Below are 484,763 nucleotides of genomic sequence, written 5' to 3'. Positions count from 1 at the left end.
TTTGAGTAAATTTCGGAGCTATGATGCTTTTGCTTTTTTTTATTTATACCTTCGTACGTTTTAATAAAGTAACTTGGAAAGTTGAAAAAACCGCCGGGCAAAGCAGTTACTTTTATAATTTTGTCTAATCTATTCATTATGATGTGAAACATTATAATGTATATTATTTAGTAGTTTGTTAGAAATTAAGGAAGTAAAGAGAAGAAGATAATAATCAGAATCTTAACAGTATCGTTCATCCTGAATTCTTCGGTATTTTATTATACTGTCAAAGTGCAACGTAACTCTGATTCTTTCCGAATTTTTACTATTTTGCACTATGATTTAAAATATGTGGTATCTACTAAATATACAGTGATTGGTTGGAGATAGAGAAGAGAATTAAAAATTCAGTGATAATCTAATTCTACCGATTCCTCTACTTATGACACTAAATCGTTTAATCTCCTCGTAAAATCTTCCCTGCTCAATTCTCGAACTAATAAAATTTAAAGTCCCCGTCGACCAATTAATTCTCGCGACGCACCTCACGCTTAGGGACGAGTTTCTCGAATTAGCTGGAATCCTCACGTCGCTTATGCTTATCAAAGCGATCGTAGCCGCATGAAAAGCGCAGTATTCAAATCAGATTGCCGTTAGTTTAAAGTTTAAGTGTATTAACGAAATCATGGCTTGTCCCTTTGATACTAACGCTTATCATAAGTATTCAAATACTTACTGCCCTTGTACAGAATATAATACTTGATCTGGATTGTTAGGGAAATAATTAATCGATTATAATTTTCAATTTATTGTGAAATAATATAATTTATAAGGTTTTTAGAAGAAAAAGTAATAGATTAAGAATTGTATGTTCAAATTGATCGAATCCACTTCTTATTCTCTTCTTAATTTCGTTGCATAAGTACGAGATTAATGTTCAATTCTAGAAAAACGAGTGACTTAGTTCCATAAGTATATTCATCGATAGATGACGTAGATAATAGAAAATTCTAAGATAAGCTTAAAGAACAGCGTTTGCAACATCATCGCACTTCTGTATTTTTCAATTTATAGAATTTATCAATTTCGCTTCTGAGCGGCTCATATTATTATAATACTTCGATTTAGAATTCATAGAAAAAAATTAATGGCGAATTAAACAATCCGAAGATTAAATCTAACTTATGGAACCATTTACTACGGGTCATCGAGTAACAAAACATAAAACACAGCAAATTATAATAGAAGGAATATAATAAAATATCGAATTTGAATGTAATCTAAAACCTAGTAATATAGATATAAAAATTGATTAAAACGTAGATATAGGAAACATTTAACTTTAGTATACTTGTGCGTAATTAGTGAGATTTAATTATGATATTGGCCATATGTCTATGATTTCTTTACAATCTAATGTTCCAAACGAAGTTTAACTTCCTAACAATATATCAGGTGTACCTTGTCTTTCTCTAAATATTTCAGTAATTGTTAATCAAAACGGTAAATCCAGACATGAGAAACTATTTGGCCGGAAATACTGGAAATTGTTCGATTCTTAATGAAAATTATTCGACTTCGTTGGCAAAAGTAAAATGTAAAGAATTCATATGAGAATTGTGTTAATTTTAATGAAATCTTTTCTCCAAGTGTCCTAATAATTATAAATGACGACATACATACGTAAGAAGCTTTTTGTACCTAGTATCTGGCAGCGATACCCGCTGGGCTATAATAAAACTTTCTGCTCTCGAGAACCTGTGTTCCTCTCGTAGAGAGCAGCAAAAGATGGGAGCGAGAGAGAGAGAGAGAGAGGGAGAGAAAAGGCGTACGAAACGCTTCAGATGAAAAAAGAACGGTAGATAGAGATCAACGGACAAAGTGTAGTAGAAAGAGAGAAAGAAAAGAATCACAGGGACCTTGGGTGGCGGGGGTTGAGCTAGGTGAGTACAAGAGTCGTGCAAATACGGAAGGGAAACGGATTTCTGTGGTAGGAGTGCTTGGGGCAAGGAGATCCTTGATGTACGAGACGTTTGTTTCGCGAGTCGGCCAACGACAGTTCAGCCGGTAAAGGGAAAGCCAAGATCGAACCAGCTTCGTGCACTTTGCGCTTTACGTGCGATAAATCCGGCTGACTTCCGGTAAGGAATAAGAATCGCGCCTTGACGTTCCATCGAGGAACTAAGAAACTAGCGGAAAAATGTATTCTCTTTGGCTTCTCGCTGTAACACGCCTGATACCCTCAGAAAGCTCCTGGATTAAGAAGTTTTCATGCTGCCAGGTCACAGTCTGCCAATTAAGCTGCAAACATCTTTGGAGAATGAATTGAGAATAAGTTATTTATTATAAATCGTCAGAATTGGAATTTTGCTCGTTTAGTATTGCGAACAACAAATTATTATTGTGTATGAAACACTAGTTGATTAATGTATTTGATTAATGGGAACGATCAATGAGAATTCACAGTTTCATATGGTTTGGAAGGTTCGTTTAAGTCACGATTGAAGTATTTTCTTCATTTATTTATTTGTTTAATATTTCAACGAGTGATTTAGTAGGAATTCGATGTTTCTCAATTCTCAATTGATATTATTAAATGAGAGACGAAGTTTTTCAACGAATTTTTCACAAAATGATACTAGACATATGAATATGAAAGAACATTTATTTGATATATATAGCTGAGAGTAACTTTCTAAAAGACGTTCAAGATTACAAAAGACGTTCAGGATATTTAAAAAATTACCTCTTAAAAATTTTTAAATAAATATAAAAATTTTAGTTTATTTGAAAGCATCGGTACAATGAATGTGAGAAACTTTAGTTGCTTAGAAGTTACTGTAGCTGCATTTAAATTCATAATAACGATAAGGATGTCAAATCAAAGGTATTTCAAGATATCTTTGTAAAATCTGAAATTTAAAAATGCAGGCTTCCTTCTCAGGCTTGCCCGTTCAGGCTAAACATTTTAGAATTTCTTATTGGAAGGAACTTCGTTTCTACAGTGACTTTGTAAAATGTGTGTTCTTGTGGAATAGTGGAGCGTACCTGCATGGTGAAATTTAAATCCCGTTTTTCACATATGTCCACTTGTAGTACGGCAATCTTACTACATAAAAGAAACAGTAGGATAACGACGGTGCTTTGAGACTGTGGTTAAATTTAAAATTTTACTATACTCACGAAGCACCCTTTACATTAATAACTTAAGCTTATTATACTATCTTCGTCACAGGAATATAAAATAAAATTTTTAGAATGCAAATTTTGGGATAATAATAAAACAGAAATTGTACTTGATTAGAATTTTGTATTATTTGCTTTAAAAGTTATAGGGACCAATAATTGTGATAAACTGATTAGTACTAGCACAATGATATAAATTATAATAGTACAATAATAAGAAAAAATAAGACATCAAAAATGCAGGTATATTATAATGTAATCTTTAATTTATAGGACGTTATAGAAGGTTGAATAATCAAAATATTATTATCTGAAACAATTAATAATCTATACAATAATTTTACAATTGCTATACTATTAAAATAATTCCTAAATAAAATTACTAATTGTATCTATTATAAAACAAGTTACACGTCAAATGTAACCGTACGAATTATTCAATATAAAAATAATAGACATATTATTATCTAATAAAATTATTTGTTAACGCAATAATATAATAGCAGCATTAATAACAGTATCAGCAAAAGTCCTAGATAAAATTAGAACACATTAAAGAATGAATCACATATGAAATAATAATACATCTGAATTAATTACAGAACTGAATACATATGATATAATTATACAAGACACTTAATTCAAACAATTTCATGAATTTATTTCTTTCCACACATGCTCGAAATCAATTCCTCCTCTAGTTACGATATTACGAAAGATCAAAGACAGCTGTGTTTAATTGTCAGCCGAGCGATTGGACATGCTTGCAAAGTAAGAGAGCCACATATAATGAACAGGAGATATTCGTTTACCATGCACTTATCCGCTGGCTTCTTTGACGAAGAAAGGATGAATGATCCTTAATGTCGACGAGGAACAGAAATCAAGCGTACTGGATGGTCGTAATTATTTTTTATCGATCACTCCAGTCCTGAGCATGGAATGTTTCAGCGTTGCCGAAGAAAATGAAGGCGTACCGGTTCCTGCTTGAAAATTTATGGACTGCCCGCCTGATGGAGACTCATGTTTTATGAATGATCGCAACTTCGATGCAGCAGCATCCGACATCATTGCGGATGAATGGAGAAAACTCGAGAACTTCGTGGATGATTTCGTAACGTTCTCTCGTAAAGAAGACTGTTCAATCGACTAGGGTAATTTATATCGGCGAGTGGAGATACTAGACCGATTCCAAATTATTCCCGATTCTCCTGGTCGGCGAAGCCGGTTCTCTTATTTTCATTTAAATAACATAGACACGAGATACGTTTCTTTGTTTCGATTGCGATACTTGGTCCAAAGTTCGGAGGATAGATTGGACGATGAGAGAGAATATTCTTTGTAGTTTGTTTTCTTTGATTCTTTTGTGAACTAGTTCTTTATGATTCTAGATAATGACACAGGACTAATGGAATTAGTAGATATACAGCGAGTGATTGAATTTTGCGAATGGTAAACAAATAGGGAGAGATTAAAATAAGAGTGTATGGTTATTCAAAATTTTGGATATGGTATATGTAATGGGAATGTCGATGTATTTGGGGTGATGTAAATGAATGTACTCCTAGAAGTTTGTCTCAATTGAGCGAAAGAGATCTTAAAACAGAAAAGAATATTTAAAACAAATATACAATATACCCATTTTGTATTCACCATTATAGAATACATTTGTAAGGTATTCTATTCGAGACTAAATATTTTTCGCAATACTAGAAGCATCAAGTAGCTTGATTCGAACTTCTGCTTATTACATGTTCTATAAATAACGAATTTTCACAATTTTCCGGTGCTATTACAGGACACAATAGTATTTTCGATACTTTGCTTATCAATCAAACAACATAGCTTATTTTTGTTTTAAATATGGTTTATTTGCACGAAAATAATGCGGAGAATTGATGAAATTATAAGATAATCACGAGACCCATGTTATATAGTTGGTATTAAAGATAATATCAATATCGATGTTAATAATATATTGGAGGTAATTTCGATATTGGGGATAATAATAAATATATTGATGATATATTTGACCATCGCGAAATAGGATTTATGTAATTAGCTGCCTTCCGTTTGCATAGTTAATAGCTTCTTTTGTCGCTATATTGCAGAGGATTATTATGAATTTTTAAGAAGCTTTAAGGATATAAGAGTGGGATTTTATTTGCTCAAAGAGGCGTAAAAAGCTAATGAGCTGGAAATTCCGTTGCATGAGCGGAACACTGTAATCTAGTAATTTTCTAAAATTCTGTTTTACACAGTTTTTATAATAGCGGATAATAAGAATGGAAAATAGGAGAAACCACCTGAGAATTCAAATTCTTTTATTATATTTCTGTCTGTACGGTTGCGCAATTGCATCCTGATTACACCTTCGCTTATAGAGTAACGATTTTCTAATCATATGTATATTCAGAATAGATGAGTTGATTGTTATCGATTAGAAAATCGGTAGGGAAATTAGAAATTTTTAGCTTGCTAATATTTAGAAATTGAGATGGAAAATTAATTATATGGAATGACTACTTAAATATATAAGATGTTCATTATAGACAACGAATAAAATATATGTATTTCGATTAACTCATACAGTTATTTCAGAGTTTGATGTATCACTTCTATAGTAAATTGACTATATATTAAAATATCGTTAATTTTCATCAATTGAAGAGTGAACAATTAAAATTTTATGTTATGTATAAATTTATTCTTCTGCTCAATGATTAAGATATGCTGTGTATGTTAAATGATTAGATTTAGGACAAGTGAAATTTAAGCAGATTAGGCTAAGTTAAGTGGTTTAGCTGCGGATTACATAAGTTAGATAGGATAGGCAGACCAAGATTTATTTAAATCGATTAAATCTCGATCACCTTAGACCTTGCGAAGATGTTCGCTGGATTAAATTATTGATTAAAATTAATTATCATTGATAGCTGATAGCATTGATATCACTGCAGAAAACAGATATTCATATAGGTATTGATACTGATTTCAATTTACACTATGTGTGTAATGTATTTATTAAATTTTGCAGGTCTGAATTCGATGTACAATATTTAATTTTCGATATTACATGTATCGATACGTGAGTATTTTTAATTTTCAAATTTAAATTCTCCAACATGTCAAACATGATCAAAATTATTTTATTAGAATCATAAGATATAAATAAGTAATATAAATACATGGAAGTATGCACTAGATGCTAAATGATACAAAATTTGTTAGAATTGAATCTAATTAATTGATATATGAATACAATGATAAATGCAGTAGTGTGCAAATACATTTTGTAACCACTGTATGCCTCTAAACTACGACACCAATAAACCATTTCAAACAACTATGCCATCCACCCAACGTGCTTTAATAGCAATTTATAGAGCATCAACACCACTGTTTTCCCAGTTTGCTGTCATAAAGGAACGAAATACGTGTGCTCGAAACGAATAGGATGCCATGAGCGGGTAGAAAGCGTCACGTCTCGGTTGGTTTGATAGGACTGGTGTCGCGCATTCACGGCCACGTTTCCCAAGCCGCGTTACCTACAAAAATGTCCAAAGATATCCGCTTCGCTGTTCCTCTCGACAAATCCTATTAAATCCGGCCAGCAGTCCGCGGGGACGACGGCAACGGAGCGCGACGTTAAGCGCGGGGTAAGTTCGACAAAATAGCGTCGACTCGAATTCAACTAGGCGCCGCGGCTCCGTTAATGGAACGATTGTCTCGAAAAATATTCATTTGAATTGACGACAGAGTCGCCTACGGCGCAATGAAATATAATTAGAGAGAAGGGAGAAACGCGAGTGAAAATGAGACAAGGAGGGAAAACGCGATGTTCGCTGGCTAAAGAGAGAAACACGAGCTATGAGTGTAGTTTGTACGTGTGCACGAGCGACACACAAGTATTGAAAGTGGGAGAGAGTTATTTGATCGTCAGAGTAAAATTTAATTTTGGACTTGAGCTTTTTGTGAAATTGCTTTTTCGTCTATGCGTCTATGTTTGGTCGAGTTTGTTTAATGAGGATTGGGTTTGTAATGGGTTTAACTGAGTCGTCTTATTGTCATTTAGTTGATTGGTACTATATCTTGAAGAATAGAAGAGGAGTCAAAATTCAAAATAAGTGATTAAATATCAAACGATATTTGAAAGTGGAGATGCAAAATTAAAAGGATTCTTTCGATAATAAATATCCTTGAAATGTTACAACAAAAATATTAATAAAACCAAGTGGTAGTCGATTTATTAGCAATTTAGCCGTCTCATAGCCGCGTTTTTAACGAAGCGCAATACCAAGATGAAGAAACTATATGAATCGAGGTGTCCAAAAGGTGACTCGAACCCATACAATGTAACTCTGCTCTGTGTTTTGAAATTTATGTGGGAATCCGCGTCAGTTATAAAAGTTTTCTTTCGTCGAGAACACAGTGGATTTTCAAAATTGAATATGCATTTGGCATATTTTCCGCGCATGGTAAGGGGGAATGGAAACGTAAACGTGGTGAAGATAGACCGACTGGACGGTGTAAGGGGTGAAGAAGTGTGGAGGGACCTCGAAACGAACCATGGAGAATTGAAGTCCCCGAGAAAAATCTCAAGTGTCGAGAAAGATAGAGAGAGAGAGAGACAGACAAACAGACAGACAGAGACAGAGACAGAGAGTAACACCTCGCGCGATGCTCCTAAGGAGAATATAAATTTTCATTAAAGCGGAGTAGTAAAAGTAGCGTGACTTCTCTATTATAAAAGGAAAATACTCGTCCCACCACTCGATTTCTCCTGCTCCCGTACAAATTTTTAAGAAGTCTGCTCCGTCGAAATTTATGAAAACCTCGCAAGCACCCGGCTATGCCCGAGCTCTCTGCATCTTTGTGAATGTTTAATGGCGCGTTATCGACGGCGATGCACGACTGTTGACATAAGAAAAGTGCCGTGGTAACTCGAGAAATTGATACAATGAGAGATTTCTAACGTTTGAATGATATATATGCGGTGGGATAGTGTTGGATGACTTTAATGCATTTATTATTGTTACGTATAGCGTTGTGACTATATTCAGAATAAAATAATACAATTTGTGCATATGTAATTTTACTAAAACCTTAAAGTACAGGACAAGAACAAGAATCGCTTATCGTTGGATATAGTATCATAATAAAATTTAAAATTATTAAATTTTATTAATTATATTAATACAAATGGTATGTCAGATTGTTTGTGTGATATGAATCTCGAAAATACAACGTCCAATAAATTCCAACAATTTCCTACTCATTAAATTTCGATATTCTATCAATGGCAGATAATTACGTGTGCTTAAATACGTATTTTACATTTGTTATCAAACAGCAATAAAATCTTATGTATGATTAATATCATCGATATTTCAATAAATTAACAGGCTTATAGCTTAGAACTATAGTAACGTAGTATAATTGAAATCCTGTAAACTCAATTTTCTCCTTAATTATTTTAAACCAATCTTATTTTAATTTCTATCAAATTTCAATGAACAATTATATTTTCTTAGGATTTCTACTAAATATTTGATAAAATACATTCACTTTCACTTTCTGAATAACTTACTGAAATGTATTTTAGTTTAAATAACCTTTTAACGACACACACTCTCTCTCTCTCTCTCTTTATTCTCCCCTTCTTGCAAAAGCTTTTGAAACTTTACACAACCCTATAGTTAACGCTGAAGAATCCTCAAGTGCTAAATCTCTGTCTCATTACCATTGTAATGTACCCATTCCCTGCTAAGCTAATATTTTCGACAGCAAAACTTTATCTAAATACAACATCGTGACCTGAGCCACCCTATAGACCTTCATATAATTTATCTTCATTTTTCTTTCGCTTAAAAATTCCAAAAATTAATTCGGTTGTCAGTGGTAAATTGACCGTAATGAAATTTTTCTGTTATCTAACAAATGATTTAATGGCTGCATAGTAGAGTAATAGTCGACTGATGGGTTATTAAAATATTTTTGGCCAGCCCATTCCATGTCAAATCGATCATTTTTTGACGTTTATGTCAGGGACATTTTTCAAAGTAAACTACGATGTAGTGCACGTAAAATTAGAAGAGAATTAAGTCATCATTCTGCTGGTTTTAAATTTATTTGAAAAATAGTAAAATCTGACTTTTGCAATTTTTGAAAAAGTTATTTGAACTTGCAAAGTAGATTGTCTTTACAAAGTCATGTATCTTGAATGTGACATAGCCAACCATCTATGTAGATAGATTAAGTTTTATATTATTTTAAATTTTGTATTAATCACTCCCTATGCTATGTCTTCTTATTATCTCATTGTACTAGTACTCCACTGAATATTTCAGTAGTAGCGGTTATTGATTCCTAATTCTCAGATAAAGTGAAAGAAGCAAAGTGAATTAGAATTTCCTTCCTCACAAAAATTTCCTGAAATGAAGCTTTGGGATTAATTGGAGTCAAGATAAAATTATTATAATTTTTAAATATATTTAAAAAATAGTATCAATAAGGAATCTAAACAAATAATAATACAAACTCCATTTTCGCTGAATAAAACTAGTAAATTTATTTAACGATTAAAATTTTACTAAAAACACTCTACCAAATTAATCTGTACCATAACAAAATACTAATTTTATCAACAGAAAAAAAGAAAAAAAGAAAAAGGGAAAAATAATACAATCTACGTTCTACTTGAATTAATCAGTCCACTATTATATTATCACCGTAACAGCCTAACTTCTCTTCTTTGACCTCCACTTTCTCAAGCGATGGGCGCCAGTCAGCCAAGTTGCAGCATGTCGCTAGGACGAATACCAGTCGGCGATATATCAAATTTCTTTCTAATAACACCGTCGAGGCTCGTGCAATACTCGCGAGACGCCGCGCCATGAAGGTGTCCAATATGGTGACACTCGGAGAACGACACCTGAGAAACGAGGGTTGCGCCGCCAAGTTAAAGCGTCGCGTAATCCGTGGGGTTTAGTCGGTGAGAAAACTCAGATTCAAGTTATCTTCCTTTCTTTTTCCAGGCTATGACGGTCCTGTAGGAAAGGCCAAGGTAATACATAGCGAAGCGCGGCCATCATCCAGCAACTTAACCGACCAAGATCGGCTTCGGTCTCCGTCAGAGGAACGCTTCTTGCCCCTTACACTTCATCCTTCCTTCTGCACCCTTCAACTATATTCTCCGGCGAAAGCGAGGTCAGCTTATGAGAAATCCCTCCCACCGCGTGCTAACATTACGGTTCAGTTCTCGCTCGCCCGAGCAACTCCCTAGAGCTGTCTATTAAATACCTAATATCAACTCATGCTCGCGCCCTCGCCTACCCCGTTTCACCCCCTGCCACTCTCGCCAGCTATTCCTCCTTCCATCATCTCACCCTTCGTCTCGTACAATCCCTTTCCTGTCTTTTGTTTCTTGCTTTCACTCTCCTTCATTCTTTTCTGCCTTCTATCTATCCTGTACCTTTTTCTTGCTTCGATATTCAACGACACTTATGCATATATATTGTAGTAGCTCGCGAACGTATTCGAATACTTGTAGAAATTTCTCATAAATATATTATGGAATTTATACGTAGGAGTACTGTCGAGCATATTAGGGTACCTATAATATTAGAGTACCTGCTGATATTTAGTACAGATTATATGCTTTTCACTGTTTTCGTTTTCCGAGTATTTTATTATACATAAATCTGTGTTATACTACACGGCACATAAGCATTAACATTATACTTTATGTCTTTTTTTTCCAGATTACGCGCATTCTGTGCAATTTTGCGCCTTTAGATTGCCTATAAATGGGTAAAAAATCTCTACTCGTTATTCATCTAGACTTAAGTGCTAATGAAATTTCCAAATGCTTCATGTAATACACTTAATATACACGTAAAAGCGTATTGCTACCGTAAATGTTCGAATATTTTCATGAATTACCGTAGCTACTCGACAGCAACGATTCCAAGCTTTAGTTTCACATTCTCAGACAATCCCTTCTTTGGGTTGTCCCTCTCTCTCTGTCTTCCTCTCCTTGTTCCTCATATAGCGCGGTGGTGTTCTCAGAACCTAATCCAAAACGTGCCGAACGCTATTCGCATTATCATTCTTGTAGCAGACAACGGAAAGTTTGTTTAGACCCGATTCTCTTTCGACAGCCCGGTTCGACGTCGACACCGGCGTTAGTTCGCGCACGGTCGGACGTGGAAAAGGAGGTGGCAGCAGGATGGGAGGACACTGCCGAGCCACGTCTCATCCTGTAGTAATGTTATACGAGTTTTGAGCACTTTGCACGCTAATCTCTGGCACGGGAGTTGGTTCTCCTTGGAGAACCACCTGGAGACCCGCCTCTCTGTATCTATATATAACACGCGATGACACCGACCGATTATACTGCGTGCCAGATCTGAAACTAAGGGGGATGCTCTTGTTACGTGTACTATCGCGACAATGTCAATAAAGTGAATTTCCTTCGCGGAGGTGTCACATTTTTGTTTTTTTTTTTGGATTATAATTTTTCTAGACAAAATAAGGGTTTTAAGTTTGATAAAATGTTCTTCGAAGAAAGGTATTATTTATTTTGTGGGTGGTAGGGATGTAGTTGGTTGTTGAGAAATATAGTTAGATATATGTAAAAGTATTTCACTGCTTGAACATTCGATAATCATTTGAAATATAATTATGTAGGCTGTAATTTTTGTTTCTTAATTGTTAGACCATTGTTATATAAATTTCATCATTGTAACATATTCTGTCATCCTTATTGATGCGATGCAGCAAACTACGACTCGAGGAAGACTTAAAATCGATTTTCCACGAGAAGTCTAGCAAAGCGTTATCATTAGGGAATCATCTATCGTGGAAAGTTGTCACATTACGCTATAATAAATTGCTCTGACCTGCCCTTCTCTGTCGCTCCAGTGTCTTCAAAGTTCGCTAGATTACGCTTAAATTAACACATAATTCCTGGATGATTTGATTGACTCTCCGTAGGGACTTTATGAACGTAAATGAGCCGTCCGTAAAAGGATAATTATCGTTTTATTACATATTTATTTATGTCATACAGAAAATTCGAAGATATATATATGGACTTATAGTACAACCAATGTTTCTATAAAGAATTTAAAAAATGGGAAACCGTTTCCATTGAAAATTATAGACAATAGTTATTCATAACAAGCAAATGTAAATATTTCTACTTCGCTTAAAAAAACTAAGATGACTTCTACATTTCCGTAACCTTTCCGTTTTAAATAAAAATGTTTTCATTAGATGATGCTTTTTTATAAAACCATACACAGTTTTTGTTCCGATATGTATATTTCACTTTTTAAAAGCGGAGATATTATTTTAGATTATAGGATGGAATGTCAGCTGTAAATGAATTGTTTCAATCGAATAGATACGATACAAGTCATGCATGCAAATGTATAGAATAAAATTGCGAAAAAACTAGCTATTTTTTATATTAACATTTATAATACGCTATAATAAAGTTTGCGTACGGCCATTAGAACTATCAATTTCCGATAAAAAGTGTGTTACAACGCTTCATTTCTATTCTAGACGAGATGACTCTTTCTTCGTAACTTCATTCCTAAAATTTCGTGCTTCGAAACTGCAATTCCATTTCATCCAAACCCGAAGAATCAATTGGTTCTCGTTCATGGGCAATGATGGACGTTGGGAAATGAAATTTTAGTCCCACTTCGCACGGTTATTAGCGCGAAACGCACGATATGATTAGGAAAATGTAGGTTCAGCGGGCTGGCCATCCACGTAATACGCGGGATTAGCTTTATCGAATCAAAGGATTAAGAATCAATATGGCATGCATTTGCAGGCCGTTTATCTAGCTGGGTATTATCAGTTTTTGCTTGAATCGATTGAAGCATGTTTCGCGTCTAATCATATTATACAAAATGGCAAATGTTGACTTGTCTATCCAGAACAGTGGTGGTTCGTTGAAAAGTCAAAACGTATAGATTTTCCGCTCGTCCAAATTTATGACATGGACGTATCGAGTCTGTGAGTTTTAAAATTCAATTTCGCAGGTCGTAGGTTGAGCATGAATTTATTTGACTGTACGTTCAAACTTGATGTGTGTAAGATTTATAATACGATCGTAAAGTATCGGTATTTTTGGAGGTTTTTAAATTGAGCTATACGATATACACGCTTTCTATGAAATAAAATAGACTATTTTAACGAGTTAACATGTGAATTGAAGTAATTTAAGTTATTTGAAGATAATACACTTTGGTTGATGAAAGAATATTTATTATAATGCTTTATATCACAGACGGGAAAATTAATCATTATTATTTATGACTATCTATTAATATATTCACGAGTTTCATTAATTTATCAAACACGTATAAGAATGAAATAGGAGCAACTAATAATTTCATTGAAACATATTGATAAATTGCTTGTTATAAATATTTCTGAATAAATATGAATTGCTAAATTATTATTGAATATTAATGTACAAAACATTTTAAATAGATAATTCTTATCAGGTACACAGCATCAATATAATATTTTTCTGTTTTTTACTAATTTTAAAATTCATTTTTAAAAAGTTATGACATCAGAGAATCTAATAGTTGACAAATATTTTTTGAATATTTCACTAAATTATGCGATCATTTTATATGAACTTTTCACAAAAGTTACAAAAATATCGAAAATAGAAACGTTACATAGAAATTTCAATTCAGAAACTGTTTCATATACGTAAATTCCAGATTAATTTCGACCGTTGCTATGAATTGGTTTCTAGGGCTCACACATTGGTCTTCTAATTGAAAAGTATCACTTTGTATGAAATTTCTTGTTGAAAATAACAACGTGAGTTCTCGCTCGCCATCTATATGCTGACGGCTAGTTACAAAAGAAGTAACTAGAAGTTGTTCCTAGACACGGTCGATAGACCTGATCGATAGTTTTAGGACCCCTCTTGCCTTTTTTTTTCATTCGTTTGTGACCCTTCTAAGTGTGTGCAATAAAGCTCTTTCTGCCTCGAGAAGTGTAGATTTATTATCTATATAACATAATAATAACTAACGCGATCCTACCTCTAAAACATAAAATAACAACAGGTTATGGGCCCAGGTTCGATAATTAGTTATTATTTTTATTGAAAATATTTTAAATAGTGAGAATATTAGGGAGCGCAGAAGATAACCTAAAAAAAAAAAAAAAAAAAAAAAAAAAGGGAACACGTGGTCGATGATTCAGTGTTGAATATCGTAAAGACGCCTTATCAAAAAAATTTTTGCTTGAATTATAATACAATAATTAGAAGAACATAAAAATGTCGAGCGGAATGAGTTCTAATATTGAAAAACTAAACAGAGAAAATTACGACACGTGGAAAATGCAAATGAAAGCAATACTCGTTAAGGATGACTTATGGGAATATGTGGATGGTACAATAAGTAAACCCCAAGCAGCGGATGAAGCCTCTCTATGGAATAAAAGGGATGGTAAAGCCCAAGCCGATATTATTCTTGCTGTGAGCTCGAGTGAGCTATGTCACGTGAAGCATTGCAAAACTTCACACGAAATATGGAATAAATTAAAGGAGGTTTACGAATCCAAAGGGCCCGCAAGGAAGGCCACACTCCTGAAACAATTATTGTTCGCGAGAATGCCCGGAAATGAAAATATGTCCGATCATTTAAACAATTTTTTCAGCCACGTGGATAAGCTAAAGGAAATGGACATTGAAATCGCTGATGATCTGCTGTCAATCCTATTGTTATACAGCGTCCCGAACACGTATGAAAACTTTAGATGTGCGATCGAATCGCGGGATCAATTGCCTACTCCAGATGTACTCAGGACAAAGCTATTAGAAGAAGCTAATTCCCGTCGCAATTCGAATGCTGCGAGCGATCACCAGGAAGCCCTACAAGTGGAAGATTCAAACAAATACAAAAGGTATGACAAAAATAAAAATTTCTTAAATAAGAATGGACTTGCTAAAGCTAATAAGGCAAAACACATTGAATGTTTTTATTGTCACAAACGTGGACATAAGGCGAATCAATGTTTGAAGAAGAAAAGAGACGATCATAAAGCTCAACTAGCGCAAGTCCCTGAAATACCCAACACTGAACAATGCCTACATATTTCCAACATTCAGGACGAAGATAATCAGGGTAATAGTATTATTACTGATATCTCGTTGAATACAAATATGGAATTACCAAAGGAATGGTGCATTGACAGTGGTGCGACGTCACACATGTGCTGTGATATAAACTGTTTTGAATCCATAGAGCCAATCAAAAATCAAAGGGTAAGATTAGCGAATGACAAATTAGCACAAATCAAAGGTAAAGGTACTGCAATACTATTTAGTTACAAAAAAAATAAACTTGAAAAATTCCGATTGGAAAATGCATTGTATGTACCAGAATTAAAGGCAAATTTGATCTCGGTATCAAAAGTTACAGCTAAAGGAAAAAGAATCATGTTCACAAATATGACGGCCACAATACTTGGAGAGAAGGATGAGATCATTACCACCGCAAGTCGCAAAAGGGATTTGTATATTGTAGATACAAGACCTGAATATGTTGGTATGGTGTGTGAAAACAAAAATACACTTATGGACTGGCACTACAAATATGGACACTTGAACGAATCTGACCTGTGGAAATTAATAAATAAGAATATGGTAAACGGTCTACCTGACATAAGACGGAGTAAAATGAATGCTTGCGAAATATGTCTGAAAGGCAAACAGGCAGCAATCCCAATACCAAAGAGGTCCGAACCAAGAAAATTGGAAATATTGGAACTGATACATTCTGACGTATGTGGTCCTATAAAACAAGCATCTGTAGGCGGAGCAAGGTATTTTGCCACCTTTATAGATGACACTTCTAGGCTAGTGCATGTGTATATCCTCAAGACAAAGGATGAGGTTAAGAGCGCATTCTTGAAATTTAAAGCCTTAGTTGAAAGACAAACAGGAAAAAGGATAAAAGCCCTCAGAACTGACAATGGTTTAGAATATCTAGGAAAGGAGTTCACAAATGAATTGGAAAACTGTGGTATTCGCAGGGAATTTACAACTCCCCATACACCTCAGCAAAATGGAGTGGCTGAGCGAATGAACAGGACACTCGTGGAGATGGCACGATGTATGTTGATACAGTCAAACTTACCTATTCATTTTTGGGCGGAAGCTGTTAACACAGCATCATATATTAGAAATAGATGCCCAACAGTTCATGGTAAAACACCATATGAAATTTGGCACAAAAGGAAACCAAATGTGAATCATCTAAAAATTTTTGGCACTGAAGCTTATGCACTAAATAAGCGGCCCGACAAAGGTAAGTTTGAAGCAAGATCAACAAAATGCATTTTTGTTGGATACGCCGACGAAGCAAAAGCATTCAGATTATGGAATCCAAATAAAAGAAAGATTATAATAAGTAGAGATGTTTCCTTCCTAAAAAATATTGAATGCCACAATGATGAAACTGAAAATGAACATGAACAATTCAAATATGAATTGATAAACCAGAAACTTGACGAGGAAACCGCAGAAGAGATTCAAGAGCAAGAACATGATGATGATGAAAACATGGATCAAAATGAAAATAGTGGCCAAGATAGATCTGTGGTTAAGAGGGGGCGAGGAAGACCAACTATAATACGTACAGGAAACGTAGGCAGGCCAAGAAAAATTTACCAAACAGTCCCAATAGATCAGGAAATGGTGCAATTAGTCAATGATAACTTGACCGAGTCAGTGGATGAATTGTTATCTGGACCCCATGCCGAAAAATGGAAGGAAGCCATGAAAACAGAGTATGACGGCTTGATTAAGAATGATGTTTGGGAATTGGTAAAATGCCCAGCGAATAGATCTCCAATTGGATCAAAATGGGTCTTAAAGACCAAATACAAGGAAAATGGAGAGGTTGAGCGCAGAAAGGCTAGATTAGTAGCGAGAGGTTTTGCTCAAAAACCGGGCATAGAATACAACGAAACCTTCGCTCCCGTGGCTCGATTGACTTCCATTAGAGTCATTATGGCTTTAGCTGCCAAATTGAAATTGGACCTATATCAATTAGATATAACCATGGCGTACACTTACGGCGACTTAAAGGAAGACATTTATATGCAACAAGCCAAGTATTTCGAGGTATCGGGCAAGGAAGATCATGTATATCACTTGAAGAAGTCATTATATGGATTGAAGCAATCGGGTAAACAATGGTTTGATAAATTGAATGGCTTCTTGAAAGAACTCAACCTTAGACAAATGGAAGAAGATCCTTGTGTTTATTCAAAAAGAGATGGAGATAAAATCCTCATACTGGCAGTTTATGTGGATGATTTGATAGTAGCAACTAACAACCATAAGTTGTTTAATCACTTAAAAGAGAACTTAATAAAAAGGTTCGAAATGAGAGACCTTGGAAAGTTGAATTTTTGTTTGGGTCTGCAATTCTACCAAAATAACGAAACCAAAGAGGTCAGGGTAAGTCAAGAGAAATACATTAAAGATATGGTGAAGAAATTCGGTCTAGGAGATGCTAAAATTGCACTTACTCCGTTAGAAGCGAAAATAAACCTTAGTAAAGACGACGACTCACCTGAATTTGACCCGAGCACCTATCGGTCATTGATCGGATCGCTAATGTATGCTGCCATAGCTACCAGACCTGACATAATGTATGCTGTGAGCGCGCTAAGTTGTTTTAATGACAACCCGAAGAGAAGTCATTGGTTATCCGCCAAAAGGGTTTTACGTTACCTTAAGGGAACGTCTAACATTGGTCTATGTTTCAGAGACACTGGTGACGATCTAACAGGATATACCGACTCCGACTGGGGAGGTGATATTGTCGATAGGAAATCTAGAACTGGCTTCATATTCAAATTATCAAATAGTGCCATATCATGGGAATCTAGAAAACAAAAAAGTGTGGCGATTTCCAGCACCGAGGCCGAATACATGGCGCTAACAGAAGCCACTAGAGAAGCCGTATACTTACGACGATTCCTAAACAAGTTCGATACAGTAGCTGAAGATAGAGCAACCAAAATATACTGCGACAACCAGAGTGCAGCTAAGCTGGTACAAAACCCAATGTTCCACGGTCGTACGAAACACATAGACGTCCGACATCACTATGTTCGTGAGATTTTCCAACAGGGGATCATTGGAATTTGCTACATGCCCTCGAATGAGATGCCAGCTGACTTGTTAACGAAAAGTTTGGGAAGGCCAAGTCATAATGCTCACCTAGAGACTATTGGTTTGACGAGCGCTCGAATTCCGTTGAGAGGGGGTGTTGAAAATAACAACGTGAGTTCTCGCTCGCCATCTATATGCTGACGGCTAGTTACAAAAGAAGTAACTAGAAGTTGTTCCTAGACACGGTCGATAGACCTGATCGATAGTTTTAGGACCCCTCTTGCCTTTTTTTTCATTCGTTTGTGACCCTTCTAAGTGTGTGCAATAAAGCTCTTTCTGCCTCGAGAAGTGTAGATTTATTATCTATATAACATAATAATAACTAACGCGATCCTACCTCTAAAACATAAAATAACAACATTTCTACCATAAAGTAATACTAAAATGTTGTACTGCATAAGCTAAATGATTATTTTACATTCCCTCAGATATTTTTTCATCGAACTATCATGCTGGAGAGCATCAATTTTCCACTTTTATCAAATATCTGTGTTACTACAATTCCCGATTGAACACGACGAAGTTATTAAGCTTGGAAATTGAAAAATATAAAGTTTATAACTTTCGTGACGCAACGTTTGGCATACTAAAGGTATTAATAAACTATACTTCAACAATGGTTTAATTTATTTGAATAGACCAGAAACCGTTTACCAAAGTTTTTATCGAGTTTCGATAAATAAATGTATTTCAATAAACTTATTTTCATATAAGTATAATCAATTAATAAACGACCAATTCATAAAAATTATAGAATTAAATAGAGAAAAGTTGATAAAAAATGGACAATTATTTTATATAAGCCTTTTAAGATATAAACAATCTACTTTACATTAGATAATGACCAACTTTTTCAAAACGAACGTGTAATAGATTTATATTGGACCATCATCGGATAGTCATCTTCCAGTCAAATCATTTATCTGGATTAGTCATAACTTCTTGTTTGCACCAAACTAATTTTGTGTCTGTTTATGTATACTTCACCAATCAATTGCTTAGGTAAAGTTATTTACTCGCTAAAGTAGGAATAACGTAGTTAATAGATGATGGGTCCAAATCATATACAATATGATATAAATTTAATGTATTAAATTTAATATGACATATTAAATCTACAAAAATTTACTCTGTGTTAGATATTGACCAATTTTCTTAAAAGCAACGTGTAACATAATTATATTTGACCATCGTCGGAAAATCATCTTCCCATCAAATCACTTACCAGAATTAATCATAACTTCTTGTTTGCATCAAACTAATTTTGTGTCTGTTTATCATTCTGCTTCATCGATTAATTGCTTAGGTAACATTATTTGTACACTGGAATAGAAATACTGTAGTTAGTAGTACATGATGGGTTAAAATCATTAAAAACTATGATATTAAGTATGAAGATTAAAATTTCAAGTATGAGCTTCTAATAAACAAATGAACTTACAATTTGCGTAATACTAAACGTTCTACGATTTTTTACATTCCACATTCTTTATATTTAATTCTAGTTGATTATAATATCTTTTTCATCAAAATATTTAACAATATAAATTATTCGTATACACATATATCAGTAAAAATATTTAACAATACGAATATGTTAACAATATCTTCTTCGCTAAAATCGTTAGGTTACATTGGTAATGTCTATCAATATCTAGAAATATCTAAAATCATCTTTCTCATGAAAATATCTAACAATAGAAATCGTATCAGTATATCGCTCTCTGCCAATATCTCTTAACATCTATCTCCCTCACTAAAATAACCAAGATAATATAAATCCGAAATAAACACCATCATGTGCCAGTTCTACCAATACCCAACAAAATTTTTCTCACCAAAATATCCAACAACACGAAACTATACTTACATCTCACTTAATCCTCAGCCAAGAGGATCCTCGTGATCGGCAAACGTATTACGCGTCGTCTGCGCGTGTAATAGTAGGAGATTATGGACATCAGACTAAGGAATTGGGAATCAATATTGCGGGTATTTACGGAAGGACTCACCAAAGCAGTCTCGCCTCTTCCTCTGTTCCTGTCACTAATTGCTCGCCTCTGCTGCTCGTGAATTGCCGCTGCTTTAATTAAATCGGTTTATTAAGTCTTCGAACGGATGCACCCGCATTGTGATTCCTTCGTTCGTGCCAATCCCGACTTTCTTCGTCCTTCTCGGTCACCACCGTCTCTTTCTTTTCTTTTCTTTTCTTTTCTTTACTTCTTTCCTCCCTTCATTTGCCACCTTCTCTTTCTCCCTCATTTCTTCTCTGTAGCCTTATTCTGTGATACGTATCGCGTTTATATCGCCGGCAAGCACGTCCGACTTTACGATCCGTGTTAATACCTCGTGGATAACCGCGTTGAAGAAAAAGGCAGTTCAACTTCGCGGAAAGTTTTTCGAGCATCCGCGCGTCGATGCGATGCTAAGCCCGGTTCGTTCTCATAAAGTAAAGATCGACGGTTGAATTAAACATTAGACTGCACACGCGACGTCCCGAATTATTTCCTGAATTAACTACTGCCTCTCCTGTAACTTCTCGATCGAATATCTATCTTGCTAGAGAAGTAACCCAGATTTTTGTTTGTTAGATTATGTACTTTCTTTCTTCTTTTTATATCACTTGTTCGAATTTTGTTCGCTATTTCTTAAGGTTTAGATACTTACGGTTCGATTTACTTATTAACTTTTCGATCAGTTAGGTTTTATAACATTATTTCGGTTTGAGTCCGTCGTAAAGTAGTTTATCGTTCTAAGATGGATATGTGCTATAATGAATACCTTTTCTTTGGGAATGGAGTTTTCTTCTTCTTCTTTTTTTAGGTCAATGAAAATTATTGGTTATATGTAAGAGAGGCTTTATATACTCGTTCAGAAGTTAAGTTACCTGAAATTATTTAATTGTTCGCTTGTTATCTTCATATTCACTGAATTTCATCATTAAAATTAGTAAAGCCAGAAACCCTAGCAAAACTTAAAAGATAGGTACTATTTCAAACAATGTATAAATTTAAATGTTAAATTAATTTTAATTTCAATTAATACAATGCTATAAATTATACATATAATATTTTTATACATACATACATGTGAATGCAGTTTAAAGAAAATAAGAATTTCTAATAGATTTTTATATTTTTATTATACCTGTATACTTATTTTATTGTTTACTAACTAAATACATTTATTTTCTTGGTTGAGAAAGAGACGAGAAAATCATAATTCACTAATTTTGTCAAAGCGTAATTCGTGGCGCAATAAATCCAGGAACATCAACGATGATTAAACAATACATGGCTGCGCGTGTAAGCGGGAGCTTAGATAAGCTTTAGGTTAAGCTCGTGCGCCAGTGTTCGTGCACTAGAGATTTGTGTAAATTTACCGTCTCGTAGTACTCGCACATTCTCCTTGATAGTTAGTGATTTGCATTGCATTATGTGTCTACACATAATCACAACGGAATTCGCATATGCATGTAAGTACGAAATAGAATTTATTTGCTGAATTTACTTTACTTTCTGTATCAAATTGTCATATCCAAGGCGTAGTGTAATATTATCATGTTCAATTCTCATTGAATCGAAAGCTCTGCTTACAATCATTATATCAAAAATTCAAAAATAATTAAAATAAAGTATTGCAAAAAAATTATTCGCCATAAATTACATCTAATTTACTTGTTATTATCATAATTATCGATGACAATTGAAAACTGCAGCTGCACGATACGGTAAATCATATTTTAAAATTTAAGATAATGTATGTGTTCATTGAAAGTTTCCTTGATAATTGCATATCTAGGAAAGGAAATTGAGAAACTTGCAAAAAGTTGAATTGATCATTTTGCTTCCGAGAGACTCACATATTTCTCATGTTAAGCGAATAATACGAACTGTTTTGAACTTAATCTCTACGTTCAACATTTTCTTATAATTTTATAATAAATAAATTATTCATAGCAAAATTGTATAGGATATTTTCTTTTTATTTGTACTCATTGCTTATGTATCTATAATCTGTTTAAAAAAAGAAAGTATCTGTACAATCGTTACACGTTCTGTTCCGCAATTTGGTTACGAGTAAACGGCTTTATCCTACGTCGCGAGCAGAGGATTCACGTGCCTTTAAGAGAAAAAGCGGAGATAGAAAACGAGTAAGCGGCTTCTTTCTCTTCCTTTCATCTTCCGTTGCATCCAGCCACGGCATACATATTTATTCAACGTGCGTAGACTTCTTGTCTTGTAAAACTACGCGGCCGTCGACATATCCTCCTTATTCAACGGAATACCAAGGGACATTTACAAAATCCGGGATGGTGTGTTCCGAACGTTTCGCGTATCGGTGCAGCTGCCATTTGTATCGTTTGAAATTGGCAATGCTTCAAACCAGAGTCCCCGTAATCTTACACTGTCACATCAGTTTCGAGTACGCGAAACGTAAAACCTTGGTAAAACCGTGATGATCGTACAAGAAATTCGACGCATAGCTATTTGTTATTCTTCTTGGACTTGAATTAAATGTACTTCATTTTACGAACAATCGCGTGCCACTGCGAAAAAATAAAAATCTATCTGTTTGGAGGTTGTTGCATGAACCGGTGATGTTGAGATATCGTACACTTTCCGACAGATTTTGGAGGAAATAGCACTATTTGAGGAAAAGAAAGAATTGGGAGAATATTGAATCTGGAATGATTGTCGGTGAATATTTTATTTATGTGGTATATTATATTACACAAGTAAAGTCGCAGTTAATAATCTTGATGGTTATATGTAAATGTGACACCGGAAAACTGATATAATTTAGAGACACTGTATTATATTTGTTAAAATGTTTCCGAACTAACCGAGCAAATGTAACAATACGAAAGATTGACACATTAATTTAATGTCTTCTTCTTGCATTATATAATTTTTCGTATATTTTCTATTTTAATTTTTCTTATACTTTGATTAGTAATAATCTTAGCGATTGATCAATTTGTGCTCGTCTACTTATTTGAGAGCCGGTGTCTTATGGCTCCAGTAACCAAAAAGAACGGACGTCTGACCACGTAAATCCGTATAACTACATGTAAAATCGTGGCTTTTGCCAGGTCCGCGTTTTCTTGAATTTTTACGGAAAGTACCTTTTGCTGTCCGCTACCCTGGACGCGATGGTAGTTTCGAAGGATGTTTCTTGTCAGCACTGGCAGCTAATAAATATTTATAAATCAACGAGGAAACGTATTCGCGCGAATAGTAGATCCACGGAGGCATTTATGCGGGAAAAGAATGAATCTGCTGACCAATGTCACTGGAAATGAAATCCATTCATTTCCGATATCGCATCGGCTCGAAACAGGGAGAATAAAATGACCAGGTTCGAAGGACGCTCATTCCCGTGTCAATGTAAAGACATATCGAAAATAATCCTGATCACGGGTGTCGTAAATGATATAGGATGAAAATGTACCACACACCTGCCTTGCATTTTGATGCGGCCTTCGCTTATGATGATGTTACAATATTTTACATTCCAAGAGGAATTTTAAAAGTAGTAATTTTCATTGAGTGTAATTACTAAGCTATTTGTTTGTTGTCGTGAATATTAATCTGCAAAAATTTATGTATTGTGTTTTTATAAACAGAACTGGAAAAATAGTTCCCTACGGACAATTATATTAATGGATCTTAATTATTCGTGAATATCCTCAATTTTGTGACCACGTTAAATTATGATAATTGTTGCAGATGGTTCAAATATTTCACGACATTATTACACATTATATCTACTATTGTCATTTCTAATATTATTTCATCAGTATATTTTATCCTTTAAAAATCTTCGAAATAACCAAATCAAATATAAAAATTGATATCTTAAAGGCATTCAATGTTAATAATCTTCCAAATATACATAAATCTCTATCTGTAACATAACGATATAATTAGAACAACTTAAAATATCTATTAAATCCCTCAGCGTATTTCATCCTCTAAAAATTGATCAATCAGAACCAAAGTAAAAGCTGGTTAGTCTTAAGATACTTAATGTGAATATTATTTAAATCGCCTAAAGCTACATAAATCTGAAACGACCGTGTTTGAACATCAGCGTTTAACCAGCGGAGGGATAAGTGTTCCCTTCATCAAGGTCGATGGAGAAGCTTATATCGACGATGAAACAGCTCGATATCAGTTTCTCATCTAACTTTGATGACAATACCCGGCGAAACGTTGGGATCCGAATTCTATCACGCGTGGCTTACTCGGAAGCCCGAGATCCCTATTAACAGAGAACAAAACCTCGGAAGAAACGCGTCGATTTTGAAACGGTTTGACGGTCTCAGACTTTCTTGGAGCTCGGGGAGGGGAGAAAATGGAAGAAAACAGAAACAAGAGAAAAAGAAACAAGAAAGAAAGAGACAGGAAAGGTAAGAGAAACGAGCGAGAGAAGCCGGCTAAGAAGAGGGAAAGGCGAGCAAGGGGCTACGAGATGAAATTCTCGAGTCATCCATTCTGCGTGTCAGGGGGGATTCCCGTGCGGCAAGAGGTACCGCCGCGTGGAATCGCTGTAGCCGAAGAAAAAGAGAAAAACTGGAGGACGCAGACGGTTGGAAGGCCGTGGAAGAGGACAGAAAACGAATCGGCGGCCAACCATAGCCACCCTGTAGTGATGGGCGTTCGAATCTCTTTGTTGCACGTTTTCTCGTGCAACTCTTGCTGTTCGTACCAGAGACTTTCGGTTCTTAGAAAATCTCACTGAACGTAACGGTGTCTTAATCAATTTACGAAAGATTGCAAGAAATGAAATGGTTCGAGGTTTTTGATGCTTTTGAGAATCTGATGAAATTTAGGCAGATCAATTGTTTTGGAGATGTAGGCGTCAGTATGTTAAATGTAGTGATTATTATAGGGGCCAGTAAAAAGTTTGTTTAGTTTTTACTAATGTACACATTTCGAAGAATGTTATTTGTTTAAGAGATACGAATTGTTTAAGAGATATAACAATACATGTATCTGAATTTTTTATGAAAGATTCATAGGGAAATGGAATATATTCATTATCCCTTAACTATGTAGAATTAAACATAAGTATTTATTAAAATGACATTATTAGATCGCAAGATTTAATGTAGAATTATTAGAAAAGAATTACTAGAATTGTAAAAAAGCAATTAGTAAAGAAAGTGTTGGAATCGAATGATATTATCGGAAAGAGATCTTAAATATTATAGAAGTATCCATAGTTTTATAAGTTTCGAAAGTTCTGAACTATTACAAATTGCGAAGAGTCGTGAAAATCTTAAACAATCAATTGGTTAACAATAATATAACAAACAAAATAATTGAATGAACTACAGTCTCTCATAGTTATCTCTGATAGTTATCAAGAGTTGCAAATTACTAAATATTAAAGTATTTTACAAGAATTTGTTAAACTATCTCTCTTATAGACTTTTAGAGCCTTGAAAGTTTTGCACCTGAAAAATAACTTACCTTGAAAGCGGTGGAAGCCTTGAAAGTTCTGACAATTTTGAAAGTCTTTAAAGAAAGATCTGAAATGTTCAAATTTATATATTTTATATTTTTTAATTTTATATTTCTTATTTATTATTTCTTAAATTATTTGGCATTTATAAATATTTATCATTGATTATTTATATTTGCATCTATTGGATGATATACATACAGTAAATAAATAAATAAAGAACATAAATGAAATATTCGTACAATTTCACAAGTAAATGCAATGTGATACAAATATTTTAATATTTAGGAGCATGTGAGAATAGTTTACGAATGGAATGTAACGTATCCTTAATTTTATGATTAACTTCTCATGAGAGTAATATTGTATTTCATAATTTTCAATATGTAGCCATACAACTATCGTGAGAATGGAATAATTAATACCAGTCTATAATATCCCAATTATAATCGTTTCAAAGTAATGATTAAAACATTTTATTGTTTTATAATTCTTCAAACATAATATGTATAAATATTTTATTAAACTGGCAAGTCCCGAATTTAATCCTTTTTGAAATCTCCACTCATCTTCGAGTTATACTAATTAATAACATTTGTAGGAATAATTCGAGAGAATTATACAGTATTCTTCTCAAGGAAATAAAATACCATCTCTAATTTTAGAGAGTAATTTCATCCCTGAAATATAAATATTTACTCACAGAAGAAACACACATTCAGTATACATATATTAAAAAAAAAATAAGGAAAATGCGTATCGAATATTTTCAATCATTCTAGCTCCATGCAGTTTCATTAAAATTCATATTGTAGCAAATAAATAATATTCTTTGAAATATTTACTGGCAGCGAAAAATTTGAAATCGCTTTCCAAGTTATATAGCGATATTTATACCAAATTTCCTGTTTGCCAATCTTGTTCATTTCGTATAGTTTCTATTAATTATATCATTGGTCTGAAATAACATACCACAGATATTACTAACAACTTTCTTTACTTCAATAAATTTTCGACTAAAAAATACTAGAAAGTATAGTATACTTTTAAATTGACATCTTTTGAAATTTTTTATTCTATGAAACATATATCGTTGTGATATCGAATTTTTAGTCTGTAATGTATATATAGGTAATACTATCTATTATACTTACAAAGTTTGGACATGCATCGTATACGATTGGAAGCATCTTGAGGCCATCACTAACCAGGATGGGGGGTGAAAGCAACGGGGCGATGAAGACGCAAGACACCGAAGATACTTCGTGGGGGTTCAGGCGAGAAAACTGTCAGCAAAGCTCAGATTGTATCACCGTTCCCAGAGGAAAGGTGCACCGTCCACTTGAAAACCTCCAGGCTTCCAGTAACCGCTCGTGCTCGTCAGCTTCTCATCCGTTACACACAAAATGCTTCCTACCTGTTCCTCCGTTTCCATTTCATCTTTCGTGTCTTTGTTTAGAGGCAACGAAGGCTGAGAGACGTTCGTTGAAATCAAAAAGTAGTTGCAACGTAACAGTTAAAGCGCCCGACGGGATTGAACCTCTTCAAGCAACATGATAAATGTGTCGTGACTCGGTAAGAGTGATTAATTTATGTTGCAGATCATGACTACCTTTTTTAAAGTCTGAAATGAACAAGAAATTCCGTTCAGAATTAGTTCGTTCGTGGTTATTTAAAATAATAATAATAATTAAAATAATTTAATATGAAATGATAAAAATAATTAATGTTAATGTTAAATCTTTGTCGTATAAGATATAGAATGATAAATAGAATTGAATATTCGAAGATTAAATAACCTACATAATATATTACATCTTCGTGTGTCTAATACTAACTGAGAAATAATCAATTAACCGGTTGTTCTTTAAGTAGGACATAAGTAGTATAATATAGCAGACTGATTAATTACTATATCAATATTCTATAAACACTAGAGAATACTGTGTATTATATTTCATAAGACAAAAGATTATTTTACATTTATTGTTATTTCTGTAATGAAATTAAATGTAATTTATTAAACAGAAGGTATAAAAATTGACGAAGATTATTGTTCAATTCATTTTGAGAAATGAATACATTCCATTTTTCAATGTTTGCGACAGATCTTCATAATATGTCTAAAACTATTATATATTATGTATCTACAAGCGCAATTTCACTGACTCATAAAATTTAACGAGGAATCAGTTAACGAAGCTTTTGGATTAACCCGTCACGCAAGTTTTAACTAGCTTTAGCTAAAATAACGAGTGCTTCATTTCAGCCAATTTTATTCTTTTCTGGATGAAAGCAACCATCAAATTCTTTGTTTTATTTTGTTGTTATTGCGTAGGACGACCTCACGGATCGCTATTAATTTCTTTTCCATCCGGAGAAATACGAGTTGTACTTATCGTTTCCACGTGTATTCCCGAATGTTATAAAAATTTTAACGGGACGAGTGGAAAAAATGACTACCGCGAAATTCCTTCTCCTCGCCGCCGCATAAGAATTGCCTATGAATTTATCATGGCAATTCGCGGCTCACTGCGCATCGCCGGGGCCAAGATTTCAACGAATGTTCGGATCCATGACACGAAATCCTACAAGTTGCCCGACGGCTTCAGATACCCCTGAGATTTCCCGACGATTCTTTCCTGATCACTTCGAAACTTTTCGCTTAAGTGACATTCTGAAGTCTTCTATTATATACGTCAACCAAGACGAGCAATTCAACTCTACATATAAATCTAAAGTGTAGCAATCGTGTACTACATGTGGAAGGGAAAAATTGTTCAATGAATAAGAATAAGGGTGAGTTATTCCTAACAAAGTAAAATAATTTGTAGGATTAATTTTCAAGCTCATATTACAGTTCAATAGTCACTGGTAATGTAAAGTTCATAAATTGTTATAAATCACTTTGATAAAATGGAACATAGCAAGAGTACAAATGTTATAATGTCATAAAATAATAAATACTTCAATCTCAATGATATTTATTAAAACTTTTTAACTATTTTATTACGCAGTTTATTTTTTTTTAACTCCTACATTTTTATGAAAGAGAAAATGTTCATACACGGTTTATTGGAAGGACTAAAGACTTTTTCTCAAACAGTGCAATGAATCATTGCAATTTACATACGTTTAATTTTACAGGCTCTTCAACAGGATATTGCATTATGTACCTAGTGCATAGTGCAAGGTGAAATTACACAAGTCGGTTAAACAACTTCATAATTACAGATGAGTTTCACGAGTCCCTTCGTTGTATAAATTCGTAGAAACAGCTCATGTGTTGCTATGGTAATAGGAAGTAAATTAATTAAGGTAGAAGGGGAAGAGTAGTACATTTACATAGGAGAAGTGACTTCATAATGAAGAACTTAATTTTTTACAACTATGCTGCTTTAATCTATTCGTTTCACAATAATTAAACTCGAATGTTTTATGTTTAAGATTGTTACAAGTTTATACAATTTATATTTTCGTACATACAATCGAAATAACGTAATTTTAAATAGAAATTTATTTCATCTGCTATATAAATAATATGGTAAGTAATTTTATTTTACTTTGGATATTTTATATATTTTTACATATTATGTACATCTTCTACGTATATATTTTTGTATCATTATATTTTTAAAGTTTAAACATTTGTAATATAATTATTATTGATACCTCTTCGCATTATTTCATCTTTTCACTAAAATATCCTCTTCTTAAAATTGCTAACATCGTTTACGTTAATATAAATTTCTATTCTACTTTATCCTACAATTACAATATACTAAAGATGATATTTATTTACAAAGCAAACAGACGTTCGCTATGAAGCACAAAGGCTTCCCGTTCAACTTTGTCCCGATTCCACTCTAAGACATACGTTTGTACTCTGTTTATTTTAACTGGGTTGAATGTAAAAAATGGTTTCGCTTTAAACAGTGGAAGAAATTGCTTGTTATATCAGTAACGAGGCGATCTCGTTACAAGAGGCAACATGGAATCTCCGGTATCTATTGCCCGGGAAACAAAATGCTAATGGAGAGTGTACTGTAACTACACGAAAAGCATCGATATCTTGGCCAGTTTAAGAATGCTTGGCTGAGGCAAAGAGACAGGAGAAAATGAGATAGACAACGAGACAGAACGGACCAAGATAAGGAGAAGAAAAGTGTTCATTAAGACTGTAATGGGAGACGTTAAACAGGGTACATTAACGTTCGTGCTAAGCTTATAGTGTCTTAAAAAGCAAAGCTGTTCATAACTATGCTTTTCATAGAGCTGAACTTTAAGTATTTCTTAATATGGGTTGACAAAGAATTAAAGTAATGATAAAATGAGGCTTGAATTTGTGAATGAATGAATTTACATATTATTAAGTTAGCATGACAAAATACGTAAAAGGATAAGATATATAGAAAGGAATTTTAACTGTGGTTGGAAGTAGTTCAAAGGAGAGCATATTATAATGATAAAGAAAATTAAAATAAATAGGAAACGATAATATACAAGTAATAATGGATAAATTAAAAAATAATATTAACTAATGTATTATAACAAAATAATACCTTTAAATTAAAATCTATTTTTTTAGTTAATTTTTAAACTTCTCGTTTATTTATAATATATAGCATTTTCTATACATACTATATTTTGTATCGTAGCATTATACATGTATTCTAACATCATAAAATTATTTCTTATATTATGTTATAAATTTTTAACTTTTAATTATTGTTTAATTCATAATCTGATATAGCGATGAAATTTCCCAAAAACAAACACATCTAATATTTCCTATAAAAGTTTAAAATTATATTAAGATTACACCAATAATACTAACAATTATGTTGATGCATCATTAATTAATAGAACTTAATTTATTTAGTATGTATTCTTATCTACTAAGTATTCTTCTATCTCCGAAAGCTGCAGGTGAGCACGAATATTGGGAACGACAAGGAAAAGAATAGTCCCATTTTATTAGAAATGTACCCCTAGTAATTTTATGACTAAAGTGAGTTATTCAACGCAGTATGTCCAAACTCAAGGCACAGCCTGGACGAAATAATACGCGCATTGGATTATTTACGTTCAAAATCGGTGCTCTTCGCCGTGTACCTTTCTCTGAAGATATAAAATACATCCGGTATTGATACCGGCCTTATATTCGAGCACTGCAATTTGAAAATGTTCCTTGTCATTGCAGAATCCTTAAAACATGCGATTTCGAAAGGAAAACATGTTTTTTACATTCACCTGGTTGACAAGTTAGATTAAGATTAAGTAACTTTAAGTTTCTTTTAGTTTGAGGAATAATTTTCAATACTGTGTATCTTACAGTAGTAGCGCGTATACTAAATATATACTAAATATATTTTGATGCGTCCTACACTAAAGATATTTTGATTTAATGGATATCTTCATAATTTAACATATAATATTTTAATATATAATCAGCAGAAGGTTATTCTACATGCGAAAATAAGTCAGAAATGTAAAACGAAGTTTTCCTATTTCAGACATAATTTTCAAGAAAATAAAGTTTGAACATATTTAGCTAAGAACTGATCTAGCGCACACGCATGATACGTTTTCAAATTTATTTTTCTCAAAAACAAAGCATCTTATGAAAGAATATTATTCTACATTTTCGACTTATTTTTACATGCAGGTTAACCTTCTGCCAATTATTTACCGCTGTTGTTAGTTAGTCAAGTCTAAGTATACCTGACAAATTTTCAAATCCTAGTTTCTCAGAAAGGAAGCGCCATGTAAAAAGAATTTATTCCATATTTTCGACTTATTTTTTCACGTACCCGATTGTAATACCGGTTACCAGGCATCCTGTATAAACGTATGGTGTACCATCTTAATTACGTTGAATTGACGGAAAAGAATGGTGGAATTGTTTGTAATCGGCGTATAGTACGGTATAATGATTGCGGAATCACGATTCTAATGCAGTTTTTTAACGCGGTCAAACTGGAAGTATAACGTCCCGAATCAGTCAGCCTATCAAGAACGAGCGACGGATATTGCACGCGATTCAGCCGTTGGCCCCGAAAGGTTTCGAATAGAGGAGCGGTTCTCGATTTGGACGAGATTAAAGCGATTTACCGAATCAGAACGAACTAGTTCTCTATGAGAAGGGAGGTTGCGCGGATTTTCGGCTGGAAATCTGCAGAGGGCCGCATTATTTTGAGACCGGCTGGTTCGCCCGGCCATTGTGCGGCATTATACGGATAAAAGCTCTGCCCGTGTAGGTATAACGGAGGGATTTATTACGAATCGATAACTTCGGCCCTTGTCACTACTCTCCGATGAAATGTTTGCCCGACGCCCAAAAATAAATTCCCTCTTACACGATGCGTGAAAACTTGCACGGTACTGTCGATATTGCTGCCCATTGCTTGTTCTCTCTTTTTTATCCCCATTCCCTCCTCCCCACCGTAGGATGTTGCTACCTTTTATTTCGTTTGTTTTCGTTTCTCTAATGAGTGTTAGCTGCCGTTAGTGAAAAATGAAAGAATGGAAGAATGACGTATGAGTGTGGCAACTGGATAGAAACTTTATGACGAAAGCATATTTTAACAAACTGGCGAAAAGAAATTGTTTTTGTGTTTCTACTGGTATCGTACTTTATGCCTGTAAATTGTAATCCCGGCTAAGTGATTTAATTTTATAAACTGCATTTAGAATGGTATGTAAATCATAGGTGTGTGGAAGTTAAAGAGAAGTTTTGCAAGAATGTAAGCTCTTCCGATAAGAAGATTTCTTAGAAATATCATAGTATAAATTGAGAAGCTTGCAAAACGCTTTTTAATAGTTGAAAATTAAACTCATAATAAGAGGATGAAAATTCACTGATGCTATAAAAATTTGTGTTATGAAATCTGTGACTTCATGATTCAATTAAATATAACTTTCATACGATATAATCACAGATACGTATTTTTCTTTTAATACAGATATTACTAAGTACAAATACATAACAGAAGTAAAAACTGTTCAATTTAAAGCGACATAATTTCTACTGTAGAAAGGGTAGAGAATATATTATGAATATGGCACTATCGATAAAATTGAGAAATTATTCAATTGAAAGGTTAAAACAGTAAACGATGTAAATAACGAAATTAATTTCATTACTTACATTATTTATCACCGTATCGAGTATTCAACATATTGGATCACGCGTATTTTGCAGCGTATTGCAGATATAAATAGCAAAGAAAATATTGGGAATATAATAAGATTATATTGGGAATATAAATAGCAAAGAAAAATCTCTTCTTAGATTATTAAATTTATTATTTCCAGCCACCCCCTAGACGGCATTTTAGATAGTTCTATCTTATTAATACTGAAGACAGCTCTATCCTATTCACAGATTTAGAACTTAAAATAAATTATCTACCTCTTAAAATTATGATTATCGAAGTCGTAATATCTTGTACTGGGTTCCATATAAAATTTACTGTCTTCCCCACTAAAAAAGTAATACCAATCTAATTCTCTTTTTTTTTTTCGCTTTAATCCCAACTCTTAGATTGTAAATAACATGATTTATCAGTTACAGATCACATTTCAAACTATTCTTATCCAATAACTAATAACAGCTCTTTACAAACGTTTCGTGTAGTATCGTCGTAATTCGCTCTACATAGTAACTTTTCCTACTTTTTACGCCGATTCGACGCTCGATACATTCCAAGTTTACGACACGTTAAGCGCTACGTACGAGAGACAAGGCTCGTTACACGCACAAGGCGCTGGCGACGATAAAGTCGCGACGTTGGAAACCGGGTTTACGCTGGCTGACGGCCAGTGACATCGTAAAAATGTGAACGTCAGATCGTGGCCACTGCGATACCGCCTGTGAAAAATTAAATATATCAAGTATCATATTTCAGGCTTCGCCGTTTTTACATTGTGCATGCGTTGACAATTTCGACGCGATTCGTTCTGTGTACACGGGATACACAGTTTGGATTGGCTCACGTATTGGATTCATGCATACGCGATAGAAATTTCGATTCGAATACAAAGAAACAATAGCATTGGTGAATTAGAGAGCGTTTTTCATTCACGGGAAACCAGACGCGATACTTTCCTGATTTTCGAATATGAAAAATATTATTGTTGAGAAACTGAGTGGAAATATGATTGAATCAATTTAAAGAATGACTGAAAGCGGAATTTTTGACTAGTGATTAGACTGATATCGATACGTAATAATAATTATGCAGGAGGAAATGCTTATGCATTTATGCAAAATATAAAAGTATGAAAATGTGAAAAAATTACACATTATACAGAAAATATAAAGTATCTGGAATAGACTATTTCTGTTATAACAATTTGATAGGTGAAAGGAATCTCTTAATTATTTTTATAGAATCAGCAGTCGTAAATAATTCGATATTAAAACTATTTAATGACAAATTATTATTAAGAGCAATATCAGTTTAATACAATACAGTATTGAATTAACACCCGTTTGGTATGTATAGGAGTTGCCGATATTTTTGATACTTTAGCAAGATATTAATATCCATCTCGTACAGGAGTGGATATATTTTCATAATTAATTGAACACGTTAAAATCATGAAAGAAATTTATGCTTGCGTGCAATTTAAGATATTTTATGTTATATCTTCCATATAAGTGATTCATATGCAAATTAAACTTGATACTTACGATATCATATTTAAGATTGCCACTATTACGTGGTTAATCGATACATTTGTGAAGTAAAACTAATATCGACTATGTTTGATACTGTTTGATGTAGTTTTTGGATCTATTATTTCCATACTAGAACTAAGTGGAATGAAAATTAGACACTGTCAAAAGTTTGGTATATGAAATTTAATAAGAGTATAAATATTATAGTTGCTCCTTCATCGCAACGAAGTTCATTAAGTAGTAAGTTCTGTGTGTTACCCGACGTCAAAAGTTGGAAATTTTAAATAAGAGTATGATAGTTCATTATCAGAATTTACTAGGAGTTCCATTCCTGCTTTTAACGGAATGTTTAATATTATGACCTATAAACTGTAATTATTTAATACCATGATATAATTAATATTTTTATTTGTCCAATATTTTGAGCAGCAGAGTTTTCACTTTCGATTATCATTTGTAATTTCTGTCTAAGTAATTATTACCTACTTCTAAAATTATGCGTTACAATGATTTCTACAACTTCAATAGGGTTATTGGAAATCCATGACATAATTAGATTGGCACAAAGACATATAATGATACTATTAGTTAAACATTGTTTCATATCAAATTAAATTGCAATATATTGTCTCGTATCATGAATGAAATTAATAATTATTTCAGGATTATATAAGACACGTGTTAAATGAAGATTAAAATGTAGAGTTTTTATTCATTTATAATACAGCCTTTATTCTGAAACTACAGGAGCTACATTTCATAAAAACTCAAAGTGTTTTCCGTGTATACCAATTATTTACAATATGGTATTATACTTGATAATTCGAAATTAGTAGTACTATATTAACTAACTGTAACTATTGATATTACTAAAGTAATAATACTTTAAAAACTGCTAGTATTAAATCATTTGATTATATCTATTTCTACAATTCTATTTACTATTAAAGTTTTACTTATGAAAACGATTGCAAGATGATTTAAGACATTTTACAGATTCTTATACATATCCAATGGATGAAAACTGTTATATGTCCATTACGTACAGAGAACAATATTACGTTCCTTTACAATTAGTGAAATGTCGAAATGTGGCGATCACGATAGACTTTAGGATAGGCCGCGAATCAGCCTTATCTGTCTTAGCTATTGTCCCCGCACAGTTAAGGTAGTTAATCATCCTGAAGTTTACAAGGTGTTAGACGGTTAGCAACGCGGGAATTAATTTGTCGTGCGCGACGTCGCGGTAAATTGTCGCCACGATGATGCTGTTGCTGCTAACAGTAATACTCCTTCAATCCTGAAGACGCTGTAATTGCTGCGAACGCATCTAAGATTCAGCTGTATATTACAAGATGACGAAACATACAAATTGCAATAAATCGTAAATAAAGGTACATAACTAGATCAAACTTTGAAGTAACATTTTTTGTATGCAAAATGTTTTACAATGAGTCTTCAATATTTTCTTATCACATTCTACGTCCTGCACGTGATTGATATTGTTCATGAATGATTGAACGTAAATGTGTAGAATTGTTGGTTGATTGTTTTTTCTGTTGAAAAATTTTCTCATTGAAGAATTTCTAAATTATCATAAAATCACGTTATGGAATATCTATTAGAAAAATAAAGGCAAAGGGATCAATATTATTTAAATTAATATCTGCATGAATTTAGAAACGAACAAAAGAAGTTAAATAAACGAATAAAGAACGAAAAGGAAATGGCCATTCGAGAAAAATAATAAGCTAAATATAAACAATTTATTCTTTAACTTTATGAAAAATATGAACTTTAAAGATTAAAATTAAAGATTGTGGTAGTAACCACAGGGAGATGGGATGATTAATCGATCAAGTTTTAATTTCGCGGGTGAAAATGTCATAATTACTTTGCACGAGTTAAGCAGCTCTCAAATAATAGAACGGTGCTTCCACGCAGTCGAGCTTAAAATTTCTTCCGTTTCCTTCGTTCTCCTTAATTCTGAATCTGCTCAGGATCTTCGTGATGAGATCTCGAGCTGCGGAACGGGCGCACCGTATCACATCAGTCGACGTACGCATTGGAAAACTGCTATTCTTTGGAAATATATGCACCGGTGCCGGAATGAAAAGGCTCCTGGAAAAATGAAAGAGAATGTTAGATTAGAAGATGGAGCATGATTCAGTGGAATATGTTCCGAATTGAGGGATTCGAATGTATCTGAAAATTGCAAGTATTTCCGATTATAGAAAATCTGTATAGCTTGAGAATTTTAAGATACAGGGTGAGTAAATAAAAACTACCACTCGAAGTAATTCGTCATCTGTTAGCTATAATAAAAAATTCCGAGATATTAAGATGGGCTTGAGTTTTTAACAATCGCTCCATATATTTTTTACGCCTGGGTTATAGCCGCTAAAAAGACGAATTCAACAACCTTATGGCAAAGCGACCCTCAGTTGGCTTTAAACGTCAAACCGAGACGAAAATTTGTAACGAGTAACTTACTTTCAATCTTTCTGTTTAAAATATCTCAGAAAATATAAGGCATCAAAAGATCAAAATGTATTCAACTGACCAGGCTTTCTCTTAAATACAATAAAATTCCACTTCGAACATTTTTTGATATAGTCAATAAAAAATAAATTCTTTCAGATAGTAGTTTTTACTAACTCACACTATATTTTAGAAATAAACTAATAGAAATAAATCGTGTGCGCTTAGAGGCAATGTGTTTTAATATATAGTTTGTATAGTTTTCATAACATATTTTAGTACATTCTATGTCTTTCATAATATATTATATTATCATGTAAACCATTATAACAAAGTTATTTATACAGAGTGGGTAAAACAAGACGTTACACGTTGTTTTCCGTGAAACCACAAATATCTGTGAATATGGACCGCAATTTTGTTTTTCTCTCCTTTTTTAATTAAATTGAACAGAGAGTTTAATTACTTAGCGCAACAAATTTTTCTAGGGATAAAGAAAATCCTCTAATTTATTTTAAATGAACAAAACCTTTTTCTTTTTTTACCCGAATAGCTTCTATCCAATTTAGTAACATATACCTGAAACGTTTGCTCTGTCCTTCTCCGTGATGAGAATATGTTATGTTATATCGTACGTTAAACTTTATTGAACAAATTGCAACTACAACCACAATACAGTTAGAATTATGATGTATTAAAATAGAGTTCGGATAAACATCGTTCTACTATAATACAAACTATCTTAACTTGAATCCTTAACTATCAATAAAAAAAGAGTAAAAAGGAATATTGCGAAACAGTATGTCGCTTATCCTCATGTATTGCATCATAAACGTGTATGCTAAGTAGTGAAACGCACTGAACGACACATATGAACTGTCCTAAGCACTTGAAAGCATAAAGAAGGAAAGTTACACTCACGGTTATTCCTGTCCCGTTTCCTTGGTTCTTCATCCGCATATACAATCCTGGCGGGAACGTGCACGCACTCGCGTTACACACGTTACAACAGTTTCGTTCGAGGGAAAACTCCTATAGCTAGAAATTCGTCGTACATACGTGGCACGTAACGATGCAGGAAAGTTATGTCGGCACGCGGTGTTCTGGTTCTACACAGCGAGAACCACATGGGGCTGTAGCCAGCGACTCGCAGGCTCACCCAGTGGAATTTGCAAAAGGTACGCGGTTACTGCGCTGAACGACGCGATCGTACCGCTGCCTACTGATGGCCTCTGTCTGTTGCAGCTCTGTGGACTATCGAAAGGCACAAAGGGTTAATTCGCTTGCCAGATTACTCGACTGGAGAAGCGTTCGAGAGGCAGGGAAAGAGTTAAATAGCGAACAAGAATGAATCAGGGTTTTGATTCTTTGAAAGAGGATTTTTTCGAGAGTGCTTTTAACATAGGAAAGAGTACGGAATGAGTTGGAAATTTATATGTTTATTGTGAGGATAAAGTGTGTTTTGATTTCGAATTACTTTAATTCGGCTATTAGTAGATTGATATAGTTTGACGTTATATATTGCGCAGTGGGAGGAAGTGCATTCTGTATTTTATGAGAAAGAATTTAGATAAAAATGTTTCTGAGAATTTTGTTATAAATTAAAAAAGAGGAAAGGAATCTGTTTTACCTTCACTAGTGAATATAAAATATGCATTTAGTAATAAATATTAGATAAAGAAATAATTTTATAAACTATATTTCCTATGTAAATTTAAATTTCTATCTGCAAGTTGAATTCATTTACTATGCTAAATGCCTCCTTCCTAATTCACTATCTGACTTACTTCGCCATTTTATTAAATGTTACGATATTAAGTCTCACATTACATGGCGCACAAACGCGGAAACGTGTAATGAATAGAATCAGTCTATGGAATCTGGAATAATTCAGAGTTCAAGTGCTACTGACATTGCCAAATTAACGAGGCAGTTGCGTAAACTTCACGGTAGTAATTCGAATGTCTGGAATCGATTACCTTTCCCGGTTCGTACCCTAAACATAGTCCCTTTACAGTTAGTTTCTGCACGCTGCTAAAATTTCCAATGGTTCATCGATCACGTTCTATATTATCTCCATACTATCGACATTGAAATTTCTATCTTTGTGCAAATATTTTTTATTCGTTTGAGTGAATATTATCAATAATCTTTTTATGATCATTAGATTCTAGATATTTATGCATTTATGGAAAATGCAAAGTTGTAAAAATATACAAAATACGTATAATATGAAACATATGAAATATCCAAAGCATAGTATTCGTTATGACATCTAGTCAGCGCTATAGATAGAAGCGTAGATAGATAGTAGATTAGGTCGGCGCAGCGTCAGCTGCCTTAGAAACATGCTAATGAAATACGAAATATCATAATATAACTTTAGAACACAATAAAATGCAGGTATACGAATATAATGCAAGGTTTCTAATTTGTTAATACTTGATCTATCTGCGAAAATATCCATAATTTCTTATTGTAGTCCAAAATCTTTATTAATTAATAAATTGAATTTTATTTATTAGTTAGTCAATTTTGCTAACTATACTTTTTTATTGCGATGTAAAAATTAGATGCGACGTACAATAGTGTGAATACTAAATCATTCTGTAATGACTGATAATGAATGCTCGATAACCCTAGTTCCGCCGTGGTTGAAATTATATTGACCTAAACTACTGGAAGTTACTCTTAACATCAAATACGAAACTTTAAAGCTTTTAATTCTCTTCTAAAAAAATCTCTGCATATAGTTTATTGTATTTCTCTAATTGTATTCACATCCTAATCGTTTCCTAATTCTGCATGAACCCTTGGAGCAGGTCTTACGTGTTACGGGACACCCCGTATAGCGACGTTACATCGATCCAACAGTTACTTCGCCCTCCTTCGTGGATACAGCAAATAAGAAAGAAATTCGTTTGGCTTCGATCATGACTCGTGAGTGCACAGCCTCCTCCCAAAAAGAAAGCATTCTCCTTTCAATCGCGGGCATCAAGGACAACGCGGAACAATTCATCGTTCAACTTTGATCGGTAAGCTCCATCCAGCAGCTCTAGAGAATACACTGGAAATTGGTCCCGAGGCCTTCGATCAGCACTTTCTGTGATTAAACTAGTCGAACATTCCGCCACAAAGTGCACGGTCCCCTGATTTATCCCCATCTCATTGATTCCATCCATATCAGAAAAAGCCTCGGGCATTCTAGTGTCTAGATTCGGCCGAGTTTCTTCAGTTTTCCTTCCTAAGGATAGATCGCCAAATGATTAAAGCTATGATATTCGGTCTATCTTCGTACTGCTCATAATTCACAGTGCAAGTGAGATATTCGACACGATGGAATGACTTTTTGGCGTATGAAACTTCATTTTCCTGAAAAAGTGGCTGGACATCAAACAAGTTAATTGTCAGTTTAATATGCACAGTATTGCACAGCCTCATAGAAGCATTCGAACACTTCTAGGTACCTTTTATGATTTATTACAATGATATCGTCTGTGTTGTATGAAATATTTTGGAATTTCTGTGACACTGTTATGAGACTCATCGTCATATTGGCAAAATTGGAAACAGATATTAAAATATAGAAGCTACAAAATATTCAGTATATTTAAACAGTCAATTATCTATACTGGCATCATATTTAATACTTGTTATATGATTAACATGGCTATTCATGTGTATAAATGGTTCACTGTATTTTTATGTCAGTTTTTCATTCTAATTGATATAAAAGTTTTTGAAATTAAGTACATATAGGTACAGATAATTGGTTTTTGGCAGTAATTCTCCTCTATTTATTATTTTACTTATAATTTATAAATTAAGAAGAAAAAAGTACTACCTCTAACATCACAATATTTAGATAAAAAAATGTTCTACTTATTTACAATATCATTTCATGACAAATCACTTTGATACTTCCATATTTTTCATTGAATATTTTGATGTGCGATACTGTTCTTCTGGGACAAAATTTTTGCTCCGACTATTTTTTGCTTAAAAATTTCTTATAATTTCATAGAGCCGGGTATCATACATTCATGATAAAAAGCAGCTACTTAAAAGAAAATCGATAGGATAAATGTAATCTTCTCTAAAATATTTAGACTTTACGTAAGTTTCATGTAATCTTTTTACACTTAATCCTCGTGTCCCTTTTGCCGCAGGACACAGCTTAAGGATGTAAATTCCGCTTTTCAGCGATAGACGCTCGACAGTGGATTGCAAGATTGAAAAATCACTACTTTCACCGTATTTCCACTGTCAATCCTTGAATTTTTTCCCCTTTAGCATCGCCCTGTGCGAAAGACTTTTACAGATCTTCTAAAAACTACACGGAATTTAAGTTTATTTCTTTTATTTTGACATGTGAAGGAAGGACACGCGGACTAAGTTTCTTTTAAATAGGTTGCTTTTAAATTAAGATTTCTTTGTTTAGCATTTTTATTGCAGCTTACAAAGGCACTTTCAATCTATACCGAAGTTCTACTATATAGTTTCTAAATAATAAATAATCTTAACTAATCTATCTGCATCTATCTGAACGAAATTATAATCAATGTGATGATTACAATTAAATGATTTCCTGTTGGTTGAATTAACTTATCCGAACGTGTGCAAAGGATCATAGCCGGAAATTTTACAGAAACTACAAGTTTGTCCCCCGACAAGTTCATATGAATGGAATTCTACTGTAATCCTTTAAAAAGAGAGTAACTGTTAAACAAGAGAAAAATTTCTCTGTACACTCTCAAACTTGTTCAAAAATAATATTAATATAGTTACTTAATAATGAAATTTTAAAATGTTTCGTATAACACGCATAATAAATTTATGGAAGATGTCTATGAGTGATCCCACGAAATATTTTACAGAAATAATCCTAATTCGAATGTTTTCTGAATAGACGCTTAAAACGATGCATTTTTTTTTTTACCAATGAATTCAAGTCTCGAACCTCTTCTCTGATTTCATGCGTTCTGAACAAGCGGCAGGAGTATTCGAAAGCTCTACACAAAACACGAGAGGCGCAAACAAGGGTTGAGAGAAGAAACGAAAGCAACGCGAGCAAACCCGAGAAACCGAGGGAGGGGTTAACGCGAGAAAAGGTGAATACAAGGCGATTCGCTATGGATATTGTGAAAGCTCGGGCGAAACTCGAAACTCGAAGCCCCTCCACATTTCCTATTTCTTCTTGGGCTCCGTGTTGCTACGTGGGTTGCATCTACACCGTTGGGATATCCTATTCTAAGAGATCCAGCCGATTCCCTCATATTTACCTCGTTAGGAATGTCCTGCGTACAGGTGCGGCAAACGGAGAAGTGTGAAACTCTCGCCTATCGGATTGAATCTCATCGTCGTTCGTCTAGTCTGGTCTCGTCTGCACTGGAATCAACTTCGATCTAGTTTGGTCAAGTCTAGGTTCTGTCCTGATCGTTCGACACTTATTGGGTGAAACCTGGGTGACAACCGGAAAAAGAAACAATTTCCTTCGATCTGTATAGCACCTGATGTTTTGGCCATAAATACCGCACTGTTTGAGATTCCAATCAACCATTAAATACATAATTTTTCTGAATATTAGGAAAAATGTATTGCTACACTTATAATAAATTATTGTATGATAATGTGAATATTGAATTATTTTATACGACAAGTAAGATATTCCGAATTTGAATAGAATTATATAATTGTAGAATAATAATAAAATATTACATCGTTTTATATCTTTAGATATAGTTGTGTGTAAAATACGTCGATGTATAAAAACTATTTATTGCGAAAATATAATATTATTTATTTTGTTTATTATTACAGCTAGAGCTAGTAGCAGCTAGATAAATAATGAACATTGTAGATTTGTTATTGAAGCTATCATTTATGAAGAATAAAACGATATGCCGAGTATAGATAGTCTTTTTTCCATATTTGATACATTACATTTGATTAAATTCCATTAAATTTCCATTGAGATTTCAAATGTTCAATAAAAAACAAGAATTATTATCACGTACGATATCGATGATGCAATCTATTAATTGTTAACGACATCTCAAAGCAAACACATAAATGAGTTAATGAAAATGCAACACAAGTGAAATTTAATGCTACAATGTGTCGTGATTTATTATCGTCAAAATGTTTAATTTGATAAGCGAAAAGCCAGTTAATGAGTTTGCAAAACATGGAAATAGTAAATAGAATCGGATAACAGTTAAGCTGGTTCACTTTCGTATATCAAATGCGGTAATAATAAAACATAATACATTATCGAATTTCAGCTTACAATTAGCGTGAAACACGTAGCAAAATTTAATTAAATTCAATGACATCGAACTTGATTATAATTTTCCTATGACACGAAAATTATGTCAATTTTCTCGATGAAGGGATTACTTAATAAATATTTTACAGATACATAATATAAGAAGAGTATTTTATAAATATTTTGAACCATAACATTTTTTTATTGAATCCAAGTTTGATTTTGGGAGAACTGTTGGACGAAAAAAGATTCGGATCGAAAAAGACAGCAAATAAAAGTTACAGTTTGAAATCCATGTTCGAATTTTGGGATATAGCCTTTTAGATTTCAACTAAAAAATTCAAAATAAGGAATTAAAGATTCAAAGTTAAAAAGACTTTCAAGTTTGCAATTTATAATCTCTGCGTGGCGCTTTAAATTTCACGTTTTGTACTTTATATTTCATGTTCCGATTTTTACTCTTCGCTGTTCATAGTTTGCATTTCAATCTTCACACATCTCGTACTTTCTAAGTTTCCTGCTTATTTACATGTAGTTTTCCCTTTACAACTTATACTTTCCGCTGTGTGTTTTACATTTTATATTTATCGTACAGATACACTTCACGCTTGAATTGAACACATACCTTGCACTATAAAATATGTACCGTAATTATGTATTTTGTATGTTGGATTGAAATTTCCTATTTGTCCTTCGCGCATTTATTTTATACGTTCATGTTCGTCTTGATGTATACCTCTATAAAGAATATAAAGACATACATATAAATACATATAAATAAAATAAACACACTAACCTGTAAAATCATATCTTAAAGTGAAAATATCGTGTTTTAAAGATGATCCGAAATTTTACTGCTTCTGTGAAATATTATCCGCTAACAAAAACTACTTTTCTCATTGCAGAAATAGGTTATAGACCACTTAATCCCATTTTATTTCCAAGGTCTATTAACGAATTAAATCCGTACCAAGAAATCCGAGATCTTCCATCCGTTCAATATCTGGCTTTCCAGATCGATTATGCGTGACGGCAATTTTCAGAACAGCCACGTTCTGCTCTCTTGCCCGGGATAATCGACCCTCAGTCGTAACGCTTCACGTTTCGATCGTGCGCTTCCCTTTCTTTCGTACCAGCGACCACATTTATCTAAGCTGTTCGTCCTTGGCCTTCATAAAAAAGGAGAAGAAGGAAAAGTAAAGAAGGAAAAGACGCAGCCACTCAAGATCTCCGGAACGACCTTTTATCGAGTGGCTTTCGTGGCCACCCTCGCAACGAACCGCCTTTACGCGTTCGTTCTACCGCCATTTTCATTGTCATTGTACCTCGAAGGGTTCAGGGCCAAGACGTGCACAGAACAGCGGAACCAGGAATCTCTTCGTGAATTTTAGCACTTCGATTATTCCGATTTACGCGATCGATACTCCTAGAAGGAAAATAATTAGCTCAGACGTTCTAAATTTTGAATGCATCGATTTTTCAGACGATAAAGTGGCTTAAATTTAGAATTCCCATGCTGTCAAGTTTAAGTTTGTGCTTTAAGTTTAAGTTAAGAAGAATGGAGATTCTATGTTTAGTTTGGAGTTATTTTACCACATTTATTTTAGTTTATAATGGTATCTTAGGTGGTTATTTGTGAAGGTCCTATGTTTGATTTGGAAGCATTTTATAACAATTATAAGAAAATTAATGGAGTAACCGCTCGGAATATCTTTCAATTAAAGGGTAATTGACATTTTCGCATCGGTCCAATGAATAGAGCATTCTTTGTGTTTGACGTGCATCAATCAAAAGTTAAAGAAATGATGGACATTAAAATACTAGTTCTTTATAGAAGTGTCTATGACATTATCTACCCAAGAAATATTGATTAATTTGTATATTTATATGATTTTATTGAAATTGTATTTTAAATGCAGAGATATAATTAAAATTGAAATATTAATTTCCTAATTTATTATTTTTCTAAACACAAACCGTCTAAGGCATAATTCAATCGTGAATACAGTTCACGCACTATTTTCAAGGTATTTCGTCGAATTCAAATGTCAAAAGTTTTCCCGCTAATTATGTTGCAGATGGGAGTTTAAATGCGTTCCCTCAAACTGTACAATTTTTCATGACCAGGGCTTGCAGCAGTGCAGTTTAGAAACGAGGATCCGGAACTGGCAAGCTGGAACGCTTTTGCACGTGTTCCAGTTCCCTGAACTCAATAAATTTCAGCCGCGGATGCAAATGAATGCAAACGTCGACCTTCCGAACTTTCTTTCGCCTTGCCTTGGGTGGGAAAAAGAGCGCCGATAATAATAATAATAAAGATAATAATAAGAATAATTTTCGGTTTATGATCAACGTCGCTTACGAACATCACGGTTCGAAAATCAACGTTCCATTAGAGAACGAATGACGAAGATACTTGGAAAAGAACAAGGAAATGGAACTACCCGCCTCGTTAAATATAAATTGTTTTGTAACAAATCGTATAATAAAAAGTTTGCCAATGATAAACTGAAAATGTAAGGTACGAAATAAATTTGCGTTATCATTGGCGACTGAATTTCGACATAATAAAGAATTTTAATTATAAATAGTACACCTTCTAGGACAAATCAATTTTATCTAAAAATTATAAGAAATATAATATGCAGAATGAATATTTTCTGTCTGTACAATACAATTTAAGAAATGTCAAAATTTAAATTATGTTATATTTTAGCTTTATGAATTAATAGTAAGTAGTTTATAAACTTTAACTCGTTAAATTTAGTACCCTGTGAATCGAAAATTTTTGAATAATTCTTTGGAGTTTGAGTAACTATGAATTTGATATTTTTGATATTTTCTTCCATCTTGGGATATTCAATATTTACATTTATCTATTAAATGTTTGCAAATTGAAAGCAACTGAGTGTTTATGATTGGAGTATCTTTACTTGTATTATATATGTGTAAGATACATAATTAATTTCATTGCTGTTAATTTCATTTTTTAATTTCTTTATATCTTCGCTCAGCTTTCCCAATTTGCTATTTTTGATTCCCAACCGTGTCATTTATTATGGAACATTCTGTACCGTTGCCAATTAGAATTCATACTTGCAATTGCTATTTCTACGGCACGAAATGGCCAATTCACCGAGGAGGAAAAGAAATGACTCCGAGAATGAACGAGTGAACGAGACTGGACGTAAAAACTTTCGCACCACGAGGATCTATTTTCCACGGTTTAATGCGGAAATTAGCGAAAAACTAAAAGTGGACATGAAAGAATACTGTTTAATTGAACAATATTCTTGACATTATATTTTATTCTTTTCTCATTTTATACTACCGGATGAAAAATTCGAAAAAACTGTTGCAATATCAATTTCATCCTTAATTAATTCTTCTAAATGTTGTTATAGTTACATTTAAGTCACATTCATAAGAGAGACTTATCGTGTCGAATAACTTTTTCACTTCTCAGATTTCTCTCGTTTTCCCTAATTCTTATAAACTAAAGTGTATCACAAACTTAACTTTCATAGCTATATCGCATAATAACTTCACCACAACTTATCAAATCTCTGAAAGAAGAATAAATTTTAATTACACGCGAATTAAAAATCGAATGCTGCGATGAACGAGCATGTAATAGCATTATACTATAACAAAATGTCACAGTGTAAACGTTAAATCTCTTTCTTGGTCACATCAACTTGTCTATCTCTTCCCATTTGTTAACGAAAGATCATCCTAAAGGATTACCTCAACGGATCAACGTTTCAGTCGACGACCGCACCTTTCATTCAGAGACGTTCATTTAGGGATATACCAGCAACTCCTGGTTGTGTCTTCGAATCTATTCCTTTTTTCCTTTGCAAAACAACTCGTTAGCCATCCCACTGGCCGCTCATTTCCGCGAAATAACGGGGCATAGGGGTTGGATTGGTCGTCGGACGAACGACGACCGGTTGGAGGGTGAAAATTTTTGGAAAATTGAAATATTTCAGGTAGAGCCCAACCGAGCCAGCCAGGAGATTCTAGGAGAGAACGTAGGCCGTTCACGGAACATGCCGGAGTATTTGGCTCGCGTATATGCGCTCCGTCGTTGGCGACACAATAGATTTACGTATTCGGCCGAAAAAGGTGGAACAGTGGTACTACGATAGCCGCGGGGAATCAGCAATCTTGGCAGCGGACCAACTGTCGCAAATAGGTATGCACCACTGTGCTAACAGTGGGGAGGGACATGCGATTCTTTCTCTCCTTCGTCTCTTCTTTTTTTTCACTTCTTCTCTCTTTTTTCTCTTCCTTTTCTGCTTTTTTCTACGACTCACTATTTTAGGGATGAACAGGATAGTGGTTATAATTATTCGAACGACGAGGAATTTTAATTTTATCGGCTGGATGTTGAGATGATAAGATGGTTTGCAGATGATCATCTGGATTAATTTAATGGATTATACGTAAATTTCAGGGTCTTGAAGTTGTTGATTGACGATTTATAGACGTGATAGGAGGTAACGTAAGATTGTTGAAGTTGTTGTATTGAAATAAAAAACATGTTTTTACATTTGACATGGGAAGATAGATCCAACATTACTGATATTTCAATGACTGAATTGCGATCATTTGGTAAGTTCATTTTCGAAGTTGATATGACCAGAAAAAACATTTCGAAAACCAATAACTAGTATATAAGAGACTTATCCACCTACGTACCATTCGTTTAGAAAATATCATTAATAAATATTATACGTATATGACGTTGATACGAATGACTGATTGTGAGCTTAAACTCATAAAGGAAAATGATTTAAACTTTATGTATATGCTTTGTACAACTAAGGAGGTTCAAACCTTATTAATTCTAATCTCTAAAGACCAGAACTAGAGGGGTACGTACAAACTTTATCTTCGTGATAATCGTGTAATCACTGACAATCATGTAAAGAATCATCCACTAAAATCACATATTGGGAATTAAATACAAATAATTTCTGCTACAAACGTAATTTCTAACTTTGTTAATCGTTTGAATAATTATTCACCTGAAGAATAGTCCCGTATGTTTATCCACGTGCGAATACGGTGGCACAAGTAACCGTATATTTTTTTAATGAACGCTATCTAACCGAAATGTAGCAGTACCGCAATTCGTCATGTCCAGGCCCGGCCATTACGTGTATCCTATCTGCTGGCATCGGTGCCATCTGAAATATGCACCGACCTGGAAAAAGTTCGATCGATTTAGGGCCGAAGGCGCCCTCCATACTCTAATGTTCGAGGAATTCCGACGATCACGCCATTATATGTATCCTGCAGGACTAGTTTATTATTTATGGTTGTTCTGCACACTCTACAACGTTCATTTCATTAGCGGCTCTCTTATAAAGGCAGGCAGACCATAATTAAAGACATATGTACATACGCTATTGTTCGTAAGTATCTGAATACATTGATGAATTTATGCTAACAATATATGGTTTCATCAAAATTTACGAATTAATGGATGAATTAATACAATAATCAGAAGTAATAGCTACTACTTCTTTACGGAATGAGTAAATTATAAAAAATTATCTATTAAAGGACATACAAATAACAAGTATAATTTACCTTATATACATGAATACGTCTTGTTAAAGAAGAAGGAAATGTTTGGTATTTCTGAAGAATAGTGTAAGTTCCACAAGTGAACGTTTCTAATGAAGAAAAAACTACATTTTTATTTATATGAACAATTATCATTTATGATTTAGAATAAGAATAAACAGTGAAAAGTAAATGTATTGAATTATTTCAATTGTACGCTATACATTTATCTTTATGTAAACTAACTCCGAGAGTTATAACACCTTATATCATCTTTCACTGCATTTCATACAAAAGTTGTTTTTCACTAAAAAAATCAATTTTTTTTCGGTACTTACATCGTTTACCATTTCAGCTTCTGAATCTCGAATATTACGGTTGGGTTAGTTCCGTTGATTGAAATAGCTTCGAAATTCGTTGAAACTGGAACGACGTGTAACGTCGTTGTTGAAAAGCCGTAATTATGCGGCGGCTAAAGTTAATGGAGATCCCTTTATTAGGGAACAACCATCGTTTAGTTCGTTTATTTATTATTAAGAGCAGTTCCGTGGCTAGTCCACTTAACTCACCTTTAGCGAGTAACGATGTCTAATTTTTAGTAATTATTGCACGAAACAAAGTTTTCTTCCATTATTAAAACTTACGATTTTTGTAATATTATTCTAGGAATTTATGTTACCAACTTGAATTCCTCAACTTCGTTTTTCAATAAATCACTGTATTAATGTCTATGTATTGTTAGAAGTACACGTATAACGAGTCTCTTAATAACTGGTTGTTTTAAAATAAAAACTATCTCCTCGAATTGTAGATATTCACTTTGCTGATATATATATATATATGATTTATTTTATAAAATAAGATGATTACTCTTTTAACCATATAAAAAGCAATAAGTTAAAAAAAGCATATTACATTGAAATTTTAGCACTTTAATACCACGAACGGTTCATTACTTCTCACCGACAGCATCGATGCTTCATGCGCGCATAATTGTCGGACGATTATCCGAAACGAGTAAATATTTATCAGGAATAATACAGAGATAGTACACGGAACAGTACGGATTTTGCGAAATAAACGCATTAAATATGCATGAAATATGCAGTTCTCGTTTATACACCACTTGAGTAGAAAATACAGAACGTATGCAATATCGAAAATATGCGAAGTAAAAATACATTTACAAAGACTTCTAATCGTGAAATTCCAATTCAATTTTCTATTTTACAAAAATCTATGTTCACACTAACATATCATACAGCTTATTTACAACGTTCGAAATTTTCATTTTACCGAATTAATCTTTTCCTCTTTTCCTAGCTTTCCTTCTACAAGATGTTTGGAAAAAAAAAATTTTAATTTTGGATTTCTAGTTAATTTCTGAGAAAGAAGGGCAAAAAATGTATTAACTTACACATTATATTATACTATATTATACATTTCTTTTATTTATGTTTTATATATTATTATGAAACTGTAAATTAAACTATTCGCAAATACGGTTTCACACTTTCTTCTGGAAAAGCTGATTTCAGATTCTATATTAATTAATCCTCTTGTGTGTTTATACATGGTGACTAGTTCATCCTTAAAGTTTTACTACCAACCCTCAAAGTTTTAGACTTCTACTTTTAACACCCTCTATTTATCTCAGCTCAGAATTTCCATGACGAACATTCACTTTCGTATTACCCCAAGTCTTGCAAATACAATATTATATTTCATTGTGGAAAACGCTGATTTATTGTACTACGTTAAGGAACTATTTTTTACTCCTACTAGTGAGTACTACAAATTTTTGAAATCACAGACTCTTACGTTTTAATAGTCTGACTTCATTTCAATTCATAATTTCCACACTAAACATTCACTTTCATTTCGCGATAAAATTTAATTAAATTGCTCACAAATAATATTCTGTCTTAATGAAAAAATATTAATTTTATACTCTACATCGAACAAGCATCGTATACACCTTTTGCCGACTACTATGAACCTTTTGATCGCTAAAAAATTCCCGGGTGAGTGTTCGTTTCCACGCTTTTCGAAGACACACTCGTCACGTTCGTCGAACATTCCATACGAAAAATCAATGGTAACTCGATTGTCGCGCAAAGATTTAACAATGCACGGGTTCATCGTGGTGGGGGTGAAACTGTTAAGGGTGACAGAACGCAAAGGCGACGTATAAAGGATACGTAATACAAGTTCGTATTTGGCAAAGGCGACGGGGGAAACGCTTCGAATTTATATCCGGTTAGCTTTTACCTCGACGGAGATTTAATCAGGATTAAAGGTCGCCGATACGGGGTCAAGCTCGTGCTGCGAACGTATCAAATTGAACTCGAGATTCCTGGATTTCTGTACACGCAAGGAAAAACCCTGTCGTTACAACGACGCGACGGCGATCTCGCTAAAAAGTTTACACGTTCCGCTTTCCGGCAAGTGGGTACACGAAAATCCTCTTACACGCCAAACGAACCCGAATGATGTATACATCTTGCGCGCGTACATGTGCCGCGACACGGCCTTGTGGATCCACCATGTAAAAGACCGTGCCAAGTACTAACACCGTGCTGTCAAGTTTCGAAACTATGGCGCCATCACGCTTGAGGAAACCATTTACGATTTAGTAATATACACGATTTAACGAAGATTTTCTGAAGAAACTAAAGCAGTAGGTCTTACATGAATGTATAAAGAAGAGGGGAAAGAAAGATGTTACATTGGGTTAAAAAGATTTCTTACGTGATTTGGGTGGAAACATATTCAGTTACAAATACATAAAATGTAAAATGTTTGTGTGTTACTGGGAAGTCTCGTAATGTATTATATTTATCTTTGCAATGTATGAAATATGCGCTTAAACGTTTAATTTTATTAAGAAGTATTATAAATTATCTGTCTGCAGTACGAAGATGATTTATATAAAATTAAATACCAACGTAAGGCAACTTTTAGGAAAATTATATCTAGTGAGAAGCTTATTAAGAAACGGAATGCCATTATAAAAGGAATCAGACTTCAAAGAAATATGATTAAATTATGGTATTATAGTACGTATTACTATATTGTTGAGTTCGCTGTTAAGAGGAAAATCGATATAAAACATGTTAAAGAATTCTATTTGATATATATTAGCAATCATTTGAAAGTGCATAAATTATGAACAATAGCGTACATCAGGTTTCAAGTATGCGCAAATTCCAGTCACGAAGAAGTCTCGAAGTAAGGACAAAAGGGGTGAGTCCACGTATCTCCTCGTTACGCTTCCGGTCAGAGTTTTGGAAATCTTGAAGGTGTAGCCTTCGGTTAATTTATCCTGGTAAAGGAAGAGTACATTCGACAAGATAGACGCTCTCGACACAGGGCCAGTCGCCCTCGAAAATCGTATTCCACTGTCTGACGACTTTCTAGGCGACAAGTTCGTCGTGACCATGCCAGTACCAGAGGACACTGTTAGCACAGCGCAGCGGTTCTATTAATGTTGCAGCATCACGAGTCGAATACGAGATTGTCCACGAAATTGTACGGGACAATGGGAATACGATTCCGGCCTGGTTGAAAAATGGACGAAGTTTCTGAGTCAGCTTTGAAAGTCTGTCCCTGCGAGAGACAGCTGCTCTGTCACGCGTATGGAGTTCAAGTTCCGATCAGACGACGTGATTTGCTGCCGTTTGCCTGGATTTTTAACACGTAATCTGATTTTGAAAATAATATGGTTTTAAATGGATCTGATATTTATTTCCATATTTGATCTGGCTTCTTAATGCGTATTATATGATGGTAAATTAAATCGTGTATGATTATTTAATGGAGGCAAGATATCAGACATAAATATCCCTTCATTTACTCGTCACGTTTATTGGAAAATTGACAAAATTTACGGTATGTCGTATTTTAAATAAGGATGAATCTGCTGCAATTTATGATAGAATAAATAAAAAATAAGAGCAGTGAAAAACATTTAAGCAGATTTTAATACTTGTGACCGGCAGTGTATGTTCATTTGTAGATTTATTTCCTTTGATATTATGTCTTTGATCCATGTAATGCCAAATCCAATTGGTTATTGATTACTGTTAATTGCCGAAATTGGTTTTCAAATTGATAAATTAGTCTGTTCATATTTTGCATCAGTCAACGATTTAGGTTGGAATTTGAATGTAACTGGGAATAATGTAACTTTTTGAGATAACATAAAACGGAATACAGCAGTTAGTAGATTTTTTGACTTGAGGATGTGTATAATATCGAAATTCTGTACATAAATCCACATCAGTGTATAAGATTTCTAATCTCACAAATAAATTGCACTATATACTATACTACTATAGTTGAACGGAGGTGAAAAAAAATTAGGGTGAAAATATGAAACATGGAACCCTATATTTCAAAAGGTTGTTTGCTTTATGATATGGCAATACTACTAGAATGATTTACTTACGATAGCATTCGTCTCAGCCAATTTCTCTTTTATATTTTCTCATAATTGCTCGAGAAATTGATAAACAAAATGATAAACTAAATTTCCTTAAGTATAATTCATCTTCAACGATACTCATTCCGTAATGTTTTACTGTTTTGAAGTCCATACAGCGTCTTTCATCTTAATTTTGTAATGTATGATATTTGTGCTAAGAATTTTGTGAAACTTCATAGTTATTCAATATTCGATCAATTATTTATATTTATTAAGGACACATTTTATACACAAATTTATACTTTGAGGTATAGATATTTTTAATTTCATGATATAAATATATAGTCAAACATAATCACAAATGGTACCAATTATCCGTACAATCTGTACAAAGTTTCATTCAGACATTCATCTGTGAGCATATCAAACGCAAAAGATTGGCATTAAATCACGCAACAATTTATTTCAATTGGTAAAGTTCGTTAAGAAGAAAAGAAGAAAAGGACGGATGGGTCTGGAATAAGCGGCAGGTATTGCATTCTTAAATATTCAAGCAGGAGAAAATAAAGCGTCTGGTAGTCAGCCGCGTCCACGAATGTAAAACAATTCGCCGCGTTCTCACGATGGGAAAAAACAAAAGGAGGTCAGCAGAAGGAAAAAGAATGAGTACCCTCAGAAATTTTTCCCCACTTCGCGGTTGAACCTTCGCTTATTTTCGCGCATGATAAATTTCCAGGTGATTACACCGCAAGCTTCTTATTAAATTCAGCCACTCATTAATTACACGTTAATTAATCAATCTGCTTCAGTTAGCCGGCTTTTCTAACGTAACGGAGGTGGCTATTCATCTGGAGGGGGCCGCTCGGGAGACTGCGTTGTGAGAGCCATTTTCTGGAAAAACGAGACCACCCCTTACCTCCTCTTCCACCCCTGTTCGCTTTCAACCCTTCCATCCACGAATTTATTAATTAAGTCTGCTGTTTTGTCATCGGGTATCATCCTTAGTTTACATATCCGTGAAACAGTAATTTCCATACTTTTCCGTTCTATCGTTAAATAGCGTTGATTAAATTATATAATGCCAACATTCCGTAAATTTTGAAATTGACACCGTCAACTTGTTAGTGAAATGACAACTTCAGGATTTGAGGTACAAATTACTGAACTACATAGCTATAAAGAATTTGTTGGTACTTACATCGCTAATTTGTATCACTCTTAAGAAATCAATGATATAATTCGTTTTAAAACAAAGTTGTGATTTTTGAAGGACAATTATAAATACTATGTCGTGTAGTATTGTGAGTATATAAAATAATTTACACTAAACTTGGCTGAAGCGAACATTAGAGAAAAGCACATCATATAAACTAGGTGAATTGATAATTTAGGAAAGTATACTTAAAGTACGAACATAGCATCAGCTACGAACATAAATTAACGTAAGTAATAAACTACAATAAGCAACTTATACTTGAAATCTATTATCATATACTTATATATTCTTTGCTTTGTCTATACCATTTAAAAGCTGCATATTTCTTTTCTACACATCCTTTGCAATATTTAATCTCCCTATTTTATCAAAGAATGAAATTAACAGTTGCTATGTTTACGCTTTTAAAAATATTGATTGGCATTGTTAAATTTGACCACAGAAATTGAATATTTAAAAAGCCAAAGTCGACCATCATTCTAGCTTCTCTTTACAATCATACAACTTTCATACATATGCACTGTTACAGCGTATTCCAATAGTCCATTTATCTAAAACTGCCGAGGGTCAATCACTTCACATAATAGGAGTTCGCTAGTTTTCTCTACCTCCGATTTCTCATTCAAACAATGGGACATCATATTCAGACAAATGGATTCAATCATTAGGAACCTAATTAATCAAACACCAACTAAAATTTCATTCCAATAAATCGAGACCTACTCTATCTGAAGTAACAAAAATCATTTGAAATGGTCGTGGACGAGGTCGTGAAACATGGACGACATATTACAAAATTGATAGAACACTCTGAATATTCTGACAATATTTATGGGATGTGAGTCTAGACATCAAGATAGAATATCGAAGAAAGTTCTCTTCAAACATTCTCCTTGTCATTACAGTATCATATGTTATTTCGTTTGTCGGAAAGATAAATTTTAGTTTCCTTCTCCGAAATTTAAACAATAATATTTTACAAACATGTCTTATTTAATTTTCATATCATTTTGTATTTCCATTTAATATATATGTATATTTAAACGCACTCACACACGCACACACAATTGATTAAATAATAAACACAGATTGTTCAATCACTTCTTACGAATATCCCTATATATCTCCACTGCTTTTTAACATCTTATATACCACGATACATATCAAAATCCAATACTTGATGTTCTTTCAATTGATCTTTTAGTGTCTGTTGTTTCCGTTGTGAGATCTTTGCCATCGACACGTACAACGCCGTCCTCGTCCTTGTCGTCAACATCGTAGACGACGTCGTCGTCGTCGTCGTAGCATGGTCCACTCCTTGGTTGGCTGCGCGATAACAATGCAAGCGAGGAAACCAATATCGACTCGGTTCGGAGCAGGCTCGGATTGATGAGCTCGCGGTCTGCGATGTAAACGTAGTCATCGAGAAGCTCGCCACGGTATTGGAGATTTGATTGATCCTGGCCTATATCGCGCCAGAGACAGTATTGTCCTACTGGTGCTAATTCCTATTAGTGGATGCCCCTCGTGTGCAGCTTGCACAGCGCTCTGCCACCTCTGGCTATAAACGCTGAATCTCATCTGTGCATTCGTTATCGTCCGGCTCACCTTACCATAATTAAGACAGGTCCACAGGGATTTCTGAATATCTCTCCACCGTGTATCTGTCTCGATTTTCTCGGTAATTGTTACTTAAAGCAAGCTGTATTTTCCATCTGCCACTCGTACATACGTATCACTGTTTCGCTTTAATAGTCTCGATCGCTTTAACGGATCGATCACGTGGAATTGATACGAATATATGAATTGATCTGAATGTATTCTTTTAAGTTATAGCAATTATGGAGTTTTTGAAACGCGAATAACTGAAAATTTCAATGCTGCTGATTGTGACTAGAAAAGTAACGAGCTTGTACGATGGTTATTACACCGATGGAAATGGAAGTTACTGGTAAATTTCTTTGTTTGCATAACTGGAAATTTCTGAAAAATAGAAAACTTTCTAGCGACAACGTAGGACTGATGGAATTTTCGATTAAAAAATCGACTGCAACGAAAGCTGTATGAGATGAGGTAGATGCTGTTGTTCCGCTTCAATTTAGACCGAAATGGACAACTCAATGAGTCGTTGACTATGTGTCTTTAATGGAAACAAGACAATTCATCTGTGTAGTCAAATTTTACTGCTAGATTGTGGTTTGACGTATCAGCAATGCACTTAACTGTGGTTAAGGTGCAAAACATGTTCAGTTTATTTTATACAATATAAGAAAAGACTGAATTCTTTTTTACTTGCATTTTCAATCTTTTGAACAATATGCGAACGATTAATCTATAATCTTATTTTTACAAACACTTTAATATATATACACTATATATATATATAAATATATATTGTACAGAAGTTTATTACTAATATGGACGAGCTAAAATCATACATATGTTCAAAATTTCATTAATACATCGTCATGTTTTTAAAGAGACACGAGAATTCAATTAAATTCGCAGTATCGATGTAACCGATATCTCCACAAATACTTGGACACGCGCATTTACATTAGCGGTATTCATTCCGTGAAACAAATTTTATACTTGTTATGTTCTTCAAGTTCCCAATTCATTTTTATACACGTATTTGAATTAATATTTAAACGATCCTGCAGAATAGTATTTCTATTTAATAAAACATTGTTTGCGTTGGATATGTTTCCAGTCCATTATTTTTACATTTCATATTAATTAAAACTTTCATCCCGTCCACAGAGATGGCGATTCATAGAAAGGCATTGAGACTTCAAATATCAATCATTCGTCGTTAATGAATCCATTCAAGTGAAAACTTTGACTTTCTATATTGTTTTTGCATAATAATTAGTGACGTTAAATAATACTATATAATAATTAATTTCTACTTGAAAATACGAATGTGTTCTAATGTTTAGTGAACGAAGATAACAAAAAAGAAATATAACATAACTTTTCGTTTTAGCTCTATAAAACTTCTCTTTTCATTTTGAAGTTAAACGTATATTTCTGCTACTGTCTTGAATATTTCAAAAATACTGACTGTCATAAACGAATCCATAAACATAAACATAAAAAACCTTTTTTCTTTTATAGATTAAGAATAACAACATATATATTTTACATTTTGACGAGCAACTTAAACACGTATGCTTCATACCATTCTGACGTTCAGTCTTCCTTTATATCAAACCTTGTTACCTCAAAAATTATTCACAGTCACGCGAACAGCAACTGAATTACCAATATTCCGAATAAAAATAACGTTACTATTACTTAAAAACAAAAATTACTAAAAATTGCTAAAAAGGGATAGTATTTTAGTCTTACAGAATATGTTAAGCGGTTTCGGGAGAAATGTTCTGGCAGCGCCATCTAATTCTCATCATTCGACGAATTAGGAGCCGTAAGGGACATTGATTGCAGCATGTGCCTCGACGCACGCATGATTAGGACCGCATCGGTGTAATTGAGTGGGCGGATTTCCGATTTGCATTACCGCCGAAGATGTTGCTGCGCCCTCCGTTACTAATGGCACGGACACAAGTAAATGGTCCAGGCGAGGCCAGGTCGATTTGGCCCCGGTAACCAGTTTCCTACTCTGTCTGCTCGGTTGCAGGTGTATACCTGGCTTGTGTTTCTCAAGAGGAACCTTGCTCTGGAGGACCTTGGTAGGGTATGAGAGTAAGGGCAAGGGGAGTAACGAGGGGTGTCGTAACCGCAGCCTGTGAGTGATATACCCTCAATATCCACACTTTACCCTAAGATCTCACTAAATCTCCCGACTGCTTGCCTAGCCGTCTCCTCTGCGAGGCTGTAAGCCTGCATACACAGTGTTCTCAGTTTATGAGATGTAATACTTTCTAGAGTGCAGCGGCGAGAATCGACGGAGTGTGTTCGGTCAATTCGCTTGATTCATGTTTATGTGGCGCGTTATATGCTTCTTTATTACCGGTTGGTTTATCGGCTTTCGGACACGCGAACTTGGTTAACTGGGAACGATGCCAATCATTCGCTTTGAAGGTGATACCAGTCTCAACTCGCCTTAACCGTAGATGGTGGTCTAGTTTGTGATAATTGGATTATAGATTTATATGCATTCATGAGAAATCTGCAGGTGGAAAAATGTACATAATATGGAAATTATGTAATATGCAAGAATGTATAAAATATTCAAAGTACGACACTCCTTGCAACATTTAATAGATAAAACAGTTTTCTACCTAGGTTATAGGTTTTCTACCTTTTTAGGTTATAAATAAGTCAATTTATATTAACTGGATAATCCACCCATGCAAATTGAACTCATTTTATAATTTAATTATAATTCTTAATTATTAATGAAATATATTAACTAGATAATATGCCTGAAAAAATATGTTGGTACTAAATTAATAACAAAGAATATTGCATGAATGTATTTATATTACAGCAAAATTTTACAATTAATAGAATTTTTAATGTGCGACTTCATAATAATTTGATATTATAGTGAATTAGGGAATATTAATATTCGATATATAGTTAGTGTTACAATATACAAAATTATATATATGTAATAATGATACAATAGTTATATGTACAATATGTGTTATATGGTACAATAATTATGTATATAATTATATATATATAACTATTGTACCATTATATATATATAATTTATTTTCGGAAAATTAGTACTATGGTATTTTTTATAAATGATCAAAGGTACAATGAAAGAACGTACAACACTTGGAGCTTTTTTGTAATAGCCAATAGCAATTAACGTATCTTGCGCCCACATGAATGTAGGTGATCACTAACGGATCAAAGGATTCACATGCCTGGTTTCTGGAAATTAAGGACGTGTGCAATGACCCTGTATCGGATCTGCACGCATCATGTGCATCGTAATTTAACACGATTTACATAGAAAGCTTAGGAAATTCCACAAATCGACCCCTGTGCCAATTATGCTTGTAATCTTCAAAAAACGTTCTATGTACATATTGTATAAAATAAAAACTTAATGAATGCAATTTTGAGAAATGTAATACTTTGTACATAAAATGTACGTACTTTCTGCTACGTGTTATCTGATCTCTATTCTAGACTTGTATAAAAAAGTATAAATTTCCTGTAACATTAAATTTAATATAACAAGAATATGAAATATAAAATAAACGAAACCTAATACGCAAATAAATATTAAATACCAAAGAGGACTAGCAAAAATAATAAAATACTGATAAAAATATTCAAAAGGAATAAATAAGAAAGCGAAAACAATAAATGAAAGAGAAGGAAATTAATAAAAAAGCGAAAAGGAGTAAGCTATCGCAGGATAGAATACTCTTTGTAAACAACTGTCGAGATGGAAAATTAATATAGCCCGCTTCATCGAGTTACCCGCAAAATGAAAGACAAAGGAGTCGAGCAGCGGGTCGTTCCTCGCGTTTTCTCTCTATAACTTCGTATTTCTTTTAGGACTGTCTTTCACAACAGCTGTTGCCAGCTGTCGAAGATCGGTGAAGAGGAAAAAGCGGCGCTGGAAACGGCGGTGTAAACGTGAAAGGAATTTCATAGCGGAAAAATCTTCAGCTTCCGGCAGGAGAATCCCTGTCGGTGTTACGGTGTTAAAAAATTACACGGCCGAATGTATTTCTTGTGGAGCAACAGGCGTTTCATGCAACCGAGACAAACGAGATGAGGAAGAAAGAATCAGATGACAGATTTCGTTTTAAATAAAACGCGGAACGAGTGAATGCGTTCAAATTGCACCTGTCTTCTGACATTTCCGCTCAACGCAAAATGTTATGTACGTCGCGAACGTGAAACCATCGTCGTTAAACACCATTTCATTTCACAGATTTCCATGTGCAATACTTTATGCAGATTATTATATTGTAATACTTCTCTTTAAGCATTTCCTGGTAAGTGCGATGTTGTAGTATTCAATATCAGAAGCGGTTAGAAATTTAAGGTAAAATTGTACGGCAAATTTATGCTGATTTTAATCTCTTGTTGTATGTATATAAGTTTCTGTAAATGAACAATTGTCCCGGTTTCTAAAGGAAATTGTAAAGGTTCAAAATTTTTTAATATGAGACTTGAAAGGTAACTTTCAATGAATTATTATTTCTCACGTTATGAGCCTGGAACTTAAAACAGACAGTAACAATTTGTTTAATTCTATAAAGGATTGGTACGCTTATTGAAATATATATATATATATATATCGAGCCACGTAATTCGAACGAGTCGTATCTCTTGTCTGGTCGAAGCCAGGAAAAAGTGGTAGAGGGAAAAAGTAAAATGGAATAACAAGGTTTATCTTCCTATGACCGCACTTTTTTCGTTAGTATCGCGGTATACCTACAAAGTGCAATTGCACTCATCTTTTTAATGGAACTGCATACGTTTTGCCAAGTAAATTGGTTCTTCTGTACGTTTCACGTGTAAAAGTATTAGTGTAAGATACTTGAAAAACGAGTTCGTCGCTTTGCGTGATTATACCGATTAAAGTGAGAGAGATTGGAAAAAGATAAATCTTGTTACGTCATTTAACTTTTTCTTCGCCGCATTTCTTCTTTCTTTCTTGGTTTTAAACAAATAACCAAGAACAGAATCTTTGATTTCGAACAAAATTAGGCTCAAATCTGAAACAATTTTTCCGACATATATTCAATATAACAATTCACTCAAATAATAATTAAACGTTTCGTAACATTTACGTTACCTATATTTTTGTTACTTTTTAAAGGAATTGTATTTCTTTATCAAGCTTTTACTCGTTTTCTGTAATAAGTCCAAAAATAATGATTAGAAAGCTATATCGTACGAGGGATAATACACAGCAGCAGTTTTCTTAACTACAGATACATACATATAAATCTTTATTCCGCACTTTCGGCTTACTTTTTCATGGGGAACTATCCCCTTTCCATTTATAGCACGATTGCGAAAAGTACATTGCATAAGCATGTACCTACGTATTCCAACATTTTCCTGCGTTTCTTCCACTTTTCTATCTTGTCGTGCCGATGATCGTCAGTCGAATTGCTTGATAATGCAGCAGGTACGAAGAAAAATACGCGACCGCGTAATATCGGGGACGCTACGATTGTTATTCAATAATTATCGCATCAGCATCGTCGAAAAATGTTATCCGATGAAACGTTGTTATTATTACTTTTTCAGTACTTCGATACAGAAACTCGCTTTACGTTGCGCGAAGCGGACCAGAAAACGCGGTATAATTGTGAAATGGATAATCGTTGCCGATGGAATATGCCGGAGTAATGGAGCAAAGTGTTTTCGAAGCCGTTTTCGCTGGTTGATGTGTAGCTGCGAGCGTAAATATTGTTGGAAAAACATGGATTCTGCTACAAAACGTAGATTGTGTTAAGTAATGAAATTTGATAATTGAAATATTTGACCAACGATATGACATTTTTTAACGTCGACTGGATCGTTTTGATATATTTTTGAAATATTTAATCAGTTTCGCATAATTTTTCATCGTAGTATCCGATGTAAAAGTTCACGAAATTTTCTCTGAATGCCATATATGCTAGCAAATTTCAATTTTTTTATTGAATGAAAATATTACTCAGTTATCAATTTTAGTTCCTAATCGAAACCGAATGGAAATTCTATTTAATATAATTCAGATATATGCTACATTCGATAGATATTAATTCTGCGGTTAGACGCAATTTAATTAAACGATGAAGAGAACAATTCGCGGTACTGAGATAATTGATACTCCTATAACCGATGGAAAAAAATGCAAAATGTACATCCGTTAAAAGCGATAAGACGCATCGATCTACGTTTCGGGTCGATGAATGATGTAAAACGGTAGGATCGAAAACCATCGATGCTAGAAAGCTTCGAAACGAAATCACGAGAGGCGGACGAGTTCCTGGTTGAAGTTGGCGCGGTGTGTTGAGCCACGGCCATTTACGTCACTACTGTACCAAAAGCTAGCCTGCAGCCGTGCCTCGAGCACACTTGATTCAGCACTGTCGACTTGTGAATAGATTCCCACTTAACAACCAGTTAAAATGCCTGTTGCTTGAAGAAACACGCATGTGAACGCACCATTAATACACCAAGTATTCTTCGGCCAACCTCTCCTCAACAGCTCGTATAGTACAGGAAAGTCAACACAGGTGTATGAACACCACTGCGTCATCCTGGTCCGGTCGAAGAATTTTCATAAGCAAATATCAAATATTAGCTGTCTAACTGTCAACAATGTTAAAACGCGATCATCCTCTCGATGCTCGCTTTTAATGTTCGTCGTTGCCATTTGATCGTACTTCTTGTATTTTTTGTAATAATTTCATGAGTCATTCGTAGAATCTTTAAATATTTAATCAACAGTGTTTTTCTCACAAGTGATAGATCTATGAGAAAAGTTTAAGTAAAAATTTTAGTACCTTTTCGTTGTTAGTTAAATAGGACAAAATTTTGTTATCTTTATTGTATATTATTGTATTGTCTATTATTTATAAATTTTTCAAATTTGCCATGGTTTTGTTTACTTTTATATTTCAATAACATTAAACACTGCAAGTTATAGAATTGGACAGTTTCTATAATTTACAATTTACGACTGATAAATTTTACGAGGTAAGGACCTTGTGTACAAAAAGTACAAATAATTCAAAATTCAATTAACCTTTATCGCGGATAGTTTCTATAGTGACGGTTTTAAAATCACATTTCTTATATTTTGAAGCGCTATAAACATAGAACAGCTGCCAAATTTTTATTTCGAACGATAATTACAATTTCAACATAATTTGTCTATTTACATACTCGCTATTGTATTTTAGAGTCAATCAAAAGTACCGCAATACGCAATTCCTCATGAAACATCCCATTATAAATTACGAAAGAAAGAAAAACAAACCACTATCAAGCTTCAAGAACTTCTCCATTTTCAATCTCATTATTTTTCTCGAAAGGAAACCTAATCTCTATCAACATCATCTGAGTCGCATCTCGGCCAAAGCACGTTCACGGTAGAATTTCATTCATCGATACGAGAAGCGCGTTCACCGAGGAAACTACCCTAATCAAGGATACACGAGCTGCTCGGGTAATTTGGTAAAACAAATAAGCAAATCTTCGGAGGGAACGAGCGTAGAGCGTGGACTCGTTTTCTCATCGGAGAACGAAAACGCAGCGCACTCGTTTCCGACCGGGGGATTCGGTTTCCTTGTCGGCCGTCGGTACGGCAATCGCTTGTGTATTCAAGCGACAATCGAAAATCGTTTCCACGACACAGGGCTGCTTGCGTCCCACCCGGCCGAGTGGCGAAAAAAAGCGAAACTTTTTTTCGGGTCACCGAATAAATTCGCCCCGTGGGGCAGCCGGCTTTGAACAAGATCGACTCTTGTTTCCAAGAAAAGTATGAAAAAAAAGCTAGAATGATACAACAGACAAAATAAGGAAGCTAAAACTATGTAAAATAAGACAGAAGGTAAAATAACACAGTGAAGTGAAAGGAGGAAGAGAATCTAGAGAAAGAAATCGAGAGAGAGTGGAACGAGCTCATATTCCATTAGGTATTCTCCAAGTATCCGAAAAAATTACGCCGCAATAAAGTAGAAGGGGATGACCGATTCCTGGGCAGCGTCCAATTTTCAACTACGAAACTTCACGATGACTCGACATAATCACCTTTTCTCTTCGAGCAATACGACACAAGGCGTGGCGTGGCGTGGTGCAGTTGCAGAAAGTTTTAACGCGGCAGGCGTGATCTTGCAAATAGCCGTCGTAAATCAATAGCAAAAGGGCGTTGGATGGGCCAGGTGGTGGAAGGACGCTGGTGAAACCTGACAGAGGGTGAGATCAGTCTGAAGGGAAGAGGAAGGGGTAACGAGAAATTGAAGGAGCCTGATCGTAAATGGATGTTCGCGATTACGAGAAAAATCGTGTATAAATGGCGACGAGGGGGAAACGAACCGTTCGATGAAGTTTTATCTGTCGAGAATGGTGGCGAGCCGGTTGGTGCGACAAGGAAATCGTGTGAGAACGATTTTCTCACAAACGCAGAGGATTTGTTCGTATGATGGCACGTTCCCCTAAAGATTTCGAATCAAAGATCGATTACAGCGAGGTAATTCACGAATCAACTGATGTTCAGACAGTCACGTCGCGCGCTTTTAACTCTTTGTGTATTGTGACACATTAATGTATTGCGACATTTAATGTCGACGAATCTTATTGTGTTAGGCGAAACATTTTAAAATTTCGATAGGACTGTAACAAATGACTGTTAAGATTAGAGTGGTCTTTAAAGTCAATCTGGAAATGTATATGGGAGTTACAAGATATTTAGATCCATAAACGTGAAATTAAAAGTTAATAAATACGTATGAATTTCAGTAGATCAACTACAACGTAGATGGAGTATTATCATTGGATGATATCTTTACTCTTATCAACTCTTCAGGATACATTTGTTTATTATCTAATATATGGTAAAGAGCAGATTATATATAACGCAGAGCAAAATAAGAAAAGAAGATTTCCAGTTTGGTGTGTTTTAATTCTTACGAATATAGATATGATATAATGGCCTATTGATATACATAAATAAATGAAGGAATTTTTACATCCAAAAGATTGAAAGTTCATACGTATACCTTAAAAAATTGACAATATTCTAATCCTATCAAAACATAATCTACGACCATTCGCTAAAATATTTGAATACTTGTAATCGGAAACTTGTATATATCCACGTTCCATGTGTTACATACATCGTGCATATTTGAAATTTCATTAGCACTGCAGAGAGACATAATCGTCATGATTATATTCGTACAATACACATAATATATTCATAAAAGTGTCTGCAAGTATTCGACCATTTCCGTGAGCTACTGTATATGACTTGTACATGTGTGTAAGGGGTGAGAAGATGGCTGTGGAGTGACATTCGGTTCGAAGGGCTGTTTTCGGCGCAGCAAGAACGTAATGCCTTCGCGTTTCATTTGTCACGGCGTGGCAGTTTATCGACCACGTCGCCCGGCGAGATTGAGACGGGAAGCTGTTTGAATTGTAATCGCATCACCACCCCCACGACGGTTCGACGCATTTGCCTACTGAAAGATTCAAGACGAAGGGTTCGCGTTCTCCACGACCAACGACATGACGTTACGTTCTCTGAATGAGTCGTACGCGAGTGAGTACTCGTGCCAGTAGTAGTTTCTTGACGGTGGAAATTGAAAGCTGTTCCGCAGTAACTTACGCGTTCTCATAAATTATACTTGGGGTGCGTCACGTTGCGACAGGTTCTTTTCGGTTGTGAATATTGTTAGTCGATGGTGTGACTTTCTTCTCTTGGTGTGATTGCTTTAATTTTTTTATTTAACATTCTACTTCAATATCGTCACGTAATACATACTCGTAATATATAAGGTTCGGATTAAGTTTAAGGTTGGTTCATTTAATATTAGGATTTAGATTTCATTTATATCAATATTTTATATCACAGTATAAGAATTCTGATTAATGTTTTCGATTTTTTTATGATTCTTGAAATTTACATTTTTGGATGATAAATACCGTAATATTTATGAACAGAGATATAGATGCATACTATTGTTCATATTTGTTTATAAAATAATACACTGTTATTTTAGAAATCACAAACAGATATTCACCTAAATTGGAGGTAAAACGCTGTTCATTGAACAACGAATGAAAAATAGTGTTTGTTGTCTAAACGCTCACTCGATTTTCAATTTAACGCATGTGTCAGCGAATATTTGAAGAACATTAAAATTCATCGTTAAAAAATATGTATATACGCGATGACCGATCGGGGCAACAAACTCCCTCGCATTCGATCATCTATTTTTCATTGGAACGAACTGCTAATCACATACAATACATTCAGATGAAGTTGATTACACCGAAAGGGATAGTTATCGTATTTCACATCGATCGTAATCGAATTTCGCGCGCTCAGCCGCGTGAACAGGCAGAAGTTAATTTCCTAAAGCGATTCACGCTTCACGGTGATCCACGAATTGACATAGTTTCAAGCCTGGAACGGCTGCTATTTTTGAATGAAAAAGAACTATGGCGTTTGTAGATAGATAGATAGATAGATATTCGTTTTTCACGCTGGCGATAAATCACGTGTGTCAGCCAATCAGAGACACAAGTCCTGTAAATATGCTGGAACGAGCGCACGAGCGCAGAACGAATTGCATCCGCCGCGGTTATACCGTCACAAGCGAAACTTTTTATAGAAAATGCATGAACAATTCGGAAACGTAAACTATATGTCGATGGATAACTCTTCTTTTTTTTTAATTTAGTTCTTTTTCTGGATTCAAGTTAATTGCATCAATCGGTCCACTGTTTGTCAATTGATTTTGTAACGGTGCCATGAATGTTTGTCGAGGCTAATTGTATTCAACTGCGTTCGAGTTGGTTTCTGAAACAGAACTTCTGGATTTAACGAGCGATAAAATAGTGACATTTGTGCTGGATGTTGTGGAAGGAGGTATTGTCGCTCTATCGGTAAATTTGATAATTAGAAACTGTACAGTAGGTATACTGGTGAATCATGCGCGTGGAAATAATAAAATTAGGCTCTTCTTTTGGATTTGAATAGATCTATTAGTTATCAGATTGCACAACTTCGCTCAGAATATTAATAAATTTCATATATAATATCTGCATTAATAATTTTTACATGTCGTCATAAATGAGAAAAATTATACTTATCAAATTCGAGCTTTTATTGATTAGTGGAATATCTGCTTAAAGCAAGCACATATTGATTTTTAATTAAGATTTAGATCTACTGATTGCCAAATTGTACAATTTAATTCTTCCTATAATTATAGTTTTATTTAATGTTAAAAGATTCGGTATTTAACACAATATGTGTACATTTGAGCCCAGTTATAATTTTTAAAAATAATAAAATGTGTACATTATAATGTATCTATTAGGACTATTTTGAAATAATTCAATTGGGTTCCTTTAACATGATATAGAATTCACTCATAATCCGCTTAATTATTCTCGCTAAGAGTCTCCGCGTACATGTGCACGTACCCATACCCGCGTACAAGCACGTAAACCCATTGAATGCAACATTTCGTCGTAAGATCTATTAGTTTGATTAGATCTACGCCATTCATTAGTAAGATGAATGGTACCGAATTGAACTATCTCGGATTTACAAAGGTTTCTAGATCAGCGACGTCTTACCACGACATCTTCATTTTCATGAACAATGGATTCATAATGTCACGTCACAATGAAATTGTATTTTGATAAGACGATATATTTCAAGAACAATTTACCTAATATTTTAATAGTTCTTTTAATAATGGCCTATCAACATATACACATTTTCTATGAAATTAATATCTCTCAATTTCTCTCTACAAAAATAAAAGTAAGTTATCGAATTCCACCATAAACTCTTGTTACGATCCACATTTATATGATATCAATCGAAAAGCGTCTGGGCTCCGATCAACTCGCAAAGTATCCTTTTTACAATATCCACTTAGTATGAATCCTTGCGGTAGCATCGTGCTCACGGTATATCGGTTTTTATAGGTAACACCATATGGTTATCTCAGACTATCTGTCCCTTGCTGTCTGTGAGGAGACGAACACGAGATCGAGAAGACGAAACAGGGGTAAACGGAGTAGAGACTCGCAAAAAGGCTATTCGCCGGGGCTGATCCGTCATAGGGCTGGACGGGTGACGAAGGTTTTTACGTTTCCGCGTTTCAAGGGAACGGGTATAAGCCGTCGGCCCATGGCCTGCCCCTCAGGTCGTTGGGTAATCCCTGATTATCGTGATCGAATTGCGGCCTGGCCTGCAAAGGATACTGCCGCGTATATATACGGCTTGCTATCCATTCACTCTTTTCCCTAGTGACGAACGAGCTCGTCTAGAAACAGCGCCACGATCGTCTGTGATACTCGCTAACCTCTCATGCTTCTGATCGAGTTGAAAGAAAAGAGGATAAAGTGAAGAAGTCCCTTCGAGAGTTCATATAATTATCTTGAATTTGGAGGGGGAGATAATTTTAAGGGTAGTAGCATTTATCTTGTTGTTAATTGCGGGTTTATAGGAGATTAAGCTTCAAATTAACAGTTCTTAGGATGGTTATTTTGTTACTACATGGCGATATATTCTTTTGTATTTATGGGAAATTTCAGGATGCGGAAATTTACAGAATGCATATAACAAGTGAGAATACATTTTATGTCTAGGTAAAATAACTATTTGGTTAGATTCTATTTCTTTGTACTTACGTTTATGAAAACATGATTTTACATGAACACCCGCAGTGTAATTATCAATTAATTCTTTCAGGTAGATATATTATATATAATATTGGTGTCAGATGTAATTAATTAATAACATACATCATAGGACTTATTAGTACATAGGATACCATGTGTGCATCGAATATTTGGATTACGTAAAGTAGTATGTGAATTGAGGATAAAATCCTTTCCGAATTTGATCTACGCCATATAAGCAGCAAGACAGACCTTTAATTACACAATATATTTAACAATAACTTTTACAAGTGTTGATAACAGTTAAAGAAGAATAAATTTTTCAAGCCGTGGGGAGCTAATCATTTTTACTACTAGTTAAGATCGAAGGCTGATGATTAATTGTATTTTCAATATTCTTGAAATACTTAAGAGACTTTAATTATCAACTTAAGATATTCCAATCGAGAATAATACTGAACTTCAAACTATCAATAAAATTAATTCAATCTTAGAAAAGAATCCAATTATGGATTAACGAAATCGCACTTATAATTCTGTTAAAATACGATCGTTTCATAATCCATTATATTCGTTCCGATCGAATTTTTCGCGTGAAAGAAACGTCGCCATATGGCGTCACGGTATAAAAACCGATATACTTACGGAATGGCGTCGAAGCGGCAGTATCAAAAGTAAGCCGGGCTCCGATGAGAAAAAAAGCGATATCCTGTCCGTGCGTGGCGAAAAACTCGATCCCGGCTCTCTCGTACATCCGGAGATCCGGATAATAAAATCAATTGGAATCGAGGAGAAAAAAATCATCCGACAGATGGGAGGACGTACGTTGAATCATTTATAAGAATCGTCCGAGGGATGTAGTTCGTGTCGTTTACAATATTCAAGGTGTCGAAGCCTCTTTCGAACCTCTCTCTCTCTTTCTCTCTCTCTTTACAATCCCTTTTTCCCAGCTTTTTCAACCTTTCCCGATTATAATTTCCTCCGTTTACTCCCCTTGTTAAGTTCCTCGGGCTGCTCGCGAAATCTCTTTGATTTATGATCTTAATCCGCGGTTGATTTAGCAAATGTTGTGCTGCGATGCAGACGCGGATTGCGCTTCTTACGCGTTATAAACTTCCCCGGGGATTAATATCGAATAATATTCCGTAAATGAGAATTCGTTTAACCAGAAAGCTTCGAAGTGCTTGATGAGTGTATCAACCTTCGCGGAGCTAAGCTGAGGATCTATACGATCCGCGGTGGAAATTTAAATTTGTTCGAGATTCATCGCGATGTTGCTTCCTATTTCACTGATTTTTTTTCCTCCCTTTTTTGCTCCGACCTTTTTTTTTTTATCGGTTATATTGATTGATCTCTTTTGAATGCGCGATTCATACGCTTCGAACGGGATACCGTTCTCTCGTTTTTTTACCCCTTTTTCTTTTTTTTTTTTTTTTTGGTGGGTAATAAATTAATATAGCGTGATAGGTATAAAGTGAATTGCAATGAGTTTGGTAATCGTTTGTGATAACCATGTACATATGTTTTAAGGTAGTTCAGTGAAATGAGGGCATAATGGGTTGTTTTACATTTCCGTAATTTATTATACAATGAATTTTAATTGATGTAAATATAGCAGGAAATATATTTTAACTGCATTTAACATTTAAAGGTACTAATTATATGACATATGTGACAATTTATGTATTTATATTGTTGAATATGTATACTATGTATATGAGTTATTATAGATTCATATATGCGTGCATAGTGTACATTTTGTACTGATCAACACAATGCACTTCCATTACAATTTTGTACGAATCTATCTTAAATTGGACAACAATGGCAGTGATTGTTCTTTTCGAGTCTGCATTGCTACCTAATATGCTATCTGTGTCCTTTGTTTTGCGATTAACTCGTAGTAAACTTAATTATCGAAACGCAAATTCTGCAATGCTTTCCGAGGAAATGCAGTTTACTATATTTGCTTGAATTTTTCAGTAAACTTGAAAATAATATTGTAAAATGATTTTGATGAAAAGGCAAATTTCATGAAATGATTTCGTGCCACGAATTCAACGTGGAAATACTGCACGTAAATATCAGTTTTGCTTTGTCTTTTATTATTTCATGCCAGGTTCTGTATTATTCGAACTCGAACGTCGCTCAATTTCATTTTACCATCGCTCTTTTTGCTCACAATTCTAATATTTCGGGCGTAACAATCGCACGGAACTGCTGTGAATATTGCAAATCTTTTAACAAAAATGAATCACAATGTGGAACCAAATCATTTTTGTACAAGGAACTTTATATTTTATTTACGCATATAAATATTTAAATGATATTTATATTTAACAAACATATCACGTATACGGACACAGTTCACTACTTTTAAATTATTTAAATAAAGTATAGAATTTCTGAGACAAATTAAACTTACATTAACAAATAGAAATATAGGAAAAATAAGAAGGCTAAGGATGATAAAAACTGAAGATAATTGAATTATATTGATAGTAAGAATCATATTGAACACGTCTACAGAATCAATATCCTCGATCTGTAAAACTTTCTTCCCGGCGATAAATTTTTTTGAAAAGGACCCATGTCGCACACGTGTACGTCATTGGATGTACAATATGAGATCGCCATGATGCATACGCTTGGGTCGCATTATATTTATAACGTTTCCGGAGCCCTCTTGCGCAATAATTTACCAACCATTGATATTAGCGATTTAACAAGTTACGAGTAATTTGTAGAAATGCTTTCCATAATCTTTCAACTTCGCAAATAGAGTAAATTTCATTTGTTTTATCATCGAACACAAGAAAATTTATTACTATGTAACAACTTGTAACTTGTACCTTATAAGGCTTTGCTAATAATATTAGTTCAATCGTATAAGAGTGCCAGGTCTGGTAATTAAGATTCTACTCCACTTCCAGAATCATATATCTCAAAGTCAAAAGTCACGTTGCAAACCTCCACCGTCGATTAATCCTAAAAGAATCGGGAAAAGGATCTGAACACCGTAACCCACTTAATCCCTGGTTCCTTCACATCCGTTCTATCCTGTTTTTCACCCCTAGCAATCCCGGTGGCCGATTTGCCGGGTTACGACGGGAAAACAATCTCCGCGATTCGCACTTCACGCCCGGGAAAATAAATAATTCCCATCCAGGGGCACTCGAGACAATGCAGATAATCCGTTCGATAAATGGCGCGTGCGTTGGTAGCGGCGGTAAGCCTGCCAACCTTGGAAAAGGCTGCTCGGCTTAATAGAAATTTAATTGATCCTTCGGCTATGCGCGGTCGGACGTAATGCAAATTGAAGTGGCCCGTTGAACGAGCCTGTACGAGAGGCTCGGTTAGAGCAAGAGAACCACGGAGGGAAAGCAACGGGTAAATAGAGGGATGGAGAAAGGTGTGAGACAACGTTAAAGGGTGAGAACGAGAGGACGAAGCGGGGAAGCTGGCCGACTAGAGTCTACGATGGACCGAGTTTCTCTGTGCACGCGCTTGGACACGAAGACATGGATGAACAGCTCCCATGTCCCACGCGGCTCAGTTCTCCGCTACAACTACATATCCATCTCACTCTATCCTCCTTCATATTCATCCTCTTCTCTGGTCACTCCTTCTCCATTTCATGCCACTTCTCGTACTCTAAGAGAGTTAGTGGCACAGAGGTCTACTTGGATCTTTCGGTTGAACAATTTTCTTCGCCGACTGGCTGGTTTATCGATGCCTCCTATTTTGGGGGTTAGAAGAAGTGATGGAAATTAGTCGAAGCATAGAATAAGCGTGAATTGAATTTCTATACCTGAACATTATTATCGTATATGTAAGATTGTTTTATAATAAGATTAAGATACGTTTAGGAAATAGTAGACTTTAGTAGAAACGAAGTTATAATTTATTAATATTTATTAATATTTATTGAAGTCGTCATAATGTAATTGTTTTTAATTTATTCTTCACTTAAATTCAATGGAGCCGAAGAAGTTCATGAACTTGAAGTATTGCATAAGGTGTCTTTAATGAAAGCTTTTTACACTGTTTTGAAAATAACGAATAAAAGTTAATCACCGTGAAATGAAGGATTTATTACAATTAAGGGACGTATTTCATTCATCGCTGTCAAAAAATCCGAAAATAGACTGCTCTTAAAAGACGCATTAAAATTATGTCGCACGATTATTCACCGGGAAGTCATGAACGACGCTTATGAGATGGCCATTTCTATCAGCAACATGAGCCACTCGAGGAACTTCATCATGAACTCTCGTAGCATCAGCCTACCACGTGTCCGAACTCTCACACGTTCGAGTAAAACCCGTTCACATAGGCTGCTAGCACCGTTAATCCTCTCTGCGTCGACAGGATCACATAGCGGCGACCTCGGGACGCGAGGCGCCTCTGTGCCCACAGGATACATTGTCCTGCTAGCAACGCTATCATCCCCCGTGGACGTCGCCACTTGGTCTGAGAGGGAGACAACGACGAGCAACCAGGAAGGTTTATGGCTGCATAAACTAACAACTTCACCGTGATCCGAAATTACCGGTTAGTACGATCCATTATACCACGATTTCGTAATTTCCACCAAAATTTGCTCTACACATTGACGTATCGTTCGAAATTACGTTGTCTGATAGCGGGTGACTCAGCCTTGATATGGTTGCTTGGTAAGCTGAAAAAAAATTTCACACGTAATTAGAATTTTTATTTGATCTTTCTGTATTTCCCTATTTTGATGGGTTATACAAAAAACATTTTATACTAAAACTATTAACATTTTTTAAATAAATCGATTTTGTCCAAGAATTATAAAATGCAAACTATAATTTCAAACAATTCAATAATAATCTATTATGGTGAGTAAACAATCAATTTAAAAAATCGTTTTGCTATGTATTATAATGAGGAATTCGATTTAATTATTGGTTCAAATACGTTTAGTCTTTTGATGAATTTTGTAAATAGTATATACTATTTACTTAAAGTATATACTATTAATCTGTCCAAAGAATGTCGCGACATCTACAAAAATTGCAGAACAGCGACTTTCAAGTTTAAGGAAAGAAAAATGTAGCACATTCTCGTTCGTTTTCAAAAAAGATGGCGGAGCGTCGTGTATCAAGGTTGTCAAGAGCCGAGAAACAATTTCGAAAGTTAACGGCCGCTCTAAACGCGCGTTTGAGAAATACGCGACTTTGGAGAAATGATGTATTAAGATAAACATTTTCCCAGATTCATCATGCTTTCACGAAACATATTTTATTTTCGTTCGGCCGTCCGATGGATTAGCTGCATTCCCAGATAAACGATCCTTCTCCACGCTACTTCGCGTGAAGGATTAGCGAGAAGCACGTCATATATTTCCCCCTTCGCCGGGCGCCGCCCCTCAAAGGTAATGAAAATCGAAATAAGGCAACGTAGTATTCGAAAAGGGGAAGGAAAGAATCGGCGAATGGTGAACACAAAGAGGACCTCCGCTCTAAGGGCGTGCAATAACCTCGCGAGATCACGTACTGCTTTGTACGTACGGTGATTTGATTTCGTCGAAAGAACTGAATGTAATAACAGCGTGTGGTGCTGTTTATGCTTGAATGCTGCCAACCTTTTGAAACAGTTTTTAGTCGACGGAATTAGACATCTGTTTTTCATTTTTTATCGTACATGTTTGATCTTATTCCGAAATACAATTATCTATATATAGTGATTTAAGATGAAGCAGAAGTAAATATAAACATGTTAAAAATACACATAACTTTGCATTCTAATTAGTATAAAAACTATTAACAATGCTATTATAACGAAATTGTTTGAGAAATATACGCATCTATTTCGATAAAATTTAAATATACGTGCGACACCTATTAATATTACTACAAATTTAAACAATCGCTGTTGCAAAACAAATGAAAATGTGCAAATAAAATTGAAGTCATCGGAAAGCGTGAACTTTCCCCTATAAAATGCTTCTTATTTCATTTCGAGCCGACTTTTCGTTGCTGAGATATGATCGTTTGAAGAGAATCGAATTTTTCAATAATTCCCTATCGCTATCTCTCTCGCACGCACGATCCTCTCTTTTGCGCCGCGTCACTGACCAATCATAACTTGGTTAATAGCGCGCTGGTCCGTGACAGACAGCGTCTGCGTTTTTTTACTATTACTACTACTAAGCGTACGCATTTCCTGGAAAAAATGTAGGTCAGACCGGTGTAGGCTGTCATTCATAATTCTATAGGCTTAGTTACGTCTATTCTATCTACTTTCTAGAGTTATATCTTCGGAACCGATTAAGATATCGATTTAAATCAAAATGCATTATTTAAGGTATACTTTTGACTATTTTCTGAGTAGAAAAATTTCATGGTTATTTCATGTGCATTGTTTATAAATTATCGATGTATTATTTGACGAAGCTTATACTACGATTTTGTTAATGTTTTTTTTCATAAGACTTTATGGAATTTTTTAATTTAGGAACCTTAATTGATAATAATCTTATAAGGTGCTGTACTGCTTGGTATTAATTAATTCATAAATACATTACATCTATTATCGAAAAATAATTTTAAACAGTAAAATATTATAGTTTACAAGAACTGCGTTTGAAGATATTATAACATGAAGTTAGAAACCGTGGCCAATAGGTATTTTAATATCTATATCTATATGACATTACATAGTAATAACTATACAGATATATAACACTTAATACGTTGTCAATTTATCAACTTGTATCTTAAACTTAAAAAAAGCAGAGTAATAGTTTAAAATGAGACCTTGTTTATTAATGGATGTCGATAAATTATGAATATAATGAACTGCTTATAATATAAATTTCTGCATTGGCTGTAAATATTCATGCGATAACAATTTTTATCGCGAAGAACAATTTGCATGAGTTCCAATGAGGGAACGCCTCGTAAATTAATGCCTGGGAAGTGTGGCACATGAATTACTCGTTCACATGGGCTAATTTACTTGAGGCACACCGATAAATGAGACGATAGATTCGCGGATGACGAACATACTATCATAAACATAAATGCAAGCTTGATCCATTAAAAAAAGGGGCCTGCTTTAAATTCCCTATATAATCGAATTTTTCTTCTCTTATAAAAAATTGACAGTCGATAGGAAAAACAGCGATTAGAATATAAAATAGTAAACAAAGAAAGTGGTATCCAAACTGTGGTTTTCTATGCATGTATAGGAAATTAAAACATAGAAAATACGCATTAGGTATGTCCAAAAGTATCCGAAATAAAATATTGGCTGTGATATTTATAGCCTAAGGTATTCCTCTACTTAGGTTCTACTTTCTAATTGCTTAGGTGTAAATTTAAGTATAAAAAGATATAAGTTTGAACAAAATACGAAGAAATTATACTTCGTATGCATGATTTTTCATTTCCATTTTAAACAGTTTCTCACAACATTAAAAATTCTTTTGCTTGACAAATTTAGCGTTCAATTACAGTATACAAATTCGAAGATCATAGCAAGCTAAAAAATATCTGAGACCGATCTTCCATGAAGTTTCTAGAGAAACGAGGGAACTTCGATCGCAAGCAAGTCTGTGGATTCTCGCCGGCAGAAACAAGACGGGTGTCTGTCGGGGGCATAAATTTATTAATGAAATATATCGTCGTATCCAATAGTAGGTAGCACGTGTGCTACAAATTTTGACGTCTGATAGGAGGTAGGGCACGTGTTTCACGAAAAAGACAAGGGCACATTCTGGGCGGGAAACGGTGTAACTAATGGGGATCGCTTCGCACGTGCTGTGACGGCTACAATTTATCAGAACTTGTTTGGAGTTATTTTACGAGTTTAGGTGGCATGAAACGCTGCTTCCTCGAAGGTACGTGTAGTTGCAGAATTGATCCACCATTATACCGCTTGATTTCGCTCTAAATGTATTTCACGCTCGACTCTTACATGTTTTACGATTATTACCCCTTTATTTCCCGTCGTGCCCGTATCTATTTGAGCTTTGATTTATGCGCCAAGTTATTGCCTATACAACCGTGTTTACGTTAAACGACCAGGCGACACCACCTTTCGAACGGGGTGTAATGCGTGGAAATTTGAGAAGTTGCCAATAATAACGGGAAAATGTTCGCGACAGTTTTGCCCGAGGAAGACACGAGTTCGTTGGCTGTGCTTTTTATTTTAGTCCATATATTTAATATAACTATCAAATGTTTTGAAATTGTATTATTGTTTAGAAAATGAACAATAGATGGTGATTTATTTCACTTAATTAGTTATTATACAATTCATTAATATTAAATTGTTCCAACAAAGGGCCCGAATTTATTCTGAATTTATTCTAAATTTCGAGAATGCAGAAATTAACCACTTTTGCACGGTGGTACAGGAGTTTTAAGTGAAAAGATTATAGTTTTTTGTCTTTCACGTTTGTGCACTGGTTTTCCTACATAAAGTAAAAAAATGGACATTTTAAATTACACTTTATATTTAATGTAAAGAAGAAGAATTTCAGTAAAAAGATGTTAAAAAGAGTAAAAAATTATATTCTTTAAGTTGTATTTTATAATATAATTTGTTTATTTATTTTAATAATAATTTGGTATGAAAAACTTGACTAACTTTAATATTAATTTTTGAACCAATATCCGTGACAAATTGGATAATAGTCCGGTTTTCATAGATGAATATTTTTTAACGATGATAATAGCTCCTGTGTAGTTATTGATCTCATTATCCAACGTTAATATCCTGCATTAACGAATCTCTGCAAAATTCTTCGGAAATCCGATATTGGAGTTTTAAAAATTTGATTGGATGGCGAACTTATTTCAAAGAATCATCATCATGGTAAACCGCTTCAAAATCTATTTTTCATTATGTTAATTAAAATCTTAACTCTCCCTCCCTCTTTTTATAATTCTTTAACATCTGTTAAAAACCTATTTAAACTTTTATTATGAAATACCAGTAAGATCATTAAACATATATAGCAAATCAATTTAACAATATAATTTTTCGAGCGCACTTAAAAAATTTGATTCAATTTTCACGAAAATGTATGTACTTCATGAAATTTGTGGAGTAATTGAATACCTACCTTATAACAAATATAAAATAATTAGAAACAGCGTAAGATCGTACTTAATTAACTTTTAATTTTATTGTGATATGATTGCGAACTTATAAAAGCAATTCTAAATCAGCGAAAAATCAAGCATCTCATATTTTATACAAAGTACATTATCATCCTACTTTTTGAAGTGATAAACTTAATATTATGGCCCACACAGAACGATTTATTTATTAATTACATTTTACATTACAAAATAATTAAATCTACTCGAGTATATTGCTCACAAAGATGATTAATTTTCAAGTTTTTTAAGGAAAACATTTAACTAGACAATATCCTTACCATAGAATAAATTATGATTGCCATTTTCCATTCTATACCAACATTAACACGTTCTGTAGTATGTCACTCAGATAATATGAGTGACAGACTTGTTTTATGATAACCGCGTCACTCATATATGAGTGACAACGAATTTTTCTTCAGTACAAACATTGCATACGTGATTTGCAAAAAGTTAAATTTCCATAATATAAAATCTTTGAGTATCTTATTATGGTAGATAACGTCAAGTAGGTAATTGATTTGGATAATTAATATTTAGATAATAAATTATATTTGTTGTTGCATGCTTGTTATTCATAAAATTACTTTTTAAAAAAGCTTGTAGCTTTTATTTTGATAAATACAATACCCACTATATATTGAGCTTAATCAATTGAAGCCTACAATCATTTAATGATTACTACGCTCATTACAAGTATCCTGTGTAAAATTATTATAGCCATGTACCCAGGAAATAACAGTAAAATAAAAAATTCATTTCGTCTAACAAAAGGAGAGACTTTATGAATAGTTCCTTACACAAAATTGTGTAATATAAAAACTACGTTGTAATAAAAAAAAAGATCTCTTTGTGCTATTCTAAAAACTCGTTTAAAACAATTTGAAAGAGAACGTGTTAAAAAGAATCTACTGTATAATTCATCCTAATAACTATTGTTTGTAAAAATAAGATAGGATTACATAATTTATAAATCTACAGAAAGCCTCTGATCTATCAAAAATACCAGAAATGAAGGTGTAACTCCAGATAATACCAAAATGTCTGTTATTTCAATAACCATGATTGGCATTCGAGCCGGGGATCATTGAGCCAATTATTTTTCACTATATTACTTTTCAATCGAGATATACTCGTAAACGAGACAGCAACTCGTTCATAGTTATTACAACACGATCAGATCCAAGCTTTGGCGCATTCATACAAAGGATAGGATTGGATTAATTAATTACTGAAGCGGCAAAAGGGAAACGTGGGATCGAGCAACGTTGGCCGGAAGCACGAGGGCCTACTTTGATACAGAGATAGTTCATATCCCGTATTAGCAATCGATATGAATGGCAGCCTATCATTCCATCGACGTTGATTTGGCAAAACGTGTCAAAATTGAGATTCGATCTATCACAGTCGAGGCACAAGGGATGCATATCCTTGTGTTTCTGGCCATGTGTACACTCTCATTCATAAGTATTAGGATACCTTCTGGTAGCATACAAAATATAAAGGCATAAAATGTAACAATTTGTTCAAATTATCAAGAAAACTATTAATCGACCATGATTGTACATTCATGTAAAATAACGATATAATAACTTGTAAAATCCATTTTTATGAGTTATAACAATATAACGTGAATTATACATGTCATGTTATATGACAGATAAGAATTATATATGTTGATCCCCATAATTTTCAGAGTCTTATTGGAACAATTTTGTACGAAACAGATGGAAAATTTAGAGAAGTTGATTTAACATGTAGAATTAATTAGAAACAAATACGACAGAATAACACGACTGTTAGAACTGGTTAAAGCAACGAAAAACACGCTTAATACAAATGAGAAGAAATTGAATGTTATTCTATGAAAGCTACCAATTGTATTGATTTTCATATGCTTTAATACCCGACAGAGAATATTTTAAACTGATTTACAATTAGTTGAAACGAAAGACATTCTGTTACGTGTAAAGACATATTATATTACCTTTTAAAAATACATAGATATGTATCTTAGAAGTGCTGTATAAAACCAACGGAATATGACTTGTTATGTTTAACAGCTTGTTATGACAATCAACATTGTAAAACTATTCAGAGATAGATAGATTAGCTATCTATTCCCGAAACTTAAATGATAATGTAGTTTAAATAATATGGAACTAAGTGACAGTATATTGAGTTTCTTTTTAATTACTTTTTTATAAATGGCAGAGAGTGTGATAATATTTAATATATAAATTTACCTTAAAATTTCATAATCTTCATCTATCTTTATATAAAGTTTCAATCCACATAATTCTTGCATAGTTGTCCAAATATTCCGAGAAGAACCTCACTGACTGCAAAGTATCTTGATACTTACGAACGGGGGTGTACGTGTGTACACGTGTATACGAGGCCAGGCCTAATTCGGGATACCACAGATATCGTGTACATGGCAAGGTATAGCGTGTCGACTAATTGATGCCGGTTTATTAGCTGCCTCTTTCGGCCACGAAGGCGTGAACTGCCGGAATATTACTCGACGCCTGCCTACGGCCGATGTAGTTCGATGCATAATTAATTTGAAATTGCATTGCACGAGAAACAGGGAGAGTAAGCGAGCTGGCTGCCAGATGAAAGGGACGAAGGCTCACGGAGACATGGATGTATATCGGTGAAGGGTTGGAACGCGGTGAATGTAATACGCTCGTGATGCTCGTGCCCGACCTGACTGACACGCTTTACCGTTGTTCCTCGTACGGTTTTAAAGGTCGTACGCCCTTTCCAAACTCTTCCCTTCCACCAGTTTGTAGCTACTGGTTGTGTTTTGGAGTTGCGTTCGAGCAATACGTTTACACGCGAGTCATCGCGAAGCACCATTCGTATGCACCACGCACGTGAGTAAACTACAAAGTTAAATTGCCGCAACATTGTGGTTCAAGACGTTCTACCGACCAGGTGATACGTTGACCAGCTTGGTTGAGCGTGGCTTCCTGTATCCAACACACGTTCGCCGGAGGTTAAGGGCGTCTTGAATCGTTGCACCAGCTCAGTGCCTCCGTTATGGCGCTTTCTGCCAGCCTCTTTTTGAGTTGCTTTAGCTTCCTTAGATGAAAATTTTAGCAGAGCATCCGGGGGTCTGGGATTTCATTGGCAGAATGAAAAATGCAATGAATTATTTTCGACATGCAATGATTTATTAAATGTACTTTAGTTGTTTTCTTCCTTTGTGATTCGCTCTATGGAAACTTTCGAGTAATACATGCACAACTGTGGACGTAAATCTTATTTTGTAAAATTTGAGTGGTTGATTATGGATGGCGTTTAAAAGACAATGTGCAAAATGATCGATTCAAAAATTTTGAAATTTCTGAATAGTAAATTGTACAAAATTCTATGTCTAAGTAAATACCTTTGAATTATGTGTTATAATTTTTGTAACTAGTATATGTAACTAGCATGTGAAGCGTGTCTTATAAATATTTCAATTTGCATATTTTATACGACTTCTGTGATTCGTAATTCAATTTCACTACCACGTATAAAACTTTTTCTATGCTATACCTTTCGTACATTTATGAGAATTTGATAAATTACAGGGTGTACCAGGAAAGAAGAGAACAATTTAATATCTTCAGTAGAAGCTTTTTATCCATTATCTTCGATACAAAGGCATTGAATGCAGCTGAGAAATTAACAATTTTATCATAAAATGAACGATTGGAGATACTGCCGTCGATCTACTTTAGTTAAAATTCCCTTTCACATCTTCATTACTTTTTTCCTTTAATTAATGTCTGCTCAATGCTAATATTACTTTGAAAGTCGTTAATTTACACATACTAATATAGAAGAATATACAATTTCGTGTTACTTAGTCATTTCGAATAAAATTGTCTAGAATTACCAAGATATTTAATATTAGATATTACATTGTTTGAGAATACTATTCTATTTCTATATTACACCAATCACTGAAAGAAATAGAGATTAAATTCCTATGAAACGATTTATATCGCATATTTTCCCTGCGAGTAAAATAATTTAATTTTGCTTTGCAATTGTCTGTGAAACTCAATAACTGATACAGATGCGACGTATTTCACTTTACAATTCTTGTTCAACGTACACATTTATATCTTATTTCTTTTTCATTAATAGTTTAGAAAAGAACATAACAACTTCCCAGGTTTCATTTCTAACATTAAAAAGAAAAGATCTAGTTTCATGAGTTTATTTCTCACAAAGAGATGGTATAAACTATCATAAATTTCAAAATATATTTTAGAAAATAATACTCGCAAATGTCATTTTTCTCCGTATTTGAGCTTATGGTACAGCGCAATTATGAGTTATTATATTATACATGTAATAAAAAGGTTCTAATCTCACTAAACAAAACCTGTCCTCCAAATACATCCAAGCTGCACGCGTGTTCGCTAGCGGCTTACTCTTTCCGTCCCTTTCACAATCACCTTGTTTGCACAATTTGAACACTTCTAAAAGGCTGGATCGTCCAATAAACCGATTAGCCTAAATGTTCTCCGGCCGCACTTTACACGAATACATGTAACCCCAATCAATCGGGCCGCGCCGGCTGCACAATAAGTACCGATAGCGGTGCCCGCTTGTTAGATCGATTTCGACGTGCATTTGCCGTCGATCGACCCAAATCGAGAAACATCAGCGAATGGAAACAATGGAGCCGGGGTTGGAAAAACGAGTGGTGCGAAAGAACGCGTGTGACGTGGGCGGAAGGCTAGTGGCCTGCCAAGAGGAGCCGAAAATGGACTGGAACGCGTGAAAAGCGAGAAAGATGGTGGCAATCGAACCGCTACTAACCAATACAAGCAGGATAAAGACACCATGGTTCGTGGCGTGACTGGTAGAATTAGAGGAATAGCAAAAAGGGTTCGCGAAAGTGGGAGAATGGTGAACCAGGATACGAGAGCAGTCGAGGGAAGGCTTAAATCAACTTGATTTAAATCGCGCGAAGCTAAATCGAACGAACGTGGCCTGGTGTTGCGTAGACGCGTCCCCGTGTCGGTGGTAGTGTCTGGCCTGGTAACAGGGAACTATTTAAATTCGAGGGAATTTCGTCTGCTAGTCGCGTTTTAAAAAGCCAAGCCTGTCGTCTGCGCTAGCAGTGTCACGAGAGAGGGATTCGATCGCGACAGGACAGTTTTGTCGACCAACGACCCGCCAAAAACGTCGACCAACTTTAGTGGCATCCATGGCTCGTGCAGACCACCCCTGCCATCGCTATATAGCGTGTTTCAAAAAGTTGAGGTAAAATTTCATATAGTGCTCATTTAGCGAGCAAGAAAATTTTAATAAAGAGCAGTCTGAATGTAGTTTCGGGATTAAAGGACGTTTTCAAATATGAAAACTTTATTGCATGCCTGTGCATATGCGACGCATCGACTAAATAGTTTCATCAGGAATAGTAAACATAAAGTAAATAGTATGTACGCTCATTAGTAAGTAATTTCATTGACGTTATCAAACAACAGACACGGGAAAATGTATTATCTCCTTGAATTAACACGAGCAAACGCGTATGTTGAAATGAATAGAGTTCTATAAATATTTGGATATGTTTATTAAGACACTTTCGCTTTGTATTTTTAAATTGAATCCATTAAAATTTCTATATAGAGATTATTTTCTTTTACTATTAGACTATAGCTTTTAATAAGTAAGATTACATACTGCTATAATAAGTTTGTAAAGCAAAACGTTAGATAGTGACAAAGGAAAAATGAGGATCTCGATTCTCCAAAACTAGGTCTTCATCGCTGTATAAATATGATTAATATCTTACACATCATAGCCATATCATTTTGATGAGTAATACGTGCTCCTGACTTTAACGTTGGATTTTAACTTCCTGAAGCACCCTATATAATATCGGGAACCCTTCCTACCCAAGGGATCTGTTATATATGTCGACTTTTCAAATGGCGGTGCAATCAAGCCGATTACTGATCGTAACACTCGCGTGTCCTATCCAATAAAAACGTTTCGTTCCGCATCAATTATTAACGGGCACGATGAAACAGATTAATCTCCGCGTGACGAGCTACGGATATGCCGAAAACGATCCGCTTCTTGTCACGTCCCGCGGCGTTGATTGCTACACGAGGGTATAATGGGATTTGTTGCGCTTTACAGTTCTAGAGGTGCGGAAGAAGGGTTTTGTTTATTATGCGCGCGTGAGCGTGGAAAGAGGATATTGAAAATTGTTTCAATTATAGTTGATTGTTCACTATATCACGTTCATCATTGTCCGTTGTGTTCGGATCCTCTGCATAGACGAGCTTTCATAATTTATAAACCTACGTGACAGTAGAGGATGGAAAATTATTATAATATGTGGTGTAGATACGAGACCTTTGTCAGAATCTTTACAATTAGATTTGTTGTTAGTAGATATGTAGACATGTCGTTGAATTGAAACGAGCTGAATATTATGATCTTGGTATTCTTATAATTCATTGATTATATTTCATTTAAAACAATTAATATTTCTATGAACGTAACTGAAGAATTGAAATCTAATTAAAAGTTCGTTTCACTCGTTAATTATAATAACAAGTACTCTACTTTCGGTATTTTATGCACATCATACACAGCCTATACATACTTACAAATATCAATTTCTCAGAAACACTTAAACAACCCCCGTCTAATTATACGACAAGAAATGAAAAACTTTGTATTTGAAAATTCCAAGCTTCAAGAAGCACACGCCACTTTTCATTAGACCCAACAATTTCCATTTACATATATCCACTAATCAATATGTCACTCCTCCAGAAAAAAGTCCTTCCAAAAACACTATTAATGTACCAAACCGACCGAAAGGTCAACCTCTGGACCTTCCACCTGTAATTCCAATTTCCCTTTTAGCCGTTTACATCACCTAGTTTCACCAAGTGTACCAGTGGTTTTCAGTTCAGTGGTAGCACGGCTCTATCAGCGATTCGGGTTTATCGACTAATTGTAAACAGCCGGTTGCCGGAATCGAAGTCAGTATCTCGTTTCACACGGAGGGGGTTAGAACAGGAACCATTGGTCGGAAAGCAGTTTCAACAGCTAAGAAGAAACTCAGTGACTGGGGAGAAAGTTGGCCGCGCGGCCGGAACTTTCCTGTTTTTCCACTCGTTGCTATTCATGACTGGACGGAAAAATCGCAGAGCGTCGGCGAGCTGTCGAGCAACGAGCCCGGCAGACAGCTTTCGGTTGGCGGAGGGGAGAAAGGGAAGGTACTTCTGTGGAAGTATTATCCCCGGGGTTTTTCCATTCGATGCCCGGTCGCACTTTCAAGTCAAAGCGGGGCTGTTCTCGACGAAAGCAGCAGCTTCGTCGTCGTTCACCTTTCCTCTCTTCTTTTGCTCGTTGTCGTCGTAGTCGTTCGAGATGTCAGTCTCTCTATCGCAGTTGTCTTCGTACCATCGAGGAACTCATTAAAATTATAGCGAGTCACTCGATTACTTATCCTCCTTTCGTACTCCATCTCTTCTCGTTCTCCAACGTTTTCCAACACTGTATTCTGCCTCCACCCATCTTTCTGGCCGTTCGTACAAGTACGTACCGAATTAATGAGACGACTCTTTCGAGCAACCTCTCGTCGATCAAGCATCCTAAAAAAAAAAGAATCCTTTCCATCGGTTGGCGAGTCTCTTTCTCTCTGCCTCTTCTTTTGGAAACAAGGTGATGGACCAGACGATAATAATCAGCGGTGCTCGCGGCTACCCATCATACGAGACCAGCCTTTGTGAATATTTAGAGACCGCGCGACGCGTTACCCATCAATATTTATCGTTCTTGACCCGCTCCCAATAAACGAGACACGAAATAACGGGGATACAATAAATACTCTGCTTTATTGATCTATCCGGTCCGTGGCTCCGTCGAATTTAAGTATTACACGAATCAGTCCAAGGTACCGAAATTTTCATTGGTGACTGAAACAGAAGATCAAACTTCCATTTTCCGTTATGATAAATTTTTACGTGCTTTTTGAATGACCAGTAGATCGTACCTAGGACGTGATGTATATGTAAAGGTAAAGGATATATTCATGAGAATTTGTTAAATAGTAGCATGCAAAAGCAATTAAAAGAAACGACGGAAAAAGATTCAAAGAGTAATTACATCCTCTAGTATGTTGTTACACGATTAATCCTCCGTTGTCAAAAATATCATTTCACACTCTATAGACAAACTAAATTTACATAGATAATAAAGCGAAGATCAATTTCATTATTATAAAAAGTTTCAAAAATTCTGTAAAGACAACCTTCCTACCGGATTGTATAATCGTTCGTTAAGTCAAATATTTAATTCATTGATAAGAGTCAAAATTTTTCTCGAAGAAATTCAAGAGTGAAAACCTAAACTAATAAATTACCAGTCTCGATATTAATAACATTCGAAGTCTCGAACGAGATAATTTGAATCAAAGCTAGATGTAGATTAGATACGTTAAATCTACATTTAGTTGACTAGGTTTGAATGCAGTAGATTAGGCACGTTGCGTCTGAGCTTAATTCGCTTGTGCTAGGTGTAAACTAGATACGTAAGTCTTGGATCAAGAAGGTTTAAGTTAGCTTAGATCAGATATGTCGTATGATTTACCTTGTCTTGGTTACTGGCTAGTATAAAATGTATCACATCGTAGACGATATTAATTTCAAAGAAACACTTTCTATTCTTTAAAACGTAACTTTAAGTTTAAAAAAAACTCAGATTTGAATATCGCGTTGTACGATTTATTTTTAGACGGAACGTCATCCTTTTTCCGGACTTCCAACATATATAAGAGCTACATCCGAAGCTTAAGCGCAGAATCTCGTGTTACGAAAGAAACCACGTATTTATTCGCGTAAAGCGCGTCTTATCCATGTGAAATCTGCATAAAAATGTGCTTCAATGGTCATGGAGATTTTCTTAGCTTTCTCTGCAACATTATAAAAAGGAATTTATGTAATTACAATAAAATGCATTTCTTTTTTTCTATAAATATGTATTTACAATAGTTTTTTTTTTATTAGTGAATAAACAAACTTTCTTAGGGACTTTCTTATTATTTTACAAGAATTCTTTTTTGTGTATAAATTCATTATATACGTTTCAACGAAATAATGTACTATCGAGAAACTATCATTTGCAGAAAAGAAGAACGAATGATTGTTATTCGTTATGTGAGAAAATTATGGGGGCATTGTTTAGCACTTTGAATTATGTATCTGATGGAAATTAGCTGTAAGAATAAATATAACAATCCAACGAATGAAAAATTTCACTTCATGTACACGCTATGGACTATTGATTAACGTTTCAAGTTTTGCATTTGAAGCATTTGTTTCGAAATTATATCCCTCTTAGTTGCCTAATTTATCAACAAACACATAGGAGTAACATTAACATTGATAGTGTCAACCGAACTATAAACTTGACCAATTTTATCCTTTTCAAAGCTGCAAATACACTATCGATCATGAGCAACATTCGATACCAGCAGCTTACAAGCCCAATAACAATTCGTCCTCCGGTCACGAACTCTCCGTAGAACATTCACTAACGCGAAATCGGAAACGACGTTACCACCGAGCTTTTTATTCCACGATCCACGTACGCGCATAGTCTCATGGCATTTACAGGTTGAAAATAAATTTCGAGGGAAATCGGCTCGTCATGGCGTGACTGGCTAACGCGAAGGTAGGACGTGGAGCGTGCAGTTTCCTAAAGGGGTAACTTTGACGTTGAATTGATTGGGCCGAGCGTGTCTGTTTCAGAGCGAGCAGGGTCGACGGTTACAGACGGTGTTAACAGTGACGGTGCTGATAGTACATCGGGCGCCATGGTCACGCGACCAGCCTTCCCTAACCTCCCCAACCACTCAACCCTCTTGCTCTCTTCCTTTAGGAACGGAAAGTGAAACGAAGTAGCGCCGAAAATCGTATCCGTGAAACTTTTCCCGAAATCCGGCGTATAATATATCCGGGGTGAAAGAGAGGGAGAACAACGACGACCTCACGTGTTCGATCTGTACCTGGAGTTCGGTGCACGTTCTTCGGCAACGGCTGACGCTCCGGAGAAATCTCCCAACACGCCTCTGCCCCTCGTTCTTTTTTCTTTCTTTCTCACGGCCGATATTCTCCACGCGATAAAGAACAAACTTCCGCGCGCGATGTCGTTGATTCGCGTCGACTTCTCGCATTGTCTCCTACCCTCCCCTCAACTTACCCCCTCTAGTCGAGTTGGCAACGTCGGGGGTGCTTTTAGCGTTCGAGGGTGGCGATCCCGTTAGATCGTTCCGCCACACGATCGTCCAAAGAGTAGGTTTGTAACTAGAGAGAGACTAGAGAAGCAGAGGTATTTCTCGAAGGGTGTCCGCTCTTGTCCTCTCCGGGTTCGAAGATTATCGCAGACAATAAAAGTCAGTCCGCCGTGATTCTCTCGTCGATCCTGCTCCGTACTTAGGGCAGGGGGTGGATAGGGAGTCGCAAAGAAATAGCGTATGGAGGAGAAAGAGATGTATGGTTGAAGAGAAAAGGATGTAAAGATAGGTTGAAATGGGAGAGGATTGGTGAAGAGTAGCAATAAGTACGACTGAAACGAAGAGAAACAAAGACGGAAGGGTTGGAGAAGGTGACAGGATAGGGTAGCAAGAGAAGGATCGGCTGGCTACGTTGGCGGAGTTGTTCGGTGACGACTTTACTTCTTCCATTAATCAACTCTCCCCGCTTTTGTCGCTCTTACCGTTGCCAGTGGCGTAGCACGGCCCGAAGGGAGTGGCTGGTTTAAGCCACGCTCTGTAGCCACGTTGTTCTATTGCTCTTAACGCTAATGCTACCCACCACCCGACTACCCGAAGAAAAACGAAGAAGGGTACTACTGGTGCTGGTGCTGCTTCGGAAGTACCTGTACCTGTGGGAGTTGCTAGATCGATTGGTAATTCTTGGCGAACTACTCCACGCTGGACATTTTCGGACTTTTTTCCTCCCATGGCAAGTTTCGATTCCCTGGGATCAATCCCCGTGGCAAGATGGAAGATACTGGCTAGAAGAATCGCCTTTATACTTTGGTTTAAATTCATCGAGATACTATATCGTTTGGAATCGAGAGTTTGATTGATACGTGGCTTTGAAATGTATAATACATTGAGTACAATATTTTTGGAACGTTCTAATACGTATAGGTGGCTACAGAGATACTTCGTTTATGTTTAGCGTTCAATATATTTTATGTAAAGTTACATAATGGTAAAGAAATATGTTTGCAATTATGTATTTTCTAACTAAAATTTTATTTACTTCTGCTAGAAGAAATTAGAATTGTGGGAGAGATTATTTCAAAATATGTGGTATTATATTTTATATATAATTCAATTTAGAAATTCCAATCTATTTACTGTATTTTAATTATCTCGCCAAATCACATTGAAAAATTTCGAAATTCAGATTTAAATATCCACCACTACCTGCACGATAAGTTATTTCTTTTTCTCCTTCATTTTCAAATTACCATTAGTGTCTTGATTCCACCTCGACCTATCCACGTCATCTTAATTTTTACGTTACCAAACTTTCATGAGTAATATTTCCCTCGTTTCTCGAGACATTCTTACGTTTCCGTACCGAACACGGCTCTTCTCTTTCGTTTCTTGGTTTTCTCTTGGTCGTCTCTTAAAACCTTCTACTCCTCATTCCTTATCCCGTTGCTCGAGCATCTTGACGCTTTAGAAAATTTTCTTGTGCTTCTTAAACTTTCCGCCAGAGCCAATTTGGCCCGCTTTACTTGCTTTGTGCGCCAGTAAAAGTTGCACGCTGTTTCTCTTCGCGGAATCCGCGAGCGTTTCATTCGCGCGACCCTTTTAAACAACTCCGTCTATCACGATTTTCGTGTTTCTCTTGCGAAACCTGAAACGTCAGAAATACGAATCGTAACTGTCGATTCGTGGTAAGTCGCTTATCTTGATGCAGAGAAAGTAAAGCTGCATTTTGAAATTTGACGGGCAATTAAGTTTTCTTGATGAAAAATCAATTGTTGAATGAACGAAGTTATTCCCAAGACAATTTTCATTTTTCATGATCGAAAGATTTATAATAAATATCTTTATTTAGTACATAATATTTAGTACATAATATTTAGTACATAAATCTTTATTTAGTTTCCATTTACTTAGTTACATTCACGAAAATTGAAAATTGCATAAACATCCGCAGTTTAACAATAACACTCCACCACATCAGTATAGTATTAAATCCCATCTTTCACTTACTTCCATATCAAACCCTCTTCTAGCTCACTCACCACCTACACTCTCCCAAATAAGACCTATGAGGACATTCACATTTTAGTATGTTTCAATATTAACAGTATCAGTCCGGGACAGATAAATTCCTTTCTCGTTACTAGCTCTGCGCGACTATCTTCTACGTCGAAGGACACGGTGGGCTCGCGACGAAGTCCATCGGCGGCCATTCTGCAATTCAGACAAAAATAACGCTGATATCCGATCACAATAGGAGCACAATGGACACAGGGGACGATGACTAGTCGGGTTGGGGCACTCAAAGAAATTGGCTGGTGGTTTCCTGACCCCGGCCGGGCCGAACCAGGCTGGATCTTAACGGATAGTTGAAAAGTCTGGGGGCAGGTGGCTTTCGAATCGTTCTCCGAATCAGACTGCTTCAACAGCCCTCTCTCACCTACGACTTTCGATCTTCGTGGTGCGTCGTGGGAACAGGCTAGCCGGTCATTCTTTTCACATTGCATCCGACAAAAGAAGTTACCCTCTCCTACCCAACAGTTCCTTTAAATCCCAAATACTTTTCCCACCCTTCTGGTATGCTGTATACGCGGCCTGTTCTATCCTTCGATCGTCCCGTTCTTTTGAGAACGTAGTTCCAGAACGTTACACTCGCGTACCTAGGCTGTGATCTCTTCTTCTTCTTTCTTTCTTTCCAAAGTCGAAGTTTTTTCTTGTAAACACGATTCGACGACAAGGATGAGGTTGTTATCAGGGGGTGGGAAGCGCAGCGTGCTTTTATCGAGGCTCGTTTTTCTCGCGAGCACTTCCGAACTGGCGGCTTCGGGGATCCAGATAATATCCCTGGAGATCGCTTACGATGATACTAGCGTAGATAGCGCGATCGGAGGGCTAACTGTCTGCAACTTGGCTCGGGCTGATAGTGGATTATGAGGACAGAGGGCAAGTCGCGTTTGGTCTGAGGTTCTTGTAAGGTTTATCTGAGGTTGAGGTGTTTGGGAGATTGGTAATTGCGTGACGATGCTTCTGGTCTAATTTAGTGTAATGATTGTTGCTTGATCGTAGTAGATATGAATTTTATTTTTATACTTCATTTTTTTGTGAGATTGCTTCTATAATGATTGGTTAGTTCTTCGAAATAGAAGTTTCTTATGGCTACATTTATTAAACGTAATTATTTGTTCTTAAAATAATGACTAATATAAAAATTAAGACACTACAATTTATGTCTAACGATGTTCAATCTTACGAATCGAAATGGGACTCTAAATCGAAACACAGATTCAATTCGAATATATTTGTCGTTTGTTGTGCGTCCAGCATACTGTATCACTATAAGAAATTGATATCATATGATAAGGAGTTAACTGCTAATAAAAAATGTCTAATACCGTGGTTATTAATAAATATGTTAAACAATATAATAATTCATGTATCAATATTCATGTATCAATATATCTCTTATACGTGTAAAACCGGCTTGACTCTGTTTTTTAATAGAAACTGCTTATTGCACAGTATGCTCGCTGTGCATTGAATTTTTACAAATCCTTAAAGGAAAGATTTTACATAAAGCACAATTGGATTATTACACCTTGATAAATAGATATTGGTAGAAAAATTCCGCAACTTATCTCCATACCGCGTAACAATTTTATTCAATGTACAACAACGCGCAACGAAAGTTTACATTACAAAATACCGCGTTCACGCGTCGTGGAAAAGGTACCATTTGAAAATAAACGAAACGAACGCGAAGTAACAATTAGTTCCCACCTTTTTTTCTCAGAATAATTCTGGAAAATCCGCGTACACGGAATTAAACGGGAAACCTACGGCACGTATATCGAAATTCATGCAGAAGAAAGCTGGATAGGTGGAAATTGCGGCGTGTACGTAATCATAACTTGAAATAGCACGCTCAGCAATAGCGGCTACAGGAGCGTCCAAGCGTAGCATTAAATTTCACGAGGAGAGAAAGCACAAAAAATAAAAGAAAAAAGAAAAAGAGACCGGGAAAGAGAGAGAAAGAGGACGCAGAGCTGGGAAGTGAAAATGCAGTGCAGTCATTCCTCCCATCGTCCAAACCTGTAAAATTTAGAAAAATAGTGGCACATCATGAATACAACCGCTAGATACAAAGGTTTAAATGGCTAGTCAATAGTTGAAATGCCGCGAAGCTATCACGAACTTGTTTGTTCCTAAATCGCAACACTTTGCTCCTTTATTTGCTGTTGAAAAATATTCCGCGAATGTATGTATGGTATATGAGAAAAGTAGTTTGAAACTTCGTACCCGGGAATTTGTAGAATTTGTTACATTTCAGCTTGGCAAACTTTTGCTTTATCTGGATTTTTTATTTTTGAAGTCACCGTGTATATAACTTGTTTAATAGTGGTTGAAATTTCAAAAGAAATATTTATGTGTGATGGAAACATTTCTAAAAATATCTTCAAATAAACTTCTCCTGTTTTTTGGTCAAAGTACATGTTTAGAAACCTTATTTTTAAATTTTCCATAAATGCATAAAGACAGCCTAACGCATAAACACAATTTAATATGTGATAATATCGTCTAGAATAATAATTATTTTCTATAAATTCAAATCCGATCGATACACTCGTTCTACATACCTAGTGCACAATAAAATTACGTAAACCTCTGCACCAAAAAATATTTACAGAAGGAAAGCTACACGAACGGAAAGAACGTCGGCAAATGAAGATTAATTGTTGTAAATACGGCGATATATCACGCGGTTGAATCGTATTACTTTACGACACGGTCGTTCGTTGCTCAGATTAGAAGCACTGTTGCTTTATTAAGAACGAAGCAGTGAATAAACATTCAAAATTTGCATAAATGTTACATTATCAGATAAATGTAAATATAGTAACTTGCTATTTTATTGTGATACAAAAAAATTATTAGTATAATATATATATCATAAATTGTATGCATAAGAAGTTCTATTATATGAAAAAGAAATTTATCACAGTGTTATAAAATTCGATTTCTTCGGACTTCATAAAGTTTTAAAGTCCAAATGAAAGAAGAATCCATGGAATAAAATTCTTTTCATAATCACAATGTGAGTTCAATGCAATCGAATAATATGAATCGGCTGGAAAGAAATCAGAAAATAAATATTACGTTAACAAATATTAATCCTTAAGGGGTTGAAAGTTATCAGTTGCTACATCACTGCGACAAATTATTATATATTTCTTTTCTTGCGATTTTGTGCACGTTTGAGGATAATTTTTCGCGCGTATTAAGCGACGCTCGATGAATCAAGCACGTTATGCTTGCGTAACGCTAGGAGTAATCTACGATGCTTGCTGAACTAGATAGATAAGCATTCATTCGTGGGCTGAGTGACACGCTTAGGTTGAAGACTTCATTTTGTAACAATGACGCATAGTTTGAATTATTTGGAAAGTTATGCAGCGCGGTTGCGTACGTATGAGAAGCAAATTAATTGACAATAGTCAATGAAAATACATCTCTGTTCATACATACTATCGCATATAATAGTATCATAGATGAGATGGTAATTGGCCAGGATTATTAAAGAGATGATTAATGAATGAAAATTTTATATTCGTAAGGAGCCATTCGTTGAAAAATTATACCTCGAATTATATGCATTCTCTACATGGAATTTTGTTCATCTTATTATAAGTTTTGGAAAGCGTGCATTTTTATACCTTCAACTTTCCCATGAATGCATAAACATCCTAATTTTATATGTTAATTAAAAAAAAATCTTAATCTTTTATCAGCCACTTTGTCCCCTAATTTACATGCATACTTTTCTGTCTTCTTACCGTTTAACTGGGCTGCCACAAAACACTTTATATCCTGTTAACTAGCGGCACCATATTGTATATCCCAGTGGCGACTGTTTACGCGTCGATAGCAGGACATTCCTTCTACTATAATATATTTACGGAAACGTGTAATTAGTTAAGGCCCGCACCGCCGTTTATTTTATAATGGAACAATTAAATTGAGGGTGTTTAACGCGAGATAAAATAAATTGGTGGCGGTGATGCGTATTCAACGATACACCAGCCCATCGAAGCTATCTTTGAATTGCAATTGCTGTTCGTTGCCGGACTTTAATGACCCGCGATCACAGGACATAAGGGAATTTTTGTTACAAACCACTGGAAAGAATTCTATTGCTAAATCGTTTATTGGAAATACTGGTTTCGTGATGTGATACCGTTGAAACCTTGGATAAGAAACACACAGAGATTGCACTTTAATAGTACAATATATTTTATTTCAGCGAACATGTCTTATACGGAACGGATTTACAACGGCGTTTGCAAAGAGAGAAACTTCAGAGAGTATTACGTGGTATCCAGCGCACGGTATTGAGTTTGATAATAATCTGATGAAAGAAGTTGTAGAAATATGTGATATATATCATACACTTCTCATACTTATATATATACAGTGATTACAAGAGTCTATTTGATTTATTTAGTAATTTTAGATTTTCAGTGAGACATTTAGTAACCTTATTCATATCTATTTAATAAAGAAGAAAATAGGTTGGTCTATTTTGACAAATATTTAAATCTATAATTCTATTTTACCTTACAATGGCAGTTTAATCATGTAAAGAGAAAGTACATTGAAGAAAATAAATTATTCTTGCTACTATGGGAAGTAAGAAAGAATGATTAAAAGTTTATATGATATTGAATAATTATTACAACAGTGTTAATATATTACTTATGTATTACTAAAATTCCAGCACAATAATAATTTTTCATTAAAATATTAAATATTCTAATAACCAGATATTACCGTGATACATAAATCAATTCAGGTCAAATATAGACCAGGTATTATGTTTAATTAAATTCAACAAACAGAAACAGTTTATCAAGCAAATACTGCCAGAAAAATCCACACTATAAATATTTTTAGTGAAAACAAACAAAAAGACAATAATTTTACATTGGAAGACAATAATTTTACACCGGAATATTATGGATATACAAATATCCGGAAATGTAAAAATGCTTTTTAAAAGAACAGACTTATTATCATTTTTCGAGGAAAAAGAATATCACCTATATGTAGATATTTCTCTGATATTTATTTCATCAATTTTAATTTGTTTCCAAGATTTAATCTTTATTTTTTTTTCTTTTCATTTTCGGAAACTACAAAAAGTAAAAATAGTAGAATAATACGCAATAACGTAAAAGTTCAAAGATCAGAAAAACATTTTTCAAAAATGGCGTAAGTGTAAAAATGATACAGTTGCGTTTGTTTCAACTTGTTTTTCCTCCAGTAACGATAAATATTCGCCTGCGACAAGGTAACAATATGGTATTTACAACACAGTGAAGCGTTTAAAATTACATGAACGTGCTACGAGACGGCGTGTTTTAATGAATGCGAGTGCAAGGAATCAAGATACCGTGACCCGCTGATTTGTGTTCCGCAAAGCAGAAAAAAGCCTGAACTACCGCGTAAAAATGAACCTCGTAATTCTAATTCCGAGCGTATTGCGAGCTTTGTTCTATGTGAAGTAGACCAAAAAGAACAAAAAATCAGTGTTGTTTGAAAACGTTATTTTCACCGAGTGATTTTCGACGTTGGTTTCAATATAGTATAGGGGAATAGAATATTTTGTACCAAAATATTTACATACATGTTATGTGGTGATAGAAATATGTGGTATAGCAATTCTAAATGTAGTAATTTAAATTATTTAAATTATTAAAATTTGATAGCAAGCTGGAGATACTTCAACATTAATGTAACTTGTTTAATGTAACTACCTATTTTATTATTAGAATATTATGATATTGAGAAATTGTATTCGTAGACGTAATGAATACCTTCTGAACCTGTCTTGTACATATAATTTTATATCCAATTACATATCTTTGGATCGAATATAATTTTCTATAACTCTCTTTGGCCCGTTTTCCAGTCACGTTTTCCCTGTTATCTTCGACGTAATTTTATTTTTCTAACATCAAAATATATCTTTAGTTTGCACAAAATATAAAAACTTATCAGTATGCATGATTTTTTGTTTTAATTCTATGTTAGACACCTTCTTAAGATATTATCGATTCTTTTTGCCTGCTAAAATGAAAGCGTCTAAAATATAAAAGTTCGAGGGTCAATGTAACCTTAAATTATTCTTCATTAGCATCTGAAACGAATTGTCAACTCTCGATGTGATAACTTATTCATTCGAAAACACTCTATCTCCAATGTGTCAATCATACCTATTCTTAAAACCTATTTTATCAAAATGAAATTGATGTTATTAATTTATAATACCAAAATTGAAAAGATTTCTCACCATCAATGATGAACGACCCAATATCACTTCACAAATTAAAAATAAGAAAATATCGATCTTTACAAGTACCACGATAAACCAAAACGAGGTTCTCGTAAATATAATTCGTCATTGCGTCAAACATTATCTTTCTGTCTTTTTATCAAGATTGACAAGTTGATTATTAATCTGATATCGATTTATTCGACTCTTATAAGCTTATCGAGCGTACGATTCACTACAAGTAGATACGTGCTTTCGGCTTGGCGAGATTTTAGCGGTAAATCCGAATTTACGAAGAATCCGGGAGGCCCATGGGTTCTCACGGAATTTATGCACAGTCCTTTCATTCGCGCGGTTATGCAGCTAGATGCTGCCATTGTTAAGCTTTTCTTCGGTAGAGCAGCGCGTGCATTGGTCTTTGTAATGCATAGTAATCGATAGACGGCTGCTTTCAGGATACTTTTTCCAAAGAACCACTTGTTTGCCTGTTTCGATGTTACGCGCATTCTGCGCGCCATCAATTACGATCTTTGAATCCGATCGAATTGTAACAACCACTTAGCAGTTATACCGCGCGCTCCGCGAATTTCATGGAAATTACTATTTTATTATTTATTATTTATTACCTAGACCATTTAATCAAATTATTATTAGCAAATAAGAATGTTATTATAGAATATCATATTATGATATATAATATTTATACCATTTATATACGTTTAAAAGAATATCTAAATTACACATACTTGAAGAGGAATAGGGCAGAGATTTTTGAAATTTTTCAAATGATAAAATAGATACACAAGATTTGACAATTGGGTTCATCAATTTTGCTATTTTGAATTAGCTATTAGAAAGTGTACTTCATCTTATAATTATATGCTACTATACACACAATTGTATTGATTACGAATTAATTAAATATGAATTAAAATTATTATGCATCTCTTTACCTATCATTTTTCTATTTCTTATCAAGAGGAAAGAAGTATTTGAACATTTTTAAACGTTACTCCTATTTATCTAAAATATTTTGTCACATGTTTTTAACAGTTTTGATACATGCAAATAACAAAATTGTTTTACTTTAAGTGCTTTAACTAACTAAAGTTTAACTGTATCTAAAGTATTCCCTAATTACAGTTACTTAAACCACTTTTCTCTCAAGATTTTGAATGCTGAAATGTTTCGAGCACTAATAAAAAATCGTTTAAGGAAACATTGTAACAGTTCATTTGGTAAGAAGAGCTTAGGTTACAGGATTCTGCAAAGAATTTTTCGAAACACAGCCTGTTATTTCCTTGTGATATTGCCGCAACCTCAGTAACCCTTTTGTCTAAGATAACAGAGCACCGAGATCGTTTTGTCAGCATCCTCTCGACGATGTCGGGAACGTGAGATCGTTATTTCATTATGGTTAATTTGAGACTGAGTGCGCTCATGGGGGGAGGCGTCCAACGAGATAACAGAGGGATTCTCATCATTAGAGGGACGCATCTAGTGAAGATTAACGAGCGTCGCAACGTACGACGTTACAACGAATAATATATATTTATATTTATTTTTCCTTTAGCAATTTTCATGGACCACGAATAGAAAATTTATATTGCTCTCTTCTGTAATGCACACAAGAAAAAATAAAGTAATATGCCTAGCTCACTAATTACAATTTAAATTTATTTAACATTTACAATAGAATGTAACGTATATAAAAATTTGTTTTCCCCTGAAAAGATATTAATCATGTAATATTTATTGTACACAGTGTTTCTAAGAATAAATACAAGAGTACAGTGCATATTTCACAATATATTACAATTTTTATAATTTTGTGGAAATGTGAAAACACATCAATTTGTAACTGTTGTTTTAATTCTTTAATTATAGTAAGAGATATTAAGAGATGATATGGTTTTTACTAATTGTTGCAAAATGAGATATGAAAAGGCTATTAAAATACCTATTTAAAAGATATTTACCATTTTTATAAATAGAATAAATCAATGTACTTATTTTACGAACAGTACAATATGAGACTAATGGAAGATTGCGTCCTTTTTTAGATTTTTAATTAACACGTTTACAGGAAGTGCCGTAGCTATGTATTTCTCATTTCAACGTGATACACTGACGATCACATAATTATGTACACTCTTTACGCATTTTGCTAATTATAGGAAAATATTGACAAAGAAAACAAATAGAACGTAGCCCACTTTGTTGCAACCCAAAATAAAACAGAGATAATTTTGCATATTTCGATTGACATCAATAGCTCTGCTAAATCGAATTCCATAAAATATTCGAGTATTCTAGCTTTCATTTAAAAGTGCAAATGACATGAAGAATTATTAAATACTCATTTACCTGTTTGCTTAAATAGCAGATTAAAAGATAATAGAAGAATAAATAATAGAAGATCAAATAATATATCATTTAACATGAATTACGAACAATCAACCGTTTTAAAACTCGATCGAAATTGCTCCAATTTTAACGAACTTTCTTTAAATCGAACCTTAACAAACTAGATGGTGTACGATGAAACGTAAGATAGCGTATGTAGATAGCGTAGCATGTAAAAAATGTCGCGCATCATGCGATAGTCTATTCATAACGATGGGTAGCGTCGGGAGTAAGAGAATTTCGTAACTATCGTCACCGAATTTTTCATGGAAAGCGCAGAACGAACGCGTGATGACGCGGTTGATTTACGAGCGTGTATCCCGTGACGCGAACAATTTTTCTCGCGCGATAGCCTTCATAAGCAAATGAAGTGTTATTAACTTCTTATGTAGCCGAGTCTCGCGAACAATGCCTCGAGAATTACGTAAAGCCGACGAAGAAAGGTAGTGGTTACCGGTTGTCGAGTTATCGATCCATCGTCATTCCGTTGCCCTTTGCGCGCCTCTAGGTAAGTAGGTAACTGGAGTTCCAGACTGTGAAATAACATGACCATAGTGTGACGCGGTGCGATTCGCTGCTTCACGCAGGACATGTATTTCGAATCGGAGAAATATCCTAGAATGGTACTATGCGAGAAACTTAGTGGAAAAGTGGCACAGGTGATGAAAACTTTTAATTTGAAAGAAATTGTGGATAGAGAGAAACTTTAACAGGAAAATTTGAACGTCTCCGAACATTAAGCGCACTACTATACCAAAGATTTCAGTAATATCTTATGGTATATAATTCTAAAGTCTCATAATTCCTATAAAAGGTCTTAATAATTTCATTAAAAATTTGGTAATTTTCGAATTTAGAAATTAGAAGTCTAATTAAGGCAGAAACTAACTTTTCATTTAGGAATACTTGCAAGTACCTCTTTTGTGAATTAATAATTTCAACGATCAAAACCTGTCTTCGATGATCACTTAGCAGCAAAATTTTAGATATTACTTTTTTTTAAAAGAATAATCTGCTGCGTGTGGTTATCGAGAATACTAAATCGTGTTTTTAATTTTTCAATACACGTTGCTGAGGTTATTGAGAAGTGGTGCTTTTGGCCATCATCCAAAATGTGTATTCTCAGATTTACGTGAGCCCTACCTTATAACTACATGATAGTGAAAACTTTCTAATTAAAATATAATAAATGTACAGTGAGATTTCATTAAAAAAAAAAAGAAAATTTTCATAATTTCTGTTCTCCTGAAATGAAGAGTTTCTCTCTCTCGTTTTTTTTTTTACATTGTTAAATGGAATGAAAATATTTTAGGTACTCAAAAATGGTACATTATAGTTGTAAAGAATGTATGAAATGTATTTCTCCTTATTTCTTTTTTTTTTTGCTCATTCTCATTTCGTAATAGAATATAAAAAAAACTAACACACGGTAAAAATACACGTACCTGAAATCCCAATTTCACAGTTCAGCGCAGTTCATAGTGCTGTGCTATCTCTGAACTTAATTCTCACAGCGTTTCCTTCACGCCATAAATTCGTCAAGTCAATTAAGCATTGAAATTGTTGAATTCTATCTTACGACAAAATGATATTACCGAATAAATGTAGTTATAAGTAATATCTCTAATCTCGATTCCTACATAATTCACAATTAAACGAAGAAAAAATGAAATTGATCTATTGCCACATCTTTCATTTCTAAAAATACAAATAATATCTAAAAATATATATTCGATAGATATATTCACACCTGCGTTTATATTTCATTAAATAAATGTAATAAAATCTATCCAATCCAAGGACTAATTTATTCCATTTTTCTATAACTACATATCTTCTATACAAAAGATTGCTATATTTATCATATAAAGCTCTAAGCAAAGTCTAGAAAAGATAGAAAGAAATAGCTATATAATTATATAAGTTGAAAATAAAATATGATATATATAATATAATAATATTATATATAACAATAACATAATATACAATAATAATATAATACGAATAAACATAGAATCTTTTCTCAATCGTTTGTCATGTTTTCCCAAATCCATATTGTCTAATATAATTTGATAGACCAAAATTTATTCAGTATAAAGTCGGATAAAAGTCGAAACATTAATTCTCGACTTATTGACGTATTTACGTTCAACATAGGATCACTGTGTCCATCGCGTGAAGTTGTCTTGAAAAATTAACCACATGTCCAGTGATGAGGATAAGCTCTGCGTTCATATGTTTGGCCTCGTGTCGAAACCTATGATTGGATGAATTTCTCTGTCGAGGAATAGGGTTACAAACCCGACGCCAATATTGGTTTGCAGGATTGGCTGATCAAGTCGTGTTCCCGCACGGGATCTTGTTTGTCCCACGTGGCTTTTATATTGAATTGCCAGTATTCCTTGCGAATCCTACAAATTCTTTGGTAAATTGGATTAGACGGCATCTTTCGAGAAAAGTATGTACCGTTCTAATCGCTAGACGTCTAGCATCCATGTCCTTCCATATTATGCTAGAGATATACTAACAGATTGACAATCAGAAATGTCAATTCCTATTTAACATTTCATACTGAAATTATATTGTATTATTTAGGGATAATAATATATTTCTACCTTATGATTAATAGGATCATTTACAGAAAACATAAGTAGTTTGAAATTAGTTGAGAACATAAAAAATTTGTAATTACTTTAACTTAACTATTTATTTTAACTTAATTATTTGTAATTATGTAGGAAATTACTTTAACTAAATGATATATTGTTTTAGTATAGTAGAAAGATGTGCATTTAAAGTCTTATTTTAAAAAAACAATATTTTACATGTATGAACTTAACTTTTTATGTAATCATTTCATAAATTTTGAACATTGTTTCTTTCGAATTTTTACTTCGTGTTTTTCATGTTTTCATATCGGAATAGAATTATTGAAAAGTTTGGGAGAAGGCGAAAGGAATTGAAAGAACAATTTCATCTTCGACAATTTATCGAACCCTTTGACGCGACTCCTCTTCACTTTCGACAGCTGAACACTTTGCCTCCCATATTGAAGAAAATGGAAATCACTCAACACATCAAAGAAAACACGTTCTTTGTATTATATTATTGGGACGATGAAAACAGCGACTAAAAGATCTCTCCTATATTTGAATATAAAGAATGCAGTATCAGGATCTCTACTGCTGGCAATTTTTATATTAACATTTGTAAAATAAAATATATCTACGTAATATCTAATATTTGATTTACCATATAAAATTAGATTTTTGCTATAAAATCGTCATTTCCAATAAAAATTATTCTTCTGCTTGTTAGATAACTAAGAAAGGCACTATATAACAAATTATACATTTAATAATTCCTACTAAAAATTAATTACAAAAAATTTGAGTTTACGAAAATAAAATCCAATCTGACCGAAATTTATTTGCTGCATTATTTTTTAATTCGCAGTTAAGAAACTACCCTGTTAAATGTTTAAAGAACCTCATCCAGAAAAAATAAATATCAGCATTACCAAAAGATGAAGTTTAGGAAAATCTACAAATATAATCTTCACCGACATGATCTTAATCTCTGTGACACGCATAAGCAACAAGCTACGCCTCGATACGTTTCCATCGCATCCATCCATGATGTATGTCGGCGACATTTCGTGCATCTCGGATACCTATCGAGAACATCGATATCCCTCGCAGAGAATTCAATCACCTTCATCGAATATTCCGTGTCTACTTTAGTCTGCCTCCAAGTCTTAACCCACTGTCTGCAATTAACGAACAGAGACGGCAGATGCGAATGATAATAGCCAAGAGAACGTTGTCAATTTAGACAATATTAATTCAAAGCGTAATGCTAAAATTTATAATTATATTTCTTCAAGCGGATAGCGGCGCAAGAAGTGCCAGAGAATGAAGCTCGGTTCTTGCACGCATTTATACACGTTCCAAGCTTATGTGCATGCATTCTGAACGTTCCGTACAACCCCAGAGTAGTTTCACCGAGTTTCAGTCTCGGATTGTCCGATAGAATGTGTTCCGGCTCTTTAATAGATTTTCCAAAGTGACGCGCGAACCCCATTAAAATTTCACCGCATAACAAAATATTCCTGGAGCTCTAGTTTCAGCTACCATTTCTTTATCCCTTTCACCAACGTGCACGCCTTGATCGACAGTCTGATTGAAAGTTACTTTCGGAAATAAACGCGCAGCCTCGATCGTTACGATCGAAGCTTTTACACAATTATTGGCACGCGATCGATTTCGTCCTTTTGAATAAATGAAAAAGTTGTTCGGCTGAAAAAGTAATTTTAGGTTACCGGTGACTCCATATGGAGTGCGTTCGATAGATAGCCAGATCAATTTAAGAAGCGTTATTTTGAAGTAATCTGACATGCTACGTGAAATACGATAAATTGGAGAAGAATTTAAACATTAAATAGTGTAATATCCTTCGTGAAATACAAAAAATGAAGAGTGATCGGCACTGGGAGAATAGGTTTCTCGGGGAATCGCTTTGGCACAAAAAAGTTTCAACTGGAAAATTATTATTAATTCAAAAGTTTAATCATAAAAATTTCTCTTACGACTTGGTAATACTCTTTATGTTCTTGGTAATACTCTAATGTTCTTTATAATCATTGTGTTGTAATGTAAAATAACGTACTCAAAAAGAACAATTCTCTAAAATATGAAATTACATTTTTAAATTCGAACAACATTTGTAATCTAAATTATTTTATAATTGAAACATTTTACTATTCAAAGAGAATGATAAATGTGTACGATTTATAAATGAGATCCATTTTTCTTTATTCAACACAATTCATTATTTGAAAATGACTGCAAATGCTTCAAATTTCGGTGATATCAAATTTTCTCGCATCAAATACAAAAGTTAACCAACTTTTTCCGATAAAAGTCTTCGTAAATTACAAAACATTCATCGAAATTTCCCAAGTACACCAGTTAAACAATCTAAAGCACCGTTTAATAATCTAAAAATCCGGGCGGAAAGTGATCCTTCACACGTTCCTGAGCGGCTTGCGAACGTTACAAGCCGCTGCACACCGCTCAACACCAGGAACTAGAGAAAATTACCTTGCACACCCGTCACGACAGCAACAAGTGCAAAATAAATCGCGGCCAATCGTGGCAGCCGGCTAACTGACCCAATTGCCAGCTACGGCTCTTCCTTCCTTCGGTGGGAAGAGATTTAATCCGGTTTCCAGGCGAATCCGCGACTCGGCTAGGCCATCCACGAAGGAGGCGTAAATCAAAATTTCATGCAGATATTTTCTACTTCTTGTGGAAGGATCTTCAGCACGTTTTCTAGTGCGCACGTGTAGCTCGACTGTTCCTGAGCTTCGGCACGTTCGCGATCGAAAACGTAAAAACGATCTTTGAAAGTTTATCACCAAAGAGGTGTGGGTCCATGGAGCCAGATGTCGCGAACCTAGACGCACGTGTTTTCACCGATTCTTCGACAGTTTCTCCCCGGCAATTGCATATTAAACGCATCCGTATTTTCTCTGCACCGTTCACCGTTGTCTTCCCTCTCTCTCGCTCTAGTTCGCCTAGTATTCGATAGGATAGCGCGATGAAATATGGCCGTGCCATAAGAGAACCGCCAGCGCGAAAACACTATCGCTTTCCAATAGTACGTTAGGCAAGACCGAATGGAGCAGGAATATGCGAGGCTGTTCTCTTCGCGACACCGAACGGAGAGAACGATCAACCGGGGCGAACGCAAGGCGTGAGAAGAGGGGAAATAAGCGAAGAAACTGAAAATATCGTTCACGTTTGCGGCGCTTTCCCAGCCATATGGCGACCTGCGTATATCATATTAGAAGCCAATTTTTAACTCGGTGGGGGCACATTTCACGCGAAACTGCCGGTTATAACCGGTCTCTCGCTAAAAATCCAATGAATTGATAGGAGAGAACCTGGTCGAACAGGGGAGTGAGAGTAGTCGAATGGCCGTTTGAGGGAACGAAAAAACTGGCGGCCGACTTTTCTTCGGCTTCTCTGACCAAAGGGAAACGACCGCAATATCTTAGGGTGGAAAGTACACACGGACTCTGGTGGCAAAGACCCGGTTGCTTCAAATAAATCTCTCGCTAGCCTCGACCCTCCACCTTGCCCCTTCCCTTCCTCCGATCCTTCTTCGCCATGCTCGCCACTCTTTTTTCTCTTCCGCTCCCGACCTTCCATTCTTCTCTACCGCCTTCCCTTTCCCTTTTCATTACAACCATTATAAATATTGTCTTTGAAGGCGACGCTTCTTTAAACGAATGGCCGCTCGATCACCGTGCTCGTTGATACTGTCTTGTAATGGAGTTTCGTAGTGGGGATGAATTTGTGGATTCGGAGAACGATTACACCGAGATTTATACTTGCAGTATTACGAAATTGTTGGTTTCCAGTCTACCTGGCTTCTGAATCTGCCATGAAGGACTGTGAAACGTACTTACTTTGTCATTATTTCTGATAATTTTCAAGGAAGGAAGCTTGTTAACGTTTCAAGTAGACCAACTATAGTACAAATTTATATTTCAAGTTATATTCTCTCAAGTTATATATTCTTATTAAGTTATATTGTCTACCTTGTCCTCATTTTTTCCTTTATAACCTTGCTGTTATGACGATGCCTGTAATATTAAAAAAGAGTACAACGTTATTATTACAGAAAAATATTCTTTACTTTGCTATATGTGTTAATAGAACTTCTTTTAATATTGTTCAATTATTTTAATTTGTATTGTTACTATGATATAACAAAATTTTAATGCTCATTAAAATACATTTACATGTCTACTTTAATATAACACCTTTAATGAATCTGTATAAATATTCTCGAGCTGTTTCGTTAACTGACGAACATTATTATCCCTTCCCCCCTCTTAGTTAGTTGGCCACTAAGCCTTGTTTTGCTAACTGGCCGCGAATTCTCAGAAGTATGATGCGTAGCTTTCAACTAATGATATAATATATGAAAATAAGGAAATATAAATGTTTCCTTATTTTAAACTACTAATGAAAGAACCTAATTTCATCCGCATTTTAATACGAAGACTACCAAAGTAATAAAATTAATTCGTAAATCCTTCTTCAAAATTAATTAGAACGCTTTATTTCTTGGAGTTTAAATTATTTTTCCTAATACATGTCTTTCCTCTTACATTCTCTTTGCATTGCCACTTCCCATGTATCTTTTTACACGTGTTTCGTTTTGATTACTTCGATCCAGGTTTTACGCCTAATTCATTAGTAACTGTAATATCAAGAGAATACAAATACAAATGAGTTTATAATAGGTATCAAGTTTGCTAATATTAGCATAGTACCTGCAACGATAATGTAATACTAAATAACATGCATTAGCTAATCAACTATAAAATACAATTAAAGAATACAACATATGTTGTTAAATGCAAGTAGAGTACATGATTAGATAGTTGGTAATTTCAAGACTATAGGATATTGTCTAATGGCATTTAAACATGTGTACGTATCAATGGGTTGCATAATAATTAACGAAAATTCGTATTAAAATTTCGCATTAGCAGCACGTGTACATTATTCTCACCAGAATAATAATCCTGAGCACGCTGCTTAAATAACAAGCGGATAATTGTTGTACAAGGTACACATGCAACTGGGATGCTACTTGTTACACAGCCACAGTGATCATATTAATTTAATGCGACATTCATTAGCGTATACACGAATAAAAAATATTTAGCTAGTATACATTACGTGAATGGACAATATATGGGTATGCAACAGTGTCACATATCATAATCTTACACAACATGTCGGGAATTATCATTTTTAAATAATTACATTTGTAAACCTTTATAAACTTGAAATTTACAAACTTTTGAGAAAGTAATATGGAAATATAATGTAGATTAGATATAGAATCTATAATATAGAAATACTAGTAGAAATACTAGAACATGCGTACTCGTATATTTAAAATAAATATTATAGCTCAACCTATTATTTCTTTTTAATAAAATAATTTTTTCAATCGTATACTATAGATTTTAATGCAAAAAGATACTGAACTGAATGTATATAAAGAAAATTCATAACCCTGTTGACTAGTATAATTTCTAGACTTCAATTTACTACATAGAATTATTTCAATTCAACGGAGAGAATATTTAAATTTAATTACTGGATGTTTATTAATAACTTCTATTCTAATATAAAATATTCTGTATATAATTATTCATATAATATTCAGATACTAAAATATACATTATAATATAGACAAAATCATGTAATCTATATCTTAATATTTTTCTCTATATTTTATTAAGAAATATCTGGAAGGTGGTACTGTGCATAATATATAATGTATTTAGGAGTCGTTATTTTGTATATTTAATATATTTAGAAGAACTTAAATAAAATAATTCGATAGACATTATATCTCATTGATTGCAAGACATAACATGTGGATTTTTATTTAAGATGTACTTGCAAACGATTTGACTTAAACGAGGCCGATTAATTCGGACTAATTGTATAGTTCGAAACAAGCTATTAGATTCTATTTGAGAGATTGTGATTTCCAATTATTAACAAGTAACTTAGTAATTGGATCAAGATGCGGTTTGCTAGGGAAACTAACAATGCCGTTTTCTAACCAGCTGATTGCCTTGGAAATATTGTCCTAACTTTGCGTAATTTACCTTACTAATTAATCTCCAAATTATAGTGCAAGATATTTTCCATCCGATTTATTGGATTTTCATTGATGTCAATCTCAGTTATTTAATACACTTAAAAGTTAACTTTAATTTGATTTATATCCTTTTATGCAATCAATTTTCCAATTTTATTCGATTCTGTTCCTATGAAGAGCTATGAATGCCTTCAAAGTCTTAGTGTATTGGTCCTAATCTTACTGTACCGATCCTAATCTTGTCATTTAACATATTTAACATTTTGTTGAATTCAATTATGTCATATTTTAGTCAATACCTTACTAAGAAGTATAGACGGCAGCCATTTGAGATTTAAGAGTTTAGGCGAAAGTATTCGTTAGTTTCGTTGACTTTTATCCGTTTTATTTGTTGTACTTTTCTGTTATTATTGGATTATTTCTATTTTCACACAATAAGATAATTATTACGAAAAGAAAAGAATATCGGGAAAGCACCTGATCAGCAAGAGGATGATCCGGGTTCGAACTCCGATCAAGCAACTCCCGATCGACTTAGACTTATACAACTTATATAATTTCAAACTTTCGCATGATCCTCATTTTCATATTCAGCGAATTCAAATCAGCAATCATCATTTAACGAGCGAATTATTGAAAGAGCATTGTACGGATCAATTATCTAAGCGTATTTTCAACGAATTTGCGTTTCTTTGTAAAATTTCATTCACGCTTTTTCCACGCGCGCTTCACCCCCCTCGCAGGAAAGAAATAATCCACAACGTCAGACTTTATTAAGCCATTAATCACTCCGTTTTTACAATCTCCACCGGTTCTCGTACGAGGAGAGAACTACGCGAGTCGCATGACTCAGCCCAACCTTGCAAATGGTCGAACGTTACGAATGATAATGTAACGTGCACGTAACGCAATTCAAATTTCACCGTACGAAACGGGAATGGAATCGAAACGGAGAGAAAGAAAGAAGAAGAGGGAAGAAGAGTGAGAAAAAAGAGAGAAGTGGAACAGGGAAATAGACAGAGTTATTCTCTGAAATATGAAGCGCAGCGGAGCAGCTGACGTTACCAGAGACCATGTCGCATTATTTTCGTAGGCAGCGATGCGCAAGTGGATTCCCCGTAGTCAGCAATAAGCATGATCTTTTTTTATTTTCCCATTTTATTCTATTCCTTTTTCTTCTTTCATTTTTGTTTTCCGGATACCGTAGGCCCACCCGTTAGAAACGAGAGGTGGCTCTCTCATACGTCAAAAAATCCTATTATACTGCGCTGATCCTCTGTCGACGAAATGGAAGAGATCGGCGGACGAGCTAGTCTAGTTTTGTTCGCTCCTCTTCTCGACGTCGCTCATCGTCTGGAATTGAATCGCTGTGATGGGCTCTCGGTTCAAGAAGGAAGTTGTATGGACGAACTCGTGCCCCCTCCCTCCTTTTTCTTTCCGTTTCTTTTCTTTCCGTTCTTTTCCCTTTTTTCTTCCTTCTCTTTTTTTGGAGAGAGAGGCGGGGTTCGTCGACAAATTGTCTTCGCCGAACGATTTCGCGCTTGAAATACCATTATTAACATGAATAAGTAACGATCGAATTGAAGTGTCTGAAGTGAAGATCTGCTCACTTCTGGATGGAATTCAGATATTTGTACAGAAACGTTTGTGTGATAACAGTGTAATGAAGGTTAATGAAATTGGGCTGTAATGATTTTTATTTCTTCACCATAAAGATTTACTGTGTTGAATTGGTCGTATTATGAAATTCTTAAGCTGGCAGCGAATGATCATCTTATCATTAAGAATGATCCTGATATTAAAATATTAGAAAGAGTTAATATCCCACTAGCCCTATATTTTGGCTTATACAAAACTTCATCGAATTAACTATTTCTAGAAAACTAAATATTCGGATTTGTATAAGATCTTTTTAGTCATAAAATATCATCACAATCAGAAAATCAACAAAAACGTATGCACCACGTCTTTTCCCATATAACTTTGAAATTGTTTTGAAGATTTATGATAAGAACCACGATGATGTCACGTAAGCAGCAACTCTTTTCAGTGACTAATTTAGAGAAAAATGGTTCCCCTGGGTGGAAGGACACGAGCAGCAAAAGGTCAACAAAGTATGAAACACGATTCCTATTAATCGAAGATCGATATCGCAGCTTGTATTAAAACAACTCTGTTGCATTATTCATGCTTCTCAAACGAAGCCAGAGTATCCATTGCAATAAAAAGAAGAACCGTGTGTAGTTTCGTTTCTTTTCGTTCTGCAGGGAGGATCCTTTATCGCCGTTGCCCGCTATCGTAAATAAATTATATCCACACAAGGGTTCGCGCTCGTTCTTCGTTCGTTTTCGTCGCGGGATTATCTGCCTCTTGGAGACAGCAGCTTTATTTTTACTATCGATGATTCTACGGACGACGACAAACCCTCAACGTCCTTATATCTTAATTAATCCATCGGAAGGGATTGCTATTTCGATGCAGAATCTTTATTACCAGATTGCGGGGAGAATGTCGGAAGAAGATTGTAACAGGAATATACGAAACTCGGGGAAAATGTGTTTCATATAAACATACGTATGTATGTATGCTACCACTTAAACATATATATGTAGATACTTGTTTATTTTTGGACAATAAAATGCAATTCAGTTAGAAAATTATAGTTAGAAGAATCTAGGATAATTTGATTTTTAACTATACTCGTGGTACAACATGATAAAATTTATTTTTGGAGTTTGATATGTAATAAAAAAATTGGCGTCTAGAAGGGATAAATATAGGACAATTGTGTTATTTAAAAAATTGTACATTCATCGGATTTGGTTGCAAATATTTAGTACGTCTATAACGAGGTGAACATCGAAGGAAATAATTATATAGAACCAATTAAAAAGTATCCTAGTTATTCTAGATTCTGAAGCTTCTCTTACTAAGATAAGAAAATTGCAGAACACGATACTTTATTTTAGAGAAAATTAATTAAAATCTTAGAAAGTAGTTTACAGAGATCTTGTAAATATTACAATTGCACTATATAAATGTAGTATTTATTATAGTTGCATTTAATCAATTAATTCTCAAGAATAACATTTCGTTTGTATTTTTACCCCATAATATATTTAATTAAAAAATAGATGTCTCAGGTGAAATATCTCGAATTATTTCGAATTTCAACCGCGTACGTGTAAACATGGATTGTAAAAATGTCAGCTACTTTTTAACGTTACCACACTACACAGCGTGTTTTATGCAATAGAAGGTAACTTTCAAAGCTACCCTTTGCTCCGGTATTCCTCATCTACCCACTTTGACTTGGAAAAATTGCTTTTAGAGGAGACAAATTTTTGATCCTTCATTCGCACTCAAGGTGTGCAATTTAACGTGCGTCGAATCTGCCAGTGAAATTTCAATTTCCTCTCTCTTGCTGCTATTACGCATGCTTATTTTGTACAAAAGAATACAAAATGTAATGTATATCAAGATACATACATTGAACACCAGACTTTTAAAGAATCAAATAATTTGACTCACGATGATTAGAATCTATATTTAAATTTTATTACACTTAAAGGTTAGAAGTCATATAACATGTATAAAAAAAGATATTTTGAATTTTATTTATTCCTACTTCTTGAGCATTTTATGACGGAAATACGAAGATAACTTATCTGGAGAAGTTTATACGAAGCGTACCAATATTCTCGGGAATTTTATGATGTACACGTTGGTATATGATCGGTCAATAAAAATTATTCGCTGAAACTGAAACCTAAGTTTATCGAAGTATCCATAAAACTCGGTCTTATAAATGTTTCATTTCAAAGAATTAAAGATTGATCAAGAGATTTTATAATTCATTAAGAATACATATGTCTATATTGATCTAGTGTTGTATAAAAAGGTTATCAAGTAATTGACAAAGATAAAATATTGTAACAAATCTGAAGAATTTAAATGAATAATTAATTAAAAAAGATATTATACTTTTATACTTCCGTTTTACACTTACACGAAATAATTAGTTTTAATCATATATTTTAAAAATTGCACCCATTAATTTTATACATACACAACTATTAATTTTATACGTTGGACAATATACTAATAAGTACTTAAGTCAGAATATATTCAAACTCGAATCGAGGTATTGCAAATTTTGAACGATCTAGTTTTACAAGTCTCGCCCGTGTTCCCTACTCGTCCAGTCTTGTTAGCATTAGTAGACCATGTTACAACTTCGTACGAAACGCATTTGAACTTGGAAAAGGAGATATGTTCGAACTAGGACAATTTTAGACTCTAATGGGACATTGTAGTAGAATCTTATTGCAGTCCGCCAACTTTGTATTTGTACCTTCTTCGACCACGTGAGTAAAACCATTCGAATCTTGGTTCTGACCAGATGCTGACACTACGTTTTCATTTCTATCACTTTATAGTCACTTCTTACAATATTCTTTGACCTAAATACCAAAAGAAATATCATCTTTTTCCTTTTTAAGCATTGTGGGATGAGGTTGGCCAATTTCATAACGCGTTTAATATTACGTTCAGTAGCGGCACTAGACTGCCCTTAAAATTGAAAAATATGGAAACTGTTACACTGGTCAGCTGTAGAAAAATAAAAATTGTATGAATTTCGCTATAATGTATATTTTCATTCATCCAGGGAGCTTTACAAAATATTTTATTGGTTATTTAAGAGACTTTAGTTCGTCAGTGAAGTGTATTTCCTTCCCTTTTTTCATTCTGATATTTCTTGATTAATCAACTCTTTTGAATTCATATTGTAATGTCATAGATCATTGGGCGTAGAATTATGAGGTATTGCAGCATAGAATTATTGCCACAAAGATTAAGCGCTTCTGTTTAGAACGTTTAATATATATTTAGATATTTAATATATGTACTATACTTATCATTATTGTTTTTCTTTTCTAATAATTCCTATACACTATTTTTCCCCTAATTTCCCAAGTCCTTCGATATCTTTCTGTATAATACAGTTATGGAGAATGAATTCTATAAATAATTTATAATTGGATAACTGGATAATAATTTATATTTAGGATTGAATAACCCACGATTTATCAAATAAATGAACTTTAATGATAAATTTTGTAAATATATCATGTGCATTTCAAGCAAGTAAATTTTGGTATTCGTGGTATCTTTATATGTGCTATACCTGGATTACTGTTACGTTGAGAAGGAATTGAACCATACAGAATAATTCCATCGCGGAGTTGTATAGTCCATGTTCATTGTAATGCTACACGATCCTATTGCGAAGGTTGCTTACGAAATTAATATTGGGCAACTAGTTGTGAAGAGAGAGTTAGTGAATGATAGACGGTAATCGTTTAGGTGTTTGTTACGTCGAATGGTGGGCTTTCGCTTAATTTGTACACAAGTATAATCGTTGTAACATTTTTGAAGATTATTAAATTGCAATACACTTGTCAGGACATGATTGTTAAGAATTTATATATTAACTGTCAACTGCTGCAATTAAGCCTTAACTACAAGCGTCGGTATTTTTGTATATTATCATAGACGTGCAGTATGCTAAAAAACTTAAGAATTTTATTTATTAAATTATCGTAGTACATCTACTTTCTATAATGATATTTATATATGTTGAGGTTATATATGTTTATATCTTTTACAAATGAAAGTAGTATAAATCGTTGAAGTTCTTAAAATTTTTAATAAAAATGAACGTAATAAGGTAAGAATTGAAACTTCTCTCAGAGACGAAAAATTCTAGCCTGTAGTTTCGTTTAACACGCGTCGAAATTTGTTTATAGCTCCTGACAATAGCTATTCTAATTAGCATTCCAGCATCATACATGTTTAATCTTTACCCATCTTCACTCTAGAAAGAAGTACACCCAGTAAACCTGTCAAAGGATTAGAGATTGAAGCTGCAGCGCTAATTTCACGGATTTCAAATGGTGACACGACACTCGTACAGTAATCAACGTAGGTTTGAACGTCGAGAAACGGACGAAGAAAGCGAGAAGCGAGAAGAGAAAAAGGGAGGAGGCTAAGATGCTCGCACAGTTGTATACATCCATGTACGAAATGTGAAGTGAAGTCTTTCCCACAGGACCAAGGGAGACACTTTCGAGATTACGTTCCCTCCTCGGCGACATGAATTGATCCGAAAACCATAAGACATTCCCTGTCCGGCACGTTATTTTCCCAGAATAACCAATCGGAAAGAAAGCAGTTGAAGAAGCACGTTCGGCGATCGCAAAAATCGAGAGAGTGATTTTTATTCCTTTCGATGTTTGTACTGTGCAAGAAGCCGTCGCGACCGATTGCCAAACATAACATATTGACAGATATCTCTCTATCGTTCTGCATCGTGCGTTTTCCCTCTCCCATCTTCTTTTTTCTTTTTTTTTTTTCGTTCCCGTTTCGCAGGAAATTGGATGTTTTCGGATCATCAAACAACATAAAATATGTATGTACTGTGCTAAGCTTATGTTCAAAAGTAGAACTTTATCTATTCACGTTTGTGTGCTTTGGTGACTTATCGTTCTCTTCGTACTTAGGTTTGGATTAATAATTTTAAGAGTTATAACGCGTGTAAACTGTGAATTCTTATCAATGTCATACATCTGGAAACGTAACTCCACAAATGAAACTTTAAATAAAGATTTGTTCTACCAATCAAATATTATAGTGAGCGTTTTACTTTGGGCATTGTATGTATTTTTATATATTGTGTGAGCATTCTTTACAGTTGTACGCATTTAAGTCTCTCATAAATACATAAACATGCACAGTCTAGTTATAGTAAATTAACTTTTTAATTCTAAGTGTTAGTTATGTGTTCCTATAACAGTTTGGAAGATGTATGGTATCATGTAGCATGTGGAAATGTTCGGTTATAATAACATGTAGGATAGTTCAAAGGTAAAGGAACAGTAGTAGAAAGGTAAAAGAACAAAGAAGCCATTAAATGGCATACAAATGGTACATTTCAACAATATGATAGAATATATACAATACAAACATATATACTTGTATAATGCTGAATGATATCTATTGGTGATCTATCTATATGCAAACTATACATATACTTGTTATACATAGTATAATGATATAAATTTCAGACATAATTCACAAAATGCTGTAAATCAATACATCGAAATAGATATTAAACTATCGATTAAATTATCAATTTTCTTATGGAACGGAATAAATAAAGTTACAAATGAATAACTAAGAATACATGTAATACCGTTTTAATGATCTTCCAGATCCTTTAAACATCATCAATTAGCTTTCATCGAATACTTCTGGCGGAAGTAGAGGAGAGCGTCTCGACTTGCGTGAAGCCGGCTACTGTGAAACCAAAGATAGTAAGTTCTAAGTCAATTTCGACGTTATTAAATCAGATAGAGCATCAATTTTGGTTTTCGGAATGCCAGGTACGACCGATAATGGGTACAAAGGAGTAGCGAATGGGAAACTACTAACTTCCGAAAGTCAGTAATGTCCCATAATTAGTAACTCGAGAAGTGTCGATGCGAGCGAGGCCAGGTTAGACGTAGTTTCCTGCCGGCCGATATACATATACAATCGCGTCGACGTGGTCCAGACCTCGAAACCATTTATTGCTAATTTCTCCAATACCGACTAGTATTTGCTAACTGAAGAACAGTCGGTTTCTACCGACAGCAACTCGACGCTATGCGACACACTATTAACTCTCTTACTTCCAGTACAAGATTTCTGTGCAATTTGATAGAAATATCGCAGCAGGTACGGGAGAATTGAAGGTTTTGAGAAAAAAATGTCTTCCAGGAACAATATCGATGAAATATTTATTTCAATATACTTTGAATTACTATTAAAGTATTACGAAATATATTATATGACACATATTATAATTATGACAATATTAGAATATATAAGTAAACGATAGAAGTCATATAAATAACATATGAAATGTATTGTCTGAACAAGAAATATTCCATATAAATTACATCCATTCAAAAAAATACTATGTCAAGAATCATAATTCATAGATACACATAGTCACACGTAATAACGTACGTAGAAAAAAAAATTTAAATTTCACTATCACATAGTCAAAATCATTCTCAACTAACTCATACCCTTCTCCATTTTCCCTTCGCACAAAAAACCATTCTTTCTTTTTACACACCTGTAAATGACGCCTCGCATCGTTATATTAACGTGCACTGCACCGTCGAATTGGACACGAGGAGCATACGATGAAACAAAAATAAACTATATCGCTTGGGCAAAAGTGGCGAAATTAAATTGGCTAGAGCGGAACGATACAACGAAAACAATTTCGACCACAGGGGGTGAATGTTCTCTCCCCGTGTTCGACGTGGCTGTCGCCCGATTCATGAATCATCCCCTGATACTCGTGGATCGTATGTTCCCGATAGTTGACCGATTCGAAAAACTGAATAGAATCCTTGGTGATTGATTGGCTCCTTCGAAAACAGGGAACTACTTGCTCCCCATTCCCTCGACCATCGTTTTTCCTCTTCCTTCCAATCGACAATGATTTCCTCGTCAAACGACGTGGACGTGTCCGACAGGCCCGCGGCGACAATCGCCAGTTTGAAATATATAGTTCGGACAAATGCCGGATTTGCAAAATCGCGAGGCCGTAAATAACCGCGAAATGAAACGCTCAGAGTGCTTGTTTGTCGAAATTTTCGGCCGCAGTCGATGCGTTCTGCTTTAAGCGACATGTCACGTGCGACATTCCGGTCGCCACATTGATGGACAAAAATAACAGAAAAAAAGAGGATAAAGAAAAAAATTTGCGAACTAGCACTTTTGTTAGGCCGTCGACGCTGTCGAGTCAAATCGTGACTCGATAGTCACGTGATGGGCATTATGTCTGAATGCGAGAGTATGTGCTTCAGTGTTTTGGACGATTCTTGAGAATCGTTGAGCTACGTTTATACGTAAAGGATCACAGGAAAAAGATCTGATATGTACACTTTTTTTTATTTTCTTATTTCAATGTGATTTTTCGAGGTAGCTGAAAATGGAAAGGATCTATTAGGACTCAAGATAATGCTTTTTAAAAATAGCTGACTGATTGACGGAGTTTTCTGAAGATTCGTTAAGAAGCAATATTTTAGTATCTGTGATATTTTAGTATTATGACAAACAATATCTTTAAAATTATGAAGAGAATTTAAAAACCAAATAGGAAGATACTTTTGCAATATGGAATTATTAGTAAATTAATTTATTTTCAATTAAGTTTCTATGTTTCTGAATAAAAAGCTTCAGAATTAAACATCCATAATTACGATAAACTTTTTAGCTTTACAAGTGGATAGAACGAAGTTCTGAAGGATGAAGTTGAGTTTATTGTTACACTATATAAATAATTCTGGGATGCATGACCGCTATAATTCCAGTATGTTTACGCAATCGTTGTTATCGTATACCGATGGAAGCAAATGAAACCGTGAATAATAATTTCAAGCTCGTACGGAATGAATATGCATAAGTGTCATTTTAACGAATAGGACAGCTATACACCATTGTTTGTTATTTATGCGGCTGACACATGCATGTACCGATTGAATGGTCGTAAATAATGTTAATGCAAGTGCGATAAATTACACGCTTATTTATTTCTACCCTCATGAATTCGTATCTTCGTTCCTACGTTTAGCTAGGGACGTATGTATCTTCGTTTCTACATTTAACAGCAGATGTATGTATCTGATGATTTTATCAAACATCAACTATCTGTTGTAACTCTATGAGCAAATGGTATCTTTTCCTTCATACTTCATACTTTATACTCTAGTATAATACCATGTACATCAAAATTAAATATATAAAATAAATGCATTGTGTCTTTAAATTTGAAAACAGTATTGTTAAATATTACCTATTTATTTCTATACAATACTTGCCTCACGGTTTAGGTTGACTACCGGTTTATCTTGTTCTTACTGTATACTCGTTTCGTTTCATTGCGAAAACAAGGACACTAAAAAATGTTCAAAGAAGATACTTTATAAAATTCCCTTTTATTAAACAAAATATAGAGAAGTTGTTTCAAATCATTTTTCAAAATGTCCTACATATACTCTTTCATGTAACTAAAGAAGAAAATCAACTATCTCAAACCGTACTAAATTACTCCCAAAGAACTGCACTTTATACCCTTTCAAACAAACTTCTCGAAACTTACTTCAACCCATCACTCCATTCATCACATCAATTAACTCTCTGAACCACTTCCGCTATCCACTAACACCTCCTCATTGCCTCAGAAAATCGCAAAACAACGATCGCTCGCTTTTTACCATACAAAAAGCGAGCAACCGGTTTCGGGTAATCGAACAGCTCGTGCAGCAAGTTATCCGGCGATTTACAGAAACCTGAAAAGAAAACGGGCGCCGTGAAAGCGGGTGGAGAAATCGCCGTGACAAAAGGAAGCTGAGTGAGGAAAAACACCAGTGAACGACCGAGATAGAAACGGTGTGAAAGAATGATAGAAGGAGTGGGATAGAGGAAAGCAAAGCGTCGATGTTGCCGTAACCTTTTCCGTGTCTTCATAGAAAAAAGTTCAGAACCAAGGAACCGTGAGACATTTGTCTCCTCTTTCGCGTTTGGCGAGAGAAATCGATTGAGGGTATTGTTGAAGTGGCGCCGCGAAAAAAGCAAGAAAGACAGACAGGAGGACGCACAATAAAAGAAAAAGAGGGAAGGGGATATGTTCGCCCTTTTGTGGGATGCGTTTATGAACGTTTATCATGTTCGAGGTCCGCGCGAGGACTACGTGAGGTCACCGGACCGATCGATCGATTAATCGCGGATGTAATTGACTTTTTGTCGTGTTGGCGCAGATAATAAATTTGTCCCGCGGACAAGCTAGATAGGCGATCTAGACTCGCCCTTTTACTCGTTGTTTCGCCCGTTTTCGATTCATTTCTTCTTTCTATGCCTTTGACAAATTCTGATAAAATCGAGGCCAGTATTGCATTTCGTTTCGTGGCCAGCGATAAAGCGTAATCACTCGCGTGAGAATAAAGTGGAGTTTGGACGATGACTATGAATGTCGTTAACGAAGAAAAGAGGATTTAGCGTGAATTGCTGGAACGTGAAACTTTTGCAAGTTGCGTTTTATCAGAGTAATTCGTGTGTGTTAAGTTGATAAATATCAGTGGCGTAATTAGAAATCGACGGGACGAAAAAACATTTGCGGAGGATTAATGCATAAACGGGTTTTACGAGGACCTTAATGGATCCATTCATAACTAAAAACATTAATAGATTTCAGTTTAATATTTCAGGTTCATCTGTCTTCGAATATTTACGAATAAAAATGTATTTGGATAAATAACTTCAGTTCAAACCATCATCAACATTAGTGCTATAATCCGTGAAATATTTAAACAAATTTTACATAATAAAGTTTAGATATTGATGACATTGTGTTATACATACTTACAAAAAAAGAATATGATTTATGCAAAAATCGAATGTAAAATTTACATCCATATTCATACAGGACAAATTAGCTTTATCCTCCTACTGTCACATTCATTTCATTTTTTTTTTTTTTTTTTTAAATGTCATAATAAAACCTGCACGATTTTTACGATTTAAAAAACAAATGAGCTATGTATAATTTTCATAATTTATAACAGCTCACATCTCCATATTTAAAACATTAATCCATCTCTCACAAGTATACGTTTCAAGCCCTATTACAATATCAAAACAAAATATGTACAGTTATATTATTTAAAATAAAAGAAAATGAATAAAATATACATAATTCTTATAACTTATAGTTATATGCATTTTTATTAATTCCTCGTCCATAATAAACTAATAATATTGTTAATATTCTTTTTCAATAATCAATTTCATAATATGAAATAAAGGAAGATAAGCAAAATGACGCCACTTTCCATGCAAACCAGTCATCACGTTCATGTATTTCGAGAAAGGTTTAAATGTGCCTTATCATTCTCATTATCGTGGGCAGCAACGACACGCGTTATTAGAGATATTCTGCAAACTGGACATTAGCGCAGCCGTTGTGGGTTGAAATGTAGACAATCGAACTTGTTATCTCATTTGCATATCGGTTTCATTACAGATGGAAATTACTCGCGCGTATCCAATATTTCAAGGGACATTACAACACGTCACGGAGTTTCGAAAGATTATTACGTTATTACGGGACGCTGAATTTCCGAGAGCTGATTCGGTGCAGACCATTACCACTTTCCTGCTCTCTCTCTCTCTCTCTCTCTTTCCTCCTTTCTCTCTACTGTTATTGCGCTCCATACGGTTTGCTTTACTGAGGACGCAAAGGGATTGTAAGATGGCAGTGGTAGTGTACCGTTGCAGGTCAGCCGTAAAAGCTCTCGCAAAGACGCGGAACTTGTCCCAAATGTAGGATATTGTTATGGTTGTACATTCAACGAATTGCGTAACTTGATCATCTAATCGTTTCTGTTATTGACTGATTAATTGATACTACTCTATAATTCTGTTGTTCCTTCCTGTAGGGTTTCCTATGTTTTTATTTCGACGAGAAAACACGTCATATGAAATAATAGAGTATTATTTGATGAGCAATGCAAAATATTATATTACATATGATATCATATGTTATATTCCAATCATGAAATATAACAATTAAATTTCATTTGTTTGTTCGGTTTTTTCAAAAAAGCCTGTAACCTAAAGACCTAAGAAGATTTATTTCATGCATTTTGTTATCGTATTGTTATCATACTGCAAAATAACCCTCTTATGAAGACTCAAATTGCTTAAAAAAACTCACTTACCTGCTGCTGATTCCTTCATAATCTTCGAATTATCGCAATTTATTTTGAATATTCTAGAATTCTATTCTATTATATAGATAAATATCCATTATATAGAATATTCCAGAATTAACATTAACAACACAACTGGAAGAAACATTTTATATGTGTATTGTAAAACAACGAAAAGAAAGACTCGACAATAATAAAATAATGACTTCAAAATATTTTATATAAATCGATGAGTTTGAATAACTGAACAGTGATTTATAATGGCAGTCGTGTATTCGATTTATTAAGATATTCAGTCCGACAATTTCATCATCTATTTCTAATGCTCGTTTCACGGATCGTTTTTCGATATCCGGTTGTAACTCATAAAAATCGTTCGACATAGTGAAACCATCGGGCATGATACATTAATAACGTTATTATAATAATTCAATACGACATATCTATAATCGCTGTAGCCTCGACTCGTTTTTTTTTTTTTTTTTTTTTTTTTTTTTTGGTTTTTCTCTTCTACTGAACGATGTTTCTCATACGATCATCGCCATAACATTTCGTACGGTCGCTGTAATACGCTATTCACAACACTTGCCTTTTTGCACTTTTTTTGTTTTTGCTTCAACAATCGCAGCCTCGAATCATCACCGTGATTAATAGACGACGATTCAGATTAATCACAGCATAACGTATCTACAATATTTACAGAACAATCAATCGGCAAAGACGCGTTACGTTTCTTTCTCGTGTTTTATACTCGAGTTCCGTACAGAACTCTCATAACATGTCAAAATGTCACACGGCTCTTTCGAACATGTACACTTCCATTTAAAAAGTTTCGAATCATCTAGCAATATCAAGTGACCGACATAATGATAAAAACGAAATGACCCTCTTTTTGTGACTTTTATAAGACTGGAGGATTATTTACAAGGATCCTATAAAAATCTTTTTAAAATAATTGAAACTAAAATGTAGAAGTTTCATAGAAGACACTGTGTTACTAAGAAGTAAAATTTTTCGAAAAAATATGAAAATTCGTTTCGCAAACGAAGGAACGAAAACACTTACGAATTCTTCTGATAAGAATGGGCGATTCAAGACTTTCCAAGTGCACTGCATCTACACTGTTGTTACCAGATCTACGTTAGACTCGAACGAAACTCGAAATAGACTTCTGTGAACTTGCATCACAAAGGTTCAAAATATCGTTTAAAGCTTCTCCTTATTTGGTATTTACAGAAAATTATGCGAATCAAGAGTAGTAAAAATAAATTTATTCATGCAGAAGAAAGCAAAATGGGTCAAGGATTCTGTCGAAAAATGGCCCATGTTTTATTAATTGATGACTAATTTTCCTGATATTGTTCGCTCTACAGATCGTTAAATCTACTTTAAGTCTCGTTAAAGCTAAAAATATTGTCATCGACGTGTAGCCTTGCAGGAGGACCACGAATTCTCTTCGCTAATGCGTAATTGAAACTGAAACGACGAAGCTCTCTGCACGAAGACACCGTCGTCGATGATTCGGGGCTACGCAACATCATCATTATCATCATCGTGTTTCTTCGCTTCTAGTATGCAATAACTCACACGATTTTTATCTTAAATCGTGTCGAATCGCATTCGTGAACGCGTCCGCAATGTTTACGTATGTACGACTAGCGTTTTGTATCAGTGCATGCACGTTTGCGCCAGTCAGAAACAGCTAATGATGAAACCTAAGAGCGCATATCTCAACACAACTACGATTCGATATATTATGTATATTATATGTTCCTGTGTATATAATGGATAATTATGCATTTTTCGTTTATTCTTTCATGCGTACGTATATGTCATTACATGTACCGAAATACAGTTGTGCCTTGTTCGCTCGACTAGATTATAACTAATGTCATCGTGAGTCATCGTGTTACGAAATGCATCAATGAGGACACAACATTGACAACTGGTTGTTCGTTTCACGAGCTATGAGATCGGTTTTACGGATGGAAAGTACGTAAAATCGTTAGAAAATAATTTTTCTTCTTGTCGAACCGAATTGATTTACGTACTTTGTCACCCCATTTTTTGGACTTACTACGATTCAGAACAATTTTTAATTATCCTCGTTCGATGATAAAAGAAACTTTTGTCCTCATGATACAAGAGAAGTATACGTTTGGTTTTACAAAGAGGAACATTCGTCTTTTTAAACAACGTGAACGATATAACGACAATGAAATGAACGCGAGTAACGATTGAACTTTACAATGAAGAAGAATATCTATAGAACGCTGAATCATCTTGGAGAATCGTGAAATCAATGGTATTTACATAGGTAAGAAACGAAGAAACTCGTATAGACGAGTTCGTAATACTACAGAACTAACGGAACTACTCGAGTCGTTTCGAGGCCAGTGATTCTCAGCCGCCCCAGGAAAAAATTCGCGACACACGTTTGATTATAAAACTCGGTTTTGGCGGAACATTTAAAGCGATAACGCGTTATACCAGACGACGCAACCGTCGAATTTCTCGCGGAACATCGATGTGTCGCGTTAATATCGGCTGAAAACCGTTGGCGTAACCTATTATCATACGCAATTAAATTCTTCTAGTCGATACGAAAAGTTCTATTTATTCGTCTCTTTTCTTTGTCTTTTCTCTTTTCCTAAACGCGAATACTCGATTCACACATGACAAGAGAAGACGAAGTCTTTTCTCGAATGCAAAGATGTCGCGCGCCACAAAATCATCGTCATTCATAAAAGCCTAGGAATTCCTTCATACTCACTGTAAGTATACTTACACAACATATCATATTTATATTTATTTATTTATATATATTTATTTATATTTATATATATATTATATATAATATCCTCTTTTTTTGCTCTCTGTATACGTCTACGTTTAGTATGAAAATAATTTCAAGCGCGTCTTGTCTCGTCGCACTCGTCCATCATCCAGCCGAAGCCGGCGTACCGGAAACTGGTAGCCGTCTCCGGTCTGGTCACCGTCCAATAAACACTAGAACTGGAAGCCCCGTTCCCGCGACGTGAGAATCACCTTCTGATGGCTGGAAGTAGCAGTGACAGCAAACTCACCAAAAGATGAAGAACGAGTTGAGCCCGATGGGAAACGCCCGGACTTAGGGCGTCGACCGGAAGCTCGCCTGGCGGCCTCATCGATGGCGGATCGTAATCTCTGTCGTAATCTGTAATCAAACAAATCTTCTTCTGCACGAATCTTCCAACGATCGAAATTTTATTTCTATTTCTATTTCTCATTTCTATTAGCCTTCCAATTTGAATGATTTTTTGAATGAACGAATACAGCGCTTCAAGTTTTAATTAGTGCACACGAAATTTTATCTTTTTGAGAATAATCTTAAATAGATATGGGTTTTTAGATACAGTAAGTATTTGTTGATTGTAAGATTACTTCTAAATTACAGTTGCTTCAATACAATAATTTGGTGTGAATTGCACGTTCAATGACTCTGTGACTTGTCTGACCATACGTGTCGTATACTACTTGTATCGTTTTAACCAACCGTTGATACTCAAATATCCATAATAACGAAAATATTCAATTTGCAACGCAAATTGTAAAACATTTGTCCTGTTTAACAACTATTAATGGTCTAACTACTAAAATTTTAAATATTGTGACGAGCGTATAGATAATAAAATTCTTATTCGCAAATCAATCGAATGGATTATTGAAAGTTTTATTTCTCTATTTAGTTTATAACACAGGAGTTAACATTTTTATTTGCAGTAACAATTATAAACTGAGTTTAGTGGGATTTGACATAAAGGCCTCTTTTATTTACGATATATCGTTCGATCTCGTGAAACAATTTTGTTAATTTCATAATTAATACATAACATATAATTTCGTACAATAATTTTAGATTATTGAAAAGTCTCTAGGCTAACTTAACAACAATATTCAAGGACGATATTCGAGGAATTAATTCACAACAGCTCAGTTCTCCTGGTCTCCAAATATTACATAGTAACATCTGAAACGCGACAATTTCGTTCGCGTAAACACTGGCGCGGTTAGTATTTTCCCCATAATGTATGAAATTGTTATTTTCTAGAATTAACTATGGATCCCTAGCCAACAAGAATGGTACTTGAGAGGGGATAACAGAAGCACGTAGTGAATATGTGGAAATGAGAATGCAACAAAACATCCCGTGCCCGCGAGAACATGTTGCGCGAATAATAGAGTGTTCGATTATAATGCACCTGCTGGGTAATCGAATGCTTGGATGGTGACCGCGCGATCAATGCTGATAGCATTCTGAAAGGATTTCGGTCGGACAATACGACAGTGATTCGAATTTCATAGAGAACGAACGCGGGAAACCAATTCGTACCCTGTAAGTTCGAATCTGAATAGTCTTGGGAACAATCGTTTGCAAAATGCCATCCTCTTACGAAACAGTAAATGCAAGCGCTACGTACATACGAAGAAAAGTAGCATTATAAGCTTGAAAAAGCAAGAGAAGCTAGTTTTCGTCTACTTCATTGTGCTGTATTGCACAAAATTCTTAGAGTCGATTATTTAGCAAATAAAATGCAATTATTATTGAGAAATACAAAGTACACTGACTCGCGATGGTATTCATCTTTTGTGAATGTATTTTGTGTGTTATATGAAATGTTTTGAAATTTTATTGACACTGTTGCGAGATTCGATTATCATGATTATATCGTTAAAGTTTGAAAATATATATGGATATTATAAGATGTTTACAGATGACAAAAGTATTTAAACAGACGATTATCCATTATGTTAAGAAGCTCCGATATTCATTCTATACTTAAGATGAAAAAGAACTCTTAAAATTTAAAGAAGACATTAAAAGAGACCCTTGCAATTTCTGTCTATATGGTAAACTTAAAAAAATTGTAAAGGTGGTCACGATATATTGACTACAAGAGAATTAAAAATTCTTTCAAGCATAGAATGGTAGAATTTTAAATTGACATGAAGAAAAAACCAGAAGTGTAGTGGTCTCGTTGATGAAATGAAACAACGCCAACGATGCTGTGTATATTGTGTGTTCACGAATACTTACAAGGGTACGATGTGTAACTCTTCCCAGCCTGAATAGTTTCTCTCAAATGAAAAAATATTTCTCAGCGTATAATCATTAAGTTTTCTAAAATGTAGGAGAAAATGTAAGAATTATGACAAAAGAATATTTCAAGATAAGAAATTTTAAATGAATAAACATGAAAATTTAAATGAATTGAATGAATTATAAACGCTTAATAAGCTAATTATTCAAATGGAATTTCATGGTCGAAAAGAGTTAAAAATCTAGGGAATAATGGGTTACTTTTCGTAAGTATTACTAGATTCTATTAGAATCAATAAATGAGGAAAATTTTCCGTTTAGTTCGAATAGCAAGATTGTCACGAATCACTATTCACAGATTTCCTGTTGTGAGAATAAATTACCGTTTTGCTACTGAATAAACTTTTTAGGACGTTCCGGACTACTTTCGATCAATAGGAACTCCCGATTTCCAGTATGCAAAATTGTTTTCGAATTCAACGAACCGGCTGCGTGTATTTAAACGTCGTTGATTTAAAACAATCCAAAAAGCTCGCGATTGAATACTAGCTTTGTGTGTTAACTATAGAATGTTAAAAAAATAAGCATTTCAAAATTTAGAAGCTATAATAGCCATTGAATGAAATGAGAAATGCTTGAACAACACGAAACTTAAAATCAACTCATTGAGAATAAAATGTAATTATAGATAATTTACATTGTTAGTTTTAATACCATAAGATGACCATTATTATGATAAGACCATTGTTAGTTTCATCAAAATCGACAAAAAAAAATATAGTAAAGGCATTTTAATTTTTCTTGCTGAAAGAAACGTTTAGTGTGCTTTTTTTTACATCCTGAGACGATCTTTGCAAATGTGAATTATAAAGCAACGTATGTGTATACTTATTATCTGTTAAAGAGGGACGTCTAACACACACACACATACCTTTTCTACTTGCAAAAATTTTCAACATACAAAAATATGAAATGAAATTATTAAAGTTTAGAGTACAAACGAAGATGTTGTCTGACATATATATTCGTTTTTCGACTCGTTATTAGGTTACAGGATAACATTATTAAATTTTAGAAGAATACGAGATAAAGGCATTATGTAGAATGAATAGTCGACTGAAAAACTTAGTGCAAAGATCTTAACATTCATTGTTTGAGCACGAAATGCTGCACATATTAAAAACGGCGAAATTTATAGACAGCTTCGCAAATTACATACTTGTTCTTCCAGCGTTGGAAAGATAGAATGAACATGGTGGTGGATGTTTGCGGATACGTGAGAATCGTCCTATAGAACGGTCGATATTTCAACAACGAGTGAAATATATGTGCGAGTATGAGAATAGTCGGATAGAGGAGATAAATACAAGGAGTTGCCGCGGATAATACGAAGGGTGGGTGAGAGCTCGACGCTCTTCCGCATCTCGGAATTAAATTCGACCAAATTCTCGGAATCTCTAGGATATTTGGTCTGTGCAAATCCCTTTTTAATGAGATAAAAGGCTCGCCAGCGGAAGGCTAAATAAATTTATACTCCATTAGATATCATCCAGCGACTGTTAAATCGGACTGATTCAGTGACGTATGCAAGCAATAGATCGATCAGATAATACGTAATTATACATATTGTATATGTGTGAATATATATATATATATATATATATAGTATGTCTTAATATTCTTCCAATAAATATCATGGAACGAAAGAATCAGTAGATTATAGAATAAACAAATTATTATTATATCTATATTATAGATATTTATATATGTACAGTGGAGTTTTGCTTATCCAAGTCCAGTTTAATCGAAAGTTCCGTATTATCCGAGATATTTTGAATTTTATCATGACTTCATTTCCTTTGAAAGTTTAACATAAAGAGTATGAAAGGGTGAATAGTCAGATATTGTTAAAACGGTTAATGAAACTTTCAATCAATTAAATAATTAGTTAAATTAATAATACATTATTAAAATGTTTTTTACTATTTTAATGCACAACTTATTGACATCCACGAACCGTATTATCCGAGTTTTCGACTATCCGAGACAGCTTCGGTTCACATCACATCGGATAATCGACTCTATTGTATTTGTCTATGCATGTTTGTATTAAATGGAACTGAAGAGGTAATAACGAAATGCAAATAAATCCATATTCTCTAGCTCATAACGTAAAAGAAAAATTTATGAAAATTTGGTTTTGTGAAAAAATATGAGTGTTTCTTATTTAATCTTCTTTAATGCAAACTTTTTGAATGGCATTTTTATATTTTTATCTTCTATAATATATAAGGAAATGTTTCCTTATAGTGATCATTTTGAACGTTCTATAAATTTTACGTTTTACTCGAGTTGTGCTTGGATTTCATAAACATTTCTAGCCTTTGCACTATTTTAATTAGCTGTGCATTTTCTTGAAACAGAGAAAATAGTTCAAATCTTTCGCATTTCTTCGAACTCCCAATGTTGGATATTTGTGTTGTTGATATAATCCTGACATCGTCAAGCTTTTCTTCCCTAATAAAAATACCATTCACAGGAAACTATGCAAATATTAACAAAGACTAAACGTACACTTTTTTTAAGCTGGTAAAATCACTTCAAAATATTTTTCGTGTTACCAAATCATTGATAAGGTAATTCGAACGTTTGTATAAATAAAGGATTATAAATATAATCAAAATTAATCTCTTTTTTATTATTTCACATAAATTATATCCTACTTAAAAAATATAAAAATGTTTCTTCAAAATCCATTATTGCAGAAAAATATCAATTAACTAATTAAAAAATCGATGCAACTTAATTCATTCACACCGATCAAACTTACCGCTTAAAATGCTAAAACTGCATCTAAAGCGTCGTTTCCAAATTTACCCTGAAACCACAGAACCACGAACTTCGCCGGAACACTTACCACAACACCAAAATGACTATTCATAGTTCCGCAGAAACCAAGCCGCGATTAAGATCGAGTTTAAGATTCAGATCGAGTGTTTAATACCACTTGAAACGTTACTTGTCCTAAAATATTCTTTCCATCGAATTCACTCTAACTAATATCACTAAAAATTTTTACCCACAGTGGCTACAAAAAGTATTCACTATACACGTCTTATTTTCACAGTATCAGATTTTTACACTCAAATAACACGAAATTTAATATATCAACTTGGGCCTAAATAATTACCATGTAAATAATTAATATATAGCTTAAATGATAAATCATACGATGATACTTGTTATTTGAATATTTTAGTACCATCCCATTTATTTTGATTATTTTAATGTTAGCTGAAATAATAAATGCAGTGTGCAAATATTTTTTTTTTACAGCCGCTGCGGATAGGAAACGTTAAAATCGAGAATGAATGGCTGAGGCAATCAGTCAGAGAAGATGGCTGCCATTTTCGAATCGAGTCTGCCGTCGAATTACAGAATTCTGTGGAATTTGATGGATCGCGATATGGCGGGCTGGGAAAACAATTTATTAAATTATTCCCTTGGGTATCATAGAAGGCGGGTTGCGTCGCAATAAATACGTAGTTTATCGTCGAGTTCGATTCTTTTTTGGCACAGTCTCTCTCTCTCGTTCAATTTCGCCTCTCGATTGGATTGGCCGGTTGTTCTAAGTTTTACGAACCAGGTCCATGTTGGATCAACACCGCCACCTGTGGCGCTAATACAAATCCGGTAATGTTGCCGGCTATGAATACATGAATATCAACCGGGAAGAAGTCGATACATATGTACGTTTACTCCTGTTAACCCGGCAGCAACCTCGACCTGCATACAGGTATCGCACGAATGGAAACCAAGCTGTTTGATATGTAGTCAACCACGTATATCTGTGTCGAACATCCTCTAGCATGAAACGATTTAATCTCTTGTTTTGTATATGTTTTTTGTTCTTTTTGTGATAATCTGATGCATAGGCCCATGAAAGCAATTGAACGCTTCTAAACACTTTTTACGAATACATTCTGTGTATAAACGAGATACTTTCAATTATTGTTATGTACTGTTATGTATAATGAAACAAATTTGAAAATATACATAAAAGCTATAAAATATTCGATGCAGGTATATATTTTGTAGGGAGCACAAACGTATTTAAACAGTGAATTGTTTTTTTACATTCATAAAACTGAATATTCAATTGGATCATATTTAACTCTTATTAAATTGTTTAAACTGGCTATTCATGGCTGTATACCAAATTTTTACTAAACATATGTTTGTAGCGAGTATCTTTTAATTTCGATATAGATATTCGGATTGAACTTTCAAGTTCGACCAGTATGATCATGACATAGTCATGTGTCATTACGATAACAATGAAATTTCGAAATGTTTTATGTAATACATATAATATAAAAGTTTTCTATGGTAAGTGTTTAAATACCTTTGTGCTTTCGATATTCTTTCGATATTTTTCCGACCGCAAATTCCTCATGATACAGGTTTCGGTTGAGTGAGAACTTTCTACGAATCGATATCTAACAAAAATGCTTTATCGTAGTTATTAGAGAAGCGAAGTAAAACATACGTATGGGGGCGAGGCTCGGAACGGACAAGTTTTCTTATTTGAAAACCGATCGGGAAACAATCGTCGCGAATTCCTCTGGAGTAGTTCCTTGTTCGCTTTGGCTCGGTCTTCAGAAATGGATGTCGAAATCGCACGTCCGCTTGGAAAAAAGTTATTCCCACCTACGAGTAAATTCCACGCTGCGCGCGTGACTTTCCGCACGGACAGCGACAGACGAACCATTTTCCAACACTTTAACAACGTCTTTACCGGTCCTCGACCACACGATTTCCTTCACTTCTTTTCGTTCGTTCCGATTTCGTGACAGAATCCCATCGATTGTGGCCATCACGTGACAGCCAATTAACTTAAAGGAACTTTAACTGGAATAGCTGGAACTAACATGGTAATAATTGCCGAGAACTATAGCAATTATTTGGAAAATTTACGGTGAATTCGATCCTTTGAGAATTGGTTTTATCGCTTTGGTCCAACCAAAAAGTAATTGATTTGAATTGGAAGTGAATATGAGAAAAAAAAAAAAACAATTCTTTTCATTATGATGTTTACTATGAAGCTTTTATAGGAAACGTATTATCTTAATACTAGGTAATCAAATTTTCATTGAAATTTTGGAATAGTAAACTTATCATATGAATAATGGTACCAACATTTTTTTCTTTTACAAAACCTCCGTACAGACTATTTTATAATAAAAAATGTATTCCGTATGCAGATATTTTAGTTTATAGATTAGAATAGAATAGTTCAAATACTTTCCTAGGCCATTGTATTATAAGTTCGCTTCAGTTTCTTTGCAATAAGTTCCACACTTTAATCGTTGATAATTCTAACATTAGATAATATTTATCATTTGAATCAACAAAATCGCAATCATAAAACTAATCGATCATCGACGATACAAATCATTAGATTAATTTACCACGAAATAATTACGTTCTTCTTTCCTGTGAAATTGGTTTGCGATCGGAGCGAGCTCCAATCAAGAAGGAGCAGCGGATCGATACACGCTCGTCCAAACTTTCCTCCGTCACGTCACGACATTAGGATAAGCTTCTTTGGAATCGAGGAGAGAATTGGCTGGCGTGTCGATCGACGCCTCGAAGAATACAGATCATAAAAGTTTGTACAGTATAAGAATCAATTCATCGGCAGCCACTGGTTGGCCACCCTCGACTTCCTGCACGTGCGACGGATGTCGATCGATTTAACAAATGAAGGCGAGAAAGAGGCTAACAAAGAGAGTTGGCGGGAGGAAAAATAAAGAGAAGGATAGAAAGACGGAGAAAGAAATGGGAGAAATTCAACGTTGCCCGTTTCTGCGTTTTGCCAGGCGAAACCAGTCGACGGCCGCGGGTCAACGAAACTCGTTTTTCATTAATTGAAAGTAAACTTTGAGAAAGGGGAGTCTCCCGCTTCGGCGCTCCTCAGAATCTTTCAGCAAAGTCATTGAAACTGAGTTCGAAAAGTTTAACGTCGGTGCCAGTTGCTGCCAATTTATTGGCATACGAAACGAAAGTGCCCTCGGCGAGATGTTTTATCTGCCACCCCCGCGATGTTCATGAGTATTGAGACACCTACTGCTTTTATACGAAACGTGACAATTAATGTAAAATATCAAAGAAGCGATCAATCGCAAAAAACTTTCTATTTCAAATTCTACTCCTATTGTTATTTAAGTACTTTATTATTATTTTACTTGTGTTAAATTATTGATAACAAAGGAGAAAATTTGCGACGTTTTCACCGAAGGTCGCATAAGATTAATAAAATAAAGAATAAATTTGAAATTTTTGAAATACATATAAAATTTATATTATAAAAGTGGTATTTGGGATATCAAACTTTTCATGACCATTCTCGAAGAAAATTTTGTGTCCTATTTATTTTCTGATGTTAATATTTAACTATCTTTTTTAGTTAAATCACGTGTTACATCATTTTTAATTATATTTCATTCGAACTTCAACCTTCCCACTTATTTCCTATCGCATAGCTTATTACATACAGCATAATTATTCGAAAGAAGCGAATGAAAGTTCTCTCATCATTGGTCATACTTAATACGCGCGTAATTTTACATTAATGCATTATTTCTTCGCGGAATATTTAGACTTTTAATCGATATTCGAAATTTAACGGTAGTTAAACTCGCTGGATTGGTCTTCTCATGCGTATTCATAAGATATTACAACGTTCAATATTCATAAGCTATGCGATACTTTAAACGGCACCGACTGGAATCAGACCAGCAGCCGTAAGAAAATAAAACCGCGGAAAAAATTTGTCTTCCGACTTAACTACCAAGCCCCATTTTAAATGGAATTCGTTTTATACCTCGTGTCACACAGTAATCAGACGAAGTTTTTTGATCAATTATAAAATTCATATTTCCTTATATTCCTTTCTTACATCTCAACAATTTGAATATAAATTAAACCAGTAAATTGTAATTTGTATGTGCAATTGTTTCAATAAAAAATTGCTATTTATGAATAAATACATTTCTAAATAAATATTCGTGCTATAATGTGGAAATTAAAAAAATATAATATTATAAAATTAAATATTAAAGAATTAAATTAAAAAAGAATTTAATAAAAGAGATATTAAAATAATTAATTATTAAATATGCAATTGTAAGTGTGCAATGTTTTGTCTGAAAGTAAAATATTCTTGTATATTTCCAGATACTTTAGGATAATAATTGAAGAACGACTGATCGATAAATACTAATAATTAAATTATCATAGAAATAAAATCAATAATGTCTTATAATCTTCAGATTGAAACAAAAGTCGATTAGCACTCGTTAGAATCTTTACTCTGTTCAATTAAAATAAAATGAACATCGTATTAAAAAGTTTGGATACTTTTTGTGATTTCATTCGATCAATATCTGAAGTAGGGATTCTTGATATAAGACTCTCGAACTGAAGTGAAAGCACTTACTGTGCGCTGAAAAAGAAGTTCATAGTAGTGCCAACTATTGTTGATGTCTTTGGGCCTGGAGTTTCTCTCGAACTGGCGCGTCTGAAAAGGACTTTCAGTACAATTTCAGCTCGCGAATAGATATACGAACATGTAAGTTGAACGTATGAGAAAATATTGATATTTGATGAGTACAAATTAGCAACTTCAGTAAAATCAGTTTTCCACTAATTCCAATCTCCTACAACTTAGAACAGTACGCTAATTAATATCAAGATATCAGTCCGTGCAACTTCAGATCGTACTATTTTCAATTATCTAATAAACAATCCCAAATTTTAAACTAGAAGTAAGAATATTTGTTGTTCAATTTTTGAAAGTCTCTTTTTTTTATGTATAATTTAATATTTCCACTATTCATCGCGCCAAAATAAAGAAAGCCTATGTTGAAAGGAGTAAGCATCCAAACTCTATTCGTATAATGTTTAGTTACTTTCATGAGTCAGTGTATCTTTTAAATAATCTTCGTGTCTATAATGGTAGAAATCATAAAAAGATACGTAGAGAACAATTAAATCAAATATTATTAATAAGAAGCAAGCAGGCCTGTTTTAAATCTTTTCTACTTTATTATAAAACAAAAATTGCAATTTTTAATTCCTAAAATATTCACATAATATATCTCAGTATTCTTTTATTAATTTTTCATATATAAATACGAATTGATCCAATTATTCACTTAAAGTTCGTTATCTCAATTCAACAAAAAGTCTCTTCAGAATCATAAGATCAACATTATGTTTGTGCAATCGCGAAACTGCAAATGTAAGAAAAAGAAGGAGAACAAAAAAGAAATGAGATCAGAAACGTAAGAGCAGGAGATCGATACGTGAGGTTACAGAAGATCCATCAGTGAAATCACTGTCGTCGAAAGCGTAATTCTGAAATCCATTCCAGCCAGTTAAAGGGGACCAAGTAACGTGAAGTAATTCGTTCACGGATAAAGGGTATCACCGAACATTGGCAATTTAGTGGATTCACTGGAGAATCTCTCCACCTCGAATGTGCACCGTTGACGAGGTTTTAATTACGCTAATTACTCGAACGAAGCGATACAACAGGCAGCCAGCCAGTTGTATCGTCGTGGGAAATGCCTGAGGTACGCGGCCCGCGTTAAAATAGATATTTACTGACCTGAATTTCGCCATTCCTCGACCTCGTAGTCGATAGGTCGTTGTCGTAATTTCTTGTTACCGTTTCTACCTAAAATGCATTACACAAAGGCGGTTTTACATGGCGTGTTTTACGACCGGGACGTCATGACGCGGGAGGGAGACACGGGAATGGATGTCCTTGCTTCAGCGGGATAAAAAACAAGAAGGGTGGATGGATGCAAAGTGCCATCGAGAGGGTTGTGTACGTGTGCGTGAGCGCGCGCGCGTGTGTGTGTGCTATTTTATTTGTAAATTAATGTCGAATATTCTGTCTAATTCCTCGCTTTTTCGCGAATATTTAAACGCCACAGGCTTACGTTGTCATGACTTTTCGTGTGGCATGCACGACATTTGGATGTTTCTATAGAGTAATTAAAATTGAGGTAAATGTAGAGGAAATAGACTGAACACCTGATAGATTTCAAGGTAGTTACCATTCTTCTTCATTGATGAGGTCACGTGGTAAGGTGGTGGTGTAGTAGACGTGGTTGATGGTGCTGGGATTTCTGTGAAAATAAAGAAATTACTTCTCAATTAGTGCACAACAATATTTCTTTGCATACTTACAGAATTTAAACTTGCAAAGGTATTAGTTATTAGAAAAAAGTAAACAATAAAAGAAATTTCTAATTTTCTTTTGCTTGATTAAGACGGAGATTAGCTGATTCTCTTTCAAGGTTTAATATATTTTCTTTCTTCATGTTTCAATACTTGTATGTCAAAGGTCAGCGCAAAGATAGGGAATTGTAGTAAAAAATGATTCTACGAAAATTGTATCAACTGAGTATTGAAGTTCTACCTTATCTCGTATATTTCCCTGATTTATCTCCGATCGATTTGCAATTTTCCGCGTACGTGACAATTTATATAAACGATTTGTGTGTAAAACAACAATGAGATATTGAAAATATGTTTTCGTACATTTTCCTGCTTCAACGCAATATTCAGATTTTTATATGTACGAAATGAATACTGTTATATCGAGCATTATAAAAGTTATTTTAAACAAGAACTTTTAAAATGAGAGGAAGACATTTCAGAACGATCTGTATTGAAAACATTGTCAACAAAAAAATAATTTCATCTGTTCCTCTTTTATTGGGATCCAATCTACATGTCTATATGTTTATATTCTATGCCTAAATATACATGCCTTCATGAAAAAAATTCGTATAAGTACTCAACAGTACAGGAATGAATTTAACTTCTATACGAAATACGAAATATATTGGAAAACTGGGAAAATTCGAGAGTGAACTTCCACCGTGTTCATTTCGTAGCAACCGACCGTACGATATATCTCGTTAAACTTTTAATTTCAGCCAATTTATTCGTCCAAGGAGGTGGAAAAGCATATTCTCCCGGGATAAATATATCCTTCGTAGATTTAATCGCCAATTACGAATCACGTTGAAACGATAAGGACGCTTGACCTCGTCAAACGATCGATAGCTTTCGACTGTTAACGATAAGAGTTTTAGCGTAAAGTCCATTGGGAATCAATCGATTACTTTATTATTAAAAGATGATATATAAAAGGTGTTCTTTTCGTTTCTGAATATTTTGGTCACACTTTTTATATGCAATATCGATGACATAATACACTATTCCATTATTATAGATATAATATTTGAACGCAAATTTTATTTTATGCATTAAAATATGTTATTTTTATTGTGGGACAATCAAATACTCTTTTAATTTGTAAGAATAAGGTAATCGTTATTTGACACTATTTTATTTATCATCAGAAAATTTATATTATATAAGAAAGCAGTACAGACGATATTGAAGAATGCTAATGCTTTTAAATTTTCTATACTACGATACTACATATTATACATAGTTCTCTGGTCAAAGGTTGAAACGCTTTCAGTCTATCTATATCTCCCAAAAATGGAAGGTAATACTGATAGAATTTCTGAAAAATGCTCACCATCCAATTTGATGTCACCGTCTGTTCCGCCAAGAGAATTTTGCGCCACGCATTTGTATGAACCAAAGTCCCTCGGGCCGACATTTCTAATCTTCAGCATCATGTACTTGTTGTAGCCGTTGTCGGTGGAAACCGCCTCATATTTATCGCCTACAATAGAATGGTAATTGCCTAGGCAAATAAAACCATATTCTTCCTAGGTTGAAACAGTTTATAGTACGCGACAGAGCAAATACCATGGTAAATCAAACGACCTGAACTTGTGTGAATTTTTTAGTACTTTCAGTTTGAAACGTACGTTCAAACGTTCTATGGAATCTGTGACTCAGCAAACGCGCGTGTGTACATAGTTAGTTGAAAAACCAGAATAAATTTTTTTAGTTCCATACGTATTGTCAATAATTTCTTAAACTTTTAATTTAAATTTTTTGTAATTTCTTTCTCTATCGTTTGTATAGAATAAGAAAATGTGGGGGTTAATTGATTCCGTATTTCTTAGTATACGAATTATTCCATTTTTCACATCGCAGTTTTGTAAATACAAATTTTTCAAAAAAAATTTTACTTTGATTAAATTCTTCAATTATCATATATTTCAAGACATATGAACTTTTTTATTCGTAAATGTTAGGGTTCTAGCAAATGTTCGACTATTTTTTTTACAATAGAAAAAAACGTAAGAATTAATATAAAAAGAAATATTTATATCATTCTTGAACTTATATACTAAATATGATATCCTAGCGTAAAAAAGAAAGTATTAATGATGCTATCAACAAAACTATATAAAAAGTTCTTTTGCAAGAACGTTACGTAGCAAAGTATTTTCTCAACTTTATTGTGAAGAGTTTACGGGAACATATTTCTGTCGTCGACATAACTTTCTTTTAAGGCTTCCACGCATGAGAGACGTTGTGATATAAAAAACAGCACATACGAGACAATATCTGAAGCAAATTTTCATAAGGCAGGCAACAATTACAATTTAAACAAAATCGTAAATAAATTCGAAGGCACTGATGAAATCAGAATAACATTTCATTAGAGTCAATTTTTAAAATATGTATATCAATGAATAATCTAGTTTTTCTAATTTTAGATTTAATTTTAATAATAACGACCTCTAGTTTATTTTAGAAATCGTATCGAGCATATTTGGATTCACATCCACGTGAATAAATGTTTCCTTCTTAAGTTTGTTCGATAAAATAAATACTTTTCTGTTTAGCAGATTACCACAATTGAGGCATATATATATAATTACTATATTAAAGTTAAAATTACCAGAGACGATCATGTCACCGCGTTCGGTCGTCCAATAATTAATCGAGGTAGGGTAAGCTTCGGTGTGACATTCCAACGTGACATCTTGTCCAATATATGCCGCTTCCAGCTGGTTTGGTATCGAAAGCATAGGAGGAACTGTAACGATAAAAACATTAACGTGATATATTTAATTTCTTTCCCCCTTTAATTGAAATAATATTTTCGCTTTTGAAACACTTTATTTTATCTCTTTTATGTCTAGCCCTTAGAAAAGACGAGATATATCCATATATTCTTCAAGTAATATAAAGAAACACCTGCAATCATACTTGTTTCTTTCTGATAGAGTTAGATAGAATTAATATTTGTTTTATAGAAATACATAATACAAGAAATATATAATTACATTTAACTAATATAAGAATAAAATCAGCTTATTTGAAAGACATTCTGTCTGAAATTAAAAAGTACATTTTCAATCTAAATAATAAATTAAGGAAAATAATGATTATAAACACATTTTTAAATACGAGATTGCTTTTACTTCGTGTTATACTATGCAAGACGAATAAAAAGGAGGATAAAAATCAAACGTTGTACTGAACAATTAGTATAACATTTTGTATCATTCCTTTAGTATTTATTTACTCGTGAAGACATTTATTTCTAATCGGAATAATGCGGGAATTGTTATGAAACCAAAAGAGCAGATATTTGAAATAGCTTGAGTCAATTTTCGGAATTAGAATTTTCGGCTTTGAATTTCAGTAACCAAACTTTCTACGCTTTGTACTCTCCAAATTTGCAACTACATATTCGAACTGTGTAATCAAGCGCATTAGAACTCTCTTGCTCGTTAAATCCTAGCAAATCTACCAACTTATTATGAATTTCGATAAAACATTGACTTTCTATTTGTTTAGCGCAAGCATAAACCTTTGACTCTTCTGTAGAAGGTTAATAAATAAAACCTAAAAAAGAAAGAAACACAAATAATTCCTTTCTCCTGTTCAATATAATCCTGCTTAATCTTCTACTTAATCATCACCAAATCTTGCCTCTCCTACCAATCGGTTAAAAACGAGCGACATTGTCAAAGACAATTCGCAGCTATAAATTCCATAAAACCCTCTCAGCGGACTGAAAGCGTTACCAGCTCCCGTGGTTAAAGAACAGATGCTTATTTTCAACTGCTCTCGTCGGCGAGTGAAATTTTTCTACGGACCGCGGCTTCCCTTTATTCAACTCGGCCGCCCTTTATGCGGTAAAAACGAATGCCTTGAGAGCACCGCGGTTGCCACCAGTTTCATAGACACCGCCTTTATGCCCTTTAATTTTCTCCATTTTTCCGCGGACTCTATAAAGTTTCCATGCACTTGAAACTTAAACAGAGCCACCACGATCCCGCGTAACGCAAGACTTTCCTTCGCGGAAGCGAAAACATTCCTCTGGAAAGTTTTTTAGTTAATATACGGTATAACAGGCGAAATCTTCGCCAGCCAAACGATCGATATAGATATATTCCGCCGCAATATCATGTCATACATAGTTCCGTCTTTTACGGACTAGCGTAAATCACGATTTACTACCTCGTACGCGGCGTACGCCGTGGGACGATATCATTGGTGGATCGTGTCCCATGCCCACTCTATATTCTTTCCCCTTGACGTTTTTGTTGAGTTATCGAGCTGATATTGGCCAGCCATTAGCTGATCAACCTGATCGCCAAAGATTTTCAAACGGCTATCGATCTAATTCTTTGGAAAAAGTCGCTGGAATTTGATTCCTTTGGTGACGTTTATTGGATTGGTGAATTACGAGGATTCAAAGAGTTTTGAGGGCAGTTTTCGAATTAAAGGAGCGAACAGAAATTTTTGTTGTTTAGAAAAGATACTTGCGTCGTGTGAAGATGTCATTTTTAAGCTGTAGATATTTATGGAGATATTATGTGCAAAATATAATAGCTGCCGAAAGTTTTTTGTAATTTTGTATCGAAGTAGAAAATGAAAATTATATAATAGCTTAATATTCCATAAATTATACGTATTAGATAATAGACTTCCATTTTTACAAACCTTAGGTTAACAATTATGATGATGCTACATTAATTTAAAATCCCTTTTGAACCGTCCTATGAATTCGCAACACTATATAATTACAAATATTTGGAAGTCACGATTGAAGTTATGAAAAATCTCAATCTCAATCTCATTATGTACATTTAACTATAATATAGTTCGTTAATAATTGTTTGTTGTTAATAGTTGTATAGTTTATAATTTAATTTACCGCACGGGCGAATTATATTTCTACGAGTTGACAACTTTCACGACAGAGAGCTTTCGAAATTAGAAATACAAAATAAAGATCAAAATTCAATAAATCTATGTCAAATCCAATATCCTCACTATTAAACTATTACATATAATCAAATCTAATATTCCTAATATTACGGATATTATTAAGGATAAAAGATATTAACAAATATAAAATATGATAAATGAGGAATAAAGTACGAGAAAATAACTGAAAATTAATGTGACTTACTGTTAGAACTGTCTTTTATGCACGGTCTCATGTGCATTCGCGACCCTCCTGAAAACTTTCCGTTAGAAAACGATAACTCAAATTTCGTCGGGCGATTATTAACGCTCGTACTTATCCGTGCGGTAGAACGGAGACTAATGTGTCGGAAAAGACAGGGCGGAAACGCGTTTCGCACCCCAAAACTGGACGAACGTGACGCTCGAGAGGCAATGAACGAACCTGGGTACATCGTGCATATCTGGGTCAAGTGGGTGCTCGTAAATCGCTGGCTAAATGAGACGTTGAAAACCGACCTAATGCAACGGCGCTGGCCCGAACAACCACTCTTTATCGAGATATTGTGACTAGAATGCACCCTGTTACCGTTCTTCCTGCTTCATCAATCCATCGTTCTTGACTCGTTGCAATTGTGCTTTTGCTTTCAGCCCTTTGCAATGTCTTTCTTCCATTTCATTGTGCCAAGCACCATCAATTCTGAGATTCTAATCTAATTTGCTAATGAGTGACATTACTCTATCAATTTATTTCTGGATATGATATATAGTATATACTATGTAATTTGAGAAATTGATATATACGATTCTAAATTGTCAGAATTATTTAAATTGTTAACTTTATTTCAACGAATAATAATACTTGTTTCATTATATCAATATGTGAAACAGTTACGAAACATTACATATACATATACGTTAGCTCCTGTAATTCTTTCGGTATCAAAATTTGTATGAATTGAAATTCGACTTTAATTTCGAGAACAAATTACAACAATTTATTATACTTTTATTTAAGAGTATTAAATGTCTCGTTTCGTATACGTTTTGATAACGGCCTATAATCTTTTCGCTACTGACATATTTTGTGATTTTATTTTCAAGATTTTCATGAATTATATATTTACATTTTTTAAAATCGTTCTGGAAGCACGCCGGTGTATTCAATGAAATCTAACCGAAAGTCATTCTGCACGAGTAATTAAAAATATTTTAAATATTTTATAAAATATAATTTCTGAAAATTTAATTTAATCATATGCAAAACATAACTGTGGGGTATAGATAAGTACATTTTTATACAGAAGATTTCAAACGCTTTACCAGGGATACAATTTTGAAGAACTTTGAAAGAGAAGTATTTCCGTGTGATTGCAGTTCGTATAACGCGTTTACTAAATTTAACGATACAGTTTAGGATTAACGTGCATATAAAGCAATCTAATAAACAAGCATGCCAGGTTACTGTTTGAGGGGTAGGTATATGAGAAAATATTTCAGTATATACTCACACTGCACACGAAGAGATATGCGTTGACTAACTCGCGGTGGAACGTCGTTCGAAGCGATGCACAAGTATGATCCCATGTGCAATCGACTTATCTTCACAATATGCAGCACCTCACCATTCACCACGTTTACTAAAACAGAAACGGAATAATGTTTCGTTAGAGTTCTGAGTATATAAATTGCCCAATTAATTCTCATTCTGTTGACACAGAAATTTACCAACGTATCTCAATAAAAACAATGTCCATTATTTAAAAGAGGAATTACATGTTCTAGCAAAAAGATCGTTTACCTATTCAGTATTTAAGTAGTTTAGAAGCTGCATTGATCAATTCCATAAATTAGAAGGCAGGAGAAAGAAACCTATATTGCAAACATCATTTTTTAAATTTATCTTGGAATTTTCTATTATTTATGTCAGTTTTTCGTAACAAATTAAGTCATGGAAGTACCTAAACAATTTGTTTTTCGAGAATCGAACGTTAATCATAAATTGAAATCGACAAAAAGTGGAATTGATTATTTAAAATAAAAATGAAACATAAATCTGTATCGTTTTAGTAAAAACATGATTAATTCTCCTGTAACGCGATATAATTTTGAGAAGAGCAGGATTGATAATCTTGGATGGATAAGTTTCTTCGAAGTCGAATCGTTGAAAATTCGGACGTAACACTATTTGCGGAGGAATCGAAGTTTCCAGGTAGAAAGTTCGGTGAAAAGTTCAGAAGGGGCGACCTACTTCGACGGTACCAAATTTATAAGTGCAAAAGGCATCGCAAAACCTCCGACGACTTCAGATGAACTACTTCTCCGTTTCGAATACTTTTAATTCAGAATATTTTTAATTCTTGGTATTAAGAAAAGCTTTACGTTAAAATACACGACATGCTTTCTATGATTAAAAAATGACCTATGAAGATGGAAAACATAATGAGTTGAAAATACGTATAATGACGACAGTCGAGCGAATTTGCATTGTAATTTTAGGAGTTTTCTGGGCGGTGTTTTTACTGTATGAACAAGGCTTTAGATAAATTTATATTTAGAAAGAAAAATCGTGAAAATTCGTGTCCTTGTATTTATTGTTGTAATTCATAACTCAACTTGAAACCCAATTACAGAATTTAAGGCAATTATCAAATTAATAAGTACAATAGACTAAAATGTTATGAGCAAAGCAGTACACACATTTTTCCAATGACAGAATTAGTGATATAAGTTAATTTTATTACACTAAAACATTTTCAATAATTAGAATATCATAACATCACACTAGCCACGAATATTTATCTACATATTAGTATTTTCTTTCTCAACATTCACATATTTTTAAATTCGTATTATTCTGACACGTTTAATATTTTCCATCGTAATCCATTATTACTTATTATTATATAAGAGATATCGTTTGGAACTTAATCTAGGCAACTTTTTATAATTCGCGGACAATGCAACAATGCGAACGTTGTCCATTCAAGATTGAAAGTTTGACTCTCTAATGCATCTATAAGCCAACGGGCTCATTAATATCTGTCATAGAAAGTAATTATTTATTCCATCCTACATTCACCGCTTCCATTTCCGCGCTATACACCGCCATATAATTAAATTACGTTAAACGATTTATCATTCTGGCCAGTCGCACAAACCTGCAAAACTTCCACGTTCCACATTTTCCTGCAACTTTTAGCGTATTTTGCGGCCGTGCTCGGTCATCCGTTCTAACGAATTATGCACGCGAGCCAAAACGAGATTCTGCGCACTGTGTTACAGAATATGCCACCGGTTTCCGGTTTTACTTCACATTTATAAATATTCCATCAAAATGAAAGATTCGTAAATCCAGTAGATATTCTTTTCAATTTGATACTTCTTTAGTTCGATATTGAGGTAACTTCAGAATACAATTTGAACGTTGCTTAAGTTTTTATTTAATTAAATTATTGTTTAAAGTCAAATATGGAATTTTTCAAAAGCTTTTAAAGTAAAAGTGGAGTGAAAATCAGATTTACGTTGCTAGAATAAAGAGATAAAATTCTTGTTTCTTTCTCTACACTGCTTAGATACCTTAGTACGTTTGATTCAAACTAGAGATGTAAACATTGAAGAATTAAAAGTAGTGATAAAAATAGATAAATTATTTTGCTGTTTAAATTTCTTCCAATATATTAATTTGTGTTTTATTCTGTACAACTCCTTATAACAACAAAATTATATCAATCATCCACACTATTTCTCGTTTCAGAAAGTTAACGTTGAAGCATCTGTGGCATTATGCTTTAGGTCCACACCATCTTTAACTTTTAATAACCTGAGAATGTTTTCAGTAACTATAATCCACTTCAGAATACTTTTGTAATGAAATGTTTTGGAACGAAAGCTTTCGCTTTAAAGAGAAAAATATCATGAACTCTTTTGTAAATTTATTTATACAATAACCTTTTTCTTTACGCATACTTTTATCGATGAAAACTATACAAGAAATAATTTTCACATTATCAATATCATCGTAGCGTCACGATTAAAGTTCAATGTGTTAATTTTTATTTTTAACAAATAACAATTACACTTATTAGAAGAAAATTATACAATGGCAGGGAGAGAAATCAAAGAAGCAAGAACAGATGTCAAAATCCAGATACAAAAACCTATCTTCTTGTAAAAATAACATAAACACCATGGAATGTAATGAAACGCAGCCTGTTCCCGTAAATATGCGATCATAATGTCCGTAAGAAACGTAAAAGCAGACAACTGTTGCCACGTGTTCCAATAAGAGCGCGATAATAAAACGGCGTAGCTGCAGATCGCAATTTTTATACGCGAAATTATTGTGCAACATTCCTAGAATTCTTGCCAGACAGGGACAGAAGGCGCATTGTAGTAGATTCTGCGAGAGGTTTTAAACTGATCGCGAGTAAATGTTGAAGAGCGATGGAAAACCAATTGAACGTTTTTCACGATAAAGGTAAAAGCGCGTTGTATCAAGGGAAGGAAAGAATTGTTGCTACAATTCCCGGACAGTAATGTGGAGGTAATGGGACGCTGTAAGAACGTGGAGATTCCTCCGGTCGAATAATACCCTTCGATGTATCACGATCTTTGTTACGGCTCATGCACTCCCAGATAGATTGCTTGCTTTTCTGCCTTTCATTTGGCTCCGTGGTCCTCCGCGGGATAATTTCCATCGTTCTTCGTTACTTTTTAACGTACGTGTGCATCGCTATTTCGAAATGTACTCTAAAATGGTCAATAATATGTGAACACTTGATTCTTCCTGACACAATGTTACTTTGATTATAGCGAAATTATAAATAGGAAGGCTTATGATGATTTTATTCTTTGTCGAAGATGTAGAGTATTATAATCAGGCGAAATTTAATTTTGTATATCTAGCAGTCTCGTTATTATATTTGTTCACTTCTAAAAATCAATTTGATCGCGTCATACATGCCGTCATAAAAAATAAAATCAATGTACTTTGATTTATTTGTAATTTTGTTACTAAAATACATACATCTCGTTAAGAGTAAGTAAATGTTCAGATACTTTTGAAGTGTATAGATGTATAGCATATTATCGCTAACCATACACTACTACAACTTCTACATATAATTACAAACATACACCATCCCATCTTCCAATTCGATACAACCATTCAACCGCCTGATTATGCCACATAATAAAGTTGCATTATTACCGTTTCTACTATTATTTTCTTATCACATAGATAACACTTATTAACAACACTTCTCGTTTGCAACAAATTCTACAATACATTGCCTAATCCCCTAAACAGAAGAAAACACAGTGGTTGTTCGCGCTAGCAGCAACCGCGTCCTCAATTGTACAAGCTTATCTCGCGTGACTCGAAACTCTTATCATCGCGAGGAAATATCGCAGCCGGTGAAGGTCGTTGAAAGGAAGGTAAGCTGTTCGCGGTATGGCACGGGTAGGAGTGTAAGAAGATGGTGTGAATCGCTGCCGGCCAGACCGTGCCACACGCCAAACCTATCCATTGTTCCATAAACAATGCCTAGCTGCGAGAGATTCCAACCGGGCCAGGCCACTTCCGAGGGTTTTAATCAAGTAGTCCCGCAGATCCTGGCGTCAGAACTAACCCTGCTTACCTGTTTAGCGGGAATCCTTTAGAACTTTCGACTTAATGGGAAACCGCAATATGATACGGCTCGATGAAATTTCACCTCGAATTACGCTGAATCCAGTAAAGTATTGTGCAAACTTGTGGCCAATTATTTTTTAACAATCTCTGTATTGTTATTGCGGCGTAACGATGTTCGTGATGTTCTTTTTGATTCTTTCAGATTATTTTATAAGTTAGAGATGGTCAGATTTATTGTTGTTATTCACATGAGTTGGGTGTTTTCTTGTCTAAATGTATTTAGATGATAAATCGACTGCAGATTATCATACATTTCTTAAAAAATATACGAAGTATAGTAGTCCTTATATAGTATTTAGCGAGTAAAATAATATTTTACTTAGATTCCGTTGTTTTAATTATACCCATAAGAAAGTGAATCTGTGTAAATGTTCAAATGACGAATGTGGTAAATTTTATGTAAAACGAAGGATCATGAATTTCCTATAAGATGAGGGATATAAATTTATTGAATTGATTGAATGCATTTATTGAGTTTGCATTCGTAGGATTTTATCCTGCATTCGTAAGTTATGGTAAAGAATAGAAGAAGAATTGTCTTAATAAAACGTAGAATAAAACTGATTGAATCTTGCAAGCATAGATTCAATTCTTCTGTGTAAGGAACTTCAACTTATCTTAAGCCAAACTATTTATTTAACTATTCATTTAGCATAGAACTAGTAATTTGATGTAACAATCAACGTTCATCTAAACATACATTTTGTAATTACCCTCAAACACCGTAGATTTCTAATTCTCTGCTCGTGGGGAAAATGTCGTAAAATTTTCACAAGAGTAAAACGCAAGCCAGACGATAAGGCAATGTCTTTCGGAACTCATCAGCCCGTTTGAATGTTAAACGACGCAGATAAGAGTGAACGCAAAAAGAACGGCGGAATAAATTAGCGGGCATTGAATGTCGATGCGCGGGGCGCACTTTGCATAACATTTTCCGCGTGCTCCTTAACAGCGTAAGAATAAGCAGACAGCTTACTCGAAGACGAAGTGGGGAAACGGCTACCTATTTGGGAATTAGTACGTGATGTATTCCGCCCCATAAGCGGCGGCATGGACGTCGATATTTCATCCCACCCTCCTTCAACCCCCTTAAGTGGCCTTTTTCGCGTTATTACCGCCAGATAACCTAGCTACATTCATCCTCCAGCGAAATCCTCCAGCTACCATCATTGCAGCTAATGCCTCTGCATGTGTTCCTAGTAGAAACAGACGGATTTCGGTCTGTATCGTTTCGTAATCGTTTGGATAATTCTAAGTAGCGATGGAACCTATCATTACATTTACTCGAGGAATCGTGTACGAAATTGTGCCAGATAACACTGTGAGGCTTACGGTTAATTGGTGTTCGTGTGTGATAAAAGCGTAAAATAGTTGCAGAGTAATTAATTAGTGAAATAGAATGTAGAATTATTTCCGTATTATTTCAAAGTTCAATAGAATTAATTTTGCCTCGCTAAAAATTTTATAGGAATATTTGCAGAGTATATAAAAATTGTCTTTTATTCCAAGGTAATTAGAGTGTTGTTTTTTTCTACTTTGTAAATATTATTGCATTTTTGTAACACATAATTCAAAACGCCGTCTCTAAAAGTAATTTGTAACAAGAGAATATATAAGAATGAGAATAAGGAAATAACAGTACGAGGAGAAATAAAATGTATTCTGTGATAGAATACCATAAGAAGTATAATAATTAATATTTCCTAATTTTGGAATATTATAATGGAGTAGTAGATTCCTCATTCATCTACATTCTTTATGTGTTTTTTTATGTGTTTAAACTTTGTGAATGTTTCTTCACAATGCCAGTGGAATTTCAAAATGTTTTTTCTGTAACACCAATAATGTATACATAAAAGTTTTTCGTAATAATTCCTCAAATACTTTTGTGAATGATTGTATGTATATTTATACGTGAAGCATATAGTTTCTTTCATAATGAGAGACAGACATAATTAGAATTTCGATTTAAAAAATCTTACCTCTTATTACGTTTCCAGAAAAGTAATTTCAATAAATTGACGAAATGTAGGTTTCAATTAATTTTTCGTAAGATTCCCGAAATTCTGAATTCCTCTGCTAGAACAAAGTCCGTTACGCGTACTTATTTACCAGCAAGAAACAAAGCTAAGAAACAGTGCCTTTGGGACCTTGAATATTGTACACTTTCCTAGTTTCACTCTCTTTATGCGACTGCGAAAGCTCATTTTTTAAGGTTGGCTTCTCCTCGGCGTTAATAAATAAATACAGCAAGTCCAAACAATTTTCCACTAACTGACAGGAAAAGAATTTTTTCTGCTTTTTAAACATAAAGAATTACTTATTTAAAAATTGTTTACTATCTGTTTCTACTGTTTTAATTTTAATTAAATAACTAGACGTGGATATTTGTGTAAATTCATTTGTTTATGAATATAATTAAAAGAATGGGATCTACATAAAGAATAGTTTTACCTATTAAACATTATAAAAGGTAATATACTTTGGATATTTATATATTTTTGTATATTATGTGTATTCTATGGATATTTGTATCTGCAAATTTTCTCATAAATACATAAAGATCGAAAGTTTGCACATAATCTTTAATATAAAAATAAAAATTTTTTATAGTAAGTGCTCAAATACTTTCGCAAGCTCATGCTATTTTTAAACGGCGCTGTACATTTAAATATATGTAAATACAAAACGTTAGAACAAGGATATCTTATTTCACTTGCGAACTTTCTATTAACCAGCGAATCCACGTTCGCCAACTTTTGTAAATGTAGCTCTGGGAGAAATTGAAATCCTTATATCAGTAGTGTGATTCAATAAAGAAGAACGTTTATAGCGGCAAAGCAGCGTTGCTCGCAATAACAATTTGCCTAACGCGGGGAAAATTATTTCGCCTCGTTCGAGAAGGACGTTATGAAAACGGATATCGAAGAAATGGAAGCGTACGATGCGTAAAGGTTAGAAAACACTGGTAATCAATGTCAGCATAATGCAGGTGAACGGGTGCAAGTCGAGCGACTGGCTTCTTTGCGCTCCTCTTTGTCTACAATCTCCTTCGGGCGCTCTTTCTCGTCGGTAGTTTACCGGAAATTGTACAGGACGTAGCAAAAATCGCGACATCAACGAAAAGAGAACTTTAAAGGGAATACCTGGTCTAAGTGTAAGTGTAAAATATCAAACGCCGTTCAAAATATTACACAGACGATATTATCTCTAAATATTTCTTAACTATTCTGGAAATATTTTCCTTCCTCTCTAGAAAAAATACATTATCGTTTTGTAATATCAAGTATCGTTTTTACTATCGAGATTGTAAATTAAAATTATATCAAGATTATGTCAATTATTTTTGGATCTTTATGAAATCGTTTAAAAAGGAAGAAGCATAAATTCGTATGCTTACCGTAAACGATAGCAGTAAAGTACAAATTAAAAATATTCAATGTACGTATTATTACAATTATATATAAAGAAACAAAATAACAAAACAATGAAATAAATGATCAATTTACTCGAAAATAAGATATTAAAGTATCGCGTGGTTTCATTAACTATCCGAATCTTTTATCGAGTCTACTCATGCAAAGAAATAAACAAAAAAATATATGAATATAAAACGTTCATATTCTTAATAATTCCACTTCATATTCATAGAGAATAACAGAGTTACCGAGACGATTTTTGATGTAGCCTGTATGTACAGGGTCAAAGTAACACGAGGCGACCGGAAAATCGGAACCTAAGAACGAATTCCTGTCCCGGAAGGGAAGATAGAAGAGGGAGTGGGTCGCGTGGTGGATATCGATATAGGCAGCGCGGAAAATCGAATCTACGTTGTACTCGTTTTACGCGCAACCCCGGCATCAAACGACGAGGAAAACTGGCGGCAAAACTGTACCGACGTCGATCCTCGTAGCGTCAAGACGAGCTTATCTTGTTGCCGTTTGAGGTTCCTTTGTATTTTCGAAGCCACCAAGACCACGTCGTTGTACCAAGTGCAACTTCATGAACAATATTGTCCAGGAAATTTTGCGTTTCAACTTCTAAAGGAATAAATTTCAATTGTTCTTCGAGTCCCATTCATTCACATTTCTTTCATCGAAATTGCCGAACCCTCAGATCGATAGGACTAGACAGGACCATCGGTGAGAAAAATTTAATGATGAAAAATGGTATCGAATTTTTCAACAAATTTTTCAACGAATTATGTTTGCATCTTTTCATTCGATTTTAAAATTAAATATATGATTACGTTACTCTTTTAAACATTTAAAAAAATATTAGTAACATTTTTCTGTATCATCTTTAATTTCTTTATGACTGTTTGTATGGGGTATAATCCTTTTGGACTTTCTACTGAAAGAAAGATTTCAGTTTGGAGCGTAATCATGTTGCGTCTTACGTTTCATTATCTGATTTCACTCGTAAAATGCAATTTCTTATCTTAAAATGGGTTTTGGAGGTTTCCTTCATTATGTTCATTATGTTCTGCGAACAACTTTCATCGGATTGAATTTTAGAAGGAGAGATCATATTAAAAACGAAAATATAACATATCCTGTTTTTTCCTTTTTATAATTCATATATTACACGTGGAAAATTATGAATGGAAAGATACGATACAATTGTGTTTTTGTTTTCATAAAAAATCAGCGTTAATTTTATCAAAACTTCCTAGTTCTAATTTGCTGAATCCAGTGTTAATTTTTTTTTTAAGATCAGTTGTTCAATTAATCCGTTTCTAATTCCCTATCGCAAGATTAAAAGAACAAGTTGAAAAATTGAAGTTCCATCATTAAATATTTATCAAACGTTTATACAACAGTTCCTTATCTTCACAATTAATTGCTATCAAAGTCAAGATCAACATTACAGGAACAAACCACTGACTGTATTCTGAACGCAGGAACGAATGTTTCGTTATCTCATTTCCAACGTTGCTACTTCAATTCGAAATTCTACTATCCCTTTTTTTCTACTTTTTTTTTCTTCGTCTCTTATCAACTTTCTGGACAATCGGCTGGAACCAGGGAACTAAATCCTTCCTTCTGCTGCCCACAGGTGTCTCGATCCCATTCTTTAAAAGTATCTCTGTAGACGAGCGTACCTTTTACAAAATTCGATTTCCTCTTTCATTTCTCTTGAACGTTCTCCTTCACTCTTTTGGACACGGCAAGAACGAGAAAATAGCATTGGTAGCGCATCTACACACGTACGAAACACTCAGACTATTCCAACAACATAAATTGACTCCTAATCTTTGCTTTGAAGTGGATATAGTTGTTTCGTAGAATTGCTTTCCTCGATGTAATCGGATTACGTAGTATTAACCGTTTTTCACAATTCATACGAATTTAGATGTGTAAAATTGCATTAGAAATAAAGATTTTATAACGTAATGATTTTATATGAAACTGTTGAAAGTAAAATATTAGATATTATTTAAAATAAAGAAAATTCGTTATTACTGTTGAATTAAAATGTGTGAATATGTACGCAGTATTATTATGTAGTATATTTTTTATTTTGTTCGAATGATATAAATCAAGATATATAAGATATATAAGACTATTCTATGAAAAATAAAATGTGAAAAATAAAATTCAACTCTATAATAAATAGGAGATATTCTATTGCCCTCAATTGTGAAGAACAGTTTCTGCGTTAGCAATCCAACGAAATTGGTCTGAAAGGTCCATAACTAATCAGTTGGAACACGTGAAATGTGCTCCAGTACTCATGAAAATGCCGATCAATTCGCAAAGCTCGTTGAACCATCAACGGCTGATGAGACGATATCATTCGACGATCCTGTACCGAAGGTTATCCTTGGACGCATCTGTCGCTATATGAGCAGCATGTCATTCGATAGAAGCGTCAGATTATCGGCGTAATTGGGCAAAATATCACGGTTGTGAATACGGCATACATTCAAACCAGCTGGCTACTAACTGATGCGTTGCCCTTTGGGATTCGAGAACCGTTCTCTAACACCATTGCCGTCTCGTCTGATGGTTTCTACGCATCTTCTGCCCACGAGGAAAGTGTAGTCCCGCCCGGACAATTTCTGCTGCATCCTGATCGTCAGTATATTCGACGTGTTCAAAGTGAACAACTAAGGAGCTCGAACATTTTATAATCAATGATCATTTCATAAGTAATTTCATTCAGAAGATTATTACATGACACAGGAATAATACTTTCGGTTCGTGGATTTCTTCAATGAAGTACTGTTATTTCATTTGAAATATTTAATCTCACTTTAAAGCATTTATTTGAAAAGAAATACGAAACTTAAAACGATTAAAACAATTAATTTGCTTTGAATATTTCGCTTTATCACTTGTTTTTCCGTGCAATGAGCATTCACCTTTAAAACTGTTTTATATCCTCTCATGACATATTTGTAACTTTGGTTCTTCTAAACCGATTATCTGGAAAACCGTTTATCGAAACGGATTTGTCTCCCTATTCGTTCGGATAATCGACGTTTTATTCTGCCCAGGAATTTAAATTTCATTCGAATAATAGTGTCAAATATAAACGAAAAATTTCCATAGACAACATACGAGATGAATCACGCAACTGAAACCACTTCGATAACTTTGTAATAACTTTTGCGAAAGGTAAATGAATAAATGCTGTATGATTGAACCATACTGTACTATCGGATTTTTTTCACATTGCTTGTCACTTTTCCAAATTTCTCAAATATCTTGAATTTTTTAAATGGAAGTTAAAATTTTTTTCACGAAGAAAACTGTGCAGAATATTAAAACAAAACAATGTATATTTAAATGGTAATTAAGCGAATTTTTAAGAAATTCTATCCTGATCTCTTTTATTAAAGACTTATTACCTTTAATTTATAGCTTGAAAATTCGATACAGTATGGCCATGTTAAAGATGATTTCTACGAAGTATATCATAAATTGTATCACATTTTCTGACAGGACACAATCAAGTCATAATTCGTAAGATTAGAATAAGACACAAGAATTTCGTCTGCACACCTGCATGAGCGAATTGTACAGTGCTACACTAAGGACATAATACATTATCCTGTAATACAATAAACATTCAACCATTCAATGTAAAACCCATCATAAGAAACAAAGAAAAAATAATAAATCAATACATATAAAAAGTATCTTGGCAACGATACTTTTCGTATGAAGTTAAAACGAATCATTAAAATAAATAGCGACACTCACACGATACGCAACTCGCGATATGTATATCTTCGTGTGAAACCGGCCTTAAGTTACTTAAGATACTCGAAATTATACAATATAACTGCGTATTCTTACGTATTTATAGAAAATTTGTAAGCGGAAAATGCACAGAGTGTACTCGTCATAATATGTAGTAGACAAGTAAAACAATCGTCTATTACATTCTAGTATCTTTTAATGATATTCAGAAAAATATGAATTTATATAAACATCGGTGTACTATTAAACTATGCAAGTTGTTAACGCCATTATAAATAACGGAAAAAAAGACTCAGGTAAACTATAAAACTGAATAAAACATTTCCATTGACTAACTTCCTAATAACTTTCTTCAAGAGCATTCACCAACCACGTTTAACAGACTTCGTCCTGTACACTGCATCCAATCGAAAGTACATTCTTCGAGGAACGATAAACGTTAAACAAAATTCGCAACAACACTTGCTCGTTCCCTTCGAATTACATTAATCCCCCGTGTGAATCGGTAATGGCCGTTGAACAGGCGATGATATAATGCAACGGAGCATTTTTATCCAGGGCCGCAACGATTCGACGCATACATATTTATCAGTGACAGTTTATACAGTGGAGTTAGGGCGAGGCGTAAGCTTCGAAAGTCTCGTCTGAGCGTCTGAACCCGAGTATGCCTCGAGGGCAATGAAAATTTAAATTAGAGCAGAAATTAAATCCGGCCTTTATCCGATATTGAGAAAATCCTTTGGAACCGACAGACTGTCTGACGTCCGCTATCCTGTACATCTTTGCCCACTTCTCTCTCCCTCATTCTCTTTTATTCTCTGCCTTTTTCCCTCTGTGTGTTCGTGCAAACGAGGCTGTACGTGTACAGGGAAGAAAAGGACGATACGATACGAAGCGGAAAGGACAGATAGAGGTGGAAAGTTGAAGCGTTGTCGCGCTTCTCATGCCATTCATAATTAGTAATTAAGAAAGTAATTAGCATCGATCGAGGCGATCTCTGCCACGAAGGTTGCGTTCTTAAGAGGCATAGGTATTTTTAGAAGCACGCGAACCATAAGAACGTGATCGATTATTTACGATGTTCAACGTATCAAACGTTTCCTCGTGCGAAGAATATCCACGGCGTAAACTTTCGTTAGTCTTACGTCATGGGTTATATCGATTCGTTGGATTTTATTGATTAAGTCAAGGATGGCACGCCCGTTGCTTCCGACTTATCGACAGCACCGTCAAAACCGCTCTGCATTCAGACGACTTTTGAACGAGAAGCTTTTGTTGACGCGCGGGAGGTACGCATATGTTATATATACTTTTATTAAACTGTATTTTATAAAAGTATGAAGTATACTTGCAGGAAATTTTAGATTTTCTGATTTTATACTATACTATATACTATATTACTTTATAATATATGGCTTTGTTTAGACTAACCAACAATAATATTATGATTTAATTAACAACATTTTATTTGAACTCCAAATAACGAATAAAATGATATTATTATTAAATGATAAATGAGAAATGATATTAAGAAGATTCGAAAATATTTGAAATAATGTTTAAATTCTTAAGTGGTATTGATACGCATGAATCAGACAAGATGCATTCTGATGAACTTCATAAATTAGAATGTTGAGAAAAATGGTGATTAAACATTATTAAAAGAATGAAACTTAGGAAATTATTATTTTTTATCCATTAAATGTCATAACGGTTATTATTGTAGTTATGCTATTTTTCCCTCGAATAATTTTCGTAACCTTCGTATTCTTCTATTAAACTGTCAACAGACTCTTTGTAACTTTGATGTGGATTAAAACGATTCGGATTTCTATTGGCTTCCTAACGAGAATTCTTAACGTATCGATATTGAGTCCCAAACGATAACTCCATTACTATTGATATTTAATAACAGATCTGGAAATCGCAATTTCTCAAACCAATTTAGCTTGCGAAATTCCGGAACAGCCTGTTTGCCCGACACAGCACAAATTTCAGTTGCTGTCCGAAGCGTAACGTATCCTAACTGGAACTCCCAAAACGTGGTACATTGAACACGTTCTTCCATGTAATCTAGCATTCGAAGCAAAATAATAATTTAGAGACAATCAAGTATATATCTCTGTTACAACAAAAACGTCAGACCAGCCATGCAAATTTAGATGTTATAATTTTACATGCTATGGATATATGTATGCGTTTGATTGTTCAGTACCTCATAATGGCATGTTATTTTAATTATGTACGTACCGATCAATTTTTACAAGGTTACAACAATATTCCACTTGTTCAAATGTAATTCGAATAAATGAATATAATAAATTATATAAATGTTAGTCTAATGTAAATAAGGGATTAGCATGGTTATTCCGTATTAATGGCTGATGGATAATTTTTCATTTATTAATAATAACTGAAATATTTGATTATAAGTAAAGCCAGGATTTTCCGTGATTTAATTATAAATTCCACATTTTGTAAGAATTCATTGCATATTGCCGGTATTTTAATACAACAAAATCAAAGATGAATAAATTTTCAATAACAATACATAAAGGGTATTAACTTTATTTTTCAAAATACACTGTTTCAAATAGCAGAACGAGACGTAGCTTTGTATTATTTTTTAATTATGCAATTCTTAATCCTCTTTTCAGAATCCAATGATTTGTTATTTTTATATATTATTAATAATATTTTGTAAAATTAATTTCTCATATATATGAATGAATTAAAGATATTAAATTTATTAAATTAAATATTTACGATAAAATGAAATCTAATTTTGTTTTCTCACGTCATTAAAAGGAAGCTCGTTTAAATGAAATTTCTAGGATATAATTTCAGAAAGAAATATTTAATTCATTTTGACTAGCATACTTTATAAGCATACCCGTACATATTTTGTGAAAGGTAAATCGAGAACTTAACAAAATAGGTAGCTCAATGTCGGAGCTGAATACAGATAAAGTGAATATAAACTCCGAGCAAGTTTGACATAGAAAAGAAGGATCGTTTTAGTCGTTTACTTTTTTGTGTAGCATCCGAAAAAGCGATATCGTGTGTGAAACGGCGTTACCTGTATCCGTTCGGCTATCGATTGTCGAACTGAGAACTATCCGGAAACGACGAATCAACTCTTGAATACATTTCACACCAGAGTTTCACAATAAGAGCCAGACATATCGTATTCGTGAATAATTATATTGCTAACTAATACCCTAGTAATAATTAATCATTTAAATCTCTAATTGATACTTCATTTCCTCTTTTCTCATGTGTAATTAATTGTTGCATTTGGTTTTATGAATTACCTTTTTACTATTATAGCAACTTTGTATTAATAGATATATTTTAATTAAGATTTATGTCCTAACATTCTAAAATATTAAGGAAGATTTAGCATGGTTGTTTTTACGAAATGTATCAGATATGATATTAACGAAATTAAATATAATTCAAAAGAATTACTAGCTTAAAATATTATTGAATAAAAGACGGACAAATAAAATTTGAATTTTAATATTGTATATATTAAGTATGAAAATGTACTAGAGATTGACAAAAGAGATTTTCATAGACGAAAAACGGTTGTGATATTGACACTTCATCAATTTGAAGCCAATTTGGTGATGTATTAAATTATTTGCCATTAATTTACTGAATACGTCGTGTGAATCGAATTTAGATCTCGTTTTATCGCGAAAATTATAAATCCCTGGCGCGAAATTAACAATTCCTTCGTGACTGAATCATTATATACGACGTAATTAATGAAAATGTCAATCGACTCATTAGCGAAATCCGTCATCCATCTGATATGATAATAACGCTTTCACACATTCAGTTTTTGTAAACATAATTAATCGCACACCTCTTAGCGTCAGCAATCATTAAAAAAATCCAAACATCACACATATTTTCACAACTGCACATGATATTTGTAACATAATCTTTCTTATTTGCATAATTCATAGAAATATCCAGTCAATTTTTACTAAAGAAGCTTCAGGATCACGTTATCGCTAACACAGATTTCTAATTTAGATTAGGTGAATTTAGAAGTCTTAATTAATTAACCCTATGTACTATTTTCTAAGACTTCAAGTGGAGATCCTAATCCTCGTTACGTTCCAATTTCTCATAAATGACAATGGTATTGGTCTCCTACTCTATCGAGTCTACATGATCCAATCATGCCTTCGAATTCATGTAACGTTTATATATCAAACTTAATGTTTTTCTTTATTTCTAGAAAGTGTAAATCATTTTACGTTCGAAAAAAAAATTACGCAATCAAAAATGTAGTTCACAAGAGACAATTAATATTTCGCGAATAATTATAATCTTTTACGTTTTGATTATTTTCACAGAAAATTTAATGTAACGTGCGATATCTAAAATATTGAACTGAATCAATCTTCAAATGAATAAATTGTTTTTATCTCGCCTCTAAAAAAGCACTTATCGTATTCGTACTGTGGTAAAATTTAGGAAGAAACCATTGATCGAAACTCACCGTTATCCCCGTTGTAGTTTATGTTCTTTCCATCTTCTCTGCGCCACATGATGTAAGGTTCGGGATAGCCTGAAGCTTTACACGTCAACGTCACGTTCGAGCCTTCGCGGACGACCATGTCTGTGCTCGTTTCCTTCGTGATAATAGAAGGCGGCACTGCGATAGAGAAAACATGTGAAAATCAAATGAATAATCGTCTTTTATGTTCCACACGGCGATCTAGTTCTTATACTTAACCTGTGTATCCACGGGATCAATACTAATTTAAAAGAACCTTTTTTACATCGTAGCGAAATTTTTAATGAGGCATGAATAAACGCATTGAATTATTTGGTTTCATTAGAAACAAGGTTTTATTATTCGGAAGGTTTTTCAAACGTAATACTTTTCAAATTTCAAATGTAATACTTTTCTCTAAAATAATATAAAAAGTTATATATTTGGAGAGAATACTAATTATGAAAAGTGAGCTGTATTTTTTTTTTTTTTATTATTCTACAAAAATGGTGTATATTTTCAATAGAAAACAGAAAAAGTTCAAACACGTGCTTTTCTCAGCAAAAAAAAAAAAAATAGATATTCAAAAATTTTTCTAATGAAAGTTTATTCAGCGCCAATAACTATGGAAAACTCATTTTTGACAATCCAACAGCGGTGATTCAAAACGTGACGAACACCATAGTTGCATGTTTGGAAAAGAAGAGCGGAAATTCTGCTTTGCATTCGTTACACTTCAAACAGTATATGGTTGCGAGAAATATTTTTTTATCGATTTAATACACTACATGGAAATTGAATATAGCATATGTTACTATTAGAAATGTATACAACATAATGTTTCGTTATATTTAAAATTGGATTATAAATGCTGACCTAGTCTAATACTATCCATACTGTCGTCTTAAAAGTAATTCGACTTTTGAATTGACAGAAGTTAATTAAATAATTAAAAATCAAAGGATCAACATCTATTTTATCTTGCGTTACTATTATAACTATCCATAGAAATTACAGATGCCACAAGGTTGATTTTTAAAATATGAAAATTGTTATTAAAAATATTATATGCTGACCGTAAAAATCCAAAGTTAAGTTGAAAAGATTTTAATAAAATTGGTTTCAGTTCTACAGATACGCATAAGAATGGCACAAAAAAAATTTCAAAACTAGAAAAATGTACATTTTAAATTATAGTTTTTACTATAAGATAGATAATAGATAGTATTGTTAACACCCTGAAAGTGTAACTTCAAGCTAATTTGTCGCTAATCTTGTAGAAACGTAAGTACTTCGATTGCTGATTGAATATTGGAAGCCTGATGACATCTAACCTAGTTTAACAACTAACTGGAAACCTAATTGATTCAAAGACTAACTGAATCGAGCTGACTAATGCTTGGCTGCCAATTGCATTTACAGCGTTTAAATGTTTCGCTTTTGACGAATCATCAGTTATTCTCTTACATCATTTTTTATTAGGAAATACATTTCCTGGTAGAATAATATTTTTTCTCTGAAGAAGCTATTTAAAACCATTTTATGCTTCTGGTATACTTTAAAAGCAATCGTTGAGGAATAATCCATTCATATTCCAAATAAAACACAGGAATTCACGCTTACATCCGTTTAGAAATAAAAGTTTTGCGAATAATTATTTTTACTAGTGAGAATAAGAAAATGAAATATAATAACAATGATAAAAGCATCAAATATTTTTGTAGATCCTTCCTTCCTTATATGTTGTAATATTATTCTTCCTCCACACATAGAGATTATTCTCCTTTCCAAACGAAAGTTTACTTTAAAATAAAAATTTTTTAATCAAGAAAATAATATTTCAGAAGAATCATAAATTCTAGTAACGTCAAGCTGTAGTAACGAGCTTACCTACAACCTCCAGGTAGCCTTGTCGACTTCTCATCGGATCTGTGTTCACCTGACACATGTACCATCCACGATCCACTTCTTCAACCTTTTTTATATGAAGGTACCATGTTCGGTGGTCGTTGTACGATAATGAGATCCGTGGGTTTTGCGTGATCACGGTATGGTGGATGGACAGGATTGTCTGTGTATCGACGCGCACCCATGCCACCTAAAACAAACAAACGTGGACACGTGTATGAAGTTTGCTTAGGATAACGTAATGTTCATCCAGGAGAAAGGACATTATTAGTGGAAAATTTTCTTATGTTTCTGCACGATTACCACAGTTTATTTAAGAAACATGTAATAATATTAAGGGCAACGCTGTCATAAATGGAATTATGCTATAAAATACAAAGAGTTACTTGTTTTATTATCTTTCATTATTTTATAAATAGTAATACTATTATTAGTTAAATTAAATAGTACAATAGTATTAAGGTTAACATACAGTGGTTCACAGACTATATTTGCGTTCATCATATTACAAAGCGTACAATATCCCAATTCTATTAAAATATAATATCTACATGTGTGTTAGTCTTCTGTTTGATGAAATTTCATGATAATGATGTGAATTTTTATATGAATAAGGGAAAAGGAGTATGGAACTAACGTACATATACAAAAGTCGATAAATATGAATATTCATACATGTTCAAATATTCTGTTAATATCGTTTTATTTGTTTATTGTGTTCTTTTATCAATGTTATTACCTTAACATAAGTTTTTAAAGATATTGAGTATGACCGAAATATTTCATTTTCTTAGAATAACGATAAAAATAAATTCATGTGGAGACTTAATTACGGATTTGACAAATGCTCAAAACTAGTGAACTCATGTAATACTTAACATCAAACATTTCACTGGAAGAATGTTGTGCGAAAAATGGAAGCTAGTAGTGGAAGTAAACTCGTGGAAAGTTATACATACTTTATAGGGAAAACCATTTATCTTCGTCACTTGAATATCAGCTTAATTACTTAGGTTATTAAAAAATTTTCTAGCTAGTGATATCTGAACGTCATTTTCAGTCATTTTTCTTGACCCCATTAAGTTTCCAACGATCACTTTATATACTCATTCATTAATGTATTATAATTGTTCTTTCTGACAAATAAAAGACAGGCAGTTTCAGTCTAGTGGTCAAGCCAAGTGATTCAAATTCTAAATTAAAGTTCTTTTGAAAGAATGTTGTCCATTTTCTAAATACAATTCTTTATTTTGTAAAAGTAACGTGGAAATTACTGTACCTAATGAACATAAAAAGTGTATCACGTCATTTATTTAATATCGTCGCACGTTGTGCTCGTTTCGTAAGGAGCTTCTAATAATCAAACATGCTTCGCGAAAATGCACAGGAAAGGCTTAGCGTAATCGGAGGGTGTTCGCGGAATAGCAACATGGAGATTTGTTACACGAGATTAGTATGAGAAGCATCACAGGGATTACGTAACAACATAATGCCAACTAGGATAATTATTTCAAATCCAGACGTAAAGAACGTCAACACTCGTTTAAATTTCCTGTTATATTAAATACGAATGTTATAGAATGGATATAAATATGCAGAAAATTAATTTAAATATTTAATGGAATAAATTTAACTCATTAGATATTTTAACTATCATAACGTGTATATTTTTGCGTGTGATTTATACACCCTTGTATAAATATCAATTCTAATTATAAAAGTACTCCTACATACAATATCCTGTAATAATAATCATTATTCATTGTAACATAAACTGTATCTAAAGTAACCGAATAAAATAATATTTATATTATAAGTGTCTCATTACTTTCTCTCGTGTTTCATAAATATTACGCGCGACAAAATATCCTTGCATGTTCCTTAAACGTAATTTCTACGGCGTATCGAAAAAATCTTTTACCTTGTATACGTTGAAAGGAAATCTTGTTTCGGAAGAAGGAAAAAACCATAGAAAAGATTAACGAAGTTTTCTATTATACCGCGTTCGATGGCAAAATGTTCATGTTTTCTTTAACACGATGTTTTATAGGTTTTGGTGTTACTAAGAAAGTCGTAGTAGTTAATAGAATCTAATTATTTCACACTTTCTACCTTATTTTGCATTATGAAATTATTTTGAAAAAGGAAAAGATTCGAAAAAACGTATTTTGCTGCTTAAAGTAGATTTTCTTCAATCATTCGAAATTCTGAAGATATTTCCAAAATTTTCCAGCATCTGTTTCTTAGTATATATTTTCCATCAATATATCTATTCTTATAATATAATTATTGATTAATATTATAAGCTGGAAAATCGAAGTCAAGAGAAATAAAGTGTTCGATAGCATAAATTCGCTTGTGGGATTGTTCACGCGTACATTTTCGATCCATTCGATCCGTGATGTTTCCCTTCGCGGAGCTTTGGACACCCTATGCAACATCGTTTCGTTCTTATCGGCCGCTTAATCCAATATACTGGCTGGCTTGTATTCCGTATCTTTCGTGGATCTTCGAAACTTTCACAGAATACGCCGAATGGAGGGGTAAGTATAAGAAGGCTTAGAATCTACCCCATTTTCTTTCCTTCATTGCTATGTCTTCTATGTGACTAAAATCTCTTGGGCGGATAGAAAATGCGTTAAAAGTTCAAAGATCTTCATATTACGATACTCGATTTTTGCTAATACTTAAAGAAAACCATAAAGGTTGACTTAACATTTTAAATGAGATACTTTTTAATTAGATGATAGTATTAGGTAATTCTTGTTTCATAATTTCGTATTAAACATCGACGGATGATGATTATCGAGAGTTCAATTTCTAACAAGTTTGGAAAATTGCATATTAGCTATCGTGTAATATTAAAGGAAACTTTTGTGTTTATCCTTTATCAAGCAAATGTTATATAAATGGTTATTGTCAAATTTCTATGAATTTACTACAAAAATTAAGTTGAAAAGTTTATCAATATGATACAAAACACATTATAAATTTGCAAAGATAGATTCAAATATTAACTTAATGATACATTTTTTGAAAAGTGGAAACCTTAATAAAAGATGATTAGCATTTAAAAATTAACTTGTACCTACCATGAAAAAGCGATCAACTATTTAAGAATTTTTCTCGAAATAATTACACAGATACATAGAATAATTTAAGAGTTAATATTCACTGAAAAATGAGATGCAAAATGATGCAAAGTTATTTAATATAAAATAAAGTACGATGAGAGCACTTCGTTCAAACTAAGTGTGATTTATATAATGCGCCACCAGCTAGACTGTTACAACTCATCGGCATCCTAAAGTCTGCTCGAACATCCTCTAAAATGAGTAATTACTTAATTATTAGGAAAGTAGGTGCTGCAACTTTTGAGCATTTAAGGTTATTTGGGGATGAACGCTACGGTACTATTCGACACTTTACTATCTCCATTTCATAATACCTTCACTTTAGATATAATTATGCGCATCTACATTGAAATACATCTACAGTAGAAAGTGCGAAGTTTGGGAGCAGTGGAATGAGAAGCTAACAAGTAAATTAACGTAAATAAATAATAAAGGGAGTAAAAATGATCTGCAATTAAAATACACCATTCTTCGCTAAAATAATACACGCTTTAAAAGTATACCGATAATTATTTTAAATAAAGCACCGAAAATCACTTATTTCTTTTAACACTAGACCTAACCAGATCGAAAATAATCCAAAAAGCGTAAGTGAATTAAAAATTTATACTAGACATGTAACCCAAGCCAAATATCATATTTCCAATTAAATGCTTAAAATTACTCTAAAAATTTAATTTGCCTATTAAAAAAAGGAAGTTACAACAAGAATCATAATTGAAACTTTCTAACATCTACCTTCAAGCAGATCTGCGCACGTTTACGTAAATTTTTCATTCACTTGATACCTGGAGTCCAGAATTACGATATTCCAGACGCGTTAAGAAGCAGACCAGCGATAATTTTTCCAGAGGAGCATGTTTCCTGTTCCCAGTAACCCCGTCTGGGGAATATCAACTTCTGTGAAGGGGGCGGAGGATGGTGGCGCAAGGCGTGATACTTCTTTACGGTTACAGAGTACACCGCATCGGCTAAGGGGAAATCGTGTGAACCGGCGTCGTTACCATATTACTTTAATAATTCAACGTGACACCATCCGTGATGTATTTCCATTGGCGTAACGAACGAGCCAGCCGGCTGAAGTTGACGTTGTTGCGAGTCACGGTTAGAATTACCACTGGACCCAAACGGGCTCGGGTTCCTTGCCTTCGCGTGCAAAATTCTCAAGCGGAGCGTAAAAGAGCTTTGCTTAATAACGGACTTCCTCGAGACGGTTATTTGCTCGTGGATCTAAGATTTTTGGTCGGATACAGAGTAGAGGGGCCTGTTTGTATATGGATTTGTTAGGTCAGCAGTGTTTATAGGGCGAATACTGGCCAAGGAACGAGATTTGAGAAATATTTTATCATAATTAATAATGTAGAAATATAAATTTTAGGTTTCGAATACATCTATGGATCGCGAGATATTTAGCAGTAATTGAATATTTTGAAATACTTAGGTATTGTGAAATTATTATTATTATTACGTGTATTTCTTCAAATAGGGACATTTTCTCTGGTTTCATTTAATGTAAAGGGGCTATGGGAAATTCAGACTAACCCAAAGAAAAAAAGAATAAAGATGAGATAACTGATCATCAAAGCGTAAAAATTGATTCATGGGAAATTAGAATATCACAATTTTGGCAACGCTATAAACTATTGGATCCTGGTATTTCTAGCCTGAACAACGATAGATATATCGTAAATCCATAATGGGGTGAATAAGCAGTTTGTGGACACGAAAGCTACTTCTACTTACATCTAGTTCCGTAGTTGACTAGCATCGTCATCGTACTACTTACTACTAATCTCTCAGTTATCAAGCTATCTAAGTATCAAGCTGACTAAGTCGTCGCGCCGCTTTGATTCGAAAATTTCCATAATTTCTTATACAACGATAGAACATGTTTTCGATAAGAAACAAATAGACACAAGACTCCAAACAAATAGATAGGGACTTTCAACGAATGTAAGAAGCAAACAATTGATTGAAATTATCTTTTACGATATTAAATATGTCGTATGTATAATATTGAAATTAGTCTTTTGGAAATTAGATTTTAAATAGTAATCTTGTTAGCAACGCGTATAATCTAGTATAAGATAATTAGAAAACGCAGGCGTTTCTTTATGTAGGTGAAAGTAAAACTGACCAGAAAACTTACAAATTTTAAATTTATGATTTTTATACTGGATGTCTCAAATTTCTGGAAAAGTAGGAGAAAGCACTCGTTGTACTTTCACTTTCATCGTGCAGAATTTCATGTACGTTTATTCGACGACTTGTATGCGGCTTTGTCTGTACATATGTGGAAAGGATATAAGACAAAGAATTAGATGACAGACAACGTGACAAGTTTATAGATTGAGTTGAGTGACGTATTGCTGATCCTGGCCACGAAATAAATATGATTGTATACTTTTTTCATCTGTTTTTACATGTAAGGTGTTCATGTGTGTTTGATCTGTCGTACAAGTTGCATTTACTTCAAAAAACATATATTTACAAAATTTTTCAAAATATACTATTCTGCTACAAAATTCTATTATTTAATTAAATCAGATTAGTTCATTCTGTATATACAATATAAATTCATATCAATGGATACAAATCCATTCGTGTAAATTAACTTTATTTATGGTCAAAAACATCGAGATTACAATAATTGCAGATTTCAGCTTTTAGAGCAGCGTGTTGCTATTAATAATTATTTCTTATCATGAATACTATAATATGCACTTCGACTTAGTATAGTTATATACGATAATTTTGAAACATTAACACTGAACTTTTGCAAATGTAAAATATTCATCCTACAGTTCTCTTTAATTTCTATCACATTTCCATGAATCACTCCATAGAATTGCTACATTATGCAAGCAAAACATTGAGACGATATGACAACGCGTGGACAAATTTTCTTTCATTCATTAAGTTTATATTGAGGCATACAATTTTAGTGGTTATGAATCGCCACAGGCTAATTTTATCATAATGCATTTTATTTAATACATGAAAGTTACATCTTTCTATTTAGTTCTTTTTACAATAATATTAAACGAAAATTAATGCTATCCCAATTACTATCCATAATGAAACTATTTTATTGTTGTTTTTTTTTTTTTTTTTTTTTTTAGAAGTCATGTTCAGTAAACGAAATTTTCTATTGTAAAAATAGAGCACGTAATTTCGGAAACAAATGGTTGAAAGACGTTCCTAAATGTGATACTTAATAAAATGTAGATTCTCACATTTTTTGAATAAATGTGGATAGTTCCATTAATTATATCTAAAGTTAAGCACTTGAGATTTAGTTAAGTATTACCCTCACTTCATTGTTAATTTCAAAATGTGATCGTTAATCCTTAACTTCTGAATTACAAGATACTACAATAATTTAAATTAAATTAAATAATTTTAAAGATTTTTCCTTTATTTTAAATTCTACATTTTATGTGATAAAATTATTAATGTTTTTACATTCGATACTATGTTATTAATTAACTAAAAGATAAATGTATGTATTTTTAATAAAATTGGTTTCAGATAATCATGCATGCTGTTCAAAGGCTTAAAAATCTTTATCATACAAAATAAGGGCTAGAAAATAAAATTAAGTACCCTAAAATATACCGTAGTAACTTGTGGCTCAATAATATCAATTAATAATGGTTAAAAATAAATTTGAGGACTTGATGTCATGTGCCATTGTCACAAAATTTGTTTAATTTATAATCATAACTTTATTTCAATGTAAAAAATTATAGATAATTTCTTTTCCTACCTTATAAGTTCGTAGATTGTCCACTATACAGGCTAACAAAGCATCTCGACCTTTGCTTACGGTCACGTTCTGAATTTCTTCAGCGAACCTGGGCAGGTCTGAGTCTGGAAAATAAATTTAAAAAATCCTCATCTCTATGTGTTTCATACATTCATATATCAAGGTCATCTTTCAAAAATTTAATTTTAATTTTTATAATTTTGATATTTATATTGAAAAGAAGCAATTTTTATTTAACTATTTATTTATTACCTGTTCAATCTACTTTTACTATCATATATTAACATTGCTTATTATTTTGTAAATTACTTATTTACTATGCATTACTTGTAAGAGTACAAAGTAGGTATAATTACATACGAAAGTATCTACTACATTTGATATTTAGTACACGAAAATAAGCGCGTGTCAAAGTTGCACCAGTGTTTCATTTCACATTTCATGTGTACATGTCACACATTAATACTACGTTCTACGTATATAAAATTTTATTACGCGAAAATATTTTTATATTATGAGAAGCAAAATTTCCTATTACCTAGCCCATGAATATTTGCACGACTAATGATACAACAGTTTTCAAAAGTATTCAAATTTTATAATAATTCGTACACGAGAACTTCACAAATTTGCCCATTGAAAATTTACCATTACTTGATGTAATCATTAGAATATGCATAATTATTAGAACAATGCAACCGCACAAAATAAAATTATATCTTGTAATGAGTATGCAAAACGTTCTTGTATAGTAGACCAATATATAGCACTCTATTTTAACGACAAAAGAATGATAATCGGGATGATGTAAACCAGTCCAATGTTACTTCTCATAAAATAGTAATCTACGTATATTATTATAAAAATTTGATTATACTGTTTCAATTCATGAAAACGTGTGACACATAATAAATTTATAACTTAATCGATTATGAAACTAAAAGTACATTTAAAAGTTAAAATACGTGACTGTGTGAATGAATTCAATTGTCAAAATCTTACACGATTGACTGATTTCCACTTCGTCATATACGAAACGAATCACGTTACGAAAGGGATCAATTATGAACAAATGGTATCGAGTCGAACCTAAATACCGTGTATCGTTGGACAATGAACTGGTGAGCAGAGATTGCGAGTTATTATCTTAAGAGCCGCATAACGAGTTCAGGATACAACCGGGGTTCGCCCTTAAAAGCTTTTACCTTCGTTAATGTCTTTACGACGTCCCAAGTACCTGAATTATTTATGGTCTCAAAGAACCCATGGAGAACGAGAAATCGAGGGAGACAGAGTGAAACGAGAATGAACGGGATGAGAAGGGGAAAGGGCGGAAAAAAGGGAAAAAAAACAGTGAGAAGGGATAAGAACGGGTCACTTTCAGCTCTTTTCAAACCAGCATGCGGCAGCACGAAATGAGGAACGCCGTTAATTATGTCTGTCATACTTTATTATACCGCGGTCCACCGCGTTAATTATGACACCTGCAACGCGAATGCAGGCCAAAAAGAAAACGAAAAAATTCGTTTAATTTATATAATACAGGTGTTTATGGAAATTGTAACGAATTCTCATCTTGCTTGTGATGTTCTTTTAGCGATAACATTGCTTGTAAATGGCATCATTATAATTTAAACAGAGGCGATTTTAGTTCGGAGTAAGCTGTCTTAATGCGAGAATTGATATTATCTACTTGTTAGATCGATACTGGCTTCGTTAGAAGAGTCGATGTCAAAGATTTTTTTAAGATTGATTTGAAGAAAGATTGTTTTAAGATTTTAACAATAATTCCTTTAATGGATTTATTCATGAAAACGTGATTGTAAATATTTCTGTAATGCAAAGATCAAAGACCCAGAATGTCTTTCCGTTTTTAATCCTCTAAAAGTGAGCTCGGTTTGTTGGTAAATCAAAGGAAATTTCACTTTTCAATTTCATTTCATAAATGTCTATTTCTATTGAATAAACTCTGATGAATATTTGACTGAATAAACAGTTGTATAATACGGTAGAGCCGTTGGTAGGTATGAGAACTTTCCAATATTTTAACCGTAAGTAGCAGCCATTGAACTTTAAAGTTTAAGAAGAATGAACTTCTCAATAACCAATTTCAAGTAACTTTAATAATTAGAACAATCGCCACAATTGCGTAAAAAAAATTTGGAATCTGAGTGAAAAGTACCTTAAGTACCTTTTTGTTTTATTAATTCAATTAACTGTGATTTTCTCTCTTTTTTAAATAATAAACTGAACGTTCAAATGAACGAAAATGAAGCACCATCGAATTTGCTATTCCTTCGAGGGTATTCTTCATAAAATCAACAGGTTTTCCGTTCTGTCTGGTACAATGCAGGACCATTGAGACTCCAAATCGATATTTCAATTCATCAATGTGGCCATTGGTGTTTTGTAGGCTTGCTTTCGGCCGATATAGGGGTGCATACGTTTTCACGCATATAGGATATACTATGAGTTCTTCCAATCTCGTGAGATGAACAAGTTCATTTGTAATCTCATGCACGTGTGCATTTGGCCGTGAGCAGGGTTGGAAATAATTTCACATCCAAAATATATGTACGTTTGTATAGCTAGAAAAATGACACGAGGATAAAAGTTCCATTTCTTTAAATTTAATAGAGACATTCTAACATTGAACATTTCTACTGAATCTAAGTTTTAATTACACTAATTATACGTATTTTATAGATTAATATGACATATGAGAGTTTAATTCCGTAGAAATATTTGCCAAGGAAGAAAAATTTTTCATTTAAATAAAATCCATGTATTATATATCAAAAGATGAATAAAATATTAAAATATTCTAACCGTATTTAATTATTTCTTGTCGATGAATTAATAACGTCAGCTGTTTACTTTTTGTTAACCTTTTCCTGAAAATAATTAATACTGTTCTTATCTAAAATAGAATTATTGAATTTCGTTAATTTTTCAAATTATTGGAACGATTATAAACATTAATGCACAAAATGCTAGAAAATGGAAAGATAGATGTAAACGTTTCTGGAATTTTGGACTAAATATCTTTAATATATGCATATTTTCAGTAGGAGACACTAAATATTAGAGGAGGTATGTCTTTGGACCCTTGTCTTAATTATTACTGACACTGTTATCGTTATGGATTGGTTATTAACTACAGCTTAGAACTATAGTTTACGAGCAAACTACTTAGGAAGATGACCTGTTTGAGTTGGATTAATGACTATCAAGGGAATTATACGAGATGGTGTTCATCAATATCAGTGTAACTATAAACACATAGAAACTAGACATTTAATATTAAAAGTTATGTGATTTACACGAATATCAAAGTATAAGTATGATTTTTTAATGCATTCAAATAAGACTTACAATTTATAAATCTGTAAATTCGGATTTTGTAACCAAGAATGTAATTTTGGTTTGATCAAAGTACAACGTTCTATTAGTTCCAATTTTCCGCAATAATCGAAGATACTTTTACTTGGAGAAACGTCAAAGGAAACGTTGGAAATACGTCGAAGTTACGTAATTATACTCAACTGTTAGTACGTGAAATACACTAGCATGTACAACGAAAACAGAGTATAATAAAGGCATAAACGTTCCATTATTTCTAATTTAATCAGTCACTACATTATATTAAATTCAAACGACACAAAGGTTTATGCAAAAGCGACGAGCTCAGTCTGCTATTAACATTTCTATGCTATTATATATCAGCAAGAATCTAAACCGCAGTTCGAAACGTTTAATGAAAATTACAGCCCATAGTGAATTGTAAGTAAAAGCACGTGATCATTCGATATTTTCGAAATGATGGAAATCAAATTGTATTTATCCGTTGATATCATTTATTAAGAAAGTAAAATCTTTTTTCTAAATTTGCCTTTTGTCCATTAATTATGAGTAAACTGCGATTATTTATACAGATTTAAATTTTTGTGATCATAACTAAAAGAAGTTAGCACTTTGGCAGAAATTTTTTTTAGCTACTAAATATTATAACGAATAAATATAAATGCAAAAATCTACAGTTTAGTTAAACGCACGAATATTACAGCGTTCTTTAGCTAAAAGAAGTCGTTAAGTCCCTTAGTATCTTTACCTACAGAACTGAATAATAAAGTTACAATTTTATAACGTACACTAGTGTACACTACATAAAAGGAAGAGTGTTACAAGATTGCGGTAATAACGCGGTACTCTGCTTTTGTAACGAGTTAATTAAGACAAGTGCCGCACTTCTAGCTTCACACTATTTTTCAGCAAAATTGTTGCCGGCAGCGCAATTTCAAAAATGTAAATCTTGTACATTTTATTAGATACATACGCTTATATATATTATATAATAAGTATAGCAAGTAATAAACAATTTATGAAGTGCTACGATGAAGTGGTACTCTGATAACATTATTTATTACTATACAATCTTAAGAGATTACAGAGTACAAGTAAATCGAACGACTTGAACGATTTAAGCAGTTCAACGATTCGATCCTAAATAAAAGTACAAAAGCTGCAAACGGTGGAAAATTTTTGTTCGTGTTAAAAGAACATTGAGATTATCATTTATACCCTAGAATTAAAGCCACCATCAAATACCTACTGATAAAATAGCTCAGATTCTAAATTAAACGATATTTCAAAGGGAATTTGATATAAAATCTAAGAAAGACCTATACACCCATACACGTATGCAACAAGGTATAGAGAGTAAGCAAAATCCCTCTAACTCTGCGTTACTTGGCGATCGTTTATTTGTTAACACGAAACATGACAGCTTTAATGAAAATCTTGAATGCGCGTCGTTTTTAATAATATCTCGGATGAAGTCGATTCCACGCTAAAACTCGAGCAATACGCTCGCTAACGATGCAAAGCGAGTATTCAACTTATTCGCGAAGGAGGAAGCAGCGAGACCAGAGAACGAGGAAAGTGACAGAGCGGATGGAGGAATTATATTATTATATTGAAATGAGAACGTGGTTGAATGAAAATTCGCGACAAACGTGCAACCACGCAGATATTCCTGGATGAATACTTTCGAACAGTCGACGGATTAATTAGACATAGCCATCTATGAATTTGATATTTTTGGCACGTGAATTTGCCAAGACTTCATTATATCCTTCTCTGGTAATCCTTGTTTCGTGCCAAAAAGGATAATTAACGCGCGTGCAACGACATCTTCCATCGACGGACAATACCGTTAATGATTGCACGCCGGGGAATTGCCTGTGGCGACCAGAATTCGTAAGCACGTTTCCTGCAAGTTGTTATCAAGCTGATTAACAGACTGTGATTAAGCTAAATCTGTATACACGCACGCTATATTCCACGGTTATGGCTTTGGAACGATGCTCGTCCAACGAATGGCGGCTGTGACATGTCGCGCAGTGGAATAAGTAGAATAGCTCGACAATAGCTGCGCCAGCGACGCGTAATCGCTGCCCACGATCTAATAACAGCCTGCTAACACTTTCGCTGCTAGTGAAATTACATTTTATCTTCTTAGTCAGGATATGGGTTTTTCTGTATCAGAAATATCTTCGCAATTAATTTCTTTATGGACTATTATATGAATGGAACTACTGGAGAGAGATACGAGTCATGCTTTCTGTATTTCACAGGAAAGCAATTTTAAAATTCAATACGCTGTTAAGTGGTTTCACATTGTTTAAGCTGCTTTTTAATTCGATTTAGGAACTAAATGTATGCTGTAGTTACGCGATTATCTTGAAAATATTGGTTATCATAATATTAGTTGCTCAGTAGGTTTCATATTAATCTTTTTGGGTTTACTATCATATACGTATATTTACACGTAGCAAGTCGTTTCTTTTCTTTCTTTTCGAATTTTCTCATTGGGAGATTTGTTAATATTTGATAACATTGATACTGGGATAAGGGTAGAAAATTTTAATGTACCAAGTGCATAATGATTCATTCGTTTCTGAGACCAGGTATATTTCAACTTCTAAATTACGATACTAAGTAGAAGTAGAACGTTCGCGAAGTCACTGAAAATTCATAATTCATGATAGAATTCTGAGTTTTGTTATGACTGAATATTGTTGGAATCGAATGTCTGAAAACTGTCTAGGTTTCGATTGAATTAATCGTGAAAAATATATTAAGAAATGTTAGACATTTTCTTCTTTGCGTATATATATACATACACACGTTATTACAGAAACGATTCGCTTTCAGTAAAAAATGTCAACTTTTTAGAAATCATAGTTTAACATGTTGACGTAAAATGCTTCGAGCAGCGGTTAATGAGGAAAGTTACTTCGAATAATATGTATACGAATATTTCTCACGTGACACATTTAGAAACTGCTGTATAAAGTACAAATTCATGAATAATTATCGTCGGCTTACGAATAACGTATTTAATACTTATTTAGAGTTTATTCTTCGATAACTATAGATAGATTGAAAATACGCTACCAATTTATTCTTTAGTGTTATTCTTTAGTGTTTGTTATTTTATTAGTTCATTAAATTGCTTAAGTAAAATTTAAAAAATATAAAATTATATTACTACACCAGGAAACTTTCTTGAATTTTTCCTAAAAATCTTGTTTCTAAAACAACAATAATTCCAATAATTCTATTAGGATTATTTTCGCAGTTTTATATGATTTAAATTTTGTGACGTACGATTTTAATATGATATATTTGAAATAATTTAATTCGAAAAATCTTTGTCTAGACGCAGTGGCGAAACGTTCATTTTCGAAGCATAGCAACAAGGACGATATCGCTCTCGATTCGTGGATCGATATACGTACTTTGTCTCGATATGCTTTTACTCCGTGATTGTGAATACCGTAAAAAGTAGAGGAGATTCCCTTTCTCGTATTCGAGGGAGAATAATGAGGAATGCGGGATATAATACGTCATTGTTACGATCTCTGATTGCGCTGGTTGAAGTTCCGAGTACTTGAAGGACCAGAACGAATACTCCTATTTCCTTACTAGTTTTCTACCTGAGGTTTTTAGTTTCCCAATTCTCTTATTTTCTACTTGTCGAACTTTGTATCTTTTTCCCCATTTTCTTCGTTATATTAGTACTACTATTGCACCATTTTGTAATAAAAATGGATGCAGTTACACTGCAACAAGACCGTCGAGAAATAATATTAAAAATCGATGACCTGCAAATTCAGAGAAATAATTGCACCACAAATAATAAAAGTTTGTAAGTAATATTTACAGTTAATTAATTACTTCACTGTAAATGTTACGTTTAATTAATATCGTCTTCCTTCTCAAAGGAAATTGTTCTCCAACGTCCCATGCGAATAGTACCTGCAGCTGTAGATGGTATTAATTATACAAAAGAAAATATATCAAAGGAAAATAAACGGATTTCTGTATAAAAGTTAGCAAGAATATTATTAATAATTCTATATGAAGAATATTCAAGCCTGAATAAAAAAGGGAGAACAAAATATTTCATAGCCTACCAAACTAAAGTTAAAGACCATTTAAAGTTGCGAAATGCCCAGAGCTACACAATTTCCACAGAATAATAAATGAAATTTTCCGGACGATAGTTAACAGACCATTCTATAAAACCAAGCGTTCGTTCGAATTATGAAAAAGAAAATTACAGCTACTCCTTTATACTTATTATCAATTATACGGCACGTCGTTTGCTCAAAGACGTCTTTTCATTCTACCGGGAAATATATTGAATTCGATTTCTTCAGTGTCTGCATTTAAAGACACTTTGAACGTTCACTTTGTCATTACAGAAAATTAAAGATCTCGTTCCTTTGAACGGATGCAACGTCTACGGCTAAGTTGTCTACCGCTTGGAGTGCGAAAAGAATATTTTCTCAGTGCACCTCATCAATCCTGGCCATCTCCCTGAACCCACGACAGGCACTTCGAAAAAGTCTCCTGGCTAAAAAGTGATCCCTAGTTCGGCTGTTTGTACAATTTTTCTTGTCAGCATCAGTGTCTATTAGACAGTGGTCGTTAGTCAGAATATCCCGAGGCTGGAGGAAAAAAGGGAGAAAACAGAGTTCGTAATTGGCAAAGCTTTCCTTCGTCGCTTTTTCGTCGACTACGTAACGCTTGTGTACGAAAACTTTCTTTCTTACGACATTCCACGAGCGTGCAACGCTCCGCTGAAATTTTGAAAAGATTGAAGCACTTTACCACACTCGTTAGACAGATTTATCTTATTTTGCTGTTAGTTACGAAAAATACTTCAGGCTTCGTTGTATCTCGATTCTTCTATTCGTTGTTATTGCGAGCTTGTCATTGTGATTTTATCGTGAAAAGGATTAGCGACGGGAGAAATAAATCTACAACATATAAAAATATTGAAAATTTAATACATATATTAATGTATCTTTAGAGGCTCGATGCTTCAAAAATAAATGTGGAGATAGATTGGAATTTAAAAAAATACGAAGAATTTCAAACGAGAAACAAAATATACAATATAAATATATAAACTATATCATACGTATATTTTTATATAGATGAATTTTTAACGTACCATTTATAATTCTTGCAAAATCTGATACGCAAACCTAACGTACATATAAGATAGAAAACAACGAACTAAATACTTGAATCCAGGCTAACGCTTCTTCTAAATGTCCCTCCCAAAAACCACAGAGAAACTAAAGAATCCGAAGGAAAACTTTTAGCAATCGATTGTTACATAAAGTTTTACAGGATCCTGTAAAATTTTATCCGTGGAATTGCGCCGTTCGCCGAGTGGTTTTATTCATGCTCAGCAATGAACTGCAGACCGTGCAGACGAATCGGGCCAGCGCCCCTGGAAACTGTCTCTTGGAACCGCGTAACCAGAGAGGAGGAGGTTACCAGTCGAATCAACCATTCTCACTGAGTATTTCGATGGAGCGAGATTTTCCGCGAGATAACACTGTCGATTGTTCTACGCGCAATTCTCAGCGAACGGTTGAGAAACTTCTTCCGCTCTCCCATTGCCCAAAACGTTTGAGTGCTCGGTAGACGAGGAAACGTTCGAAAAACGGTTAAGACCCGCGTACGATATTCAAACGGAACCACGAAGAACATTCTTGAATCGGCAATGACGAACTTTACAACCTATACCATTCCCCTTGCGTAGAGAGAATTCTCGATTCGGTATCGCAGAAACGAACTCGCGATTTTATATCAAATTGATTGCATTAAAGAAAAACCTTAGAGAGCTAGTTACCGATCTGTCGAAAGCTACGTTCGGAGATCGATTATTTATACAGAGGTATTGTCGAAAGAAAGACGTTACATTCGTGAGTTCCCTCTGTTCTCGTTCGCCGCCCTTCTTGTAGATGTTTCTACCTATACGTCTCTACGCTGTACACACAAAGTGGTTAGGTAGTTGGAGATTTATAATGCAGCTGGTTAGCCGGAGAAAGTATGTTGTATAAATAGGAAAGTAGCTGAACGAAAGGCAACCGCGGTCGATAATAGCGTTCGGGGTCGGGAACATTCGAGGTTCGCGAGAATATGGATACAAAAGTTCTTTACAGTGGAAAGAAAGTTTTAATCGGCTCGTTGAACGGGGTGGAACGAGGATTTTCGAACGAGCAGAATCACCGGGGCAAGTCGAATAGCACCGGGCATGAAGCTCGTAAGGGTTTACCTTAAATGAAGTTAGAGTTTATTGGTTTATCCGAGGCAAACGGAAAGGAACTTGCCGCCGAACGTGCTCAATAATCCGTGCCGTGAGATTATCCGGCCCGCTGGCAACGTTTCTTTCGGTTTTCCTTCCAGTAGCAGCTATCGTCATATGGGCTACCAACAACAGTTCGAAATCACGATGGAATTTTAACAAGTTGCGACGTCGCACGCGTGACTGCTTCTATACGGGAAGACGTACAAAGGCTTATGAAAGTCATGAGCTTCCTCTTACTTGCCACTTTATGTTCCTGAATAAGGTCGAGACTGTCGAAAAGATTATGACAACGCCACCGAAGATACTTTCCCGTGTTCCAACTTAGTATGGCTTGGTTGAAAGTTATACGCCAACTTTACATTAATCGTGTATTGATCATCTTACGTGTACAACGTGTTCAGTTTAGCTTATATTATCAGTTGGTTTTCAATTACGATAAAATATCAGTTATGTGAAAGTTCATTCATTGAAACGTGGTTAGGGCATGATTAAGTGTATATTCGTGCCGATTGAATCCGCTAATCCGAATTTGAATCTATACGAATGAACATCGTAAGTAGTGGGGTAGAATCAATGAACTTGCGTTTCATGAACTTCAATGAAACCATTACAGATGTTCTTGGACCATTGAAGTTACATTATTAGTGTAATCTTGCAAGAACCATATGTTACTCTAGCACAATAGTAAGTTTGACGATAAAAGTAGTTAAGTTAGTTAAGTAAGTTAACGTAGTTATCTTGCTACGATTTTTAATCGAGTGATGTAACAGTGAAAAGTCTTATTCCGCCAGATATCCAGAAATTTGTACATCCAAATTGGTGAACCCGATTCATTGAAAGTTTCAACCAGAAATATTCTTTTCCTCTCAAGTACCCTGAAAGAACTTCCTTACAATAATTCTTGTCCGAATTTTACCTTAGCACAAAGAATGATTTCAACTTAAGAACAATGTAGTTCAGTGATCTTAGCCAGTTCGTTAGCGTCGTTCCTCGTTTTCGCCAAGGCAAAACGTCTCCCTGATACGCATCGTAAAGTCAGTCTGCGAAGCAAATGAACCGGAAGTTCATTAAAATCAACGCGATAAGAGGCCCAATGCTAATTGCATATTGATAATTCTTCGTGAACGTAGCGGGTTTAAGGATCTTTGCATAAATCTACGTCGTTGGAGGGCGAAGTCTCGACTATTTCTGGTCGCGTCGCCGTATTTCAGGATCAAATTCGACGGAGATAAAATATATTCGCAGCGCGGCACGGCCAGCGATAAATCAGGCAATAAATGAAAGCCCAACGAAGCGAGGGAGGCCAGATAAAAAGAGAATAGGGGAGAGGAAAAGAAAGTGGAAGAAAGAGAGGACCGGTCCTCATTATTTCTAAAAGCGTTCTAGAGACAGTCCGTGTGGCTCACCAATGGGGCATGTTTTGCGGTGTATATCGGCCATCCCTTTAAACCGCTGACACCGAATGGCTGACAACAACGACGAATTGCTCTGGTCTGTCTATATATATTTTACGAATGAATTTTATTATTATTCTGTGGAAATTCTAAGTGAATTCTTTAAATATTTTTCCCCATACAGTAGAATTTATTTATTGCTTATGAGATAAATTATGTAGTATTATATTAGGGCTCGAAAGATTGATAGTAGATATTTGACGAGAGAAGGATTTGAATCTTTCAGTGGGAAAGTAATTTTAGTGAAATGAATATGTAAGTTCTTGTTACAAATTAATCAATATTAATTATTTAAATTTTGTAAGAACAAATTTTAATACTACTTTCTGAAAATTCGACGTAGGTTTCTATATACTTAATCATTTACTATTATTTATTATTTTATATACTCCTTTTGTTTGGGGAAATTCTCCACTTCTTTCCTACGTGTTTAAAATATCTATTACTTTCCATCCGAATATTCAGTTTCAGCTAACTAAGTTCTTATTGATCCCTAATTATTTCCACCTACAGTTAGATCAAAGAATTTTTATCATTAATGAATATTCCTTACTGTTCCCTAAACCTTCTTTGAACCTTTACATGTTGCTTTAATCTCATCCAGAGCATCGTCTACAAAGGAGTTCATTCCTTTTCACTAATATCTACCATTCACGATAATTTATCATCCATTTATCATTAATTACCAAAGGAAATTGTTATAATTATCCTGTATTGAGAGAAAGGCTCATAGAATTTTAGAAAATAGAAACCATTAGGTTAAGTGAAGGAAAGGCCATCGACGGACAGTTATGAGCGTTAAGTCTAATTCAATTTCCCTGGGCCGACCGCGATTTGTAAGTGGAACAGCCATAGGGAAACGGAAACTCATCGGGAAGAGCGAACAGGGGATAATAGCGGCAGAAAGTGAAGCTTTAGAGCGAGGCTAAAGGAAACGAGAACGGCGTGTTCTTCACCGCAGGAGTAACAGGACTTGTCACTTTAGCCAGCTAGTAAATAAGTGCCATTTAAATGTGATATCCAGAGGAGATTGAGGGGCAGAGCTTCGAAACGTAGAATCCGATACGTACGTACTCTGCGCGCCGATACACCGCTCTGTACTTAACGTTTACTAACTATTCAACGTTCCCTACCAACTGTCATTCCCACAAATTCCCCGCCATTCAACGAGACCGTATCTATCCCACAGATTCTTCCACGGCCACGAATAAATAATGTGCTACCTCTAGTGGTAAGAATGGATCTTTTTAAATAAGGTATTGGACGATTTAAACGATGATTTGTGTTATTATTTTTAAGTAATTTCGTGTGGAAATTGTGAAAAATGGCTAGTCTTAATTTAGAATAAATTGTTTAATAATAAATAAATAAATTTAAATAAATAAATCTAAATTTAAATAAATCTAAATAAATTTAAATAAATGTGTTTAGAATAAATCTGTGTTAAAGATTTTAAATTATTTTGCTTTGTAACGTAAAAAGTAAAAATTTAAAGTCTAAATTTAAATAAATCTAAATAAATTTAAATAAATGTGTTTAGAATAAATCTGTGTTAAAGATTTTAAATTATTTTGCTTTGTAACGTAAAAATTAAAAATGCTTATGTTTGATTTATATACATTGCTCAAAATAATTAGAAAATCACTATTGCGAATAATTCTGTTACACTAACAAAACTGTAGGTTTGATATATTGATGCATTACTCGTATTATACTGTGATAAAGATTGATTTTAACATGATTATTTAACAACAATTTGCAGATATAAGAAGTAGATATAAAAACTGACTTGACATAGAAAATCCTCTAGTTAATTTGAGCACTATATTTTATTGTAATATGACATTCCATTTTTATTGCTTTGTTACTACAAGTACAAAAATGCATAAAATTTCTATTCTTTTCAAGATAATAAATAGCGTCGGTACATCGTGCAAGGAGCATTAAATACTAAAATTATGCTAATCCATTGTTGCATTACTATTTAAATTTCTTCCATTAATGCTGAATTCGCGCACTACTTCACCTTTTATATATTTTATCAATGAACTAATTTTGTTTAATAATTAATTTAATGTAATGATAATTTCAAAATGTTTGTAAACTATGTAACTAGATGAAAATATAAATAGATGAAAATGTAATTTAAACTCTAGGTATGTTAATTGATCTAGTCAGTTTTAAACCATTTAGTAGGTGTAATATACTTTACCGGTGTAAGTGATCAAAAGTTATCTAACCAGCCCAACCCATGTCAAACTGACGTAACTTACCAATCTTGTCTAACTAATCTAACCCGGATCAAATTCAATTTAGGCTGATCTGAACAATTTTCGAAGAGCAGTACCTACTAAATGCAAACGATATCGAAAAACTTAGGCGATACTACATATGATATATACTTGCACGAGATATTTACCATAATTAATTAAATACATTTCTCGTACATTTACTACATAAATAATCTACATTGTTAAGTCAAGAGATTAATTCTGCTTCAATAGAATTTTAGAACAGCCAATTTGGTTACGTAATATTTCATCTTATCCGATGTGGAAATTAATTCAAAAATAAGCAGAATATTGAATAATTTACTTTCGCATTGAATTATCACTACAATGTCTTTTCCATGTACATTAAAAAAAGTCACGCTATTACTTTATTAAATGGAACTACCGATCTTTCAAAATTAAACACCAATAAGGATCGTTCTTATTTTATGAATTCGCCAATTGATGTTTGTCGAGGAACAACAATTTCCAATAATAAAAAGTAAAGTATTTTAGCATCAGATACATCCTTGCTCTCCCTCCAGCTATTTCCATTCGGATTCCTACGTGTCCCGTTAATCTCACGTGCTTTGGGAAAAACTTGAAACGGGAAGTGCGCCGGCAAAGGTGGAAATTATTTTATTTCACGCTTTGGAATATCACCTGAAAGGCTCATTCATATTCATGGCGACGCCCAGCCACTTCGTCTCCGAAACGCGACTTACCGCGATCGTGTTGGTTACTTGAAGATTCAAGCATAGTCTCCGCCGCCACTTCGACTAATTCTGTCCCTTATCTCCTTATCACGCACTTCCTTCATCTTTGATTGCGCTGTACGATGGCACGTATAATGGATCAACGTTAACAGACGCCTTTTATGAATATATTACATGTGGTATACGAAACATTGTGAAATCTCGTTAATATTGTTGAAACTTGACTATCACGATTGTATTAGTAAAGTTGAAAACAACTCTATATGTATATAGAAACATATATATATAGAAAAATGTATATAGAAACTACCAGATATTTAGTACAAGTACATATTTCACAGAGATGTCAAAGTATTTAAACAGCCAATTAATCATCATATTAATAAACCTCAATATTTTCAGCTGGATTAATATTTGTTACATGTATGTTTAAGTTGGCTATTCACGCTGTGTACTAATTTTTATATACATCCTCAAACTGATCTCACATTTGATCAATATAAACGAAGTCTTGAAACTTCAATAAGTGTTGAAATACTTTCGTAAGTCGCTGTAGGAGCATGATCGTACGTCAATATCTAAAAAAACAAATGATATTTTTATAAATTTATTTGTCACAAGGAGATGGTTTAAGTAGTCACAAATTTCAAGATGAATTTGAGAAACTGATGTTTGTACTCGCCATTGTCATTTCGTTAGCAACATGACTTCCCAATGACCCATTTGTCGGCTAACATGGAGAATTTCGAAATGGCGCGCGAATATTCACAATTGACACGTCTATAAAGTATCAATCGTAGTTGGATCCCGATTTATCGCGCGCTGTTTGCGCTCCCATTTTATTTATTTTGCCACCCGGAAATACGTAAACCACTCCGGACGATGCAGAAGCGCGCGATTCGTCGATTGGTTATCGACAACCGCGGCACAATTTTTGGAAGGGATATTGGTTTTTCGATGTGACCTATCGATTCGTCCAAGTTCCAAGAGCAATTGTTAATGACTGATCGGTTATCAGTAATTGTGATTGGAACTGTCTAACATTAGTTGCTTAACAAATTACATAATGCGAGATTATATTTTTATCTATTAAAGTATCGTGGAAAATATCGTGCTCTATTTTGAATTTTATTCAAGTAAAATATTTCCTGATATTAGCTTCATATTTATCTTTGTATCATTTACAAAGGATGTAGTGTACATTTCCATTCAAAAATTTGGGGCATGCTAGAATTTAAAAAAGAAAGGACGACCTCCTTAAGCAAATAAACGGTACATTCATAATATTATATTCTTACGGTAATAAATTAAGGTAATATTTTAAACGCTAATTTATAAGTAGAATTACAATACTCTCACATCCCGGAAAAAGTGCGTAAATGATAAAATACTTATGAAAAGAAACGTATCATTGAAGAAAAATACTGCATATTACGTTTTTATCCCTATAACTGTATTTTTTATATTTTAATTAAAAATATATTAACGTTTAACTAAAAAATGTATAATATTATTAAATGAATATGTATAATGGTAACTACATATAACAGTTCCATTGTGAAGATGGTGTTTTTACCTTTACAAGCAGAGCGCATGGTCAAACGTTTTGGTGTTCATTCTGCTGCTACAAGTGGCGTGAAAGTACTTGAAAAGCTTTTGTTGGAACAAAAGCAGCCGCGTTTCAGGTATGCACACTTCTGGCTGCGCAATGTTTTCTAAAGCGGCTAAAAATACATTGGCCTATATACAAATAAAAGAAAGATTTGTTGAGTTCTCTTTCCTGCTTGTTAACAGAAGTAAAATGTTTTGTCGTATTATGTACAAACACAAATCAGTTTTATTTCAATACTTGTTCAAATATTTCAAATTTTTTTCGCAGAAAGTAAGCAAATTTAGTGTAAATATTGAAATTTGTTTTTAACAAATATGTGCAGCAAATGTTTACTTGGGATAATGTGAAACAGCAAAGAATGCAAGAATTAAATTGATTTATATGTTATTTATACGTTGGAAGACGATCTGCGTTTTCTGAATTTCATTTTTAATGTTACTGAATTGACTCTGTAGATAGTTTAGAAATTTACTATGCCCAAGAAGAATCTTGTCAGAAATTGATAAGTTACAACAATAACTATTGTTTCATTTGTTTACAAATTCTAAAAAAGGCAATATGTTGTGCAATCAGTGTTATCGTATTGTACATTTGTTTCTTTTATTATCCACTGTTACTAAATAATTTACGAATTACCTTGTTTCGTCGCCAACTTAAAAATTTTATATAAATGTTACTTTAACTACTTCTAGTTTAACGAAACAATAACTCGACCCAAAAAATGAAATTTTATAATTAATAAATCGTTCTAAAGTCTAAAGTAACTACATGACTTGAACCTCGAACTCCAATTCGAGATGTGACTCCGGTTCACGGTCGTGTTACAGTTGGGGTAGAGAATAACTCATCAAATAATGTCAACTTCGAAGCTTATCTAAGCATGTAATGTTTCCATATCGGTTGGTACCATATCCGACAGACGGTTGGTTGATTAACACGCTAACGGGTCGTAAGTATTGCATTATTCATCCCTCTGCAACACTGCTGACTATTAATTAACAGATACATCTATAATCGGGTTGTGATGTTGACAAGGGTTAATTAGAATTTTTTCGATAGTCACGCGCGCCGCCTGAAAAACAGTTTATGCTTGTCCAAGTAATCAGAATCTTGATTGAGTACAATCAAGAATATTTTTCCGAAATAGTATAATACAAGTCGCGTATTGCAAAGATTAATTTAGAAACAAAAGAATAATATAATATAAAGTCAGTATTATGGGAATTTCTAATTTAGAAACGATAATGAACGATAAATTCTTTCATTTAGGGAAATTAGAACACACACAAATTAGAAATGTGAACACCGCTACGTGATATTTGGTTTAGATCGTGATTATGCTAATCTATTGGAAAAATAAAGGTAATTCGCCTGATTAGGATGGAAACGAGCCGCAAAAATTTTATTATTCAGTACTTTCGTGGTGCTAATTAAAAGTCTAGCAAGCGTACAATTGAGTTCCGCCGCGCCGTTGACGTGGATTAATTGTAATTTTTTTTTTCGAAAATTCAATTCCACAAAAGTTTCCGCTTCCTCGTTGGGAATCTGGGTTACGCGTTCGATCAATACACCGCATAAAATATGCGCTGCAATCGAACCTTCGTTTTTGCAATTTAATTATAATATTTGACCTTTTATTATCACCGCCTGAAACAAGATCCTTTGTTCGTTGTGATGAATATTTTTCATTGCTTACCAGCACGACACACACTAATTTGCAAATAACTGCGTTTCAATCTCCGCCGTTTGAGAGCAGTACCTATCAATACTTTCTGCTTTGTATGCAACCATTTGTTAAATGTTAAATAGGGAGGAAAAGGGAAGAAGATTAAAATTTGTATACATAAATATTTTGATATATTATATATTATATATATTATATATATAAACCGGCGGAGGTTAGTATTCAACTAGAAACAATATTTGCCAGACTATCGATGCCAGATGTTGAATTTAGAAAAAAATATTGCTCCTCAAACAAAGATTTCCACAACATTTTCCACATAGCATATTCATAAAAATTTTCTATGGCGTGTGCTCCAATACTTTTACAAGCCAGTGCACGTCTCAATAACACAACGTGTTAAGGAATAAGGTTGGAAGAAGCTGACGTAACAATTCAATTATCATATAGCGGATCGTGCGAGGGGATTCCACAACATGAGGTCGTAATAAAATCATTAAACGTACGGGGGGTGTTGGCAATCGTGAGAGGTTCGAGGTCGCGGGTAACTAGCAGTGGAGCAATGGCATCCGCGGAATTCAGAGCGGAATCAAGCTAGAGCCCATTATCAGAAAAGCAGGAGGGTAGAAAATGTCGGCTTAACACGGAATATATGAACCCCTCTACGCTCCCAAGCAACGAAATTGGTCATATCGTGGGATTTCTCGTGCAGCAATGCCGTTGATTAGTCGTTGCTGCTTCACGACGGGAAAAACCTGGAAATAGAAAGAACGAAAGAAAGATGTTCCCTTTGCCGCGTACCAGCAGAGGGACGGAGGAAAATGCGGCCGGAATAATGGAGCGTGGAGGAACGGCGCGAACCAGAGGAACTTTTCTTCTCGGGGAAAAGGAAGAAGGAATCGAAGAAAAATGAGCACGCCTTCGTAGGGAACTATGATTGACGGCGCTGTTTGTTTCAAACTGCGGTTCTTTCTTCGAATTCGTAACGATTACTGACGGGCCCCGGGACATTTCCGAATATTTCCGCTGGTATTTGAACATAGGATCCTTAGCATAAGGGATGAAATGAAAGAAGGAATTATGGTATAGGTAGAGGGAAAATTGCAATGAAAATTGTAATGGAAACATTTTTTTAACACATTCACTGTCCTATTACAGTGATGCATGGTATTCTTTGAACAATATCATACTTCGTTCTATGTTTATCAATCACAAAAAATAGTTTTGAGGACAACGAGCGCTGAAACTCTTTCTCTACCCCCCCCTCTCTCTCTCCTTGAAAGCAAGACCCGATATTTCTGTCATTTCCAGAATTATTATAGGATAAATTATATAGATTTAATCCAATTGCATTTTTTAAGAAAGAGAAACAGGAACGATGCTTTGTGACAGATTATGTAACACAAAAGTCACTTTGAGCTACTTCATGCAGTATTGTAATAAAATTCTCTCACTAGATCACAATTTAATATTAATTTTTACTTCCTAAAGGATAGCTTGAAGAATTTTAGTAAAAATTTCATCTACGCAATATCCATGTGAAAGTTTAAAACACGTTCTAAAATACGTGCTATACATGTAAGTGACGTTGGAAAGGACGGAATAAGTAAAAATTATTTGAAGTCAACTCCAGAGAATACGTCGGGTGTGGCAAGACTTCCTAACCAAGATTAAAAATTGCTCCCTTTGTAACCTTTGTGACAGGACGCCGTGCATTGTCGAGAAGGAAAATCACCTTTCTTGTTCCCTTTCCTGAATACAGTCTCCTGTATTCTACCTCATCATTTTAAAGTATGAAGTTGGTACAAGTCACGCGAAATTAGATAAACATAGACGACATTTCTTTAAAACTAGCGCTCGCAATTGCGCCGACTTAGCTTTTGTAAAAATTCTCAGCCAAATGGTAACATAAAATACAGAGATATTAAAGTTTGAAAAATCTAAAATTGTATTTATCCCGGAAATTTCTATAATACGATCAATCAGCATGTTTTCTACTGAAAGTTTTTGAACCTAAGGCTCCTTTTTCTCAAGAAGAGAAAAATTATAAATGTTTGTAAATTTATTTATGTAGTACTCTTACTCTCTCTGTCTCTTTCAGTTTTTATCAAGACGTAAAAATATTAGAAAAAACAATATTTATATTGTAAATGTCGATGTACGTAGCAGCGACCAAAGATCAGAGCTAGTAAAGTATAAGGGATTAATGGTAATGATAAAGAATCACTGTATTCATTTATAATGACTTGCATCTACAATGATGCACTATACTGAATGTAATCGATCACCTGTGAAAATGTTAAAACTTTACTAGTGATTTTAATTGAGCCTTTGATAGCCTGTTACAATGGTTTATAGTACTGTGAGCAATCAATTAAAGAAAACTATAAAAATCTAATTGCTTCTATCACAATCACGATTCCTTCTCTTTCAAGGGGGCAAGTAATCAAGAATTCGGATCCTCTATGTTCCTACTTCTCCGGTCGTACCACAGAATTTGTTTAAAATATCAGTTACATGGTTTTTGTAGCAGACTGCTATCGAATCAGCAGGCTGCACAACCGTATCAAAATTCCAGACGTATCGCGATATATCCGATAAGGTATGAAAGGCAACGTTCATTTCAATATCCCGTCGTAAACATTCTCGCGGTAGTCGTCCATCGATAATCGCAGAAAAATTGGATGAAATACTCTCGAACCACGACGACAATCCTTGATATCGAAGGTAAAGTATATCATTCGTGGTATGTAAGCCGAACGAATTTCATCTTCCACTCTTGTTATTCGTTATCTACGATATTACCGGTATTGATACATTTTTCGGATATTTGCAATTAGCTACATGCTCTTTTGTTCGTCGATGTCTGAGACACAAAGGTATTCTTCTCTATTATCTTTCTTTCAGCAGTACATATAACAGATTGATAATGTCGTTTGCATTCGAGTCTCGTGTTAATTTTTAGTTCGTTGTTAATTTCTGCAGGGTGAGATCGAGCAACAATAGTAGTAATGTCGTTTAGAACGATGGTAATTTAATTGTCCGAAAAAGGAAAACGTAAAGGTTCGTCTGTTAGTTTTTCAAATTAATATACATATGTATAGTAATCTTATTATTTGAAATAAATTGAAAATTGCGATATATGCTTCTATGGCATAATTTAGCCGCCTTTAATAAACGTTCAAATTAATGAAAAAAATTAAGAAATATGTTACAAATGAATACCTTCGATAACGAAAATTGTGAATACGTACGCAATGGAATTGTCGATTATTCTGCGAAAGCAGTTTATACATACAAAAAGGGAACGAACTCAACGCGTAAATTAAAATTTTCGGCGTGCGTGCAAATTATAGGCCTTGATTACGGGATTTAACCGCAATAAATTCTGACCTATATTACAGGATATTGGGATTTCGAGTAATTCCCGCAGCTCTTTGCACAATGCGCACAAATATTTGCACGAGCCTAACACGTTAAGGTTTTCTATCTTGTCTGGCCATAAAAAAATACTGATTATAAATTGAATCTTTATAATGAAGCTTACACACTCGATAATATATTACTCGAGTCAATGCATTAACAATGAAATTACGGGAACCGATAATTGACAGCAATTTATAAAACGTTAGGAAATTGAATTTTCTCGTAGGAACTTCGATTTCTAGGGTTTTTCTAATGCGAGTATAAAGTTATATTATCGATTTAATTACCAGGTTTGTGTAACCTGGTCTTATAACTAAAGATTAAATTTATTGAACATTGGGTTTAGTATCGAAGTGTAGAAAATACGATATTATTGTTTACGGAGAGAATTACATAAAAAGTTCGATGACGAGCAACAGGTAACGCTAGAACCTCCAATTACGAGGAATAATTTAATGTTACTGTTTATCCGTTCCATTGTGTACTTATTACGCGTGTATATCCAAGTATATTGATTATTTATAGTTTATAGTATATAAATTACATTCACAAATATTATAATGTTATACTATATTTTAATACTTCGCAAATTCTTCAGAATAATTTGAGAAGTTATCCAAAAAAAGGGATGAACCTTCTTGAAAATATAAAAGTAGGATGTTTAAGTTAGATGAATGTTTCCGAGAAATTAATCCTGTATATTGACGAAGTGGAAATTATATTAATGCAAATCGAAACTTTCGGAATTGAGCAGGTATATCATATTCCAAAGCTAACATTCTTTTAGTTTCATAATTATGAAGTTGCTTACTGTAACGATATATTTTCATGACTTCACTTAAAGATAATAAATTCAGAACTTTATTTTATGGAAAACAACGATTTATTAAAACTATCGCATTTAGAATAGTATTAGCATCGCAATTATACTTTTCTATGTTACATAATAACAATAGCGGAAGTAAAATTAAAGCATTCGAGTATTTGCAAGATTTTCAAACATTCCAAATGCTTAAAAGTTGCTTTCCTCGTCTTGCAAGAATACACAAAAAGCATATTTCACGCGACAATTTTGTCCCAAATGCTAACAACTAGTCTGCCAATAATGATTTTAATCTTCTTCGTTCAAATTTCACTGGCTGGAGCCTGGAAACCTCGGTTATCAAACGGTACTTTTCACTGGGATTGCGTCTAGCAAAGCAATTAGAAACAGTCGTCCCGAAACACGGGAAACGAAAACTCTTGCAAACTACATAGGTAATTCGGTAACGGAGGGAAGACCGAAGTCGTGGATAGGAAAGAACTAACATGGGAAATGTTATTTTACAATCGAGACTCGCGAGGCAAAAAAATACCATGTGAAACGGTCCATTTCACTGGGACTAGTTTCGTGTAGCAACGCGGTCGTTAACGCAATGCGAAAACACGGCAGTTTCCTACTTTATTTCGGCTTTTAACAGAAAGAACAACAGCAACAACAATAATGTTACCGTCCTCGCGAACGTTCACCAAGCTCAACGGCTGATTTTCAACATTCGACTAGAAACAGAGATGGAAAATTAGAGAAACGGACAGAGAAAACGCGATCTGTATCACGCTAATCCCACGAGATTTCGCGGCTCTCGGCTACTGATTTCAAGCTGGATTATAGTCAGCGCTGAATGACCACTGCCAGCTTCAATTCTATACCCGAAAACTCTGTTTTCCATTCTCCTAAAATCATGTACGTTTGTTGCTCGTTTAAACAGGAATATTGAGTTTTTAAAGACTGTCGCTGCGATTTTGCTTGATTTCTAGTGTATTCGAAATATTGGAGTTAGGTGGATGATCTCGGTTTGAAGAAATGATCTCTTAAATGAAAATTTCTACTGCATTTTTCTGTTTCGTCTCGCTTTTCTGTCTCGACAAAAGAAAAGCACTAAGATTATCAAAGACACTCGCATGTTTCCAGTAATTGTAAAAATAAAAGATCCGATACCAGTCGTTTCGACTGGTTTGATAGTTCTAGATTAAGTATGTCTGATTTATTGCTTCTAGTAGAAGCTTCCTTCAAAATAATAGAAACGTTTGTATTATCGTATCTAATTTTCTTCTGAATATTTATGAATTATCGAACAATTTTCCAGTAATTACTCACTGTTCTTGTAATTGTCCGATATCGATGCATACTGCGTGCCGTGATGATGACCCGATATTTGCCCCAATATTTCCAGATTCCTCGATTGCCGTCCTGAAAAAGGCACAATGGAACAGGAACGTTAAAGATCGGATCACGATTAATCATAACGGTAAATTAGGTGCTCTCGAGGATAAAGGAATGTTTTCGATGGGTCGGAGCTTTCTTTCATTTTTCTTATCTCTACCGAAGATTTTCAGTCGAAATTCCTTTGACGATTTAAATGAATCCTTATCTCGATGAAGAGTCTCTAATGAAGCAGACCAATATTTTCAATGAAAGCTCAGAACCGTGAATCAACAATTTACGAATACCACAATTACAATAGTCATAATAATCATTTCAGACTATCAACGAAGCAAATAAGTAATAATAATCAGTCGAGTCTATGGTTTGTTAAAATAACTGATCAAGCTATTTACACGCAATTACTCTTGGTCAGCGAAACTATTATAGGAACGTTAAATTAGGTCTATACCAGGGGAATGCTAATGAACGAGTATTAGTTGGTATGTTAAGTGTGGTTTTGAAAGTGGATGAACAATTATAGCAAAGGGCTGACGTACTGAGTGAAGCTGCGCAAACTGTGTTACAATAATTAGATTTAATTATATTAATGAAGATTGTGCTGTTTACTATTAATAGAACATATTAGATATCAATTCCTAATTATTGTAATGACTACGATTTTAATTGAACTGTAATTGGTAAACTAGGGTTTTAGATAGTGATTATAGTATCTTTTGAAAAATTCTACAGAATATGGAAATAATTAACTAGTTTACTTTACTAAATATCTAGCATTTATTTTTATATTATAACCTTGCAACAGAACATGTGCAGATATGATGAAAAATCAAAGTAAAATATTAAAGTTACAGTTAGTCGCCGATTATGATTAATAATTGACATTTATGTTAACAAACGATCTTTTTTTTGTAAATTTTCCCTCTTACTTGCATTTATCTTTATCATAATAATCTGATATTTTATTTTCGAGAATTATCCTACACAAAAACTATGGTTATTAAAATCCAACTAAAAGTGGTTTTGCTGTGCTTCCTTTCGCCGGATATTCGAGGCGTTAAAATGATAATTTAAAGTTGGAAATTGTGACAACCTACGGTCGAAAGTTTAACGATATTCCGTGAGGACAACTGCATGCAGCAATTCTCGTAACTTAGACAGACTGTAGCTCTTTTCTCCGCGAAAATAGGAAAAACTGGTAAATAGGAATATTGCATGGCACAGTAACAACTAACTTCTTGCGGTATCATTTTTTCAGTAAACATAACGATGTACTTGCAACACGCAATTGAACTTGCTCAAACTCATCTATATACATACATTTCTCGGTTATCTTCGTTCTGATATCTTTATTACTTCACACGCGAAAGGTTTATTAAAGTATCACGTTAACCACCTCGCGTGATACTTTTTGCAGTGTAGGGTTTATGTAATGCTTCAAATAATATTCCTTTATAAGGGCAAGATATTTGATCATTTTGTAATAACTTAATAAATCGCTCTATAGTAATTGGTATGTGTACCTACATACTGTGGCTCTTATAGGCTATCGTAGTGTGAATTTTCAAACCGTGTAAATTTTTCCTTTCACAATATCATCGTAATATTACTTGTAATCGCGGGAAACAATAATTGTACTATGTATCATTTTGTATTGAATAATAATAAAACATTCTATCCCAGTCTTATTTGATTTTATTACTTGACTATTTTAAAACAGATGTTTTTTCTGAGTTATGATAGTGTTTAAGGATTAGTGTATTTATTAGAATAAAATATCATTATTAATACCTTTATAATATTTAAATAAATAAAATCTTTTATTTTTTTATAAAGATTCCCAAGTTTGTAATAACTGTAAAATTCAGAAAAAAATCCGAAGAATATTATAAAAATAATAATTAACATAGTTGTTTATGAGACATGATAAAGATCTCATTAGGTACTTGTAGGAAATAAATTCATTATAGACAAAGTGAACCTACCTCGCACGCTTGAGTAATTTTTAAACTATGTGTTGTTTGACAAATTTCTGTGTACAAAAACTCCATTGTTTTAGGGAAGGTCTGACGTAGTATATCTGCATGTGTATATATTCTTTCTTTGTAAATACAGTCGTTTTGCGTAAAATTCGAAATAACAAAGTTCCATTTTCCCAATTCCATTTGGTCAAAGATTTTATTTATTCTTTGCTGTCACGAACAGTTGAAGTTAATTTTCTCAAATTCAGCGAAACGTCAAATCGAAAAATTCTTTAACGTTGCATCTTACAGAACTAAAACAATTTCAGGATATGATAACAAGCATTTTTCTCTTTAATTATGATAATTTCCTACAGGGTTTTATTAATACAAGTATCGGTTAATTCAATTAATTTCTTCCTAAACCTAATCAAATATAATTAAATATAAAATTATTTTATTATTTCTGCTGCGTATGGAACATGCTTACAAAAAATTTAACTCTGACAAACTGTGAGAAAATGTACTCTTTCAGAAATAAATGATTTCGTAACAAAAAGAAAGAAAAAAAAATGAAAAGAATACACTTTTTGATCGTTTCATGTATTTTAAATAATTAACAAGTAATTAAAATAAATAACAAACAAGTTGACAATTTTATCTGAATCGATTTTTAACTTAACGGAGTTCCTGTACTTGTAAAGATTACAAACATCAAAGCGATCATCGATTTCTTATTATTCCACTTTGGAGTTTATTTCGCAGTTCGTGGAAATGCATTCTTGGTAACTGTTCGATCTTTCCATTCACCGATAGAATTGTAAGTTATTTAAAAACAAATGTTTCGCTCGAAACTCGGTATATCACGATACGTCAATAATTTCACCGGCAACGCGAATTGCTAATAGCTAAAAATGAAAGCTCGGGAAACAAAGGGTACGAGCGTAATGTAAACTTTGAAGCAGCGAAGAAGTTTTCTTCCCTCGAAATTCGAGAAGATAAAGTTCATATTGCTCCGAAGAAAGTCCGACTTTAAAGAGCAATTCGTATTTTACGAAGCTGTATTTAAATCAATAAGGACAAGATTATAAGTACACAATGGAAAAACTTTCCCCATAATCACTTGCATTCAGGTGTTGCCAATTAGCAAACTTTACTGTCCTGCGTTATCTCTCATCTTTGTCTCAGGAATCCATTATCTTGAAGTATCAACGACGAAAAAATGTATATTATTTTTACGTACTCAACAACTTCCTGACTTACTATAACAGTTTATACTTTTCATAAATTTTCATTGTGTACGGTGTTCATTAAAGAAATTATCAAGATGAAACTTGAAACATAATTTATGTTATATTTAGTTCTGTATGTTAGAGTGAAGCTATGAGTTAAATTTGTGTATGGTATTATATAGTTAGAATAGCTTAGAATATAGAATAGCTTATCTTCGTCAAAAAAGAATTCTATCTTATATAAAGATTACGGAGGAAGAATAGAATTAAGTTTCTTATTTACTGCAAAAAAGCAGTTCCAAAATTTGATACGTTGTCGATCAATAATGTTACCAAAATTCATTTCCTATTTAATTTCCATAATAAACATGTAGTTTTAATAAAAGTAATTTCACATGTCAGAATTGAAAATATTTTAAAATGTATTTTATTTTGTCTCGTGGTACATTTAATATTATTTAATTATTTAAATCAACTATGTTACACACGACAAAGGAAAGATAGTGAAAAACTAAACGGAACACCGTGAAAGTAAAAAAGAAAAAACTATTTTCCCAAATTCGTCTCTACGAATGGCGGTACTTCGCTATTACATTTCCGAGCGGAAGTTGATACGTTGTCAATACATTTCACTTGTCAAACTCGTGTATATCGATACTCGTATGTACAATTTCGAAAGTTCGCTTGCAAATTCCACACAATGGATGCATGACGTACCAGGTACGTTTTTATGGATTGAGCTCTGTTCGGATTAACCACGAACACGGGTTTCGCAAACATAGACCAGGAGCTCTTCAATGGAAGTTGAAAACAATTGTTTGTGCCGGGAAAACGTTTCCCAATATGCCGCTATCAAAAGATCACACAATTTGTACAAGTCTAATGTGCTCTTTACGACTTTAAAGGAAACATAGGTATCGAGTCTTTCCATAATACTCTCGCGCTCATGAGATGACAAACAGAATATATTTCTCGATATTGATTTTATCATTTTATATCAGTACTATTTACAAAACGTCTAGTTGCTACAATGTAAAGATGACGTTAGAAGTCACGATAAAATAGAAAACGATACTAATTAACACCAATTTTGTGATACCATACCTAAACCTATTAACGTTAAGCATTAAAATAGATAACCGAGCCACGAAGAGAAATAAAAATAGAGTTCAAATGGTCGAAAGAAATAATTTCGTCTACATAATCAACTTCGAATAATCATTTTAGATCTGCCACGATCAGATCAGATAACTGCTTTCGTCCAGGTAGTAACCAGAAAGCAGAAATAATAAAAATCCCCTAAATCTCTTAAAAATAGGTAAAACAAGAATAACTGTGGAATTCAGAACTCCAGCGTATTACAATACATATCCCAGAATGAAACCCTCGAACAAGAAACTAAAGTAATTATTAAACTAGAACTGACAGTTTAAACAATTAAACCTTGCTAAACAAATTCCATTTCATACCTCAAAACTATAACTATTCATAATACCATTAAATTACCAGCGTCTTCAGACCAAATACTTCTTAGGAAATAGTTACTGTCGCGAATAATCCGCGATTCTAGGAAACCTTCGAGTGATTTTACCTCGCTGCTGGGGACGGTACACCAAAAATTCAATTTACGGACTTGCACCATAGAGATCGGAAGTTATTCGAAGTTTCCTCTCCCCCATTTCTCCCCTTCCCTCTCTCTCCCTTTCCCACCCTCTCTTTCTTTCTCTCGTAAATAATCAACGAACGACGGTTTCCCAATGATAAGTTAACGAATTCGCAGATCGGTATTCTCTCGGCGCCGGTTAGAATCCCCTGGAAAGCGAGCAGGGTTGTTCGTCAAAGGTTCCATTGAAATTCGAGAAATTCGAGAAACGGCGCGATGAGAAGAACGGAGAACGAAACAATGATGTTCGCGTTCACCACGGTGTAAGCACGCCGGTGGCCGTATTTTTCAAGGCTCCTTTGTGCACACCGCTTTCAAATTTCGCAGCTACGCCCGAACTTGGGTAACTGAATTCTATTGGTCACAGCGAGTCGTGCTGGTATTCTCCCGGAGCCATACTCTTAAGAAAGCTTTCATTGTTGGAATTCGAGTACGAACTATATTTCTTCCTCTACCCTTCTTCTTTCTTCTTTTCTATCCTGTTTTCACGTGATCCAAGCGCGCGCCAAGTTTTCCACCCACATATCAGGCGTTTATTTAAGACCTGGTCTTATCATGGAACGATAATATCTTAGCTGACTAAGGAACGAGTCATTCTTTGTGTTGATTTATATGTTGTATTGCTACGCCTCTTACTTTGTTATGGGTGGAAATGTTACAAAATATGCGAATTTTAGAATTTGTCGATACCGTTTACGTCATATGTAGCGTGAAACGATTGCTAGATATATTTCTTAGAGCTAAGCTGAAGATCCATCGAAAAGCTAAGATAAGCCGTGCTATGCTGAGTTTAAAAATATTTGGTTTGATAAATATACAGACTGGATCAACTAAGAGTTTAAGTTGAAATATATTCGATACTATTAATTATATAGGACAATGTTTCAGATAAAAGTTGGGTGGTTTGATAGGGTGCGTATGTTAATGTTATTGGTTTTTCTGTCGATGGATGCGTAAACGTCATGTGAAGATCAACTTCACTTTTTTAAAATAAAATCACATATCTTTTAATACAATGATCGATGCAGCTCAATATTCCCTACAAAAGATTACTGACCTCCTTATATCGAAAGGTATCATTAGTTTGGCAGATATTTTAACTTTTAGTTTGCGAAGCTTACTGTATGAAAGACGATACGTTCCACAAATTAAAAGTCACTTACCCCGTATACGAAACTCCTTTCGCAGTTAGCACAACACTGCTATTAGTTTAGCTATGCTATTAACTTAGCTTTTAGTGGAGACGTTTCTGTGTATATATATACTGGAGGAAACATCTTTAAACTTGGCATAGCACAGCTTAACGTAGCTTCAAACTGTGAATATTCAGTTTTAGAAAATTTTCTTCTACGTAACTTATTGCCTTCCTTTCTCATCGTCATCGTCATCTTCTCATTTCTGGCCCGTTTTCACGTTGCTCAAGTAGACACCAAGCTTTCCTCCCTCGTGCGATCAGGCTTATTCTATCGTGTTGGCGTTTATTTAGGACGTGGTCTCATCATGAAACGATAATATCACGGCTGGCTAGGCAACGATTAATGGAGCAATCTCGACTGTGACTGATGTTATACGCAATCAGGAAACAGCTTCTGGCTTTTCATCGGTCCCGGATATGTACATCATGTGCAGGGATTGGCTGGCTTATGCCGACCGTCCAATCTATTCAGTACCGTGAAATTTACTTTACGGCTTATTGCCCGGTGTTTAGAGTAAAATGTTACCGGTCATTCTGGACCAACGTGTCATTCTTACTCGTACGCTCCGCGGTACTTCATTTCGATGCTGATGCAAAGAAAACGACGTGCACCAGGGACACTCGGGTATTTTGACAAACGAAATGCGGACGGATTTTCCAACGTACCGCTGGAGAGGTTCTTGTTATTTCTGAGAATTAAGAGTGTTTTTGTTCCTTTCATGCACGGGCTTGACCTTACATTATTTGGACACGTTGAATGTTTATTACGTTGCATGTACACGCTGAAAGGGGATTTCCTTATTTATTCCATTCGTACCATTGAGGTGGGAATGATTCACTAAATTCAAAAATCTAATTCAAATGTTGTTTGACTTTGTACAGTTAAATCGAGTTTTATTCGCATGGGTTATCAAAATGAGTTGCTGATTGGTGCATGCTTATCATCATAATGATAATAATAATAGATTGGAAGTTATCGTCCGCGAGCTGCGTTACATTATAATATCATTCATATATTAATTATACTGCATTTATATAACGTAATATTCATGTAGTTATAATTTTGTATCCAGTCTATTAGTGTTAATTATTATTAGCTACCGCCAAAAAGCTCGATGTAAAGTAAAGCTTTGAGTTAAAATTTTAAACGCGATATAAAGTGCATGTAAAATCTAATGTGAACAGGCGGAATTTACACACCTGTCGTGGTTTTCTATGGCATGGTTTCGCTTTGAACACAACTGATCTACTCAAAGTAAATTTTGCGGGACCAGTCTACCTAGGCAAGGGAAACAAGTGACACTCGACTAATCGTTGTTCGATTAATGTGCGTAACAAACGAGGTGAATGAAGAACGAACCACGACATTTCCAAAGACAAGACGTATATATCCAAATTAGAAACAGAGCAATTGAAAAGATGATCATTTAGAAAAATATTTGAAAAAAGGTAATAGTTACGGTTTGTACTAATTACTAATTATAGTAATTCGTGTATATATATGATTAATGATAGCCACGTAAATTTAATGCTGAAAAATAATCGAGTGAATGTTGTTATGATCGTGGGGATGTAATAATTAAGAAATGTAATAATTTAACAAAAAGTGAATTCATTTAAGCAAATTTATGTTGTAATAATTTGTTATAATATTTCAATGCTGTTATTGTAAAATATTTTCATCCAAAAACATTTTTGAAAGCTAAAATAAATCTGAATAAATTCCATCAGAAATTTATTAGTTTCGGAAAGTTTGAAATTGAACATTGTTATAAAGCAGATGGATTGTTTGGCTATAAAGAATGCCTGTCAGTCGAATTGTAAAACAGTCATAATGAAATTCATTGATAAATTCATTGAAAATTGTATAATGGAGAATGATTTGTTTTATTCCATTTAGAATTCAAGGTACTTTTCATAAACAGTTTCACAGTTATAAATTACAAGGTACGTACATTTTGGAAGATATCTAATAAATAAAGCTATTTCGATATTCATTCATTCTTTTTTTTGACAGATAACATTTTTATTAGAAAATTATTTTGTAATAAAAGATTGCATTAAATTTCATGTATCTATTATGGAATTTCTTTTTATATTTTAATAAATTGATAATATAAATTAGGTATTAGAGAACAACTAGAAAACTAAGCTTTCAATTTGCTAACGTTACGCACTTGTATACAAGTTTAAGTAAGCGTATGGAAATACATAGAAAGTATAGAAAACCTGGAAGAAATAGTGACAATATTCTCATATTATTATATACAAATGTAGACCCTCAAAGAACATACTAAATAGAGAACTTAACACTTAGGGAAGAAACATTTTCTTGAACATACGAATTTTGGACTCCATAATTCTTGATCTTAACAAGTTTGACATACTTTTACAGAATCTCGAGTCTCTGTAATCTGGCATTTGAACTTCTTGCGAACAAAGCGGTATTAGCGAAATTTAGTAAACTGGATAAAATAAAAAGCACTTTAAAGTTTAAAAAGTCTGCTTCTACTTCGACTTTCTGCTACTTTTATGCATAAAATTGAACTTTGAAGTGTAGAAATGAGTGTAGAAATATCTAATAAGGCTAAAAATTTTGTTTTCATAAAATTAAGATAATATTACAAAATCATATTAATTCAGTATTAATTCTATTTACTCGTAATTATTAAATTCATAAATTAATTTGTAATTAATTTGTTTTTGTCTTCCAATTCTTGCGCATTCGTAACAGTATGCATATTAACTAGTAATATTACACATAAGCTAAACTAAATTACATTCAATGATTAATCATTAATCATTACCGATTAACAATAATATAGTATGTTACTGTTGCCACGGGAAACAAGACCTCATTACATAAAAACGCATTAATTCTTTACTGACAATAAAAACTCCAATTTTAAGTGTATAGAATTTTCTATAATTTTTTACTGAAAGAATTATTTTTACATTTTTTTTTTTTTTCATTGATTATCTTCAAATATCTTCGAAAATAAACAACGTGTTTGAGATTAAAATCTACTATCCAGCAGCTTTTGTTCCCTACTTATCGAATATACACTTTGAAATTACAATTGTCTTCTAAATTATAACAGAGCTCAAGTGAACACAACACAACTTTGCTAGCATAAAAGAGATAACTAATTCCATTAACTTTTTAGTAAATTATGTGTTGTGTGCTTCAAAGAAACTTATCAATAGATCCTTAAAACAGGCGAGTGAAACCTAGTATAATATTAAAACACACAGCAATAGTAATTATAAATTCCTTGATATTTCACATTTTTTCTCTTTATTTAAAATTTCTATACTCACATATATCCACGTAAATTTATGGTATTGGTTCTATGAAATTTCTCATTTACTCTGTCCACCGTATCCTTTGTCTACGTCAAGAAAGAAAAGATGAAAATATATTTTTCATCCTAGATTTTATGCAGTAGATGAAAACAGCAAGTCGTTCGGAGCGACTTTATCAAAAAAGGAATATAATGACATAAGAGCAGCTGTCGACAACCATCGTGGCGTATATTTATTGTAAAACCATGAGTCACGCGGGACCAAAATCGATTTGTCTTTACTGGCGAATTCGTATCGAGAGGCGAACCTAGCTAGATCTATCTATCAACGGTATGAAACGATGAAAAAAGGTATTTCAAACAAAAAAAGAAATGGGGGAAAACAGAACGACGCGTCGAAGAACGATGATGCAATTGAAAAATTGACGTATCCCGTTAAACTGCTATTACATTTTTCTCCTACGAATTTCGCCATACCTTTGATACAATATCTTCGTTTGTGTGTGACAACAGTAAAAGAAAAAAAAAAGAGAAAAATGGATGAAAATGGAAAGAGGTGAAATATTCTATTAAAAAATGTTTGTGCCACGATCGAAATTTTATTTCACCTTTTTTTGAAGATATTAATTCATATTCAACAAAGCATATTGGACTTTCAATTGGCCGTTTCTTCTCCACTCTATCAATCTTTTCAAGGCTTGCACTTAACAAAAATTATATAGTAATTAAGAAGATATACCATTAAAACACAATGTTATTTTCTATTTAATTATTCACTTAAGTTACTAGCGACGTAGCAATGTTAATTTAACAATTGTGGAACAAAAGTAAATCGGTGATAAAACTACGACGAATCTTTTTAAAATCTGCATACATTGAAGGCTAAATAATAATTAAGGAAACAGTTAATTAGAAAAGAATGTTAATTCGACAATGAAGAAACTAATTGAAATGGAATCTTGCACTCCCGTTTGAAACCGGAAGAGAAAACAGTGGGATAGTTGGTGCAGTTCCCATAATTGGCCCGCGTTCCCCAATATTAATCAACGTAATCAGAATCGCGGACTGCTGAAGATAATTTCGCTGCATTGTTTATTCACTTTGTCTCGACGAATGGTTCGCGACTACATGTAAATTCCCGGAGGATCAAAAATCCCGGAGCAGCGGCGCGGCGAACTTGTATGAGGAAGCTACTAATACAGCTTTATATACCCAGAGGAGTATTTTACCCAAGTTCCTTCGTTCCGGTCTGTCGCCACTTTTCCGATAGGCTCTTTAACTAATTCAAGCATCGCTACCGTGACATTCTGGATAAAAATTCAGGGGGAATTAAAAAGGAAAAGGATGAAGTACGAAATTTATGGAAATCCTCGTAGTAACACCAACGTCCCCGTATTATGGCGGCGACCATTCCCTTGTAATGCGTAGTCATTACAATATCAAGGGTAACCAGCGAACAAGGCAAATACAACAAGATAAGGTTGTTTGAAACGTCTGAGCTTCAACATCTTAAAATTCAATCTTCAGTTCTACGCAGAATAATCTAATTCGATTAAATCGTAAAACGTCATTGGTCTCTAATATGGTAACAGGAGAATGAGAAAATATCCTACAGTCTAAAGTCCACCAAGAGAAAATATCAAAGACAAGAAAATAATTCGGACAATATCGTGGTAGGATTATTTGAGTCAGCAAGAAGGAAATAAATAAGAAAATAGGAAAAATAATTTACAAGACAGATTTAATCATTGTTAAATTGACTCAAGTATCTTCTATGTGACTTAGACTGGGGTCACATCAGACGGATGTTGCTCGCGTGACTCTGCCCTTAAATAATCTTACTTTAACCCATTGTTGAAAAAAATAAATGAAATATCAGTGTATCATTGTACTGTCGACGTTAATTGTTAATTTAGCTTTGTTTCGTGGTGGAATAAAAGGCAGCGGAAATAATTTGGTCATTAACAAGGTTCAATTAAGAGAAAGAGAACGGCGAAAGTATCACGGGAAAATAAAATATTCTTTCTAATAAGGAGAATTGTACCGTGATTAAATTTAATTTTCTTTTCTCTATGAAATTAAAAGTGGAAGAAGCGATTGAGCTAACGATCATATTTTATTAAAATATTTGAATCTTTCTGTGGAAATTTCATAAATTGTATTAAGATAGAGATATTGAAGGAAAGTCTGGAGAAGCACTGGAAAATATACTATTTTAATATTTTCTGAAAGCACTTTACTGTAAAGACAGTTCAAAATTGGGCACGTGAACTACTTCTCCTCACATTTATTAACCAGAAGGAATCGATCGGGCTGCAATTTTTACGAATCGTTTTTCATGCGCAACATATTGTCATCTGTCCATGTTCAGCACAGAGAGAGAGAGAGAGAGAGAGGAGAAATTATATATGAGGTCAAGCTATTGACAGTGGAATTACGGTGAAATTAAATTGGCTTTGGGAACATATTAAATATCTTCAAACTTAATTCATAAAAATATCTTTGTATAATATTTCGGTTTCTTTTTAATTAATCGTTTCAGTATTTGCATTTAAAGTATTAAAGTGATATTAATCGTTTCATTATAACAGATTAAATATTAAGATTTGATTGAAATATCTAGTTTGAACAAATACTAAAGTTTAGATGCAGTATAGATAATCGAGTAGTTTCATTATTATCCTAACTTAAATTTAAGATATTTTATGGAATGATGAAATTTACGTAGGTAGCGTAAGCTGACAGTCAAATATTTGCATCGAATATATGTACAAATCTATAAATTTTCCGATTCCTCGACAAAAGAGGTATTTCTTGAATGCATTATCAAACCGTTACTTTCAAAGACGCTCAATATCTCATCATCATCCGTATTCGAAGCAAATCTCTCGAATTTATCGAAAACCGATACCAGCTTGAGAAAATTATCTTCAATGCCATGTGCGATATAGATAACATTACCCATTGGTCAATACTATAAATATGGAAACATAAAGCCGTAATATTATTTCACGGTAAATATTGGAAAATATTGGAAAATTGAATTCAAATGCCTCGAAATGGCATTCGCAAAATATCTCGATCGACATTGAAGGAAAGGTTTTCAAGAATTGTCCTACTTCCTGTAAGACTGATTAATTCATGAGTTTGCACGTTTTCAATGGAAATATCCCTGTTATTTTAAATTTCAATATTGCCACTAGCGCTACTACGAAAATAAATCTTTGTTACATTTATGAAAGTATAATTTTGAACTATTTCTAAATATTTGAAAAAGCAACGTATTCGTTGTATAGAACATAGAATATATTTTGCTCTATTATATTTATTTCTAAAAGTCGATATGTGGGATAATCACGGAATATAGAGGCACTTCTCTATTGTTAAAATTATCACGTGAACTCACGTAGCTTTCTGATACAATTTTACTAATAAATTACGAGCAAGATTGCATCTAACTATAACTGTTAAATCCAATTAACATGGACTTCGCCTTTCGTTACGCAGCTACTCGCCAGATTCGCCGTGGTACTTGTGACTGGAAATTTTACAAGAATTATTGCTGCGCAAATAACGCTGGAATTTCTCGCAAACATGGCGATCGATAGAAATAATAAAAGAGTTCTCTAAATAAACGGAGCGCAGCTCGGTGAAAGAGAAGGAAAGGAAAATTATGCTTTCATGTTCGTGTTTGTTGGAAAAGCGGGTTTAAACGATCGCACAATGTTCCATGGCATTTCATCCTTTCCACCGATAGATAAAAAATCGATTCCCCGATATCCCTTTCATCTTTTTTCTATCCTTGGACTTACCGTTGGGTGACTTGACGGTTTTCGATAATAAAGACGTCTATTTCCATGATAATGTATGGAAGGTTAGAGCTACTGGGGACTTTCGCAAATTCTGTTCGTCGTCCCATCCCTTTTCTAATTTCCCCGGAATTTTATCTCTCAATTCGATGAAGATTATATTTGAAGTTATTTTCACTTAGTACTTTCAGTTAAAACTCCATGTTTTTAAAGCATGTTAATAAAAGGATCATTATATGTAATACACATATATGTGAAAGAATTGAAAACGAAATAATTTTCAAATTAAATAGTACCTGTATAGAAAATAGTATTCGATATATATAAATACGATGTGCCCACTCAGATATCATGCACAATTTTTCGACAATTTAATAAAAGTTTAATAAAAAAAGGTTATGAACCAACATTCATCCCTGTTGAGTGAACTGGACTGGAAAGATAAATGTTCTACTTCCATTGCAATTAGCTTGGTACTGTTGAACAAAAAAAAAATTAATGTTTTATGTTTGTTAAAATTGTTTTAGTGCGCTGTAGGTAAAACGCGATGGGAAAGAATTATATTTCTCTTTTTACAATTAAACAATTTTTAATTACAGAAATAGAAAACATTTTTTGAAATGTTTGTTTGAGTGTTCTCGTTATAAGAAAATGAGAATATTTTTATAATGATTCATACAGAAATAGTATTTGCGAACAAACGTTTTTTAATAGGTATACAACACAAGCAATGGAAATAGAAATTTCTAATAAGATACAAATAAGGTATTGCACGTATCTAAACTTTTACATATTCAGATGACACACGGCTTAATACATTTTATTACTAAAATAATTCAATAGCTAACTAAATATTTCCAAATTACAATTCACAAAGTATACATACATTACCATACTGGAGGTAACGATTTGTTAAATATCCAATTATAAAATTTCACTTTATTTCCTTCAAATCCGGCTAAAAATAGTAGGGAGAGAAGAGAATTAGCAGTTACCTCTTCCTTATCCTGTACTTATTTTGATAACTCAAAGTCGCGCAAATGCGGAGATACACGAGCCACCGGGGATATTACAGAAACTCGCAGGAGCATAAATTTAATTTTAAGCTCAACCCTGTTAATCTTTCCCTCCTTATACACGACGAGTGCTTCTTAGCCGACGTAAAATAACGAACGCTATATGCAAAGAGACAATGACGTAGATCGCAGGACATTTACTTAACTCACATTATGTAAAGATACTAATTGTTAATAACTAATTTTATAGATCAGAAACTGCATGTACATATATACCGTATGCTTCTTTAAATCAATATCTATCATTGTCATCTAGATGGATCATAAGACCAGAGTTCCCAGAATATAATTGATGACGTGCCTATTTAATCCACAAAAAATGATTTATAATGTCCCTCTCCATATCAAACAATTTGTCATGTCAGGATATTTGTATAAAACATTAAAACAGACACCTTGCATATACATGAAACTTTTGTTACAGTTTTAAATATACACGACTTTCTCCTTCGTTTTATGATACTCTACTTGACATAATTATATGTAATCAACAATTATATCTATTACGTATAAAATATAATCCATGTAATATGATCAAGGAAACATAATCTGCTTAAAAATAGATATATTCCATATACTTATATTTACATAAGTTTTAAACCCCAGACAATAAATTGCTAAAAATGTTAATAAGATTCGAATCATTCTCAAGACATTTGTCACTCATTCTCTAAGGTTCCTCATCCCGTCTTAAAAAGGTCTCGAATTATTTATCTCAGTCTTTGAAACCCCTAAACTTTCACTACTGACCGATTTTAATACCTCGCCATCCCGTTTACACTTTTTCTACGAGACATCAGGGACGCGTGAAAGATACGAGAAATAAAAAGGGTGAATCTCGAGGCGTGAACGCAAAAATTGGATACCGTGAGATCAGAGCGGGACGAGGACGTGGCAATTGCACAGCAAATTAACCAGGAGCGTCGTAAAAGTGCGAGAACGGTTATACTTCGCCCTAAGCTGCCCCTCTGTCGGCCATTCCCGGTGCCACTAACACTCTATCGTCTACCGACCAGCGGTTACCATTCCCTTCTTTGGTCTTCCTGCCCTTTTTTTTGCCTGCGAACTAAATAAAATATGGATCAAAGCAACGAAGTTTCTCTCTCCTTTACTCCAGACCAAGTGTGCCACTCGCAGCTGGTAGTTGGGGATAAGTTTCCAACTTTAGAACGAAGACACCCCTTGTGGTGAGTTTAGCACCCTTGTATCGAGGTTTTGTACACGTGCACCAGACGGAGAAAAGCTGCTGCTGCTGCTGTTGCTGCTGCTGCTACTTGTGTTTCCGCCGTGTGCTCTTACTAAAGGGCTTGTTGCGAACGAACTGGTATACATGTAATGGGGAATGAGTTGCTGGAACTTGCTAGGTTAAATCGCATTTCGGAAGCTTTCTTTTGTTTCTTAGCAACGATACTCTCAAATGATTTTCTGGTGATACGAGCAGCGGACTGTGAGTGACGTGTCAACACATTCAACGAGTTGACAACGTAGTTTTTATTATGAATAGACTTTTAGAAGCTAAGCTAATTGACTTCATTTCTTATTCGCTTCTTAATTTCATTATATATGTATATGATCAATATTCAATTCTCGAGAAACAAACTATGAAATAATTGCTGATAGCATGATTGCTCGCAAGTGGGAAAAAACTTCTCGTAGAAAATATAAACAATTTAAATTCATAAATATCTCTACGACCAGTTTCATATACCAGATACTGGAACTCCTTAAAAAGACCACTTAAATTCTTACCGTTCAACCAACTTAATAGCCCCGTTCCTTCCAAAATTACAAACATTCAATGTCCACTCTCATCATTCAATCTTCTAAAATTATTCAGACTCAACAGCTCGAAGGGATTTATATCTCTTGCGTTTCTAAAAAATTAACACGAAAGTCACAGAAAAGCAACGGTTTCCAAACGGAATTTGCGCGTACGAAACCACCTAACCTATTGATTCTAGGTCTAGCAGAAGAGTTGAAAAACAGTCGATATGTACGTAGGTCCGATAACTTTCTGAAGTTCATGGATCTCATTGGCGAGGAGAAGCGACTCGAACGGAGCAAAAGTCACGGTGCGGTGTCGAATCAATAGAAGAGCCGATGTAAATCGAACGCTTGGTTCCGTGTTCGCTGACCAAGCAAACACCACAGTCGCGGGTAGCGAGATCTCGCTTTTGAAAAAAAAATTCCACGGTTCCATCGAGCGGCAGTCATTCGTCTGTGTTAAAAAGGGATTCGATGTCGATATCGGGGCATACATCACACACGTGATCGATGATAGCGATTCGAGCAGATGGCTGCAGCCAGTTGTTTCATGCGCGGATTGAGAGAGGAACATTGTTTCGGCTTAAAGATAACGCTTTGTTTCCGCTGCTACGCCGGGAACAATGCACACAAGCGAAAATCGAATAACGCGCGTAAAGCTCCAGATAAGCGGGTGGAAAAAGCCTCGGCTCAAGCAGCTTTCATATTTCACCACCAGGCTCGCGGCTCTTCGTCGTATTTTCCATTCTATCCTGTTCTCACCCTTTTAATTACTGATAGAGAAACGGGCCCCGGTATGTGCACCGTCTGGAACATCGATCGCGGCAACATTTAATGGAATCGCGTATACCGCGGTTGGAAAGATTAAAAGTCGCGAGATTTTTCCACCTTTCCCCGGTTCTCTTCCCTCCTTTTTTTCGGTTTCCGCCATCGTAAAGTTATGTCGTAAAGGTGTTTGAAAAAGATAAAAAGCGTATAGAGATTTTGTGAGCAACGAGGAGATAATTTTTGGGGATCTGTTGGAAAGTTTGTGGATGTAGTAATTGGTAAACTGGATAGAAAATGGTTGGCCAATATGAGCTTCTGAATTTTGTGAATTATATAAACACAGTTCTGTATTTTAGTATTAATTAATTCTTCGAGCTAAAGAAATTTTATGATTTCTTTGATTCTCATCAAGAAAGACGAATGCTTAATACTACTGTTAGGGTACAAATGATTCATCGTTGGAACAAACAACGTGTATTTTCGAGCTATCGCTGGGAGACGCGGTCGCGAGAAAACGCGTCACCGGGAGTCATAAATTCCCGTTACGATTGTAATAATCGACACCACGAATAGATCGATCCCCTTATTTCGGTTAGGATAATAAGCGTGGTTGTTGTAGTATAATACTGCGATTAACAGGGTTATAAAATTTATATTTCCAACATTTAATACACCAATGAGTTACACCGTTACGTATGATATAAAGCGCGTAGACGAGATTTTGAGATACAACACTCTGGTAGGTGAAGGCCCTCGTGTTGTAATAGAAGTAGCGATTGAACAGACTGACTCTTTGCTCTCATGCAATTACGGAGGAAAGCTCGGTGTGGATGTGGTTTTTGAGTGAAGAAAACGGATTTGTTGCTCACACTTTTCGTTAGTAAGGTGAGAGCAACGATCTGCGATGTCCATTGGTTAGTCGATATTAATGAGTGATGAGAGGGGACGGAACCTCCTACCAATGTTGCTAGTTGATATCTTTGTTTAAGAGAAAACCCGGATTTTCCGATAGGTAAATCTCCGCTTTTTGCGTTAGGCCACTACCCGCTTTCTCCGTAATTCATAAGAGCGCATAATAAACCTAAGGATCTTTCTAAAAACCAGCCGAAAACATTTCTAGGATTAGAAAGTTTTTCCGGGCAAACAGATTGACTTAAACCATATGTGAGAACAATGAATTTAGAAGTTCAAGTTTATCCCTTAGAGTGTTATGGGTGCGTATATGCGCCTGGCGAAAGCTATCGGTGTGGACTAAGGACACATAATGCGTTTTCTGTAAGTGCCCGGCATGGACTAAGGGTGTTTGTCAATTTTTCCGAACACCTACGCAGAAGTAATACTATTACGTTTGTGTGAGATAAATATAAATGCATTCCTTAGTAAAGGCAGTAAACAAATGCCAATAATGCTTCGTTATAACAGTTGTCTATCTGTTTCGCAGACAGTCGCATCTAATTATCAAGAAGAAAATATGTTGTTTGTGTGAAAAATAAGAAAATGCAGAAAATGCGATGTCGGATTATGTATCGATAATTATTTTGAAATTTTTCACACACAACTGAATTATTAACTTGTGTTATATTTACTAAATTTAGTTTTCTAGTTTATTGCTTTCTAGTTTATTATCCAAATTCTAGTTTATTGTAAATTTCAATGTTTATAATAAATAATTAACACTAAAATACGCAGATGAAGAGCAATTGCAAGTAAAAATATATGAATATTATATAGAAGGTCAACCGTCCGGAATTTTAGCTAAATCAAGTGATTTCTTTCCTCTTAAAGAACATACAACACAACCTTTTGATTAATTTAATAACCTAAGAATACAATTCTAGAATCTTTTGTATTATCTTTATGAAATACCCTGTATACGTGTAAGTCTCGACTAATAACTGAACAAGTAATTAGAAAACTATTTGGGATAATTGTGTATGTGCTGAAACCAGACGATCCACGATACACGAGGTAAAACGTTTGTTGCTAATTAAGATTCTCTTGTTACGTTGCTGTTGAAACTACGAAGATGCCCTTTGCTAGGAGTGAACTGGAAGTGGGAAAGCGCAGTTCTTTACAAGAGCTATGCTTCAAATTGCCGGGTCCTGAGAGCTGTTTATGAAGAGGAGCCCCATTTATTTTGAAAACGAGTGGCCATCTAACACAAAAGCAGAAGGCTGTTTATATACCTTGTTGAGTAGTATAATTTAAGACTCGACTGGTTAAAGAAACGCGTTTGCGCTTCTGCTTCTGTCCTTGTTAGTGACTTCTCAAAAATTAAATCTGCCTCTTTAGTTTTTGTTATTTTATGGCATACTTCCTACTATGTGAGTGTTCGTGTAGATTAGTAAAATGGTTATGAGATTAATTTTAGATCTGTCAATTATTCGAATGTTAATCGATCACGAATCACGTTGATCGTTAAATAGATCATGTTTTGCTGTCACAGTATGATGGCAAATAGATAACACAATTTAAGAGTAGATATACCGAAAAATATGTAAAAAAAAAGAGAAAATAACATAAATAATAGCGAATTGCAAAGAAATTTCTGAGAAATCGTACCGCTAAACACGCTCTTCTTTACTTCTTAATTCATGAAATTGATCAATACCACTTCTGAGCGATGTACATTTCATATATTTATGAAAACAATTATCTTTTCATCTGCTCGTTTCATCTGCTCCTCACAAGTTCCATCAAAACCAACCAATATCCCTATGTACATTTTATTAAACCATTTTATAATACAAAATACTTCAAGACCAGTAAATCATTAAATTAATTAATCATTAATTAGTCAACAAATCACTAATTAGAAAGCATTCGATTTAAGTTATTTTGAATATTCGACCAGCAATTCAGTAACTGTATATTGTAGCGTTGGAATAAGTAGTTAAAATTGGAGAGCAGACAAAGCGCGAAAGATTGGTCCAGCAAAATCCCAGCGGCCAGTCCGGGCGTAGGTAACAGCTTTATGATTTATTCGTTCAATCATCGTAATGTACATCAACTCGAATTAGCGTGTTGCGCGTGGAGGCATGTATATCGAGTTATCGCGAGGATCGCAGCCAGCAAGTGGGTCTTCTGGTGTGTGCGTATTTGTACGTGTGTGTAAAACGTGGCGACGTGAATGGCGAGGGCCAGAGCGATCGGGAGGCGAATCCGGCGTGCAACAAAATAGTAACAGGCCGCGGATCAAATGGAGCACTCTTTGACGTCGCGCGGACGCTCGGCTCTGCGGATCCCCGGTGTTCCCAATGGTCGTGAAACGATCAATACGCGAAACAAAGTGCGCCGGCCAGTGCACATTTCTATACGTTCCAATCCGAAGGGCAATTCAATTGCGGCGGACGTCCCATACGGCCATCTGCAATATTCTCCGCGAGCAATCGTCCTCCAGAGACCGTCAATGTATGCGCTCGCGCGCCTCCCAATGACATTTACATTTATATTGACACGGTGCTCGAATGGGTTCTTGAACAGTGGCGTACGCTTAAATGCATTTGCGGTGCCGGCTTAACGACCAATTTCAAATTTTTCCCCCTCGATCCAGATACCCGACCGATTTAGCCTATGCAACGAGCGTAGGAACAATGCTATCGTGTTATCACCCGTGAACAATTGTTCTTTGCAAGATCCCAGTTACTCAGATATCTCTTTTGTCAGAGTTTCTGTGGCATCTTCTTCATGACATGTTGGTTAGAAAAATTAATAACAAGGTATTATCTTTATGGGAATTGGTAAAATTCTCATACGCATTCTGGCCGTCTAACTTTAATAAAAGCGATTCTAGTTACCTAACATGGAACAGGCGCTAGTGCACTAAAAGTGACTGTAGCGACTTCCTTACACTCTAGGGATGCACGTCGAAAACACAATCCCAGAAAGCACTCGCTTAACTATTCTATTTCCTACATATAATTTTCTGACCTGATCTCGAATATATCTGCGTCCAAATCTACTATGAAATCCTAGATCCTAGATGAAATGCAATCTCACTTGCCCGTCTCACTAATGTATGTTTCCTTCCCTTTGATATAAAGGATCGAATTCAGACAAATATTATTCCCAGTTGAGTATTACTTAAACACGAATTAAAAAGAATTTTTCTAAAATAATGAAAATAATTGCAGAAAATTGGTGATATCAGGCTCTATATCGGAAATCAGATTAACGATACCGACATAAACGAGATATATAGGGCACATACGTTAATAAAAACGTTCACTTGATTAATATTGAAATACCAGGACCATAAATTAAGATTGACAGATTTACAAAATGGTTAATTAGTCAATGAGCGTCTTAGAAGCTTAAAAGCTTTTGAATTATAAAGAGCTTGTGAAGTAAGATAATCTTCAGAACTGGTAAAGATTAAGCCAGAGATTTTGAAGTATTCTTAACTCTCAAAAGTGAATGTAACCTTAAAGAGCTAATCTATTATCCAATAAAATTAACTAATATAGTAAAAAAAAGAGACTAATTATTACAAAATAAAAATGTATTTTGGTATCAACTTGATATCACTCTCTCTTTTTGTATCAATGTAATATTTTAATATGCCATAAATATCGTAGTTAGAAATTTACTGTTTCATCAGAAGTTTCGTGATATATACACAAACGTTGTTGACAGATTAGAAATTTCAAAAGTTACTGACACATAAAAATATAAATTGCAGAAACGTGGAATATCTCATTAGAAATACATTGGACTTTTTGAATGACATACACTATATCGAAAGTTCGAACAAGTCGTTTCATACTTTAATATAACATTCTCCATACTTCTGTATCAGTGGTACATTTTTAACCTTTTCGACGTCGCGATCCATTTGCGATATTACAAAAACTTTCCAGTATGCAAACCCTGCCGAGTTTCTGCTGAACTCACGTGGCAGCTCCTGATGTAATATACGAACAGTAGCTGAGTATCACCGTTCTGTAACTTACATTTCAAATACAATGTATAATGTATACGAATAGATATCTATATAAAAGATGAAGTTATTATGGTTACTACGAAATATTTTCAAACATTATACTTCATGAGAAAATCGAATTTCATAATCTCCTTTTTTTAAAAAATGAAAAAATTGGCAATAAATCTTCACAGCTGACTTTTGAAATCCTTACTATTAACTGTGAGGCAATTGCAGAAATGCAATGTAATTATGTTATTAAAAAAACCAAAAAGACTGTCTAAAGTCAGTTACACAATGTTCAGTGCAAATAAGTCATTTAGAAATATAAAGATTAGAAAGAGCGGATTTAAAGCAGGTATTATATTCTTCACAGCTATTTTCTGAACTTTCCTATATGCACTTGTATGGCCATAATCCAAAATTTGGTGTTCATAAATTTTTAAAAACTTTTTTAATAAACGAGTCACGTTATGCAACGATGTAGCCTACGGCTATCGTTCCTAGATGATTGGGTTCTTATAAGTAAAGAAAGAAGTAGATTGCGTCCAGATAACTCGTTTTGCGGTTGATAGCCAAACCCCATACACGACTGAATGAGTCAATATACGAAATACAACTAAATTCGACTCACGTATTTGCTCGACCCTTTAAATGCAATCCTGAACGTTACGGGGCCGTGTAATTTACGTGAAACCACATTTCGTTAAGGCGGAAATTGATGAAATATATATTTAGAATAATATAATAATGGCCGAATATCATAATTGAAACTAATGTGCTTCCATAAGGATGCAAATTTAGCGATCTATTAAAATCACGAAATGGGAATTAATAAGTAGTAAATTACTGTCATATTATTTGATTTTTGCGCAATAAACGTTACTTTCCAACAAAATTTTTTATGCTCTTCGGTCATAAACACCTACTATCACTTTCAGATAATGAGAAACTCACTAACTCTGTAATTCTTTCATAAAATCTGAGTTATAATTAGAATGTTCCGCAAAAAAGGAAAATTCTGCAAAGTTAATAATTCGAACAATCTTTTCCAATCTCTTTTCCCTCCCATTGGAAATGCAAACTAATATAGAAACTTTGAACGCAATTCAACTTACAACTACTTTTACGATTGCCTGCGTGACTATAGCTTAAAAGAAATTTCCAAGTGATATTGTAAACGATTATGTAGCCCTGGTCTTCCCTTATTCCAAATGAACAAACGCTCGATTGATGCATTAAGAAATTAAAGCCCGTTCGTGTTACGAAAGTACAAGTCGAAATCCTCAAATTACAAGACATTACTTTGACCCGATGATGTTTCAATCCCACAGCAGACGAGAGTTAGCAGTTCGGGAATCCTCTTGTAGTAAGTAGTACTTAATGCCTCCGTAGTTACGAAGAAAATCAACCTCTCTTCTACGCAAGGGTTTCTGCTTATCCGTTCCATCGTTATGTACATTAGCTCGCTAAAATACTCGAACGTTTTCCGCAGAAAAATTTTATCTCCATATTATATGATTCTTCGGATCTTGGTCGTGCTTTTTGATCAATGGTAGTTTTGTTCTGACGTTTCGTGAATATTCTGGTTCGCTTATTCGAGTCTGCTCTGAAACGTCGGAGCAAAACGTGCTATTGCAAACACGATCGAAACTCGAACAGCCACAAATATGCCATTTCATAATTATCGTGAAAGTTTAAGATCGAAAACACACTGTACGTATGCAATAGAACAGTTTGAAATTTCATTACAACTGTAATGAGACACGGTCGTCACGACTATATTGGTCAAACGAATCTGAAAATGAATACAGAAGTTACAGAATACAGAAGTATCAAGCGGATACTAAATATCCTGCGATTTCTACATACATTTTCATATTTGTTTGTAATTTTATCGACATAATGATAGCCCAGTCCCATTGCAGTGCTAATGTCAAAATGTTACATATAACGTACAAAACATTCGTAAAGGTTTTTCATAAATGTTCGAATAATTGCGCAAGCCACTAGAAATCTCTGAGAAAATATTCAAACAGCTATTATCTCTCTATTCCTTTCAAATGTTACATAAAGCTATAAAAGTATCTATAGAATATAGAAACTGCGAAAATTTTATTCCATATTTTCGACCTACTTTTCTCAGTAGAACAACGCTTTCGCCGGTTATACCATGATTACTGTGGCACCTTGTCTATTAGTATTTGCAACGAACAAGCTTTTATTGCTCTACAAATAAATGGCTGTACAATTTTGTTTTGCAGCCACCCGGCTGCCCAAGTAGTAGATGGTTGGTGGCTTAGCGAGCGTCAAGAGAGCCATGTAAAAGCGGTATCTGTTCATATGTCGCGGGTATTATTCCATGGACGTAGCCAACCGGCACGACTACGTCGGCCGCCGTATTCTATTCTGTGTCGGCCCCGTGTAAGCATACAAGTGTTTTCTTCGTCTCTGTTCTTTTACTACACAGCTCCTCTATCACAAAGTACACGTCTCGGAGTGGAATTCTTGCGAAAAGAAGGTCTCGTATGCGTCCGGGGAGATTCGTCGAAATATTTCCGCTGACTGCCTTTCTTGTTTCTACCTCTTGCGGGCAAACGAGAGTAACGGGTGGCGCACGGGCTGAAGCGGAAACAGAAAAGGGGATAAGAGGGTCGACGACGAGGGACCAGGTGGAGAAAGGAAACCTGTATGCTCTTTTCTTCTTTCTCCAGGCGAACACGGACCACCGTGGTCGCAGTATCACAAAGGATCTTTCTATATGCCAGTTTCGACGGTTTCCTGCTGAAAGCGAGAAGACGACAGTATCAAACGCATTTCATTATTGCACTGCTTGGAGACACTGGCTGGTTAAGAAGGCGAGAGTGTGTGTTTAGTTGGCTGGCGAGGACGTTGTGCGAACTAACCAAGCATAAATAATTGGCGTAATTGGAGAGGACTGAATGTAACTTCTGACGCAGTAAAAATTTAATTAAGAAAGATAGGAGATATAGATTACTGAAGGTTTGGATTATGGTTGACATTGGGTGATGTTGATGTCGTAATATGTATGTGAATTGATTGTTTTATACTGTAGAATTTTTCTTGATAAGGATTATGGTTTTATCTTTTAAACTTGGTTCTGCCTTTCAATTCATTAAATGAAAGAAATTGAAAAAGCAATGGGACTAACATTTAGATCTGCGATTTCGATGGAATAATGACTTATGTTTTTGTAAACTCTTAAAAATTTCATGGATATTAACACCTTTGCGAAGTTTAGAATTGTATTCGATAACACGTATACTGATTATGTGACTTATAATTTCACGAATCTCACTCTATTTTCTACTCGAACGTGTCTCAAGTGCCTCATTATATCCATTCTGCCAAGCACACCAATTGGTGAAATCGACATTCTTGAATCGGACTAAGGAATATAGTACTTGAGTTTGATTTGTATATATTGCGGGTGTTATTTTTATATTTTAATAAATCTCAATGGACTCCATAATGCTTTTTTATCAGATTTACTAATAAAACAATTGTCATCGTATATTCTTATGTAATTAAACATATAGTTTCTGTGAGATAAAATCTGAAAATTGCAATAGAATAATTTCGAAATGTTAAGCTTTGTTTGAAGAAAATAATAATTCTTTGTAACCATCTAACAGCTTTTTCCTCGTGTTAAAATAAATTTGATGACTCTGTCTTAAAATATGCTATACGTTGCATGTTCAAAGATGCTTGAAGTCAGTCTATAATTTGCTAAATATGCAATAAACGAAAATTGTTGTGCAAGTACGTTATAAAATATCTCATTTTTCAGTTGTCTTATCTTTCTTCACGCATTTATTTCATTTTTTCCCCAGGTAATGTGCTGAAAGCTTATCATCCATACATTATTGACATTTTGATTTATGAACTTGCACAGCTTTCAACGTTGTTTTCTGTGATCTATGTGTATTTATGTGTATGTAAAAAAAAATATTTAAACTTCATCTATGAACATCTATATGAAATTCTATGTGGAATAAATATCCATATAATATAATATGATACATTGTTATAGTCATTTAAAAATCTTATCTAAATAAAAAGTAAAATAAGAAAAATCTAATTTCTGTACTGTATTTTCCTTTTACTTGTACTTTAATATCATGTAATTCCTGTCCCAAATATTTCCTCATATAACAAACACCTTATTAGTAATCCAAGATTATTATATTAGACAACTCAATTTGTATATAAAAATATCTTATTTCCTATGTAATATTATTACAATGACTAGTTATTTCCACTGAAACATTAATGTGCCCTGTTTTTAACAAATAATAGATTGCAATGTCAAAAAACATATAAAGACTATATAACTAATATAAACTAATGTAACTAAATTAAAAAGTAATATAGGCTAATGTAAGGCGTTATATATAAACACTTACATATATTTATATTACCAGTACAACATTTAATAGAATTTCTATTATATGCCTTCCTTAACTTAACTATGCTTCAGACGTGGACCACGAATATGAACAGGAAATTTAACTCAACTCCTGTCTCTTTTGAGGTCGCATTAATAACGAAGCAGCCCGTTTTGCGGCTTCAACGCTTCGATCAAATGAACCGCCATCATAAAGCTGTTTACGCTTGGTTACGTATCCTGTTTCGAAATATTCAGTCTCATAAAGGACTGCAGTGGACTGGAGGAAAAGACTGGCTGGAATTCCATCGTACTATCTGTGCTTTGCCATCGGCATCTAACTTCCTTTCTCGCGTCAGGAACTCCGTCATTATTCTCCCAGCTAAGAAAACTTCTCCATGGGGACAGTCAGGAGAAGCTCCAGGCTCTTTTTCTTCTTTTTTCTTTTTTTTTTCTTCTTGGGGCACGGTGATTTAATGCCTGAGAGTACGATGGTCTGAGGGGACCGGATGCTTAATCAAAATCATTGCCTGCGGATTCGTGTCGAGAAACGAGCCGAGAGGAAGGCAATTTCGCGAAGTGTGTCCGGATTAGCGCTAGTCCGTTGTCAGTTTAGAGGTAAATAAGCGGAATAAGACGAGGTCGGGACGATTGTGCGTGCTTTACAAGATAGTCGAGTGGAATAATAATAAGGCCGCGCGCGGAGAACGTTTATACGCCCGTTTAAACGACCCGACAAATTGTTCTCGTCTTCGCCGCGCTGGAAAATGTCAACCCACCTTTGCCACAACTGACATACCAATTCTTGTTCTTCCGTCTTCTCCTCTTACGTCCACTTTCATTCTTTTGGTATAAGGGTGCACAGTTTGCTTGATTATATTCGGTGTTTGGTAAAACGTGTTTTAAACAGAATTGTAATAATGTGACTTTAATATGAGGCAAATTTAATTCTCAAGTAGATAAACTGATACTCTAAGTGAATCTTCACTCGAGAATTTTTTGAAAAAAGAATTTCTATTTTCGTAGAAAAATTGCTCGTTTTACTTCAAGTAATTTACATTATCAAACCATGTTTCTTAACGCCGCGGTTATAAAACGGAATTCCAAGGATTCGTTTAATATTTTTTTCATCGCTATTTCTACCACCTAAATTCTACAATTTTATGAAATTTAAACAAATTGAAATATTTATGAAATTATGATAAGATACTGGTTTGCCATTAATAGCTTGATATCTACCGAAACGCTCATATGAAGGAAAAAGATGCGTTCATGATTATCCAGCCAGGTCAATTACATTCTTTTATGCACAAATTCCTCAGTTTACCTACGTAATTTACGTTCGTAATCGCATTTGCCCATCCAGCCACGAAGGAAACCCCCACTGGTTTCGTTATCAATTTATTGTAACGTGAAATCCGAATTCGCTAACGCGGCCCTGCTCGCAATTTCGTCCCGATATGACGACAGTGATATCATCCGGATATTGATCTTGGTGTTCGACACGCTTACACGGAACACGTATGTACACACGTGTAGCTGCCTGTTCATGAAAGCAGGGACCTGTTGGTATACCAGGCCTCTAACCATGCTGGACAAAATATCGACACGGTGCGGTGGAAAAGCCTCTCCGATTAATTTGTTGCGAAATTCCATTTGGTCCTCTTTTTCGATCTTTTTATTATAAAATTTCTTTAACGCTAGAATTACCAGCCACTAAAATATAAAAGTTGAACCGAAGAAATCAAATTGATCGATATCGTAGAAAAGCTTCATCGATTAATTGTTTGTTATAAAGTTGTATGGCACTCTCTATCCTTCCCTTTTACCATAACTATTCTGTATAGCACTAGAATTAGTGGCGAGAAGATGTATAATGCAAGGAAAAAAACAATGACTTTATCATTTGATTTTCGTTAAACATACGTATCGATTTGTATCGAATTCAGCATCCATTTAACATTTTTCGGAAACTTCTAAAATGTATCTTTTTAATTAACCACGGAATAAAACATAAATTTACAACTTCACAATAAATATCGAAAAAGGAAGTATGAAACATACCGTTTTGAACGGAAACTTATATTTTTGATTGAGTTGCATTTTATAAATTGGAAAGAAATTAATACATATAATAAGGCGGTTTAATTAAGACATTTCATCTTGAAATCCATAATTTTGAAAAATAAACTTTCAAAAGTTTGACGAAGGTGGAATCGCCACCGGAAAACTTTCGCGTGTGTATAAATTAATTAAAATTATGCGTTCCAGAAATTTTAAAGTCTAGTCATCCGTGTAGGAAGACGAGAATGTTTTGGTATAAAAGAAAACGTGATATTTCGCTAGCGTATGAGTTATATGAAAAGAACTTGATTGACAGTGTCTCCATTTGTGCTCCTTTGTTCTCTTGTCAAAAAATAGAACCATTTTTCAAACGATGTCTGGCGACAATAAATGGCTAGGACATAACAATATGACTGAAAAAGGTATCGGTTTTTCAGGAACCTCGTTAACAACAGCAAAGCCTGGTTTCCATCAAAAGAAGATTACATGGTTATTGATAGGATATTAAAGAAGTATTTTAACACAAAATGTCAAAGGTTGAAAACTGTATAAAAAGATACTCTTGATAAAGAATCAAAGAGTTCCTCTTATTAAATTAATATCAAATCTTATGCAACGATAAATTAAGAATACGAGAAATCGACAGATCATTCGTTAAGAAAATTGATTTATAATACTAGATTAAAAAAGAATGTATTTTTATTCGTTTGTTCATGTATCAAATATAGCCTTCAATATATTTCCATTCGTTTTACTTCTTACGAAATTATTCTGACGATAAAAAATGTACAACCTTCAGGAAGAATAATTGTATGTCAAGCTCTTTGATTTATAACCAATGATTTTTAAAGAAGATTATAGTAATAAATTCATGGGAATGTAAGACATTTTTACTAGTTTCAGTTTACCAGTTTCAGTAGTCTGTAAAGTTTAATTTAATACGTTCCTATACAAATTAACGATTTGGCAGATACAATATATTTTCAATTGATTGTTTTCAATCGGATCAATTACTATCAATTACTACAATTACATTAATGACTTACAATCAGTTTATTTTTGTAAAAGGGTAAATTTTGTAATTGACAAATTCATTACTTAATGTTAGTTTTCTGCCACGAATGTTAACTCACTGCTGATAATTTAAAATATAAATTTTTAATTATATGACGTACTTTATCCATCCTAAGAATATGGACTTGCTAAAAGTCCATGATAACTAATCTTTCCCAAAAATAACAGAATTCAACTGGTTATGTGTCGTTAAGAATCTATTATAGTGGTTGGTTTTTCAGATTATTTAGATTTTACATATAAAACCTTGAATTCCTAAGATAATCTAATGAATTTACAAGCGAGATCTGGCGATAGAAATTTGCTAGATGCTATATCAACTCAATATAAATGAAAAGCCAAGGCATCCTTTGAAATTGCATTTACAATACATCCAAAGAGATTTACACAAACTTGTGACAACGATGACAGGATAGAATCGATTAGGGTAAACTTTGATTTCAATTTGCCACAATTTAACGCAACTGATAATCAAGGATCTCTGTGTTTCGTCAACCATGCTGGTAACATTGCTGCTTTCACGATGGCGTGAAACAGGCTGCGGATTATTATGCAGATAATGTGCATTTGCAATGTAATGTCGGTGGGTATGCTCGACGCGGCGGCGGAGCGTGCGAATGTTCTCGCGACGCTGCTCGTCAAAATGACGCTGCCTTGAATGTGTGCAGCTCTCGCTTTTCACGGTTGTCGGACTTACTCGTCGACGTTTTCGACCGCTCACAAACCTCTCTCGAATCTGACTAGTAACACTCGCGAATAGAAAAAATCAACCAGACCACATTCTCCTCTGTTCCTTCCGTGTCTCTGTTCCCTTTAACCGAATGCTTCCCTCTTCCGGATCAATGTTTTTGCTTTTATGATATCTCGGATGAAATTAGTTCTTCGTCTGAACTAAAATTCTTGCCTTCACTTTTAAGTTTCACAGTACGATTTTGTTAGTTTAACCATGATTTAATTATATGGAAATTATATGCAATGGTGTTTTGTTGGGAATTACTATTGGTTAAATTAGGTCGCCTGAAAAGTTTAGTTCCGTTGGTTTAAAAGAGGTAGAAATCTGGTAAATGACTATACGAGCTGGTCGAGGGAAACTTTCAACACAGAGCTGGTGTGTCTATTCCGTTTTCTGTCTTGAATTAATGAAAGGAATTAATGAAGGAATAGAAACAAAAATTGTATTACACTTTTAAAGTAAATAGTACAATTCGTTAAAGTGAGCATATTAACCGGCTAAGCGTATTAGATCTAAGAATCATTATTTAATGAAACGTATTTGTAATTAATAAATGTAAGTGTAATTTATGTGTTCGTTAACACGACTTTCTAAAATTCAAAAAACTTAAATCTTTCAAATCTAGCAGCGATATTTGAATCCAACGATGAATCCAAGGAATTCTCATGAACCGCAAACATTCCAGAAAATTCAGTAATCTTTCTTTCTCACAGCTATCAAAATAAAATAAAATCTTCGAAAATCTGAATTGTCGAATCCAAACAGTGAAAAAACCAAAATCCTAAATCTAACAGTAAACCCAAGGAATTCTCTAATGAAGTAAAATGAACTGCCAAAACTCTCGGAAGTTTAATAATCCATCATCTATTCATAAAATAAAACAAAATTCTGGAAAAGCCTTGAAAACATACTAAAACTGATGAAACCGAAATCTCTAACGACTCCAAAGGGATCTCCTATCATCACGTTACATTCTGCGATAAAGCATCCTCATAGATTCGCTTACGTTTCATCGGTGTCTTTCCGGTTGGTCGTTCCAAGACAAAGACCCGTGCAAAACGTAGAGCGTCGTCAGCTCGGTTCGCTGTCGCATCATCAGGAATCTAGTTCGCCATTGTCTAGAGACGCGTGAGCGGTTGTTGAGGCCGCAGAAGGAAGAAGCACATTCGTCAATGTGGAATCGACGACGAATTGCCGCGAGGTTGTATCGAGCTGTGTGTTGCGCTCACAATAACCCTGATTCGTGTTCAAGCCACGGCTTGAAAGAAACGAACGACCGCAAAAGCGACGAAAGACGGAACGACAGAACTATAAAGACAAAGAAAGCGAGATAGAGACAGAGAGGATGTCCAACCGAGAGGACCACCACGTTTCTATAGGTTTGCGGTGGAGATCCGTTAAAGGCAGCACACACTCGCTGACGAGGCTTTCGCTGGCTGTACGGCGCCTTTGCAGCGAGGTTTAGGGGTCGGTGGACGCAAGGGAAACGGGATACTTTGCTGTGTGGTGGTAGGAACAAGGAGGAGGACGAGGATTTCAGCGGAGGAGAAACAGGATAGAAAACCAGAGAGAGGGTGAGGGAATTGAGGATCGAGGTGGAAGCAGAGGAGAGAGCCGAGCTCAGCGAGGAATCGCCCAGCCGGAAAACGCGACACCACCGGAAGATTGCACTATCGCGCACCCACTTGTTTTCTATCCCCTCGCCGTGGCCTTTCGCCCTGTCTCCCCTTGTCCGCTCGTACATTTCTCCGTTGTCCTAACAACGATCCTCCAATAGTATATACAAATCTGCTGCTTCTCAGCTTCCTTTTGTTCCACAGTGCGGTCACCCTATCGTTCGAGTCCCTTCCCTACGATCTGTTCCCTGTATCCTTTGCGAAAACGAGACATAACGCTCGCGAGGATATTCTAAACGTCCGACTGGGTTAAACAGAAGTAGCTCGCATGGAAGCTATATAGGAAGAGAAAGAGAGAGAGAGAAAGATTTGGAGAATCGTTGAGGTCCCGTTCCTTGTTAGTGAATTGAGAGGATGTTACTGAGAAATAAGCTGGGATTGTCCGTTTTGTTTAATGAGTTCAAGCAGCGGAACTGCTTTTAGTCTTTGTTCCTCTACCTTTTCAATTGCTAGTGTAAACTAAACTTTGTTAATGTACCTCTGGTTTGAGTGGCAGGATCGTGACGTATGCAAATTCAATGCTTTGATTCCTCCTTTCTTATTCATTGTGTTAATAGATATCGTATTTCTGGATGGTATAACGGTTTTACGTTAGAGCAAACGAACCCCTGTTGAGATTCTTTATATCGATTTAATGTCCTTGCTTGCTACATAAGCTGCGCTTACAAGTAATATATGTATATAATTTTTATGAAGCCTTGTTCATCGTTAGGTAATTAAAATATGTATGCATCTGTATTGTATGCATGTGATCGTTGTAATTATTTGGCAGGAACGATAGTATTATATGTATGTATATTAATTTTCTAATGAAAGTAAACATAAATTGAAAGACTTTTAATTTTATCTTCCATCGAATTCTCATCTCTAAATTATGAATTTTCATAATTAACCTTTTCCTATTATTCAAATTAATAAATTGCAATTCTTAACTTTTAATATCACCTTGTCAAAGAAATAACGTATACCGATATAAAAGAGTACACATGTTAATTATCGTTAAATTTTCTACCTCTGCTGAGAAATTCTAATTTTCTAAATATGTACGCAAATTCAATAAAAATCATCTGCGTATATATAAATTAATATTCCCTATCATTTAAATATCTAGCCAATGCTAAATTTCATACACACAAACAATATATTTATACAACAGCAACCGTTTGAACCAAGTTAAAATTTCATTTAGCCGCGATCAAATGAATATCGATCCAATACCCATTTTCGAATGAATAAATTTCCTTCGGCAACGAATTTGGCCAGCGCAATGAAATCGCTGTAGCTAAGACCGCAGCTAGGTACATCCGCTTTTATGAGGTTAGGTAACGTCGGTTTCGTTGATTAAAACTCCTCGCGTCTGTCTGCAGTCTTTTCTCCGCACAAAGGCGGAAACTCGCGACGTGAAAAAGCTGCTTCAACAGAGAAAGTAGGATAGAGAGGCTTCTTATCCCGGAAATTGAAAAAGGCACGAACGGTCATACTAGCGGCTTTCGGAAGTGGCGAACAGGTTAAAAAAGGGGACCGGAAACTGCAGGTAGAGCACGCTTTCCGTAGGTGTACTTATGCATTCGAGTTCTTTTCTCAGGGTGATGGCGACGTAGCGAGACTTTGTCATGAGAATGAGAGACGATGTAACTCTATTCACTAGTGAAACGAAGAGAACCGCGATTATATAGAAAACAGCGCATTAACGTGCACCCGCGTGTACATTATCGTTCATAAGTATTGGAACATTTACAGGCTATGAAGTAAAGCTGAAATAATCAAGATTTTATTAAAATCTTTAGAAACTGTTATATGGTTTAAAACTTATCGTCGTTTAGACAAATATTTGAACACTTACCATGCAAAACTTATACTTTTATCCAGTATGTGGCATACGAAACATTCTGAAATTTCATTAATACAGTACTACAATGAAACACGACTATTATGATTCTATTAGTATTTGAAATCGATTCAATAAAAATTTTATCTTTACTATCATCTTGTTACGTCTCTTCATCACTTATTGCTTTAAACAATTTCTGCACTTGTATCAGTAACTTTTCAATAGTATTTGTTCTTGCTCAAATTTCAAATTTCGATTCAGATTATCGACAAAGTTCTCTAAGTTACGGAGTTGCACACGGTTGTAGGGATTAAACACATACGACTTGAATTCATCATCTTCCGTTTGTAACTCTCTCGATCAATTAATAATTTGCTTGATAATTTAAACCAATTATCGCATCTTACTTAAAAACAAGAAGCGTCCTGATATCTATGAATAGAAATATTAGTACAGGTTTATATGTACGTACGTAGATACAGTTTGCATACAAGTACCTAGACGTACCTAGGATAGTATAGAGAGAAGAAGCAAAAAGAGATGAAGAGATAAAAGAAAAAAGGAGAGAAGGGAAGGAAATAGAAAGATATCGTTCAATAAGTATGAGTGGGTGCACTGCACCAGCCTGAAAACGAAGTTTGCTAGACTGAAGCTTGCCAAACGCTAGTCGAGAAAGGGCAAATACGGTTTTCGGCTTGGTACTGATGGACAAAGGATTTTCTCTGGGACATGACGTGAGATTTTTCAAAGATAACATTTTCCTGGGCTTTCCTTCGGTATGTCTGCATAAGGATAACGTTGAAAGCTACGTAATTAAATGATAAGGTAATTTCTCGGAATACGACCATTCTGTTTGCTACGTTCCTGTGTTGTAATCTTATTTATTTAAATGGCACCATTTGAATATTTGTGATTCTTATGTTCAAACTCGAGCTTTCATATTCATTATAGTACACCGCAGCCTTCTTCTGAAAAGCAGATTGATCTTTAACTAACCGGGTCTTTGCGTCAGAAGCGAAAAATGAAAATAGAAATTGCCTAGTTCTCTTCGAACAAACTTTAGCAATTTTTAGTCTTCCTTCGAAAAATTTTTTCTCAAAATCATAAATTCCAATTTTTCTTAAAAACAGAAGCTTTTTTTTTTAATTATTGCCTTACGCGTATGTCTTTATATTTCTGTTATCATATCAAATGTTAGCGATAACACAAATTTTTTAACAAATTTTTCATCGCAAAGTAAGTTCGACAGAGAGCATGTTTCCACACGCTATTTATTTCAAAATTTTCTAAGTTGTGTTTAGCTCACCAGGGACGAAATTTCGTTATTGTTATATTACACTCCCGGAATTTTTCAGTAAATATATACGAATAAATTTTGTTTCTTAACATTGTGCTTATGAAAGGAAATATTTTTTCATCACTATTTCTTGTATTTACTCTATTAATTTTATATAGTTTGAAAAAATTTAAGTATAATATATTATATATAATATATTGGCATAATTATATCAATACATGTTTGGGACCTTGAAAAAACAATACATAAATTATCTCGTTTACGTTTTTAATAACGTGACGTTCCTTAACATATGAACTATTAACTCTTAATGTGCATCTAGATACATTGTACTCAGATTAAATCAGTATAATGAAAATAAATTAATATAATCAACAATCGCAGTGCAAAGAATATTAAAGCCACCAGAAAGCTAGATTAAATTCCACTTTCTCGTAGTTTCTCGTAGCTTTTCTTCCTTACAAGAATAAAAAATATATTAGGATTAGGTCAACCAAAGGAAATAGACAAACGCATGTTAAACACGCAGACAACCACGTTTCCATAGCGATTAGACTAGTTCTCTAATAACAAGCTTGTGGAGTCCGCGTATGCACGCTTAAATCCACTGGAAGTGTTCGTGAAACGTTTATCCGCGTGCTGCGAGTGAAATGTGTACGTTTGTAATTATTCGAAACAGGATGATCAGTTTAACTTGACATTCAACTCGAGGAAGATCCAAAGCCAGGAAAAGTAGCTTTCCCAACGGGAAGTGCATCCTTGCGCTAGCGTATCACCGCGAGCCGTTGCGCTCCCCAAAGTTTGATTAAATACTTCCAGTAGCCGACAGTATTACTGAATAGTAGTCAATCGTCGCGCAAAAGTCCCTTTTCGAAAGTGTACAATACCTTAACTACTTGACAAGTTAGGAGATTGCGATACCGCGCCTCGCGTGTATGATCATTTCGCCGGCATTGTGCACGAGACTAGCCTCGGGCCACGGAATAAACTCGCTTCAAGATACTTGAGAGGCAAGTGTTTCGTGGTACGTGTGCACCGTGGCGTGGCAAAGTTTGCGCCGAGTCCGGGAACCGCAGGTCGTAAGGACAAATCCGTTTTCGAGTTTCGTTGGATTACTAGCGAACAAGGAATTTCCTAGATCACCAATACGATCTCGAGGTCAGGGGACCCTCTACCGAATGCCTGTAGTCCTACATACACGTATATGTATAACCCTGATACCGACTCTCCCCCTATACGTGTATATATTTCTCATAGGAAGGGTTAGCAACGCCACAAATCAATGGTGTCCAAAGTTTAACGTGGCCCAAGGCGTGTTACACGCGGCAGCGTGTAATTAACCTTTAACCTGTGCACCGACAACGACTTTATAACATCCTGGAGTGTACATCCGGCGATGCCAAGCCACGTACTCCTCCAGTCCGCTATGCCACAACGCTGCAGACTAATTACAACCAACTGGAGACAGAGAATGAGAGCCGTGTGCCACGAAGAGCGACGATGCCAAAGTGAACACCATACGAGACTAGAAACCGTGATGGCATTAGGAGTATCGAGCAAACAGCTGCTCCTTGCACCAATCAAGACTCACATCTGGACCTGTTTCGTGAACGATCAAGATATGGATAAACGCATATGTCTACCCCATAGCTGCAAGTGGTCTGGACATAGGACAATTTCACAACGATCGCAAGTATTCCGGCTACCATGGACGACAAACCTGGACAATTCCTAGCCAATTTCTGGCGATCGCTTCGATCCTCGAACGTGCCATTCCGCCCCGAAACGCACCGTTTCGCGAGTACTTTCGTTGATCGGATCGTACCGTTTGGTCAGAATGACTCGATCTCACGTCTAGCGACTCGTTTTAATTTCGACGGATCTCTGGAGTGCCGTGCAAACGGTAACGTTTCACGCGGAACGCGATAAAATGGCAAACGGTTCGCTGGGAATAGCGAGGTCGTAGGTGATGTTAGAGCGGCAAAAATGCGAGCACGCGAATTTTTAATCAATTGAAAGATAGATATGCAGATAGATATCTTATTTGTCGCGCGAGTAACTTGATCCTATCGCTATTTAATTAATTATGCAATTCTTCTTTTAAACTTTTGGTATAGTATGTTAGATTGTTTCGTAAGCTTTATTGTTTTCTTTATTGTAAGTTCGACTATGGAAAGTTTAATAAAATTAAAGAAAAGCATTAATGAATTGGGATTTTATTTATAAAGAATGGAAGAAAAGATTAATTCAGTAAAGAGCAATTACTAAAATATTTTGACGACTAAAAAATATATATAGAAATGTATGTGAGATACATTTTTCCATGGTTTCATTATATTAAATATATTCATATACGTGCTATAAAGAAATCTCGCCATATGTCAAATTATGAACGTAATGGTTATCCTAAATAAGCTGAATGCTTTCTATTTTTCTCAATACTTTCTAATTATCGAACCAAACCTAATCAAATAAGTTGCTCACTCTTATAAGAAACACTCCCAAGCTATCGAAATTTGTATTCGCTCTTTAAACCATCTCTATCCGTCTAACAGAATTCAAAAACCAATCGCGCTAAAATTTTCAATCTCTCCAAACAACAGTCTGGCTAGCATAAAAGCGTCCGAATAATAGAGAAAGCGGCGGCAATCCTTGTCACTTGGATTTAATGCTGACTGTAAAACGGCAGACACTCCTCTCTTTGCTAAAAGGGAATCGCGTTAGGAGAAAATCCCTTGAACGTCTCTTTGGGAGCATAAGTCGAATAGAGCGAAGAGCGCATTCCTTAAACCGAAAGTTTATCAGGGAATTTGAACGGTGGTCAGGTGGTTGCCGCCCTTGCCCTGGTCCTTGCTTTATCCATGGTTTGGCCCGGATGAAAGAGGGGTGCAAAATATTCGAGCAATTTGGTGACACTGCCAAGCGTCCGGTCGGCTCTTTTTATCCCTGGTGTTAGCTGGCTTAGTTTTATCGTGGCCGCATTATCCTTCCTTTCCCCTGTTTTATTCCGTTCCCTCGTCCATGCTGGTGTTTTCATCCCGCGATCTTTCTCCCTCTATCTACGTTCTCCATTCGACTATCCTTTCTCATACCAACCCAAGCGAACCAGCTACATTCTGGCTCTTACCTATTCTGGATTAATGCCAGTGGTCTTTCCGGCTGCGAATTTTCCCTCCCATCCCTTTCGAAGTCGACGTTGTGCTACACTACCGTTCATAAGTATTCGGACACTCTCAAATTATTGCAAGTGCATAATATATACTTCGAATGAAACTCTTTAATCGAATTTTTCCTCCTGATTTTATCTCAGGTAATCGTATATGGTTAATAGATGTTAAGGAAAATAATAATTAACACTAAACCTACCGACACTTTGTGTATACCTATTCCTACCATGTGCGGTCAAAATGACCGCGTAATAATTTTTATGGTTTAACTTAGATAATGGTTAATTTATAACTAAATGTATATAAAATGATGAACTTTCATAAAATTTCGTCCGAATTTACTTTTGTTTAATTTCAATTATAGAATTAAATAGAATTAGATATATCTTATTCAACTTTGCTGTATTTTTTACAAATTATCTTATTATCAAACGTACATTTGCCGCATAAATGTTTTCCGCATCTTAAACAAATTTTCGTAATTTTGTAACCTTTACAACTTTTTACTTGACAAGTTTTTTGTAGTAATGAATCTGAACTTGTTGATAGTTTTATTGCATGGTTTTTTCCAGCGATTCTTTATATAAAAGTAATGTATGTACCAGGTTTATAACAATTTTGTGAATTTTCTGTAAATTGGCCCCATACTGTGGATACCATTGGAAATTTATTGGTTCGTAAACGTTGGCTACTTTCGCTTTTCTTATCAAATCGTATAAACCTCACAATTTCAGCGAAGTCATTTCTGTTCATTGTTTTTGAAAAAAACGCAGGTCTCCAAATTTTATTCCACAAATATGAGACATCTAAATTTTGTACATAGCATATAGCATATAGCAGAGCAATAAATGCATCTAGTTTTGTTGCATCTAGATCCCTCTTAGTCCCCAATATTCTAAATTCTTCTTCTTCCGTACATTTTGTTATATGATCCCTTATACGATGATCAATGATGAGATAAAATACCGTCTTTGCTTGTCCTTTCATAATATGCCGTTTAGCATATCCCTAAAAATATTATGGAGTGATGTCCTGCCAGGTTTGGGACTTGCATCTATTTCTCTCCAAACTGTCCCATCGGGTCCAGTTTCGATACGTTGTTTCTCTACATCAGTCTCACCCTTTGTTGTCAATGATAATTTCTTTCCTTTTTGCTTTGGACTTATTTATAATATTCAACTTTGATTCGGTTTTAAATAACTTTTCATGTGTTTCCATGTCGTTTTTCTGAACTTCAGTCGATGCTGAAGTTCATCGCACACTGAACAGTCTTCTTCTATGTCCGTAATTTCTTTTTTACAACTTTTTTTTTAAAGTCTTGATATTTCTAGGGTAAATATTTATCACAGAATAATACCATGTACGGAATACAAAATTATTGTCAAATTTGATATGCTTTATTTTCCTCTTTGTAACAATTTTACGCAAAACGCTCTGAGATGTTTTCTGTCTGAGTTTTAGAGATAACAAGTTTAGATGTTGACTAATTGACTAACAAACTGAGATGTATTCTAGTCGAAAGAACAATAGCAAATAAGAATATGGCCTGTGACGGCGATATTTATACAAAAATATTGATGAGTATTGGCCGTTCTCCACCAACGGTTACTCGAGGGTAGAGTTGAGAAAGCTTTTCCCGTGTTTTATCGTAATGAGCAATAACCCTAAGAAACTTCTCGATTTTTAAAATGTTGGTAACAATGGGCTGTAAAAAATGCTAAATTTTATGGCGGTGCCTTAGAATTATTATGGGCCTGAGTTGATATGTCTTGACAGCTGGTGTCCATCTTGATCCAGAGATAGATTATGTTTTTATGACAAGTACAAAATTTTTCTCAGAAAATAAAAGAGCAAATTAAAAGTAAATACCGAAAAATATATTGTATGCATGTTTTAGGAAAAGTCAGAAATTATGAAGCGAATGATAAAGTTTAAATATGGTTAAATTTGTGCAGAAGTTTGAGAGCGATCAATTTGACCGCCGTTGGTAGGTTTAGTGTTAATACGGAGATAGAGAAATAATTAATACGAATATTTTGTATCTCTTACAGCCAGGTAATTTTTAAATTCAATACATTCATGTATATATAATTATCTTTTTATTCGACTTTGGCCTTGAACTCACACGTATTGGTCCACCCTCTCTATAATTTTAAAAATATTCCTTCTGATAATACTAAAATATTCAAAGCATTAAAATGTTGCACGTCTTAATAGAGAACTGACATTATACAATTTTTCTTCACAATTGCACTTCTTTCTTATTAAATAAGATCATCAAATAACTTGTAATTAAAAAAAAACTCAATATGTAATTTTAATTTTAAACTAAACTTCTTATTATTGTTGACGGATATTCACTAATACTGGTAACTTCTGATTAGTAAAATTTCACTAATAATATTTGTCTCATTGTGCAACAAGACCCTGGTGTCCAAATACTTGCAGAAGGTAGTGTACCTACCCTTTCAGCGCGACTCCACTTCAACGTTCCCTCTCTATCAAACGTTTGATCTCTTCAGCCGTCTCTTTCTCCGTTCGAGAAATTGCTTCTCCCTTTCTCTTTGATGATCCGAGTCTCTCTCGTTCGTCGGTAACCTCTTCTGTTTTCTGGTTCACGACAGATTCGTTGGTGTACAAACGTAGAGGGATGCAAACGCTCGCAGTCGTCTACGACGAAGAATCACGAAGTGGAGCTTTGCTGGTGCGGCTGCTGCGTGTATACTCGTCGTGCTCGGTTTACCCTTCTAAGTCGAATCCCCGAGCTCAGAGCTCGTCGCCTCCGGAACACCTCGGGGGAACGTTACAGGTTGCCGGAGCACACACTTATCACGATGGTGCATTCAAACGCCACCCCTGGTGCGCGCGAACGCGCACGAATACGTGTATAGAAATAGTTTACGGGGACAGGCGTAATTGAATCGTTCTTTCCCTGCTGTTATGTTCTCTCGCTGATCAAAGGCGTGGCATCGCTGACATACTTGTGTTCACCCGTAAGATCCGGGCAAAGTGTCATCGTGTTTAATGCTTTTCATTCCTTAACCGGAATTCTCTCGAGCGATTGTCTGGCAATTTCTTTATCTTTGTTGTATCCTCTCCCTTGGGTGAGTAAAATTAGCGAAGATAGAAACGATCGTTGGAAGTCTAAATATTGGTACTTAAATTTGTTTGGAGAGATATTAGTTTGCACAAGGTTTAATACTATAAGTGTTTATATGTGTAAAGTAAACTTTATCTTACATCCCGAACGATCTCTTCAAAGTCAAACTGATGTTAATTGATTTGTGTTTCTCGTTAATTTGTCTATTTTATTTTATTTTATCGCATTTACGATATTTTCCGTAAATACGTCGCCGTTCGGTGATATTTTACCTTTAACACGCTAATGTTTTATTATTTTTATATCATCAAAATGTTGTACACAATTTAGAAAGTTAAATTAATATTGAAATTGGACCAGAGCTAAATTTGAACTTCAATCCTGCGATTTATCTGTGTTAAACTTAATCCATTATTGAGAATGTGATTTGATACTGTAACGTAAGAGATCAATAACGGTATGTGAGACATTATTAATGCAGAAACATATGAACTAGCTGTTTGGTGGTTTCATAATTCCCAGAAAATAATTAATATTCATCCACACATGATGGAGGATATGAATTAATTTAAATCTCGGATACTATATGAATTATAATATTACATCAATTGTACTTTGACTGGATATAATACTAGATAATATTATAATTGTATAAATTTATTCATTTCCTCCACGTTTTTTTTTTTGAAACTAACAATAGTATAAATATACTGTTTTATATTATAAAAGAGTTACTCCTTCCTACAAAATTTATTATGCAATAAAAACAAGATCGATTGCTTTCTATTTGTTTTATCAGCACTGTGAAGAAGCAATCGCAATAGTAAAGCTTTCGTAACCATTTGCATATAAAAAAGTAAATTATATAACAAGTGGAATATGAATGAGTTTATGTCGCATACGAAACAAATAGAATTAACAGAACAACAGTAAAGCACGCTATTATTTCTCCATTGCGAAAAATCACACGGTAATATCACGTTCTAGGGTCACGTAACGCTATAGAACTGAAGAAAAATTCAGGAGATTTTAGTTTCGACAGTTAAGAGTTACAAACCGTTGGCAATACCTTCGACATGCAATGTATATACGTGTTCGTAAGTAGATTGTAGCCCCTGGTACAAATGGATCGATGTTCCTATTCGCAATCGAATCTGAAACCTACTGTTTCTCTGAATGTCGGGCACGACCGCTTTATCTCTTTAAGTTGTGCATCGGGTGTATTCTCCCTGAACGCACGTCGGGACTGATTTAAAGAGACAAATCCCTGCAGTATCACTAAATTTGTAGTCTCCGTTTACTTCGACAGACTCGTCTTAATTGGCCCCAGCGATCTTTATCAGACACTCCAGCGGCGTTCAAGTAGAAGGTTGATCTTGCACTTGCTCTTGGTTAAAAAGATACCAATCTACGGAGAACGTGAGACCTTAGAACTTTAGAGGAAGAGTTGAAGCTATTATGCATTGTTCCACTCCTATAGATTTTTATCTTTCGTCATAGTTCAAAATCGTATAAGGAATGATTGCAATAATAAAATAAATACTACACCACTTCGCAAGGATGTATACAATTAATACAAGCATACCCTCCACTCGGAATCGTTAAGTTTCACCGTATAAAATTTATTCACAAATATAAACAAATTAAATAAACACATAATTCAGGAATATATTAGCCAGATATTTAACGAAGACAGACTTAATTAATAATATCCTATAACATCGTTTCCTATCTATGACCATTTTAAACATAATCTCTAATTCCATTTACACACCACACCCGTTATGATAAAATTCCCACTTAATAAAAAGCGCAACGCAAAGTATTCATCGTTCAACACACCTGATAATCGCTAAGATGACAGACATTCGATCAGCGTTAAACGACAAAGGTACGAATCCGCCGAACACACAAGATTGGAAGAAGCTTCGTGTACAATGAAGCACAATTGTGTTCTTCTCGTCTCCGAAAGACCCTTCGATAGGTGTACGTCGTAAAACACGTTGATCCGTGGAACAAAAATTCCTGAGGGAGGGAGACGACAACGGCATTCATTGTAAACTTCTCTGTCGTAGTACGGCCGGATGGTATAGAATCCGCGGCTAAATCCCGGCGGGTCGGCGCGCGTTTATGTCTCGAAAGCTTTTTTTAGTATCCACCTATATGGAGGAGCGTGTGCCGACAGGCACTTTATTTCCTTGATTTCCCGCACTTTTCATTCGGCCCGGGATGGGGATAACGGCCGTTACGGCACCGACGTGCCGCGTGGAACACGAACCGATCCATTCACATGCTCTGCTCGTGCGTTCTCGCATCGTGCAGTCTTTTCTAAAGATCGAGTAAATTGTTAAGTGCGCCAGCAGTCGGCCTGAATGTGTTTCTATGCGAGGGGAAAACTGAACGCGCCATGCCGTCCCGAATTACGATGTTTAGCTGGTAGCGGCCAAAGAAAAAGAGTGCACGCGTGAAAAACTCGCTGCCGAAAATGAACGAGGGAATGGGTTAACGCTCTCTTGGAAACAGCCTGGTGAAACGTCGTGATAAATAATGCCTCGAGAAAATCGTCCGTTTCGTTCCAACTTCATTTTTCGTGCACCAAAACGTTCGTTGAAACGTTAGCTTCCTTTAGTTCGTGTTTAGCAAGATCCTGATTTGGTTTCGTACCAAGGGTGGAGGATTCGTCGGGACGTTTCACGGGTTGAACGTAGTCGTGAATATATTTGATATATCGAGTGAAAAGCTGGAGTAGTTTGTGGACTGTTAGAAGTATTCGGAATAATGAGCGGTCTCAAGTAGTTGATTTTAATTTGAATGCGTTTTGCGAAATGTTGGAGTTTTCGAACTTTTCTTGAGAGAACTGATCTTATTATCGAATGCTAATAAATTTTCTTGCGTAATAATGACATACTTGGTGATCGAATATTTTTCGGAATATCTGTTTTGTTTATTACAAGATTTATAAATGAATGTTATAATGAATTGTGAATTTGCAACGATTGTTTTGCAAGTGAAATCTATAATACACAATTTGTCATTTGATAGTCTTTCAATATCTGTCTATTTAATATCTTAAATTTGGATATGAAGCTGCTTAACAAGTTCATCCGACTCACTTAAAATAAATTACCTAATTTTGATAAACGAAAACTGGAAAAATTCGAGATTCGTTTCAGCTTCAAGAATTAACTAATTATTAAAGAATAATTCATTTCAAAAAGTAAAAAGAAAGATAATTGGGTCATTCCATATGAAAGAGTTAAAATCTCACATAAAATTTCCAAGACTCGAAAAAAATGTGCATTAAGAAATATTCCGAGTAGATTTTCATGTACAAATTCACATCAACTAAAACTCCTTCGTATAACCTAACGAGTCTCTTTCTCTGTGGAAATGTACAAACCGACAATTGGCTGTACTAATTAAGGAATGATACAACGCGAAACTATAACAGTGGATAGAGGCAATACTGCAGAAATTATTACAGGGTAATCACCTACGCACAACAGAGGACCTCTAATTACAACGGCCATTGTTGGACTTTCGAAGTCATTGCGAGGAATGGCGCGTCGAGCGATTCCTAAGCGCTTTTGCCGCCTCGTAAATCCCTGCTCGTGAAATATTCCGGCTATAATTGGCTGTAACTTTTTTTATATATGATCACCGAATTATATCAGGGATCACGGAAATTATTCCCAACGGACCTCGTGCGCGTTATGCAATTCAGTCGACAAAGGATGAAGGAGAGAAAGAGAGCTGGTTCTCCCTCCATGCAACTGCCACTACAAACACCAATTCACCTACGAGGACCATTACATTAGAATACATAGAATCGCGGGAAATTACCTGCTAACACGCATACGCGAAACTTTGCACGAAACTCTAACGAGATTCAAAATCTCTCTGTAGAGCATTTCGCTTGTGTTATTCGTTTAAAATATTAATAATTGGTGTATGTGTGAAATAATTAATTTTTCAGATACGATGAGCACAAAAGAAGAACACGAGAGAAAGAAATATGTTCTTCCATCTAGTGTACGGAAATAGAACAGATCAGCTTGAAACTGTTAGAACCACGAATGAAGAACGGAGAAGAAAGTACAGGGAAACATATATAAAAATATGAAGTCCAAGAATATGGCAGCATTGCCATATACCTGCCACGAAATAATTTTTCAACCAACACATAATTTAGAAGTTATTCAGACAGATACGAGTTAGAAAGTTCAGTCAGTACGATCACGCAATACATGTACGATAGATATTTCTTTATTTGAAGGCTTTTCTAGAACATGTACAAGGTGTATTATCACATACTAAAAGTCAATTATTTCGTAGATTTCGTTTACTTTTCGTTGCGGGACGAAATTTTAATTTAGAGAGATCGTTTACCTTCGTTAGTAGTTGGCTGCGAATTTCTCCTAGAGAAAAACGGCTTGCATAGCAGGCTGCATGATATTGAAGTGAAAGATATAGAATTCTTTAGTAGCTCTATGTTAGAAGAAACTGAGCGTGGTTTCGCTTGAATTCCCCGCTTAAAAGTTAAATGCGTAATTAGACAGCGTGTTTCAATTACCCAGCTAGTCCTGCTGTTTTAACCACTGCTGCCACTTACTTAAAGTGACGTGTATGGTGGAAAAATATTTTTCGAGCTTTTCATTTTTACGCACAAATAGAATTATTTGAACTCCTTTAAGTAGGATCGTTTTCCATTTAGCGCAGAAATATGATTTCTACCTCTCGCAATTTAACCACTTTTCTAATTTATTCTCTACTGACTCTAGTTTTATTTTTCCCTATTTTGATATCTTAATTTGGCGATGAGAATCTTTATAGTTGATTGTAGTTGCTTAAAACTCAGGCTTTCATTAACGAAACATTTTTTAAATAAAATGTACATACTTTGACAAATACAAACATTTGTTTAAAGTACGATACCTGCGAAAATTTTCCATTTCCATAAATGGCTTTCTATTATAAAGTTCGCACAGATGCAGTATTGTCTGTCTATTCTATATTTTATTTTCCGATCTCAATAATATACGTGTCACAACAATCATTATATTTGTCTTGAAAAAAGAGTATGGATGGAGTCTTCCTCGATGCTGCGTATATTATCGGAAATTTCTTATAAAGAACTCCTAGTTTTATATAAAATTTAGAAAAACTTTATTGATCGTAGAAGTCTCCATAATTAACTCCATAAATTTAAAGTGTTATAAAGACTATATAATTAGACGCAGCAATATATTTTGGCATCAAATTATGTATTACGTGAACACAGACACATATTTCATGCATACGAACGCTTCGTCATACATTATTCTCTTTGACAGGATACATATATATTTATAACTATACACGTACACATACACTTGTGAATAAATTTTCTGAATAAAAATGTTTCTTACAGATTTGTTTCGTCAACTACATGAAATACATACTACGTCAGGCGTAGGTAATCGATGAGTTCTAAGAAAAGTAGTATCGTCACGCTAGTGGTTATTTCATAATGCACAAATTTAAATAAAATATAAAATAAGATGCAAAATAATGAAATAATTCAAAGAAAATCATTTATATAATCCAATCAATAAACCGTTATATTATTTATACTATCGTTTTTATTTACGTCCAAGTATAAATGAAATTTTTATTTCTACTTATAACCATTTAAATTTGAATTTACTTAAATCGTCATTTTCAAAATATTATATTTAAATAATACTCGGCTCTCTGGTTCTCAAATATAATGGATTTTGTAATCACGAAGTAATAACAGAAGTGCATTCATTGATCGGTGCGCGCCTGCTTGAAAGACTTCATTCCAGAGAGTAGCTCATTTAAATATTCGAGTGCCCAGATTTCTTGACATGATACTAGAAGGGCGCAGATCCGAGCGATTTACAATCCTGTTTCCCTATCCCAAGGGATAAAGCAGTCAATTCCCTCTCTGGCTAAAAAAAATGACACATAAACCCTCTACAATCAAATATAAGTAGAACGATTTATAAACTTCACCGTAATCATGTTAAACGTTTATGAAATCTTAATCTTTAATGCACGATATATATCCGTCGTTTGCTGTTCAATTCCTGTTAACTTCCATCTATGAAACTTCTGGAAAATTAATACATGATACCGTCTGCATATCGAGTTTACATGACTTCATTTCAATTGATGCTTGTCTATAGTGCTAGTTTCAGATTACTTAGTTTCGGAAGTCAAGTTGTATAAGTTTTCATTGAAACATTCAAATTACATGACTTTGCACTAGAATCAAGCTGCGTTCAAACGAATTTCCACTCGAACAAATCTGTAACTGTAGTAATATGTGCCTGGTTAAAGATTTGATTGTTCGTGCGATTGTGTAATGGGTGAAGTTTCATGTCGTGCAATATTGTATGACAGACAAGGAGAAAGCTTTGTCTTGGAAGAAAGCTCTTTACAATACTAAATATTTACTAGTATTTAACATCAATGAAGTTAAATTTTGTGAGTTAGTAACATACGAGCTTCTCGAAAATAAAACTAACTTCGCTTTTTCTAAGTTTCTCAATTTTATTATCTAGACATGTGATCAATATTGAACTCCTAAAAGAAACAAATTCTTTACTTCCATAAGTTTCTTTATTGCGAGAAAATGACCTTTTAATTAGAATAGCGAAGAAGCCTATCAGTATGAATTTGTAGTAGTTTCAATGATTAGTAGCACGATTTGGATTTTTAGAAAACAAATTCAAATATCATATTGATTCGAAATTGATCGAAAACCAGCGTCTGACGAAACGAACATATATTTCTGTATTGTATAACGAAAAATTGAAATAATGTTGCAGCAGTGGCACGAAATATCTCGTCGAGGAAGTGACAGATTTTTCTTCAATTGTTCATGGTATAATCCATTCTCTGCGACACAATACTCCGTGATTTGAGGGACGTTTCCGTTCTTCGCTGACGTTCCTAAATGATCCCGTCCTTGTTCGTTCACGTATTTATCAACTTTCAATGATACACAAATATAACATTATACGATAACGTAGCGTTTATGTCGATAAAAGAAGAAAAAAAACTCCTTTTATTTCCAGACAATAGCAATATGTAGTAACATCATGGAATTTCAAGAAACAATACGTTAAAGAATTCGTTAAAGAAACAATAATATCACGTATGCTTTTCCTCCAATTATAAGCAATGATTTCATTGTTCAAGTTCTTTACAATTGAAAATACTCAAATGCCGAAGCTTTTAAAATTTTCTACTACATTGTGGAAGTGAAATAAAAATTCAAATTACTCTCGCAAACGAGTATTCTATAGTTGGACGTTAAATCGAAATTCCAAATGTGTTTTCTTTTATTGGGAACACTTTGATCAGGACCGAAACGACGAAACTTAAAGCTCGAATCAATTTTGCTTCGAGGATACTTCCGTTCCACGATCGAATATGTCGTTTGTCTTCCCAGCGTGATTAACTTACGCGTAAGTGAAAAATGGAAGTGGAACGCCATAATTCACGTTGATTCCCCATATTTGAATTTTAAATTCGTCTGGCTGTATTCGCGGTAAATATAGAGCCAAATGTAGACGAGGAGCGCTTATGGTGGTAAATTACTTATCTGAGATACGTCATCGAAGATTGCATTTGCCCTGGCGAAGTAACGCGTTTTCGTATTTCCATCTGCGTGAGTCAAGTATCGAATAAACATTTATGTTCCTTTTCTCCTCGCACCGACGAGTCAACGCCCACGGATGCAAACTTTTACCCGATATTTCATCGTGTAAAATTTCAATTTTCGATCAACCCAACGGGTTCGTGCGCTTCTTAAATAATAAAATTTCTTTGAATCGACGCTAATCATATTTATATAACTCATCATTTTTTAGTTTAAAATTATGACGTTGAATCTCACTCATTAAGAATTCCTTAAAGTTCGTGTAATAAATAGTCAATCTTGCTACGGTCTTTGAATTTTTAAAAACGTTCTAGAATCTTGAAGAAAGTTCTTGCTTATAAGTTACATTGATCATTCGAAGATCGATCACATTTTAATCTCAATCGCTCTTCTACATACATATCCAAATGCGATCTTATGAAAATCATCTATCGTCATAAATTACCACCATAACAATGGACTCGAGTATATTAACGCCACATTAATTACGGATTGGATGGACTTCTGAATTAGGTCAAATATTACACATTGGAACAAATTTACTCGAAAATATTATTTGGAACCTATGCTGCATTACATTGGGAAGAAATATACAAAACTATTATTAAAATCTAAAAGAAATAAATAGTGTACGGTGAAAGTAAAAATTGAACATAAAACTAAATTAGTTAGAAAGATCGTATAAGAAATTAATATTTTCTTCTATAATTCTAAATATCCTATCCTAAGAATATAAGAATATAATCCATTGTAATTGAAATTTGTCCAATAATATATAATTTACAATATACCACGAGAAACAATCTCTCGTAGAGATTTAAATTCCCTGCATCCTGTTTCAAAAATTTGTCCGCAAGTCTCGACACGTATAATCATCACTTTACCCCTTTATCCTCCACCCAATTCCTATATCCTACACATCCAGTATACTGGAAACATCAGAATATTCTTTGGTCATGGAGAATTCCTATTTTTCATAAACAAACAGTGAGAACCAGTTCTGTACACACCTTCGCGTGGCTCTTTTTCGGTCGGACGTAGTGTGAACAGAGTCGAGTGGTGGCCGCAGCGCACGATGGCGCGTTCATTCGTACAGATAAATTTTCAGCGTGGCCAGGGATACACACAAGGACGGCTTCGTTTTGTGGAGCGTAATTGCCGCAACCGAAATCGATGAATATTTCAGCATATACTGTGTAGCGTGCTTGCACTTCCACGCCTGATGGTATTCGCGCACACGTGCCGTGTCCTCTCATTCCCTCCTCGTCATTTCCCATCCTCTCTAACTCTCGTTGCCTCTTCAGTTTCCTCTATTAGTCTCTACCCCACCACCTATCCCTATCTCTTCCTCTCTCTCCTACAGGTTCTACTCCCGTCCCCCACCACCGTTACCACCGAGACTACGAATATGTTTATTCATGCAGTTATTTATTAGTTCGGGCAATTAGCATTAATTAGCGCAATCTGGCACCGGGTACCATCCCCCAGCTCCAATTCTCGGCACACCGCGACGGATATAATAGCGTTGTGCGGTCGCGATGTTTTAGAGGAAGCGGAACGACGACAGGGCTCATTGCATCGTCGTGTCGCGGCTCGTGCATTTTGCCTTTCGCTTACGCGTGTGCACACCTTGGACAAGCTTCGGCCACGTTCTTTGTGCAATTAGGCGGTCGTCGTTTTGCGGATTACCCGCAAGCGTTTTAGCGCGTGCAACGGTGAATGTATACTATGGTTAATGTTACGTTCGTTTATGTATGGATTAGTGTTTTTGCTCGGAATTGGGCCAGTGGGTGATATGCGGCTTGAAATTCTGCTTTGTTTTTGACATTGACGCGAACCATGCGCGGTTTCGTGGTATTTGCGTCCAACTGAAGAAAATATGATTTTAAATTGATCATGAACTCTGCAATTTAGGAAAATTGGAGAATTAGATCGTAATAGGATTTTCGATAAGACCTTCTTAAGAATCAATAGTTTACTCGTTCCAAAAATTGTCGAAGTCAAATTGAATAGTTACAGCTGTATACGCATAAATGTCAGGAGCGACTTCCAGATTTATTAAATTACTTTCTAATCTGGTGATTTCTAATCTGCTGTAAATTAATCCCTTAAAAATATTATTGTATATTATTATTTATTATTTATAAAAGAACATAGAAAAAATATGTAAATGTTGCAAACAAATTTTGAAGCCATTCTAAGAGATTTTTATTATAAAAAAATATTTCGTGAGGTTTGAACCTCATAAACTTTTATATTTCAAATCTATGATTGTAGATATAACTTCAACTACTAGTCTTCCTTTTATACGGATAGCAAATATTCCTCTGGAGTACAATCCTATTGAGTGAAGGGAGAAGGGCCAAAAGCTTGAAAAGCTGTCAAGATACAAGTGAAAACTGAAAGTCACCATTCCTGATCCTCTCAAGTCGTATCGGTTGAACCTTTCGAAATATTAGCATAAACCCGATAAAGGTTTCGAGTGTTACGAGGGAGTAAATTTCCTCGACTATTAATGGTTCTCCTCGCTTTTCTTTGGACAGTATATACGTTAGTCGATGACTGAGTGATATGTGAATCGCGAATTGTGTAAATGATCGCATCTTTTATTTAAAGAAAGGAAGATAATTCATTGGTAAATGCTTTCATTTAGAAAAAGGAGATGACGAAAGGTTCTAACTTAAACGATATATCTGTTCAATATATTTCAAATTTATTATCGAATTCATATTCAATTCTAATTATTCCAATTTATATCCTTTTTGTAAATCAATTGTGTAGATAGTTATATTGTACACTATCCAAATGAATATATGTAGTACAGTTTCAATTATTAAGAAAATATAATTTGAAAAATGAAATTGACGATAATAATTCATTATTATTTACTTATATCCGAACGTTTATAACTATATAAAGAGAAGCTATATTTGCTCGACAACATTGCAGGTTTTACTCTGAATGAAAAGGTGGTGAAGTGGAATCCTAAATAAGTTTTCAATTAATATCACATTTGCCAACATTTTCAAACATGTTTATAAGTATTTGCAATTACGTTAATTTCTTATTCCCCAATCTGCGTTCAGTTACAAAGGACAATGTGTATGGATACGAAAATGTCTAAGAAAAATTACATAAACGAAAATATTGTTGCTAACACAATAGAAAGGTTTTGTTTAGATCGAAAAGCTGTGTCGAGAAAATTATATGGATTTCTAGCAAATCCAAATAAATATATGATACAGACATTCCGATTAAACACTATAATATAAGTGAGAAACAGGTCGGTCAGTTGGGGTCTGTTCCAGTCAGTTAGAGTACGTGATAGTTTGTTAAAGACTCCGTTCAAGTTGTTCAAGTTGTTCAAATTAGTTAAAGTTGTGCAAGTTGTTAAAATCGATTGTGGTTGTTAGTTAAATCTTTAGTTATATTGCAGTCTATTTTGATGAGGGCACGATAAATATCCTCTTATCTGAAATAATTTCCTTCAATTACAATCTAACTACTATTTTCTTATATACTTCCAAAATTTAATTATTTTTATAAATAATTCGCCAGAATTGATTAAAATTTTAATTAGATGATAAAAAATTACTGTATGAGACATTAAAATATTTACATGGGGATCTGTTACATATAATAAAACGATATTTAAAATAAATATAAATATTTAAATAGACTATATGACAAAATATTAAAAGTACCTGCCAATATTTTTCCATTTATGAAATTGCAGATCGCACTAAACCTACCTGTCATTGTATGATATGTATTCCTTTTCTTTGAAATAGCCGTTCCATCGGAAAGAGATCGCTGACCGATCGCACGCGCAGTCAAGCACATTGTGAAATCGGTTCCACCGTCGACGGGATTCGTCTAATAGAAGAAACGGAGGGGTTCGGAGAGCAAATCCGCCACATCAAACGGATCAAGTAGCTACGTCGCGAGCCAATCTCCAATTATCGTCAACGGTGCAATCGGAGAAGTCTCCTTGACTCATGGCAAACGCGAGTAGCGTCCTTTAATCGGTTATCAAGCAGCCGGCCGCTCGTAAAGTTGACCCGGAAGTAGGATCGGGTCAGGTCAACGATCGCTCGGTGAGAACTCACCGATCGAAATTTTCTCCGCGGGAAGAAAGCCTGCGCGCCCAGAATAATAGGCGTATCGATCACCCTAGGTCGATATGTAATTTACGAACGATTAAACGTGAATCGCGCGTCGATCGAACCGCGTCGATTAAGCTCGAATTTTAGAACGTTCTCGTGAACCGCGACCACGATGCATCACTGTGAAGTCGTGTCTATGTTCATTTTTAATTACTCGTTACGAATAAAAATAAATTTAAGCAACTGTTTTATAATAAAAAAAAGTTTGGAATACAATTATAACGCATAATGGCCAAAATTGTAAAAACTCGAATCGAGGTCTTGGCGTTTTAATTTACACGCTGTTCATTATAAAGAAAGATTTTAGGATTATTTTTAATAGTAGAATTTGATTCTGATATTATGTCTTACTAGGAGGAAGTACTTTCCTCTTAAAGTATTCTCATATGACAAGTGCGTGTCTGTCGTTTAGCGATATCAAGAAAAAAAGCCTAAAATGTAATTTAATCGACATGAATGACGATAATGTATAGACGTTACGACGCTGTGTGCTAGAAGTAATACTTTATCTCTTAATCTGTGATGAAATTTTCTTCAAGTATCTGGAAATTCTATAATATTGATTTTACCATGAGCTCGTCTATTTGTTATTCTATTTTGTTCCGTTCAAATATCATAAGTTTATTTTCTATTACTGTGCTTTAGCACTAAGCTCAGCTTATCAACTAGCCAATAAGCGAAGTTACGTGGCATTAATTTTAGAAACTATTCAATTTATTATTTCATCGTAAATTCCTCTATCCCCAGAAAAAAATTGTTGCAGCGCAGAGAATATTCCAGATCGAAAGTTTGCACAAAGTTTTCTTTAGAAGCATGCTCAAAAGATGGTCAAAGGAAACCTTTCTAGCAATAATGCTAAATAGATGCTGTAGTCAATTTGCAGGAGTTCTGTAGAATAATGTAATTTGTCAACACGTTCCCGACTGATTATTTTATCGAGGTTCTAGTGCAGATAATCACAAGCTTTTACTATTAAAGAAAAAATAACTTGGAGAATCATTTATTTGTAAAAATTTGATCTAAGAATCTAATCGAATTTGACATATTTGGTGTTAAGTATTATACTTTGTGTCTACTATTACTATAATTAATCCTCCGTATATGTGTTTGGACTGAAAACTTGACATTTAAATAATTGAAATAAATACGAGAAATATTCCTTTCCTCAGAATGATAACTATTCTGCTGGTCTAATTTCAGTCATAAGAGAAAGTAATACATCAGTGACCGCTAATGTGTTAGCAGGATTCAATCAAGATTTTAATTAGCAGTAAGTAGAGCATAGCGTCTAATATGTTACATAAGTGCAACAGCCTGATCAATACTTTTCTGGTGGTTATGGGGCAGTTCTTAGAACCACTTTCCAAAGTATATATCTCACTATACCAAGAAAAGGATAATTATTTTCTTATTATTCGTATTTATTCTTCAACTACATGTATTAAAATAAAAATTCAGTAATTTATATTAATGAATGAAAGAATCTGTATAGAATCTGTAACGTCTATGAAGGATGATAAAATATTGAAAGAAGAAAACCTGTACTGTGTATAGCCTTTAGAAAAATGTGGAAAAATAGGAATCTATATCACATATGAAGGTTAGCAAAACACGAGGAACGTGTCTATACATAACCAGTAAATTATACCTTGCTATCCACTCTACTATGTACCTACATATATAGGTTTAGGATCAAGAGTTGCAGTGTCACGCGAATGGTACTGGTCGTGAGAATAAATAATTTCAACCGCATAATCACAAACCATATATAATTTCTGTATTGCATGTACGAGTAAATAATTTGCTGTTAGAATGCTGATGAAATACAATAGCCGAAAATAATAAGAACATTATATAACAAGGATTATCGCGACTTGACCCACACAAGTCTACTGTGATATTTTGCTATTAAAACAAAAATTAATTCAGTTCATTCCATACGTCATCTCTCTCTAACCCATCATTTATCTATTCTAACACTTTTCATCCCTTTCGCTATCTATTTCATCATTACTTTACGCTTCTCCAGCGAGTATTGCCCTCATAACCACAGGTTTAGTATAGCGAATAAACGGATGGACGAACGAATAAAGCGTTGTGTCCCAACGAGGCTTTAAGTCATGCATGGGAACGCTGGCGGAAAGGTAATCGCTCGAACGTATCCCCCGAACGTTCCGAAGGTACGCAGGGACATTCGCCGAGTTTTATTACTCCTGTTTTTGTCAAGTCCCCTAGGGGACTGGGTCGTCGTTTCTTTCTCTTAGCAGTGATATTTTACCATGGTCAGAAGAGACTCGTCTCTTAAGCGTTCTGAACCCGTTGGTCGGATTCGTTTGGCGGAGGAGTGAGAGAAAGGAATAGAGAAAGAGAGAGTACGGGATAGTTACCCGCACTGCAGAATTGCCACTTTCCGCTTTCACCCGCCCCCCGCCATTTTACTCCCCTAATCCCAACGCCATAAATTAACCGGGACGGAAGTTCGATACGTTAGTCGCATTTGTCCACCGTATACCGAAATAAAGAGGAGCTCGCGTAATAATGCTCGTCCGCTATTCCCTACGCTCGATTATGCTAATGCGCGCTTACCTGACGCACCGAACGATCGAGTGTTCCGCGAATGTTTCGGGAAATTACTTCTCGCTACTTGCCTCCTGTTTCGTCTCGTTTCCAGGTGTTAGAGCTGATATCACTCTAAACGAAAATGAATATAGGGGTATAATTGACTGATTGTGAAATTATGGGTAATGGAATTTGGTAGGAATGTGCATATGGATAGCTTGGAAGTCAATCAGTATAAATCGGTTTTCACCATTTATACTATTTATCGTTATCAAAACTTTCAATCAACCAAGAATTTTAGCATTATAATAAATCCACTAATTAAGTTATTATAATATAATTATTTAACTATTAATCGAAATTCTGACAACGAAAAAGTATTTACACGGCGTGGAAGACTAACCTACACTGATTAACTTTTGAGCCTTCCATATAGATTGGTTCGAAATTTGGGATACAAATGAGGTTATGGAGATTCTATGGCTCGAAATAAGATAAAGATCAAGAATAATGAAATTGCTTTGGAGGCTTTATTTTCGAGAAAAAGCAATTTAGAAATTTCTAAAGATACGTGAAACTGCTTTATTTTTGACTGAACAGGAAGGACAGTTCGACGAGAATTTATTTTATGTGCAAGAAATAAATAAAAATCGTAAAATAAAATTTTATCGTTTAAGGCCACCAGTAGTATTCCTCTTTAATTAAAAAGTGAGAAATATATGTACACTGTATCTTATGAATCTTAACGAACGTCCATCCTCTTTATCAATGTTTTTCGAACCTATGTCATTCGTTTTAAAAATTCTGTATCTTATAGATATTCAAATTGATACACTTTAGTTCAGATAAGAAATAAATGGGAAAATTGTACTAAATTGCGAAACATATAAATTTAAAGTGAATTTGTAATTGATTAGTTGCCAGATATTAATTTCTACACTTACTTGTTCTACGTATATTCCCTTGAATTCCCTTATGAATGGAAAAAAGAATTATATTCATGATTAAATAAGAAGGAATTTTCAATTGTAAGAGTGCTTCCAGACTATCAATATATATTGTCAATATTTAAAGGGTCTCAACTAAAAGGATCAATATGTACTGTCAATATAATAATGTCAATATTATACAATAATGTCGAGAACCTTGAAATAGAATATTATTTATTGTCTCAGAGCATCCTAAATGATTATTACATGTATTGATACTTCACTGCCTCACTCATAAAAGAATTATTTGTAACAACTTCAGTCGTATTTATATAGAATATAGGTGAACAGAAGGAGGTTTCAGAAAAGATATTTATTGAAGATAAAATAAAAAAAATCGAACTAACCTTAATTTATCTGAACTGTGGTTATCGTAAAAATAAAGTCCTAACACGGAATTTCGCTTTGATTCGACGTTATGGTTACAATGGATGTGTAATCTGATATGATTCTGGCGAACACCTTGAAACAATGAAATATCTATATTCGTATAACAGGTTATATTAGATGCATTTTAATCTGCAAATGTTTCAACTTCTACCTTGAGACACACTAGTAACAATTCTGTGTTTTTAAAACAAACCATATCGTTATTTTTAGGAATTTTATTCCTTTCTTTTACTAGCCACGTATCACAAGATCTTAAAATTAAAATATTTCACGTACCGTCACTAATACTGTTTCGTGTTATTTGAGTCAGGTCACGAACAAGATAATAAACGATATACTACGATAATAATTAAATATTGACCACAACTAACGCACAAAAGAGTGCTAAATTATCTCAATCTGAAGAATTATCATCAAATTATAAAACTAAAATCACAGGATTCTTTCTGGCAATTAACGTAACCTACTTTGCTACAGAAATATCATATATATGTACCAATATACATACTTACATATTTATTTATTTGTTTCTGCAATAAAAATACGCTTTAGTTGATTCTGAAACTTAAAATAGACACTATAACATTGTACAAATCATAACTCGATACAGAAAATTCATATTCGTTTCTTACGCCTTACGCGACGCGAATGTTTCCAAACAGCTTTAGTCGTTACGCACGCCACTAGCGCCGGAAGTAATGTAAAACGCAGTTCAGAAGTCGCTCGACACTACGCTAGTCAGCACGGTAGGTAGGTGTGTACAATAGCACAATTAGATAAACACGAAACAGAACTAGGTGTTGTGGAATGGCGAGGGGGGAAATGAAAGCCTCGTCGAATGGTTTCGTGCTAGTGCGATAGGTATGGATGAAAATTTCGTTGCTATCCGCCTAAATGAAATTTGTGCTGTGTTGTACAATCTCTAATTTAGTCGAGTCAAATATTCGCTATACCCTAAATGCCACTACGCGGATTTGAAGGAAGTTTACATTTATGAAAGAATTCTACTGTGTAAAATTTCAAGCATCTCTATTATACATAACCTCCTTTGGTAAGTAGATATTAAATTCTTATTTCGTATATCATATATGTATAAATGACGTTAACTTTGAAAATCGACTTTAGATTCTTATTATACAGGTTATTCTGTAAATTATGACTAGAAATATTTTTATAGTGCAGTCATCGTCGAAATATATGTTTAAATTTTTATTGTAGAACTAGTAAATAATAGTGGTAGCAAGATTTTATTAAACTATATTGGAATTTTTATTGTAAGCAATGCTCACTTATAACAATTTTAATTTTGGAGATGCATTTTTAATTAAGTAATAAAAACTCATTCTTTTCTTGATAAGCTTAGTGTCATTTAATGTTAGAAAAGTAATATGTACTTCACATCTGTTTTAAAAACTGATCTCTATTTTGAGCTGTAATAAATTCAATCAATCTTGATATTGAGTGGAACTTATTACTCTTTTTCTGGATGATATATGAGTGGATAATACTAGTTTATTTATAGTAAATAATATTTTAAAAATGAAGAAATAAAGTATGAAAATAATGAAATATAGATAAGAATCATAATTTAAAATATGTTACTTTTACAAATTAATTCAAGAGAAAATCCTGTATAGATATATTATGTAATATTTATGGAAGCACACAAAAATAGTCTTCCACGTCTCAATAACTTTGTATTAACAAAATAAAAGTATCACGCTATCATTTTCAATTTCAATGCAGTTGTAGTTTGATCATGACATCGTGCGGTTCAATTCTATCGTATCGATTATACAGCTACGGTAGCTAATATTAGCCCTGTCATTGCGGCAGTAACTACCTGAAAAGTGAGGAAGCGATACAACAATTACTTTGTGTATATACACAATAAGTAGTGAGAGTTGTTTCAATTACTTTATTTATAAAGATCCGTAATTTCTTTGTTCCCAAAACTGCAAAATTTTTTAATAAAATTTCATTCATAAGATTTCGTTAATAAATAATCTAGATTTCCTAAGATTTTGTTTATAATATTTAAAAGTTCTTAATACCGTAAAACAAGTGTGAAACATACTGTGAAGAAATTTACAATTCCTAATATATAGTGGAAAATATCATTAGCTAAATACAATCGTGTCGGTAGAGTACAGAATTCAAACATCCATAATATTATAAAATGTTATTTTTAACGATTGCTTATGATAAAATTAATCCTTGTACATTAATTTACATTAATAGCGAACTTTATATCTCCGTCAAACCCATTTATGAATATTTCCAAATATATATTTCTCTCTACATTTATTCTCTTATATAAATCACAGTATGAAAAAAATTTAATAGCAAATAAAGAAGTTAACTTCGGTAGACTCGGAAGTTTTCAGCAATAATAACATGATACTATATAATTTTATACGATGAAGAGGGAAACCTAAGGTAGAACTACGGTTAAAAGGAAGAGTTAAAATAGAATCATCGAAACGTACAAGTGGAATTACTTTGCTTTCAGACCGTTTTACAATTTTTTCTTCTTATTTCTCATCCTTTGTATTTACCGAGTAAACTCTTAACGTTTGATGTGTAGTCTATTTCACGAGTGGAACTAAAATATATCCTTGATATGGAATAGTAAATGTCGATCGTGTGATTTATCGTCAAAGCGTTCGAGCTCTTGCTAGAGACTTATCTTTGGCACGCACTCCACCTCGTCTCAACGTTCATTTCATATTCGATATCGATCCTTTTCGATGAGCAATCGAACGAAGCAGCTTTGCCTTTGCGGACTTTTTCTTATTTATTGTAACGCAAGCGAAAATTAAAAAGCACTTTCCCTTGAAGGAAACACAAATTCACGATACCTTTTACTACTTAAAGTAGAGTATCTGCGAACATGTTAGCTCTGAAGTGAAAAAAATATTTATAGCTTCAGAAAATATTATAGGAAAAATGAGAATATTATAACGTTGTAGTCAGTATCGGTAATTAAATCAATTTTCTCTGATTGAATCTTGATGAACTTGATTGATCTTGATGATTGAAATTCCGTTATTCAACGTTTGTATGCAGAAATTAGTATTTTATTATTATCAAGAGTCATTTTTCCTCTTTTAATAACTTCTCCTTTCATTCATAATTTTGAAGTTCCCTGCACAATTTTGTTATACTGATAACATTTGACAACATGATTTTTACGACTTATGACAGTTGAACAGTAAAGCAAGGTTTCAAAATTTTTCCAATATTCATTAAAATTTGTGAAGTTTTAGCATATCAAAGTCAAGAAACTTGGAAGTTTCAGTAATACACGAGTCTCTGCTTCTTATTCAGTACAACTTCGGAAATTATCTTCTTACATGGCATTCATATTCTAATCTTTTCTAGCAGAATATTTTTCAAGAACTGATGAATATGATGAATAGAGTATGGATTTTCTCACTTATAGGAAATTTAAAAATACGAAAACTGATAGGGTGTACGTAATATAAAAAAACATAACAAATATTTTAAGTATTCGATACAATATACAGTAACATTCGTAAATATAGTACATATTTAAGCTCAATTTCTTTAATGTTCGTACATCCATAATATAAATATTAATTAACAATTTCTAAACCATTTATGGAATTTTGTATTTTCCACATGTTAGATTAAAAAATAACGAATATTTATATCAGTTGTAATTATGGATCATGAAGAGTATTTAATAATTTCAAATTAAAATTTGAAAACTTCTATTCGTGGTATTTATGAACTGAAACTCTTGGTAAAATGTAAAATAGAAACACGTACATGAAATACCTATCTTTTCCTCCTTTTTAAAAATGTAAACAAGAAGCCTTTGTAAAAGCAAGAATTTTGCAATATTCAGTTTCAAATTAATATTCATTATTACAAAGTACAAATGGTAGTTTATAATTAATGCAGCAAGTTTGTTAATTCTTCTAACTTTTTTAATTTCAAGGTACATATCTACCACTTCAAGAAGTTTCATAAACAAATTAATCGTTCAACTGTGAAAGTGACTGGACTTATTTCTAGCGTATTTGAAATTTTTTAGAAGCAACTACAACTAAAATAATGAAATAAAAGTTATTATTAGTATAAAATTTATTTTCTAAAAATATTATTCTTGTTATCTTTCTTGGCACTGTCTTTGGATATTACAATTTTTACCAATATCAAGTAATTAACATTAATTATTGATCCTCGTCAATTATTAATAGTAGCTGATGATAACTATCATTTACTATAATATTCATTAGTACACTATAGATGTTCCTATATCAATAAGAAAATTTAACGATACTAAAATTCATAGTATGCATATAAATATGTAAAACATTCAGAGTATCTATAGTATTCGTCATAATATTTTGGTGGTTAAGACAAATATCTGTCGCGGTTTTATTTTTCTAATCTTATTCGTAAAAATATGAATTTGCATATAGATTCATAGTCTAGTTATTAATATCCATTTTACGAAAAGTGTAAGTGATAACGCGTTACGTATTCGAATGAAATAATTAATATTTCCAGTATCATAGTCACACTTATTCAGTAATTAAGCCAATGATTAATAACGCGAACATGAAACATGTAGCGTGTCTTCAATATGATAGTGATTTAATGATATAGGTACTGATTATAGTCCATCGCATTAATGCGTTGTACGTCGAATCCGATTAACGCTTACGTTTTGTATCCAGCGAGAAGTTTGACAGTGTATCGCGCAAACTGAAATATACCGAAGAAATATTGATATGTCCATCAGTTGTACGCTTTGATCTGCAAAATAACGTGAAATGAAATTGCTAAAAGAGAGCTTTGATATGTGCGACGCGTACTGATCCATTGAATTAGCGTATTGAGCGACAACATGAATTCGGTACAAGCGTAATTGATACGAAGTATATTACAAAACATTGGCGATACAACAACCAACTTTCTCAGAATATCTTCCCTACGTAATTATTCCAATCTGTTCCACCAACAATTTCTATGAACAATGAAAAGAGAGTTTCACGCTGTTACTCTAATTTCTCTTATCGACAGTAAGTGAATTTATTACCCGTATTTGCAACAATTATTTTACATTTGAATGCAATGCTATTACAATGAATGTGTGTTTAGAGTAACAAAATGGGTCGTAATTGTAAATTTTAATCCACATTTGGGGCTAATCGTCCGTGATAATCGACATTTGTGGTAATAAGCGTGATCGCATATATCTCAATTAACAATTTTCCAGTGAACTTTTGCAGCAAACATCAGATCTACTATATATTACTATTTTATGGTACAGGCTATAGACTGTATTTTTGTTATTTCGAAACAAAATTGCATTAAATCGTTATTTATTATAGATATTACATCAAATGTAAATACAAACATACACTAAATAATTGTTTAATTTTTAATAAATCCAAATGAAAATTTCTTAGAGCTACCCACATTCGATTTACCTTCTGTATATAATTTCTTTACGTACTTATATCATGAATTTAAAAAAAAAATTATAACCCTTATAATTCATCAAATCATAAAAATCAATCAATTCTCCAATTAAACAAAAAGATATAGAATTCAATTGAATCTAAAATTTAGTTTTGTGCATTTTAAACCAAAATCTTTATATAATTTGGATGTTAAATTTTCGATCTCGCGATGGCTCAAGGATAGAATCCTCAAGAAAGATAGACAGAAGGGTAATTTTCCGGCTGTCTCGAAAACTCGTCAGAAATATCGGATCATAAATCTTTGACCAGTACACATTGTTAAGTCAGCATTATTGTGGTCGACACGAGAGCGCGAGTTATTTCAACGCGACGGATCAATCAATATCCTGCCAGCAAGAGATCGTTCGCTTGATTTTAGGGGTTGAATGTCGCCTTGTGGCGTGTTGTATATTAATGACCGGTCTACGCCGCACACAGCGTTTATACAATGGAATCCCGCGAACAATGCTGTGCATCGATTCAGATGACTCAATCGCGGTAGTCTAATTTCTCAACAAAGTGAAACTAATGTGCATTGCAAAGCGCCAGGAACAAGCTCCGCTATATTTTTCGCTGTGAGAATATGGCGAACGCTATTTAGGGTGACTGACAATGAATTATAAGGACGAGGTATCGTGTTAATCGCGAACAAGTTATTAATGTCGATGACTTGGAATTTGTAAGTTGTTCGTGGTTACTGCGGATAGGAGTTAGGACTATCTGGGTCAGGGATGAATAATTATATATGCAAATGATATATGAGATTGAAAAAAAATGCGATTAGTTACTATTAATTCTCTTCAATCTGAATTCTTCTCTCAAATGAAAAATAGTTTTAACATGTATAATGACTTCTTACGTGAGAGAACGTAGAAAATGAAACACTTGTTCGCAAACATAACTCGAAGTATAGTTTTTCAAATACATACTTGCTGCATACACATGTATTTCATAATATAAATGCATTTCACGAAGGGCGTACGTTTTCGAAATCAGTGATAATCTACAAGCAATTCAAATTCACGCATGGAAAAAGATGTGAAATCGTGGTTGCAATTTGGAAACTGCATTTATGGCAGCGAGACACGTGGAATTTTTTGTGCCAAATGTCGAAAACGAATATAACTTCGTTGAATGATTTCATTGGGAAATAAAATTGGTCCGCAAGTATAACCGAGTTGCAATGAGAAGAATTTTTTATTATTTTAATTAAACAATTTTTTTTCATTAAGAATATAATAGATCTAACACATTATTCATTGCATAGAACCTGTAGCAATAAATTCAGGAGACTATATGCCTGCTGGTTTATTTCTTATATCATCGTTTCAATGGTATTGTGAAGGAAACCAGTTGAAAACCACCGCGGTACATACTATCTACGGCGATCTTTACACCTGACTGTTTCTCACACTGCAATTTTCTTCGTTTAAACGACTTTCTCTATTATTTATGACGGAAACGATGATATTGTTAGCATGAGCTAGATTAATGTTACGGCCATTAAGATAGCAACTCGTTTTGTTCTAACAAAGTCAAAGGCAACCTGTCCAAAGTGTCCCCTCTGTTAACAATCTTATTATGTGTATGACAGTGTAATAAAAAGGAGCAATTCTGCGCTATTTTAACGCGTAAATATGAGATTACTCCTCGTATAATTAACTCACAAATACAATGATGTAAAGAATTAATTTATATAGCGCTGTTTTTAAAAAGGAAAATGTATATACTTGTTTATCTATTTGATAATGCATATCAAATGATTTTATTTAATAATACTACGATTCTCTGAATTCTAAATACCGAATTCTCATCATTGGGGTTAGGTTGGGTTATAGGTGAATGAATGAAACTTTCAGACCGCTAATACTAATAAATAAGTTCCCTTGCATAGAAATAACAAGTTTGCCGACAAAACAAATGCTACTAAAAAAGACAGTAAAATTTTAAAATATCAAATAGTAAAATTATAAAGACTATGTATTTATGCGTTAAAAATCGACAATACTGAATTGAATTGGAAAGTTACAAGTTCCAATCGATAATTTCTCGATTCAATATTTTGACCTGTTAAATTATCGTATAAGAGTACCCAGGTGATATATTTCATAGTACTAGATAACATTTTTGCACGTGTGAACAAAAATATTTAATGGACAGAAGCGTAATCGACCGTGCGTGGAAAGTATACCCATCGCCAAAGTAGCAGCGAATGGATGAATGGTTGGAAAGCGCTGTGCAAAAACCGATCCAGTACATCCACACGCGTGAACAAGCCGAAGCGATCCCCTATTTGAAGTGTATCCCCTATCTATCCCATCTATATAGCCGTGAAGACCTTGGGTTTCCTGCACAGCTTTACGACGAGAATTCAGAAGCCTCTTTCACCACGGTTAAAAAACGTTCTTGCCTGTGGATCTTCCCCCAGATTTTCCGCATCTCGAGCACGCGTAAAAATTTGTCGGTTATGGTAGAATACAAACCCCATGGCTGGCGCGTAACGCTTCGAGAGAAGTATCGGCACACACCCTGTTTACTCGAGATGAAAGCGAAGACGAAAATAGGTACAGGGTGCTTTATAGGATAGCTTATTACCAAAGAAGATGGCACACACTCGGGAAAGTCTTGGAAATTTATAGCGACGATATAATGCGGGGACGCTCCCTAAAAGATGGTTTATCAGTGAGAATCTGTTAAGAGAAAAATATTCGCGTTAGTGCAATAACGCTCTACTCGAAATTGGTTTATTCGAAGACTTTAAGACGCGATCGGAGTGCTGCAACTCAGCAATTGTCCCCGTCCTCGCGAGATAAGATTGTTTCTTCACGCAATCCTGAACAGAGCTCTCTCGTGAGATCAATAAAAACGAATTCCAGATCGAGCTCTTTCATAACGTGATACGTTATTAAAAAATATGAGGAATGTATGATATTTGTTAATCTTACGATTATTCGTTAACAAGTGCGTGATATATATATGAACAATAGTATTAATAGTAGTAATAATACTCGTACCTATTAATCACATTTTAATATGCAAAATCTAGTATTAATCTCTCGATTCATAGAATAGGGTTACGCTAAGGGCTCTGATGTAACAAAGATAGATTTTATTTGTTAAAGTTTAATTTGAACCTTGCATTTGATCCTCACTTTTCGGATGCAAAAATAAATAATTTCTAAATAATTTCTAAAAAATTTCCTAAATAATTTCCAAATATATGTGTATAATGATACCAATAGAGAATTAAAAAATTATCTGCTGATAATACTCGCTATTTAGTTGTACGAGAAGAAAACAAAACGAAGAAAATAATCCTACTTCCAAAACTCCATTAGAATCGAATATGCTCGAAATGCATGGTAGCCTATTTCCAATAATAACGCAGGGATAATGTACCGTAGAATATAATAGCTCTAGGAGGAATAGTATGTTGTATGCTAATTTTCTATAAAGCGCATTAAAATTAGACACAAGAGACGTATATTAGCATGAGCAGAATAATGTTCTATGAAAAACAGCAAATGAATATCATTATACTAAATCGAATATACACATATATATTTGTATATATTTAATACACAATGATTATTTTGTCTAAAACACATATATCGAATTTGGATTATAAGTATGGTGAATCTTTTAAAATATAAGCTCGAAGCTTTTCTATTGTTCCTTTATTGGATAGCATAAAAATAAAAAATAGGATGATAAATCACAAACACCAAAATATTCAGAATGAAGATGCACGCGATAAATAGTGAATGATGATCATAAATCTATATTAGATTTTTATGATTTCAGTATTTTAACGTTTAAAAAATACTTTACACATAATTCTATTTGATTTTACATTAGACAACAGAAACTAAAAGACCAAAAAGTAATTATCATAATCAAACTAATTTTTCAATTTCTCGCTTAATTTGCACAAAATTTAGAATCTGCTATTCAAGCATAAAATCATTAAGAGTTACTCAACCAATTATTCCAATAGATAATATACGATGCTTGCACGTATTAAAAGTTGAAAAAGAACCCAGAGAAGAACAGCACCGTGAAACTGTTCGGAAGATACATTCGGTTGCATTTGTTAGCCCCAAATTAAATGAGCGTCGTTACGACGCCAGCGATTTTTTGGCAGCCGGCGCGAACAGATTTCCGGTCTGCGGGGAAGTTGCTCGAATAAAGTAGAAAGGCAAAAGAGGGAGAGAAAAAGGGACGATGAAAAAGGTGGAAGCTTCGCAGCCAGTCGCCTCCCCTTCTATTTCTTATTGTCAGGGGTAAGGGTAGCGACAGAGCCTCTGGATAACGGACGAAAGTTTCCTTGCTTCGCTCCGCTAAGGTTTCTCGGCTTTCCGAAAATTCGGCGGTTTTATGGGGAGGGGGGCGGATAAATAATGCAGCGTGATATCGAGGGATAATCGCACGTCGACGAGAGGAATCGAGCCAGCCCCCAGACACCAAAAGTGAGATATCCAGCGTAACAGTTCGTGTATCTCGGCTAGTAGAGTGAGAACTTTGTCGAGGGATCCCATGGTAGATAATACCAAACGCAAACTAAGTTGTTCCTAACGAGGAGATGATATTTCCCGGGTCATTTACACGTAATGGTTCTCCAATAAATCAAATGAAACGTACATTTCGTAATTCTGTTCAGCCGCTTTTACTGCTGCTCCAATTTGATCTTTGGCTAAAAATAATTTGAAGGTAATTCAGGGGTAGAGCAATTTTTAATGTTCACAGTAGTAGGTAACAGATTCTAAGGTGTTATCGAGTTATCGTTTCCCGACTGGATCTTTTGATGTAAGTAGTTTAAATTTTTAATATTTAGGCTGATAGAAAAAAGATTCTATGATTTTAAACGATTATAATTGTTTAATTGAATCTTTGGGTACAAGTAGGTTGTATGTAACACATAAAAATGTTTTCAGTAAGAGAAGTAATCATTTTTAAGCAACACTAAATATTATAATATCAATCTATATTGTGAGAACAGAAAGTTGGTCGGTTGGGAATAGCAAGTAATGGAGTTTCGAATGCAATGGATGAATGAGAGGATCGAGTGTTTAAGATTAGGGTGAAAGAACTGTGTATGGTCACCCAAGGTTTCGGGCGAACGTGACTGAATGTCTCCTGAAAATGCCGGCCTAGCTGTCTGGATTGACTGGCACTTGAGTGAAATTAATTTTTAAATCGCATTGGAAGTGAAAGTTTTATGTCATTTCTCTGTATTTTTATCTCTATTTTTAAATTTTAATTATTTGAAATATTAGTAGAAACACATTGGATAGAAATAGAAGGACTTAAAATTTATTGTTGAATTTATATCGCGAAAACACCTAAAGATGTATTCGTCAACGAAAAAAAATTTGTGTCACTCGATATTGGACGCGGAAGAAATATTCTAAAATACACATCGATCCACAATCCGCAAATATCATTCTTAAATCGAAATGGAAAGAAGACATATCGAATATCGTTTACTGTTATGAAAACAATCTTTCTTTTATATCAAAAAGATTGATTTTAAAACCGTTGCTGATTAAATATTTTTTATTTCATCGTACTATAACTCTTTCAAGTCTTAAATCTCATTTATCACTGTATATTTCTTTTTATACGTTACTTTCATCGAGAGATTAAACGAAGTACGGTCAAACAAGACTGCAGAAATTTATTTCGTAGCAAACGCTGAGAGATGTTTCCAGGCACATTGAAAAGCCCGTGTAATTATTACGTCTCACTGACCGACCGGCTCGTGGTGCAAATAAAAATACGCATGTAAAACACGGAACAAATTATCCTAATTTACCGCTGGAAATAGCTGTACCATCAAACGTCTCTTTGTCGGTCCATGTTAAATATGTGTTCGAACGTGTTACCATTACACGCATCGTTGGCGAAAAAAAAAAAAAAAAGAAAAATAGAACACACGAATAGACGCGCAACGCTGGGTTATCCTGCGTCTCTAAAAGCCTGTTTCCGCTTGGTCCTCGTTGTGTCACGTCACGTCGTGTCACGAATTTCAAAAACTGTATCCTTAATATTGCACTTTCGACTATCCTTTAACATTTGTCAATACATTTTTCTCAGCATTCACGATTCGTGAAAATCAACAAATTTAATAAAATTTGCGATACTCGTTGAGCACGTTCACATAACACGAAAGAGGAAAAGAACGCAGTCGCAGTGTACTCCTACAACAGTCGTATGTAACTTGTAATCAAAGCTACGATCAATGCTACACAATGAAATTTTAAGAAATTCTAACAAAGTAATTTGTTTAATGATGGAAATCTTAAACCGCCTGTTTTTATATTCTATATATTTTCTATAATATTGTATGTTAAGTTATCACTTGACGGCAAATTATCTTTGTGATGAAATACTGCTTCACGTTGTTTCACGTGATTAATTCTCAAGTAGTGTGATGCGGATCAAATCGCTGATGTATTATATTTTCTTCTACATGATGCACACTCCTCCAACCAGAATATTCCACTTTTCACTAATTTTCTCATCGTTCTATATCTTGTTATATATTTGTTATTCTACAGTGCAAGGACAATTATAATTAGCTAAGCATTTTATCAATTAATTTTTTATTTATTACATATACGTCAACAATTTGACCTTTATCACACCGATTAAAGGTTATCACGTGAAACGATGCAAAGCAGCGATTTATAATATCGCATGTATGTATATTTCAGAAGCGACACAACTGAAATAAGTTTTTTAGGCAAAGTGGAGAACTATTTAGAAGCTTGGAACAAAAAATTATTTACTGAACACATAATATTGGTAAAAAGAATAGGCTTCAGGAAACAATGGTCAAATAATCTTTTTGTACTTTTTCATTCTTAACCCGTAAAGTTTCCCTATTACAATCTTTATATTCTTCTAACACAAGATCACTGAATTATTTTGGGCTGCGACACTTATGAAATATATGTGCGATATACGAAAAGGAAAAAAGATTGATTTGATGTCTTCATCACCGTCCACATCGAACGATCGCATTCCATGCACGTCAATCTCTGCATGCCGATGATCACACGTGCCTCACACAAGAACCATTAAATTCCAACAATTCTTTAATCATGGACGATTTATAATCGAACGCTTGTCGTTGTTCATCACTGACCTTCCACGAAGGCTGGACAGACTGCGAGGAATTGCGCGACGATGTAAATCGTTGACACGAGAATGCGGTTCAGCAACATCCATCTAGGAGTTGGCGTGACGCCGCGACGAAGAAGAACGATTCGCGCCGGAATCTCGGTGCAGACTGGCACACGAGGGGGCTACACGGTTCGCCACCGACGAGACTGAAACGAGAGGGTGAAAACGGGGATGGCGATAGCTGGAGGGAGAAAGAGAGATATATATAGAGAGAAAGAGGGAGAGAGAGATAAAGGCATCCTTTCTCGATTGCCGTAAGCTTTAGGGTTGGTTCGCATGCGCCCGTCGGGGCTCACGTGCCCTCCGCCATCGCCAACCGTAGGACCCGCCTTCCTCATACGAAAGACACGTTCCCAGGATAGCGAGAAACACACGTAGACATAGGTTCTGCCACTGCTCTAAGGAATCCAACCGCGAAAGTTCCCCTTAGGACTGATAGACGGTCGAAAGCTTGGTCTCTTTCTACCAAGACTAGACGCACGCCTCTCCATGTGCGGTTTGCCTTCACGACAGCCGAGTTTAACTTGATCGATGAGATTTCTTTTTCCATTTTTTTCTTTTTTTATTGGTCGATTGATAATTCAACACGTGTGAAGGGTATTAATATGTCGACGAGGAAAGATGCGTTAACATGACATTCGAATTTCTTGAACATAATAATTTCTTTACTTAACCAGTTACCGCCTATTTTCTTACGTGTTGTTTTATTTTGATTCGAGATAAATTTTGTCTATATCCACGCGTGTTTATTAATTTTTCATTCTATGATTATATAGCTTCTACTTATCGGACAACCTAATTCTCAATACAGATTTTCATATCCATCAGACAGTTTTACGTACAGCAACAATGATGAAGTTAAGGGTTCAAAAGGAGAATTATTTGACTGATGTGCGAAGTTTAAGGAAATTTTGTCCTTTACGTCTGCATTCTGACAACACCGTGCACGATGTGCGTGGTTCAGATAATTAATTTTATCGACGTTTGAAAAAAGTCAGGGTTCACATTTCTGGACAAGCTATCCGATTTATATGGAATAAAAATAGCTTGAAATCACTTCTTGTTCGATCGATGAAAAGGATTATCTACTTTTCTCTGTCAGATGGTTAGATTAGGTTCGTGATTCAGATTCGCGGCACCGGGCAAACATATACGTGCAGAGGGTGCTTTAACAGACTGCCGATCAATCAGTCGATATTCCTACTCATTGGTTTCCTTCGTTGAAGATCAGGCAATATCGGTCACAGAATATTTGGCTAGAGAAATTATTCTTTTGTTATTCTGATTAGATATAGGATAAATTTTATATTTCGTTAAACGGACCACCAGGCCAACAGGACAAACGGCCAACCAGGAGTGGAAAATCTAAGGCAACAGAATATATGTAGATATAATTAAAACTCTAACTGAAAGGGGCATGAGTTGCAATACCTGGTACGCTACAATAAAATCATGAACGACAAATACAATAGGAGATATAAATATATAAGGACGAGGAGAGCATCTAGAGAGAGAGGGGGGAAGCGAAGACAGCCAAGAATTAATCGCGAGAGTAAGGTGTGGAAAAGCGAAAAAGGAAAGCTGGTACTGGCTGGAGGACGAAAACAGGAAATGTTTTCTTTATAAGATAGAAATAGGGGCATAAAAAGTTATTAGAGGGATTGCTATGGAATAGAGCCTAACGTATTGAGTAAGGAGAAAATTAGGAAGAATGAGGCAGTGGTAAATTGATTAAGACCTATATATAAAAAGTGTAGAAGTACAGGGAATAATTTAAGCCAAATCTAAGCTTGTGATGTCATATCGTAGTTTTTAAAAGAAATATATATATATGTGTTAAGAGAAGTTTAAGTTATAATATACATAGGTATATTTACGCACACACACACATATAAGAATAGGCTTAATTCTATGAGCTTTGTGTTAAAATATCAAGTAGGCATCTACGATCTAACAATAAGATTTTATTAGGCAAAAGGAATTTTAATTCAGTAAATCTATTAATATATAACGTTCTACCCTTTACAGTCCAGTTTTGCTATGCACGATGTTAAAAGCAAGACCATTATTATTTCCTTCTGTATTCTTTAATACCTTTTCAACACTTTCCTTAAAACTTTTAAAGAATTTTGCATATATGGTGCTTTCATATTATCTTTAGCCATGGAATACAGTAATAGACATTGTAATGAAATGCATACGGGACATCTTACAGTTTAAAAATTCAAGTGAATGTTAAAATGTATAAAGCATAATGAACTGTTCAATGCTGTTTTATTGAATCATTTTTATCATACAATAACCATACTGATCTAATAAAATTTATAACTACTTACAGATAATTTATATTAAGTATTTACATATCTATAATATATAACTAGTATCAGTATATATAGTATCTAATAAATAGGCGCTGAAGAATAAACGACAGTAAACCTACTACAAGAGTTGCTAGAATTTATATAAGCAATTTTATAGAAATGGAAATTTTTAATTTTCCTCTATTCACCACTATGCATACCTATATGAAACATAACTAAATATACTAACGAAAGAGAAACTATCAACGAAATATACCAACCCGTATAAAATATGTAAATGTATTCAACTCTCTAACTGTGCAACCGCTGTATCTACCAAATATTTACTAACTCGTTGAATACTGTATCAAATCGTAGATGCAACCTCGCATTCAATCTTCATTTACAGAACACTCGTTCTACTGCGAATAATCAAAAGTCGCGTCGTCTATAAAAAATACGATTTCCATCGGTGTTAAAGTAAAAAGGCGACGTTGTGCGATCGTTCGCTTCAAAATGGTACAAGAACCACCGTTAAACTTGCTGCTGGCGAGTTCCGTTTGCGAAGGGGTGCACAGTATGGCGTGAAAGTCATCCGAAAAAGGTTTCAGGAAGAGTTTAAGCGATTCGCGTCTTTCAGGAACGTGGCATGCGAAGTAGTGCAAGTCATAAACCCAGCCCACCACCAGCAATAGTATTCGTAACAGACATTATAGCACCTACATCGCACTATTTCGAAGGATGACTTTAAGTGCGGGTGTACCGAAAGTTTCGGGGGTGCTATCGTAAACCAGTAAGAGATGGCTTGAAGGTGACGGCAGCGGAAACGAAACGTGTTGCCAACTCCTCTACCGACCTTTCTTTGCCTCCGCTGTTTCTGCGCTTAACCCCTCGCTGTATTTCTTTCCCCCCTCTCACCATGTTTAGCGTTTTCATTGGCGAACTAAAATCAAGGAAATTTCCACCACATATATCCACCCATTTACACTTTACACAATCTGATATTCACGCGTGGAACTAAGCCCCGTTCAGATTAATCAAGTTACTCGAATTTAAGGGACTCGACTAATGTGAACGAGGATAGAAACTTGACAAAATAGTTTAAATCAATTAAATAACAAGTTCACACTAGTAAAGTGATTTCAAGTTACTTGAATTCAGGTAACTTGATTAAGTTGAACGAGATTTTAATATACATGATTGATAGGTGGGAAGATTTCGTATCATGCAATGTTACTGTTCCTCGTGCCTTTACGTGGTTTTATGTTAATGGGTGAATAATGAAACCTCTTAATAAGAAATAATTAGACTGTGGATGTGTACGCAAATTTTTATTTTTTACGGTATTGAATTTTTATTTTTTAATTTCTCTATGACCCTCGAATATTTATATTTCTATACATATTTTTTTATTGTAAAACTGAAATGAGAAATCACATATATAAATTCTTTCATAAACGCATCAATGCTTCAAACTTACAGTATCAGACGAATACGATCGAAAATTACTGAACAAATTATCGGAAAGAATGCACTAGAGTTAAGAAAGTCAACTTTTTAACATAGCGTAATGTATTGATTATAATGCTTGCATAGCGCTAAGCTATTTATCTTAAAAAGGATAAAATTTGCATATGACTTACATCCTCAACTTTAATAATTATGTGTGTGTCAAAGTTTTAAAATCCTTTTCCATGCAAATTTGCTATATTATCCTATATTTAAAATTTAGAAATTTGAACGGGTTTCAATGGAACATGTATACACGAAAATTGTGCAGCAAAATCAGGGAATTATAAATTCTTGATAAATTGTAAATTCTTATAATAGGAGAGTAAGTATACATTTCAATATTGAGATATTTTAGGATTTTCTTTAATTCATGTGTATTAACATATTTATATCGTATTATAATATTTTAATTCGTACACATTTTGATACATGAATTCCTGACTATTTAAGTGTACTTGGAAAAATAAAAACATTGCTTTATAAATATTCAAATTGTGCATAAAATTCATGAATTTCAATAGGTATCTACATATGTATTTACAATTTCTCAATAGCTCAATTTGATTAATTGAACTTTTGTTCTAATACAATTCAATAAAACATAATAATACCAACAATAAAAAATATGCGACATTTGCGAATATGTATATACAAATACTTAAATTACTTGTGTATTAAAAGTTCAAATATATTTTTCATAATGTTACTTGTTATGTATTTTTCAACGTTTTTAAAGGTATAATGAAATTCCGAAAGACTAAGACTCAGAGATGAATAAGAGTCGTTAAAGTTCGTAAAGTATAACAAAAATTGTATACATACTATTGCGCGTATCGCTAAATCAAATCTCATTGTATGTGTTCAAGCAACACGTAAAAATATTTATTCTCTTCTTGTATAATACAAAGCAATGTAACCTATTTATAACACAATATAGTCCAATATAACGCCTCAGCATTCATGAAGTTTTAATGACGAATAAGTAACGTGAAAGTTAAGCAAGTTCTGTCCTTTAAGTTGTCATATACATTTAAATGCAGCTTAATATATTTAAATAGGTTCTAATTTTCGATACTAAAGTTAACTTTGTTCTCGTCATACTACGAAAGCTAATATGCTAGTTAAGAACTTTCTAGTGGAAATTCGTAAATTCAACAAAATACAAAAACAATACGGACGTGTATTTGAAAAGCAGGGAATATTATTATATATCATACGATATTTCGAGCGCATTAGATACAATCGAATCAAGTTAGCATCCCTTGTTTTAATTAGAATTTAATTTTCACTGGACCCTGCTCCATAATTACATATGGGCGAAAGCATCAAAAGTGAAATATGTAGAAATTGTTAATTACGGAAATGACGGGTTACATTTATGTCATAAAGTCTAGCCATATTTCTGCCTTTCGCAGATGTTAATGCGAAACTTTGGCAAGCAATTTACCAACCTATGTATGTAATTGTTGTAATGGTACTGAAAATAATTAGTTACTGCGATGTCGATAATTTGTTGGACATTGATGACAGCAGTAAATATTGTTATAATGGTTTATCAAGTTTAAACAAACATGTAACGGTATTTCTATTAAATATTCAGTAAGATTATGAGCTTATTTGTTACAAATTGAAATAATTTCAAATACAATTGTTTTAAATAAAATTACAGATTCAAAGCTATTTCTGCTAAAGATACTTTCATATGGTTTGTAATCAAAAGATAAAATAATTATAAGTAAAAAGTGTCAGAAAGAAACTATACCCAACACTTCTGTAACTTCATTAAAATTTCTTAATAGACATTTAAACTTTGTACGTAATTTCATATCCAACTGTCGCATAAAGTAGTGGAGAAATAAATTACTATATTCGAAACTTTAACTTCTCTTTAATCAAGAATTTAATTCTGCGCTATTGTAACTTTTCATTCCTGAAACTTTTAATTTGGATATCAATACTTTTTCTAAATTATTTTCTATGTGCTAAGACAATTTTAACTTGAAATAAAATTCCACAGGTTCAAGCAGACGACAGTAGATATTTTATTCAAAACATCCAATTGTTACTTGGTTTTGAAATTCATCAAGGTATTTGTGAAACGAAATAGTGTCCGGCAGCTTTTTGCATTTTTAATGATATTAATGAATAGAACATATTTCTTTCATGAATGTTTATTTTATATTAGGAATTATTATAAAACGTAAATATTAGGTAAACTTCTTCAACCATAAAGTGTATTTCTAATAGAAGTGTTAGTACATTTCCATTGTTTCAATCATTTTCAATTTTAGAACAAGGAATATCTCTTAATAGAAACAAGTAATTTTCATCTTTTAATAAAAAGTTTCTAACAAGAAAATCTCACTTTTCTAGAAATAAGATCTTATTCTTTTTATATAGGGTATATTCACATTATACGACAATAAAAATTTGCAAATTTTTAAAAATTACCATAAGAAATTGCATAAAGTTACTATTTCCTTATTTAAACATCATACTAGAAAATATCGATTTGAAGAAGCTTAGCAATGGTCATTTATTTCACTTTCCTCGAGAGAAGGGTTCGAAATTTAACGAGTACGCGAATGTTAATGCTCCTTTCGGCCGTGATTGCCAGGAAATTCCTGGTGAAGTTTACGCGAACAGAACCGACTGGAATTCATAGCACCGTTCCAATGTCGTAATAGAAGCGCGCAAGATAACGTTTCGCATTCGGAGAGTAAAGAAAAAAAAGTGGTCCTTCTCAAGGAAACCGTTATCTTAGCTGCGGCCATTTTAAGATCTACCGGTGGATCTGAATTCAGCGCGCTTCTTCAGAATTTCAGATAGAAAGGCGTCATACATTAAACATCTCCCCTCCCCCTCCCCTACCAATGAGAAAACCCACACATTGCGCGCGTTTCCTAAGAGAATTAGCTTTCAACGCTGATCAAATAAAATCTTAATGAATTCTATCGTGACCACCATTCTAATTGTTTTGCATTATTTTCCGTGAAATTTCAAATAGAATTTTAAAAGAAGATCAAGTAGCTCATTTTAATTCGATTAACAGAAGGATTTTAGCGATTTTAAGAAGTTTGACTTCCTTGTTTTGACGTTTTCATTTCATAATACTTGTTCGCAAATTGATTTTTAGAGCCTCATTTACTGTGAATAATAAAGTAATACGAAGATTAATGGTAGTAATGAATAAGATTCGCGGATATAACCTTATCTCAGGGAGAGAATTATAATTGATTACACTTTCCATTTAAAACCTGGGATCTAATATTTGCTGTAAATAAGACACTTAATGTTAATATAATGGATACATATATATGTCGTAATAAAATAAGATAAACATATGTGAGGCGAAGTGTTAGAAAAATAAAATGATTTTTAAAAACTAGAGATAGATATGATGTAACTATAAATCGCACAATGTTATGTTTAGCTGGTGATTAAAGATATTATGTATTGTGTTTAATATTTATTAATATTCCTTGCAATGAATATTGAAATTTAACAGTTTCTTTTACAATGAAATGAAACATTTATTGTATTGTCCATTGTATTGTCCGTGCTACGTTCTTCGTTGTTTGACCGTCAAGGCCCAAGCACCATTAGACAGATTCTCAATAAACTTAAGGCCCCACCACAAACCGAATCTTATTAGCTTGCAGGAATCTTTAATCCTGCAAGTATTTTCGGTTTATAGCTGGTACTTAAAACAGTCCTTAGGACTATTGCACGTTCTTACAAATTACGGAGAAAGCAGGTAATTATCTAATAGGAAAAACGAATAGTTGTCTAAGAAGCTGATTTTTCCCATAAACAATGTCGCTCATGCGCCAGATTGGTAGGAGGCTTCATCCTCCTATCTTCATTCCTAACGTTGGTCCTAACCAATCGGCATCGCGGATCGTTACCCTCACTTTCCCGACTAAAAGTGTAAGCAACGAATCCATGTTCTTCGTTCAAAGGGCATACCCTCACCGAGCTTTCCTCCATAATCACATAAGAATGAACTTCTGAAGACTGAAGAGTCAGAAGTCTAGCAGAATCTACAAGACGAAGACAGTCAATCGACAGAAGATATATCATCAACGTCGTTAACACGAAAGGAGTCTCAGGTCGTACTCGTTCGTAGTTGTCATTTTACATACGCAATCTTGTATTACATTGAAGTTGTTGGATCATTCAAATAGATAATAACCTGTTAATAGCAGCGTTATATTCGATCAACCACCCTTAGTATCCCACAAGAAATAAGGGATCGAAGGATTCATGGCGTCGATTAGTCAAATCGTAACGGGAATTTATGACTCCCGTTGGTACGCTTCTTCGAGATTGCGTCTCCCCGCGAACGTCCGAAAGTTCATGGTCCTTCGAGCCGGATTCAGTGGCAAGCGGATAGTGTTGACACGCAACCGTTCAAAAGTTTACGGTTCTTCGAGCCGGATACGTGTCAACTGAAGTGCACTTACCAGTGACCACACAGTGCCGCGTCATCGCATCAAACCCAACAGCGGAAGTGTATCACTCCGACGAAGTCAGTGACGTCAGGAGCGTCACCTTCGAAAAGGCGTAACCCGTTAGTCGGTGGCACGCTACCAGGCAGCGTCTCGCCGTAGTTGGACAATCATCAGCAACGATATCCAATAACTTTATTTTCGCAATAAAACGTGTCGCGTTCGGAAAGGATCACCTTCCTCGCGAAGTACACGTTAACAACATTCCGTTGCATAGTGACAAGCGACAACTTGCAGTCAGAATAACCCCGCATTAGGAATCACCGATCGCATATCACAAGTCTCACCTTCGTTAACGAAGTATCTTCATCAAAAATCATGCTGACCACGTCAAAAGTTAACAACATACGACGAAAACACGATAAACTGTTCGAAAGCACCCTAAAGATCTTAAGGGGAGGCATCGACAAGTACGAACACTCTAACATATAAGAGATTGGATATTTGAAATCATATCAAGCCCAACTTGAGGACGGGTGGAGACCATTTCTATTATTCCAAAACGAGTTATATGAACTCGATGAAGATGACATCGCACAGGAACTAGAAGCGTTCGAAACTTACCTTTCCCTGGCCACTAGAATAAGGGAGCTCATGGAGGGAAAGCGATTCTCTACCCCACCGACCCCCAAGTGCAGCAGTAACCCGTCTAATTATTTCCAGGGAAGTAACAACAATTCAAATAAAACCAACGCTATTCAAACTCCGACGACGGAGAACATCGCACCGACTCGAATGCCGATCCTGTCGCATGACGCGCGGAGCTCAACGCATGACACTCACAACGTGTCAACTACACGCGATCTGACAACCACGTTAGCAGCGTCAGCATCGCAATAATCTGATTCAACGACACCAAACGCCTTGAATCAGGCAATCGCTCAAGATCCTTTGAACCGGAAGAAGGATAAAACCTCACCAAGCGACAAGCCGTCGCAATCATGAATGGCTACGAATCCGTTACAGGATATGCAATGGCCTGTCACTGTAATTCATAACGTAGAAAGTAATAGGTTAAATCCCGTCACAACAATCAAACGTTCCAGGAGCAGGCTTTCCTCGATCAGCACTTCGACAGTTAATAACCTGTCCTGCACTACGTCATCTGTTCCAGCTAACATGATTATCACATCGGAGAATCATTCTCCTGGACAGGAAATAAAAACGCCACCTACACCATCGCCGAGATGGGCCACACCGGCGGTTGACCCGAAACACAATAATTTACTCGTTGTTTTCACTGTGGCATTCAAGGTGGATCACTCAATTGATCTCGATGGTTTTCAGAACACTCCATTGAATCTCAACACTAGTCCACAGAGCCCACAGATCGCTACATCGAACAAGTCTCTGACCACCACCTTCTCACAGGAGTCAGGCTTGGCTCCGATAACACCGGGACATCCTCCAATGGCAAAACAAGTCCTAATCACGGACTCCACGACGCCGAACGTCCCTTCACCAAACATGACCTCCTTCACGCTTCCACAGTCGAGACGAGAACGAGAAGGTCAAAAGAAGGCGCAATGCTTTCAAGGGTCTGATGTTTCGGAAACACAATACAAAGAAAGCAAAACCATATTAATGTCTTCCCACGAAACAATCGACGACACGTGGAGCAGAATAAACTCTGTCCAAGAAGAATTAGAGGATCTTGACGAGGAAGAGAATGTTCACCCAGAAGCTATTTCAGACGTATACCTTGCCGTTGACTCACGATGCGTGGAACTCATCGGGGACAGTTATGTCCCACTAGAATCTTCCAAGACAATCGCGACGAAGGACTCCGATAATCGCACAAGGTGCAACATTACGCTGTTTGAGAGTGGAAGCAGCAGCAGCAACAAGAGAACTCAATTTGGACAGATTATCGGGGGGGAGCTCAGTCTCCCAAACAAATCCAAAACTCCGCGTCGTGTTTGACGAATCTATACCAAACACCACCAGAGTTCCTTACAACGACACCTCCAGGGTCGAAATATTCAAAGACACTTCGCGGGCAGTGGTGTTCCATGACACCTCCTGGGACGAGGTGTTCAACGGTACTTCCTGGACCGAGGTAGTCCCTGACACTTACTCGATCGAGGCGTTCCACGATACTTCCTGGGACGATTGTCCTACGACACTTGCAGGACCGAGGTGATCCACGGCAGTTCTTGGGTCGTGAACTTCAACTGGAAATGTCTTGAAAACGGCGAGGACGACGATGATACAGACTACGAGGTAGACAACGTGCTCTCAACGTAACGGCCCTTAGACCGCGCCATTAATTTTCCCTGGCGGCTACGGCACCTACTGACGGCAGCAACTCACGCGGAAACGAGCATCTTGGACCGAGATGCAAAGAAGATCTTCTCACTACTGATCCGACCCTATTCGGCGGATCCCAGGCAACAACAATCAACAAGGAGTTGGATAGGAGATTTGATTAATTCTATCTTTACAGAGTTTTGACCTCCTCTCAACGGGGAGAGGATGTTACTTCGCGTGAAATGGTCCGTGCTACGTCCTTCATTGTCTAACCGTCAAGGCCCAAGCGCCATTAGACAGACCCTCGTTCGACGACAGACGTATCGTTCGATCCCTTATTTCTTGTGGGATAATAAGGGTAGTTGATTGAATATAACGCTGCTATTAACAGGTTATTATTTATTTGAATGACCCAACAACTTCAATCTAATAAAAGATTGCGTATTTGAAATAACAACTACGAATGAGTACGACCTGAGACTCCTTTCGTGTTGGCGACTATGATGATATATCTTCTGTCGATTGACTGTCTTCGACTTGTAGATTCTGCTTGACTTCTGACTCTTGCTGTTCCTTGCACTGTCCTTTGACTCGAGTTGATGCAGAGTAACTGATGAACTTTGAATGTTATTCGAATGTTACTGTGGAATAAGTCTAGAGATCAAGCATAGAGATGAAGTGACTGTTCTGTCCTCCAGGGAACGAGTTGACTTTCCTAATGTAGTAGAAGAAGATGAGTTGAACCTCCTGATGTCGTAGAAGAAGTGAAGTTCGTTCTTATGTGATTACGGAAGAAAGCTCGGTAAGGGTGTGCCCTTTGAACGAGGAACGTGGATTAGTTGCTCACACTTTTGGTCAGGAAAGTGAGGGTAACTATCCGCGATGCCGATTGGTTATGACCAACGTTAGGAATGAAGATAAGAGGAAGAAGCCTCCTACCAACCTGGCTCATGGGCGACATTGTTTATGGGAAAACCCAGCTTTTCCGTTAGACAACTATTCGTTTTTGTAATTTGTAAGAACGTGCAATAGACCTAAGGACTGTTTTAAGTACCAGATATAAACCGCAAATACTTGCTGGATTAAAGGTTCCTGCAAGCTAATAAGATTCGGTTTATGGTAAGGCCTTAGGTTTATTAAACCTGTCGAATGGTCCTTGGGCCTTGACGATCAGTCAATGAAGGACGTAGCACGGACCATTTCACGCGACGTAACATCAGTGCTATCCCACTTGGAAATCAGTTGAAATATAATAACCCCTGTTTGTAAAATTTAGTTCAGAGAAATTTCACAGATTAAAATTACAACACGGAAACATGTGATATTAATCGAAATAATTAAATATAATCTGAAATTAAAATTGCTTTCCGCTGTCTAAAAAAAATGTTGCACAATCGCCTGTGCCAATTAATTTTAACTTGTGCTTTTATTTCTTCTGCGCGAACTGAAAACACATATCGGTACAGAAACAAAACTAATATACACATACAAACAAAAATGAAAATAATCAACAAATAAAATCTACAACTCGAAAGAAACAAAGGAAAGAATCATGTTTAATTGACGAAAACCGTACGAAACAATTTTTTAGAAATTTTGCTACAAATTTTCAATAAAAATTGCAATGCCATTTTAGCTTTATTATTTAACTTCTCTTCTCTTGTAATAATTAAAAAATAAGCAGAGTCAAAATTGAAAATCGGTCGACGTTTTCATATCGAGTTTTTCTTTCCATGGACTAATGGAAGTTTTGGAAGAATAAAACTTCTTTGCGAATGAGGAGTTCCTTCCTCAAAACAATCTCGGACACAGCGAGTTAACCACATCGATAAAGGGCAGTCCGATGCGAAATGAAGTTTGCAGCGAGCGTATTGTATGTATATCGGGACGATATATCTGGCATTTGCAAACATTACGGAAATATACGTAGTATGGTCCATCGATTGATCTTGTATGCTTTACGTAATCATTCCCCGGTTCAGAGGTTACAAGATACCAATGTCTAATAGGAAATCGTTTCATTGCGCATTCACGTGAAATATTGACAGAACTGCACGTGTAATATGCGTTTCCATACTCTTAAGTGTACACCAGGGAGATAATTTATTGCCACGTTAGACATTGTACTGTCAATGCGTATCTCTTGTAGCGCAATCGGATCGCCATTGCGTCAGCTTCGAGTATCTCCTGTACTTTAGCACTGCACACGTTACTTCCGGGATCGATTGTACATTTACGATCAAGTTTCAAATAAATAATCATTATTCGTTACTAAAAGTTTAACAATAAGCACGTTCGTGAGTAGATTAAGGTATGTCTTTTACGAATATCAGAAAGTAAGTTCCGTTGTTGTAGAAAATTTGTAGCTGGGTTGTTTGATATCAAATTGATCACTTTTTGACATCGAATTAGAAACTCCTTTTAAAATCGAAGTTTAAAAAGGAATTTATAGTTCACTATTCTGCGTTTCGAACTTGTTTGACAAAAATTCTGAATATCAACGTAATTGATCCGTATCCACGGAGCAAGTAAATATTTATCAGCTTGGTCGAACTTACGTGAGTCAAAGAATATTTTTATTGTAAACGTTTCGATATGAATATTTACAAGCTTCGAGAATTGTGAAAATAAATTGCGCCGTAATAACTATTTCATATAAACATTAATACACTGTATCATGATTAAATCTAGAAACTTTCAGAGCGATGCGCGGTCGCGATATTAGAATCATCGATAATTCCCATTAACGATAATTAAAATTTCTCTGTCGTTATACAGACTTGAAACACACGCAATCGTGAATCGTTAACTACGAAACTAACATAAATTAATACGGGCGTAGAACGATTTTACATAAAATTCTGTAATCCCAAGCGTAAAATTCCGTCGTGTATTTTCAAAACGTGCTTCGAATTTTCAAACGTTTCATATCAAGGTTTTGGGAATTTTCTCTTATAATAAACAGAAAATTCTGAAAAATATATTGTAGCATATTTCTAATTTATATAAAGTAACTAATTCACGAATTTTCGTAACGTATCCTTTCTCTAATTTCACTTGTTATAACGACAAAGAATCGGAAAGTATATTTTAACATATTTGTAATTGGGGAACTAATTTATATAAGAATTACGAAAATACGAAAAGTTTAAGTTCCGAAATGAAAGATTGATCTTTAACGGTATGCTAAATATCATCGGACTGTTTCGAGCTATCTCCGAGTTTCTTTAACATGCATATATTCAACAGCGAAGAGTATAAAAGGAAATTAAAACATTCTTTGATCCGTCGGTCGCTAGAAGATGAAAATCGGTCAAACTTTTATGATCTCGCATTAATGAACAAAGTTCAACTGCAGATTAATCTTAGCAGTAATGAAAGTACAGCTGGCTAGCTAACTTCCGGAATAGCTGAACGAGAAGTGTAACTTTCCGCGCGATCCACAAGAGCAGAAGAATTTTTATGTTTCACCGACGTTCCCCGGCTAATTGACCCTTTACTGTCAGATATCAGTCAAAACGAGATTCAGTTTCGAATTAACCTTTTAACATATAACTAAATTAAAGGGGATGTTCCGTATAAACTATCTAAAACAATTAGAGGATCACATATATATCTATCAAATAGTTGTTGTTTATCGTATAATTTCGTTAAATTAACAAAATTGTTTTACGTATCTTTCTTATATTTACGATATCTATTTTGTGAAATATTTATATTATCCATTGTGGTCATTTCTACTCTAGTCGAATATTATTATTGATACATATTATATGTATAATTATATGTATAATTAATTTTACAAAATTGCATAAAAAATATTATGTCCGCACAGCAATCATATAAGGGAGTAAATAGAAATAAATTCAACGAGCCGTTTAAAGCGATTCCAAAACAACCCAATTTAATATTCGAGCAAATTCTTTGATCCATTTGGTGCTGCACTTACGTGTGTACATTCGTTGTATACTCGGCAAAGACTAATCAAAAGCGACCGCAGCACCGGAAAAGTTAAATATTTAATGTTTCCAAACCACTTTGTGCTACATATTTCAAGGCTACAAATTCACACGAATGCAGAAGCTATTAAACTGTTTCAACGTTTTACCTGTACGCGTCTGCCACTTATTTTCTAGTAATTAAATAACGGTACATTTGTATTCGTAACATTCAAGATAATAATCATTCTGCTTTCTGAGCTACGCTATTGGCTTACTTTAAAAACAGTTAGTTTACTATAATATCCTCCTCCACCTCTATTTAATGCTCTTAAAAGATGGACGTTACTTTATATGAGATTACGAGGTGGTTCTTAACTGGTGGCACAATTCGGTACTATGCTAACTGGAAAATGAGGCATTAAACGGAAAAATTTTGTTTTGCATTTTATTTGCATTTTATATTACATTTGTTTTACTTATTTTCGCTTGTATAATAATTGCCTACTGGTTGTTTACTCATACATATTTAATACGTAGGAAAATTTAAGTATATTTGATAAATATTCGAACTCGATTTTCTCAAAAACAAAGGGTCATTTCAAAAAATTTTATTCCATATTTTCGATGTATTTTTTTACTCCGTACCCAATCGTACTTGCGAACTACCCTGTATATGTGTATGAAAATGTTAAAATACAATTAGTAAATAATGAACAGTTTTCTTTACTGCATTTCTCTCCTCAAAAACTGCATGTAGAATTCGTTCACTTGCTCCACTAAATAAATACTTTACAACCAATTATTGATCCTCAAATCGCTCCATAAGTACATAAAGGGGAGTGTTTCAGGATAAACGAAGTAAACCAGTCACAAGTGTTCGCCAAGTCGAAATACAATAATCACCGTTCCAGGTGACCCCCAGAGTTCCTTATTCTTTTGACTCGTCTCGCGAAAAAATGAAAGCGAAATGGCAGCCACCGGGAGGCGCCGGAACTTTGAGAAAACATTCATTCTGGCAAGAACTGGAAGCTCATTTCCTGGTGGCGAGGTGCGCGGCGAAAGACGAGTAATTCGATTTTCGCTAAGTGGCAACCGAAAGCTCGGTCCCGTTGGGCTCGGAATAAGTCAAAGTCGGAGAAAAGCGTAATCCTGGTCGTTTTATTCATACCAATTCTCCAGCCTCTCTCCCACTCTCTTTGCTCTTTATCTTCGTGCTCACCGCACTTTACACGCTCTAATGTGGCCCAGCGAGACGTTAAAGAGCGGCACAAACGAGAAAACTTAGCAACTTCGTTAGTAACCGTGGCGTTGTTTAACCTCTCACATGCAACGCGTCGCGAAGAAAACGCTGTTCGAAACCGCGTTGCTGAATCCAGCCAGCCATCTTAACTGGCGTCACGAGAACGTTACTGTGGCGAACATTATATCGCGGCGTAATGCGAGCCGCGGGATACCTACACGACGATATCGAGTTGTTACACGCCGCCGATGGTTCTGATTACATCGTAAAACTTGTCTCGTAAGAACGCATTGATCATGAATCGCTCGTTCGCTCCTCGGGACACACGTATAGCGTGAAGTAGAATTTCCTCTAAGGGTCAGGCATACATATGCATTAAAAATTGTTGACAGCTCGGTACAAAATACTAGGTTGTAGAATTATTTAAATGACTCTCCTTTTATTAATCGAATCCTACTATCGATGATAGACGTCCATTAATTTTAGGATCCTTGTTTGATTAAATTTGTGACTTCGAACGGTTTCTTTAGATGTATAGCGGTACGTGAATCAACGGGAGATTCGAATCGGAAGAGACTCATATTATTGTGCCTTGGAATACCAACGTTGTTTTGGCTTGCTAGGTTCAAAGGTAAACGAACTCCGGACAAAACATTATCGCCGTTACTTGCAATCGTCAACCGGAGTTACATTAGAACTTTTTATAATAACACCAGTCGAAATAAATAGAGGAACGTGCTCTCTAGGACAATCAAGTTTAGCGAGTCATAAAGTCGAATAGCGAGCGTAGAGTTGAACAGTAACATTGAGCGACCAGCATACACTATCTCTGTACTCGTATTTGAAGTGATTTTAATATACATTGACTATTACAATTTTATCTCTTTAATAAACCAACACGTATAATAATTCATCTCAGACGTGCGGAATTTGTGCACACTGCGAAATGTCTAGCTTGTAAATGGCTGAGCTTGTAAATTGAACAAATTATTTTCTATTATAATTCAGTTTCGCGAAATAGTGCATAAGCGGTACAATGTTTATGAAAACCAAGTTCTCGGTCTTACACATTTCACTTTCGTATCTGTTAGAAACGTAGTATAGTTAAAACTCCTTTATTTCATTAAAACATTCATACGTAATTCTTTGTAGATGATTGTATTCAAAATAAGACAGATCCTTATGAAATATATAAACTGAAACTATTCAAAATACATATATCGACGACATTAATTATTGCGATATTGGCAACGCAAGAAAGCCACGCGACCGACTAAACAAACGATGACAATTACCAACTTTGCTCTACTTATTCGAAAAACAAATGTCACCTCTATTACCTTCTCTGGCAACTTTCTCACGCCCGTAAAACCTCGTAGATCTATGTACTCCACATGTACCATAGTTAACAAACTATTTCTCAGGTCTGATTGAATGAAACGTTTCCGAAATTTTCTGCCGGTCATCCGGTGGCATACATCAAAACTCTTCATTATAAACTCCAAATGAATGAGAATTTCATGAATACTCGAATGTCGCACGTCACAAATCTATTCAACCGGTTTGTTCTTCCTGGAGCATCGTAGTTTCAAGTTTCGTCGCTTGTTATATTGGTGTTATGGAGTGATTTCATATAAGCGTCAGGCATATACGTCTAACGCTATACATGGTAATCTTCTTAGGAAATGTTCAATTGTATTGTATTTTTTAGCATATCACCGCGGTTATTTTTAATTCTAGATTTCTAATATTTATTTATATCGTTGCTACACGTATTTCGATGATACGAAAAATATTTCATACATAACTTGAATGGTATCAATGGATCAATACTTTGCAAGAATATTTTTTTTCCAAGATTGTTTTTCGTTCTCGTTGATACCATTCAAAATATAGATATTTATGCGACTGTACGATCTAAATGTTATTTATTACGTTTAAAGATATCGAGTAATACATTTTTTCATTAAAACCCAAAATGTTTTGAAACAGTGGTGAAACGAAAGTTCCCCATTAACCTTTCCACTCAGGAACAGTAACATGGTATTGCAATGTTTTTTGCTTGATTAATGCATGCATTGCACTAATAAGCTTCCAATATGGCCAGTATTTACCCCTAGAAATTGAAATCGATTTTCAAGAATTCCAGATCAGCACAGAATTGAATTAGCATTTTGATATTACACGCAAATTACCTACAGATGATTAAAATACTGTGTAATCCACGATGTTTAAACGAGTTTCAACGCATTGCATATGTTAATCACAAACTGTAGCGGCCGTGCGTTTCGTTCGAACGTTTCGTACGCCGCAACATACAAAACCAATTACACGTTTCAATGACCGAAGATGTCCGGCCGGTAAACGTTTCGAATTCAATCGAAACCTGTTTATAGTAGCTCGATCGAAAATTGGACGACAACGTAATACAACGATTGTTGTACAGAATAAATTTGCTTCGCACGAACCTACGTATCCGAGAAAACGAATTCGTTGTTCACTCGTATGTTTACGCGTTCTTACTGTTAGTGAATTTCGTAGGATCAAATATATATCCTATACAGGTTAAGTGATATAATTATATGTAGTTTAGGAAGGATAACACATTACTATAATTCAGGAATTGAAATAGTAATCGACATAAGTTCTAGAAACAAGGATTTTCGATAATAGCATCTCTGTTCATCTTCCACGTGAATCAGGTATCTGTTTATGAGATATCAAATATGAATAATGAATTTAAAAACTTCATAAAAAATGATTGATTAGTTTCGTTCCTGAATAATTTTCTCGGATAATTTATGAGATTTATTTTTGAACTCATAATTGAGTCGTTCAGAAGACATGCTGATTAACTTCATAAATTTAGGTATAGAGGAAGATAACGATTAGAAATACAAAATACAGAATTTGCTAATTTGGTGCTAGAGAGGTTCGTATAAGGACAAAGAATTTTGATACCTGTCAATAATAATTATTAATACAAAAGCAACTTATCGTCAATTAAACTATCTACGACTTCTTCGGCTGCAGAATATCTGAACATACAGATCGATCAGGAATTATTAATCAGGCAGCTTCTGTCGCAAGTTAAAGCTTTCCAATTAATTTCCAGTGGGTGGTAACACTAAAAGGGGAGGAGGGGGTGGAAGCAAAGCGTGTGTACACCTTTGACAAACAAGTTAATAAGGACGAGTAATTAGGCGACGAACAGATTGAAGCTGTTCAAACGTTCTACATTTGTCATACGGGTACAGACGACTTCGTCTTCGTGCAACCGGATTTCCATGAATCTTCTACGTCCATTCGAGTCGTTTCGACGAACAGACCTATTCCTATTCGGAAACATCGTGATCCTAACCACGAATTCGAAGCCGCCGTACTATTCTGACATGGCGCTTTAACGTCACTTCTGAGCTACAAATTGACCTTCAGCCACGAACCTGGAATAAACAACGCTTCAGTTTCGTGTCCGCGCGAGCGCAAATGTAAGCTAGACCACCAGACTTACTACGCGGTAACCAGAGTGTCGACGATGCGACGGAGCTTAAAGGGAAATAATTGCTTTTCCAAGCTGACGCTTCCGGAACTCGTGCTCCGAATGAATCAACTGGCAGATTTGCGAGCGGAATGCACACGTCACACCTGATTTCCCCTGTAATGCTCGGACCTCTTAGGAGCTCCGGGGGTTCTTCGCGATTTACCGCGGGAAGAACGGGTAACTTCAAACGAATTGTTCTCGCAGTTTCATCTACGTGCCTGTTCACGAGCGTTAAGAACATATTTTACGAACGCTGAAGTAACAACTTACTTTTTTCTACTTCCTCGTTTTATAAGTGATTTCTTCAGAGGAGGCGTGATAGCAATGCAATTGCCCAAATTCATTAGTTTCTCAACTGGAAGAGTAATCATGTAGGTATTTTTGACGACGAGTAAATCTATTCAAATTATTTCATATGAAAAATAATAGTAGTTTCAATTACAGAAATCTATTATCTTTCATATAGAAAATGATAATTCAAATGGATTTATTTATCATTCCTTTCGTTTTCCCTGAATTACTCTTTTGTCCTGAATGTCAATATTATCTTATAGCTTCATTAATCGATCATAAATCGATTAAGTCTATAGTGTACGACATAAAGTATGATCTGTAAGCTGTAGCCGCTTGCCGAAAGGACGCAACACAAAGCGATCGGCAGTTGCAACTACGTTACGAAAGGATATAGGTGTCCTTTTCCTCCATGTGCGTCTTTTCCCTTATTGAACCTCACGTGCCCTATAGACAAAAGTTACAAGTCAAATAATTTAACGTAATAATCAGGAAAAAGAAGTTAACCCTGCCACATTCTCTGACTCACTTTCAATCGTATTTTGCTATCGTTAATAAATTTCAATACATTTTGTCAAAAGTAAGGAAGTGTCTGAATCCTTTTGAATGGTGGTATACATTGAATCTAAATTGAATCGCTACTTCAGCAATTCTTGAGGTATATACAATATAAAAGAAAATGGATGTATAGAAACAAAAGCTGAGAAAAATTGTAATTACAAATCTATATTTATCAATAGCAGTGATCGTGTCGAGCCGAAGATATATCGTAAGAGGATTACGCATCGTAGTTGCAATTAAACCGACATGAAAATCCACAAATATGGCGATAATGTATTCACAATGTTGACGGAGTAGCCGCAATTGCATAGAATCAAATGACCGCCATCGTCCACCAGAGATACGAAGCGTTTATGAATATGTAATAAGTGTACCTGTAATTATAGTTGGTCTTAGAATTAACAAAACACGGAAATTCTGTAGATTGTGTTTCACGCGGTTCTTCCACTACTACGCTCCATTTTCATCTGTTAATCGTATCGGTACTTAATGAAAGATTTCTAGAATCATAGAATTAAGAACTAATGAAAACGAATCAACGTTAGCAATATAATTATACGTTTCTAGAATAAAACACCAAATAATATGATTGTAATTTTTTGATAATGCATAATGTGTAAAATAATCTCTTATGAAGATTCCAATTATCTGACAATATATGTGACGCAATTCATCCTGAATAAAAATAAACTTCTTTATAAAAAGAAGGAGGACATTTCATTTCCGATATAGGAAGATTGTTATGTTCAAGAGATTGGCAATCTGAGTGGAGAATTTTCATGTCTGGGTGACGCTTTTGTTTAAACAAACAGAAGGAGATTTCATGTTTTAACAGAATCTCTACCATAAATAGAAATGGAAGATCACATAAACGAAGAACGGTTATTTTATCTTTTCCTCGCACTTAAAATTTATGCACAATATATATAAACGTTAAATTAAGTTTCCGTATAGACAGAGATCCTATATAAGAGCGAAATAATCGTCTAGTCAAATCGTTGCAAATCGTTACCACTTACTTTTTGCAGCACCGAAAATCTACGATATCGCATGCGTAGCTGATTCTCGGTCTTTGCGAGATACGAACTTGTTAACGTTGTTTCAAATAGTGTACAAGTTCCTTTTCTCGAAAAAAAAAGAGAGAAACAAGATTATCGTGATTTCCCGAGACGAGGGTGAACGCCTAGCTATGTGAAGACTGGATGGGTGTGGTCGGGTTCATTTTCCTTTTATTCAGTTCACCGTCGGTAGCTTGGAAATCTCCAACGTAAAAGGCTCGTAGCTTGGCGAGAAACAACCCGAAACAATACTACCGGAAACAATGGTCATGCTGTTGACGTCATACCGATACCTTGCTGACACGACAAGCTAGAAATTCCTTGTTCGAATTTTTGCTAAGGGTGAAAACGTCTTAGAATCGGGATGAACTGTGGAAACTAATCGCAAAATCATATTTTATTCACAACAATTGCTGATTATTACAGAGTTTCTAGATTAAAATATATTTCATTTAGATTTGATCTAGTTAAAAATTAAATAACAAGAAAAATAAATCAGTAGATGAGAAGAAAGATTCTACGAGATGTGAAACGTTGTTCGCTTATACATTTATTGTAATTATGTATAAATATTAATAACACATTAAGATTTTATTAGTTATAAATTATTGTTAACGTCATTAATTTATTTTTATATTTTCGGAGCATTGTATACCTCCAGGTGTCGTTTCCAAGAGTTTCCAAAATATCCCAAAGAAAATTTACTGCCAGTAAAGCAGGTGAATAAAACTAAATTTCCAAAGAAAGATTGTTCCTTTCTAAAAGTGAATTAATTCTAGCGGTACATGAGTCAACGGAAGATTTGGATCGGGAAAGACTCATGTTATTGTTCCTTGGAACACCAACGTTGTTTTAGTTTGCTGAGTCCAAAAGTAAATGAACTCTGGACAAAATATTATTGCCATTATTTTATCATTAATCATCAATAGGAGTTACATTTAAACTTTTTATAATAACACCTATCGATATAAATAGACGAACGTGCTTTCTAGGACAGTCGTATAGTCGAATAGTTAGTCGAACAGCGAACAGTTAGAGAGTTGAATAGTAGCATTGAGCGAGCGACGATTGCGACCGGTATACACTATCTCTGTATTTGTACTTAAAGTGATTTTAATATAATTGACTATTACAATTTCATCACTCGTCTCTTTATTAAACAAACCAACACGTTTAATATCCACCTTATAATGTAACGAAATGGATTAATAAATGAATGACATTATATCAATAAGAGCAGTTGAATTCTAATAACTGGAACTTGAACAAACGTAGAACATATTTTAATCAGCTTAACCTGCATCGAAGATAATTATCTTCCACATGGTCAAGGCTGCCTTCATTGAAAGTCCTGTATACATCGATGTTTACCTCGTTTCGAACTTAAATGCGTACAGCAAGGTAACTTCAACGCGGTTTGCCTTGGTCTCTTTAAATATTCCATGTTGCAGCCTGATTTCATTGGCGATCGTAGCGAGCTTAACGCGAATTGGCCTTGTGAGATCGATGTACAACTTTAATGAGGTGAGGAAGATGGCGTCTTGGTTTAAAACAGTATTAAAACAATTTTAAGCATTGCAAGAACTTACATAAACATAGATTTCATTGATTTTTATAAAATAGAGGGTAATGAACGTTGGTACAAAGCCAAAAAAATTAAATTGTTCATACGCTTGAACAAATGAATTTGTTGTCCCGGAAATAATCGAAAGTGGTTTGAAAGGACAAAATATTTATTCTTTCTTTCTAAATGCTAGTGGATACGCGTTTGTTTAATTTTTGTGTGGCAAATACATAGATGTAGCGAATGTCTCTCATACTATTCATTATCTAACTATTCATACAATTATTTAATAACTATTCATTTCAAAATAATTTAATGATTTTTCAATACAAATACCGATAATCGAAACTTAAAAGAATTTGTTAGTTTGAAACTAAATTAAGAAGTAACGTAGTTACGCAGAAATAAAGAAACTAAAGTTAAGAGTAAATGTCTTTACATGTCGTTTCCATATAGACATGGTTTGAAATTGAATATTCGAATCAATACGCAGAATATAAGTTAAATATAATGTTTTAAAAGCACAAATACAAATCAATCATTCAGCTATTTTCCACCAAGCTAATATAAATTGATATTTAGGCATTTCATAATGCCAATATTACATGTATATTTGACATAATGAAATACGATTAGTTCTTTCTGAATTATACTATCACAGACAAATATATATAGAACAATAATAATTTTGCGAACCTCATAGTGTCTGGATAGGAGTCACCATATAGAGCGTTCACAAAATTATGCATAAATGATGATGAAAGTAATCAGCCGTCAAGTACTTCACGCGACACTTGTGCTAAGACATTCTGTACAAAAGGCTTCGTTCCTGAGGTGGCAGCTCGTGCGGACCATCGAACAGAGTTATCGAGTCGAAAGCAACCGAGCCTCTATCCCTTCGTAATCCCAGTTGTTCGAGCTATTATCCCAGAAAAGCCAGCCAAATATCTGATTAGAAAAACCGAACATAAGTTATTTCCCCCTCGAGGATCGTTTTCATTGCAAAAAATTACGTTATGTAATTACGTTTAGAAAGCAACATCCTTCGATTCTCGTATAAAGGAATTTCTTCTCGACCTCTTTCGGAATCTTGCTATACTATTGTGAAACTGACAACGATAAAAATCTTCAGAAGGGAGAAAAGAAGGTTAAAATAATTTTGATGTCGACTAGGTCCAGCAACAGACATTCTCTTTAAACAGGAGAAATAGAATACGATGTAATTACAAATAAAGATAATTTGTTAGGTTCAAGAATGTATGGCTTTAAAGAATAGCTGATAGATTGACGAGGTTTTGTGGAAGCTGAGGGTATAATTATTAAAACGAGCGATATTCAAACACATTCAATGCGGAAGATGTGGAGGTAGGCGTCCACATTGGCATTTCCAATTTCCTTACGAATAACGCGTATGTAAATGTTAAAGAAAAATCGATTTCCTCCACCCCTTCGGAAGGGACCCCTTCGATTTTGTGTTCTGTATTGAACGTATTAATACGGTATCTTGAATACTGTAATTTTATGACGAACAATATTTTGATGGTGATTACATTAAAGGATAAATTATTATTATCAAATTTTGGCTGTATAACTCTCTATTACATTTCAGTTTCAATAAGCTATTGATTCATTAGCCCCTGTTAGTTTAATGTAGATAATAATAGATATTTTGAATCAATTTGAAATGTTTCTATGCTAAATAAATTACGTTAGATAAATAACTAAGAAGTACAGGATAATTATCTAAAAAAGATATGAATAATAAAGTTTCAGAGTTTTCGCTTTTGCAGTTACTAGAAATATACACGTTCTTTTGACAAAACTAATATTGATTTTTGTTCAGATATAAAAAATATTATTTTGATTATACCATTTTAATTGTAATACCATAGTACAATTTTTATTCTAATCTACGTGTTAAAAGCTCGTGTTTTTAGAATTAAATAAGTTTTTATTACGAGAATCTTTGAAATTACTTCTTCTTAGTCTTCTCAGGATATTTACAATGAATAAGTTGAGTTTTACATATTACGAAAAGAAAACGTGTATAAAACATTCTGAAACATTCAATTTACTAAATATAAATTATATTGGAATGAAAAAACATCGCTGTTTTAACATTACAACTCCTCCTAATTGAAAATCGTATAAATCATTTCAATGTACTTTTACCATCCGTATCATTCAATCTTAGTATTTCCACATTGCTTTTTATTGAATTTCAGAGTTCAGATATTGGCTTCCTTTTGAAGCATCGATAGAACAAATGTAACGCTCCCTTTTACAGGATACAACTTTATCGGAGAAAAACGTTCACGTAAGAGCACGTTCGTATAACAGATTACTCTGAAAAGTGTAAAGTAAAAATAATCTGGTTATTTTAACGCAGCGATAACTCATAAAATTCATACATACCACTATCCATATTTATTATAATTATTAGGACACGTAGTCGTTTCATTTCCTGAAGAAATCGAAAAAATTCCACTTTATTACGAATTTTCTATTATAATAAAGAAATAATAGATTCACAATAGAATAATTACAAAATGAAAGCAACGTGTAGCATTCAGTTTATATTAAATATTATATACTTTGTATACTTATGGTTAGCAATGCACGTTACTGTCTATAATTCACTGGGGACTTATAGTACTGTAGTAAGATAGGCATAAGTAAACATTGCAATTACCCAATGAACTTGACTAAATATTACTAAACCATTCGATACTAAGTTATAGTATATTCCAAGCATTTTATTATAAACTAATCTTGTTGTTAAGTCATATGCTTAAAATTAGGAAGTGTACGATTACTCATAAACAGAGCGCAATGTTAAAAAAATAGGAAAATCCTAAATCTTTTGCGTTATACTCTGTAAAATCAATTTGTATCGTTCCGAGCTCTGTACCGCCGTAATTAAAACAGTATCGATACGATAAGAATGGAAACCATGGAGAAACCGTGAGCGAAACACGAGATCCATCGGTCTAGCTAGTGTTAGCAGACATCGATATTCCGGAGAGTCCTGATCGAGAACTTCCACGTCGTCGTAAGACGGAGGTACAGTCTCCGGTAAGTTAAATGGAAACAAAATAAATGCCGAGGCGGAGGTTCCGGGGGCCGATAATGGGATTTTTCAGCGGTTTATTCCCGCCGGCGTTCTCTCAGCTTGTTGTAATTGATAAATGGAGATCTAAAAAGGGAAAGAATGAAAAAGATAGAGAAGGATAGAAATAAAGAAAGGAAGAGTAAGAGGGAGGGAGGGAGGGAGAGAGAGAGAGAGAGAGAGAGGGTGAACAGGATGAAAAGAACGTACGAACGAACCAGGGTGAAAGAGAACAGAGAGAACTGCAGTTTCACCGCATACCGGAAGACGAAGGCGCGGCCGTTCTTGAAGCGTTTCATGGCAAACCAAATATTCGCGGTATGCTCCGGCGTTGCAGGCCGGAATTTCCAACATGAAGTCGTTATACTGCGAGACCACTTATAATTAATTGCTTTAGTTTATAATCGCCTTGCGGCCATTGTGACGCAGTCGTCCGAATAACGAGGATACCCGTATCCTCCACGTCGAGTACCCGAACCTCTGCTAATCCTATCCTTTTTATTTCGCGTCAACCAACCGCCTCGTGTTTTATATTACGCTGTCCCCCGTTTGAAATATCACCGGCGCACGAACAACCAAGAATGGAAAACACGAGTATCCTAGATGATTGTTACCGTTGCACTCTCTAACTCGCTCGTCTTGAAACGCTGACTCCAACAGCGACGAAAATGTTTAGACGGTCGAGTGTTGCGGATATTCTCTGCATCGCGTGTGCCTGACGTTTTTAATCAATTTCATTTTTGTACAACATTACGAAGCTTTCTGTTAAGGATCATGACGCGCGTACTAGAAATAAATGACGTTGATGAGGGGAAATTTTCGTATTTGAGGAAGAAGTGAGAATTATTTCTGGTTTCTCGTTATTTATTTACCGCAACGATTAAAAGTGGATGTTTAATGCGGTGGTTATGACTATAGGTTTATGGGAAAGAATTTATACGTTTCTTGTTTCATTATGGATTTAGTATTATAAATATAAGAAAAACGCTATCTTATCACAAAATTATTTATAAATGCTCCGTGCTTGTTTATACGAAAGAATTTGTCCTGAATTTATTTATTTAACTATGGCTATCTTCTGTAGACACGAAAAGAAGAGAAGGTCATTTTTCTTAATAGAGTAAGAATTTTAAACTTCGAATATCTTTTAAACTTTACATCTTCTTAAAAATGTGCAACATCTTGTACAATTTCTGGAATTTTAAGACTTTAAAGTCTTCCTAGATTTTTAACTTGCCAAGTAAACAACGAAATGTGCAGTAAATTTACCATAGTCGTAGGTTATTAACAACAGATGAACTGTAAAGTATGCACACAAGACGAGTAATCAAAGTAAAATGATCAATAGGAAGATTTATAAGATTATAATCTCCATTTCAAATCGCTTGCGAGTAAATATTGTATTTTATCTTTCGTTTAATTTATTTAAAAATATAATAACTATTCAATATTATGATAATATAATTATTCACAATTTTGTTAATGCCAGAGAATAATTATCATGCGTTCCACATTTATAATTTATCAGAAGGGAAAAAGAGACGAAACGGATTAAACCAACGTTAAGAAGATTATATTCGCGTATGTAATTTTTAAAGCGCAACGTCAATTGTATAATAAAATACACAACGAATCTGTAGTGTGTCAGAACAAAGGCAAAGTGAATGGACAGATTATTAAGGATTAAATCTTTTAAAACGTATGCTGTATAGATGTTCTTCTTTTTCAGTTTTACGCAGTTTACAAATGTTTAAAATTAAATAATCAAAATTTAAACCGTACTTAAAATTAAATGTAACATCGACATGGAATAAGAAATTCAGTGCAAAGTATCTATTTCGAAATTATAACAGAAATATTGATCAATACTGACGAATATAGAAGACTATTTAAATAAATATTAAAAAACGTGAAATATTATTTTATTTCAATTCAATCTCATAATAAATACATTTTTTCTGACAGACTATATGAACGAAACCTATAAATGGGACTATAATAAAACTTTAATCTACTACAACGTAGCATAAATACGTTTCTTAAGAAAAATATCTTGGAAGGAAACTGAAGTAACATAATAGGAAGCCATTTTTTATGTAGCGAATGCCAATTTTCGTGACTCATTTGGAAATTAAATGATCATATCGCGTGTTTACTATTAATTTATACGTGACTATTGTTAATGGAACGATGATAAATAAATATCTTTTATTTTATCGCATGACAATTGAGCGGAACGTGACAAAACGCAATAATTCGCAGACTTCATTAATGCTCGTATGCCGTGGCCGATCGTATATTTTGGTTTTCATACCAATTACGAGGGTGTAGTGCATTTAATGCTAATTTCGCATATTTCCCACGACAATTTAATCAGAAATACGCCGGATGTTGCTGTACGCGCAACGCCACCGTGGTAATTGAGATTTATCGACGACACTTTTAATCAAACGCCAAACATTCAATGCAAACACGTCGTAACTGTCCATGTTTTTACGCTGTCCGTTGTAAAGTATAAAGTGATTACTTCACAAGCCGTAGTTTTGTAAAACTGATGTGTTAAAAAAAATGTTTAATGTCCATTATCTTTATTATGACGAAAAAATTTTTTAATGTCGAAAGAAGCAGACTTGTGATATAAATATTTGAACAAAATATTTAAAAAATGACTATTCGTACGATATATCATCCTCTTTTTATCGAAGCAAGTTGGATTTTTATGAAGAAGTATATTGTATAACTGTAGTATATTGTATATTATACATTATCACAAACAAATTATAATCCCGATTACAATCACGGTTATCATTACGATTACAAATAGTATTACATATACAATACATATAATAGTATTACGATTACAATAGCAATTACAATTACTATGGCAAATACGATTATAATTACGACTGCAATTACAATTACAATTACGATTGTAATCATTATCTTGTTTGACCAATGTTATATTGAAATAATTATACGTTTTATTTGAATAAGCAACATTATTATTTATCGATTATAAAACGAATTAACTTTTTATCAACTTTGAAATTATTTAATCTATCAGTTTAATAGAAGAAGATAAAACAGAAAAGGGAGGGGAATAAGAAGAAAATTATTCTTTATCGCCAATCTCTTCACGTTGCAAAAGGACCTTTGACATTCAACTTTCCCTTCACTGAAAGGTGCATATGCGTGCATATTCCATTTTCATGAATAGGAACGCGTAATTGGATAGTCTGTGTTCTTATTAAACCCCTATAAACGATAGCCCCGGAAATCGTGTGTTGGAATTTAAGTTCTGTTTGACTGTAAACAGCTAGCATGTCTATACGTGTCTTCCATCGATTAGACGCAACCGCGGTTGTTTGAGTTCACAGATTGCGCCTCCGGGGTATTAAGCGGTGTTATCGCAAATTGCTCTCAGACATACACGTATCTACACATATAGAAATATAGAAATATTCGAGACATTGTGTCGGCTTCGATGAACGTTATAATCCTGAACGATTTTCCACTGGACGTAAATTCATCTTGCAAAAGAGGCAATAACTAAACCACTGTCTTTCTTATTGTAACATGAAAGCAGTATACAGAATGTACCGTTTCAATATCATTAAAATTGTTCACGATATACAGGTATATACATATACAATAGATAATTGTCTGTTTAAACAATTTTTTTATACAACTTTTATATATTGTACATTTTCAGATTGGTTTCAAGTACTACTAACATAATTGTGATAACCGAATCTCAATATAATGATAACGAAATTTCTAAATGTTCCATATGACATACATAATATACACGTAACAGTTTTTTATGACAAGTGATCAAATAATTTTACGAACTGCTACAAATGAATGTGTCACGTGAATTCAAGGCTTTCAAGAAATTATTTACTAGATATAGTGTGTTTGTGGACGTATATGTGTAGGTATTGACGTGATAGAGAGTTAAAATTTGATAATTCGATTAATTGTTTCGTAGAATGAAAATGTAATTTTATTTTATTATCTTATCAAAGAGTAGAAAGTTTTTTTTTATATTATAAAGTCAATTTAAATATTGTTTGAGTAGTTTTTGTCGCGTTACTTTCAATTAAATAGTGAGATATAAATTACGTTACTGAAACTCCTTTATTAAAGATTATAGAATAGTTTAGAAACTGGAAAATTGTATATTTTATTAATTATGATGGGTTTTAGTGAAAATAAATCAAGTAGAAGGATATTATATATTAAATAACCGTGATGGATTGGAGTTGATAAATTACAGCTGTTTGGAATGTTTAATTACATCGACATCGCTGTATCTATCACACTGAAGACCGTTTCGCATTTAGGTTTGCAACTGAACCGTAATTTCGTCGAAAATTAATTTCATTAGCTCCGATTTCAGATTTTGGATAATTAATACAAACGTTTACTGAGTACAGGTATTAGCCATTTGTTAACTTAATGAAAATTTCTAATTTCCAATTTAATGGTATAACTTACACCCTGCCTTGGTATTACGAACTTTTAAAAATAAATCTTTATCTACACTAGGTAGAAATTTTAAAGATATGTTGATTCTGAATTACAGAAGACAGTTTACATTTATTATTTTAAACTACATTCATGCTTTATTACTCTTCAAAATTACATACACAAATCTATTCAACAAAAACAGCTGACTAAAACACACTTAACTGAAGTTGATTCATACTTACTAATTCTCAATTTTATAATCATTAAAGACCTTGCTATTTCTACATACTTCGTCAGATTAATTTCAATTCGTTCCAATATAATCACAATAGTCGTGTCTCATTATAGTGCGAATGAAATTTCAAAATGTTTCGTATAAGTGTCCTTGTGAGCAGCTGTGCGCAGTAATAATTATTATTTTATCGAGTACTGCCGTGAAAAGATTTTTTAACGAGACACAGTGAACAATATAAAGGAAAAAGAGTGTTGGAAAGGATAGAAAATAGAAATTTCCCGATGCACGTGTACGGACGATAGTAGAATCGCAATAGTCACTATCCCTTCTTCGTTCACCCCTCTGTCGAAGGATTGCCAGTAATATACAGGCGTAATAAGCCTGAGGATGATATCACTTTTATGACGCCTATATGTATCGATCGTTCGTCCTGGATACTCGATGGCTCCGATAAGCCGACTTTTGCCATCGTCGTACGCACTTTATGCGTCGAATGAAACATTTTCGTCCACGGTGCGGCTCGTTATGCGGGTTTACGTCAAGAGTATTAATTTTATTGGACTTTCAGTTCGTGGCTCGTTTGCCGGACCATTCACAGTACCGCTTCCAACAAGGAACCTTTTGATTGTCTATAATCGTACCTCGATACTTTGTGTCTAAAAATAATCTTTTCCTTTTCTTCCTTTTTGTTTTACCCTTTAAAACGTACGACCTTATTTCTCCTACATTTTGTCATGGACCGTAAAGCTGATTTTCTAAATACTCTCTTTTTTAGTTAAGAATAATGCTTGACCAAGGGATTAGCGATCATGTTTAGCGATATACGAGATTGCTTAAAGTTTACTGCATCCGCTTTGTAATATATTCGTTTAATTTTTTGAATGAAACTTTTGTACGAAATATTCTGAAAAGGTTCTTGGTAAAAGGTATAAATCCAAAATATATAGATTCTATATTTTTATCACAAGTGAAGTTCTGAATTTTCACTGATATCATTAGGTAATTCGAAAAATACTTTGTGTTTTTGGCCACTCGATTTATTTGTAACTTTTATAGAAACAAGTCTATATCGAGAATAATATTTGTGATTGAAAGTTTAAATTTATACTATAGGCCAAAGAACTCAACGTCAATAATAACAGATGTGTTTTATCGACAGATGGTGTTATTAAAAACAATTGTCAAATGTTACCTTTATATTCCGTATTTGCTTGTGTGCGGTAATAAAAAGTACGGCGTTCTTTCATAAATGCAGTTAACTCATAAAATAGCTATACGTCAATTGCCCGGAGCGAAATCAAAGTTTCGCTACGTGAAGGTAATATACAGGTATGTGCCCCGCATTCTAGTTTCTCGGATCCAAAGAACACAACAACAATATTTTATTTGCCGAGTAAAAAGAAGGACATAGCTTTCCAACAATTTAAGCGTCACAAAGTTATTGGTTTACTGGATATTCTCTAGGGATAGAAATGTATACAGGGTAGTTCTAGAAAAGTATAAAGTAAATTTATTGAACGGTTTCTTTAGACATTTCTCTATTATATTATTTATAGTAGTTCGATATGTTGAGAAAATACGTGACGTGTACGTAATACTACGAAATGGTTCTGTGACTTCATTAAGATAGGCTAATATTCATTCTCCGATTTCATATGTAGCGGCACATGAGTCAACGGAAGATTCAAATCGGAGTGACTCTTATTGTTGTGCCTTGGAATACCAACGTTGTTTTGGTTTGCTAGGTTCAAAGGTAAACGTACTCCGGACAAAACATTATCGCCGTTATTTGTAATCGTCAACCGGAGTTACAACTTTTTATAATAACACCAATCGATATAAATAGAGGGATGTGCTCTCTAGGGAAATCATTATGGCGAGTTATACAGTCGAATAGTAAGCGTAGAGTTGAACAGTAGCATTGAGCGAGCGACGATTACAACCGGCATACACTATCTGTGTACTCGTACTTAAAGTGATTTTAATATATACTGACTGTTACAATTTTAACATTCATCTCTTTAACAAACCAACACGTATAATAAACCATCTCATAGAGGCCTATTATGCATAATGAAATTTCCGTGTTAACCAAAAAATAGTATGATATTATATTTTTTAATTTTCTGTCCTTACTTTCAATTGTGTTCAATTCGGATAACAGGTATCATATTCATTAAACGAAAAGATTATATTTATTCTTCTGTCAATATTTAACAAGATGAAATCGTATTGAAAACAAGGAAACCGTTTAAATATGATGAAAACCAATGTTCTTCCAATTGTCACAATTTGTCCAGCAAGAAAATATTGTTCAAAAAAATCAGTAGAACGTTATCATAATAGATGTCCTGGTATTATTGTACAGCGTGAATATCGTGGGTTTTCAAGAACGTAGTTAATCAAGAAAAATCATATGCAGAGCGAACGGGCCAGGTGTCGACGACGTCGCAGCATTACTCGAGAACTAATTGCCCTCGTATTATCTTCGTCCCCTACCCGTTCAGCCTCGTAATCAACCAGCCGCAAGACCTGTCTATCACAGTCCTCCAGGTGGCAGTGTTGTAATTTGCAAGCCGATATCGCAACAACACCGTGTTTACCGTTACATCTGTCAGGCTAATGGACCCAGATTAAGGCTTAGCCCGTTATCGTTGCCCCTGAAGCGTATCAATGTCTTTCTAGCCAGCGTTGTCGCGGTTACCCTCCTCTCGTCCACGTGAAATCCTGACTGACCTGTTAATTGTAAGCCCGCGAGCCAACACCGATAATGGTGCTGTTTCTAGCACGAGCACTGTTAATACGTTCCTTGGTACTCTATCAACGATGCTCGTCGCTAATTTTCATTTGGCAAGAAATCGGTTGGGTGTTATTCGACATACACTGGCTTTCGGGACAATTGAAGGGAATGAGAAATAGGAACACGAGGGTGGAAAGTAACAGGAAGTTGTATTTAGTATGTATAAAATTGTACATTCGGAAATAGAAATGAGCAGATAATGGAGGTAGGTATCAATGAAGTTTAATCGAACCAGTATTGGTGATATATACCTAAGTTTTATTTATTAAATATTCTTACAGCATGCAAATTATTTAGTAAGTAATAAATAAAGTTAATATTTATTTTTATATAAACGAGCCATATTTAACGAAATTTCATTCATATCCATTTCCACTATCTGTCTATTTATTTTCACCGCGAATTGTACAATTATATATGTGGAAATAAAAATCGCATTCTCCATCTTCAATCGTATTTAACATAAAATTTAGGTTCGTTCCCACCAAAGAAATTTGATTTTCAATTTTGTGTGACTTACATCGTTTGCTATATTAATTCCTGAATCATTACCACGTTATACATTAAATATTTCAAGGGGTGAGAAAAAGAACATTAGAGGCAACACACGCAGTAATAGAACACGTTATCGCAACATGAATAGTCAGTAGCGTGCCATTGGCGCGCCATTAAAAGTTTCCATCATTTCAGGTTCATATTACCATTGTTTCGGATTTAATGCGAAATTGGGGTGAGAAAGCGTTAGATTTCGTCGCATTTGTTCGCATATATTATGTTTCGTGTTCCGGGGAAAACGACGACGTACTTTCCAGGGAACAGACAGCCTCGAATTTTGAACGGGGTATTAAAGCGAAACGATTTCGCGGCTGGACGACAAAATGCAGAACGCCAGTCTACGTACATGTGTGCGTACGTGTGCATGCCGTAATACTGGTTTTCACCAACAGAAAGAGAAAGGTAGAGAGAAGGAGGGAAAGAGAAAGAGAGAGTGCAGAGCAGAGGCCCACGCGGGAAAAGTTTCACCGTGAAAATTCCACGCATTTTCCAGGACGACCGGTTGAACGCGGTGTTGAACGAGCCTCGACTTTTTTAGTGCTTGTTTAGCTCGCGCGAATGACCCTTTTGAAGTTAATGCCCCATGAGCGCACACGGCCATATACTAAACTCGTACGACTGTTGCCAGTTGAAAAATTCATCGATCACGAGCAGTGGTGAGAGCGAGAGAAAGAGAGAGGGAGAGAGCAAAGTTGAACGAGGACGAAGACGAGGCCAAAGCGAACTTCGAACTTTTACCGTGTTTCCGCTCACGACACCCTTCCGCCCCGTTATTTCACGCAAAATAAAAGTTAATCCGCCGCTCGTGCAGCTTCATTTACGCGACACTGTAATGGCCCACTTCCACACACGACGAGAAATTCGTCGTGACGAGTACGAATGCCGGAGAAAGGGAGAGACGGATATTCGGTTCTTGTCTATAGCGATTTCCAATTCCACGCACGATACCTCGTTGTTCGTTACCGCGTATACGCTCCTCCTCTATAATTTTGTTTCTATGTATTCGCGACATTAAATCTAACCGTCGTTGCCAAATAGCTGGCTCGGTTATTTCCGTGACTGATGTCGCAAGGATAACGATTGGGGGCGAGGATTGAAACGCGCCCTGCGTAAATGATAGAGGTGTCTGGAAAATTGAGAGTTGTTTTGGTTATGGTTTTGTTGATTGCAATTTGACAATTATATCGTATCTTTGTTCCTTTTCAGTGATCAAATCTGTGAGTCAACTTGAGCGACCAAGTGATCGCAGAGGGATTGTAATTATCAGGAATTTTGGAGTTAGGTATTATTATATGATGATATCAATGCATACCTCTAAATAATAAATTAACAATTATATAAATTGTATGATGAAGGTATAATTTCGTATGCTTGCATCTTAGTAACACATGACATAAAAAGGAACCTTGCTTTTCGCACTGCTATTGTTCTAACAAATGTAGTTAACTTCTGTAAATTTTAACGTTTTCTGTACATTTGTTACTCTAAGTGTCTATCTACGATATACAGTTACGTATACTATATTTGAAACATCTAATGACGTAGAAAATAATCCTCTTTTTATTTCCACATTTGTATTGCACAAATACTTGGAGTGACACCATTTACCTCACCTATCTGTAGCGGCACATGAGTCAACGGGAGATTCGAATCGGAAGAGACTCATATTATTGTGCCTTGGAATACTAACGTTGTTTTGGTTTGCTAGGTTCAAAGGTAAACGAACTCCGGACAAAACATTATCATCGTTATTTGTAATCGTCAACCGGAGTTACATTAGATCTTTTTATAATAACACCAATCGATATAAATAGAGGAACGTGCTTTCTAGGACAATCAAGTATAGCAAGCCATACAGTCGAATAGCGAGTTGAACAGTAGCATTGAGCGAGCGACGATAACGACCGGTATACACTATTTCTGTACTTGTATTTACAATGATTTTAATATACACTGACTATTACAAGTTTACCACTCGTCTTTTTAATAAATCAACCAACACGTTTAAATACCACCTCACATCTTTACGAATGTATTAAATACGTCGAATTTTTCATTTCTGATCGTGATTCACTTTGTTAAGAAAGTATTCTCCACTCCTGCCTTTAAAATCTTCTTCGGTACTTCGCTACCAATTTCTCTCGCAGAGGACGTAAAACATGAGAATAAGCTACTAACTGTCGAGTTTTCGCTGGTTAAAATTGTTTTACATCGCGGCTAATGGAGCCAGCAGTCTCGTTGATGGAAAGAAAATCGGCTCGCCGACGCGTAGAAAACATATGCCTTTCCTCTCGATTCCACTACCGGCCAACGCGACGCGTTATGCGGATTCCAGTCGAGCCAATGTCACTGGCCATATTAAAGAAAAACTCTCCTCTTGCCGTGGGAACGGTTTAAACGGCGGCCGTACGTTCTCATCATCCTGAAATTTACGCAGCCGACGCTAAAGCAAATTACGTTCCACGTCGTGACATGTACAACGCGAAAAACCGCGTTTCTTTCTCATTCTCTTTGTCCCTGTTCTCGCGAACGGTGTCATGCAACGCTCAACCGCCTGTTACCCAATGAGTTTTTTCCAACTGGAGACGATGCTATAAAGTCGGTTAAAATTTAATGTGCACCGTGTAATTTGGCTAACTTTTTCGAACCAATGTTTAAGGCGTGTTTGATACTGAAGTCTCGATAGGATTAATCAAATTACATGAATCTAAGAATCTTGAAACTTGTTGGTTCTTTCGGAAGTGAATTCTTTATTAATCTGCGAGGAAAATTGTTCTTAATTAATTGTTGATGATAGGAAGATATTTTGTTGAGTAGTTTTGTAAAAGAAACAGAATAGACCGAAATTTGATCCGAAATGAGAATTTTCCAAAAGCACGTGCATTCATCGTTTGTTCAAATACTCACCTTACAGTTAGGGTAAACGTTAAATCAATAAAGAATTAGCAAAATTCTTGGACATTGTCTAATAAAAAGATAAATTCATAAAAAGCGTCTCTTTAATATCCAAGACGCAACATCAATTGAACTTAAAACGAGGAAGTAATAAGACTACGATATAGTTGCAGAAACTTTCATTATGAATTGTAGATGTTTCTAAAAAAGTTGTATCTAGTAGAATAAAAAATACCAAGTACAAGTACGTCAGATATGTTTGAAAAATATGATTCGGTAAAATAACAAATACAAACATCACGAAAACATTTCAATCCAGTGTATTTTCCCCTGTACAAAGTTCAATATAGAAAAGTGATTGATGTATATTCTATAGTGCATTTGAAGTATCAATTTGATTCCACCCTGCTGTGTCTATTCTATCACGACTATTAAAGGAACCATGTTTTTTAAAAACTGGTGTACTGGGTTGATGAAAGTTACACCCGCTACCTTTTACAATTATCTCATTGCTTTATAAATTTATTTAAAATCCCGTTTGTTTAAATTTCACAATTATTATAATCCATGTACACTAATATTTTAAGAAATAGTCATTATAATGTGTTACGTTACATCGTGATTTGAATGAATAAATTTTAAAATATTTAAAATACTGTCATATCAATAATAATGTAAAGTTGTACAATGCATCATAATATAATCGTATCGAAGGATTTTAGTAACGTAGAAATTCCTTGCTTGAATAGATACAATCAATCAATGACGAGCGGGTAAACTGTAATTTTATACGCTGCTTGTAATCTGTATTCCGAGAAATTTCAAGCTTACTTATATTTCTCGTTAAATTTACTTCGAAGGAAAATATTTTATTCGATGTTGCTTGCACCACTAACCGAACTCTGTTGTGTTATTTTCTTAACAAAAGATTCGCGAAGCACGATGTAAATGAAGAGCAAAGAATGGATGATCGGAACGATGTGAATAAGAGTTTCTTATTGCTAAGAACTAGATCGACTGTATGGATTTGTATTTGAAAGTCTGCGATCATTTTTCCTTCCTTAGCGCGATATAGCAGGGAAAAGATTGTAACATATATTTTTTATAGAAAACAGATTTTCATAGAATCTGTTAAAAATAGATTAATTTGCAAATTCAGATAATTTTCAACTTAGAATACGATGAATTTTTCTATATTCAGGAGTAAGATTTTATTGTTTTTAATGTTTGCAATATTAATAGAACAATGTGCAAGACATATCATATTTTGATATTTGCTACATAAATCTATTAAAGTATCAAATTGAACCAACGGACAATTGAAATACTTTTCAGTTATTTAACGATCAATAAGCTTACTTCTGTTTTGTAATATCTGATACCGTCAATTCCCAAAGAGTTATTTCGTACAGATTTAATACGGTCATCAAACTTCCCTTCATTAAATTCCTTTCTGTATAGAAGGCTGGAAGTCAATCGCGGAACTCGTTTATCATAAACAACCTGCCATAGATTCCGCAAAATATGAAAGAACGAGAATAATTAAGGATCGGACAGCAGTTAATGCAGAAATCGTTTGGAGGAAATTGCGAACCTTTATATTTTAAATAACCTGCAGTCTGAAGAACAGGGTATTAAACGTTGAATGTGAAAACAATGAAGTTACTTTATACCTCTTTGAATTTCTAGCCTCTGATAATTCTGAAGAAAAATGAGCTTCCAAGGAAAAGTTATGTTTATCATCTCTGTCTTGGGATGTCAGGATAAACTCTGTTTCATTTATTTCCATTCATTTTTATTCAAGTATCACCGTGTACTTAAATATTATTTCGTTTATTTATTATGTTATACATGTATGAGTACTTGAAGAATAAAAGATCATAACATATAGGATCAAAATAATTGCTTGATTCCTAGATTTGAAATTTTCCTTTGAATGTCTTAAATGTTAATAATATTGTATATTGTGTCATAACACACGACAAATAAAATAAGTAACTCATCGTACAAGTGGTGTTAAATATTAAGAGAAATAACAGATGAAATAAAACGCATTGAAGTGAAAAATAAATTTTCCGTGTTCCTGATGACGAAGGTTACGTAGAAGAGCGAAATCGGTACGGAAATTAAATTATTATTAGCCCAAGCTATATACGTTTTTATTACTTTTCCTGTGTATTGGATTTTGGCTAAAAAGTTACTTTAAAGAAATTTAATGCCGACTTTCAAGTATAAAAGCAACACTTTATTAAACGATGTATTGCTCGGAACTTTCTACCTTCTTGTTGGCAATTTCATTACTCTGACCTCAAAGAACTTCTAGCATTTATTTTTACGAAGGAATTTCCCAGATATATTAACAACAAATAAGTCATATTATAATTGCATTTTTATAATATTCATAAATTATTCGATACGTCTTCAAATAAATAACAAATTGACAGCGACCGAAATACGTATATAGTTACATCGAGAAAATACTTTTGCGTTAAAATCTTTACAAAAAGAACAATTTCGAGTAAGATTTAGGAATTACACTAAGTTTCCTTCATCAAATCGAACAATCTTTATATAAAAAATTATTTTAAACATTTAATACTGTAATTAGACAACTACACTCGATATAATAGATATATATATTAGTATATAATTATAACATATAAGAAACGATAATTATACTAAATATTAGACTCATGCATAATATTCACTAATATCACACTAAAGATATTATTAATTTAAGTACGTATAAGACCCTATATAACAATCTATCTTCTTAATTCCATCAAAATTGAAAACTGTCTGATCCATTCCCCTACTTAATCCCGCTCTTCCATCCACTTAATAACCACTATCAACTACCGAACAACCCCATATCCTACATACACACACCTAAAAAACGAAAAAGAATTAAAAAATTACCTCAAATAAGAAAAAATTATTATCTCTCCTACGTTCTTAGCGCCATTAGAAGCCCCATAAAACCCTTCTCCATAAAAGTTCTTGATCAACGCGTGGGTCCTGGCGCGGCGATACTTTCCACCCTCTGATTTAAAGCGGGAAGTAAGCCAGGAACAGTTGGCGAAAGATAAGAACCCGGGGTGTACTCGTGCGGCCTCGGGATTATGCATGGGATGCGTACACTCGCTGAGGAAGGTAAATCAAGGATTTGCAGTATGTATATGCTGCGTGTGAATGAGGTTCGTAGCCGAGCCGGGAGAACACCTAACTAGCCTCTAAATGGAAGATCCGCAATGCGGCTAAGTACCCTGATAGATTCGGAAGCTAGGCTGAAAGCGTGGCCTGGAATTAGCCATTGTTTCGGCCCATGATTTAGGTAAGAGCCTGCAATTTGCTCGGAAACTTGACGATGAAGCGACGATATCGACAGCGGCGGTCGGTTGACACAAAGCAACCCTTGCAATCGGTGTACACAGTTACATCGGTGTATAGGAATCGCCTAATGGTATATATCCGTCGATATAGGGAAGAAAACGAGGCAGTAGATGCGATAACGTGGCAAAGGATCGGTTGGGAATATGTAAATCGTTCTGCTTACCTCGTCGTCGAATCGAGGCCAGAGACCTAAACAGACGTCGGAAGTCTGGTAAGTAGATTCCGGGTTGTCTGAGAATAGATCTCGGTGGGATTCTCGAAGGAGGTTGCACAGACCCGGCATAGTAAAGGTGCGAGTAGTGGCAGCACTGCCGCCGCGCCGGATCGTAAATGAAATCCACGAAAACGAGTTCCCTCCGAGGTTCTCTGCTACGTTTGATATTGAGCCAGTACGTTGAGAGAGAAGGGCCACGGTCACTCGATTCGAAAGATTTTCCGTGAATTTACATTCGTAAAAAGAAAAACAAACGAGTCAAAGGGTATGCATGTAAATCATGTAGTACAACGTTATAGATGCATGTTTGAATGTATCATATTGGTCTCACTGACTTTCTGTGTCAGTGTGGGTAATCGACAATGTATATAAAGATTGAGGATTTTTTATTTTCGCTAATTCGATCGTACATTGAATTGGATTGTTAGGTATCGCCAGGTTCTTTTTTGTGTATATTAATGCATATATTTTGGTTTCTTTTGAATCTTTAAAAGAAGTAGGAAGTAAGTTAATGGCACACAACAATTTTGAAAAATTAGACAGAAATTTATAATTTATGTATATCTGAATGCCACAGACGAAACTCAGGACAGGTTTTTTATAAAACAGCGAGAATGCAGTATGATTAGATTTTCGTATTAAGTATGTGTTTTTATTATTCTCTGAAACATTTGGAGATATTAACAACGTCGATTATGGAATCTAATACTAATTAAGTTAAACTGCCATAATGATTAAGCAGTTGCATTGTTCTGTAGCGGCACATGAGTCAACGGAAGATTCCAATCAGGAGAGACTTGTGTCTTGGAATGCCAACGTTGTTTTGGTTTGCTAGGTTTAAAGGTAAACAAGCTCCGGATAAAACATTATCGCCGTTATTTGTAATCGTCAACCAGAGTTACACTTGAACATTTTGTAATACCACCGGTCGATATAAATAAAATCACATCCTCTCTAGGACGATCATTATAGCGAATCGTACAGTCGAATAGCGAGCGTAGAGTCGAACAGTAGCATTGAGCGAGCAATGACTACGACTGGTATACACTATCTCTGTACTTGTATTTAAAGTGATTTTAATATACACTGGCCATTACAATTTTATTACTACTCGTCTCTTTAATAAAGCAACACGTATAATAAATCACCTCAGTTCACTTTTTACAAAATGTCTGGATTGATGACCTATTTTCAATACAAATTAATTCACCTTCATTAATCCATCAATATCCTGGAACAATTTCTAGGAACACGTCGGTTAATAAATCAAAAGGGTGATGAGCCAAACGATGAACCACTAGCCAGTTCATTAATCCAATTATAGATCAGTATTAACTTTACTCATTATAGTTTACGCGTAAGGGTGAAGTCTTTTATAGCAACCACACAATAGGGTACAACGTCTATCGAATTACAATGCAACGAGGAAAACAGTTTCGCGTGCGGGGTAAATGAAACCGAACTCCCGGCAAGTTTAAGTACGTTTAAGTAGTAATTAACGGTTTCCCCATCTGTCGATACCTCTGTGCGCGTTAACTATGACGACTACGCCTAGCAGATATTCGTCCTGTAACGGGAGAGAAACTATCGAGGACAGATTACGTTCTTGCAAGACGATGTCTGGAGTCGACCACCGTGCAAGTGTTACCACAGCTCTAAATCTCCTTGTCGAGCGTACCTCGCAAGTACATCATTATGCACGTTTCTCCCGTAATTTTGTCTCTCCTCACTCCCGACGTCATATCTTCCAAGCGTATTTCATTTCCCAATGTGCGCCAAGTACTGGTAAATACCAATATATAGACAGTCTTTAAACGATAGTATCGTTCTTTCGTTGAAAAATAGCACGTTTTGTCAAATGTTATACATGTCACTATTTAATTTAATTTCATTTCACTTCATTTATCGTACGTGTCAGATACACATTTTAGTGCAAAGAATATCGCATAGAAGGTTGCAGATACATACATACAAAGTCGTAAAAAGAAAATATACGCTACATATAATATTCGATGAATTTTAATCAGTTTAACTGATTAATAATTAACGTCATCAAATTTTTAATCCATTTTTCTAAGTGATCTATAATACTGTACTTGTAACTTACGCTAGTATTGCGACAATAAGAACATTCCTGTTTTGTTTCTTACTGCCTGATAAAATTACTTCTCTTCTTTGCAAATATTTTGATGAAGATGAATCACATTTAAACATGGAGTGATAGGGGTTGATCAATAAATCCCGCTAATAAATTGCTCTAGTCGTCTGGAATGAAATCTGCGTTTATTACATTCGAACAATTCTTTCCACTTCGATTCTTTTTTCTACCTATACAATTTGTTTCACGTTATTCTAAAATATCTCACATATTGAGGATACATTGATCGAACCATTTAGTTGTAATTAGAGTAACTGCGTTACGGTAGCGCCACTACGACAGGAATTTATTCACCATGGAATTCGAATGAATGCTTGACGAATACGCGTCAGTATTTTCCATTGTGACTCAGTAATTGTTCCATTGAACAGGTTTAACTTTTCAAGACATTATTATAGCTAAAATGGTCACTCGACCAATCAGTATATTTCACGACGAATTTTTTTCAGCTCTTCATTGTAAAAGTTTAATTTCATGTTACGTAACTTGATTATTCGGACGTTTCAAATATTACGTGTATGCGGTACTATTTTCATATACAACGTAATTCTCGTTGAATATAATCGTAGTTGAACGAACATATTCGCTCTACGTTAAATATTACTTTATACGTCATTATTATTTGTATTCTTATAACGAAATGTAATAACCATCGTAATGTAAACCTTGATTCCAGATATCGATTAATAGCGTTAATTTTGTTAAATCTCTAATGTCTAGATATTTCCTCTATCTTTAATGAAATTAAATATCATAACATCTCGCGATTTACTCGAATGTAAAGGTTAGTCTTTTCCGAAACCTAGGTTATTAAAACAATCAATATTTAAATATCTCCAATATAATATCCAATGTGATATCAGCGTGAAGGGACAAAAAACACATATTAGTTTCAAAAGCCAAATGTGAAATGAATTTTGATTACATCATTTACAATGTATCTAATCTTAAAAAAAATTAGAAACCTATTCTTCAGATACAATACAGAACCTATTCACTATCTAAAAACTCTACAAACTTTCTTAACAACCTAATAAAAAAGATAAATATCTGAAGGAAGCTTTCCACAAATCTTGTCGCAAATCTCGCCTGAAATACAAAATTCCTTTATCTATCTTTATTCCTAAACTCTACTATACTATCAATCAAGGGAGAATTCATCGCTGTTTTGATCTTTAATTTCCACGTTATTTTCACGCGAAACGTCGCTGAGCAGGCAAGTTTCGAACAATCGAGAATAGCTTTCCAGTTTGATACGCAATGAACGTCGCTGGCTTGAAGTTGGTTAGCACGTTAATCGAGCATTGTTCGTTAGGTTGTTAAGCGAGAGATTTCGGCATCTGCAATCTTGTCGCGGACGCGTTCAGAAAGTTTCGAAGCTCCCTAGCCAGTGACGGGGGAGGCTTTAAAGGATTCGCAATAGGATTACGCTCATCGATCATCGCGCGCACCTGTATCTGCCTTAAGCGGCAATATTGGAAGCGGATTTTAACGTCGGTTTTAACGGTCCGTATCGCGTAATATTATCCTGGTATTAATAATACCGATAAATCAACCGTCGTGAGAATAACGTTCGACTTCGGGTACGATATTCCGTTGGTAATTCGACAGGATCGAATGAGCGCAGTAGCACTCCTGGGAAACGAAATGTATGTACCTGTGACTGTTATATTTATAGAGAATAATGTACACGTACACGAGTTGTGTAATTATGCTTGTTACCAGCTGATATATTTCTGAAATTCTGAGGCTACTACTCTAGGATGTACAACCTCGTTCATAGAACTAGAACCAGTAGAAAATTATTGAAAAGAATGAATTGGAAATCTTATAAATTATATGATAAACTTGAATAATTCCTTTGCTTATTACATCTATAAGTTAAAATTTAAGGGTTGCCATCTTGTACAAATTATTAATTATTTTTTTAATAATCCAAATCAATTATCATATTTTGAATCAGATAATTGATGGAGATGAGAAAAGCAAGCATCTTGGTATTTGTAAACATTTTAACGTAACACAACACGAATTTGAAAAACTTGTAACAAAAGGCTTCCTCAAAATCCTTTCTTCTACTAAAAAAAAGAAAAACTTTTCACATGCAACGAAACATAGTTAGCTTCTCTGAGATTCGAAAGTTAAGTTCTAATGATTTTCTTCGAGATCGTTGTCCCTCCAGTTAGGAATCTTTATTCCGTCTTACAAAAGGATTGTTCGATCGAACGAACTCGGAACACGGATTTCCCGGATTCATGTGGGTATTGGACGATAGCTGAAACTGGGACAAGCTGTAACTCTTTTTTAAGTGAACGGAAGAAAAATGAGAGAGCAAAGCTTTGTCCGGTTTAATGAGCTTCATCCTTCCGCGAACCGCATTTCTCCGTGTGTGCATGAAAATGAGACTCAAGAATTTAATGCATGGGTATAATATTCATTATCGTGGAAGGCAGGAGAGAAAGAGGAAGGTAAATCGTCTGAAACCACATTGTTTTATTCTATTCCGCGCGTAAACAACAGGATAACATGACAAATTCTACTTAAAATACGAAGATGCACAATTGTGTATCGAACCGTTTAATTTATAGTTACGTTATTCTGTATAGGTAATAGCCACCGAATTTTTCGACTATATAGCACATACACATATACTACAAAATGTGTAAACGTACGTATACTATATTCGTGTGTATTTGCTCAAAAGTATCGATATACCTGACAACAACTGTTTGACAAAGCGAATCGAATACGATCATCTGTGCCTTCTCTTACGCAGACAGCCAAGATAAAGAGAGAAAGAGGGCTGGCCGTTTTTTGATGTGTACGCTCCAAACTGCGATAGTATAAGCATCCAGAGCTCGCCTTTTCTGCTCGTCGAATTGAAGCAGGAAGAGGGCAACGAAGCGGAACGCAAATGTCTTCGTTGAACCTTATGAAGCGAACTCTCGGAATCCGTGGGCTTTTCGATACCGAACAGGAGGAAAGAACTGTACGTGGCGAGCATTTCGAAAAGTCGATGTGCAATCCGTCAATACTGTTCGTTTATAACATCTAGACACCGTTACGTAACCTACTTCTTGCTCTTTATCTTCACTGGTGCGCCAATTACGATTTGTCCCCCTCTCGGTTCTCTTTATACCCTCATCTTCGAAGGAAGAAGAAAGTCTTGGATATCGACGTTTTCCTAAACTTTATGACATCTCTATGTGGCACGACCAAGATGTCGTGTATATATAATCGATTCATCGGCGTTTCACGGTTGAACTTTACTGTAGTTTGAAGTTGCACTCATTTAAAGGCGCGATCAACTTTTCGTTGAGAAATCGCGCAGAAAGCTGGGATATAACTGTCCAGGGAATATGAAGGACGATTAAACAACTCAAAGCGCTCGGTGATTAAGCGTTTCAAAGGCAAATCGCATTACAAAGCGTCCCAGATAGTTGAGATTGAACGATCTTGGTCTTTTAAATATTGTAAGAAAAATATTTTAGGAGAATGTAGTATAATTAACAGTAACTGAATTATGAGAGAGGGATACGGTCGTTTTTGTAAGGGGACGTTTGAATAAGCGGTTAATCGCGTGTTTTTATAGTTATTATTGCAAATGAATAATTTCGTCAACAATTCGATAAAAGAATATAACAATATAAGCCAAATGTTATTTCGTTCTCAATTATTTGTGTGTTTCGTTGTGCTTTAAATGTTAAATCGTATTCATTTGTTAATATGTCAAGTTCTATTGAATTATATTTCGTATCTGTTTCAATTCCGTTTTAAATACTCGACCTTGAGGCAGGTAGAATGATCTGTGATAAAATAAATTTAGGGAATGGACGTATTATAAATGCACTTAATTAATACATTTAAAAATAGTAATCCCTAATATAGTAATAGTAATAGTAATAGTAATAGTAATTCCTAATCAATTTTAGTTTAATTTCGTTATACGAAAAGTGGAAAATCTTATCGTAAAAGATATTTCTGAAACAGGTATTTTTAACATCTGACACAATTATCAGTTTTAGTCAACTGTTACAGGTAATTGTAAAGCTATTTGCAAAGAAACTAAAAGTACGTATTATTGGAAATTACACCAAATATTTTATTTTTTGACACATTTTCCTAACGTCAATAGAGATAGATGAATCTTTTGGTACTCTGTTCGCATTGAAAATAAACATATAACAAGTAATATCTCGCATATGTCCATATGCAGAATACTTCGTGTTAAAAATTAAAGAAGAACGTTTTATGCAGTACTCGATCAGAATCGAATATCTAGAATTAAAAGTTTAAAAAAGAAAGATGAAGTATTGTACATGCCAAAGCTATTACAGAGCTCTAGATGTCACAATTATAGATATATTTAACTAAATTTCATTTAGTTGAATAATATCTGTAATTGATATAAATAAATTACAGAATAAATTATATGAAAATTTGAATCGCTGAAATTTAACATTGTCTTCATTAATAAAAGTGATAATAGTTTAATCGAATATAAAGATATAAAAGAAATAAATCGAGGTCGTGATTATTAAAACGCGAACATTGAACCGAATAATTTTCATTTAACGAACGAATACTTTACTGTGTACCAAATGGTACAAAATTAATTTTTTATTAGCTTATTAAGTTACATGAGCGAAAAATTAGAAAAATTACTATATCTATATTTTGCTATATTTCAGTTTAAATTAGTTTGGTAAAAGAAATATATATATACATATATATATGTACATTTGAAAAATTTCAATTATATAAATTAAAAAATTGAAAGTTTCCTGTGGTTGTATTTTATTATATTTTAATTTAAATTAATTTAATAAAAATATATATTAGTGGTAAGTGTCAGGATGAGAATGAGAATGAGAATGAAAAATAGAGTAGTTCAATTACGCCTGGTCTTAATGTCGATTCTAAAATGGAACGAAAGCCTTAACTCAATAACGATTCAGCGTTATGTAGAGTGATACAAACTTAGGTCGTTAAATTAAGCAATTTGGAATTCCTCCCGGAGTATTCGACTACTACACGCTACGCGTGCACATCTGTGTGCGGTGTCATGTAATTTTATGAAACATCTCAAGAAACACATTACGAAACAATTAACATTCACTAACGTTAAATGAAAACTCAAAGTAGTAGAATGTTTCTAAATAATTGAAGGAAAGCGAAACATTAGTATCCTGCAAGACACGGGTGATGGAAGTAGTATAACTCGATCATTCACGAAACGACGCTTAATAGAAAAGACCACGTTATAAATGTTAATTCGAATACATTCCAAAATAACATTTAAACAAATGCACGTCTATATATTTAATTGTACAGAAAAATAAAAAAATAATTTACAATGCATTTTACGATTTTTAGGTGATAAGAACAGACAAAATTTGAAATTAATATAATAAAATTGACACACGATACAGATATGTTTAAATTTATGTAAAATATCGCAATTATTTAACAATGTGATGTAATTTATTAGTAAAATAATTATTGATATGCAGACTACAAATACAAAGTGTATTATATTTCCAGAGCAGACCATAATTAATTATTATTTTTGTCCAACGTATTAATATAATAGGAACTTTCTGTAACTAATATTAAAATACGATTTCTCATTTAATGGGGAGCATAGGTAATACTTTACCGGTATCGAAGCTTGTCATAAAGATAAAACAGCATCGGGACGCAGAATACTCGAAACATTAAAATCTGTTTTATAACATTGTTTCTATTTTTAAATTAAACTGAATCGACAGTATGTCTTTTATACATTCTACAGTTTAAAATACGAATACCTTATTGAAAAGTAAAGTGTTTTTACTCGAAGTTTAAACAATAGCGTCTCTTAACAGCAATTACAATGGATTATTCGAAAAGCTACAAGCCATTGAAGTGGAAGAAGTTCTTCAAGCCAAACTCAATAACAAATCCGCTGAATGAAGCTGGAGATCATTATGAAAGAAAAATTTGTTCAACTAAGTCGAAAGTACGAAGCTCGATTTTTCATGTTAAGTGCAAGACAAGCAGAAAGCTTGCAGATCTAGAGGCGCTTTAGAATCTGTTCTCAAGAACAAGAAAAGTTAAGAATATCGAAGAAGGGAAACGAGTTTTATGAGAAAACAATTCATTTGTATACGTTTCATGCGAATATACACACCCGTATATCATTTGCCTCACGTAGATTAATATTTAAGAAACTAATATTTTCTTCTTACTTTACATATTCGGTGTTGCTAATCTTCATTATTTTTCTTATACCATATTTATCTCCTTCAACAAACAAATGTATATTGCCGCAAAGTTAAAATTATAAAAACAAATTATGTTTAATTGTAGTTCGAGTGGAAAAAGAGGATGGATAGCTAGGGTAATCAGGATAATAACTTTATTACGAAATTTAAGTCTACTATATACTTTTGCTATTGGCATATACATAGATCAGATTTTTGAGTCATCTTTGGAATAAAAAAACCACTTCTATAATCTAGTCGTACTTTGCAATTAACAAAAATCTAAAAGAAATTTTATTCGGGTTTCGTATTGCGATATAGAATTTACATTTTCCAAAAACTTGTTCGAGTCATGTGATACTCTATCGCATAATCAGCAAGTTGAACATCTATATATGCAAGAACAATTTGTATGCAAGGGCCGAGAGGTCCCTGACACGACGTACATAGGAGTTTCGAATAAAAAATCGAACGCTCGCGACGAATCGCCTTTGACTAAGCGGTGCAATTGAAAGTTCGCAAAGTTTCGAGATAAAAGGGGAAATAGCAGGAAAGAGGGGGTTGGGGGCAGGAGTTGAAGATCTGGGGCGCTTATTTACGACCATTTGTCTGCAAGGATCAACTTGTAAATTCGCATCGACGTACAATCGGAATACGCGCGACGAGACAGCGAAGGAAACGTTTGATCCTTAAAACTGCAGTAACAAAAAAGCAAAAAGAAAATCCGTAGAGGGTCCATTTCACTTGGGGAAAACGGGAATGAGAGTAGTAAAACGACGCTTGCACAGTTCCCATGAAATCGTTTAAAATGTTTCAGCACGTTCGTCAGAGCTTATCGTGGCCGAAGACAAAAAAACGAGCTTGTTTGTTCGTTGAAGCGAAATCAGAAAGAGAAACGGCGTTTCATCGGTTTCCACCGCCGTGAATAACAGAAACGAATACAAAAAGTTATATAAAATATTAAAAATAAAAATAAAAATATAGCCGTTGAAGGACAGAAAATAAAATTCCTCTTCATGCCATCCGCCACGCGTAATTTCCAACAAAATGGCGTACAGGGAAAAGACAAGTTATTGCAATCCTTTGAGGGTAAAGTAGCAATTAAAATTTCACGAAATTGCGAATGGCGAATGATAAAAGGAAAATACGCGCAGCTCCGGGTCTTATTTTCTCGTTATCCATTGACTATTTGTTATTAGTTCATACTCATACTCTGCTGAGCATGGTATAAATTTATTTGTCCATTAATAGCCGTGCTATGGAATAAGATTGTCAGTCTTTCTTTTGAGACATCTGCCTTTCAAAACGAATAATATTGTATATTCCCTCCGGCATTCTTTTAATATCAATACGGCAAGATGAATGATGTTATTATGTCTTCGAAAGATATTAACAGGTCTGTTAATAATAATATCCATTATATTAGTTTGTCGTTCGCAGACACTTTTCTAACTCTTCAGAAAATTTTACCTATATTTAAGAATCTTCATAATATCTCCAATAATTTTAATATCCTTATACACCGATTAAAATGAAATCTCGATTCAACTCGATTGATCAATTAAGATTAAATTTACTGTTCTTCTGAATATTTCAAAAACGTCGATTCTCGTGATATTAATCATCGATTGTTTACAAATCTCTTCATATATGAGCACCTTGTTTTAAAAGGACTTAGTTTTGGATTTAGCATATTCTACTCCATCCTCCTCGTATTGAAATACCAAATGCTGTTTATAACCATATTAAATATACTAATATGAATAAAGGATACTTGCATAAAATACTATAAATACATTCCCTACGTTACATTGAAGTATCTGACTTTACGCACCAAATAACATCGGCATCAGGAATATCAATAAGAATAAACTTACCATATTTTTCTGACTAATTTTTAATAAAAACCACCAGGTACAATGTCCAATAAAGTAGAAAAAGAAACATTGAAACTCCGATCGCAAACATTAATTCCACAGTTCCGTGCGAGAAGGTAAGACTCCATCAGCTTGTTTTATCCATTTCGTCAAACGAGCATACGAATTTATATTATGAAACGCACGTTCGCTCGCGCGCGCGCACGAAGCGGGGGATGGATGATAAGCCACTGATATTGCCCATCGAACCGCGATGCTGAGATTGGACTCGTTCCTTCCCATATCCATTCGACGTAATCACCGCAGGCACCGTTGCCATCCAAGCCACGGCAATGGCGATAATCTCTCGGGACGCCGCGCCGCGGAAATCAGCAGACGAATTTTCACGTTCTTCCGCCCCTACTCCCTGTCAGAAGCTTTCTTTTAATCTCCTTCAATTTTCATTGCTCGTTATTTGCTCGCGGCTTCGCTAATGCTTGAATTTTTGATGACGTTGTGCGTGTAGATTGGAATAGAGTTACAGCGGAATCCACGTTTTCTCCAACCCTCAAAGTGATGGAACTTTACGCTTTTAAAAATGTCAAGCGAGTTTAATCGATTTCAACCCCTCTGGAGTTTGAGGTTGATCTGGCAGATAAATATGCGCGAGTATTTTCTTAGAAATGTTTATAAATATACTGCGAAGCTTTTTAACCTGTCAATCACGGTAGATGAATTAATTTGATACTTGAACATAATTATCTCTTTATTTAAGAATCCACTAGCTTTTCACGTGTCGTCTCGTATTTCTTAAGAATAAATTTAATACAGTACGTTAACGTCTGGAAGGATTTATGCCATTTTAGCTAATATTGGTATGTCTAAAAGTGCTTCAGTAAAATCACATTTACATATTTAATTATACAGACATAAAAATATCCATAATGCATTTTCTCAGTGAAAGCAATGGACACTTGTAACGAATATAAGAAAAGTACATGTGTTACGATACATATATGTATACATATATTTAAGATAAATCATCGCCGTATTGTTATACTATAAATTTCCTGTTTATATCAAGTGTATCAGATATACGTAGATTGCGTAGTTTATCACTCAGTAAAGTGCTAGTTTAACAAAATTCCAATCGAATGCATTTCCGAGTCGGATTAATCACCCTGTAATCCTAGAGAACAGTGATCGAGTCGAATTGCGAATACGTCGCGGGAATACCGTTAGGTATAATATCACGTCAAGAAAGCATATAGTATAAGCACAGAGAATGCGGGAAAACGTCGGCTGAAATAAATGGTTGACAATGGCGGTCGATTGAAGGGATAAAGCATCATCAAAAATTCGCCCGGTCGCTCGTGTCCGTTCGAGTGCTTTATTTTCGAATGCGGGGGACACTTGACAATGCACGAGCTTCGATTTCGTTCAGCGGCATGTAAAATAAATGCGAATTACCGCCGGTTAATTTTTTACCCGCTGCTAGAGCTGCAGGACACGCGCGGATTACGGGATGTCCGCGCGTTAAACGTTCAACAAATCCCTCGATAATTGTATGGTTACAGCGTGAATTGGGAGCAAGGTTGGTGGTGATAATTGATGGGTCGTGTTAAAGACGCGCGACAGCCGACAATAAATGAAATGGAAAATAAAATCAGCGTAATTCACACGATACGAACGACCCGGTCGATCTTTCCGCGGAATTAAAACTTGCATCTTTTTTTCTTATTTAGCGATATGGTGAGATCTGTTTCTACAATTCGGAGTAGTCGGAAAGCCTGGAGTAACACGGCGTTGTAATAATTGCGAAAATCTAACTTGGTTAAATTAAAATTCCCGGTATTATTACGTACAGTTGTATGCAGTTTATGTTTAAAGTAAAATTATCGATATATAAATTGAAACACAAATGGAATTTGTAAAAATCGTTCATCTTATTCGAAATATGTTGTAAAATTCATGCTCATGAATTATTGGTATTTATATATGTAAATATAAATTGAAAATTATTATTTCATTATTCGTAGATAGAAATCATACGAAACTCTAAGGAAAATAAGTTTCGTTATTTTTTTATACAGACTGTGCACGTAACCATTCATAAAATTCTTTAAAACATGCTTCTATATCCAATACTGTTTATTTATCAGTAGCACAATACGAGCATACTTTAAACGAACTGCAAGGATTAAATTGAAAATTACAACGATGGATTGTGAAGAAGATCAAGTGCGTAAGAAAAGGAAACAAGCGATGCAACAAATAGAACCACGAGAAAGTAACTCTTAAGCTTTTTTATTATTTCTTGAACGAAGGGTATTTACTTCTTATAACGAGAAGAATACATCAGTTATTTATATCAAACCGTAAATATGGATTTAAATGGAGCAACTAGATTCGATCGAACGTAGAAATCTCTATAAACAATTGTACCACTACGAAAATAACGTTATTAGGGATTGAATTTTACTTCAATTATTGTATAATTTCGTCTATTAGAACGTATAATCTCTTATTTGTCTTTTCTTCGAAATCTATAAAAAAGAACAATGTAGTAATACTAATGTCGAGAAAATTACAAAATTATTGAATTATGTACAATGACACAATCAAAATTGCTACTCAGATTCAAGCAAATTCATCGCGTAAAGAACAAGTCTTTTAATCTAATTTTTTATTTTCTGTAGAAAGGTACATATTTTGAAACCCGTCGAGTGAGCGTACAATTTATAAAAAATGTTTCAATGGCTCTTCATACAAACATTACATATTATACATATAACAGCAGTTCATCGTAGTTTGTACAAGTTAAGGATCTACCTTTGTAACTTGCACGCTGCTTAAAACAGCATTTTTTCATTCTTAACTTGTTAAGTGTAAAATATTCATCTAACCATTAAATAAAACGGCTTTCATATGAGATTTATAAAAAGAACCGAGAGGTAACATATCTACAATAGGACCACTGACTGGCTAATGGCCAATTCTTTGGCTGACACTGTTAAGGAAACGTATAATAAACGATATCTATCGAAAATATACAAATTTTACAAGAATAATGGATTTATAAAAAAGTAAATTTTGAAGTAATGTAATGAGCAATTAATTTTGTTTAATTTTACGTAATTGCTAAGAACTTAACATTAAAGTGATGCCAATAATGGAATTTTTAAAGGCAGCTTCTTGTTGAAAATTTTATTTCCCATCTAAAGTTCTCATTAATCCTTGGATAATAATAATCCTGCTCTGATGTGGTACGTACACTATTGGCTCAGGTATAAAGATCACGTTATTTACAGAACAAAAGATAAATACAATATTACGGAGTATGTAAATGTTGACAATATAAATGAATTTCGATCGACTGAGCGTATATATCGAGGATCCACGTTGCTTCCCAGCATTTATGTCCAAAGCCATAATAACCCTTGCCATCTAATTATATAACATTCTAATTTATTCATACGATTACGTGATATATATTTATATAACAAATATAATAGAGTTTTACTCTGCTTTTTTATAGATTACTTTTACTTTTTTATAAATCTTTAAAATTTTGTTATTTGTTCAATCATTTCAATTTACCAGTGAACTATATATATGTCTTTTTAAATTGTTATTTATTGGTGAAACGTAATATATATCTGATATTCTTTATTTATTTATAGTAACAATAATTTGTAGCATCCTTGTACGCAAGGCTACAAAGGTATTACAATTTTAGATGATCCTATATATGCAAAATCTATGTATAGAAGACTAACCTATGAATTGAACAATTTTGAGACGACAAGGAAAAGGCTATAGAACCAACTCAGTAAACTTCTTGTTAAGCGAGAAGCCCGTTAGCATGCAGTGAGTTCCTCCTTAATGCATTATTCTCTGCTATATGACTTTCAACGAGTTCACAACATTGTGTGTGATTAAGCTATATTGTGGCAAAATTTTTTACCTGTTTTTACCTGTATGCAAAAATCTTTCTTGTACAAACCTCAACATCTTTAAAGGGGATTATCGGTATCTTTTCGAATTTTTGATCTGACGATGTCCAATATTGATAAAGCATCGAAACTTTCTTCTACGTGAAAAATTATGGAACTACTAACCTTTAATTTTAAAACGCCAAGTGTGTATTATTATGAAATACTTAGCATAGAATGACTAATCTCATATAATGAATTCCAATTAGCAATATCAGTTCCTTAATTTGAACAACAGACCAAAAGCTTCTTCCACGTGAAAAATCATACTCCAAACTACTAGACATTCAACTATAAAACGTCGAACGTGTAAATGTTTAGTGTGAAATAACTAATGCAATGCAAATGGAGGCAATTAACCACCGATCGTTTCATAAATCGTCAGTTGAAATCCATTAACACTTCCAACAATAAGTCGATGGCGTTTATACCAGTCATTCGTTACAGATTAAAACTGCGTGCAGCGATAAATTAAGCTAATGCTCGAGTTTAAAAAAGGAGAAGGAAAAGAAAAAGAAGAAACTAGACTGACGATGAGCCACCCGCTGGTGCAAAGAAGAGAGTTCACGATCGAGGGTGGCAAGGGTGCAACGATAGAAATTTACGAATTACTTGGAAGTTAAAGACCCGTGAGGCTCGTAATTCGTACGGTTGGACGTTTAAAGTCCCGAAGCCAATGAGAAGTTCTCTACAAAGTACAATTTGATGGCCCGGTTAATTTCTTCGAGTTTATCGCCGATTCGAGTCTCGCGAAGATCCGGCGAATGACTGCTGCCTGCGCTCGAGAGCTAACAATCGAGGAAACATGGTCGACGTGGACTTACGACTGCTCCAAAAATATAGCCTAATTTATAAATATTAGGATAATTCATGGTTTCATATGTTGGAAACAACTTGTTGATTAATATGTTGTTGAAGTTTTATGGAAACCAAGGATTTATTAGGATGAGTGATATTTTAATGCCTTCGATGTTTCAATATTATATCGAATAATACTTTGAGAATTTCGAAGAAGATGAAAAAACGCATGGTTCAACAATAATATGATGACTTATGAGTTATAAATGTTGGTCTCGGCGATTTTAAATCTTAAATCGCAATGAAAAAGTTTCGTGTGAATTAGATATCAAACTTAGAGAAGTATACCTAAAATTTAAATCAAAGTTTGGTATTACATGGGAATAAATAGGATGAAAGAATGAATAATATCAATGCCAAAATTGATTAAACCAATGATTAAAGGACGTAGTAGATATAGATAGGAAGATGTTTAACGTCATTATACATATATCGTACTAAAAATTGGAGATCCTTATTGGAATACAGAATACATGAATTCTGTATTTATCTTAAGTTTCTGTAAACTTTATACATTCTTTCATAAATTTTAAACGAAGCAATCTAGTTTATTGCTTTTAGTGGTTTCCTAACCACTTTTGAATTCAAATTTAGAATCAAATAAGATCGAATATAGCCAAAAAATTAATAACATCAATGCTGCAATTGGTTAAAATAATGATCCAAGCACGTAATGCATACAAACGAGAATTTTAACGATATTGTACATGCAGATCAGAGTTGGGTATTATTTGAATAACATTCCAAATAAATTGTTCTTCGAATAAAAACTGCGGGTAAAACGAAGTTATTCGAGAATAATGAACAACTTTTTATTTTTATTTTCAAATATGCCTTGCAATAAATTAGAGCTGCACATTATTCGAACAAAATTTTACCCGAATGGTCTTCGAATGAAATTGCGAATGAAACAAAGTTATTCGAATATAACGAACAGCTTTCTATTCGTATAAATACATTATACAACACTGGCAGAGAATAGAGAAAACAGATAGCGAACCAATTGCAGATAAGATATTCATTGTGATATTGACTTTAAATGACCTAAGAACAGTGCCAAGAACAGTGTACACGTAAGAAAATACAGCAAATTATGCAAAATATAACGAAGAAAGAAACGTGAACAAAAGAAGAAAGGAGTGAAAAAATTTAGATATGTCGAAGGAAATCCTCGAAAGAAGTGGAAACGCGTTCATCCTTCGCGTCCCCCGGTTCGGTTAATTCCCGATGTAAAAGCACCCCCCGGGCTACGGACATTATTTGCCAATCGATTTGCACCGACTGATTTTTCTATTGTCTCCGGCCGTCGAAACGCCCGCCTCGACCGGACACCCTACGGAATGCTAATTCACATCGTTCAAATACTTTTTCTACGTGACTTAAATTCTTCGAATGAGAAAACCATTACCCGGACGCCCTGTCGGTGCCTGCACAGCGACTCGATTGATTCCTCTTCCCCGCCTACACTTTCCGCCCTTTTCTACTTTTTCTGTTCACTTTTCGCGATAGTTACAACCTCCTTTCACCCTCCGTTTGTATCATCGAGTAAGGAAACGGGTGTGTTTTGCGTTTGAGGATATGTTGAAAATAGGATTTAAATTCGTTTGTTGCTCGGTATTTTTGTTGTTCTAGGATATTTTATAACTCGAAAGTTGTAAACTGGTGCATTTGGCGCATCTGGTGAATGGAATGATTAATACGTTTTGACAAATTTATGACTGACAAGGCAGTTATTTAGAAAATTCAAGACGGGGCAGTCAAGGAGTCAAATCAGTAGAGGAAGGGATGGTAAGAAACAAAAAGAAAGAGAAGTCAAAAACTCTCTACTCTAAATGAGTTTTTAGAGAGAAATTTTCCAAGACTATCTTCTGAAACTTGTAACCAGACGACATTTAAAATTCAAAACATCTTGTTTGAAATAAAAAGAAGGGCTTTTCTTGGCAAATAGGGGGGCTTAAGTCTCCCTAATTCCAAAAAGTGAAGTTGCTAGAAATAACAAAATTTTTTTAGCTATATTTTCTGGTACAGATTAAGCATCGTTTTTTTTTTATGAATCTCTTAAGACCTTCGTTTCAGTCGTTATATCCAACATACAAGCTTTCCTTCACTATATTGTTGCATCGTTATAAAAAGTGCGAGCTCCGATCAAAATCGATATGAAACTTCGACCTCACGAAGTAATTGTCGTGCTCCACGTTCATTGATCCAAAGTTTTGGTGCAGTTGTATAATTAAACGTTTTAGCAAATAACAGATTAGCTCAAGAAATTAAACGACGAGGAAAATTAGATCCGTATCGGTAAAGTTGCATTCTAGTAAAACACCAATGAGACATGAATACAGGAAGTACGAGTAGTATTATTCTCACGAACATGGAAGATGTCTTTGTGCCTCACATTTGTGCCTCACACTTCTGAAAGTATTCACTAGAACTCTCGCGAATTTTTGTTAACATCGATACATGAATTTTTATTGTTACGATTGTAACTGTATGATTACTAATTAAAAATTTGAATGACGAAACATTTGCTTTTGATAAGAGTCAATTTTATGCATATCAAACATTTTTACAAAATCTCATAAACATTAATTTCCAACACATTCATCAAGAAGAAAGAATTCTTCTTTATAAGAGAAAAGATTGCAGACATTTAGTATTAGAGGATAAACTGAAATAAATTATTATTAAGTAAAAATAATTCCCCAAATGAATCACAAGTTTCATGGCAATTTACAAGTTTTCGCTTCTGTTTAAACCTTCAACCATTCACGCGAGATTAAATTCACGGAAATACGCGTAACTCGAGGATTACGCGCAAAGGTTTTCAGGTACATTTCTACGCGATTTATTTTAAATTATGTGGAACCAAGCTACAGAAAAACTTTAAATACTCGCCATTAACTAAAGAGCCAAGCTTGCGTACTATGAGCTCCTACAAGAAATGGCTGCTGTAACAACCACGAGTGTCGTGCTTCCGGCATGAGTATACGACCGACATAAAAAATATGCTTGCTAGTCTGAATATACAGTTTCGCTATGAGAACCGATAAAGCATTCTGCTTCTCTCAACTTAGGGTTGCCATCAGAAACTATGATATACAAGGAACGTTTGCAACGTCCTCAGACTTCCCATATTACAAGAAACAAAAAAGTATTCTCTCAAAGTATTCTCCTCCCGGAAAGCATTTTTTTATTTTAAATAATTTCTGAAGTTTCTTTCAGATAAGTTATTAGTTGCATCGTTTTGTTTTCTCCAATTTCGTCTATTATCAACGACAATTTTGACTTTAAAAAAATTCAAAAGTTGTAAGATCTTAAAATTAAAAAATCGTTAGATCGCCGAATCTAAATCAGAACACTGGTAGAAAGACGGTAGAAAAACAGAACGTTTGTCAAAACTTAATTATAATCACATAAAATGTACGAAACGAAAACTTCCTTTAACGAAACGTCATTAATATTTGTATACCCCTATGGAAGATTTTTGTTCATACATGTACATAATATTATTTATATATATATATATATGGAGTACTAGAAAAATACATCAACATCATATGGTCTATTCGCGAGAATAGTGCTTTTCATATAGACCTCGTATAAAGTACATATCAAACAATCTCACGCCATGGTACGCATACAATTCTGTCTTACGTAAATTCTCAACATTCAAACGAAAGAGGAAATATTCGTTAGATATTCATTATTCCGATAGAAAAATCGAATTCCTACACAAACTAATCGATGTTCCAAGTCGTGAAGAGCCACTCCCTTCGAAAAGGAATGTTCTTCAGCTGGCCTTCCGCCCTGGGATAAGCGCTCACTAGCATCGCAAACAGGTGGAAACAGCGTCTGCGCTGATCGTGTACAGCAGTTTCGTACGACCACTCGAATCTCGTCGGCAACAATATTTACGTTAACGTATAAATCACAGTTGGGCTTCGAGATAGAAAAGCAGAGGTGCCAGGACTACGTAGAAAGGCAGCCGAACCAACCAGGCCAAGGGTTGGAATTGGCATGCATGAGAATACCCTGGCATTCGATTTAATGCGGGTAAAGAGGTAAGATGCCGTGAAACATATCTATCCTGTCTTATCGGATCTCGAAGATGTATATCGGTCGACGTCGGCAACCGCCTTCGTTCTCGCCCCGATCCTCTCCAATTTCCCCCTCTTTCGCTTCATCCGAGATCGAGGTTTAACCAAAGTGAGAACCTTCTCTATCGGGTGTCTCAGAATTGTGACCGCGAATTTAGCTAAGTGATATAAATTCTGTGGGTAGGGGAAGTCAACTATATAGGAACATATCTCAATTTTGGAACGAACAATTCTAGGTATTAATTTGATATTAATGTATTAGTGTTTATCATTCTTTCATTGCCGTTTTTGAATGACTATTTAAGTTACAAATTAAGCGATTTTGCGACACTGCGTAGTTGATGAAGTTTGTAGAGAAACTATTCTGTACAAAACGATTAGAAGATTGCTAGGTACTATGTACAAGTTTTGTTGCGCCAATCAAAGGAGCAAAAATGAAAAGGTTCTAAGAAGATCATATAAATGATCATAATGAGAATATTTTTTAAAAAGTCTGGTTTATATCATAAAAATTTTTCAATAAATGTTATTCTTCGAAGAATATCGAAATAAAGCAGACGATTGAAATATTCGTTTAAGCATATCCTTGTAGCGCCATAATATAGAAGTGATCATACTACATCACGTGCAAACCACGTGTCTAAAACTCTCTGCGTAGCAGTTGCTCCCGAAAAGTTTGAGTAATTTCACGAAGTACACATCCAATTACACAGAGCTATTTGTTCATGCAACCTCCTATCTGCCTACGATTTATATAACATTTATAAACAAAATAATAAATTTCGATAAAATTAAATAAATAAAATTCAATAATTTTATAAATAAGATTACACATTACGAATACGCTTCTAACCTGACCAAATATATTCCCAAGAATAAAAAGAATATACTCCTATATCGTTTTAAAATTCATTTATTTGATTTTGTGATTTTTGGCTACTTGTCGAGTTCCACACAGTTGCACGAGTTTCCACGCAGATACATTTCAATAAAGCTTCTACCATAAAAGACCTACAATCGGTTAACTTTCTTCACTTTCCCCTCAACTTTCTAACTTCACGATTATCCTCCTTCTATCCATTCTCTATTGTTTGCCTTCGATGCTCTTATTTCCTTTCCTCTTTTCGTCAACCGATTTTCCAACCGTGATCTCCATTATCTTTAATTTTTCTCTCCATCGTACAATCTTGCCATTTTGGTGCGTCGTTCTCGCAATACTATCTACTCGAAATCTTCTTACAGTTATATAGAAAGTGAAACGATCAGCAACAGAAAGAAAAAAGTACACCGATAACCTTGAAATCCCGGTAGAAATGGTTTTAAGGAGAAGTACATTTCATCATTACACGTGTCCCATAGCGTAACTTTGTCATGAGAAATCTTTTCGCTCAACAAATAAAATTGATATTTAGGTATCCTGACTCTTGCGATTCATTCTGCATAAAGTATCTAATACTGGCTCAAATTGTAATAAACGATTATTAAAGCAACTAACGGTTTGACGCGGGAAAAATTATGTATGTGTTTTCTACGATCTATACTCAATGATTTCTCGAACAGACCCCCATTGGGACCGCAGATGAAAAACTGTCCCTGTCTTTAATGGGTAGCACTCTGTCGATATATCGGCGTATTCCAACACCATCGATTTCCAATAATCGAACAGTACGGTCAGCGCGGGATAGAGGAGGACGTGAGCGAGCAAAACGCTCATCACGTATTCCATTTCGACGGGCCGCGGCTGTGACGGATCAAGGTGGGGTTTTAGGCTGACCCGTAAGTTGAAAACAGGTGGAAAAAAAAAAGAAGCGTAACAGAATCCGCGATGTCACTCGCGACCACTTCCGGTTAACCGTCGGCAACCCTCTTACTCGCATCCGCCTCGTAGTGGCGGATTAATGCATGGCCTGACTCGCATGACTGCGGAGTTGTACGTGTTAAGCGGTGAAAAATCGTTGCAGAGAAAAATTTCGTTCTATATCCCATTTTCTCCTGGCTGCTCGGAATGGTTATTTCGAAAAGCCACTCCATTGTTTCGCACAATGCTAACGTAGCACGCGTAACTGGAAAGTAGTTGAATTACTCCTTATTCCGTGCTTCTTTGTTCACCCCATTACGTTTTGCTAACAATTTTCTTTTCTCTTTTTCAAAAGCCTCTCAATCCTTATTGTCAACGCGACGAGATTTTTACCATTGAATAGGGATATTTTGCGTCGACGTTCAATGTTACTGCGACATCTCTCTCTCTCTCTCTCTCTCTCTCTCGACATTGGTCTGCTTCACTGTAAATTCTTTTGTAGGATATTTTATCTATTACACGTTATTGATCAATTTCGTAGTTTTGTAATAATCCATTATTCTTCACTGTGCATTCTGCTTTGGTATTTTTTTCTTTTTAAAGTATTGTTCGTTGGAATAATAAGGTCTCATGCGCTTTTTGTATATGTAAATGTTTCAATACTTTTGTTTTAAGAGTCTAGATAGAATATACGATAGAATATTATTTATTTTAAATAAAAAATATTTGATCGAAATATTTTGGTTAATGTTTCACATTTTCTATTTAAAATAAACGAGATTCTATCGCCACAGTTACACAAGACAAAATTAATCAAATTTTTATTAAAATATTTATTTTAAATATTATGAATATATAATTTACAGAGGATTATTCCTGTAGATATACAAATAAATGTATTTCTATCGAATTATTAAACATTAAATTACATACGATGAATTATATAGTTCATAAAAACTTTTCTCTTCCTACACTTTCATCCATATCTTTACGAAGCAATAACAAAGTGATGTACGTTACAAGAAACATAAAATTACGATAAATTTAACTACGTAGCACTGATATCAATGAATAAGAAAAATGATACTCTATAAAATATCGTACGTGAATCTACGTGTATCTCAAACACATGAACCATCTCTTTCTGTTTACCAAATAGGCCAATTTATTATGCAACAACCGATAAATCTACGAGAAAATATGAAATAACATTCCTTTATAGAAAGTTTCATTTTAAACACGTAGACTTCTATTAATAGAATGTGATTTTCAATAAACTAAAACACGAATTTCAGTGCGAGATTATATTTGCGGGATGCTGCGAGGTAATTTAATCTGAAACGATAAATAGAAACTCTTTGATAAATTGTTGTACGACAGAATAGATTCTGCGATACGAAGTGTTATTAATTATGTAAAAGTATAAAATGTATAAAAATTAATTATTTTACGTATCCAAACATTAATGATCTTATAAGAAAAAATATTCCTCTTGTTTGTTTCCTTATTTAAGACATTCCTCGCTATTAAAATATGGTTACTGCTCCACCGAAAGTCAGTACCTCATTAATTAGAAACGTCTCTACTTTAATTAATAATTTTTGCTTTAACCTCGTCGCTTACTGTTTAGTTGACCCTTCTCATCTTTTTATTAAACTGCACAAAAGCAATGACTTAATAATTGCATTTGCGATTTTACTAATTGCGGGAATTAAGCAACTAAATTGGAGATAAAACCTCGTTTAATCTAATCAAATGACTCGAATTCAACCAACTTCTACCCACTTTACCAGTGTGAACTTGTTATTAATTTGACTTAAAATACCTTTTCAAGTTTTCCTACATGTCCTCATTAGGCAAGACGCTTGAATTCAGCCAATCTAACAGGTCTGAACGAGACTTAACTAAAACGACGTAACGTATACGTCAGTGGAAATTGCTTTACAATTATATATTGCCTTAAAAAATATAATTTAGATTTAATTTGTTTACAAAAAAACGTATTTTATAACAAAAAAGGATCAGAAGATAAAAGTACATGAAAATTTTAAATCGATGTTTGTAGGTAAAATGTCATACCAACCTTCCTAATCCTCAATATTCTTCATTTTCACATTATATTTATATTTTATATTAAATTTTCTGAAAATCAATTTCCAATTAAAACTCCTCGAAATTGAATTTTCTCTGTCTGAAGCATATTATTTGAGAAAATAGGAGTAAAACGACGAAAACAGCGTTTCCACTGTTGCACGACACGTACACACACGCGTGCGCACACGTATACGAGCGAAAGATAATAGTAATCGGTGAAGTGCTCGTCATTAGCGACGGAACGAATTTTCATGATGCCAATCCGAACGAAAATCTTTTAGACCGTTGAGAATCTCGCTGAGTCATTACTCTTCTTTCAACAGTGGTGAAACGATGAAAGCACGTCCCGCCGACCAGCTGGGTGAGAACGAAATGAGGAATCCGGAAAGAAAAGAAGAGCGCGAGAGGCGAAAAATAAAGTGAAAAATCAAAAGGGGTTCCGATGGCTATGCGAACACGATCCAAAGGCGATGACGAAAACGAATATATCCGGAAAACGAATCGGTTGAAGGTGTATTCCCGAAGAATTTACAGTCCCGTGCATAAATCAAACAATCGAGTTATTTGGGAGAAAGGAAGAAGGTAGGGCCAGAACCGAAAAAGGAACATTTCGTTATAGACAGGACTAGAAATTCTGAAATGACACGTAAATTTTTTAAAAGCCGCCACGTAAATATTTATCACGTCATATTTTCTGTTGTATGCGGTTTGCTGCACTATGCACGAAACGGACCTTTGTAATTTCATGCAAAATCCAGTTGAATATTTATTTCCTTGTTTGCTCGTTCAGCTTTCGACGTTTCGTCGGTTTTTATTGTCTGGTACGGTACGTACGTATCGAAGTTATTCAAACGTACACAGGTCGATGAACCTTTCCTCGGTTTTTCACCGTACTGGAGTACGAACTTATTTGAAAAGGCGGCTAACACTTCCATTGTATATTTTTCTTATACGTTAAATGCACGATGTATATAGGTGTATATATTTTTTTAAAATGCTCCAATGCTCATATGAATATAGAGTGAAAATGTGTGTGATAAAATGCACGTATATTTTAAATGTATCTACCAAATATGACATAAATGTTTGTATTACGGATGACAATGGAATTACCGCCTTTAAACAACTGACATATTTTTACAATAGAAATTAAAAAATTCACATGACAATGTATGTTAGAAACTAATTGCGATTTATTGTAAGTTTTAAATCTTTCTAATTGTTTATTTGATTATACCCGATTCTAATTCTCCTGTTCTATCATTTGATATACTTACATCTAATTAATTAGTACGTTAATGCTATAATACAATACATGTGACAATAGCTACTGTATACTATTGTACACTACTGTGTTCTGTATGCTATTTTGTAGCTACCTTTGTGTAGCCCATAATTCCTTTCGCATTCATTGTCACTGTAATACGTCCCAATGCACGTGCTGTCGAACGTCATAGAATCTTCTCGGAGCGGAACTGATGAAAATTATCTCGATCAGAATCGAGGAACGAATTAACGTTTGCAGGTGGTTAATGCATAAGATGTCTCTTGATTTGCGGATAGATCAGCGATCACAAAAGGCTCGCATCTCTTTCTCTCAGACTCTCTTCGTCTCATTAAAAGCGGAGGACGACCGAACACGACTGGCGACTTTCGCCTTATAAACGATGCCGACAGCGACGACGCAAATCAAATATGTCATTTATATCTGATGAGCACCGTAATGAACTCGTTATTTCCCCGCGCGGAAGAAACGCTGAAAATGCAAATTGAGAGGATGGACGTCCTCGATGCGACGCGTCCTTTTCCTTCTTCCTCTTTTTCTCGTCTCCTGTATTTTTCTCTGGTTTCCCGAACGCTGCTTCTTAGCTGTTCATTATATCAACCGAAAGTTCTTGACACCAGCTGATTTCCTAACGAAATTCCTAACAAAAGAAACGTCTTAATGGATAGGCCGACGCCCTCGAGAGGAGAAGACGTTTCCGAGGTAAAGTTGTATTAGCGACATTATCGCGAAGTTCCCTCGGTAGTTGGGTTAGGATACAGAAGTTAAGGGGGATTTTCACTGTATTTTGCAGATATAAGTTTGCAGCTTATTGTAGCTTGAATTGCACACGTGCATGCAACTTTCAGGAGATCTGCTTAGTTTTAGGCGAACATACGCGAACATGTGCGAACATGTTCCTGAATATGGATGAAAATATCGAACGTACGGATCAAGTGAAAGTGAAACAGTTAATAGGAGATACGTAAAAATAGACTTGTGGCTGGTTTGCATAAATGTCGCGTCCACCTCGAGAAAGTTTGTTGCAAAATATAATAAACACTTAAGGGCAACGTGCACCTATTGATGAAGTAATTATTCTTGAAAAAGTTGTCAATCGACATGTTTCTTTGTCTAATACTCAATTCAACTGAACAATTAAAAGTAAATATTTTTGAATAATTTTCGATCATAAATTTTATTTAAAACAATTTTTAGAGGAACGTACGTATATAAATTTCTACTTTGTTTCTAATCTTTGATTTGGATACTCTTTCGTAAACGAATATATTCTCGAGATGTCTCAATATTTGTCAGCGCTTTATTGCTCTTCTATGTATCCTTCCATATATCGTTCTCGCGAAGATCAAATGTTCATTACATATATCTACTTTTAAAGGGAAAACGAGCAAACATTAAACACGTGGCAAATGTAATGATTAATGCTGTTTTCACTCTGTATACACTATAAGAACTTAATGAATAATTTGGAGTACTTCTTTTCCCAATTTCAAAACGATCCGACACGATCCGAATCGATTTTCAATAACACGTCAGTTATAATTTTCCCTGCGTAAGCTTTCCAGAGATCAAATGTTTTAATTTGAAATTTCCAATTTCTACATTTATCAGTAATACCTTTGATGACGTTCCCTGGATATTGCAAACGCATTTCATCATATTATTAGCCGGTTTCAATTTCTCTTTAACGCAAATTATTATCGTTGAAATGATTTAATAATTAAAAATTGATTACTTAATTCTTCCTACTTGCGGATATTAACTATTAGATAGTACGAATTTATTATTGTATATACTACATTATCAATTTGAAGATTATAATTATGTTTATTTTTCTTTTTATATTAACGTGCGGTTCTAATGACGAGTATGGAAAATTGCAATGAAATATTAACGTTACAATCATAAATGACGCTCGAATTTAATGATACGACATGTGAATGAGGACTTTTGTTAATTTGTAAGTTATAAAGAAGTTCATTAATCAAAGTCAAATTCTATACAATGTACTGATGAAATAATTGTGTTGATATGTACTTGTGAAGACCGTAAAATATTTTAATTACATGAAACGAAAGTAGATGTTCCCCATGATAATTAATTTATCTTCAAATAACAAAAACCTAAGAGAGAAATGTCTGAATTTCTACCGAAGTCAAGATTGAACGAATGAATGTGTGCAGAGAATGTTAATATTATATATCATTATTTTGTCATTCATCATTTATCACATTACATCGTCATAATTTTCAAATTCCTGTCATTGTTTAAAAGAATTATGAAGATCAAAGACTAAAACTCTTCTTTTAAAACTAAAAGAAATTCTTTATTCAAAAAATTACAGACTGCAGCTTTTAAAAGATAATTTTACTTTTAAATTTAAAATATAATTTTTTTCGTTTAAATCTATTGTAAGAAATATTATATGCCATTACATAATTTTCAAAATGAAAACGATCGTCCATCTGCGATGCTAAAAAAAAAGAAATTATTTGTGACATGAATCCGACGAATACATAGTCGCTACGCATAGCACTGCAATGTTCTGCCATTCTTTATCATCAACTCTATCATTTTTTTCGCGAAAAGAAATGTCATCCAGAAAATAAACGGTTACCCGTTATAAGTAGGATCGATATTTTCAACAACGAGGTCGTTTACGTTCAAGTTATGAGTGGCCACTCGTTCATTCTCTCGCCGGGGAGCGCTCACTAAAGAACTGCGGAATACCCTGGTGACTACTAAAATTATTCAGTGTGTCTTTTCACGGCTATCACATGATGAAATTACATCCGTGTTCCATAGGAAGTAATTTCAGTTCCCGCTATTATCGCTCTTTCGAACTTCTTGCAAGGCTCGATGATATCCCACGTTAAGATTGATTGCTCTTTTCTGCAAATAATTATCTCTAATCGATGAATGAAACCGCCAATTTGGTACTCTACATAATTGTTCACTATGATTAGATAGACGTCTATTATTGTAATAGTTTTATCTGGCGAAAATTTCTTGTGTTTTTGTAAATTGAAAATCAAAGAGAATTTGTCTGAGTATTGTAGCGAAATAAGTTGAATGGATCAATCATTGAATCTATTGTCTCAAATATTGAACATTACTGATTATATCGAGTTACTAAGTTATAAGGTAACTGAATTATTAAGCATAATTACTGAATTAATTACGAATTCGATTAAAGTTTAATGATTCTAAAAGACTGTGTCTGTTCAACTGTTATAGAAAAATGATAATCTGTAGTTTTACGATTCAAAATTGTATGTGATTAACACTACCTATTTATAAGCCTCATTGGGTAAACCAATGACATTAAAATTTGATGGCATAATACTACCGTCTAATAACTCTGCTTCAGTTTATACCTTTCAGCAATGAGCAATGAGAAGGCTGCTATTCGAGTAAGCTAGATAATGCATAGTCTCAATAAAAGCTGGACCATTCTAGAATCATTGTTTGTACTACTTCCTTTTTCACTCAAATAGACACTGTGTTTTCTCAGCCAATAATGTAGAGTCTACATTGTAAACCTACCTATTCATCATCCCTCGACCAGCTGTCAGTCTGGTTTTTCAATCCACGCTCTAGTACATATGTTGTTCCGCTTCATTTGTCTGCCTTAATATTTCTATTGTTTGTATTCATTGAGAAGAATATATCAAACATTGATCTTGAAAAAGATAATTGAAATCAGATGTTGTAGAAAATGGAACTTCTAACTTTTAATATTCTATAAATTATCATAGTCATTGCTTGTAGAAAATATATTTGCATACTATGTATATACGTTTAAATAAAAAAATTACAATTTGAAAAAAATATAAAAGACAACTATATCATAAAAACAATAGTATTATTATTACACTAGAAAATATGAACAAATTCTGACTGGCTATACACTCTTTATGTCCATTAAATTTATTCTAACTTTTACGTAACTCACTACCAATAATCTAGAAAATTCTTGGAAAATATTTCCACGTCTATCTTTTGAGAAGACTTCACAGAAACCATATGTATACTCAATTTCCATCTCCACCGGCGCTTTCACGACACATCGCACCTGTCAAACCCCGACCTACGTAAATTGACCCAGAAACTCGGAGTCACCACAAGAAGAAGCGTCCTATCAAGCAAAATCGCGTAAAGTTAATCAGCAATAACCAACGCATCTTCCGCCAAGCGCCAGTCAATCAAATGATCAATTAGCCTAACTAGCCTAGAGTTGCAGCAGCACGACTAAGCGAAATCTTTGTCGTTCTCGACGCGCCTATCAGAATAATTATCGTCGGTTGAACGTTCCATGGGGATCGCGCGACAACCTCCACGCAGGTGTTGCAACTCCCAACTCCACTCGTCCTTGTTGTAACAGTGTAACCTAACGTTTTTGACAATTATTGAGTCTGGGGACTTGGGGCCGACACGTGGAGTCCCGCGTGAATTTCCAAAGTTTCACGTTTCGCACTTGAAGTTTTGACGAGTCCGAGCGTGCACGCATCACCTGAGCCTGCCCATCTGTAAACAAGATTTATCAGTGGAAACGTTTTAGCGAAACTTTCGCTCCCACGAGTAAAGCCGACTCTCGTCTGGCTGAACCACGGTTACCTCTGGAATGCTTCTCGATAGGAAATATTTCACTTCGACGAACACACAGGGATATACGTAATTCCCAATGCATTTTATTTCGCATTGGCTACAACCAGCGCGAAAGGTCACGTTCTTGTTCACCAGGTCGGTTGGTCGGTCTGGCTCGATCTCGGTTCCAATGGGGGATTCAGATTTGTAGAGAAAGAATAGAGGTCGCAAAGGGGTTGCAACAGAGGACCAGGGACGTAGGAGGTCGGTAATGAATGGAGGATGGAATACAGCAACGATTTTGGATTAGGAGGAACCTCTGTATCCTTGCCATTGTAATAACGACTTTCTCCCTAATCCTGCATATGACGATACATAGCTCGAATATGAGCGTTTTATTGAACAGTTATTTCCTTTCGACAATGATGAATGCAATATTCGCTAGTTCTGATAGCATGCAGTCGGGACCGAGATCTCGCGTGTATTTATCACTGCGATACAGTTGCTTTTTTGGGAAGTTGTAGGGGTTTTTATAAATTTTTTTTATTATATTATTTATAAATATTGTTATATATAACAGTGTTGGAATAGTATCTAATATAGCTTTCCATGTGAATGTTTGTGGAGTATGTAAAATGTAGATTTAAAATGATAAAATATGATTGGAGAAGGGATGTAACGAAAAACTATTGTTTTAATGTCACGTTTAATGACTTCTAATTTAATATGGCTTGTCTTTAACTTGCCTTTTTAATACATTTTTAATATAGTTTCCCACTTATGATACATGAAATATTATGTTTTAAAAACATATTTGCATTTTGAAGGAAACGGGACGAAATTCATTAAGAAAGAGTATAATTTATAACTTCGTGATACTTTATTTAACAATTTCACAGATTCCGCCATTTTGCGCTCGTTGTTTAATGGACGCTAATGAAGGGTGCATTATAAAATTATACCGTAACGATACTATGTATTACACAAATGAACGAAATTAATCGACGAAGCAATTACAAACTTTTTACTAATACGATCATTTATCTTCGTTTATTTCTATATTCCAGATGTCCCCTATTTATAGACGTATATAATCATTTAACCAAAACATTAATCCTTTTCCAATACATACATCAAGCTTCACATACAAAATCACCCTTTGAAAGTATCATATAAATTTAGGACAACTTTGAATCCTTTGTGAAGGAACTTCAATGTAAATTGCAAACGAAATTCATCACTAGACTACGAGTGCTTATGCATTTCAGGGAAGTCAAAGAATGCAAAAATCTACAAAATTCCATAAACATTGTATCTACAGTCTATTATTCACAGAGGACGATCTATTTTAAGTTTTCTCAGGTGAACTTTATTTCCTTAACGAACAGGTATTTCGATTGCAAGATGATTGATGTAAATAGACGTCAGAACACTTGATCGAATGATCGTCGATTATTTTCACCATCCTTTAAACACGAATCTCAGCGCAACATCGCTTTTTATGATAACAAGCGAAAGCTGATAAGAAATAGGTTCCCTATGAAAGTTACAAATCATTATAAAGCTTTAGAGCGGAGAGATAGATCTGGAGAAGCGGCGATCGTTCTTGCATACTCGTTCTTAGTATCTCGTCTTCGCCGGCTAACCATTCTAAAGTCTTTATTTGTGTTCCTGACAAGTGAAGGCGGAAATAGCCAAAGGATGGAATGGAAAGGACGTAGGAGAGAGCAAGAAAGGGGGATGGCGAAGGGAAAGGAAAAGACGAGCAGAGCCGAAGGCACTTTGAAAGTGGAGGTATTTACGATCGTGTACTCAACGTATACAGAGTTGTGGAGGCAGCAACGAAAGGATTTGCGAGTAATTAGCAGAATGCAATTAGTTAATGGTCATGAGGGAAGACGACGGTTTCGAATCTTGTAATACTACTGCTTTCTCCTACCTCTGACTGTCTGTCTCTGTCTCTCTCTCTCTTTCTCTCGCAGCTTTCCGTTCACGGGCCACGTGAACTCGAGATTTCAAAATGAACGACTCGTAAAAATTTTTCATTTTTAATGCATGATTATGGATGTACTGTATAACGAAAGATGAAAATTTAAAATGTAATAAGATAATTAAAGTGATATTTAGAAAGTATACATTTTCGAGCAGAGGTGAAAGATACGACTGGATGAGTGCTTATAAAGCGTTTGATCGGATATTCCAATGAATAGAATTCATCAATTTTATGTGACTGGTGCATATTGTAACGATTGTTTTCTTTTTCTATAAATTTATAGAATATAATATGAATATACCTATGAATTTATGTAATGTGATACGGTATAGATATATCTTTAAACGTTCTTCAATTAATTAACTTATATATATACATATTATAATATAGAATAACATGAATAAATATAACCATAATTATTCATACTTTATGGATATTAAAAACGTGAAGATAGATAAAATAGTAAGTAATTAAGAAAATTTACTACTGGGGTATATGTGTATTCTTGTATCTTTTAATATAAAATGATTAAAGCTTATTGTGTTGATTTCTTTAACATTAGGACGAACACTTTATACCTTTCACATTTAACGAATTAATTATAAACTGGATAGAATACTTTTCAATTTTATATAATTGGAAGAGCATGCTGTATTTATAAGTTCTAGCACCTTTTAACGGAAAATTTTCGGAACTTCACGTTAAATTTACTTCTTCGCTTGTCAAAGGAGCAAAAGTGAGACGAAACCACCTTTAGATGATATAAGAGTTTATTAGATCCGGTGTAAGATTCTGTCATTTCTCAGACTATCACAGGTTCTAATGATAAAATACAATGGTGTATCTTCTGTGACGTGTTTGCCACAGTTTATCGATATTCTTTCTACAATAAGTTCCTAATTGACAATCTATAATTTATAAATTTATAATTTCGGTCAAGAAAATTTGTAGTATTCAATAACCAACAAATTCTAGGAAAATTAAATCAGTTATTCAATTTATTATAAACTATTTAATCTAGTTTTAGTTTAATATACCTTAATAGCCGAAAGATGAAAATATACGTAGAAAGGAAATGCAGTTTCGCCATTATGAAATTATTTTAAATTCAATTCAATTCAAAGTTACTAATAGTATAATGTAAATTGCTGCAGTATATTTTGATTAGCCTTTCAAGACTGCAACGTGTTTATTGAATTATATTTTATCGTGCATGAAATACATACAACATGTATACCATAATGAATATTCTATTGCTCGCTAGGATTGCGTAACGTGAAATGAATAAAATGAAAATTATATCATGGAAGAAGTAAAAGATATACTAATATATGTACAGTAATTGGAATTCAGCAATTTTTAAGAATGACATGAGAAGACAAAAAATGTATAACATAAAAATTCATTTTTTAAAGTTATTATTATTTATAATAATGTAATTGATATAATTATAATATAATTTCAGAATATTAGTAATAATTTTACAATTTGTCGTTGATCAAACAGAATTATTTCTGCATATACCGAACAACAACTTCTATCAATTTTTAATATGATAGAATTTTCAAAGGATATAGTATTGCAAAGAATATTTTACACGGAATAACTTTTTCCGCAATTTTTCTCTTCTTTATTCGCGTTTCCTTTTCAATTTCTATTTATGTAACAATGTTACTGTCATACTGCTTTGCTTCGACATAAAAGGAAAAAAGGTTACAAACATACGTTTTACCCGATGGGACAACAGCTAAAGCAAAGAAAATATCGTGCTCTTGTGTAACTTTTAATTCAATAAGATAGAATTCAATAGGAAGAACGTTTACTCTTTCTGATATACTATCCTTCATCAAAATTAGCTCGAAGAAAATATGGCATATTTACAAAGATATATTTTATTAATTATTAGCTATTTATTTCTTTATGCGAATATTGTTCTAAAATCGATATAAATTAAGAAATAAAATATGACGAGGGAAATAAAAAGCTTTGTCGCTTAATACTACAAATAAATAAGTTTCTTTATTTAGTAAATAATATGAAAACTTACAAATTTATTAAATAAATTACCATTCATTTCCTCTGTGCGTTTTAATTTATTTTTTGTATGATAATTTAAAACCATTCTCTTGATGTACACATACACGTATTCACGTAGCGTAATAATAACAGAGAAACAAAAGTACGTCTCTTTAATGATAGCAGCACGTAAATGAGAATGAAAGTAGTACAAAACGTAATTAACGCAATCACATTAAATTACTTTGAGTAATTTTTTCTTTATAACACATTGTTAAGCGATAATTACTGCGTACAATTTACATGTTTGACATTATTTGTGGACTATTTGCAGCGTTTATAATGCAAATAATAATAAAATTTTATAAAGAATATAGACAGAATGGAATATATATATTTTATATTGATTATAGATATCGTATAAAAAGAGAAACATGAGAAAATGAAAAAAGTGGGAAATAATTAAAAAAAAAAACAGGATGCTGTGTATTTTAAATCGACGGGACACTATTTTAGGAACAACATTACATTCTCGGAAATGATAATAGTTAGCAATGACATAGTACTAATAATTATTAATAGCCACTAAAATATTTTAAAGCAATATTTTTACATTGACAAAAACATGACAAGAATATAGAACATAAAAATTAATTAACTGAATATTTTCCCATCTAGGGACGTTATGATCTTTAATGAATTCAAATAGATTCATATTTACAAAACATCTTTCACAAAAAACAAGCTAACATCCAGTATATTCATGATATAAATTTGCACATCACAAATCTACAATATTCGGTTATATCATCTAATAAACACTTCCCAACCGATCCACACATTACCGTACGATAATTTGCATGATATCAGCGAGACACGATTTCCTCGGGCTTTTCCAATTTCCCCATCGTAACAGGAACAATGTCTAAATGAAACCATTTACCCATTCAATTATTCGCATTCTATACTCTAATATACATCCTGTCGATTACTATAAGCGACGAATACTTCGCTATATTCAATCAACGTCTCTTAATTACTAGCCGTATCGACGAAACCATTAAGGCGATCGTTCCATGACTTTCTATGACTTCTTACGAATGAAATCTCCAACCAGAATTCCGGCGTTCCATCTTAAGCATAAATCACCGAGCGTTCAAAAATGTTCGCGAACTTCATCCTATGGCGTGGTTACAACGATCCGTGATAAAGTTATAATAGCCTTTTTCGTCTGTGGTGGGCGTAGAAACGCGACAACAAACTCCTTCCGCAATAAAGTTTAACACCCTGGCCCCGTTTTATTGCGCTCGTCGGATGTGTTGTATAGTAGGCGATTCGTACGACAGGAGTCGCTTCTATAGCGTAGGACATCGGTTCCTCAGATGGTCTCGTCGTAGAAACATCATGGGATTTTTGTATTGACACCTTACAATTTGTAGAATAGACCGACTATTCGAAGGAATTGTTCTGAGATAACAAGCAATATAATTCTCGTTCAGAGAAATGCAACCGTTGCCAGGAAAAAAATCTTGTCAACAAAAGAGTTTTTTCGTTTCGTATGTTGAAGTATGGACAAGATGATAGGAGATAGTGGAATTAATCGAGTGAAGTGAGATACTCTTCTTATACATGTATACGAACTTTTTAGTAGTCAAAAAGGACTGACTTCACCTTCGTAAATCTCTCAATTTCATTATATGGATAAGTGACTGATATTGAACTTCTCAAGGCAATAAATTATTTCTATACGTTTATCTATTGCAAAAAGAACAGGCCACAAAAGCCGAGGGAATTCTTACAGGATTGTTACATTCAACATATCTTTCATACCTTTTTCCACTTTTTAATTTATGGAATTTCTGAGCAGGTCATACATTGTACTTTAAATACTTCTAACATTTTAAAAGAATCTTTAGCATATAGAATTGAAACAAAAAATCACGCGTGTCAATAAGGATTCTTTCATAGTTTTCTAAAGCTGATGAAATTTTCTAAGGATAAAAAAATACACTTCAAACAACGTAAGAGAGTTAAGTGTACAAAAGGTTATTTTGTCTTTTACATTTTACAATCCGTCTCATAATCTGAAAACAAAACTGGTTAGATAAACCGATTGTTGAACTGTTCCCGAATACTTGTCTCATTGTATCACAATGTAACATCATTTGACATATTGAAAACAATATTTCTAAGACACAAAAATTACAGTACTTCTCCATCATTCTTTCAATTCTAATAAACATCTCTGGAGCAGCACCGAAAAGTCCAGTATCCGTCTGAAGATTAAACTCTCACGCAGCATTACTAGCAATATGAAAACGGAGAAGCGGCGAAGGGACGGAAAACAACGGAAATCCGAATCGTTTTAGGTAGAAAAATAAGTTCGCTGTTTACGGTTCATCAGCTCTTACAACGAGAATAACGAGATTGATTTCGTTGAGAAGCACGAACGAAGAAGATTCGAACGTTTTCCAAGTAGCACCACGCGAAACGGTTGCAACTGCGAGCGCGTACGAACGGAAAGTGCTGAACGACCGATAATTGAATAGAGAACGTGTAGACGTGTGCACGCCAACCACTACCACTAACGTTAAGGTCTTTTTCCCGTTAGCGAACTCACGCTATCGTTATTCAACGGAATACGACGAATTCTGTCGTCACTGGCGCGTCGTGGAGAAAAGTTTTCTTTCTTCTGCACTGAGGTGACGAATATCTTTCTTTTCCGCTCGGGTGTCCACGTCCTCAAGGGGTCATTGAAAATTCTAGAGAAGGGTAGTTATACATAGGTATAGAATTTGCCACACTTCGTGGATTTCAATGGTTTTGAAAAATGTTGGCGAGATAAACGTTCTGAGTAATTCTACACCTTGAAGCTCGCATAGATACGTCCAGTAATTTATTCGAGTGGTGAATAATTTAGTAACTTACCGTCCAAGGATAATAAAATTTAGTCGAGTAGTTTAGTAAAACGCCCAATAATTTAGCCAAATGGTGAGTAATTGTAATAGTAATTTACCGTGTGTGTACACTACAATTTAGTCGAGTATAATAAAACGATTTATTGTTAGTTCAGTAGATCCATTTCATTAGACATTTTTGATCTAATAAGCATCGCGTATTAAAGGATGTAGATGAATTCTAGGATCAATAATTTCGATTTCTTATTGAAACTTGAAGCAGGTTTGTACATTGGGAAGCGAATAGCTTAGTGGGACATTTTTCTTCGTTGCACCATTTTCCCTTAACTGCTATGTAGAACTTTTGTGTGCAATAAATCAGTCCCTTCCGTTACTCTACATATAGAGGTAACAAGTGAACTCGTCGAAAGCAGAATAATTTCCGGAGATAACCGAAGGGTTTAAGGGTAATTTGATAAGAAAAATGGTTGGGACCACGGAGTTCTCCGGATCTTCGTCGTCTCAATCACCTAACCCGAATCGAAGTAATCTTTTTTCTTGAGTTTCTCTAAGAAAATAAATGCAGTCGTATCTCTGAGCATAAAAAGAATCCTACATTTTATATAAAAGTTATCCGGAACTTGAAATATATTACATATAAAATAAAATTATTTGGATTATTAAATATTATTTCAACAGAAACAAATTTCAAACGATGTTATGCAACATTAACGAGAATAATTTCCAGTAAACTCTTTCAATAGCAATGACTATCCAATTTTCCGATATTTAATACTAAAAGTAGAGAAATATTAAAACCTTAGAGTAACGTACTTTTCGTTTCAGTCACCATCGTTTCGTCAACTTATTTTAGAGAAGAATGTAAAAGTTAAATTCTTTTAAGAGACTTTGCAACATCGAATATGATATAGTACATTGCAAGACGTTCATTAAATGCATTCTCATTATACCCACGTTCCTGGCTTTAATTTTCATCGTCGCACAAAAGCATTCAGAATGATTGGAAAACTAGGACAAAGTTTTTAATATACAATATTAACGTAACCAATTACTATCACTGTAACACAAGTATCCTTGAAGAAGGATCGAGAAAAGGAAATGGGGGAATTTTTTTCATATATTTGTGAAACCAATAACTAGCTCTTAAGAACGAAAATACTTGGGAAACACTTCACGCTAATAAGCTCGGTTTCGATCGTCGAACGAATAGATGACGCAATTTCCGTCCTGCAAACGGTGCGACCTTAAGGTCTCGCGAAGAGTACGAAACTATAACGATCGTTCGCCCATTAAACCAGTAGGAAGTTCCAATATTCCGGGGCAAATATTTGGTAACAATTACATACAGGTACACCGGGGGTATTAGCATTATTCGACCGGCATACGGAATGGAATAATCAGTTTGGCTGCTTCCATGCTCGGAGCCAGAGGGCTGACAACGAGCAGTTCCGCGATTATTCAAATTCGATAAACGATATGGTTCGATTCGCGGATCGTCAGCAATGTCCAACGTTGAGTCACGAGATAAACATTCGCGACGGCGCTACTAAGTGTCGTTTCATTAGAGAACGTTAAAGCGTTCGCAGTAGTTAGTTCAAAGTCATGTTTACGATAGAAACGTGATTTTCTGCTATTTTTGAGCTTCAGACTTTCTATACGCATTTTTACTTTATAGTAAGGTTGAGTTATTTAAGTCACATAAACTATTGAACATTTTGAAATTCAATGTTGGATCATTTACAGAATAATTAAATTTGTTGAATATTACGGAATATCATTAGTTTTGGGAATAATGATAATAATGAAAGAACGAGAAAATATCGTATACTTTAGGTCCAGCAAGAGAAAACATCAAAAATGAGAAAATGATTCGAATAAGACTACGCTAAGGTCATTTGAGTCAAAGAGGAGGTATCGTATATAAGAGCCAATAAAATAAACAATGAAATTACTTCCAGAAATAAAGTAATATGTACACTGACTTATGACAATAGAACCTAGGATATTAATCTCTCATGCTTTGGTAGAATTCATCATTCATCATTCAATAACAATAACATCGTTACAATAAACGTCCAACCGCCATTGTAACAATCTCGCATAATTTCGTATTGCAATCACATGCTTCAGTAACTATACAGTTACTATGTAGCATTTGCTCTGTCTTTAAAATTACCCAGCCACTCGTGTAAGGATTTATGCAACAACGCGATTAAAGGGACAGAGATCGTGCTCCTCGGTTAAGAAATTGACGTTGACCCGTAACCTCGTTAAACCTCGTTGACGGGTTAAAAAGCGAAGATGAACGAAGGCGTGGAAAGAAACTGAAATAGGAAACACGGGAGGAGTTTTAGGAAGGAGTAGACGAGGGGAAAAGTCGCGCGTAGAATTTCTCTGGGCCGTGAGAAGACCGTGAAATCCTTCGAGGCTTGTTTTATTTTTGTTTCCCTCCGCGAGATCGCCAGCATCCACGGAGTGCCGGGAGCGCTCCTTCTCTTTTTCTTCCTTCTTTTTTTTTTTTCTCTCAGTACGCGAGGCCTGGCCCTGAAGAAAGATCCGGTTATGCGGGCGAAACATTCTCCCCGGTTTCTTCGAGACTGCTGGAAGCCCCGAGGAGGAAGCCATCGAGATAAGTAAACGGTCGCGACCGCGTGGCGCAATTCTTTAAACGCTGCAGCTGCGGTACTAGACGGAGGATATTTCTCATGAATGTTTCAAACGAAATTGCGGATCTAACCCCACGGCGGGGCTAAATCATTTGAACCACCTCGCTTTCCACCTCCCACTCGAACGTTTTCGCTCTCTTTTTGCTATGCCTCCTCGTACATCTTTTCTCACCAGCCTTCTCCGTCTTCTCACCATCGACCACCATAAGTAGTCTCATCCCTATCCACGTTTACCTCTCTTTTTCTATTAATTCTACTTATCGATTTCTTTCACTTCTTTCTTGATCCTTGACTAGCCAGTTACCATCTACTCTCTTGCCCTTTTTCTAAATTTCTCCTTTTTCTAGATTTTCGTTGCATTCCCTGTTTCGGAGAAAGATTGGTCCCTTTTACTATCCTTTTACCTCTCTTTTTCCAGTTTATACTTGATTCTCCTCCTAGATTTCTCTTCGTTATCTTATTTCTCGGTTAGTCAAGTTACAGCCTACCCTATCACAAGGTTTGTCTTTCTCCATATATTCTTGATTTCCTCCGTTGTATAGCATTTTTCGAAAATTGGTTCTCTTTATTATCTCTTTTTCTACCTATTCTATACTTATCTACTCACTCTCTTTCTAGATTTTTCTTTGCTTTTTTCATTCTTCAGTTAACCGAGCTACCGTCTACTCCCGTATCCTTTTTCAAGGTTTGTCTTTCTCCAGATTTTCTCGATGTTCTTCGTTGTATTGCCTTCCTTTCCCTTTCGAAGGCAGACTCGTACTCTTTTCCTCTTCAGTCGGCCTTGCCTAGTCTAGGGGCACACCAAACTGGGCTCTTCCGGAGGTGGAGACGGCGTGCACCATCGACCAACGTAGTTACGAACTACCCGCCGGTGCTCTGAATGGGTATCTATAATGCATGGCTCGCCTTATTCGAGATTTTCGATCTCCGACGAGGCTTAGCTTTCGCCCCGGGTAAACCCGGCAAGAAGGAATAATGAATTCTTAAATATTCGCTTAGTCGGAATAAGTAAGGGCCACGATATCGATCTATCGTCGAAAAAATACTAGTCTGTTTGCATACGCGGTGTATCCCATTATTATTTGTCAATGAGCCTGCCACGTAGTGTCACGGGTTGTATGATTGATAGGTGGACTAGTATCCGGAGGATATCGAAAAGAGTGCAGGAATTTGCGAACATCCGGGAGATGTAATCAGATACAGAAATATGATGTAAATGGAAAGTTTGTTGGGTATATGAATATGGAGCTGATAGAATTGAACGCAGTACTTCATTACATGTTTATGATCGGATTTCGATCTTGTCTTTAATAATAGATGCGTTGTGCTCTATTCCGACGTTTTGCGAACATTTCAGTTCATCTCTTATAGGTAGACCTAAAACAGCTTCAAAGTGCAACGTACCATTAAATATACGATCGAAATTCGAAGAGCGAAAAATAGGCTATCTAATAAACATCGTGGACGTTTGAAATCTAAATGAGTGTTTGGTTATTTCGGTTAATTGTGATATAATAGGATTAGATATAATAGGATAATAATAGATATATCGTACATACATGAATACATTCGAGGCTAGTCAACAATGTGACATAAAAAAGATCAAGTAGATGTCACATCAATTGAAATTAAAATAAGATTTGTTTTCAATTTATTTGCTCCGTACATATTCGTTCAGAGTATCTTTGCAACGTCGATCTTAGAGACGTTCAGACGTAGCACTTTCACCGAATTGCGAGGCACCATTATTCCCCTTGGGCTTCAGAGTTACGGGACACTGTCAACGCGATGAACTCCAATAAAGTAGCCGATTGGAGGGTTAATATTTCATAATGGAACGATAAATTAATCGGTGACTGCACACGCCGGGGTCACGTGTAATTGTACGTGATGCACACTGATTGTAATAGTTGACCGTCTATATACCGATGTAATTTGAATCCCTTATGACCACGCGTTAATGCCGCTCGTTTCGCCACGTGTTATAAACACCCATTCCGTCTATGGGTTACGCCAGTGGTTACCCCGTTGCGAACTGTACTATACTCGGGAAGAAATTTTCATTGACGCTTTCGAATGGGGGCGCTGATTTCCAGTAACCTCGAATTGCGTTCACTTAGTAGATATTTTGAATCGTAACGAGCGTTCATAGAAAAGAATTGAATTCGTAATGAAAGAAATTTATATATATATATATTATTTTATTATGCTTATTTAAAATTGTACTTTAATTTTATAATTATAAATTTCACTTCTATTTTGATTATTAACACACAATTTAATTTAATCAGTTTAATGAACATTTTCTCTTTTACGGCAAATGTTCTTGCGGTAATAATAACGTAATTTTAATTTTTATCTCCATTTTAATTAGTAACGCATAATTTGACTTAACCAGTTTAGTAAACATCTTCTCTTTTATGGCAAACGTTTTTACATTAATAATCACGTAATTTTAATGTTCATCTTCTCTTTGATTACTAACGCGTAATTTAATTTAATTTAATCAATTTAGTAAACATTTTCTCTTTTATGGCAAATGTTCTTATATTGATAATAACATACGTAATATATATATTATACAATAATCGTGATTCAATTAAAATATAAATGAAAAACATTTTTTTAAACGTGTTATCAAGGACTGTAAGATTCAAACATTTAATTTTATAGGTTCTACTACGGTAAAAAAATTCTAGTGTCGCTACTTTGGTTTTTTTCAATGCAAATGCTTAATCACATTTAATTTATAATATAATCTTCAATAGTGTGATGTTTATGTGAAAATATAATAACCTTTGGACTTGCGCATAATGCAACAATTGAACAATAGCCATTGTTTTAGATAATACCAGATTTCCATCGTCGTTAATAATATTAACACGATTACTAATCTTGCCATTATAAAATTTTGAAATAAATTTTTTTTAATCGAACTTTGTAACTACTTTTTACAATTTTAATAATGAAATTCCCTCTAAATAATTTCACCAGCATTGGCAATTGTATACATTGTTCAACAGTTTAAACTTGTATAAAAAGATACAAAATTTTAGCTTCGATATTATGTTATAAAATTTAAATCAAATCGATGAAGTACTTTTAAAGTCTTTTAAGTACTTGTAATGTAAAAAAATCTTGTAATGTAATGTGGAATGTGTAGACAAAGTAATAAATAAAGTCTTGTAAAGATATTCAAGAAATGTAGTTAATTTCTAACCAAGTAATTATTGAAAATACATGTTTAATTAGATTATATAATTTAATTCTTAGATATTACAATTATTAGACTTAAATCAGATATGATATATGTTTCAGAGAATAAATGTTTACTCGGAGTTTAGAATACAGAATATTCCTCCTCAATATTAACAACCACCTTAGAAACTTGAAAGTTTCCAAATCAAAATAGACGCTAATTATCGTCAACTAGAAATCTATAGAATATTTAATGTACATATCACTGATAGCCAAATTTTTATTGATTTTATTTTCTTGGTTTAGGGAGGAAGGTACAATAAGGAACTACAGAAGCAAAGTTACAATACTTTGAGTCGTAACTATTGTTTAGTCAATTGGTTTCTAGGCTAATTACTCGAATTCAAGGTTAGTTATCAGCAGTCAATAATCATCTAAATGTCAAACAATTGAAGCGCAGTTAAGCTTTCAGCATTAGTCAATAGAAGACCAGTTAATCAGCCTTAAGAGTAATTAACCTCCAGGTCAATATCACAGCCCATCCTCAGGTAATTAATGACAGCTATCTGTCTCAAACTTAGTTGATGATATATGCCGTTATTTACCTAGTTCCTTGTCAGATACATGTATGAACTTCTCGATAATAGATTTAGAAACCTTAGAAATTTTAGTTATTTTCTAATTAATTTCACATTATTATAATCATTATATAGGTTACTTATGTTATTATCAACGTAGAAATGTTGGCTACAAATGAGGAAATGTTTATTAAACTGATTAAATTAAATTATTACAGTAGAATTTCCAAGGCTTCAGTCACTATTCAAACTCTGTATGATAATTGATTATCCGCCTTTCACTCACTGCTTTTTGGCAACGACGTTACGCGTTAATGTTCACTCGTTTTGGTTTCGAATTTAATTTCACATTTCCACATCATTGTTCTGTTCCCAAATTTTTTTCAATTAATTATTCCAATGTTCGAAAATCGTTGAAATAAATATTATATTTTCATGATTGACGATGAGAGTATGACGTCTTCGTGCGAATTTAGTTTCCAGTTTGCTGATATTGGTTCCATCTGTTAAATCTACCTTAAGTGTACTCCATCCCGGATATCAATTTTCCATTAGCTTCTACTTGAACTCAAATAACTCGAATTCAAACTATTTCAAGTGAAGTAACTCGACTTGTATGAGCACCGACTTGAATTCGAGTAACTTGGTGAACCTCTACAAGGCTTCAACTAATCGAATGGTACAAACGAAGCAGTAGACGATTCGGATCGTAACAATAAACAGACGTCGATTCGGTTTGGTTCGATGACGCGAATGAACGCTGTGAATCGTTCAATTATAGCCGTGAAACTCTCCATCCCGTTCCACCATTAAAGACGATATCTAGGCGCCGCTAAATATCAAAATCAATTTACGTGGAACAATAGTTGATAACGTGGAGTTAATCGCGGCCGAAATTTACCGGAATACTCGGTGGTCAGTGGCGCGTGTACGCGCTAAGCGTGGCGCACGTTTATGACGCGTCAGTGAAATTAAACAACCGCGATTCGTTAATTAGAGAGGAGTCTGTTAAATAATGCAGGCTGGAGAGCCAGTTCGGACGTGGAAATCCGGACAACCGTGGGTTCGGCGCACCGTGTAACGTATAGGGTTAATCTGGAAAAGGGTTAAACGTTGTTGCACACTGGGCAAGTCCATTTAAGCATGAAAAGCTAGTCTATTGTGAAATTGTTTAAGATTATCTTTAACTTGTCTCTTTCTACTTTTTTACTTTGCTACGAAATTTTTATCATATATAATTATTATTATATATATATATCGTATTTTGTATATTTATGTGTATTATATGTATAATATATATAGTAATCTAAAGCTGTAGATGTAGAAATAATGAATATAATGGATGCATTTTCTGATTAATATGTTGAAACGATTAAATACTTAATGTTTGTTCACCTTCGATCTGTAATTAAGAAATGTTATATATAATAATATTACATTGTATGCATTTGTAAAGTCTTACACGTACAGATGCTGAAATATTTCAATCTATGTAACTACGCACACTTCAGGCAACCCATAATTATAATCGCGTGATTATAATAATATATTTCTTACTTTCTAAAGCAATCTTACTATCTTACAATTACATGGTCCATTTTATTATCAATCCTCCAACAAATCATCAAAATACTGTGCGATAGTCTTAGGCTGTCTATAATAGTAATATGATAATAGCGAAATTATATTTATTGAATTGTCTTATAAAGTACGTTTGTTATAGAGAAAATGAAAGAAAATCATATTAAATATTAATTATTTCAAATCGATTGTTTCTATAAAAAAGAACTAAACACTTCTTAAGAAGTAACAACAGATTTAAAACAGCATCGTGTATCTTCATATTTGTTTGGTAGATGGCCTGGCGATATTTACATGATACTATGCTGAATATATTCTATGTAGACTGTACAAATTTCCAACAAATTGGTAAGCATACGAAGTAACTTGGAACATTCCATGGGCAGCCAAGGTTTGATGAGTTTCCAATTTATCGGCGAGCGCGAGAAAGGGTCGACAGGCGACGCGGATCACCGGGTCGGAAACACCATTAAGATACGTGCCGAACCGGTCTACGTCGACTGTCCCAGAATTTAATGTATTTTAATGGAATTCTAGGTCCGGTCGTCTCTCTTACGGCACGCTGGTCCTCTTCTTTGCCGAGGATGAGCATTAGCGGAAAAGTTAGCCAAAGTACCGCGACCCCGTTGCAGCTGTGGCCGGTTCGCACGCGGTTTTTCCTTCGGAGCACCGGGTTAACGCTCTTACTTAGCTTAACGTTCGTTAAGGGAACAGCTGCCGCTCGCGACCACGGGAAAACGTCGCGGACTTTTCTTTTTCGCGTACCAGTTTCCTCATTTCGGCGTCTTCCTCTTTTCCTCCTTCATAAATATACGTCCCTTTCGGGGCTGTGCCGTAATTTAATCCGCGAACAGTCCAAATAAACGAGCGATAGAAATATCAAGAACGTTGTCCAGCATGTTGTGCATGAACCAGAAATTTTTAATGATTGTCTTCTTTATTACGTAATAGGTTGTTAGGTAATTGCAATTATAATGCAATAACGTATCTATAGAAGTGGTCTCTATAGTGGCGTTTGGATTTTTAATTTTCTGAGAAACTTTATAAATCGTAAATTGTGTACATATAATAGATCGTATCGAGCGATTGAATTGAAAAATTGTAAACTTATTGATAACATTTATTATTTGATAACTTCTTCAAGGTTAAAATCGTTGTAAAATCATCTGAATAGAGAATATTATTTCACGTTTAGCAATAAGATTTTGTAAAGACTGAGATGAGACGAGCTTCAACATGAGATAGAAATGGAAACTAACATAAATTACGGTATTGCGTATATAGTCAGCACTGTTTTATTTATACATATATATGTATACATGTATAAATGTTGAAATATTTCAGACGGTGTAAAGCATCATAATGTATATCTTTTAACTTCGATGTGTATTTTAGTAAAACATTTGACTTTAACCTTTAAAATGTTTGGTATGCAGAATTATAACATTGAACAAGTTTTAATATTAAAGGCGCAAGAAAATGTATTGAGAAGCATGTTTTACATTCATAAATGAATTGTCTTCGGCATCTAGTGATCAAAATTATATTTTTCACAAAACCAACTTAACTGCATCAGAGAAGATGATGCAAATCAGAAATAAAATCCATAATTCATATACTTTCCAAGCCTTAATCTCTTGAATTAAGAAGGTGTCTTAAACATCCCTCTTAGGAAAAGTCAATTCTCAGTTTATGAAGTTTTGATTGTGTAAGATTTTCATAACGTTTACAGTACTTAAGAAACTCTTTGAGATCTTATATCTCTTTTAAGAAACTTTTTCTTCTTTCAACGCTTTGTGTCTTTTCAATATTGCATTCAATTTCAGAGATTCCAATTCTAATACTGTCTTCCTGAAAACTATTTTTCCTATTAATCAGCCTCCGATTTTTCTCACTAATTGATGCATTTATCGTTCAACTATTTATTCTTTCACACCTTCCACAATTATTTTACAATTCTGAAAACGCTACAAAACTGTTCAAACAAACCAATAAATTCTTGACTTTTGAAACCATCTCTACGATAATAGATAAATTTTTGTTCGGTTCGAAGCGAGTTTAGCAAATATCTGTACCGCAAACGAACTCACTTTGTGAATTTCAAACGTTGTAAAAATTCCAACGTAAACGTTCCTTGATCCTTAACATCGTAAAAATACAGAGAACGATTTGAAATTTATTCAAAACCAAAATAGTAGCAATAGACGCAAGAAAGAACGTTTCTGTGGCCCTGGATTGCGTTCTCAGCAGGTTGAACGTGCTCAATTTGCGCGAACAACCCCCGTTGGTTTACGCCTAGTCAACTCTCGATGATCACGAGCGCTCGTAGTGGTTGTTCCCGCAAACAACCGGTAGGAGAGAGCATTGAGAATAATGTCTCTTTTTGCCGCAGTTCGGAAAACGAAGCACGACAACATCAATACCAAACGGGTATTTCAGCAAAGTAAAGGCGCAGAATAATTTAATGACAATTGCTGTGGTGCCAGATGGCCTGGAAATATTGAATATCCTTTCTGTTTGAACGGATCAGTTGCTCGGCCACGAAATAAAGCGGAAAGTAGAGAACCAAGCAATTGCTTTGTTTCTAAATACGATCACCGTTTATATCGACACTCCGTTATATGGATACTCTTGATACGATGCTCTTGAGTGATATAGTAATTTGATATTCTAAGAAAGATTATTTAATGCCTTAAACCATAAAGGATATATCTATGTATTACGATTTTCATTCTTTATTGAAAACCGACTAAAAGTCACTCACCATACTCTCTGTTAAGTAGAATCGAGTTAAGAAGTATTCGAAGCATATCTTAGAAATTAGTTAACGTATTACCAGAAGGAGCATCTCTTGAAAATTCGTAACTCCATTCTCATGGAACATTTTTGTACAAAAGTACTTATACTGAAACTCAGTATATGACTTAGAGGTTGTTCGTGTGTAAGATGTTCAAAAAGGTTCGACCAAGATTCTACAAACTTTTAATACTCTTTAGAAGATGTTTACCCAAAAAAGGACTCCAAATCTTCATTTTTTCGTGATCCATAACTGTAATTAAAAGGTAGATAGATAAAAAAGAAATACGAGTATCAAAATGATCGTTAGAATTTTTACATACAACTGCATTGATAATAGATTAGATTTAACAAAATCAGATATCTGTAAAATGTTCTTAAAAATCATTTGTTTAACACGGGCTGTACAGTAAACAAAATTACCCGATCGTCAAGCAGACAATAAAAAGAATGTAATATTTATAGAAGAACTTTGAGATTCGGTGCGCGTAGCGGGGATAAAATTAATATATTTGCCGAGGCAAACACGGAACATTGTCTAATGACTCAGGGAAAGGCGGGAGAGCGTGAAAGTGGGAGGCATAGCATGACGATGTTTGGTACCTTAGATACACAAGACAGCTAGCCGAATCCACAAGATTAAATCAGCCCAACGATTGTATTTCCGCAGACGTGACTTGTACGGGACTTGCAGGAGGAGCTGTATACGTATATATATATACATACATAGGTGCAACAAGAGGCACGACTTACCACGCAACCCAACGAGGTCCTATGACCATGTTAAACAACTCGTGCTCAATTTGCACGTGCAACCCCTAGAGTTTACACTGGCTGAACCCTTGACGATAATGTGCTTCCACAGTATTGCCTAAGAGGAGGTCATAAGCGGACAGTAGCCGGCTGCGAACTTTTTCCCCCACATCCAATACGCGGGTTTAGAATCGGTGCAATAACGCGTAGAAAAACACGAGAAAGCGTGACATAATTGATAGTCGGCTTCGGGAAGCGTTTGTTGTGCAAGTTTAATCGTTTTCGCCTCTTTCTTGATAAACATTGTGTTCGATTGATCGCGTTAATTTTTAATTTCTTTGACCAACTTTGCAATTAGCCTTACTTGTGGACAATTTGATAGTTGGATTCTTATTTGCGATTATATCGAAGGATATGCTCGAATTGTTTTACGTGTATATCATAGATTGACTTAATTTCGCGCGATTAGTTGAAAAAGTTCGGAGATAGAGGTACTAATTGGAGTATTTTGGAAATATGATTGTTTAGATTAATTGAAATACATCATATGCTGCTCCGAAGTCGTGAATTGATTGATTTCGTTAATTTTAACGCAGAGGAACATGTATTTTTTCGATGAAATCTTTTCTTTCGAAATTGTGCAAAATATACATAGATTTTTATTACAATTAATATAAAGACTACCTACAATATCATTATGAATCACATTGTTAAAAAAATATAAACATTTATTTCGATATGCCTGAAACACATGAGTAACACCTATTAAAATTACTAAAGATTTAAACAATCACTCTTACAAAACTAATGAAAATTTTTTAATTCAGTTAGAGCCATCAGAGAAAGTGAAGCTTCCGCTGCGAAATACGTTTCGCTTCATTTCGATCCGACTTTCCGTTGCTGAGATATCGTTGTTTGAAAAGAACCAAATTTTTCAATAAATCTCTATCGCTGTCCGTCTCGAACGCTTGACGCTCTCACTCCACCGCGTTACTGACCAATCACAGCCTGGTTAATGGTGCGCTGGTCAGTGACAGACAGCGTCTGCGTTTTTTTACTATTTCTACTACTAAGAGTACGCGTTTCCTGGAAAAAATGTAAGTCAGACCGTTGCAGGCTGCCATTCATAGTTCTATAGGCTTAGGTACGTCTATTATACTTTTTAGTACTATATCTTGGAAGCCAGTTGAGATATCGATATGAATCAAATTGCATTATCACGGATATGCTTTTACTATCTCCTGAGTAGATAATACTTAAAAAATTCGTAATTGTTTTATGCGCGTTGTTTGTAAAATTTTGGGGCATTATTTAGTGAAACTTGTTGTTATGTATTTTTTTTTGTATTAAGTACCTCCAAAAAAATATTCCTCATGAAGTGTTATATGGTTTAACATTAATTTTTATGTAAAGTTATTACATTACATCGAGATACCCAGGATTTAAACCGTTAAATATAGAACGTTGAAGCTTGGAAGTCGTATTTCTGATTCAATTGTAAAATATGAACAGACGAAGATTCTTTTCGTCTGCTTATTTAACCCCTTAACCTACAACTGCGAGCATAGCCCGTAGTACAAATCGAGCCAAACATATCATAAATATTACGGACATAGCCCATAGTAGATGATCGGACCAAACGTAAATATTACGGGCATAGTCCGTAATACGTACTACACAAGTCGTGCGAATGGCTCGAAGGCTAAGTGAGCTTGTTTACGTTTTCGGCACAAAATTCTCGAACGTAAATCGTAAGGGTTAAGGGGTTAATATAATGAACGAAGGCTCTTTTCCATTCTAGCGGATTGTGTATTAAACATTTGGTTATAATTATCTAGAACTTATATTTAAATGATGTTAGCAGCTTATATTTATATTATTTAATGTCATCATTAATTCCGCCTAGATCCAATTTAAAGTCTCGCGAGTTTAAACACATTAGACTTAAATTCAAAATAATTAGGATCGATCAGAACCCATGCAAAATTTCTCTGATTAAAGGCGGCTGTTTGACTTTCAATTTGAAGATTTTCTATTAGAAGCATTCACTTCTAAGTAATCTATCTATTTTCTAGAATTTCACTTCTATTCCAAAATAAATTTCACGTCACATATATTATTCTTCATTATTATTTTGTGTTAAAAACATTTCACTCTATAGAAATATATTACTTCATTGCGAGATATTCGTTTCTAAATACGAAATCTAAAGAACTGTTTCCGGATTGTTTCTTGTCCTTTCGTAACCAGACCTTTCGTATTTCCAGAACCATTTCCTTGTATACGATATAAATATCTTGCATATAACTATAAATAACATAAATATCAATTTTCTCCAACGTACGTTGTATGACAAGACTTAACACCGATCAACGTGAAAATGTAAAAATAATTGCTCGAATGTACGCGTTGTTCCGCTACACGATTTCATCTTTTATTTTATTTCCTTTCTTCTTTTTTTTTATCGCGTGCAACTCAACTTTTTCGGGCACTTCGGATTAAATAGGACGACGAAACGCGAAACAAAATTCAAGCGTGCAACCATTATAACGCGCGCGCACGCGAAGTGCTGCGACATTTTCAAACTCGTGCTCAGTTGACGCAAATAATCTGGAATGCCTGAATTACGCAGACCATACATTTGTACGTATACGTGCGAACGCTTAATTTTCCGAAGTTTCTCATTTTCGCGATTCGTGCATCGAGTTTTGTTGAGTAAGAAGAAAGAAATATCCATGGAATGGTATTTCTAATATCAAACGTATGGTGTTTTCTGTTTCAAACTGACGGAGTTGAAAAGAATAAGATTTTAGCAACATATATATATATATATATATATATAGGTATACATTTTACATGTGTATATAAGACCACATTTAATTGTACAAGATACTTTTAAGTAGCTACAGATGATAACATGCTAATAGTAAGAAACAAACGAATGTAACTTTTCATAATAGTATATACCGTATGCAAATAGTACAAAACTTTTTATAACCATATTTTAATTTCTAATCTTAGAAATGTCCAAATCAGTTACGGTCAGTTAGAAACAATTGCAAATATTTCGAAACAGAAATACTCTTCAGTTTGCTAATACATACAATGTTCTCGTACTACTACCAGGTATGTAAATATAAAACCGGAATTTTTGTATAGAAAATACACGTTTATTGTATGAAAATGATTAAAAATATTTTATTCGAAGTATTGCCCATCGCCAGCTATACATTTTTCCCATCTGTCTGGCAATTGGTGGATGCCATGCCAAAAAAACTGTGGCTCTTTTGAGGCAAGCCAGTCATCGAGCCATTTTCGTACATTTTCGTAAGAAGTGAAGTGCTGGTTAGGAAGTGCGTGTCCCATAGATGCAAATAAATAGTAATCGGACGGAGCCAAGTCTGGTGAGTAAGCCGCGTGCGAAAGTATTTCCCAACTGAACGCTTCCATCGTTTCCTTGACCGGTTTTGCTGTATGTGATGGTGCATTATCATGAAGCAAAATTACTTTGTGTTGCCCTTTTTGATATTCTGGTCGTTTTTCACGCAAAGCTTGATTCAAATCGATCATTTGTTGTCGGTAGCGCTCAGTATTAACGGTTTTGCCAGGTTTTAACAGTTCATAATAGATCACACCCTTCTGATCCACGTTCTTCGTTCCTCACGTCAAAATTGCCACTTCTGAATTTTTTAAACCACTCAAAGCACTGTGATTTACCAAGAGCATGCTCACCGCAAGCTTCGACAAGCATTCGATGCGATTCTGCAGCAGTTTTCTTCAAATGGCAACAGAAAATCAATGCTGTCCGCAAATCGTAGTTTCCAGGCACAAAATTCGACATGTTCAACGCTATTACAAACTATGCTGTTGTATGAAACTTGTATTGTTCTGAGTCCAAAATGTTTGTGAGATGTCAACAAAGACTTGGCATCAATGACGCAGTTTAGTGACAACTACATTATCAGCTAGGGCCATCTATAGGCAAATTCCGGTTTCATATTTACAGACCTGATATAACAATGTTAAGAAGGTTATCCATGGTTTTATATTTGAAATGGTTTTGTTACTTGAAATAAAAATCTCCAGTGATATGCACTATTAAAAACAAGTTTGGAAGTTATACTTGAATATACCGTCTATCAAAGAAATAAAAAGGTAAATATATTTTATTGTTGAAAATGACAATGTGAGTTCATGCTCGCCTTTCACATGCGGATGCGCTAGTTACAAAAAGCAGTAACTAGAAGATTGTTCTAGATGCAATCGATAGACTCGATCGATATTTTTAGATGTTTATTTTTTTTCCTTAGTCTATGTAGCGCGTGCAATAAAGGTTTTTTCGGCTCAGAACGGTGTGATAGATTTATCCGTGCAATATTGTAATAACTATTGCGATCCTATCTCTGAATATAAAAATAACAACATTTATATTAATTATAAATTGTAATTTATAGTCGGTTTTGCACAAAACGCTGTCAACATAACCAGATACAATATAAAAGTGATCGATTGCAAAAAGATTTTGAAAAATATCAATGCTTGCAAACTTATCGTACGTAACGTATTTTAACTTGGTAAAATATTTTTGCCCTAAAATTGAAACATCCATTTCCTCTTACATACATTCCACTAAAATAAAAACTACCCGGTTAATTTCACCGAAGGAACACACTGTTACAGTTGGTTGAATTCTTGTCGAGCCTCGTACCGTGACGAGACCGAAGACGTGTGTACCTCCATTAGACGAGAAGAAGAACGTTCGTTGGAAACGTCGCAAAGAAATACGAGACCGAGAAAGATTTCTCCGCTAATCATAATATTTGCCCCTGCGAAACAAACATTTTCCTCGTCATCAATCGCAGACAGAGGGATGGCATGGAATGGTCAAGTTAAACGGGGACAGCCTGTGCCTCGCGACACGTCACAAAGATTTATGTAGCACGATCAAACAGAGACACGCACAATCGTTGCTATTACTTGCGTGTCAGCTCACAGGAGACTGATTGCTCGACCCGACGAAACGGTTCCGTAATCATAATCCCCAAGATGCTTTTAGGGTTTGCACTGATTCGCGACCACAGACCGAGACGAAGACAAAGATCACGACTAAGTCTATTTCTCTCTTTCTCTTTTTCTTCGCCTTCGTGGCAGGAATTCAAACACCGGCGTAATTCAGTCATGGTGGGGGGAACAGCAGAGCAAGCATAAAAGATTCCTTCGAGAATCCGGCAGATTAAATCGGCGCGGCAATCGTGTTTGCGTGAACGTGACTGCAGATCATCAGTCAGCCTGCTCGAGACTAAACTTCTGGCCCAGCCTCGTTCGATACCCCTCTAAATAAATAGCTAGCTTTGGGTCACGGCCATTAAACGAATTAGTTGCGTTTGATTTTATTGGTTTGACCCTTCTACCCAAACCAACCTATGCTACTGCCATTTTCCACCCTCCCCAACCCTCTATGCTTCCTTGCTGTTCGCCCTTCGTTCTTCTTTCACTCTCTTCTATCATCTTCCATTAGTTGTTCGTTTTTCATCGAGAATATCAGCACGCGGCAGATAAAAATGCGGCGACGTTGATTCAGAGTTTTTCTTCTCGATAGACAAATCAATTGAGTTATTAATGCGGAATCGGCGAGTATCTATATAGAAACCCTCCAGTGATTGGAATAATTTACTGACGCTATTAAGTCTTCGATTCTCCGCCCGCCGCTATAATGCGGCGGAATGTGTATTCTTCGATCGATTTCCTGATGTCTCTTTGATGCAGCGACTGCATTTTACGATCGACATTTGCATCTTTTGATATTTGAACTTTATGTAATTTTCCCGATTGTATTTTGGACATTTTAAGTTTCCACGTAATTCTTCTTCTTTGTAGCAAGTTTTGACTAATCTTGAGAAAGTAAATGTTGATGCTGTTAATGAAGCAAAATAAATGTAAGCTGTTCCTTTGTGATAAGCGGAGAGCAAATAGAGGTACGCAACAAATTATTATTCAAACATAGTCATTACACACGTGTGAATTTTCCTGGAAATATGTAATGAAATAACAGTAATTAAAGTATGTAGTTGCATTTATAAATTGTGCTTTATTCGGATACTTCGATGTATTTTAAATGTATACCTAAATATTCACAATCTCGTTACAAGTTAACTGTTTATACATTATCTTTATCGAATAATAGTTCAAACATGTTACATACAAATTTACATGTGGATGTTAAATCGTTAAACTTTAAACTAAACTTCACTTACATTGGCGCTAGCCTAGAAATTTTTCACGCATGACCTACTTGCGTCTCTCTGTTCATGAATAGAAACGTTTTCTTCGTTTTTCGATGAAATTGACTGAAAATGATCGATGTCTGTGGCCCAATTACTCAATCCTCGTTCTCCAATTGCTACCAGCAATTTATTAAGATTAACGAGTCTATAATTCACTCCACCGATTGCAACAGTCACCGGAATATCTTTCGATATCGCAGAAGAATGTAAAGAATTTATATACAACTAAACTACAATTTGTTTTCTTGACAGACACGAGTGTAAGCGATAGTTTTGTTATGGAACTAAAAAAAGAGAAAAAAGGGAAAAAAGTTGCTCTGTTTACGTTAAGGGAAACGTGACTGGAATAAAAAGAAATTCGCGGAACAATATCCATCTCTCTTTGATTCGAATAATGGCAGAGTATTACGGTGGCTGCATTGCTTTACGCACCAGGTACTCGCCAGTTGAAATTTGTTACGACTCGATAATTTGATTTACGAACAGATCGTACCATTTTCAGGAAATTTTGGTTACGTCAATTGTACAGATTCGCCAGAATGAATAACACGCTGCTGATGATTTGTTCGAATACCGATTGAAATTCGGGAAGTATTTTAATACATTTCATTCAGGTACTTAAATATAAAATATTTGATCTTCAAACAATAGCTTCCATATATTAATTCATGCAATATTCTGATTGATTTCAATAAATATAACGCAACGAACTACTGTTTTTTAGATTAATGTGTATTTCATCTCGAATAAATATCAGTTGGAACGTTTATAATTTCTGTTAACGTGAATTGTCGATTTGGACTGGACCTTGTGCAAGCATGCAGTAACATGTGTATGATAATTGATTTCTTGCTATGACTCTATTGACATTTGTTCGTGATATTTCGATATCAGCATAGCAACTTTAGAAAATTATTGAATAATTTATAAAACGTTATTGGATAAGTGTTTAAACAAATCTCGAATAAAATATATATAATATATATGTATAACATGTCATTCTTCGAAATAAATTCAGATCGACTTCGAATCTACTCGGAATCTACAAAATCTACAAAAATTACGTATCTATAAGAATTTGTAACTTGGAATCTCCAAGAATGAAGATCGATACTGCAGCACGGTATACAAGTACCAAAAACAAAAAAAAAACCTATATTTCTTGTAGCTAACAATCTGTTAAATTTTAACAAACAAAGACAAACGGTCTCGAGAAACAACATACCTAATCGCGTTGTGCAATAATTTACTCCACATTGTCACTGACAGAAACGCAATCTTTCGTTATTCTTTGCAACTCAGTATTAATTCATTTCCCCCATTTATCCTCGAAAAATAATATCATTCATAAATAATCCTCTAGCACGCTACAAAATCCAATCGACCCAACGATACCATCTATAACAAACTATCACCCTCTTCTAGACAAGATTGTCAAACGATAACATCTATGACAGTTGGCAAACTATCGCGTGTAACGAGATCGATAAAACGGCTGATAGTTCAACACTAATTCGAATCATCGAAAGAGATTTCTTCGAGTCGTTTCGTTTGCTGGACAGAATTAAGAGAATTCCTCTGATAAAGAATAAAGAGCGACAAAGAAAGGTGAACTGGCAAAGAGTACGACAAGTGATAAACCATCACGTGCGAAAGATAGCTGATAGTTCAACGATAATTACAATAATCGAAATTCCGTCGTTTTGCTCGACAAAATCAGAAGAATGCTTCTGATAAGGGATGAAGAGAGAAAAGACTACGAATGGATTGACAGAGGGAAGGTGGTTCTCATTAAAAAAGTTCGTTTCCTCATTAAAGGTGGATGTAACTCGTTTAGAAAAGTTGGAATTGTTGGCGGGGTTTGAGGGAGCATGCGATTTTCAGTGGAAGCAAGTCGACGTGCAATCGAAAAATCGAAGCGTCCGGTATTTCTCGAGTATGAAGGACCGTCCCTCGGGGGGATCCAGTCGAAGGATGGATGGCCAGCTTCGGAAGAGCTGTTGGATTGCCTTTAACAGTGGCATCTTTTATTCATTGTGGCGGGTCTCAGTACGCGGCTTGACGACTGCGTGAGCTGAGTTTATACACGCCCTAGTTAAACTTCTAACTGCCTGCGGTCTAACAATCGATCTGTTGGATCTTCTCTTGGCTGGCCACAGACGCGAAAAGAAACCGTTGCTTTGTTAAGGACCACGTCATTACTGTCGTCGTTCGCTGTGAGTTCCGGTGTCACCTCGGGACACGTTTAGCAGAGACAAAAATTATTAGACGAGCTTCGTGAAAAGTTTTCAGACGACACAGCCAACGTACTACGCTTTATTGGCTTTCTGTATTCAACGGTCTTATTTCAAGGTTTCAAAAAATTTTACCTAGTCACGTATTTTAATCCTTAGAAGTCTCATCTCTTTAGTTTCGTACAAGAGGGTTCTATTCGACCGCGAATAGACCGGCTCCGATTTAACAGCGAATGAACGAACCAGCTTCTTAAGTGAGTCGTAAATAAAACATAACCGGAGATCAAATGGAAGAAGATTAAATCGTAAATTAAATACTTGTCTACGTTCGTCTACTTCTCTTCACTTTGAAGTTGATCATGTTTGTATTGAGGAAATGAAAAGTTGCTTATGGAGAAACATTCCTAAGCTTTATTATTAAGAAATTATAAAACGAGTGGTATCTGTCATAATTGTTAATAAATACACTTAGGTATATTATTTCACTTTTTTCCATGTAGTTTCGTTTTTAATCTCTATCAGAATTCCATAAAGTTTTAAAGTAAAATATATTAAGTTTACTAAAGGTACACAAGAACAAAAGTAATTGGTAAAGTTCTAAAAAAGTCAATCTAATAAAAGGAGCAACTATTACACGTATTTCCAAAACTTATCATCTTCCGTTTTAACAGACATCGCTCGCGCGTACATACAGGTATTAAATTTCCTTTCTGAAAATTATCACGATACAGAGCATAAGAGCAAACTTTGATAAAGATTAAATTATATTTTTGTTCGCATGCGTTCCGCTTAACATGCCGTGATAGTCTACTGCGACGAGGCGGATTCCAACTTCCGTACAGTTAATTACTGCCTTAATGTAATTCAGAAGTCGCCTGTGAATAGCACGACGTCCCTTTTCTCTCTCACAATCGACCATAAATAAGGATATTACATATATTGAATATATTATACATATACTGAAATATACATATACCGAATATACTAATGTACATTTCTGTCTAAAGCTTTTATACCCACGGTTATATCTATGTATATATAACTTTTTCATTTCATAGCATGAATATATTTACTTTTGTAATTTATTATAAGTGTATTATTTATTACGAGTAGAAGCATCGATAGTTTAGTTTCAACTAGAGTATGTTATTAATATTATCTTACAAATATATCTCTTCAAGAAGTTTTCCAGTTCTTTATTTATCAAATTTACAAACTAGTTTTAAATTAACCATAAAATTTCATATATATCAAGTAACAGTAAAATTTTTATTCGATTAAACCACCGTCCCAATATTCATTATTTTCAATGGAAACAGCATTATGATAACGAGGCTATTCAATCGTTTAAAATCGGCAAATATTGAAAGGAAAGAGGAACCTCAAATCCAGCGATCGTGTCCCTTGATTCCATTGCGATACAGCTATCGCAAAACACTGAGGAAAATGCTGTCCGTGATCCATGGATCGGTTCCCTCGATTTTCCACGACAAGAATCCATCTTACGCTTAGAAGACTGTATTTCTTTGGAACGACTTTAAGTTGCCTACAAGATCGAATCCCCTTAACCTGAATATTGTAAGACCCCGTTGAGAATCTCATCGATATTCACTCAGTTTGTAGAATATTAAAAAGCCGTTTACGATGCTCCGAAGTGTCGGATCTCTTGTGTTTCAATTCCTCCCACTTTAATTCGTAGGCTTTGTGACGTTCAGTCATTTTCAGTCATGATCGAATTAATCAAAATTATGATTATTTGTCGAAGTTGTGAGGAGCAAATTGTTTAAATGTAAATGTCGTGGAATACGAGTTAGAATAAATTATTATTAAGGGTACATGGTTAACTTGTAAGATATATTTGTCTATTTAACTCTAGAACATTCAATTTATTTACATGAATAAAATGAATTGCGTTGATACTTGCACTTATCTTTAATTATTTTATTACTAAGGTATTCTGCGAGTTACATAACATTTTATAGTTAGGTGGACACTTTATAGTTACTGTATGAATTTATTACAATTTTTCCCATTTCTTGGAAAAATAATATCGCGTTTTATACCGGATAATGATATAATGATTACATCATATTTACCGAGCTTTCCACTAAGGCAGCCCACTTAAATATTTATTCAATATTTCCAACGCTACTGTTTTCAAAATTTTATTACCTTCGATGCTTTTGCAGGTCCATTGAATAATTTAACGCGACCATTACAATATAATATATGCCTCATAACATCGTCCATTCAAAGCATACAATATTTAATATACCATTGAGTACTTTTCAACGTAGCAAAAGAGGAGAATATTTAATCAACGACAAAACATCGTCGTTATTTAATTCTGGAGAAAAATCAAGACGACCCAGATATACGTCGCATCAATTCTCCTCACTGTCAAGTTTCCTCGTTTCAATTCGGAACTATACAATTCATCAGCGTTACACAGAACTATTCACGCTCGTTCCAGAGAAACTCAGCTTACATCCAGCGTTAAAGAATCGCATGAGAGTGAGAAAGACGAAGAGAAAGAGAGAAAAAGAGGAAGAAAGAGAGGCCCGATGTTCCGACGGTTCCATAAGGATCTATGCTTTCAATGCAAATCACATCTTAATAAATGCAGATCGATGTTTCCTTCGACGAGAAAAGAATACCAAAAACAGGGTTGAAACGAGGAAAAGGATGGATAGAGGAAGCGAAGTAAGAGAGAAGAAAGGAAAAAGGAGGAAGCAATGTAAGTGTGTGCTTAAGTCGTACCACACCTTAATGGGCCCCAGCAGGGAATGGAAACAAGGGGAGTTTAATTGCAGAAAAAAGGAAACGCAATCGGTACCACGCCTTGCTTTCCGTCGTAACTCGCGCACGGAACGTCGACTTTCTACAAAAGGAGCACGGAATTCCTTGACTCTGTGCGACGTCACTAATTCAACCTTCGTTTTTCGCAAAAAAGAATATTCATCGTTGCGGCTTACCTTAATCACATTGTTTGTGCCAAGCGAAATTTGAAACAAAGAAAGCTGCGATCAAAAGTAGGTTCGCTAAAGAGAAAGACCTCCGTTGAAAGAAATCTGCAAAATTTATTTTCTTACATTGAATGACTTATCTTTTCAATTTTATCTTTCTTGTGAATTGTGAAACCGAAGTAAACTTCTGAGGATTTAGTAGGAAGTAGGTACTTCATCTTTATAGTAACTGTAATAGTCTTTATCTGTCATTTCTAGTTCTTCTAATTAATTTTTCAATATTGTAATTATTAGAAGGAATGATCATCTATGTAGTTTATTATACAACGTATATAAAGTCGAACGATATTACGCAACAATATATCAAAACGTCAGGATGAAACAATTTCGTCTTGAAATATAAATAGAGTACACAAGTGTAGATCAAAGTTTCATTTTCATCTTATCAACTGTTAGTCATATTTGAAGTAATAAAATGTAAGATATAATTTACTAATGTAAAAAGTTTTAAAAGACAGGAGGACTGAGTACTATAAGAAACGTTTCTGTATATCTATTATTTGTAACTTTAGAAACAGAACAATGTTTCCAACTTAAATCGTTTTGACTACAGAAATAAGATTTAAATATAATTATTTATAAATGAAAATTTCGAAATTTAATAAGGTTTGCAAATCTTTGTTCTCTGCGATAAAATGTAATGACATTAAGAATATCTTTATTTATTCTTAAATAATCCTGAAGGATCATTGGGGTGGCGAAAGGGTGAAAACGTTAACGAGAAACTCTGGAATATCCTTTGAATTTTACATACACTCTCGTCAAGCTAGCTACAGGGCATAAGCAGGAACGCTATGAAGGAACATTGTCTTAAGTTTCAGTCTGATGTTCACTGTTCCTGTTCCTGTGTTTATGATACGTCAATGGCTATTGAGAAACTCAATAGACTTCCAGCCCTCAAAGGCTCAGATCCTGAACTCTTGAACTTTTTCATAGATGTAAGTGAATAGCAACCAATATTCTCATAAAATACAACATCTACAATATTTTGTACTTTACGTCTTACAACGTCTATCAAAAATTTAGAAATAAATTACAAGATACTTATTACAAACATATGTATATTTAGTAAAAACTTGGTAGATGTACAACATGAATCGTCATCTTCATCATATAATAAGTGTTAAAAATGTTGAATATCGAGATCTATTAACGTAATACCTACTTGACAGTCTCTTCTCGAAATATATACTTCCACTAAATTTTGTCATTTTTACACATATTTCCAAATGTGTTTCAAACTCTACCAATATAACCATAATATTCGAGTTTCGTAAGAGAGCTAAAAAAATATCAAAATTTCGTATAATACACATAACATGTTCATAAAAGGTATCTACAAAGGTTCGAATACCTTCACCAGTCTGTGTACCCATTACCGAGGAAAATGAAGCTCATTAAGCCATTCAGTGGCGTGTGCTATCAACTTTCTTCATCACCGCTAAGGAAAAGCTATGCAATTTATGCGAGTCGTGCTTCTCAGCGACACTACGTGTTCGTAGTAGCTACTCCTGCGACAAATGAGCATTCCGGGTGTCGATAGAGGCTGGGGTACATCATTATGATTTCTAACCATGCGTCTTGCCGCGTGTCTCAGCGGAATTGCGTGCGCTGTCTCAATAATGTTCGCTGATAGGCGCTGAGGACATAAATATCGCTGGAGAAACGCGGCCCAACGTGGACTACGTTTGTGAGGTTGGTTTTTCGTGGAAAAAGGCGACACGGGGAAGGAAGAAAGTCGTCGGTTGAGTCAGCGACCGGGACTCCCGTTTTCTTACTCGTCGCACGAGCGACGACGTCCGCCCGGTTTTCTCGCAAGCGCGCGTGGCACCAAGTCACGCGATTCACATCACCGTACCGCCTGGAGCCAGCCTGCGCGAGCTATTTCGCATTTGCATCGCGGCCAACCGAGCCAGCACCAACCACGGCACCGTTCACGCTTTTAAAACGCGATCCAGTCAAACTCCAGGCAATAAATGCGACAAGGAAGGGAAAGAAGGTGAGAGAAAAGGTGGAGAGTTTTGGAATTGTAGCGGGGAGTTAAACTGACCAAATATGGGGAAAGATATCTGTCATAAATTGGTGTTAAACGAACAAACAATTAGTTTTAAAAAAAGAAAATCGATCTTGAGCAAGCAAATTGAGGTGAAATTGTAATGTGGTAGAATTTAATTTGACGTAGAAATTGTTTCGTATGCGTACTCATATCTATTTAAATACACCAGAAATACGTTAATAAATACCATACAATTGCATGGAAATCTCGAATGATTATAACACATTCGGAACAAAGTTAAGTTAGTAGTAAAATATGGTTCTACAGTCTCCGTTCATAGTTTTAGTACAAACAGGTTGCAGATATTTTGTCGGAAGGCGATGTAACGTTTAATACAAGTATATCAAGTGTTTGAAACTTAATATCGTAACTTCAAAACCGCTTTTCCGCAACATGTGCTAAACGTGCTTTAATTCTTATAGTGCCGTACGTTTAGGATATTAGGTATAAATAAGTTAAACATCAAGTATCACAGATCATTTGAAAACAGAATAACATCAAGCAAATTATTGCCTTTAATTAGTCCTGTTTTCTCTAACAGATAGTAAATATATTTACTGGCTTCTTTCGAGACACGAAACATCAAGACACGACAAGACAAGAAATATTCAGAATTACTGAAAGGTACAAAAAAGTGTTTTCCACTTATTTATCTCTTTACCTTTTTTTCGTAACTATTTTTTACCATAGTTGGATAGTATAGTAGGCGGACTAGAAGTCGAGGAGCAAGTCTGATTACGCGAGTGCAATTTCCAAGCTCACCAAAGCCGATCCGGGACCTCTTGCCTTGCATTTCTACCGAGATTGGTCCCGGGCCCGCATACACACTGCCGCTAATCCATGGAACCCTCTCTCCAAGTCTCTGGTTAGAAACGGCGAGAAAAGAGAAAGACACACCGGTGAGCAGCACAAGAAATAACATACCGAGTCGGATATACTGAAACCGGGGACAAAAAAAAAAAAACGAGGGACGAAAAGAACGGAGAAATGCAGATAAAACGAAGCCAGCCAGCCTTTATCTTGGTGTAGATTTACTGTAAATACCGTTAAGGGACGCAACCGGTCGCCGGATACTGAATTCGACCAAACAACGTGGCAGGGGTGTGGAGTTATGGCGCGACCTGCGAGTAATAAGAGAGTTCTTCAACACATTATGGTACCAATATTTAGGGATGGGTCGATATCTTCGTGTATTTCGGCAGTAGAAGAGAATTTTATTTCTTAAGAATTTGTTTAAGCAAATTCATATCTTTTACGAATATAACTAAAAAGATAGGGGATCTTGATGGAGATTCGTTTTAGTCTTTAATTATTACACTGGGCATTTGACAATGGATATTTTGCATATTATACACATTCTGTATATTTTCATACACTTAAATTTCTCATAAATGCAGAAATATATATAATTTAGTCATGAGTAGTATCATTTTTCAACTAAATTTTCAAAGACTTTTTAATAGGAAATCGGTATTTATTTTAATATACGATACCTCTTACTGGATGAAACATTTTCGATCCTGTCTCCAATATTTACCATGCTTCTTTTATAAAAATCAATAGACGTTGATTCGAAAAATATCCATGGATGGCGCGAGAATTTTTTATAATCGGAGCGTATATTCGTTTTTAATATTCGTTACAAAGTTGAAGCGATTAAAATTATTCCGGCATCTTCCATTGAAATGAATCATTTCTATTAACCTGTCGAATGAATTAATTCAATAATTATCATTATTCTTAAATTTCGAACTTTTAGAACCACTGGTGCGTGATCGATTTTTAAGATTCGAATTTCCGCTTTAGTACCTCCGATTTTATTTTTACGATATCCGTTCGAAATAAAATTGAAAAATTATCGTCAGTAACTTTAGATTGGTTTTCATGCAGTTAAAACATAGGGTTAAATATGCATTTATTTATATTTAAGTAATATTATACATAACATTATACAACAGAATATACAATAGGATATATGCAATAGAAATTTATGGACTATGTGACATAAAAGATAAATTAAGAAAAACGAAATAAATGACATAACGAAATAAATCTAAAAAATTAAATATCGATATAAACACACTAAAAGATACTGACATGCTGCAGTTTGGCATAGTATTGTAGATTGTAAAATTAAAAGCAGGATTCTGTTCTCCTTCGTCTAATAGAATTCTTCTTCACTTCTTTTTTTTTTCCTTTTTTATAGAAATAGGATCGGCTACGTTATTCTTGCCCGTTCCGTTCTGAGTTGTTTGTCTTTTGAACTCCGTCACTGACTGCAGAGATCACGTCGATTTGAGAAGAAAAATATTTGTTTACGCGAAGAAACTAGGGAACTTTGTCATTTTAAAACGATGTTCTTGCAATTCTGAATCGTACATATTTTTAAGGCGTGAGAAATATTGATGAAGTATTTCAATGAAATATTAAACACAATTTATATGCAACGTCTATTGATATTCAGAGTACTAAATCTACATTTATTAAAAGCAATAATTTCAATTTTGAATTATATAAATATGAACATCAAGAGGAATTCTTTTAAGGATGTTTATACAAACTATTGTCAATAAAAATTCGAATTTTTTTCGTAATGTTTTTTTTTTAACCAATACTACCATGTGGAGTAATTGTAAAAATGTCAAATTCATTAAACTTTTTGACATACAAATGTGTGTAAATTACTGCTTCATACGTGTACGAAAAGAAATATTTGCTTCGAAATTTTAAACATTTAATAGTTCTACAAATTTTATTATTTTAATTATTTCATATCTCAACATTTTAGAAATATCTGTGTATAATAAATAAATAAATAAATAAATAAATTTATATACAAAGATTACATTAACTCGTTTTAGTCGCGGAACAAATTTGTTGAACAAGTATCTGAGAACTTTAAGGAACTGTGCAAATATTAATGATGGTACATTTTAACATCCTTAGTAACATACTAAACTTCAATTCATGATTCAAGGCATAAAACATGTTACCAAATATCACTTTAAATATTATATTTCAATATACTTATGCGCGAAGTCAATTTACACATGAGGAGGCACGAAAGTTGATACGAAAAAATGCCACTGCAATAAAGTAAAACTCACAAAGTAGCACAATATGTTGCCGTATCTACAAAGTTTTTCTATCTCCACTCAGAAATCTAGTACAGTTCTTCACTCTTCCGTAACTTTAATACCTTTGTAACCCAACCGCTCTCTATATTCTCCAAATATGATGTCTAAAAATCATTCTTTGACGTTCGCTATGCAAGCATAGATAGAACGTCATATCAAGATCACAGGCGAAGAACGCGATAAGTGAAATTTTGTAATTTTTACACGAAAGCAGTTTTAGAATTCAGTACCTTGTTGATAATATCAAAATTGTCGTTTTATTTAGTTTTGGTGTTGGAATAGGTTTTTTTGTATTCTTCGAAATGTTAGAAATATTGCCCGTCATAATATTAAACGCTCGTCTTAATTACTATAACTTTAATTAATTATACATTTGATTTCCACAAAACTTATCAATTATTTTTAGAAGACTTACATATTTGGACCTAACAAACTTATTTTCATTTGAAATTATGTCACATCAAAATCTTCCTATTTGATCATAAAGCAACATTAAACTTTGAAAATAGATAAAAATACACATGTTTGTCATGTTTTTGTCGTGTGATCTTCATATAAAACCACTCATTTCTCTTCCCAGCCAATCAACATTAACCTAAACGCTGCTTTCTCAGCCGATTTTACAATGACGAACTTTGATTCGTGACTTTTACTTGGAAAATTCTTTTTTTCTGAATAATGCATCGAACGTAAGAGAAATAAACGTTCTTCGAGGAGAATTTGTAGGAAGTACTTTTCTTTTACAACAACGAACACTCGCCGCTTTTCTGTTTACGTATTCGAGTCTTATCTTCGCGATTGCGACTTACCTCATCCTTTTAAACCGTAACTTCTCCCGGAATGATTAAGGAATAGGCAAGTTGCATCAACTTCCGTCCATTGCACAATATTTGAAAATGGATGTTTGATCGGGAAAAAGTCAAATTATAAAATAACTTTTGTTATTTTATCATTTATGTTTCTAAATCCTTAAAGATCCTTAACCTTCGACCAGTATTTCTGACTCAGAGGTGACCAGTACAGTTTATTTAATTCTAATCTATATTTTTCATTTTACTATACAAATTGTCGTCGTGTATAACTGTTCTAATTCTTTTGTGAGTATACATCCATGGACTATATATAGAATGTTTCGTGGGAGAGCGAGTTTATACGAAAAAATAAATATAATAATTGGAATAGTTAAATACTAGACGATGTTAGTCTGTATAGTGCCCCATGACTTTTTCGCGGTTAGACAGGCGTTTTAACGCACCGTGCATCGTGTTGGTTTACACGTAGAGTAGTCGTAAAAATCGGCGACCAGCGGAAACAGGCTTTGGCCATCTTTAAACGCATTATCTTGGCCATTAATGCGAATTGAAAGCTACATGGCGATAGAACAAAGAGAACTGGGTGCATTAAAAGCGCCAACTATTCGCTGCCGCGATGCACTCAGCTTCGCCGCATTTTATATGTATTATTCTACTGGGTAACGTTACGTTCTTCCTATCCGTTGCAATTTCAGGTTTTATATGACTTCGAATGACGAAGACTTTTTATAAAAATTACACCTGCCACCCATTTAAATGAAATTCATCGCGAACGGAGCGTTTGATAGAGCGTTGCTGTATCGAAATAGGAAAAATTGGGTAAAACTTCTGTTCGTGTCGAACGAATTCCTTTCTACTGTTTCTAAACGTTTATATTGTTTGCGTCGTCCTACCTGGTAGCTTTTATATTTTAAAAATTTGCGGTAAAATATACTTTATATAAGTAAATAGATCAGTTTCAGTATTAATAGTAATAGTATATTATTTCCATTAAAGGCCATCGTATATGTATGTATATCTTCAAGTGTTATTACGTAAAGTAATACTGGGCGACGTACCGTATGCTCATCGATCAAGTCATCATACGTTGCCGCAGCATTAAGTTGACAAACATGATGGGCTACTTTAATATTATCTATCCCGTCTCGCGTGCACGCATGCGATAGATATCGCCGAACCGATCACTTTGCCTACTGTAATCAATCAAGAAGCGCCAATGATAATAATACTAATAGAATTTCCCATGAGTAACGTGAAGATTGCTTTATCCATGAAACCATAGAAGAAATAAAGCACAATATTCTGAACATTACGGTCATCCAGACATCTTTTTTTTTAATAAACCAGTTTTATGAAACTTGATGTGAAGTTAATAGCGACTTTTAATTACGAGACGATAGTATTCGCTTCGATGTAATTGGGCGCAGCAAATATTTGAGCACCCTTAATATTTTTGAGGTATTGATGATATTTTTGCTTTGAATATTTGAAAAAATAAGTATATTTTTTAGTTAAAATTCTAATATCAACTAGGATTAAGTTATTATTTACTAAAGCGTTTAATGTGGATATTAATATCTTCATAAAAATAGTTTTTAATTCCTTCAGTTTTGTTTTGTTGAAATTTGGGCGAAGTTATAGTTTATAGATAATTTTGATCTTTTCATAAGAAAATCAATAACAAATTTAGCTAAATGGACTGAACTACAATACATATATGTATATTAATGCTTCGTTTATAAATTTAATTGTTATAACAGAAAATTCAGACATACGTACAGATTCTAGTCTACATATACACACATATATATGTTGTTCAGTGAATCAAGAGTACTTGGGTCAGACAAATATATCAAATGAACGAAAGGAAGATATTTCTTTCCACTAGCGACTATCAGGCGAAATACACTTCCTTCCTTTAATAGCATTACAATACCACAAATGTATTAAAAATTATATAATTATGATTGTTTATTTATTCAAATAAATTATAATTAACTTCATCGCTACATATTAGTTTCCAAAGATTGTTACGTCGTTATTGATGTCGGAGGGCTGCTTATTATCAAGCTTCTTTTAAAGAAGTCTTTTCCAGTGTTACCTCTTTATAGAAAATCTATCAGAAGATGCTCTACCATTAATTTTTTGAACATCGTCGCTCTTCTCCTTCAATGACAACTTTTTCTTTAAATAGCAGATGACTCAGGATATCAGATGGTGACTTGGTCACCAGATATCTTTTCGCCAAAATCATTTACAGAGTAGTTCTTATTTAGAATTCTTGTCCCAAAACAAAATCTTATTTTTTCCTTAAAATTTTCTAACTTACTTTTTGTCTGTTTATATTGATACGCAACACCGACAGGTTTTAAATTGACAATTATCACCTACAGTCGATATATTCCTATATCTCCATCTATCAAATTGAACACAATGATACACCGAACCCCGAAGACAAGCAACATAGTCACATTGCATCGTACGTTCCTCGTGTTTGGTGATTTAAAACATGGTACCTGTATAATATGTATTATTCATCGTTATATCATTGCGGGGGCAAACGAATGGGCGAGCAAAGCCCCGTCACGGATGTCTGCTCGTCAGAGTAACCGAATCCCGCGTCACGAGAGTGGATTATAATTGGACGTCGATATATCCTTGCCTCTGCTACGTTAGCTTGACATATACATACATATACATATTTATAACGAGACATAGCCGCGTTTAAGCAACGGGCATATACTCGAAACGCGCATTCTTTGATCCACGCACGTATTCCACGTTACAGTTATAGCAGTGGTCCGTGCATCGGACCTGTCCAATCAGTGCCAACCCTAGACCATATAATATTTTACGCAGCTTTTGTGGCATTTTGTGGTTCCCGCTAGTAACCTCTCTGTCTCGCTGCTTTCACGCTCTGTCACACGGTCTCACGCGTTCGTTCGAAGTTTTGTTGCCCCTCTTTTTTGCGGAAAAGAGACCGCCGTTACTGTACGTAGTCACGTTCGTTGCTTAACGAATGCACTGTATTCCAACGTGGTCGCGTGTTATTTCTCTTCCTCAAATCAGGTTTCAGATACGACGTCTACCGACGTGCACCAGCCTCATCACTTAGGCACACACATTAACCCAATCTACGTGAATTATTCCAAAAGATGACGCGTGGAGTGCTTAACAATACGCTATACCGTCAGCTGCTCGTTGAAACTGACAATAGAGGATGAGGTGAGTAATTTTATCTGTATTTTTGTGTTGAATTATTGGAATAGTATTGTTACGCGATTATTACGTGAAAATATCTTTATGATGTAGGAAGGTGGTATGTTAAGTTGATATAGATATGTACATTCCGTAGAGTTTCAATCTGACGTTGTATTTCTGTCACGTTAAAGAAGACGTTCATTCCATACGAGGATTGAATTGGGAGATAATAGAACTATGCGACATTTGAATCATTTCATATTTGAAAGAGTATTGCAAACTTTAGCAATCGAAAAATTATGTACCTGCTAGAACAGTTCAGAGGTCATAACTTTGGAGCTTTTATTAGAAACTCAAAGAGTCGACTAAATTTATTTGACAATAAGGTTTCAATAGCTATTAACAAAAATCGTAACAAGCAACCAGTTGATTTTAAGTAAGAGGATAACATTCATCATTTGGCTAAAATAACGAGTTAATGTATTAAATTCTGATGGCAATATTGCGTAAATTATTCGGTAAACAGTTATAGGAAATCAGTGGAGATGTTTGATTAAGAAGACACAATTAACGAAAATTTCAGTTTGTATATGCGAGCAAATGTTTGCACAGACCTAATTTATAATCCATTATTACGAAGAAGCTGCAAATCTTCTTCAAGAGTCCATTCCCTATATTTACTAACAGTCCGTTATAATTGATCTTAATCCTGCACTAGCAGTATCAATTTTTCGATTACACGAACTTACAAAATTTCGTCCCTTGTTGTACGAAAGATAAGATATTTCATAAAACGTTCTACTACATGTTTCCCAATTTGCGGATGGTCTGATACCAGAGCCTTCTGTCTTCGCGATTTACAAGAGCTGAACGACCAATGCAGCTCCGATCTAGGTGCATCAATCACCAAAGCAAATTACTTAACGACACGAGGAGCGAAATCGTCACGTAGAATTGAGCGCAGTTGCGATAAGAAGGCTGCAAGGAAGGAAACGACGCTGGTCTACGAGGAATCTTCAAACCCTCGTGCCGATACGAAAGGTGTCGTTATGGTTATAACGAAGCGCCAAGAAGACCACGGAGGATGTTTTGGCCCTCTCAGCCCCTTGTTATCTCTGTCTCTGGGCGAATGCTTGTACCGACAGGGCCGTTTCAGTGTGATCCTGCTAACGTCGAAAGAGGATCGAAACTCCAGGGTAAAAGGGGAAGAGACGTGATCGAGAAGGAACGATTCTTGGATAGAGAAGAAAATCGCGAACAGGAAAAGTGGAAGGAAGAGTGTTCACGGAGGGAATTCGGTGTGAAAGAAGCCTCAATGGTTCCTCGATAAGTCTGTGCTAGGACTAAAGGACACACTAAATCGAAGATAAGAGATCACGCTTCGTGAACTTATTATCAAGAAGGCGTTTAATGAGGGTTCGCTGATCGATGATCGCTTTCGATTGCGTTCCTTCGATCCAAACTTTGGTTTCTTTCTTGTTCATAATAGAATGCGTTCTTTGTTCAACTTTGATAGAGATGTTATATTGAAGTGAATTGAAACAATAGGGAAGAAGGTGACTATGTATAATTTGTAGGTTTTCAGGTAATAGATTTTGTAGAACAACTTTCTTTTTACATAAAAGATATAATTCTGTTTGAATTTATACGAAATAATTAATTTTCTTTGCTATATACAATATAACGTTATTCTACTATAACTTAGAAGAACAACGTATCATTATTTTACTATTTTATCGAAGATTGTTCTCAACTAAATGTTGTTAGATTAAGTACTAAGTGTATATAGATATACACAGTCGTTGATCGATATACTCATTGCTACTAAGACGATAGAGAATGATCCAAGTCAAGTAGTCAAACTAAATTTTAGAATACGATAAAATAAAATATCGAGTCTAACTCGATATAGTATCATACAAAATTAAGAAGATATAATTAATAATATTTTTTATATAACAGCTTTATTCAAACGAACTGGATTACTCAGGAAGGGCTCCGTCTTCCCTGTAAATATCGAACTATTTTTTCTATTCAATTCAATTAATCTTGGTGTTCCAATTTACAGTTCCTCGAATAAATTTTCGACAATAACAGTTAAGATTTAATGTTGTGTTGGACGTAGCTAGACATATGTTGTCATAAATTCAACCGGTATAAATTGTCGAAAAAATAGCCGAAAATATAGCCAGGGGAGCAAACGGAGGCGCGGGGTTTTAGTTGCAAGGGAATTTATATTCAAGGTAAGAATGAAAAATCTGCTAAAGCTTTCTCTTCTGGCGTGCTGGACTAATTTTACGCGTCATGCTTGAAACATAGTACCTGGTGCGGTTCTATTACTAATTCCTACACGGCGTTATATACAACACGCACTATACAGTGGTCGTAACTGGATTCGGGTTTCCACCACGTTATATTACAGATTAATGCTAAAGCTGTTTTACAATCTCGAGTGGCAATGTCAAATAAGTCGGATACTCAAAGTGATAAAATAGCTACACTACGTGTATATCATGTATTACACGCGTTGTTATTAGATTTTCGTAATTATTATTAATGATATTAGTGCGTAATTGATTTAAGATATAATTGGTTACAGATATCGTTGGTTAACCTGTCAGACATATAGTTTCTCAAGCTGAAAGTTCTGTAATCATGAAATTATAAATTGATAAATACAATAAATAACAATGTACCATCATACAAACTGGTTTAGAGAAATATAATTTATAAATATAATCTATACACATAGGTCTATGTTAATTGAAATAATTATATAAAAATAAGTTTAAATCAATGAAGAGATCTATATTAACTATTGTGTTAAACTGTCAATAAAAGATTTTGCTTTTTTTAAACCATAATAAGTTACAAACGTCACTAGTTGATTTGTCATGCAGATCATTTCTCAAGTAGAAACTTCGATAATCACGAAATTAGAGGTACTAAATTATTTTGTTCTCGTCTTAGCAAGATTCGGTCACACGATCCGAATTTATACTACAGGATATTCGCCAACTGCATATATTAGAGGCTTCCATGAAGCTTTAATACAATCGTTATCAAATTTCGAAGTCACTGAAATCGAACGTCTGCGTTTGCAAACTGGCACTGCCTCGATTCGTTCTCCATTCTTTCCAACCGGCTTTATATATCTTTTCGCGCAATTACTTAGGGGTTGGTCGCTGTTGTCCCATTTTTTGGCCGTCACTTTCGGCAAAAAATGAAGAATGCCTCAGTTAATTACGGTGTCCCGTTTGCCCGGGAAAATTAACGCGTCCGGGAATACCGGATAATATATCAGCGAATTACGAACTTAGTACGCGCGAAATCTGTTGCAAAATGATACACGCATGTGACGTCATAATTAATCTCCGATTACTATGCCGGAATTAACTCCGCCACGCAAAATCAGTACGCGTTTCCAATTTACTTTTCGATTTATGCCAGTGTAATTATTAGCGTAATCGTTCATCGGATCATTATCATATATCCACCAATGCCCTGTTTTAATCTCCCTATTGGATTATCTTTGATGCAGTTAGCGTTAGTGAACCAGCATCAAGTTCCGATAATTTCACGTTATAGAAATATATAAAGCAAGTGAATGGTCGTTTTATTTTAATCGAGTTGAAACGTACGAAAAATTTTGCGTTGAATTTCCTATTTATAAGTACAAATGTAACCCAGTTTTAAAATAGGAGAGAACTACTAAAAGCACTGCTATTCGTCATGATCAATAATGTTATTTTTGTCATTAATTCCATTATTCCTTCTCGAGGATTGTTTTATTCGTAGCAACAATATTCGTTGGGAAATAATAGGTATTTTAGGATGAATATAGACATACCTTATTAGTATTCGCAGTTTTTAATACCTTCACCGATATTGAAATAATGTAGAATTTATAACCTATGGAACAATGTAGAGATAAAATGGTACTTGTACTTTTTATTAATAATATTCACGAATATCTTTATCAGTAGTAATATCGGAAAATAAAAAAACCAAAAGTTTTAGCTACGATGGAAACTCTCCGTACTTTTCTCTTCCTTTTTCCATCTATCACATCTACAAAATGTTGAATTTATGATAAGAAATACTAGATTCCAAGTTGGTCTTCTGCGTTACACCGCCTTGCTACATCTTTACATTATACATATATCTGTATGCAACGTGCAGCATGTTTGTGCAGTGTGCATGTAACATTCAGAAAACTATCCGAGAAGTTCTCGTTTGCGTTCTTACGCGTGCTGACAAGCGACCCTTCGAGAACGCCACGAAAGAAGAAATTTCAACATCCGGTGTAAGATCAGTTTTCACGAAAAAGGACTGTTTGGATCTTTGAATCGAGTTAATCGAACTTCTGGGTATTAAGTCGGTAGAGTTTCTCAAGTCTCAGTTGAATTAAACTTATTTAGCATAAAAAATGTCAGTATTTGAAAGAATGAAAATCGAAGAATATTCAATCGAATTACTTTGATAAAATTAATATATAGAAGCAACATATGATTGACATATAAGTAAACATATAATTTATATTAAAAATTATGTCATTAAATATCGAGATTTATTAATATTAACTTACTGAACTGTATGTTTCTAATAAATATCTTGAATCTTCTATATCCGTTTTTAATTCCATTTGTTTCCAACTTTACCAGTATGTTCACGTTAGTATGTCCTACATCATATAAAATCTGTTGCATACTGCCCATAAAGTATTTAAAAAAAGTTTGTACGAGCGTTCAAATAATTTCACAAGCCACTGAATAAGACATTCAAGATACTATTCCAATAGAATACCGCACAACTTCCCTTGAAATATTTTTAATTCATCGCCTTAAAAATCTTCCAAGATGCGGATGCGAATGTCTAGAAGTGGATCTAACGAGGGAATTCCAGCATCATGGAATTCGTGATCATTACGCGAACGAGAAGGTATGCGGCCACGAATTCCGCATAAATAATCCGACATTTCCGGCGTTCGACGAGGCATAAATCATGCAAATGAACCGTTTGACGTGATAAATATTGCGCCCTTGTAATCCGCTCGTTTCCCGCCACACGATTGATTACTACCAGATAAATCCAGGCCGCACATTAAGGCGGGACCGCATCGTTGTTCGCCCTACGACGGTAATAGCGCCGGTGGCACCGTGTCACGGTCTTTACTCGACCGATGGAACGACGCTTTCTTAGGCAACGACCGCGACGCGCCACGCTTTTTCAAACTTTGTCGTACCACATCCATCCTCCGATGGCTGAAAACTTGCCGTGCAAACGACGCCACCGCTACGACGACGTCGACGACTTTCTGCCCCCTTTGCTCTTTCTTCGATCTAGCATTCCGTATCCCCCCTCCCCCTCCAAACACCAACCCCTGCTATCATTCTTCCATCTATCTGACTCTGTCACCCGTATCAAGTCTGATGACTCTGAAAGAAGACCCGGCTACGAAAAATTTTCTCCTTCCCGCGGACATATCTCGTCGACGCTGGCCCGCGTTACGAGGTAAAAAGGAATTTTCTTAGCGCAGATAAGTCGATAGCTGACTGCAAACCGGGTTTCTTCGGGCCATTCTTAATGTTCCCTATAAGAATGGTTATTCGTGTTTGGATAAAATTTTTGCAACTACGGTTGTTTGCTGTAAATATTAGTATGATAGGAAAAATTCGTCGTAGTCTTTATTGGGATAACTCATTCATATATACTCATTCATACGAGTGCATTTGTAATTAGAGGTATTATTAGTCGCAAGGAACTTAAATCTACAAGTTTTCTAGGCATATGAGGTTTTAAACGCCAATTGTGTAAGTTTATACATGGAAATTTTATTTTTTAAGGAAGCGATATATCTGCACTTGTCGAGGGACAAATATTGTAGCATACGTAGTTGGGATGCATATGATGGAAACTCATCAGTTTTCCACATCATTTACTATCTTTCGTTCAGAAGATAAAAATGCACGTTCAGATGAATTTATTCAACCAGTAAAAGTTCAGGCATTGTTTAAAAATTATTCGTTTCAATAAATGGAGTTCTGCTATGCTGTCGATTATAAATGTAAATATTAGAACGCCTACTCGTTACACTTAGTAAAATATTCTAATAAATTATGAATAAGGCGGAAATATATAGGATGTAGCAAGAATAATTATTAGTTTCGAAAATATGCGTTGAGCTTGAGATTTTACAATAAACTTTTGGTTTATTTATAACTGTGTATGATTGAATTTTTTTTCATGATTTGTTATATATCTGGTATTCTAACATTATGTTGAATAATAGTGTTGAAAATTATTGATGATAAAGATTGTTTTGGGAAAATTGATGTTTTCGTTGTCGATGAAGAAAATACATTAAGCTAGGTTTTTAGACAGGAATCGATGCATCAAGCTCGAGTATTATGTTTACTAAAGTGTTAGGCTCCCTGAGAGGAACCTAGGTAGTGATTCTTCCTTTTTGGTCAAGCAAACAGTAGTGCGTTGTTTGAGGATTAGAGTTGTTCAAGCCCTCTGCTATTAACCCCTGGAGCTATTTTTCCCGAATATATTAATCTTGAAGTCTGGTCTGGAATATTTTAGTGAATAGGCTTAACCGAAGTTTAATTCTTCATAAGTATTTTTTGGGATAATGCGAATAAAAATAATTTTGTTATGTAATTCCACAAAGTTGTTTTTATTGGTAATCATAATTTAAAACGGAATGACTCTCAATGTCGATTATTCAACATACATAATAATATTTTCCGTATCGACAATTTGGTGAATTCAGAACCGTTTATTTGTAAATTTGCTTGAAATTTGTACATTTTGTGGAATATTATCTGCTTTAATAAGGTTTTATGATGATATTGATATTTATATAACATTTCATTTATATAAATACATATGTACATATGCATAACATACAGACTTTAATCTAAATTAATATTTGTACAGTGTCCACAATTTCGAAATCATTTTCGAAAATGTAAAACAATATTTTATAACAGTATTGTATTCTCATGGAACGTTAATTCCATAAAAATGGTTTACAAAATAATTACGGATGCAAGTGACTCGAACTGGGTTTCGTTTTAATACTGTGTAATCGTATTTCTCAACAAAAAAATATTATTTTTCTGCTAACACGTGAAAATTGTTGTACAATTAAAACGCGAACTCGTTAAAATTCTTATGCAATTCTAAATACTACTACATTCGTAACAGCTTCACGTGTTCTAAATCTCGTATTACGTATCTTTAATATAATTAAAAAACAGGTAAAAGTTTTAAAGAAAACCTATGGATGCAAAGTAAAGAAATTAATTACAGATTAAATCACGGGGAAAATGAACTCCTAAATAACAATTATTATTCTGTTCTAACATTTTTATTTCGACGCACTATCTATATTTTACTCATAATATAAGTTCACGTAAAAAGATAATTTGCCATTAAACATGGTTAGCAGTAAAATGTCTGATCCGTACTGTCTCTATCTATTGATGACAGTCTTCATTATATGATTAATAGAACTCTTCTTCGCAATATTCGCCAAATATTATATCAGTCACACGAAAATCCCTAAAACTTATCGTGAGGTAATGAGAGATGCTTAACAGCAATTATCCCTGGCTATGAAGTCGTTAATTCTCCAGCAGGTGCCAATAGCTGTCACTAAATTAAAATTGCATCTTGCTAATTAAATCCTCGCCGCCGGACGATCCGTCTGAGCCTTTGCTTATCTTTCACGCGAAGAAAATCTGGAAGAGGCCTTTCTCGACTTAAAATTATCATTTTCATAGACAATCTGAAATTGAATCTAAACTTACCCCCTAGTTTCAACATTCCTCCACGCGTACGTCGATACTTTCACCGTGGTCCTGATAATAAATCAACCGTTTAATATTATCAGACATATCCTACCAACCATGTCCTAGTCGGCGTCTGCTATCGCGTATCAATAATGGTCTTTATTCGCAATTTATCTAGTTACTTTTATAATTTTCTCATTTCCATTTCACAAGGACGGCCGTTTCTTGTGCTAAGAAGCTCCCAAGTACCGTTGCCGTGGGCATTAATATTCAACGGTTTCAGTTATGAAAGTAAAGTGAAAAAGTAACACCCTTCCCACCCTCTACACCCACCCCGGCACCCCTCTGGCTGCTTTTGGCTCGTTCTTTCGCCCGTTTCTACCCATCCACGGTCCCACCCACGTCCCCCTGAACCCCGTTCTCCCTCTTCAACTCTCTCACTTAAGTCAATTATACTATTTAGCATTGTACTTGGATAATGGCGTTAATTAACTCAATTATTTTGTCGGGAGATTCAACGATGCACGGCACGTTCCGTGTGCCGCGCAATGAAAATCTATTTCAGCCGGAACAACCTTTATGTGTCCTCCGCTTGATCAACGGCTAATTTATTAGTCTTGCACGTATCAAGAAAACGCGCCAGATTTATTCCAGCTTGTTTAAGGATATAACGATTGTTCTCTTTAATGATTTTGCCAAAGCAAAAAGCTGGTTGATTGTGAATTAATGGATTGTATGTGTGTAATCTTACCCAGTTGGCAGGGAATTCAGAGTACTCGTGAGTAACACTTCAAGAACACTGTGTATCTCGTTACCTGAAAAGAAATATTTTGTATTAGATACTATATATATTGTACTATGTTTTTTCTTTAAGTTTTATAAATTACTAATCCTTGCTATGTTTCAATCCTCTGTAGATAACAATGAAAGATTGCGCTCATGAATCTCATTGCTCTGAATCTATAGTTTTATTGAGAAAATTATCAGACGATTATCAACGATTTTATAATGGGGATGTTGATAAATATTATAGAATTTTTGTAGATATGTTGGTGTGTTACTTAAAATATAGCAGATAACAGAGTTTACATATAATTTTGAGCGAATTGATAATAATTGCAATTGTCTCTTAACATGATGACAGGAAATTTCATTAAAATGATTCACGTGTTGTCACAAATTGATAAGCCTCATAGAGCTAAGAATTATAAGCCCGATGATAATGTTTACAACAACCAGTCGCTCCTAGTTAATACACATAGTGAAGAGATTGAAAAAGTTTGAAGCGAATTTCTACAGAGCTTGCATACATCTTCTATTACCTTCAAGTTGATAATTTATGGTCGAAATTTAGTTAGGGTCTGATAAAGTTGAAACTGCTTTCCATAACTTTCATACATCATTTCCGCAATGTATCATTTTATTTGCTATGGTAACTGAATTTCTATAATATTTTATACTTTTTCTATATTACTTATTTATAATTTTAATCGATAAGTAATAATTTTGCAAGTAATAATTTACAAGTAATAATTTGTAATATTTATACGTTTAATATTATATTTAAATATGGATATTAATTTTGTTTCATAATTAATATTTTAATTTTTATATTTTTCGAATATTCGCTAATTATTGACTACAAAAATTTTATTCTATATATATTCTATGCACCACCAATTATTTTTACTATTCTGCATATATACATTTTCGACAGTATAAGAGTCGTGGAAAAAAATGTCAATGTAACATAATAATATATTTTATATTTTTTATTTCTCTTAATGTTGTTTAAATATTATTAAAATTCTGGTAAGAAAAATTGTTTTTTCTAAAACATGATATATAAATGGGTCAGTTGGTGACAAATTTTATGAGAGCAACAGCTCTGTTATCCATTCATCGCGTGCACATTTTGTACATTAGTTACACAAGATTAACTCAACGTGTCACGTGTAGATTGCCACAGTCCACACACATTTACTTGCACGAATAGTATTTAATTCTAACAAAGTGTTACACAGGGTGAAAAAAATTTAATGAGGTACTTGAATTATGCTCAAGTGGTATGTAACACGATACCCTTGAGAACATGAACCACCAAGTACGCTTTGCATTCCTGCAAAACCATGAACATTCCCCTCTCGAATAAGTTGCTTAATACTTTAATAATTGAAAACTACAATATTTAGAACGAAAAGAATTTACCAACCTATAGTCTTCATAAAAATACATAAATGATATCCAATTAATTTCAAACATCATAATTGTTATAAGATAAATTTTTTAAGTTATAGTATGAGAGTTAGTATCTTTAATTAAGAAATTTTGTTTATAAATAACCATTATAAATGATTAAAATTTATTTGTCTGCCGGTAATCATTATCAATGACGGGAACTTAAATTTGGTTACCAGTAACCAATATAAATGACCGGATTTTTTTTTACTTACTGGTAACCATTGTCGGAGGCTCAAAATTTATTTTGGTTACCACTAACTATTATTAACGATGAAAATCTTTTTCGATTACAATCGACTATTGTCAACTGTTATTAATATTACTGATTATTAATAAATATTTATTGACAACACAAAAAATGAATTATACATTTAAAAATGAATTGTACATTCTCTTAAGCAAAAAAACGGTATGAAAATATAAAAAAAGAATAAAAGATATTAAAGTAGAGTATTAACGCAAATGTTAATAAAAATATTCTACTACAATATCTTTTATTTTATGCTTTGTTCCATACATTTTCATATCCTTTTATTGCTTAATAAAATATGTAGTATCGTGGAAAAGGGCCTAAGAAAAATGTCTAGTTAACCATAAACAATGTCGCGAGAGCCGAGACGCCGTCGGGTCCATCAATGTGTCGTCGGTCCTTCAAGTGAATAGTTTCGTAGAAAAGACCTACGTGACCCTGGCCACGGGCCTTCGCGGAACACATGCGTGGTGGGGCTAAGAAAAGACAAAGGGATGCTAGCCCAGGGGGTATTAGTTAGTTGGGAAATCGTATAGTGTCAATTGAGAAGTCAGAGAGAGTGAGTGCAGAAGCCGCAGAGCGTGAGTGGAGGACCCGGAGAGTGTGAATCGGGTAGTTGAGAGCCGGGTATGATAATAAGGCGTGCGACAATATTGTAATTAGTTCGTTGTATTGAATATTACTTGTTAAACCAAAACATCATTATTTGCCCTTACTCTAAAGACCCATTCAGTTACCACAAATATATAAATTTTGTTATATTGTCAATTAATACTAATTATTAGTAATGTTAATAACAACAGACAATAATCGAATGTAACTAGAAAAAGTTATCATCGTCGATGTTGGTTAGCGAAAACCAAACAAATTTTCCGCCATCGATAATAGTTATCGATAGTGAAAATAAAATTCGGGTCATCGATAACGGCCACTGGTAACCAAAAAAAATTCCGATCATTTATATTGATTATTGGTAATCAAAATTAAATTTCTGTCATCGATAATGGTGACTGGTAGCCAAACAAAATTTTCAATAAAAAACCATTCATAATGGTTATTCGTAACCAGAACAATTAACAATTAATATTTTTTAATCATTTCATTTTTTGGGTAATTTCTTTGACGTCTATTGATGTTTCTTTTGAAATTAATTTTTATTCAATGATTTTTTCCCAAAAAAATATTTAAAGTAACTATTATTTTCGATCTTTGAAATTAACTTAAGTCATCAAGGAGGGTCTTCAAAATTAAAAAAATATTTCAAAGTACAAAATAATATTTGACATGTAAAATATAATAGCCTTTCTTTTACAATTTTTTATATTCACGAAATAAAATAAACGAGAATATATAAAAAAAGAAATGTGAAATGAAAAAAAGAAAATAGCAATGTATCATGGTTTTCATTTAATGATTTTACATTTCAAACCTGCTATTGTTGGATCATAGATAACATAAGGCTTTTAGGTCAGGATATTTTATTTTAGTTTTTGTGTTATATTTAAACAAAATCTTTTCTCTTCGTATGAAACATAGAAGATACAATAGAACTAAATATACAAGAAACTATAAAAATAGAAGACTATATAACATACTTGTTATAATTTTCCAGGACGCCACATTAGTGCTTGAGGGTTAATATGCAAATTACAATTTTTATTTTGAATATACAGAAAAATTCATCTTCAAACTGACTGTGCTAAAGTGTGCTATTTATATCTTTTCTACCAAATATAGAAATTATAGGATTTGTATTCATAACTGAAAGTACATTGAAAAATTGAGGAAGAGAAGTTTCGAGAGAAGTCTGAACCTAATATTCGGAAGGAATGTATCTTTGGAGCCCTTTATATTTGGAAGAATTCTTTCTTGGGCACGAACGTGACAAAAGAGATTTGAGATTTCTCTTTCACCATATCCTAATCTGTAGTAGCACTCCTTAGCAGCAAAAGATCGTTTCATAAATTGATATAACTTCGTCTTAAAAAATCCAATATACAGATTACTTTCTCCCTTTTTTAGTTTCTAATCTTGATTCACTTAGTATGAGCAGATATGAACTTCTTTCATATTTTTTCTATTTAAAAATGGTGTAACCTACGCATCTGGAAATGTGTAACCATAAAAGTAAGAAAATTATGTATGCAAGGGTATAAACAAACTTACATTTTCATGCATTTAAATCACATGTACATATATAAACTTAAATGCAGCTGAAATATGTCAACATTGCGATTCTTAAAATTATAAATTTATATATATAAATGTGTATTTTATATATAGCCATAATGAAGATCCATTCAGATTCTTAACAAAAAACTGGATAAATGAAATAAAAATTTTTGTTTCGAAATTCCCATGTGAAATCTACCCAGGTTTCTAGAAATAGCTTTGACAGTGTCGAACTCGGCTCTATCAACATCGCAGATTCCTTTCTCGAGTCAAAAGTATACTTGCTTTTTGTACCCGTTATTCAATATACAGTCCGGAATCGCACTAGATATCCTGTTTCTCTTATACAGAAAATTTATAGCGACGCATAGATGCAGGAAATGTGGGCTGCAAAAACACTTGAAACAATTTTAGCTTGGCGAACGTTATTCGTTCCCGAGACGCCAGAATACCCTCCATTCGCATTCGCGTAAGTTATGCGCTTTATGAATTCGCTCGGCGATCATAAAAATAAACTCTTCGAAGCTGTATAGGATATCGTTGGTCGGGAATACCTCTTCATGAAAGCACGGTCGTTCTGTCTATTCTTCCTCTCTGCTTAACATTAAATAGCGAATTTACCTCGAATTAAATAAACTTTGAAGCTTTGATCATATATCGTTAGTTATTACTTGGTACCACTTTATGTGAATTATTTCAATAACTGAACAAAGGATTCAGCATGTTGGTTAATTAGTAAATGTACATAGATTGTACGATGATCTGAAATTTTGGCAGTACATTCTACTAGTATAAATGTGAAAATTATATTGTGTAAATATTAAACAATTATATGAAAGCATAAAATATGGAAGAAATAATATTGAAATTGTTTCTGTCGTTACTATTAGATTTGTCGGAAAGTTCATAGCGTTTTTGATAATTCATTGTGTATTTCAGATCGAAAATACCAGATTCGGATGAGAACGGATGAGAAAAATCTGAAGCTGCCAGTTAAAATATTGAAACTAATGGTTTCTTCTGTTACAGGACTTTATAGAGATATTTGTACAAATAAGGAGTTTTTCCCATTTTTAGAATTCAATTTCCTCGTATCATAATATTCTAATAAGCAAAGAATGAAATCATCGAGTGAACACATCAAGAGTGAATACTTCTAAATGGTATCGCAAATATAGAAATCAATACGATGTTCGTTATCGATATCCAACAATTAATGTCGTCGGAATTACCCGACACATGTCACATTGAAACGATCAATAAAGCGTTTTCATGTTCTATACTAACTATAAAAGTCACGTGTATTTCGTCCTCGTGAACTTTATCGAAATGTTTATAGAACAGGGGAACTAACAGCTTCCAAGCAGAATGACCAAGGTAAAAAAGTCGAGTCGAAATAAACGGTAGTTCGTTGTTGGAAAAGTTGCGCCACGCGAGAGGTTGTCGGATCAACCATTAACTGTTCATTGCGCTTATTCCGTGCAATCATATGTTTCACAGTTTACGATCGTTTTTCAGAACTGCCATAAAGGTACGCGTGATCACTCGCGATAATGCGAACAGCTAGCAGGTGTCCAACTTGTAATCATTCATGAACAGAACGACGAAGAGAATCGACGAAAACGGAATCGTGTAAACACGCAGTTACTTCATTTCTTCTCATCAATTATACTCTTTTTACTTCGTACGTTTGTATATTTATTCTACGTCTCTCTTTCATGCTTGATAATCAATCACGTATAATCTACGCTGTTCACATTCTTCATTTTTTTCTTTTTTTTTTTTTTTTTCTAATTAACTGTGAAACGAAGTGGGTATAAGAATTATGTGTTTTATCTGAACCGAATCAACGCGAAATAGGTCGTAATGATATGCAATTTTTTTAACCATATAATGCAAATTAAAATTTCCGATAGTTTGAAACTTGAATGTGATTCTAAAATCAATATCAATATAAGCAGTATAATTAATAAACGTTAGTTTGGTATCTTCATCTTAATTTTACAAAACATCGATAACTTATGCAAGACACGAACGTAACATTTGACAACACAGACGTAAATTCTACACGAAAATCAATTTTTAACGTATATACGCAATATAAAATTTACGAATGTAGCATGTAGAATATATATACATATATAGTGGAAATCCAATGTGTAATGAACGTATAAAGAAATAACCATAAAAGTATAATCCATACTACGTGTCGCGTCATGTAATTTGACGAATAAACTTGGAGATAGCATGACAGGCAAGGCACAATTATTTTCATGGTCGCGTACACGTAAAGCTGAATGCAACGTGCGGTCGTGGAATAGTAGAAACGACTCGTCTCCGGTGCGAATTGCGCGAAACTGAATTATCCTGATCACACTTTCGCAAATCGGGCTGTTAATTTCGTCCCACGATCCTCCACGACTCCGATGTCCAGACTGGACATGCTCCCTCTTTTTTCCTTTTTGGTCTCTGACCAGGTCGCTAACCAATCCACCTCTTTTTTTATTTGTCGCTTTTTTCTCTTTTTCCTCCCTCTTTTTTTTTGTCTATCGGTTCGAAGCCCATCGATCGCGACGCATTTTCTATGAGAGCGCCCTCGATTCTTCCCGTAATTGATAACGTTTTCGTTATTCAGCTGCAACCACGAGCTGCGGGACAACGGGAAATTCGATCAGCCAGAAAAAATGACTGGCGAAAAATGCCGTGCTTTTCCCGCGTGGAAATCACATCGGTCCTATAGGGAAGACGACCACCGTGATTAACGCGGCGCAAAACGTTTAGTTAGAAATTAATATCTCGAATAACCTATTTGAAGTTTATTTTCAGATGCGTCCCCTGCATCTACGTGATTGAAACTACGATATATTTCATTCCTTCTAATTATTTTATACGAAGATTTATTTATTTGTGTTATTCTTGAATTGGATAGGTTAAGAACTAGAATAAGATTATTTTATAAGAGTTAATTCCTTAAGAGTCAATTTGGTATAATTTTTTAAATGGACAGATTTGGAAATAGGCTAAAATGATATATTAAAAGTTAAAGGAAAATTATTTTACACAAGGCATTATTAGATTCGTTGAATTGAATTTCAAATTTATGTAAGTGTAGAAATAGATTTGAAAGACATGTTAAAAATTTAAATAAATTGATGAGTTGAAAAAAATTAGAAGTCCAAAAATGGTTCTTGATATATGTCAGGTACGTTATAAAATAGCTTGGGTTTTTGTATATTATTAACGCCATAGATTCGATAGTACTTTTAGTTTATAGTAGATAGTTTAGTACTACTGTTCCAATTTAAAGGACGTTATGCCAACTCATTATCTGATGATCGTTCGTGAATATCTATTTATAGTCAAAGTATTTTCATAGATTTCAAGTAATTAAAATAAAATCACGTTGGACACGTAGGTACCGTTTTTACGAGTTTTTGATTCAATTTATCTATCGAATTCAATTTTAAATGTTCTGGACACAACTCGTAACGACGCAGTTCAAAATAAAAGTTTCTTAGATAAATAGACTATTGTTTATAAAATAAGTATCGATAATTCATGTAACGAATTACTTTACTTTCTATAATAGGATTTTCTCCTTCTAATGGATTACTAACTAATAACGACATGTGCTATTGGAAGAAAATACCAACATACAATAAAAATAAAGATTAATAAGTAATAAGTTACTTAATAGAAAAAAAACAATAATACAGCAATAAAAGGTAAAAGAGTTAAAAAGATACAGTGTCTTTTATGTGAAAAAGCATTTAGTATAATTTATCGAATATACACCACTTTTCAATATTCTACATTCAGAGACGGGTAGGAATTAATTTTCGCATGGACAAAAGCATGGAAGGTCTGATTTATTTTTCAATGGGCAAAAAAAGCTGCGTTCTAAAGCTCGCATATTGTGATTTTTCGATATATGAACTTATAATAGCAAATTATGATATCACGACAAACCAGTGCGAACATTTCAGTGAATATCTAACAGATGGTGTAATGGGCATTATGTAGCGGAAATGACAAATGATCGTGTTAAACTATTGTTGGCAACACAGTCGGTTCTCAATGAAAGCACAAATCAATGCTTTTAAAAGAATTATTTCATTTTGTAATAATTAAAACTATGCAAGGTGCAGTTATGATTTTCATTCAAGTCACTTGAGTCAACTGCTATTGAGTTAATTATGAGTTATGATTTTTCTTCAACATGATTTGTCAATCATAAAGAAGAAAGATAAGTTATCATTGTATTTTAGTCATGAATTATATCTTTGGAACATTAATAAGGTTAGCTTCATTTCCTTCCTGCATTCAATCCGAGGTTAAAATAATAATAATTGATGATGCTCCACTTTATCATTATTTCGAAAATGATGTTATGACGAGAAGCAAATCTTCCAAAAATATTTACGTACCACGAACTTAAAGTTTGACGTCTAAATAAAAACCCTCAGTATATGTACATGAATAGATATAAATTCATTAAAAATATCAATTTTTCCGTAGCTTAAAGTTGATAAAATTTTGAATTGTGGAATACTGACGGTTTTTAATGTGAATTAGCATTCTAGAACCATTCTTTGTCATATTATCATGCGTCAATCAGAATAGAGTATGCGACAAACATTTCAGTTGTCACGATGTTGCAGAAAATGGAGCATTCATAATGCTAACGATTTCATGATAAAATTAGATATGTATACATGCCTTCTGAATTATAAATTTATGAATGCTTTAAATATTGGTTGTTTTATTTAGGAATGTTAAATTAATTGTAAATTATTTATTTTCTCTTCTTTTTAATTTTAGTTTTAGTTACTTTATTTCGACTCTATAGCTACATAGATTGAATAAATATTAAATATTATCAACTTATTTTTCAAATACTTTATTACGCAAGTAATATTATGCAGGGGAAACTAACTAAGCGAACAACAAATGAAATAAACATTTTATTTGGACGAAATAAATTATTTAAACAAAAACTTATTTCTATAATAGCTAATTCTATTTCAAGCCAAAAAGATTGCTCATCCAATACTTAGCTACCCGATATTGAACAATCGAATCGATTAAATTAAATGACCAGCGTATGAGACACCATATCGTTTATGTCTAGAATATCGATATAAAGTGCACGGCAATGAATCGAAAACGACGCACGATTTAATAAAAAGAATTTGGTAGCCACACGACGACATCTCGATAATTGGATCCTATGTACACGACGATATAATAAGGTTACATTGATAAAGCCGCCGCGAGCAAGGAGGCAAAAGACAGAGGGTAAAAATGAACTAAACAAAGAGAGGAGAGAGAGAGAGAGAGAGAGAGAGAGGAGGAGGAGGAGGAGGATAAGTGAGAAACAGTGTCAGAGATACGACGGTGAAACAAGAGAAGACAAGAGAGATAGAGGAAGAGACGAGACCGCACACAAGGCAGAAGGGGTTATCGAGAATGGCGCGGTGATCCAATCATCCCAAGACGCTGTCATGAAATTGCCTCTGAGCTCTATTCTATCCGCGTGGCACGGCCAATTGCCCGCCCCTCCAGAACTCTCGAAGAAACTTTGCTGCATTTCGGATTAAGTCGGCTGGGCTTAAAGCTCTCTCCTTCACCACGATCGCCGCCAGAGCGTAACAGTCCTGGAGAGCGGTGTTGCGAGCCGATTCAACTGAAAAGAATTGTTCTTTCCACCGAATCGCCTGCCATTAAACACTAGAACTTGTACAGTCAGGTACCAACAAAAAACGCTCTTCGCATAAGAAACGACGTACCTTACCAAGAGGACAGACTTCGTCCCGCGAAAGATTGTCGCTGGGATACTCGTCGATAAATTACGGGGAAGAAACGCTGATAAAATTGATCGGAATTGGTAGAATTGGACGAATCTGGTTCCATTTGTTACGAATCTTTTATACGATATTCTTAAGATTGAATTATTATGTACAGGGACGAGTTATAAGTAAATTATACCCCTCTATATGAAGAAAAAGGGAAAGAAATCCTGCTTTTATTCAATCGTTAAAGAACTCCCAATAATAAAAGTATCCTATTTTTAAGATTGAGTTGTGTAATTGTCTGATCTATAAACCGATCAGATTTGTAGTCTTTCCACTAGCCAATTTTTCAGCCACGAACGGTATCTAGAAACGCTAGTCGTGATGAATAATCAATTGAAGAATTTTTGTTTCTCAATCACATTCTCCTTCTTATCGACCTCGTCTTCTCGCAATTCTCGCAAACCATTCGCTGCCTTTCATCTTCCGCGTCAATCTAATTTATAACTAAAGTCAATTACGGATTCAAATCCTATAACATTCAAGATCTTGGAAAGCTTATAAAACTTTTTAAAAATCGATACTATTACGTAATGATATTGCAAAACATTTCCAGATTTCTTAAATTTCGAAGTTTGAATCGAACAACGATTGAGTTTTATCAGAATATCCTAAAGGTTCACAAAGCTACGAAACCACCAAGCAAAAGCAACAAGTTTGAAGTGGGGTATTTTATCACAGATGTCTAGGCGTGACGCTTCCTTCAGAAAAACTCCGCATTCAATGAAGGCTGTTGTTTTGAGCGAAAAGAGACTGAAATCTGGAAGATGGGAACGATCTGTGCAGCACAAAGACAGCAAAGACGACGTAAGGAAGGGACGGTGACGGAAAGAAAATGCTCGGTGTCCGTTTCTTAACTAGACGCGGAAAAATGTGTAGGTCTTCTCCTTTTCTCTCTTGAACGCGTTTAATTTAGCTCCCAAGCGAAAATCGAGCGAGTCACGGTAGACCAGCCGACGAATAGATGGTGCACTTACAGAGAGATAAGTGGCAGCACTGCAGGCCCCTTGTTTGCTAATCTAGAAGAGCGTCTAGGATCATCTGTTGCAAGCTGTTGCGGTGTGGAGTGATCACTAATGATGTTAGTCTGCAGTACCTACCACCTATACCGTGTACACGGTATAAGCGTTTATGTGCGAGGCATTTCAGAAGGGACGTAACAAGCTTCAAAGGATTGTTTATGAGAAAAAGTGTTCCTCGACTGTTAATCCAGAATTTTCATGGTATTTTTGATGGAGGTAGTCTTCTAGAAAGTATTAAAAATTTATTTCATCGGAAACATCCGTATTCAAAGAGATGAATGCAATTCGCCATGTCTTAATCCAGTCATCGAAGTATTATGTTTTAATCTGATTTTTGTTTTATAAAGCTGGAAGATTTATTTAAGAAAGTTGTTAAGAAGTACTTAAGAAATTTGTTAACAATAAAAAGATATAATTCGATCTAACGATAAGATGATGTGACAAACGCAGCTGCCAACGCAACATCATAAATGATTAATTAATTTATATTCCTATATATTTTTTCATTAATGATTAGTGAATCTATATTTCATTCTAATTGAAGATTTCTTTATAATTCGAAATGATTCATAGCCAAATATATGCATCCCCATTTGAACATGCAAAATTCAGTTACCATCGGATGAATAGGTACAAATACACTATTCTTTAGCAAATTCGATCAATTCACGGGGTTAGTTTTAAGGATTGAATCGAGCCATATGAAAATTGACAGCTAATGAAATATTTATGAAATACTACTCAATCACGATTGATTCCTTTAGCCACTCTCAATCAAAGCATATGAAATTTTTTTTGTCCAAGACGTAATAACAATTTCATTCTTTAGATTTATTAGAGATTATAAAAGATAGAGAAATCATTTATTCAAACGTTGACGATGTCATCCATTTCGGAAGACGAACGATAATAGTCAAAATTAATATTTTTTTTTTATCGAATATTTCAAGCTCGTTATCTTTTCATCTAGTGGGAATTTTACTATTCGGAAATAAATTCAAGAAATTAACCAATGTAATTGTTCACGTACAATACCAGATTGTTATAGGACAAATTTAATGCTAACAACATATAGAAGAAAACATTGAAATACATTGAAAAACTGAGAGAGCGGGCATTATTTCGATGAAAAATTCACCTCGGCACCATACTTCGACACTGGTGTTTTACGAATCCCGTACAAGCAATTCGTAAAAATTCACTTGCACTCTTTTAACGGAAAACATTCCACGCGCGTGTATTTGTTTGAAATGTTCCACTAAATTTTAATAACCGCCGTCCGCTTTTGACTTCGGGAAAAAGTTTAAAATTATTGACTTAATTAATTTTAACTAAAATCAATTGGATATACCATCAAAAGCGAGAACCAACTTAAAATGAATAAACTATAAAAACACAGATATTTTACATCGATTTAACAAAGTAACTGTTTAAATGTATAAAAACTCATATCTGTGTGTAGAACTTATTCTACCTCGATGCTTGTTCCGTTCATGAAGTTGAAACTGTGTTTATAGTTTAACAGCTATCAAACACTTAATTAAAAATGCAATGGTAAAGGGTGAAAACCTCCGTAACAAGGAAAACAATACAAAGAGGAGGAAAATAGAATTTTTTCTCAAAGTTTGTCTGATAGTAATTCATCAGTAATTCACCACTGGAATTTAATGGATACCGAGTCTAGTTTCTACTTTGATGCTTTATCAACAACTCACTGTTAGAATAGAAAACAACAATATTATTGCATAAGATATTATAAAAGTATTTCTTTAAATTTTAAACGGAATTTTATTTAGGCGGCTTCTCAGAGTACGAATAATTTACACTGTGAGTTATTTTTTATTATAGAAAATTCAAGATCATTTCCACTAATAGATCAAGGAAAAATGTGTGTGTTAATGTGCGTAATTTTTTCGAATATTTTCGCGGCCAGAACTATTAGAAACGCAACACCAATCATTCGATTCGATTTCAAATTGAGCATCTTACATTACGCTGTACACCTATCATTCCAATACTATGCATGTTTGCATAATTCGGTCTATTAATGGCTCGTAATAGTTCGTCTGAATTAGGACGATGGTCTTGACGCAAGGTATTCGATTTGAACGCGCACGAAACGAACATAATTACAACGACACAGGATACACGGGCCATAGAATACACAAAACGATTTAGCAAGTACAGTTCCATGTGTAATACTCTGCATCGCGATTTACCTTATGTCGCGAATACAATCAGACATCGTCGTACAATCGACAAGTAGATATCGAGGATGGAAATGTTTCCTGGCGTAGTATTCAGTACGGATGATTACGTAAATGCGCTTATAAACGTGGATGTATCGTCGAAGCACGCACGAGCTTCGAAGGTACAGTTGCTCACGAAAATATTCCAACACTTATAGAAATCTCTTATGAATATATTATGTGTGTTATGTATATAGAATATTGAAAATTTTGTAATTTTTTAATGAGTCTCAATTACCATGACTGTATTATTTGGTAGTTTGAAGTAAATTTGAAAATGTACATAGAAGCTACAATATATTTACTGTCACTATTATAATTTAGTGTAAAGTTTAGATAATGGTAGATAATGGTAGCTTCTATTCTGATGGACTTCTAGTTTTATTACCATAATCATGTCTTACTACAGTAAGAATAGAATTTCGAACTGTTTTATATAATACGTATAATATGTAACATAAATATTTTCTGTACTCTCGTAAGCCACAACATATTACACACGTTAAAGAACGTGTACGTCAAAGGTTGAGGAACGACCGTACGAATAATATCTTAAATCATCGTGGAACTGAACTTTCGACGCTGATTTTCGGGCATTTATTATTGGAGCTTAAAGCGCCAACAATGCCACCAGGTATTACGGAAAATTCCTTCTGAGCATCGATGATCGATTACTTGGCGAACATGCAAACAGAGTAAGGGAGTCGCAAAGAAGAGAAGAAAAGAAGGAATAAAAGGGGAAAGATGTGTGTACGGAGCACGGGGTGGGCTATGTAAATGGTACCGCCTACGTGGCCTAGATTTTTACAATAACTATCGCAGTTGAAAGGAATGTGGGATGGTACTAAAATGTTTACTCGGATTCTATTAACGTATTTTACTAATTTAACGCAAGATGGATTATGTTACCGTCTGTTTTCTCATGCAATTCAGTATCAGGCAGATTAAAATTAATATTATATTATTATATTTTCAGGAGTAAATTTTTTTACTCCATGAAAAAATTTGTTTTTTATCGATTATGGGTAATAAGATATATTTTTCCATTTACTACTTTTTTTTTCTTTTTTAAGAAGATATGCAATGCAAAAGAGAAAGATGTTTTTCAAAAAAGGATTAAAATGACCAATACAAATTTCTGCCTTTTTTCAAACATTATTATTCTATTTTCTGCAAATAATCATGTTTTTGTGATTCACTGACTCGCAGAATGACGTCTTACTAAGATTTTACGTGTTAGAAGAACCACCATAAATTTTACCATTTTCAACCAACCTCCTATCCCTATTTCAACGTATAATAACCCTGTTACACTAACTCATAACGAAGGTTACGTTCTACCGTGGTACGTGCTAAACGCTACAAACGTTGAACGAATTTATAAATCACTCCGCCAGTTAGTTCCGGCTTGTTGAAGATTTCTACGGATTACGTCGATTAAACACGGAAAAAATAGTTATCTAGAGCATTGGTCGGATCGAATTTTTCTGGAGTAATTTGTCGCTGTCAGTCGCAGCAGCAGACGGTACTAATAGTTCGGCACAGAGCTGCATACAAAACGTTGAATATCAACATCGAACTAAACTGTCTGGAAATATTTGGATACGATGCATCATCATCCTAAAAGCAGAAGAACAATATTGATTCCTATCGTTTCCACTATGGGCGAAATCCATTTTGTTTCTGAAGAGCGAAGCTACAGTGTATCTCGCTGCAGGCACCACAAATAGATCTGTGATGCCTTCGATAACGGCAAAAAGTAAAGAGAGAAACGGGGAAAAAACGAAAAAAAGAGAAAAACCAGGAGAAAGAGTGAGAGTGAGAGAGAGAGAGAGAGAGAAAGGAAATCGCGCTGCCACGATTTCGTTTCAATTTTTTGCAAAAAAGCCGAAGTAATATCTCTTCTGCATCTGTTGTACGGTGCACGGTGCTCCCCAAATGAAACGGGTAATCGATAGAACAGTCGATTGAATCGAACACGTCCGTTCGATAAACCGTGAATCGAACTTCGGATAAAAGTCAACGATACAGTTTTCTCATATGAAAACTTGCGGCGACCATCGAGACTTCGCGATAACAACGCCTAGCTCTCTATCCATTATGATTGAAAATTTCATTTCCATATCCGAGCTATTTCTTCGCCGAGCCAATTGCTTAACAAGCGAACTGTAACCAGTCTACTGTGCCGTCTTGCTGTAATTGCTGTAGCAGCAGCTACGCGTTTCTTGGCCCAGACAGGTTTTACATGGTAATTTACCTCGTAATATCTAAACTCTTTGAAGCCACGTTTGCGGACACGACGTGCAAATTACGTCGAACCGCAACCACGTTGCTCGCCCATGTTACATTCAATAATTTCTTAAGCAAGAACCGCTTCACCATTAGAGGTAAATAAACGCGTAAATGGCAGTGCGCTTTTGCGTTTCAAGAATTGTTAGAGAAACATACACGAATGGAGGATAGTTGTGATCTGTGAAAAGTACTGCTTTTTAGTTTCAGGTAAGATTCTTTCTACAAGAAAAAATGAATAAAGATATGTAATGTATATTATATTGTAGCTAAGAAACGTAACCTTTCCTCGAAATAATAGTTTTCGGGATTTTTATGTTTAGTTCTAATTTGTATTATATCCTTCGTTTTGTGAAATTATACTTTGCTGTTTTGTAGTGAATATCTTTTGAACAACTCAATTCTGAAATTAAAGATTCCATTGAAGTAAATTATCAAATCAGTATATTATTATCGAAAATATTATATACTACTATCTACTGATTTGATCGCAAGACGTGAACCGAAATGTGAGAGTTAAAAAAGCGATCTATGTATGACAGATGAAGAGCCTTGGCGAGTGGCAAATGAGAATGTATCGGCCTCCAGAGTAATATAAAGAAATTTTGCGGGGCCATTCTGCATGGAAAGTGGTGAAAATCGATGGGTTCTCGATAAATGGGTATCAAGCTCAGGAATACGCATGGGAGGTAATCCTGAAAATGAATTTCTCCGCAAACCGGATAACGCGGCGAAGACATTGCACGGTTTGTCGCTGGGATGAACTCAGTCTCGTTTCTTTTTTACCCGAAGACGATAAGGGGGGCTGGGGGAACAACTTCAGGAAATTACCACTTCGTAGCTACTTTCTCATTAAACGCAATGAGATTTTAAACTTTATAATTTCTTTACAGCAGTCTGAACTTTTTTACCTTGTTTGCGATCTTCCGTTGCTTCTCGATACACACCGAGTGCTCCGTAATAAATGGCATAACCGTGGCAGAGAGATGATTTTTCACGATAAAATAAATCAAAAGTCACATTGACGATATTTTTCTTCCAGGTATTGCCCGATTAAAAGCGAAATGTAATTATACGTGATTTATTAAATACATATGGTTTTAGTACCTATTTATATAGTTATATGTTAGTAACATTTACATATGTTTTTCAGATTGTTAATGTTTGACGCATTTATAAGGAATTTAAGTGTACAAATATTTACAGCACGCGCATAATGTGCGAAAGTATACACAATATTCGAGCTATGGAAGAAACCTTGTTTAGAGCCTTTTATATTTTTCAGTCCAGTTCATATGGATTTGTATATATGAGAACAGTTAGATTTATTCTCCAAATACGAGCAACAAACTTTAATTTAATTATAATTTTTATATTGATAAAACTCTACCCATTTATAATATATACACTAACAAATTTTAAATAAACAAACAAAATATCAATATTACAGAGCTAGAGGATGTTAGCCTTTAATGTATTGAAATTATTTTGCCTTATCGTTTGACGTTTGACGTTTGACGTTACTTGATAAGCGCTGCTCAACTAAGTACTTGAGATAATCTGCTATCATTGCCCGATCATAGAATATACATCCTCAAGAGCTCTAAGCTGATCTTAGTCTAATCCGATTATTACTTCTAATCCTTTCTTACAAAGCTGGTCCTGATGATCGATACCTCATTAGTTGCCACATAGAACGCGTACTTTGTCTTGATTCTCAGTAGTTCGTATAGAAGTGGAGCTTTGTTCTGTCTCTGTGTACGTATGTGAAAGCAGCTTGTGTACTCTTAGGGGGTGGTTAATCGGAAGAGTAGCGGGAGTAAGAGGCGCGACCAGGCGAAGCCCCGTAAATCGTGCTCTATGTAACGATCGGGCATAGTAATGAGGACAAATGAAGTGGCTGAATTATACGCGAATGTCCCTATGGGAAGCAGGTACCCGCTGCTCATGAGTTATTCATGGGAGTCTATCATAGCCACTCCATCCAGATTGCGAGATTAATCGAGCGCGCGTACTCCTTTGCTCGTCCATCCCGCCTCCTGCCCATCACCGTCTACCTCTTCATCTTTTCCTTGCCTTCGAACTCACCATCCAACGCCTTCCTTTAACACCTCGTCGGACCGGCTATGCCGCGACCTCCCATCCAACAAACGAGTTTTTCTCGCAACGACGGAGTCCTCAAGTCGAGCATGTAATTTCATTCTAAGATCTCTTATTGACACGGTCATCGAGTCAATTTGACGGGATGTAAGGAGGTTGAAAAACGAATTGGACCTTCAGTTATGCTATCGTTACAAGTAATTACAAATTTTGTATGATATGTGAAGACTGGGGATGTAATTAAAAAGGTTGCAATGTGTGACGAATGTATTATGCGAAGACTGTAATGTATATATTCATAAAAGCCCATTGTTTGGTTACATTAACGTATTGAGTTCGTCAAAACGTCCATCCGGATACATATCTACCGTAACCTACCATAGCTTAAGACGATTTAGGGCAGTGAATGAATGATGAATGCTGGAATGGTTGTTCTATATTCTATTCTACGAGGAATATGTGGTCTGTTCTATGTTTTTCTATTATGGGCTGTTACAAATTGTGATGGAAAATTTGTTAAACTTTTTGTGCAATGTGCAATGTATTGCGTATTGTGTAATGTAATGTGCAAATGTAATAAGCAGATGTTCTAATACTCATGGTTGGTAGTGTATATCAAACCCTATATGCCGAGGATTTTTAAAACTCGATGTCTTCTCGTATATTCACAGAGAAAATTCTTTCTCCAAAAGGGGAACATGGGCTCTCTGCTATGAATGAATGGTAATTTGCTAATTTCTATGGAAAGTTCCCTAATGGGAACCACTAGATCGTCGAAAACTCCAAGGTTTACGGATTGTTCAAATCCGACAAGTAATTACTAAAAATATATTATGCACAGTATAACCAGCGTTGAACATAAGAATACAAATTTTATTTAGATTTCCTTTGATTCTATATTTAATAAAATTCACAGGGGCAATTGCAAATTCATAGAGATTTAAAGATAACTGTTAAAAATGTTGACTAATAAAATTGATTTATTAGAAGATTTTTGTACATATACGTACTCTCAACGTAGGCAGAACGTAGTCAGTTGCTAATCTATTTAATGCTGATTGGGTGTCTATTTCGGTTACCCTTCTTGGCCAATATGCCCTAAGTAAGGTTGGTAATCGGCTAAGGATATGTTCTCTTTGGGCCATCGAGCTCGTAAACTCAAAGGACGATCTGGTGAACTGCATAATCTCTACAAGGGAACGCGTTTGCTTCTACTCAACTACTAATATTTCAGTAATAAATTATTCTACAAAAAAAAAACAAACCAATTCGTGAAAAATTATTTTCTCAACTTTAATTCCAATAAATCATTCCAAAGAAGAAACTATTTATTTAATATTATCTTCATACATTTGATCTTTCACGTATTTAGATTTCAAAAGACATGCGAATATTTGAATATCAACATCTCTGTATACGTAGAGCGAATACTTGAATACATGGGATTTGAATGGGCTGCACATCAAATTGCGAGGAAAACATCCTTGAATGTGGAAACTGCTGTATACTTGGCGAAATATGAACCATGTTTATATTTTATGAGGTTATTTCGTTATTATATTACAGTCAGATAAAATTTCACCTCAATTTGTTAAATTTTGTTATTTACACTTCTGTATGGGAACATAGTGAACAAAGTTTCCTTTAAATATTTACATAATTTACGTATAGAAAACTATATTTATACGTGCGATTCCTGGTATGAAAAATTATTTAATTTAGCAGCTCACATTTGGAAAATGGGATAAATCACGAGTAACAACATCGTTCTTATTTCTGCATTTCGGTATCTTATTCAATCGTTGCCGTGATACGAACTTTATTCACGCTATAAACGAGAATTTATCGACTAAATAAATTTGAATCATGTTATCGATTGTAGTAGAATCATGTATCGATCTAATATCCACACGAAAATTGTAATAAAAGTATTATTGCATCGTGACTTCGATAGACACAGCTGTTGGGTTAAAATTTATAATATTTTTCATTTCAAAAATCGTGTTAAAATTGTAGATACTTTCTTTGTATTTAAAATTTGATATCTTTGCTATGATTTATACTCTAAATTATAAGAAATGTATTGTATTACATAATATAGTACTTTGTTACACAATCTATACCTATTGAAAGTATTAAAAATGTGTAGAGCTACACAGTTTAGGTACGGATTGGCTATCTACATCATAAGAGTGTAGAAAGTAAGTCCTTAAGTATTGCACGCATGTGCATTTATATATATAGGCCCGAAAAATGTCATGGGTATCTCGCTAGTATGAACTATCAATGAGCTTGAAATAAGAAAAAAAGGTACGCTTCATGCATATTATATAGTCTCAGGTTGTTCTACAGATAATGCCGTATTTACACATGTAATTGCAAAACGGTAAAAAATATCCAAACACAGCAAGCTTATGTGTTTCTTAACGAATAATTAAGTATCTATCGTTTTCTACAATTGCCTTTCAACTTGTTGATACTTTTTGTAATATTACAATAATTAATCTCTGGTAAGATACCTGTAGCCAACTTCGAACAATGTGACACAGCTTGAAACGCAAAAAAGTAGCCGACGTAAAATAGAGTGCTATAAAGGTATATACGAATGCGATTCAACCTAACATCGATATAGCGTTAGGGAGATGTCACGGTGGGACTGGAAACAATGGCATAGAAGACGGTATACACGCAACATATGCGGACATCGAGAAGGATGAAAAGTAGCTTATTACCCATATTGTGAGCCGCCGGAAAAATTTATTTCGCTATCGGAGGCAAAACTAGCTCGCAAGACCTGGCCCATACGTTTCCTCTAATCTCGACGTTCCTTATATTTGTCTCGATAGCCCACGAGCAACGTGTACACGTAATTCCCCTTGACTTATATCTGCCTCGGAAACGAGTAATCTGGCAACAAGCGAATATATGTATATGTATAATAGGGTCGAAATTGAAGTTGCAGCGAACCATCGTAGAAATTCGTTTCGATTTGGTAAGGAGAGAAACGGTACAGGGTCGATTTAGAGGTTGTTCAATCAGGAGGTAAAGCCTCTTTACCGACGACCGGAAGTCCCTGTCGAAGACGATGATATCGGCAATGTCGACGCTCCGACATCGACGATAATGGCGGTGGAGCGAAATGATTTGTCCTTGGCCATTATTGCTGCAGGAAACGGCGGTTGTCCAAGCACAGGATGGAGCGGGAACGCTGCTCGAGGGAAGTTAAATCGAGTAAAAGCACAGAGACCGGGCGCGGAAACGTAAAAGGGTTGCTCTCTCACGTACGACGTACGTGTACGTCGATGCTGGCTGTCGAACGGTAAAATAATAATGGAGCAGGAGAGAGAGAGAAAGAGTAAGGTAGAGATACGAAAGATGGTCTCCTAGTGAGCTTTCGCGTTTCCAGATCTCAACCATTTTTCCCCAGGACTTAAGCAACACGGCTAAAGGTCGTTCGGATATTTCTACGGAGTTTTATGCTCATGTGTGTATAACGTGCAACCGTGATCGAGAATGGGTAGGTAGCTTAAATTAGGTATACTGACTTAATTATTTATTTTATGATCTCTAAACTATTTTTTATTGGCATTGTGAAAACTGACTTCAGTTTGATGGTTGTCTGATAGGTGCATTATGAATTTAATATCTTAGAGTCCAAAGTACAAAAAAGCATATGAATTTCGAAATTGATACAGTATCTGGGAAGGAGAATTATGGACAGAAAGGTATGACTGTTTGTTGTGACTTTTATCTGAATTTTGAGTTTTAGTGATACGTAGGCAGATTAGGTGTTTGGAATAATTCATGATAGAGAAAAAGACTAAGTGTATGGAAATATCTAAAAACACGAGTGTAGTAGAAAATAGATTAAAAAATGTGTCAGTCTTTGATTATATTGAGTACAAGATATCGAGTTATTGAGTTTAAATTCTGAATATTAATTTCATTAGAAGATGAAATTTCAGTTATTGAGTAACAATTTTTGAGTCGCCTTATGCTAAACTCTATACTTAAACTGACTTTCGACACACTCTTTAATTTTCTACTGTTAACATACTTTAACATACAAAACGCAGTAGAACAACTTTATTTTAATAATATTACAAGGCTGTCGAATAATATTTCTCGTATAATAATATGTTCATAATAATGTAAGTTTTATTTAAAAGGTTTCCATAAGAAGAATTACTTTTCATAATAATAACATATCTAATAAATACATTTATGACGTGATGAAAATAATAATACACATATTGTTATCTACATCATAATTGGTTCATTTGTGAATCTATTAAATGAGATTATGCCACGATTTACGGCGATATTAAGATCGTAGTTAATAATGTATCGCGGGAGTTAAATTTTGATATTTATAGCGTGTTGCCATGCTATCGTCAATGTGTTAACCGTTTGTATTCTTTAATTATAACTTGGTATGAACGTTAATACATTTAGTATGCAATACGTATACCTCAAACCTATCATTTCATTAAAATTATGTTTCCCATGTAAACTGAGTCGAACAGTACATTTTTTATAGCTAGATTTTATGACGATATAAGCTATATAAAAATATATAGTATAAGAAATTTTATTATTGAATTTTCTTTTAAATATAACACATTTTATTTATGCAGAATAAAAAATAATACGAATACTTTTCACCACTAACCATTTTAATGTTAAATTTACCTCTAAAGATCTTTATTAATAATATTTTAATAATTATATTCAATCTAATTCAATATTCAAAACATTAAGAACTTATGTACGTATTTTAATTGTAAATCCATTTTAATTTCTTTTCACTTTCATTAATAAACATAACAAGTAAGAATATTTACTATTCTTGAATTCTTGTAGCATAATATTTTGTCAATAAAATAAATTACATATTGTACGTGGATAATGTATTTAACCGTGCATCTAAAGGCCAAATTACTCTTTATACAAAGCAACCGTGGAGTAAATTCAAAGAGGATGCAATCTCGGTTCGTTTGTGCAGCGTGTTTTGTAATAATTATGATGAATGCTCAGTGAAGATCTTCCAAGACCAAAATCAAGACGGGTAAAGTTAGCTGGAAACATTAACACATTATTTGTTTCCTGTTAGAAATCTATTTAATAGAGAAGTTAGTGACCCGTGTCTGTTGAATGTATTTTCGTTTTTCAGACGATCCAAGATGGAAACGTAATTTCAACTCCAGCCGAGACTGGATGGAGGCCAACAACTCAAAGTGTCTGCTATCGCGACACCGTCATTTTGTACGTACACGTAGAGTGAGGCTATAGAAAGAAATCTCTATTACTCTATCAGTATTGATCTTTTAAATAATAGTTCAGCTGCAAAAATATCCGATATACTATACATTATATAAAAATGGAAAATGTAGTATAAAATTATTGTATAAAGTATACAAATACATTATGTTACATAAATGCATTATAACATTGATAAATTATATGTAGTATATGAAGATGTTTTAAATAATGATAATAATAATAATAATAACAATGGCATACTATGATGTTACTATTAAATTACAGTATTAAATTTATATGAAAAGTTAGTGTAGAATTAATGCCATGTTATTTGTTTTGTTCGTTTCCTCTCAATTGTTTTTCTATACAAATAACATACTTAATAAACATATATATATATATTTTCGTTCAAAAATTATAAAACAATGATAAAGTTTGTTTCAAAATTAACTATATACAGATACGAGGAAATATCTCATTTATTGTTAATTATTTCTATCAAATAAAATACAGAATACAAACTAAAATTTCATTTAAGCTTTTATGATTCACTTACAACAAAATAATACCAAATAAAACTTAAATTCTAAATACAAAATCTATTAAAAAGATCCGTCAAAGTAATCAAACTGTCTGCGTTTACATGAGTCATTTCACGTGCACTGTAATCACTATTTACCATCGCGTCGGTACGACAGTGGTGACAAAACAACGACGTAAAAATGAGTGAAGGGAAAAGCAAGGAGAAAACGAGGAAATCGTTGCGTAGGAGGAAACGAGACGTCGCATGGTTGGGGAAAAGAGAGAACGAGATGGAGAGAAAAGGTCAGAATAGCAGGAGGACGGTCTCTACTGGATCTTGACATCGGGTCGATCCGAGGCATCAATTTTCCTCGACTCCATCGTGTAACCCCGTTCGACGAGCGCGCACGAACGTTTCCGGCTATACCAACATCCGCCGGCGTCTACAGATCGCGACATAAGAACGAACAAGATAGGAATTGGAGAACTTCTTCACCCGGCCACTTTGAATACACTTTGCCTAAAACGCTGGAGTTTCATAGATAGATCCACGGTAAGTGTTGTTGCCTATACGTTCCCGTTGAAAGTATGTAACGTCGTTGGATTCTGCAAACGTAGCGCTTCTTTTGCACCCAACGTAAAAGGCCCGGCCAAAAACTGGCGGAACGAGGAACCGCTTGCTCCTGATAGGATCTACTTAGCGTTAGAATTCAAAAAACTACGGAACTTGGGTCGTGTAGCAAGTGTTTCTGCGAACTTTATGATTTCCAGTTAGTTGATTGTGTTTGTAGTTTTTGGGAAGATGAAAAAAGTTATTTAATTTGGACGCTTTTCGTTGAATTTAGTTGTGGTTAATTATTTTGTTGAGCTTGGGGTGAACGACGTTCTGGTTGATTGTAACAACAGATTTCTCAATTAAATGTGGCTCTCTATAATTAATGTAGGTTTTCTTGGCGTATATGTAAATTCATTTAACAAGCTCAAAAACTGGCAATGAGTGTAGAGGACTGGAGCTTTTTAAAATTTATTATCTCAAGTTTCATACGGAAATCTCCAACAGACTAGTATATGAGAAAGATATACTTTGCTTTATTCCTTTAGTAAAAAGATATTTTAAAATTTGACTAACTTTTATTTCAAAGATAAGTAGAGTATAAGTATAAAATTGTAATTGTGTTTTTTGCTCTGTATACAGATTAGATTATGTTCTTCATAGAACTTAATTTTTCACCAATAATTTTTCGAAATGAATTCTTTTTTTAATGTTCTTTGAAACAACGAATATGTTATAAATAATATTAATAGAATTTTCTGAAATTATAATTTACAGAATTGCATTACTAAATTTAAAAAAGACAAAATCTTACAATAATTTAACATTGTTTATAAACAAATCTATATATAAATTTGATTGAAATATATTATGTAATACGATTTTTATTTCATATATCTTTTTCAAGAAAATTTACTTATTAAAAGTTACGTAGAAATAATTTCCATCACGCTGATGTAGATCTGTCTGACTACATACGATTCCGTTTCACTTGTTTCTACTACTGAGTTCCTTTTTCGTTCTCCAGTTACCACGTATCAGACATGCTTTACTACGATTCTGCTACGGTTTTGTCTTTTGCGCTACTTGAAATTCATGTAGAAATTTTAAACTTTCAAGTCATGTTGCAAGCTACATTATGAAGAATGAAGGAAGGGTTTGAAAATTTTTTCCTTACTCAAGGAAAATTCAAGAAGAAAACTGTCACATTAATGTCGCAAATTCATGATGGCTCTTTTATGTAGATACAAATAAGGGTACAGATATTTCATCCCCGATCAATAGTTCTAGGTGTAATTCTAGATTCTAGTTATTGATAAAGAAACATAATTAGCCATAAATAGAAGCTCTTTTAACCATAAAGAATTACGAACGTTTGTATTCCAAAGTAAAAACGCTGTGTATATAATGTTACATCATCTAATTATACTACGCATATGCCACGTACATCTCGCTCAACCTGTTAGCGAGCCTGAGGGACGTTAAAAATGAACATCACCGAAGGGGAAAGAACGCAAAGGAGGTGTAAAGAAATATTAGCTCAGTACCCTTAGAGAGCTGCATAAGCAGCTTCTCTCGAAAAGGGCTTAACGATCACAGTGCCCCGGGTAAATCCACCTTCGTGTTACCTCAACGTGGTCCTAGGCTACGGTGCACCCGTATCTACGATAAACGGCCTGGACCGTCGCTGCGAGAATGCGAATAATCCAAGTGAACAGTGCTGCGTGTTTATATCTTGTGTAGCTCGTAAATAATGCGATTTCCCTGGGCCGAAGCCCATCTGTAACGAGAGAACTCGAACTATGCTCGTCTACAGCGAGTGGAGATCACTGTACCGGTTTCCGGTTGTCTTGTGTTATATGCAACCTCGATCGATACATACTAGTATAGTATAATAACCGCCCCTTCAGCCTTGGATGCTATTCTACGTACGCGCCAGTCATCCATTCAAGCTAAAAGAGCGGCGAGTTTCGCGAAAGGCATGCTTCCCGTTCGCTAATAAATTCTACGTGAACTTGTATACGATGAGTCGGGCCTGGAGACTAGCGCAATTTCGGCGAACAGCTTATGAAATAAAAGATAGCCGCGGGAGATACCGCGGAGGTGGGCCGTCCGTAATTTGTTATCGGCGAAATACGGTATCGCCTTTTTCATTCTTACCGCTCATTTACATGTTTATTAAACGAAATGCGGTACCACACCTGTCTTCCAGCTGCGTTTCGACTTTCCTCGGGAGAAATCCGACTTTCATACTGGAAACGTATTGCGGAAGGTAATGGAACGACATCTTATGGTGAACCGTGTAACACCGTTTGTAGAATAAATTTGTACGGTAGAAAGGAGTGTGGCCTTGTTTTTCAGCTGTAAAAGTTTCTTCGGATGGGAGCGTGTTATTGTTGAGCGAGAAAAATTTCTTAATTGAATTGGCGCGTTTCAAAGTAGGTTATGCAATTTTGATGTGAGTGAATGTTCAGGGTTTTATGTTACAGTTGTTTGGGATAGTTGTGGGCAGTATGTACAGAATCCCAACGAGAGACTACTTTTGTACGTGTTTGCGCTGTTGATGAGCAACTTTTAGTGAATGTCGATCAAAATTCAAACTCTCGAATAAAATAGATTTTATGCGTAACATAGTTTTAATAAATACGATAATTGAAGATTATACGATAAAAATGTGATAAATTTATTTATATCGATTTTTTGATACTAATCTTGTTTAATGAATAAAGGAGGAACATTATGAAATAATTAAGAAAAGGGAACATAGATAAGTATAAACGTTTCAAAAATTGGTCGAAAGTAATATTTTAACATGATGTATGGGATGTATTTTAATAGTGTCTTAATTGCTTTTTGCACCTGTATAATATTTTATTCCGAGTTCAGAGATCTAATTCTTTTATGAATGGATAAAAGATTCATGAAATTCTGTGCAATACCTATTTTCGGATCGTTTAAATGTATATATTGGAGATACATATATTTAATCTTCTCTCTACAGAAATGAAAAGGTTATTCTGGCAACATATTGAGTGATAACACAGAATTGATTGATATTTAATTAAAAAATTGCTTCTTCATAAAAAAAATGAAATTGTAACTTATAAAAATCATTCTCTTAATATTCGATCAATTACTTTTCATCAGATAAATATTTATTTTCAATGAAAATATTTATCCATTAAAAATTCTTATTTTACGCTTTTTATAAATTCAGTTGCACTACATTTTATAGAAACACGGAGATGCATAGACATCACAAGGGAAAGTTAACTGTGCGCGAAAGGAGGATATTCATAGGCGGAGAAATGATGCATACAAACTAAAGAAACGCCTTCGAAATCAGCCCCTAGGTCTACGGCGATGATCATAAATAACAGTGAGAGTGACAAAGACGGTGAAATTCGACGGGATCTCTATTATCTCCCGACCGACTTGCCAGCGTTTATTTCATTGAGAAGAATCTATTGCGATTTCGGGTCTTTTTAATATAGAGAAGTAGAGAAATAAACTTAAAATATTGGTTTTGCAAAGAATGCTATGCAACTTTTGCGCACGTGTGCAATCGATAGGTACTATAAAAAGAATCCTTTTCTATATTTTATTCTGCTATCAAAGGCAATTCTGAAATAATCCTCATGAATTAATCAACCGACGATCGATAACGGTCTAAAATTGAAGAATTGCAATGGATCAAAATTTCTATTGAAAAGTATCTAAGTTGAAATATCAATCAATTTGGGGATCAGTGAGTCATAAATTTGTTTATAACTAATAATTAATACTTAATAGTCCAAAGACGTTTTACAGAAAAATATTCGAAAATATAATACAATACAATAGGACGCACACAAATTCAATTCTGTCCTTTAGGAAGAAAATCTTTTATGAAACCTTCTTCTCAGTCTTCTGTCTTTTAAATAGAGAATATACAGACAGTCTCTCTTTTTGCTATTACCAGAGACATGTAATCTTTCAGTTATATAACTTAGTGCCTTTGTTTATAAAATAACTTCATTATGAAAATGAATCTAATATAACACATATATTTTACAATCGAAGGATATACAATTACTAAAGCTTTCAAAATCCCTCTCCAGATTGTAATGAAATAAGAATTAATACTCCTCTTAGAAACAAATGATCCGTGTTTAAATATTAAACTCTACGATCATTTACCAAAGAGATAACAAGATTATTAAACAGCAAATATCGTCTTTCAAAAGAACATCGACAGAACTAACACGCCACTATCATTCCTCTTAGCCATGAAACAAGCCAGCGTGAAGGCCAGAGGCAACAGAGAGTGGCACTTACGATTCCAGACATACCCGCGGCACGGATGGGCGGAGAGATCCGGTCCACGGTAGATTCTCGCGCGGTAAACGAATTAGGGGTTGATTTCTCGGCTAGGTAGCCAGCCATTCGTCCACGATCCGAACAAGAACCGCACAACGTCCACGTGCCGTGGCTCTCTGTCCACTCTGTCGCCTATCTATCGGCACCGAAATCGTAGAATAAAGGGTTACCAAGGTGTGTATATATATATCCTATGCGAGAGAAAGAGAGAGAGAGAGAGAGAGAAAACCAATCACATAGCACTGTACATATAGAAATTTATTGCCGCAGATTATCTGGCCGGAATCCAAATACAAACACATTTCTTCTCGGTGCATCGGACGCGAAGATAAGGTGGGTGATGTGGGGTGGTAAAGGAAGAGGATGAGGTTGAGACGGATCGAGAGATAGCCGTGCGAGGATTCAGGCTCAAGAAAAAGAAAGAGAACGAAAGAGACACGAGCTGGTTTGGACGAATAGATAGAAGAGAGGGCACGCGAGACGAGAGAGCGAAAAGCTCCGACGATGGGCGCGGGTCGTCGAGCTTTCTATTCACTCTAACCTTCTCTCTCTCTCTTTGCTCGCCCCCGCCCACACGTTCGGGCTTGTGCGCGTTTGAATCTCGCGGAAGTAGAGGATTTCCAGGGAAAGACGTGCATCGCTTTTTATCGTCGGATAGACCATTTGAACAACAGCCAACATAGAAAACCGAGACCCGACCGTGTACTACGTCTTTCTCTCTCTCTTTTTCTCTCTTGTCCCTTCTCTATTTCTAGCCTACTTTTTCGTAGTTTGTCTTTCTCTCGTGGTCTCGCTTTGGACCATTCGAAATCGGTTTCTCTTGCTTTCCTCCTAGCTCCGTTTCTGCCTTCCCTTGTTCCTCTTGCGATCATCCTCCCCAAGGATGTCGTGAACGTCGTCGCGCGATAATAGATTTATACGTTTGTGCTCCCGAGGAAGGGCTCAGAACGTACACGTGTATCCGGCCATGGAAACGGGCACAGAATGTGCATACGCTTGTTTTAGAATCTGGCCTGGACGGGGAGTATTAAACCCAGGATCGTTGAAATATTTGTAGCTTGCGAATGGTGGATGGAAAGAGAGGGATAGGAGTTTGAGCAAAGTGGGAGTGTGTGTTTGCTTTAAGATATATGGCAATGAATCGAGCCTTTTCCAAACGTGGACTAATTACCGGAAACGTGGTTGTATGAAAGCTTTTAATTATCGAGTTATATGTTTCTTTGAGGATTAAAATAATTTGCAAGCATTCAGCGAAATTACAGTGACATGTAGGTTTGGCCTCAGATAATGAATATGTCCTGACTGGTTTTAAGCTAATTAACTTAACAATTTTTGTAGGAATATTATAGTAAATACGTGAAGATAATCTAATTTAATTTGTCATATTATTTTTCTATTTAATATTCTTGTAAGTTTAATATTGTTCAAAATTCATTTCAACTCGCTCTTGAAAGAAAACATATGCGCGCAACCTGCATTGTCGGATATTCCTATATGTCACTTTATGAGGTTTGTAAAAACCTTATAAAATGTAAGGTTCTTGCAACCAACAAAATAGTTACTTCAGAGTTACTTTTTGTCTTTATATATACGTCCACTTTAAATTTAAAAGCACTTTTTCAGTAGTTTTTGCAGATAAGCAAATAATTGCTGATATTCTTTAAATAATTACATACGTATGTCATATACTTTTATATGTACATAAGCTTATACTTTTCATACATTTATGGAAATATGTTATTTTTATCTTAATGATTAAATTTACATGACACGATTTAGTTATGAAACTAAAATCTTAATATTTCTCATAAAAGCGTCAAATGAATTTATATACCGAATGCAATAATAGTTTGAGAAATTCAGTACTACTGCAACAAAATGATATAGATCATTATTGATATCATTGTCAGCTCTGATATCGACGAACAACGAATAGAACGGTCTATATTAATCAGTAATCCGAAGGATCATATGTTATTTCAGAATCACTAAGCTGCACATCTATTAACCGTCAACTATAATAAACACGTCAGATCGGGATGTCTCTGAACGTCTTTGGACGTCATTCAGTGCGAATCTGAGGAAATGCAAGGCCTTTGTCTTCTGTTCAGGAAGCCATTGAAGACAAGAGAATCGGGCGGCGAAATCACCTGGATCTCGATGGCAGTGTGAATTCCGGATCGATCGTTAGTGAGAGACTTGGCCATACTCGGAATACTGGCTGGTGGAAGAAAGGAGATACCTTTGGTGAATTTCTCCTCCTAGAATCGTTGCTAGGTTGTTCGTCTTTAATCGAGGATCACGAGCAAATCTAAATCGTCTTATTCTCGCCGGATAAACGGCTAAGATTAAAATGCTTGAAATTTCTCAGCTACGTGCGGTACTGCCGTTTTCCACGATAATGGACAGAAATCGATTCCAATGGCGCCAGATTAAATGAACAGCGATAACTCGACTGTTGATGTGCAATTTGTTTAAAAATAATCCTTGCGAAAATGTACTGTCCATTTGAAGTTATTATTATTGAATGAATTATTCAACAGCTTCAAATGCAGATTTTAGTTTCGGTTCTACCAAAATTTGAGAAATATTGTCTTGAATAAATTAGATCAATTACAGATTGATATGTATAAATGACGTAATACGTTACGTCTATTCGTTTCGTTTATCGATAGCAAATAAATCAGAATCGTATATTATTTAAAATATACGAAATACTCGAAACTGTACAAGAAAGGAAAAAGTTTTTAGCCTAAAATTTTGTAAGTTTGTTGCAAGATTGCTGAAACTGTGTACAACACTTCTCAGAAAGCGAAGAAAGTTACTTTGAAAGAAAGTTGCCTTTACCAAAGGGCATTGAAATATCTTTTAATTAAAAAGTTTAATGAATATTACATTAGATTTATTACATCTTCTTACTATTTACGTATTCGAATATAAAAATGCACGACGATAGAGAGAAATTTAATCGTAACATTAACTGACTTTCTAGCTTTTAAGCATTCTCAAATTAACAGCACTATAAGTCATGTAAAATGTTAAACAACAATTAATGTCGAACGTAATTCAAATCTCACGATAGCACTAGTTTGTTCATTTTATGGGACAGAAAGCCATTAAATCGCCATAAATATCTACTATTTCGTAATCGAATATGACTTTGTTTATCCTGGTTAAACTGTGTTCTATTGACGATAAATTTTATATGAACTTAGTTCCTATAAATCGAATAGTTCACTAGCTTTTGATATGTACGGTAATATCAGAGTATGGTTAATGTCATATGTTTTCTAGCAAAGTTGATGCAGTCTGCTCATTTCATCGCATAAATATAACAGTTCATCGAGCAATTTCGAAGCACAGTTAATCACACATTTGTACTGGCAATACGTTTAATAACTCCCCCAATGGTTATTCGCGTATTTCATGGTATAAATATCAAGAAGATATAAGCGTAATTCTTGTTAGCTACGATTCATACGTTTTTTGTTACTTCATTCGATCATTTCGGAATATAAAGTAGAATTATTACTATTATCATTATAATTCTAAAAAATAAAACCATTATTAACAACAATGTATGACAAACTAATGAGCCCTGAAGAAATGCCATTATCAATGGGATAAAAAATTTTTAGTAGCAAAATTCCTAATGCTCGTATACATACATAGGTTCAAATTAAAAATTTTCTTTTGTTCGTCACTATATATTGATAATAATATCTTGGCAATTTACTCAGTCTCCTTATTAAACGAGCCAATCGGCAATACCTGGAAAGATTATCGTGAATTACAGAAATCAGTCAGGTTTCGCGCTAATCCTTTCTATACACCGACTTCTAACGCTCAATTACCAGCCGTGGCGCGATAGATTCGAAAGGTGGCAAGGATTCTGGATCGATCAATTCAAGAAGAGGAAGAAGCAAAAGAAGAAGGGGAAAGAAGCGCTTTTTCACCGCCGCGGCAGAGCGAACCGTGTAAATTTCCACCCTCTAACCCGTCGACGTTTCTCATTAATCGCTGATCGATCTCCTTGCTGGGTGATTAACGTTCAGCATCGTCAGAGGGAAGGAACCTGCGGCGGTGAAGATGAAGAGAAAACGATTCAAGAGAAAAAGAACAGTCAACTGGAAAAATAAAGGAAAGATCAAGGAAAAAGCACGAAGCAGCTCATTCCGGGCGGGTTAGATAGATTTGTAGATTTGGTTAATGAAAAGTGGTAGAAAACCGAGAGGAGAGTGAATCCAGTTGTAGATCACAAACGAAGAATACGATAGGTCACACTCCTTATCTTTTACGGGAAATCAGTAGTAAAATTCAGCACGTTATCACTTAATTTCATATTATCATAATTGTACTTTTATTTGATAGCGGTGTTCAATACGTTTCTATCTACATCATAATTTCAAAAATGTTGCTTGTCATAAATTTTAACATTTGGCTTCTGTAAAACTTTGCAGCTGTACTTTTACATCTAACAGGTGCTTTCTACTTTTAACTATTGTATATGAAAATATTCTTGTTTAGTCATGAATGCATTGTCCCACTCTCATCGTACTTTTAAAAGTATTGCTTGTCATAATATTGAAATGTTAAAACATATTAAAATATGAAAGATACATATCAAATATGGTTTTCTACAGGATCTTGTCAGATAATAAGCTGTTTTAAAAGGCTTACATCCTTGGATCTAACAAATCATTTTGATTTTTAACTATGTTATTTTATGTTATATAAAGTCAAAGAATCGACAAAACTGTTCTAACTACATTCACTCTGTGCGCTTTGCTGTTAAAGTGAGGCAATCTAGACAGATTGCAAAAGTGAAACGTTAAGTTGAACAATGAATCGGACCTGACAACAACGTTGTCCAAGATTTAATGCGCCAATGTTATTTGTCAGAGTTGCTCGTCGTTGTACTGTAAGTTATGTATGACAAGCTGCTCCAACCGTGGTAAAACTGAATTTACATTGGCAAAGGGGAATGTTACGCATATGGTAGAGCGAGCAGGAATATATACGTTATGAGATCCTACAACGTGGAGAACTGGTGAATTCCGAAAGGTATTGTGGGGAAACTCGAAAAGCGATAGTTAGAGCGAGGTATCCAGTGTGGTAAAGCGAGAGTATGTTATTTCCTGATACGGCGATAACAAAGCAAATACTCCAGAAATTTTGAATTTCTTCGTGTATTTCTTCGATCATGTATATTATGCTTCACGTCTTGGAAAGTGTAGATTGCTCCAATAATTTCTACCAAACTTTCGTTTAAAAATATTCTATATTTCTAAAATATATACTTTTATTATCACAGAAACTTCAGCATAGCTAAATTATTGAGATTTTAACAATAATCATTTTAAGGTGCAAACAATAAATCCCCGTGTGTCCAATAAATGGACATGATAAAGTACATATTAAGAAATGTTGTTCTCTCTTTAATTGTTACCAAATACATTAAGAAGAAGAAATAGGTATTAACGTATTAAGCGTTGATAAAATATAAGGAGAAAGTAGATCGATACGATATTCAACCATGATTCCTTACTTGGTTCAACTAACAAGACTAAAGAAACCATTTTCATAAAACTCAAGTTATTCATCAAAGCCACTCTGTCACCAACAATTTCCGACAAACTCATCATTAGTTGGTTAAAAACGTTAATTCGACAGGAGAGGCGTGAATTGTTGGACGAAGATTGCACGGTTCCCGATAATTCATAGAACGTGGTGAATTATCGTCGTAACAGTTATCCGTCTTCAGCGTGTCACGTAACTATGCATCACCAGCCACGAAGGTATTGGGGCATAAGGAGACACGCGGCATAATTTCCTCCCACTCAGGGTTCCGTCGAACCCTCGCCCTCCCCTTTTCACCCACCGAAGTCATAATGAATACGCGCGTTGCGGTCGCATAGCTACGTCACGTGTCACGGGGAGAAACTTTGAACGCTCCTCATCGTGAAACAGCAGTCACACACGTCACGTTATAACGGTCTTGTGCAGTTCGTCTGCTGCTCTAACGACAACGATGACGACTGTAACGAACGCGAAGACGAGTAGGAGAACGTGGAACGACGAACGAAGAACACTCGAGAACTCGTAGACAAGGACTCGGGTCTCGCGGCTGCCTTTTACACTCGCTCTTCTACGACCAGAGGAAACTCGGTTGCGCACTTTAAATTTCACTGGCGCCTTCCTACTTTGCCCAAAGAACGTCACGTTTTCTTTTCTGCCACTCTCGCCAATCGTCCTTTATCTATATGTGTATAAGCCTGATGCGACCTTCTGTGTTCGTCAGACTGCTGCGTACACGTGTTCAATTGCGTTATACGCGATAAGTTACGCTATCAAACGTTTGTACCATACAGTGACTGCGAAATGTATGTGCGTATGATTGCATTTATTATAGAACTTACATATTAATTAATTGGGTATAAGTATAATGAATTTTGTATCAACTCGTGGAACTTTCATACGAGGATATAAAGTTAATATAGTATGAAATGTAGGTCCTGATACAGAACTACTTCACTGGAAAATAAGAGTATGTAAATACTTTTCGTAGCCACTGTATGCATGCAAAACTGCTAAATCATCCCTTAAATAGTGCGATTTTCCTGACAGTTTAACCGTTAAATGATATCATCATATATGACTATGTAACAGTTTGGGTTATATTCCAGTGAATATACCAAATTTACCATTTCCAGTGTAGTTCCAGAGAATATTCCAAATTTACCAATTACAGTTATCCAAACTATTGTAGATCATTTAGGATTCAGCAATGCCACTTGAGGATTAAAATAATAGTAGTGGTTAATATCAGAGTTTTATAAAATTGAAATAGAAAACTTAATAGATGATGATGAATTATTAATTGTCAACAAACAGTCTTTTATTTTTATTTAGTGTACGAAGACTTAAGACTGAATTACTTATAAAATGACCTAATTAAAACAAGGCGAGTGGAAGGAATGCGTCCTACTGAACATAATAAATTAAGTCTACATCAATGTTGTGTATTGTTGGTCGAAGTGGCACATCTACTATTATATATATAGAATATTTTAATTCAGATAATTTTCATATATGTCACACGTCATGTGATATATGACATATGATATATATCATTCGATATATTTTTTCAACGATTATTTTCTTTCATTATTTGAGATTTATAAGAATTTCTAATTTTGAAATCTAAAAATTACATTTACAATGGACTTATTAGAATTTCCCTTTTTGGTATTCATTCGTCTTTTTTTAGTTCTATATAGCGTCTGATTCTCAGATAGTGATTAAATGGTGAAAATTAAGACCTCATTGAGGCTCGGCTAGAATGAGATGATTTATTGAAAGAGGAAGCAACTGGTGATAAGTTAACCGGTGATTTTTGTAGAAGAGGCTTCTTGCGGTGAAGATGTTTAGTTTGGTGATAAATTGAGAGTAGTTCAGAGGTTTATATAATTGAGGTAACTTCTAGCTACGACCGATTGCATCCAGTGATTGATTGTTCTGTTACACTATCTATCGACAGATAGTGATGTATAATCTGTCTATTGGCAAATCTGCTGAAGAGAGTGAACTACTATAAGTTTATAATTGTTGAAGACGATTTAGGTCTATAGTCAATTGTTATAATTGATCCATTTATGATCAAACGATTTTTGTTGGCTTTCGTTTTAGAGGATATCACACGGAAAATATACATGTAGTTAATTAATTTCATTTTAAGCTTAAAACTTATAAATATATTTAGTTAATTATCGAAGTGGAATGTACTTTATTATTTACTAGCATGAATGATATGTTCCACGAATTTTGTGACAAAAGTATTCAACACAAGTAGCTTATCGCTATTCTCGTTAATTTTATTATGTTGTGTTATACTTAATTGATGATGCAATAAACCAGAAAACAACTTGTCGAGGTATAATAAAATCTTTGAATATTGCAAAACATTATTGATTACTTAAATATCACACAAATACTAGATAGAAGATTGATGAAAGATCCGGATAATCTATATTGGAATGAGTTGCAAATTTTCAAAATCAACTTTCATAGAAAAAATTTCATTTATTTTTGCACAAGACAATTTCTAGCTAACCACATCCTAAATTGAATTTTCTCTTAAATGGAAATTCACATGGAAAAATGTTATTCAATATTTCCAATTTATTTTTTCATATAGAAGCAAACTTTCCGCAATATCATCATCAACCAAACCTAGCATGATGTATAACTGAAATTACAATGAAATTGGATAACGATGTTATATTAATTGTGATAAATAACAACATTGATTTATGATAAATAGATATGGTCACTTGACTAATGTTCAAAGTTTAGGCTAATGTTAGACGTAGGATTGTTAGGCTACGTCATATTTGAGTTTCAGGTGTTAGAATACATCATACGTGGTTGAGGTGTTAAGTCTATGACAGACAGGTAAGGATAGAATAGGACGCACATTATACCAGAAACATATCGAGGTTAAGGTGTTAAACTCCTGTTGAGTTTATGCTAAGGTGCCGAGTCCGTACCAGATTTAGTTGGACAGGATATAGCGTTAAATTCGTATTAGACACATTAGATCGTCAAGAGGAATGTGCCTGAGTACAGACATTAAATCTAAATTAGCAATTGTCTACTGGATTAGAATATTAGGTTAGAACTGGTTCAACGTATTAGGTTCCACTTAAATGCCTGTTAAGGGATTAAAATGTTAGGTCTACGATCATCCGGGTTAAGTTCGTGTTGAGTTGAAATTAGATTAGCAGATTAGATTTGAGAACAAAATTTTATGGCATACAAAATGCTCGTAGCAATAAATTATATATATATATGTACAGAACTGATTACCTCCATTCATTCTATACATAAAATTAGGGCATAAACTTAATGTTACATAACAGATTTACGAATTGTAAGTTGTTTGATGTTCTTAAATTTTATCATTTGGGAGGCATTAAAACAAATTTATTATTGACGCATTATAGCGTATTTTTTAATTTCCTTTTTTTAACGTTTTTTCAGTGTTCTTTAGCTTGTTCTATAGATGTAAGAAATACGTTATAAGTGAAATACAAAATACGAAGAAAATCGTAATCTATTTAATTCCTTGCTATTAGCACTCGCTCAAACATTGAATTTATAATTCATTATTCATTTATATTTATGTACGTATTGATTGGCGTTGATGTAATTTTTCTTTCATAGCTTTAACTATTAATCGCTTTTTATCATCAATAAATAATACGAGGATACATATAGATGAAAATCATAAATATTCTTAGAATCGAAGAAAGCATTGTATTAAATTCTCCATTTCTTTTTCTGTTGCTGCTTCTTTATTCCAAGATGACATTGATATTTTCAATCGATTCTTCTTTTCGTTGATTGCCGAAGTTTAAGACATTCTTTCAATGTTGAAACTCACCCAGCATTTGTAGTGTTTATGTGTTGCCTTTCGTTTACAGAACAATAGGTCGTTGCTATAAACGGAGAAAGCGAGAAACCAACCAAAGAGCATCCGGTTCCGGTGCTACCGATAGCCCGTCCTTTCAGCTCTTCGTGTCTACGTCGTAGCGCGTGTGAGTTATTATGCGTGACTCCTCAATTACTGCGAAGGGATAATCTATCTTGTATTTCCGCTATGAAAAGGGAAACCTTAGATGGATGAACTAACAAAATATGATAATAATTTGTTACGTCAATATGATATCCAGGTTTTTCTTTGGAGATAATTGTATTTTTCATAGTATTTTGGTATAACTGCGGTATATTATGGCGTGGAGCTATGATGTGGTACTCTAGCGTAACACATAAGTATATAGATTTTATGTTTCCAAGCGAAATATTTAATTACACTTAATCTTTGTCTGGGAGTTATACATTTATGGACTCGCCGAATTAAATGTAAAATGTAATTACGTTAATCGTTCAACGAAAGTGCAAGTTTTTTCTACTTTATTCATAAGTAATAGAAACATTCGTACGATTTAAGATGGCTAATAAAGACACATTGAAATTTTTCGAGGAATCAGAACAACTGTAAAAAAACTCCGAGTTAGTTAAATCTCGGAGTAACGAGGATCTCTCCTCTTAATTAGAATTCTTAAGATCTTTCCTCATACAAATAAGAGTCGCGAGAAATTTAAGTAAACTCCGGCCAAAGAGAGAGAAATGCATGTTTCTATGATGTTCACGAAATTCATATTTTGATCGGATTTCGTTATTTTGTAAATTAATATAAAACTTTGATAATAACGTTGAAAGTATAAAGTATACGATAAATCGTAATTATCCAGAGGTTACAATGTCAAAATAAAGGATTTGTCAGTAATATGAATGAATTCGCCAGTGAAAAACAAACCACAATAAGATCATCTCGTGCGTATACATGATTATTTATAACAATAATTTGATATCTGTTTTGTTTATTGTGATCGTAATTCAGTTAATGAAATTCCCAAATATTCCACGTATTTAAATATTGCAACCTTTCCTATGCTATGATAAATAAACCTCGTTAATTTATATCCATTTATGCCGATTAATTCTGACTAAATTGGCCAATTAAATTGGGTGATAATGTAAATGTCCCTATTTGGGTATTTTCCGCTTATACAATAGATTATACTACAATAGATTTTAATGCATTGAGTCAACATCGATGATGTATTCATAAAATATTTTTACAATTATAAATATGTGTAATTTTGTATGATCATTATATATCATTGTATACAGTAATAATTTATTTCTTAATTATTTCACTAATCTTTAATTTGATTGACAGTGAAAGTGTATATGCACGAGTGTGAAATATAAATAATGAAGGAAATTTCCAAAGAATACAAAACAGTAAAGAAGGTAAAAGGAAAGTAAAAACTTCAAATCATAATTAAATAATTAATCTTAATTAATGTAGATGCATAATCCTTATTAGACCATGTAATTTTCTATCAAATTCTTATAGTATCTTTTTATCTTCGTATATCCAATCTTTTCCAGCGTTCTCTTCTTTAACATTCACCATTTAATTTTTTACAAGTGTTCCCTCATAAGTTGCTTTGTAAAGAGATTTGTTAATATTTCAACAAATCATTCAACAAACTTCTAATAACATAAAAATTCCAATATGCGCACCTGTGGTTAAACTTCAATGGGATCGCTATCAAGCGGGCGATTGTGGCCGTGTCGATATTCTAGAGCGTGCAAAACAATGCTTGCAGCTGACGTTTTACACTTTTCAGCGGCTGATTGTGAAATTGAATAGATTCTTTGACGCAGTTTTCCTCTTCTGTATTCTGCTCGTGTTGATCTGGCCATTCAAATCTTTCAGCGGGTCGATAGACACGTTTCGGTACACTTACAGAAATGTCAGGAAACTGCAGGTTGATTGTTTATACCTATGATGTTTGAAAGAAAAGGATATTGTTGTGTGCTGTATACAATACAGTACATGTACGGTATACATACCCTATCAGCCGAAAAGAATATTATTGTGTCAGATTGAAGAAAGAAAGAAAAAAAGTATTTTCCAACTATTGTAGAATGAGATATTGTAACTTTCATTTCAAAGTAAAAAAAGAATTCTTGGAAGCTAATTGCAGTTCGAACGTAATTTTGTAACTGAAATACACTTTGACGAATGTAACCAAGCGTCGAGACAGTTTTAAGCTGTTAACCGATGGAGATACATTAACTTGTCAATCAAATTTTCTTCGATTCCGATAACATAAATTGATTGAAGAAAAATTACAATGCGTTGACTCAACCTCGATCTTTAATTAGTTATTAGTTATTTCATTTCTATTGAAAATAATTTACATCATATTCATCAATAAAAAAATTGAAATCGACTTATTTCGAATTAGTTTGTCTTGATTAAATTTTAATTTTGCGATACAAATTATGAAACTCTTTCTTTAGATTATAGAAATTTCTGATTAAGCGATGACCCGGTTAACGCGTAAAGTGGTGGTATGCGTGTCAAACATCTGTCGCGAAAGGCGGAAATTAATTTTAACCTAAAAGCTCGTATCTGGTTCACCTTAAACCCTGCGAGCGATAAAAAGGAGTGGAACAGCATTGTATGTAGCCTCCGGTTGGTCCCGCGACATCCGTTCGTACCAACTTTCGTCGACACCGATGTCCCCGTGGCGCGCAATAAACACTTCATTGCCGTTATAAAACGGCGATTAACAGCTGATGTTAAAAACAACGCGAAAAGCCCAGACGAGAAACGACGAGGAACGAGAGAACGATTGGTTACGAGCAACCGCGTGGAAATTAATTAGCGAACCAATTTAACTTTAACGATCGTTCGATCGCATCAGACTTGCCCCTAGTATACACGCTGATAATGATTTTCGTTGAATACACTGTGGTACGTGTCTATTAAGGGAGTTTATCAAGCTTCGTTTCTTCATCGCCTGTTGATTTCGAACGAACGAGAAATCTTACACGTAGCTCTTGACCATCTTTTTTCTTGCACGAAAGTTTTCTCAGACATCGGAAAACGTTCATCGTTACGTTACTTTTTTGTACCAGAAAGTAGAAATATTTATCTTCTGACCGTATTCTACCGGACACGAAATCGTCCTCCGTGATAATTGCAACGATTCAGGAAATCGTTGGCGTCGACAAATGAACCGTATCCCGGCACGTAGCACGTTCGTTAAGGTTTTTCATGGAAAATTGACTACGCTAGCCATTATTCTTTTACGCGGTTGCACCGCAGTCTCCGAAAGGAAATTATATGTATTTTAGGGGAATTACAAGGACGTAGTTTTCTGGTTTGAATTAGTCTTTTGTTAATTACTCGACTGTATTTTATGTATGTCTGATGAGTGTAAATATGCAGGAATGGATAGGAATGAACGTAAATGTAGAAGTATATAAAATATGAAATGTAAAGTAGTACGGCATATTACAAGTATATTATAATCTTTCAAAGTTATGTTAGATAGTCTTTATTCAAATTTCAGTTTTATGCGAACATGTAATTAATATTCCCTTCTTTTATATTATTATATATATGGAGGCTACAAGAAATATTTGCATATTATTTTACTTATTTTAGAAATTAACACCAAGTATAATAAATTTCGTATGATTTTACAGTACTTTCATATGACTAGAAAAACGTTGATACTATGAAAATGAAATGTATATAAAATTTGATAAAAAGTCGCTTTATTGGAAAATAAGGATAAGTGCAAATACTTTTTCTGTCCACTGCAGATTTTATATCCCTGAACATTCGCATAAAATATAAAGCTACGTGTTTTACGACAATTTTAAGTTTCTGCTGTAAAACATTCCATTCTGTCTTGAATTTTCTAACTATAAAATAATCTACAGGTCTCGTTAAATTATAATCTCTTGCACATCATTCTCCAACCCAACATTTACAATTATATGAAACGAGCAAACACAGGAACGACCAACCAAGTGTTTAAGCTTAAAAGATATATATATATATATTTATATTTATATTTATATAAATATACCCGAACACATATGTAGAGTTTCGATGACGAGTACAAATCATTTTATCTTGAAGCTTTTTAAAGGGATTGCGATTCATATCGCGCTCTATAACGTAAAATCAAAGCTAACGAACCTATACCTTTTTATTATAAACCAAACACGGAGGGCTGATGGTACACCATTCGATACCTTAACGAGAATGAATCAAATTCTAGGCAATTTCGCGCGATCCGTATTTTATATCTCTAAGCGGCTTCGAACTAGCCGACGAACGGCGCGGTAGCGTTCATCGCATTTAAACGGATCAACGAATCGATGAAACTGAAATTTTTATCGAAGCATCGAGTCTTGTAGCTGACACGGCTTCAAAGCCCCCGGAACAGTTACAGTAAATTGTTTTTCAATTGGGATAACCTCGAATTTCCATGCAATCGTAACAGATCCGACGAGACCTTCCTATCCTTTCGTATAATGTTTATTTCAATACACGTACAGTGGAACGTGAAAGAGTTCAAACATTCCTTCACACCATCCATGAATGTTATGATGTGTGTTATATGGAACGTTTTGAAATTTCATTACTCTCGTTTTGATTCAAATAGGTGTATTATTTGTCCAAAAGCTGGTTTTAAGAAAAATGATTTTAACAACCATGCATCGATTTCACAGACTTCCGAAACAGAAACTGTTATATCTTTAGTTCCAATGCGGATACAGCTTTTTTTTTATTTAATATACATGTAGATAAACTATTTTTGTTTTGTGGACGCGATGACTTGATTTAAGCGAAAACAGCAGGTATGTCCTTCTAAATTTGCACAGCAATATAATGATATTCGACTATCATAATTATATTGGTAGAGTTTGAAATAGAAAAACTGTAGATAGAAGCTACAAGCTATTTAGTGCAAGTATGTATTGTTCAAAAAGTCCGTGTTTTTATTATGATTTTTTATCAAATAATAATTTTATAAAATAAATATTCGAATAAATTTCTCCTTAATTCTCTTTACCCAATTAAGGGTAAAGAGAATTAAGGAGAAACATGTAAAATTTGTTAATAAAACAGATTTCTTTCTTGTGGTGAGACAATGTTGAAATTTTTATATCCAACAACTTTGGATTCATAAGTAGAATGTTCACCTGTATCTGTCTTATTTATCGAGTATAGTATAGTCTGATTATATATCAATAAATGTCTTGTAACTTCCATACGCGTTTTGAGATTGACTTCAAATATGACCAATATAATCATGACAGTCGTGTCTCGTTATGGAGCTAAGAAAATGTCAAATATTTTATATATGATCCACATAACATGCGCATGAAAATTTTCAATGGTAAGTGTTGAAATACTTTCGTGAGGTACTATATATAATTATATTTACATAGACATACAAATAGAAGTAGAAAGTAAAATAGAGAGGAAGAAAGATAAGTAAATCCATGGTTGAGCCTTTGAACGAGATTTAGCTGCACTTGCACTCTGGTCAGTCGTGTATTCTACAGTATATTAGCCACATGCAAACAATTATTCAGGAGGTTTGAGCAAAAGTGCAGCTGCAGCACCCCAGAAAAGTAATAGAATATCGTGCAAATATTTGTGAGCGCATGAATCATAAAATACGTCAGTCGAAATTTGCAAAGTTAATTGAATTTTCCTTGTTCCAGTACACACCGAGTGACCCACGAAGCTTTCTCTAACGAAATTTCTAACCAAGGAATTTTTATATTGGATTGTGCTGTTTTCAATCGGTCCAACAATTGAACGAAACAGACCAATATTTTCATTTCATTTTTTTTTTCTCTGCCTATTAACTTTGTATATGACACAAACTGTTGCCGCTGACGTAAACGTACGGTGTTTTTAGGCAAATAAGTGATACAATTTGTTCAGAGTTATGAAGCTATTTAAGCATCGCCTTTTTAACTTGACAGAATATAATAAAAAATTTGGCTATTTTGCAAAAAGTAATATTGTAATATTGTAAGCTTCTTGAACTATATTTTCTCAAATAATAAAGCATTTCAGGAGGAATTTGAATTATACTATATTATTATTTTGGTGCAATTAATAACTCATAATTATCATCCTTAATAGTGTCTTAATTTCCTCATTTTTTAATGTTTTACAACATTTAATATTCCAAAATATTATGCAAATATTAATTTTACGAAGGAAATTTCGAGAAAGTGAAGAATAAATATATATTTAAAATAAATCAATTAGATACTGCGCGAAATGAGTAAAAAAAATTCATAAAATATTTAAATGCCCCGATCAAAAAAGGAACTCAGTTCGAAGAACATGATTAGAGATGCCAATTGTATTAGTTAATTCTTCTTCAGTCAAATCACAGATAACAATTGTTTCAAACATAAATAGAGGGGCTGCTTAAAAGAGAAATCGATTATTTCCTTCCATCAAATAGTAATTCTCTACTGAATATGTATGATCATTGTAATATAATTGCATTGAATAGTGACCTAGATTTTCTTAGTTCTCTCAAATAACACTTAATGTGAAGAACAAAAGACGAATAAAGAGGAACGAAATTTATTATTCAAGTCTTTATATTATTACCTTATTAATAGCAGTATTAAGAGTAAAATTTTTCAATCCATCAATCACAAACAAGTCCAGTATTCATAAATTATTCATATATCAGCCCTGTTAACGAATACCCTACTTTTTTTGTACATGCTATTAGCACGTTATTAATTAATCTTCAATTAATCTATTATTATATGTGATTTTCTTCCAGCAGAATTCAGTAATTATTTATTCAATCACTGTAGGAGTTATCTCCTCCATTTTGCATTTATTTCCTGTCTAAAACTACTCAAATAAAGGTGTAATAATATTTAAATTGTGCAAGAGAGGTTGGTTATAAATAATCAAGCAAAATCCAGCAACCATACCTTCGAATCAACTCAATATATTTACATCACGTTAGATTATTATTTGGTTAAATCTTTGCTCGATGATGTACTACATTATTTTCATTCGATCAACATAAGCAACACATAGCATCCCCTGCTGAAGAATATTATCTGGCTTACGTCAAAGCTTGTCTAATTTAATTACTAAAGAATGAAGGCAAATGCACGATCTGATGTTTCATAGAAACATCGATATATATACTCTAGTATCCGTCAACATGCATGGCCAAGTCTTATGCTTTGTTCAAAAAGACTTTGCTCCGAATATCGTGTAAGAATTCGACCACTCCCGACACGCGTTTCCATTTGCATAACAGAAGCGCGTAGTATAATGGAAATTGGTCTGCGTTGTATAACACTGTGCACCTAGGACGTTTGTATACACCTACAACTCACAGTGAAAGAGAAAGGAATTTCTCTCATTCGCGTGCTCGCGAATAATTAGCGGACCTGGCCGTGACATGAAGTTTGAAACTGCCGCTGACTGGCCTCCTCTAGTGCCATGTCTCTGCACGTTTTATTGTTTCTCCGCTCCGCGTCTTTCGTATTATTGTTTCGGAATTAGGTTGCGAAATGTTAGCATTCTTTTTAATCTTGATTTTGCATAACTGTTGACGCACAACGGACGGAAAAAGTGTCACGAATGAAAAGCAAAGGGAATCACAGGGATACGCGAAAAATTTCAGATCCGTATTACGGTGATTGGTTTGATTGACATCAGTCAGTGAATACGAACATTTATTTTACGTCAAATGAGTTCCATACAGAAGAAATATGATAATTAGAACATTCATGCATTTATGAAAATTTTAAATCTCCATTTATCTTTGCCTTATTTATTTTTTTATGGTAAAACAATGAACTTCTTTAAAGATTCGTAGTTTAATGGCTAGTCTTCCCTTGAGAATTTTTTAATTTTGATTTTTTTATTGATTTTCATATCATTAAATTATGGTAGTTAAAAGGGACTGTTTTAAAATGATTCAGTTGAAAATGGGAACGACCTGTTAGATTCTTTGATATATGGTAAGCCTTTTAATCTTCTCCTGGTGCCATTGAGTCATACTTACAATCAATATACAACCCCTTGACTCAGCTCAAATTTGAATTAAGTTATTTCATTCACAATTAGAATAAAAACTTTAATTTTATTTCGTGTTATATATTGTTAATATTTTCTGAAATAAAGTAACCATCCATGTGATCATCCATTGTAATTTTCCATGTCGAAACCAGTTAAGAGCTAAAGATAGGTAACTTGACGAAAATTTATACAAAAATGAGTGATAAATAATACAGCTAATTACACGATAAAAGATATTTTTAAAATCTATAAGAAGGTGACAGAATCTCGTATATGATTTCAAGATGGTAATATCGAAATTGGTTAACGATGTATTGAATTTTAAAATTGCTCTCCTACAAAAGCCAGGAAATGTGACTTATCTTGTCTTTCCCCTGTGGCCTTCATATATTATAAGACAGATACTGGGTACTGCAGGTTTGAAACGAGCAGAAGTGAAATATTATTATAACGTACTTGATATAAAAGAGATGGCTTAGTAGTATTGGGTAGAAGTAGCACATGTAATTTTAGTTCATGTTAGTACCTAGCCGTAGTAGGGGATGATTATTTATGACAAAGCGAAATCGAAAATACAATACAAACTTTTATATACGACATCTACATTTTCTTTCAATTAAAGAGACATTTATTCTTTCTAACCGTAACTAATTCATAAAATTGCTCTGGAAAGATATTGTATTTTATATTATATACTAATTTCAGAATTAACAATTCCGAAAATATCATCAAGTTTCGTTCAACACTGAAAGCTGTTCAACAATAGAATTCTAGTACATTACTAAACATTAGAACCGGAAAGTTCTCTCGATGAAGTTTTCTCGGCGTTAGAGAGTCTCGCGAAGTAGAATTCAATGACTTTTCATCGAAAGTTAGAAGCTAAATTCAATTTCAGCCTTAAACTTAGAAGTTGAACGTTCTTAGGTATTGAAAAGAATATTAAGAATGCTTTTTCTTAAAAGAATTTGACTGACGTTAGCTTTTTATATGTGCCACGATTTCTTCGTTAACTTTACAAAATGTATACATATTAATCTTCCATCGTATGATTATATCATCGAGATCATACTATCGATATTTCAAAATGTAAAACAAATTCGTATAACACACGTAGTATATCCATAGGATGTGTCTATGAGTATTTGAATACTTTCGTAATCACATTTTCAAATGTTCAGGAGAAGAATACAAATCATTATTCTGAAGCGACACTAACACTGATAAGAAATATATCAACGAAACCGACTATTTACAGAAGAGGTCTAATTGATCGCGAAGAAACGAATTTTTCTCGCAGAAAAGAATGCCACGCATTACGTCCCTATGCATTTCATTTTAATTACGTCTTTCCGCTGCTTTATGCCCGTGACGTCCACTTAGTCATACATTCTTCTCTTTCAGTTCCATTCGGCCATTGATAAAAGCTGAATATTAATTAATCAGGGTATGAGTTCAACGATAAAATTATCTTTGCCGCGTACCGCTATGCTTTCAGAAAGTTTGTATCTTCGCTTCTCGAGAGTAGATCCTTCCGAATGGAACTGTAGTATCACGAAATACGTGAGACATAACGTGTATTTTTATCTCATATCACATTCTTTTCTTAAAAGTTATACAACACAATGACATCACAAAATAATCACGCAATGAAATACCTTTGAATATAATAATACGCTATTTTATTAAAGTATTTTACATTTTATATGAGTTGGTTTATACTGGAAATTATTTTACTTAAAGCCATTCTATCTAAAATCAAGTTATTGATATTTAAATCGATGTTCGTCCATGTTGAAATTAAGTGACTTCACTAATGATGATGAACATAGATATCTGAAGAGACACTTCAAGTGAACAGAAAGAGATTTCAAATTCTGTGAATTTTGGGTTCTTGATTAATACTTGCAAGGTTACAACGACAACTGCAATTCGAAAAACACGTCATTCATGTTGTAACAATTCTGTAACAAGGATACAATATACGTGGCCACCTTATTTCGTTTCATTGAGGAAAAATAGTGATAATTTAGGGAAATGATTTCAGTGATGAGTAAATTAACGCGGTTCCTCCCGCGGTCGTTAACAATATTTTATCGAAAGTTTCGAAAGGCTCGTATAGGAGAACGCGGATGTTAATCTATGCAAATCTCTTGGCTGCGTTGTATTTAAACAGGATTAGGACAAATTTTAGTGAGGCTTTTAATTTAAAAGTTTGGCTGCCCGGTGAATTTGGACCAGTGAATTTCAATGTACGGCTCCAACGGCGCCAGTACAGATTGCACTTTGTTTTTTCACGCTCCTTTGAAAATGTCCTCCCCCTCCCGCTCATCGGTGATGCTGGAACGTTACGGCGAAAACAAACGAACGCGACCCACATAATAATTCGCGATGCTCGACAATGATGTTTCCAAAAGTACGAGCATTCGTATAATTGCTTGCCGTTCCGATGCAAACTGTTATGATCGCGAGCATACTGGAAAATATATTTTTTAAAATCACTGCATGCAAGCCAGAAGTTTCACGGACACCAAAAAATCCGAATTTTTATTTTTGACAACAATTGGTTGCATAATATTTTCAAGCACATGGAATCGATTGCCTGAGGATCGATTTTAAACATTTTAAATGCTCCAGTTTATTTGAATATTAAATGTTGTTCAGATATTAAAAATTATTATAATAAAATATATTCTCTATATTTCAGTCGACCGCGAATTTTTTGATTATTTATTGTTAGTGTATAATGTTTTACTTATTTATTCATTAAATAACGGTGAAACAAATAACTTTATTTTATGTATAAGATGAGAAAAGATAGGAAATCCTTCACTTAATTCCTTTCATTTTTAAGGATTAAATAAATTAAACTAAAATAAATTAAATATAAATAACATTAAAAACTGAGTTTAATCCAATTGAATTTTTCAGGAACTCGTAATATTTTATATTATATTTTAATCGAAGATCACGAGTGGATAATCGTGCAAATTAATTATAAATTGTTTGGATAATGAAATATTCGATTAACGGATATTTCTAATTAGGGTACTTTTACGATAGAATAAATTGACTCAGATATCGCGGCGAAACATTAAACGCAAATTTATTCTCACAAAATTATTAAATTTCACACTTAATTTATCTCGTCATATGTGTACAAATGACATACATACGAAGCTGACTACGTTTTGAATTCTTGCTCATTTTGACAGCACCACTGCTACGGTCAATCACTGGTGGGTTTGTCTACCACAAATCATTGACTCTCCAGAGGGTTGCTACCCCGGAGAGAAATCACGGCCAATTTCGAAGAACAATGTAGCCCTAACCAGGCAGAGCCCTAAATTTTTCTCTGCTAACTATTTCAAGACAAGAAAATAAAGTAACAGCTCAAGATCAATTTTAAGAGGAGAAAACGGACCTTAATGTTATAAATAAAAAGGTCTAAAATTATAAATAAAAAATTATGTTTATTTTCTATATAGCATCTAAAATATAAAATAAACAAGTTTCCGATGTTTTCAAGAGTTTGGCAATCACTAAACAAAATTAAATTGATGAAACTTACAGCAATAAATTTTTGTCGAAATTCCTGTGTTTAATTTTAAGTATCCGCATATTTAGAAAATTATAGTTTTGAAAGATTCAAGAGTAGTTCCCATATATTTTAATAACAGAGATGCGTGATCATTAATTGATAATCATTATTTGAAACCTCAGCGTCGCGAATAAGAAACGAAATTTTTAATATTAATAATACGGATGTCTAGAGGCATGTAATCCCTATGGCGTTATTCTATTCGTCATTCATAGCAATTTTAGGAGATCCTTTCCGTTCAACGGCGCAGAAAGTCCTACTTCCATTGTGGGACAAAGTTATAGACTGACTTCTCGTGAATGTTTTCCCTCCCTGTATTCGACATTCCTATCTCGTTAGAAAATTTTCCCCCTTTATTCCCCTTCAAGATCCCATCCATCCCTAAGATGAAATACACCGTATATCAAGTTATTATTATACTAAAGGGACTATTGCAATTGTTTGAATAAATTATCTTTAAGGACTATCATCGCAGAAGAAAACTGTATAACACTTCGAGTGTTATTTTCATTATTATATTTAAAATTGTATGTATTATATTTATTATTTATGTTAGATTATATTATATGTTTAAACAACAATCATTTTGCAATTTCTCGTGTAGTTTGTGATTTGTGTAAATCACGCCAGCTTTCTTTTCTTTACGCTAATATTTCTTTTGTATAGTATCAATAGCGATTCGTTATACTGAATTAAATTATATTACGTACATTTAAAAATATTATATTATATTTTAAAAATTCTTGTATCTTATCTGAATTACGTAAATTGTCTTTCCTCCTTACATTAATGTTCAGTTGAAAAGCCATAGTAGCAATTTGTGATTTCATTTATTCGTTTTTAGAAAATTGTAACCTAACAATAGAGGCAAATAGTGTGTCTGTAATTCATGCTGCATTTTCTAACAAAGAATGTATACTGTACCGAAAAATAATCTCCTCGTGGAGATTAAAATTGCCTGAACGAAACGAAAAGAAAAACATTCATTGTAATGCACGCAGAAGAATAGTGACAAGTTTGAATTACCAAGATTTAGGATCAGGCGAAATTTTTTTTAGAAAAATATATCCGTAATACTATCACATGATAATATAGCTAATATATCTAGTTCAAGCTAAGTCAGCTATTATAATTAGTTGCGTTCAAATCAGTGTTATTATTCGTACAATAATACAGGCTTCAGTATGTTATATGCATAGATCTATGTATGTAGAGCTATTATAATACAGTTTTGTATAAAATGGTCGTACATGTAATGATTGCACTGACGAACCCAGAATATGACCCAGAATATCAGGTATACGAGCAATCCGTGGATGAAACTACTGTACTAATTATGCTGTTTAATGATATTGCAGTATTTCTATGCATATAAAACGTTACAGTAGAAAAGAGTGGAATATACAGAGGTTATTTGTAACTTTAATCGAAGCTATTCGTCTACCAAAAAATATCGTTCTGGCTGTGAACCAAGAAAGGTTTACATCGCCTTAAGTAAGAAGTACTACCTCGATATAGGTATACAGAGAAGGTTTTTTTTGTATAATGTGCTGTGTTATACATGTATTACTGACTTAATTTATAGTTTACCTTTAAACGAACAAACAAATAAAACGGAACGCAAAGTTGTTATATTCGCCTGTCTACGTTAAACGTGAATAATTATCCATTATATTATAGTCGAATAAAAATAAAATTATTTGTAACCTACTGTTCATTATTTTTTCATCCGTAATAAAACGTGAAACCTGTGTCACATAAAAGTGTAAATTTTTATGGTTAAATTGAGCGACGTGTTTTAAAACAACAAAGAAAATGGTTTTCAATCTTTGTGAATACGAGAATAATAAAATAATATTTTATGTTTAGACAGAGTTCTGTTCATGAAATTAATTTACATTCGTATAAAATTCTTTAGTCGAAAAAATGTACGTAAGTGAAAATATACGATCGTTGTTTTTCGAAAAGTATTTGGATCGATTCTTCATATGGAGTAATGCTCTCATTGTCATCTTTCATCTAAATTTAGTAAGTTCCTATATATTAAAAATTTTCCACGTGTACGTTACTAATCGTATGTATTAAAACACCTATTTATTTATTCGTTACGCATTCATTGAAAAGCTTTAACAAATTTTGCTTTATTTTTTACTTTACATCATAAGGCGTATATGATTTATAGCGAAATAAGATCACTGAATAATCTTTAGGTTATATCAGATGTTACATTTTATACTCTATATTATAATGTTATTAGAATTATCACTTCTTAGCATTTTAATGTAATTAAATGTTTTTTCAAAACATCCAAGATGTTTATTCATCGTACACGAGCTGCTCATAGTTCCTGGTATATTTGTTGTTATTTAGAACGACCCCTCGTGGAAAGTTCTTCTCAAAAAGTTCACGTCAAAGTTTGCTTTGACTTGAAGTTTCAAATGGCCACGTGAAAGATTCAGAGAGAACTTTTCCGCCCCTCAATATGCATTAAATAATTTCTCACTTAAATCATAATTTCAATGCGATATTTTCATAAAAGGACGGATAATTTTTGTCACTGATAAAATGAAACGGTACACTATAAAACATGAACATTGTATTATTATAATATATATAGGTTGCTTGCTTCGGTGTTTTCGTAGAACTTAAATTAAAGAACGTAACTTTTCTAAGAGTAATTTGACAAATTCCATAACTTTCTGTCAATATTTTTATGTTCAAATATTTTTTAATCACAAAATATATATTTACAACGGAACAAATATTATAATTTGCACATTGAAACGCTCCAATTGCCCGAATAATATTTCTACGATGGGATTTAATTTATGATTTAAAAGAGCAAAATAAATAGTCGATTACGGGAACCACGTTCATCATTCACATGATTGCCACTAACAAGACGAATAAAATAATTCCGAGCGACCATTTACGACACTTTCAGCGAAGAAAATTAATTGCAACATCCTTTTCTACGAAAAAGGGTTTCCAAAGCAGCACACTGTGCGACGCGGGATTTACATAATCGTAATGAATAGCGTGCAAGCAACACGCATACAGCAAGTATCCTTTATTCCTTAATCCGTTTCTCCAAGTTCTTGCATTGTTTACCCGTTTTCTCATTAATACTCCAAACAAGAGATTCTCGTATAAATACCACGCGTCATCGCGGAATTATGTAACGTTCAACCTACCACTGTTTCAAAATACCGAAAATATCCAGATTACCAGGTTCATTTAATTTTATTTCACCGTCGATGTTTAGAAAAGAAGATTTCAAATCAAGATTTTTAACAATGAATCTACTTGAAAGATCTCAAAGTAGAATTGGAAAATTTTAGTCAGACGATCGAACACTCACCTTCTGATCGATGAGTCGCTGCAACAATGATCAACGAGCTCCATAAGACCAGATAACGCGTAGTTACCCTCATAGTTGATGTCCTCCAGGATTCTATTCGTTCCAAGTCACTCACATGCACAGCCGGAAAATGTACGCGAGCCGGAGTCCAGATGCAGACTGACTTGTCGTGCAAAGTCCTGCAGGAGCAACACGACACGCATGCGTCCTGGCTTCCACGTGCCTGTCTCTTTCGTGTCTTTACTACTTACGGGAGACACTTGCCGATGTTACAGACGCCTCGTTCTTCCCACCGTGTAAAGAAGATTTCAGATATTTGTCGAACGGATTGTAAAAAGTACGATCGCCCTTAAGCACGTTACCGGAAATTTTATGCAGCCCACTCTCCAGGATATTAACCTTTTTGTGCTTCACTATCGTTGGTATAATTATATATTGGTAATGAAAGAATGGTTTCTTGTAGTGCTTTAACCAATAACAATTGAGAAAGGAAAGAAAACTACTACGACATCCTAATAACGTGAAAACTGAAACAAGAAACAAAGAAAAAGGTTATTGTATAAATAAATGTAATAATATAGAAATTGTTTCTTTCGGTGTTTTTGATAATCGTGAAAGGCAAGAAGATTATTAGGTAAATAAATCTTTAGATATTTATAGTGTTTTTTTTTTTTTTTTTTTTAAAAAAGAAAATAAAATTCTTAATTTTAGAATGCTTCGTTGTGAAAGAGTACTGAAACTATTGGTGGATGGGATCATACAAATTTCCAGAGTGCAAAATATTCTTAATTGATGTACGATTTTGATATTAACAGAAGAGTTAAAACATCAGGAGTTATGATGAAAAGTTACAGAAAGATATTTTGATAATGGATTAAAGAGGATATAACAGAGGAGTTCAATAATATGAATTTAAATTAATTATTGTTAGATGAATATTTCTTAAGCTGTTTGTATATGTCAAAATTTAATACGTTAATGAACAGCTTTTTATGGAAAAATTATAGCGTGCTATTGATTGTATAATCGAATAAAAATATTGATTCGATATTTTGTTAACTTTTCTGAGATGTAATTTGACAATCGCTGTTTGACACAATAAAGGATGATAATTTACAGGATTTTATATTTTATTATTTGTATAAATTGAGATATATGCAATTTATTGCTGATCAGAAACGTGTTAAAAGGTTATATAAAAAGATTTTTACTTTTCATGAATTAATAACATAATTTAGAATAAATAAATAATAATTACTTATTGGAAGAATTAAAAAACATTAAACATTAACCATTTATAAAAGCGTTAATAAAAACATTAACATATTATTAAAAAAATATTAAAGGTTACTATATATATGTTTTTATCCGAAGATATTACAGAATATATTGATTTTCTGATATTAAAATTGTAAAACGATTAAAGTAATGAAATATTTAAAATGAAAGAAAGTTACAATTCACGTTTATTCTAAGAATGACGAGAAACATCGTGGAATGTTTTTAACGAAGGAAATTCAAGTTTCTGAAGCTATGATAATAATGCAGATTGCTTTAAATTTTGCACGCGGTGCATTCTATCTATAAATATCGCACTTGAAGGACTTAAACTGTAGAAATTACATCGCAAGAAGCATTGCGTCTGTGCTTAAAATTAGTTTCAGTCATATACATGCGTTATGAATCGAGAGGGTGAGAAACAGAGGCGAATGTGTGTGTATGTGTGTGTGGAAGGAAGCGGTAAAAGAGAGGAAAGCAAGTTTCGCTACGCAGAACTAGATGTCATGGAATGCACCCAAAATTGTGAAACATAATGGAATTAATTTAGTAGAGCTGTTAAGACGATTTCGAGACAGAATCCTAGTGTTTCGAATCTACATTTTCAAAATGATACTAATACTAAAAATGAAATATAAATATTTTGTAAAAAGTGAAAATAGTACTCTATCCTTGTATTACAAAAAAAGAAAAATAACAGATTAATTATAACAAACATGATGAAAATACTACCTAATTATATAGGATAAATGCACCTAACATTGTTTATCAAATTTCAAATAATTCTCGATTGATCTTTGGTTAACTAATTTGATTTTGATTCGATTAACTAATTACAAATGATAGTTATAACAGATTAGATGCAATCTAAATACTTTTAACTAGTATTGAATAAACGGTAAATATTCAAAAAGCAATTTTATGAAGAAATATCTATAACATTACGTATCTCAAAAACATTATGATTTTACGTGCTTTTGTCAAAGGTTAAAGTTTTATTGGAATTGTTTTTAGAAACTGACTTCATTACGAAAATGAAGAAATAAAATTATAATCTTACTTCTCGACACACTCCTTTGCATGTTTAGCAAATAAACGTTACCTCTATAGCTTTGATAATTTTGTATTCAGATCAATCGTGATTTCAAAAATCCCCGTGAAAAATTCAGTTGACCATCATCCTTTTGAAAGAGCAGAAATCTTCAAATCTTGACAAAACCAAGAACTAAGAAGTATATAATTGCTTCGAGCGTAATATCCTCCATAATTTATTCCCTTCAAATATTGAATCCATCAACATGGCACGCTCTATGCGTTGAAACATGTAGTTTATATGGAACGATGCGTAAGAAAGAGCAAGGAAAGTAAAGAAAATTAAGCGAGAAATCAGAAAAGAAAAGCGGAGAAACCCACGAAGGTAGAAGAATAAAGAGGAAGGCGCGAAGAAGGTAGAAGAGAAGCAAAAGGAGAAGACGGGGTGTAACAAGTGTGCAAACACATTCCACCAAACGAACGTCGTTAGCGAGAGAATCACCTCGCCGACTTTTTCGCGTTTGATATGAATTTTTCCCCTTTGCTGGCCGGACATTTTTCGTTTAGTGGATTTTGACAGGAAATCGTGCACGTTGAAAATCCTGGTGACATGGGTCTTAGGTGGAGGCAAAGTCAAACGAGAAAACTTTGCGGATTAAGCGCAATCAAGTACCGATAATTCCCTGGTGAATCGTGTCTGTTCTCTCTTTCTGATACCAAATGGCTGAACGACGCTCGTAGGGACATTCCCAGGTACCATCTGGAAGAGAATGACAGAATTGTTCGACGTGGAAGCTCTGTTGTCCGCGACAACTTTCCTTAGCTGACATCGAAGACGACGAACGTAGTCGTGCGCGTATTATCTATCAAATTAATCGAGAACGTTCTCGTCGTCTCGCTGATTATTTCAATTATCAATCCGCGAATAGGTATTCCAATTTCTTAACGACGTTTGCGACAATGTTTCCTTCATATACGTATCTTGGTATTTAACAGAACTGAGGCGGGACTCGATAAAGTTCTACGTTTGTTACCGTTTGCGGTAGGGTATATGTCTGGTTTCTGAAATTTTATACTTGGTTAGTTATTGTAAGTTCGAAGATAGTTAGTATAATTTAGATTTATACGGAAGATTATTCGAAGAGGATTATTTAAATAAGCAACAAATTGTGAAATATATTCTTCTTGCGTAAGATTTTTTTCGATTAAAGGAATTCATAAACTTTTGCTTTAGCTATGGTAAATTATAGTTACCTATGGTACCTATGGTTACCTATGGTAAATTATAGATACCTCCTTTCTTTTGTGACACTCCATTTCTATAAATAGTAGTTAAAATGGATTCTTTTAATACAAGATTCCTTTTTCTTTTTAGAATGAATCGATTAGAAGGATTGGATAAGCTATGTTAAATTTAGATTGTACATTTTTTGTAGATATTGCCACGTTCATGAAGTATTCACATTTGTAAAATTATAACTATCAAATGTAATATACATATTCATATACTGAAACACTGTAGTCAAATGCATATTAAAAGATAGATATTAAACGACCAACGAAATGATCTAACGATATAAAGTCTTATATTTCAAGTCTATTTTTTGACATCCATAGTCAGTTTATTTAAACATGAGAAAGCTAAAATATGGGAAAAATTCGTTAAAACATAATTCATTCGTTGCTTTGGGCATAGTCATCTTGCATTATGATGGTAAAAGCGCTTTTCATCGGATATCCGGTTATTTCATCCAATTCAATGGAAAGTGATTTGCATAATGCAACGTAAATCTACAAATACGATAATGTGCAGATAATTTACAAGTATGGAGTCTCGATAAAACAAAAAATATATATTTTCAGATTTAGATTATATTTACAGACACTCTACGAGCATTATTTACGTTCTATGCAGCCACCATCGGTCTTAATTATTGAGTACACGTATGGTATTTACGGCTGAACATTTTGGAAAACAACTTCTGTCATTCCAAATAAATATCCCTTTCCTTTTCACAAAAAAGAGAAGAATAAACCGTACTGATGAAAGGATTCAAATTTCAGTCCATTATCGGACATTACATCATAATTTACTAATCGTTTAATGTGATCTCAATTTATTTCCAATAAATTATATCCAATAGCTGAACGATGCAAATTTGCAATCAATTTTTACAAATCCAATGGAACAGTAAATAATGCAAGTTTCAATATTCTCAATCTCATTTATTACTATTTTATTTAACATATATGCATATCAAGTTGATTAAGCAATTTCAAAGGCAAGAACTTTACTTGCCCCTAAATGTAAAAATTTTAATCATCTAGTCAAATCTATTAGTTTATTCATATATTATATTCATTATTATAACTCTTCAGAAACTTGCAATCTAGAAATCTGAAACATTGTTGAAAAAATTTATGTACTCTTTGTTTGCACAGATATCGTATTCGAATTTAGTTATGCGCTTTTTGTCGATACAAATATTGTAGTTCCAGATGCTCTTAATAAAAAAAAAGAAGAAGAAAAAGATACTTTATACATGTTTATGGAAAAATTATCGATCGTATTGCCAAATTACTGTTCAATACTCATATAACAAAGCTATGATTTATAATGTATGGTTTATAATTGTGATGGTAGTTATAATGTATTTTCCTTTTTTAAAGAATCGTTTGATCGGCGTAGATGTTGTCCTACACTGGTGAAACTGGGTAATAATGAGACTAATAATTCGCGTCCGGAAGCCTCTCACGTTCTACGTAATTCACTGGCTCGCGTACAAATGGCTCTCGTAGCTTCTAGGTCGTTAATGTTAATATACAACGTGCAGCCACACGTAGAGCATCAGATTTCTAATTCTAATAAATCCCATATGGGGCGTGCCTGCTTGGATTGCGGCCATGGAACACTAGAAAATGATCCTTATAATTCTTTAATGAACAACCAGCACGTGGGCATAACGAACACAGTAAGCTTTCACTCATAATTATGACGTATAGGATATATCGAATTCACCATATTTTGCCTTTCAGGAATAATGATTTCTATGTTATGAATATGAACGATTTGAAACTTAATTCTTTAGGATTTTTGTTTCTATAGATGTAAGCCCTTAATAACATTTGTATCGCTTATTTCTAACATTTGCAACAATTACGTTTATATTTTTGTTTAATCAGTGTTGTAATTGTCAGTTTTCAAAAATTAATAAAGTTATTTCTAAAGATGCTTCCTCTAGAAGTTCATCATGGTATTATATATTATTCCATTTATCAAATATAATTGAGAAGAATAATTTCACTCCTTTCCAATTATCACTGTCGTCCATTTGTTGCGATTTTCAGTTAATACAATAACTTTTACGCTATCGTGTTTCAATGAGAAACAAATAATTCTAAGTCCAATATAAAATTGTAACGACTATAAATTAGATGATAATAATAATAATCTACTGCAGTAATTATAAGAGTCCTTGCGCGTAGTATTAACATTTCCCTTCTTTTCTAAATCCCTTTTGATTAAATTGCTGCTTTCTACTTCCGTTGCCCCACTTATACTCATTACTTATGCCACACAGACCTACAATTCTTAAAGGCTACATGTACAACCACTTTATAATGATAAATGCTTATAAAAGAGTGTTATTATTATTCTCTACGGCATAATAGATTCTACAAAATATATTGTATTTGTTATTGAATATAATTTATTACTTATCCAACAATCAATAGTTCTTTCATTTTTTTATGATGTAGATAATTGCTCAATGAATAAATTATGTTCTATAACTAGATTTGGATCAATGCAGTTAATCAATTATTGTAAAGAAATGCATTAAAAATAATACGTAAATTATTCTGGTGAAATATACAATGTTTTAAAGAAACAACAATGTGTTAAAAATTGTATTTCTGCAAATGATTTTTCGTATATACCAATCTACGTAATATTTGATCACAACCGTTGGCAAATCCTAAGAAGTTTTCGTAACTATATAATCCTTCTTCCGTTTATACTCACGCTTTCTTATGTACACTTTCATTACACAAACTAAAAGATTCGCTTTATTCTATAATTTACACATTTTACTTTCCCCAGTGTTTATTCCAAAAGTTAGCCACCAGTTTATATAGCGAGAACTCGCAAATGATAAACGTCTACTAAAACAGCGTCAGTTGGTTCTATGATCCTGTTGCACACAGCCGACGGTTGTCGAAGGGACATAGGGACGAAATTATCCCTTGAATTTCTGGCCTTCATTTGTACGCACATACTCCGGATGCAGTTCACCGTATCCTGCCACAAAGTCCTCCCTTGATTGCGCGTACAAGTGTGCCACACTTCTTGCCTTGCTTCGAGCCTGTTCGTTAGGAGCTTCCCATCTTTCTTCAATTTAGCACGAGTGATGTTTCCATCCGTCCCTACCTTCGCTTACATCCACCAGCTTGAAGTGTAGTGCACTTGTGGTCATGTAGTACCTCTTCTTCTTTGGGAGCATCAAGGCATTTAGCCGCGAAGTGAACCCATTCCGAATGGTTAGAGGATCGCTTCTATGGACTTCTATAGACGACTCTGTATAATTAACAGAAAGGCACGTTGTGTGTTTGCTACGGCAATATTTAGTCAGAGGAGAGTATCAATCGGTTCAATACCTAGATATCGTATTGATAGAACGAAACGATACTTACGCGAGTAAATATCATACGGCTAACTCACTTTCATGTGGTTACAGATAGCAAAATTTATTTTTCACAGCATGAAAAATATTTGATTTTTACTGATTTAATGAATGCAGGTAATGAGTCTTGTATTAGTTAAAATTTTGTTTAAACATTGCTGCATTTTTTAACTTTCGTATCATTTGTGATGACTTTTAAGAAGTGTTCTAATATGTTATCCAATTGATTTAACCATGATTGAAGAAGAAAGTCATGTGATAAACTGGAAGATGTAAACCCTTTGAAAATAAGTAGCTAGCCCGCGAAGAAACAAATAATACTTGTTTACTTGTTATGTTAGTTTAGCTTAAATAACATTAGCTTATATAACGTGTTATTAACATACCATCAATATTTCATTAATATTTTTCAAATAATGAAAAGGGCGATAAATGTACATGTTTTATTCCAAAATTAATGTGATGGTGATGTGTAACTTTTTAACACCATATCGAATTTCAAAATTACTCGTCTAAAGAAGGAACGTTTTTCATCTATGGCCTTCCAATATCCTGACAACATTATATATGCACGTAATTTTTATCAATACGTTTTTATCAATTATCGTGTAGCGATTGGAATCACAAAACCTAATGAAACACTTTATTTAATGCCACAGAAACATAACGTCCGTATTACAAACGCTACACGTAACAGGCCACTTGTAATACATATGTAACAGTTTTCAAATGTTAAATTTTGCCTTGTACTTTTCCATTGCACAATTTCATCGATTATTCGTAACTCTTGATATTAAATTCTCGTAGTCGGTTATGTAGGAATTATAATTATTCGTTTCGTTCAAATAAAATTAAACGATTGTTTAATTGTGTATACTCGATCAACTTGCAAAGCGTTGCGATCCAAGGGATTGCAATCCTTCTTTCTAATTAGCGGACTACGCTTCGCGACTCGATGAAATATTTCTATCGGATGAGAATTTAGAATCTCTCCGCTAATACTAATTTTAAGTACGGTCTATCTAGCGAGAATTCTTAATGGACACGCATAAATCAACGAAGACGTTCCCATTCCTCTGAAGAATATGCCAGTTGGGATTTCTCTCTTCAATTTCAATCGTTCCACGGAGTTATGCGATCCTGCTAGCATTTGCGGAATTTCACCTCGAAGAAGACTAAGCGACTGATAGAGACGATAATTTCCTTAATTAATTAGCCACTTGTTTCGTTATCTCTTCTCGATCGTTGTTTGCAAGAACACGGTTTAATAGATTCTATCAATTCTTAATTAAATCGAAACTTTGTCGTATTTGATGAAGATCGTTTTGTAGGAGTATAATTCAGTAATCTTTATTCATTTCGTGCGATATGTACAGTAACGTAATATATCGATTTTATTACTGAAACTTAATTTGTTTGTACATCTGTTCGAATGATAATGATCGTTAACAATTAAAGAATTTTTATAATTCTTTGTTACAATGTATTTATTTCGCGTTTCTTTTAAAACACATGTTATAAATATAAGAATCCTATGACGATTGAAATCTACTCTAATAAATGTAGTAATAGTAATCCAAGAAGTGATGTACATTTATTGGTCTTTTTGAGAATCAAAAAAGAAGACGAAAATTGTAAAACAACTTCGTTATATTACAAAGCTAATTACAGATCCATAATACCATCTGTAATATAAATACATAATCATTTTCAGCTTGGTTTGTTTAAATAGAAAGAAATTGTAGTTAATGGCTACTCGTACGAATTCAAGTGAAACAGTTTCAGAATTGTTGAATGTATTTCTGATAATTTTCGATGATTTACACTTCTCTCACACGTTAACTTAAATTTTTGTGAGTTTTGTAGACAGTATTTCCGGAGTTATTGGGATTCGTGTTGATATCTTGTTCGAATCTCGTTCCAGTTTGTTACGAATCTGACACAAGCGTAATTGGTATCTGCTTCAAATCCCTTCACTGTACCAGTTTAGAAGCAATTTTAAGAAACAAGTAATGACAATATCAACGAATCAGTGGTCATCTCCAACTTGAATAGTTTCCCTAGTAACTCGAATATACGCGATTTCCAGCGAATTTCCAATAAAAATAACATACCCGATATCAAAGGGATAATTACTGATACTTTGAAATCAATATCTGCTCAAGATATTCGGGAATTTGAAAGATGAGAACAAAACATGTGATTTATCATGATTTTCCCTTGTGGTCTTCACTTCATATGCATCAACCTAATAATTAACCGATATTATCGTTGACTCGTACTACTTCTATTAATTCTCTATCATTCGTCGTCAACATGAATTCTCACTCTCACAATATTCCGTTGCCGCTGTCTTTGCGAATATTTCACGTAGTCCCGCTGGCTCCTCTAATGTGGATTACCAAGTATAATGATCCCTCTATTAGTAATGTAAAGCTGACAAATCGCAACAGTGCTACAAAATAGCAAACTACGTCGTATCTCTCGTCCGGATCGATGGATAACGTCACTTCTAGGCCCAGCTGTTTACAATGAGGAGGTAGATCGAGGATACGAGGGCGTGAAAGTTGGCGAGCACGCGTGACAACGCTTTTTTCCGCGCTCACGTTCCGTTGACAAAGCTCCATGTGTCCTATGGAATTTATATTTACCCGGTGTTGACCGAAACCGTGTTTCGAGCGAAAGGACACACGCGTTGTTTGCGTACACGCAATTGAAATCTGCAGATGCGAAAGCTACCTGCTCGAGGAACGAGAAGATGATTATAAATCTACCGGGTTCGTTTGTTTTCACGTGCAAACAAAGCCGCGCCGATGGAACGCGAACAACGTGGCCAAACGCGCGATAGACACGCGTTGCCTTTGCCCCGTTTGTTATTTGAAATCCAATGCTTGTTAGATACGAATTTCGCGAGCGTGATTATACTTCCGCGCGGAATACTATATTCTCTGTTTCAACGTGCGCTTCGTGATAAATTAATACCGTGGGAATGGCGTCGCTGTAGCTTTAGTTTAAAGTTTTATTAACAGATTTATTTTCCAGCTAGCTTTTGATAAGAAGCCACTTTAATTCGACTTTAGATTTACTTTTTATGAAGCTTGCGGTCGGTGGCGGCTGTACCGCATATTGAGAACAGTTCCTTCAGCGAATTCAAGATATTTTTGCTAGATTTTCAATACGTATATGTATACATTGTCACTTTGCCTTAGACGCAGATTAATATTTCAAATATTTACTACATTTTACACTTTAACTTTTAATACGAAAGTCGAAGAATATAGTATATTATATATATATTACAATAATCAATACAATTTGGTCACGAAACAGTAAATACGTACACGAGCTCGTGTTCGAACACTTTTGAATACCGTTTATAAATGTATTATGTGTGATTTATCACGATTATGTTGTATTATAAAGTCTAAAGTAATGAGTTTACAGTTCTTTCTAACACATCGTAAAGTGTTTCAGTTATATTAATCAATTTCCGACTGCTTTTAGAGTAATTATTAGTAGATGGATTAGGGATCAAGATCAATGTTTGATATCACTTAGATATGATTTGGATATTGAAATAATGTTTGCAGAAGGAAAAAGTAAGATTTTTTATTGTTATTGATTTCAGATGAGAAAAAACCTGAATCGTACACACAGTATATAATATATACTGTATATATATGTGTATATTACGTTATTATACATACGTTGTTATATATGTATATATACATATATATATACATATATATATATATATATATAATAACGTACATTGGTTCGTTCCAGTTTGCGGACCAAGAGGAAAGCGCGAATCACAATTCGTAAATAGAGATAGTAGCGGCGGTGTACAGAATGTCCCACTTTTTTAATCGTCTATATTTCGCAGAGATGAAAGAACCGGGCCATCAGCATGAAAAATCACTCGGTGGACGACTGCTTCGATCAATTTAACCATCCAACTCGTCGACGAATTTTTTCTCGCTAAAGCTCTGTAATTTTTTTCAACGCGTAGCCTACAAGTGAAAAGCGTACTCGTCGATCCTTTCGACAGAAAGTTCGAGTTTCTGCACTGGTAACGGCTGTTTGGCATATGTAACTTTTGATCCAGCTGTTGAGATGAATATGTAGAGACTTACATACTCAGGTATGTACAACACACTTTACATATTTGATTCTTCTGCTTTTATATTGAGATTCATGTATTGTGCCATCAAAAGTTTACATACTATACATACGTAATGAGTAAACTTGAAAGTTTATGAATTTTATAATAAATTTATGCAGTGTAATTTGGCACCCATTTTATATTTAAATACAATTTTTAGAAATTTACAAAAAAAAAAATCGATTAAGGGACAAATATATTCATATTTAATGTAATTAAGCAATATTTTCATTGGAAATGTTAATTATCCATTACCTCGGTAATATTTATTCGCAATAATATATTCATTTATTAAGATATTTTCTTTAAAAGCTTGCCATTTCTTTTGAACTTATGTCAAATCTGATAAAATACGATTGCTTCTACGACCAGTTGAAGATGAATTTGATCGTGCTTTACATATTCAACAGTATATCATGCAAATTACTATTAGATTTCATCATGTGAAATTTCGTTATGTAATCGACGTTATTCTGTTATAACCAGGTATACTTGTCTATTTGCTCAACTAGTTTTAACTAAATACGCCATTTTGTGTATCCAATAGTCTCTATTTAACTTGGTTTTAAAGATACATTCATTGATAGATTAAACTTAAACATTCTGCATGGGTGGAAGTGACAGCGAGAGAAGAGAGGCCAGATTTCATTCGTTCGAAGCGTCCATGCCGAAATACGCAAACGTAAATTACACTTTGCCTTTGGTCATACTATCGGTCAATCCACAGTGCCAGGTGTCAAATAGAAGATAGAAAAATATTCCACTTCTATGTATTGAGGTATACCTTCTCGTTCGAAATTTAGACATTCTTGCCTGCGTGTTTCGGTATAAAGCGTGAGTTACTATCGGTTAATATAACATCTACCTTTTTATAGCAAAATCCCTTATTTTTACTTTGTTTATCACATATACAAGTATCATATCTTTTATCGAAGAAAATTACTTTTTTAATTATTCAGAAACTTTTCATTTTAGGATATTTATCAATGTATTATATTATCAAAACGTATTACCAATAGTTAATTTTCCATTGGAAGATAATTTTTTTGATTCACAACAAAGGCAACTTTAACTAAATAATTCAAAGTGCAATAGTATTACTATATATTATTTTAATATATTATGTATCAATATTATTATATATATATATATATAGTAGAATAATAGTTCGTATACTTTTTAGTAAATATTTCAACAAAAACTTACTGTCAAGTGTAAAATCAATATTTGAAGATGACTCCCTCCATCGTTACGAAATAATGTTAGCATTCATATAAATAAGAATCATAGCGGTAGAAGTTTTCATTTATAAGTGTGAAATAGTCTTATTATTGATATTTCATTTTTTCAACAACTTTTTATTATTCCTTGTAAAATTAAATGTTACAACGATTAATACTTTCTTTTATTATATTTTGACAAACTATTTTTACAAATATTTCTGACATATCTCTATCAATCGATAGCAGTTTCCGTAAACCATCAGAGTTCCCATAAAGTGCCCGTTATATAGTGATGAGTTTTTAAAAAAATATCTAACAATTGAGGTTACACCAGTGGAAACCGTTAAGATTTTTTGGCTAACTCAATAATTGCCGTCGATAAAAATAGGCGTTCACGTGCATTCGACCGCTTCACATCGAATCGATAACTCAGCTCGTTGCGTTCGTGGAATAAATTGTTTCTCCCTCTAGCAAAAACCAGAGAGAGAGAGAGAGAGAGAGAGAGAGGAGGAGGAGGAGAGAGTGAGAGAGAAAAAGAAAGAAGAAAAAATAGAGAACAAAAAACAAGAAAATAATAAAAAATCGTATACTGTCTGGTGTCCTGTTAAATTGATCGAGGACATTAAAAATTACACCGGAGACAGATCGCGCCGGTGAAAACGTCCCGACCCGATGTTCACCGTTTCTGTTTGCGTGACGAGAGAACAAAAAAGCCGTGTTCCACCTTATGGTGTAATCCAAAAGTAACATAACGATCTGTCTTTCCCACGAAAACCTGACGACCTGACTGCAGCTTGGTGAACGCATATCTACGTACACACCTGTACAGGGTGTCCTAAGGTTTAACAAGCAAATTTTATTAATGTACCTCGTGGCTACATAATAAAACAGAAAGTGTTACATAAACATAAGTTATTTGAAGCTTCATTAAAATTTTATAATAAAAGCATGAAATGAACTGTTATAAGACAAGAATAGGCTTACCATACGTGTAATACTATGCGAATTGCAATTTTTTTTTAATCATTAAATCAAAGATTATATAAAGAGTATACGAATGATTGGATGATTCGAATGTAAGTCAAAAATTTCAGTTTCTTTTTTTGACGTATGCTCCTTAAAAAAATTAGAGGATAGTTTTGTTTCTGAAACATCCTTTATACACGTACATACACAGTTCACAGACACACACGTAGGGATTAGTAAAACGTAGAGTAAGGATAGAGAAAGGCTGTTCGTGCAAATCCAAGAAGCTACCGGAACAAACACGGACCCCTTTTTCCGCGTTCCCTTTTTCCTTACCCGAAGCATCGACCATGCTCTACTACGCCGAGTAGAACCAGCCAGTGGATCCTCGACAGTATTTCAGTGAAGTATCTAAGAAGTGAAATGAAATGTAGAGGGCTGGAGGCGTGACTCGAACTCGTATGAGTCGCGCCAGATGTTACAATATTTACTGCGGAAAGAGTTTTCTCCTATACATCCATACTTCCGTACCCATCCCTCGATAAACCTCTATGTTTCCACCTGGATGCTTATGACGTGTGTACACACGTATCTGACAAGTACACGCACGTACATACGTTTACACGTGCGATAATATTAATGCTCCCTAATGACAGGCCGGCAAGCAGACGGAGGGAAGTCGAGAAACCGATTCTTTTCACGATCAAAGGTTGAACGGGGATAAAGTGGCTTCGTGGCGGCGTGGAAACCGAGCAGCGTCCCCCTTCGCGTCCAAGGACTTCAATTACCCTGCAGAAGGTGTAGTAGACTGACGTTAATTACCTCCTCGATCATGAACGCTAAATAGACTGCGTCACTCGACAGCGTTGATGTATGGACGGAAGCTTTTCTCGCGTCACGACAATTGTTTCGGTGAACAGGTACGACTTTGTAGTTGTACAATTGCAGTAATGGTAATAAAATTGAAAAAAGGTGATTTCTTACAAAAAAATACAAAGTGATCGCATACGAGTCTTCGTTCTCAAGAAAAATGAGAAATAAATAAGGAAGCTCAGACGCTATGCTGATCAATGCCGTGAATGCGAACACATAGAGAGATAATAATTATGGCTATTATTTTCAAAACTGTTTCTTGCAATTTAGAATTAATTATGCTATCTTCTTAAGACAAATAACTTTACGAAAATCAGGTTTCCGTCTCGAAGCTAGTAAGTTTGTAAAAAATTGACCAGTTACTTCATACTATTATTACGAAGATATATATACCATTATCGTGATGAATTTTGATATTCTTATAATCAAGATTCCATTGTAATATCGTAATTTTAATGGAAAATTATTGAAAGAACCTATCATGTCCTGTATCGTACAAAATACAAAGTCGTAAAAATATTTGCAAGAAAGAAAGCTCCATCAATGTACAATATAAATTAAAACAGAACAATACGCTGATCAGAAACTGTTAGTATCCACAGTAAATTATTAATTATCTACCATCCATATTTCCACGCAATTTAATATCCTTTATCCCTGCAAACTACAAAATACGTCCTAAACCATTTATGAAGCCGATGAATCAGCGACAGAACCTGCTTAGATTGCCAGGGGCCGAGATAACATTTCTAATGAAAGTCGTGGTAGGATTCCACGCGATTCCACGCGAGCAAGAGAATCATAGGAAATGTTGTATTATCTTTCGAGCGATCCCCGTTGATCGAATCGTTCCGACGCGGGAAAGTAGGTTAATTGACTAATATAGATCGTAGAAGGGATGTGCTCTCTGGAGATGTCTCGATCCTTCTCAGGGTTCTCCCTCTTCCATTTCGCACATCGTCTCCGGATAACGCGATGTCGCATTAATGTGTAATTGGTGGCGAGCTAGCAAGGTGACACGATACCAGGGCTCACGCCAAGAGGGAGGCCAGCTGTGTGATGTAGTGGCGGCAGGCCTGCCGCTAGCATAGACATTTTACTCGTGGAAGACGCATGGTCCTTGCTAATATGACGTTTGAAATATGGCGCAACGCGCGTTCGAAGGTGCGAGAAGAGGTGCTAGGTGAAGAAAAGAGGCAGAATTGAACACGGAGGAGAGCTGTTGAGGCCAAAGCCGGCAAAACGGACGTAGAAAGAAAGGGAACCGACAAAAAGTTAGGCTTTCCGTTCTGCCAATGCTTTTTGCTGTACGAATAGAAGGATATCGTTACAAAAAATATAATCTCTTTTTGGGCTTTTCTCTTATCGTTCTTTATACTTTTCTCTACACTGTTTTCTCATGTTCTTATTATATTTAATTTCATTGAAAGAGAAGATTTTGCTAAGTTTGTTAGATTGTGCTTCGTAAATATTATTCCATTCATTAAGGATCGAGTTCTGTGTATGTATGTGTGTGTGTGTGTGTATACAGAACAACGTTATAGATACATCAATTTCTTGAAATTTTATAAAATTGCAAAATCTAAGTGGGAAAAATAGCAGTGAAAAATATTTTGTTTACGCGAAAATTTCGATATTTACGGATGTCATTATGGATCAATAGTAAACATTCAAGAATTTAATATTTTAAGATTTTAAAATTGTATGAAAAAAAATACATAGTATTGCTTCTGTCTGCAAATATGTAATATGCTATTTGTTAACTGCTGAATATAATTTCATGATATTTTCTGAGCTTCTTACGTATAATGTTTAATGTAGCTGAAGTTTGCTAAGAACTAATGTATTTCGAAGATAAGGAGAAAGGAACTTTGCAAGTAGTCGTATCTAAGCGATGTTTCACCTTATCCAAACTGAAATCTACAAATGCTTGAGCGATAAATGTATTTGTTTCTGATTTTGTTCCACAGATAAACGTTACTTAACTATTTTTAAATTCGCCGTTCGATCATCACTTATCATTCCGTAAATAATATAAAACATGTTGATAGTGATAGTAATAATTGAAAAATTATAATCAAATACTAGAACGCATAAATCTAAAAAGCTTTTCAATTTGTCAATGATGAACCCACTAAAATAATTTTGCAAGTCTTCACATATTTAATTCTCCCCATTAATATGACTATGGTGTATCCAAAAAATACAGCAAATACAATTGAATATTTTAATTAAGAAGATACACGAATACTGAAGATTGAACAACGAAAGCATTTCAGTGGGCCAATTCTACATGTTCCTCTTTAATTCTCCTTAATTAGAACTAGTATTAGCTAGAACTAGTATTTCCTCGAAGTTAGCATTTTATTCAACAGAAATTCCTAACATAATTCATAAAAAATAATTGTTCGATCCCATCAAACGCCGAACGAAACAATATCAAATGTCAAACTGTTCAAATTCCTAAACAAACTCTAGTCAAAAGTGAAAAATCGCATATTCCAAAGCACATATATCCAATAGAACGTTGAGCACGTATAGCAACGGTTCTTAGAAAAACTTCGCGAAATGCAGAAAAAATGTTTATTACCAATTACAAATCCCGTAAACACGCGCAAGTCGGGGAAGCAATTTCTTCGAGAGGGTAGTTCTCCGCCGTCAGAGTGGAAAGAATCTTTCCGTATGATTCGGGTAAGAGGCAGTAAAACAATAGCATCGAGATACTGTCGGCTGGAATGTACCAAAAAACTCGATGAAAGAATACGAAGTAATCGACGCAAGACCGGCTGATGGAACTGTTTGATTCACGCTCGGGGTGCGCATTCTTGTGATTCTTGAACGAAGGACGGCAAACTCTATTCCTCGGCGTTTTTCTCTATCCGAGAACCGAGGCCCATCCGGATTACGGAACACGAATCTGATGGGGTGGTTTGAGGAAAATCGAAGTCAAAGCTGTGAAGAGAGAGAGGGAGAGAGAGAGAGAGAGAGAGAGAATCCGTTATAGTGGAACGAACGTACACTCCACACGCCGCCGATTTATTCGAAAATCCGTGGAAAGTGGCACGTTTCACCCGTTGTGAGGCGCATCTATCCCAAACCCTTCCTCGCGTCCCAGCATGCCTGTCTTCCGTGTTCTCGCACCTTCTTTTCCCTCCGCCCTCGTGTTCCTTCACAAGTAGAGTTCGGTATCTGGCTTTCTTGGGCGCCTAACGCGTTCCTAACCCTCCTCCACTCCTGAGACTCAAACCTTAGACCGGTTTAGGTATTCCCGTAGTAAGCTTGCCGTAGCCTCGGAGCCAGTTTAGCGTCCTCTCTCGCGCCCCTATCTGATTTCAATGTGGTTCGGTTACGTGCTTCAAATCAAAAACACGAACGTTATTTCTCTACGTGGTCTCCACTTTTCTCGTTCCTCCCTCCCCTTCTTACACTGCACAACCCGGCTCCTGAACCGTATACCGGCTTCTCTTCTCGCGATCGTTCCTTGTCACCCCAACAACCAGCGAGTTTTCGCCTCTCTGTATCCCAGTGTCGTCGACGTTTCTCCCCGCTTTTCGCGCACCTATATCCCTGGACTCGTTCTCACCCACACAGGCAACACCTTATAAACTTTTATTTTCGAGCACGGCTCGACGAAGGGAAACGCGAAGTAGAGGAAAGTAAGAGACAGACAGAGAGGAAGAGGAAAAGATGGAGGAGGAAAAGGAAGAGGTGAAAGTGGGGGTTAGATGGAAAGAAGGAGGACGAAACGATTCGAGCGGGAAGGAGCGTATGTTCTGTCAAGCTGTCGCTAAGAGGGAGTTCGCCTGCCAACTTATGGGACACGTACAATGCGAGCCAAGAATATTGCAGCTCCTGTCGCCCTTTTTACCCCTTTCCGCCCACTTTTCCTTCATCCAGCCGCGTCTCGTATCCGCGGCTCGTATCTTTTCCTCTCTCTCTCTCTCTCTCTCTGTCTCTCTGTCGTCCTTTCTCGTGGTGCAAAGTGTCGCGTTCGAAAGGACTGCTCCCTCGTCGGATATTGAAATGTATTTAACAAAAAAGAAGCGCATAAGTACTTGACACGGACAACCGTTTTGTAGGCGGTCCTCGCCTAGCCAGCCCCGGTTAACTTGCCGTGTGCCGAACTGTCTGCCACCGGTGCTTATAATGTTGAGAAACGTATGACGGCTGGCGGTACAGATTGAAAGAAGATGAAAATGTAAGCGACTGCCGTCTTTCGATTTCGACACGATTCTCCAACGTGTACCGGCCGCCCCGTACGTGAATTTCAAATCAGCCGCGAGTCCTATGCGTTTGTAGAATATGGGATATTGTCTGTTCATGGGATAAATAGGAACAAAGATCCTGTGAAGATTTTAACGATGTCTTTTAACACATGCAATGTGGATTAAATGTCTACTGCACAAACAAATAAACAAATATCTATTTTAATACTACTTTTACGTAGGCAAGACAATCAATAAAGACAAATTTGTTTATTATAAATAAAATATAAAAACACAAGTGTTCTTTCAAAATCAAAAAGTTGTAGTAAATGATACACGATAGTGAAAACAACACTTTTGATCATTTAAATAATCATTTTTCAAACCTACTTCCCAGTGAAAACTGTATATTTATACGAGAAATATCGCTTCTCTCGCTTGCAATAAATAAATCATTTTTAAACCCTCGCGTTTATTGTTAGTCACTATGAATATTGTGGTATGAAACACAAAATTCTATTCATCATTTCGCTCATAGTTCTTCCAGACTGTTTGCAGCTTTCGAAGTATTCAAGAAATGGAAATCATCGTACGTTTCCGGTAAACGGCATCTCAATATCCACGATAAATGCGAAATAATATGTCGCATCCGAACGTGTAGATCATAGATTATCGAAGAAATAGAGATGCGATCGGAAGAAGTAAAAAATACGAGCGGAATCATACTGTATCTTTACGCGTATGTATATATATATAGTATCTCATGACGACTGAAATTAATAACCCAATAGTGATTTTATATAAAAAATCGAATGGAAAAGCCTGCAATAAAATATCGTCATGAAAACTTATGGGCGTATGAAAATCGATTTGAAACAGTCGAGAAATACGTAAGCACCGCGTAAAATCTTTTTTGAAAATCTTTGGGGGCTATGATCATTGCTTGGCATAAAAATTGTTAGTGAAATATGGGAAAATATAAAATGTTATGTGAAATAATAGAATATTGTTTGAATCGTATTATTTTATAGGATCCTATTGAGTTTATATATGAGATCAGTGAGAAATATGTTTAGAGATATAGGTATAATTTGCTTAAGAATACGGTTTCATTTAACGCAATAGTAATTTACTTATGATTCTACAAAATAATTTTACACTAACGTATACAATATATATAAAAAAGTTTTCCTCATTTTTACTCATTAAAAAAAATAGCAGCGTATATATCTTCAAAGCAGTAGAAGCGTTACCCATTTTAATTATGAAAATAGCTTGCGTATGATTATTATTTAGTACTAGCGTAATTCATTACACTACGTTTACAATACCAAGATCATATGCTATATTTTGCTATAATCTTCAAAAATAGTAATCAACAATAAATTCCCGAAAAGTTAATTTAATTATATCACAATATCATATGCTCATCGAGTTAGTTCGTCAAAAGTAGAAAAATACTTCTATTGTGTACTTTAAATCCATTTTCCACAGATGGTTGGTCTTTTGTCGATCGGATGATCCGTTGCCAAATACCCTATAAATCTTTGAATCTCTGTATCATATCAGTGAAACGGAGGGTATCTTGTAGAATGCAGATGTTCCGTGCAAAGAATCGGTGGCTAGGTTTCCATCGTTAACTTCGGTCCCCACGAGTTGAGCTGCGTGTTGTCATCGCCGACGTGCGGATATAAAAAGCGGCTCGACGACAGCACTCCGTGACAAACGATCGCATTGTGAACGCCCGACTTCTTTCCTCCACCGCATAAATCCTTGTACGAGACGGAGATTCATCTCGACTTCAACGCCTTAATAACAGACTCGAATATCAGATTATATACGTAATTGTTGCTAATTGTCTATTATCTTGTTTTAATAATATAATACAATTTATATTTAATTTCAATTTATAGTCTACTAATTCCATAAAAGACTACTAAATACTGTTTCTAATTATTTGTTTGCTATACGATGAAATATTTCTGTACTGATTCAATAAAAGGAAAATATTATTATTTATCGTCCTTAATTCGTAATTAATGTGCACATTTCAGTAATGTTTTTACAGTAGAATTCTGTTTATATGAACCTGTCATGGTACAAGTTGGTAGTTCATATATATAAGTCGTTTATATAATAGAAGTCCACCTATGTCTGTCCATTACCTACGATTTTTCGTTCAGTTAATTGGAGTTCGTGTTCATATAAGGGGATTCCAAGAAACATTTGCTCTTAAACGCATAATAATGTTGCAGATTTGTATCAATTGCAAAGCGTGAGAGCGAGTGTCACATCATGCCTGATCCTACTGTTTATTGTTAAACGTTCATACAAGTAGAGCGACGTTCAGATAATAAGAGCTCAAGTAGCCAAGCATTACTAAAATTTCATTCACATAATTGGAGCTCATAGAAATGAAGTTCCATTGTATATCTTTATTACATCACGAAATTGCGGATTTATGTTGAAATTCATACTTTTGAGAATTCACAATTAAGAAAATAGAACCTAGATAGAAAATGATTTTACTTACCAAGTATCATAGAAAGCACTATACTTTGGATATTTTATATATTTTTTTCAGCCTAATTATCATAAATTGACAGAAGGATCCGTATACTCACGTTAATGTACATATATAAGTACCCTAGCAGAAGGGTTAAGGAAGAGCCAAGCGGTCCAGAATGGCCACTGGCCGGTGGTTCGCCTTGACCGCCGCTTTTCGTAATCCAATGGCTTACATTTGTTTCAGGCGTAACACGGCCGGCGAATCTGTACACGATTTAGTTCCCTCCGGAAAACAAATTCCATCACAGACCGCCGGTGCAGCAAGTCGAATGAATAAACGACTATAGAAATCGCAGCTCCCTGCCAGGCGAAGGGAGAATATCTCCAGCAAAGTTTTTTGTTGCTCCTTTTAATCCAAAGATTTAAATCTCACTAGCCGAAAAAGCGCCGGGACGTTGCATTTTGAACCAAGGTCCATTGTAAGCTTCTCGTTGGATCTCGGAGATTCACCAGGCTGAATGATGTACAGCAGTGCGTGATTTAAATACATGGTACGTAACGAGAATTATGCGAGTCTCGAGAGGAAATCTCACCCGTTCTTATTGTCCGCATACGTAGTAGCTACCTCAGAGGTGAGAAACCTTTCGTGTACGCTGCTGGCCGAGAAAATGAAAATGAAGTAACGTGTATGTACTTTGATGTATTTTTGGAGGAAATTAAATTCTATTAAATATATATTGCTGTAACATACGGTAACGCAACAAGTAGGAAATTATTAATAATACGGCCATTTAGCGTTGGAGGAATTTGTTAATTCATCAGAAATTCAACCCTATTGTCTTTTTTCGCTTATTTTTCACTCTTGTATCCTTAGACGATATCTTTTTTCGAGTTTCGAAACGAAAAGTATAACATACGCATAAAGTAGTGTAATTTACAAATATATAAATTATTTTAAATACACGAACTTTTATACAAATACAAAATATATATCGAATAACGCAAACGAAATATTTATACGCTGCTAGTACCTTAGTAATATCTACTAAAATGCAATATTTATTAAAATGTAATTTTTATTTGAATCATATGAAACAGGTGTAGAGAACAGCAGGGATAAAAAAAAAATTTGTGGATAAAGGCAATTGTTTATGTATTGCTTGCTACTGAAAAAGAGATTAAAATATTGTAATTTTGAAATTTACCAGACAAATGTTTGGTATTTAATTTAGTTTAATAACGATAAATACGTAAATTTCTATAAAAGAGAGAAGAACCCAAGAAGAGTTCAAGTAACAGAATATTTTGGCTTTAATTTCGTAGTAGCTCTAGAATTAATAGTTATATCATTCATACAAGCGAACGTGTCTCTAATATTCACGGAAATATGAAATGTTAAAATGCGTATATATAATTTTAATAGCTTTTACTTTTATTTGCAAATGAAAATTTAAATACATATGGTTAGAATAGTTTAATTTAAACTAGAACGCTTTAATTCTAAAATACATGAATTCATCTTAATATGTACTCTTTCATAAGACTCTTACTACAATAGTTTAACCCCTTATGTGATCAGACCGTGCGCCAGCCACGGTTAATCATGACGCACGCACATTGAACCGTGCTCGCTTATATCGTCGACGTATTCTCGTTCCATACAGAATGAGGATGACAAAATAACTGAAAGGAGAAAAAAATTTCCACGTTAAAATTTACATGATATTCTTTATGCTTGGATATAGCTATAAATGTACAAATATGTAAATCATAGTATAATAACTCTGAATTTAATTTTATTAATTTCTTCAAATAAAAAATGATTATTTACTCCGCATCGTTGCATGTTTCAGTCTAAAACAAACCAGATAATTTATTTCAAGAAAAAAATAGACACAGGAATATTTGACATTTCTAGAAACATTAATTACATTGTGCACGCAAGGGACTAATTTTGAAGCGTTTTATAAATAGTAGCAATAAGTTGGTTTCTCTGCTTGCTTATTAATTATAAATTATTATATATATATATATATCCTACAGTATTAAGTAATGAGATTTAATAATTTGATCGCATTTATCAAAAAAACAGTATATTCCCATTCCAATCTTGTTACGATATTTATGACATTCTTATACAAAATAACGTGAAGAATTGATTAAAAAGAATTCATTTTCTTAAAGATACTTCCTACTGATACTATTTCATCTTCCGGTTCTTTATTGTCATTCAATGAAATAAAATTTCAGTATATAATGTATACGAGATATCATATGGTTTGCGTGCATGGAAACGCTGATTTACTTTTCCGAATTGCTCAATAATTAGAGAAACGCAGTTAGAAATATGTAGTTGCCGTAAGCAAGCAATTACCAATGCCAGGGAAGAAAGTACATTTCGATCAGGCTATATTACACCGTGGGTATTGGTGTCTCTCAATAGAGAAGTGCGCTAGGGGATTCTGCAGAGTAAACTCGATTGTATCTTGTTTGTACGCGTACCACACTCAAGATCGAAAGCCCGATGAGATTATCGTGCCTATTATCTGGTTGCAATCATTCTTAAAATAGGGTGAATCGTAGACAACTTGCGATTCGAAGCACGTATGCATCGCGAAAACAAGGACATGAACAAAAGAAATTTTAAAGAATGAGTACCAACTGAAAAAAAATATTTATTTGCATACGTATACAGAGGTATTGAAAATATTAAAAAATTAGTTTTTCCAGTAAAGAAAAGATAGTTAGGAAGTAGTTAATCAACATATTAATTGTAAACAACGTGTATTTGAAATAAGATGTAAGTTTGTATCGGGCAATAATTTAAGTGCACGCTGATAGTGATAATTTAAGTATAGTATTAAATATAGCCAATTAACTCTTGCACAAAATATCTGGTTTAATATATATGATCTATATGATTCATTTGACAAATTCTGAAAACATTTAATTGGTTCAAATAATTTATATTTTATATTTCATTATTTTTAATGTTATATTAAAACAATACATTTCAAAAAAGAAAATTACATTTATAAGTTAATTTGCAACATTTTGATGTATTTAAATCAACTCGAGCATATTTCAGAACGTATTATGATTATCTACGGTTGATTATCTCATGATAAATGACGAGAATGTAACAATATAGAATTTTTTAATATGCATTCATTGAAAAAGATGGATACTAATGAGAGATATTCCGTAATAATTTTCTGCATACGGATACGTTAACGGTAAATGGCAGCTTTCCAGTGTAGCAAAAATGATTGAAATAGTGAAAATATCGGTAAATATATAGATTTGTTCGAATATACATTAAAAATTACTAAAACTTGTAAATATTTTTCCACACATAACTATGAAATTATAATAACTCCAATTATATGAATTGTACAATTTATATCACACTGTGATAGAGCATCTTCCAAAACACTACACATTACTATATTTGTTAATTATTAGTTTTATAAAAATAAGAAGCCGAATCTTTTTTTGTGCAAACAAATAAATTTTGATTTTTTGTATGAAATTTGCACCTATCGTTTTCAAATAAGGTTGATAAGATACAAACATCTGATAATTTGAATATAATTTTACAAAAGGCTAAACAGAGGAAGGGGAGGTAGGTATCGAATCCAAGTTTTTCTCATTAAAGGTTTTTTGGGTTCTCTATGCGTGTATCCAGGTCGAACGTGTATTCGATGTACTTTGATGGATTGAATGAAAATTGATTATAAAAAGATAAAAAATATGCTGTTGTCGTTTGTTATCAAATATATCTCTGTATCATTTAATTTTTTTCGCAAAAACCAAATAACCAATTAATATTTTATCCAACTGTTTAATTTCGTTGTTTTTTTTTTTTTGTATTTCTTCATTTTTGTACATTTTCTTAATTCCTTTTACCATGAGTGTAGCTTTATAATAAAAACAAAAAATACAAATATTTCGATACAACAGGGGAATAACATAGAAGTTCCTTTGTTGTAGTATTAATCAAATTATTTTAATTGTTGGGCATATTTTTTATTTCACTCTTAATCGTTATTAATTTTAAAACGAAATTGGTAGAGAATTTAATTCACAACAAATTCTATTTTTCAACGATTTATAAAATTTATATACAGTATAAAAGAGATACTACTATAGAACTATGGAAAATATTAAGTATACATATGAACAAATGAAAGAGTAAGTTACACGTACATGAATATATCCAACAACGCAAAAATTGCTGGAGTTATATGACAAATCAATCGATATTGGAATTTCTGAAATAATTTGTAATTCTACAAATATGTTGAATTTTACATATTGCCAAACATTCCATATTGACGTATCATATCAAATTAGTCCAGTATACTATGCAGTCAATCATATCACAAAGTTACTCTCTCTTTATAAATGAAATAAGAGTTAAAATTGAATGAAGTTAAACCATTATGTTTATTATATTGTATATATATATATATAATATATATTATAAATATACAATATATAATATAAATACAAATACGAAATATGAATATATAAAATGAGTTATTATTATGAGTTATTACTCTATACTAAAAAAAACAGAATTATAAACTCGAACTAATATTCCAAGTATATGGAGCGCAACTACTGTATTCCTGCTGACATCTTTGCCAGAATTCCGTCGAATCGGTAAGAGCAGTATCTGCAACCCTCGGTTGTTTATTGTAACGTCATCTCTTTGCAAACAGGTTTCATGTATTTCTTATCAAAGACCAAAATTCTGCCGATATTGCAGGGACCTTGTTCGCCTTCTCTGTAACACCGACGAATATATCCATAAAATGGCCACGAAATCTCGTTCTGAGAACATTTCATGGAATGCCGTAGGTATTCTGCTTGGTCGGGAAAGTAGATGGAGTCCCGATTCAGATTATTCTTGATCATACCGTTCGCAGGATAGGCACGAACGCACGAAATCCAGAAACTTAGAACTACGATCGCTAGCAGCAAACGCATCCTTAATTAATAATTAACAAGCTATACCGTTGTGCACTTCTCTGGATCCTGAAAAAATAAGAAGTGACTAAGATATTTTTCTGATTATTTTCTGTTAAAGATATACATTGTTCGCCATAAATATCGAGATATTTAGCCCTACGAATTTATTCAACAAATTTTACTTTATTTTATATTCTGCATTATAAAACATAAATGATGCGGATGTAACAAAAGATGCATAATAAGACAAATCAAAGATAAATGCAATAAAAAACACTCAGCCTCTGTCAAATATGAATGGACGTTCTAACGCTTGTGACAGTGTATATACTCGTATTATGGAAATTAATCATTTTTCGATTGATATTATTGAAACAAAGTAATAGGTGAACAGAAGATTTAGTTTATGTTTTTAAGTGTTATAATTTCGTTCTGTCAAGAGCTACTAACTAGAATTCCCGCTTCGAAGGAACGTATTTATTTTTAACGTAAAGGCCACCATCCTCTTTTAGGCAATCAAGGTACTTTTTATTTACAGCGCTCTGAATAATTTGTTGTTTAACCTTCTCCTCTTGACATTAAGTTTCTAACTAATTAATTCAATACTTCACTTCTTATAAATAAGTCGAGAATATCATATTATAATTTCGGGTGACGTAATTTCTTTCGGTTGGTTCGAGATTAATATTCTTTCGACAACAAATTTTATAACACATCTGACATCATACTCGTTTCTGCTTAAACCAGTTTTTGGTTTTACATTACAAGATTTTGTATTCGTGTGACGATAATTTCCAATGCCGGTTCAGAAATTTGTATTAAATACTAATGCTTTTATTTAATAGTTAAATAACACAATATATTAAATGTAAAATATAAAATAACTAATCACAATTTTTATTAAATACTAAAATAAATCGTTAATTTAAATGTAAAATCAGGTATTAATTTATCGACAAAAGAGCAGCGTGAAACTTGAAATTTTGCATATATTAACATATTACAGTTGCATTTAGCAAAATTATAGGAGCTGTAATTGCTTGCAAAGTTATACATGTTTATGCATCGAATGTAATGTAACTCATTTTCAGGCAACAGTTATTTTTACAATTCACAAGACCAACTTCATTTCATCAACATCGAAGTATATACTAACGAAACTATTAAACATATCTAAATGTGATGGAAGATATCATTTCTCGGTCAATTTCGGTTACACGTAAAAATTTCACAGATATAAATTTGAATAGATCATCAAAGAAATATTTCACAACTGCATTTAGGAAAATTATAAAAGACTAATCGCAAAAATTTTAGTGTATCGAAATAGCCACTCTCAAAACGATTCATTTTCAAATAATAGCTGTTTTTATAATCCATAGATGCAGCCTGATATCGCCAGTTTTAATGACTACTATTGAAACCTAAAATATAGTTAAAAATTTAATCTTCTGGAAATTACGATTGCCCGTAGCAATTTGTAAAACGTAAGTATGAAGTCGTTTAAGAAATAATTAAAAACTGATTTGTGCAATACGTTATGAAGCTACTTTAATTATGCATCGTTGTGTATCGCGGTCGTGTTTCCGGCTTCACAAATAGTAGTGTACGCGGTATTGTTGTTACAATTTGTGATCATGGTTTTCATTTGAGTCGAAATTAAATTTTCAATCGACTTCCAGTTTCGGCTGATAAATTTCATTATTCAATTTTAAAGTAAGCGTTTTATCAGGCTTCGCAATGTCACCGAATAAACGTTATGTATTTATATTGTTTCTCCCGTTGATGTTACGTGGAATAAATTTTATGGAATATTCATATCTTTGAATAATACGAAAATAAAATTGATGCTAATCATTAAATTGCGAGGATTAATTTCCATGAACAATGCTTTTACGCATTTCACAATTTATGAATCATCAAACACGTATTTTCCTTCAAGACTACGCTTTTCAGAACTTATTTACAATAAATGTATTATTCTATCTGAAAAATACTTGTAATGATTTTATTCTAGAAATAAAGGCGAAATAATAAAAATTATACCTTCATGTTTCATGCATTTTATATTTTATTTCTGCACACTTTGACCTACTTTAAATGCATAAATATCTACAATCTACTTATCATAGAATTGCACTGATAGATTACAGTTGCAACTTTTTTTTCTATTTATCTAATATGCTTCAGCAGAAATACGGTAGTCGAAGTGATACAAAATGATTCGCCTTTATGAAAGCTTAGAATAAAAGAAAAACTCCTGAATTAAAGAACCATTCGGTTGAAATGACTTTTGGACAAATAATTATTTTATGTTCATCCATATTATATATAACATATTAACATATAACATATTATATATAAAGATTTTGTATTTTCACTCGAATGCTGTTTTTTTTTTGGAACTGTGTCATGCAGATTAATTTTTAGATACTAATTAAATAAATGTATAATATTAACCTCTTGAGGCGTGTAAGACGAAATATTTCGTCATGTCTGGTAAACAAGTGTATCGGATATAACGATATAGTTCGTCACGAAATAATGTCGTATGGTACTAATTACCATTCCGTATGTAGCTATTTCAACATGGGTAGGAGATTATTCTCCGGTTGAGAGATTATTTAGAACAATTGTAGAACATCTAATCTTATAGATTGACATTTAATAATGTTTTTAAAACTAGTACCATGCAGTTATGATAATGTACCTTTTACCGAAAATATAAACAATAGATGCAACTACTTCTGACAATTTAAATGATATTTTTTATTTATACACATTGGATAATTGCTTGCTTGAAGCTATATATTTTTTCAATATGCATTAAAATTCTGCAGATATTTCGTTCTATAATATAATAGCACTATGATAAAAATGAGTATAAATAGTAAGTATATATTTCATACTAGTTATGAGACGAACTTGTAATTCCAATCAAGTGACTAATAATCCACAATATCATAATAATTACATTTATAATAAATACATTTATGAACAATCTTTATAAATTAAACCGAAAGTCTTAACAATGAAAACAATAAAGATATCATCTGATAAAAATGATCAGAAGTTCGCATCAGAATAGCGACGTGCCAATAAATACGGGATTCTATACGCTTTGACGATCCTTACACAAATTCATTTCTCAAATTAGTTCTCGTTTTCCCATCATTGAAACACAAATTCTTGTTAGGACGTCGACCGGGAATTTTCATACGGAAACTGGGACAACTTTGTTCGTTCGAATAGCTTCAAGCGATACTAATGAACGTTTTACTAAAAACAAGCGGAGATCGCGTGTGCCATAATGATGGCAACGGGCAACATTGTAATTCCTAAGGGTATTTATAATTTCACAGTTCGCTCGCCGTACCTTTCTCGATTTGCGACGCGTAAATCTAGACTTTGTGCCGTTTTGATGCAGTTCTCCTGGAGTTACAACATTATGATCGCTCTTCAACTTCCAGTGAACGCTCATTATTAAGTGAACGTATTATAATTCAAAGGTGTTTCCAATTCTGTAAAGTTCTATTGTATCATTATACGCAGTACATTATACGACACTGTTATAAAACTTAAAAATCAAATAGAAAGAAAAATATTCTATCACATTTTCTTAAATGTTTAATTACGTATAATACGTATTATACGTATTACGTATAATTTAGTATAGCTTATCTATCGAGTGTTGATAACGATGAAATAGTGTTGGAAAATATTGCAAACGTATAAAATATTCACCAACCATCAACATATGAAAAGAATTTCTCGTCTATTGAGATAAACGTATAGGTATTTCCATTTTTCATCACAGTAAATTTATTAATGAGATTTTTGGTAACTTGGGACAGACGGACTCCACACGAAGGTTCAAAGTATCTAACATCATTGTCGAAGAATATATTTAATCTAAATTTTATGAGGTCTCCGCAAGTCTATGTTATTTATTTTTATAGAATTATATTTATCTATTTTATTAATTACATTTATTTATTTGGTAGAAAATCTATGTGTAATACAACGTCTAATATGTAAGTTGTAATTTACTAATATCGTTAGTTAGTAAATTATTACATAATAGAATATTAATGACAATAATAGTGTTTTAACAAATTATAAATTGTAGATTTATAATTGTACGTGAAATAGAATAGTCATATAATTTATAAAATCTACTTCTAAAATTTCGTATATTTTATTACTAAACTTCCTATTGTTACGCAAGAGTATATATTTATATAATTTGTAATTTTCGTTGGCTTGTAAAATTCCACTGATAATTGGTTTAATTGTATCTAATCCTGATAACAAATTTTAAAAGATACAAAATATCCATACATCAAACATACATACAAGCGGCTAAACGCCTAAAGCGTATGAGATTTCAATATAAATTACTCCATAACAGAGTGTTTTACTACAGAGTGTAAACGTATCTTAATTTTCGCGACACGAATAGCCATAGAATAGCGGAAGATTTAATCTCTGTTACTATAGCAGAGTTTACTTCGAGCGTGGAGCTTCTATACTTTTACAGTTCGTCATAAAAATTTATGCTGCACGGTCGAGGGTGCAGTTTCCTGTTAAACTCAGATTTCGCAGCGGTCTTTTTTTTTTTAAACCCCGGTCACTGACGAAAGCACGAGAACAAAGCATATCATTTTTATCGTGAATACGAGGCAGAAGAGAATACGAAGCTTCGAATCGACGAATCAACCGCGAATCTCGAACACCATTGCGCCGCGCACGGCATTGTTCTGGATGGAAAATTAAATCCAAACTTCCCACCGGACAAATAATCCCTTAGCACCAAGAAAATTTCACGAATCGCGACGATAACAGAAGCAAACGCGCTCTTCCTATCAGCGCGGTGCTTTCCCAAAACTCCGTGTAATCTCGCTTCCCCTTTTCATTCTCTTCATCGCAACTTTATCGCGATCAAGAAGTTTCTATGTTTGTACGAAAGATCAAGGAGCATTTACACATCGGTTATATAAAATGTAAATAACTGATACGATGCCTTATGTAGACTATAATCTAGTATTAAATGTTGAAAATAATGGAGAAGTTTACATAAAATATAAAAAACAATTTTTTTTTAGTGAAAGACGATATAATGCGATAGGTTCAACACCATCAACACGCTTGATCGAACGAAAATAGACAAGGATGTTGTTCGTCAGACAAATATCTATATTCAGATACTTATATCATGAGTACATCAATGCACCATATCGGACATTACGTATATTCTACGAGAAACTGGGTAGGTAGGTACCATAAGTTACTATAATAGAATAGCATACTATTAAGGACAGCTCAACTACCTCAGTTATATTTTCAATGGAGAAGTTACATCGTGCTACTGGCGAGAATAATGATAAATTCTGACAAAGTGAAAACAAATTATAAAGTTACAAACATTAAACATTGAACTAAGTTTAGATCGAATATGTGGAATACGTTAGGGATTGAGCTTGGTGTTGCTAGAGCTAGGTAGGCAGATTCAGTAGGTTAGGTCTAGGATTAGACGTGGGTTAGTTAGAAGAGCTTGGGTTAAACTTAACTAGATAAGTTAGGTTCAGTTGAAATGGTTTAAGTAGATTGAACGTGTTAAACGTTTGGACAGATGGAATATTTTGGACGAGTTGAATGATTGATAAGTGATTGTACCGAAAAATTCTGAATTTTGATAAAACTAGTTGAGCTACTAATTTCATACGTTCTCACAGTAATCTGTCTTCTATATATTTATAACTTACTTTCTACAAAGTTGTATCATAGTTGTTTTATACATGGCAAGAATATGTGTTTTTACCATAAATATAGGTTTCAAGTTAAACAAAACTTTTAACAGGGACAGAGTACGATATCTCTAGGAAAAATCTGAAATTTGTCGTATGAAACACTGAGTGGAAGCAGCGTGTAAATGGCTCGCCCAGGTGTAGGAGTGGCAATAATTTTAGGAGTAAGTTTTCAACTTTCCTGGACGATACAATGACAGACGCTTCCAAGAAGATAGAGTACTCCTGGGCTTTTACATTATCATTGTGCTGGTACGCTCGCTAACTCGCGATTTATTGCGTGTAGATAGCAATTAATTGTAACTCTTGCACGAAGACGGGAATTCGCTCGAGGACGATTCTTCTGGTCCTTTTTCGGGGGATTCCTCGCCCTGAAAATCGTTGCGAAGGGTATTCGTTACAAACGTGTAACGGCTTTCGAAACAATTCATTCTACTTGTCACGTTGACTCGCGAATATTCGCTGTTGGAATCTATGCCTATCGTAATTTTTAAATACAACTTCACGGCGTGGTTATGCGAAACAATAAAATATTTATAATGTGCGTTTGCATTTCGTTAATAATGGTACCTGAGTTTTATTACGAGGGAGAATTTACAATTGCTATGTATATATAAGAAAAGGAACTATTCGTCCTTGTATTTTCATTTTTCTTAAACTTGGTAACTGAGAAAGACGTACTAATTCGTCGTACAAACTGTCAATCCCTTGTATTATATTCGCTTTGTTTGGAAATCCTTTAAATTAGATGTTCAAAGCGCTGACCACACGCGTTAAGAGAACAAACGAACAAGTTCTATCCTTATGGGAAACTTGCCAAATTTCAAGGTCCATTTTCGCCTAAACTGTAAGACCAAGATCAACCACATTTTAAAACATTTCGTGTATAGTACGGAACATTCAAATTTCAATTAACTTTCTTAACTCCGAATTGTTTATTAAAATCCGATTTTAACCCCATTTCTCATTTTCAACTGAAAACGAGATAGTGATTATGTCGTGAAATAATGAAAAACACGCACATTCATTATCTTCTCTCACGTGTCACTTGGCGAATTTCATTGTATTGCAATGCACGATTGCATAAATTTCCAATGTATCAGGATGTCCATAAATTACGCGGGAATCGAGAAATTAAAACTAACTTTGTGCAGGGTTGACAGTATGATAGCAACGGCTAACAATCAACCATCGTTGCTCACGGTAGAATAGAAAGTAACCCGATCTAAATTCACATAAGCCACGAATAATGCATCATGCTTGTTAGCGTATCAGTCCGTATTTTCCATCGAGTGTAACGCGAGTCGGCATTGCATCGATCACGACGAGTTTCAAAGCATCACGAACCACTCTTTCGCGTCATATAAATGCGTTGCCATTCATGCGTTGCAATTAATGTTATCGATTAACTTAATACACTGCAACCAGCTTCTTTAGTAATAAAATTACTTTTCGCAGAAGTTGTTGAATTATGTAAATGGTAATTTTATTTGCAGATAAGTAGATATTCTAGAAATTCTTGTAAATAAGAAGGTATAACGTAAAGCAAAATTAATTGATGCATTTGATCAAATTATTGATAAATTATACGTTAATACATGTAAAAAATGTAACATCGCGATTTTTTTAAATCGTACGTTTAGTTTTATATATAGTATGCATTGATTGCACAACTTTTTATCCTGTATAAAAAGATATTAAAAGTTTTCATCATGTTTAAATTATTTCTAAGACACCACTAATCTTTAATTACCATATGACCCTACAAAAATTGATCAGCCACTTTGAAAATCCGAGAGAATATCTAAAAATCAAAAGAATACACATAGCACCGAAAATAACCACAACCAAATCGACCGATGTCACATAGAAGGAACACTAATTTTGTAACCATTCTGTATTCCTACGAAACTAACAAAATCCGAGGAATTTCAAGAAAGAATTCACATAAAACTAGCAACAACCACAAGCTTCTTACACACATATCGAAAGGGAAATCGTTAATTTTCTACATATCGAACTGATTCTCACGCGCGTTTTAATAGAACTTCTAACCATTTCCAAAATTCGACAGCCGGATAAAGTAATCAAAGGTCAAATTTTATCTAAAGCTGCGTTTGTCGACGAAGGGGCTGCTACGGTAAAGCATCCTCTATTGGAACACGGGACGTTTTACATAATTTAGATGAAACTTACACCCAGCACGGTCTCTTGCCGTGGCAACAAGATTAACGATTACTTTGCACTCACGTTTGCTCGTTTATTTTCCCCCCTGTTGGCGCACCAGTGCTGGGCCGATCTTTTGTTCTCTGGCTGGCTACTTGTTCGTCGACTTTACAGCTGCGCGAGTACCCTGTCTCGCTCCAAAACTTACGCTGTAGACTAAAGTAATTCGCTGTCACTAATAGAAATTTGATACCCGAAAGCGTACAACGTGTCCCAGCTCGCGCGTACGAATCGAGGTTCCAACGTAGACTGAGGAGGTCTCGTATCAAAAGTTAATCTACGCGAATGTACGTAAGGATCTGGCAGGCAAAGGAGGTGGAAAGCACATGAGGAAAAAGGTGGAGTGGCATCGTCTGGCCGTAGGCATGTCATCAGTTCCCAGAATGGTGGATGAGGGGCTGGGAATGACAAGGGGGAAGGGATTAATCTGAGGCAGCCGGTGATCACCTCAACTCGGAGAACTGGTTTGATCGTGAGAGGACTACAGTTTTCGAATAGCGTCCCAGCATCCTCTCCGGATCTCTCCGGGGAAATAAAAGAACGTATTTATGTCGGGACCAGGATAACGCCCACCGCTCGATAAATAGAATTTCTGACAACCACGGGAATTTATGCGATTAATCCCGGTGTTTAGGTTAGATAAACGAGGTGAGCACCGGTACCCAACTGATCGTTGTCCTCTGTCTATACCTTTATAGACAAGCGGGGTTTAGTTGGCTACGATTTAAAGGCGTTAGCAGCAGCGAGAAATCGATTAACAACTTTCGTTTCATTTAGCGTTTGGCGACGAAATTGAAGTTAAATGATGTACAAAGATGGAGGGGTGATAGGTGGGTTGCAGGAATTCGAAGGACGGAGTCGATCGAACGGTTGATTACATGTTTAAACGATCGTTTAGGAAGTATGTGGTAATTGAAGAATACAGGAGGAGGAGACACGATAACTTTGTCTTCATTGGTTTTCTGATTTTGATGTTACTTTGTGAAGGGACGCATTCCAATATGAAATCAGTTGTTCAAAAGATGAGTTGATCAAATCTGTAAATTAAAAAGTGCAGAAATATGATGACATTGAAAGTGTGAATAATGATTTTCTCCCGTAGTCCTTGATTATGATAATTAAAGTAAAATATTTGAGGAAATTCCAGACGTTGTTTGTATCTTCATCCGGTTCTCTTTTATTTTTACAACTATGAATCATTCGATAACTAGTTTGATCCGTATGTTATTTATTCTGCGTGATGCATATTTACACGCTTATCAAAATGCAAAAATTTTACTATTATTAATTTCTAAAAGTCACCTTTAAAGTTTCCAGTAGAACAACATTTTGCTAATTATTCAATATAAATTCGATATATAATGTACGATTAGTACTACACCAATTTGCTATAGGATCGTATTATTCCCCTTTAATGACTTCTCGGGTGACGTATTAAATATGAGATACCGACGTCAAGAATAGTTGCATAGTAGTCGTGTTGGGAATTTCCAAGAATTACATCTAATTCTGCAAGTATATTTCCTATTTTTTCTGCAAAATTGCTATTGGTATCGCGGTCATAACCATAATAATACCGTAATATTGTAATTGATTCACTGAATTAAAACGCAACGTACAATTTAGGTGAATCACTAGGTAACGTGAACAATATATTAAAGCATTGGATATAGATGAAAGAAATAAAAGTTTGCAATACAATTCTAAGTACAGTTTTAATCATATAATGTTTAATAGTTAAACGTACATTTAATACTTTTTATTACACTAAATATAGAATTGGAAAAATCGAAGATTGCAATATATTGTAATAAATTGATATTTTAAAAGATATTATTAATGACGGTAATTAAATACATGTTTAATGTACATTTTTAATTTAATAATTAATTGACTGTTTTTTTTATTAAACAACGAATGTTGTGGCGAATAAATGACAAACATTGTTAGGTTTTACGTCATGTTTCAGAAGAAATTTAAATTTATATCTGTTGTAATGTTAATCTTTGAATAAAGAAGAAAATCTTCCAGTGTATTATGTAAATTTTACGAGTAAGATGAGAATTGTAGTTCGTTGTCCTGCAATGTTCAAATGGTACGTAATATTATACTGTGACATAAATCGAGAAACTATGTACTCGATTGTCGCAAAAATTCACAGAAGAAACACACACCTTGCAAAGATGATTCATAGATTTATTCAAACAAGTTTAATGTATTCGTTCGCTTGAATTATGTAATAGTATTTCCGCGGTCACAAACGTAAATAGTACTTAGATAGATTACAAGCAGAATTTTCTTATTTCCATCAATACTTCTTATTGACTTAAAAAAAAAAAACACATGTATAACTTCTCCAGTTATAGATATTTATGTTAATTTAATTAGTTTCGATTCGATGTGCAGTACAGTATTTTATGAATTCGTAAAAAATTTAAATCTGCCGAAATGTATGCATAGAATACACATATTGAAAAATATATTGACGCAACTACTACATTATCTTCTTTATATATTTTACCAAGAAAATTTAGAAGTTGAAAGAAACATTATTAGTTAAGCTGATTGTAAACATATCTCTAACGGAAAGGGAATGAAAAAGGAAAGCTATGCCTTAGTAGCAAGGATTGATTCTCTGTTTAACAATTACGACACAATCAAATAATTTGCTAATAATTTGCATTCTACGAATAATTTTAAATTCACATAAATAAATTCACCGAATCATATTTATCATACTTACGGATGTATGGATTGCAATAAGGAAAAATATTCGCACGAGAAAATACTGGCCGAGAGAAAAGAATGATTCAGCTCTTTAAATATGCCTCGGTCTCACTGTACTTTTTTTTACAGACGATTCAATGCATTGAGTTTCTGAATAACATACAAGGTAAAAGAGCGGACCACAAAGAAAAATCTGAAATTCATCAATTGGCTGTCCGTAGCAAATGGAAAATTACTCTGTCGTTTATAGGTTTTCGTGGTCAAGTGGCTACAAAAGTTAAATAGAAACTGGTTACGTTGAAGACCAGGTTGAATTGCAGTTCAGAAAATTAAACGGATCTGAAATAATGCCTTTTTTATCGTGTTTGACATGCATCAAATCATTTCATTTTAACCGGCCTGTTCTGTGCCACCTGTAGTTAAGGGGAAAAGCAATCGGATTATTCCGAAATAACAGTACCTATATGTAGCTTTCGACCATTTAAATATTCTCAAAGCTTGAAACATTCTGTAATTCTGTCATTAATTAGAAATTAATACTACAGATATGAAAAACAATTTCCTTTGCTTTGATACATATTGGACCAAAAAATATTTTCTTTAAATTTCTATGAACACGTAGTGTTGTAAATTTTTTGGTTTATTAGATTAAATCTAAAATAAAAATCGGCAAAGCTGACAAAGATAGGAGTTGATGAAAAAGATGCAGATAATTAAATCTAAGAAAAGATTATATTATAGAAATCAGTACATTCCATGATACTTATGTGTTCATATATTCTATGGTGTTAATGGTCGTTATATATGTTAATATTTTGTTACAAGTCAATATTTGATGTGCCCTTTTAAGAAAATGTGATGAAACATTATTACTTATTCTTGCATGCGTTGAATTTAAAAAAATAAGTTTCCAAACAGGCACTAAAAGGAAAATCTCGTTGAAATATACGTACATACATATTTACTTAAGCAAGCATATTTGCTAAAGTCTTTCTGCACATACGATATTCCACGAGTGAAAGATTACTCAATTCACACCATGACGGGTTTTCACATTTTTCTTATTTTGGATTCAATAAGATTACATTTAAAAATCAATATTTACTATGAACGTATGATGTAAGTAGGGCATAAAAGCAAATATCGATCCTATGTAGAAATCCATAGTAAGCTGTCGATAATTGAGCTGTATCCCGCTTATGAACGTTTTGTAGCAATGCTTGCTGCGCTGTAATCAACACTCGATGCGGATCAAAAGTTAATCACCGTGAGATACTGCTCGTAAGCATTTAATCGTCGCGAATTCTGGCGTTGCAGTTCTCGCTGTAAGCGCGTTTTTAATTGCGATTTGATTACACTACCTGCAAAAATTGCTAACTGAATGCCACGGAGCACAGTTTATTAAAAGTTGTATCGATAGATAATATCTCTCGGAAATGTGATGAATCTAACAAGAGTAAAACTATTTAATGTTTAATCAGTCATATACTAAAATGAATATGATTGTGTTCTAAACGGAAAAGGTGCAATGTTGGGATTAAATGTTTGAATCAGGAGTGCTAAAAATAGAACAAACTACAGTCGATGAAGTTTATTTTCCAAATTATTGAATTATAACTATCTTTTTGTAAATTGAAAAATACACATTAAACATTAAACATTCGATATACAATTTACATACTTACATATCATCGAATACGTAGAATGTTGTTGACGCAAGATATTTATAATTTTATGCATTATGTGACAACAAGCTAAGTATACTTCAATGGAAAATAACAATGATATGCAATGTTATTCGAAGGTATTCATAAAATTTTTATTAGATTTTAATGTTGAGTTCAACATATTCTAAATACTCAGCAAACTCGATATTTCGTTGCGATCATTTCACCATAGACAGAAATTACGTTAATAAAGACAATCAAACGTGATTATCAATTTGATCCTACACTGACCCCTCTCGCCGAATTCTTATCAGTGATATTTCAATCAATTTAATTAAATTTGATCTCGTTAAGAGTCGAATCACTCGATGGATATATATCGTATATTATTTCCCATTATGATTTAGATATTTGAAGTTTCCATTTCTCGTGAACGATATGACTATCGTGTAAATAATACCCGGCCTCTTGGAATAAAATGAAACCGTCACTCCCCGGTAAGAAGATATTTTACCGAATTCGTTAATACCAGAAGTGTTTTTTATGGACATCATTTATCTTAATAATCCTTGAGCTTAAGGGCGCAATTAATCAGCCATTGAGGTCATGAATAATTCATTCGGTAGGAAAAGGAGACCCTCCCCGAAAATATTCCACCGTAACCGATCTTAATTCGTGCCATCCACCCACTGCCATTTAATTCAACCACTTTCATTGGCAGGCGTGAGCATTCTCCGTCGTTGCACTTCGTTCCGTTTAAGTTCAAATTGATAATAGTTCGGTTCACCGGTTACATTACGTGACTTCACCCTCTCACGAGGAAATAATCGGCAACTCGTTCGCGCCAGGAAAAAGGAAGAGTCGCTGGAAATGTCGCGAGAAATATGTGGAAAGTGTTGAACGGACGGTAAAGTAATGCGGACAAATAAAACACGTACTAAACATCCACAAGTATTTAGGGTAGCTTCTGATATTTAATATCTTCTCTGATATTTAATCGTTTATTTAATAAATATAATACGTTTATTTTCTGGGCCCATTTACGCAGTTGAACTAATATTATTAATGTAATTTTACCAATGACGAGGTATAAGTTATTAATATTAAGGAGATCTCTTCCATCGCAGTAGCAAATTTTGGTAGTAAAAAAATTAAATTTTATATATCATCAGTCATTTGATTATGAAAGAGAAGTCTATGTAAATTTACTGATATTCTTAATTAGTAAATTATTGTGTTATCTCTGGACTGTAAATTTTTATGCAAATTCATATTGTGAACATAAATAAGGAAATGAATTCTACATAGTGATTTGTTTTGTCCGTTAAATATTATAATCTTCATTTTACTTTGGACATGTCGTACGCTTTTGCAAATTATATTTATTCTGTACATTCTTAGATTTTTAAATTCTTCATAAATGCATATATACACGTAGCGTAGTTATTTCGACCGCGTTACATATGCATTATAATGTAAAATATTAAGTGAAGTAAAATTTACTGAAGTTCTGCAATAAATTTAACAAGTTTTCTAATATTCATGACATTATAATAAATATGGTTTACCGTTCGTGTAAATAGGAAAATACAATTAATACGAGTTATTTCGATTATACACAATCTAATGGTATAAGATAAATATTATAGATACAGTTTAGATTTATTAAATCTGTTGATGTTCCTGGTTAAATGAGAAGACGGTCGAGCGTTTCTTGAAAATAATGAGATCTTATAATGATATTCATATAATTATTGATTGTATATGTTTTGGGTGGTTTTAAATGAGAAAAAGGGAGATGAAGTTTTAATGAATTTATTCCAACATTGTAAGGGTATAAGAGGGAATGAGAGAGAAAGTAATTAAAATAGTGATTTATAAGCAGATTTGTAAACTCCGATTTATCAAGATTGCTGAAGTTATGAGAAAGTAGATTCTTACGAAAGTAGTAAAAGTAAGAAATATTGTCCAATTTTCTAGTGTCGATTTTCTTCACCCTGAAATCTAGTACGTGAGTAGACATAAAGATTCTAAGGAATATGTTTTTTGCTTATATAAGAAAATATCCATATTTTAACATAAATACTATGGACGTACAGGCGAACTATATATATATAGTATAGTAAATATTCATATAGGAAACTTTCAAGTCATTCCTAGAATTTCCTTGCATATGTACTTTAAAAAACAAATCTACTAAATCTCGATCTAAAAAAAAGTCTGGTGCAATTACAGTAATCATATCACATCCATTTAATCCAGTATAGTTTCCTTCAACTAACACATTGAACACTTGAAACACAAATTATACAACTTGCATATATAATGAACGCTTACATGTTATCTCTGTTTTTTCTCACTGGATAAGATACAAGAAATTAATTAGACCAAACAATAAATTACTACATGTTTAAGTAATATTGACAGCTTTTATAACTAATACATAAATATATTTCCCAGGTAGAAACATTTGTTTTTGCAAAATTGTTCTTAGCTACTAAATTTATACCTTCAATTAATGCCAAATTAAGAGACGTCGGTTCCACAACTTTAGAGTGATTAGTGTGATAATTGCAAGAAAGGACTCACAGCTAGTTGATTCACTGAGAAAAACGTGACGCGTACATCCCGCAATCCGTTCGCATCGATTAACCCAGTTCGCGCGTAAGATGCTGATCTATCAGGATCACTTGATTTACCTTAGGTTAGTGATTTATGAAGGTGTTATCCAACGAGATTTTGGACGGTACTTTAAAGCTGCACAGTGTGCTCGTCCCTTCACCCTTTGAAAACAGGCTGACCCGTTTAGCCTGGTATTTTTCACTTACCTTATCCTTAGCAAAAACCGAGATTTAGAGAGCACCTGACCGAAGATGCATAGTGTATACTTTAAAATTCTTAATGGTTGTTCCATCGTTCTAGTAAAAGTGAAAAGTAAAATTATGCTCAGTCGCAGTGAGAAAGTTGTGAAAATTTCGAACCGTGAAATTACGTGAAGCGCGATTGTTGAAATTTCATCGAGTCACAATTTATTTTTAATGATCCTATAATCTGTTTCATCGCAAATGATATTTGCAATTTTGATTAATTAAAATTTTTTAACAACGTGGAACTACTCGGACATACCGTAAAATATAGTGTTGTATATTTCATATCATCAAATGTGATCAATGCTGTGTGTACTAATAATGTTTATAACATGACGATATTAGTAAAATTTGCTAGATATGCAGAGATACAGAAAATCTTGAGAATAAAGGTATAATTACTTTTTACATCGTTCATTCCAATTTTTTGGTTAGTTTATCACGCTATCAAAGGATCAATTACGATCGGCAATTTATGTATTATTCATATCATGTGCACACAGCATTATGTTCTGATTATTAATCAACACTTCTCCTAAATTATGTATCTATGAATAAACATTTCCCAGGAATTTATTAGAAATTAGTCAGTCTCGGAAACTAGTCACGATTCCTTGCTCATGGAAAGTACCAACTATAATAACCTTGATAAACTCGAAATTATTCATTTTCACGTCAATGCATGAACAACTCGTTGACGTGTTATATGAATCAACTAATTGGTAGGTCTTGGAAAAAACATTTATATGGAATTATATAATTGAAACTTTCTTCCGATAAATCCTTGACAGGCTCTTTCAACTAGTCACCATCAATCGTTAAAGTGTACCCAAACTGTATGTACGAATAATTTTAGTTAAAATTATACGATGAAGGTAATATAATTATATAGGTATAACGTTTTCACTCCAATGAAAATAAACGTTAATTTTATTGAAAGCACCTACATGTTCTTAGCAATTGCAAGAAATTTTTAGCGTCGAAAGTACTGATTTTCCGATCAATGTTACCTAAATGCTTTTCAACCATCTTAGCATTTACCATCCTTACTTGTCTTAAATTCTCCTTTTTAATAACTCTATATAGAATAATAGTGACCGGATAAAATTTTCAACACTTCTCCATAACGTCTTACATGAATGTTTCGCCTTCAAATTTTAAACATAGATGCTTCTTCTCAGCATCTTTGGAACGGTGGTGCATATTCTCTCTGCAGGTTGCCTAATGTAAAATTAAAAAGTGCTGTATCACTGGCAGCGGGCTGCAGCGTTGCACGCTTATCATCAACGCGCTTCGAAGGCGGCAAGATTCATTAACATAATTAAAACGGTGGCGAAACGGAATGAAACGGAGGCGGCAATGCATATGAATAGTTTACGGCCTTATTATTAATGTTGATGCCATTAATCTATCCACGTGGCGTGCCACGGGAATCGCAAGGTACGCGGCTTCTATTCGAAACGAGAATCACACCGCATACCTTGGCCTGAAATTAATTTCTACGCTATTTTCGTTACTCTTGAATGACAGTTGACGTCTAAAGTAAATGATTAATTCTGAAATGCCGGTATCAAATTCGAATCTTGTTAATCGAATTCTGTTTGAACGTAATTTCACGTATATTACGTTTTGTTATGTTAATTTAATTCGAAATTCCTGACAAAAAAAGGAAAAATTGAAACTAGTGAATGTTGTAAAATTAAAATTTTAATATAGTGTAAGCATCGTTCCTTTCAGGCACTTTTGAAAAAAATTCAAAGCTAGCACATTTTTGTACAGCTGGCGTTTTATTAAGTGACGTTCATCACTTCTTTCTGTAATTTCTCAACAATTTTTTACGTAATTTGATAATTACATTTTTAAGAAAGATTTTTTTTCAAATAGCTTTTGCATGTCTTTATGCCATTTCATATCATTGATAAATGAAATATTATATTTGATGAATGAAACACGAGACACGTTGTTTGCAGAATTACAATTATTATATTTAATGACACGTTTTTAAAATAATGAATTTTTCCTTTTATTTTGTGAATTTAACTTATAAGAACAATATTTTTTCCAATTCAATATTTTATTACTTGACAGAAATTCGTGTCAAGTAATCTTGCATTTTTAGCGAATACACAACAGAAACGCTATGATCTTTCCGAATAATCCAATATTTAAATATCTATTCGTTTATAAATGACCTCGAAACGTGTTCCTGTGTATATAAAAAATTTTGTTATTTAAATATATCAGATAACTGTGAAACTTGTGCAAAAATCTATCGCATCAATGGAACAGTTTCATACAAAGTAACATGTAGAATTATTAATACGAGTAGTTCACGGAATTTTTTCTTGTATTTTTCGAGATCAGCAATAGAAGTCACTTTATGGTAGCAACGGATAGTTTCAGAAAAATACGCGGTCTCTTCCTGTCTGTATGGCGCGTGCCTATGATGTCGATATTGGGTCCTGTTACGAAACGGCTGTTGTTTTCAATTTAAAAAAGTTGTGCGCGTGCTTTTCCGTATCCGTACTTTTTATCTGACAAACTATGTGCTATCTGCCGAAAAAATTTTCATTTAACATCGTATTCGAGTTACTCGTTCTCTTTTATGACGTTGCAAAATGCAAACACGTTGCAAGATAACTATACGTGTAATTAAACGTGCGATGCTCTCAAATTTATTAATTACCATAATTAAATATTATATAAGCAATTATTTGATTATCAGGATTCTGTAAAAATATTACTTTCTATCGGTCTAAATCACATTGTTTTTAATTGTCTATTTTCTATATCACTTTTAATACAAATTTCATACAATCATTATCATTGACAAAAATTTAATAAAGATTGACAAAGAACTGAATATAAATAAATGAGAATTCATTATCAATCCTACTTAGAGGGAAATGCAGAAATATAATATTCAAACGAAATATTGACTTCTTTTTCTTAAGCGAGTCGCGTAAAGAAAAATTTGCTCATAGATTATTCCAGTTTTCCTCTCCACGGCTGAAGATTCCTATAAACGGTATAAACGAAAAAATTTTCCAAAGAAGCCATTTCACTTGGAGAATGTCTTTTAAAAAAAAAAAAAGGAAAAGAACCATAGAACTGGTTCCTTCAACTAAGAAAACAGCAGCACATTTTCCTCTTCGATATCACGTAGATATTGAGAGAGAATGGTAAAGCTCGTGGATAAACGAACCTCGTGGTTTCGTTTAATTTTCAAGCAGCTCCGGATAAATCTCGGCAGTAATAGCAGATAAGGACGTTTATGCTTTCGAGAATGAATTACAACTGGCATTTATTACGGAGCATGCCAGGGTGTGTATTATGCATAGATGTGTACGCATATATGTATGTATGTCCTTATTAGCGTCTAGTACGGACCGCATAACTCGCTTGGCATCGATTATTACTTACGGCCCACAGTAAATTATCCGCAAAGCACCAACGCAGGAACTTCGAAAGACAATCTCGATAATTTCGCTGACTTATCGTTACTCCCGCGGACTCGCTCGACGTGTACACGCGTGCGCCTATTTTGCATACGATGTCTCTCCACGGTTTGTCGATTAGCAACGAGTTACGGGATAATGTATACTTATGTCGTGTCTACACTCCCTCAATGTTGGATTAGAGTTCAATTTGTGGATTATACTGTAAGCAAGAAGATAGCAACCGGTTGGTTATGGTTCTAGTCAGATTATTTTATCGCAATCAAACTCGATAAATCTTCACTAATGGTTAAATCCAGCTGTACAGCAGACGTGCGGGAGTAAAACACAAATACATAATCTCATGATTGGTGATCGGACAATATTTAGAAAAGTGATTTAACAGTGATCGAAAGATGTTTCTCCACGGTTTATCAATTAACGACGAATTACCAGATAATATTCACTTACATCGCTTCTACGAATCCTTGACGTTGGATTAGAATTCAATTTGTGGATCGTACTGTAAGTAAGGAGATAGTACTGGATGGTTATAACTCTAGACAGATTGTTTTATCTTAATTGAACTCGATAAATCTTCACTAACGGTTAAATCCAGCTACACGGTATATCTGTGGAAGTAGAAGACGTACACGTAACTTTCTGATTGGTGATCCAACTGCATTTAGAAAAGTAAACGCGACACGATTCACGTTGGATAGATGATTAAAAGTCTAGTGGAAGTGGAAACAATGGGACAGAGCAAATTGCCTTTTGCTGACGAATAGAAAGCCGAGGTTTCTTAATGGCGGACAAAGTTGCTTGAGAGGTAACGTCGCACGATTTCGTTGAATGTCAACGCGTTCGTTAGGCTGGGATTTTGCGGGCACGCGGTTGATTGTGTTTAAGCAACGAACAGTAGCGAAGTGTTTCGTTCAAGTTCTATCATTTCGAGAGTTTTCCTGGAGTAATTCTGCGCACTGCCTCGAATCTCTGAATGTTGGATCGACCAATCGAGGATATGTTAATGAGTGTTTGATTTAAGAGATTGCAATTTTTAATGCGAAGTTCAGGATTGAACAGTGCAACATTAAAATATAAAGATTATATTATTTATTTCGTTATATTCAAATTTAGATTTATTTAGTTATGATTAAGTTTAACGTTTGTTATTACGAGCAGAGATGTCTGTCTTTTCTTGTTTCTACACAGTAATGGGTATCTACGTCGATATCAGTATCTATATGAAAAGACTTTATTACGTTTTTATGAATGTAAGCAATAACATGTTACTTATGTGGAACACGGTTCTGTATTATTATCGCTTCAACTACAATGTTATTTTGGGTCTACGTAAAATATTACTATATTTTAGAAATGCAAACGTATATTTGAGAAAATAAAGTCCTAGAGCCATCTTAAAATGTATATTGATTCTTCTTCCAACGTATGTGAACCTCTTGAATGTAAAGAACTAAAAACGGCTTGAATAAATATACTTCCAATTTCCATCAAATTTTGTCAACCTGTTACGTATTTTTAAAAAGCATCTTTGAATTTAACTCAATAGGTCCTTGCCATTTTTTATATTATATCCATATTACGTTAAAGTACCTACTTCCTTTTAGTTACAAGTTAACGTTAAAATAACAAAAAATCAGCAGAAATATACTATGTGTTTCGGTCTATTTTTGCTTTTAATGCCTCACGACACAAAACAAGGGCGTATACAAAGCGACTGTAGATAATAAGTTCGTTAAAATTAGCCAGCAGAGAATATACAGATCTGAATTCTCAACATAGTTCAATAAAAGAGAAAAAAAGGGAAAATACCAGAAGCCTTTAATAAAACTACGCTACGAACGACCTTCGTTAACGCACTGTATTCTACTTGCAGCGTGCTCGAAATTCAGCAGCTCTCGGAATATAGTGGTGCGTTCGCGGAACGGCTCCTATCTGGTTGTACCAGGAGGAATATCACGGACGCTCGCGGTGGCAACGTAACGTGAATCGACGACTCCAGAATCGTTGACCTTTCTCGTCGTCTAATGACGTTCGTAACGACCGTCAGCTGGAAGTCAAGCAGATTGTTTACGTACGACAAAGACTTCGAAACGAACTGATGGTATACGTATACGTCGACATCTCACCTGCTGCCTTAAAGCTTCGCCCAAGCGCAGAAATGAATACCACTTCGCGTTCTTAATGACGTGCTTTACTCGGTCTTCATTTGGTTAAGCGAAAAACACTCGCGACGCTCGCGACTCGTTCGTATAGCCAAGGGAAAGGAAGGGCTGGCAGGAAGGCAACGGCTAGCCGACAGGAAAATTAGGACACCCGATATATAGATAGCGGACGTTCCGTTGGTTTGTTAGACCGATGTACATCCCCGTTCATAACTGTTGGGACACTTACAGGACGTTTACAGTGAATTATAGTGGCTCACGAAAGTATTTCAACGCTTATTTTAGTCACCGTAGAAGGTTTTTATGCATATATACATGAATCTGTTGTATAAAACGTTTGGAAATTTCAATCAATGCTGTAATGAAACACGACTGTCATAAGTATATCGGTAAAGCTTGAAAACAATCAAAAAACGCGTAAATATATGAGATATAAGTATGTAGAAATGACAAGATATTTAGATCTACAGTTATAGAATTAAAGGTAATAAATAACGAAACAATTTTAGTTAGGTGTAACGAATATAGATATAATTGATTCTTAACAGAAATGAAATTACTCATCAAAGAATAGGGAGCTCTTAAACCCACTTTCAAGAAATTGGCGATTCATATTTGTGTTTTGAAAAATATGTAATATTCTAAATATATTAAAACGCAACCAACAGTGGCTCACGACAGTATTCCAACACTTACCATAAAAAGCTTTTATATATATTCAATGCGTCATATAAAACATTTTGTAATTTCATCAATCTTACATATGTATTCTGACTATTCACGCTGGACACGTCAAAGATATTTTACACTGGAAGGATGAATAGTTTTCTGGATAATTTAAATCAATTGTAACATCTTACATGAAACTGGGAGATGTTCTAATACTTATGAACGATGGTATACGATGACTAGAGAGAGGCTTTGGAGGCAATAGGGAGACGGCTGGGTGGTTAGTGGGTGGCGGATAGGCAGAGAGGGAAGAGACGAGGGTGAGGCGGCTTCTAGAGGCTAGAGAGTGTCGAGAGACCCGTTCTGGGAGTGTGGATGGTAGTAGGGACTCCCGAGTGAGCTGTTTGCAGTTCCTTCCACAAGCCTCCAGTTTGCATTAGTTTGCATACGTGAGTGAAAGTTTAAAGTTTAGTAATTTAAACAGCCGCGCGCTGTCCCTTTTCCGAAGAGCTTCCGTGGATATATGTGCATTCGCACATATATTACGTGCATTCTATATCGTGCCATACTACCGGCTATGCGCACCACAACCATGGCCACGTACAGGTTGCCGGCTCCCGTGTCTGGGAATATTCAACGGATGCAGTTAAGTATTCCTGCCGCTGGCCCGACTCAACCATCCCTCCCCCTCTCTTCTCCTCTTGTCCAGCCCATCTCTTTTTTCATATTGGCACGCTCCATGAGAAAAAACAAACTGACCCCGCATTTACTTCGCATTCCCGACGGACTTCCTTTTTTCCATCCCTGTATATGTCGACCAGGTGCCCGCTGGCTGCACTATTTTTGAATACTGTTATCATATTTTCCAGATTTTTCAACGGTCCAGGAAATTGAACGGAAAATTTTGATGGAGTTTCGAATAACGACAGTCGCAGAGTTTCTCGGCAAATCCTCGATACGCTCAAGTATTTTTATAAATGCTGTTAAAACTAAAATAGACTATAATAGGAATTGATTGAAGTTAATAAATAAAAGTTGTACGAACACATATAGCAGGAGCGTTCGTCCGATTAAATGTTTAAGAATGTTGAAACGACGAATAATAACGAACAATTAAATTTAACGAGCTACTGACTAATAATTAATTACTAAAACGTAACAGCGCGATTATGTTACGTACAAATGTGTTACAGACGCGATATTCATTATACACGTGTTGTTTATACAGTATGATAGATATGAAGATTCATTTTGCTTAGTCCCTTCAATTCACGTTCACGTGGCAAATAATTATTGCCTAACTTATCAGTTAGTATGCTTTTCATTAAAACGCGTGAGATATTTTGCGGATATATTTGAACGAACTGAAATAATTTTTCAGGTTGAATATTTTACGCAGCATGCCAAACCGACAAATGTCTTGATCGTTTGTATCATGTATTGATTTTGTATTTTTACTATATCGTCGAGGGTGTATTAACCTTCTTGGAGATCAATGTTTTTGATTTTGAAATATATCTTCCTGTTCCAAGTAATTAGTCCTAGATATTCTGATATAATGATCTATTGTCTTAGAACAGGAAAATTTAACCAAACATATAATTGTAGCTGTAAATTTTACAATTTTACAATAAGGAATTTACGCGTTCAATGAGAAAACGAAATAACCGTATAAAAGAATAAAAACTAGTTTCCATGTACTTTCAAATGGTTAACAGTAGAATTTGTAAAAGTTTTGGGAAATTTCTCATGTTTTCAAAAATATACACGATATATCCAGTCTTGGGGAATGAACTGAAACAAAGAGCTCTTACACTTATGCGTAATAACAAGATATTTACAGTGACAACACATCCAATGTTTACACATCACTACAGACATTTGAAAATGAAATGTCTATAGAACTTGATAGAGAAATGCATCGCTAGAAATGAAAGATACGTGCAAATACCTTTCTTAGCCGTCGTAGATCGAATAGAGATTTCAAGACTTCTAGCCAGCTCCATGTGTTCCGACAGTAATGGAAGGATTAAAATTTACAAATTTCTTTTTACACGATTTTAACCTAGAATTAAACGCGTGCTCAGCGTTCCACTTTCCCGCAATTTTCGATTTCGGTGGCGATCTTGCTCTTCGGAAGCCGCTATTAATAAGAATCCTTTCGATTGAACTAAATTCCCATTTCTATTCCTTCCTCCACTATTCCCACTAGTCCTTTTGCTTGCGGCTTCCCAAAAGTACGAATTCCCTGCCACGTAGTTTCATTCCCCCTTCCCAGCTTTTCCCAAATGGCTCCTCTCTTTCTCTCTGCCTGGCATCGCCACCAATGACATAGTTATTTTTCGCCATGGGAGGAAGAAAGACGGAAGTCCGTGGATGGGGATGAAGAGGAAGATTCGACATCGATACGTTACATCTCTCTGAATATATTACTACTCGGCCACCGAACGAATAAGCACGCAAATGCTTGGTCGTGCGCGTACTTACACGGGGCTTAGTGATTTACGATATCGCGAAGCTACTTTCCGAAGCCGAGAAATGCACTGTGGTTGAATGCTACCGAGGACTCTTTTCGGACAACGTGTTTTGTTATTTATGAACATTACCATTTATACAGTGGTCCATGAAAGTATTCAGACATTTATAGAAACCTTTTATGAACCTATTACGAGTCTTATACGAAGCATTTTGAAATGTTCTTGGCACCGTAACGGGACACTACTATATTGGTGACCATATCAGCAAGATTAGAAACAGACACGCCAGGAATCATTGAGAGAATAATCAGGTCAATGAAAACGCGTCTACACGCTTGCCTTACATTGCAAGGTGATCATTGTAAGCGTCTTCTGTGGAGGTAATCAGGTAATGGACGACAAAACACGAAACTCGTTATAGTTTATAAACAAGGAGAAATGAAATATATAATTATTTGAACTTTTTATCATTGTTTTCGGATATACAGTCAATTTCTGAAGTGAATTTCGCATATTACGGTGCACCTTGCACTACATACTGTTTAAGTATTATTATTTGTATTAATATTAGAAGAAGACTTAATCCATCTCTTAATTAAAAAGTTAAAGAATCTAAAAATAAAGTTTGTCAAATAATAAAATGGTTCCGTAAGAGAAACGGCAATTTTATTGCATATTGATTTTAGAAAACCAATTTAATCGCCTCACAATATCGTTATATGTATTACGTTGATTGTAATGAATAAAATTATTGCGTTTCGATTTATACGTAATTTTGTAATTAAAATATATTTTCTCACGTCTCCGGATACTTTTACGTAGTAGCGTAGCTCGATTCTTTTAATTAAAGTTTCATTAAGAGCGTGTTTATGGGGAAGCCTGGGATATGTTATGGCTACGATGTATGCGTCCCCTCTACCTTTAAGTGGATTTTTTCGAGTCGACCGAAAACACCGATAAACGTGGATTTGTGGACCGTGCATTCTGTTCCGATTCTGTGGTATGGGTTTGTACGAACTTCGATAACGAAAGACTTTTTGGAATATAGCCGGCTTTATGGAATTTATTTATGGTATCGTATTTTGTTCGTACAAAATTACTATTCTCGTGAATGGTTAGAATTGGAGAATGGATGAAAATATCTTAAATTGGTAAGAATCTATAAAAACTTTGAATAATATAAGTAATGAATTTAGTACAATTTATTACAATATGGACATTTCTTAGCAATAGCTTGTTAAATTTTGCTGCCACGCTTAATTTTTTTAAATGAAGAAGATTATCTAATGCTGATTAAGGTACATTAAGCACTATCCGATATAATTTCCACAATAATTAATTTGTGCATGTTTTACGTTTTCAACAATCGTCATCCATGCAATTATGGTGAAGAGCGCGACCGTCGAAAGTTAAAGGAGATATAGTATACTGTCTACACACATATGTCTGACCACAGAGAAACCATTTATCCTTAAATCATGGACACTGGATTTCCATTACATTCTCTGGCATACAGCATGAAACACTTAAGTTACAGTTCTCTTTGTCATATTATAAAATATCCATAACTTACTTTTTTTTCTTTTTATGAGATTAATACATATTTATTTGCTGACGTGTAAATTTTAAGTATTGTATTAATTGTAAATGGAAGTAAATTTATTGCATAAAATTTATTGCTGTATAAAATAGTTACGTAGCAAAGAGTTAAAAAATCACAAAGTATAAAATTCTTTACATTAAATATATTACATAACATTTACATACATTTACAAACATTATATGAGGAAGATAAAATTGTCAACAAACACGATATAAGACGAATAATTCTCACAGTTTCTACTTTCTACGATAACTTATTAACTATTTATTGAATCTTTGTAGGTATATCATGTATATGAATCTTTCTTCTATAAAACATTTCAATATTTATAGATACGTATATCGAGTATATGTTTAAACAAATACTGATATAAATACGGTGTACTAGCTCGTGCATCAGGTAAAATGCAAATTTGTATCCGCTTTAAAGCAGGCCACGAGATCTTTTCTTATTCTCGTTATTCTCCTCCGTGCTCCATTTCTGTCTTGCAATCAGTGACATCTCCTTTGCTCCATTTTCAGCTCAATTGCGCGCGTGACTTTCTTCGCTCTTGCCGTGCTATCCAGGCAACAGAAATCCGGACTTTTATGAGACGCATAATTGTCACGATGTAAGGCAACTCCAGACGAGCTACTTGCTACGATAATCATCCATACAAAGGAACAACGATGTTGTACAGGACCTCCTTCTATGCAACCAATTTCTATTTTCGTGGTGTAAAAATCGTTCGATTTGTAATCGTCGTTACGAGTAATGCAAACAGAAATCTAGAAGATAAAATGAGAACTTGATGATAAAGAATTAAATTAATAATATCATATTAAAAGTACCATATTATAAATATGTAATATAAGTAAATTTTTATTAACTTGTGGAGAATTTAATGTAATAGCAAGTAATATACAAAAATATATAAAATATCCAAAGATATGTTAGCCTGGGTCCTAGTTTTTTAGTTGAATTCATACAAACATAAAATAAATAAATACTGTAATTTCTTTAAACGTTAACTAAAGTCTCTTTAATATAAACATAAGGTTTCGTTGAATAATTTGATAAAACAATATCATTTATAGAATGAGTATAGAATTTTTGTTCCCTGTGTAAAATTTGGTTGCAAAGTGTCAAATCTTTTGATAAAATTATAATCAAGATTATTATTCACAGTGAAAGTAGCCCATCAATAAAACGCTGACCTCATTTCACATTTGTGGTGAGGTGTTTCTTAATAGGATATCTTAAAGTTATCTAACTAATTAATAGTTGTAAAGAACAAAGCAAGAGAAAAACTGAAACATGCTGTCGACAATAACGGTACAGAAAATGGAATATTAAGCGATAATAACATTAGGTATCGCTTTATCTTTGTTACGCTTCAGTAAAAGTTTAAAAAGCATTCTGTGTATTAAAAACAACCACAGGCTAAGAGATAGTAATGAAAAGCTTTTGACTTGAAAATAAACAAGGGAGAAAAAGAAAAACTACAAGATTAATATACCAAATTAGTTACAAACAGTGATATACTAGCATTATTTATTTATTTATACTCATCTTGTATCAAATGTCGGAAAATAAAAGCATAGATGTATACATGTCCCGCTTTTTATCACTTTACTGGAGCCACTCTGTGTTTATTTTTAACATACATTTGTTTGTTTGGGGAAGATTACTTTGTAACATATTCTCTACAGTCTGATAGCAGATTAAATTATGTATGATCAACGATTAAAAACGATATAGTCGACCACAAAATTCTATCATTTGTCGGTAGTAAAGTGTAGTATTTTCCATTCCGTAGTGGATTATTGAAATTGTAAAATACATGAAAATAAAAACATTTAAAGTAAAAAAGTAAGAAAATTGTAAACAATGTAAATGTGATAAATTATCTACGTGCAACTCTGCATAAACATCATAAAGAGATTAATTTTGTCGAAAGAATATTATGAAAAGGGAATACTTTCAATATTGAATGTTTTTAATTAATTGTTTTGTATAAAAATCATGTATCTTAATCTACATGTCCACATTTCTTTTCCAATACAAATCAAATATAACGTTTCATAACTCTATCACAGTTTCACAGCTTTTCCAATAGAAATAAATATTTTTAATAGCAACAGAGTATCAAAACTTCCAAGAAAAACATGTCCTGTTATATATTGTCAAATAAAACAGCTTATACTAAAAATATTGATAGACAAGGCAATACCAACGAGTTCCGTATTTGTGCGCCAAAAAGTGAACTGGTTTATTTTATTTTCGCGTTAGTACAATTATTTTCATGTAGTAAGAATTATTTCAAGGTAAGAGTTATTATAGACAAGTTTTATATTTTAGCACTTCATTCCTTCTTTTTTTATTTATTTTCAAGATTTTCATTTTCGATATTTCCATCAATTCTACGCTTTTACACAAATTACAATTCGACGTATCAAAATTAGCCTACCAAACCTGTTGCAAATAATTCTGGTTCTCTATGACCCAATTATTCTGATTAAATACTAATTAAGAGTTAAAAATAAAATTTAGGCAGTATATACCTGAATTCCAAAATGCAGGAAATAAAGTCGTAAAAGCCTCATCAGCAAACTATATTCCATTTGACTCTATTTCAAACAAATACTAATTTGTATGATAACATAGACATTACAATAAAATGAAAAATTTAATGCAATTTTAATTAAAGCAGGACACTGACTATCATCATATCTGTCGTATGACGATTATAATAACGCGTCACAACGTTGAACATAATGTGACAACACGTACTCGCTTTACCATTACTTGGTGCACTATTTCCGGTGTTTGGATAGTCGTGCGTTTTCAACACATCCAACTAAAGCATCGTCGGGTTAACAACATTGTTCACGCGTCGTTGTCCTTTCAGCACTTGGGGGACGTCGAAGCTGTATTTCGCTGCAATTGCAGAGCTGCAGTTGATTTTGGATAATTTCAGAATTCAAGAGAGCCGGTCGGTCTCCATCAGCGGAGAACCAACCGGTCGGAATTACTCTTAGCTTTCAAAGCTGCTCCTAATTTCATAGAGACTCATCAAAGTCTGTCGAATTAGCGACCGGAGCCTATTACGTGACGTAACGTAGTTACTCCAAACGTCAGTTGAACTGACAAAGTTTGATGATATTATCGATGATCACGATGCACAAATATTCAGACGGCAATCCTGTTCAGCGATCATCAGATTTTCGAAAAAAAAAAAAACAAAAATTATAATATCTTGTATAGATAGGTTAATTCACTCGATGAATGTAACTAACGTAGGAATAAGTCTGGTTGAATTCTTTCATTATAAGTATCTATTTTATTGGGATATTGTATCGTAGATACTGGCCACACAGAAATCAAACTGATCAACTTCATCGACTAAATCTTTTGGTTTTTAAGAAATTAAATACTAATTGTACATATTGACACTAAATATAAATTCTCAAAAAATAGAGTTAATTAATATTACAAGATTTTGCTGATTTTATTTTCGTTGAAAAATAATCGATTATTAATAAGATAGTGCTACTAAAAATAGATAACTAGTTTAAATATCGCAGGTATGGGATTGAATTATTAATACAAAATCGTCACAGATATAAAAGAAAATGATAAAACAATTTCTAGAATTTTTAATAATAACATTTAATAAAACACTGACCAAATTGTAATCCTTGTTTATGATTTAATAAGATCAATTTATACAAAGAAAGAACCAAATCTAAATAGATGTAGCGAGAAGGTAGCATTCCCTTAGATTTTTAAGACTTTGCATAATTGAGACCATCTGTAGGTGACAGCTTGGCTAGGAAGTTTGACGGGGAAGAATTGATGACCTAGATACTTTAATTGAATGCTATACGAACTAACTTGCAGAAATTTAAAAAACTGCATCTCTTAATCTCGGCAATTCAGTCAAACGGACGCTCAACAACACTGTGTTATGTTTGAAAAATTTGCCTTAATGTCTATACCTTGAATGTGTCGTTAGGTCTCTATACCTATCAAATAATACATAGAAGAGAATGAAATTATAAGAAAAGAATATTTAGAAATGTTGATTCTGTAAAAATACAGCGAATTCTTTTTTCTATTTTCCAACTTTTCAAACAATACAGTAGATTAGCATTGAATCTGTTGCACGTGCTCAGAACACATATTATTACCAATCACTAACTGCTTGTGTTGTTACTTTGTCACACTCGATATAAATTAAGTAAAGCCCCCGAAATATTGCAACTAAGATTACTCTAACATAGCAGTGGTAAATGTTGCAATGCTCAAAATACTGCATATTTTAAGGGGCACGACAGAATTAGCACATCTATTACAAAATATCGTAATATCACTGTATCGTGTTTTTTTTTTTATTTTTACTAAATTGTAGATGTTTATGGATTTACGTAAAATTTAAATGTTCCAAAATGTACAGAATGCACGTAATATGCAAAGATACAATATTAAATTCTGTTTTTTTTTCAGTGGGTTTATAAAAATATGAATAGGTAATAAATTACTATTGCCATATGAATAAATTATCATTTATCATTAGCACTAAGGATAACTCATTTCTTTTACAGCTAACTTTTTAAAAATCACGCTGTGATTTTCGTCGACATCTTTTCTCTCAAAAGTCCAAATTTTCCAGCTGTATCATTACTATATTTCAATTCCATTAATTTTCAGTAGTTAGAATCTAAACCCGGAATTACGTTGTCTTTGCGAAAGCAATTCTCTAAACTGGCAAGCTATTT

General features: G+C 34.2%; 1 protein-coding gene and 3 long non-coding RNA genes across 11 annotated transcripts; 1 reads left to right on the top strand and 3 right to left on the bottom strand.

Annotated features, from left to right (window-relative positions):
- Positions 1-105,599: 105,599 nt before the first annotated feature.
- LOC100644893 (neurotrimin) lies at positions 105,600-428,577 on the bottom strand. Of its 8 annotated transcripts, none has more exons than XM_020864362.2 (11): positions 241,558-241,579; positions 189,024-189,116; positions 166,049-166,152; positions 159,128-159,335; positions 157,241-157,396; positions 141,327-141,455; positions 137,513-137,650; positions 136,229-136,399; positions 134,727-134,798; positions 134,273-134,341; positions 105,600-105,640 (listed from the first exon to the last, which is right to left on the bottom strand). In XM_020864362.2, the coding sequence occupies exons 1-11, from the start codon at positions 241,562-241,564 to the stop codon at positions 105,615-105,617; spliced, it is 1,173 nt and encodes a 390-aa protein (XP_020720021.1). In that variant the 5' UTR covers positions 241,565-241,579; the 3' UTR covers positions 105,600-105,614. The 8 variants fall into 8 exon arrangements, with proteins under 8 accessions (XP_020720021.1, XP_048264984.1, XP_012167185.1 ...); XM_048409027.1 differs by lacking the exons at positions 105,600-105,640; positions 241,558-241,579 and adding exons at positions 120,773-123,714; positions 428,429-428,577; XM_012311795.3 differs by lacking the exons at positions 105,600-105,640; positions 241,558-241,579 and adding exons at positions 120,773-123,714; positions 258,561-258,717.
- LOC125385702 lies at positions 244,455-247,030 on the bottom strand. The gene is made up of 3 exons (XR_007225259.1): positions 246,422-247,030; positions 245,867-245,981; positions 244,455-244,662 (listed from the first exon to the last, which is right to left on the bottom strand). It is a non-coding gene; the product is annotated as an uncharacterized LOC125385702 (long non-coding RNA).
- A 23,438-nt stretch (positions 428,578-452,015) lies between the features above and the next one.
- LOC110119544 lies at positions 452,016-462,871 on the bottom strand. The gene is made up of 2 exons (XR_002308017.2): positions 462,395-462,871; positions 452,016-454,403 (listed from the first exon to the last, which is right to left on the bottom strand). It is a non-coding gene; the product is annotated as an uncharacterized LOC110119544 (long non-coding RNA).
- Positions 462,872-473,028: 10,157 nt separating this feature from the next.
- Positions 473,029-474,496, top strand: LOC125385612. Its single transcript, XR_007225081.1, has 2 exons — positions 473,029-473,593; positions 473,688-474,496. It is a non-coding gene; the product is annotated as an uncharacterized LOC125385612 (long non-coding RNA).
- Positions 474,497-484,763: the final 10,267 nt, after the last annotated feature.

Source organism: Bombus terrestris, chromosome 9, assembly GCF_910591885.1.
Source record: "Bombus terrestris chromosome 9, iyBomTerr1.2, whole genome shotgun sequence".
Taxonomy (NCBI): domain Eukaryota; kingdom Metazoa; phylum Arthropoda; class Insecta; order Hymenoptera; family Apidae; genus Bombus; species Bombus terrestris.
The sequence above is the reverse complement of the archived record's forward strand: the minus strand, read 5'-3'. Positions and strand labels throughout refer to the sequence as shown.

Bases quoted from the DNA above. Each gene is read 5' to 3' on its own strand.
- LOC100644893 (XM_012311795.3), bottom strand. From the start codon at position 258,639: ATGTTGCTGAACCGCATTCTCGTGTCAACGATTTACATCGTCGCGCAA. The intron at 166,153-189,023 runs GTGAGTAATTAC...TTTATTTTCCAG, and splicing joins ATCGGACAATTACAAGAACA to ACTCAGACCTGCCCAGGTTC. The intron at 141,456-157,240 runs GTGAGTTTCGAT...TTTCTGTTTTAG, and splicing joins AAACTACAACGGGGATAACG to TAAACGTGGTGAATGGTGAG.